General features: G+C 43.5%; 3 protein-coding genes across 3 annotated transcripts; 2 read left to right on the forward strand and 1 right to left on the reverse strand.

Annotated features, from left to right (window-relative positions):
- The first annotated feature begins 11,663 nt into the window (after positions 1-11,663).
- On the forward strand, positions 11,664-136,401 carry QSOX1 (quiescin sulfhydryl oxidase 1). The gene is made up of 12 exons (XM_082266482.1): positions 11,664-11,962; positions 78,541-78,641; positions 83,867-83,915; positions 95,148-95,244; positions 97,725-97,815; positions 102,070-102,215; positions 103,890-104,018; positions 109,769-109,898; positions 117,554-117,676; positions 124,506-124,650; positions 128,856-129,032; positions 135,364-136,401. The coding sequence occupies exons 1-12, from the start codon at positions 11,713-11,715 to the stop codon at positions 136,170-136,172; spliced, it is 2,247 nt and encodes a 748-aa protein (XP_082122608.1). The 5' UTR covers positions 11,664-11,712; the 3' UTR covers positions 136,173-136,401.
- Positions 136,402-183,291: 46,890 nt separating this feature from the next.
- On the forward strand, positions 183,292-294,201 carry LHX4 (LIM homeobox 4). The gene is made up of 6 exons (XM_082265271.1): positions 183,292-183,451; positions 244,218-244,389; positions 264,907-265,109; positions 274,136-274,290; positions 283,761-283,929; positions 292,546-294,201. The coding sequence occupies exons 1-6, from the start codon at positions 183,376-183,378 to the stop codon at positions 292,905-292,907; spliced, it is 1,137 nt and encodes a 378-aa protein (XP_082121397.1). The 5' UTR covers positions 183,292-183,375; the 3' UTR covers positions 292,908-294,201.
- A 19,644-nt stretch (positions 294,202-313,845) lies between these two features.
- ACBD6 (acyl-CoA binding domain containing 6) lies at positions 313,846-465,804 on the reverse strand. The gene is made up of 8 exons (XM_082264923.1): positions 465,459-465,804; positions 460,022-460,086; positions 443,295-443,391; positions 378,011-378,096; positions 374,581-374,686; positions 366,174-366,263; positions 335,527-335,557; positions 313,846-314,174 (listed from the first exon to the last, which is right to left on the reverse strand). Exons 1-8 carry the CDS (start codon positions 465,651-465,653, stop codon positions 313,987-313,989), a joined length of 858 nt encoding a protein of 285 aa, XP_082121049.1. The 5' UTR covers positions 465,654-465,804; the 3' UTR covers positions 313,846-313,986.
- Positions 465,805-576,716: the final 110,912 nt, after the last annotated feature.

Consider the following 576,716-nt stretch of genomic DNA (forward strand, 5'->3'; position numbering starts at 1 on the left):
GGTGGCAGATGGGATGAGTGGCAGCAGGGATGGGATGGGGTGGTCTAAGTGGAAGCAGGAATGGGATGGGGTGGGATGAGTGGCAGCAGGGATGGGATGGGTGGCAGATGGGATGAGTGGCTGCACGGATGGGATGGGGTGGGATGAGTGGAAGCAGGGATGGGATGGGGTGGGATGAGTGGAAGCAGGGATGGGATGGGTGGCAGATGGGATGAGTGGCAGATGGCATGGGTGGCAGATGGGATGAGTGGCAGATGGCATGGGTGGAAGCAGGGATGGGATGGGTGGCAGATGGGATAAGTGGCAGAAGGGATGGGATGGGTGGCAGATGGGATGAGTGGCAGCAGGGATGGGATGGGGTGGGATGAGTGGAAGCAGGGATGGGATGGGATGGGGTGGGATGAGTGGAAGCAGGGATGGGATGGGATGGGGTGGGATGAGTGGAAGCAGGGATGGGATGGGGTGGGATGAGTGGCAGCAGGGATGGGATGGGTGGCAGATGGGATGAGTGGCAGCACGGATGGGATGGGGTGGGATGAGTGGAAGCAGGGATGGGATGGGGTGGGATGAGTGGACTCAGGGATGGGATGGGTGGCAGATGGGATGAGTGGCAGATGGCATGGGTGGCAGATGGGATAAGTGGCAGATGGCATGGGTGGCAGATGGCATGGGTGGCAGATAGCATGAGTGGCAGATAGCATGGGTGGCAGATGGCATGGGTGGCAGATGGGATGGAATAGGATGAATGGCAGCAGGGATGGGATGGGTGGCAGATGGAATGAGTGGCAGCACGGATGGGATGGGGTGGGATGAGTGGAAGCAGGGATGGGATGGGTGGCAGATGGGATGAGTGGCAGATGGCATGGGTGGCAGATGGAATGGGTGGCAGATGGGATGGGTGGCAGATGGGATGGCTGGCAGATGGCATGGGTGGCAGATGGAATGGGTGGCAGATGGGATGGAATAGGATGAATGGCAGCAGGGATGGGATGGGTGGCAGATGGGATGAGTGGCAGCACGGATGGGATGGGGTGGGATGAGTGGAAGCAGGGATGGGGTGGGATGAGTGGCAGCAGGGATTGGATGGGTGGCAGATGGGATGAGTGGCAGCACGGATGGGATGGGGTGTGATGAGTGGAAGCAGGGATGGGATGGGGTGGGATGAGTGGACTCAGGGATGGGATGGGTGGCAGATGGGATGAGTGGCAAATGGCATGGGTGGCAGATGGGATGGGTGGCAGATGGCATGGGTGGCAGATTGGATAAGTGGCAGATGGCATGGGTGGCAGATGGCATGGGTGGCAGATAGCATGGGTGGCAGATAGCATGGGTGGCAGATGGCATGGGTGGCAGATGGCATGGGTGGCAGATGGCATGGGTGTCAGCTGGGATAGGTGGCAGATGGGATGAGTGGCAGATGGGATGAGTGGCAGATGGGATGAGTGGCAGATGGCATAGGTGGCAGATGGGATGGATGGCAGATGGCATGGGTGGCAGATGGGATGAGTGGCAGATGGGATGGATGGCAGATGGCATGGGTGGCAGATAGCATGGGTGGCAGATGGGATGAGTGGCAGATGGGATTAGTGGCAGATGGCATGGGTGGCAGATGGCATGGGTGGCAGATGGGATGAGTGGCAGATGGCATGGGTGGCAGATAGCATGGGTGGCAGATGGGATGAGTGGCAGATGGCATGGGTGGCAGATGGCATGGGTGGCAGATAGCATGGGTGGCAGATAGCATGGGTGGCAGATGGGATGGAATAGGATGAATGGCAGCAGGGATGAGCACTGCTCTCTCCTGGCTGCCTCTATGAAAGCACATCCTGCCTGAACGGTAAGCAGCTTCTTCTCTCATCACTCCACATGTGCTTCTTGCAAAACACACAGAGTGAGACCTCCCCCGAGAGCTGCACTGTCGCTGCCTGTGTGTTTCCTCTCACTCTGCAATCTATCTGCATTGTCTGCACACACACACAGGCACACAGACAGGACAGAGAGGACCACACTGAGTCTGTCTGAGGCACTTACCTGTCACTGCTGCTGCCTGGCATGCTGCTGCTCTCGGGAGTCGCCAGTCGGGACTCTCTGGAGAGTGGAGTGGAGACAAGACGTCCTCTTCTCTTCTTCCTCCGATGCGTGCCATCCCGGAGCCCGCTCTGACCATCTGACGGCGGGAAGGTGACCGCACCGCCCCCAGCAATGATGTCCTGAATCATGATTGGTCCAGGCTGGAGTCTGGACCAATCATGATCCAAGACATCACAAAAGGGGGTGGTGTAGCGCAGAGTTACGCCCCAATCGGGTGAATTGCGGGTGAAAAACCCCACCCCCCATAGGCACCAATGAGGCGGGCGCCAAAAGGGGGTGGTGTAGCGCAGTGCTCTGCGCTACAGTTACGCCCAAGAAGGCCCTCAATCGGCGCCTCTGCGGGTGGAAAACCCCACCCCCCATAGGCACCAATGAGGCGGGCGACCCTTGTGGGCAAAAACATTTTTTTTTTTTTAATCTTTTTTTTTTCTTTTTCTTTTTTTGGGGGGGGGGGGCGCCCCTGCGCCCCCTATCGGCCAGCCGCCACTGTTGATAATGATATATGATATATTTAATCAAAAGATTCAGAGAATCTAGAGCAGGGGCAGGGCCATCTTACCGAATGGGCATGCTGGGCAGTTGCCCAGGGGCCCCACTTGCCCGGGGGGCCCCACTTGTCCAGGGACCCAGCCCCAGCCGAGCATTAGTTCCGATTCCCGTGTGCATCTCACTGCCGAACTAAGCAGGTGGCAAGCACAGATGTGTGCATCGCTGAAATGTATTTTGCACAATAGCTGACTAGCAAGCACGTGTACCTGCTGTAGATATATCAGCAGTGCAACGTGCTCACTAGACGGAACCCTGACACTTAAAACTATCCCTACAAAAACTAGATTATTGAATCTAACTATAGTGGTATATAGTACCCTAACTACACTGCATATCCCTTTCCTCACACTAAAAGGACAGCTCCATACAGCAGAAGATAATTTCTAACTGACACTGTCCCTTTAATTTTTTTTTTTCCTAACTCAAACAGCACAATCACTGTATTTCTAGCTACACTGACAATCTTTCTGTAAGCTGACTGCTCTTCTGCTGATCTGGAGCTTTACAAGCAATCGGCTATGCAGCAAACGTTGTTTAACACAGCAGGAGAAACACAAATGCTTCCACTCTCTTCCAAAGCCTCTGTATTACAGTGCTAGAGGTTAGGTGGGGCTATGTTATATACTGGGGGGCGTATTCACTCCTGATTGGCCTCTGGTCCCCGTAGTCACTCCAATCACGTTCCTAGCAGACTCCTGCCCCCCATTGGCTTTTACTGACGTTTCTGGGCCAATCACAGGCTTTTAAAGCCCACTTCCTGTCCCATTGCATTTTGGGCGGTTCTGGTGACCCGAATTCCAAACTTTTACTGCAAAAAGTTTGGAATTCGGCCGAATTTCGAACACCCAATGTTCGGGTCGAACCGATGGTCGACCCGAACCGTTCGATCATCCCTACTGGTCGGATGAAACCAAAATCAAACTTTTTGGCTACAATGCAAAATGTTATGTTTGGCGTAAAAGCAACACAGCTCATCACCCTGAACACACCATCCCCACTGTAAAACAGGGTGGTGGCAGCATCATGGTTTGGGCCTGCTTTTCTTCAGCAGGGACAGGGAAGATGGTTAGAATTGATGGGAAGATGGATGGAGCCAAATACAGGACCTTTCTGGAAGAAAACCTGATGGAGTCTGCAAAATACCTGAGACTGGGACGGAGATTTGTCTTCCACCAAGACAATGATCCAAAACATAAAGCAAAATCTACAATGGAATGGTTCACAAATAAACATATCCAGGTGTTAGAATGGCCAAGTCAAAGTCCAGACCTGAATCCAATCGAGAATCTGTGGAAAGAACTGAAAACTGCTGTTCACAAATGCTCTCCATCCAACCTCACTGAGCTCGAGCTGTTTTGCTAGGAGGAATGGGCAAAAATTTCAGTCTCTCAATGTGCAAAACTGATAGAGACACACCCCAAGCGACTTATAGCTGTAATCGCAGCAAAAGGTGGCGCTACAAAGTATTAACTTAAGGGGGCTGAATAATTTTGCACGCCCAATTTTTCAGTTTTTTATTTGTTAAAAAAGTTTGAAATATCCAATAAATTTAATTCCACTTCATGATTGTGTCCCACTTGTTGATTCTTCACAAAAAATTACAGTTTTATATCTTTATGTTTGAAGCCTGAAATGTGGCAAAAGGTCGAAAAGTTCAAGGGGGCCCGAATACTTTTGCAAGGCACTGTAACTGCATGAAAAAGTGTAAAATTCCGCGCTAATAAATTAATAACAATTGTAATAGTGAAATTTCACACTAATACCAAATTTTGTGAAATATAAAAGGAAAGCTGCTGCACATAGGAATCATAGAACAACCCCTAATAAACAATAAATGAACAAAATAGTGCTGCGCTATAAGAATTAATATATAATTACAATATCAATAATAGTGATAATGGTGCTCAAAATGATGCATTATGAAAAAACGTGTGAATTAATCCAAAAAACATTTAGATAACAATCCATGCAAAAATGAAAATAAAAAGGGGGGTTTTTAGTCCAAAAAGAAATCCACAGTGATGGAAAAAAATCCCGAAAATCAGACACAAGTCCCAGTGATAATTAAATCCGTTGGGGGCTATGAAGATAAGGAGACCACCGTTGTGCACATCACCAGAGGATACAAAAGGTTGGCAGCTTACCAGAAATAGTGGGTCTCTCAGGTTAATGAGTAGACCTATATCAGCCTATTAGATGGTAATATCAAGAGCGGCCACCAGGTGTCACCTCACCCATTTAGGCAGGATATCCATATGGTAAAACAAGGAAAGATGACAGGGACATAGCGTAACTCCATAAAAACTGTTTAATTTATTAAAAGAACAGTATCACACTCACGTTTGGGATGAATGTCACAAGCATGAAAAATTGTAGACAACCGCTAAGAGGCGAACGAACATCTCCTTCGGTTAAAAACTAGGAAGCCGGCTGTTGGGGGCGTGGTTGTGTCACGTCTGACTCACCCGACCGGTTTCGTCATACGCTTGACGTCTTCAGGGGCGTGGCTGTCAGACGTGACTCCACGCCTATATACGAATAATATATATATTACGTGCGTGGCTCCGCCCGCTATCCAATCAAGGGGGTATATAGGCGTGGAGTCATGTCTGACAGCCACGCCCCTGAAGACGTCAAGCGTATGACGAAACCGGTCGGGTGAGTCAGACGTGACACAACCACGCCCCCAACAGCCGTCTTCCTAATTTCTAACCGAAGGAGATGTTCATTCGCCACTTAGCGGTTGTCTACAATTTTTCATGCTTGTGACATTCATCCCAAACGTGAGTGTGATACTGCTCTTTTAATAAATTAAACGGTTTTTATGGAGTTACGCTATGTCCCTGTCATCTTTCCTTGTTTTACCATATGGATATCCTGCCTAAGTCGGTGAGGTGACACCTGGTGGCCGCTCTTGATATTACCATCTAATAGGCTGATATACTGTAGGTCTACTCATTAACCAGAGAGACCCACTATTTCTGGTAAGCTGCCAACCTTTTGTATCCTCTGGTGATGTGCACAACGGTGGTCCCCTTATCTTCATAGCACCCCACGGATTTAATTATCACTGGGACTTGTGTCTGATTTTCGGGATTTTTTCCATCACTGTGGATTTCTTTTTGGACTAAAAACCCCCCTTTTTATTTTCATTTTTGCATGGATTGTTATCTAAATGTTTTTTGGATTAATTCACATGTTTTTTCATGATGCATCATTTTGAGCACCATTATCACTATTATTGATATTGTAATTATATATCAATTCTTATAGTGCAGCACTATTTTGTTCATTTACTGTAACTGCATGACCATTAAATCCACTCTTCACACCAGTCAGTTGCGTTTTTAAAAGTCATGCATGCTGTATTTTTGGTGCGGTGAAAAAAAAATGCACCTCCTCATTGAAATGAATGAAAATGGCATCGAAAACACGAAATAAACGCACCCCTGGTTGCGCTTTTGGTGCGTGTTTTCACATACAGTATCCACCTGAAATGCACAAAAAATGCATAAAGGTTTTTGCTATGCTTTTGCAACAGAGCAATGTAAAAGCAGCCCTAGGCCAATGTTTTTTTTTTTTTTTTTTTTTACAGGGGAGCCCTAAATAATATCCCTCTGTTTTTCTGGGACTCAGAATGTTTACTGATCTAACAAGGGTTGTTTTTTTTCCTTTTGCTCAAATTTAAACCCACTAAAATCTATGACCTATTGGATAACACTGAGAAAATAAAAACTGACTGGTCTACCTGCTTCTGGTTGAACCTAAATCCCAGCAACAAGTCATCCCTGCCTGCCATACCAAGTTATTATTATCATTAATAATAATAATAATAATTATAAGTTATAGATAGAGTGGTGTCAGCAACTTATACAGATCTGGAAACCAAAACAGGCCATAAAGATAGAAACATAATTGTGGAGTTTTTTTGTCCTTACAATACTCATAATCGCTCATGGTGAAATAATACGCAGGGTGTAAAAGCTTGGCACTAGCACATTTTCAGCAATTTGTATGGGGTTGGTCCAGTTCGCTCCCTCTGCTCTGTTTTTCTGCTAAGGCTTGTGTTAGAGAATAAAAATAGATACAGAAAGAACTTATACGCTACTCAGTGTGTAAATTACTATGTTATATGGTGAAAGAAAGGTATATTAAATAAAAAAAAAAAAACTGCATATAGCTGCCAACTCCTATAATGTCATTACACCATCAAAGGTATTTCATTAATATAAATGGAACGGCGTTAAATCTGACAACATCCAAAATAATTAATGAAGTTCCTCCGGCCGTGTGTCTCTTCCTTGTTCCTGGTCAATGGCCAGTAAAATCGCTTCTCTTTTCAGCCAATCAGGAAAGGGGTCTCACGACCCGCTTCCTGATTGGCTGGGAGGAGAATCAGTGTGATAATAGCGAATATTAATTTGCTATTGTCATACAATTGGGGGGGCTCAGGGCGCTGTGCTCTGCTCCCCGAGCCCACCCTTTTTTGAAGCCTATTAGAGCCTCTGGCTCTAATCAGGTGCTTAAAAAAAAAAAAAAACCCTATTGGAATCCATGCGTCCGGAGGCCCGCATGTAGATTAGGGGGCTGGATGCATGGATGGGGGGGCGGCGCCCCATGCGCCCCCAATGGAGGACCCACCACTGGACAGCATACTTGAATGCCCCAAGACTTAAAGTGAGCTACTATAGTGACAGGACCAGGACACTCCTCAGCAACCTTCTGATAGACAGAGTTCACATTGGGATTGATTTACTAAAGGCAATTAGACTGTGCACTTTGCAAAGTGCAGTTGCATCCTGCAAGTGCAGTCGCTCCAGAGCTTAGTAAATGAGAAAAACCTTCACTTTGCAAAGTGAAGGAATCACGTGCAAGGAAAACAAAATATTTGCACATGATTGGATGATGAAAGTCAGCAGAGCTTCTGTTCATTTACTAAGCTCTGGAGCAACTTCTCTTGCAGAGTGCAACTGGTACTTTGCAAAGTGCACAGTCCATTTGTCTTTAGTAAATCAACCCCACTGTGTCAGACGGCTTCAAATTAGTAAATTCAAGGCAGATGCTGAGTGCAACAAGAGCGACCTAGGTAATGACTGGCTAGTCACTCACCTATCAGTGGCTGGCTGGTTACCGGCAGCAGACAGCAGTGTCATTTGTAATCCAGGCAAGAGTCAGGGCAGACGGTAATCAGTAGCATAATCTGTATCCAGGCAAGGAGTCAGGGCAGGTGACAATCAATAGTATAATCTATATCCAAGTAAGAGTTCAGGGCAGGTGGAAAACAGTAGAGTAATCCCTATCCAGGCAAACATCAGTAACAGAAGCAAACAAGAGACAAGGCAAGGCACAAAGTACAGGAGCCAGAAAGTCAACACTATCACTGGTGCTACCACAAGCCGGGAGCCCTGTGCTTGTGATGATTAAATAAAGCGCCAAGTTTGTTCTGCCAGCCAATATAAAGAGAAGAGGCTAGGTGGATGGAGTGTCCCTCCATGGAACAACAAGGATGCCATCCGGGGGGGGGGGGGTCAATTGGCCTGGCAATGAGACATTGCTGGAATTGAGGGACCTATTGTCCTGCAACCAACGCCCTGGCACCCAAGTGATGGCTGCAGGAATCGTATGAGCTGTAGGGGGGGGGGGGGGACACCTGAAAACAATATGCTCAGGTGTGAATGGAGCCTTAAGCCTCTAACACATTTTGGTTGGAATCATGTGATATACAACACAGAATATGTTGTCAGTGTAAAACCCCTCAACCTTTTCATGGTCTGTGTCCTTGTCCTTGGGGCAGTTTTGTACCAGTTTCAATAAATCTATTGGCACTTTTCCACTGCAAGCACCGGCATCGGCTCCACTCGGCCCTGCTTGGCTCGGTTTGTTTTTCCACTGCATGGTACCGCATGGTACGGTGTTGGAAGGGTTCAGTACGGTTTTGTATGGTTTGCTTTTCCACTAAAGTAGTAAGTGGGTGGGATTACAACGATTCTCTGACCAATCAGTGGCTAGTAGTGACAAACAGTCAAGGCTGCATGCAAAGGATTGGGGGATATGGTATCGGTACGGCCCTCTTGGAACCACAACCGAGGTGGTACTGTTTAAGCGAGCCGTACGGTTGGGTTCCATGTAGTGGAAAAGTGCCGCCGTACCGTACTGAACCGTTCCAACACCGTACCATGCGGTACCATGCAGTGGAAAAGCGCAAAAGCGAGCCGAACCATTCGGTTCCATGCAGTGAAAAAGCGCCATATTGGACCGGCGGAGGTGTGCAGCCAATTTCTTTCCCAAGTTGTATTTGTACATTGATACCCTCATTTATTTTCCATCAAATGGATGTAGTCCATGATGGTTTTTGGTTGAGACAGGAAAATTAGGTCGACGCATTTCGTAGGGTCACCACTTCTTCAGGCCCTCCTTTCTCTTACATAGATGCAAAAGGGTAAAGTGAGCTCTGAAAGCAAAAATACATGCTTAGTTTACAATACAGCAAAGAAAAAAATGTAATACATGATAGCAAAGCATGCATAATATACATATTATTATATATTGGCTATCCCCAGGATAGGGAGAGAGGTGAAGAAAAGGAGAAGAAGAAAAAAAAAAAAGGAAAAATATGTATATGTACCTTTCCATGAGATGTAAATCTGCACCATATACGATTCAGCTATTCAAGTCATCAAAAATGGTTTAATATTGCAATGAGGAGAGCTCATGTGAGTCTGGTTTCGCCGACCCGTGGGAGGGTGACCAACACAGGGAAAGGTTCTACAGAGACTGTGAAAAGGGAGGTAAAAGAGTAGTCTTATGCCCATATATCACCAATACAGGAGATATATCTATATAAAAAGAATAAATTAGTCGTGCTTCAATCAACGCATAAGTTTGAGCACAAATTCAAAATGTTAAATTTACCTGAGGGCTGAGAAATACACTATATTACCAAAAATATTGGGACGCCTCCTCATACACGCACATGAATGTTGGCATCCCAGTCTTAGTCCGTAGGGTTCAATATTGAGTTGGCCCACCCTTTGCAACATAACATCTTTAACTCTTCTGGGAAGGCTGCCCACAAGGATTAGGAGTGTGCCTATGGGAATGTTTGACCATTCTTCCAGTGGCGCTTTTGTGAGGTCAGGCACTGATGTTGGACGAGAAGGCCTGGCTTGCAGTCTCCACTCGAATTCATCTCAATGGTGTTCTATTGGGTTACGGTCAGGACTCTGTTCAAGCCAGTCAAGTTCCTCCACCCCAAACTCTCTCATCCATGTCCTTAGGGACCTTGCTTATCTGACTAACCATCAGTTTATCGTACGATCGCTTGGAAAGCAATATTTTTCGTCCAATTTTCGGATCGTGTGTACGGGCCGTTAAGAAGTTTGTGCTGAGATTGTACAATCGTATTGTTCCCACTTCATGTAGCGAGTGGCCCTACCAATTCTGATAGAGGTTCTGTTTCCCCTTGGCAGTCTCTCTAGACTAGAGCGTCTTATTTGCAAAGCCAACTATTTCTCCCCTCCCTGCTATGTAAATAGAGTGTAAAGCTGTCAGTCTAGCCTTGTCCAGGCTCCTGGGCTGTCCCTCCCCTCATATAGAGGAGACTATAGCTGGCCATATACTGTTAAGCCCCGTACACATGGGCCGAATATCGGGTGGTATCAGTCGGTTCAATAGAAATCGGCCGACAATCGACCCATGTGTACGGTAGACAGTCCGACAGAAGCCAGGCGAACTTCTGGCTTCTGTCAAAGGGGGGTGACCACAAAAGGTCTGCTGTGTGTGGCGGGGGGGCACCTCCTGTCATAACACAAAAGCTCAGTGGGGAGATCACTGTACTAACATCGGATTGTTAGTACAGCAGCTCCTCTCAAGCTCTCTAGTTTTTTTTCGTCCAGCCCGCTGTGTTGAAGGAAAAAACTGCTAGGGTGTACTATGCTTTTTTTTTTCTGCTAGGGGTGTCTCTGGTCTCTCCTGATACGACGGTGGATACATGCAGGGCCGTCTTTAATATTGAATGGACTCTGGGCAAATATTTTCTTGGGCCCTCCCAAATCCACTTATCAACTATTTGCAGGCAGTGCGGGCTGAAGGGGCAGCTGCTTTGAGTTCATCAATGACTGGGCCCGGGGCAGCTGCCCCTTTGCCCTGTGGTAAAGACGGCCCTGGATACATGCAATGTAAGCCTGGACTACGCATTATACAATCAGATTGTACAATCTCCTATGAGATCCATCTTTAACTATGTAGTGCAGCGTCCTACCTGATTCGATGTTATTGTAATTATTTGTGCAGGCTTGTCCGCATTTTGCTAATTCTTAGATGTCAAATTGGGAGCAGCGTCTGTGTCTGTGCAGCTGCTGCACCCCAAATGACATGAATGGGATTGCCTGCAGGTGGACGCACACAGCACCTGTCCATCCCACTGCGGGCAAACCTGCCCCTCACACCCCTGTATGCTATAGTACCCCCATGTGAAAGCGCGTCATGAGCGCGCCATACAGTTTACAATCTGATTGTAAGATTGGAAAATTCTAATGTGCAGAGCCCTCTGATTCCTCCTGTATTGAATTGTAATTATACTGTTTGCCCTTATGTTGTAAAGCGCTGCTGTTGGTGCTATATAAATCCTGTATAATAATAATAATAATAATAATAATAATAATAATAATAATAATAACAATAATAACAATAATAATAATAATAATAATAATAACAATAATAACAATAATAATAACAATAATAATAATAACAATAATAATAATAATAATAATAATAATAATAATAATAATAGGTGTATGCTGAGCTTTTGATCTACCACTTACCTTAACCTAAAGGGTCAGTCTGATTTCAGACAAATGGAATAAAATGTTGGGATTTGTCCTCATAGTAGTTGGTTTTGGTGATTGTAGAAGCAGATTGTAGAGTGTATGGTGAGATGAGTGTGGCAGGCAGTGTCCATGCGATGTGATGATGATATCGGGTAGGCTGGCTCCTGTGTATGTGGGCAGGATGTGGGTGTCTCCCCCACCCCTGGGATGTCAGTGTCCGGGCACAGTCGGGCTCAGTTCAGTGATGATGATGATGATGGCGGGCCTGGGTTGGCTCCGTGTCCCCGGAGTGCTGGGATTCCTCCTCCTGGCTGTGGCCCCGGCTCAGGCTCACTTGTACGGGCCCGATGATCTGGTGGTGTCCCTGGCTGACGGCGCCCATTCCCTCCTCCTCAACTCCTCCAGCGCCTGGTTCTCCCAGTTCTATGCCAGCTGGTGCGGACACTGCCAGCACTTCAAGCCGACCTTCCAGGCACTGGCCCGGGATATTAAGGGTGAGACACACACACACACCGACCGACCGACTGACCGACAGAGCACCGATCACTCGGAGTACTGGGATTCCACACTGGGATGAATGGGGAGTTACAGGGATTGTATGGTCGGTGCCATCTTCCAGTCTGGTCTGTGCCAGGCACTCTTCTGGTACAGGGGTTATATAGGGACTTATGGACATGTATGGTGCCATCCTACAATCTGATCTGTGTCGGGTATTCTTCTAATACAGGGATGTATTGATATGTATTGTACCATCATCCAATCTGATCTGTGCCAGGCGCTCCTCTGGTACAGGGATTGTACAGGGATGTATGGACATGTATGGTACCATGCTCCAATCTGATCTGTGCCAGGTGTTCCTCGGGATCAGGGGTTATCTAGGGATGTATGGACATGTATGGTACCATCCTACAATATGATCTGTGCTGGGTATTCTTCTAATACAGGGGTATAGACATGAATTCTGCCAATCCCTACTATGATCTGTGCCAGGCACTCCTCTGGTACAGGGGTTATATAGGGACGTATGGACATGTATGGTGCCATCCTACAATATGATCTGTGCCGGGTATTCCTCTAATACAGGGATGTAAGGACATGTATGGTGCCATCCCCCGATCTGATCTGTGCCAGGCACTCCTCTGGTACAGGGATTGTACAGGGATGTATGGACATGTATGGTACCATCCTCCAAGCTGATCTGTGGCAGGTGTTCCTCGGGATCAGGGGTTATCTAGGGATGTATGGACATGTATGGTGCCATCCTACAATATGATCTGTGCTGGGTATTCTTCTAATTCAGGAAAGTATGGACATAAATTGTGCCAATTTCTACTATGATCTGTGCCAGGCACTCCTCTGGTACAGGGGTTATATAGGAATGTATGGACATGTATGGAGTCATCCTATAATCTGATCTGTGCCAGGCACTTCCCTGTTACAGGAATTGTACAGGGATGTATGGTATCATCCTCCAGTCTGATCTGTGCCTGGTGTTCCTCTGGTACAGGGGTTATATAGGGACGTATGGACATGTATGCTGCCATCCTACAATCTGATCTGTGCCGGGTTCTTCTAATACAGGGATGTAAGGACATGTATTGTACCATCATCCAATCTGATCTGTGCCAGGCACTCCTATGGTACAGGGATTGTACAGGGATGTATGGACATGAATTGTGCCAATCTTTGCTATGATCTGTGCCAGGCACTCCTCTGGTACAGGGATTGTACAGGGATGCATGGACATGTATGGTACCATCCTCCAAGCTGATCTGTGGCAGTTCCTCGGGATCAGGGGTTATCTAGGGATGTATGGACATGTATGGTGCCATCCTACAATATGATCTGTGCTGGGTATTCTTCTAATTCAGGGAAGTATGAACATAAATTGTGCCAATTTCTACTATGATCTGTGCCAGGCACTCCTCTGGTACAGGGGTTATAAAGGAATGTATGGACATGTATGGTGTCATCCCCCAGTCTTATCTGTGCCAGGCACTCCTCTGGTATAGGGATTGTACAGGGATGTATGGACATGTATGGTGCCATCCCCCAGTCTGATCTGTGCCAGGCACTCCTCTGGTACAGGGATTGTACAGGGATGTATGGATATGTATGGTGCCATCCCCCAGTCTGACCAGGGCCAGGCGCTCCTCTGGTACAAGGATTGTACAGGGATACAGGGATGTATGGACATGTATGGTGCCATCCCCCAGTCTGATCTGTGCCAGGCACTCCTCTGGTACAGGGATTGTACAGGGATGTATGGATATGTATGGTGCCATCCCCCAGTCTGACCAGGGCCAGGCGCTCCTCTGGTACAAGGATTGTACAGGGATGTATGGACATGTATGGTGCCATCCCCCAGTCTGATCTGTGCCAGGCACTCCTCTGGTACAAGCATTGTACAGGGATGTATGGACTTGTATGGTGCCATCCCTCAGTCTGCTCTGTGTCGGGTGCCCCCCTGGTACAGGAATCGTACAGGGATGTATGTGTATTATGCCCATGGGCAGATTATTTGTGGATTGCCTTGAAAGATATAATGGCTGCCAGGTCTGATTTGTATAGTTATTCTCATTTCCCAGTACAGATTTTATTTTAGAAGGTTTGAGCTGGCCATACAATAGTAGAATGTTGAACGAATGTTCATAAACATTTGCTTTTAACATTGGATTTTGGAGTGAATGTACTTTCTGTAATGAAAACCACAATTAGAAATGTGTTTGTCCAGGATTGTTATGCAGTGCACTCTTTATCTAAGTTTATTTCCCATTGTTATATATGTGTGTTTGAGAGATTGTCTTACTAACATTCTGATCAAACTTTGAGTACTAGTACTGCTTGGATCTTGAAGAAGGGGGTACACCCCGAAAGCTTGTCCTGAAAGTTTGTATGTTAGTGCCAATAAAAAAGTATCATGGGCAGAACGCAAATGCTTTCCCTATCCTGCCTCTCTGAATTTTCTCATCACATCAGTCTGACACCACTAATAAAAAAAAAAATGTAAAAACCGAAATTATCAAACAAAATCCTACTAACGTGTGGCCAGCCTAATACTTATAAGTCTTCCAGTTAGGACAGAGCTGAGATTTCCGGCTTGGTATAGGACGCTGTAGAGAAAGATTGTATTCTGATATTTGGATGTGGCTACACATGTAATGATAATATTGGTTTTACACAATGATAATATTTAGTATATGGATTCCTTTTTTGAATTGTTTGTCTTAAGTCAAGCCTTTATTTTCTTTTTGGGAACATTGTATGCTGTTAGCTATTGATTGGTGCAGATAAATTTGAAGCTAAAGTATAACCAAAGGCAAAACTTTTTTTTAGTTTTGGATATTCTGGAGAGGGATTAGAACCCCTGTTAGTTTTTATTGCTGTCTGTTCCCCCGTTAAGGAGATCCACCCTCTGTATTTGTCCCGTTTACCTTTATTATTGAAAGTGAAAGTAAAAGAAAATCCCAAATTTTGAGTTGTCCCCATTAGGCTGGGTTCACACTTGTGGGATGGGAGACATTGCATGTGATTCGCACCGCATTGCTGTGCAGATCACAAACAATGTCTGTGCAATGCAATTTCAGTCATACAAACTATATGGCTGAAATTGCATTCACACCAAAATGGTGCAGGGCCCTTTTTCTTGGTCTGCACTGGAATCAGAAGGCATGGGTGTTCACACCTATGCGATCCGATTCCTGCACCATTTCACAGTTCACACTGCGATCTGCGAACCGATCTGGGGGTGTCATTAACTTTATATTGACACCCACAGCAATTCGCAGATCTCAGTGTAAACCAGTGTGTGATTCAGGTGCGATCCGGGAACTGGCACTGAATCGCAGAGTTTCCCTCATTGCACCAGTGTGAACCGGAACTAAAGAGGAAGTAAACCCTCCTCTGACACTTTTATCTATAGGTAAGCCTATGATAAGGCTTACCTATAGGTACTGTAAATATCTCCTAAACATGTACCGTTTTGGAGATATTTACCTTAAATGCAGCCAGTGACATCACTGGCGCATGCGCTCTGAAGGAACGGCCGCTGGTGCTGTTTCTTCAGAGCTCCGCGCCGTGACTGCCGGCTCCCGCGCGCGTGTGTGGGAGTGACGTCACCGCGGCTCCGGCCAATCAGATGGCCGGATGCCGCGATCCCGGAAGACGGGCGACTGAACATGTCGCCCGTCATACAGGTGAGCGGGCGGCACGGCGGGGGCTCGTTCTTAGGTAAGTATTTCATAATGAGCTAGTATGCAATGCATACTAGCTCATTATGTGTTTCTCTTACAGGTTTAAAAAAAAAAAAAAAAGTAATATGGGTTTACAACCTCTTAAGCCCCCGTTCACATCAGCGTAATTTGACATGCAAATTTGACAGGTCAAATCGCAGCCTATTGCCAGCAATTAGAGCGTCCCAATTTGTGCAATGCTGACTTTTTGGCGCCACACCAATTTCTAAAAGTAGTTCCTGCACTATTTTTAGCGACTTCAATATACATCTTTGCATGAACCCGCACAGGTGTCTTTCAAGTCGCCTCTGAAGTCGGACTGAAACACGGCTATGAATTGTGCAAGTTCCGGTGAAGTCGCATGATTTCAAAGCCATGTTCAGTGTGAACGAGGGCTAAAAGTAAAAGAGGGGAAATCTTCCAATAGGGACACTAGTTCTGGTGACTTGGGGATCCCCAAGGAATTCCCCTAATTTGCAGGGATTTCCTCTCACTTTCTGTTTGGTTATGGGAAGGGAAATCTCTGCAATGGGACACAGATAACGAAACAAAAATCAGACAAAATGATAAAAAAGTTTTGCCCATAGTTCTACTTTAAGCTTTGGGGATGCCATAGTTCCCTTCAGCTAGGTTCACATTAATGCAATGTAGAAACTCATGCAAAATCACGTGCGTTCCTGCAGCGCACAAAACTCACATCCCTTTTGCAGGTGCGGTGGTGCCATTTAATCACCTTGCTAACGCGCGTGCAAATTCTCACACCAAAAAGCATGTAAAGAAATACCATGCATTATAGTGCAGCACAAGTAAGAAAGAAAAAAGGTGCCTGCACTTCTTTTGTCCATTTTTTGCGCATACGGCAGCCTATTGAAATTACACGCACGCACTCTTCCACCTGCTTAGATGTAAACGGAGCTTCCTTATGCGTTATACAACTCTAAATTTGGCTCTGAGACCGTACACCTGAGATGTGTACTGTTTTTGTTGCATGTTCCTGTGCACATAGATGCACAGTTTTGAAGTCTGTTGAAAGCATGTTTGCACATGTATGCAAGCTTAGGTGTTTGTGTTTTGTGGTTAGAAAGCAGAGCAGAATACAGGGGTACAGTTGTTCCGGCACAAAAATGGGTAAAAACGCCTAAAATTAAAGTAGTGTTTCAGGTTAAGAGATGATTCTATTAGGCCCCGTTCACATTATCACATAGCGGGAACGAGCATTCCAGCTACATCATTTTGACATGTGATTTTCACGCGATACTGCGCGGCGCATAGGACAGCCCATTCACTTGAATGGGCAGCCCTACATGTGTTTGTCACCCAAAAAGAAGCTCCTGCTCCTTTTTGAACGACAAGCTTCACGTGATTTTTAAATGAGCATTTTTGCTGTGATTGCCATGTGATTTTATTGTGTGACAATCGTGTCAGAATCGCATCGCATTTGAGGTGCTACTCTTTGGGCTTCAAGGGACGAACTGTAGAGACGCGAACAGCCTCAATAGAAAAGAATGGATTCTTGATGTTGAGTGTTATCGCACATAGGAAAAGACTCAGGTGTGAAGAAAAACCCACCTATCTATACACAGCATTTAAGAGGAACAATGTAATAATAAAAATGAAATCATACATTTCTGACTTGGTTGGTAAAAGTGATTCCACCAAGCTCTACTGCCTAGGCTCTTGTGTTACGTCATTTTTGGTAAATAAAGGGCAAATAGTCAATTTACAGAGAACCTACACTATGATTGTAATGTGTGTGGCCAGTTTATCATTATGAGGGGAACTCATCAAGCAACGGCAACAGATTTATTTTTAAGGACAATTTAAGGTGTAAGTTTAGCTTTTCAGAAAAATCCCTGGACAGCTGTACCCGCTCTGTGTGGGCAGTGACAGCTCATCACCCAGTACAGTGGTGACCTAGGGGGAGGGGAAGGGGTAAGGTGTTAGCTCACCTTTTCACCTGAACCCCTGTCATTGACCCTTCTGCTGGATAGCTGATAGTGTCAACATAGTTACATAGTTAGTGAGGTTGAAAAAAGACACCAGTCCATCCAGTTCATCCTATGATACCTATGATGATGTTAATAGTACATCGTATACCCCTGTATGTTGTGGTCTTGAAGGTGCCCATCTAATAGTTTTTAGAAACTATTGATGCTCCTTGCTGATACCACTGCTTGTGGGAGAGAATTCCACATCCTTACCGCTCTGACGGTAAAGAACCCTTTATGCAGTTTATGGTTAAAAGCTTCTCTTCTAATTTTAGTGAATGGCCACGTGTCTTTTTAAATTCCTTTTAGCTGAAAACGTTGTTCCCTATGCTAAGTTCGCCAGTACAGTATTTGTACATTGATATCATATCCCCTCTCAAGCGTCTCTTCTCCAGAGAGAATAAGTTCAATGCTGGTAGACTTTCCTCATAGCTGATGTTCTCCATTCCTATTATTAGCTTTGTTGCCCTTCCCTGGACTCTCTCCAGTTCCAGCACATCTTTCCTGAGGACCGGAGCCCAGAACTGGACTGGCATACTCAGAGTCTTGTAAAGTGTGAGAATTATCCTTTTATCTCTGGAGTGAATCCCCTTTTTTATAGATGCCAGTATTTTGTTGGCTTTGCTTGCTGCAGCTTGGCATTGCATGCCATTGCTGATCTTGTCGTCTACTAGGACCCCCAGGTCCTTTTCCATCCTAGATTCTCCCAGAGGTTCTCCCCCTAGTGAGTAACTTGCGTTCATATTTCTGGCCCCCAAATGCATTACCTTACATTTTCCAACATTAACCCTCATTTGCCATGTAGTTTCCCACCCCATTCTTTTTTTCAGGTCTTCTTGTAAGGTTTTCGCATCCTGCCAAGAAGTTATTGCCCTGCTTAGCTTAGTATCATCCGCAAATACTGAGATTGAGCTATTTATCCCATTCTCCGGATTGTTTATGAATAAATTAAACAGGATTGGTCCCAGGAAAGATCCTTGGGGGACCTCACTTTCCACACCAGACCAATCTGAATACTCACCAATTATCACCACCCTTTGGACTCGCCCCTGAAGCCAGTTTTCAATCCAGGTACTCACCCTAAGGTCCATACCTACGTACCTTTTTTTTTTTAAATCAAGAAAAGCTTTATTGAGAAAAATTCACACCATTACAGTCAGAAAGGAAAAAAAAATAAACTTTCGGATGGTAACATCAAACTATAAACATTACACAATCCACGCCAAACCACATTCCCCCCAAGGTTATCATAGTCAAGCACATTGCGACAAACACACAGCATTGTAAAATATAAGAAAGTATAGGGAACACCTCTACCCCTCCCACCCGATCCAAGATTGAGCATATACATTTCTCACAAAATTACCGTAACAAACGGTCCAGGATAAGATCATCAGGGGCCATGCCTGGGCTGTTCAGCCACACATCCCATACCTTAGAGAATTTCTGAGGCACCCCCCTATGTTGATATATAACCTTCTCCATACGTAAAGTAGAAGCCATCTGTGCCAGCCACATCCCATACGTGGGTGGCTCCTGCGCTATCCAGTGTCTCAGGATCAGTAGACGGGCCTGAAAAAGTGCCCGGCTGGCGGCCTCACGCAAAAACTTATCTTCCACTACCGCTTCCAGCATCCCCAAAATGCAATGTCTGGGATCCCCAGGGATAGCCACCCCCAGAGTTCCATTAATGGCAGACAGCACCGTGGACCAGTATCTGTGCAGCTTTGGACATCGCCACAGCAAGTGAACCAAGTCCCCCACCTCTCTCCGGCATCGTCCACAGAGGTCATCGTCACGAAGACCCATGGCATAGAGTTTCCGGGGAGTGTGATGCACTCTTAGCAGGATGTAAAGCTGCGACACCTGGTGTGAAGCATTGAGAGAGCAGCTACGGACTACCTCCAAGGCCTCCTCCCACTGTTCCCCCGGGATCTCCCCCACATCCACGCTCCAGCGGTCACAAGCCTGGCTCGGGTACTTTTCCAGGAAAGATCCCAGAAGAGAGGCATAGCAGCCTGATATGAATCCCTTGGTGTCCTGATATTGTTGCATAAGGAAAAAGACAGGGGTCGGGGACAGAAAAAGCTGTCCCAGAGTTGCCTGTGCCCTCCATGCGTGTTGCAATTGGAAATAATAAAATCTCATACCGTCCGGGAGCGAGAAGCGCTCCTGAAGCTGTTCAAAGGTCAACAGGGACCCCTCCCGCACAACATGTGTAAGGTGTGTCACCCCATATACTCGCCACCTGTCACCCTGTTCCAACTTGCATAATTCCGGATAAGTCCTATTGTCCCATATCGGGCTAAAGTTAGTATAACCCAATGCTTGCTGAAGTTGTTTAGTTTTGTCCCATATTTTTTGTAGTAATCTATATGTCGGGAAGCGCTTATTAGGTTTAGAAAAAAGTTGCGCCTCAAGTCCCTCCGGCACCCCTCGCGCGCCAACAAACCACTGCATAACCGTCAGTGCCGCGCCGGTACGCGACCCGGATACCGCCCCCACCAAATGTTGCAACTGTGAGGCCAAATAGTACAACCACGGATTAGGAAGGGCAAGGCCCCCCCCCCTCACGAGGCTTCTGCAGCTGCTCCATACGTACTCTAGCTGCCTTACCCTTCCACATAAGAGTCCGGAAAAGGGTGTTAACTATGCGGAAAGTTTTCAGTGGAATAACGATAGGAGAATTATGGAGGAAATATAGCAATTGTGGCATCAAAACCATCTTTATAAGGTTCACCCTCCCGGCAAGTGATAGCCAGAGTTTGTTCCAAGTCCTGATTTTGTCCCGAAACCTGGTAAGAAGGGGGCTAAGATTGAGTAAGCTATACTGGGTCGGGTCCGCTGAGACCACGACCCCCATTTATTTAAACTGCTGAACCGAGGGGACCGGGCAGTGTGGACCCAAGGAAGGAGCATCGGTCCTGTCCAGTTGCAAGAGGGCGGACTTGGACCAGTTTATAGTGAGTCCGGAAAACCGACCGAACTCCGTAATAACTGACATAGCCGAGCTCAGGGAAACATCAGTGTCACCCAATGTCAGGAGCATATCGTCCGCGTAGAGCAGGACTTTATCCTCAAATGGTCCATACCGGAACCCCACAATGGATTGCTGAGCTCTTATGCGCGTCGCAAGAGGCTCTATCGCTATGGCAAACAATAGGGGTGATAGAGGGCACCCCTGTCTCGTCCCCCTTCCCAGTGAAAAACGGGTGGACACCCTGCCCCCCTCCCTAATGGTAGCCGTTGGTTGAGAGTACAATAACTTCACCCACAACAGGAATATAGGGCCAAAACCAAATGATTCCATGGTGGCCCAGAGGTATCCCCATTCCACACTGTCAAATGCCTTATTGGCATCCAGGGACAGCAGTGCCCTCCCCCCCCCGCGTTATCCGCCGGCGTTTGGATCGCAACAAACAGGCGACGTAAGTTAAGGGCCGTAGATCTATTGGGCATAAAACCCGCCTGGTCTTCATGAATGATATGTGTTATAACTTTGTTAACTCTACGTGCCAGAACTTTAGCCAGTAACTTGACATCCGCCTGGAGCAGAGAGATGGGCCTGTATGATCCCGGGTCCGTAGGAGATTTATCTGGTTTGAGTAATAATATGATGCTAGCCCTAGTCATAGACTCCGGAAGGGTCCCCACCTCCCTCGCCCTCTGGAACACCTCCAACAATCTTGGCAGTAACAGCCCAGAATAATTCTGGTATATTTCAGCAGGAAGGCCATCATCCCCAGGAGCCTTAGATCCCGGAAAGAGGGCCACCGCTTCCAGCAACTCCTGCTCCGTAATCGGGGCCTCAAGCTGCAGCCGCTGTTCCTCCGTCAACTGCGGTAGAGGAGTGGCACCCAGAAAGTCCTGCAGCTCCTCCGGACTGTAGTGAGCCCGCGAGAAGTACAGGTCCCTGTAAAACCTCACCAGCTCAGCCATAATGTCATCCTGCTTATTAACCAAAGCACCACCCGGTATCCTGAGAGCCCCTATGGGAGGAACCGAAGGGCGTGTCCCCACCATTCTCGACAGCATACGGCCCGTGCGTTCCCCTTCTTCGTAAAATGCTGTTTTGGCAAAAAAACGCTTTTTGTCTGCCTTCGAGCGAACCTCCCCAACCCACACCGACTGAGCCGAGAGCCATGCTGCCCTCGTATCATCAGTGGGGTTGTTCAAGTATTCCTGCTCCAGTCGCTGTGCGCACTGGGACAGATGTTCCTCAAAATCTTTAGACTTGGTCTGGACCCTCTTAACATTAGCAATGAGGACCCCACGGAGAAAGCTCTTAAAAGCCTCCCATCTCAGGAGCACATCCCCAAAACGGCCATGCTCCTCAAAAAAGTTTGCGATGGCTGCTGGAATGTCATTGTCCGGCGGAAACAGTTTCAGCCAGAAGGCATTTAAGCGCCAGGGAGCTCTACGCAAGTCCACCCGAGGGCGGACCTGCAATCTGACTACCAGCGGGGAGTGGTCCGAGATCCCCCTACGGGCATACCCTATGTCCTCCACAATGGCCACGGCCTCCCTGTTACCCACACATAAATCTATACGTGACAATGCAGAGTGAGTTTTGGAGAAACAGGAAAACTGCACCGTATCAGGGTTTCTAAGGCGCCACACCTCACACCAATCCACCTCCGTCAAAAAACGGGAGAGCGCCGTACCTCTGGCAACACCCCCGGAGGGCGGTGGAGGGTGTCTGTCCCTGGCAGGGTCCAGTACCCCATTAAAGTCCCCTATAACAAACAATGGCAATCCAACCTTGTCCATAGTAAAATTAAGGAACTCCCTGAGCACCCCAGAGGAGAATGGGGGCGGAATGTACACTATTGCTATCACACACATAACTTGAAAAAGCATACAATGTAAGAACACATACCTCCCCTCAGAGTCCACCTGGACCCCCAGTTCCCGGAAGGCCAGCGACCCGTGAATCAGCACACTGACCCCCCGGGAATATGAGGAGTGGGTGGAGTGATAGCCCCATCCCACCCATGCATATCGTAGGCATCCAACAGAGTCCCCCACCAAATGAGTCTCCTGCAAGGCAATAATGGCCGGGTGGTACTTTCGTAGCTGATGGGCCATCATAGCCCTCTTGAGTGGGCAGCCCAGGCCACGAACATTCCAAGAAACTACCGGTATCCCTGCCATGAGAAAAACCAACGAAGATAGCCAAGTGAAGACCGGAGGCCCCCACCAAGGCAACCAAGGCAAAGACATAGAAGGTCCCCTGAGGAGTCCTGGTGTGGAAATGTGGCAGCTTGACAGTGTCCAGTGAAACATGTAGTGTGAATCTTCCCAAAAACAAAAAAACAAAAGTCAGTGAAACTGAAACTCAGTAGGTCAAGGCACAACGGCACCCTGACAAAGAACCGTCTGAACACTGGCGGCTCACTCCAGACGGGTTCGACCGCAGCCCCACCGTCCAGATGGGAGCCACCCGGCCAACATGCACAACGGTGCAAACATAAAAGCAGGTTCCAAAGCAGAGCCATGGAAAAACACATCTTCGCTCGTCCACACTCGTCACAGTCGGAGCTGTAGATTCCAATTCAAACTCAGTAAACGTCCCCGGCCGGGTCAAAAGCAGACAGCGTGCAAGAACACGCGCAAAATGTAGGACAGCCCCACTCCGGATAGATGCGGTCACCGAGGATATCCGGATCACTCTCCAGGCTCATCCCCCCTCCTGCGACCGAGAGCCGGTTCGTGGACATCCAGCCAGCTCGCCGCATCCGCTGCAGTGTCGAAAAAGTGCGCCCTGCCCTCCGCCGTAACTCTCAAACGGGCAGGGTACAGCATAGCATACACCAGGCCAATTCGACGGAGTCGTTTCTTCACATCGATGAATTTAGCCCTTTGTTTTTGTACATCCGCCGAAAAGTCCGGGTAAAAGGACACCCTGGCACCATTATATCTGATTTCTGCCTTTTCACGGGCAAGACGTAATATCTTCTCCCTGTCCTGGTAATGTAAAATCTTAGCGAGCATGGGCCTGGGAGCATTGCCGGGCAACGCCCTGGTGGGAACACGGTGTGCGCGTTCCACCGCGTATAAAGAAGAAAAGGACTCCCGTCCGAAGATCTCACATAGCCAGTTCTCAACAAAGTCCGTGGGGTCCCTTCCCTCCACCTTCTCAGGTAACCCCACAATACGAACATTATTTCTGCGCAGGCGGTTCTCGATGTCATCTGTCTTGTTCCTGTTAGCCTGAGCCTGCCTGGCTGTTTCCCTGGATTCCGTTATTAAAGTGGGCATCTGGTCTTCCAAGTCACAGATGCGACTTTCGGCAGCTGTGGTGCGTTCCCGCATTTTTTGTAAATCCTGACGCAATAGGGCTACTTCCTCTGTGAGACCCCCCAGTCTGTCCTTGACAATGTTCACGGAGGCTGTGCATTGCTGCACAGCCTGAAGAATGCGACTCAGGGTGGGCTGAGTCCCCACCAACAAGTCTCCCTCCAGCTCATCACTGAACTCAGACTGCTCAGGTACCTCCACATCCCCCGCGCCCTGCTGAATGTCCCCGGGTACCCGTACCCCTGCCAAGGGTGGAGTCGTCACCTCGCTTGTGCCCGGGAGGTCGCACAGCTTCTTAGCATACAGCAGGATGTCACCAGCACTGTCCTTTCCCCCTGAGCGCACCGTTTTGGGCTTTGTGCCCATGTCCTTCTGCCTTTCAGGGCCACGGGATGATTGCTGCGGGGTCCCCAGGCCGGCACCCTCCTGGCCGGCCGAGCCAGGTTCAGGGCCATCCTTTTGCTTGCTCCCTCTGGTCATGGCTGCGCCCGAACGGGACATGCAGAGCGGCAACAGAGTCTGTGTGGGTCAAGGGCGATGGGCAGGTCAGGAAGAGCAACAGGCCAAAGAAATAGGGGCAACAGCTCACCGGATCCACGTCCACCAAGGCGCCGCCGCTTTCGGCCGCCCGCCGTAGGAAAGGCCGCGGCTTCAACTGAAAACTAGGCCTCAGCCCGGATCTCCGCGGATCGTGGTCCCTCACGAAAAATACAGCCAGATACCAGCAGCAGGGATGAAGGAGAGTCCCCCCTAGGCGAGCTGGAGCCAGATGAATTAAGGTAAGGGCAGGATGGCAGCCGATTGCAATCCGGCGGAGGGGAGCTCTCCCCACGGTCCCGGACCTCAGGTTATCCGGCACCCATCCGGCATCCAGAGGCAGCAACAGACTCAGGGCACTTTCCTAAGTAATATCAGTCCACAATTCACGATCGTCCGGCCGGGAAAGGATGAAATTGCAGGATTAAGACTGGGAGCTCCGTGAGCTAGGTCTGCTCACATGCCCGGTCCGGCCACGCCCCCATACCTACGTACCTTAGTTTGTACAGTAAGCGTTTGTGGGGGACTGTATCAAATGACTTTGCAAAGTCCAGATACACCACATCCACAGGCCTTCCTTTATTATTATTATTGTTATTATATAGTATTTATATAGCGCTGACAGTTTACTCAGCGCTTTACAACTTGAGGGTAGACAGTACAAATACAATACACTTTAATACAGTAGGAATCAGAGGACCCTGCTCGTTAGAGCTTACAATCTAAGAGGGATATTTTATCTAGATGGCAGCTCACTTCTTCATAGAAAGTTAATAGATTGGTCTGGCAATTGAGTCCTAATAATGTTGAAATACTGTCCAAATACATTCAGTTGACTTCAGAACTAAAAATATTTGTTTGATGGTCCAAATACTTTAAGGATGGATTTCACACCCCGGCCCTGAACATGAGCACTAGGAGCTGCTGGATCTTTGTTCTGATAAGTTTAGGACTGGAACAGCAAAACATTTCCAAGTTCTTAAAGTGTTTGTAAACCCCAAATCTATTTTTTCTATGTTTGGTATCATGTCTCACTGCATACCTTTTTTGTAAAGTAGAACCCTGACCTTTTATTAAAAAAAAAAAAAATTACACCTACAGTTTTCTCATAATCAACCTGCAAAGTCTCAGAAATGCCGGTTGATCCTGCCAGTGAAGTCCACCTAATGCAGCTTTTTGTAATGGTGTGGCGACAATGCTGCACTGCTCCTGAAATCTGAGAAGAGTTGCCACTCTCATGTAGATTTTGCCAATTGTACTACAGTGGAATAGGTTAATGTGGCAGAGGCTGTGGCTATCAGCATTGTCACTGTGGCTTGTCAATCAGCACCACTGTGAGCTGCAGTGTCTGGAAGGGGGAGCGTGTGAGACACACATGAAGGAGGATTTGACTCATTCAGGGACAGTAAAGTACATTTTTTGTTTACTTTATGAGGCCTTTGCATCCGGTATCTGAATCTGGGACTTGGTCTTTAGACTGTCGCACTTTAGTTATACTTTAAGCAAATCATTTTTTGTGAATCTGTTAGTAAGTTTCCTATCCTGCTAGTCACAACACTTCTTGTTACAGGCTGACAACGCTGAGCCTCTGCCTCCTAATTGTCAGTAGCATTGTCACCCTGCTATGTGTGCTCCTTAACCGCTTGCCGACTGCCCCACGTATATATGTTCTTACAGGCGAAATCACGTACCTGTGATTGGACAAGGAACAGTTTGGGGGTGGCCTCTTCCTGTTCCAACATGACTGCGCACCTGTGCACAAAGCAAAGTCCATAAAGACATGTATGAGCGAGTTTGGGGTGGAGGAACTTGACTGGCCTGCACAGAGTCCTGACCTCAACCCGATAGAACACCTTTGGGATGAATTAGAGTGGAGACTGTGAGCCGGGCCTTCTCGTCCAACATCAGTACCTGAGCTCACAAATGCACTTTTGGAAGAATGGACAAAAATTCCCATAGACACACTCCTAAATCTTGTGGACAGTCTTCCCAAAATAGTTGAAGCTGTTATGACTGCAAAGAGTGGGCCAACTTAATATTGAACCCTACAGACTGTGATGCCAATAAAGTTCATGTGCGTGTAAAGGCAGGCGTCCAAATACTTTTGGCAACATAGTGTAATTCCTGATAATACAGAACCAGGGGGCAGGTTGAGAATGCTCAGTTTGGTGTGTATTGCTAGAGAGTTTTTTTTTTTTTTTCTTGGAAGAGTGCATGTGATTAGCACAGGGCCAATCAGCACTGTCCAGACAGAGGGTCAGGGGTCCTGCATTCTCATAGGACACTCGTGGAAGAATGAAAAATTCTCCTACAAGCTTTAACAAGATACTGATAGAAGTCACAAGACTGCTCTAACTGTTGATGAAAAAGGGTATTTAGCAATTCATATTTATTAAAATAATTACATTTCCATGTTCTGTGTACTGTGGGAGACCAGATATAGTGAATGCAGGGTTCTGGGTTTAGTAACACTTTAGGTAATCATTATACTTAAAAAGTACATTTTAACATGTCTGTGTGCAGAAAATGAAAAGGCAGCGAAAGGGTTAAAGGATAAATTCAGTTTTAAAGAAGATGTGTTTTTAAGTAACCACCCCGAGTGCAGCCCACCTGGTAAAGTACTTACCTTTCTAGTAACTAAACACTTAAGTGAATAGAAGTATCACCCCGAACAACACATTTTTAGCAAGTATTTACTGTACTACTCTAGGCAAATCTTTGTATAGTCAGTATCGTCAAATCATAAGCTTTGACTATACTGCATTACCTGCTGCTTGAAACCATTGTGTATTTAAAAGAACAAACGCATAGTCAAAAATGTAAAAAATTGATAGGACTATGTACCTTTGTTGAGCAGCCAAATGTTTATTGTAAACTGTAAAATCAGGCAAAAGGAGAAACCTAAATGACATTAGAATCCCATCAAGCAAGAGAGGGACACATTTTAACACAAACTATGTAAGCAAAGGACCACAAAAAATTCAAATGCAAAAAAAAAAATGGTAAATCTACTATTGCTTTTTTCACACTCTTTTTCTTATAATGGCTTTCAAAAAAACTCCTTGATCAGACCACTGTCAGGGCATTGACCTCTTCCTCAAGCTCAGAGAGATCTTCTTGTTTTTAATTGGTTATTGTAATATCCTGTTGGCACATGCTTGGCAGGAATGGGCAGTGTCCTTGGTTGACTCTATCATATTGTCCTCTTTTGCTGTCTAAGTTTAGTATGCGTAAATATCATGGAGAAATGAAGCAATAAGGTAATGCACTCACATACAAGTTCTTGGTCACAGCATATAAAAAAGTAATCTGTACAATGTCCAGCAGGGGGCAGTGCCTCAAATGTCTCCAGTAAGCATGGAAAAGGAACAAAAAAACAAAAATAGGGGGATGCACCACTCTCAGTGTAGTATTTATTATTAATTAGTGTAAAAATATATATATACAATGTTGCATTTATATTTGCTTAGTAGAGAAAAGGCATTACCATGCAGTTCCAGCAGGTGGCTCTCTTTCTAGGTCCCAGTAGATGGCAGCACAATAATAGAGTAGCAAGTCCTTCACAGTACAGCCTCAAAGGAGGTGATGCAGAGGGGAGCCAGTAACCAGTAACTGTAACAGGTGGCTGCTGAGGACTGCAAGTAAAGCAATGATCAGCCGACAGAGCGGCAAGGAGGATGTCACATGTTGCGTAGCATAGGTGAATGTTGCAACGCGTTTTGGGGCGGAGTCCTCTTTCTCAAGCCCCTTTTGCACATGTGCCTGGGATGGGGAGGGCACCAAGCACAACTTTTGTGATGCCCGTGAGGTGGTAGCATACTGCATTATCTCTGCGGTTGGGTACACGCTCACCTTGGATGCTTAGTGGGATTCCGAGGCCTACAGTTTCCCCATGGCTATGCCGAGACTTTGATCTAAAAATTAATGTAGAGGTTGGATGAACATTTTTATATTTGTTAAACATTTTATTGGGGGGTACTAGTGATCGACCGATATCGTTTTTTTATTGCCGATACAGATATTTTGGTCATTGCATATCGGTATCGGCCGATATCTGCTGATATTTTCGGACATTTAAAAACATTTTTTTTTTTTATACAGGTATCCCTTGTGGAGGGATCTGGGGGTCTAAAAGACCACCAAACCCCTCCTCTGCACTTAAAAGCATTCAAAACGCCAAGTTGTTGGCTGTTTTGAATGCTGTCATTTTTTTTATTTTGGCGCCGAGTACCCGGAAGTGACATCCTGACATCACTTCCAGGTTTTTACATGGAGACCCGATCAGAGCCGAATGCGGTTTTGATCGGGTCTTCGGCGGCCGTGCAGGTAGGATGCCCGGGTCTCCTGGTGGAAAGGGAGACCCGGGCGAGCCGCGGGAGGTGGCGGGAGGGGGGGGGGGTACGTCCCCTCCCGTTCCTTGTAATGACAGCCGAGCAGCTTCTAGGCCGCATCAGCTGTCATTACAAGACAGCCGACCGTCGGCTATGGACGCCGGTACCGGGGTGATGCCTCTAGCTGCAGGCATCACTCCGGTACAGCACTTTCCTGACATATCGGCAATATCGGTAACCTCTGGGGATATATCGGTGAAAGTGCAGATCAGCCCTCGATATATTGGCTTTGTCGATAATTGATTGATCCCTAGTCTGTACATCAGACATAAATGGGGGCCAACTGAGGAGAAATGAGGGACATAAGGATTAGGTGCCAAAAGTGGGACAGTCCCTTCCAATGAAAGACAGTGGTAGGTGACAGAGAGAAATAAGAGGTGTAGAATTTGATTTTGAATGGTTTCAGTGGGGATTGATTTTTTTGGATATGGTTTGTGGCGTTGGCGTGGCATTGTGTACCTCTGTGTATAGGAAGACACGTAACTCCGCACTTCCTTTAGGATTTGTTTTTACTTCTTTTTGAAAGATTGGTACGTTCAATTGCATGCAATTTACTTGGGTTGACTGTTCTGGTGGGGCCTTGACATAATATTAATAAGAGGTATTTATCATTATCCATACAGCTGATGGTTCTCACTGTCTCACATTTATCGAGAGATGATATATAAAAGTTGGATGTGAAAGATTCTCTAGCTGACAGCTTACTTTGTAGTTACAGGAACACCTAATGACCAAGCTGACCTGTGTTTCTGTACACCACAATCTCTTTTCTAGAATTGCTGTATAGAAGACATTGTGCAACCACCCGTTTTAATTCTCCTACACCTGGGCACAATGCCAAAGAGAAGTAATGTTAAGCTGGTTTCCTCTTTTTATTAACAGCGTATTTATTTTGTAATTATTTTGATTGGTGAGGCTTGAGTTTTATATTCTGTAGACTCGCACAACTCCAATCATTTTTTAGCATGAACTTTTATCCAATGGATAAGGAAGAGGTCACAGCAACATCACTTCTTTCTCTATAAAGTAGGAAAGGATTGGTTTATGTAGACTGAGGAAGATAAGATTAGATTGGGTATGCTGCTGGTGACGGGGGACTTAAACCACCCCACATCTCCTCTCTCCACCTCCACCTCCACCCTACATTACTTTCTAAGGGTTGGTGGTAAATGCAGCTTGCATCTAGTGCATTTGAGATAAATTTGAGAGCTTTTCAGAATCTTAACAGCTGCATTTGACCTCCTTTTAGGTTGCATCAATCTGTTTTAGGCTGCTTTTGCATTACTATTAACTTGTATTGGGGGAGAAGCGAACAAAAGCCCATTAAAATCATCCCTTATTGTGTCAGTCCCTGCAACACTGTGCGCCAATCTCAGCACAGAAATTGGAGTAGGGTCATTTTTAAAGCAGAAATCCAGGAATTTTTTTTTTTTTTAAAACGTACATGGTCCAGCTTGGTTCAATGTAAGTATCCATATATATTATTTGGTTGGCCACTAGGGATGCTGAAAATTACTGTAGTAGTCTGTGCTACATGCATTAATAACTGTCATCTTCCAGATGCTGTATTCATCCAAGCTGGTGCAATGTAACTATATAAAAAATATAACTCCTGGAGTTTAGTTTTAAAGCCAAACCCCAGATTTCTGTCACTTTAAAAAAATTTAGATTCGGGCAAAATGTACTACAGTATTATCTTTACCGACAGAAGCGCCCACTGTGTACATAAGCTACCCACAGTACCATGTCAAATTTTGACATGCAACTTTGTCCATGCAGCCACTGTATCTGCATCCACTTCAATGGGCTGCCTGCATGCAGTTCTGAGGTGGATGGGGTTGCAGTAAAAATTGGCTGTCCATGGAGGAAGCTTAGTGCCCATCTGAATGAGCTCTTACCTACTCCTGACTTGTAAACTCTGTGTCAGTAACTCCTGACCTGTAAACTCTGATTTACTTCCTCCTGACCTCTGAACCTTGTGCTACTTCTAATCATTGCAGTTTGCATTACATCTGAACTATGTGTAATCTTACTAACCACATGTACTGCTCTGACAGACTGAACCCATCCCAGCTGGCCGAGCTGAATCCAGCCAGCCAGGCCAGAACTCAGCCAAGGCAGAGGGCAGAACTTAGTCCAGCCAGCCAGCAGTGAACTAAGGGCAACCATCCAACCGGACAGAACACAGGCCAGTCAGCCAGAAGAGAACTAAGGCCAGCCAATAGGGCCAGAACTCAGGCAATACGTTCTACTGATCTCTTTACACTGCCCTACATACATTTTGTTCCCTATATACGAACTTTAAAGTTGCAAACTCCCAAAATACGAACATGCGTTTGCATGTCCAATCAAGTGAGTGAGTTCACATTTCTGGTGTACATTCTTATGTATGCACCCTCTACAAATAGTTGTGCTTCTGTGTACTTTACTGTATATAGTACTATATCTTTATTTCAACCTTTTTTTCATGTATTATTTGTGTGAAATGTGTTATTAGCCTATTACAGTAATTGATTTGGCTGATTGCGTTGGTTACCTGGGCTAACTTTGTTGGACTTACAAACAAATTGGACTTACGAACGTGCTCTCAGAACGAAACTCATTATTATGTAGTGGACTTATTGTACTACTGACCTATGTACATCGCCCTACATCCTACTGACCTCTGTACATCGCCCTACATCCTACTGTACTCTGTACACTGCCCTACATCCTACTGACCTCTGTACACCACCTACATCCCACTGACCTCTGTACTACGTCCTACATCCCACTGATCTCTGTACACTGCTATACATCCTACTGACCTCTGTACAGACATTCCACTGATCTCTGTACACTGCCCTACATCCCACTGACCTCTTTACGCCGCCCTACATCCCACTGATCTCTGTACACTGCCCTACATCCCACTGACCCCTGTGCACTGCCCTACATCCCACTGACCTCTTTACACCGCCCTACATCCCACTGATCTCTGTGCACTGCCCTACATCCCACTGACCTCTTTACACCGCCCTACATCCCACTGATCTCTGTACACTGCCCTACATCCTACTGACCTCTGTACACTGCCCTACATCCCACTGACCTCTGTACACCGCCCTACATCCCACTGACCTCTGTACACTGCCCTACATCCTACTGAGCTCTGTACACTGCCCTACATCCTACTGACCTCTGTACACCACCTACATCCCACTGACCTCTGTACTACGTCCTACATCCCACTGATCTCTGTACACTGCTATACATCCTACTGACCTCTGTACAGACATTCCACTGATCTCTGTACACTGCCCTACATCCCACTGACCTCTTTACGCCGCCCTACATCCCACTGATCTCTGTACACTGCCCTACATCCCACTGACCCCTGTGCACTGCCCTACATCCCACTGACCTCTTTACACCGCCCTACATCCCACTGATCTCTGTGCACTGCCCTACATCCCACTGACCTCTTTACACCGCCCTACATCCCACTGATCTCTGTACACTGCCCTACATCCTACTGACCTCTGTACACTGCCCTACATCCCACTGACCTCTGTACACCGCCCTACATCCCACTGACCTCTGTACACTGCCCTACATCCTACTGAGCTCTGTACACTGCCCTACATCCTACTGACCTCTGTACACCGCCCTGCATCCCACTGACCTCTTTACACCGCCCTACATCCCACTGACCTCTGTACACTGCCCTACATCCTACTGAGCTCTGTACACTGCCCTACATCCTACTGACCTCTGTACACCGCCCTACATCCCACTGACCTCTGTACACTGCCCTACATACTACTGACCTCTGTACAATGTACTACATTCTACTGACAACTTTTCAGGGCCTTACATCCTACTGACCTCTGTACACTGCCCTACATCCTACTGATCTCTGTACACTGCCCTACATACTACTGACCTCTGTACAATATACTACATACTGCCGACAACTGTACAGGGCCCTACATCCCACTGACCTTTGTACACTGTCCTACATCCTACTGACCTCTGTACACTGCCCTGCATCCCACTGACCCCTGTGCACTGCCCTACATCCCACTGACCCCTGTGAACTGCCCTACATCCCACTGGCCCCTGTACACTGCCCTACATCCCACTGACCGTTGTACACTGCCCTACATCCTACTGACCTCTGTACATTGCCCTACATCCCACCGACCTCTGTGCACTGCCCTCTGTACACTGCCCTACATCCTACCGACCTCTGTACACTGCCCTACATCCCACTGACCGTTGTACACTGCCCTACATCCCACCGACCTCTGTACACCGCCCTACATCCCACTGATCTCTGTACAATGCCCTACATCCTACTGACCTCTGTACAACGCCCTACATCCTACTGACCTCTGTACACCGCCCTACATCCTACTGACCTCTGTACACCGCCCTACATCCTACTGTACTCTGTACACTGCCCTACATCCTACTGACCTCTGTACACCACCTACATCCCACTGACCTCTGTACTACGTCCTACATCCCACTGATCTCTGTACACTGCTATACATCCTACTGACCTCTGTACAGACATTCCACTGATCTCTGTACACTGCCCTACATCCCACTGACCTCTTTACGCCGCCCTACATCCCACTGATCTCTGTACACTGCCCTACATCCCACTGACCCCTGTGCACTGCCCTACATCCCACTGACCTCTTTACACCGCCCTACATCCCACTGATCTCTGTGCACTGCCCTACATCCCACTGACCTCTTTACACCGCCCTACATCCCACTGATCTCTGTACACTGCCCTACATCCTACTGACCTCTGTACACTGCCCTACATCCCACTGACCTCTGTACACCGCCCTACATCCCACTGACCTCTGTACACTGCCCTACATCCTACTGAGCTCTGTACACTGCCCTACATCCTACTGACCTCTGTACACCACCTACATCCCACTGACCTCTGTACTACGTCCTACATCCCACTGATCTCTGTACACTGCTATACATCCTACTGACCTCTGTACAGACATTCCACTGATCTCTGTACACTGCCCTACATCCCACTGACCTCTTTACGCCGCCCTACATCCCACTGATCTCTGTACACTGCCCTACATCCCACTGACCCCTGTGCACTGCCCTACATCCCACTGACCTCTTTACACCGCCCTACATCCCACTGATCTCTGTGCACTGCCCTACATCCCACTGACCTCTTTACACCGCCCTACATCCCACTGATCTCTGTACACTGCCCTACATCCTACTGACCTCTGTACACTGCCCTACATCCCACTGACCTCTGTACACCGCCCTACATCCCACTGACCTCTGTACACTGCCCTACATCCTACTGAGCTCTGTACACTGCCCTACATCCTACTGACCTCTGTACACCGCCCTGCATCCCACTGACCTCTTTACACCGCCCTACATCCCACTGACCTCTGTACACTGCCCTACATCCTACTGAGCTCTGTACACTGCCCTACATCCTACTGACCTCTGTACACCGCCCTACATCCCACTGACCTCTGTACACTGCCCTACATACTACTGACCTCTGTACAATGTACTACATTCTACTGACAACTTTTCAGGGCCTTACATCCTACTGACCTCTGTACACTGCCCTACATCCTACTGATCTCTGTACACTGCCCTACATACTACTGACCTCTGTACAATATACTACATACTGCCGACAACTGTACAGGGCCCTACATCCCACTGACCTTTGTACACTGTCCTACATCCTACTGACCTCTGTACACTGCCCTGCATCCCACTGACCCCTGTGCACTGCCCTACATCCCACTGACCCCTGTGAACTGCCCTACATCCCACTGGCCCCTGTACACTGCCCTACATCCCACTGACCGTTGTACACTGCCCTACATCCTACTGACCTCTGTACATTGCCCTACATCCCACCGACCTCTGTGCACTGCCCTCTGTACACTGCCCTACATCCTACCGACCTCTGTACACTGCCCTACATCCCACTGACCGTTGTACACTGCCCTACATCCCACCGACCTCTGTACACCGCCCTACATCCCACTGATCTCTGTACAATGCCCTACATCCTACTGACCTCTGTACAACGCCCTACATCCTACTGACCTCTGTACACCGCCCTACATCCTACTGACCTCTGTACACCGCCCTACATCCTACTGATCTCTGTACAATGCCCTACATCCTACTGACCTCTGTACACTGCCCTACATACTACTGACCTCTGTACAATATACTACATACTGCCGACAACTGTACAGGGCCCTACATCCCACTGACCTTTGTACACTGCCCTACATCCTACTGACCTCTGTACACTGCCCTACATCCCACTGACCCCTGTGCACTGCCCTACATCCCACTGACCCCTGTGAACTGCCCTACATCCTACTGACCTCTGTACACTGCCCTACATCCCACTGACCCATGTGCACTGCCCTACATCCCACTGACCCCTGTGAACTGCCCTACATCCCACTGACCCCTGTGAACTGCCCTACATCCCACTGAGCCCTGTACACTGCCCTACATCCCACTGACCCCTGTACACTGCCCTACATCCCACTGACCGTTGTACACTGCCCTACATCCTACTGACCTCTGTACACTGCCCTACATCCCACCGACCTCTGTGCACTGCCCTAGATCCCACTGACCTCTGTACACCGCCCTACATCCTACTGACCTCTGTACACTGCCCTACATCCTACTGACCTCTGTACACTGCCCTACATCCCACTGACCGTTGTACACTGCCCTACATCCCACCAACCTCTGTACACCGCCCTACATCCCACTGATCTCTGTACAATGCCCTACATCCTTCTGACCTCTGTACACCGCCCTACATCCTACTGACCTCTGTACACCGCCCTACATCCTACTGATCTCTGTACAATGCCCTACATCCTACTGATCTCTGTACACTGCCCTACATATTACTTACATTGGGCAGAACTTAGAGCAGACAGTTAGAATAGCATTGAGGCCAGGTCTGAAACTAGTCGAGCAAGTCAGCCTGCAGTACCATCATACTTGTAGGGGGTGACCAATTACTCACCAGGCATGTTTCTTACTTAAGCCAGTTTTTAAGGTAGGCAAAATTAAAATAGGCTTACACAGGGGCCGCTGCATCCCAGTGATCTTTGTTTTCTTTCATGTTGCTCAGGGTAGATCTTCAACTCTCAAAAGTTGCCTAACCCTCTGCTTGAAAGGAATAAATGGAAAAACAGGACAGAATAAACCGTATTCTGCAATTTCTTGCCAACTCATTAAGCTTTAATAACTCAGGGAAAGAACAATGGTGCACTGACAGTATTAATGTAATGCCAGTGGGGTCAATTCACTAAAAGGTAAATACCACATGAGTTTTTGTCCTAAAATGACTCATAAGCTGCAATATATCACATTTTTAGGTTTGTATTTCATTTTTTGTTTATGTTTTCTTTCTCGGCTTATTTTTTACCAGCTGTAACATTACACCAGAGCGAGATCAATAAAGTTACAATAGAGAATTGTGAACAATGAAAACATTGTTATTGTTTATTCGCAGAACGACTTCCCTCTGGTGCAATGTTACAATTTATTTACATTCCTGAGCTAACAACATTGAATCCTCACACTGATACATTGTTTTCTGTTCACTTACTGGCAAGTGCTGAGTTCCTCTGATTGTTATTTTCTACATTTCTAAATATTAAATGCCTGCAACATGATTAGATAAATACCCTTTTTTTTTTTTTTGTAACAAATTGACTTTAAAGTATCTTTCTTGTTATTTATCTTACATTTGATATTTTATATTCATGATCTCATTTGATAGTTTATGCATATAGGTCTTGTGAGACTAATTTTGCATGCAATAAATGTTGGTGAATTGACCCCAGTATCTCTTATTAGTAAATTAGACTTTCCCTTTTAAATGCTTTTATGGGCTAGGTACATATTCTATCTTATTGGGTGTTTCATTCGATAGAATGTTCTGTAGTTGTACTTTGAACCCTTTCAATAAATGGTGAACGTTGTTCTTGGTCATCACTGCGTGCTTTTTTAGGTTGCTGTGTGCCTTAATAAATAGTAATGAATGGACATCTGCTTCCCATAAAGACACAGGAAACTTCTCTTCTTGTTCACATAGTAAAAGCTTTGTATGGCAGAAGTTGGGAAGCGGATGGCTAAACTAAACAACGTTATAGCAATCAATGTTTAATAGTGGTATTTATTACCTAGACACAGCAGAGGTGGCAGTGCATGTGGGTAGTGTGTGTTTGTGCATATACTGTATATGTCTATATATCATATCCATTTATATGTGTGTGTGGATACAGCTGAAATGCCACTCTGTGATTCCTTCCCGAGCAAGTCATAACTTACATAGGGCTATGCACTAAGTGAGAGGTACATTGTGGGTGGTTTAAGAAATATCACATGATCCCTCAATCCAATGTTTCTCTAGGCTTTGGGGTCAGATTTTAGGAAGGGGAGTGAGTAAATTCTCCTAGGGGTCCCCACAGTAATGTAAGTCTGTTATTTTGTCCATTGTGGACATAGTATTGATTTATTTTAGGGCCCTGTTCACACCAGTTAATTTTATGTATGTATTGTTGATGTACTTTCATCAAAATGTGCATTCTAACAGAGTTTGATGGCAAAGCCATCCATATTTCAGCCCCCAGCTACATCACTAATCTGATCTCAAAATGCCAACCAAATCGTTCTTTTCGTTCCTCCCAGGACCTCCTGATCTCTAGCTCCCTTGTCACCTTTTCCAATGCCTGCCTCCAGGACTTCTCACAAGCCTCTCCCATCCTCTGGATTGCTCTACCCCAATCTGTCCGACTATCTCTTACTTTGCCCACTTTCAGACAGTCCCTGAAAACACGTCTCTTCACTGAAGCCTATCTGGCCCCCACCTAACAACTGTACTTTTATTTTCTCCATCAGCACATCCCCCTCAAAGTTTTTACCTCTTGTATCTCTTGACTCTCCCTCTTAGATTATAAGCTCTAACAAGCAGGCCCCCCTTATTCCTACTATATTAAAGCATATTGTAGTTGTACTGTCTACCCTCAAGTTGTAAAGCATTTCATAAACTGTCGACGCTATATAAATCCTGTATAGTAATAATAATAATAATAATAATGCACCAAACACACAAGGCGCCAGGAACACACAGATGTGAACCAGCCTTTGGAGAAAGTAGTAGATGGATCAGTGGCGGCTGGTGCTCCATGGGCTGGGGAGGGGGGATGGGGCGACAGACGGACCACACCATACCCCCCCCCCCCCGACCACACCAGCTCCAGCCTGCACTGTCCTCCACCAGCTCCAGCCCACACTGTCCCCCACCAGCTTCAGCCCGCCGATCCCCCGTCCCCAACCAGCCCCAGCCTGCACTGTCCTCCCCCCCCTGGTCGCCAGCTCACTCACCCTGGGCAGGCAGTGGCGGCGGCAGCTTCCCCCTCAGTCTCCTCCCTACTCCTCCTCCGCTCATTGGCCAATAGCATGGCTTTTCCTTTTGGACAATTGGGAAACGGGTCTCAGGACCCGCTTCCTGATTGGCCAGGAGGAGAATCAGTGTGGCAATAGCGAATATTCAGTGTTCTGCGCCCCGAGCCCACCCTTTTTTGAAGCCTGAGCCTCTGGCTGTAATCACGTGCTTCAAAAAAAAAAACCCCATTGGAATCCATGCGTCCAGCGCCCTGCATGTAGATTAGGGGGCCAGACACATGGCTAGGGGGGGCAGCGCCCCCGTGCCCCCAATGCACCAGCCGCCACTGAGATGGATTATGATGAACAGGACTTATGGAGAAGAACAAGGCGCCTCTAAGTGCAATATAGACCATTTATTGGAGCATAGAGAGATTAAAACAATTTACAGAAAGTTAAAATCAAAACAGCATGTCTTAGAAGCCAGAGGAGCCAATGCTCTGTAATCCAGTGTCTGGGAGACTGCTTCATGTGTCAGTGTGCACACAGCGTGGTAGGGCTTCCGGTAACCACACTGGAACAGTAACATGTTTCAGACCTAGGTTAGGTCTGATGAAGGAGCTGTGCATGTTCCGAAACATGTTACCATCCACCCACTTTTGATAATCAGCTGCATGCGCTCCAGGGTGGTTACCGGAAGCCCACGCCAACACATGAAGTTGTCTCCCGGACACTGGATTACAGAGGATAGGCTCCTCCAGCTTCTAAGATATGCTATTTTGATTTTTACTTCCTGTAAATTGTTTTAATCTCTCTATGCTCCAATAAATGGTCTATATTGCACTTAGAGGTGCCTTGTTCTTCTCCATATTTGTACAGAGTCGCTTATCCTCTCAGGTGCTGCCTGAGTGCATGCAGATCTTCTTAACCTGTTGGATCCAGGGCTCTACCCCACGGAAGAGCCCAGGTATACACTCTTTTATCTGTGAACAGGACTTATACTACTGTTAGTCCCAGTTCACACTGTTCCGACTTGTCAGGCGACTTGGTCGCCTGACAAGTAGCGGACCGTGCTATGCAATTGGAACCGTTCTAATAGGAGCGACTCAAGTCGCTCCGACTTAGAAAAAGATTCCTGCACTACTTTGGGGCGACATTGGAGGGACTTGCATTGACTTCCATTATGTGAAGTCGTTGCAAGCCGCGCCGAAGTCGCGGTGCACGGGCGACGGCATAACTCGCCCGAAGTCGTGTCGCCCTGGTGTGAACCGACACTAAATGTATATTGTTTAATTTTTAAGGGGATTCAAAAATATTTCAAAGAAGAGGGTGAGATGGCTTCCTAGGGATGCTTAAGTTAATCGCCTCTTATTTCCACTATGTTTATGGCCCATCTAAACAGCATCATCACCAAGTGAGTTGCAAGCAGTGGACCATGTGTCTGTGAAGGATCTCATATCTAAGCATGGCTTCCTGGCATGCTTAGATATGAGATCCTTCACAGACACATGGTCCACTGCTTGCAACTCACTTGGTAAGGATGCTGTTTAGATGGGCCATAAACATAGTGGAAATAAGAGGCGATTAACTTTATCTATAAAGCTGATGAGGTCAACTGGCATGATGTTTTAATCTCAATTTTTATCAGGTGATGATATTGTGAGTTGATAATAAAAGTTAATTGTGAAAGATTCTTTAGCTTACGGCTTACATTGTAGTCAGAGGATTTCCTAACCGATGACCAGGATGACCCGTGTTCCCTTACACCACTTTTGTGTTTTCCTGGAAATGCTCTACAGAAGCCACGATGGAACAATTTTTTGTGATACTCCTTCAATTGGGCACAATACCAAAAAGAAATATCCCTGGGGAAGTAATGTCAAGCCAGTTTTCTTTTTGAAATAACAATGTATTTATCTTGTAATTAGTTTATTGCTGCTTTTAAATGACAGATTTAGTAGATTCCCATAAATGGGTAGAAGATATACCGCAAAGAATGACAGATACATCACTAGGGCTCTCTGTGATCTGCTTTCAGATTGAACTGATGGGTATTAGTTTCATTTTTTTTTTTCTGTAGAAAAGGGAAAAGTAATTTTCAGCGACAAAGAGATATCCCAACATATTGTGCAATGGCAATCAGTGCAGCAATTTGAAGTGCTTTTCTCCAAACCTCTACTTGACCCAACTTGAATAAGCAATGCTCTTTCATATTATTTGTATGCTGCCCACTGTGGCCTACTTTCATTAGCTCTTGATCCTGCCATAGGATCCCCAATCTGTTTCAGAAACCGATAATGATCCGAAATGAGCTGCGGTCATCAGGATCACTGCTCATCTCAGTTTCATAAACGGACACCAATATCACAGGGTAATAAAACTATGTTGCAGGGGGGACTCTGAAAAACAAAAACTATAATTGCTATTCACCTTTCCAAAAAATTACCTATGCAGTCAAAGGAAAAAAACTGCACAGCTCTGTAAAAAGATTATTCGTTTTTTTTGCATACCTGTAGGACTTTTACGCCAAATCCCCCCTTCGCATCCTGAAAGCCTGGCTGAAAAACTCCCAGTAAGCAACCCTCTCATCCTTCTTGGTCACTAGGACATAAAAACAGTTTTTCATGACCTACAAAAGAAGCATAGTTTTACTTCACTTTTTGGTGGTTCATGTGTTGAAGAACTGTCGCTTCTCAGCTACCCAGCTGCCGCAAATCTACAACCAGCTAGATGGGTGGATTACTTGCTCCCCTCCACCTACTGCTGTGGTTTCTTCTGCCAGTTTGTACGTTCTTCAGTGGAAAAGCAAATATCCTATCCACCCAGAGGCGTAACTAGAACCTTCAGGGCCCTGGTGTAAGAAACCATGAAGGGCCCCCCGGACCCTTGGCCGGGGCCCTTTCCTTCAAGCCTGGGGCTCTTCCCACGTGGGCGCTTTACTCTTTATTACAGGTCCTTTATTACAGTCCCGCAGCGGGACCCTTTCACAAGTTCTGCAGTGGGCCTCCTTCCTGCCATCTTGGGGCCTCCCCATGGTGGTGGAATGCCATGGCTCGGTTGCAAGTGTGACCTTTGCAATCCTGAAAGTTCACCCACTGGTGTCAGTAGTTTTTTTTTTTGTGGTACTTTATTGTATTAAAAAAAAAAAGGAGGACAGTGATTTCTCTACATGCCGCCCCCGCCCCCCTCCTATCCAGGTGTACAGGGGAGCCACACAGGCCCCCTGGAGCATGGGGCCCTGTTGCAATTGCAACCCCTGTAGTTACGCCCTTGTATCCACCCCAGAGTGTAGATGGAAAATATGCAGCGGCTGGGGGTGGAGAATCAAAGGCTTTTCAACACTCATCTCACCAAAAAGGTAAGTACATGCCTACTTCTTTTACAGGTAGGATTTTAGGTTAAAGTGACCCTGGGGTGACAGGACCAATTTAAAGTGTATTTACACCTTTGCAGTCAAATTTGAGAACACACACTGTACATGCTTGTTGTGTGTTCCCATTCACACAGCATACCTTAAAGGAGAATTAAAATGGTTAGTTGAATCCACAAGTGTTTTTCTTACCACTATTATTCCTTGATATTGGCTTTTGATATTTACAAATGCAGCAATTTAGAAATTGGATGAAAGGTTTAGCACCGGGGAAACACTTTTTGGAAAGATAAAAAAAAAATGCATTTTATATACAACTATATAGATCAGACCAAAATGAGGGACAAAAGAGCAGGAAAGAGGGACTTTGTTCCAAATCAGGGACAGTCCCTCGAGATCAGGGACAGTTGGGAGCCATGCCTTAGAGGACAAACTAGAGCGCAGTGATTCTATAGCTTACAGCATCTTGCACTTCCCCAATGCTTTTATTGCATTGCTCTATTAAAGAATATCTCACCATGCTAGCATTTCTAGCCAGGAAAATCCTGTATGATCATCAGACATGACAGTTGTGGACTGTACAGTAAAAAGACTGCAGTGATGGTGTAATGGCATTTAGTCTGGAATGTGAGAACACATCACTCACTTTCTAAGAAAGGAAAGTATTTCCTGTCTATGATGGATTAGACTGAACACGTGGAATGGAAGAAACTGGTCACATACAGCAGTCAAGGTCTGACAGCATTGATGGAAGCGATGCGTTTACATATTTATAGGCTCACGAATAGGATATAGTGAGAAAACTAGGATTAGTGAAGTGTCATAAAATTGTACTGTATTGTTCATGGGCACATTGGACAGCTGATGAGCCAGGTCACTTCTTTGTGTGTTAGAGTTGTGGTCCTCTCCTATGGGATGCAAGCACAGGAGACTAGGCTTGATTCACACCTATTTATGTTACTTTTGAGCTTTTCAGCAGTGGTTTTTGCAGTGCTTTTCACATTTTCGGACACACAAAGTCTTTTTAATGCATTTTGCGTTTTTAATTCTTTTTTTTTTTTTTTTTCTTTTCATTTGGGCAACATGTTCTTAGGCAGATTAAATATTGCAAAACGCGTAAAAAAGGTTTAAAAAATGCATAAAAAATGCAGGACTTGCATTTTTAATGCATGCCCATTGAAGTCTATTACATGCAAAAGGCTGCACTTTGCGGGAAAAAAGTCCCCGACCCTTTCCAAAAACGCAGAGGCACAAAATTGCATTGATGTGAACATGTTTCATGGAAATCCATGTTAAAAAAATTGAAATGCGTTTCTGCAAAAAGCATGAGAAAATGCGTTAGTGTGCAGGGAGCCTTAATCCTTGCTGCAGTTTAAAGCTCCATGCACACTGGCCTAAAAATCGCTGCTTTTACAGGGGTTTTGTGTTTTGCCGTTAGAAGCAGCTCAATGTTATCCCATGTGTCCATGCACATTATATTGACTAGAGGCGTATTTTAAGCTCAGTGTTTAGAGGCAGGGAAAAAAAAAACCCTTCCTGCTGGTTCACACATACAGTGGGTACGGAAAGTATTCAGACCCCCTTAAATTTTTCACTCTTTGTTATATTGCAGCCATTTGCTAAAATCATTTAAGTTCATTCTTCTTCCTCATGAATGTACACATATCACCCCATACTGACAGAAAAACACAGAATTGTTGACATTGTTGCAGATTTATTAAAAAAGAAAAACTGAAATATCACATGGTCCTAAGTATTCAGACCCTTTGCTCAGTATTTAGTAGAAGCCCCTTTTTGATCTAATACAGCCAGGAGTCTTTTTGGGAAAGATGCAACAAGTCTTTCACACCTGGATTTGGGGATCCTCTGCCATTCCTCCTTGCAGATCCTCTCCAGTTCTGTCAGGTTGGATGGTAAACGTTGGTGGACAGCCATTTTTAGGTCTCTACAGAGATGCTCAATTGGGTTTAAGTCAGGGCTCTGGCTGGGCCATTCAAGAACAGTCACGGAGTTGTTGTGAAGCCACTCCTTCGATATTTTAGCTGTGTGCTTAGGGTCATTGTCTTGTTGGAAGGTAAACCTTCGGCCCAGTCTGAGGTCCAGAGCACTCTGGAGAAGGTTTTTGTCCAGGATATCCCTGTACTTGGCCGCATTCATCTTTCCCTCGATTGCAACCAGTCGTCCTGTCCCTGCAGCTGAAAAACACCCCCACAGCATGATGCTGCCACCACCATGCTTCACTACTGGGACTGTATTGGACAGGTGATGAGCAGTGCCTGGTTTTCTCCACACATACCGCTTAGAATTAAGGCCAAAAAGTTCTATTTTGGTCTCATCAGACCAGAGAATCTTATTTCTCACCATCTTGGAGTCCTTCAGGTGTTTTTTAGCAAACTCCATGTGGGCTTTCATGTGTCTTACACTGAGGAGAGGCTTCCGTCGGGCCACTCTGCCATAAAGCCCCGACTGGTGGAGGGCTGCAGTGATGGTTGACTTTCTACAACTTTCTCCCATCTCCTGACAGCATCTCTGGAGCTCAGCCACAGTGATCTTTGGGTTCTTCTTTACCTCTCTCATCAAGGCTCTTCTCCCCCGATAGCTCAGTTTGGCCGGACGGCCAGCTCTTGGAAGGGTTCTGGTCGTCCCAAACCTCTTCCATTTGAGGATTATGGAGGCCACTGTGCTCTTAGGAACCTTAAGTGCAGCAGAAATCTTTTTGTAACCTTGGCCAGATCTGTGCCTTGCCACAATTCTGTCTCTGAGCTCTTCAGGCAGTTCCTTTGACCTCATGATTCTCATTTGCTCTGACATGCATTGTGATCTGGAAGGTCTTATATAGACAGGTGTGTGGCTTTCCTAATCAAGTCCAATCAGTATATTCAAACACAGCTGGACTCAAATGAAGGTGTAGAACCATCTCAAGGATGATCAGAAGAAATGGAAAGCACCTGAGTTAAATATATGAGTGTCACAGCAAAGGGTCTGAATACTTAGGACCATGTGATATTTCAGTTTTTCTTTTTTAATAAATCTGCAACAATGTCAACAATTCTGTGTTTTTCCATCAATATGGGGAGCTGTGTGTACATTCATGAGGAAGAAGAATGAACTTAAATGATTTTAGCAAATGGCTGCAATTTAACAAAGAGTGAAAAATTTAAGGGGGTCTGAATACTTTCCGTACCCACTGTATGCAATGTCAGACATTGCATGTGATTCACACCACACTGCTATGCAGATCATATGCGATGTCTGTGTATGGCTGAATTTGCATTGCATTCGGACCAAAGTCGCGCAAGACCCTTTTTTTGGTCCACACCAGAATCGGATCGCATGGGTGTTCACACCTATGCTATGCGTTTCCTGTCCGAACTGACAGTACGCACTGCGATATGCAAACACATCTGGGGGGATCATTAACTTTGTATTGACACTCCCATCAGTTTACATATGGCAGTGTGAACTGCCTGCGAGTTAAGTGTGATGCGGGAACCCCCAGTGGATTCGCAGGGTTTCCACATTGCACCAATGTGAACCGGCCTTTCTGGTTTGCATTTTTGATTGGAGCTTTCTGGCAGAAAAAAAGCTAAACTCTCCTAAACTGTGTACAAAAAAACCCTCTATATGAGCATTTTTTTCTGCCAGTATGCATGGACCGCCGTACGCCGCACGACTATTTACGTCGGCAGTCGGCCCCTCACAGGCAAAGCGACGTAGGGCTACGTCGCTAGCCTGTGAGGCTCTAGGGAGCAAGCAAGTGCCGCCGGAGGCGCACTCCCGCACGGTCACAGACCCCCCGCGCGTGTGCCCGGTGTCCGCCGGGCACTCGCGATCTTCCGTTACCTAATGTAAACAAAGCCGCCTGTCATTCTTCCCTGTGTAAGAATGGAGATCACACGGTTCTACTATGTAGGACCGTTGATCTCTGTTCTTACACTAGTAGCCACAGCCAATCACAGTTAGAAACACGCCCCTAGGGACACACTTAACCCCTCCCTCTCCAATAAAATTAACTCCTTCACTGCCAGTGTCATTTTTACAGTAACAGTGCATATGTATAGCACTGATTACTGTAGTAATTACACTGGTAACCCCAAAAGTGTCAAAAATGTCAGTCAAGGGTCCGATCTGTCCGCCGCAATGTTGCAGTCCCGCAAAAAAAAAACGCAGATCGCCGCCATTACGCGTTAAAAAAAAACCAACAAAAATGACAAAAATCTTTCCCTTTGTTAGTAAACGCAATAACTTTTGCGCAAACCATTCAAAATACGCTTTTTGCGATTTTTTTTACCAAACATATGATAAAAAAAAAATTGGCCCAAAATGTTAAAAAATTTAGATTTTTACATTTTTTTGGGGGGAATTTCATATAAAAAAATGTGAAAAATATTGTTATTTTTGCAAAATTGACGCTCTTTTTTTGTTTATAGCGCATGATCAAAAAATCGCACAGGTGATTAAATACCACCAAAAAAAAGCTCTGTTTGTGGGGAAAAAAAGGACACCAAATTCGTTTAGGTACAGCGTCGCACGACCGCGCAATTGTCCGTTAAAGTCATGCAGTGCCAAATCACAAAATAGGCCCTGGTCAGGAAGGGGGTAAAATCTTCCGGGGCTTAAGTGGTTAAAAAAGTAAAGGAACAGCATATTGGCTACTGTTCATAATGTCAGCCTGACTGCATTACAGTAATGAATCAGAAGGTTTACCTGGGCTTTAACCTGTAAGTGCAGATAGCTGATCAGAGGTTTCATAAAGCAGGAAAGTATTCACAAAGTTTACTCAGAATACCTGATTACTGATTGCATCGGATTTGAAGTCGTTGGGTGGTGCCAAAAGGGTTTCAGCTGGTTCAGCAGGTTTGGGCTGAAATTCAAGCCATCCATGGCAGCCTTAAAGTGGTTGTTAAGCCACTGTGTCTTATGCCTACAACCTCCTCTGTTATTTTAAATAATGTGCCCAGTGTATGTGTTTTTGTAAAAATAAGCCACTATATACCTTATTTATTAGTGCCACTTGCGCTCACGTGACCATCCACCGCTCTCCTCCCCAGGTCCGACAGCTACAGCGGGAGGGGCTGAAAATCCCCCGCTGACGTCAGCCAGGAGGAGAGGAGAAGAGAGGCAGGCAGTCACGTGAGCACTGAGAGGCGATATGAAAAAGGTATACAGCAGGGGACAGAGGAGAGCTGTGGATGACGTACACTGACCACGGGGTCAGGGCTCAGCAGACTTGATAAACCGTGGTCAGTTTACAGAGGGAAAGCAAAGCAAGGCAGGATCAACCAGATATTTTAGATTATCACTGTAATAGTGTCACTGATCCCCAAAAAAGTGTCATTTCATTTAGGTGTCCAATTTGTCTGCCACAATGTTGCAGTCCTGCTAAAAATCACTGATCACTTCCATTACTAGTAAAAAAACAATAAATCAATACAAATTCCATAAAATATCCCATAGTTTATCGGCACTATAACAATTTATGTAAACTAATCAGTATACTCTTATTGGAATTTTTTTACCAAAAATATGTAGCAGAATACATATTGGCCTAAATTGATGAATAAATTAGACTTTTACATTTTTTTTTATTGGGTATGTTTTATAGCATAAAGTAAAAAATATTGTTTTTATTTTTTCAAAATTGTTTGTATTTTTAATGTTTGTAGCACAAAAAAATAAAAACCGCAGAAGTGATCAAAAACCACCAAAAGAAAGCTCTATTAGTGGGGGAAAAAAGGACAATTTTATTTGAGTACAGCGTCGCATGTCTGCATTTGTCAGTTAACCACTTTACAACCGCCCGCCGCAGTTACACTGCGGCAGGCAGCCGCTCCTGTACAAACCGCCATAGGTATACATTGGTCGTGCGCAGGCAGCTAGGGGCGAGCGCGCCGTCAGCGGGGAAGCCAATGCACGGGGCAGGCGGCCCTGATAGCCTTCTGACACCTGTGATTGCTCCCCGCTGAGAGAGAACAGTCAGCTGTTGTAAACACAGCCGACCGTTCTTCTCCTTGGAATGATCATAGAGCTCCTGTGATCCTTCTATATAGGATCACAGGTCTCTATGAATATTTCACAAGCCATGCCCCCCCCCCCCCCCCACAGTTAGAATCACTCCCCTAGGCTCACATTTAACCCCTTGATCACCACAATGTTAACCCCTTCCCTGCCAGTGTCATTATTACAGTAACAGTGCATATCAAAATACGCTTATTGAGATTTTTTTTATACCAAAAATATGTAGTAGAAAACAAATTGGCCTAAAATGTTAAAAAATTTTGATTTTTACATTTTTTTTTGGGCATGTTACATAGCAGAGTGTGAAAAATATTGTTTTTGTTTTTCAGAATTGTCGCTCTTTTTTTGTTTATGGCGCAAATAATGAAAATCGCACAGGTGATCAAATACCACCAAAAGAAAGCTCTATTTGTGGGAAAAATAGGACGTCAATTTTATTTAGTTACAGCGTTGCACGACCGCGCAATTGTACTGTAAACGAATGCAGTGCTGAATCGCAAAATATGGCCTGGCCATTAAGGGGGCAAATCCTTCCGGTCCAGAAGTGGTTAAAGTAACGCAGTGCCATACCGCAAAAAGTTGCCTGGTCATGAAGGTGGGTAAAGCTTCCGGGGCTGAAGTGGTCAATAAAGCAGCTAATTGATTTTTAAATCACTCCCTTGGTTTGTTTCATTTGTGTAGTGTGATTGCTCTGAACTGTGCCGGGGGTCACTTGGAAGGGGTGCCCCCCATACACATTTAACATGGGATTCAGAGCAGTTTGTTTTAGTGTGAGCACTAATCGTACCTGAGCACAGAACTCTGCATAGATCACTGTATACAGAAGCAGACCGCTGTGGTCTGGATGATGTAAGTGTGCCTGGGACATTTATTGTAAATGCTCCTGATGATGTGCGTGGCGCAAAACTGCTGTGTGTTGAGCTTTATCATCCATGCCTGAGGTCCAGCCGCCATTCTGTTTTCAGGGTGGTGGCCCTGGATGTAAGGTATCTACTATCAGGTTTTATTGTGAACATACATATGTGGATGTTATTACTGTGATACACTTGAGGTCCAGCCGCCATTCTTCTGGCGACATCAGTGTAAGTAGTGTGACCCAACAGTATATGGCATAGCACTTTAACTTGTGGACTACTATGTGTGTTTTTAAAGTGTTTTATACTTTTAATCTTTTGTTAAAAATAAATAATACACTTTAAGCCTTTTTCTCTCTGGCATTGGTGATTCACTGTTAGGAGCAGGTGGTGCTGTTACATTTTTAGTATGAAGCGAAAGTGCTGAGACAGCGTGGTATGTGGCGTTTGTTGGGAGCTGCAGACCGGACACCTACAGAGCCCCCTCCACTGAGACCGTGAGGGGCGGTGGGGGACCTGGGGTCCAAGTGCGGCAGCAGGCGTGGACTGCGAGTGACAGCAGGACCAGGAGACCGAGAGGTGACAGGTTGACCAGGAGAGGCGGCGAGAGGCTGCAGGTAGGTGAAACTGCTGACTGGAGGGGGAATGGGACAGGCAAACCAGGGAAGCGGCAGGAGCAGTGAGAGGCAGGCTGACCGGGGGAGAAAGAAGCTGCTGATAAGCCCTGCAAGTGTCCATTGACAGGGGAGGCTGAGCAGGAGCAGAGCGACAAATACTAATAGAAAAGACTGTGACAGAAAATACTTGACTGACTAAATGTAGTGGGGACTCTGGCTGAGGAGGGTGTAGTGTGAGTAATGCTGGCCACATACTAAGCGAAAGATCGTTCCAAAATCTGTCATTTGGTCTAATCGTTCGTTTTTCGTCTAGTTAATGGGCACAGATAGAAAATGCTTTTGAACTTTTCAGAGCTGAAAAATCGAAGGAACAGTTTTGAAAATCCGTCGATGAAGAATAAATTGAAAGGTTAATGTGTTTCTCAGCCGACCTGTTTGCCCTAGGCATATGTGATAAACTGAATGAAAAACTGATTCATTTATGTTCATTGAATGATTTATCATTCGAAATTCGGTCATTACATGATGGCACGATCATCTGCTCTCACGGTCGAAAATGAGTTTGCCTGATATTTCGGCTAGTGTATGGCCAGCTTAACTACTGTGTGAGTAGTGTGAGTAGTACTGAGTACTGTTGAGCATCTGAGTATTGTTAAGTATCTAAGTACTGCTGAGTACTGTTGAGTATCTAAGTACTGCTGAGTATTGTTGCGTATCTGAGTATTTTAGAGTAACTGAGTATTGTTGGGTATCTGAGTATTGTTGAGTACCTCTGTATTGTTGAGTACTGTTGAGTAACTGAGTAGTGTTGAGTAACTGATTATTGTTGAGTAACTTAGTATTGTTGAGTACTGCTGAGTACCTGTGTATTGAGTAGTGTTCAGTAACTGAGTAGTGTTGAGTATTGTTGAATACCTGTGTATTGTTGAGTAACAAACAAAATGGCCCCTGCCTCCAATTATAACTGGCCTTCACAGCAAAGAGCACATGGAAGGGCTAAGTATGCAAAACAAAACCAGAAAAATTCCCAGCTCAACTCACTAACCAGTCTGCTTAACAACTAAATGAACCTGTCTAAAAATATGGGTTAAAAACAGGGGTTTAGTTAGTACACATTTGCAAATGCATGCAGTATTGTTGCGTAACTGAGAATTGTTGAGTATTGTTGAGTAACTAAGAATTGTGGAGTACCTGTGTATTGTAGAGTACTGTTGAGTATTGTTGCGTAACTGAGTACTGTTGAGTATTGTTGAGTAACCAAGGATTGTTGAGTACCTGTGCATTGTAGAGTACTGTTGAGTATTGTTGCGTAACGAGTAGCGAGTAGTGTTGAATACTGCTGAGTAACGGTGTGTGACTGAGGAGTAACTGTGTGCTGAGAAATAAGAGTCAGGAAGGTAGTTAGCTAATTGGACAGAGTTAAATTCCCAATCCCCCCAAAGCTTAATGTACAAACTAAGGTTTGTAGGTATGGACCATAGGGTGAGTACCTGGATTGAAAACTGGCTTCCGGGGCGTGTCCAAAGGGTGGTGATAAATGTCCTGGGACCAATCCTGTTTAAATTATTCATAAATGATCTAGAATACGTATGTCAAAGACAAGGCCCGTGAGCCGAATCCGGCCCCCCAGGCCTTGTCATGTGGCCCTTGCACTCTGGTTTTGCAGTCAAAACGTGGCGGAATTGCACCAACTCTGGCTCTCACTCTCCTTTCCTGCTCCCCGATGTCACTTGTAAACACAGAAGCCTTCTTTGGCGACTTCGGGGACAATTTCAATAGCCTGTTTTTGAACCCGTACAGATTTCATTCAAATCGCCCCACGAACTCGCACTGAAATGCGGATTTGAAACCTTGTGAGTTCAGCTGGATTTTCATTTCAAACCCAAGTTTAGTGTGAATGAGGGCTAAAGCCCAGTGTGAGTGCAGACCAACCGGGGAGTAGAGGAAGGGGACAATCAAACTCGGGCTTGGTTCAGTCCAACCGTGCCCAGTGTGCGTGCATACTTAAAGTGGTATGAAACCCAAAACGAAAAATGTATTATATATTGCAGCTTATCAAATATTAGATGTGGTATCTGCATTCGTTTTTTTTTTTGTTTTAGACTTTCCCCCCTCTGTTTTCACCTGGTGATCTGGCCAGTAGAGATGGGCTTGGGTGTGTTCAGAATCCTAGTCCCATCCCACCTGCCCGATCCCGCCAGGGAGCAGGGCCGAGACAAGGGGTGGGCAGGAGGGAAGGTTGCCCTGGGCGCAATGGTTTATTGCTGGGATGGGGGGGGGCGCCTTGAGCCTAACCCTAAGGGAAGGGGGGGGTGCAGTTTGGCAACCTTGCCCTGGGCCCTGGATGACCTTGTCCCGGGACTGCCAGGAAGCCAACACTGTACACCGCTAATCACAGGCAGTGAGACATTTCCCGGTCTGTAAAGCTGTGGACTTGGAAATGTCTCCCTGATGTGATTAGCGGAGTGCAGTGTTGGCTTCCTGTCGGGATCGAGCAGGTGGGTTAGGACTAGGATCCCGAACACGCTGAGCCCATCTCTACTAACCAGTAACATACCTCCTGTAATGGGGGGCGCCCACTCTGGATGACGGCGCACAGGGGGCACCTTAGGACAGCAGCACTGTCAGTCTGGGGGAGGGGACTATAGTAGATTTACATACACTAAAAAATGAAGCCAAACCCCAGCTAACACGTTATAAGCAGTTACAGCAAACATTTTTTTTTCTTTGGGAATAAAGGTTTTACATAAATAAAAGCTGACCATTGTAATCACCTCTGTGAGTGGTTTGTCTCATCCCTGTAGCTGCTACATCTGCAGGACAGCTTGTTCTTTTAAAATGCAACAGACTTACTGGCTAGATCCCCAGATGAAAATTGAAGAAAGTCTAAAAAAAAAGAAAACCAATGCTGCCGTCACATCCAAGAATTGGTAATCTGCAATATAATAAATGTTGGCTTTTGGGTTTAATACCACTTTAAAGATGAAGTAAACCCTCCTCTGACACTTTTACCTATAGATAAGCCTATGATAAGGCTTACCTATAGGTACTGTAAATATCTCCTAAACATGTACCGTTTAGGAGATATTTACCTTACATGCAGCCAGTGACGTCACAGGCGCATGCGCTCTGAAGGTGCCGTTTCTTCAGAGACCGTGCCGTGACCGCGCGTGCGTGGGAGTGACATCACCGCGGCTCCGGCCAATCAGATGGCCGGATGCCGCGATCCCGGAAGACGGGCGACTGGACATGTCGCCCGTCATACAGGTAAGCGGGCTGCACGGCGGGGGCTCGTTCTTAGGTAAGATGCATACTAGCTCATTATGTGTTTCTCTTACAGGTTGCCAAAAAAAAAAAAAAGTTGTACGGGTTTACAACCTCTTTAATCTCTCTTCATTTATAGTTCATAGTATAGTTACCTGTGTTCATAGAATAAGGTCATTTCGTTTTATCCTTCTGTAACTGCACATACTGAATGTGGAAAGTCAATGCTAATCCTTTGCAGAACTAATGTTTGCACTCATGTGTATGCGATCAGTGTGTGTGTTCACTGGGTGGACCTGCTTACTGGGAATAAACAAACAGGGAGGTTCTACCAGTTTTACTGGGATCAGATAAAAAAAAAAAAAAACATTCATTTGAGGGCCAGATTTACTGAGGCTTCTTAGGGTGAGCAGTGTTTGATCTTCCCCGCTAGAAAAGTGAGGTTCACTTACTTGTGCATCCATGTGCTTCATCAGCGATATAACTCGCTATGACAGAACATTATAAAGTGTATCTCTGGCTGCAGTTTTTTTTTATAGGTTTTTGTAAGCAGTAGTCCCGGGCATTGCTAGGGTTGGGAAAGACCTGGGGTATCCCCGGGAACCTAGAGGATACAAATAATGCACTGCACGCTGTACCTAAATAAAATTGATGTCCTTTTTTTCCCCACAAATAGAGCTTTCTTTTAGTGGTATTTGATCACCTGTGCGATTTTTATTTTTTTGCGCTATAAACAAAAATATAGCGACACTTCTGAAAAAAAAAAACAATATTTTTCACATTCTGCTATATAACATTCATATATATATATATATATATATATATATATTCTAAAAGTAAGCTGCGCTTTTATATATATAAAACACCCAAAAAAAAAATTTAAAAATCAACATTTTTTTTAAACTTTTTAGGCCAATGTGTTGTCTGCTACATATTTTTGGTAAAAACAAAAAATCGCAATAAGCGTATTTTGATTGATTTGTGCAAAAGTTATCATGTCTACTAACTACGGGAAAGATTTATGTCATTTTTATTGTTTTTTTTCACTAGTAATGGTGGCGAACAGCAATTTTTAGCGGGACTGCGACATTGCGGCGGACAGATCGGACCCCTAACTGAAATTTTTGACACTTTTGGGGGGACCTGTGATATTACTACAGTAATCAGTGCTAAAAATACGCACTGAGTTACTCACACATTATATCTTAACAATTATAGAATCGGTGATACAACCTTGATAAAGGCCTAACCTTGGCCGAAACGCGTCGGATTACCGATCGGACACCCGCTCTGAACCAATCCCTATCCTCATACAGGGATCAACAGTGCAGGATTGTCCCGTTTCTAAATAATGAAGTCACAAAATTTTCACGTGTAAACACATTCTATCTTCTCTTCACTGGCACTTAATGGGCCTCTACCCATTCACACCCAAGTGTTTGTACATAAATTGTTTTTCCTTTTCTTTAATAAATATCATTATATTATCATTATATTACTATTTTCTATATCCTTACTCCTGCCCATAAAATCCCCCCACCTGACCTGAGGCACCACAAACGACACACAAATTGTTGGGATGGTGGCAGAAAACTACTAACTAACCTCCAATACAAGATCCACAACCCTTATCTTTCAAAAATACGCACTATTACTGTAAAAATTAAGCTGGCAGGGAAGGGGTTAACCCAGTGGGTGATCAAGGGGTTAAATGTAAGCCTAGGGGAGTGTTTTCTAACTGTATGGGGGTTGGGCTTTTGAAATGATTACAAAGACATGTGATCCTATATAGAAGGATCACAGGAGCTCTGTGATCATTCCAGAGAGAAGAACGGTCAGCTGTGTTTACAACAGCTGACCGTCCTTCTCTCTCAGTGGGGAACGATCGCAGGTGTCAGGCGGCAATCGGAGCCCCCTGCCCCGTGCATCGGAGTCCCCGCTGATGAGTTGGGGTGGGAGCGCGCGCTCGCCCCCTAGCTGCAGGCGCGCAACCGACGTATACCTACATTGGTTTGCGCAGGAGAGCTGCGCTGCCGCAGTATAACTGTGGCGGGCGGTGGGGAATCAGTTAAATAGAACCTAAGCCTACTCTCTCTATTCATAGCACACATATGCTACAAAATATGCTATAATTGTGGTCCTAAGAGCAAGAGTCATAGCCACATATAAACCTCAGCACAATCATTTTTAAAAATACTTAATTAATCCATTACATATGCTTCTCTGTAAACTGACCCTACCTTCATGAAGCACTTCATTAAAATAGTCAGAGACTACAAACTCTATGTTATTATTTTCAATTCTTTCTTCGGCCTTATGTTGCGGCCCCTGACATTGTTAAATGCATTCTCACTAAAAGCGTTACTAAACCCATAACAGTAAAATCAGTCTGTATATACAGTAAAGCATATTTGTTATACTCACTGTGGAACCTAAGGGGTTAAAGAGAAAATAAACTTTTCCGTTTTTTTTTTTTTTTCGTTTTTTTCTTTCCTGCATCACATACTAGCACATTATGTGACACTTACCTGCAAACGAAGCCCGCTTTGTCCCCGCTGGTGGCCGCATCCATCTTCGATCGTCTTCCTTCCGGGTCTGCGGACTCCGGCTGTATTAATGGTCGGAGCCGCGTGACATCACTCCCACGCATGCGCGCGGGAGCCGCCATGCACAGCACAGGGCTCTGAAGGAACGGCACGGGCAGCTGTTTCTTCAGAGCGCATGTGCTGATGACGTCATCTGCTGCATGCAATGTAAATATCTCCTAAACAGTGCAAGTTTAGGAGATTTTTTACAATACCTATAGGTAAGCCTTATTAAAGGCTTACCTATATTTAAAAGTTATGAAGGTGGGTTTACAACCACTTTAATCCTCCACATTGTGTAAAAATGCTCTTTGATCCTGTCTTCTCTGATCCTCCTCTTCTTCCACTGTCCTCAATCCATCTCCTGATAGTACAGAGCCTTGGGGACACTCTGCACATGCTCAGTTTGGTGCATACTGCTAGAGAAATTTTTTTTTTTTTTTTGCTTGGAAGGGTGCATGTAAACAACACAGGGCTAACCAGCACTGCCTTACATGAGAAACTCCTGACCCCTGCACTGTATATGTTATAAACTCCTGACCCCTGCACTGTATATGTTATAAACTCCTGACCCCTGCACTGTATATGTTATAAACTCCTGACCCCTGCACTGTATATGTTATAAACTCCTGACCCCTGCACTGTATATGTTATAAACTCCTGACCCCTGCACTGTATATGTTATAAACTCCTGACCTATGCACTGTATATGTTATAAACTCCTGACATAACTGACATTGTCCCAACAGTTGCTGATTGCTAAGTAGTACCTGACTATTTTTTTTCTAATTATATTTTAAAGTGTTACTAAACCCAGGCCCTGCATTCACTATATCTGGTCTCCCATAGTACACAGAACTATGTTCCATAGGCATGAATGAAGTTGGGGTTTCTGGAAATAGAGAATAGGGAGGGAGGCGGTGGAGTTAATAAAGGATATCAAGGGTTAACTAAGAGGTTAACTGGAACAAGTGAAAAAAACTAACTTTTTTTAGGCTGCTTTAGGCCCCTTTCACACTAGTGCGACTTGTCCCGCAATTTTGGACCGCAAAATCGCATGACAAGTCGTTTTCCATTATTTTCAATGAGCCCCATTCATATCAGTGCGTTTTGAAGTCGCACCGACTTCAAAGTAGTTCCTGCACTACTTCGGCACGATTTTAATGCGTTTTGAGGTATATAGCTCTGAGGCATTGCTTTCAAAATCGCCTCAAAATCGTGGCAAAGTCACGGCAAAACCGCATCGCAAAATCGCTGTAAAATCGCGTCACATAAGTGTGAAAGGGGCCTTAAAGCGGTTGTATCCTCAGAAAAAAACAAACAAACCCTGCAGGACAATGGTATAATGTGCTAGTATGCATCACATACTAGCTCATTATGAAATACTTACCTTAGAATGAAGCCCCGACACGGTCGCCTGGACACCGCTGAGGCAGCTGACATCTTCCCTCAGTGTCTCTTCCGGGTTCGGCGGCTCCGGCGCTGTGAGTGGCCAGAGCCGCAATGACATCACTCCATCGCGTGCACGCGGGAGTTTTCTTTCTGGCAAAGAGCCGGCGAGGAGGTCTGAAGGTGTGCCGGACCTTCAGAGCGCATGTGCTGCTGGTATCAGCGGCTGCATGCAGGGCTAATATCTCCTATACTGTGCAGGTTTAGGCAGTGGTGTATTTTGGTTTTGTGCTGCCCTAGGCAAGACTAAAATTGGGCGCCCCTCCTATGTAAATTTGCCCCACTTCTTCCTTTTTAATGGATGTGACTCCCTCCAAAATTGAAGGACTCCAAGTGCCAGCATGAACCCCTGAGATCTCACGAGAGGGGGGGGGGGTGAGAGGGGGTGGGAGAGAGAGAGAGAGGGGGGGGGTTGGGTGAGAGAAAGAGAGAGGGGGAGAGAGAGAGGTGAGAGAGAGGAGGGGTGAGAGAGAGATAGGGTAAGAGAGAGTGAGTGAGAGAGAGAGGAGGGGGGTGAGAGAGAGAGAGGTGGGAGAGGCGGCTCTAGCAACCAGTGGCCAAAAGAGTCTCAGGTGGAGGGGGGGCGGCTTTTTTGCTGCCCCCCTGCAAAGTGCCACCCTAGGCCTGGGCCTTGTCTGCCTAGGCCAAAATACAGCACTGGGTTTAGGAGATATTAATTTTACCTACAGGTAGCCTTATTATAGGCCTTATTATAGTCCTACCTGTAGGTAAAACTTAAAAAGCGGAGTATACTACCGCTTTAACTGACCTCATTTGCAGATAAAAGGTCACCATTTAATCTGCAGATAAAAGAACCAAAGTAAATAAAAAGTAACCACAATGTTACATTGCCAGAAATCCAATGAGCTTGTATCTTTCTGTAGTCTGAGGCCTGGTTCACACTATTGCGGGTTTGCAGCCTGCCTTTGCACTGGCACTGCCACCTATTCATTTGAATGGGCTGCCGTTCCTGCATTTCCTGCAGAAAAAAGATGCATGCTCCATTTTTTAAATGCATACTAGCACATTATACAATTCTCTTGCAGGGTTTAAAAAAATAAAAATAAATAGGTGCAGTTTACTACGGCTTTAAAGAGATACCAACCATTCATTACCATCAAGGAAGGTATTATTCCATAAGGACACCTGTGAAGAAAGAGACCACCATATCCATACCCCAGGGAGGAATAAGCGCATTAGACTTAACAATGTATGTTCTGAGACCCAAGCATTGAAGTGAGTGCATTGCAGTATAAGTGGTGGGATACACTTGCATGACGGTGTGGATTTATTGTAATATTTGAGCACACAGTGGAGAAGGCGGTGATGTGGATACTTCACTTTGGGACTAGATTTTAATTGGATTGTTATTATAGATTTTATGGACTTAAATCCCATCATGGAAGATTCAGATATTCAATGAGGACGTGGATTGTCAATCTATATTAATTTTCACTTTATATTTGATGTGAAGGTTTGTGTATATTTTTCTTTACTCACAGGAAATTTTACACTCACTGTATTTGATCACAAAATTTATTTTACTAAAGAGTAGCGATCGACCGATATAGTTTTTTTTTTTATTGCCGATACCGAAATTTTGGTCTTTGCATATCGGTATCGGCCGATATTGGCCGATATTTTCGTACATTAAAATTTTTTTTTTTTATATTTGTTTATTTTACAGGTACTATTTTGGAGGGATCTGGGGGTCTAAAAATGTGGCTGTTTTGAATGCTGTAATTTTTTATAATTTGGCGCCGAGTACCCGGAAGTGATATAGAGGAAAAGTTTCCGCGCTATTGGAGGAAATTAAGTAAATAAATGACTGCAGCCTACCTCAAAAATATAGGTAACTATATTTAGTGAATGTGGGGAAAAAGGAGGTAAAATGGCGCTGTCAGGCTAATAAATAGGAAATATAAATATATCTTATAAGTGCACTGGTGATAAAGTGAATAAAAATCAAAGTATATAAACTTAATATGGTGAGTCCTTAAAAAGTGTAAATATGTATAAAAGAAAATTAGTAAAAATATTTATATATATATTGTCGTGGTAAATAGGTGAATAAGAAAATTAGGATGTAATTAAAAATTATTGAAAATCAATTCAGTGTGTGATCCTAAAGGTGTATATATGACTTTATATAAAATACATTAAATAAATAAAGTGATGTTTTAAATATCCTCCATAAATAATTAAGGTGCTAATTAATCAAATATATAAAGTGCTAGTGGGCCAAACAATAAATAGCTTTGTATAAATCTGTACACAATCAATTCATAAATAGTGTCCCAGCAATTTAAACAACATAAATAAATAAATAAATATAAAGAGAATATATAGAAAAATTGTCCATATAAATAGCCAAATATTAAATGGTGCTGCAAATGTAATTGAGTCCCAGGATGGGAAATGAAGCAGGGATTTTAACAGGAAAAAATGGATTCCAGGAGTTCCAGACCGATGGGGGTGCTCAATACAGGAATAAGTGCTCCCCTCCTATTACTCCCGCACTCACCAGATGGTGGTACCCCCACAGGGGTAATCAGCGTTTGGGGTGACTCTCAAAGGTCCCTCCGAAGGCTGGCTAGTAATCCACTTAATCCCGACTTCATATGCCGTATTTTTCTCCAGGGGAAAATTGATGAGAAATCCCTCCTCTTAAAGTACTCCAATATATTTGAGAGATCATGTACTTGTATGAGAGAGTCTCCTATTCTCTTTGTATTGCTTCCTTTATGTGAAATTCCTGGTGATCCTGCCAGTTCCTCTGTTTTCCTATTAAAAACTGACCACTCTAACCTGGAAAGCACAGCATGGACCATGCTGTGCTTTCCAGGTTAGAGTGGTCAGTTTTTAATAGGAAAACAGAGGAACTGGCAGGATCACCAGGAATTTCACATAAAGGAAGCAATACAAAGAGAATAGGAGACTCTCTCATACAAGTACATGATCTCTCAAATATATTGGAGTACTTTAAGAGGAGGGATTTCTCATCAATTTTCCCCTGGAGAAAAATACGGCATATGAAGTCGGGATTAAGTGGATTACTAGCCAGCCTTCGGAGGGACCTTTGAGAGTCACCCCAAACGCTGATTACCCCTGTGGGGGTACCACCATCTGGTGAGTGCGGGAGTAATAGGAGGGGAGCACTTATTCCTGTATTGAGCACCCCCATCGGTCTGGAACTCCTGGAATCCATTTTTTCCTGTTAAAATCCCTGCTTCATTTCCCATCCTGGGACTCAATTACATTTGCAGCACCATTTAATATTTGGCTATTTATATGGACAATTTTTCTATATATTCTCTTTATATTTATTTATTTATTTATGTTGTTTAAATTGCTGGGACACTATTTATGAATTGATTGTGTACAGATTTATACAAAGCTATTTATTGTTTGGCCCACTAGCACTTTATATATTTGATTAATTAGCACCTTAATTATTTATGGAGGATATTTAAAACATCACTTTATTTATTTAATGTATTTTATATAAAGTCATATATACACCTTTAGGATCACACACTGAATTGATTTTCAATAATTTTTAATTACATCCTAATTTTCTTATTCACCTATTTACCACGACAATATATATATAAATATTTTTACTAATTTTCTTTTATACATATTTACACTTTTTAAGGACTCACCATATTAAGTTTATATACTTTGATTTTTATTCACTTTATCACCAGTGCACTTATAAGATATATTTATATTTCCTATTTATTAGCCTGACAGCGCCATTTTACCTCCTTTTTCCCCACACCCGGAAGTGATGTCATGACATCACTTCCGGGTTTTTACATGGAGACCCGATCAGAGCCGGATGCAGCTTTGATCAAGTCTTCTCTTCTGGGGCCATGCAGGCTGCTTGCCCGAGTCTCCCGGTGGGACGGGATGAACCAGGCGAGTCGCAGAAGGCAGCAGGGGGGGCGTCCCCTCGTCCCCTCCCACTCCTTGTAATGACAGCCGAGCGGCTTCTCAGCCGCATCCGTTGTCATTACAAGACAGCCGACCATCGGCTATGGACACCAGTACCGGGGTGATGCCTCTAGCTGCAGGCATCACTCCAGTACAAGCATTTTCCCAAATTATGGGCAATATCGGTAACCTCAGGGGTTCTGGGGATATATTGGGGAAAGTGCATATCGGCCCCTGGTATATTGGCTTTGCTGATAATCGGCCGATCCCTACTAAAGAGGGCATAATTACTAATAAGCAACATAAGGGTTGATTAATCAACACACCATCCATCACATGTCAATGTTTGACCTTTTTTTTTTTTTTTCCAAGCAAACTTTGCCTTAACAGTCAGCTTGTGAAATTTAGGGATGATATTGATTCTACATTGGCAAAACCGAAATCAGTAATTTTTGCTGCAAAATCACTTATCACAAGGGTTCATGTAAAGGACCCCTTACTTTACAGTGTAGTAAATCAGACCTGCACTCCAGGTTCCAGCCAAATTAAAAACACAATCTATTCTTAGTAACAAAAAAATAAAACTAAAAAGTACAATAAAGTCACAATACTGTTTACGGCCAAGTTTTCTTTAAATGGTTTGTCCACCTAGTACAGTGATAGCAAACCTTGGCACCCCAGATGTTTTGGAACTACATTTCCCATGATGCTCAACTACACTGCAGAGTGCATGAGCATCATGGGAAATGTAGTTCCAAAACATCTGGGGTGCCAAGGTTTGCCATCACTGACCTAGTAGTACCTCCTTGGAGTTTTACCCCAACAGCTATGACAGGGATGTCCCTATTATTTGTGTTGCATTTTCCAGAAAGGAAATAAATGAGAAATCCAGGTAGGAGTGGTACCCCCAGTGCAGCGGTCCCCCAGCTGGAACCCTGGGGGACGAGAAACTGTTTAGTGGTTAAGCTCTTCACAATGTATAAACAATGGAACATCTGATCCATTACCTGACCCATGCTGAGGACTGAATCCCAGCCAATAATAATATAGGCAATTGGCAAAGATTAGTGTGGGAATGGAGTGCACACCCAAAATAATGAGATTATCAAGCACAGGAATCAAGGTTTGGGAATATTTGTTTATTGATGTTTAAATATTGCTGGGAAGTGCCCTGCTTTGCTTAATGCACTTAATGCAATATTCCCAGTAAGTGTGTCAATAACACGAAACTTACTGTATAAGTCCCGGTTCAGACATATGCAATGCGAGAACCCTGCGAATCCACTCCGGCTTCCCGCATCGCACTCAACTCACAGGCAGTTCGCACTGCCATATGCGATTTGCTGGGGGTGTCAATACAAAGTTAACGACACCCCAAGATCAGATTGCATATCGCAGTGCGAACTTTCAGTTCAGACGTGAATCAGAACACCCATGCGATCCAATTCTGGTGCAGACCCAAAAAAGGGTCCTGTGCGAGTTTGGTCCATATGTGATGCGAATTCAGCCATATAATCTGTATGGCTGAATTTGCATCGCACAGACATCACATGTAATTTGCAGAGCAGTAAGCTGCGAATCACATGCGATGCCTGTCATTGCATATGTCTAAACCGGCCCTAAGGGCTACAGTGTCACTTACCCCTAATGGTTTCTCTAAAGGAATATATGGTTAATGCAGGAGAAGTGTATTAGCAAGAGCATTTATCAAGTTTCAGCTATTATTTTTACAGGCCATGTAAGGCTATATTTATTGGTACAGCAGTGCCAGGCTAATGACAGCTTTGATGACACACACGGACGGGAGTCAGACTCTACTGTCCTGTGTGTGCCTGTTCCTGGAGGCAGACAGGCATTCCTGCAGTTGTGGGCTCCCCCTCCATGGCCCAAGTGGCCTGACAGCAGCGAAGGGCCGACAGGTGCTTGCCACCTGCTAAGTTCAGCAGTGAGATGCACACGGGAGTCGGGACTGCTAAGCTGGGGCTGGGCAGGTGGGGCCTCCTGGGCAAGTGGGGTCCCCGGGCAACTGCCCAGCGTGCCCATTCGGTAAGATCATACCTGCCAACTGTCCCGTTTTTCCCGGGACAATCCCGGCAAATAGGAGCCTGTCCCAGGTAATTTACATTGTCCCTGTTAATCAGGGACAATGTAAATCATTAAAAAAAAAAAAAAAAAAATTATCTTTTTATTTTTTATTTTGTGCCACACGGTGTCGCTCTCACCCCAGCTAGGTGTTGTAGTTCTGGCAGCAGGTTGTCTCTCTCTCTGTGCCCGCTCACTCTTCCCGTCTGTCGCAAATTTAACGTGTCACCGGAGGCAGGGTGTCAGCATGGTGCACTTTCCAAAATCCGCCAGCAGGGGGAGGCAGAGCACCTTCCGACAAGCTGGAGGCCGCACACTCCATTAATTAATAATTCTATTAATAATGTTATTTTATAGATATAATTTTTACACCTGTTAATTGATACATATATATAGTTTTCTAGCTCTAGATAAATGTGTGTACATATCCGTGTATGTGTATGCATATATATATATATATATTGCTCAAAAAAATGAAAACAGACCTCAATCCTCAATGGGAAAAATCTCATGCTGGATATCTATACTGGTATGGACTTGGTATGTGTTAGGATAATATGGACTGGGTAATGTGTTAGGATCTATACTGGTATGGACTATACTGGTATGGACTCTGTAATGTGTTAGGATGGTATGGACTGGGTAATGTGTTAGGATCTATACTGGTGTGAACTGGGTAATGTGTTAGGATCTATACTGGTATGGACTGGGTAATGTGTTAGGATGATATGGACTGGGTAATGTGTTAGGATCTATACTGGTATGGACTGGGTAATGTGTTAGGATCTATACTGGTATGGACTGGGTAATGTGTTAGGATCTATACTGGTATGGACTGGGTAATGTGTTAGGATTTATACTGGTATGGACTGGGTAATGTGTTAGGATCTATACTGGTATGGACTGGGTAATGTGTTAGGATCTATACTGGTATGGACTGGGTAATGTGTTAGGATCTATACTGGTATGGACTGGGTAATGTGTTAGGATTTATACTGGTATGGACTGGGTTAAGTGTTAGGATCTATACTGGTATGGACTGGGTAATGTGTAGGATGGTATGGACTGGGTAAAGTGTTAGAGTCTATACTGGTATGGACTGGGTGATGTGTTAGGATCTATACTGGTATGGACTGGGTAATGTGTAGGATGGTATGGACTGGGTAATGTGTTAGGATCTATACTGGCATGGACTGGGTAATGTGTGAGGATGGTATGGACTGGGTAATGTGTTAGGATCTATACTGGTATGGACTGGGTAATGTGTTAGGATTTATACTGGTATGGACTGGGTAATATGTTAGGATCTATACTGGTATGGACTGGGTAATGTGTGAGGATGGTATGGACTGGGTAATGTGTTAGGATCTATACTGGTATGGACTGGGTAATGTGTTAGGATGATATGGACTGGGTAATGTGTTAGGATCTATACTGGTATGGACTGGGTAATGTGTTAGGATCTATACTGGTATGGACTGGGTAATGTGGTAGGATCTATACTGGTATGGACTGGGTAATGTGTAGGATGGTATGGACTGGGTAATGTGTTAGAATCTATACTGGTATGGACTGGGTAATGTGTTAGGATCTATACTGGTATGGACTGGGTAATGTATAGGATGGTATGGACTGGTAATGTGTTAGGATCTATACTGGTATGGACTGGGTAATGTGTAGGATGGTATGGACTGGGTAATGTGTTAGGATCTATACTGGTATGGACTGGGTAATGTGTAGGATGGTATGGACTGGGTAATGTGTAGGATGGTATGGACTGGGTAATGTTTTAGGATCTATACTGGTATGGACTGGGTAATGTATAGGATGGTATGGACTGGGTAATGTGTAGGATGGTATGGACTGGGTAATGTGTTAGGATCTATACTGGTATGGACTGGGTAATGTATAGGATGGTATGGACTGGGTAATATGTAGGATGGTATGGACTGGGTAATGTGTTAGGATCTATACTGGTATGGACTGGGTAATGTGTGAGGATCTATACTGGTATGGACTGGATAATGTGTGAGGATTGTATGGACTGGGTAATGTGTTAGGATCTATACTGTTATGGACTGGGTAATGTGTTAGGAAGGAAAGGATGCCACATTGTTTTATGTAAATGATAATCAAAAATATTATCATACTTATTTACACCTTGCACTTTATTTATATTTCCATATTACATTTTTTGTATGGTCACACCTGAGCACATTTCACACTTTAGAATTGCAGGGAATTGTGATGAGAATTTTAAACTTTAGGCAGAAGTAGTGCAGCTGAATGGGAGAATTATTCCAACTCTGCTACTTTGGCCTCAAGTTTTCAATTCCCTTTTCAATTTCCTGTAATTCTCTCTTTATGAAGTAGACCCTATAATCTGATAAGTAGGCGGAGATTAATTATGCGGAGTGGGCGGAGCTTCATGGAAGTGGGTGTGGTAAGTAATTGATAGCTGTGATAGAAGTGTCCCTGGAATTTTTTTTCAAATATTGGCAACTATGTAAGATGGCCCTGTGTGGTCTGACATCACAAAGCTGGACCAGGCTCTGGAAGGATCCTGACATTAAAGTGGTAGTAAAGCCCGCTTTGTGATTTTTACCAACAGATGAGCCTATAATAAGACTTACCTGTAGGTAAAATTAATATCTCCTAAGGCCTGGTTCACACCTATGCATCCTAATTTTTTTGCAGAAACACATTACAGTCCATTTAACATGGTTTCCTATAAGTCACGTTCACATCTGTGTATTTTATGAAAAGGGCCAGGGACCAGCAGGTTCTGTTTTTGGTTCCAAAGACTTCAGTGGATCAAAAATGTGAATTAAAAAACGCAAAATGCATCAACTGCAACCTACATAGGTGCGAACAAGGCCTAAATGTGCACAGTTTAGGAGATATTACCCCTCGATGCAGCTGGTGACGTCACCACTCTAAAGGTCCGGCATACTGCGATGCATACTAACACATTATGCAATTGCCTTATGGGTGTTTTTTTTTTTTTTTAACTCTGTGGCGGTTTACTACTCCTTTAAGGTCAAGATCCACCCAAATGCCTGACGGCCAGCTGGCTCAGCCACTCAGCACACGGCTGAGAGACTGAGCCAGCCACTCCCACCCCCTCCACAGCCTGGTGCACCACTGAGCGCAGGAGGGGCGGAGCAGAGAGCGGTGATTTACAGTTACCGCTCTCTGCTCAGTAAAGTCTGAGAACTGAGCAGTCAGTGGTCATGTCATCGCTCAGTTCTTGGTTCTTAGAGCTGGCAGGGGACAGCTGCAGCATCGGACTGATACTACGGCCATATAGGTGATTGTGTCAGTTTTTTAAAATCCCACACTTCTCTTTTAACAGAACAAAAGACTGCAAATAACAGAAGTTCTTCATTAGAGTTTACAAATACTTTAACCACTTGCCGACTGCGCACAGTATATTTACTGCGACAGTCAGCCCCTCACAGGCAGAGCGACGTAGGTCTACGTCACTAGCCTGTGAGGCTCTGGGGAGCGAGCGCGCACCACCGGAGGCGCGCTCCCGCGTGGTCACGGACCCCCCCGCGCGTGTGACCAGCGGACCCGATGTCCGCCGGTCACTCGGCGATCGTCGGGGGAGTGGGAGAAAGGCAGACGGCTGATGTAAACAAGCCGCCTGTCATTCTCCCCTGTGTAGAAACAATGATCATACGGTTCTACTATGTAGGACCGTTGATCATTGTTCCTACACCTCAAGCCACAGCCAATCACAGTTAGAATCACGCCCCTAGGGACACACACAGCCCCTCCCTCTCAAATAAAGTTAACCCCTTCACTGCCAGTGTAATTTTACAGTAACAGTGCATATGTATAGCACTGATTACTGTAGAAATGTCACTGGTAACCCCAAAAGTAATATTACTGCGGCAGAGTGGCTCGTTATCGTCTGACGACGTAGTACTACGTCGTCAGACACTCCCCCTTCTGGGCGGCGCTTGCGCGCCGCCGGAGGCTCGCTCCCGCTGTTTTCGGTCACAGCGGGAGTCGGGCCAGGGGAAGAGCAGCGGCGATCGCCGCCGCTCATCCCCGATCGTCGGGGATCTAGTGTGGAGATCCGCCCGCCTGTGTAAACACAAGCGGGCGGATCTCCCAAGTGACAGGGAGTGACAGATCGGACTGTTCAGCATAGCTGGACATCCGATCTGTCCCTGGCTCACTCAGTCACCTCCCCCTCCACACGTCAGTAAGCACCAGGCATACATTAACCCCTCCCTCTCCAATAAAATTAACCCCTTCCCTGCCAGTGTCATTTTTACAGTAACAGTGCATATTTATAGCACTGATTACTGCAGTAATGTCACTGGTACCCCCAAAAGTGTCAAAAATGTCAGTCAAGGGTCCGATCTGTCCGCCGCAATGTCACAGTACCGCAAAAAAATTTGCAGATCGCCGCCATTACGCGTTAAAAAAAAAAACAACAAAAATGACAAAAATCTTTCCCTTTGTTAGTAAACGCGATAACTTTTGCGAAAACCAATCAAAATACGCTTTTTGCAATTTTTTTTACCAAACATATGTAGCATAAAACAAATTGGCCGAAAATGTTAAAAAATTTTGATTTTTACATTTTTTTTGGGGAATTTCATATAAAAAAATGTGAAAAATATTGTTATTTTTGCAAAATTGACGCTCTTTTTTTGTTTATAGCGCATGATCAAAAAATCGCACAGGTGATCAAATACCACCAAAAGAAAGCTCTGTTTGTGGGGAAAAAAGGACGTCAAATTTGTTTAGGTACAGCGTCGCACGACTGCGCAATTGTCAGTTAAAATCACGCAGTGCCGAATCGCAAAATACCCCCTGGTCAGGAAGGGGGTAAAATCTTCCGGGGCTTAAGTGGTTGGGTGCCTTATAATCTGAGAAAGTAAAAAGTTTGGGTTGAAGTTGAGCTTTAACATACCCTTTCTCTACTGACGTACATTGACCAGTGCTACATCCTGGGAGGAAGCTGGGCCATGCTGTGTACTTTATTAGGTACACCTGTTCCTGTTGCTTGGTAACACAAATTGCTAATCAGCCAATTACATGGCAGCAACTCAATGACTTTAGGCATCTAGACGTGGTGAAGACTTGCTGAAGTTCAAACTGAACATAAGAATGGGGAAGAAAAGGGGATTCAAGTGACTTTGAACATGACATGGTTGTTGGTGCCAGAGGAGCTTTTCTGAGTATTTCAAAAACTGCTGATCTACTGGGATTTTCATGTAAAACCATGCTAAGGGTTTAAAGAGAATTGTCAGAAAAGGAGAAAATATCCAGTAAGCGGCAGTTGTGTGGACGAAATTGCCTTTTTGAGGTCAGAGGAGAATGAGCAGACTGGTATGAGATGATAGAAAGGCAACAGCAACTCAAATAACCACTTGTTACAACCAAGGTATGCAGAATACCATCTCTGATTGCACAACACATCGATTCTTGACGCAAATGGGCTACAGCAGCAGAAGATCACACCGGATTCCACTCCTGTCAGCTAAGAACAGGAAACTGAGGATACAATTCACACAGGCTCAACAAAATCGGACAATAGAAGATTGGAAAAATGTTGCCTGGTCTGATGAGTCTCGATTTCAGCTGCGACATTCAGATAGTAGAGTCAGAATTTGGCATAAACAACATGAAGGCATGGAACTATCCTACCTTGTATCAATGGTTCAGGCTGGTGGTGTAATGGTGGGGGAATATTTTCTTTGGGCCCCTTAGTACCAATTGAGCATCGTTTAAACGCCATGTCTTGTCTGAGTATTGTTGCTGACCATGTTCATCTCTTTATGACTACATTGTGCCAGTCTTCTAATGCTAATCTATGCCACAAAGAGTTTAGGCAGTTGTGAAGGCAAAAGGGGATCCAGCCCGGTCTTAACAAGGTGTACCTAATAAAGTGGCCGGTGAGTGTAGATGTTTATAATGTGAAGACATCAGTGGCGGCCCGTCCATTAGGGGCGAAGGGGCGCTGCCCCCCTATCCATGCATCAGGCCCCCTAATCTACATGTAGGGCACCGGATGCATGGATTCCAATGGGGGATTTTTTTTTTTTTTTTTTTGAAGCACGTGTTTAGAGCCAGAGGCTCCAATAGGCTTCAAAAAAGGTTGGGCTTGGGACACAGAGCACTGCGCCCTGAGCCCACCCAGTTGTGGGACAATAGCGGATGAATATTCGCTATTGTCTCATGGATTCTCCTCCTGGCCAATCCGGAAGCGGGTCCTGAGACCCATTTCCCAATTGGCCGAAAGGAGAAAGTATCCTATTGGCGAAGGAGGAGGAGGGAGGAGATGCAGGGGAAGCCTGACCAAGGAAGGGGGGCACGGAGGAGACTGAGGGGGAAGCCACCACCGTCTCCACATGTCAGTTTAGGGGCAGCACAGGGTGAGTGAGCCGGAGACTGGGGGGAGGACGGGTATGGGGTGCCGCCTTAACCACTTGCCGACCGCCGCAAGTACATATACTGCGGCGGTCAGCCCCGGCCAGGCAAAGTGATGTATCGGTACGTCACTAGCCTGTCACTCGCTTGTGAGCCAATAGTGGGTGAGCGTGCGCCCGCCCCGGCTCGTTCCCCTTACAAGTCAGTGCGTGTGACCGGCGGACCCGATGTCCACCGGTCACTCGCGATCGTTCACCGGGAAGGGAGAATGGCAGGCGGCTAATGTAAACAAGCCGCCTATCATTCTCCCCTGTGTAAAAATGGAGATCAGACGGTTCTACTATGTAGAACCGTTGATCTCTGTTTTTACACTAGTAGCCATGTCCAATCACAGTTAGAAACACACCCCTAGGACACACTTAACCCCTCCCTCTCCAATACAATTAACTCCTTTCCTGCCAGTGTCATTTTTACAGTAACAGTGCATATGTATAGCACTGATTACTGCAGTAATGTCACTGGTAACCCCAAAAGTGTCAAAAATGTCAGTCAAGGGTCCGATCTGTCCACCGCAATGTCGCAGTCCCGCAAAAAAAAAAATCGCAGATCGCCGCCATTACTCGTTAAAAAAAAAACAACAAAAATCTTTCCCTTTGTTAGCAAACGCAATAACTTTTGCGCAAACCAATCAAAATACGCTTTTTGCGATTTATTTTACCAAACATATGTAGCATAAAACAAATTGGCCGAAAATTTTAAAAAAATTTAGATTTTTACATTTTTTTTGGGGAATTTCATATAAAAAAATGTGAAAAATATTGTTACTTTTGCAAAATTGTCGCTCTTTTTTTGTTTATAGCGCATGATCAAAAAATCACACAGGCGATCAAATACCACCAAAAGAAAGCTCTGTGTGTGGGAAAAAAAGGATGTAAAATTTGTTTAGGTACAGCATCGCACGACCGCGCAATTGTCCGTTAAATTCACGCAGTGCCGAATCGCAAAATACCCCCTGGTCAGGAAGGGGGTAAAATCTTCCGGGGCTTAAGTGGTTAAGCTGGTGTGGTCCGTGATCAGGTCCGTCTAGAGACCCCCCTCCCCCGACCCATGGAGCACCAGCCGCCACTGAAAGACATGCCTTTAAACTTGCTAATTCTGGTGGCAGATTTTGTATTGCTGCTTGACTGCTGAATTGAAGTCAATGTTTGTAAGAGAGATAGAATAGTCTGAGAAGAAGACATAGAGACGTCAGTGTGACTCATTGCACCCCAGTGATATTTGTCTACTTCTAAACTTTGTGCTAATATTTGCTGAACCAGTCCAGGGCTCAGGTAACTAACGGCTAATACAACACCATTTTCACATCATGTACTCCAGTATGTGCGTAGTAAGGAAGAAAAAGAACAGTTTGACACCAAGCAGAAAGTAAGGCTTTAATGAAGTGGAACAGATTTATATTACTTTGGAGATTCCATTTCAGCTTTTTGGTTACGCTGGGCTGCCCCACCCCCGTCCCCTTTCTATTTAATTAAAATTACATAAAGGCCAATGTTCTGCCGCTCACATTGCTGGGAAGTCCTGCACACTACAAGTCCAGGTCCATCTATTGTGAAACATTCATAGAACATCATTATTATATTTGAATGAAGAGCCAGAAAAACCGATGAGACGGCAAGGACAATGCATGCTATGCAGAGTGGGGATCTTAAAGAGACCTTACAACCAACTCTAAAAAATTGCAAGTAAAAAGCACAAGAAAACCCAAAAATGTAAATCGCTTACCTGCCAGGATTTTCCTTTTAATACCTGATTTTCATTACCTTGCAATGTTCATCTGAACTTGGAAAGAAAGATGTGATTTAACCACTTCAATACTGGCCATTTTCACCCCCTTCCTGCCCAGGCCAATTTTAGGCTTTCAGCGCTGTTGTATTTTGAATGACAATTGTGTGGTCATGCAACACTGTACCCAAATGAAACTTTTATCATGTTTTTCACCACAAATAGAGCTTTCTTTTGGTAGTATTTGATCATCACTGGGTTTTTTATTTTTTGGCTAAACAAATAAAAAAAGCCCGGAAATTTTGAAGAAAAAAAAAAGTTTTTCTATGTTTCTGTTGTAAAATTGTAAGTTTTCTTCTTCACTGGTGGGCACTGATGAGGCTGCACTGACAGGCACTGATAATGAGGCAGCACTGATAGGTGGCACTGATAGGCATCACTGATGAGGAGGCACTGACAGGCTTTACTGATGAGCACTGATTGGTATCTCAATGCACACTGATTGGTATTCCTGGTGGGTACTGATCGAAATCCCTGGTAGGCATGGGTTGGCATTCCTGGTGGGCACAGGTTGGCACTTTAGGTGGGCACTTGTGGGCATCCTTGATGGGTCTGCACTGATAATCGATACGCTGATTATTAACACAGACCCCCCCCCCGCCAGGAGAGCCGCTAATTGGACACAGCTGATCACTTGGTAAAGAACCTATGTCATAGGCTCTTTACCGAGATCGGAGGTGCGGTGTGTCAGAGCGACACACCACACTACCAATGCGCCCACGGGGGCTCGCGTGACCGGCTTATTCTGCTAGTGTCATATGTCTCCAGGTCAGGATAACTGATCCCCCGCCCAGTCGTTATTCTGCTATAGGCCGGGCGTGATGTGGTTAACCACTTTACCTCCGCCCACAGTAATATTACTGCGGCAGAGTGGCTCGTTATCGTCTGACGACGTAGTACTACGTCGTCAGACACTCCCCCTTCTGGGCGGCGCTTGCGCGCCGCCGGAGGCGCTTGCGCGCCGCCGGAGGCTCGCTCCCGCTGTTTTCGGTCACAGCGGGAGTCGGGCCAGGGGAAGAGCAGCGGCGATCGCCGCCGCTCATCCCCGATCGTCGGGGATCTAGTGTGGAGATTCGCCCGCCTGTGTAAACACAAGCGGGCGGATCTCCCAAGTGACAGGGAGTGACAGATCGGACTGTTCAGCATAGCTGGACATCCGATCTGTCCATGACTCACTCAGTCACCTCCCCCTCCACACGTCAGTAAGCACCAGGCATACATTAACCCCTCCCTCTCCAATAAAATTAACCCCTTCCCTGCCAGTGTCATTTTTACAGTAACAGTGCATATTTATAGCACTGATTACTGCAGTAATGTCACTGGTACCCCCAAAAGTGTCAAAAATGTCAGTCAAGGGTCCGATCTGTCCGCCGCAATGTCGCAGTACCGCAAAAAAAAATCGCAGATCGCCGCCATTACGCGTTAAAAAAAAAACACCAAAAATGACAGAAATCTTTCCCTTTGTTAGTAAACGAATAACTTTTGCGCAAACCAATCAAAATACGCTTATTGTGATTTTTTTTTACCAAACATGGGTAGCAGAAAACAAATTGGCCAAAAATGTAAAAAAAAATTGTTTTTTACATCTTTTTTGGGGGGAATTTCATATAAAAAAATGTTAAAAATATTGTTATTTTTTCAAAATAAACGCTCTTTTTTGTTTATAGCGCAAAAAGTAAAAATCGCACAGGTTATCAAATACCACCAAAAGAAAGCTCTGTTTGTGGGAAAAAAAGGACGTAAATTTCCCTTGGGTACGGCGTCGCACGACCGCGCAATTGTCAGTTAAAGTCGCACAGCGCCGAATCGCAAAAAGTGGCCTGGACGTAAGACAGCAAAATCCTCCGGTGGTAAAGTGGTTAAAGGGGCTGAAGATCTCAGACATGAAATATAAACAAAGCATATTCCTCAATCATAGGCATGCGCAGAGGATGTGCCAGGTGTGCACTTACTATGTACTTACTATGTGTAATTACTATCTGCAGTGCCATACCCCCTCCTAGCCAGTCTCCCCATGTTGAGCCACCCCCTCTGTACTGCTGGCTTTCCTCTTCTTCTCCCCCCCCCCCCCAGGCTGCAGCAGGGGATGTTTCAGAATGGAGAACGGGGGAAGGGGCTAGTAAATATGTCTTTTACCGGCCCCTTCCTTTTCTAAATGAACACATCGAACGTACCCACTCACTGTGTTAATTCATATATGAAGCATAGGAAACTGTGTTTCCTATGCTTCAGTTTATGAATGAACAGGAAGCCGCTAAGCACAGAGCACTTCCCGTTCATTCACTCAGGGCCGATCCTAGGGTCACAGGCGCCTGGGTGCAGAAATTTTTCTGGCGCCCCCACATGGGCGTGGTCATCTTACCAACTCCTCCCCTTTACAAATGTTTCTATGGCAATGGCTCAAACACAGAGATGCTCCTCTAAGAAGTCTTCCTTACCCCGGGACCCTCCCACGATCTATTAACAATAAACAAATTACAGTAAGAGAAGCAAAGTACTCTAATGGGAACTGGAGGGGGGGTCTCTCTAATGGAGACAGAGAGGGCATCTGTTAGAGAGTCTGTTAGACAGAGCCCCCAGACAGGAGATGGTCAGAGACTGCGGATATGATACAAGTGATCAATGCAGCCTACCAGTGCCCACCAAATGCAGCCTACCAGTGCCCACCAAATGCAGCCTACCAGTGTCCACCAAATGCAGCCTACCAGTGTCCACCAAATGCAGATTACCAGTGCCCACCAAATGCAGCCTACCAGTGTCATGACTCCTGGTTTTTAACATTGGCATCTATAGGAAATCTCGGTCAGCTTGACACGACACTATTTCCGAACCACAAGTGACAGGGACACCAAACTTGGGGAATACCCACAACTACCAAATATCCAATTTTGGGGTTGGCCAGCTTGCCTAGGTAATGTACCATGCCGTAGTCCAGGGTCCCCTTAACGTGCTCCCCAAGTTTGGTTTCCCTGTCACTTATGGTTCGGTAGCAGTGCCATGTCAAGCTGACCAAGATTTCCCATAGAGCTGGTGTATTTACATGCATTCAGAAGAAAAAAAAAAAAAAACACCAGACGCCATCACATGCTGCAGACTACTTCATTGGATTATTGTTGTGCTAGTCATTACATACTGCAGACCCCTGAGCAAAGCCTTCTATATAAATTGCAGTGAGATGCAGCACTCTATTGTATAATATGTCTGAATTCAGAACTCATCTCCACCAAAATCAGTAAATTACCCTACATGCCCATATGAGGGAAGTCTGTGCTGTACCCTTCATGTCCCTGAAATGCTGCACTCTATTCATAGACTAAAATGTATGGCATTTTTTCCCTCTGCCTCTAAAGGCTCCTGCATGTTCGCCTGTGTCCATACACACATAGGTTTTTAGAGTTTATTAGTGGCAGATAAAAAAAAAAAAAAATCACTGCCAGTTTTGGCAGAAAGAAAAAGCTTGACATTTACACTAGGTACATATAGCACTTGAGCTTTAATCCACTTAAATGGTCAGAATAAAATGGCATTCTGGCCATTATAATGAATTATCGCCCAAGAGCTTGATGCCTGTAACCACGTTACAATGTCAGGCGCTTTTTCTGGAAGGATGAAAGGCTTCTAAGAGAGTTTACAATACATTGTGTGTGCATGAGACTTACATGTCATGCACATTGAACACAGTAATCAGTGATGTGATTGGCAGAGCCTGCACATGTCATCTCCCTCCAGATTTCACTCTATGAATCAACCATCTTATAGCAGAAAGAAACATTGAGCACTGTCAGCGCGCCATGTACAGGTAAACTGTCTCTGTGGAAGCCACATTCTATTACATACCTTCACCTCCCGCTTTACCAATCCTGCATAGATGGAACATGCTGCGCTCTACACACCTCAGAGGAGCTTCCATGTACTTCCGGTCTGAGGGACAGAGAAGGCGGAGACTCCGAGCCACATAAAGAGCAGCAGGGAGCCTAGTGATGACATAAGGTGGGCGTGGAAAAAGGTCCGACGTCACTGGTTGCTAGACGCTTAGCGGTTCTAGCAACCAGAGATACAATACAGCCGGAGGAAGAAAGAAAGCAGAGGCTGCGCCGCTTCCGGGCTGGTCAGTAAGTAAGCGCTGTGCTGGGGATTGGAATGGAAAGGAAGGATTTACTAGTAGTCTGGCTGACTGGCTTGGCTCTGCACAGTATCCGGAGGAGACAGTGGAGTCAATGGCAGCTTCGGCCGGCGCGCCGGCGCCCCCCCCTTTTTAACATTTTTAAGCGCCTGGGTGCACCGCACCTCGGGCACCCGCCTCGGATCGGCCCTGCATTCACTGTCTAGTGCAGCTGAGGCTGCAGAGAAAAGTGTGTGTGTTTGAACTTTGGGGTGCACAACCTAATACAATAAGCTGCGGACACCTATGCCCACTATAGTGTGTGCTTGTCTTAATCCAGAGCACTAACTGTCATTTCTGTCTGCTGCCTCGTTCCTCTGCTATAAGCAGGAGTCACTTTCAATAAAGTTTTCCTGACACCAAGTGAAAAATGGTGACAGGGAGGGCACAGTCTGTCATTGACAGACTCAGCTCTTTTCCTGTGTGTTGTGTGAAGGGGATGTGTCTCTTCCCTCCAATCAGCTCCCAGAGCTCTCCTCACTGATATACCTTCAGCTCTCTGCTCCCTGATTTTCAGAGCTTATAGATCCTGTGTATATTCTGAACTTTGAATAGATGTAAGGGAAAGATTGGGGTAGATAAACAGGTACAACTTATGTAGGAGGAATGGTTTATCTCTGTGTATCATCTGATGCCAGTCACTTTACTGGGTATATGTGAGGATTTACAACCACTTTTGTATCCCAGACCCAGAAAAAGCATAAAAAAAGTGTAAATTCTGTATTACTGTACTTATTTCAGGTTAATGTCTCAGACAGCATTAAAGCCAAAGCATCTGCATGATGCTGCCAGTCAGGGCTTTTTTTTTCAAACCCCACACCCCCATAGTGACGCCACTGGGTGGGTGGAAGTGCCCTGTACTTAGATGGAGGGGAAACTTTGTAATGGGGAGAAGGGGAGGATCTACATTGAGGCAGATGGGGGATGAGTAATGATGAGCTCAGTTGTGTTTGGGAATGAGTCTGAACCCACCTGAGCTATCCTACTGGGAAGCTGTCAAGGCCAACAGCCAATGATAGACAGCGGAGGTATCCTCCTCCCACAGCCACATGTATGCAAGAGGCACATATACATGTGGCTGTACGGTGGGGAATGTCTTCTGTTGCATTTTTACAGCTTGCTCAAGTCTGAAGATGTCTGAGCGCCAGTGTTAATTTCGTCGACTAAAACCGACTAAAACGTTTTCGTCGACTAAATTAACACAATTTTAGTCGACTAAAATACGACTAAAACTAAAACAATTCAGATGACTAAAATACGACTAAAACTAAAATGGCATTTTAGTCAAAAGACTATAACTAAAACTAAATCGAAATTTGCTGCCAAAATTAACACTGGTGCATGCTCAAAGCTTAATACCATAAATAATAACATATTCGATTTTTCACTCCAGGACCAGCAGTAGTATATAATGAGTTTGGAAATTGTACAGAAATGCTTAAATAATGCATTACAAATTACAATTGAACTACATCCATTCGATTATAGATTACTAAAATGAGTGGACGTTTTAGTCGACTAAAATGTAGGACGTTTTAGTTGACTAAAATGTACTGGAGTTTTAGTCGACTAAATACGACTAAAACTAAAACACTTGCAGAAGACTAAAATGGGACTAAAACTAAAATGCCATTTTAGTCCTAAGACTAAGACTAAAACCAAATTGAAATTTGCTGCCAAAATTAACACTGCTGAGCGCATTCCTAGTGTTGGGCTTTACAATGGGGGGGGGGGGGGGTGGAAATAAGGGAAGAGCTCTGTACTGAGAAGGTTGAGGGAGGGGGTGGGGGTGGAGGAGCATTGGAATAGTGCTTCTTCCAGCAAAATCATCAATGCAGGGACGTTTTTTCCTTTTAGTGATGCCATAGATCCAGGGACATATTTACCTCCCAGAGACACCACTGACACCGGGCCATTTATTCCACCCAGTGACACCACCGACAAAGTGCATTTTTCCTTCCAGTGACACCACTAATGCAAGTTTTTTTTCTACTGGTGACACCACCAACGCAGGGGCATTTTTTCTCCTCCATGACACTGTCTCGGGGGCATTTTTTCATTAAAGTCACACTACAAACTCAGGGACATTTTTTCATTTCAGTGGCACCCCTGCAGGGATTTTTTTTTCTTTACAGTGACACCAACAACCCAGAGACATTTTTTTTCTTCGAAGATAGAAAAAAGATAACACTATACTAGTGTATCTCCCCACGCCTCGGAAAAGGTTTTGATTAAATATAAGATAAAAATATAAAAATATGTGTGTAATTAGTGAGATATAAATATAAAAATATATATTGTGTGGCAGCAGCTGTAGATTTAAATGGATGATAGAAAAATAGCCTAGGCTATATACAGCGCTTGCCGCAGAAAAACAATTACCTTAATGTATGTGAACAATGTTGAAAACTTATCTTTACAGTATAAGTGAAAATATATATATATATATATATATATATATATATGTGAATAAAATAAATGTAAAATTCAATAAAGTCTTTTCAAGTGGTGATCAGGTGTAAAGTGCTTCGTGCTCAGTAAATAAAAGTTTGTGACTTTCGTGATGTGGATTCCTCTTTTCCTGTGGCTTGTGGTAGAAATAAATGACTTACCAGAATTGTTGGGTCCTATATGCTGTATAGCACTAGGACCTACAGCGCTTGGAGGCCTTTCAGGCTGGATTGGGGGTCCCCTTTGTGGATGATCCTGGTGGGATACAGGTTAGGTTCCTCCTTACCTGATCTCGATCCTCAGGATATGGGGTTAAAAGAAAGGCTCCAGATAGTGTATTATCGTTTTAAAAGTTTATTCATCAAATATTCATAAAAATCGGAGCGAAGAAAGACTCAAACTCCAAGTTTGCAGGCAAAGAAACAGCTTACAAACACCTCCTAGCAGAGTGGTGAGCGGATTGTTCCAGCTTGCGTTCCACGTGGTGCGTAGCGTGCTGACGTGCATTCCACAACCTTGACGCGTTTCGTCACTTCCTGTGACGTTTTCAAAAGGCCTTTTTTCCAATATTTAAAAGTAGAAAATTTACATCAAATTAGATAAGAAAGAAAGTAGTTAAAGGGAGTGACAAAGTAATGATTCTTTTACATACAAATCCAGCTTATTTTAGGGTAGCCTGACATCACTAACAACCAGGGTGCAATAATTAGCAGATACACTGAAGAGGACACAAAAAGGAAATAGGATTTAGTTATAAATTGACACAGTATTTGATTGAGGAACGATTTTTTGTGTAATTTCAAGCTAGGAACGTATTTTTTTTTTAATGAGAGGCCATAGTTCTACTTTAAAACACCCATATGCCTGAAGATTATCCCCTGAGTTAATCAGACAAAGACAGGCAATCAGAAATGTCTTTGTTAAACTTTCGAAAGCTAAAATCTGACTAAACAGCTAGCTGCAAGTTAAAAGTATGTAATTATACTAAAGCCTGTATTCCGGTACATGATAACAGATAACATTTCCACTTTTCATTGCTACATTTTTTATTATATTTATAATTTATTAGAAAATAAATGTAACTCTCATATTTCTGAAAAAATCTTTGAACTGATGTTTGAATGGAATAGACATAATAATATCTTGATTTCTTTTCACAGATTGGAGACCTGCAGTGTACCTGGCTGTCCTAGACTGTGGAAATGAAGAAAATGCTTTAGTCTGTAGAGAGTATGGCGTACAAGGATTTCCTACCATGAAGGTAGCTGATACTTTTTAAATCATTTTAATTTTTATTTTTTCAGCAATCATTAACAACCAATCAGGTATAATTTTCCTGCTGGTAACTGGTTCCCTACTCCTGCACAGCCAGACAACAAACATTTTTCACCCAGACACAAGAAATCAGTCTTTGAGCTTGGTTTTGTTGTTTTATTAGGGGTAATAACTAGGATGAGGTAAAGGTGTTACGGGATACCCACTTGACTGAAACAATGGATGAGGACAATTTCCTTCCTATGTACAAAATTCTTGACTGTTCTCCTTCTTGGACTCCACCAGTCCTTAATGATTGAAAAGCAAAAGTCCCTTGAGGACTAGGAGCAAAGAATAGGAAGGGTTAAGCACAGCACTGACCTCCTGAAAGCTTGATACATGTGGCAATTTCTCCCCATGTAAATCCATGGGTGTGCTGATGTACTCATTCTGTCCTCTTTGCTCCCTGCTGTTCCTCAGGCAAGAGTCCTTTTCAAACTGCAATGCTGTCAGGATCTTCCCAAACCAGCCTGGAGGCAGAGATCCCCCATACCCAGGGGTCCCTCTAAAGCCACCGATAGTCTCCCCAGCACTCCATCTTCCATTTAACTCCCCTGCTGGCATTGCTCCCCCATAAGGGCTGACTCAGCCACCCTGCCAGGACATTCTGACTTGGGATTAGCCAAGTTCCCTCAAATATGCAGATCAGCCCTCCCGGCCTCCACCCACTAACTTCTAGAAGCTTCTCCAAACTTCTAGATCCAGGGGGAGGTACTAGAGACCTGCCTCTGTGGAGCCATACAGCCTGACCTGCAGTAAACCCTGACCCAATTTCAGACTCACAAACTAACTATGAGTGATAACTTTAACTTGCCCACACTAACACTAGTAGCACACTAAAGGGTGCTACACATAGACCAGTCAGTGAGAGATGATGGATAATTGGTTGTTTTGAGGTATGCTAGCCACACTTGAGATTTGGCTGATTCATGTTGAATTGGCTGAAATTCAAGCTGTGAATAACCCTGTTAGCACCACCTGACTTGGTAAACTTAAATCCAAGAAATGGACAGAGCTGGGTGTAAACTTATCGGCTTGACAGTGACAACAGCCAGACACAGTCACTATTCTGACAGCCATGTGTGCAGAAGCTGTCAGAATGCAATAGCTGGCAGTGACAGATTCCTCCACTCATGCTATTTAGCATTGATGGGGAACCCAATGGTTTCTCTTGTTCAACGTGTGTTGCTAAAGGAAAGAAATCTTACTTAACATGTATCACTAGTCACTGCAGATCCTTTTGTCTTACCCAAACTCCAGGCAAATGTAAATTGCAGCTACATATTCATTACTAAATCATGAAATGTCTTTATTTGATAAGAAAAAACTCATGCAAGCAGTGTGGGGGGTTAGCTCAAATGGGGATCACCTTCCCTGAGAAAAGGGAGTCCAGACTGCAGGTTTTCTTAAAATCTGACTTGTAGCAGATTTATTTAAAAGGTTGGATAGAAAACAAACAAAACCGAAAGTAAATCCTTGCCATCCATGCACTAACTAAACAGAAGAGATTCATATCTCACACGTGAAGGGCTTCTCCCAAACAAAACAAATGTGGTGAGAAAACCTTCCTCCTCCTCCTCCTCCTTCTTCTCCTCCTCCTTCTTCCTTCTTTCTTCTACCTTCTTCTTCTTCCTCCTCTACTTCCTTATTCCTTCTTCCTCCTTTTTCTTCCTCCTCCCTCCTCCTTCCTTCTTCTTCCTCCTCCTCCTCTTCTTCTTCCTTCTTCTTCCTCCACCTCTTCCTACTTCTTCCTTCTTCTTCCTTCTGCTGCTCTTATTCCTTCTTGCTCCTCCCCCGCCTCTTTTTCCTTCTTCCTCCTCTTCTTCTTCCTCCCCCCTCCTCCTCTACTTCTTCTTCCTTCTTCCTCCTCCTACTCCTCCTATTCTTCTTCCTCCTCTTCCTCCTGTTCTTCCTTCTTCCTTTCTCCTCCTCCTTCTTCCTTCATCTTTCTCCTGCTCTTCTTCCTTCTTCCTTATCCACTTCTTCCTCTCCATCTTCCTATTCTTCTTTCTTCCTCCTCTGTCTCTTCTTCCTTCTTCTTCCTCCTCCTCTTCTTCATTCTTCTTCCTCCTCCTCTTCTTCCATCTTCCTCCTCCTATTCTTCCTTCTTCCTCTCCCTCTTCCTATTCTTCTTTCTTCCTCCTCTGTCTCTTCTTCCTTCTTCTTCCTCCTCCTCTTCTTCATTCTTCTTCCTCCTCCTCTTCTTCATTCTTCCTCCTCCTATTCTTCCTTCTTCCTCCTCCTAATCTTCCTTCTTGCTCTTCCTATTCTTCCTTCTTTCTCCTCCTCATGTTCTTCCTTCTTCTTCCTTCCTCCTTCTTCTTTCTCCTGCTTTTCTTCCTTCTTCTTCTTCCTCCTCCTCTTCTTCCTTCTTCCTCCCCCTATTCCTATTCTTCATTCTTCCTCCTCCTTCTGTTCTTCTTCTTCCTCCGTCTCCTCCTCCTCTTCTTCTTCCTTCCTGAATCCCAGGTAAAGAGCAAACTCTTGCTCGAATCCTGCTTTGTTTATACCACTTGCTGGTGGTCACTAGTGGACCACAAAATCTGGTCTAGAATCAACACTGCCAAGGTGACCCAGGTTCCTGCATATGAACGCATGCGAGGTGATACATAGCGTCCGTCAATCACCTCGTCTTTCATAATGTCACAGCACCTAAATTTGACATGGCAACACTCTCTTGAAGACTGAGAAAGGCAGGGGCAGGACTAGGAGCCAACCAAGTGTGTTGCATGCAATTGTTGACAAACAACGTGCTGGTAGAATTAAGACTCGGTCCACACTCAGCCTGACAAGTCGCGCTCCTTCGCGGTGCATTGACCGCTACAGAACCCGTTCTAATAGGAGCGACACAAGTCGCTCCGACTTAGAAAAAGGGTCCTGTACTACTTCGGGGCGACCTCGGAGCGACTTGCATAGACTTCCATTATGTGAAGTCCCTGCAAGTCGCTCCGAAGTCGTGGTGCATGGCAATGCACAAGTCTCCCCCGAAGTAGTACAGAGTTGTCGTCTTAGTGTGAACCGACTCTAAAATATGTGCAGCGGGATGACTTCACCAGTCTGCTGCTGATCTGCAGTTCAGTAAGAAAGCTGGGCATAAAGGGAGGACATCATTGTTTCTCTTAATTGTAAATGGGGTCATCCACCAGTCAGTGTTGGGGCTTTATTAATCTTAGGAATGAATAGACAGCAATACAAATCCTTGGCAAGTAAAACAACTCCTTTAAATGTAAATCATTGGTTAGTTTTCCTGGAGTTCAGCTTATAAAGCTTATGTACTAATACATTTGACATTTAAAGGATAACTGTGCTTTTAAATGAAAACCTGCACTGAAGGAAATATATGCAGGTTACAATTTGCAACGTTCTTGTAAAAAGGAGAGAACACTAGAGAGATTTCCTGTCTCCGTGATGTAATCCCTGATCACTCCCTGACACACAGGGTGTCAATGGGATAGTAATAAGGACACAGACAGCAATAAAAAAAACCTGACAGATGTGCCAATCCCTCCCCACTCTTTCCAAAAAAAATAAAAAAAGAGGTGGGTGGGCACAATGGGAAATATTCTGTTTCTCTGGTTTAGGCTGCATTATTAGATTTCAATCAGAATACCCTGACAGTGGCTGCATCTGATTGGATGCAGCTGTAGTTGATAATACATTTTATGTCTAATGGGCCATATACACACTATAAGATTATCTGAAGACTTTTTCCTTTAGACTTACCAAAACCACATAATATAAGGTCAAACCTAAACACTTTCAATGTGTATGCAATCTGGCAGGCCCTTGCACTACATAGAAAAGGTAAATCTGAAGGAAATCTAACCACAAAAGTTGGATAGTGTGTATCCAGCTGTAAGCATTCAATGTCACTTAAAGAGGTTGTAAATCCACATATTTTTTTTTCTTCACCCTGAAAGAGTAGCACATAATTACTAGCTCATTATGAAATGCTTACCTTAGAACGAGCCCCCGCCGTGCCGCCCGCTTACCTCTATGATGAGCAACATGTCCAGTCGCCCGTCTTCTGGGATCGCAACATCCGGCCATCTGATTGGCCGGAGCCGCGGTGACGTCACTCTTGCGCACGCGCGCGCGAGCCGATGGTCACGGCACAGGACTCTGAAGGAACGGCACGAGCGGCCGTTACTTCAGAGCGCATGCGCCAGTGATGTCACTGGCTGCATGTAAGGTAAATATCTCCTAAACGGTACAAGTTTAGGAGATATTTACAGTACCTATAGGTAAGCCTTATCATAGGCTTACCTATAGGTACAATTTGCAGAGAAGGGTTTACTTCCTCTTTAAAGGAGTTGTAAAGTCAGAAGGTTTTTTATCTTAATGCATTCTTTGCCCTAAGATAAAAAGCCTTCTGTGTGCTGGCAGCCTCCCTCAGCCCCTCAGACTTTACAATCACTTTACATCCTCTTTGTTCCCTATTCTGATTCCCGGTTTGAACTTTAGCAAGTTGTCTGTTCTGATGCCTAAATGCATTGAGTTCCTTCCAAGTGATTGGCTTATTAGCAATTTGTGTTACCAAGCAATGGAACAGGTGTACCTAATAAAGTGGCCGGTGAGTGTATTTACCAATGTAAAGCATTTTGTTGCACAAGGTCACTACAGGACACAGGTATCTGACACAAGGACACAGGTATCTGACACAAGGACACAGGTATCTGACACAAGGACACAGGTATCTGACACAAGGACACAGGTATCTGACACAAGGATACAGGTATCTGACACAAGGATACAGGTATCTGACACAAGGATACAGGTATCTGACACAAGGATACAGGTATCTGACACAAGGACACAGGTATCTGACACAAGGATACAGGTATCTGACACAAGGACACAGGTATCTGACACAAGGACACAGGTATCTGACACAAGGATACAGGTATCTGACACAAGGATACAGGTATCTGACACAAGGATACAGGTATCTGACACAAGGACACAGGTATCTGACACAAGGACACAGGTATCTGACACAAGGACACAGGTATCTGACACAAGGACACAGGTATCTGACACAAGGACACAGGTATCTGACACACCAGGAAGTAGAATATACTTCAGCTTTTTATAATCATTTATAATGTTTAATTTATAAATTCCCATTTGCCTTGGCCTTTATATTGCATATTGTTTTTTTTATCTTTCCAGTTCTTCCATTCAAATACAAAAGACAAGTCACAGGCTGACCGAAGTCAATGTATGTGAGCAGTTTCTTCTCTCATCGTTTTTTTTTCACTGATTCTTTATTTTATTTAGTGGGTGGCAGAAAATATTGGCTCGTCTTCAATTTAAGATGCTCTTTATATTCTATGGTAATCTCAGCATGTAACTTTTCAATTTGCTTTAAATCTTACTGTAATTATTGTTACATTGTTAGATGTCAGGTTGAAAAAATCAAGTCCTTTAAGTTCAACCATATTCAATATATAGAACCCCTTTACCCATGCTTGGTCCAGAACAAGCTCAACTAAACCCTATATTTGGCATGGTACAATTTGCTCCAACAGGGGAAAATGTCTTTCTGATCCAAAGTGCAGCCTGTGGGATCAATGCAGCCTTTGCTTGCCTTTATCTGGCCTTTGGGGAACTATTCCTCTCACTGATACGAGGCACTATTTCTTCCACTGACACCAACAATGAAGCACCATTTCTTCTATTGACACCAAAAGTGGGGAATAATTCCTCCCACTGACACCAACTATGGGGCACTATTCCTTCTACCGACACCAGCAGTGGGGAACAATTCCTCCCACTGACACCAACTATGTGGAAAGATTCTTTCCACTAACACCAATGATTGAGCACTATTCCTTCCACTGACACCAATGATGGAGCACTATTCCTTCCACTGACACCAATGATGGAGCACTTTTCCTTCCACTGACACCAATGATTGAGCACTATTCCTTCCACTGACACCAATGATTGAGCACTATTTCTTCCACTGACACCAATGATTGAGCACTATTCCTTCCACTGACACCAATGATGGAGCACTATTGATCTTTTATTGAAAAGAATCAAGCAACAAATTTTATACAAAAGTAAAAAACAGAACTATAGTACAATATTCCAACAGAAAACAAAGGAATACACATCCATGTGCAGAATATATACAATATATACATAATCCACTTCCAACATTCATAGAAAACTATTTACATAAAGCAGCAGAGAGGGCCTAAGAGGCACAACCCATCACCTATGTATGCAGCCATTTATCAAAAACTAAGCATTAAGAAAAAATCTAGGGTGATAAGAGACAGAAAGCCACACCCGGGAAAGAGACTCCTGGCAGTCAGGGAGGCTTGAAACCCCTCCACGCCTTCAACCAAGCCCTCTGACTCCACTTGTCTCTCTCAAGCGCCCGAATCTTCCCCACCTCATGCAGAATGTCACACACCACCACCTGAACAGGAAGGATTTTACGCCGAAGGGTGACCTGACACCGTGCATTCCAGGTGTAATAACGGACTACTAAGCTAACTAAAAAAAGTGTATCCAAACAAAAGCCCCCACCAGTATTGAATGCTCCATACACCCACTCAGCATAACCCAGCCTGGAGAGGAAAGGAACACCGAGGGCCCGTCCCACCTGTTTGTACACCTCTATGTTAAAAGGGCAAAGAAGCAGAAAATGGTCCATAGTCTCCTCCTCACCTGTACATTCCTCCCGAGGACAACCACGATCCATCCCACTGCGGAATTTCAAATTGCCCCGAACATAGAGCCTCCCGTGGAAGCACAACCAGGCCAGATCCCTGAATTTAAGGGGGACTCTAGCCAAATTAATCAATCTTAACCCTTCCCTCAAAATTGGGCCTGGGCAATCCCTTAAGGCCAGTGGGTCATGAAAGACTTCGCTCAAGACTCGGCTCATAAGGACTTTCCTCGGAGCGGATCTGAGATCTTCAGCTGACAGTCGCCACTGCCGCAGCAACTTCAGACACGGAGCGACATAGGCTGGGAGCTGACCACGATGACCCCTGAGATTCTTCACTTGGCCACCTTCTTCCCAAAGTCGCAGAAAAGGCCTAAACCAAGATCTAAACATGCCTGCCCATCCAGGAGGTTCCACTGCAAGCATACTACCAATGTTAAACTTGAGAAATAGCAGTGAAAAGAAAAGAACGGGGTTGACCATACCTAAGCCACCCTCCCTCCTGGATAGATAGGTAACATTCCTCTTGATGGGGTTCAGTCTGTTCCCCCACAGCATCTGGAAGAACACACTATAGATCCTAGCATAGAGAGACACTGGCAAGATGCAGACAGGGCTGACATACAAGAAGATCGGTATCAGGTAAGTCTTAATCAGATCAACCCTTTCCCTCAGAGATAACTTGCACCTCTTCCAGCTGACCACCTTAGTATTGGCAACTTCCAGCCTGCCTTCCCAGTTTTTGAGGCCATAATCGCCAGGTCCAAATTCAATGCCTAATATCTTAATTTTTTCCTGGGGCACTGGAAAGGTGTCTGGGAGATCAAACCCCTCACCTTCCTTTCCCATCCAAAAAACGTCACTCTTTTCCTGATTTTGGAGCCTGATGCTTCAGAGTACTGTGATGTCAGAGAGACCACCTCCTCCGCTTCATCTGTCCCAGTGACAATCACTGACACATCATCCGCATAGGCAACAACCCTCAAAGGCGGCTCACCCGGGATTCCCACTGGTACCCCACACAACATGCTGCTCTCTAGCCTCCTGATGAAGGGGTCGATTGCAAACACATAGAGCAGGGGACTCAGGGGACAACCCTGGCGCACCCCAGAGCCAACCTCAAAGGACTGTCCAACCCAACCATTAACAAGAGGGAAGCTTTCTGCCCCCTTATACAAGACTTTTAACCAATCGACAAAACCACCCGGCAGACCGTACTTACTAAAGAGCAACCACAGGTACTCATGGTTGACACGATCGAAAGCCTTTGCCTAATCCAATGCCAGTAGATACTTTCCCCAGCCTGCAGCCCTGCACTGCTCCAAGGCCTCCCGGACAGCTAAAACCGCTGTGAAGGTGCTCCTACCCTGGATCGAACAGTGCTGATGGCGAGAAAGCAAAGACTCTGCTACTGCCGATAGGCGCCAAAAAAGTATCTTCGCCAGCACCTTTCTATCGACATTGAGAAGGCTGATGGGGCGCCAATTCTCAATCATCGAAGGATCTTTACCTTTTGAAAGAAGAATCACAGCTGAGTGTCTCATGGAAGGGGGAAGCACCCCCTCAGCAAGACAACTGTTAAAAATCTCTACCAAATGTGGGGCCAGAATAGACTTAAAGGCTTTGTAAAACTCAGCCGTCAGACCATCCGGTCCAGGTGACTTCTTGATGGCAAGCTGTTCAATTGCCCTCGTCACCTCTTCAACTGTGATCTCTTCTGTCAAATTCATCAAAGGGACATCTCCACCATTTAGACCTGGAGTAGAGTCCAAAAAGCTTTCCATCTTGTCTCGGTCAAGCTCTTTCCTCCCAAGAAGTTCAGCATAAAAAGACCTCACGACCTCCAGGATCCCTGACCTGGACTTTGTCAAGGAACCTGTACTATCCTTAAGGCCAACAACCATCTTAACAGCTACACCCTGTTTGCAGTTCTGGTAAGGGTCAGGCGAGTGGTATTTCCCATAGTCCCGCTCCAGAACCAAAGAGGTATGCCGGACATATTGACACTTCCTGAGGAGGATTTTCACTTCAGAGATTGCCCCAGGATCTCCTCCTCTCGAGACAAGAATATCCAGCTTCCTCCGCAAACGTTGGTAGGTCATGTATCTATTAAACTGTTTTTTATTGGCTAGGCCCCTGAAGAATCCAGCAATCCTCTTTTTGGTCAGCTCCCACCACTCAGCCTTGCTGCTACAAAAGTCCAGGATGGTCACCTGTGCCTGAAAGAATTCCTCAAAGGATTGTCTAACATGTTCTTCCTCAAGGAGAGTCGAATTTAATCTCCAGATGCCTTTGCCCCTCTGAGGGAAGTCTGAAGCATTCAAGACCACAGATAGCATACAGTGATCAGAGAACTCCACTGCCTGCACCACTGGGGGTGAGAAAGCAGAGGCCTCCTTCAAAAAAAACCTATCTATTCTACTCTGACTATTACCTCGATGAAATGTGAACCCTGTGTCATCCGGAAGGTGCTTAATGTGCACATCCACAAGACCAGCATCCCTAACCATACTATTTAAAAAAACGCTATCATATCCCAGCCGGTCATTGAAGTCCTTCCTGTCCTTGGGCCTAGTCACAGTATTAAAGTCACCTCCAAAAACCACTTGCCGGGATGTAAAAAGAAATGGCTTGATCCTTGTAAAAAGGCATTTCCTGTCCCACTTTGTGTGCGGCCCATAAATATTAATTAGGCGCAGGTCCTGCCCTCCCACAAGAACATCTAAGACCATACATCTCCCAATCTCCACCTCAATAACCCGCCGGACAGTTACCATGCCGGTTTTAAACAACACCGCCACCCCGCCGTAAGGCTCGGCTGCAAGAGACCAGTAAGATGGACCATACCTCCACTCTCTCTTGGCCATATGAATATCTGCCAAGGAGGTGAGCCTAGTCTCCTGCAAAAATAAAATTTCAGCATCTAATTGGCTGAACAAAAAGAAGGCCATAGAACGAGCTCTTACCGACTTAATACTGGCGACATTTATTGTCACCACTTTTAACGGAGGGGGAACCGCCATTGGGTTATTGGGTGGATTGCTTCTTAGCTCCCCTCTGCTGCTCATCACCAGAAGCCTCTCTCTTTCTTGAGGCCTCCTCCAATTCCATTTCTGAATCAGAATTTTGCTCAGAAGAAGCTCCAGATGAGGAGATATCCCATGCAGAAGCCCTAGAACGGTTGGGGACAGACACTGGGGCTTCCTGTCCCTGTTCCGTCCTCACCGTCTGTCTCTTCCGCCTCACAACCTTCCTTCTCTCCTCTAGATACTGCAGGTCAGATTCAGAGAGGTTATCTCTTGTTTTCTTCTTCTTTGAAGTCTTCACAGAAGACTTCTTTACAGAGGAAGCCGCAGCACCCTTTTTGGTACCCTCTACCACTTCTGGTGGGGGGGGACCTTCCCTTAAGTCAGACCTAGGAGGGGAAGACTCATGGGGCATAACTGACTCGGGGGGCACAAACTTAGAAGGTTCTGACACAAGAGGAGCGGGTACAGTAGGCTGGGGGGACACAGAGACAGCCACAGAAGGAATACCTACAGACACAGGAGGGTTGGCCACAGAAACTGGGGAGGGATCCTGAACAGGACCTGGGGGGTCAGTCACCGCTGAGGAGGATGGTACACCAGGGGCCTCATCCTCCATCCCGTCCAGCCTCAACAGTTCATCTACTACCTCCTTCTCCATGTTGTGCCAGGCTTCCGGACATCGGCTGTAGGGGTGGCCAAGGCGCAGGCACAGGTTGCACCTTATCGCCTGGGTACAGTCCCTGGCCACATGACCCTGTCCCCGACATACTGAACATATTAAGGCTGAACAGGAGGAGCTAAAATGCCCCTTTTCTCCACAGCTGTGACATAGCTTTGGCTGACCAGGATAAAAAATAGTCATCCTATCCCTCCCTATGAAAGCCGAGGAGGGCAGGTGACGGACAACATTCCCATCCCTGGCCAACCTGACCGTTACTGACCAACCCCCGGTCCAGATGTCACGTTCATCAAGGATTTTTTCTAGCCTTGTCAAAACCTCACCATAGTTCCTTAACCAGACCTCTAGGTCCCGAGCAGGAACACTCTCATTATTGAGGATGATGGTTATTTTTTTAACCGTTGATCTCTGCGAAACAGCAACTGGTGCCAGATCTTCCCATTCGGGTCTTGACCTGCACCGAGCTTCATATCGTTCCCAGAACAGGTCAAGACCCTCCGGCCTGGTGAAGCTGATTGTGTACTCCCGGCTCCCAGCTACATGTCTTAGGGCATAAAGGTCATTCGCCCCAAAGCCCATCTCCAAAATCATATCCACCACCACACGCCGTGCTGGAGAGACTGCACCACCTTCCCATTTAAGTATAACGACATTACGTCTTGGACCCCCAGCAGAAGCCAGAGACCCAAGACCGGAACCAGGGGTGCTCAAAGTGGCAGTTTGTGGTGTAAATCTCTGCCTGGAAACAGGGTTCCTCATTGGCTGCAGCCCTGGCTTAATAATATTACCAGGAGCAGAGCGTACCACCTGAGCAAAAGAGGGCTTATCAGGGCCAAGACCCCACACCGATGTAACTTTAGCTGGTACATTATTATTATTATCCTTATTATTAACTGCTTGTACTGAGCCAGCAGGATTGTCCATTAAACACACATTAGTAGGATTATTCAGAACACCTGTGTTGGAAGTAATGTCAGAACAACCAGTATTCACTATCACAGTTTCTGCTGTAGTACCACAGGTGTCCTGATGCTGCAGTATAGAGACAGCAGCTGTGACTGGACAAACAGCCTTTGACTCAGCAAAAGGGGGGGTTAACGGGTTGTTCTGGCTCTTGTAGTTCCTTTGCTGCAATGTCACTTTTTAAACGCAATTTTTCCTCAGTGGAAACATCAGCACCTGAAGTATTGCTGGATATAATATTACCAGCCTGGGTGTCATTGGGCAAAACATCAGTATTAGCCAAGGTGTTAAATGGCACAAAAATAGTTTTATCAGTCACTTGAGACTTGCTAGGTTTTACCTTATCAGGCACATTGTCAGGAAAGTTCTCCTCACCAAACACCAGCTGATCCGCCCGTACTGGAGACTCCACTGCCTGGATCACTGTCAGCATGCCTCCTGAGCCCTGAGAAGGCAACGGGTTGCTTACCTCACCTTGGGGGGGTCAGAACTGGGGGTCTCCTCGTCCACCTCCATCTTTGCCATCCTTGCAAATCTGCGGTCATTGCAAAACTTTTCCTTAAAGGGCCCCTCTTTACCTTCCATCGTGGCCACAATGGTTTCCTGGTGTTGAACCCGGACCTTTGCCAACTGGATTTCCGGATCCATAGATCCACGGTTGCGGCTGTACAAACCTTCACGTTGCTTTCGCAGACGCTTCAACTCCGCTCTCAGTTTGTAGAGCTGGTCTCTCTCCCTATTCAGGACCTTGATCCCGGCCACCACTCGCTCCCGAATGGACTCGGTATCCTCATCCTCACCAGGGGCAGAGAGATCCCCAGCCATGGCTTGTCCAGGAGCAGGCATGTCATCCACCCGCCCAGGGGATGTCTGAGAGCTTCCAGCAGGAGAGGCCCTGCTGGCCTGCATGGCCTCCCCAGATAGGGGCCAGCAGGGCTGGGAGAGATTTTACCTCACTCCCCTCTCACACAGATCACCTGCAGCAGCTCCAGACACACAGCCAGAGAACCTTCCTGCAGCCATACCCGAAGCTGAATGATGGGCACTATTCCTCCCACTGGCACCAATGATGGGACACTATTCCTCCCACTGATACCAATGATGGAGCACTATTCCTCCCACTGACACCAATGATGGGGCACTATTCCTTCCACTGACACCAATGATGGGGCACTATTCCTTCCACTGACACCAATGATGGGGCACTATTCCTTTCACTGACACCAATGATTGAGCACTATTCCTTCCACTGACACCAATGATGGGGCACTATTCCTTCCACTGACACCAATGATGGGGCACTATTCCTTTCAATGACACCAATGATGGGGCACTATTCCTCCCACTGACACCAATGATGGAGTACTATTCCTTCCACTGACACCAATGATAGAGCACTATTCCTTCCACTGACACCAATGATGGAGTACTATTCCTTCCACTGACACCAATGATGGAGCACTATTCCTTCCACTGACACCAATGATGGGGCACTATTCCTCCCACTGACAGCAATGATGGAGTACTATTCCTTCCACTGACACCAATGATGGGGCACTATTCCTTTCACTGACACCAATGATTGAGCACTATTCCTTCCACTGACACCAACAAGGGGGCATTATTTCTTCCACTAACACCAATGATTGAACACTATTCATTCCACTGACACTAGCGATGGGGCAATTTTCCTACCACTGACACTGACAATCTGGCACTATTCCTTCCAATAACACCAACAATGGGAAATAGTTCTTCCCACTGACATACAGACGGTCCCAGGGTTAAAAACATCCAACTTTCAAATGACTCCTACTTACAAACGAGGGGAGACAACAGGAAGTGAAAGGAAATCAACCCCTAGGAAGGGAAATTCACTCCTGTAAGAGTTCTCATGGGAAAAGGGTGTCTCCTCTGAAGCTTTGTTACCAATCCTTTCCACTACAACCCAAATTTTTCAAAATCCAATTGTCACAGGGACAGAAAGCGAGATGGAATCTTCTGAATCGGGGCACAGACAGCAAAACAAATGTCACATGGGGTGTTAACCTTTCCCTATGCTATCCAAAAAACTTAAAAAACATTTTTTTTGGCTGGAGCTACACTTAGAAAATTTACCTGTTCTGACTTACAAACAAATTCAACTTAAGAACAAACCTACAGATCCACTCTTGTTTGTAACCCGGGTACCACCTGTAAATGATTGAACACTATTCCCCCCACTGATACCAATGATGGGGCACTATTTCTCCCATAGACACCATTGTTAGGCACTTTTCCTCTTACTGACACCAATAATGAGGCGTTATTTCTTCCACTGACACCAATGATGAGGTATTATTCCTTCCACTGACACCATTGATGAGGCATTATTCCTTCCACTGACACCAATGATGAGGCATTATTCCTTCCACTGACACCAATGATGAGGCATTATTCCTTCCACTAAACCCAATGATGAGGCACTATTTTCCCTAATAACACCAATGATGGGGTGCTAGTCCTTCCATAATACTACTATCGGAAGGACAGGTAACTGGCACCTTGGTTTGGAGACCCCTGCCCTAGGGCAATCAGATTACCCCCGATCAGCACTTTCTGGTGTTATTGATCCATGTCTGGTCAGTGTATTTATAAAATATAATATCCTTGGGCTTATTCAGTAAACCAGTTCAGGAAATAAAACATGAACACCTGCCATACACACAAGCTATTCTTTAGCAATGTCTGCCAACTTTGGACTGAAAAATGATTCAAAGCAGTTTACATCCAGAAAACATAAATATATGTACAGTGGTTAGTAATCTACATTGATCTGCTCAGTGGTTAAGATTTTTTTACAATTGCTTGAAACTCACTCTGTGAATTGTGAATACAAGTGCAATGGTTAGTACCCATAGTAACCAGTCAAAAGCCATCTTGTACTGGCCTTACTTCAAAAATGTGAATTCTCATTTTTTGCCAAGAGTTACCAGATTTTGCATCCCCGTGTTTATTACCTTGCACTGTTTGTTGAACATGCCACCGTATATCTACAAAATACAAACATTTATATGACCTGGAGGCATATCTGTAAAGAGCTGATCATTTGATTAGCTGGCCATTCACTTTTCTTTTCACCACTGAACGTCTGGAAGGGTTCGCATTTACTAAGGACATTTATTGTCTACACTCACCAGTAAGTTCAATGTGAAGACATATTTGCTACTGTTTGCATATATCCATGCACGTTTATGGGCATTTATGCATAAAAAGCACAAATGCGCTTCTTGGAGAATGTGGGTTTAGGGCATTTTTTTATGCCCCTGAACGCAGTGCGGAAATGCCTTTTTAAATGCCTGCAGGTGCATGGGGTACAATAGTTAGTATGGAGCTACGTTCAGAGGAATAAAAAAAAAAAAAAGCCAGACGCCTTTGAAAGTGGTGTTTTTGATGTACACTTTATTACTTTATTACTGCCTTTAAACGCAAATGAACTTTAATAGCACCCCAGTCTTTGTGCGTAAGTTTAAAATTCGGGTTGGCCCACCCTTTGCAGCTATAACAGCTTCAGCTCTTCTGGAAACGCTGCCCACAAGGTTTAGGAGTGTGTCTATGGGAATGTTTGACCAGTCTTCCAGAAGTGCATTTGTGAGGTCAGGCACTGATGCTGGACAAGAAGGCCTGTCTCACAGTGTCAACACAATTAATCCCAAAGGTGTTCAATTGGGTTGAGGTCGGTACTGTCAAGTTCTTCCACCCCAAACTAGCTCACCCATATCTTTATGGACCTTGCTTTGTGCACTGGTCCAAATTATTTGGTGGAGGGGGATGATGATGTGGGGTTGTTTTTCAGGAGTTGGGCTTGGCCCCTTAGTTCCAGTGAAGGGAACTCTTAAGGCGTCAACATACCAAGACATTTTGGACAATTTCCTCCTCCCAACTTTGTGGGTACGGTTTGGGGATGGCCCCTTCCTGTTTCAAAGTGACTGTGCACCAGTGCACAAAGCAAGGTTCATAAAGACATGGATGGGCAAGTTTGGGGTGGAGGAACTTGACTGGCCTGAGTCTTGACCTCAACCCGATAGAACACCTTTGGGATGAATTAGAGCAGAGACTGTGAGACAGGCCTTCTTGTCCACCATCAGTGCCTGACCTCACAAATGTGCTTCTGGAAGAATGGTCAAACATTCCCGTAGACACTCCTAAACATTGTGGACAGCCTTCCCAGAAGCTTTGAAGCTGTTTTAGCTGCAAAGGGTGGGCCAACTTAATATTGAACCTTGCAGACTAAGACTGGGATGCCATTAAATTTCATATAAGTGTAAAGGCAGACGTCCCAAAATTTTTGGTAATATAGTGTATGTGTGTACAACACATCCCAACAAAAGCTAGAAGAATTTTTATGCTCGTGTACACGTATGTGCGGAAAAGCTCAAATATGTGCATTCACTATACTGTCCATCCTCACGTTTGTATGCAGGAATTCTCTGCCAGGAATCTCATGTTCATATATCAATACGGTGTGCAAGTATACTAGACCGCTTATTTGTTTAGGCACTAAAAGCACATGTAAATTACCACTTATTTGTTTAGGCACTAAAAGTACATGTAAATTTCCGCTTATTTGTGTAGGCACTAAAAGTACATGTAAAGACAGTTAACCTCATGCAGTCCATATTTTCTGTAACACGTTACCATGCAGAGACAGATAGGAATGGACATGATTGACTTCTACAAAACCCATAGTTGACTGAGTTGGTTGTGACGCTGGAAATCACTTAGATGTAAGCAAGTGGAGTTGCTTCTATAAATTTATTAAGAACTTCCTAAATTAAAAGTGACAAGTGAATAGAAATTTGGTAAGAAGCCAGTTGATATTTCTAATAAACACTTGGCACTGGAACTAAATCACAGCTATTTTCTGAAACCCAGCAAAATGATTTATATTCCTTGTGAAATGCTACAAAATATTTCTATTAGCAATTATGAAACACATAACTAATTTAAATATTTAGTCTTTTTTATATTCCCTATTAGGATTCTGTAGGGCTGGGGGTAGGAAAATGCAGATGTTACATAGACACCTATTTTACTGTTTGCACCATATTTCCACAGCTCGGGATCTGCAATCAATAAAACAATTCATCATTGACAAATTGGAAGCGAGTAAGGAGTCCCCACCTCCTGCATGTCCACCACTAGAACCAATCAGGTATGACCATGGAATGGGAACATAAAGTAAACCTGTCATTAGAAAAATGGAAAATGGGTATGGCTGAATTCTTTGTGAAAGTACTCAATGCCTGGCTGTTATATTGACCCCCCACCCGGTTCCTTATTTTCCTGTTTCCAGCCTTGGTAGCATAATAAATATATACAGTATATATAGTATATATATATATATATATATATATATATATATATATATATATATATATATATATATATTTATATACAGTGCCTTTGCGAAAGTATTGAGCCCCCTTGAACTTTTCGACCTTTTACCACATTTCAGGCTTCAAACATTAAGATATAAATCTGTAATTTTTTGTGAAGAATCAACAAGTGGGACACAATCATGAAGTGGAACGAAATTTATTGGATATTTCAAACTTTTTTAACAAATAAAAAAATTAAAAATGATTCAGCCCCTTTACTTTCAGTGCAGCAAACTCTCTCCAGAAGTTCAGTGAGGATCTCTGAATGATCCAATGTTGACCTAAATGACAAATGATGATAAATAGAATCCACCTGTGTGTAATCAAGTCTCCGTATAAATGCACCTGCACTGTGATAGTCTCAGAGGTCCGTTTAAAGCATCATTACAGTTTTATGTCTTTATGTTTGAAGCCTGAAATGTGGCAAAAGGTTGAAAAGTTCAAGGGGGCCGAATACTTTCGCAAGGCACTGTATCTACCCCAACTAAATGATATTCAGTGTATCATAAAAATTGCCCCTTTTTTCATCATTCATGGCATCCCAGTGCTGTTGATTTTCTGAAGCCACTTGCTGTCTTCAAACACACATACACTCTACTGATGGCTGCATGGCTTTTATTAGGACAGGTTTCCTGATGGTGACAACATTGGACCATAGTTGTGTAATTTGTCAATGTAGGTACACAATTAGGAGAAGGCGACAGAGTGTTGTCTGTCTATAACAGGACCTGCATGGGCAAGGACCTTCATGGCAGGATCACCAAGTATTACAGCTGCAGGTATAAAAATACATACCTAGCATTATGACTAAGTTGTTAGCACTTCTGCCTGGCAGCACTGGGGTTGTCGGTTTAAATCCAAACCAAGGACCTTTGTAAGATCCTTGGAGACAGAGACTGATGTAAATGTACAATTAGGTTTGCCACCTTTTCTTCAAGTCAAACTCAAACACTTTTAACGGCACACAGCAATTTTTCTCTTTAGGTGGAAACACTGTGGACTCTGGTGTAAAGGAGTTTCTGCCTACCAAACCTCTCACTTACGTCAGAGTTCCTAGGATCCCCCGTTAAACTAGGGTTCCCAAATCCCCCCCTTAAAGCAGAGTCCACAGGGCACCCCTTACATCTGAGCCTCCCTTACCTTAGTGTACTCACTCACTTGGAGGCAGGAGAGAGAAGGAAGGGAGGGGGGAGACTTTAGTCACAACCAGCGGATGGTGAGCTCACTCACCCGAGGATGGAGGCTCAGGCATAGACACCTTTCATCTATGATGTATCAGCCGGTTGCTGACCTTCAAACTTCAAGCCCACACATCCCTTTCCTGAGGCACAGAATGCCAGGGTTGGGTGTGTGGGTGGGCAGACAGATAGGGTAGGGTCGGGTGGGGGAGGAGCAAATCAATCCCTCTCTCCTCTCCTGTCTGTGTATGGGAGTGGGGCCTGTGTGCACAACTATGCACTCGGCAGTTGTAGTACTTGGTTACTTGGGGAGCCACAGTCCATTCTGAATACAGGCATACCCCGTTTTAAGTACACTCACTTTACGTACACTCGCGAGTACGGACACAGCCTGGTCAGCTTGGCATGGCATTACTCCCAGTTTTTAACATTGGCGTCTATGGGAAATCTTGGTCAGCTTGACATGGCACTACTCCCAAACCATAAGTGACAGGGATACCAAACTTAGGGAGCAATGTGAGGGGACCCAGGACTACAACATATCCTATTTGTGGCTGGCCAGCTTGCCTAGGAAATGAAAAAAGGTATTGTTTCACTTTAAGTACATTTTAGTTTTACATACATGCTCTGGTCCCATTGTGTACTTAAAAGCGGGGTATGCCTGTATTGTGTCCGGGTCTCAGGTGGCCTGAAACCTGGACACACAATTCAAAACCCAGACTGTCCGGGTGAATTACAGACGGGTGGCAACCCTATGTACAAAATATATGTACCAGGCACCTTAAAGTCCTATTAAAACTTTGTTGTTTTTTTTTTTATTATTAAAATTATAAAAATGTTATACTTACCTGCTCTGTGCAATGGTTTTGCCTTCATTTTTTTACCTTAATTCATAGAAGGCTTTAGAACCACTTTAAATAATAAAACTGCTTTTTAAATTACAGTAACATGTTAAAGCTTATATGAGATATTATTTATTGGGGTGACATCTATGTTAAATATTTTCATTAATATTGTCAAATGACGATGAATTGATTAGATGACACTGATATGATCAATCACATTGTCTCTTCCAGCACCCCTGAGATTGATCAGTTTTTCCAAAACAATGATGAGACGTATCTAGTTTTGATATTTGAACTTCCTGAAATGTATATGGCAAGAGAGGTAAGAATTAGGTGTTAATGGTGAAGCTTTCATTACCTGTCATTAACCCAATTCACAGCATTTGCATACAGATTTATCTGTTGATGTTATATAGTTTTCTCAATGTTATGTTAAAGCATGCATTTATGGAAATTCCGGCTTTCAGGTAAGTCAGTGAGTCAGCTCCAACTTCCTTTCTAACAATTTCCTACCACTACTGCTGACTTCATCTTTTCTTTTAAATCATGTTGACATTGTGTTTTTTAGTCCTTGGTGGCCATGTCTGACTCCTGCTGAACACCCTGCAAATGGAAGTTGTAAAAGATTGTGTAGCACCCTCCTAGGTAGGTTCTAGTGAGAGAGTATAGTTTTGGCTCTGTCTGCCTATCAGAGGAGCAGCAGGCAAATCTATATTGCTTTCTGCCTACCAGAGAGCAGGATGTGTGATTTGGGTCTGCTTAGTGTGCTCAGTGTGTCATTCATTGGGTCTAGATAGTGTTTCACTGTAGTCCAATAGGGAGGCATGTTGTAAAGTGGGAGGAAACCTGACCAATGGGTACACAGGCTTTGATACAGTTCCGGTGATTGGCAGACACTGGCTGTCTTGGTGCGTTATGAGAGACTGTATAAAAGCCAGGAGCACAAGTGCTGTAGGGTCTTTGGCTGGTGAGCAGAGTCCAAGAGGGAGGATGGGCGGCTGCCTCCCCCTCTGCAGTGGTGGTACGTGGTCGCAGGTGGTTGGCATGGGGACCAGAGGAACAGAGCTTAACCCAGAGGTCCGGGAGAGCTGACTAAAGGGAGAGAGACACTAAAGACCCTCGAAAAACAGTATTGTGAGTACAGGGGGTCATGTCTAGGGGCTTGACCTGAGGGGGGCCACCCTGATGTAGGATAGTCAGAGGATGGGTGTCAGTGTGTTAAGTGAAAGAGAATACTAGGAGAGTATCCTCGTCAAGTCATCTGGATAGAGACTTAATCTAAATTCGCCTAGTGGCAGGGTGAATCAGCAGCCAGGCTGCATCGTCAGAAGTAGAAGTCCTTCACATTGTGAATAGTTCATTTGGAGAATCCCACTATTCCCTTCTCCCATCTCTAATTTAAATAAAGCATCAAAAACAACTACATACCCTTGGACTGATCATTGACTGAGCCAAGAAGTAAAGTGTTAATTTGTGCATGTGGAAAGTGCTAATGGTCACCCAGGGGGACCCCGAAGGTATGGAATCCAGCAGTCCTCAAGGGGGCAGTGCTACAATTATATTGAGAAGAATGTCTGAAACGACACTTTGGGGACAAAGGACAGAAATGTGTAGTGCAAAAAAAAGATTTACTTTAATTTTGGCTTTGATAGCTGCGAGTACTTACCTTCTCTTTGCTCCCCTGCTGCTCCATCCATCCAGGGAAACAAGAGGACATATTTGAATTTCTTGGTGTGGGGAACAATGTAATGCTGTACCATATGACAGTGCTGGGGCTTGGCGATTGGCTGATCAAACACCCAGTGCTGTCACATGGGATCAAGGAGAGAGATATCAGCCCTAAAACACCTAAGTCACAAATTGGCCTTTACATAGAGCTTAATTGCCTCACTCCTACAGGTGAATGGAGAAGCGGGGAAGCAAAGCAAAGAAAAGAGAAGTGCATGCAGCTGATTGGGCTGCTAATAAAGTGAATATGTTATTTTCTCTGTATAGGCAAATACAGGTTTTCCTGTAAGCCCTAACCCACCTTAAAATATTATCTCCCTTCCAGAGACAAGAGCACTTTGAAATGTTCACTAATGTGAAAAAAGTCCCAATGTTCGGTTTGTCATTGTCCAGATAATTATCTCCATTTTTACATATCCGTATGCTATGAAGTTGGAAATGTAAATATAATGCACTGTTGCTGCTGATTTTAATACTGATTATAACCGCAAATACGGTCTGGCACAGATGCAAGCACAAACTGACTGCCCTCTAATGCCAGCCTTAAAGCAGAACTCTGGGTACCAAAACATTCATTTAAATATATTCTCCAATAGCCACAAAGGATATAAAGTAATAAAAACATAATTATTTTTCTTCATGTAACCTGTGCAGGGAACAGAGTTGAGAGGTAGCCAGCAGGTCCACCCACTATAGGCTTGGCTGCAAAAAACTACAGAATAGCAGATACAAGGCCAGCCAGCCTATACAAGGAGAGAGAGAGAGAGAAGTGACTGGTATTGCAGGAAGCAACATTTCATTTTGGATTACTGCACAGGTCTGGAAGAAATACACAAAGCACACCACGATTCAAGAATCAATACACCCTTGTGACCCTTGTATTTGGACAATATTTGCTTATCCTTCAGCTTTAAAGCAGCTAATTTCGAAATGGGTTGCCTTGATGATCCAATGTCTACAAGGGCAGGCAGATAATTGAAAATACAAATAGAAGATAATGTTCAGTGCACAATCTAAAATCTTAAATTACTAAAAAATGCAGCTGAACACTGAAAGGTCAAACGAAAACCTCTAGTAAAATGTCATAGAAAAATAGTGCAGCGCATAATAGAATAAATAATATAAAAAATAAACATCCAGAGTATACAGTTTTCATAAACATTAGTGCATATATGATTCCCTCCTTTAAACCAGCCATATATTGTATTATACATGGACTAATGTTTATGAAAATTGTACACTCTGGATATTTCTTTTTCATGTTATTTATTCTATTATGGGCTGCACTATTTTTCTATGACAGATAATTGAAAATACCCTCCCTTGCCTCACCTGCAGCATCTGCACCCACCACCACCACCACCACTACCTTTCTGACCTGGCGTGGCATAGTTCAGATATAGAAAACATTTTTTCAATAGTGGTCTTCTCAGAGGCAATAGGTTTAATCTTGTATGGCATTTTACCTATGAACATTCCTTCAACAGCTCTGGGTTATTGTTTAATATACTTCCCAGTGATTGGCCTTCGAATAGCGATGCTTTGCCTGCTGGAAAAATGCAGTGTTTGAGCACTATAACATTCCCTTTCTCTATTTTTATTTATTGTTCATTTTATTCTCTCTCTTTTGCTTTTTTCTTTTTCTGTTTTTTTCCATCTTGTTTTTTTGCCACATACACCATTTCTGGATTAGACAATGAATGCTAAAGATTAAAGTATTCTGGCCTTTTCCAGTGCTATGATGTATCCAATTTCCCTCCTAAGACAAGCATTGAATTCTGTTTGGTTCACTATCTTCTGTAATAGATATTCTTGTGTAACGGTCCATTCCCTCTATTAGTATTAGCTCTAATCCTTATTATATAGGTGTAACGGTTTCCGTTTTATGTAGACTATCATGTACATTTTTATATTGCAGTGTTTCTTGTTATTTTGAGAATTGTGAAAAAATAAGAAGACAGCGCTCAATCAATTACTTACAAGGTTTTCTACATGTGAATCAAAATCAAATCAATCACTTCTAATAAAAAATATATATAATTGCTTAATAAACACAATTAAATGAACCAGTGGGTTACCCCTAAAGTGCTCAAACCTTTGTGATTGTGCTTATAATAAATTATATTGCATATACAGTCCTTTTGTCTTCAAAGTGCTAGTGCAAAGGTGCAGCAAAAAAAGTCTGAGTGATTGTTGTTAAGGTGCTTAGTGTTCAATAAAGATGCATTTCCACATGCAAGATAGGGGAAGGGAATTCGTCACCGAATGTTCAGCCCACTTACCAGACGACCCCTTGGGGTCTAGCGTAGGTAAATGGTCTCTTTATATGGTTCCCGGTATTTCTGTCAGACTTGTATTTCCCCGCTGAGAATGTGTCCCGGAACGCTAGCTGTTAGCTTGGAAGAGAGCTGGGTGGGATTCCAATGTGTGCCCCGTTCGAGAGTATGGTGGTCTCAGTATGCCATGAAAAAAGCAGGGAAACTCATGGTGCAGTATGTATAAATGCGATATTTAATAAAATCAATAGCCACTTACATACCAGTATGAAAGGAACAGCTGAATCAATGGAGCAGCGCCGTAGCTGCTTTGCGTTCTGGCTGCGTTCCAGATACCGGAAGTGACGTGGGGCGTAGCACGAGACCTGATGCGTTTCGCCATCAAGCGTATGACGTCATCAGGGATCATGTGATTTTGAGAATTGTTGCATTTTTTTTTACGTTTTTTTTTTATATGTGTGTATATAACTGTGTGTATATGTGTGTATATGTGTGTACATAACTTCTGCATTACAAGTCTATGTACAGTATATAAAATTTTCAATAAACTTAGATTGAACCTCCTTTCTCAGGTTGCTCTGGATATGGTGCAGTATGACGGTGTTTCAGTCCGGAGGGTACTCGATAAACAGGAGGATCTGGTCACAAAATTCAATGTGTCGTCATTTCCATCCGGATTTTTGCTGAGCAGAGATGGATCAATCAGTAGAGTCAAGCTGTAAGTATCCCTTTTCCTGATCCAGTACTTCTTATGTCACTGGAGGACATTTATAAAAGAAATTTGAGTACAGGGAAAATAATGGTGTGGCTCACAATAACCAATTATTATTATTATTATACAGGATTTATATAGCGCCAACAGTTTGCGTAGCGCTTTACAATGTGAAGGAAGACAATACAGTTACAATACAGTTCAAAACAGGAGGAACTAGAGGGCCCTCCTCGTTAGAGCTTACAATCTAGAAGGGAGGGTCAAGTGAAACAAAAGGCAATAACTGTGGGGGATGGGTTGATGGAGAAAAAAGAGGTACATTTGTTAGGGGTTGGTAGGATAGGCTTCTCTGAAGAGGAGGGTTTTCAGAGATTGCCTAAAAGCTAATAGAGTGGGGGATAATCGGACAGATAAGGGTAAGGAGTTCCATAGGATTGGAGAGGCTCTGGAAAAGTCCTGGAGGCGAGCATGGGAGGAGGTGATGAGTGAGCTAGAGAGCAGGAGGTTTTGAGAAGAACGAATAGAGCGATTAGGTTGGTATTTTGAGACTAGGCTAGTGATGTAGCTGGGGGCTAGGCTGTGGATTGCTTTGTAAGATGTTGTAAGTATTTTGAATTTAATTCGTTGAGTGAGTGGAAGCCAGTGGAGGGCTTGACAGAGAGGAGCAGCGGACACTGAGCGATTGGTGAGGTGGATGAGTCTGGCGGCAGCATTCATGATGGATTGAAGGGGGGATAGTCTGTGTAGAGGTAAGCCAATGAGAAGGGAATTGCAGTAGTCGAGGCGCGAGATGACCAGGGAGTGAAATAGGAGTTTTGTGTCTTTGGTTAGAAAGGGGCGTATTTTGGAGATGTTGCGGAGGCTGAGGCGGCAAGATTTGGACAGCGATTGGATGTGGGGTTTGAAGGAGAGTTCAGAGTCCAGGACAACACCTAAGACCTTGGCATGTGGTGATGGGCTGATAGTAATGCCATTGATATTTTGACGGAGAAATCAGGGGAAGGGGCACGCGCTGGAGGAAAAATTATAAGCTCGGTTTTGGATGGATTGAGTTTGAGGAAGTGGTGTGACATCCAGACCGATATATCTGATAGTAAATTAGTGATACGTGAGGAGACTGAGGGAGAGAGCTGAGGAGTGGATAGGTAGATTTGGGTATCGTCAGCGTAGAGGTGGTATTGGAAGCCGTGGGAGGCTATCAACCAATCAGGAAAATATTTTTTTAAACTAAGACTTGAAAAATTACAGCTAAAATCCTTTTCTCTAAACATTATAGGTTAAATCTTTTGTCAGTGTGAAAAAGTGCAGAGAGAGCAAGACAGAAACATGGTTCAATATGTAGCTTACTGTCACTTTGCAATTTTTTTGCCAATTCCCCCCTCTAGTGCTCATACTTGGTATTGCATAGTCATAACTAGCGTGTTTTAGTAGGGTTTTTTCAGTAGCACAGAATTACCCATGTGCAGAAAATATTGCAGTTGTCAAAAGCAGATCTGCTTCTTCTCACTGACTTAATATTTTATAGCTCAGCCCTAAATTGTGCATCTGAAAAATGACATTTTATAAATTGATAAAAAAAATATATGCAATATATCAGAAATAGATTTCCTGGTATAAAAGTGTAGTAATCAGAATAAAAAAACAATGTAACAATCAAATGTTTTGTTTTGTTTCTCCTAGCGAAGAGGAGTCTCGAAAGGCATACACCACTTTCATTCGTTCTCTGCCAGGGGTGAGGAAACTACAGCTTAATCTTATTGGATGGAAAGGAATTGAGGAGAAGAATGTGACATTGAGACCTGCAAACAGGTACTTGGTCAAAGCCCAACTCCAGGCTTTTTTATTTTATTTTAATTCCACTTTGAGATATAAAGAAATACTTACTGGCTTCAATACGTGTCTTCTTTCTGGTGCCATCCCTGCAGTATTTGCTTTCTGCCACAAGAGGTCCTCAGTCTTCTGGAGTGAGATGCCAGGCCTTGGTCACACTCACAAATGTGGGGTGCAGTAAGAATCCATCAGATTCCTGTGGCTGGATGTACAGGCAATGCTGGATTAAACTAGGTGCCCCCCTCAGGTTTCTCGTGTGCGTGTGCTCTATTGGGATAACATTGAACTAGATGGAGATGACCAGCACTACTTTTTATTACATATACGTAGGTTTCTCCAAATTTTTTTTACAAACTGATAGCTGAAGGCCTCTTGCACACTGTAGCCTAAAAAAGCTCAGTATAGCTTTTTTTTTTTCTAAAATAAAATACAGCCCATTCATTGTAATGTGCCTGTGCACACAGGCACGTAAATGAGCGCTGTGCATTCTTCAGTAAGAAGAAAATAGAAAAATCTGCATTTTTTTTACAGTAATTTACGCAATACACCTGAAATTTACGTCTGAAAAAGGAGATGCTAAAACAGGAGTAATGTGTATAAGTGGCCGAAAGAAGATGAGCTTTTAAAATGTTACTAAAACCACAACAGTAAAATCAGTCTGTATATGCAGTAAAGCATGCTTGTTATACTCAATTTGGAACGTAAGGGGTTAATCCTCCGCATTGTGTAAAAAGGCTGTTTGATTTTTTCTTCTCTGATCCCCCCCTTCTTTCACTGTCCCCAATCTATCTCCTGATAGAACAGACCATTGGGGACAGGCTGCACATGCTCAGTTTGGTGTGTATTGTTAGAGAGTTTTTTTTTTTTTTCTTGGGAGAGTGCATGTGATTAGCACAGGGCCAATCAGCACTGTCCAGACAGAGGGTAAGGGGTCTTGCCGCCTCATAGGACAATCAGAGTAGAATGAAAACTCCTCCTACAAGATTTAATCAGTGCTCTGCTGAACACTGATAGAAGTCAAAAGACTGCGATATACTGCTGATGAGAAAAGGTGTTTAGCAGTTTATATTTACTAAAATAATCACATTTCCATGTTCTGTGTACTGTGGGAGACCAGATATAGTGAATGCAGGCTCCTGGGATTAGTAACACTTTAAGAGACATGAACCTGATGTCTATTTTTTGTAGTTTAAGTTGTTATTGGGTACATTACAATACTACAGTATGTTTTTCTATAGAGTCTTCAATGTAAAGTTTTTGTTTTGTTGAAATTCATTATTTTCTATCTTTTGTATACAATATAGAAAAGCTTCATTGTAATTTTCTTTCATGATCATATCAACATTATTTTGCTCTGTTGTCACGGGGCCCTTAACCACTTGCCGACTGCGCACAGTATATTTACTGCGGCAGTCGGCCCCGGCCAGGCAGAGTGACGTAGGTCTACGTCGCTCGCCTGTCACTCCTTCTAGAGCCAATAGCGGGCGGGCGCGCGCCCGCTGAGGCTCGTTCACGGAGGAGTGCGGGAGTGTGACTAGCGGACCCGATGTCCGCCGGTCACACTACGATCGCCGGTACAGCGGGAGAAAGACAGAGCGGCTTATGTAAACAAGCCGCCTGTCAGTTCTCCCTGTGTAAAAGTGAAGATCTGTCCGTTCTACTATGTAGAACTGTTGACCTTTGTTTTTACACTAGTAGACCTGTCCCTGCACAGTTAGAATCACGCCCCTAGGACACACTTAACCCCTCCCTGTCCAATACTGTTAACCCCTTCCCTGCCAGTGTCATTTTTGCAGTAACAGTGCATATATATATAGCACTGATTACTGCAGTAATGTCACTGGTACCCCCAAATGTGTCAAAAATGTCAGTCAAGGGTCCGATCTGTCCGCCGCAATGTCGCAGTACCGCAAAAAAAATCGCAGATCGCCGCCATTACTCGTTAAAAAAAAAACACCAAAAATGACAAAAATCTTTCCCTTTGTTAGTAAACGCGATAACTTTTGCGCAAACCAATCAAAATACGCTTTTTGCGATTTTTTTTACCAAACATAGGTAGCGTAAAACAAATTGGCCAAAAATGTTAAAAAATTTTGATTTTTACATTTTTTTGGGGGGAATTTCATATAAAAAAAGTGAAAAATATTGTTGTTTTTGCAAAAATTACGCTCTTTTTTTGTTTATAGCACGTGATCAAAAAATCGCACAGGTGATCAAATACCACCAAAAGAAAGCTCTGTTTGTGGGAAAAAAAGGACGTGAAATTCGTTTAGGTACAGCGTCGCACGACCGCGCAATTGTCCGTTAAATTCACGCAGTAAAAAATCGCAAAAAACCCCCTGGTCTTTTAGCAGGAAAATCCTCCGGTGGTAAAGTGGTTAAATGGCATTGGGCCCATAGGTCGGTGCCTACTCTGCCTATTTGATAATCAGGCACTGTGTACAGGTACTTGTAGACATCTGTGGCTGCTCTGCCTGTACAAAGCAATGACGGGGTGACAGCGGCTGCAGCAGTCCTCCGGTGTTGGGATGTGATTGATGTGCTGAAAGCAGAAAAAATGGGAAAACGTAAGGAGTTGACAAGCGCAAAATTATAATGACTAAACCTCTCATTATTACTACTATCAGCGCTCTCTCTCTCTCCCCCTCCCTCAGTGGAAGCTCAAGGTTAATAGTTACAGATCTCAAACCACACGATGCCTAAATTGACCAGTAACCCAATCTGACAATATTAAATGAATATACATACAGGTGCATCTCATAAAATTAAAATATCATTAAAAAGTTAATTTATTTCAGTAATTCAATTCAAAAATAGAAACTCATGTAGCACCCTACAAGGTAGGTGCTAGGTAAACTGTAGTAGGCCTTGTCTGCTTATTAGCAGGGCCATGATTTTCAGCTAGGTTGTCATGGTTCCCAGGTGTGCCTGTTGTGCTGGGGAGTCTCCCCACTGGGCTCAATGAGGGCTCTCATTGGGCAGTGGAGGAAACCCAGCCAATGGCACACCCAGGCTTGTATCTACCCCAGAAAGGCAGATTCTGCCACACAGCATTCTGGGAGGGGGTATAATTTTGAGGGGAGCGCATGACGCAGCGTCTTTGGCGGGAAGCAGAGTCCCGGGAGGGAGAGTATGGCTGTCTCTCCTCCTGTCAAGAGGAATCGGTGACCCAGGTGGCTTGCCTGAGGGGACAGAGGGCTGAGCTGAGCTGCAGAGAGGATCCGGTGTGCCGAGGACCAGCGGAGCTGAGAGGGGTCGAGTTTCAGGAAAGCATTCCCAGTCGTGAGTACTGCAAACTGTCCCTGGGGGTCTGCCTAGTGAGAGGGGACCACTCCGGAGAAGGTCAGAGGGATCCGGGAGCTAGCTAGCCAGAGTAAAAGGGGGTGCCAGTGTTGACCCTGAAGAGTAAAGGGGGTGCCAGTGAATGGGCCCTGAAGTATTCAGTGTACAGTGAAAGTGTACAGCGTGCAGTGTGCAGTGTTGAGAGATGCAGCAGTGTTACCAAAGGCAACCTCAGTCAGGAAGGACTGGAGGGAGCGGTATCAACGACTTTTGAACTCACCAGAGTGTCAGAAGTCAGTTTTCAATATAGTTCAGCAAGTCAGTGATTTCAAGCACCAGCAAGCGTTGGTCGGCATTCAGCCGGTGTTAAGTCAGCACTGAAAGGCATTTTTCTCAAGTGTCCACATTTGTACCTAGTTGAGCCAGAGGAGTATCCCACTCATTCCTTTCTCCCATCCCCAATCTAAAATAAACAAACCAAAACAAAGATGCCGGACTGTTCATTGTCTCAGATATTACACTTGGGCAATCAGCTTAAATGTGCTGTTGGTGTTACCGGTGACCATGGCAGACCCACGTCAGGCCCAATGCTGGAAACATTGCTACACTCATATATTTTATATAGATGCATTACACACATCTATATGTGTGAGTGATATATTTTAGGCATTTCTTTCTTTTAATTTTGATGATTATGGCTTACAGCTAGTGAAAACCCAAAATTCAGTATCTCAGAAAATTAGAATATTACATAAAAAAAGGTTTTTTAATACAGAAATGTTGGATTACTGAAAATAATGTTGAATGTACAGTATAGTATGCACTCAATACTTGGTCGGGGCTCCTTTTGCATGAATTACTGCATCTATGTGGTGTGGCATGGAAGCGATCTGCCTGTGGCACTGCTGAGGTGTTATGGAAGCCCAGGTTTCTTTGATAGCGGTCTTCAGCTCATCTGCATTATTGGGTCTGGTGTCTCTCATAATCCTCTTGACAATACCCCACAGATTCTCTATGGGGTTTCGGTCAGGCGAGTTTGCTGGCCAATCAAGCACAATGATACCATGATCATTAAACCAGGTAATGGTACTTTTGGCAGTGTGGGCAGGTGCCAAGTCCTGCTGGAAAATTAAATCAGGGCCTCCATAAAGTTGGTCAGCAGAGGGAAGCATGAAGTGCTCTAGGATTTCCTGGTAGAGGGCTGCGCTGACTTTTGACCTTAATAAAACACAGTGGACCAACACCAGCAGATGACACGGCTCTCCAAATCATCACAGACTGTGGAAAATTTTAAATTATTTTTGGAAATCAAGGTCCCAGAATCTGTAGGAAGAGTGGAGAGGCACAGAACCCAAGTTACATGAGCTCCAGTCATGGGTGTCTGCAGGTAGTGGCAAATGCCCCTCCCCCCCTCCCGACCCCCCCCCCCCCCCCCCTGGCTGCTGGCAGCCCATTCTTGCATAATCAATGCTTGGAGTTTGTCAGAATCTGTGAGTTTTTGTTTGTTCACCCGCCTCTTGAGGATTAACCACAAATTCTCAATGAGATTAAGGCCTTGGAAGTTTCCTTGCCATGGACCCAGAATTTTGATGTTTTGTTCCCCAAGCCACTTAGTTATCACTTTTGCCTTATGGCAAGGTGCTCCATCATGCTGGAAAAGGCATTGTTCATCACCAAACTGTTCTTGGATGGTTGGGAGAAGTTGCTCTCGGGGGATGTTTTTGTACCATTCATTATTCATGAGTTCATAGGCAGAATTGTGAGTGAGTCCACTCTCTTGGCTGAGAAGCAACCCCACACATAATTGATCTCAGGAAGCTTTACTGTTTGCATGTCACTGGACTGATGGTAGCGCTCACATTTTCTTCTCCAGACAAGGTATCTTCCAGATGTCCCAAACAATCTGAAAGAGAATTCATCAGGGAAAATTACTTTACCCCAGTCCATACCCTGTACCTTTTTCAGAATATCAGTCTGTGGCTTCTTTGCTGCCTTCTTGGGTACACCAGGCCATCCTCCAAAAGTCTTCGCCTCACTGTGCATTCAGATGCACTTACACCTGCCTGATGCCATTCATGAGCAAACTCTGTACTGATGGTGTCTCAATCCTGCAGCTGAATCAACTGTAGGAGACGGTCCTGGCGCTTGCTGGACTTTCTTGGGCGCCCTGAAGCCTTCTTTACAAGTACAGTGGAAACTTTTTTTCTTTTATGGGATCAAGTTCATTTTCATGACAAAGAGGGACATTGCAATTCATACCATTTTGGAGTATATGGAAATTGCCATCATAATATCCAAAGCAGCAGACTTTGAAAAATGTTATATTTGTGTCATTCTGAAAACGTTTGGCCATGGCTGTAGCTGCTGAAAGGTATCTTTTACAATCATTTTCCCTAATTTAATTTGTATACTTTTGTTTAATACAGAAAATTATTTTTACCTTTTAGTTCCAAGATCTACATGGCAGACTTGGAGTCTTCTCTCCATTATTCTTTGAGGGTGGAGGTTGCTCGCTTTTCCACCTTGGAGGGAGAGCGTCTGAAAGCTCTTCGTGACTATATTAATGTGCTAGCAAAGGTAAGTGGGAGCTACTGTAAGTGCACTTCAATAACAAGAGCAGAAATATTTTGCCTTGAGAACAGTTACAGAATAGGTGCATCTAATGTATGTAGATGTACACCCATTACCAGGTAACTGAGTGATTAGACAAACCGGCAAAGAATATATTCTTATAGTTTAACCACTCTACTACCGCTCACGGTAATAGTACTGCGGCAGAGTGGCTCGTTCCCGTCCAGTCACGTAGTATTAACGTGACTGGACTCCTCCCCTTCTGGGCGGCGCTTGCGCGCCGCCGGAGGCTCGCTCCCGCTGTTTTCATTCACAGCGGGAGTCGGGCCAGGGGAGGAGCAGCGGCGATCGCCGCTGCTCTTACCCGATCGTCGGGGATCGAGTCTGGAGATCCGCCCACTGTGTGTAAACACAGCGGGCGGATCTCCATAGTGACAGGGAGTGACAGATCGGACTGTTCAGCATAGCTGGACATCCGATCTGTCCATGAATCACATAGTCACCTCCCCCCCTACACGTCAGTAAGCACCAGGCATACATTAACCCCTCCCTCTCCAATAAAATTAACCCCTTCCCTGCCAGTGTCATTTTTACAGTAACAGTGCATATATATAGCACTGATTACTGCAGTAATGTCACTGGTACCCCCAAAAGTGTCAAAAATGTCAGTCAGGGGTCCGGTCTGTCCGCCGCAATGTCGCAGTCCCGCAAAAAAAATCGCAGATCGCCGCCATTACGCGTTAAAAAAAAAAACACCAAAAATGACAGAAATCTTTCCCTTTGTTAGTAAACGCAATAACTTTTGCGCAAACCAATCAAAATACGCTTATTGCGATTTTTTTTACCAAACATATGTAGCATAAAACAAATTGGCCAAAAACTTTTAAAAAAATTGGTTTTTACATCTTTTTTGGGGGGAATTTCATATAAAAAAATGTGAAAAATATTGTTATTTTTTCAAAATAAACGCTCTTTTTTTGTTTATAGCGCAAAAAGTAAAAATCGCACAGGTGATCAAATACCACCAAAAGAAAGCTCTGTTTGTGGGGAAAAAAAGGGCGTAAATTTCGTTTGGGTACGGCGTCGCACGACCGCGCAATTGTCAGTTGAAGTCGCACAGCGCCGAATCGCAAAAAGTGGCCTGGACGGAAGACAGCAAAATCCTCCGGTTGTAAAGTGGTTAATAGCTGATTATGATGTATGATGGTGAGTCTGGTAAAAAAAAGGGGCTAGATTTGGAATGATAAAAACATGCTGGCTCTTAAAACAGTAGCAAAGTCTCTTCAGAAAAAAAAAAAAGGGCCCCCTGCAGGTTAATGTCATAGTGTGCTCATCTGCACTGCATACTAGTACACTATGATAGATGCGCATGCGCTGATGACGTGACCAGCTGCAACACATCTAAATATCTCCTTAACCGTGCACCTTTAGGAGATATTCTCTGTACCTACAGGCAAGACATTTATATAGGCCTACCTGTAGGCACAAGTGAAAAAGCTGACTTTACTACTGCTTTAACCACTTAAGCCCCGGAAGATTTTACCCCCTTCCTGACCAGGGCCTATTTTGCGATTCGGCACTGCGTGACTTTAACGGACAATTGCGCGGTCATGCGACGCTGTACCAAAATGAAATTGACGTCCTTTTTTTCCCACAAACAGAGCTTTCTTTTGGTTGTATTTGATCACCTGTGCGATTTTTTGATCATGCGCTATAAACAAAAAAAGAGCGACAATTTTGCAAAAATAACAATATTTTTCACATTTTTTTTTATATGAAATTCCCCCCAAAAAAATGTAAAAATCTAAATTTTTTAACATTTTAGGACAATTTGTTTTCTGCTACATATGTTTGGTAAATAAAATCGCAAAAATGTTTGATTGGTTTGCGCAAACGTTATTGCGTTTACTAACTAAGGGAAAGATTTTTGTCATTTTTATTGTTTTTTTTTTTTAACGAGTAATGGCAGCGATCTGCGATTTTTTTTGCGGGACTGCGACATTGCGGCGGACAGATCGGACCCTTGACTGACATTTTTGACACTTTTGGGGTTACCAGTGACATTACTACAGTAATCAGTGCTATACATATGCACTGTTACTGTAAAAATGACACTGGCAGGAAAGGGGTTAACTTTATTTGAGAAGGAGGGGTTAAGTGTGTCCCTAGGGACGTGCTTCTAACTGTGATTGGATGTGGCTTTTCATGTAACAGCAGAGATCTACGGTCCTACATAGCAGGACCGTATGATCTCTGCTGTTACACAGGGGAGACTGACAGGCGGCTTTGTTTACATTAGCCGCCTGCCTTTCTCCCGATGTAACCGACGATCGCGAGTGAGCGGCGGACATCAGGTCCACCGCACACAGGCACGGGGGGGTCCGTGAGCGAGCGGGAGCGCGCCTCCGGCGGCACGCACTCGCTCCCTAGAGCCTCACAGGCTAGCGGCGTACATCTACGTCACTTTGCCTGTGAGGGGCTGACTGCCGACGTAGATAGACGTTTTACAGTCGGCAAGTGGTTAAACACATCTACAGCACCAATTATAACCACTGGAAAGAGATATTTCATAAAACACTGCTCAAAAAATTAAAGGAACACTTTTTATTCAGAGCATCAAGTCAATGGGATAGTGATCTGGTCAGTTATGTAGCAGAGGGGGTTGGTAATCAGTTTCAGCTGCTTTGGTGTTAAAGTGGAGTTCCACCCTATTTTTATACTTACCTCCATCTTCTCGCTCCGGGTCACCTGAAAAAGAAATGGATAATCGCATATTTTTTTTTTTTTTACTTACCTCGTAGCGAAGAAAATATACTTACCTTACTTCCTTCTTCCTCCTTCCTCGGCCGCGGCCCGTCGTCACTTCCTGGCTCTGCAATGATTCCTGGGAGCTGGACGTCATAGCTCCCAGGAATCATTGCGCCTGCACCGGCCCCGACGTCAGTTCCGGGTCGCGCGCGTCATCCCCTTCTAAACAGCTTCTGGGCATGCCCAGAAGCTGTGGAGGGGTGACGCGCGCGACCCGGAAGTGACGTCGGGGCCGGCGCAGAGCATCGTGGGACCACAGAAGGCGGAAGAAGACGCCGAAGAGGACGCGCTGGCTTCAAGCTGCCCACATCTGAGATGGCAGCGCTGGACAAGACGTTTGCAAGGTAAGTATTTCGTCTTGCAGGTAAGTGCAACCCGGGACAGATCAGAGGCTAGCCATTGTGGAATGCACTAGCCCTGACTGTCCCGGGGGTATTAAAAAAAAAAAAAAAAAATCCAGGGTGGAACTCCGCTTTAATGAAATTGGATGGGCAACAATGAGACAACATCAAAGCAGAAATGGTTTTACAGGTGAAGGCCACTGACATTTTTTTCCATACTCATTTTTTCTGGCTAGGGTCAGTGTCACTACTGGTAGCATGAAGAGATACCTGGACCCCATAGAGCAGGGGTGTCAAACTCCATTTCATCGCGGGCCGCATCAGCATTATGGTTGCCCTCAAAGGGCCGGTTATATCTGTAGGATTAGATGTCCAGAGCACCCCATATCCTGGGTGGGGCAAAGAGAAGCCTTTCTAGAGCTGCACAGAGGAATGCAGTATCTGGCAAAGGAGTTCTGTCCTCTCTGCTGTCGACTACTGAGACAATGTGGGGGCAGAGACAAGGGGGGTGCCGCAGCTGCAGGAGAGGTGCGAGGGCCACATGAAATGGCCTGGGGGGCCGCATTCGGCCTGCGGGCCTTGTGTTTGACACCTGTGCCATAGAGGATGCACAGGCAGTCCAACTCCTCCAGGATGGCACATCTATACGTCCTTTGCCAAAAGGTTTGTGTGTCTCCCAGCACAGTCTCAAGAGCATGGAGGAGATTCCAGGAGACGGGCAGTTACTCTAGGAGAGCTGGACAGGGTCATAGAAGATCCTTAATCCATCAGCAGGACCGGTATCTGCTCCTTTGTGCAAGGAGGAACAGGATAAGCACTGCCAGAGCCTACAAAATTACCGCCAGCAGGCTACTGGTGTGAATATCTCTGACCAAACAATCAGAAACAGACTTCATGAGGGTGGCCTGAGGGCTCGACGTTCTCTAGTGGGCCCTGTGGTCACCGCCTGGCACCGTGGAGCTCGATTGGCATTTGCCATTAAACACCAGGATTGGCAGGTCTGCCACTGGCTCCCTGCACATGTGACAGACATGAAAGGGTCTGGAGAAGCCGTGGAGAATGTTATGCTGCCTCTAACATCGTTCAGCATGAATGGTTTGGTGGTGGGTCAGTGATGGTCTGGGGAGGTATATCCATGGAGGGACGCACATACCTCTACAGGCTAGACAATGGCACCCTGCCTGCCATTAGAAATCTGGATGAAATCCTTGGACCCATTGTCAGACCCTACGCTGATGCCGTGGGTCTTGGTTTCCTCCTGGTGCACAACAATGCCTGGCCTTATGTTGCGAGAGTATGCAATCAGTTCCTGGAGGATGAAGGAATTTATACCTTTGAATGGCCCCCACGCTCGCCTGACCTGAATCCAATAGAACACCTTGGACATTATGTTTTGGTCCATCCAACGCCGCCAGGTTGCACCTCAGTCTGTTCAGCAGCTCAGTGATGCCCTGGTCAAGATCTGGGAGGAAATACCCCAGGACACCATCCGTCGTCTCATTAGGAGCATGCCCCAACGTTGTCAGGCATGCATACAAGCATGTGGGGGCCATACAAATTACTGAGTACCATTTTGAGTTGCTGCAATTAAATTTCAGCAAAATGGACTAGCCTGCTGCATAATTTTTTCTTTTTGATTTTTGGGGTGTCTTTAAATTCAGCCCTCTGTAGGTTGATAATTTTAATTTCCATCAAAGGATGTGGCATCCTTTCCTTCCTAACACATTACCCAGTCCATTTCCCCAGCATGATATTTTTCCCCACTGAGATCTGATGTGTTTTCAAAGTGTTCCTTTAATTTTTTTGAGCAGTGTATATACTGTATTTCTATAGAAGAATTTAAGATATGGCAAATTTTATATGGTTACAAGCTTCTAGCTTGAACCAATGTAACTGTGCATATACTATACCTGTGGGGTCCCTCTAAAACTGAGGTAGGCAACCTTAAAGAGGTGGAGATCTACCTGAACAACATGGGAGAAGTCAAAGATCAACGGGCACAGAGCCCCCCAGCGTCAGTTCCTCACGCCAGATTTAAACCCTTAATTGCCGTACTACCATGTCACAATCGCATGTATTGCATGGCAGTCATGGATTTAAATCAAACACACTTTGATCGCTTTTCAGGGGAGCAGTAGTGCCTGCTACACTTGTGAATGAGCCCTTAGTTGCATTCGGCAGCAGCACCCTTGAGGCTTGTTCACATGTAAAGTTGGAGGGTGATAAAACCCTGCGGTTGAGTGGCCGATTTTACCACCCCCATTCCCTACTGCCTTAAGCTGCTGAGACAGAAGCCAAAGGTATACACATGCCACAGCAGGAATTAAGTCCTCTGTTGCTTTTGTTGGGTGCTACCACCTGCCAATCATTACCCATTCAAGTAAATGGGGCCACTCTGCAAGTGCCCTGCAACTGTATGCTTCTACGGGGTCCAGGCGGTTAAAGCAGGTGGTGAGAATATGTCATAACACTGTCTGCTTTAACCCCTTGTTTGCTGTACTGCACAAAGTTGCAGGGCACTTGGCAGTCAGAGCGGTCTCATTCATTTGAAAGGGTCATGCTTGGCAGGTGCTACACCCACCAACCATGGCGTGGCATATAACTCCTGCTGTGGCTCTGACATGTGTACACCCCTGGCCACTAAAGCTAAAGAGGATGCAGTTGGGAAAGGGGTGGTAAAAACACACCTTAACTATAGGGTTTTACCACCCTCCAAGCTGCAAATGTAAATTAACCCTTACTGTTCTGAGCCCCCTTTAAGGCTGCTTTCACTTTGTTGTGCTGCGGTTTACCTGCGCCACGGGTTGCATCTTTCCTAGGTTAGCTGAAATGTGTCATAGACTTCGATTATATCCTGCAGGTGTGGTGCATTCAGGAGTTTTGGTGCGCTTTCGGAAAGTACACCAAACCCGCAGGATATAATAGAAGTCTATGGTTAAGAGCAGCAAACCCCCCAGGAAAGCTGTGGGTACACTGCACCCGCATTGTGGGTAAACCGCAGCAGATCAGTGTGAAAGTAGCCCTATACTAGTATGCCCATTGTATTGCTTCACACTGACCTGCTGAAGACCCACACCCACCACTCTGAAGACCGCTAGCCGGGATAAGTGGTGGAGTGCAGTTGGTATCACTCTACATGGGACAGAAGTCGGCACTGCATAGGAGGCATTGGCTTATGCAGATCTTGCTTCCTACTAAAGCTCCAACATTACATTTTTTTTGTTTTTTAATACATTCACTGTGCGGTATGATGCCTAATGTGTTATGTGAAGTAAAGGTACCCTGAACCATCACATCATGCATGCCCCTGCTTACCCCGAAAGCCTTTACTAGAAACATATTACTGTATACATATTACTAAACAGTGCATGCATCGTTTCAAACCATAATAGAGTTCAATAAGCTACAGGTGTGATGGGGGGTAGGAGAGAGGGATAGGGGAGGGGAATGAATTCACAAGCCCAAAGCTTTATTGAATGGACAGACACACAAGGGAGAGTAGGGAAGGGGAAATCTTCAGACCTCCTCTTCCTCCATGAGATCCATCAAGTTATAGTCTCTGAGCAGACTGTGAACCAGTCTGTGAACGTCCTCAATGGACATCCTCTCCTGTTGGTGGATAAGGCGCTTTCTGGCACAACGTATAGCGTCCTTAAAGCAGCACAACACCCGCCAGACGTTGTCAATGTCCTCCTGGTAAAAAGTTCCACAAAAAAGTCCATTCAGCACACCAAAGTGTGTGATGGCAGTCTGTGGTACAAAGTCTTTGAGTTTAGGTTCCAAGGCCTTCAACAGGCTGTGTGCAAAAAGGCACTCCCAGAAAACGTGCAAAGCAGTTTCCTCCTGGATGATGCAAAATGGGCAGTGCCTGCATCTGCACAGGTTTCTAGCATGCCTAAATGTCCTGAGCCACAACACTCCCTGGATTGCAATCCATGCCAGATCACCTCTGCACTGCACTCTGATGCTCTAGGATGGCGGGTCAGCAAGCCCAGACTGTTATCTACCAGTCACTTCGCCAGAATCTACTGGTAGATCGCGTTCTGGTCTTGCTGACCCACCATCCTAGAGCATCAAACAGAGTGCAGTGCAGATCTACAGGTTGCTGAACCCCACTCTAGAAGCTGGACATAACCATAGTAGACACTGCTACTACAGTGATCTCAACTGGCGTTCAGGTCCTGTGCCGAGCAGCTGCCTGCTGCTTTGCGAACACAGAAATTCGGCTCAGTATGGGTGCCAATCAGACAATGATTTGCATTCCCTGAATGAATGCAAAGCGTTTTCTGATTTGACTAGGTGGAGAGGTGGTGTCACATAATATTATAATAGCCCTAGGCTTTGCTTGATAGTAGCAGCTCAGACAGCAGCACATTGTATAGCACTCCATGGACATGCACCTCCTGGGCTGATTCATGGTAAGACATCATAGCCCTACATAGCACAGCTGCCGTTATACTTTATTATATCTACCATGATGGCTTAGTTTACTCTTCTCTATTCCCGACACAGTACTTTCCTGCCCGCCCCATGCTGCGCAATCTTCTGCATACACTCAATGACTGGCTGCGTAAACAGGAGGGAGAGTCAGTAACGTATGAAGACTTTTTAGATGTTTTAAATAACACATATAAGGTAAGAAAATGTAAGATATTTGATAGTAATAAAAATGCTCATCTTTTAACTTAATACCCATTGATGCTGATAGGAGGCAGTATTTGTTTGAACAATAATTTTCCACCTGGCTCTGTCAATTTTTATATCAATTTTGTTGAGTTGAGTGGTGTTGACTGGGCCACCTACAGCTTGAAGTTCATCTGAATCAAACAAAATCCGAGCAACCTATGCCCAGCCTAGTGCCAGCCTGCAGCCCTGATCAGTGTCTTCTGACAGCAGAGGAGTCAGAAGACAAAACCACAGCAAGGAGCATCCTTCCATTCACCTCACTTGTGTGGATGGGGGAAACCATTCGGTTCTTTTCAATCAGTTCGTAGGCTAATCAAAAAAAAAACTGGGTCATCTATGGCCAACTTTTGATGTAAGGTCAAATAGCTTACATCAACTGCAACGCAACTCACAAAAAAAAAAAAAAAATAGTGCTCTGAAGAATTGTGCAATTTTGAGAAAGAATCATTTTTGTTTAGCTAGAACTTTTTTTTTTGCCATATTTGTAAAATACTAAAATCTCGCAAAGAAACTGCGCTAAATAAACCAGTCAAAAGCTGCAATTTCAAAGTGAGATACACACTATACAAGCAAATCCAAAAACATAAGTTGTGCTAGAACTGAAATCCATAAAATAACATACAAAAATTGACAAAAGTGACAAATATTGCACAAATAGTGATAAAAAATATATAAATAACCATAAAAAGTCCAGGTGAAAAAACAATTATTATGTAAAAATGAATAAATATACAAAAATGAATCTTCAAAGTCCAAATAAAGTGAAAAAAACAAAGTGAGAAATTGTTTGGAATCCAGCCATAAATGGAATAAATTGATAAAGTGAACAAATGAACTTCTACCACCAAAACTCGTGTCTGCCACCGCAAGGAAAACCTGCTTACCAGAAACAAGGGACCCCAAAGGGTCAACAACGCTGGGGATAGGTAATGATATGGTAACAAAGGGACCTCTCCTACGCAGCCCTCCAGGTGGTGCACGGGCTTAGCACTCAATATTGATCTTTTCTTATTCTGAAGAAATCATTGTTTGCGCAGAGGCACATAGGAACAAACAATGATTTCTTCAAAATAACAAAAGATCAATATCCAGTGCTAGGCCGTGCACCACCTGGAGGGCTGTGGAGGAGAGGTCCGTTTGTTGCCATATCATTACCTATCCCCAGCGTTGTTGACCCTTTGGGGTCCCTTTTTTCTGGTAAGCAGGTTTTCCTTGCGGTGGCAGACATGAGTTTTGGTGGTTGAAGTTCATTTGTTCACTTTATCAATTTATTCCACTTATAGTTGGATTCCAAACCATTTCTCACTATATTTTTTTCACTTAATTTGGACTTTCAAGATTAATTTTTGTATATTCATTTATTTTTACATAATAATTGTTTTTTCACCTGGACTTTTTATGGTTATTTATATCTTTTTTATCAATATTTCTTTTCACTATTTGTGCAATATTTGTCACTTTTGTCAATTTTTGTATGTCATTTTTTTGTTTTTCAGTTCTAGCGCAACTTATGTTTTTATATTTGTAAAATAAACAAAAAATTTTATGTGTGCATCCATTGTAAAGTGAACCTCTAGCCAGAGTATAGACATTTAAGTATTTACCTATTTCTAGCAAGCAGTATATGAGAATTTAAAGTGTATGTAAAAGCTGACAAAAAGTTCTTATTTGCTTCCTTATGGTCCTTTAAATATACCATTAAAGTGTTACTAAACCCAGGACCCTGCATTCACTATATCTGGTCTCCCACAGTACACAGAACATGGAAATGCAATCATTTTATTAAATATAAGCCGCTAAATACCTGTTCTCATCAGCAGTATATAGCAGTCTTGTGACTTCTATCAGTGTCTGGTTAAAGCTTGTAGGAGGAGTTTTCATACTGCACTGGCTTTCCTATCAGGATGCAGGGCCCTCTGTCTGGACAGTGCTGATTGGCACTATGCTGATAACATGCACTCTCCCAAGCGAAAAAAAAACTCTCTAGCAAAACACACCAAACTGAACATGTGCAGCCTGACTCCACCACCTCCGTGTTATCAAGACATGTTATGGGGACGATGCAAGAAGAGAAGGATCTGTGCATACAGGATCAAACGGCCTTTTCTCTTACGTTCATCGACGGACACAGCGCTCCATAAATCATAACTACTGGGTTATATTGCCTCCTCCAGGAGTAGGACTAGGCAGAACAAAAAACACTTGGCTACGCCCATGGGCCCTCCTCAGCTGGTATATAATCTCCCTCTCTGCTCTAGGTATTCAGGTTTAATCTGTCTAGTCAGGAGTAAGGACCTAGCCTCCCTGCTGGGATCTCTTGGTCCTAGCAATATTTTTCTCCTTCCTTGCATCTTTTTTTATTGAAGGGTCTACAATCAATTGCTGGGCTGAGTGACGGGCTGGATAATCTAGATCCAGTGGTCCCCCCAGCAAGCAAGCGTGCTATACGCTAGGTCGGCCGTGACCTCACGGTCTGTTTGGAACATCACCTGCACCAAGGAAAGGTAAATACCATCTCCTCTCTCCTCCTTTGGTGGTTTGGGGTGGTCACGGGTACCCTCCAGGGAGTGGGGCTTACACCCCCCCTGGACTGGTGGGGTCTAGGGACAGAGGATGCAGTGGAGACCCCTGTGTCTCCCCGCCATCCCCCCTCTGTAAGGGTCCTAGGGTAGTGTGTATCCTTCCCTGGTAGTATGGAGGGGTCTCAGTATAGGAGACCTCTAGGTGCATGCCCTACTGGTTGGTCGGGGATGGGGGGGCAGAAAGAGCAGCAGATTCTCCCCTAATGTATGCTGCCTGGGGAATACAGTACCTTCGGGGGGGTCCCCTTGCAGAGGGTGCAGGGAAGATTCTGGCAGCATGCTTCGGCGCCTCGAGCTGTCGCCAGCCATGTTTGAGAAGTGACGTCACAGGGGTAATTTTCCCTTAGTGTAGCTGGTCTCCATCCAGCAGGTATGTTTGTGTAGCCTGATGATGTCACGGTGGCCATTTTCCCTTGGTCCGGCTTAATGCTGGAGACAGATGGAGCCTCCTGGGGATGCCGAAGCTCCTCCTCTTTCTCCTCTTTCCCCTCGTCCTGTGCCCGGGACATATGAAAGGAATGGTGTCCATGGTATTGCTGGGTCTGAATTCCGGCGCTTTGCCAGCTGGTAGGGTAAGTCCTTGGGGGTCCCTGTGTATCTCTTTCTCTGCTTTAGTGGTGCCAAAAAATTCTTTGTACTGCAAGTTCTTCATTTTTGGTTCGGCATTGCGGCCAGTCTTGGCCTTAGCCCTGGTGTCTCAGACCCTAACTGAAAGGGCCAAGCTTTTGCGCCATGGCCTGGGGGGTGGGCAGGTTCCGCTGCTTATGTTAATTTAGCAGACGAGTTGGTCCAGAGGCTGCAGATTTTTTGTGATGCAGCTTTGGATGCAGCTTTGGATGACATCATTAAGGGTCTCACGGGGGGGGGGGGGGAGTACCTTCCTGCCACAGTCTAGGAAAGGGAAAGAGCCTTGTCGCAGACGGGGGCCCTCCTTTTCAGCCCAATGAAAATTATTTTGTGCTCCCGGGACTGAGAATAAGGGAAATAGATCCTTCAAATCTTCCCTGGGAGGTTCCAAGCAACCTAGTTCTGGTAAGCCTAGAGCTGGCTTCTCCAGATCCGCAGACAAGACCCATTCAGCATGAAGGTCTGCCCTCACCCATTCCTGGGGTGGGGGGACATCTTCGCTGGTTTCTGCTCTCGTGTACCTTCTTCGTGAGCGTCAAGGGGATCCACAAAATGATTATTTTGGGGGTACCAAAAAAGGGGGGCAAACTTTGTCTATTTCAGGTTTTTTAGGCCCTGAGTCTCCTTGTGCGGAGATAATTCCTGCAATGGTTCGGGTTCCCCCCTATCCCTGTCCAGGAAATTGAATTACCTAGGTCTGATTTTAATTCTGACCAGGGTGGTCCTTCCTCTGGACAAACTACAGGAACCACAGGCCGTGATTCACCGGCTTCTGTCACACATCCAGCTCTCTCTTCTGACTTGCATACAGGTTCTGAGTCTGGTGGTAGCTACCTTTAAGACAGTTCTGTTTGCACAGTCCTGCATGTAGCTCCTTCAGCTGGTTTGGCTCCACAGGAGGATACCAAGGTTTGTGGCGAGATCACGGGTTCCTCTGGCAGACGCCACAGGCATCCTAGGAGTACGGTAAGGCCAGTATCATCGTCGGCTCAAGCTTCTTCCGTAGTTTCTGCGAGGAATCAAGGGCGAGGGTCTTCCAATCAGTCTGGTGGCCGTAAACGTCCCTTTGGGGCTTCCTCTCAGAGAAGACCAGTTGTCCCAAGGGCTGACCTACATCCTGCTTTACAGTCTCTGGATTTAATGGCTTAGCTATTGAAAGCCAGGTACTGAGTGATAGAGGTTTGTCTGAATCAGTGATCCTTACTATGGTGAAGGCGAGAAAGTTGTCTTCCAGCAGGATATACCATTGTACGTGGAAAGCGTATATATTTCTTGGTGTGAGTCGATTGGTGCTCATCCTTGATCCTTTTCTGTGGCTCTGATTTAGCCTTTCTCCAACGGGGTGTTGAGCAGAAGTTGTCCTTAAGTACCATCAAGGGCCAGGTGTCTGCCTTGGCAATCTTCTTTCAGCGACCCCTAGCCACACACTCTTTAGTTCGTACCTTCATTCAGGTGGTTCGACATGTGGCTCCACCTGTACGGTCCCTTTTTCTGCCGTGGGATTTAAACTTGGTGCTCTTGGTTCTCCAGAAACCTCCATTTGAGAATATTTGGACGATTTCCATGCCTACGTTGTCCCAGAAGGTGGCAATCTTGGTGGCTATTACCTCGGCCCCCAGGGGATTGGAGTTGGCGGCTCTTTCCTGTCGTAGTCCCTATTTAGTGGTCCATAGAGATAAAGTGGTTCTTCGTCCCTGTTTGTCATTCCTGCCCAAAGTTGTCTCTGACTTCCATTTGAATGAGGACATTGTGTTGCCTTCCTTATGTCCCAAGCCGGCTCATCCCAAGGAATTTGCTTTGCATACCTTGGATGCGGTTTGGCTGCTTCGGGTGTATGTGGCAGCCACAGAGTCCTTTTGGAGGTCAGACTCGCTCTTTGTGGTTACACAAGGACCAAGAAAAGGCCTGGCCGCTTCTTCGGCTACCATCTCCAGATGGATCAGACAGATGGTGACTCAGGCCTATTCTATTAAAGGTCGAGTTCCTCCTTTCCCTGTCATGGCGCATTCTACTCAGACGCTTAGTAGTTATTGGGCCTTCCGTCATCAAGCATCAGTTTCTCAAGTTTGCAAGGCAGCCACTTGGTCGTCGGTGCATAGTTTCCCAATATTCTACAAAGTAGATACTTTGGCATCTGCAGACGCTTCTTTTGGCCGCACGTAATTGCAGGCTGCTGTTCCCTCTTGAGGGGTGTTTTTCTTTAAACTTTTATTTCTGACAGAGCTCATGTGACCCGGTTAAGGCTTCTGTGTCCTGGTTAAGGTCTCTTGTGTTTAGCCTTTGGTTATTCTCCCAATCCCTCATTGTCCTTTTGGCACTGCTTTTGGTTGTCCCAGCAGTTATGATTTATGGAGTGCTGTGTCCGTCGGTTAAACGAAAGAGAGAATGGGATTTTTGTACTTACCATAAAATCCATTTCTCTGAGTTCATCGACTGACACAGCACCCACCCCTCTAAGGAGTTCTGATACTTCTAATACTGCTTGCTACTACACTGAATACCTAGAGCAGAGAGGGGGGTTATATACCTGCTGAGGATGGCCCATGGGTGTACCCAAGTGTTTTTTGTTCTGCCTAGTCCTACTCCTGGAGGAGGCGTTTAACCTAGTAGTTATGATTTATAGAGTGCTGTGTCCATCGATGAACTCAGAGAAATGGATTTTACGGTAAGTACCAAAATCCCATTTTTACACAATGCACAGGATGAACCCCTTAGGTTCCACAGGGAGTATAACAAGCATGCTTTACTGCATATACAGACTGATTTTTCTGTTGTGGGTTTAGTAACACTTTAAATTCATTTTGTTATATTTGTTAAGTGCAAAAATAAATAGCTGTTCATCCAGCCAGATGTCTTGTGAAGTCATAACTTCCTGTAATACTTTTCTGTGTGGCCAGTTAAGTCAGTCTCTGACTACAAAACACCTTCTCCTATGTCCCAGAGAGAGAGAGCGAGGTGTTACATAGTCCTTACACAATTCCTTCTTAGGGTGACAATGCTGTTTCTCCTAGATACAGCACCATTGTCACCATATGACAGGAAGTGTGTTCCTGTCAGGATAATCAGATGAAAAAAAGTGTGAAACAGAAAAACAAATTCAACCACCACATCTAAAAAGAGGTAAGCTGCATAACATTTAGTTTTTGTTTTTAGGTTTAGATACGCTTTAAACAAGTCTTTACTGTCCTCTTTTGCTGCAGACACTGTGGAGCAAATCATGTTCAGGTAGAATTGACCCACAGTGCTTGTGGCTAAAGAGGTCAGCAAAGGATTGTTTTAAAAACTCCTTAACTGAAATCATAAATCCAACTTAGGTATAATTATAGGTATAATAAGTCTAAGGGGCATAATTAAAAAGCAGTGAATGTGACCTTTGCCAAAAATTGCATGTAAATATTTTGAATTGCAGGGATTGTTTCTCTATCAGTGAACAGTTGATAAAAGTGACATTTTTTTTTTTTTATAAATATATAACTTGGGTTGAACCATTGAGATTATTCAGCTCTGCATTACAGTATTAATAATATGCATTCTTGTTCTTTTCTGTGTTCCTACCTGTCTGTTCAAAGGTTAAGGAGGCAGTTCTGTCCCCCCATGTGAACTATGTCTGGTGTCAGGGTTCAAAACCTGAATATCGAGGTTTCCCATGTACTGTCTGGACACTCTTCCACTTGCTGACAGTCCAAGCCTTTGAACTGAGAGCCGCTGATTCTGGTTAGTAATGCAAATATTCTGAATCTTCTGTGCTCAAAGTATAGTAGATTAGAAAATATTTTCAAGCTGTTTCTAGCAGGCAGAGGTGACCAGTCTCCTCACTAGGAAATACACTATATTGTCAAAAGTATTGGGATGCCTGCCTTTACACACACATGAACTTTAATGGCATCCCAGTCTTACTCCGTAGGGTTCAATATTGAGTTGGCGCACTCTTTGCAGATATGACAGCTTCAACACTTCTGGGAAGGCTGTCCACAAGGTTTAGGAGTGTGTTTATGGGAATGTTTGACACACTTGCGGTCTCCTCTCTAATTCATTCTAAAAGTGTTCTATCGGGTTGAGGTCAGGACTCTGTGCAAGCCAGTCAAGTTCCTCCACCCCAGACTTGCTCATCCATGTCTTTATGTACCTTTCTTTGTACACTGGTGTGCAGTCATGTTGGAACAGGAAGGGGCCATCCCAAAACTGTTCCCACAAAGTTGGGAGCATGAAATTGTCAAAAATGTCTTGGTATGCTGATGCCTTAAGGGTTCCCTTCACTGGAACTAAGGTGCCAAGCCCAACCCCTGAAAAACATCCCCACACCATAATCCCCCCTCCACCAAATGATTCGGGGTGTTTGGGGTGGAGGAGCTTGACTGGCCTGCACAGGGCCCTGACCTCACCCCGATAGAACACCTTTGGGTTGAATTAGAGTGCAGACTGTGAGCCAGGTCTTCTCGTCAAACATCAGTGCCTGACCTCACAAATATACTTCTGGAAGAATGGTCAAACATTCCCATATACACTAAAAATAATAATATTGCTGCGCCAAGTGAACATCAATTAATCGGAGATAAATCTGTGTTTAAATAACAAGTGATAAATAAATATCATGTGAAAAATTAATCCAGTGATATCAATCAATCAAATTGTCCCAATCGGGTGATATAAGAATCACTAAAAATAAATAAATAAATTGTCCCCAATCACACATAGAAAATCGTGTCAGATAACGTGACTAAAAATCTTCATCCATAAATGTGATTAAAGGTGCTGCATGCTCCACTCCAAGTGACTGGTGACAAACTAGCAGCTCATCCCGCCCCACTCAGATAGGGTATAAACCTCTCAGGATTAAAAATATGGATTATAAATAAGGGTTAAAATTTAAGTTGATTATTATATTGATTTCAATATTTGTTTGTTAGTTGCTTATACAATGGTAAAATGTATTCGGACACTGCCTAAATGAGTATTGTTATGCCTCCGGGAATATGATGACAACAGGCTCCTAATGAAAGTAATTTCATAATTTAATGTCTACGATCTGCGGATCGGCCGGTCTATGTGGGCCGTTATCGGGATCGCTGTAGGTGTTAGCAGGGCGTCGGCATATCGTAGGAAATGATTGCTGGCAAAGCCCAGTCATTAGCGCTATATAGATTCTTTGAAGACGATTGGCTCCACCCCGCTGACGAAGTTCATTACGTAACGCGTACGGGGGAGGAGCCTGTGCATCATCACGCAGATTCCCGGAAGAATACAGGCAGAGTTTGATGTGCTGACAGCCCGCACTGCATTAAGTGCATGGAAATATAAGTGTAATACCATTGCTTATGCTGAATAAATAGCCCATCCTAGCAGAGAGCACTAGATTCTGTCTTTTATTTCCACACCGATGCTGCATATGTTTGGAGAAAGGAGCAGGAGGAGGTGACTGGAAGACCAGACAATTGGAATATTCCAAAGTGTGCTTTGACTCTTAGGAGTCTCTCCTGGAGGTGAGCTGCTAGTTTGTCACCAGTCACTTGGAGCACTTGGAGTGGAGCATGCAGCACATTTAATCACATTTATGGATGAAGATTTTTAGTCACGTTATCTGACACGATTTTCTATGTGTGATTGGGGACAATTTATTTATTTATTTTTAGTGATTGTTATATCACCCGATTGGGACAATTTGATTGATTGATATCACTGGATTAATTTTTCACATGATATTTATTTATCACTTGTTATTTAAACACCGGTTTATCTCCGATTAATTGATGTTCACTTGGCGCAGCAATATTATTATTTTTAGATTTCACAGGTGTTTTTTGTGTTTGCCACTAATTGTTTGCAGCCTTGTGCACGAGATTGATTTTTTTTCTGTTTGAATTTGGTTTGCGCTGATTATTTTTGCTTATATTTTGTTATTCCCATATACACGCTCCCAAACCTTGTGGACAGCCTTCCTAGAAGAGGTGGGCCATCTCAAAGGGTTGAAAAAGGGTGGGCCAACTCAATATTGAACCCTATTGACTAAGACTGGGATGCCATTAAAGTTCACGTGTGTGTGACAGGCGTCCCAATACTTTTGGTAATATAGTGTAGGTGCCTATTTCTTTTTGGTAGAGCTTGTGTCGACTGACCTATTTTAGTGTATGAACTGCTTCTCTCATAATACAAGTTTATGGGAGTACAAAAAACAGTTTAAAGCAGGTTGATACAGATCAGGGGGTCAGCTGCAAGTCAAATCAATTCTGAATAATCTAAGAAGCATTTGAACTGATGTAAAAAACATGCTGTATTGGTAGCCCAAAACCCATCAACACTGGCCAGTGCATTTTAGAGAAGAATGGTATGATTGGAATTAAAACTAGCAATAATTATGAACAAGATTAAAGCTAAACTCTGGCAAAAAAAGTTTCATTGAAATATATTCCTTAGTATCCCAAAATTATAGAAATCCAGCTAGAGGCATCATCCCGGTACCATTTTTGGAGCCGGCGGTCGGCTTTCCGGTGGTAATGACTGATGTGGCTCAGGAGCTGCTCGATCGTTACCCCAGCGAGTGGGAGGGGACAACCCCCCTCCCACCGCCTTCTGCGGCTCTGCCCGGGTCTCCCGTCCCACTTGCTGGATGGAGTCCCGATGAAAGCTGGAAGCGGCTTTGATCGGGTCTCCAATGACGTAACCCAGAGGCGGCATCCATGATGTCATGCCCGGGTTATTCGACTTCTAAAGGCGCCAAATTTAAAAAGTGAGTGTATTCAAAAATGCAGTTTTCAGCGTTTGAATACATGGAAGTGTAGTGTAGGGGTCTAGGGTCTTTTAGAGCCCGATCCCTCCATAAAGAGTACCTGTCACTGCCTATTGCTGTCACAAGGGATGTTTACATTGCTTGTGACAGCAATAAAAGTGATCAGATTTGTTTTAAAACCTGTGGTAAAAAAAAAAAAAAAGAGAAATAAAATAGATAGGAAAAAAAATATATATTTTTAGCCGCCCCCGTCGCTGTGAGCTCGCGCACGAAACAAAGGCATACGGAAGTCGCGTCCGCAAATTAAATCGCTGTTCAAACCACACATGTGAGATATTTCCGCGATCGCCAGAGCAAGCGCAAAAATGAAATAAAAAAAGAGCTACTCTCTAACTCTAAACTGGTAACCGTTAAAATTTTTTAAAGCGTCGCCTATGGAGATTTTTATTGACCGTAGTTTGTCGCCATTACGCGGGTGTGCGCAATTTTAAACCGTTACATGTTGGGTATCGATTTACTCGACGTGACATCATCTTTATACAAAAAAATAAGCTAACTTTAATGTTTAGTTTTTTTAAAATGCAGTGAAATGTAATTTTGCAAATACCGCGTGACAAATATATTGCAATGACCGCCGTTTTATTCTCCAGAGTCTTTGCTAAAAAAAAATATATATATATATATATAATGTTTGGGGGTTCTAAGTATTTTTCTAGCAAAAAATACTGATTTATCTTGTGAAAAAAAATGTGTCAAAAATGGGCTCGGCCCTTAAGTGGTTAAAGATAATTCAAACTGGGAGATCACTGTAATTGTTTCAGTGATGTTGGGGTTTGAGCCATACTACTGGACTGTATAGTTATTGAATAAACAATAGCCTGAGTTCAAATGGCTTAGCATTCTTTGCAAAGATTGTCCAGCTTGCTGCAAATTTATTTATTTTTTATTTATTTATTTTTTTTTTGCAAATTTAAAGATCATTTGTGTTTCCCTACAAAATATAAGAATAATTATTTCACTCATAAATAATAATCTCTCCACCAGACACTGAGAGTTTTAGCGAGCTGATAGGGCAGTTAGTTCACTGACATTTGCCCAAACCTGTTTTTGGGATATCTTCTGTATTCTTTGACAAGTCTTCTCTTTAATCTTTTGCATGGTGGATGACATACCTCTCTTTGTATCCCTGCTATAGAGCCACAGGAGGTATTGCAGACAATGCGGGAATATATCCGCTACTTTTTCGGCTGCAGAGCTTGTGCTGTAGAGTTTGAGAAAATGGCCAGTGAGTCAATGAACTTCGTTCGGGATCATGATGATGCCATCAGGTGGTTGTGGTCAAGTCATAATCGTGTAAATAAAAGATTGGCAGGTGAGTAGCAAACAGCTCAGAGCTGATTCATCTGGTCTCCCTAAACAAGTGTCAGTTACCTTTCTTTAACAGTTCTAGGAAACAGAATCTGATCTTGGTTTGCTTCATAATGGCAGGTCAATTTTAAAGCAGGACCTCCGGCAAACAGATACTCACGCAGTCAGAATGCTTTTATACTGTATGAGCAGTTTTAGAAGCCAAAGGATTTCTAAGTCTGTTCGACTGTTCTGATTTACAAACTCCTGCAACACCGCACAGCCAATCATGTGACACTTCCACTTTCTGTTTCAGCCTCCCTGCTCATTGTAATCAGAAGTTTGATGATCGTATTTTATTTTCCAACAAGTTGGCAGATATTGCAGGAAACAGCAATGATGAAACAGAAAATAGTGCTATCATATGCATCATATGTTGTGCAAATCATAGGACTGTGAACAGAGTTACAAATCTTTTGGCTAGTGTAAAAGCTCATATATGTGTATTGTAATCCCTTCCATCCTGAAATCTGTATATTAAAATAATTTTGCATGATGCACCATGACAAGGATATGTAAAAACCCCTATCCCTTTGACAGCTACCAGAGAACAGTTTATATAGTTGCTAGTTGTCAAACCCAACTGTCAATAACCTATTCGGTCCCCAAAATGTTCAGGAAGCAGTCAGAGGGGTTCTCATTAACCACTTAAGCCCCGGAGGATTTAGCTGATCAAAGACCAGAGCCTATTGGCACTGCGTGACTTTAACGGACAATTGCGTGGTCGTGCGACGCTGTACCGCATTTTTTTACATGAAATTCCCCCAAAAAAATCAAAAAATGTTAACATTTTAGGCCAATTTGTTTTCTGCTACATATTTTTGGTAAAAAAAATCACAATAAGCGTATTTTGATTGGTTTGCGCAAAAGTTATTGAGTTTACTAACTAAGGGAAAGATTTATGTCATTTTTATTAGTTTTTTATTTTATCGAGTAATGGCGGCGATCTGCGATTTTTTTTTTTGCGGTACTGCGACATTGCGGCAGACAGATCGGACCCCTGGCTGACATTTTTTACACTTTTGGGGGTACCAGTGACATTACTACAGTAATCAGTGCTATACATATGCACTGTTACTGTAAAAATGACACTGGCAGGGAAGGGGTTAACTTTATTAGTGATCAAGGGGTTAAGTGTGTCCCTAGGGGCGTGTTTCTAACTGTAAAGGGGCGTGGCTTTTGATGTAACCTCAGAGACATATGATCCTACATAGCAAGATTGTATGATCTCTGCAGTTACACCAGGGAGAATGACAGGCGGCTTTGTTTACATTAGCCGCCTACCTTTCTCCCTCTCCACCGGGAGATCGTGAGTGACCGGCGGACATCGGGTCCGCCAGTCACACGTGCGGGGATGCAGGGAAACGAGCGGGGGCGGGAGCGCGCCTCAGGCGGCGCAAACACGCCCCCTGCAGGCTCCTGGGCGAGCGACGTAGTACTACGTCACTTTGCCCAGGGGGGGCTGACTGCCGCAATTAAATGAAGCATTGTGGTTAAAGGCCCTTTCCGATCAGGTCCGCCTGTCATTTTTTCAGGCGGACCTGATCGGAAGTTTCATGCACCCCTATGGAGCAGCAGATGTCAGCGGTGACATATCTGCTGACACCCGTTGCTATCCGACCCTGTCCGTGAAATCCAGATGGAAACCCTATTTTCCATCCAATCTAGAGGATCACATCAGATAGGATCGGATTAAAACGGACAGGTCCGTTCTCATCCGATCTCCCACAGAGGAGAGCAGGGGTCTGACAGGTCTGTCTCTACAAAGTAAAGCGGAGGTGGACCTGTCATCCGCCTGCTCAGCGGGGATTAGCGGATGGATCCCCGCTGAACAAAACGGAGTCCGCTGGGAGGAAAGGAGGAAAGCCCGTGTAAAGAGACCCTTAATTACTAAAACCGGAGAGTGCAAAATCTGGTGCAGCTGTGCATTAAACTTCAGCCTGTTTAATTAAGCTTTAACAAAAATAAAAAAACTGGAAGCTGATTGGTTTCTATGCAAAAATGCACTATATTTTGTACTCTCCAGTTTTAGTAAATCAAACCCAGTATGTCAACTATGCCATAGTAATCAGATCAAACAAGATTTAGATGCTTGTCTGGCATTCTTATTATTATTTGGAGATCAAATAATGTAGAACTTACATTTCTACCCATATAAATTATATTTAAGCCACTGATCCAAGTATGTCTGTCACAAAATGTTGTATTATTGAGCCCCCATTGACACCCGAGCTGAGCATTTTTTAAGCAACATTGAGGCATTTCAGCAAAAGGTGGCACAATAATAATATTAGGGGGATTTTAACTAAGTAATGGCTCTGCAAGAACAGTTAAAGGGCAAAAATGTATGAACCTTGTACAAGACAATTTTATGGTCCAGTTCATAGAGGCCCCAACTAGGAATGATGTTCTGCTGGACCTGGTAATCTCAAACCATGCAGAGCTTATTACTAATGTTCATATAAAATAACATCTGGGTAGCAATGACCATAACATTATTTCATTTAATGTAAGCTGTAAGCAACAAGCACATACTGGAAGGATAAAAACTCCTAACTTTAAGGGAGCAAAATTTCCAAGGATGAGGGCTGCTCTCCAGGACTTAGACTGGGAGGGAATATTGGCATCAATGAACACCGAGCAGAAATGGGAATTCTTCAAAATGACTGTATAGTTTTATAAGGCTAAAAATAAAACCTATGTGTCCTAATACCAAAGTGAAAAAAACTATAAACAATGAGAAAAGATCATTTAAAAAAAATATAAAGGAACACTATCATCGTTTAAAAGTTACATTGGATATAACACAATATGTAAAAAGCAAATTAAGTTTGCAAAAATTCTAAACGAAGGACAGTTTGGAATAGGTGGTACGTTGTAGGATAAACCCCCCCAAAAAATTCTTCAAATATATTAACAGTTTAAAGGTCAAGTCTGAGCACGTAAGCCATTTGCAAAATAATTTAGAGTTGGTGACTGAGGACTAAGAGAAAACAAATCTTCTTCAGCTCTGCTCTGTGTATACAAAGGAACACGAGGGAGCTCAAGTCCATAATTGTACAGCATTGGCATAGCCCCAGTTTAACCACTATAGGTCAAAAGTCCAGAAATATTTAGACAGCATAAAGGTGAATAAAGCATCTGGACCAGATGGCATCCACCCACGCATCCTAAAAGAGTTATTTAAAAGCTATTGTTTCTAATTTTTAGGGACTCTTTAAACACTTAAGCCCTGGAAGGTTTTACCCCCTTAATGGCCAGGCAATTTTTTGCAATATGGCACTGCGTTATTTTAACTTACAATTGCACAATCATGCGACACTGTACCCAAGTAAAATCTATGTCCTTTTTTTTTTACCACAAATAAAGCTTTCTTTTGGAGGTATTTGATCAACTCTGCGGTTTTTATTTTTTAAACTATAAACAAAAAAAGAGCTATAAAACACATCCAATAAAAAAATGTAAAAAATAAAATGTCTTCATCAATTTAGACCAATATGTATTCTGCTACATATTTTTGATTTAAAAAACCCCAATAAGGGTATATTGATTGGTTTGTGCAAAAATGATCTCGTCTATAAACTATGGGATATTTTTATGGCATCTTTCTTAATTTTTTATTTTTTACTAGTAATGGCGGCGATCAGCGATTTTTAGTGGGACTGCAACATTGCGGTGGACAAATTGGACACCTACCTGATACTTTTGACACCTTTTTAGAAACCAGTGACATTATTTCAGTGATCAGTGTTAAAAATATGCACTGTTACTGTACTAATGACACTGGCAGGGAAGGGGTTAACATCAGGGGCGATCAAAGGGTTAACTGTGTGCCTAGCTGGTGCTTACTAACTGTGCGGGGGTTGCTCTGACTGAAGACAGAGATTGGTATTCCTGCCTATCTTCTCTCCTGTCAGAATGGCGATCTGTCTGGTTTACATAGGCAGATCGTCTTTCTGCCTCTCTCGGAAATGATCGCAAGTGGCATCCGGTGCGCCAGACCCGCTAATTGGCATCCCCTGTGTCCAATCAGCGTGTGATCACGCCTGCCACTGTGTGCGCGTGCCCCTCAGTATCTATTGCACGAAATGACGAAAAGCCGACCTGCCTCAGTAAAAGTGTGGTAGACTGTCAGCAAGTGGTTAATGACTGGCAAAGTACCACTGAATTGGCGTAAGCCCAAGTGGTACCTATATTTTAAAAGGGATCAAAGTCTTCACCAAGTAGCTATAGACCTGTTAGGTTAGCTTCAATGGTTTGGGAGATACTGGGGAGTTTAACCACTTAAGCCCCGGAAGATTTTTCCCCCTTCCTGACCAGGGGGTATTTTGCGATTCGTCACTGCGTGAATTTAACGGACAATTGCGCGGTCATGCGACGCTGTACCTAAACAAATTTGACATCCTCTTTTTCCCACAAATAGAGCTTTCTTTTGGTGGTATTTGATCACCTGTGCGATTTTTTTTGATCATGCGCTATAATCAAAAAAAGAGCGACAATTTTGCAAAAATAACAATATTTTTCACATTTTTTTTATATGAAATTCCCCCCCCCCCCCCCCCAAAAAAAAATGTAAAAATCTAATTTTTTTTACATTTTTGGCCAATTTGTTTTCTGCTACATATGTTTGGTAAAAAAAAAATCACAATAAGCGTATTTTGATTGGTTTGCGCAAAAGTTATTGCGTTTACTAACTAAGGGTAAGATTTTTGTCATTTTTGTTGTTTTTTTTTAACGAGTAATGGCGGCGATCAGCGATTTTTTTTGCGGGACTGCGACATTGCGGCGGACAGATCAGACCCTTGACTGACATTTTTGACACTTTTGCGGGTACCAGTGACATTACTACAGTAATCAGTGCTATACATATGCACTGTTACTGTAAAAATGACACTGGCAGGGAAGGGGTTAACTTTATTAGAGCTGCAGTGACTATGTGTGTCCCTAGGGGTGTGTTTCTAACTGTTGTGGGATGTGGCTGTGTGTGTAACAGCACAGATCAACGGTCCTACATAGCAGGACCGTTAGATCAGTGCTTTTATACAGGGAATAATGACAGGCGGCTTTGTTTACATTGGCTCTCAGGCTCTCAGGCTAGGCTAGTGGCTATTGGCTCTCAGGCTAGTGACGTACCGGTACGTCACTTTGCCTGGCCGGGGCTGACCGCCGCAGTATATGTACTTGCGGCGGTCGGCAACCGGTTAATAAAAGACCACATAGGTGAGTTTTTGCTAGAAAATATTATTTTAAGCAATGGTCGCCATGAAATCAGGAAAGACAGAAGTTGTCAAACAAATCTGATTTTTTTTATATTAGGAAGTAAGCAGAAAATTAATTAGACAAAGGAGTGGCTGTAAATATAGTATTCTTGGATTCTGCTAAAGCGTTTAATATACAGTTCCCACACATGGCTAATGTGTAAGGTAAAGTCTACAGGATTGGAAAATTCAGTTTGTATATGGATAGAAAACTGGCTAAAAGACCGAATTCAGAGAGAAGTGGTAATGGTTTATACTCAGAATGGTGTAAGGTTATTAGTGGTGTGCTCTAAAGTTCAGCGTAGGGACCCTTATTTTTATTAGATTTATAAATGATATAGGGTTGGGATTAAAAGTACCATTTCAGTATTTGCAGATGATACCAAGCTATAACCTCCATTGGGCAACTATGTGGCAAATGTGGTTTAATTTTATACATGTAAAGTTATGCACTTGGGAGCTAAAAACATGCATGCATACTAGGAGAAGAACAGCTGGGTGGAGAAAGATCTGGGTTTTCTGGCAGATTATAGATTTAATAATATCATGCAATACCAAGCTGCAGTTTCTAAACCTAGCAAAATACTTTCTTGTAGTAAAAGAAATGTGGACTCCTAAGGCCTCATGCGCATTGCTGCTGTTAAACTCGCGTTTTTGTGAGTTTAGTAATTTATTTTTCTGCCCTTGAACTTGCCTCTATGTTCTCCTATGTGCCCATACACACGTGGACATTTTTAGCAGTTTGTTAGCAGTGGAGTTGCCCTGCACACTGGGTACACTTGTTTCCCAATGTCCTTCCAGGACCTGTGACTCTTGCATCACACATTTACAGATTTGTCCGTTGAAGTACATGGCGCCAAAAATCCACAATAAAGCTGCTGTACCTTTTTCGATCTTCAAGCAACTGAGTGTAGAGATATAAACAACCACAATATAAAAGAATGAGATTTCCTATGTTGGGCATTGTCACATATAGGGAAATATGTGTGGACGGGAGCTTTTTTGTTGTAGTAACTAAACATGTGTTTTTTTCCCTAGGAGATAATCAAGAAGACCCAGAGTTCCCAAAAATCCAATGGCCATCCAAAGACCTTTGTCCAAAGTGTCGGAGGAAACTCTTGGATAAAGAAATTTGGGATGGTCCAAATATTCTCCGTTTCTTGAAACAACGATTTTCTGAGAGCAACATATCCTTTGAATATTTGGAAGACGAAAAGGAGTTATTAAAAAAGCTGAGAGAAGCGATAAGCACAAACACCGCAAGAAAGAAAAGGGAAACAAAAGATTTGAAAGAACAGGACACACCAGGCAATAATGATAATATTGTCCCACCAGTTAAAGCTGAAGAGGAAAGAAATGAGGACCCACTTCCAATAACCAAAGCAAAGCAGATCCTACGTCACAAACCTACCATTATAAAGATGAAGAGCAACTCTGCTCTGCAAAGAGATGGAGAGGAGAAGATTTTAGATCTAGATGCCTATGAAAATCATTATTTCCAAGGTAGAACTTTGCAGGACTCCAACTCAAAGCTCCATAAACGTGCTCTCCACCCAAAGACATTGCTGGATCCCAATGATGCTGAGTTTAATGAAGAAGCAGTACGGGAAAGGTTGCTCAAGAGGGGGATTGACACTAAATATCTTCTCGGGGTGATAGTAAAGGAAGGGGACAGTAACTGGAAAGGACGCTGGGTGAAGATGCTGGAAGTTGGGTTTTCCAGCTTAGACATCAGTTTGTGTATTATTCTTTATTTCCTCACCAGTATGGGCCTCCTTGCTATGTATCTGTACCTTAATGTCAGATCACGATTTTTCCGTCAGCGGTGCAGATGTCCGCAACCTTGATCTAAATCCTGCTGTGCAATAACTAGTGTGGCAGACTTGTTTGTCATGTTACAGATGGAACTGAATATTTTCAAATGAAAAAAGTACCTGTTTTAACCTGTGGAAGTTTTGTGCTAGCCTAAGACAATCAGTAAAGACCAAAACTAAATGCACTGAAGTTGTCCTCCTGTACCGACTGATGTGTTAACAAAATAAAATAAACTCATTAAAAATAAATTTCTATAACAAAGGTGGATGTGTGGCTGGTGTGATATTCTTAAAGTGATTGTAAAGCCTTCTTTTCTTTTCTTTTTTTTTCTTTTAACCACCTACCTAGTGAGCATTTAAACCCCCTTCCTAACCAGACCAATTTTCAGCTTTCAGTGCTCTCACATTTTGAATGACAATTACTCAGTCATGCAACACTGTATTCATATGAAATTTTCGCCCTTTTTTCACACAAATAGAGCTTTCTTTTGTTGGTATTTAATCATTATTGGGTTTTTTTTTTTTTGCGCTATAAATGAAAAAAGACTGAAAATTTTGTAAAAAAAATGCATTTTTCTTAATTTCGGTTTTAAAATTTTGCAAATTTAGTCATTTTCTTCATAAATTTTGGCCAAAAGTTATACTGCTACATATCTTTGGTAAAAATAACCGAAATAAGTATATATTATTTGGTCTTTGTGAAGGTTATAGAGTCTACAAGCTATTCTGCCAATCATTGAAAATTGATCCCACCTGATGTACTGAAAACCTACTTCTTGAGAACCTAACAAGCCAGCAAAGTATAATTCCCCCCAAATTACCGCTTTTTGGGAAGCAGACATTCTTTTTGGGAAGCAGACTTTTTGGGAAGCAGACTTTTTGACTTTTTGGGAAGCAGACATTTTGGGAAGCAGACTATATATATATATATATATATATATATATATATATATATATATATACGTATGTGTGTATATATATATATATATATATATATATATATATATATATATATGTGTGTGTATATATATATATATATATATATATATATATATATATATATACATATATAATATATGTATACATGTATGTATGTATATATATATATATATATATATATATATATATATGTGTGTGTATATACCGTATATATATACATACATACATACATACTTTAACATATTTATAGTTATTTATTATATTATAATTTATGATTTTGTGTTTCAAACTTTATCATACCCGAGATGTTATAAAGAAGAACGCACAGTAAAAAAAAAAAAATCGTATGTAAATAGTTGCTTTGGGCTGCTCATTCTTAAGAATTACATGCAAAATAATGGTACCACTTTCAGCACCTAAAATCGGAAAGAATCATACCGCCAGGGAGGTTAAGAGTTCCCTTCACTCAAACTCAGGTGCCAAGAGTCCTGACCTAAACCTGATAGAACACCTTTGCGATAAATTTGAGCGCAAACTGCGAGCCAGACCTTTTCTCCAACATCAGTGCCTGACCTCACAAATGCGCTTCTGGAAGAATGGTCAAACATTCCCATAGACACACTCCTAAACCTTGGGGACAGCCTTCCCAGAAGAAGCTGTTATAGCTGCAAAGGGTGGGCCAACTCAATATTGAACCCTACGGACTAAAACTGGGATGCCATTAAAGTTCATGTGCGTGTAAAGGCAGGTGTCCCAATACTTTTGGCAATAGACTGTATCTTATAAATAATGTGCTTATCCTACTCCTAATTACTCTCAACCTTATTTAAAATAATTTTTTATATGCCTTTTCTGTTATTTTTTTCTATTCCTGCACACATGCAGACACACACATGCAGACACACACATGCAGACACACACACGTACAGACACACACATACAGACACACACATGCAGACACACACACATACAGACACACACATACAGACACACACACATGCATACACACACACGCAGACAAACACACATACAGACACGCACATGCAGACACACACATGTACATACACACACATACAGACACACACACACACACATGCATACACACACACGTACAGACACGCACATGCAGACACACGCAAACGTACATAAAGATATACAGTTCATGAGACTGATTTACTAAAGTAGTTGAGAATGTTAGGGTGCAGCGTTAGATAAAAAAACATACAAAGATTCCAAAGAATCTATAAGCAGTCTTGTTAGGTATAAATCAGCAAGTGTCCGTGATTCCAAGATGGCATTGCAGGATAAACATTTCACCACCACCAGATATCACCAAAAGTACTGACCCTTACCGTCAGGCTAATAAGACTGTACCGAATAAATAATCCCCACACTGGCTCCTCCACCATGGCCACAGGTCTCCGACAATTCCCAGGAGATGTGAAGTGACAAATCGATCACCAGATCCTCAAGATCCTCAAATGGCCCCAAGAATGGTAAAAAGACTCATAGTGTAATATGCTGAATCAAAATGACACTTTATTGATCATTAAAATGCACTCACATTTAGTCAAGATGGCATCAGCGTATAGACAGTGTGGGATAGTCTGTTTCCTTCAAAGAAAATGGCCGCTGATGCCATCTTGACTAAATATGAGTGCATTTTAATAATTTAATGCTTGACTTGGCTCGCAGTTGCAGTGTAGTATTTCAATACAACACCCCCCTTGACATATAAACCCCCCCCCAACATAAAAGCCATTCAGAAGGCAGCAAACTCACTTCCTAAGCACCTGACAGATACTCCTCTACCACTCTCTGAAAAGCTATCCAACACAGATCACTTTACAGGGGGCAGTAGACACTGCTGTCCATGTGAAAGAACCCAAAGTGTTGGCTTTCTCTTTATTTTCAGTGTGCACAAAAGCAAATGTAATGGAAGGGTTTAGTCTTTTTTTTTTTTTTATTATTGTGCTGAAGTTTATACATGTCTGTAAGACTCTTGCTTGTGGCAGACAAAGCATATTTTACGGGTACAAGGACATTTTTTAACCATGTCCACAACTTGGCCAACCCACTGTTCACCATGGCACGCTATGCACGCCACGTTACTGCTCTCCACCTGGTACCCAAAAGTGAACCAGGTCTTTTACAATCCTAGCAACACCCCTGCCTCCAATTATGTTAAAATTGAATAGCTGTTTACTTATTTTTTTCTGCATATGACTGGATAATTAAATGAAATAATTATTTATCATGCAAATGTTCTCAACTCGTTCAGTAAATCAGCCTCACTGCTCGCACCTTTAGTTACATGTAACAACCACAAGAGGGAGCCCTTATTTTGGTTTCATTCTATGTGCAAAAGTAGCTGCAGTACTTGTGTTCTTTCCACTTTTGTTTTAATTTGGCAAAAATATATCTTTTTTTCTTTTTTTTTTTTTTTTAAATTCAACGTTTATTAGGAGAAGGAAAGGCATACACATCAAGCAAAAACAATGGCAATGGTCCATGTACAAAATCACAGGCAAAGCAAATACAAAAAACAAACAAACAGTTATAGTGAATACCAGTAATCGTAGTACGTAAGACCACACAGCAAAACGCAGCTCCCGAAAAGTCAGAGAAAACTACTATGGGGAGCCCGGCCCCCGAAGAGGCCCCGCCCTCCCCCGGCATCTTCATATGGCCGAGGTACTGTGAGGGAGAGACCCACTCCGGGCATGCCAAGTCCCACCAGGCGCCCAGTATGAACAATTGTACGTATGCCCAAGGGGAGTGACAATCACAAGAAAAACAAAGAGTGACTGACTATCCCCTTCGTCTCCTTTTCACTTCTTTCATATGAAAGTGGGGAGGAACCCACCACGGGGCAAAAATATTTCTAACATTAATGATAATCTATTTACAATATATTTCTGCTGCAGTGCTTCATTGTTCAACTCTTGCTATGAACATTTCTGATTCCTCTCCATGAGCGATTTGGTAAATCAGCACAAGAAGCCTCATACTATGATGTCATAGGACACGTTTTATATAAAATGAACATTGTGAGTAAGAATATTAGGATTTTGTCCTTTCATTGCTGAATGCTTGTTTTAAGTCTGTGACTCAGAAATATTGAAGCCAAGCACAACAAGGCAACTAAAATGTTTATGACAAGGTCCGCAATCGCCATATCCATAATTCTTATATGATACTTTAAAGTGGAATCAAAGGCAACACTTTTTTATTTTGGACAGAGTAAGGGAAAGTTATAACCCCTTCCATTTTTTGCCTTTAGTTATAATTTAGGCTGCTTAGAGACTTTGGACAGTCACCAAAACATCTTTGTAACTACATATAAGTTCATTGCAATCTTGCATGTTTTATGCTATGGTGAAGTAAAGAGGGAGCTTTGATGGCCAGGGGAAAACCATAGCAAAATAGTCTAATTTCACACTATTGCGGTTTCCCTGCAGCCATGTTTGCGTGGCACTCAGGGCTGGTGCAAGGACTTTTGCCGCCCCAGGCAAAATAAAAATTGCCGCCCCAGGCAAAATAAAAATTGCTGCCCCCTGGAAAACATATTCGTTTTCCTGGCACTGCAGGACCCTGTAGTGCCCCTCTCCCTCCCTCCCCCCATCCCAAGTTGCTGAAGGGGTTAAAACCCCTTCACTGACTTACCTCGGCGCTGGGTCAGGCTCCGCCTACTCTCCTTTGCCGCACATGCGCATTAGGTCTCCCCCCCCCCCCCCGCCGGCTGACGCTCCATTACTGATTAAGTTACTGCTAAGTTGGGCCCTAGGCGGCTGCCTAGGTTGCCTTTCAGGTAGCGCCTGCCCTGAAACTGCAGAAAATTAATTGAATGGCCTGCTGTACCTTTGGAAAACACCAGGAAAAGGGTTTTCCTTTTTTCAAAATCAACACGCAAGGAGATCATATAGTGCTATACCATAAATATTAGGCTAATTCCTTTTGTATACAGCACTACACCACAATAAAACTAACGGGCCATACACACTATAAGATTTTCTGAAGACTTTTTCCTTTAGATTTACCAAAACCAGATAATATGAGGTCAAACCTAAACACTTTCAATTTGTATGCAATCTGGCAGGCCCTTGCACTACATAGAAAAGGTAAATCTGAAGGAAAAAGTCTTCAGAAAATCTTATAGTGTGTATGGCCCTTAAGGCTCCATTCACACATGTGCATTTTTTCATGCTTTTTGCAGAAATGCGGGGCATTTTTTTTAACATGGGTTCCTATGGAACACGTTTACATCAATGCATTTTTGTGCCTCTGCATTTTTTGAAAGGGTCGGGGACTTTTTTTTAATGCAAAAATGTGCTTTTTTTGCTTTTTTTGGTTCATCAGACTTCAATGGAGAAGCTGCAGAAAAGCATGTACTATGTTTTTACTGTGATTTGCTGCAATTTGCATTTGTAACTCTGCCCAACAACAACAACCCCCCCCCCCCCCCCCCAAAAAAAAGCAAAACGCAAATCGCAGTAAAAACGTAGCAAAATTGCGGTAAAAACAACATTGAAAGCAAAGCACAATGCACTACAGAAATGCTCAAAAGCAACATGCATAGGTGTGAATCCAGCCTTAGAAAGTCATTCATTCTTGGTTCATACTGTGATACAGGAAATCCTGCGAATCAGTACCGGTTCCCGCATTGCACCAGAATCGCACAGTGGTTCACACTGAGATCTGTGAATCACTGGAGGAGTCAGTATAAAATGAATGACACCCCCAGATTGGTTCACAGAATCCGTTGGTTCAGGAATCCGTTCCCATAGGTGTGAACAACCATGCAAGATGATTCCAGTGCGAACCAAAAAAAGGGTCCTGCACCTTTTTGGTGCGAATGCGATGTGATTTCAACCATACAGTTTGTATGGCTAAAATCGCATCGCTCAGACATCGCAGGTGATCTGCACAGCAATTTAGTGCAAATCACATGCGATGTCTGGCATCGCACTAGTGTGAACAGGCACTCACAGATGAATCGTCAGGGGAGTGGTTGCCCTATGTGGATGGGCTAATCTGGGTTTAGCTGTCTGTTACGGTGGGTGTCTGGAGTGGGAGAACAGCTGCACACTACATCCACATTGCTGATAGCTTGCTGGCAGGAGAGAACGACACAGCACTGCTGCCCATGGCTCTGCCTGAGAGCCTGAGATCTGGTCATCCGTCCATTTTTGGTTTACTCCTGTGCAGTTTTAGCCTAATTGATTTCATCTTGGGCATTTGGAGCTGGTTAGTGTGAGACCAAAAGTAAGTGGTGCGTTGCACCAGGATGGATTGGTGAATGAGAAGTTTCAAGAAGTCAGCACATAGGCAGTTAACAAGAAAAGTGGACTGTGCACTTAAAGTGTTACTAAACCCCGGACCCTGCATTCACTATATCTGGTCTTCCACAGTACACAGAACATGGAAATGCAATTATTTTAGTAAATATAAACTGCTAAATAACTTTTCTCATCAGCAGTATATAGGAGACTTGTGACTTCTATCAGTGTCACGCCAAGCACTGGTTAAAGCTTGTAGAGGGAATTTTCATTCTCCTCTGACTGTTCTTTGAGGCTTCAGGACCCCTGACCCTCTGTCTGGACAGTGCTGATTGGCTCTGTGCTAATCACATACAGCCTCCCAAAAAAAAACTGAAAAAAACAAACTCTCTAGCAATACACACCAAACTGAGCATGTGCAGAGTGCCCCCAAGGCTCTGTACTACCAGGAGATTGATTGGGGATAGTAAAAGAATGGGAGGATCAGCGACGACAAGATCAAAAAGCCCTTTTACACAATGCACAGGATTAACCCCTTAGGTTCCACAGTTAGTAGTGGTGCACCGAAATTTCGGCAACCAAAATGTTCGGCTGAAAATGGGCCTATTCCATTTTGGCCGAAAATGGGTTAAAGATGCCGATATTAATGATGGCCGCCGCGGGTGCAGCACAGGTTTCAAAAGTCCCGCCTCTGGCCGGAGGCCCGCCTCCTGGTGATGTTACTACTACGACTATGTGTATGAATGATCTAACACATCGGGCGGGCGGGCGGGCGGGCGCTAATAGCTATAACTATGTGAGCCCTTCACTTCCCTATCAGGCGGGTATCTCCGCTGACAGGGAAGTGAAGGGCTCACATAGTTATAGCTATTAGCGGCTGCTTGCCCGCCCGGTGTGTTACTTCATTCATACACATAGTCATAGTAGTGACATCACCGGGAGGCGGGCCGCTGGCCAGAGGCAGGACTTTTGAAAGGAATGACATAGGAGGAGCGGAGAGTTTGCCTGCCTGTGACATGGAGGTGCTGACAAGTAAGGAGATTGCATCATTGCGGTGGGGAGGGGCGCTGAGGCAGGTGGGGGGAGCGCTGAGGCAGGTTGGGAGGGGGGGGGCTGAGGCGAGGTTACCAATGTTATTAGTATTATGCAGCATGAGGGGGTTATTGTACTGCCACTGCTGGTCACTGATGCATTAGTGACCGACCAGTGGCAGTTAATTAACCCCTTTGTGCTGCATTAGTGCAACCAGTATCAGTGTCAGTGCAACCAGTGTTAATTAACACTGACACTGGTTCCCCTTTCCAGCACAAAGGGGTTAATTAACTGCCACTGGTCGGTCACTAATTCATCAGTGACCAGCAGTGACAATACATTAACCCCCTCATGCTGCATAATACAAATACCATTGGTAATTAAATTAACCACTTGCCAACCCGTCACAGTACATATACTGCAACAGGGTGGCAGCTACAGGGGTACGTTGCTGCCTGTTTCTGGCATATGCCCCTGTTCTATCTATTTTAATATAATTTGGGGGAAAAAGTCATTTTCGGTTTCGGTTTTCGGCCAAGGGCATCCATCCTGCATTTTCGGTTTCATTATAGAATTTTCATTTCGGTGCATCCCTAACAGTTAGTATAACAAGCATGCTTTACTACATATACAGACTGATTTTACTGTTGTGAGTTTAGTAACACTTTCATTAAATGGACATTTTGTTTCAGTTACATATTACCCTGTAGCTTTTAAATAAGTGGGATAGAGACATTTCCACTGTGTATAATTTTACTTTTTTACTAGTTTTTACTTTTTGTTTGGATTGCAGTTATCATTAAGTGCCGAGTGGGGTTATTAATATTATTTCATTGAGTGCTATGCCATTCCCAGCATAGTATAACCAGCTACCATTTCTAGTGCATGGTTGTGCCATTAAAAATTAATGGAACTCTTGCAGATCATGCTGTTTATTCAGACTTGATGTTTTGATCTGCTTCTTGTTTCACAGCCTGTGACACAATTACCTGGCTCATTGATACCTACTCTGACTTGCAGGTTACATGTTTTGCTTATTAACCACTTGCTGGCGGCATCATAGCTGAATGACGGTTACCCGTAAACATCTATTGACGTCCTCCCGTTAATGCGCATCTGAAACGCGCATTTAGAAGTGTCTGTGACCACTGGGTCCTCGGGAACCAGCCCATCGGGAAAAAGGGCCAGTTACAGCAGTCCTTTACCATGCAATCGCTCTGTCCAATGACGGAGCGATCATTGTCAACAAACCGGCATCATGTTCAGTTCAGCTCCTCTCATCACACCAATACGTGTAAGGAGAGAAGGGAGGGGCTGCAGCAGCATGAGTCTGCTTAATTTGCATGTGCCCACAGTGCTCATCAGTGCCATCAGAGTGCCACATCAGTGCCCTACAGTGCCACATCAGTGCCATCACAGTGCCACATCAGTGCCATAACAGTTGCAGACCAAAGCCATCACAGTTCCACATACGTGCCCTGCAGTGCTATCAGTGACCCTACAGTGCCACTACAGTGCTCATCAGTGCTAAATCAGTGTCCCTACAGTGCCATCAGTGCCACTACAGTGCCACTACAGTGCCATTAGTGCCCTACAGTGCCATCAGTGCCATTACAGTGCCATCAGTGCCCTACAGTGCCCATCAGTGCTTGCTTATCAGTGCCATCAGTGCACATCAGTGCCATCAGTGGGTGCTTATCAGTGCCTTACATTGCCATTAGTGAGTGCTCATCAGTGCCACCCTATCAGTGGATCCTCATCAGCACCCATCAGTGCTGTAAAAAAAAATGTGTAAATACATGTGTTTTTATTTTCTTTCCACATTTTCCAAAAATATAGTGAAAAAAAAATGACATGTTCAAAAGACTCATTGTGCCTAATAAAATATACATTGGGGTGTTTTCTTTTCAAAATGGGGTTATTTTGTGGGTGTTTCTATTGTCCTGGCGCTCCAGGGCCTTCAAAAGTGTGATAGATAGAAATTAGATGTGTAATTTATGCTCCTGGAACACCTTAAGGTCCTCCCTGCATGTTGGGCCTCTCTATTTGGCTAGGATGGGAAAAAGCCTCACACATGTGATATCATCATACTCAGGAGGAGTAGCAGAAGGTGTTTTGGGGTTGCAAGTATGCATATGCCATGTGTGAAAAATACTCTGTTAATAGGACAAGTTTTTGAGAAAAAATACAAATCTTCGTTTTGCAAAGAATTGTGGGGAAAAAAAATTACAATTTGAAAAAACTCACTATGATCCTTACTAAATACCTTGGAATGTCTACTTTCCAAAAAGGGGTAATTTGGGGGGTATTTGTACTGTCCTGGCTTGTTAGGGCCCTTTCACACAGGCTTTCAAATCAGGTCTCTCTGTCAGGTCTCTGCGGACCTGATAGGATGCTACATTCACCCCTATAGGGCAGAAGTAGCAGCGGTGAAGTGTGCGCTGACATCCGCTGTTATCCGATACAATCCTGTTGGTGAAATCCAGATGGATGGAAACTCTTTTTTCCATCCGTCTGGAGGATCCATTTTCATTCGATCCCCCATAGAGGAGAGCGGGGATCTGACAGGTCTGTCTCTGCACAGTGAGCGGAGATGGACCTGTCATCCACCTGCTCAGTGGGGATTGGTGGATCATTCCCTGCTTAGCAAAACTGAGTCCACCGGGTGGTAAGCCTGTGAGAAAGGACCCTATAGGCCCGTACACACGATAAGAAAATAAGAAGTAAAATTTCGTCCGATGAGCGATCTGCCGATTTTCGGATCGTTAGAATAGTGCTTTTGAAAGCCGATTACAAATTTTCTGATGACAAAAACTGGATGGGCAGGCTATAAAATTTTTATCGTTTGTGAACACAACTTCCGATTTTCAATGAATTAGTAGTTTTCGCCTGAATAAAATCATAAGAGCAAGACTAGGCATGCTGGGAAATGAAAGAATACATACAAAACAATTCAACTCATGACATCACTTCTGAAGTTGAATTCTGTCATATGCAAATTTTTGTATGAAAGTAACCTCTTCACTATCGATATGAGACTAGCATGCAACAAAAAATGGACGAAAATTTGTTTGATAATCTGTGTACGAGGCTTTAGTATCTCAAGAAATTAGATAGGCCGTCGGTACATCAGGTGTGATTAGGTGTGATCAATTTTTAATGTTTGGCGCCATAGCTTGTAGACTTTATAACCTTCACAAAGACCAAATAATATACACCGATTTTGGTTATTTTTACCGATGATATTTAACAGTAATTTTTGGCCAAAATTTATGAAGAAAAATTATTAATTTACAAACTTTTTTAACAGAAGCAAAGAAAAATTTTTTTTTTTTTTACAAAACTTTCGATATTTTTTTATATATATCGCAAAAAAAAAGCGAAACAAAAGTGGCAATTAAATACCACCAAAAGAAAGCTCTATTTGTGTGAAGAAAAGGACAAAATGTCATATGGGTACAGCATTGCATGACTGAGTAATTGTCATTTAAACTGTGAGAGCACTGAAAGCTGAAAATTGGCCTGGGCAAGAAGGGGGTATAAGTGCCACAAGTCTTTTTACACTATGTTTTTTACTTACATTTTTTCAATAAAAATCTATTGAAAGTGAAGAATTAAAGCGGAATTCCGGGCACAGAAACATTTTTTTAATAAACATACCCCCGGGACAGTCAGGGCTAGTACATTCCACAATGGCTAGCCTCTGATCTGTCCCGGTTCGCACTTACCTGCAAGAAGAAATACTCACTTATAAAATTTCCTCCACAGCGTTTCCATCTCTCTTGTGGGCAGCTGAAGCCGGCGCGATTCTCTTCGGCGTCTTCTTCCGCGTCTTCTTCTCCCAGAATGCGCCTGCACCGGCCCCTCTCGTCACTTCCGGTGCGGCGCCGCATTCCTCCACAGCTTCTGGGCATGCCCAGAAGCTGTTTAGCAGGGAATGCGGCGTTGCCCCAGAAGTGACGAGCGGGGCCGGTGCCGTCGCATTGATTCCTGGGAGCGATGACGTTCAGCTCCCAGGAATCATCGCAAGACAGGAAGTGACGGCGGAGCCCTGGCGCTGAGGGAGGAAGTGAAGAATAGGTGAGCATATTCTAAAATTACAAGGTGAGTGTAAAAAAAAAAAAACCTAACTATCCAATTCCTTTTCAGGTTAAGAAGACCAAGCGGACGGGCACAAAAAAAAAAAGGTCTTTTTCTACAGGTGTGGGAAAGCATGTGATTACTTGCAATCCTGCACCAGCATAAATGTGAACCCTGCCACAGACTGCAAAATCTCTCACCTTTCACTAAAATGCGTTGACCAACGTTATCTAGTTGTTACAAATATACAACAGTTCCCTGATCTGCCCATTTGTGTGAAGGCTCTCTGTTGTCTATATTGGTTTTGGATAAGACGGGAGATGGTTAGAATTTCTGCCAAGCTTTTAATGCTGTATGTCATATTCACCCCCTCTATTTTACTACTGGTAACTGTAACCATTGTCACCAAGAAGGAATATGAGCGGAAATCCAAAATTCTAGAGCTGTCCCTAGAGCAAGAGGTAAGTGGAGATCTTTCGATGAGGATACCTGTTCTCAATGGTTGAGAAGACAGCCTTTCTCAACCATTTTACCATAGTGGAACACTTGAATACTTGTCATGTCTTGGGGAGCCCCTGCTAAAATCAATTTAGTGGGAAGAATGCCCATATTGGTGGCCAGATGGAAGAATGTTCCCCTTTACGATCATGGTCAGACTGCTGCCCTTACAGACAGCTAAGAAGATGATTGGTGTAGAGCCTTTAGGCACTGCCAAGTGGTGTTGGCCCTAGAACTATGCAAGCACCACCAGGGGGGAGGTCAGTCAACCACTGCTCAAGAAACCCCTAGCAACCTTTGGAGGAACCCTTGACCCTTGGTTTCCATGGAACCCTGGTTGAGAATGGATGAGATAAGATAAGAGGGGAATTCCCCTTGCTTTGGGAGATTTATTCTAACTTCCACTTGCATCTCTCGGACATTAAGTAAAGGGAAGATACCTCAATGGTTCACAGACAAAAAAAACTGGCTGGGGTTTTAATCCCTCCCTACACAACAACACGACCCCCCCAAAAAAAAAAATTTTGACTATGCATACACTTTTTTCCCCAGAGCAGAATGAAGAAAAGATCACGTTCATGCCAAATAGCTGTTTTCTTTAAAGTACACATTGAGTGATAAGGCATTAAATTAACAATGTTTTCTGGGGCTTAAATTTAATACTTCCTTTGTTTTCAGCTTTGCAGGATTTTTCTGGTTGTATTCTGGATTTATTTTGTTTTTACCAGAAGCAGACTTTATGTGACACCTATGAAAATAAAAACTAACCTCAGTACACAAGTGGATGTAATGGTAAATCAGGGTCCTGTCACACTTGCTACACCATAGAAATCTTAATTTCCAGCTGACAAATGTGAAGAGCCCTCTTCACAAAATACAATAATCCTCTGTCTTTTGGGAACATAACAACATCATCCACAAGAGGTTAACTATGAATAATTTCCGCCTTGGCCTTTTAAAGATGACACTTTGCAGTAAATTCTATACCAGCATTTTAAAAAGAATGTATAGTGTTTTCGATTTATATTTCCTTTATTATGTTTAGAACTTTAAAAAATGATTTAGAAGACCTGGTCAAGCCGAAGACTTCTTGAAGACTTGGGTCCATTTCTGCTGCTTAAAATTTAGTATAACAACAAAGGAATGCATATATAAGGTTCCTCATGCACGTCCTTCAAAGGAGGTCATAATGTCCATGCTATTGTTCCAGGCCATGTTGGCCACTTCATGATAAGGGGTCAAAACCAGCAGCCAGTTTGTTGGTGGAAACGTCTCATCTTCTGCTTGACTTTTTTCAGGCTTATCAGGACAGGATGGCTTGAAAGAACTAAATTTCACACATGCTTTATGCAGGTGAACAGTTATATTGGAGAGTTGGGACAGACATCTACTCCCTGACCTGATAATTTGGCCATTTGTGGCTCTGCTACTCCTTTCATTATATGCCATTCTTTTGTCTCTCACCATAGCACTACAGATGAAAAACAAAATTCAATTCTAGCAAATATTATATGAATAAAGCCGGCACACGAAAAGGCTTCTTCCAAGTAAAATTCTTTATTCTAACAGGGATAGCGGTGACAACATGACAAATGCTGACGCGTTTCGGCTTTACGCCTTCCTCGTAAAGGAAGGCGTAAAGCCAAAATGCGTCAGATTTGTCATGTTGTCACCGCTATCCATGTTGGAATAAAGAATATTATTTGGAAGAAGCCTTTTCGTGTGCCGGCTTTATTCATATAATATTTGGTTTGGACGTTCAGCCTGAGCACCGACACTTAGCACAGTGCGGTGGAGCTAGGGTGAGTTATTGTTTATGTCAATTTTAGCAAAGGTTTCAGCTCTTCCATGGGTGTTACCTTTGTGCAGTTCAGGGTCTTTAAGGTGAATACTGAGTTCTGCCATAATTTTTTCTACAGCAGTTTTGTGTTATTTGAACATAATGCTTTTTAGTGTTCAAACGGACCCTGCTTCTGTTTTGGTTTCTGTCCACTATTCTTTCTAACCTGATAAATAATGCCATCATTTATGTATGCAATTATGACTGTGGAAACTTGCTGTTGTTACCCATTTTGTCTGTTATGGCTATAGATGTTCCAGCTAAACTCACACAAATCATTTGTGCTCTTTAGACATCTAACAAGACATTTTCTCCTTTGAGAAAATGTCCATTGAGAAACACTGGAATTCAGAAACATTAGGGCTATACTGCCACCTACAAGAAATTGGAACAGTGGAAAATAAGGATAAGCCACCCCTCTTATAACCCCTCCTTCACCTAGCATGCCTAAGTTTGTTCTAAGAGATTTGACACCTTTTCTTCACCTCTGCTGAAAAGTCTAACTCATTTTTGGTAGCTTTCTAACTTCATGGTATTTTTTCTTGGCGACTTTAATCAAGATTCTTGCTGGTGTGCTTTTCCTCTGTGACATTAATCAAGATACCTTGCTACACTGCCAAATGGTAATTATGTGGATTGGCTGCTCCGCAGTACTAGCTTTGAAGGCTGTACCTGGGCCCCGCTGGAATGAAAATGCGAGACCAGCCTAGAATTTGACCATCAGGCACTAAGCTGTGCATTGTGGAGCTTTCTAGACCTTGGTGTAGTGTGTTAGTTGGTCAAGGAGCACTTTCCAGGTCAAGAGCTGTGTCACAGCCCTAGGAGTGGCCCTGTCTCTAAAAATGCATTAAATAAGTAAGGCTGTTTGAGGTAAATGACTAGGAGCTACCCTATTACTGCATTGTTCAAGTTAGCTGCCACTGCCATTTACCGCTGAAAGTGTTAGGGTGGTTGTAAACCCTTACATATACCCATGGAAGTGACTAGCTGCAAGTGATACACAGATATTAAACAAATCCCCCCACCTGTTTTTTGGTAGCCCTGTGTTCTCTACAGCCTTCTAAAACATACACATCACGGGTGATTTCTCAGCTTCTGCAGGCAGGGGGCAAGGATCTGATGTCACACACTGCACAGTATAGAGTGAATCATTTGATGTTCCTCATTGGGGTCTAACTTAGCACTCTCATATGTGACTGAGGCATCCACAGGGACCTTCTTGTCCAGTTTGGACTTTATATCTTCTTGTCCTCAGATACTGGGAAATTCTGCCTACAGAGGTTCTAAGTGTGCTCTGACACCATCTCTTACACTGTCTATCTTTTAACACTCTGAGCCTCTAGCTCAAGGTGGACACGTAGCCCTTGTTACTGTCTCTGATTCAGATTTAGAGAACCAGCAGTCTGGCTCTGGTGAGGCTGTATATGGATCATTGCAGTCTTCTGAAGCTAACTCATATTTACAGGGGTTGTTTCAAATCTTTAAGGCCTTGTGCATACTGGGTGTGTAGCCCTGGAGTATGAAGATTGGGGGTTTAGCCACAGCTGCAGGGCACAGGCTCACTATCAAGCTCACTGCCAGCAGTCTGTCAAACTCTATGAGAGTCTGACAGCTGTTGCAGCTATACAGAGCTGGGCGGCGCATATAGCTGTATGTCTGTTTGGGCAGTATGCTCCCAGGGACAAATGCCCAGTCATTTTACGTTCCAGGCATTCATCCTTTGGTGCATACTGCTATACAAGGAAGTACCACCGAGTCTACATGAAAGTACCACTTCAAGCCCCATCCAGTGTGCATGAAGCCTTAGATGCAGTGCATACTACCCTGAACCAGGAGAATTACCCTTCTGTTCCAGGACTAGGGTATTTTAGCATTCTTACAGCTGCAAGACCTTCCTGATAGTTCCACTATTTGGATCTTTCTTCTCTGAGAAATGAAAGCATCGCAAAGGTTTTTGGACTTCATCGGAGAGTGTTTTGTAACTTTTTCCTTTTGAGAAGGAATTTAAAGATCAGTGCTCTTTTCTCACCATACAGTAGATGCAAACTTGATCCAGCTTAACAGGGAGACCACCAACAGTATGCTTGTCTTTAGAGATCTCACTGACAAACAGTTAAATTACCTCCTAAGATCATAGTTTGAATTAATTGATGTGACTCTCTGTCCTGTGTTGACGGTAACTTTAATATGCCAAACTATGTCAGAATTGATAGATTCCTGGAAGACTTGTGCTTTAGCTGTGGTGGGGTGTTCAAGCATGTAAACTTGTGTCTCACATGGGAGAAATGTCTGTACAAATGTCCTGGCCGGGGACTATGACTGCATGCTTGGGACACTGATGAGCAGTCTGATCCAGTTACCCTTTCTTTAGGTTTTCTCTTGACACTATCATACATTTCCATGGCTGGGGTGTGCTCTTGTCTCAATGCAGGAGGTCTGTGGAGAGAGTAGTTAATCCCACCCGGCTTCTCCATTTAGTTCAGTAGTCGGTACACATAGGCATTCTGAGCCTCTCTTACGGGTCAACCTATAGGGCTTAAAGCCAGAGGTTTGTCAACCCTTCTAGAAGGCCTTCTGCATGAAGGTTCTTACACCACTATAAGTGGGGGCTCTTTGCCTCCTCAGCAGTCGGGTGCTCTAGTCTCTTTCTGTCTGACGTTTTCTTCTGCTATTCCTCAATTTTTTGGGCTGTTACTGCACTTAGCCTATTGACTTAATAGCATGGAGTCACTTTATTATTGTAAATAAGTTGTGAAAGCAAACAAAACTTTATTTAAACTCTGGAGTTTGAGCATCGTAAATACCCACCATCCACTGTCCTAATATAGTAGGATTCTTTCTCCTCAATTCGTGTATATCATGATATGTACTTATTGTGTTCTCCTATGAGATATATGCACTTTTCATTGTTGATTTTAATATATTTTTTCTAATAAAATGTTTTTTTATCTAAATCGTGCCTCTAAAGTCCTTGCCTGGTTCACACTCAAACTTTCTGGGAAAGCAAACAAAACTTTATTTAAACTCCGTAGTGACTGAGGGTAAAACAAATGTTAATGCCTGAACATAAATTTGCAACTTTGACATGTGTTAGTAAATCTGTACATATCATCACAACTACTTTGTGTATCCAGGTGAATTATACCTTTGGTTTTTTCAGGACAAATTGAGCCGATTCTTTTTTTTTTTTTTTTTATCAAAGAAAAACTGACGCAAAATGTCAAAAAAAAAGCATTATTTTTAAATGTATCTGTATATTTCTTGCTGTTACCATAATTTATCACCAAATAATAACCCAAAACAAATTATCCTGCTCCTGACAATTGCAGCCATACCATATACTGTATGTGTATATTATTTTTTGTTTGTACCCGTAGTACGGCCCAGAAGCAAGCGTGCATATTTTTTTTTTATCCTGCCTGAAACAAACTGAAACTGACACTGACGCTAATATAAAAAAATGTTTTTTTTAAAAAAGAAAAATGTAATGACCCTGGCTTTTGTCCCTAACACTATCCCTGCCACTGACCTAGATCTAACTTTGATCTAGCTATTTTTTTTTAACTTTATTTCTTATTTTATTTTTGTACACACTTTGATTTTATAGCATCCTCTCCTGCAAGAGAAAGTAAGCACAGGGGTGGGCTGCACAGTGACTAATCACTGTGATAGCCAATCAGAGGCTATCACAGCGATCAGGTGACCCGGATCTGGGAGTCCTGGGTCCCAATCAATAGTACGGTTGTGCGTTGTGCGGTGCGCTCCCAGCACAGAGAAAGGTCCGGATATATGTGGCCGCACAGAAAAAAGCCCAGTTTAGTGAGGCCGCATATATACATACTGTCAGCGAGAAGGAGTTAATGTATCCGTTTTTTACAGGTTGAATAAGTGAATTACATAGGAAATCTACACTATATTTTATTTATTGGTTTAATCCTGTGGTTTTAATGATTGCGAGGGGAGTTTTAGCAACTTCCAGCATATTAATATATTACTACTACCATATCTTTTGATAGTAGAGCAGGTGTTTCTAATTAAAGATTAAATTATGTATTTACTATTTAGTGTTCCTGGAGTATCCCATACCACCATGCACCCCGCCTTCTGTTCGTATTTTAGAAACAAAGCTTAAAAAGACAACCCCTAGCCTGTTTATTGGAACCGGAGTGGATGGACTGTTGCTTGGGTGTCTGGCAGCCTCTGTACTGTTTCAGAAAGAACCAGTTAAATTCAGCAGTTCCTGCGGGGGTAGCGCTACACAAGTGTAACTTATGTACAGTATATTTCCAGAAGAAATAGGTCATTTTAATAGTTTATTAGAGGTGGGTACAGACATTCATTACTATGGGTGGCTGTACGATGCAGCTGCCTCTCCCAGTTGCAGAAATTAAAGTCTTACTAAACCCAGGACCTTGCATTCACTATATATGGTCTCCAGTGATAAGACAAGATCATTCGGTGCCCAGGGCAAAAATGCCAAATTGCACCCCCCCCCCATCTTTAGGTGTGGGCTTATGAGGAGGAGGGGGAGAAAAAGCACAGCCTGATCCTCCTCCCAACTCTCCCCCCACTCCTTGCTGCTTCCAGCGCTGAGCTTACAGAAGTAGTGATGTCATTGTCACTGCTCCTCTCAGTCTTATAGTAGAAGGGACTTGTGGCACCCCCCCCCATCCCTATAATACATGTTGCGCCCAGGGCAGCTGTCCCTTCTGCCCACCCCTCATGTTCTACCACAGTACACAGAACATGGAAATGCAACTATTTTATGTAGTGCACCCCACATAAGAGCAACTGATGAAATGGGATCCCCCACCCTGCACACCAGGCACATCGAATTTACACAGGCACACAGTCCTGCCTGTGCTTGTTTTTGTAATTTTATTAAGGGGATAAAACTTGGATGGGGAGTAGGAGTATTATGGAATGCAATCTTGACTTCAGAACTTTTCAGGGACAACCCTCCCATATACAGTCCATATGCTCTCCTTTCTCTTCCTCCAGCACTTCACTTGCTTTCAGAAAAAAAAAAAACAGAGATTCAGCTGGGACACTTTTATTGAATCTGGCAAAGTACTTAGCCAAATCAAAGCAAAAACACTTTACAGGCAGGGACCCTGTACCCCTTTGGTTGTGTAGCAAAGTCCAGTTTACTTCCCTGTGGTTACTGATCCCAGCACCACCTCTTTAGGCCCTGCCAGCCCACCTGGCTGCTCATTAGCCCTTCCCACAGTCCTTCCAGACTGTACACTCAACAGCCCACCCGGCTGACTTCTGCTGGAGAACTCCTGGACGTGCTGACCTGCTCCTGCTGTCATTACACCTGCTCCTGTGCCTCCAGGAAGGATATCCTCTAAGTGCTGTAGAGGGTCCCTCCAGCACCCAAGCCCCAGGCCTGAGGTCACTCCCCCCCCCAGACTAAGGGGCACCCTCAAGGGCCACCGACAGCCTCCTAAGCACTCCTTCTTCATCTTCCACCCGACTGCCCCTGCTGGCCTGGACCATGAGGTACCTGCCCCCTGCCAGCTGATTTACTGGGGATTGGCTGGGGCCCTCATCAATACACCAGGCAGCTCCTCAAAAACTCCACCCTCAACTTCTGGAAGCTTCTTCAAAGTTCCAGAGAGCAGAGGGAGTTACCAGAGTTGTTGCCTGCTGAGTCATCCAGCCTCCCTGAGTCACTCAGCCCTGACCCAGATTGAACTCAGGCTTGGCTGCACCTACTCCAACAACTATATATACTTCTAGCACACTAAAGGGTGCTACATTTAGTAAATATAAACTGCTAAACACCCTTTCTCATCAGCAGTATATAGCAGTCTTACCATTTCTATCAATATCTGGTTAAAGCTTGTAGGAGAGCTTTCCTTTCTCTGCTGACTGTCCTATGAGACTGCAGGACCCCTGACCCTCGGTCTGGACAGTGCTGATTAGCTCTGTGCTTATCACATGCACCCTCCCAAGAAAAAAACTCTCTAGTAATACACACCAAACCGAGCATGTGCAGAGTGCCCCCAAGGCTCTGTACTGTTAGGAGATTGATTGGGGACTGTGTAAGAAGGGGAGTATCAGAGTAGAAAGGATTAAACAGCCTTTTTACACAATGCAGAGGATTAACCCCATAGGTTCCACAGTGAGAATACCAAGAATGCTTTACTGCATAAACAGACTGATTTAACTGTTGTGGGTTTAGTAACAATTTAACCCACAATTTACATTGGGTGCCTGAAAGTGTCCATGTACTTGAGGCCTATGAGTTCTTTCCTAAGTTTAATGAGCTTACTCACAATAAAAACCCAATAAATGCAAGTACTGAATGTACAGTTTTGCTGATCTCCCCAGCAGAATGCTGGTAAATGTGTAGAACAGAAACATGAAAAATGTGCAATTCAGGACTGCGAATAAGTCTTTAAAAATAAGGACTGTTCAAGTCAAATCATGATGACAGTAGGAGTGTGTTTGTGTACAATAAAGCATGTAATATTTATAACGAAGGTGCATTAAAGTGTTCCTCCTTCTGTATATACTGTATGTGTTGCAGCAGACAGTAATCCGGTCCCATGCCGTATTCCTTGTGACATGATGTCAGCTTCACTCCAGCCCTCGATTTTGTTTATCAGGATGGCGGTGCATTTTTCTACCTGGTGTTACAATCTGTGCTGCTGATTCTGGTGCAGCCCCTTATGTCACTGTGCCAGCTGTCTATACTAGTCATATCTCTGGTCCCAGATAATCTGGGTACTGGGGGATCCAATGTTTGCACTCACAGAGGAGCCCATCTGTTAAATCCTCATGTAACCAATTGAATGGTATTATGGAACAAGTTATCCTGGGTAATCCTGCCCCTGCCCTGCTGTGGATACATAGGGATAACTGAGCGGCTGCTAATCAACTCTATTAAGAGCTGGATGAAGCAATCCGATTTGTTGTGCAGTATATGGATTTTATTGTGGGGCAGAGGCAAGCAGTGACAGAGGACTGCTCCTGTACATATTCACTGACCATACAGAGTGACCAGTGTGCTCTACACGGGGGTCCTTCTATCATTTTACATATTCTAATCATGTTAGAACTACAATATGCTTGCAACCTAGTGAAATTAATTCTGCATTTTATTTATACATGTATATCAGGATCAGGGTATTAAAAGCCCACAGGCTGCTGGCACATCGAGTAAGGGTTTCTCTTTATAGTGACCTAAACTGGTAAATTAGCTTTAGATATATCACCTTTCCATGCTGCTTCATAACCTAATCCAGTGATGGCGAACCTTGGCACCTCAGATGTTTTGGAACTACATTTCCCATGATGCTCATGCACTGTGCAATGTAGTTGAGCATCATGGGAAATGTAGTTTCAAATCATCTGGGGTACCAAGGTTAGCGGACCTTGGCACTCCAGATGTTTTGGAACTACATTTCCCATGATGCTCATGCATTGTGCAGGGTGATTAAGCATCATGGGAATGTAGTAGTAGTTCCAAAACATCTGTGGTGCCAAGGTTCGCCATCACTGACCTAAACAAATACAAGAGGCTTTGGAGTTCTAACCTGGGTTTAAGTTCAATGCAGCTCAGGTCCCAACAGGCAGTAAATGGCAATGATCAGCTGCTTAGGCAAAGGCAGGCAATCAGATTCTCTGCCTGCACACTGTGCTTCTTTCCCAGGAACAGCAACGCTCTTGTAGCCAGAAAAATCCTGAAAAGTAAGAATTCCAGAGATCTTTGTATTATTTCGATTAGGGATTATAGGAAGGAAGATAGCTAAATTTCTGAGCATATATCAGTTTTAAAGCTCATCAATGAATAAATATTTTTATGGCCACCATACCCCATTACCCTGGTTTCAGTTGTACTTTCTTCATTTGTGCAGTCACCCAAAAATGTTATTCCTTCTTTTTAAGTCTTTAGCTTTCCGATTGTTTACCAAATCTTTCCTCTGTCTCCATCTTCATATTCCTGCCTTTCATATTACACTTTATCCTCACCTCATATTCATTCATTTTGAAATAGTTAACTGTTAGAAGGATCATATGCCAGCTATGGCAGACAAAATGTCTGTAGTAGAACTGCTAATGGGTTACAATTTGTTGTTTTCTACAAAGTTGGATCCCATGGACACAGTGGGGTTGATCTACTGAAACTGGAGAGTGCATAATCTGGTGCAGCTGTGCATGGTAGCCAATCAGCTTCTAACTTCAATTTGTACAGTTAAGCTTTGACAAAAAACCTGGAAGCTGATTGGTTTCTTTGCAGATCTGCACCAGATTTTGCACTTTCCAGTTTTAGTAAATCAACCCCAGTATTCCTATCTGGATCTCAAGCAGTTTTTTTTTATTTCTCCTGAGAGATACTACTGCACACCCAGGAGTTCTTTTCCCATTATTCCATTTTTTTTTATAAAAGGGAACTAAATAGGACATTACACCAACAAGTGATATTATGAAATTGAAAAGGTGCCTGGTGACCGAGTCAGCACCTAGCTACTTGTATTTGTAGGATTCTACAGAAGTAAGAATTCCCAGGTATAATATACAAATTTGTTGTTGCTAAACTGGAAGTTTTGGGGCTTCTTGTCAACTTTTCCATGCTACAGGATCTCCTATCACAGGGATTCCCAAACTACGGCCCTGCAGCTGTTGCAGAACTACACATCCCATGAGGCATTGTAAAACTCTGACATTCACATACATGACTAGGCATGATGGGAATTGTAGTTCCTGAACTACTGGAGGGCGGTAGTTTGGGAATCCCTGTCCTATCATATTCTGTTTAATAAAACATTCATCGAAAATCCAACAGAATGTCAATTACACCAGCAAGCATGCAGGAGTTTCTAAGGGATATAAGTAAGTGCTAGGTGGTTTAACTCAACCAAAATCAGATATATTTTTGGTAGACTTAGCCTTTAATGGATCACCTCCTACTGCTCTGCAAAAAATGTTTACTCTCATATGGGTCCGAATCCTAATTTCACCACAGTCATGCTATATGCTGTTGGGAAACAGTGTACTCCACGTGTGTCCATGTCTCTGGCATCCTCTCAGGATCTCTGTGAAAATTAACATTTATTCTCACTTCATTTGTCTCTACTTTAAACATCAAGGCTTCTCAAATACTTCCTCTGGTGAGCCTCTATTCTTTACAGTCAGAGTCTTCCTATTGACAGGGGAGATCCTTTTTAACAGAAAGTGTAACCATGTATTGTTAGCCCCTTTCGATCTCTCTCTCTCTCTCTCGCCCTCTCTCGATCTCTCTCTCTCTCTCGATCTCTCTCTCTCGCCCTCCCCATTCCCCCCCTCCCCCCTCCCTCTCCAAGCATTTTCTTCCTTTTATGATGGCAGAAACAACTTGAAGCTCACACATAGGACTGTTGTTACAACAGAGGCAGAAATTTACTTTCGTCTGTTCGTATTACATCAAGAAATCAAAGCAGTAAACATCATTTCATCTCAGCTTTAGTCATACAAGTGCCCCTGTTTGTGGGATTTACTAACCCAGGAGACATCATTAGATGGTTGGATCATGGATGCAAGTCTGACCATTCTAAAATGTTTATGGCCAACTTAACTGCATGGCTGCGTAGCAGGTACCTAATGTGACAGTTCTTACCTTGAAAATTGCTGCTGACTGGTCTCCAGTTTAAAAAAAACAAAAAAAAACTGGTACATCCCAGTATGGGGCAAACTATCAAACTTCCCAGTAGCCTTTCACAGTTCAGAGCCCAGTAACTTAGTGACCATTCGTCAAGTTCAAACACTGTTCTGCGGGCGGCAGGGAAGACCGTACTTAGGTGAACGTTTATGAAACTGAAACGTTTTCTCTCAGTTCAGTTCTCGGCATTTCTCAGAGGAAGCTAAAAAGCAAAATTGGGACTTTATATGAGGTGTGACCAGCCACAGAATAAACAAAAATACATAATAAGAGAGACCAGCACGATAATAATAAAATCGTCTGTTTATTAACAGTCTATAGACCAAAAACTGGTAAACCAAAATGCTCAGTAAAACCATGTAGCCCATGGTAATGGGGTATACATGAATGAAACATAAATGGTTTTAATGGTCTAAGACAAAGGTAAATAGTAATGCAATATTCTCCTGGTACATACAAATAATAAGTAGGGTCCTGAAAACATGATATAAAATTGACTTGTAATAGATACATTTGCTGTGTTGAACTCAACGCGTTTCCTGAAAATTTCACTTCATCATGATACAAGCGTCTAAAGAAAATACATATAATGAATAACAGTATATCCAGTAAACAAGTAAACCTCACACATGAATACGATAGGCATAACTTACAATGAGGTAGCGTAGTATCCGGGAATAAGTCCCACCCGGGAACTGAGGGAGCGAGGCCTGCGTGCATCAGGCAGGTAAGGTAATGAAGTGATATATATAGTGAGGGACTCCAAAAAGGATCACAGACAGCCTCCATTGATCATACAGGTAAGAATCTATAAGGGTGCGAGGATAATATATATAAATATGTAATATAGAATGATGGTAATAAATAAAGGGATCAGGCTGTTGGTGAGAGCCAGAGGAGCCTAGAGCCAAAAGGGTGAAGCAAGTAAGGTAAAATGTGGAAAAACCAAGTACTAAAAGGGTTAATAATTGACCCACTAAAGATAAAAAAAAGTGAGATATGTATGGCATAGTAGACCACTAATTGGAAAGAAATGGTGATAAGAAAGCAAGAGTGTACAAAGATAGATACAACATTTCTCAGAGGAAAATTATCTCCTCTGCTGCCTGTTTATGAAGCAGAAAACTTCAGTTCTCAGAGAGAGAACAGAGAAGTTTTCCCTCTGAAAACGTCCGAGATCAGTGTGAAAATGGGTTGGCTGCCTGTAATCTCGTAAAATATTGTGAGATTACAGTGCAGCCGAGTTTAAAAAGTAAAACCGAAGATAAAAAGAACATGTAATGGGCATGTACATTTACATCTCTACATTGTTTATATTAATTTTTAACCCACTGATGCTGATATATAGGAAGAAAGTCTTCTTCCTATAATCACACCAGCTTCTCTCCCAGATTCTCCACCTCTGAGCTGGAGAATCTGGGAGGGAGATATTTCACTGTAATGGCCGGCGAGATCTTCAGATCTCACTTTCATAAACTGGCAATTTGGGACAGAACAGTTGTGTGCTGTGATTAGAAGCCGAGAACATGTTCTTCGCTCCTCACCTCAGCTACATAAACCGGTACACACAGGAGATCAGCTGTAATCCTGAGGATCACGGCTTTTCTCTGTTTCATAAACTGAGACCTTAGCCCTGTGTAGGTTTTGACTTTAGAAAGTGGGAGATTCAGGGTGCTCTGCTGGCCCCATTATTCCCCTCCTACATTCTCCAGATTGACCAAAGCAAGTCTGCAGCAATAAGTGAAAGGCCACAGAATATCTCCAGAACCATTGGGTCCTTGTAGAAATAATAACAAAATGGAAAGTAAATGAACAGAAGAGAAATCAAAATCAAATCAATATTTGTTGTGACCACCCTTTGCTTTCAAAACAGCATCAATTCTTCTAGGTACACATGTTTTTGAAGGAACTCGGCAGGTAGGTTGTTCCAAACATCTTGAAGAACTAACCACAGATCTTCTGTAGATGTAGGCTGCCTCAATTTCTTCTGTCTCTCAGAAAGACCTGATGATGTTGAGATCAGGGCTCTGTGGGGGTCGAACCATCACTTCCTGGACTCCTTGTTCTTCTTTACGCTGAAGACAGTTTCTAATGACATTGGCTATAGTACATGTTTGGGGTCATTTCCCTGCTGCAGAATACATTTGGGGCCAATCACACGCCTCCCTGATGATATGGCATGATGGCTCAGTATCTACCTGTATTTCTCAGCATTGAGGACACCATTGACATTGACTAAATCTGCAACTTAATTTGCATAAATGCAGCCCCAAACTTACAAAGAACCTCCACTATGCTTCACTGTTGCCTGCAGACACTCATTATTGAACTGCTCTCCAGCCCTTCGGCAAACAAACTGCCTCCTGCTACAGCAAAATATTTAAAGTTTTGGTTTATCAGTCCAGAGCACATGCTGCCATTTTTATGCACCCCAGTTCCTATGGTTTCGTGCATAGCTGAGTCACTTAGTCTTATTTCCACATCAGAGGTATGGTATTTTGGCCGCAATTCTTCCTTGAAGACCACTTCTGGCCAGACTACCCCGGACAGTAGATGGGTGTACCTGGGTCACACTGGTGTCCACCTGTTCTGTGCTGATGGCACGATGTATGATGTGTCTTTCATCTGCTGCGTTATGTTTCCTTGGTGAACCACTGTATCTACGGTCTTCAGCGTTGCCTGTTTCTTTGTGCTTCCTCAAAAGAGCTTGAACAGCACATCTTGAAACCCCAGTCTGCTTTGAAATGTTTGCCTGGGAGAGACCTTGCTGATGCGGTATAACTACCTTTTGTCTTGTTGCTGTGCTTAGCTTTGCCATGGTAAATGACCTGTGGCATGAAACTGTCTTCCACAACCTCACCTGAGTCCTTAGTAGCAGAGTTTGGCTGTTCCTCTCCCAGTTTTAAGCCTCCTACTCAGCTGTTTCTGTTTCAGTCAATAACTGTGTTTTAACCAACCCAACCCATTGGAAAATGGATGATCATTAGCACCTGTTTGGTATAATTGAATAATCGTATAACTGACTCTAATCCATTAAAATCCCTGACTTTGTACAAGTGTAAAAATTATGCAAACACACCGACTATTGATTTGATTTCGATTTTTTTCTCTGTTCGCTCACTTAGCATTTTGTAAATTTATAAAAATAAACAAATAAAATGTATACAGTATTTTTGAAAGCTTTCTTACTTTACAGCATTTCTTCACACTTCTCTAAAACTTTTGCATAGCACTGTATAATCATATTTGTATTTCTTATTTAACTCCCACCTATGCCTTTCTCCCTTAACCTCCTAAGCGGTATTCCCGAGCGTGGCTCGGGGTTAAATTTCAGAGCCAAAAGCGGTAACCCCGAACTACACTCGGGGTACCGCCAGAAGCATCGCTGGATCCTGTAAGCAGGGTTACTTACCTTGTCACCGGGATCCAGCGATGTATGCCGGCGGTGTCTGGCGGCGGTTCTTCCTCCCGATCCTCTCCGTGCCCCGGCTTCCGTGACGTTCGCAGGGGGGGTGGAACCGGCGGCAAATTAAAATGTAAAACACACCAAACACACTGATACAGTTCAAAATAAAAAAAAAAAATCACATTAGTTTGCCGCCCGGTGCCCTTTCCTGCAGTTTTACTGTACTTTTTATGTATATATATATATATATATACGTATATATATGTATATATATATATATATATATATATATATATATATATGTATATATATATATATATATCATACATGTATACAGTTGGTTTGGGCTGCTCATTCACAAGAATTACATGCAAAATAATGGTACCGCTTTCAGCACCTAAAATACGAAAGAATCATACCGCCAGGGAGGTTAACCATCCATCCATCACATCTTTCTCTCTTTCCCTATTCGTTATCTTTTCCCTCTTCTTCTTTCTCCTTCTATACAGTCTCCTTCTTCTCTTCCCTTTCCTCTCCTCAACCTCTTCCCTCTCCTCTCTGCTTTGGTTTTTTCCACCACTCTGCCTCCTCTCTCTCTTTTGGGCCCCAAACACAATTGTGTTAATGGATGGGGCGTTCGTTTTTTCTCAGACACTTGATGGAAGATACGGACAAGGCTGAACAGCAGACTGACACAAGGCAAATCACAAGAGTTCAAGGTCGCCTTTGTGTGACCTTGAGAATACATTAACCCTGCCAGACAGAGCCAAAAGCAGAGCCGAAAGTGACAACTGAACTACGTTTTATTCTCCTGAAAATATTCACCTAGCCACTTCAGCTTTTCAACCTAATATGAGTGTTGTATTGTCATCATAGATCATATACAGACTTCTTGTCCTGTCAGTCTGCAGAGCTGCACCAAGCATAGAGCTGTGTTGTACCAACACATTGGCCTTTATGTAACTAAGAAAAATGCAAACACAAAACTGTGCTTTAACCCATGGCTGCTAATAGAATTTATGTGTCAACTTTTTTTTGTTGTCAAATCAATCTATTAAAGTACAATACCTAATGTGCTTTTTCCAAGGGTAATGTAGTTTATAATGTTGTTATATCTCTTATCTTCAATTTGTATAGCGATTCAAAAAGATACATACTGTGAACTGATCTGTTTTGCTAAAATCAAAAGTTCCCTCGCTAGACCATTGATCTCAGGTGATGCTGCAGGACCACCTTATGTTAAACTATTTAGGTTAGGTTCACATACACTATATTACCAAAAGTATTGGGATGCCTGCCTTTAAACGCACATGAAATTTATTGGCATCCCAGTGCCAGAGTAAACTGCTTTTTTGGAAAGTTTGGGGATCCCTTTTCTAGAACATAGAATAAAATCATTCTGTAGTGCCAAGATAAGAACTAGGAGGGCTAATCTGACCCGTTGAGATAATGCAGGAAATGTCCACCGGATCCAGGATAGTTCTCAACTTCAAAAAGGATCAACAGGTATTTGCACTTGTAGAAAAGATAGTATTTATACCAAGTAAAATGAGAGCATAGTAATTGAAAAAATAATATACAGTATATATAAATATGTATATATAGATACACACTATATTACTAATAGTATTGGGAAGCCTGCCTTTGCACGCACATGAACTTTAACAGCATCCCAGTCTTAATCCATAGGATTCAATATTGAGTTGGCCCACTCTTTGTTATAACAGCTTCAACTCTTCTGGGAAGGCTGTCCACAAGCTTTCGGAGAGTGTCTATGGAAATGGAGGAGAAGGTCTGGCTCTCAGTCTCCTCTCTAATTTATTCCAAAGCTGTTCTATTGGGTTGAGGTCAGGACTCTCAAGTTCCTCCACCCCAAACTCGCTCATCCATGTCTTTATGGACCTTGCTTTGTGCACTGGTGCACACCCATGTTGGAATATGAAGGGGCCATCCACAAAGTTGGGAGCATGAAATTGTCAAAAATGTCTTGGTATGCTGATGCCTTAAGAGTTCCCTTCACTGGAACATAGGGGCCAAGCCCAACCCCTAAAAAACAACCCCACGTCATCTACCTCCCTCTACCAAATGATTTTGGCCAGTGCACATCATTCCCCATAGACACACTCCTAAACCTTGTGGACAGCCTTCCCAGAACAGTTGAAGCTGTTATAACTGCAAAGGGTGGACCAACTCAATATTGAGCCCTACGGACTAAGACTGGGATGCCATTAAAATTCATGTGCGTGTATAGGCAGGCATCTCAATTTTATTGTGAAAAAATTGTCTAATAAGCGCTAATACCAAAGTGAAAAGAGCTGCCAGCACAACATAACTGACAGACAGATTATAAAATTGCAAAGGAAAAAATTAAGTGCGGCGCTAATAACGTGTACATAATATACAACAAATAAATCATAAATGCATGAAACAGTATTTAAAATAAAGTCCAATAACATGAATAGGCTTAAAATAAAGTCCCAAAGAAGTGACACATCTTGTCGGTGAATATAATCATATCCAAATGTGAGAAAGTGAATCCCAACAGCAGGTAAACAAATAGAATGGGCGCTCACCAGATCAAATGGGTCTGAATTGCCTTATAGCAAACAGACCTATTAAGCTTTACAAGATGATCCTGATTCCTCCTACGAATATACCATGGCTGTAGTTTTCAGCTCATGTGATGGCAAGAAGAGGGAAGGGAGTCTCTCAAAACCAGATGACAATATCCTCTGATGATGCCTGTGCGGACGATACGCGTCAGGAGCTCGCAGTAGAACTTCTATATATCATATTGCCTGTTACCATGCGATTTTTGTAAGTGCGATTCCTTTTATTTCATTAAAAGTTTTTAGCACTATTATGCTATGTGCACTCCTCTTTTTGGTTTTCATGTCATCTGGAGGGAAGGGAGTCTCTCAAAACCATATATATATATATATATATATATATATATATGATATATAGAAGTTCTACTGCGAGCTCCTGGCGCGTATCGTCCGCACAGACATCATCAGAAGATATTGTCATCTGGTTTTGAGAGACTCCCTTCCCTCTTCTTACCATCACATGAGCTGAAAACTACATCCAGGGTATATTCGTAGGAGAAATCAGGATCATCTTGTAAAGCTTAATAGGTCTGTTTGCTATAAGGCAATTCAGACCCATTTGATCTGGTGAGCGCCCATTCTATTTGTTTACCTGCTGTTGGGATTCACTTTCTCACATTTGGATATGATTATATTCACCGACAAGATGTGTCACTTCTTTGGGACTTTATTTTAAGCCTATTCATGTTATTGGACTTTATTTTAAATACTGTTTCATGCATTTATGATCTATTTGTTGTATATTATGTACACGTTATTAGCACCGCACTTAATTTTTTCCATCTCAATTCTATTGACAATAGAGTGTATGTGCATGTGAATTTGCGCATGCATGTCACAGGTACAGCAGCCCATTCATTTGAATGAGCTGCTGTACCCACGAAAACTGTGGAGGAAGAAGTCTCCGCCCCTTTTTTAAAAAGGCACCACACGCACGCTAAAACATGCACAGATGCTGATGCGTGGGGGTGCCATTAATAATGAATGGCACCCCAGGTATCTGCTAAAGATCAGTGTGTTTCTGTGTGGTCAGGAATGCACGCAAATATACACGTATTCCCGACCTGAAGAAGTGTGAACCTAAATAAACAATGTGTTGTGCTATTATAAATTCAATAAACAATTAAAGAGGAACTCCGGCCAATTTCCCCCCTTTTTTTTTGCCTCCACTTACCTGATTGTGGTATCAGCACATTCTAGATACTCACCTATGCAGTGGATCCATCATTGACCTGCTGATATCCTCTCATGCCCAGCCACAGCTTCATCCCACACCAACATGTTTTCATTGACATCATGGAGAGGCCCAGCGGCTCTTCCGAGTTCAGCAGACAGGCCTCTTGATAATGCACTGATAGGCCCACCCCCTTCTCCTGTTCTTGAATAAAAGGCTATGTCTCCTGGGATATGTGACATACATATCCCAGGAGGCACAGCGGGCTGTGTGCATGTTATTCGCCTAACGCATAGGAGGTCCAATATAGCTTCATGCTGCCCATGGATGCATGGATGGATGGCTCTCCACTTGGGCTGCTCATGACCAACTATAAATTTTTGGAGAAAATCTCATAAACATCTGAAGGGATTAACATATAGCTTGAACTGCTCAAAGATGGATGGCACATATCCATTAACAGTTATGCCTGACACAGCTTAAGAAAACATATGTAGTACATATCTGTAATACATACACATTTCCCCATGTTTTATCTCTTTAACTGCTTCCAGTCTGCCCTTTTGAAAAATTATGGCCGAGTGGGAGCTCTCTGGTTCTGGGTGGATGTCATATGACGGCACACTTCGGCAGGGTCTGTTGTCCGCTGCGTCCACAGGACTGTACTGGGCTGGTCCCAGTACCATGTTATCACTGTGACCAATCACAGCAATCACATGACAGTTGTACATAATTATTAGTGTTTATTCAGAGCCATTTATTGTGTACTGTTATGATGATCTCTGTGATTGGTCACAGTGATCATATGGTACAGACAGGGTCAATCACCATGCATCTGTACCATGTGATAGCTGTGGCCAATCACAGTTCTCACAATAGTACACCCTGTACATGAATGGATGCCATTCATAAAAGTGATTGCTTATAACAGTGATCATCACTGGTATAAGAAATCATAGTGTAAAAAAAAAATCCTGATCACCTCCCCAGTGTAGAAAAGTGTCACAAGGCTGGAATGGACTACAAGACCATCAGCAAGAAGCTTGGTGAGAAGAAGACAACTGTTGGAGCGATTATTCGCAAATTATAGAAATACAAAATAACCATCAATCGACCTTGGTCGGGAGCTCCATGCAAGATTTTGCCTAATTTCTTAAGGATGATCATGAGAAAAGTGAGGGATCAGCCCAGAACTACATGGGAGAGGAACTTGTGAATTATCTCAAGGCAGTTGGGACCACAGTCAACAAACAAACCATTGGTAACACAATACACTTGAGATCCTGCAGCGCCCACAAGGTCCCCCTCCTCAAGAAGGCACATGTACAGGCCCCTCTGAAGTTTGCTAATGAACATCTAAATGATTTCAGAGAAGGATTGGGAGAAAGTGCTGTGGTCAGATGAGACCAAAATTGAGCTCTTTGGCATTAACTCAACTCGCTGTGTTTGGAGGAAGAAAAACGCTGACTATGACCCTAAGAACACCATCCGTACAGCCAAGCACAGAGGTGGAAACGTTATGCTTTGGGGCTGTTTCTCTGCTAAAGGTACAGGCCGAATTGGGGGCCAATGGATGGGGCCATGTATTGTAAAATTTTGGATGAGAACCTTCTTCCCTCAGCCAGAACACTAAAGATGGGTCATGGATGAGTCTTCTTTTAGAGAGTAAACATTGTACAGACAGCACCATTGTGGAAGGAGCCATATCCCTTACATTAGGGAAGCCATATGCAGAGGAAGACTAGAGGGCTGTATATTCGACTTTCTCCATTGAATCACTATACTGCGATTGTTTGATCTTTTGAAGGTGAGCGCGCACTGCACCTAGAGATGAATAAATGTTGGCTGGAATTTAAGGTGGAATAGTCACTGATATAAGTTGTTTGGGAACAAATATTGACCTTTAAATGAAGCACCTCACTATGGTGGACAAGCACCTGAGTATAAAGATTGTTTTTTTGCCCAATTTTGTTTGATTGAGGCACTTTATCACGATGGACTGATGGACAATTGTTATATTGTTTTAAATTTTTTAAGGAAAACATTTTTCACGAATGCGCAGGGATATTTATTTATGTTGTTAATGTTTATGCACAATCATTCATGTGAGAAAAGCTTACCACCTATTTATCTATTTGCCTAAAACTTTGAGTTGCCAAGCAACAGCCAAGAAACTTTAAGCATTTAGGTGTCCAGTTATAAAACCGAGTTGAGCAGCGATCCTGATGATTGCAGTTCATCTCGGATCATTATTGGTTTATGAAACAGAGATGATCGGGGATGTTCACCTCCACAGACAGAGAATCTGTCATTGACTGACACAGAAACGGCCAGTTTATGAAGCTGCGATCTCCGCACTTCACTGGCGATCTGTGCCAGAATTCACACTCCCAGATTCACCAGCCCAGAGGTGGAGAATCGGGGAGAGAAGACAGAATCTGAGGAGAACTGAGGGGGAATGAGGAAGATTATTGACTTCCGTCTTCCACGATCAGACCCCCCAAGCCATATGTGTGTGTGTATATATATATAACCGATTATAAAGTGTGAGCTGGAGTTTAGTTTAAATGTGTTATTTTTTCCATGTGTGCTTTTTTGTTTGTTTGTTTTTTATGTTTCCTTTGTCTTTTGTAACTAGTACTTGTATATTTTTTATTAAAAATCCAAAATATCTCCCCTTTTCTTTACAGAAATAGGGTGCCTCCCTAGCACATATCTGCTACTCCCTCAAATTTCCCCTCCAAGCACAAATTCCCAACCCCCTCCCCTACTCCAAAGCCCCCTTCCAACACAAATACCCCCATTCCCCCCCCCCCCCAAAAGAAACAAATTGAGCAATAATCTGCATTCTTACCCCCTAAGTATCGATTCCCCCTCCTTTCAGTACAAATACCCTCTCCTAGCAGAAATATTTTCCCCCATTCCCCCTCTCAGTTCAAATCTTCTCTCTCCCCAAATCCCCCAGCACAAATCTCACCTCATAAAAAGTACACCCTTCCTAGCACATATCTGCTACTCCCTCAAATTTCCCCTCCAAGCACAAATCCCCAACCCCCCTCCCCTACTCCAAAGCCCCCTTCTAGCACAAATACCCCCCCCCCCCCCCAAAAAAAAATGTCTCCTCCTAGCACAAATCCCCCCCCCCTCTATCATATAACCTCTTCTAGCACAAAAGCCCCAAATCCCTCCTTCTAGCACAAATCCTTCTTCCCAACCGGTGGCGTAGTGTGGGTTGTCAGCACCCGGGGCAAGGCAAGTAATTTGCGCCCCCTAACCCGCGGGATTTTAGCACTCGAGTCTCTTCCACTATATTCGTTAAAGAAACCCTTACCCCCTAAGCACATGTATTGTTTTTTGGTGTGAAAATACTGATGTCATTAAAGTAAAATTCATCTAAATACAAGTTTGAATGACCAGCGTGCCCCCTTTCAATGCAGAGAGACCAGCGTGCCCCCATTCAATGCAGAGAGACCAGCGTGCCCCCATTCAATGCAGAGAGACCAGCGTGCCCCCATTCAATGCAGAATGACCAGCGGGCCCCCATCAATGCAGTGACCAGCGTGGCGTGCCACCTCCAATGCAGAGAGACTTACCTGCAGCGGCGGCTTCTCCTCGGTTCCCTGTTTCTCCTCGAGTCTTCCTCCTCGGCCAATGGCATGCGTTTCCTGATTGGCCAGGAGGAGGATCCGTGTGACAATAGCGAATTTTCATTAGCTATTGTCACACAATGGGTGGGCTCGGGGCGCACTGCTCTGCGCCCCGGGTCCACCCTTTTTTGAAGCCTATTAGAGCCTCTGGCTCTAATCAGGTGATGCAAAAAAAAAAAACCCACTCTGTGACAGCGCCAGGCTGCTGACTCACCCGCTGCTAAACTGACTGAGCAGTGAGGAGAGGCGGCATAGGCGGGGCTTGGCTTGCAAGGCCAACCCACCCTACACCAATGGACAGGTGAGGCACAGTCCAGCCCCGCCCTGACCCGCCCTTTTCAGCCATAGGGCGGCCGCCCTGGACATCTCCCAGCCTAAAGATGGAGGCAGCCGCCGACAATGTGTGAACTGTGTATGTCAGAGTCAGACAGACAGAGTGACACTGCGGATGCACCCCCCCCAGATGTTGCGCCCCGGTGCGGCCGGCCCCCCCTGCACCCCCCCACGCTACGCCACTGTTCCCTATCCTCCTCCCAACACAAATTCATCACCAATTCACCACTCCTAGCACAGACTACCAAAATTCCCAGTCTAAAACAGTTCTTACCCCTTCTTGGCACCCCCCTTAGCTCACATGATCCCACGGTGTCCATGGCAGTTTCCCCTGATTCCCACCCCTTGTCCCGGCCCTGATAGGGATGATACCTACCAGTGTTGTTTTTTTTGGAAGGAGTACTGGGGCTGTCAACTTTTTTTTTACTAATATATTTAACACTCTCCTCCCCCAGACTGACAGTGGTGCTGTCTGCTGTGCCCCCTGTACTCAGTCCTCCAGAGCTGTGCTTCACTAATACAGGAGGTGTGTTACTGGCCAGATCACCAGGTGAAAACAAAGGGAAAAAGCCTAAAACAGAAAATTGATGCAGCTACCACATCTAACGATTGGTAAGCTGTGATTTATTACATTTTTGGTTTTGGGTTTAATACCTCTTTAAAGTCTGACGAAGAGTAAACTGCTTTTTTGGAAAGTTTGGGGATCCCTTTTCTAGAACATAGAATAAAATCATTCTGTAGTGCCAAGATTAGAACTAGGCAGACTTGTATAAAGTACTCGAAATTTCTACTTGAGTAAAAGTACAAGTGCTCGATCAAAAAATTACTTGAGTAGAAGTGGAAGTGCTCGCAAAAAAAGTTACTTAAGTAGAAGTACTAAAGTATTCAACATTTTTTTTACTTAAGTATTGCAAGTAGTTTTTTCAAAAAATTTGCTACTTAAGTACTAAAAGTAAAAAGTACCAGTAGTTTTGAAAAAAAATTTCTACTCAAGTACTGAAAGTAGAAGTACAAGTGCTGTGTTATGTAGTTATTAAAGAAAGAAGTCAAAAGTATGAACATCATATTGTTATTATTTCAAATGATTTATTCAAATGATTAACCTGTGTTTGTTAGTAGTTTCTTGATGCACTTTAAGCGCTGTAGCACCATTTATTTGTTTGTTTCATATTTTCTTTTTATTGGAAAGATTTGGTATAGCAGCTTTTATTATACACAGCCTTTATTTTCGTATGCGCTGATTTACAAATGACATTATACATATTTTTTTGAGCTTTATGCAACCTGCCATCTACTGTTCTGGCAGTGGTAATTTTTTTAAAAGTAACGAGTAACTATGCAGCACGAAAAAAAAATACTTGAGTAGAAGTATCGAAATCATCGAAAAAATGTAGTGAAGTCAAAGTAGAAGTAGGAGAAAAAAATTCTACTCTAGGAAAGTACAGATACCGCATTTCGGTACTTAAGTACAGTACTTAAGTAGTTCTACTTCGTTACTATACATCTCTGGAACTAGGAGGGCTAATCTGACCCCTTGAGATAATGCAGGAAATGTCCACCGGACCCAGAATAGTTCTCAACTTCAAAAAGAATCAACAGGTATTTGCACTCGTAGAAAAGATAGTATTTTTACCAAGTAAAATGAGAGCATAGTAATTGAAAAGATAATATTATGTATATATAAATATGTGTATATACAGTGCCTTGCGAAAGTATTCGGCCCCCTTGAACTTTGCGACCTTTTGCCACATTTCAGGCTTCAAACATAAAGATATAAAACTGTAATTTTTTGTGAAGAATCAACAAGTGGGACACAATCATGAAGTGGAACGAAATTTATTGGATATTTCAAACTTTGTTAACAAAAAATTGGGCGTGCAAAATTATTCAGCCCCTTTACTTTCAGTGCAGCAAACTCTCTCCAGAAGTTCAGTGATCCCAATTTTTCAGTTTTTTATTTGTTAAAAAAGTTTGAAATATCCAATAAATTTCGTTTCACTTCATGATTGAGTCCCACTTGTTGATTCTTCACAAAAAATTACAGTTTTATATCTTTATGTTTGAAGCCTGAAATGTGGCAAAAGGTCGCAAAGTTCAAGGGGGCCGAATACTTTCGCAAGGCACTGTATATATACACACTATATTACTAATAGTATTGGGACGCCTACCTTTACACGCTCATGAACTTTAACAGCATCCCAGTCTTAATCCATAGGATTCACTATTGAGTTGGCCCACTCTTTGCAGTTATAACAGCTTCAACTCTTCTGGGAAGGCTAACCACAAGGTTTTAGAGTGTGGCTATGAAAATGTTTGACCGTTCTTCTTGAAGCACATTTGTAAAGGTCAGGCATTGATGTGGACAAGAAGGCCTGGCTCGCAGTTTCCACTTTTCATTCCATTTCATTCCAAAGGTGTTCTTTCAGGTTGAGGTCAGGACTCTGTACAGGACAGTCCAGTTCCTCCACCCCAAACTAGATCATCCATAACTTTATGGACCTTGCTTTGTGCACTGGTGCACATTCATGTTTGAACAGGAAAAAACATTGCCCAAACTGTTCCCACAAAGATGAGAGTATGAAACTGTCCAAAGTGTCTTGGTATGCTGACATCTTAAGAGTTCCCTTTACTGGAACTAAAGGGCCAAGTCCAACCCCTGAAAAACAACCCCACACCATATTCTCTCTCCACCAAATGATTTGGACCAGTGCACAAAGCAAGGTCCATAAAGACATGGATGAGCAAGTTTGGGGTGTAGGAACTTGACTGGCCTGCACAGAGTCCTGACCTAAACCTGATAGAACACCTTTGAGAGTAATTAGAGTGCAGATTGTGAGACAGGCCTTCTCGTCCAACATCAGTGCCCAATCTCACAAATGTGCTTCTGGAATAATGGTCAAACATTCCCATAGACACACTCCTAAACCTTGTGGACAGCCTTCCCAGAAGAGTTGAAGCCGATAAAGCTGCAAAGAGTGGGCCAACTCAGTATTGAACCATAGGGACTAAAACTGGGATGCCATCAAAGTTCATGTGCGTGTAAAGGCAGGCGTTCCAATACTTTTGGGAATATAGTGTGTGTATATACAGTATCTCACAAAAGTGAGTACACCCCTCACATTTTTGTAAATATTTTTATTATATCTTTTCATGTGACAACACCGAAGAAATGACACTTTGCTACAATGTAAAGTAGTGAGTGTACAGCTTGTATAACAGTGTAAATTTGCTGTCCCCTCAAAATAACTCAACACACAGCCATTCATTTCTAAACTTCTGGCAACAAAAGTGAGTACACCCCTAAGTGAAAATGTCCAAATTGGGTCCATATAGCCCCTTTTTCTCCCTGGTGTCATGTGACTCATTAGTGTTACAAGGTCTCATGTGTGAATGGGGAGCAGGCGTGTTACATTTGCTGTTATCGCTCTCACTCTCTCATACTGGTCACTGGAAGTTCAACATGGCACCTCATGGCAAAGAACTCTCTGGGGATCTGAAAAAAAGAATTGTTGCTCCACATAAAGATGGTCTAGGCTATAAGAAGTTTGCCAAGACCCTAAAACTGAGCTGCACCACGGTGGCCAAGACCATACAGCGGTTTAACAGTACAGGTTCCACTCAGAACAGGCCTCACCATGGTCGACCAAAGAGGTTGAGTGCACGTGCTTAGCGTCATATCCAGAGGTTGTCTTTGGGAAATAGACGTATGAGTGCTGCCAGGATTGCTGCAGAGGTTGAAGGGGTGGGGGGTCAGCCTGTCAGTGCTCAAACTATACACCGCACACTCTATCAAAGTGTCTGCATGGCTGTTGTCCTAGAAGTAGAAGGAAGCCTCTTTTAAAGATGATGCACAAGAAAGCCCGGAAACAGTTTGCTGAAGACAAGCAGACTAAGGACATGGATTACTGGAACCATGTCCTGTGGTCTGATGAGACTAAATTACCCTTTTGGGTTCAGATGTTGTCAAGCGTGTGTGGTGCCAACTAGGTGAGGAGTACAAAGACAAGTGTGTCTTGCCTGCAGTCAAGCATGGTGGTGGGAGTGTTTTGGTCTGGGGCTGCATGAGTGCTGCTGGCACTGGGTAGCTACAGTTCATTGAGGGAACCATGAATGCCAACATGTACTGTGACATACTAAAGCAGAGCATGATCCCCTCCCTTCGGAGACTGGGCTGCAGGGCAGTATTCTAACATGATAATGACCTCAAACACACCTCCAAGACTGCCTTGCTAAAAAAGCTGAGGGTAAAGGTGATGAAGTGGCCAAACATGTCTCCAGACCTAAACCCTATTGAGCATCTGTGGGGCATCCTCAAACAGAAGGTGGAGGAGCGCAAGGTCTCTAACATCCACCAGCTCCATGATGTCATCATGGAGGAGTGGAAGAGGACTCCAGGGGCAACCTGCGAAGCTCTGGTGAACTCCATGCCGAAGGCAGTGCTGGAAAATAATGGTGGCCACACAAAATATTGACATTTTGGGCCCAGTTTGGACATTTACACTTTTTATTAATGGCAGAGTGTTGAGTTATTTTGAGGGGACAGCAAATTTACACTGTTTTACAAGCTGCTTTACAAGTTTTACAAGTTTTACTCACTGCTTTACATTGTAGCAAAGTGTCATTTCTTCAGTGTTGTCACATGAAAAGATATAATAAAAAATATTTACAAAAATGTGAGGGGTGTACTCACTTTTGCGAGATACTGTATGTACACACACACTATATTTCCAAAAGTATTGGGACGTCTGCCTTTACACGCACATGAACTTGATGGCATCCCAGTTTGAGTCCGTAGGGTTCAATACTGAGTTGGCCCACTCTTTGCAGCTTTAACGGCTTCAACTCTTCTAGGAAGGTTGTCTACATGGTTTAGGAGTGTGCCTATGGGAATGTTTGACCATTCTTTCAGAAGCGCATTTGTGAGATTGGGCACTGATTTTGGACGAGAAGGTCTGGCTCACAATCTGCACTCTAATTCATCCCAAAGGTGTTCTATTGTTGCCAGCGGTTTAGACATTAAGGGCTGTGTGTTGAGTTATTTTGAGGGGACAGCAAATTTACACTGTTATACAAGCTGTACACTTACTAATTTACATTGTCACATCCGCCTTTTCCGGTCGCGTGGAGCGCATCGCGTCCCGGAAGTGCGCCAATGATATTACAGCATTGACTTACACACTGCTCTTAAACCTTGTTTGTATGTGAGTACTTTTCAATAAAAATTATATGTTTAATCTTAACGGTACTACACTATACAAGCCCTTCTTTCCCCATATACCTATCTGGAGTATTCGTGGACTCTGAGGGGCTAGGCTATCTGAAGAGATAGGACCCCGGCGGGCTACACCTTCTGCTTAAGATGATAGGACCCACACCAGCCAGACTGCCCAGACAAGCCGAGGGATAGGAGACCACACATAGTACAGATTCCAGGCCTGATACCCCTGTAGGGGTGATTAATTCTGGTAAGTGCGGTCCTGGGAGTGTGGGGAGCACTGTTGACCCACCACACCGGCCACACTTGGAAAGTTTTGATTATCTGCACTAAAGTCACCTTTTGGCTGCGATTCTACACGGAACCTCGCTGGTTACTCCTTCACTAGAGCACTTTTCATGTGCGATTCGGACGATTTTTAGGACATTACTGCATGCAATGATTGCAGTTCAATTCATGTGCAAACTCATCACCTTACTTTGAGCATTTCTAGTTTGTGCGATTTTAATCCATTGTTTTTTGCACCCATCACATTTATTATCTATCTTGATATTACATATTTATTCTTTGCAACTATTAGTTGCTTGGAAAATGGGTTATATATTTTTTCATATAGCACCTTGAATTTATCTTCCTTTTCACTTTAAACCTCACGCCCATCTGGGATAATTCACTAATCGGAGTGTTTCTCCAACACCTTTATGTATATTGTTTCATCATTTTTCTGCTTATTTGCCGATGCGATTTTGGGATAATCGCACCAATTAATTTTTTCACTATAATTATTCGCTAATTTTTAATGATTTTTATCCAGCTCTCTACACTTATACCCATTCACTTTGATTCAGTCTACCTCAACACACTCCTTTTTTTGTGGGGACTTATTTCGTCCATCTTTTTGATATTTCCTTTTTGCACAGTCACAGTAGCACCTCAACTAGTTTGAAATTATTGTTTCCTCCTCTCTGTGGTGATTTTTACCACCACCTCACCAGCACTTGCACACAGTCACTTTATATAGTTTTATTGCACACTACATATTTATTTATTTATTTATTTATAGGTTTATGATGTGCATATGTTTTTGATATCTTTTTTTATGTCTTTGATATTTATTATTGATTATTAAGTTTTCTACACCGTGGTTTTATAAATTTCCCGAAATTCATTGTGATCACACTTACTGTTGGGCTTCACCCCTTACCTATACTATATCTGTTATCTACATCTGTAATAGGCAGCACCATTTACCTCTCTCCCCCTTTACATCTCTTACTTTATATTGTAGCAAAGTGTCATTTCTTCAGTGTTGTCACATGAAAAAATAGAATAAAATAAATGCGAGGGGTGTACTTACTTTTGTGAGATACTGTATATATATATATATATATATATATATATATATATATATACATGCAACTGAAAAGATGTGAATATCAGCAAAAAGTTAATTAATTTCAGTAATTCAATTCAAAAAGTGAAACTCGTATATTATATAGATTCATTACACACGGAGGCAGAGTGATACATTTCAAGCATTTCTTTCTTTTAATTTTGATGATTATGGCTTACAGCTAGTGAACACCCAAAATTCAGTATCTCAGAAAATACAAATATTACATAAGAGCAATAAAAAAGGATTTTTAACATAGAAAGGTTGGCTTACTGAAAAGTATGTCCATGTATAGTATAGTATGCACTCAATACTTGGTCGGGGCTCTTTTTGAATAAATTACTGCATCAATGCAGCGTGGCGTGAAGGCGATCAGCCTGTGGCACTGTTGAGGTGTTATGGAAGCCCAGGTTGCTTTAATAGATTGATTTAATTTTATGTATGTGTTATTGTTTCACTTGGTTTTGATAATGAAACTGTGGTGTACGGTACATGGGTTTCATGAACTAACCCTATTGGGGATTGAGTGGCATTGCTACAAGAGGGAGGGGTGTAGTACCTCCGCCACACCCCGAAGGGGAGGGGCTCCTGAGATTTGAGGGAGGGATTTGAGCAATGCATTACTATTTTAACTTGAGAGTAGGTCATGACACAGTGGCTCTGAGGAAGAGGCTAAGCCTCGAAACGCGTCAGCCGTCATCTCATTGGATTATGGACTTTCATATGGACTATTCCTGACACTGGAGCAATTGAGCCTGTTATGATCATTGCCTGTAGCACTGTTGGACTACCCCAGTCCTCTCTGGGCTGCAAGACCTAGCTATCCAAGATGCCAGCTGTAAGTCTCGCGGTGTGCGGTCGGGGAGCTTGGATTCTAAGCGCAGGAGAAGGGTGGTATCACCTTATTGTTTTGCTTTAATAGCTGCCTTCAGCTCGTCTGCATTGTTGAGTCTGGTGTCTCTTATCTTCCAAAATGTACAACAATTCTCCTGTGCTCAAGCGATGTATGATGGAGGGAAAAAAAGATGTTTCAGGTGGACTTAAACAGGTGTAGCTTGTGGTCTTGCCGCCCCCTCAGGATCAAGGGTATAAGAAACACACTAGAAAACAACAACAAAAGAGAAGGGCGCACTGACCTAGTGCATTACCACTAAAAGCGTTTATTAAAATGATGAGGTATAAATAATACTCACAAAACAAGTGTGGGTATCACACATAACCGCATAATCAACACTAAATCTCCAAGGTAGCCAAGATACTGTGCAGTGCTGGATAGCATGCAGTGAACCGCATGAGTCTGCTCAGGCTAGGCTGAAGCGTTTCGAGGGCGAACCCTCTTCCTCAGAGCCAAGAAGTGTTGCTGAACCTCATGCTACAGCGGCCAGGGGTTATAGGGAGGACTAGCTCCACCCACTTCTGTCCCACCCCACAGGGGGCAATAGGTCAACAGGAGGGGGATAAAATGAGCAACCGCTGACATCAGCAGCCTCCCCCAGCCCCCTGCCAGTACCAGATCGTAACAGCAGCACTTGAGAAAAGCAGCTTTTGAAACACCAAAATTGAAAAAATTTAAATACATAGAATAAAATAAAATGAAAAACATAGATAAACACATTGTTTTAAAAACAATGTGTTTATCTATGTTTTTTAAAGCCCTCGAAACGCGTCAGCCTAGTTTGAGCAGACTTATGCGGTTCACTGCATGGTATCCAGCACCGCGCAGTATCTTGGCTACCTTGGGGATTTTGTGTTTATTATGCTGTTATGTGTTATACCCACACTTGTTTTGTGAGTATTATTTATACCCCTTATCATTTTAATAAACGTTTTTAGTGGTAATGCACTAGGTCGTTGCGCCCTTCTCCTTTGTTGTTGGTCTCTCATCTTCCTCCTGACAATACCCCACAGATTCTCTATGGGGTTTAGGTCAGGCGAGTTTGCTAGCCAATCAAACGCGGTGATACCATGATCATTAAACCAGATAATGGTACTTTTTGCAGTGTGGGCAGGTGCCAAGTCCTGCTGGAAAATGAAATCAGCATCTTCATAAAGCTGGTCAGCAGAGGGAAGCATGAAGTGCTCTAGAATTTCCTCCTAGAAGGTTGCGCTGACTTTGGACTTGATAAAACAGAGTGGACCAACACCAGCAGATGACACGGCTCTCCAAATCATCACAGACTGTGGAAACTTCACACTGGACCTCATGCAACTTGGATTCTGTGCCTCTCCACTCTTCCTGCTGACTCTGGGACCTTGATTTCCAAATTAAATGCAAAATGTACTTCCATCCGAAAAGAAGACTTTGGACCACTGAGCAACAGCCCAGTTCTTTTTTTGCTTAGCCCAGGTAAGACACTTCTGACTTTGTCTCTGGTTCAGGAGTGGCTTGACACAAGGAATATGACAGTTGTAGCCATGTCCTGGATTTGTCTGTGTGTGGTGGCTCTTGAAGCACTGACACCAGCCATTGTCAATCTCCCCCAACTTCCTAAATGGCCTTTGCTTCACAATCCTCTCAAGGCTGTGGTTATTCCTGTTGCTCGTGCACCTTTTTCTACACACTTTTTTCTTCCACTCAACTTTCTATTAATATGCTTGGATACAGCACTCTGTGAACCGCAAGCATTTTTAGCAATGACCTTTTGTGACTTACCCTCCTTGAGGAGGGTGTCAATGATGGTCTTCTGGACAACTGTCAAGTCAGCAGTCTTCCCCATGATTGTGTAACCTACTAAACCAGACTGAGAGACCATTTAAAGGCTCAGGAATCGTTTACAGGTGTTTTGAGCTTATCAGCTGATTGGAGTGTGACATCATGACTCTACAATATTGCATTCTTTCATAATTTTCTAATTTTCTGAGATACTGAATTTTGGGTTTTCACTAGCTATAAGCCATATTCATCAAAACTAAAAGAAAGAAATGCTTGAAATCAGGGGCGTAACTACAGGGGTTGCAGGGGTTGCAATTTCAACCAGGCCTCCATGCTCCAGGGGGCCTGTGTGGCTCCCCTGTACACCTGGATAGGAGGGGCGGTGGGGGCAGCATGTAGAGAAATCACTGTCCTCCTTTTTCCTCCTGTAGCTGCAGGAGGAAAATGGAGGAGATTGGTTCCTCTGCATGCTGCCTCCGCCACTCCTCCTATCCAGTTCACTTGTGTTCTGCTGTCTCTGGGCCCCTGTGTGCTCCCCCGCCCCCCCCCCCCAATGTACTGCCCCCCTCCCCCCCGACTGTGCTCCCTACCAGAGTTGTATAAAGTACTCGAAACCCATACTTGAGTAAAAAGAACAAGTGCTCGATCAAAAAGTGACTTGAGTAGAAGTACTAAAGTATTCAACATTTTTTGTACTTAAGTACTGCAAGTAGTTTTTTTTTAAATTTTGCTACTCGAGTACTGAAAGTAAAAGTACAAGTACTGTGTTATGTAGTTATTAAAGAAAGAAGTCAAAAGTTTGAACATTATATTGTTTTTTATTATTTCAAATGCAGCTTTTATTTATACATACAGTAACATTTATTTTCATATGCGCTGAAAAGTGATAATACACATGCTTTGAGCTTCATGAAACCTGCCATCTACTGTTCTGGCAGTGGTAATTTTTATAATTGTAACGAGTAACTATGCAGCACAAAAAAAATATCGAAGTAGAAGTATTGAAATCATTTAAAAAAATGTAGTGAAGTAAAAGTGGAAGTAGGAGAAAAAAATTATACTCCAGGAAAGTACAGATACCGCCTTTCGGTACTTAACCACTTTACCACCGGAGGATTTTCCTGCTAAAAGACCAGGGGTTATTTTGCGATTTTTTACTGCGTGACTTTAACGGACAATCGCGCGGTCGTGCGACGCTGTACCTAAACGAATTTCACGTCCTTTTTTTCCCACAAACAGAGCTTTCTTTTGGTGGTATTTGATCACCTGTGCGATTTTTTGATCACGCGCTATAAACAAAAAAAGAGCGTAATTTTTGCAAAAACAACAATATTTTTCACTTTTTTTTATATGAAATTCCCCCCAAAAAAAATGTAAAAATCAAAATTTTTTAAAATTTTCGGCCAATTTGTTTTACGCTACCTATGTTTGGTAAAAAAAATCGCAAAAAGCGTATTTTGATTGGTTTGCGCAAAAGTTATCGCGTTTACTAACAAAGGGAAAGATTTTTGTCATTTTTGGTGTTTTTTTTTTTAACGAGTAATGGCGGCGATCTGCGATTTTTTTTGCGGTACTGCGACATTGCGGCGGACAGATCGGACCCTTGACTGACATTTTTGACACTTTTGGGGGTACCAGTGACATTACTGCAGTAATCAGTGCTATACATATGCACTGTTACTGCAAAAATGACACTGGCAGGGAAGGGGTTAACAGTATTGGACAGGGAGGGGTTAAGTGTGTCCTAGGGGCGTGATTCTAACTGTGTAGGGACAGGTCTACTAGTGTAAAAACAAAGATCAACAGTTCTACATAGTAGAACTGTTTGATCTTCACTTTTACACAGGGAGAACTGACAGGTGGCTTGTTTACACAAGCCGCTCTGTCTTTCTCCCGCTGTAGCGGCGATCGTAGTGTGACCGGCGGACATCGGGTCCGCCAGTCACACTCCCGCACTCCTCCGTGAACGAGCCGAGGCGGGCGCGCGCCTCGGCGGGCGCGCGCCCGCCCGCTATTGGCTCTGGAAGGAGTGACAGGCGAGCGACGTAGACCTACGTCACTCTGCCTGGCCGGGGCCGACTGCCGCAGTAAATATACTGTGCGCAGTCGGCAAGCGGTTAAGTACAGTAGTGAAGTAGTTCTACTTAGTTACTATACATCTCTGCTCCCTACCCTCTCCTGCCAGCTGCAGCAGGGGATGTGTCATGATAGAGAACCAGGAAGGGGTCAGTAAATATGTAATTTACCAGCTCCTTCTTTTTCTGAATGGACAGAGTCATAGTCAGTGACATTGTAAAAAAATAAATGAAAATGATAAAAAATAATACAATTAAAATATCAAAAAATAAAAACTTCTGACACCAGAGGGTGAACTTCCAGGATCACAAAGGTCACACTTGTGACCAAGCCCTGGCATTTCACCACGGTGGGGAGGCCCCAAGATGGCAGGAAGGGGGCCCACTGTAGAGCTTGTGAAAGGGTCCTGCAATGAGAGTAAAGGGCCCCAGGATCTGTGGGAAGAGCCTCAGACTTGAAGGGAAGGGCCCCGGCCAGGAGTCCGGGGGCCCTTCATGGTTTCTTGGACCGGGCCCTGAAGGTTCTAGTTATGCCTCTGCTTGAAATAAATCACTCTGTGTGTGAGGAATCTATATAATATAGGAGATTCACTTTTTGAATAGAATTATGAAATAAATTAACTTTCTGATATTTTTTTATAGATGCACCTGTATATATATATATATATATTTATATATATATATATATATATATATAGATAGATATAGATATATATATATATATAGACCAGGAGTGGTCAGGTGGAAAGTATCCTTAGAAATACAATGTTTGTCTATGAATGTTCTATTCTTCTTACTGCAGAGGAATCATTATGAACTGATATTATGATATAGAAGAGAGAATTGGCTGTGGATCAGTCCTCCCGCTCTGTGCCGGGCTCGGAGAGCAGCCTGTTGGCGGCGCTGTAGATCCGGGTCTGTGCGGGGCAGTGCGGGGCTCAGCGGATTACAGCGAGAGCTCCGACACCTGCTGCCGCTGCACTTCAGAGCCCGTGGGGGTGTGGGGAAGACAAGCCGCGCCCCGTCCCAGTTAGCCCCCGCCCATCCTCAGTTCTTACCTACGGGGATGTCAAGAACGCCTCTCCGCGTGTGATTGGCGAGGGAGGCGTGGTGACCCGGCGGCCGGTGACGTCAGAGCAGCTCCTGCAGTGTGAATGAATCAAAGTGGCCGGGGTGTAAGCGGCACTCAGCCTGGGAAGTGCGGCAGCATCAGTCCAGGCAGGAGCCCGGGACCACGGGACAGCGGCACCCTTCTAGGACCCCCTCCATCCGGGACACCCTCCTGTCATCTGCCCCACACATGCCGAGCCCGGAGCAGCCGATCGCCCCCCGTACCAATCTCTAGCACAGCCGCCTGCTCCCTCCACATCCCATCCTATACCCCTCGTCATCCCATCCACACCGCCCGGAGAAAATGATGCAAAGCTCAGCACTCGCCACAGACGCTCCTGTCAAGGGGCTTCCAGAAATCCTCGGGCTGCCAATGCAACGTAAGGCGTTTTTCTTCTCCCATTGATTTAATAATAAAGAGATCTGGCAGGATGGAGGGCCGGGATGGTGCAGGGAGGGTGAAGTACAGCCCTGGGACATGATGGCATGCAGGCTTCCCAACTCCCCATCTATAGATTGCATGCTATGACCCCCTGATATGTCCTAATCAGATCTGGGGGGGGGGGGGGGGGGGGGTCACAACCTGACCAGGGGGTGACCAGTACCCAGGGCAGCATCACACCGAGGACTATGGGTAAGGGTGATGAGAAGGACTATGGGGATGGGTCTCCCCAAGAAGCATCTGCCCCATCAAAAATAAAAGTTGACTGCAAACTTTCCTGGTCCCCTGTCACCTGCTACACCCTTCACCACACTCTGCTCTCCAGCTCCATCCCAAACCTGACATCCTGCCAGAAATGCTTCATCATCTCTACACTATTATTATTAGCTGCTAATAATATACATATATATATATATATATATATATATATATATATATATATATATATATATATATATATATATATATATATATATATCTTTAAATGTTAAATGTATATATATATATCTTTAAATGTTTAATTATATTTTAATTTATAACATTGTTATTATATATTTTATATTATCATTATTACTATTGCTATTTTGTATTTATTTTATTTTGTACTTTTTCTTCTTCTTCTTCTTCTTCTTCTTCTTCTTCTTCTTCTTTTTCTTCTTCTTCTTCCTTTTCTTCTTCTTCTTCTTATTATTATTATTATTATTATCATTATTATTATTATTGTCTCATTCTGCATCCTCTGACATTGCATTTATTGCTGTGATTTGTGTTGTTTCTTATTGCGATTTGATAAATTGTTCCAGAAAGGGGAATGTCATAAAATGACTGACAGGGGTCACCAGATTTACCAAACCTGATGGACTGTCCTGTAAGTTAGGACTGGCATTGTGTGCAAAGGCGGTGAATAGGTTAAGTCAAGGTGCTGACAATAAAGTCTATTGTCCTTTAAAGCATAACATGTTTGCTGTAATTGAATTCTGTCTTTTTGTACATTGCAGGCTTACTCAGTAATAGGAGCATCATTTAGGAATAAGGAAGCTTTATAGAGCAATCTAGAGAATTACTTTTCATGTTGATGATGAATCTGATGTTGTCCGGCTGTTTGTCATTCACATTGAACTGCAACGTTGAGGGAAGCTTGTAGAAGTCTGGTACAAAGACTACGACTCCCACCATTCAGCCAGGCAGGTTCAGTAGGAGGAAAATGAGGGTGCTGATTGGAGTTCTGAGATAGTTGGGGTGCTGAGATTTGTGTATTTTTGCTCATGTGCTTATCCTGAGCAGCAGTTACACTGTTCTATTTGGTCTAAATTCATTTTTTAATTTTTTTTTATTCTAATTTTCTAATTATTTTACTCTTCTAATCTTTAGATGTTCTGGCTTGAGTCTTCAAAGTATTTCCTTGTGATTGTTAAATTTGCAAATAGTTGTGAATTGAAATGGATATGGAGGATATTTTGATCATAAAGAAGAATAGTAATAAAATAACACAACAAAGAGGAGGAAAATAAGGAATATCTATCTATCTATCTATCTATCTATCTATCTATCTATCTATCTATCTATCTATCTATCTATCTATCTATCTATCTATCTATCTATCTATCTATCTATCTATCTATCTATCTATCTATCTATCTATCTATCCAGTTGAATCAAATTAGAAAATGTGAAAACTTTTGTTTCTTTGCTTTTTGCTAGAAACATGTTGTGCTGGAAAAATAAATTATAGATTTGAGGTTGTAATGGGCAGTAGTGTTTATATTACGTTTCAAATAAATATTATTATTATTATCATTATTATTATTATTATCATCATCATACAACTATTGTTATTATTATCATTATTGTTATACTACTACTGCTACCAATAATAAAAATAATACTAATAATAATAATAATCATAATACAATTTTAGCAATAATTTCTTTAGCATTATATGTATTTACCACTGCAAATCCTAGCTGTTTAATTATTTTAATTGCTGCTGAAGTGAAAGCCATTGATGTGAATACATTTTTCCTAATAATAAGACAAGTAATGCATAATTTAACCCCCTCGTTGCTCCCTTTGCCCACATCTGGCGCTGTATTAATTATCATAGGGATCTCTGAGTTTGGTCTCCTCCTTTGCTGGGACAAGTAGGTGATAAATGGAAATTTTGGTCTGGAGGAGCCGGGTGGAAATGAGTTTCTTGGAGTGCAGTGATCATATTCTCTCTTATATCCGTAGAAATTAACCCGGGGTGAATAGTATAGAGCTGCACCCATATATCACAGAACCTTGTCTCAGCCTGCTCTGTGTGTCTGCTGATGACTTATACTGGAAGGAGAGCCTTCCCTTCCCCTATGACACCGCCAGCCCTGCACTCTCCACATCTGTTATATTCTCTTACATCCATGTATAATGATGGCTGGCCAAGAGGGCACCCACTCTTCCCTTAGCTGACTTTTGATTACTTTTCTAAATGCAATATTCGATTGCATTTGTTTGCTGCGTTAGCTCTATTTTACAAATAGTTTTACATCTTTTATGGTAACGTTTTTTGTTTTTTTCAGTGCTACTTTATCTCCTTCACTCTTTTAGACTGCAGGAATATTTTCGTTATATTATGATATGGATTTCTAAATTGCATAAAGCAAATACCTGTGTGTTGTGTAGATGTGCCAAAGTGTTTGCAAGTATACAAGTGAACCTTTGGAATTACTTATTTGGCATAGTATTATTTTCAAGTGTTAGCTGTAATCTGTGTGGTGTTTTATATATATATATATATATATATATATATATATATATATATATATATATACATATACATATATATATATATATATATATATATATATATATATATATATATATGTGTGTACATATTATATATGTGTGTGTGTGTGTGTACATAATTACTTACACACATATACGCACCTACTGCGTGTAGGCTACAACTGAATGAGTGAGTTTAGTCTATGGATCTATGGTCTCCAATCATTATACGTCTTGTTTATCTATATTACTATATTATACGGATTTGTGTATGTGTTCAATTTTTAAATTTTTGTTTTGCTTTGTTTTAGTATTTATTTACTTCTTATATAAACGAACCTGGACTTTGCAGGTATTTAGAAAAATATAATTTTCTTGGAAGCTAGTATAGCAGAGTTCCAGGGGATTGTCCTGTACATGAAAGACTTAATATTCTGCTTATAAAATCTGCATTAATATTCCCAGCCCCTGAGCCCAGCCTAGACACAGCTGTTCAGCAACTATGATGGATAGGTGGCTCACTCAGGAGTAATGTATTTATGTATCATATGGCTCCTCTACGATACTGCCACTTGTTTGTAATTACTAAAGTAGAGCTTAATAATAATATAAAAAAAAACATATATATATATATATATATATATATATATATATATATATATATATATATATATATATATATATATATATATATATATAACAGCGTCCGTGTGTAGTGTACACACAAATATTCAAAAGACGCTTGATATAGATATATAAATAATTGTTTATTTTATTTAACAAAATAGGCATGTATAAACGTACTAAACATGGGCACGCTGCTAACGACTACATTTACTATTTAGAAAGTATACGTTTGTCTGTTTTAGAGAGGATGGACTAATATATCTTATCTTTTAATGTATCTCCAATCATTTACCTAATTATTATCAATTCATATATGTAATTGTTAGTTAGCCCATTAATCGATCTCTCCGTTGATGCAATCAATAGTGCAGCCATTACCTTCTCTATTCATTAATATTTCTGTGTTGTCTATTTACTAAATGCGCCTATTTATCTAATGCCTGTGTATTGTATTTCTCTACTGAAAATCGTGCAATTTCATTTCCTCATCCCATCTTGATAATCACAAAATGTTTCTCTGTTCTCAAACTTCCATCAATCTTGCTTTTGTTTCAAAATAACTTTCACTGGAATTTCCTAACATTTCAATCTACAACTGGAGAGAAACTGAGGATCTATCTATCTATCTATCTATGTATCTATCTATCTATCTATCTATCTATCTATCTATCTATCTATCTATCTATCTATCTATCTATCTATCTATCTATCTATCTATCTATCTATCTATCTATCTATCTATCTATCATTCTGTCTATCTAAAAAGTTTTCTATGCAATATATACTATTCTTCCTGTGCCTTTTTATCTATCCCTAATATATTCCATATACCAACTTGTTAACAGATTTATCTCTTGGCTATCATCCAGTCTATCTATCTATCTATCTATCTATCTATCTATCTATCTATCTATCTATCTATCTATCTATCTATCTATCTATCTATCTATCTATCTATCTATCTATCTATCTATCTATCGCCCACATTATCTATCTATCTATCTATCTATCTATCTATCTATCTATCTATCTATCTATCTATCTATCTATCTATCTATCTATCTATCTATCTATCGCCCACATTATCTATCTAGCCTACATTATCTATCTATAGCCCACATTATCCATCTAGTCCACAATATTTATTTAGCCCACATAATATCTATCTATCTATCTATCTATCTATCTATCTATCTATCTATCTATCTATCTATCTATCTATCTATCTATCTATCTATCTATCTATCTATCCCATATCTATCTATAGCCCACATTATCTATCTAGCCTACATTATCTATCTATAGCCCACATTATCCATCTAGTCGACAATATTTATTTAGCCCACATAATATCTATCTATCTATCTATCTATCTATCTATCTATCTATCTATCTATCTATCTATCTATCTATCTATCTATCTATCTATCTATCTATCTATCTATCTATCTATCTATCTATCTTAACTACACATGCTTCTGTTACTTATTCTACCCCTCCAGCAGCCTTCAGTGGCTCTCTATTGAATTATACTGAGGCCATCAGCATTCTGAGTCTTTGTTCAGACTTGCATCGTCCTCCTTACAGTATGTAGTTGATATTAAGCATTGCCAGGACCTATAGACCCCAGGAGATCCATCACTGGTAGAGACTGTGCATAGAGTCAGATAAATAAGTCCCAATAAGAGAGGAGACAGGAGAGGAGCCCGGCTCTGTGCACTGCCATGTGCTCTTTTCCTGCACGGACTGTGGGAGGGACCGCTACACATAACTGTCACTTCTGTGATATGCTAATTCCTACAGAGAGAGAGAGAGATCGTGTTCAGGAATGTCATTGTTATCCTGTGAGCAAAATATGGAGGAACAGCAAAAAGTCCCGTAATTGTGTAATAAGACAGAGGATTCTTCCTGGACCTGTCCAGCAGTGTCCCCACCATTCTTGTCCTCAGCCCTCCTCATCCTCGGTCTCCCATTTACTCATTCAGTTATCTGTCGTAATATCCTTTATCATTTTTCTTTTTTCAGAAATGAATAGAGAACTGAATAGATAGATAACAACGGCGGATAAACTAGTAAATAAGGAAAAAGAAAAATGATTGATACATCGATTATATCTAGATGTATACTGTAGATGGATAACATATAGTTATGCATGGGGCTGTCGTGAGGATAGGTAGATTGATTTGGTAGCTGTCATAAACATATAGATAGATAGATAGATAGATAGATAGATAGATAGATAGATAGATAGATAGATAGATAGATCACACAGGCAAGCAAACAGGTAAAATAAATTAAACAGGCGAATATATGGATTGCTAGAAAATGATAGATAGATCTATACATAGACAAATAGATAGATAGATAGATAGATAGATAGATAGATAGATAGATAGATAGATAGATAGATAGATAGATAGATAGATAGCATATAGTTAAGTGTGGAGTTGACAATGTAATATATTAGTAGATAGAATAAAGATTATGATATATAGATAGATAATGTGGGCTATAGATAGATAATGTAGGCTAGATAGATAATGTGGGCTATAGATAGATAATGTGAGATAGATAGATAGATAGATAGATAGATAGATAGATAGATAGATAGATAGATAGATAGATAGCATATAGTTAAGTGTGGAGTTGACAATGTAATATATTAGTAGATAGAATAAAGATTATGATATATAGATAGATAATGTGGGCTATAGATAGATAATGTAGGCTAGATAGATAATGTAGGCTAGATAGATAATGTGGGCTATAGATAGATAATGTGAGATAGATAGATAGATAGATAGATAGATAGATAGATAGATAGATAGATAGATAGATAGATAGATAGATAGATAGATAGATAGATAGATAGATAGATAGATAGATAGATAGATAGATAGATAGATAGATTATATATGCATGGGGCTGTCAGGATAGGTAGATAGATTTAGTAGCTGTCAAAAACTTGATAGATAGATAGATAGATAGATAGATAGATAGATAGATAGATAGATAGATAGATAGATAGATAGATAGATATAGATTAGATAGATATATAGATAGATAGATAGATAGATAGATAGATAGATAGATAGATAGACAAACAGACAGATAGATAGAATGGACAGCTGGCATGAAGATCGATGGAAGGATAGATAGGAAGATAAATTAGATATAGTTATGCATGGGGCTGTCATGAGGATAGATAGGTTGATTTGGTACCTGTCATAAACATAGGTTGTTAGATAGTTATGCCATGAGTTGCCATTAGGATAGATGAATAGATAGATTAAATATTATGGATTTAATTGAGATAGATAGATGGATAGATAGATAGATAGATAGATAGATAGATAGATAGATAGATAGATAGATAGATAGATAGATAGATAGATAGATAGATAGATAGATTATAGTTATACATGGGGCTGTTATGAGGATATAGGTGGAAAGATTTGGTAGCTGTCAAAAAATAGATCTATAGATAGATAGCATATAGTTATGGTGGTGTTGTCATTGGGGTAGATTAGTAGATAGATAGATAGATAGATAGATAGATAGATAGATAGATAGATAGATAGATAGATAGATAGATAGATAGATAGATAGATAGATAGATAGATAGATAGATAGATAGATAGATAGATAGATAGATAGAGCTGTCCGATGGATTATAATTGACATGTGAAGAGCTGTTATGATCTGCCTGTTAGCCGACTTCCAGAGATAGATGTAGGATCGCCCCGTGTATTGCAGTGTATCTATTCTTGATAGACATGCATTTATAAGGAGATATTTCTATGCAGTCATTTTCCCACACAAGTCAGAGATTGATGTATCTTCTGCGGCTCTCTGACAGTCTCTAAATCTCCCATCAGTCGTAGTAATTAGTTGATTGTATTATCTATTCTAGAGCTGTGTTCCCGGGCACAGACATGCAGGGATAGTGTCCCATGTCACCAGTCACTTATCATATAACATATTCTGGAGTCTATACACCCCACCCAGCCAGCCAGCATTCAGCACCATGGACAGCGGCCGCCCGGATCAGCACCATGGACAGCGGCCGGCCCCGGACCACAGGCTGTTCTTCCCCAGACACCAGCTACTGCTCCTCTAAATTCTATTCGTTGACTTTAGAATGGGAAGAATTGATGGCATACCAGATACTTATATATAGATGAACAAACCAACTATACAAATATTATATCCTCATTACTATTTGCTGCTTCACCATACATTTCAGGAGTTCCTCTAGTCCTGTAATCAATATCTTTAAAGTACAGCGCTAAATATAATTTTATGACATTGTATTTAGGATATAATTTATGTTTCTGCCTTCAAAGAGCACAGTAACTATTGCTTGCAATGGGTCCTCATTTTAAACAATTATTTAACAACTTATTGGATACTTTTTTTTAGGTATGGCACTTGTTTCAGTTTGGTGCATTTAGGGGCGTCAGAACAAGACGCCATGGATAGAAGATGGATAAAAAGTTCTCACAAAACATAATCAGACATATTACATTCCTTTAATAAATAGGCCTCATTGCATTATGTATGTTAGGTTTGGTTTGATATTAGCACAGATTCACTATTCCGGACGACCTTTCCCGTTAAGAAACTGATCACTTCGTGATTATAATTTAGTAATTTTATTAAAAACAATATAATCAAAGAATTTCCCAATCATATGCATACACACCATTAGGAAAACAATTCCCACATTAACAGCAACCGTATCAATAATATTTTATACCAGGCATAGTATGGTTACTATTAAATATTGTAACATATGTGTTATCATTACCGATATCTGGTGGTTATTATAGTGGAAAACACTGTATATTGTGACGTGCACTTTTGTATATCTGGAATATAGATTGACCTTATTTTTCATTTATAACAGTTCTCTGAGATAGGAGAAAGTGGCGATAATCTGCGGCAATTTTAGTAAATATTATTTGCTGGACAATATCAGACGTCGTTTGTTTGTCTCATTTCATAGCTGAAAGTATATTTTAAATATGGGATTTCCGATAATCTTAAATACTCCCCGATCTCCTATTTCACCTTGCCAGTATTACAAACAGCATGATCCATATTAGAAACTAAAATGCAGTAAATAGGCGAGCAGAATATAGAAGCAAAAGAGGGCCATGTAGGGAAAAAAAACACACATAACATTTTCTATATAATTTATTTTTCCTTTCTGATACATAATTAGTGAAATATAATATCATAATACGTGTACTGTTGTTTTTTTGATGTTAGTGAATGCAACTCAAAGCCAAGCGTGCATGTAATGATACAGTAACAAAAAAATGTAATATTAGTGGACAGGTTCTCTTATCAAATACTCCAGATAATGACAGGTAAAGAGAAGTGATTGAGATTAAAAAGTGGAGGAAGAGACCTCATGGTAGGGGAACAGAATAATGTAAAATAAACTAAGTAAATTGTTGGAGCTCCAAATGCTGTTTGCTATAGCTTTTGGTTGATCCTGTTTTCTTGCACTAGCTATATTGTTGGATAGGTGCTTTCATTTTCTGCACAGGAAAAATGATAGCTAGAATCTGATTGGTTGCTCTGGGTAAGGCAAAGGCTAACCTTTCCTCAGGGACCCCGGGGCTGAAATGTGATTTCTTGATCTCTCCAGTGTCTGACAATGACAAAGGTTTAACCTGCTGCTCCACCAATATAATAAATGCCATGGAATACTGACAGTTCAATCTGTTAATATTATTATCATTATCATTATCTTTATCATTATTATTATTATTATTATTATTATTATTATTATTATTATTATTATTAATAATAATAAAAATAGTAGTACCAGTAAAGTGTATTTTTATTTTTATTTTTATTTATGTATTATTATTATTTATCTGCTTTTTATGCAACAATTTTTGAGGCTCGAAAATAGCAATTAAAGCTAAATTCTAGCTAAATAAAATCCAGTGTTATTTATTGTCTGCTTTAAAAATCATTACACTTGTGATACTGTTGTGTCTTAAATATTGCTAGGATAATTTAATGAAAACTTTTTATAAAAGAAAATATAAACTCAGAAGAAAGAAAATGTAATATAATGCAGCTTCCCAGTATGTAATTATAGTGGCTGAATTAGTCTTCATTGTAAGGTTTTGTCTTTCCTTTATTTTCACTTGGTGATTCTGACAGCAACACATTTCTTGTCCTAAGATTGACAATGTTCACTCACTGTACTGTAGCTATGAAATAGCAGCACTGTCACCCTTGAATAGCCTTGACTCCATAACACAGATAGTAGGCATTCTGTAGTGGGAACAATGCTAATAGACTGTGCAGTGCAGGCTGGGAACTCAAGTTATTTTCTTGATTTCTAGCAGAATTAACAGGTATTTATTGCACTTTTGGAACTCATATAGCAAACAATTTTAAAAGAGACCAAAACGGAGAAAATAATATAAAATATTGTAAGGGTTTATGTACACTTTACCATTCCATTTTTTTCTTGCACATCTGAAATCAGGTTGAGTTTGATAGGAGTCTGCAAATTACATGTGTAGCATAATAGAATTGCAAACATTTTAAAAAGCAAAATATGATTTTACTAAATATGACTTATTGTTGAAACTGATCTTTGTGAGCCAAAATTAAATTGTATGTAAAACCAAAACTTTTCATTTTAGTTGTTAAAATAATGAGAACATGTTAAAGCCCCCTTTATATTTTTATTGCCATTTGTGTCCATTCTGGGGATAATTAACCCCTCCGTTTGTCTTGGTGACTATTGACTTCGGGCCAGGAAATTATATTCCAATGGGGGTCACCTTTTTCTGGGACAACTGCCTAAGAGGTAAATTTTCTTTGCTTTGGGGACATCTCCACTTTCCTCCTGTTGTGTTTTTAGGACAGAATTTAAATACACAGACACTAAAACAAATATGACAGAGGTCTAAATAATTTCATATGCATTGCATAACTAAAATTTCAAAAATGGCTTTACATAGTCTTAAGAAATGCTTTATGGTAGAAATACTAACTGTATGTTCTTCTGTATACAGCAGTTAGGAGCTTTGGAATAAGATTTATTGACTCTAATAATTCTAAGTTTGTATAAGTAATGAGTAATATCCCACATTCCACTGTATTAGTAATCATTTAGACAGCAAAGAAAGTTAAATGGTTAGCTGTCTTGCCATGATGTGGTTTGCCACTAAACTGTGCCATGGATTTGAAACCTTCCTGGGACACTATGTGGAGATTTACTAAAACTGGGGAGTGCAAAATCTGGTGCAGCTCTGCATAGAGACCAATTAGCTTTCAGGTTGTATTGTCAAAGCTTTACTGAACAAGCTGAATTTAGAAGCTGATTGGCTACCATGAACAGCTGCAACAGATTCTGAGTGCCCCAGTTTTAGAAAATCTTCTCCTATCTGTCTGTAATAGAAATCTCCTCCTATCTGTAATAATATATCCTCTCCCTATACAGGTTTCCACTGCCCAAAACATTCTGATAGATTAACATGGGTAACTGGCTTCTATCCAAAGCTGGCTCAAGCGTGTTAGGGACAATATATAGTAAGCTGCTCTTTGAGAGGGGGGTGCATATGTAAGCACATTACCAACATGGAATATTAGGAGAAAACATTCTTTGTCTTTTATATTGACACTGTCAAAAAATATTGTTTGCTAGATATGCTAAATTTTATTTCAGAAACTATTTATGTTAATGTTAATATTGCCCGCCATTTAATTCGCCCACAGATATTATGGTAGTTTTCTGATTCAACCATTGATCATGATGTAGCTTTGATAGGACCCCTGAACCACCCAGAACAATCATTCTTGGTGGACAAAGTGATCTTGTTTTTTTGCTACAATTTCCTCCTAAGTTTAGGAGCAGGTGATCAAAGAGACTTTGTGCCCCCCCCCCCTTCTCTGTGGTGCACGCGTTTTCAACCAATCACTTTTACCCGAGTCCCAGTTTTGCTTTGGCACTGACATCTGTGTTGTTCAGCCATCGTTGGCTCAAGATTAGGTGGGTATGGACACAGCAGAATGATTTTAGGATCAAAACAGATTTGAGAATTTTTATAAAAAGATTCATATGACTGCATAAATATTACCAAACAAACCAGCCAGTTTAATCACACAACACTGGCCAAGCATCACATAGAAATACAATTAGGGGAGATCACATCTGAACATTTTGTTTTTACTGGTGCATGTCTTTTACTAATTATTTGTAATCATACAATTTCTGGATACATGTTAGGCCTTATGCACATGGACAGTGGGAGGCTGAAAATATGTCCATGGTAAAATTACAGGCTTTTCCTTGTGCCTGTATGTAGCAGTAATCTTGTAAATACCAATGCTTCTGTGCATCAGTGTTTATCTGCACATGCACCTATGATGTATCAACCAAATGCGTAACTTCTGCATTTGGGGAATATGCCATATGCACCGGCGGCTACAAGAGTAAGGCCACGTACAGCGATTTATTTGTATGGCAGGTTGTATGTGGCTCCCCCAGCTCTCCCAGCACAGGAAATGCCTGGAATTTTATGCTGGGTATATCTTCAGCCTCTTACCATTCATGTGTATGAGGCCTAATATGAAAAATTTACTGAGAACAGTTTTTGGATTGCCTTCTTTGACTGATCGTCTCTGGCTTCCTGAGACAAAGATGCAGCTTGGAAAGTCAAAATTGAGTCAGAACTCCTGACCTGCATACTTGTTTTTGGTAGTGATTTAGAGTTTATTGAAGCAGCTGGCACTTTCAAAAAGATAGGTCAGCAATGGGAGCCTACATATTGTCTCAGTACAGGCTTCCTTTAAAGTGTATCTAACAATTAACTTATCTCATTGGCAGTGGGGACTGGTGCTCCATGGGCCGGGGGGGGCGTCAGACGGACCCCACCATACCCCCCAGACAACACCAGGCTGCACACCATAACCCCCCCCCCCCCCCCCCGAAACACACCAGCCCGCACACCCGTCGCCGGCTCACTCACCCCTCACCCTTGACATTTGGACAGGCAGCTGCAGTGGCGGTGGTGGCGGCAGTGGCTTCCCCCTCAGTCTTCTGTGTCTCCTCCCTCCTTGGCCAATGGCATAACTTCTCCTTTCGGCCAATCAGGAAACGGGTCTCAGGACCCGCTTCCTGATTGGCCAGGAGGAGGATCCGTGTGACAATAGCAAATGTTTATTCACTATTGTCACACAACTGGGTGGGCTCGGGGCGTAGTTCTCTGCGCCCCAAGCCCACCCTTTTTTGAAGCTTATTAAAGCCTCTGGCTCCTATTACGTGCTTCAAAAAAAAAAAAGAAACCCCATTGGAATCCATGTGTCCGGCACCCTGCATGTAAATTAGGGGGCCGGACGCATGGATTGGGGGGGGGTGGTGAGCCGCCACTGCTCATTGGCTTCCTTCTGGTTAATATGTTGTTGAAAATGTTTTGTCATATCTGTCCTGTAACTGTAAAATAATATCTGTTGATCCTGCCAGAAAACTTGTGAGCTCCTAACTTTCTGTTCTCTCTGACTCTACTGGACTGTTATCAGTTAGTATTGTTCCCGGTTCTCTCTGTAAACTCCAGAACAACCTATTATGTCATAGAGATCAGTAGTTCAGTAGTCCCAACACTTTCTTATTTTAGGACAGGGGTGTCAAACTCAATTTCAGTGCGGGCTGCATCACCATTGTGGTTGCCCTCAAAGGGTAGGCCGTTTGTATCTGCAAGACTAGATGTCTAAAACACCCCCCTTACATTAGATGTCAAGAGCCCCCCCATCATCAGAAGTCAAGATTTACCCACCCTCCCTTACATCCCAGTGCACCCCAATTACCTTGTGCTGCTGCCAGTAAGAAGCTGGGGGCAGAGCTGGGAAGCATAAAGTACAGGGTCTGGAGGAGGACCAGTGGAGGTCTAGAGTCAGCTGCCAGAGTTTGCTGAATGCTGAGACCAGGGAAGGTGGAGATGAGGGGGTGCTGCAGCTGCACAGAGGGGCGCAGGATCTGTAAGAGGAATTCTGTCCTCTTCTCTGCTGCTGACTGCTGAGACAAGGTGTGGGTGAAGATGGGAAGATGAGGGGGGAGTGGGGCAAGGGCCGCATGAAATGGCCTGGTGGGTCGAATTTGGCCCGTGGACCTTGTGTTTGACACATGGGCCAGAGGATGAGAACAGCGCCCCTCCTTAAATACAGTCCAGTGAGTTAGTGTTGTCACCTTTGTACATTAATGGATTGATTTAATAAAACTGGAGCGTGCAAAATCTGGTGCAGCTGTGCATGGTAGCCAATCAACTTTTAACTTCAGCTTGTTCAATTAAGTTTTGACAAAAAAAAAAAAACATAAGCTGATTGGTTTCTATGCAGAGCTGCACCATATTCTGCACTCTCCAGTTTTAGTAAATAACCCCAAAGTGTGTTACTGGCAGGTACGCCAAGTGAAACTTAAGGGAAAAAGCCGGAACATAAGAAAATGAATGCAGGCACCACATTTAAGCACTGTTAAGCTGCAATATATACTATAATCTGTCAAAGGACAATGACCAAAACATTTTAAGATTATGAAGATTCCTGGTAAAAGCTATTTCTGCACAGCAAACAAGCAGATATGACTGATGAAAAACTGAGTGCAATTCCTCTTTATCTTGCAATTCCCAACTGATACCTTTCAATCTATTTTTGATAAATGTCGGTATTTAAAGAGTATAAATGAAAATTAAAATAATGTTGTTGCCCTTAAAGTCGAACTCCAGCTAAATAGCTAAATACATAGAGGAAATACATATACAGAAGCTGTTTTACCTGCCAATGGTCAGCTGAAACAGTCCTGTGTCCTGAGATTTACACAGCTCTGCCACACCGCACAGCTCGTCTGATAGGGGATGAGATTAGTGATTGACCAATATCGGTTTTCGTTGCCGATACCGATATTTTGGCCAATGCATATCGGTATCGGCCGATATTGGCCGATATTTTTGTACATTTAAAAAAAATGTTTTTTTTTTTTTCACAGGTACTTTTGTGGAGGGATCTGGGGGTCTAAAAGACCCCAAACCCCCCCTCTGCACCTAAAAGCATTCAAAACGCCAAGTTTGGCTGTTTTGAATGCTGTCATTTTTTTAATCTGGCGCCAGACAATACCCGGAAGTGATGTCACACATGACATCACTTCTGGGTTTTTGCATGGAGACCCGATCAGAGCCGAATACGGCTTTGATTGGGTCTTCGGCGGCCGTGTAGGCTGGTTGCCTGGATCTCCTGGTGGGACGGGAGACCCAGGCGAGCCGTGGAAGGTGGCGGCAGGTGGGGGAAACGTCCCCTCCCAATCCTTGTAATGACAGCCAAGCGGCTTCTCAGCCACATCGGTTGTCATTACAAGACAGACGACCGTTGGCTATGGATGCGGATACCGGGGTGATGCCTCTAGCTGCAGGCATCACTCCGGTACAGCACTTTCCCGAAATATCAGCAATATCGGTAACCTCAGGGGCCGATTACCATATATTGAGGAAAGTGCATATCGGCCCCCGATATATCGGCTTTGCCAATAGTCAGTCGATCCCTAGAGGAGATTTTCCTCTGCTGCAGTTTAATTGCATTTACATGTCTTTCTCCTCCCCAAGCCTGTGACTGGACAGTGAAAAGAAAAGCAGTAGATTCACTCACCTCACAGTCACTCTGCTCTCTCTTCCTATAAGCATGCTTCTTGCACTGCAGCACAACTGATTGATTCCTATGTGGTTTCTCCCTCCCTCCCTCCCTCCCTCCCACAGTCTAAGTTCTGCTGTACAAGGATTGTGGGAAGCTGTGAGTTCAGCTTTAAGGTGGCCATGTTCTTGATAATCTGGTTCCCCCATCTCGCACATTCACTTTGCATGTCACGTGATCTATTTAATAAAGCTTATGAAGTAGCCTGGGATATATTTAGCAAGGTAGGCCTGAGCCAATAGGTGGGGGGAATGCAAAGAGGCAGCTTTTTTTTTTTTTGTAAAGTCATTAATGACACATTTTACCCATTATCACTGGAAAATAAATTCACTCATCTTATATTATTTACACATTGTCACAATATTCTAGAGCAGGATATAATGGGTAAATCGGGAATATATTGTGTGTATTAGAAGTGATGTTAGTAGGAGTCTGTGGCTCTGGACATCAATAACATTTACAGTATCTGGCCCTGGAAGTGGTACCCTGCAGCACCAATTTATCTCTATTGCCTGGTATTTTAACAGGTATAGACAATCTAAGATAGGGGTTCTCAACCTTTTTACAATTACAGCCCCCTCCCCCAGTGTATTGCCAAATATATTCCCGTATCCCTTTTGAAATCATCTTCATCACCTATCCCTTTAGGTACCAGTATGATATAAAGCTGAACTCCAAGCCTACATAAAAGGCACAACATAAAGCAGCTATGTAATCATTAATACATCATAAAATTTATTTTTTAAATGGAATCAGTATACTGTATATAAATTGCATTGACCTGGTATTAGATTTCTGCATTCCGTTACAGCAGGGCTAGAGTGTTAAAGGAAGAAACAGCAGAAAGCGCTAATCATGTGCTGACAAGAAGCATGCTGATAGGAAGAGAGGAGAAAACCAAGTGATGACATGAGCTCATCACTGTGCAGTTTTTTTCACTGTCCAATAACAGGCAACAGTGATTCTAGGAAGACCTGGGCTCAGAGGAAATGGGTTTAACCACTTAAGGTCCGCACCATAGCAGTTTCACTTCTACAGGACGGCACCGGTGCATCTGATCATGTATATATATGTGATCCGTCTCTCCCCAGGTAGGGAGCGCACATGCGTGCTTTCGACGGCTCACTTACGCTGTAATTACATACAGCAGAAGCGAGTCGGCAAGTGCACGGTACCCGATGTCCTCCAGCACCCACCAAACATTAGGCAGAGAGACTAAAAATGTAAAAAAAAAAAAACAATTCTAATAGGACAAATAGGACACCCAACATTAGAGATGATTTATTCTTCCAAAGTAAATACATTTTTGCATACTGGTACTGACTAGTATTCCAATGTTTCTCTATTCCCTTATTTTTTTTCTCCACATCAGTCAGCTAATTTCACCCCCAGTGCTGAGGAGCAGAGCAGAGGAGGGTCAAACAAGGTAGCTATAGAGGCCACAGACATCCTCCTTTTTAATTGATGACGTCATTGGTTGTTAGGATGCCAGCGTCTAGAAAGTCATAATGGTGCACAATGAAAACCTGTGGCCTTGTGTAACTAAAAGGCAGGCTTCATCCACCTGCTGGTATACAATTTTTGATCAATTTTTAGGTATTTTGCTAAGGCGCCCCTGAAGAAACCTCAAGGCACCCTGGTTGAAAAAGACTACCCTAGAGTTCCACATGTCTCATGGATGAGAAAGGCTGTCTAGATGCTGGCCATTCAAAGGAAATGTTTTGTTATGTAAACTGTATTCTTCTTTGCATGTTGAAAACAACCCAACAATTCAATTTTTAAGAGTTGGACTTTAGGCAAACAGCTACATACACAGATGAAATACAGCTATGGGAGTGCTTTTTCCTGCCATATGATCAATATGTCATATTGGCCATTCATCAGCTATATGTCTATCCAGTCCTGATATTCTTCCACACAGCACAGCCCTGACAGGGCAGAGGACCTTTATTTTCTCTGCTGCAGTCAAGTAACACTTACAGGTCTTCTCCTACCACCCTGTAACTGGAGAGTGAAAAAAGAAGCAGCAAACTAATGAGCTCTCTCTTTGTCACACTGCTTTCTCCTCCTGCCAACATGGCCCTTGGTAAAATTTGAGCACTGTAGCAAAACAAATTGGCTTCTTGTACTGCTTCTTTTTCTTCCAGTCTGTTCTTTGCTGTACAAGGGTTTGCCAAAGACTGATATACAATTAAAATACAGGTGCTCACAATGCTTCCATTTAAGAAAAAAACACACTTAGGTGTCCTTTTATGAAACGGAGATGAGCAGTGATCCTGCTGATCGCAGCTCATTTCTGATCTTTATTGGTTTATGAAACAGAGATGATCGGGGGAGAACATGTTCTCCGCTGATCATCTCTACACATGGAGAATCTGTCATTGACAGACACAGAAATGGCCAGGTTATGAAGCTGCGATCTCCGCACTTCACTGGTGATCTGGGTCAGAATTCACACTCCCAGATTCACAAGCCTGGAGGTGGTGAACCAGGGAGTGAAGACAGAATCGGGGGGAGAACTGAGGGGGAAAAAGGAAGATTATCAACTTCCTTCTTCCTCCTTCAGACCCCGCAACACAGTAATCATGTCCCCCTGCCATATTTATGTATATATATATATATATATACACATACATGTATTTATATATTTCATGTTTGTATATATATATAAAATGTATGTGTGTGTGTGTGAATGCAGTATATATGTAAATTCACGTAGGGGGACTAATTATTTAATTAACATTAGTGGGGGTCGAACTCACATGTACTCAGCAGTGATAATCTATCACTGCTTTTTAAACGGTTTCTCATACTGTAATCTCGCTTTGTCTCACGAGATTACAGGCGGCCCATTCACTTCTATACAAATCTCGGCCGTTCTCCAAGAAAAAACTTCTCCTCTGATCACCCTGTGAGAACTGAAGCTCACCGCTTCATAAAAAGGGTGCCAGAAGTGATAATTTTTCCCGGAGAACTGCAGAGAAGTGAACGGTGAAAAAAATTCACAGTTTCCTAAATGGACACCTTGATCATGTAAGCCTCCACCAGCATTTTAAAAATCTCTTAATACTGAAGGTGTTTGCTGGTCCTCCAGATCTTGTGATTACTGTGATTGGTTGTCACAGTAATCACATGAATGGGAGCCCCTTCTGCCGTTGCTCAATCATTGCTATAAAGTCGGTGACAGTGTAGTCTCAGCAAAGTAGACATATAGGTTGCAGCACGGAAAAAAGCCCACCTCGGTGCTGCCACATATATGCATACTATCGGCGGGAAGGGGTTAAAATTGTTTTTTCTTGATAATTTTTGTTATATAATTTTACAGCATACCAAGCTTAAATTAGTCCTGTCATAAGACCATTAGACAGCATAGTTGGGGAAAAAGCCTGAAGCTACTATTCATGATCTGTTTGCACATTTACAGTACATACAGTACCAGCCTTACTTTACATTTTTATCAAAGAGAAATCCTTGAAGTCATTTTTATGTCCCTGGGAACCCCAGCTCAAGTTACATTATGATCGCTAAGTTATAAATATAAAGATAAATAAAATAGTACAAAATGTGGCTTTCCTAGCCTCGTTGACACCCAGAGCAGATCATTTTGTGACACTGTGTGCTCTCTAAGAAAAAATTATTTTCAATATTAATAAATTAAACAAATAATAATAATGTCCGGAAAAGAAACACAGACCATAAAAATATAGTGCGTTCTTACAATGAGGTTAAGTGGTAAAAAGCCCCCTTACATTGGTGGTCAATGAAAAAGTTTCACACCCCTGCTTTTTTCATGCTTTTTACAGAAACACAGGACATTATTTTTAACATGGGTTCCTATGGAACACGTTTACATCAATGCGTTTTTGTATGTTTTTGGAAAAGGTCAGGGACTTTTTTAAATGCAAAACAGTGCTTTTTTTTTTGCTTTTTTGGTTCAATAGCCTTCAATGGAGATACTGCAGAAAAGCATGTAGTGTGTATTTACCACGATTTTGCTGCACTATTTGTTTTGCGTTTTTTAGTCTGCCCAACAAAAATTGCCGCAAAATGCAAATAGCGGCAAAAAACACAGAAAAATCTAGGTAAAATCGCTGTAAAAAAACGCAAGAAGCACTCAAAAGCAACATGCAAAGATGTGAATGGAGCCTTACATCGGGGGTCAGTGTATTGGTCCTATACGTGAGTGTTCAGTGGGAAAAGGACCATTTTACAGCATTTTTAATTTGTGGGATGACTTGCATATACATCAGAGACAGAAATTGTCCATTGCTCAAGGAACCCTTAGCAATCTCTGTGGGAACTCTACAGTTCCACAGAACCCTGGTTGAGAAAGGTTGGTATATACTAAATGTATATTTACAGTCAAAGGGAACTACAGATCCTTGTCTGGAAATGTGTTGGAACACAATTGGCTCTGCTAATGGATGCCATGCTATGGCTCCTTGACCATATAGAAATTAATGGGTTTATGGTTGGGTGCTCCCCTCTACAAATGTTGCTTCTGAGCTCATCCCAAAAGTGGTACACAAAACCATTGGGTGGGTGCAGTTTGAATTGGCACCCTGACATTTTTCCAGTCACTGGCAGTCCAGTACAGATATTCCTTAGCCAAATACAAATTCTTTTGGTGGTTTACCATGGATAGGAGAGTTATCCTCAGAGCAAGGGCACTATATATTGTGCTATATGATATTGGTTGCTGTGTTCTACAACTGTATTTTGGCATACTGTAGTGTACTGTGAACTATAAATTTGCTCTTATAGCCTGATACATTAGATGTTCATTAGATATGTTCATCCCTCAGCCACATCCTACATAGTGGACATTTCAATAAGATGTTTTGTATCTGAGCCATATATTGGAAGTCTGTAAGATTCTTGCCAACACTTCAGCTGTCTTGGTGATGCTGTGCCCCTCTGTTTTCGACTACCATTCTCTTTTCAAAGACTGCTAGGTCATTTTTTTAATCATATTCTCAATAAACTGCTCATATAAAATACAAATGTAGAAATAGGGTTACTGTTGCATATCTCTGCTTATTTAGTTCCACAGAGGGTAGTCCCATTTCTTCTGCAGTTTCTATTTTCTGGTCACTGCTTGTGATACCATGATCATTTCCTCTGATCAAAATTTTCTTTAGGTAATTAATATCCTTCAAATATATATATATATTTTTAAGAAACTACAGGCCAGCTAAAAAACTGAAATCAGGCTTGCAGCTAAAATTTTGAATCTGAAAGCTAATCAAGAGAGGGAAATACTTAGCAAGGCTTACAGGAGGAAAAGAGCTTGGAGAAGGTGAATGGAGTTGCAAGGAGGGTTGGTGGCATCATCTGTATTGTAATGTGCAATGCTATTTCAAAGAGGGGGTAGAGGATTGAGCAGTAGCACTGGGGATGCCAAATTTCTGCCTTTGTTAGGCATTTTAACATTCCTTACCATATAGTACAGCAGGTTTCTGTAGATTGTAAATGGATATGCATTGTTTTATATATTGTATTTCAGCTATATAAGTAAGCCAAATATTGAACTAGAGCTAGATTGTCATTTACAGTGCAAAGCTGATGGTGTACCCATTCACATTCAAGTCTGCATCATTGTCTGCCTGCATATACTTGTACTGTATATTCCCTCTTCTAACCGCTTAAGTTTTCCCTATAGAGGATTAGGATAGGCTACATACAGTATAGTATGTATCTTCTCTATCCATGTGAGGTGGGTGTTGCTCCTATCCATGTCTTACTAAATTTGTTGTTTGCTACCCATAAATTTGGACAAGTGATGCTAGATTAGCAATTTAACTGCTGTGAACTGCAATAGTAATTCTTTTTAGGAAGCTTTAAACCATGGCATGAAAATAAAAAAATCACTCCAGCAGTGTATGTCGTGGTGATAGTGGACATTTAAATACATGTCATTGAGACTCCTGATAAAAAATAAATGGATGGAAACTGTCAAAGACCCTAAGCAGTGTTCAGACCAACTCCATGTATTACTTGGATCTAATGGCACAGTTAAAGTGAGTCTTACACATTTAAAACAAGGCAGCATTGGGTTAATCAGTATGTCCCAACTCTGTTAGTGTCACATTTGCTGGACAACTTGGTCTACATGTAAATGCAGAAGAAAATTAAATAATTACCAGTGATACATATAATTTCTCTTTACCTGAGATTATAGAAGCTACTATATCACTGTCCGGATCTTTGGGTTACCAATAGGAGTATGGGGAAACACATATCACATAAATATATATTGCCTATTAATTCTGTCTCATATGCTTTCTTATCTTGCCTTGGTGGTTATTTACTATCAGTTAGGGATAAAAACGCAACCAAATGTTTACCTATTTTGACAGTATGTAGTCAAGGTGTCTAGTTTGGATTATATGCCATGATTTTGGTGTATTGACATTACATCGGTTCTTTGATTTATGTGGATTTGGTTTTTTGAAAGAATATGACACTAGCTTTCAAACTGTTCATATTTTCCTTTTTTTTTTTTTTTTTTATATTGCCCCTGTATTTTACCAAAAACTTGAATAAACAGAGATTAAACATAAATACAGGTCAGTGAAATAATAAAAAAATAATAATAATTTATTTATAAAATGAATGCAGTTATAATAAAACTTGGTGATAGAAGACATTTAAATACATGTCATTGAGACTCCTGATAAAAAATAAATGGATGAAAACTGTCAAAGACCCAAAGCAGTGTTCAGACCAATTCCATGTATTACTTGGATCTAATGGCACAGTTAAAGTGAGTCTTACACATTTAAAACAAGGCAGTATTGGGTTAATCATTGGGACTGGCATTTTATTATTTCTATTTTTGTCACATTCTTTCTGAACTAGGAGATCATCAAAATCTTTTTAGTGTCTTCTATGCTAAATGCTGATCTCATACAGCAGAAGTGTTGGCATATTCGTCCAGCTGATTTCAGCTTTTCTTCTTTTAGTTCCTCCACTTATTTTTTGTAAAAATAAAACAGATAAATTAGATGTAGAGAGGATGATTTACTTACACTACAATAAATTGTGTGAAAATTATTTTTAATTATTTAATCACATGAAATGCAAATTCATGATTACTTATTTCATCTACACATAATTAAAGTGACACTAAAGTCTCTTTTTTGTTTTTTGCCTAAAAATAACAAACATGGTATACTTTCCTGCTCTGTGCAGAGGTTTTACACAGAGCAACCCCGATCCTCCTCTTCTCAGGTCCCTCTTTGGCTCTCCTGGACCCACCCTCCTGACGAATGCCCCCCACAGCAAGCAGTTTGCTATGGGGGAACCCGAGGAGAGCCGAAGCTCCATGTATCCATTCAGATCCAGATCCACGGCTAGGCCCCGTCCCCTCTCTCTCCTCATTGGCTCACTTTCTTAAATTGACAGCAGCGGGAGCCAATGGTGCTCCGCTGCTGTCTCAGCCAATGAGGAGGGAAATCCCAGGCAGCCGAATCTCTCCTGCAACAACGCTGGATAGAGATGGGCTCAGGTAAGTATTAGGGTCGCTAAGGAGGGCTGCTGCACCCTGAAGGGTTTTTACATTAATGCATTAAGATAAAGAAAAAAAACCTTCTGCCCTTACAATCACTTTAAGTAGTTAAAATGTGCAGGAAATTGCTTTTCATGTTGCTGAAGGGAATATTTACACAATTTATTGTGTAGATTCTTAACTTCTTTAATAAATCAACCTCAACGTCAAATACCTAAAACAAAAATCTGTAACTCTTCCACCAACCTAAATGAGCCTCTGTTAACATTGAATGACTTTTTAATTTGTATCTGCAACTAAGTGACAGTTATCACCTCTGATACTGAGGGATGTAGGTAGAGAGTATTAGTGGTTCTATTTCTCTTCTGTCCATAACACAATGGGCCACTGGACGTCCACTACCAGCATCTGTTGCATGACAATCTACTGCTGTGTTCAGAATGAGAGGGGTTATTGATGTCCCTGATCACTACTTCTCTTAAAGTAGAACTAAAGGTAAAACTTTTTTTTTCATTTTGGATAGAACAAGGGAGGGATTATCAGACATGACCTACCCAAGTAGTTGGAAAAGAGACTAGAGGAGGCACGAGGACTTTGAAGGTACAATAAAGTAAAGGTAACAGATCATAAAATCATTTGAATTTATTAAATCACAGTCATAAAAAGAAGTACATAGATACAAACATATAATAATGCATCTAAAAATCAAGCATAGCTGAAACAAAAACCCTCATGCTATCTCATGCTATCTCATGCTATCACCAGAAAAATGAAGCCCAATGTGTGTAGGTCTTGCCCAACATGTTTCGCGGTATGTTGTCCGCTTCTTCGGGGGTCTTATCCTAACAGAGAGTTTGTTTCACAGTTATATAGAGAGCTTGTATTCATATCTATTAAAGAAAAATACAGTCATAAATACAATAATATGTATAAGAGAGGGCTCAGCGGCCAGAAAAGGGCCTCTAGCCAGATATAATTGTATATAAACACATACATAGCTTGATGGTGATCTTGATGTCCACAATTGTTCCCAGATGACCAGATTGAGCCCAGAGACCAAATAAGGAGGGAAGCCCCCCAGTTGAGCCAGGACAGATATCAAAAAACGCCTCCCAGGCGAGCATGGGAGTCCTAAACAAATATATTTATATAAAAATGAATGATTGCAATCTATGTACTTCTTTTTATGACTGTGATTTAATAAATTCAAATGATTTTATGATCTGTTACCTTTACTTTATTGTACCTTCAAATTCCCCCTGCCTCCTCTAGTCTCTTTTCCCTTTATCTAAATTATTAGGGACGGTGGTACACCTTTTTTTATATTGATTTTATGTTGACACCTCAATCATTACTACCCAAGTAGTTGTGGCCAGCCCCTTCTTCCCAGGTGAAAATGCTGTTACCCACAGTGAAGAAGATACGTCAGCATTCAGTCTAGCAGCAGTGGGACTAGGGAGAGGGTGACAACATTGGGTAAAATTTGTAACCTCTGTTACAAAGTTGCCACCCTGCAACAGGAAGAGCTCTTGGCAGATTACATAGTTACATAGTTAGTGAGCTTAAAAAAAAGACACCAGTCCATCCAGTTCAACCTATGATGAGTGTGTGTGTGTGCATTTACTGTTAATAGTACATTGTATACCCCTGTATGTTGTGGTCGTTAAGGAGCCCATCTAATAGTTTTTTTTTAAACTATCAATGCTCTCTGCTGATACCATTGCTTGTGGAAGGGAATTCCACATCCTTACCATTCTGATGGGAAAGAACCCTGTTTAAGGTTAAACTGCTTCTCTTCTACTTTTAGTGAATGGCCCCGTGTCTTTTTGAATTCTCTTTCACTGAAAAGTTTGTTCCCTATGCTAGGGTCACCAGTACAGTATTTGTGCATTGATATCTTATCCCCTCCCAAGTGTCTCTTCTCCAGAGAGAATAAGTCCAATGCTTGTAGTCTTTCCTCATAGCTGAAGTCCACCATTCCCCTAATTATCATTGTTGCCCTGCTCTTCTTCTTCTTCTCGCTCCAGTTCCAGCACATCCTTCCTGAGGACCGGTGCCCAGAACTGGACGGCATTCTCGAGATGCGGCCGGACCAGAGTCTTGTAGAGTATGAGAATTATCTCTGGAGTGAATTCCCTTTTTCTATACATGCCAATATTCTGTTGGCTTTGCTTGCAGCAGCTTGGCATTGCATGCCAATGCTGAGCTTGTTGTCTACTAGGACCCCCAGGTCCTTTTCCATCTTAGATTCCCCCAGAGGTTCTCCCCCTAGCCAGTAACTTGCGTTCGTATTTCTGGCACCCAAATGCATTACCTTACATTTTTCAACATTAGACCTCATTTGCCATGTAGTTGCCCACCCTATTATTTTGTTCAGATCTTCTTGTAAGGTTTCCATGTCCTGTGTAGAAGTTATTGCCCTGCTTAACTTATTATCGTACGCAAATACTAAGATTGTGCTGGTTATCCCATCCTCTAGATCATTTATGAATAAATTGAACAGGATTGGTCCCAGGACAGATCCCTGAGGGACCCCACTTTCCACACCAGACCAATCCGAGGAATCCCCATTTATCACCACCCTCTGCATTCGCACTTGGAGCCAGTTTTCAATCCAGATATTCACCCCATGGTCCATACCTACATACCTTAGTTTGTACAGTAAGTGTTTGTGGGGAACTGTATCAAATGCCTTTGCAAAGTCCAGATACACTACATGGACAGGCTTTCCTTTATCTAGATGGCAGCTCACTTCTTCATAGAAGGTTAATAGATTGGTCTAGCAAGAACGATTCTTCATGAATCCATGCTGATTACTACTGATGATACAGTTTTTATTACCAAAAATGTTGTATATAGTCCCTTATCATCCCCTCCAATAGATTGCAGACTATTGATGTAGGGCTAACCGGCCTGTAGTTCGCAGGGATATATCTCGGCCCATTTTATAATATTGGTGTCTCATTGGCTTTTCTAAAAATCAGATGGTACCATTCCCATCAGTAAACCGTCCATAAAACTTAGGAACAATGGTCTGGCTATCACATGTCTGAGTTCCTTAAGGACCCTCAGTGTAAGCCATCTGGTCCCGGTGACTTATTTATGTTAAGTTTTTCAAGTCTAGTTCTGAGTCTGTCTTCTGTTAACCATGAGGGTGCTTCCTGTGACGTATTATTAACTTCAACATTACAGCCTAGGTTACTGTATCCCCCAAATTCTTTTGTGAAGACTGAAGAGAAGAATTTATTTAGAACCTCTGCCTTCTCTCTGTTCTTTATAGCCAGATTCCCTTCATTATCCTTTATGGGGCCAATATGTTCTGGCCTCACTTTCTTACTATTTATATACTTAAAGAATCTCTTGTTTTTTTTTTTTACTATCTTCCGCTATGTGCCTTTCGTGGTCTATCTTAGCTTCCTTGATTGCGCTCTTACATTTCTTTTTGCATTCTTTGGAATGCTGGAATGCTGCCAATGACCCCTCGGCTTTGTATTTCTTGAAGGCCTTTTCTTTTGTTTTTATATGCATTTTTACATTGGAGTTTAGTTACCCAGGGTTAATTTTAGCTCTTTTAAACGTATTCCCTGTCGGAATGCACTGGCCAATACCCTTATTAAGTATGTCCTTAAAGCACTCCCATTTTTCCTCAGTGTTATTTGTTCCCAGGATTCTATCCCATTTAGAATTTTAGAATCGACTAGCATAGAGCGCAGTTTAGGGAAGTTGTCTCTTTTGAAGTTCCGTGTCTTTGTATTACCCTATATGTTTCCTATTTCTGTGATTTATACTGAAACTAATTGACCTGTGGTCACAGTTTCCTAAGTTGCCCCTTATTTCTACATCCGCGATCAGGTCTGTATTATTCGTAACCAGTAGGTCTAGTAACGCATTGTTTCTCATTAGTGCGTTCACCATCTGACCCATAAAATTGTCCTGCAAAACATTTGGAAAATAGCAAGCCCTAGAGGAATGTGCTGTTCCTTCTGCCCAGTAAATATCTGGATTATTAAAATCCCCCATTATAATGACATTTTCCATCCTTGCTGCCATTCCAAGCTGTGATAGAAGGTCCGCCTCCCCCTCCTCCCTCTAGTTAGGTGGCCTATAGAATATGCCCAATATTACTTTTCCCTTAGTATCTTCCCTTTAAAGCTCTACCCATAGGGATTCCACCTCCTCCCTAGCTCCATCAATGATATCGTCCCTCATATTCACTTGCACATCGTTCTTGATATACAGGCATATCCCTCCCCATTTTTTATCCTCCCTATCTGTGCGACCCTACCACTAATGCCCCCAATATTGCCTGCTGAACCTTGTTCCCTGCTGGCTAGCTCTACATCTAGACCCCCCCCCCCCGTCACCTTGTTTAAAAGCTTTTCGGCCATCTTCTCTCCCAGTAGGGCTGCACCCTCCCCATTTATGTGCAATCCGTCCCTTTTAAAGGGCCGATAACCAACTGAAAAGTCGGCCCAGTTCTCCAGCAACCCAAACCCCTCCTTCTACACCAGTTCCTCAGCCACTTGTTAACCTCCCTAATCACCTGCTGCCTCTCTGGCTTGGCTCGAGGTGCAGGTAGTATTCCAAGAATACCTACTCCTCAATTTAGCTCCCAAGTCCCTAAAATCCTTTAACTTTGTCATTGGTACCCACGTGTAGCATGACAGCTGGGTCCTCTCCAACCCCACTCAATAATCTGTCCACTGGATCCGTATAGTGCCCAACCCAAGCGCCCGGGAAACAACATATGTTTGGCGCTTACGGTCTTTGACAGAATGCCCTCTCTGTCCTTCTAATAACTAAGTCCCTTACCGCCATAATCCATCTTTCCTTACCCTTAGCCTCACTCCCGCCCTCACTGGAGGAGTTCTTCCTCTGGCTGCAAGGGGGCGTTGCTCTGCTCCAGCAATGCTGGTCCCTGACTGGTTTCTCCAGCATCATGCAACGGGGCATATTTATTGGGATGTTCCAACCCAGGACCGGCCTCCTTGACTCTTTCCTCTCTACCCTTCCTGTGACTCAACTACTCTGCTCTAGTGCCTGCACCCTTGTTTCTCCACCCGCCTCTGTGCTGGCCCCTGCTGGCACCTGCCGGGTACGTTCCCATCTCTCCTTTAAAATAGACAGGATCAACATGTATTTTAAACAACAAAGAGGGAAAATAGAAAGCACTATACACAGTAAAGAAAACTTTGAATTTTTTATATACACTTTTAGCTGAATTTACAGGGTATGAAAATTTTATTTATTTTTTTTAAAAAAGGCATTTGGAGATGTTAGAGATTGTAAATAATGTCACTTCAAGGTGATAATTTTTTGGGTATCTGTTCATTAACCACTTCAAAACCATGCCGATTCTGACATTTCTCTGCATTTTTTTTGCTAGAAAATCACTTAGAACTCCCCAAAATATATACAGTACCTTGAAAAAGTATTCACACCCCTTGATATTTTCCAAATTTTTTCATGTTACAGCAAAAAAGGAAAATGTATTTTATTGGGATCTTATGTGATAGACCAACACATATCATATATGCAATCTTTTATATCACATGATATTTGCGCAGCAGTTTAGCAAACGTAAATGTTCAGGAAAAAATACACTTAAATTAATTTTAGTGCATACAAACACAATTTATTACCCATATTGTAATACCGACAAGCTGCAGCACCTAAATTTGCCATAGACAACAATTTAAAGGTTAACAGATTAGAGTTACACAGCAGTTTTTCTGTTTTTTTTGTTTTTTGTTATTTTTAATATTTAAATTTTTATTATTTTCCAAGAAATTATAAATAAATATAAACAAACAGAAAATAGAACAAAATATAAAAAAAATTACAATGAAGAAGATATAACAAGCAATCTGACAATACAAGCACAACATATGTTCCTTTTAACGTTTCAGACGGTTCGGGTACCAAAATAATATCTGATTTTGGAGATATTACTATGTTTAGTCCCGAAGCATGGAAGAATAATGTACTATAGTATTAAGATTGTTTTAGTAAGGCATTTATAGCAGGATGCCCATTAGAGCCACATGAAAAATGACATCAAATAAACGAGAAAAAACAAAACAAACAAAAAACAAATACAATTTAAAGTATGATTTAGGGTCCTTTCACACGGCCGCTCCGTGTGTCCGCAAATCATCCAATCCGTTTGCGGATGATTTGCGGACATAATGTAAGTGAATGGCACTGCGGGTGTCAGCGGAATACCATCCGCTGACACCCGATTTTCCTCCTGTCAGTTCTGTTCCGTTTTTACGAATGGAACAGAACCCCATTTTTCCTTCCGTGTAAAAAACGGAAAGGAAGGAAAATCGGATGTCAGCGGTGTCATCCGCTGACATCCGCAGTGCCATATACTTACATTATGTCCGCATATCATCCGCAAACGGATGGGATGATATGCGGGCATACGGAGCGGATGACAGAAATGTCATCCGCTCCGTGGAAAAAAAAAAAAAAAGTCTCGCAGCGGACCTTTCACACAGAGCGGCCGTGTGAAAGGAGCCTTAGTTTGTCCAGGAGAAAAATAAATACTAAATAGAGTTTTATTAATTTCAAACTGTAACTATCAAAGGGGGTAAGATGAATTAGTGGAGTTTCAATCTGGCCAAAGAGTTTGAGAGGGTTGTTTTGTGGTACCAGTCCGTGTATCGACACAGTGTCGTTAGTTGTGTGATTTCCAAAGTTGAGAGCGTTCGCTCTATAAAAAGTTTCCATCTTGTAAAAAAACGACTAGTTGGACCAAAGGATTGGACTATCGTGTTTAATCACTTAGGCCCCTTTCACACGGGCGATCCAATCCGATTCGCCTGTCAGTTTTTCAGGCGGACTTGATCGGATGCTCTATGCATCCCTATGGATGACATGTCCGCTTCACCCGCTGCTATCCAATCCGATCCTGTCCGTGAAATCCAGAGGCATTGAAACCCTATTTTCCATCCGTCTGGAGGATCGGATCAGTTGGGATCGGATGAGAATGGACAGGCGGTCCGTTCTCATCCGATCTCCCCAAGAGCGGGGATCTGAAAGCTCCATCTCTGCACACAGAGCGGAGATGGAGCTGTCATCTGCCTGTTCAGTGGGGATCGGCGGACCGATCCCCCGCTGAGCAGAACGGACTCCGTCGGGCGGTGCACCCATGTGAAAGTGGCCTTAAGGACAAGGCCTATTTCTGACTCGTGTTGTTTACAGGTTAAAATCAGTAATTTTTGCTAGAAAATTACTTAGAACCCCAAAACATTATATTTTTTTTAGCAGAGATCCTAGAGAAAAAAATGGAGATCGTTGCAATACTTTATGTCACACCGTACTTGCGCAGCGGTCTTACAAATGCAATTTTTTGGGAAAAAATACACTTTTTTGAATTAAAAAATTAGAAAACAATTTTTTTCCTATAATGTGAAAGATAATGCTATGCCAAGTAAATAGATACCCAACATATCATGCTTCAAATTTGCGCACGCTCGTGGAATGGCGACAAACATTGATACTTGAAAATATCTATAGGTGACTATTTCTACAGGTTACCAGTTTAAAGTTGCAGAGGAGGTCTAGGGACAGAATTATTGCTCTTGTTCTAATGATCGTGATGATACAGGATGTGTAGTTTGAACACCGTTTACATATGTGGGCGCGACTTGCGTATGTGTACGCTTCTGTGTGCGAGCTCGGGGGGACAGGGGGGGCGTTACATTTTTTTTCTTATTTATTTTACCTTTTATTTTCTATTTTTACACTGTACCTTTCATAGGCGTGCGCAGGGGGTGTGCCAGGTGTGCCTGGGCACACCCTAATCACTACGCTGCAGGATGGAGAGTGGGGAAAGGGGCTAGTAAATATGTAATTTACTCGTGCCTTTCTTTTCCAAATGAACATTGTGAACACATCTAGGTTTACTATGCTTCAGTTTGTGAATGAACAGGAAGCCGCTCAGCACAGAGCACTTCCCATTCATTCACTGTCCAGTGCAGCTGTATGAGCTTTTGGGTGCACACCCTAATGCAATAGGCTGCGCACACCTATGGTACCTTTAAAAAAAAAATTTTTGATCACTTTTATTCCTATTATAAGGAATGTAAACATCCCTTGTAAAATAAATAAGCAGGACAGGTCCTCTTTAATCTGAGATCTGGGGTCAAAAAGACCTCAGATCTCACACCTACACTAAAAAGCAAAAAAAAAAATGTCATTTTTTTTTCATCATGAAAAAAATGGGCCCTTTAAGGCTGTTGGGAGGAAGCGACGTATGACGTATATCTGGTCCTCCAAGGCCATAGAGTCAAATGGGGGCCAGCTTGCCCTCATTCGACTTCCTGCCTAGGACCTGAAAGGACCGGATAGTTTTCCCCGCTACCGCTCTGGTAAACGACCGGGAAGCTGTGGGAGGGTGGGGGCACCTCTCCCACCGCCCATAAAAGTGATCCCGGAGCAAATCCACCGCTGGCACCACTTTTATGTGAAAGAAGACCGCCCGACCTGTAAAAAAAATACCGAGGTTATGTCAGCTATCTGCTGCCATCACTCCAGTGTTAAACGTCAAAGTAGCGACGTAAAACTGCGGCAGGCGGTCTTTAAGTGGTTAACCTTTCGATATACAATAGAGCCTTTAGATAATTTTTGGCTGTCGTTATGGTTGGTGGAGTAGATGATGTCCATGTTTTTAGTATCGCTTTTCGAGCAGCTAAAACGCATAACAAAGCCCACTTGGGGATGTAAGAGTTGCAAGGAGTTTCGGATATGTCAGATTTTTCGATGTAGCCAGATAGACAAGTTGTTGTGTTTTTGGCAATATGTACTGATGAAATTCCAAAAATGTATCTCAGTATTTGGTCCCCAAGATATTGAGATTTTCAAACATTCCCAAAACCAGTGTAGTAAAGTTGGACAGAATGAACCACACCAGGAACAAGTGGAGATAGATGGATCCGTTTTATTCATTGGGAATGGGATAAACGTCCTGTGTATAAGTTTAGACTGTGTTTCTCTCCAGCTTTCGCTAATGATTAGACGTCTAGTTTTGAGAAACCCTAGCAAGACTTTTTTTTTATAATTCTTCATTCGTCAATTTTTTTTCCAGCTTTTTGAAAGAGTATTAAATCTGTCGATGTGAAAATTGAAAGTTTTGGGTGAGTATAATTCTGACATAGTATAAGAGCGACGCTCTATTGCTTAGTCAATCAATGTTTGTTGAAAAGGGATTTTCTTGAGGTTGAAACAACTTTTAAGATAGTTTGCAAGACTTTTATAGAGACTCTCATGGTGGGGAGGCAAATTAAATTCCTGAGATAATTAATCAAAAGATTTTAACTGAGTAGAGTTTTACTTTAAGATAGAGTATGCCATATGAAGACTATTGGAGCTCTAGATTGCGAATTCCTCACAACTCACATTGGTGAGTAACATGGGATTGCCCTGTAGAGGTAGAGATGTTTGCAGATAGGCCAAGTGATCTCCTAACACTACGCCAAGCAACTAGCATATCTCTTATCAATAGGCTCAGTTGTAAGTGATCGGGAAGATTATTTAATTTGCTATGCAGGATTGCTTGTAAATTGTATGGAGGTGTGCTCTCACTCTGACATTCACAATGATACCTCACGTGTGGAGCCATTTACATGCGTACAGGACCTACATACGCCATTTGCATTTGCGCATGTGCACAGGGGGACAGGGCACTTAAAAACAAAAAAAAATATGTTTTTATATATTTAATCTAATCTAATCTATTTTTTTACACTGTCTCTTTTTTTCTGGCTTTATTGCTATCACAAAGGATGACCAACATCCCTTCTGATAGCATGGCAGTGACAGTTACTCTTTACTCAGAGATCTGGGGTCTTATAAACACCAGATCAGGGGCGTAACTACAGGGGTTGCAGGGGTTGCAATCGCAACCGGGCCCCATGCTCAAGGGGGCCCATGTGGCTCCCCTGTACACCTGAATAGGAGGGGTGGCGGGGGCAGCATGTAGAGAAATCACTGTCCTCCTTTTTCCTTCTGTAGCTGCAGGAGGAAAATGGAGGAGATTGGTTCCTCTGTATGCTGCCCCCGCCACTCCTCCTATCCAGTTCACTTGTGTTCTGCTGTCTCTGGGCCATGTGTGCTCCCCTGGTCCCCCCCCCCCCCCACTGTGCTCCCCTCCCTCTCCTGCTGGCTGCTACAGGGGATGTGTCACAATAGAGAACCAGGAAGGGGCCGGTAAATATGTAATTTACCAGCTCCTTCCTTTTCTGAATGGACAGAGTCATAGTCAGTGACATTGTAAAAAAAAAATAAAATAGAATTATAAAAAATAATATAATTAAAATACCAAAAAATAAAAACTACTGACACCAGTGGGTGAACTTCCAGGATCGCAAAGGTCACATTTGCGACCGGGCCCTGGCATTCCACCACCGTGGGGAGGCCCCAAGATGGCAGGAAGAGGACCCACTGCAGAACTTGTGAAAGGGTCCATAATAAAGGACCCCGCAATGAGAGTAAAGGGCCCCAGGGCACCAGAGGTCCAGGGGGCCCTTCATGGTTTCTTGCACCAGGGCCCTGAAGGTTCTAGTTACGCCTCTGCACCAGATGTCTCCTCTGCCCTGCAAGGCAACAAATCAAACCGAGATCGGTTTGATTGACTGCTTTACTAGCTGGTTATGGCCAGTAAACAAAAGACCAAAACCGTAAGTGACAAAATCCTTGTCCTTTCTGGTTACATACACCATAGAGATGATCAGGGAACATATGTCCCTCCTTTGTCTCTATGGTCAGCCGGCGTGACCACCCATAGGGGCCCTGAGCTACCTGGTGGGACAAAAGAACCCAGAAACAGTGGTGCATGGCTGGGACCCCTTCCACTGCTTGTAAAAGTGATTGGGTGGCTGTTTAGCCACTTGGATCTTTTATACATGAAAGGGCACAAAAGAATAATAACTGGATCTTGGCTGCATCACCACCACTTCCCGAGGATGTGTGTATATATATATATATATATATACACAGTATATATATATATGTCCATCAATCAAGACGTGGTTAATAAAGAAAGCAGTAAAGTCAGCTTTCACCCACTTTTTGGTACCTGCAGAGCTATGGATGGCCCCCTGGCCACTGGCCAAGTACACTGAGGACAGTATATGACCTATACACATGGTTAGTTGCCGTGTACTGTAAGCACAGGCCTTGCTCTGCTCTCATACACCCAGATGTACAGCAGTCTTCAAATCCATTAGCATATTGCAGCCTTTCATAGAAAGTATATGCTTATTGCTGGGTACTTAATGCCAAGTGAAATCCTATTTACAGATAAACAGCAGCATTTTCTTAAGATGTATTTCTGTCTGGTGTTCTTCATTGCCTGAAAGATTTGCCACTAATTCTCTGCAGAAGATCTTGGTGTGTGAGATTTTGATCTGACCTTAATCCTAATCCACCACTGCCCTGGGGACCTGCATGAAATCCCTGACAATGTGTCATCTTGAGGGATTTAACCCCTCACTTGTCAACTATTTTAGAATGACAGGCATTCAAAAGCATTGAGTAATGTCTCTTTCTTATGTTGTAGTCATTACTTTCATGACCTATGTCGTATGAATGGATAGGCAGTCCAATGTATAGGTAGACAACCAAGCTAACATTAAGTACTATCCAACAATCCAGCAAATACCTGCTGGATTATGTAGTACCACATGGCTCCAAGACTGCCTGTGTGTCTTAAAGTGTTACTAAACCCAGATCCTGCATTCACTATGTCTGGTCTCCTACAGTACAGAACATGGAAATTCAATTATTTTAGCAAATATAAACTGATAAGCAATATATAGCAATTAGAGCAATCTTGTGGCTTGTATCAGTGAGTGCTGATAGTTTGTAGGAGAAACTTTCATTTCTCCCACGATAGTCCTATCAGACTTCAAGATCCTTAATTCTCTGGCTGAACATGTGTGGACAGTGCTGATTGGTCCTCTGCTGATCACATGTACCCTTCCAAGAAAAAAAAAATCATCCATCAATCAAGATGTGACATCCCACCCACTGTGTTCTTATTTAGTTACTGGGCATGGAGGAGGAAGGAGGGACTGGAATGTCATTTAGGATCTGTACACATGCCCAAATGTGTGATGTTAATGCCATGTGACCTGAATAACTCAGCTAAAACCAGGAAGTGTCCTCTGAGCAATAGAGACCAAACTGAGCATGTGCAGCTGAACTACACTTACTGTTCTTATCTGGACTTGTTCAGAGTGAACTTGCAGGAGGGGGAGGATCTGTGCATACAGGATCACATAGCCTCTTTACACAATGCAGAGGATTAATCACTTAAAGTGGTTGTAAACCCACTTTAATTACTTTTACCTATAGGTAAGCCTATATTAAGGCTTACCTATAGGTGCTGTAAATATCTCCTAAACTTGCTGTGTGTAGGAGATATTTGCTGTGCATGCAGCCGATGACGTCATCGGCGCATGCGCTCTGAAGAAACGGCCGCCCGTGCCATTTCTTCAGAGCCCTGTGCCGTGACTGGCAGCTCACGCGTGCATGCGCGAGAGTGACGTCACACGGCTCCGGCCAGTAATACTGCTGGAGTCCGCTGACCCAGAAGAAGAAGGGTGAACATAGATGCGGCCAGCAGCGTGGACATCGTGGGCTTAGTTGGAGGTAAGTGTCACATAATGTGCTAGTATGTGAATCATACAAGCACATTATGCATTTACTTTGCAGGGAAGAAAAAAAAAAATTGGAGGAGTTTACTTCCTCTTTAACCACTTTACCACCGGAGGATTTTGCTGTCTTACGTCCAGGCCACTTTTTGCGATTCGGCACTGTGCGACTTTAACGGAAAATTGCGCGGTCATGCAACACCGTACCCAAACAAAATTTACGTCCTTTTTTTCCCACAAACAGAGCTTTCTTTTGGTGGTATTTGATCACCTGTGCGATTTTAATTTTTTGCAATATTAATTAAAAAAGGCGACAATTTTGAAAAAAATAACAATATTTTTCTACTTTGACAGTTAAAAAATATCCAATATATTCAATTTTTGTCATATATTTAGGCCAAAATGTATTTAGCTACATGTCTTTGACAAAAAAATTCTCAATGAGCGTATTTTTAACTGCTTTATGACCGGAAGGTTTTACCCCATTCCTGACAGGCCATATTTTGCGATTCGGCACTGCGTTACTTTAATGGACCGTGCGCGGTCGTGCAATGCTGTACCCAAATTAAATTGATGTCCTTTTTTTCCCCACAAACAGAGCTTTCTTTTGGTGGTATTTGATCACCTGGGCGATTTTTACTTTTTGTGCTATAAACAAAACAATAGCGACAATTTTGAAGCAATAACAATATTTTTCACATTTTTTATATGAAATTCCCCCCCCCCCCCCCCAAATGTAAAAATCTAAATTTTTTATCATTTTAGGCCAATTTGTTTTCTGCTACATATTTTTGGTAAAAAAAGTTGCAATAACCTTATTTTGATTGGTTTGCGCAAAAGTTATTGCGTTTACTAACTAAGGGAAAGATTTCTGTAATTTTTGGTGTTTTTTTTTTAGCGAGTAATGGCGGCAATCTGCGATCTTTTTTGCGGGACTGCGACATTGCGGCAGACAGATTGGACCCTTGACTGACATTTTTGACACTTTTGGGGGTACCAGTGACATTACTACAGTAATCAGTGCTATACATATGCACTGTTACTGTAAAAATGACACTGGCAGGGAAGGGGTTAATTTTTATTGGAGAGGGAGGGGTTAATGTGTGCCTGGTGCTTTCTGACGTGTGTGGGGGGAGGTGACTGAGTGACACAGGGACAGATCGCAGGTTCAGCTATGCTGAACCCTGCAATCTGACCTTGCCTGTCACTTAGGAGATCCGCCCGCTTGTGTTTACACAAGCGGGCGGATCTCCACACTAGATCCCCGACGATCGGGGAAGAGCAGCGGTGATCACTGCCGCTCCTCCCCTGGCCTTACTCCCGCTGTAACTGAAAACAGTGGGAGCGAGCCTCCGGCGGTGCGCGCGCGCCGCCGAAAGAGGGGAATGTCTGGTGACGTAGGTCTACGTCGCCAGACGATAACGAGCCACTGTGCCGCAGTACAGTCAACGTGACTGGTCGGCAAGTGGTTAAGTGAGTATAACAAGCATGCTATTCTGCATCTATAGACAGATTTTTACTGTTGTGGGTTTAGTGACACTTTAAGCCTAGATCTCACTATATAGTAGAATAAAGTCACCAGAATGTTTTTTCTTATTCTTTTTACTGAACCTTCACTAAACATTCACTGCAGGTGTATCTACCTGGTGCATGTGTTTCTAAATTACAGTGACTACAGTGAATGTTTGGCGATTATCACATTCATTATTTAATAATGTGCTTCAAAGTGTACCTGAAGCCAACACTTTTTACATGGCCATCTTGATGACAGTGGCAAATTCAACATTTTACAGTTTCTCCCCTTCATTTTCAATAAATATTCCTTTAGCTCTTGTTGTTAGCTCTTGTTGAATCTAATTGCATTTTTATTATTCTATATATATATATAGTTGTGTATGAGGCTGTATAGCTGCCGACCGGTCATGGTTACTATGCTGACCCATGTTCTCAGCCGAAAGTGCCTACAATGGGCATGTGAGCATCAGAACTGGACCACAGAGCAATAGAAGAAGGCGTACTGGTCTTGATGAGTTCAAAAATGGTTTTAGGAACACAACAGCAAGTTTGAGGTGTTGACTTATGCCCCATACACACGTGCAGATTATCTGCAGACTTTTGTCTGCAGACTTACCAAAACCATATAATATGAGGTCAAACCTAAACACTTTCAATTTGTATGCAATCCGGCAGGCCCTTGCACTACATAGAAAAGGTAAGTCTGCAGACAAAAGTCTGCAAATAATCTGCACGTGTGTATGGGGCATTAGTCTCCACATTCTTCAGATGTCGATCCAACGGAGTATCTGTGGGTTGTGCTTGAAAAACAAGTCCAATCCATGGAGGCCCGACCTCGCAACTTATAGGACTCAAAGGATCTGCTACTGAGGGCTTGGTGCCAAATACCAAAGCATATCTTCAGAGGTCTAGTGGAGTCCATGCTTCAATGGTACCAATATTTGATATAATGAACACACCAGGTAACATGAATTCTGATTTGTGTTGCTCCACTTTGCACACAACTAAATTGCTTGCTGAAATAACCCTTTATGTGACCTATTTAAGATGGAAATGACTTAGTTAAGCAAAGTCTGGAACTTCTGTGCTAGCGCCATTGCCAATATATTTTATTTGCAGTGCATGCTGGGACCTGTGCCTTCACAAAAGCTGCAGTGTAACATGTTGGTGGAGCTGCTGTCAATACAGATTGATTGGACATATGAACAGTGCATTTATGTGGGAAGGATAAGGGGATGTTTCTTAACAGTTTGAGAAAGGTAAAGCTTTTTGATCAATGAGATTATCATGGGAAGCTTCTTGAACTCTTTATCATTGATTTATTGTCATAAAATTTCATCTTTACTCTTGCCAGCATAAATTCTACAAACCTTGAAAGATGACACAGGCAACCATCACTCTGTGTGCTTCTAAACTCAATCTCATTACCTTCAGTCGCTGGATGATGACAGAAAACAGATCTGGGCTGGCAACTGGAAGTAAAATTTCATACGAATACCAGTTCTAGGTTTGCAGTAAATTATAGGAAACTGGTAATATCTATGGTGCCATACATCCCACCATCTCATTGTAATTGCAGCTACAATCTTTTGTTTTATTTACATTTTGACAAAAGTAGGAAAATCTTTAACCCTCATTTTTATTGTTGTTCACATCCCCATTATTGAGATCACCCCACACTTCTTAAAACCAGTTAATGGAAATCCAAACGTGAGAGGAACACCTGCCATTGACATGGAGCACTGAAACAAGTGTGCCCATTGGAAGGAAAAAATTGGAATCTCGTTTACTTTCTTTTTTTTTCCTGATGATGGTAGTCAGCATAGCAAAGAGTGAGGGTAGACCTTCACAGTGGGAACATACTGTATATAGCAATACAAACCTGATAATGGTTCCAGCTTTTTGCTTCCCAGCCTAAACTATAAAAACTTTTTGCTACAATTCTATGTAAAGTAATCTCTTAAAATGAACCTCCATGGGAAAAAAATATTGTAAGTCTTGAGGTTGCCTGCACTTACGTTAACAGAGCTCTCTTGCTGCTCCGGACTGTGAGCCCCTCAAAATTCCTTTGTAAGTTGTGACTTTCAGAAAATCGAAGTTTCCATGCGACTAAACACACCATTACCATGTGATAGCATTGATGTCTGGAGATTGTCCACTCCGGAAGTTAGCACATGAATTTTGAAAGTGATTCCTGTGCCCCATAACTAGAACTACCAGGTATTTTTTGAGGGGGGGGGGGGGGGGGTTCTGGTGCTGAAATAGTGCACTTTGGGAGATAGGTCAATGTACCTCAGTTTTGCTCTACACAGGATGACTTTGTGGAATCAGAGAAATCTAAATACAAACCTACCAGTTTGTCTATATTTTTTAAATCAAGCGAGGGCTATCTTATCATAATGGTAAATAGTATTAATATTATTATACAGGATTTATATAGCGCCGAAAGTTTAAGCAGCGCTTTACAACATGAGGGCAGACAGTAAAGTTACAATACAAGTTAATACAGTAGGACTCCCGAGAACCCTGCTCGTTGAAGCTTACAATCTAAGAGGGAGGGTCTAGAGATACAAGAGGTAATAACTGTGGCTGATGGAGAAAAAAGAAATCTGCAGCTGTTAGGTGGTGGCCAGATAGGCTTTTCTGAAGAAATTTGTTTTTAGGGATTGTCTGAAAGTGGACAAAGTAGGAGATAGTCAGACCGATTGGGGTAGAGAGTTCCAAAGAATGGGAGAGGCTCTGGAGAAGTCCTAGAAGTGGGCATAGGATGAGGTGACAAGGGAGCTAGAGAGCAGGAGGTCTTGGGAGGAATGAAGAGAAGAATTTGGTTGGTATTTTGAGACTAGGTTAGTGATGTAGCTGGGGGCCAAGTTGTGGATGGCTTATATAAGTTATGGTTAGTATCTTTAATTTGTTGGGTGAGCTGAAGCTAGTGGAGGGATTGGCAAAGAGGAGTAGCAGATGCAGAGCGGTTTGTAAGGTAGATGAACCTGGCAGCAGTATTCTTGATGGTCTGAAGTGGGATAGCCTATTTAAAGATAGGCCAATGAGGAGGGAGCTGCAGTAGTTGAGGCGAGAGTTGACCAGGGAGTGGATTAGAAGCTATGTGGGGTTATTGGTTGGGAAGGGGCATATCTTGGAGATGTTGCAGAGGTTAAGGCGGCAAGCTTTGGACAGTGATTTGATGTGGGGCCGAAAATATATTGGCTGTTTATTTATGTTCAAGATTTTGGAGGGGATGTTAAGGGACCACATACAAGACTTTAGTAATGAAAACTGTATTATTAGTAGTAATCAGCATGGATTCATGAAAAATCGTTCTTGCCAAACCAATCTATTAACCTTCTACGATGAAGTGAGCTGCCACCTAGATAAAGGTAAGCCGGTGGATGTGGTGTATCTGGACTCTGCAAAGGCCTTTGACACCGTTCCCCACAAACGCTTACTGTACAAACTAAGGAAGGTAGGTATGGACCATAGGGTGAGTACCTGGATAGAGAACTGGCTCCAGGGGAGAGTCCAGAGGGTGGTGATTAATGGGGAGTACTCGGATTGGGCGGGTGTGGAAAGTGGGGTCCCCCAGGGTTCTGTCCTGGGACCAATCCTGTTTAATTTATTCATAAATGATCTAGAGGAGGGGATATCTAGTACAATCTCAGTATTTGCGGATGATACTAAACTAAGCATGCCAATATCTTCTATGCAGGATGTGGAAACCGTACAAGCGGACCTGAACAAAATAACGGGGTGGGCAACTGCATGGCAGATGAGGTTTAATGTTGAAAAATGTAAAGTAATGCACTTGGGGGCCAGAAACCAGAAAGCAAGCTACTCACTAGGGGGGGAACCTCTGGGTGAGTCTAGGATGGAAAGGGACCTGGGGGTACTGGTAGACAACAGGCTTGGCAGTGGCATGCAATGCCAAGCCGCTGCAAGCAAAGCCAACAGAATACTGGGATGTATAAAAAAGGGGATTCACTCCAGAAATAAAGAGATTATTCTCCCACTCTACAAGACTCTGGTCCGGCCACATTTGGAGTATGCTGTCCAGTTCTGGGCACCGGTCCTCAGGAAGGATGTGGTGGAACTGGAAAGAGTCCAGAGAAGGGCAACAAAAATCATTAGGGGAATGGAGGACATCAGCTATGAGGAAAGACTACAAGCACTGAACTTATTCTCTCTGGAGAAGAGACGATTGAGGGGGGATATGATATCAATGTACAAATACTGTACTGGCGACCCTAGCATAAGGAACAAATTATTCAGAGAGAGGAGATACAATAAGACACGTGGCCATTCACTAAAACTAGAGGAAAGGCGGTTTAACCTTAAAATGCGTAAGGGGTTCTTCACTGTAAGAACGGTAAGGATGTGGAATTCACTTCCACAAGCAGTCGTATCAGCTGGGAGCATTGACAGTTTCAAAAAACTATTAGATGGGCACCTTGGAGACCACAACATACAGGGGTACACAATGTACGGTTAAAAGCAAACACACACACATCATAGGTTGAACTGGATGGACTGAAGTCTTTTTTCAACCTCACTAACTATGTAACTACTATGTAACTATGTTACTATGTTCATTGCACTGTATCCTGCTAACCTCTGGAGCCCATAAAATACATGATACCAGTCCATGCTGAAAATCAGCATACAAAGCATACCTTTGATGCTTTAAAGATAATGGGAGCTGCTGGTATAGGTGAAAGTGCATTGCCAACATTTATTTGTGCAGCCGAACAATACGTTTATCCATGCAGGAGTCTGCATCATCAGAGAGTTCTTATATACAGTTAATGCAATGGCCTTTATAACGCAGGGCCCACATTTGTGGACACTAGAATCACTGATCAGGGGAACTTTCTTTATCTGCCAATAAAATAGCTTGCACCTATCTTCCATTCTATCAGTCCTCTTTTAACATTTGGAGAGCAAATCAAATAAATAATAAAGAAAATGGATATACACTCAGTTGGACTGATCATCGCTTTAATGTGTACCATAATAAGAGATAAGTAAATGCCCTTGCTTACCTCCATACTGTTATTAATAGGAAAGAAAACTTAAGAGTCAATAAACAGATCCTAAATGGAAAAATATATTTCAGAATACACCAACTAGTCTGGTATATGATCAATTATCAATATTAAGCTGGCAGCACTTTTTTGTTGCGGTCCAGAAAGGGCGTATAAACTGACTCATCTGCTTCTAACCAGTGTTAGCACTGTGGATCTGCAGTCTTTTTACATATCTGGAGTACATGTGATAAAATGAAACATATTAGATAAAAATAGTTGAAATGAAACAGTATTAAACTCGAAGGTCTCTAAAAGCACCAGATAAGCTTAATTTGGACACCGGGGAGGCAATAATTCTAAAATTGAGAAAAAAGAGGGTTGTGCTGTTTATGATGTCAGCCTGATCTCTGATAGTGACATTTTCCAAAAGCTTAATCCCCAATTCTGATTGATTGTCTGCTTGACCTGTGTTCACTAGTAGAAGCAGAAGAAGCTGTGTTTTTATCATGGCACAGGTTTCTTTTACTTTGCTATTAAAAAACTCAAGGCTAAAATTACTAGGCAATCAAAATTAAATGGCATCTAAAGCCAACATTTTTTTAGATAGAGTATGGAAGGGTTTCAACCTCTGACAGGTTTGTATTGCTGTCTGTGTTCCCACTGGTGAGATTCAGCTTCTTAGTTTGTCCTAGTGATTGTTGTCACCAAGCCTGGAAGTGAGGGACACAATCCTAATATAAAATAACTGGGTACTAACATTTATAGGTAAAATTGATCCAGGGAATATCCGATTGCCTCTCGGGGGATCAGGAAGGAATTTTCTCCCCTGCTGTAGCAAATTGGATCACGCTTTGCTGGGGTTTTTGGTCTTCCTCTGGATCAACTGTAGGTATAGAATTGTGCATTTGGGATTGTATGATTTTATTTTCTCTTTTATTGGTTGAGCTAGATGGTTTTGTGTCTTTTTTCAACCTGACTAACTATGTAATCCTGAGCTGTCACTAGAATAGAAATACATAGGAATAAATATACTGAACATCGGGAGAAATTCTCCAATGGTGACAAGGATTCCAAAGAAAACTGTCTCAGAGGGGATTTCCCTAACTTTTGAGGCATTTTCTCTAATTTTAGGTGTGTCTACAGAGCAGGTAATTCTCTCCAATAGGGCAGACAGGGCACAAAATATAAACAAAAATGCAAAATGATTTTAACTATTCCCTAGGCAAAAAAAGAAAATGTTGTACAAATTGCACAAATGCTATGTATTTTTTTTCCTAATGTGTTCTTTATTTTTTATGCATTATTTGTATATTTATTAATTTTATATTTAAACTACAAAAAGAGCTTGTATCTAAAAATAAAGCAAGCATCTGGAACGTGGTCTCTAACATCCTTGGCTATGTACATTTTAATTCATCATATAGGTAGCCCCATCTCCTCCTATAACTCACTCCAGCCATAATTGATGACTGCAGACAATGTTTCTGCAGATCAATACGGAAACTGCCCATGTGCTGTGGCTGTTGCCTGTATTCAGCAAGTACTAGCCTTTTAGGGGCTTGCTGGTTATGGAAAATACAGTCTTGACCATGGCCACTACTAGTAAACTTCACACCAAATTTTCAAAACAGTTAAATTGGTTTTTAATTCAGATATTCCAATTCCTGTCAGTCTCTCTGCAATAAAAAGATGTACTACACAGTGTGTGTGTGTTTTTTTTTTTAATTCACCAGCTAAATACCTTTTAACACATTGCCAATGTGCGGTCACTTGACCATCCGCTGCTCTCCTTCCCCGATCTACGGCATACAGTGGGAGGAGATGGATTTCCCCTCTGCCGTCAGCCGGGCGGTCACATGACCGCACTTTGGCGATGTAAACAACGTCATTTAGCTGCTAAATTTTAAAAAGGGGCTGGCAGGAATTTAAATCACTAACTTATTAAAGATGAAATAGCGGCAGGAGGGGAGGGGAGGGGTGTGAAGGAGACGGCTCACAACACAGACTCCCGAGCTAACAGGGAAAGAGGAAGGGGGAGAGAGGAGAGCAGCAGGATGATGGAGGCACGTAACCTGATCATGGTATCATGGATCAGCAGCCATGATTACCATGGTCAGCACACTAAGAGGGACACAGGAACAGGCAGGATCAACCAGGTATATTACAACATAGAAAGGGACAAATGACACCGCAACAGCACTATGCCGTTTAACGTGCTTTAAAGGAACAGTATCTTTTTTTTAGGGTTATAACCACTTTAAATTAGAAAGGAGAGCAGTGCCACAGCGTAATTAACTATCCTACCATTTTAGTGTATTAAACTATCCTAGAGTTTTGGTTGTGGTCATCAATATTAATTGAGCAATCATTTATATGCTGCATACAGTGACCATGTACTGCTTCACTGCCAAGTGTAGGATGTTTACTGATCCATTGGTGTTGATCTTCATTTGTTAATATGGATATATCCAGAGGAAATGCCCTTTTTTTATTTTTGAAAGCCCTTTCTTCCATGATATTACAAAGGCAAGAATCTCACTTCTGCAGTAATTGAAACATTAGTTACAACATTTGAAATAAATACTATGGTAATAGTCACACAGCATGACTTAGCTACAAAGTCCTCTTCTAGTATAATGGAGATTTCTGTGTATGTCACAATTACTTCCTTACTACAACACGTCTGAGGACTGCGTCATGTTTGCCTAGAAGGCTATATCCCAGGGCATACATGCAGAGGAGGTAGGTTTACTTTAAAATTCTGATTATACAATATCTAAAACAAGGGTAGGCAACAACCTGGCACTCCAACTCCGGTGAAATGGTGTGATGCCAAGGTTGCTAGTCATGTTAAGAAAAAATCTCCCTTAGGGCTCTTTCACACAGCCGCTCCGTATGTCCGCAAATCATCCTATTTTTTTGCGGATGATTTGCGGACATAATGCAAGTCAATGGCATTGCGGATGTCAGCGGAATACCATCCGCTGACATCCGATTTTCTTCCTTTCAGTTCTGTTCCATTTTTTGGAACGGAACAGAACCCTATTTTTTCTCCGTTCAAAAAACGGAAAGGAAGGAAAATCGGATGTCAGCGGTGTCTTCCGCTGACATCCGCAATGCCCATAGACTTACATTATGTCCGCATATCATCCGCAAACGGATGGGATGATATGCGGACATACGGAGCGGATGACACAAATGTCATCCGCTCCGTGAAAAAAAAAAAAAATTCCGCAGCGGACAAAAACAGCGGAGCGGCCGTCTGAAAGAGCCCTTACATTTACTCATACTTTGAATCTTTTAGAATTCACAATGGAATTGATTGTTTAGACAAGTCCATACGTTACATAGGGATCTATCTATAAACGTTTTCATCACAAAACATTCACCCAGGATTCACTAAGTTTTCCAAATGCACATCTTGGCTGAAAGTAATTTGAATCTTGTGTCTAAACATTTATAAAATAGACCATTATAAAATATGTGGACTTACCCAAACAATGAGAAAGAGGAGGAGTATGGTGGCGTTGCCTAGAAATTTTACCCAAACAATGAAATCACACTTTCATTCCATTTAGATAGACCCTGCACTACATCTTTATATATAGATAAAAAGAAAGTGGGACAATCAGATTCTAGTATGTATGGTCTGTTGTATAAAATTTTTTTTTTTTTTGGTAAATATGAATGGGTTTTATCAAGCAAGTCATTGACAGACTAATATGCTTAATTAGTCAGAACCAGTCAATTTAGGGGCTGGCACTTGAATTTTAGGGGTTTGTTTAGGGTTAGCATAATGTTTTGGGCAAGGTGGATTTGATTGAAATCAAGTCAATTGAAAACATGATTTAAATCACTAGTAAAAAGCCTTGATTTAAATCAACTCAAGCAACTGTCATCTCTGTCCCGAGCGGCTCTTCCTCTGACCCGCTGTTGACTCACCTACCGTCCCATTGACTTTAATGGGACAGCTGGTGATGCGGCAGTGATACAACAAGGGGAGGGACGTGGCGGCAGCAGGTGAGTGAATGCCCGCTAACAGGGGCTGCCATGATGGATCTGAAATGACAGGTGCTCTTTAAATGAAAGGACTCATTCTTGCTGGTAGTTAGTGTGAAATTGTGTGAATGCATCAATGCAGCGCAAGATATCGCTTGGATTCATTGAATGAGTTTACCAAAAATGTATATATTGCAGACAATACAGCCTAATGCAATATAACTAAGCTCAATTTCATGCTGAATAAACTAAATTATTAATGTATCTTAAATAGAAAACTTTCTTTAGATAGATTTTTTACTCCAAAAGCATTTTATTAAAACGAAATTGATAAAAATCAAAAAAATCGGATTGCACTAAAAGAAAACCCATTTAAATAAAAATAATCCGATTTTTTATTTATTTTTTTAAATCATTAATTTTAATCCACCCTGGTTTTGGGGCTAGGCTTAATGGTTAAGGTTAGGTTATAGGTTTTATGGTTAAGAGGGATGTGCTAGGCATTTAGGTGTCAGTGTAAGGATTATGGTTTTAATCGGGTTTATTGTTAAGGGCTTTCTTTCAGAGTTTGGGTTAGGCTATGTTTTGGGCTTGAAAGGAGGGGGAAGGGTATGTGTGGGTTCAGGCCATTCTAACGTTTTGTTGAGGTTAGTGATTACCCTTATTTATAAGCTTTTTTTCAGACTGTTAGTTACACCAGGATTCTGCAGTATACTGTAGCTATGTATACCCAGGGCAAGGCACGTACATATCGTAAGATTCTGTAGTATACTGTAGCTATGTATACCCAGGACAAGGCATTTATCGTAAGATTCTGCAGTATACTGTAGCTATGTATACCCAGGACAAGGCACGTATTGTAAGATTCTGCAGTATACTGTAGCTATGTATACCCAGGACAAGGCATGTATCGTAAGATTCTGCAGTATACTGTAGCTATGTATACCCAGGACAAGGCACGTATCGTAAGATTCTGCAGTATACTGTAGCTATGTATACCCAGGACAAGGCACGTATTGTAAGATTCTGCAGTATACTGTAGCTATGTATACCCAGGACAAGGCATGTATCGTAAGATTCTGCAGTATACTGTAGCTATGTATACCCAGGACAAGGCACGTATCGTAAGATTCTGCAGTATACTGTAGCTATGTATACCCAGGACAAGGCACGTATCGTAAGATTCTGCAGTATACTGTAGCTATGTATACCCAGGACAAGGCACGTATCGTAAGATTCTGCAGTATACTGTAGCTATGTATACCCAGGACAAGGCACGTATCGTAAGATTCTGCAGTATACTGTAGCTATGTATACCCAGGACAAGGCAAGTATCGTAAGATTCTGCAGTATACTGTAGCTATGTATACCCAGGATAAGGCATGTATCATAAGATTCTGCAGTATACTGTAGCTATGTATATCCAGGACAAGGCATTTATCGTAAGATTCTGCAGTATACTGTAGCTATGTATACCCAGGACAAGGCATGTATCGTAAGATTCTGCAGTATACTGTAGCTATGTATACCCAGGACAAGGCATGTATCGTAAGATTCTGCAGTATACTGTAGCTATGTATACCCAGGACAAGGCATGTATTGTAAGATTCTGCAGTATACTGTAGCTATGTATACCCAGGACAAGGCATGTATCGTAAGATTCTGCAGTACAGCTAAGTAAACAGCTGGTGGCCTTGTTTTGCACAAATCACTGATAAAGAATACTTCTGTTATTTAGCTGTGTGTCCTAATATACAACCCGCGTGGTCTGGGCAGGTAGAATGGCTGAACCGTTATTCATTTTGCCTGTGTTATTATAGAATTTTTCTTTTTTTTTAAAGTTCCAGATTACAGTGGAATAATGAAAGGTGTGCTCCATTATCCCTTGCTCTATATGTTGTCAGTCTCCTAAATCCCTGATTCTGAACCTTTCAAAATGCACTCCCAGTTTTTAGGCAGTTGCACAGAGTCATGCAACAAGAGGCTGCTGTCCTGCCCTGTGCACTATGGAAGCTTTTGACTATGGTTGTGATGGTGTGGTATATCTAACTTCTACGAGCACAGTGGTAATGTCATCTGGATACCATGTGCAGATCACTATTTGCAGATACTATGTGGATACCATTTGCAGATCATTATTGCAGTATATATTGTATGATAAATAAATGGGAGTCAAGTGCTTTTTAAATGACAAATAAGCTTTCTAGAACAGTGTACATATGGCACTTTTCCACTGCATGGAACCGAACGGTTCGGCTCGCTTTTGTGCTTTTCCACTGCTGGTACCGCATGGTATGGTGTAGGAACGGTTCGGTACGGTACGGCGGCGCTTTTCCACTGCATGGAACCGAACGGTATGGCTCTCTAAAACAGTACCACCTCGATTGTGGTTCCAAGAGGTACCATACCAGTACCGTATCCCACAATCCTTTGCATGCAGTCACTACTAGCCACTGATTGGTCAGAGAATCGTTGTTATCCCACCCACTTAACTTTAGTACTACTTTAGTGGAAAAGCAAACCATACCAAACCGTACCAAACCGTTCCAACACCGTACCATGCGGTACCAGCAGTGGAAAAGCAAACCGGGCCAAGCAGGGCCGAGTAGAGCCGAGCCAGTACTTGCAGTGGAAAAGTGCCTATAGACAGGCACACTCCTGATTTACACATTTTTATGTCTGCAGGTATGGCAGACACCCCAGTATCGTCTGTATCTTGGATGTAACTTTGGGGTCTGCCAGTTTGGGTATGTTGAAGTTCAGATTGTTGTTCAATACAATCCAATACAAGGGGTTAATCCTCTGCATTGTGTAAAAAGGTTGTTGGATCCTGTCTCCTCTGATCCTCTCCTCCTTCCACTGTCCCCAATATATTTCCTAATAATACAGAGCCAGGGGTGCATGTGATCAGCTCAGGGCCAATCAGCACTGTCCAGACAGAGGGTCAGGGATCCTACATCCTGATAGGACAGTGAAAGCAGAATGAAAATTCCTCCTACAAGCGTTAACCAGACACTCATAGAAGTCACAAGACTGCTCTAACTGCTGATGAGAAAAGCTATTTAACAGTTTATATTTACTGAAATAATTGCATTTCCATGTTCTGTGTACTGTGGGAGACCAGATATAGTGAATGCAGGGTCCTGGTTTAGTAACACTTTAATACTACCCTTAGACACCTGTTTCTGTGAGTGTGTTGAGATCTCAATCTGTTGGTCCTGTTGCTGGAATAACTCCTGAGTGTATGAATAACAAATACTGTAGTTTCTGCAGTCCAGGTTTGAAAATCAAACAAGGACTTTAACCTGATCACAATAAGCGTATTTTGATTGGTTTGCGCAAAAGTTATTGCGTCTACTAACTATGGGAATGATTTATGTCATTTTTTTGTTTTTTACTAGTAATGACGACGATCTGCGTTTTTTTGCAGGACTGCGACATTGCGGCGGACAGATCGGACCCCTAACTGACTTTTTTGACACTTTTGGGGGGACCAGTGACATTACTACAGTAATCCGTGCTAAACATATGCACTGTTACTGTAATAATGACACTGGCAGGGAAGGGGTTAACATTATGGGTGATCAAGGGGTTAAATGTGTACCTAGGGGCATGTTTCTAACTGTGGGGAGGGGCGTGGCTTGTGAAATGATCACAGAGACCTGTGTTCCTTTAGAGAAGGATCACAGGGGCTCTATGATCATTACAGGGAGAAGAACGGTTAGCTGTGTTTACAACAGCCGACCGCCCTTCTCTCTCAGCGGGGAACGATCGTGGGTGTCAGGCGGCAATCGGAGCCACATGCCCACTGCATCAGCTTCCCCACTAACGAGCGGGGGCAGGAGCGCGCCGCCGGTGGCGCGCTCGCCCCTTGCTGACTGGCTAACTGTGGCGAGTGGTCGTAAAGTGGTTAATTGGTTGATATGGGCAACAATAAATTTACCAATTTCCCTGTTAACATATTTTCAATCTGATGTTCTCTTTATCTAATTAGGTAATTCAACAACATAAGTTGGATGTCAGTACAATATACATACGATACATAATATGTTGCTAAATCATACACAAGACAAAGCGAGCCGCATAAAATATGTAAAGGACAATTGTGAAATCTCAGGGACTGGTAGCTTGTAAATACATCAGAAGTAAAAGGATTCTCATAGAGTCCAAAAAATACTTTGACCTTTGAGTCCCAAACCTAGTAAAAATTTAACATATTAATGTAAATTTATATTTTTTTTATCAAAAGAAAGAACAGTCATAATTACAGCAGTTTAAACCATTAGAGAAAATATTTTTTAAGTAAACATGGACAGTAAAATACAATACTTACATATTCTAAACAAACACTAAATAAACTTTAAAACAAACCCTTACTGACCTCCGCAGCTGCAAACATTGGGGTGTAATTCATCCTCAATGTTTAAAGTCAGCACCCAATATTTACAGTAGCTCTACCCCCTTTCAGGACATGTGCACTGTTTAGAGATTAAAGGGGCTGGAAATGGTGTTGAGTCACTGTAAGAGAAGAGAACAAAATAGCTAATGAAAGAAAAAAAAAAGTGGCAGTGCCTATAGCTGTATATTTTGAAGATGAATTACTCCACAGTACCTGTAGCTACATAGGTTTGTGCAGACTTACAATAATGTTTATTTACTCCTTTTTAAGAATACTGTCTGAAAATTCACTTTAAAGAAAAACTGAAAAGGAAACTCTGCTTTATCTCCTCCCCCCCTCCACCTCTCCCACTTTTGGAGTGTTTTTTTGTTTTTTATTTTGTTTTTTTTAGGGAGCAGGTACCTATTTTTGGTAGGTATCCACTCCCACTTGGGCTCAGTTCACCTAGGCAACCTGAGCAAAAGCTCACCCACTTCCTCCCTGCCCACCACCTTCTGGGACACGTCACAGGTCCAAGGAGGCTGCAGGACCATTCATAAAGTGCAGCACGATTCACGCGTATGCAGTGGAGAGCCGGCTATGAAGCCGCAGGGAGTCACAGCTGACTTCCCACAGTAATATTGGCGGCATTGGGGACCTGAAGATCAGCAAAGAACTGGCCCAGGATAGGATAGTGCTGGATTCCAGGACAGGGAAGTGTCTTTTTTTTAAAAATCAGCAGCTAATATATTTTTAGCTGCTGACTTTTATTTTCTTTTTTAAACAGACCGAAGATCCTCTTTAAAGTGTAAATCTGGAACACCCCTTAAACGCAGGTGATTGCCTCCTCTTTGTTAATTGAAGCTCATGATCAATGTACCAAAGTTGGGAGTTTGTATGTTCACCACTAAACAATATCCAAAACAGAGGTTCCTTCTGTGTACTAATCCCCTTAAATTCATGCTGTGCTGTTCTGTCTTGAGCAGGGGTGTCCATCCTGCTGTACGGAGCGATATTCTGTTGAACAGGTGAATTTGGTCCAAAAGAACCATATTCTGAGGATTTTTTTTGTTCATCTCTCTAATAAAAACAAACCCTACTTTGGTTAGTACTTCCATCACTGACGTAGAAAAAATATACTGCTTAGAAGTTTTTATGTAATTGGCTAATTTGCATGCTTGTTTAAAGTCATTGATTACAAAGTACTGAAGCCAGAGACAGCCAGGCAACTAGCATTCTTAGGGGATCTGTGATGGCAGCCCTGCATTAGGATCTGTACATGTTTCCTTAAAATAGAAAAAGTGGAGAATTGTAACCGGGAATGCAGGGCCATGTAATGAATAGGAGCCCTGGGCTTCTAATACCTGAAGTGCACTGTACATGCACGCACACCCCAGAAATTTTAGAAGGCAACAAAATTTCCCTGCACCTGGATTATCCCAATTCGGGATATGTTGTAGAGTCAACATGCAACATGGCTTGGCTCTACAAAGTGCTTATACAGAGGCCAGTAGGACAAGGAACTCTTTTGCAGCACAAGCATTGCCGGTAGTAGGACTCCGTCTACACATTTTATGCAGTATAGTTTGTGTGAATCTGCATGAAAAGTGCATGATGGAGAAATGTTTGTGTGTTTAATCTGTACTGTAAGGTAACCCAAAGACACACCAGTCCTGGCTTTATTTCCCTACTTATTAAATGTAGAACCGCTGCATTTCATGATATACCCAGTGTCATGATAACAAAGCCCAGAATTGTGACATAATATCATAGCTACAACCTGTCATATTTTCTAAAGCCAAAATTCCATTGAACATATGGATAAAAGACCTGCGCTTTCAATGCACAGGGCCCATTCAGAAATTAAAGTGGACCTGTGCTTTGCCCATTCTTTATTTTTAGCTCTATCTATTTCCTATTATTCCCACTAGATTTTATTGTGATGATAAACATAGGGGCATGGGCGTCCGCAAGGGGGGGAAAATGCCCGCCCCCCCTGGAAATTTCCTGGCCTGCTCTAAAAGGGGAATCTATGGGGACCCTGCTCTAAAGGGGGATCTATGGGGGACCCTGGCCTGGCCTGCTCTAAAGGGAGATCTATGGGGACCCTAATTTGCTCTAAAGGGGATCTATGGGGGACCCTGCCCTGGCCTGCTCTAAAGGGGGTGCTATGGGGACCCTGGTCTGCTCTAAAGGGGATCTATGGGGGACCCTGCCCTGGCCTGTTCTAAAGGAGGATTTATGGGCACCCTGCTCTAAAGGGGATCTTTGGGACACCCTGGCCTGGCCTGCTCTAAACGGGGATCTATGGGAATCCTGGCCTGCTCTAAAGGGGGTCATATTGGCTAAATATGTATATATTCTTTGCAGGGAGAGCCTGGAATACCTGGTGGTGCAGGAAAACCTGGTAACACGGGGAATATAGGTGAAAAGGTAAGACTAAAGAGGGATCTATGGTGACTCTGGCCTGCTCTAAAGGGGGAATCTATGGGGGAACCTGGCCTTGCCTGCTCTAAAGGGGGATCTATGGGGGCGAAAAGGGTCGGTGTATGGGTGACCTTAAAATGATGCCTCATCCTGAAAATAATCTGCGGATGCCCATGCATAGGGGTATGTGTTAGAACTGCAATAACCACATACATCTCCCCCTATGTTACTATATACAGGGCTGTGTCAGGGTACCAGAGTCTTGCAGTGTTATCAGTGATGCCATACAATTATTGAGCCTATGCTATTAAAGCCATGTTGTGCCAGAAACAATATCCTGCTACACAGCGATATCATGATACTGGTAGTATCTGACCATATTCAGTGCTACCATGTTACCTAAACCATGCTATGCCAGCTAAAGCAATGTCGAAAGAAGAACTCCTGTGCATCATTGGGTGAACAAGCTTCTGCAGCATTGGACAGGAGATGTATGTATGGTTTCCAATCTGACCACCATGGACCACCACTTTGGCTTGTAATCATTTTTATGGAAGGAATTGGACAGTTAAATGAAAGCTTTGTAGATTCTATTTTGGGAAATGCTCAGATATTGCTTGGTGCCATGGAAGATTTTTACACCTAGACACTTCTTGATCTCCCTGGAGATACTGTGTAGTCTGTTCTTTCCAGCATTCTCTTCAAAGTGTTACTAACCCCACAACAGTAAAATCTGTATATGCAGTAAAGCAGGATTGTTATACTAACTGTGGAACCTAAAGGGTTAATCCTCTGCATTGTGTAAAAAGTTTGTTTGATCCTGTCTTCTCTGATCCTCTCCTCCTTCCCCTGTCCCCAATATTTTTACTGATAATACAGAGCCAGGGGACAACCCTGCACATGCTCAGTTTGGTGTGTATTGCTAGATACTGAGTCCTTTTTTTTTCTTGGGAGACTGCATGTGATCAGCACAAAGTCAGCACTGTCCAGATAGAGGTTTAGGGGTCCTGCATACTAAAAGGACATTCAGTGCAGAATGAAAACTCCTCCTATAAGCTTTAACCAGACACTCATACATTTCACAGGACTGCTATATACTGCTAAAAGGTATTTAGCAGTTTTTATTTACTAAAATAATTGCATTTCCATGTTCTGGGTACTGTGGGAGACCAGATATAGTAAATGCAAGGTCATGGATTCAGTAAAACTTTAAGATTGTGAGCAAAATGTTATTGTCAGAATGTTAGATTTACACCTTAATTTAAATATAGGACAAAAGTTGACCATGCCTGTGTAATGCGTGTAAACAGCCTCTTTTAATCTCTATATGAAGCTTGTGTGTTAGGGTGAAAAAGTAAGAGTATAATTGGAAGACTGGAATAGATTGCTGTCACCCTATAAAAAGAAGTGCTGTAACAAGGACCCATATGGCAGAACACCAAGGCTGGGCTCACAGGAAGTGGGATACATGACATTGTCCTTCATGCATCCTGGAAGACAAGAGATGGCTGGGGCTGGGGCTGGGGCTGGGGCTGGGACTGGTACTGGGACTGGCAGTAGGGGGTAGGGAGTCTGCAGGGAACTGCATTGGAGAGGACTTGAGCTTTGCAGCAAAAAATGTTATTTTTATTTTTGCAAATGTTGGAAAATAGATACAAAAATAAAATGGAGTTTCTGCCTAAAAGTGTTAATGCTTATCTGAGTTTATAGTGATTGTGTTTTTTTACACTTTAAAATGCACTGAGTATGGAAATGTTGTTAGGAATTGTGGCACAGTTTGAGTCTGGCAGAACTGTTTTTTTATTCTGGCCTGCTGATTTATGACCGATTTTATAAATGTAAAAGATATGGAGTGGAAAAGACATTCTACTATATCCTGCTTGTTGTGTTATCTTATTACTGTCCTACTTTTATCAGCAAGAAATGTGGAATTATGTTTTTACAGTATTAAATAAATTTTACTTTATCTAATCGTTGTTATTTATGGTGGCTTTTTTTAGGCCATTTAGGGAACACTGTCTAGTTGTTAGTTGTGGTATATTTGGGATCTAGTACTTATAGGTATTCTTCTATTCACTTGGCTAATTCTCTGAGCTTGAGCAAGTAAAAATATTCATGATGTAGCAGACGGGGATGAGACAAAAAGGTAATGCAGGCATAGACTGGAGGAGATTGTTGGGGGGACCTCAGACATAGTCATTATACATCAGTAGAAGTAGTGTAAAGCAAAATATGACTCAATGTAAAGAAACCTAGTAAATATGATGCTTTTGTTAACAGATATAGACAACAATAGGAAGGAGAAATGCTTATTCTTCTCCCCATTGTTATTTTTGTGAGTGGATTTGAAGGTACGTGCAAGAAAAGGTATTGGGTGGAGCCTGCAGATGGTGGACTTTTTCACATAGTATTGTATGGGTATAGAAGCCCCTTAAGTTTGGATCCCATGGCAGGCAGCAGATGTGTAAAAGGAAGTATTCCCATGGTGGGCCAGCAGATAGAACCATGTAGGATCTGCCAGTGTATGATGTATGTCTCCCTCCGAGAAGGAGGAGGCATAGGGACTGCTCACTTAGGAGAAGGGAGGGACTGGACTTTAGCCCAGCAATAAAGAACATGCTATGACTTTCCTTTAGGACTGGATGTTTGCGACTTTTACTGTGTGAATGTATGAATCTTCAGATGTGCTTGTGAAGTAGCAGCTATCTCATGTATTTGATGTTCTATTGAAGACCTCTGAATACAGTTTACATTTTGCTTTAATACGGTGTTAAATATGGTGTTTGGCCTGGACTCAGTGCTGTATCTTGGCCTAGGCCAACAAGGCCCAGGCCTAGGGCGGCACATTGCAGGGGGAGAGCAAAAAAGCTGCACCCTGCACAAAAAAAAACAGCCTCCTCCCGGTTCCCGCAAGAAAAGGGTCTCCGCCGGCTTGCGCTACACTTTTAATATAGTGCCAGTCTTATGGGGTGAATTGGGACAGAGGGCAGAGTCCAGGAGGCAAATCAGTCTGGCACCCCCATAAAGCGGTCAGTGATGAGGCTGCACTGATGGGCAGTAATGAGGCGGCACTGATAAGGCTGCACAGATGGGCACTGATGAGGCTGAACGTGTGGGAACTGATGAGGCTACGCTGATGGGCACTGATAGACTTGTGGTCTGTGGTCCACAGATGACAGGGCGGGTCGTAAACAGTATAGGGCGTGGCCTTTACAGGAAGGGGTTGGTCATATGTAAATTAGGGGGTGCACAAGTTTAGTCTAGGGCAGCACAAAACCTAAATACACCGCTGCCTGGACTGCTGTTATTCCTTCAGGGGGGAAGTTTCTTTTCAATTCTGACTGTAGCGAGAGACGTTCTCATGTGGCCCTAGAGTGTGGGCTTGGTAGTAGGATGTATCCTGGTTAGGCCAGGCTAGGCCTAGAGTTCCTAAGACGATATCTTGCTGTTCCACCATGATGATGTCTTGCTGTTCTGCCCTTACAGATACAAGTAATCTGGAGAGCCATGTGCAAAAGGATTGCAATGGCACCACACTTTCTGCCCCAATCCAAAGCTAAAGGAGTTAAACCCCTACCTGGTCCTACTTCATTACAGTATCACACTATTCATCTTTACTGAATTTGATGCTCTTTGAAATGACTTTTATAAAACTGAGAAAACAACACATCAGTGTGCTGCTTTTTATTTTACTGTCTAGTCACATGATTGATGTATGCAAGTGCAATAGGGACCTTATATTGTAAGGTCCTTGAGGGCAGGGACTGAAATGAATGTACAATTTAAGTGCTGCAAAAAAATATTGGTATCATACCTGTACCTGCAATAGCAACTTCCTGCCCCTGAAGCTTCACATACTGACCTTCCTTTGTTCCCCAGCCACTCCATTAGGTTGCTGGAAGCAAAGAGCGGAAGCCCTTTGTAAGTGTAGTGCTACCCCCTTAGGAGCCCACTGGATAGAATCTAGAGTCTTCTGTTCACTGAAAATCACTGAAAGTAACACTTAGTACCCAAAAGTAGTGCTATATAAAAGATAACAGGCACCAAATCAGGTAGTAAAGGCAAACTTAATATATTATAACAGGTTTTTAGAATACAAAGTGATTAACAGTAAGGACTAGGCATAAGATGACATCTGAAGTCCAGGTCAGCATAAAAAGTAGCAAGGCCACTTCAAGTGTAGCAGTCAGCAGTAGTAAAGTTTAACCTACCATGTGTTAGAACTATACTGCTAGAGTGCATTTATGGCAACGATGCTAGTCCTAGACCAACTGGGTATACACTGTCCAAAAGAAAAGAAGGATGATAGCAAGAGGTGTAGGGAAACAATGGGGGCTTGCAGAATAATTCTTTTGGGAGGGGTAGTCCTTTGAAATGTACTTCTGCTGGCTAAAATTGGAGCCCTTTAAGAGCGTCTTTGCGCTTAACGACAGTCCCAATTAACCTGCATGCAGTATAGGTACAGTACAGGTGTGGTATTGTTTTGGCACAGGTGCAAGCTAGATGTGGTCCAGATTCGGTAAAGGTTTATTATGTGGTATAGGGTTGGTATAGGTGCAGTCTAGGTTTATAATAAGTGCGGTATAGAGTGCAGTATGGGTTTGGTATAGATTGGGTACACTTGTACCTCGTTTCCACTGACCCGTTTGGGTCGGTTCGGTACGTATGCTATTTTGAGTGTTTCCATCATGAAAGTGGCCCATACAACAAACGCACCATTCCTGGTCCTCCTTCAGATGTCGGGCCATAGGAAATGGTATGGAACGGTTAGGGCGGAGCTGCTGGCGTTACACGATACATTCCACTGATTGGCAGACAGGAAAACATCAATGCTCATGTCAAACGAAAACAAACACCACGTTTGGTGTAAACCCCTGGCAGTCCGACTTGCAGTGGAAACGCTCACATGAATAGGCCGGACCATTCCAACCCTTCCAAACTGTACCGACCCGAACCGTTCCGCTCAGTGGAAACGAGGCATTGGTGTCCTGCTTTCAGTGGCTCAGTCAGTGACCTCTTGTTGTAGAACGGGGCCCCCCTCAGTCTCTCCCCGAAAGCCTCAAGTGATCAGCGTTGGGGAGCAGAGGGTGAGTGGATGCTCCAGTCTCCCTGCTGCAGCAGTGTAGGTGCTGTGATGTGGGCAGTGCTGTGCTGCCCCCAGGTGTCCTCACTCCCAGTCTCAGGCTTGGATCTCTGTTGGTTTGGTCTCCAGCTGGCAGGTGAATATCCAGACAGAGGTGATCTCTCTCTAACTTCCTCAGTGCTAAGAGGAAGAACTTTGTCTGGGAAGTTTAATAAAAATCCTTGCTGTTAAGGCCAGTTATAGGTTGGGACAGTTGCCATTTGTTTGCATAGTTTAAAAAAAATCCTCTCTCCTCCTCCAGTGCATATTGGGATACAGTATGTAGTTTAACCAATATAATGTAGCCATTATATGGCTGCCGTCTCAAACTACAACTCCCAGCATTCTTAGTGCTCTGCATAGAAGTCTTTGGGCTTGCTTGGCTTTAGCTTTCCCCCTGCTGGTTGGAGGATCATGGTGCAGCATAACATCAATATCACAGTAGAGTGAGAGAAGCAAATAAAGAGCAATGTTTCCTTCTCCATGTTGTTGTAGCCCAGCACATGGCTATATACGTTCAGACTTGGTGCTTACACAAGGCTGAGAACTCCCTCTGAGAACTGTACCCACCAAATTTCACAGTGCAAGCTTCCTACGTGGCCATTCATTAACCACCAGCACTGTCATGTGAGAAGTATTGTCTCCCATACCGGGATGTACCGTATTTCTCTTCACTCCTGGTATCCAAAGGTAGTGGTGAGGGTAGGAGTTAAATGAACCTCTCGATCTGACCTTCATAGACAAAGCCCTGGTTTATTTTAAGCAAAGGGCAAAGTTTGTCTTGTGTAATTCTTCCTAAGGTTTTAGGATAGGTGCTCGTTACCCACAGAAATGTTTTATCATTTTGGAAAATCTAGAACCAGGTGTTGATTGTTTCTATTGCTTTAGAGAAAAAGAGTACAGAAATAGTACCACAGCTAGAAAACTGCAATGGGTCCCAGTGCTTGCCACCTGCTCTTAGACATTTTAAGCCTTGACCATGCTAGTCGTTGAACGAAAAAAAGAAACTAAAAAGCTCAGTAGGAGCCGCTGTACTAACAATCCGATGTTAGTACATTGATCTTCCTTGCTAAGCGCTCTCAGCTATTGACTGATTGGCAGACGTTTTTTTGGTCATGCCCCTTTGACAGAATCCAGCTGAAGGATTATTTTCGACCCCCCTCTTCCTCCCTCCTCCTTCCCCCACTGCCGGACCAGTAGGAGAGCGCAGCACGCTCTGCATGTGTGCAGTAGGGAACCGGCTGTGAAGCTGCAAGGCTTCCATGCAGGGTTCCCTTACCGGCAATGGCAGCGGCAGCACCCAACAGCCGATGGAAACATTGGCTGGAGTGCCGACGCCGCTGGATTACAGGACAGGATCGTTTCCTAATATTAAAAGTCAGCAGCTACAGTATGTGTAGCTGCTGACTTTAAATTTTTGGAGGGCGGGGGAGGAAGACCGTTTTAAATGCTTTGCAAAAGCTTTTTGTTCAAACTGCTCTTGCACATGTTAAAGTCAATGTGCACTAGATCAAAGTGTACCTTTTTATATTAGGAAGTAGGAATTGTGTTTTTTTTTCGGTTCCCTTGTGAAGAATTCCTCTTATTTCCTGTCCAGTAGACATAGAAGAAAGTTAACATAAATTTCTCCAAACTGAGGGGAAATCCCCTCTTATACTGTTGTCACCAAAAGAAGTGTCCACATTGGAAGATTACTCATGTCTGACCCAAACTAGGAAAAACGATGTCCCTTAAATTGTAACCATCAAGAGGGAGCTGGAGAGTTGGAATAATCTCAATCATTAAATATCAAAAAGCTGAATGTTTTGCCCAGTCTATTCTTTTATCTCCAAATGGTGTCTATTGCTCTTCCAAAAAACAAAACAAAACCCAGGCTTGCCTAAAACATCTTCACTAGGATGAAATTGGAAGGGGGGGCTGGGTTTACCCAACTTTCATACAAGGTATTTATTATGGAGCAGTAGCAATTACTAGGATTTTCAGCTGGAGACATCATGTGCACTGAAAGCTTTGAGTGGCACTAGGAAAATCCATGGCAGGTTGTAACTTGGCTTACCCCCCAAAGGACATCGCATATATAGCAGTCTCTTATGGCTCTTTTCCACTGCATGGAACGGTTCGGCTCGCTTTTGTGCTTTTCCACTGCTGGTAGTGGTGGTGGTGTAGGAACGGTTCGGTACGGTACGGCGGCGCTTTTCCACTGCATGGAACCGAACGGTACGGCTCTTAAAAACAGTACCACCTCGATTATGGTTCCATGAGGTACCATACCCGGTACCATATCCCACAATCCTTTGCATGCAGTCACTACTAGCCACCGAGAATCCCTCCCACCCCATTGTTATCCGACCCACTTAACTTTAGTACTACTTTAGTGGAAAAGCAAACCATACCGTACCGTACCGAACTGTTCCAACACCGTACCATGCGGTACCAGCAGTGGAAAAACAAACCAGGCCAAGGAGGGCCGAGTAGAGTCGAGCCGGTACTTGCAGTGGAAAAGTGCCATTGGAGACCACATTGTTCCTTACTGTACACACTTTGCAACTGTGAGACGTTGTCAATAAGCCTCGGTTCCGACTTGCTGTGAAACGAGGAAAATCAGACAATCGTTCGCCTTTAGTTTTATCAAGATAAACAATATAATGATAATCAAACACAGCCAGATTTAGTGTTGGATTAGATCTGTCTGATCCACATAATTTAATAAGTCATGTTTGTGCAGTTCTATTTTATAGCCTGGCTATAATTTGAATGGATTCTTGGTCTGGTAGATTACATGTGAAACAAAATCTGTGTCCAGTTTGGGTTATGCATGTTCCACTTTAAAATATAGTGCATGAAGGGATCAGTAATGAAAGGGATTACCGCAACTCCTCACCAACTATAATAAGGGGCAGGGAAATTATGAGGGCTATAATAACCTTCTGTTAGTGATATAATTTATATCTGCTTTGTCTTTCCACAGAGATCCCACGTTGCTCCGGATGTAATGAGCACATTTTGGATAAATTCATCTTAAAGGTTCTGGATCGTCACTGGCATAGTGCATGCCTCAAGTGCTGTGAGTGTCAGGTGCCCTTGGCTGAACGCTGCTTTTCCCGGGCTGGGAATGTATACTGCAAAGATGACTTCTTCAAGTGAGTCCCCCTACTTTACTACTTCTCCAATGTTAGAGGGTGCTCAATGCTGCTATCCATACATGAAGCAACTCACCAGCCAAAGCACCAAAGATCTGAGCACCGACCTTGATATTTCTAACAAATGTACAAAAATACATTGAAAATTACCTTATTCTTCCAGCATACTGGACATTATCTTTATAGTCACCAAAATGAATCTATCATTGTGCCGGAAAAACTGATATAGTCTTAAAGTGACCCTGTCAGTGATATAAGGGCTGGCTTCACAACATTTTGAGGTAGTAAAGGATGTTATTTTTTTATATCATGGTGCTGTAATGGAGATGGTGGTGAAGGATCTGGGTGTTCTGGTAGATCAAAAGCTTAATAATAGCATGTAATGCCAAGCTGCAGTTTCCAAAGCGAGCATATCCACCTCACAGGTGTGGCATATGAAGATGCTGATTAGACAGCATGATTATTGCACAGGTGTGCCTTTGGCTGGTCACAATAAAAGGACACTCTAAAATGTGCAGTTTTATCACACAGCACAATGCCACAGATGTCGCAAGTTTTGAGGAAGCGTGCAATTGGCATGCTGACTGCAGGAATGTTCATCAGAGCTGTTGTCCATGAATTGAATGTTCATTTCTCTACCATAAGCCGTCTCCAAAGGCGTTTCAGAGAAATTGGCAGTACATCCAACTGGCCTCAAGTCACAACCGCAGATCACGTGTAACCACACCAGCCCAGGACCTCCACATCCAGCATCTTCACCTCCAAGATCATCTGGGACCAGCCACCCGGATGGCTGCTGTGACAATCTGTTTGCAAAACCAAAGAATTTCTGCACAAACTGTCAGAAACCATCTCAGGGAAGCTCATCTGCATGCTCGTCGTCCTCATCGTGGTTTCGAACCTGACTGTAGTCCGCCAATAATTCTGCCCCCTAAACACGCCCTTGTAAATTATCTCATGAAATGAAACTGTTTTAGTGCCCATCATATCAGTGCAGCCTCATCAGTGCCCATCAGTGCAGCTTATTAGTGCCCATCAATGCAGCTTATCAGTGCCCAACAGTGCAGCATATCAGTGCCCATTAGTGTAGCATATCAGTGCTGCCTTATAAGTGCAGCCTCATCAGGGGCCATCATTGCTGCCATATCAGTGGCCATCAGTCCCACCTCATCAGTGGCCATCAGTGCAGCCTCATTAGTGGCCATCAGTGCATCCTTATCAGTGCCCATCAATGCAGCCCATCAGTGCAGTCTTATCAGTGCCCATCAGTGCAGCCTATCAGTGCCCATTAGTGCAGCCTATCAGTGGCCATTGGTGCCCATCAGTGCATCCCCATCAGTCCATCAGTGCAGCCTCATCAGTGCCCATCAGTGCAGACTCACTAGCTCCCATCAATGCAGCCTATCAGTGCCCATCAATGCCACCTATCAATGAATGGGAATCACGGGAGGAGAGCCAGCCATATCATACAGAGAGAGGCTTTCCCGGTGTGACACAGCTTGGATCTGAAACGCTGGCTGCTTTCAAAGTCCCTCCTCCTGGACTGGCTCCTATAATAGACAGCACACTGATTTAATTTCCCGGCATTGGACCAGTGTGCTGTCTATAATAGGAGCTGGTCCAGGAGGCGGGACTTTATCTGACAGTGGTCGGTGTTAGTTCAGATTCAAGCTGTGTCACAACGGGAGATCCTCTCTCTGTCATCTGGCTGGCTTTCCTTCTGACAGTTTCCTGGCTGATCGCTTCTAACAGAAGCGGTGCAGCCTTTTTTACAGGAAATCAGAGTAGCCCGGGGGGGCAGGGAGGCCCTGTAAAAAAGTCAGAACCACTTCTGCCAGAAGCAATCAGGCAGAAAAAACATCAGCCCAGTCCACCCCTGCTCCACACTCACCCTCAGCTGATTTCCACTCGCCAAATGTGAGCAGGTGAGTGGACATTTTGAGGGCTGATATAAAGTACCAGGTAAGGACAAGATATATCTAGAAAAGGAGCAAATGGACATTTATTACCCAGATATCAAATTTTAACAGATTTTACTGATAATGTTTAAAATGCCAGACCACTTAAAACTGATAACTCAGTTAACCACTTGAAGACTGAATTGTTTCACCCTTTGCCAATACAGGCAATTTTTCAGTGCTGTCACACTTTGAATGACAATTACTCAGTCAACACTGTACCTAAATAAATTTTATATCACATTGTTTAGGTAGAGCTTTCTTTTTGTGTAATTTAACCAGTTCTGGACCACCCACCGCATATATTCTGCCGCAGGGCGGCCCAGGCTGTGCAAAATCATGTACATGTATGTGATTTTGTGCAGGGGATGTCGGGGGGCGCGAGCGCCCCGCCGGAGCGCCGCTCTTGCTGTCATTGGACACAGCACTGCCTAGGAGCACACTTAACCCCTTGATTGCCCCTGGTGTTAACCCCTTCCCTGCCAGTGTCATTTATATAATAACAGTGCATTTTTTATAGCACTGATCACTGTATTGGTGTCACTGGTCCCCAAAAAGTGCCATTACTAGTAAAAACAATAAAAAAAAGTCCACACAAAGTATCTCATAATTTTTAGACACTGTAACACTGACCATGACTGTATGGTTAGTAGTAATACACAGGATTTGCCACTATGGCTAACAGAGGGTGAAATCAGGGAAAGGCTGGATAAACTTAACACAAACAAATCCCCAGGCCCGGATGGCGTACATCCGAGAGTACTCAAGGAACTCAGTAAGGTTATATCCAGACCACTGTTCCTGATCTTTGCTGACAGTATTAGGACAGGAGATGTACCAGGGGAGTGGAGGAAAGCTAACGTGATTCCGATATTCAAAAAGGGTCAGAGGCATATCCCGGGAAATTATAGGCCTGTCAGTCTGACATCAGTAGTATGTAAACTTCTGGAGGGGATGATAAGGGACTATATCGTAGAGTTTGCTAAGGGCAACAGCATCATTAGTAGTAACCAGCATGGGTTTACAAATGGGCGTGCTTGTCAAACCAATCTCTTAACATTCTACGAGGAGGTGAGCTGTGAGCTAGATAGGGGCAGACCAGTGGATGTGGTGTACTTGGAATTCGCTAAGGCGTTCGATACAGTTCCCCATAAGCGCTTAATTTATAAAATAAGGTCTGCAGGTATCGACGGCAGGGTTTGCTCTTGGATACGGAACTGGCTAAAAGGGCGTGTCCAAAGGGTGGTAATAAACAGCGCATACTCAGACTGGTCTGAGGTAGTAAGCGGGGTCCCCCAAGGCTCAGTTCTAGGACCAACCTTGTTCAATTTATTCATAAACAGCATTGAGGATGGGATCTGTAGTTCAATATCAGTTTTTGCAGATGACACAAAATTAGGCAGGGCAATAACAGCACAGCATGAAGCAGATATCCTACAGAATGACCTGGACAAAATAACGGAGTGGGCAACGACTTGGCAAATGAGGTTTAACGTGGAGAAGTGTAAGGTTTTGCACTTGGGGACTAGCAACATAAAAGCACAATACACGTTAGGAGGGGAACCCCTGGGAGAATCAAAAATGGAGAAGGATCTGGGAGTATTGGTGGATGATAGACTAGGCAACAGCATGCAATGTCAAGCGGCAGCTGCCAAAGCCAGCAGAATATTAGCATGCATAAAGAAAGGGATGTATTCCAGAGATAAGACTATAATCCTTCCACTTTATAAAACTCTGGTCCGACCGCATCTGGAGTATGCTGTCCAGTTCTGGTCACCAGTCCTCAGAAGGGATGTGCTGGAGCTGGAGAGGGTCCAGAGAAGGGCAACTAAACTAATTAGGGGATTGGAGGACCTTGATTATGAGGAGCGTCTGCAATCGCTTGATTTATTCTCCCTGGAGAAAAGACGCCTGAGGGGGGACATGATAGCAATTTTTAAATATCTCAACGGGGATCTAGGCTTAGAAGAAAAGCTGTTCAGTCGCAGGGATTGCATGAGGACTCGGGGGCATACAATGCGATTAGAGGAGAAGCGTTTTAACCTCAGGCAACGTGGGGGGTTCTTTACTGTTAGGGCTACAAGATTGTGGAATTCTCTACCACAAGAGGTGGTTTCTGCAGGTAATATGGTGGCTTTCAAAAGACTTCTAGACGTACATCTCAAAGATCAGAACATTCAGGGCTATGTAGATGATGAGATGATTACAGCCACACACACCTACGCAGGTTGAACTGGATGGACTATTGTCTTTATTCAACCTCACCTACTATGTAACTATGTAACTATGTAACTATAACGTTTGCGCAAATAAATCAATATACACTTATTAGGATCTTTTGTACCAAAAATATGTAGCAAAATACATGTTGGCCTAAACTGATGAAAAAATTTGATTTTTTACATTTTTTTATTGGGTATGTTTTATAGCAGAAAGTAAAACATATTGTTTTTTTTTTTCAAAATTTTGGTTCTTTTTTTGTTTATAGCGCAAAAAATAAAAACCGCAGAGGTGATCAAATACCACCAGAAGAAAGCTCTATTTGTGGGAAAAACAGACATCAATTTTATTTGGGTACAGCATCGCACGACCGCGCAATTGTCAGGTAAAGCAACGCAGTGCCGTATCGCATAAAATGGCCTGGTCAGGAAGGGGGTAAAACCACTACTGTTTTTTAACTTTTTACTATAAAAAGGAAAAAAATACTAAACATTTTGAAAAAAATAAATTTTTCTTAGTTTCTGTTATAAAATTTTGCATATTTTGCACCTTTTGCAAACTTTGCACCTTTTTTCATAAATGTGGGCCAAAATGTATTCTGCTACATTTCTTTGGTAAAAAAAAAAAATAAAACAAATGAATGCACATTGTATAGTTTGTGTGAAAGGTATAGAGTCTACAAACAACTGCAAGTGAATGGGGGGAGTCCAAGGGGTTACAGCAGATGGTGGGGAGGTGATTTTTGAAGGGAGAGGAAGCCATGGCAGTGTAAAGGAACCCTGCACCTGAAATCACCCTGAAAAGAATGCACAATATACATGCTATGCATTTTCTCCGAAAAGCCAAGTCTGAGAGCAGTGACATAATCACATCTATAGAAGAGTGATTTAGTTGTGTCATACCAGAAAAGAAAGAATATTATGACAATTTCATAAGTGTGTGAAAGAGTGAAATCTGTTTTGATATAACGGGGGCTGTTTGATTTGTGAAAAACTTTGCATGTCTTTATGAAAAACCAAAAACAAAATAATATTCTAAGAAGTAACATTTTGGGCTGTTCCCATTTGCGAGAAGTCAATCTAATGATTAACTTGCCATGAATGGCCTTGTTGGAAAACATTTGTTTGATCAGCTCTGCAGCCAATCTTCTGCAGTGCTGATCAGTGTCAGCGGAGAAGCCTCCTCTGTCATTATACAGCAGGGATCTTCAAACTACGGCTCTCCAGCTGTTGCAGAACTACATGTCCCATGAGGCATTGTAAAACTCTGACATTCACAGACATGACTAGGCATGATGGGAATTGTAGTTCCTGAACAACTGGAGAGCGAAAGTTTGAAGACCCCTGGTACACAGTAACACAGCAGAGGGGATTCCTCTAATGAGCTCACTTGTGTGGATGGGGGAATCCGTTCAGTTTTTTCAATCAGTCCACTGGCTGAATTAAAACAACTGACCCATACATACTCAACTTTAGACTAACACCCACCTTTTAAATGCTGCCACTCCCACTACCCCCCACCCCCCATTGCACTTCATACAGTTAAGCACAGATCCCAGTTTACAGTGCCTTAAAAAAGTATTCATACCCCTTGAAATTTTCCACATGTATTTGGTTACAACCAAATATGTAAATGTATTTTATTGGTATTTTATGTGATAGACCAACACAAAGTGGCACATAATTGTGAAGTGGAAGGAAAATGATAAATGGTTTTAATTTTTTTTTTTTTCAAATATCTGAAAAGTGTGGTGTGCATTTGTACTCAGCCCCCCTGAGTCAATACTTTATAGAACCACCTTTTTGCTGCAATTAAAGCTGCAAGTCTTTTTGGGTATATCTCTACCAGCTTTGCACACCTACAGAGTGACATTTTTGCCCATTCTTCATTGCAAAATAGCTCAAGCTCTGTCAGATTGGATGGAGAGTGTCTGTGAACAGCAATTTTCAAGACTTGCCACAGATTCTCAATCGGATTTAGGTCTGGACTTTGACTGGGCCATTCTAACACATGAATTTATCTAAAACATTCCATTGTAGCTCTGGCTGTATGTTTAGAGTCAATGTCCTGCTGGAAGGTGAACCTCCACCCCAGTCTCAAGTTTTTTTGCAGACCCTAACAGGTTTTCTTCTAAGAGTTCCCTTTATTTGGCTCCATCCATATTCCCATCAATTCTGACCAGCTTCCCTGTCTCTGCTGAAGAAAAGCATCCCCACAACAGGATGCTGCCACCACCATGTTTCATGGTGAAGATGGTGTGTTCAGGGTGATGTGCAGTGTTCGTTATCTGCCACACATAGTGCTTTGGTTTCATGGTGAAGATGGTGTGTTCAGGGTGATGTGCAGTGTTCGTTATCTGCCACACATAGTGCTTTGCTTTTAGGCCAAAAAGTTAAATTTTGGTCTCATCTAACCAGAGCACCTTCTTCCACATGTTTGCTGTGTTCCCACATGGCTTCTGAAAACTGCAAACTGGACTTCTTTTGGCTTTCTTTCAACAATGGCTTTCTTCTTGCCACTCTTCCATAAAGGCCAGATTTGTGGAGTGCATGACTAATAGTTGTCCTGTGGACAGATTCTCCTTCCTGAGCTTTGGATCTCTGCAGCTCCTCCAGAGTTACCATGGCCCTCTTGGCTGTTTCTCTGATTAATGCTCTCCCTGCCCAGTCTGTTAGTTTAGGTGGTTGGCCATGTCTTGATAGGTTTGCAGTTGTGCCATACTCTTTCCATTTTCGGATGATGGATTGAGCAGTGCTCCGTGAGATATTCAAAGCTTGGGATATTTTTTTATAACCTAACCCTGCTTTAAACTTCCCACAACTTTATCCCTGACCTGTCTGGTGTGTTCCTTGGCCTTCATGATGCTGTTTGTTGAGGGCTTCACAGAACAGCTGTATTTATGCTGAGAATAAATTACACACACGTGGACTCTATTTACTAATTAGGTGATTTCTTAAGGCAGTTGGTTCCATTAGATTTTATTTAGAGGTATCAGAGTAAGGCCCCTTTCACACAAGCGGACCGTTCAGATCCGCCTAACCGTTTTTCAGGCAGATCTGAACGGATGCCCCATGCATCTCTATGGGGCATCGAATGTCATCCGTCAAATCCGTACGGATGGAAACCCTATTTTCCATCCGTCTGGCGGATCGGATCGTATGAGAACGGACAGACAGTCCGTTCTCATCAGATTCCCCCATAGAGAAGAATGGGGACCTGACAGCTCTGTCTCCGCACACAGCTACCATACGCCTGCTCAGCGGGGGATCGGCGGATCCATCCCCCGCTGAGAAAAATGGAGTCCGCCGACGGACTACCGTGTGTGAAAGGGGCCTAAAGGGGGCTGAATACAAATGCACACCACACTTTTCAGGTATTTATTTGTAAAAAGTTTGAAAAACAATTTATCATGTTTCTTCCACTTTACAATTATGTGCTATTTTGTGCTGGTCTATCACATAAAATCCCAATAAAATACATTTAAATTTTTGGTTGTAACATGACAAATGTGGAAAATTTTAAGGGGTATGAATACTTTTTCAGGGCACTGTAAATTCTTTTTTTTGGCTCATTTTTCTTTGACAAGATAGCAAAGCCCTGGCTCCTGCAGAAGGCTAATATCAAGTCAAATTCAGGTACTTACACTACTTACATTAAAAAAAAAAAAAATCATGATTTAATATTAAATATGGAGCCACATAAATGTGTGGCTTTTATTGAGTAGCTTTAATAACAGTGCAACTAAATCAAAATGAAAAAACTGGTAGAACGGGTTCAGAAAATGTCAATTTAGGGAGGCATGTCCACTTGATGTATAATTAACTCTAACCCCAATATAATGGTCCTGACTATTAAACTTGGCTCCCGTCTCTGAATCCTTCTTGAAATTCTAAGCAGCGTGACTGTGCTGGCTTCCAGCTATCTCTCTTGACTTCCAAGGATAAAGGCTGCATTGCTGGGATTGCATTTTCAAGGCTGTACTTAATAAGTTCCATGACTCACAAATATAGCCTATCAGGGTATATAACACAAATATCCGATTTATACAAGACAGCTATCTGAGGCTCCACGACAGCGATTGTGGAGGTTAGGGTGACCATTGGGGGGGAGGGGCGCCAGTGGAGAATGTTTGGTGAAGATTGCATTAAATATTCTGTGTCATAGGGCACAGCTGGGCTTTAACTGATCTTGTGAACTGTGCCATTCAATGTTCTGTCTTTGTATGTGGGTGAAAGGCTGAGACTCCCAATAGAATGTTTTTTTCTTTAATCCATAACTTCCATATTAGAGATGAGCAACTGTAGGGTAGAGTTAGAATTTACTTTTGTTCATTGTGTTTGGCTTTAGCATATAGCTATATTTTAGGAGTTCTAAAACATCAGGAAACTGATATCTGGGAATTTTACATCACTGTGTTCTTGGCTTCAATTATGTAACATCCAGGGGCATTGCAAAATCCTGGAACCCAGGGCACATATCTCAGGTCTTCTATTGGGTGCCCCTAGGTCTCCTTTTAATGCAGGTAGATTACTCATTCCATGCATTATACAGTTTTGAAACATTGTATATTTTAACTTTCCAATCCATCTATTATTTAAGTTGTTATCATAATGCAATATTACTGTTTTACTAGTCCAATTTATTGTAGTTCAGTTTAAAAAAAAAAACGTATTTGTTAAGGCAGCATTAAACCCCAAAAAAAGAAACTATTCATATATTGCAGTTTAATAATTTTTAGATGTGATGGTTGCATTCATTTTCTTTTTTAGACTTGCATTCTTCTATTTTCAGCTGGTGATCTGGCCACTAAAGCTGGATACACACTATACAACTTTTGCTGTTAGATTTCCTTTAGATTTACCTTCAACTATGTAGTGCAAGGGCCTGGCTGATTGCATACAAATTTAAAATGTTTAGGTTTGACCTCATATTATATGATTTTGGTAAATCTAAAGGAAAAAATCTAATAGAAATTGTGTAGTGTGTATCCAGCTTTAAGCCTTGTACACACCCGTCGAAATTCGGCAGGGAATTTTCTTCCGGCCAAAAAAAATCTGGTGTGCAGGCTATAAAATTGTTGTCCTCCGTCAAAACACGTCCGATTTTTGTGCAGTCAGTACAGATTTCGACAGGGAAAAATCTTATGAGCAAGACTGGGCATGCTCAGAGAAGAAAGAACACAAAGAAAGCAAACCAACACATGACATCACTTCTGAAGTAGAATTTTGTCAGGCGAGAAAATTTGTGTGCAGTCTAGGCACATTCCAACCAACAAAACACAACTCTGGACAAAAGATGGGCGATCGGTCGGCCGATAATCGTTGCGTGTGTACTAGGCTTAAGTCTGTTGTTTTTCAAAAGAACAAGCTCTATTCCAGATGTATCAGTTTATGACATTGAGACAAACCATTTAATGCTGACAGGGGTGCTTACAATGATCACCGCATGCGCGCTCTTTTTTCAAGTGTAGGATTAAAGGACACATCTAGTTATTGGTACTCTGCAAAATTTTACATTTTTGGTTTATGGGTTTAATACCACTTTATATTTGACCCAAAGTTGTCATCGTATCTTGTTGGCACTTCAACATGCTGTGTGCCCAGACAGAGTCTTATATATCATACAGTGTGAGTGAAGAACTTCCTGAAATATTAGTTAGCAACCTATAAAATTCAGATCTGCATCGGCAGATAAAAGATGGAGAACAAGAGTTTGAATATCATCAGTTTATTTATTTATTACAGGTACCTATATAGCGCCGTCAGTTTACATATATATTGTATATTTGTATCAGTATCTGCTCTCAAGGAGCTTACACTCTAAGATCCCTAACTCACATTCATATACACATACTTGTGTGGGAGGAAACCCATACCGGCACAGGGAGAACATGCAAAATCTATGCAGGTATTGCCATGCTTGGGATTTGAACCAGTGACCCTAGTGCTGCCAGGCAAAAGTGCTACCCACTTAGTCACCGTGCTGCCCACCAAAACTCTTTACACTGAACCTGAACTAAAAAGTGAAGATTTGCTATGGTATCGGGAACATCTGGTGATGTCAAGCCTTAGTTAAGTTATTTATTAGCACATGGGACAGTACTTACACTCAATGTGAATTATAGCTTGTGCTGCTGACTAGTCCCCCACCCATTCATTTGCCCACTGCTTGCCTTTTTGTTTGGGTATTAGCTTCCAGAATTCAGTTAAGCTGGTGTAGCGCCAACACCGAAGGAGCTGCTTGAGTATTTTAGGTTCTGTGCTCTGCCTCTCAACCACAAGAACAGCCTCGGCCCCACTGGGGCACCTAATAGATAACTAAACAATACAAAAAAGTGCGTTCAGCTGCAAATGTGTGAAATCAAAAAACTGCTTCATTCATAAACTCCTTGAATAATGGGGAGAAAAAGAATTTGTAAATTAAGATGCGCTGTTTTTGACTGAGATATTATCCTAAAAGTGATTAGGTAACAGATGCAATAAAAATGTCCAAAAACAAAAAATCAAACAATAGTGAATGTTCCAATGGCAAAGTGTCACTAGATAAGTGAAGCTCTTGTTGCCTAGAATGGTGTAACAAGTGAATTACATCAAAAATACATTTTTAAACGCTTCATAGCCTTTATATTCACATCTGCTAAGGTTGCAATCGCTCGTTCATGGCGCACTCCTGTAGTGCTGATTGAGCTACTCAAAGCCAAGCTGACCTGGATCATGATAAATGAACGGATGGTAGCGTTACTTAATGATAAGATGCGGTTATTTGACAAGACCTGGGACCCTTGGCTCAGATATTTGGCCAGCCCCCCTTAGGAGGGGAATGCCGTTGTCCCCTCGGACCATAGGACTTGAGAGTGTACCCCGACTGGGGGATAAGTACCTGGATGCCGACCCTTCCCGCCGCTACTGTTCCCTTTTCCCACTACTTCCCTGCTACCTTTTTCAATTTTTCGTGGTACCTGGATTCCTCCTTCCTTTCTTTTCCTTTTCCTTCTCTTTTCTTTTCCCCCGTTTTTCTCGTTTTATAATGTCTTTTCTTCACTTCCAGTGCAATGACAGTTGGCAAATGCCTCCCCAAGTCAAGTGTGCGATAATGGGGTTGGGGGCCGCCTCCCTCCTGGGGCGCAGTGTGTTCCCGTAGGGGCGCCGGGGGGGGGGGGGGGTCGGGGCCCGGGCCAACCGACCTTCAGTGTAGAAGATTGGAGGCTCTATTTATGCCTCGGCTTTAGTCACTATCCTACTGTTTACGTAGTTTTTTTATTTAGATATATATATTTATATATTTTTCTAATTTATGTTCTGAAGATGCTATACGACTCCTTACATATATGGCTGAGCCTTGTTGGCACATTTTGCACTGTTATAACTTTTTTCACGAAAACGTAATAAAAATATTGAAAATTAAAAATAATTTTTTTGTGAATAAGTAGCCACGGTCTGTTCACAAAAAATGACAAATAATGAAAGGTGCAAAAAGTTCATAAATAGTCCAGTGCTCCACAATGTTTAGTGAAAAGATGATGCTCCAACTTTCCCACATACAAATACAACAAACTGTAGTGCAGCTGAAATAATCCACAATGGAAAGTGTGTCACCGCTGTGCTCTATATGTGAATATTGTCCACTTACCAAATCAAATGATCCCACCAAGAGATCGTATGCGTGTAAGTGGAAGCGCTTTTGAAGACAAGTGTTCAGCCAGCTCCAGGGAATGTATCCAGGCTTATGGTGCTCCTTAATCTCATAAATCACATCATGTGGTTATAAAAGATAATGGAAGACGCTCATAGTGCATTAATGTGTATAAAGCTGGTTTATTAAATAAAAATTGCACTTACATCAAAGACAATTAATTTGAGCGATATGGAATAAAATCTTGCACGGCCGCCTGCAGTGCGGTCAACGCTAGTGGACGTCACTTTGCTAACTCCAATCCAACGCGTTTCCTCTCAGAAGGCATCAACTAGGATGAAGGCTCAGCGGAGCTAGCAAAGCGACACCAACTAGCATGGACCATACTGTAGGCGGCCCCGCATTTTATCCTATATCGCTCAAATTCATTGTCCTTGATGTAAGTGCAATTTTTATTTAATAAACCAGCTTTATACGCATTATTGCACCATGGGCATCTTCCATTGCTTTTTATAACCACATGATGTGATTAGCGAGCACCATAAGCCCAGATACATTCCCTGGAGCTGGCTGACCACTTGTCTTCAGAGGCGCTTCCACTCACACGCATATGAACTCTTGGTGGGATCATTTGATTTGGTAAGCGGACAATTTTCACATATAGAGCACAGCGGTGACACTTTCCATTGTGGATTATTTCATCTGCACTACAGTATTTGTATGTGGGAAAGTTGGAGCATCATCTTTTCACTAAGCACATTGAATTGTGGAGCACTGGACTATTTATGAACTTTTTGCACCATTCATTATTTGTCATTTTTTGTGAACAGACTGTGGCTACATATTCACAAAAAAAATATTTTTGATGTAATTCTCTTGTTATACCGTTCTAGGCAACAAGGCCTTCACTTATCTAGTGACACTTTACCATTTGAACATTTGCTATTGTTTGATTTTGCTTATTGCACATTGTTCATTGCATCTGTTACTTAATCACTTTTAGGATAATATCTCAGTCAAAAACCGCGCATCTTATTTATTTTACACCTGATAGATAATGTCACTGCAGCCCAACAGTAAATAGACACAAATGGTAGTTGACCAGAAAGTATCTTTACTAAGTGGCTTTGGGCATAGAGCAACAGTAATAACGACACTGAGTAATGAACGTGAAAACTCTTATATAAACAGTATAAGTATTAAGGCACAGGCAAGTTATAAAGGTAACTCAGTTTAACCATAAATGGCTCAGGTATAGCCTATTCAATTTACATAAAGGGGGAACAGAGGTGGCTTGATATAGGCCAGTCTGTCTTCCTGAAATCACAAGTCTGGTCTTTATAAACATAACACTATATGCAACAATATTAGCTTTAATATGGAGGTTAGAGTTCCTCCAAAATGAGTGTAAGTGCTACTGAGTTCCTGAGTATACAGAGCAGAGACGAGGAAGTCTACACAGTGGATATGTCCAGTATCTTCAGCAAGCTCTTTGTTGGTGCACTTTTGGTATTCTGTTTAGCAGGGTGGAACAAGAGTGTACTATAGAGCTCTGAAGCAGAATGTAAACTGTTTCTGTCTTCCAGGCGGAGGGTGAGTACAACACAGTGTTCTACTGTTGTAGGCAAGATAGACAATGTTGTCTGCATGCAGAGTATCTGTACGATGGGCAAGTGCCCACTCACCAATCCTGCGACCAAGGGAGATGTCCTGGCAGGCAGGTTCTTCAGGTTGCCTGACTTGCTACCCTACCACCGGAACACATTCAGGAATGCACCTGGGGATGCACCCGAGGTCCCCCACTGGTGGGATGTCTGTGACCAGCCATTGAGCTGTGGCAGGAACAGGCACAAAGAGCACCCCTCTCTAGTGTCCAGTCTTCTCCTCCAGCTCTTAGGCAGCCTCCAGGGATCTTTTTCTTCTCTCCTCTCTGGCATGCTGGGGTGTGTAGACTGCCCCCAGGAGATTACATTGGGGCTGCCTGTGTTGGGGACTACATGTCCCAAGCTGCTTTGTTCCTGGAGGTCCTCCCTGGTGATTGCCTCTCCTCCTCCTGCCAATAAGGAAGCAGTAGAGGGAGCAGAGTGGGTGGCTAGGTCCCTGTGAGTGCCGCTCGCTCACTGTACAGTGTGAGGAAAGGGAGGGGGAGAAATCACCCACAGCTGCTGATAAGCATGGTTGATGAGGAACCCTCCACCAGGACTTGGTATTCTGACAGCTGCTCCTGCTGCTGCCAGAATATAAAGTTTAACAGCTGCTGATAAACAAAAGTTTTCCAGTCAATCTAACAATCGACTATATCCGGTCTCTGCTGAATCAGTCGAATTTTGATCTGTCTATGCCCAGATTTACTCTCTGAGTTCAATGTCTGTTAAAGATGTGTCCAATCATGTCAAACCATGTCAAAGCTGTCATTTTGCTTGAGTGGGCTGAAAGAAGAAAGGAAAATCTGGTTTCTATAACTAAATAGACATTTTAATTTCAGAAACTTGAGATACACTTGATCCTGTAAATGTCATTATCTCTACAGTCTCCTTTTAAATTATGGGGTGGGATCCAACCAGACTGTATACACATACCATTTGGCATCGCTGGCTGGGCAATATGATTTTCTCTTAATTGGTGTAAATGTTTTGCAGATGGCCTCCAGCCAGATCTACCCTACACTAAGTGAAAGTATTTGATTAATTGTTTGGAATGCTCTGTTATTTGTTTGCCCTTTGGTGTAATGGGTTAACACTTCTCAGGGGACAAATCTGCATGGATTTTAAGATATTGTATTACTCTGGTTGTCTCTGTTAAGTGTCTCTTTTAAAGTGATTTGCTCTAGGATATTCTTGTGGTGCAGAGAATAAAGGCCATATGGGCAAATAGCCAGTTCACAATACAAACCTTAACATTACTATTGGGACTTGAGTTCAGTTGACAATCTGTGTTGCACCTTTGGTTGTATGATGCAATAGAACTTTTTACAGGACACTTTGTTTTGTATACCAGTAATGGTGGGCACTCATGGGAAGTTTTTTCATTCAACCCAGAGGACTGAACAAAAAAGAAATGTACAGATTGCCGTACTAATACGTCCGATGTTATGGGGGGTGATCTTCTTGGGATCTTCTTAGGACCCAATTTTAATATTTGATTCACATATTATATCACCAATATATTATTTTTTACTAGGTTTTTTATTTTTGCGCAACACTATTTTACATTTAACATTTTTTTCTTTTATTATTTTTTCTATATCTGATATCATTAATGTGTATTTTTATATTCTTTTGTAATCTTCATACTCCTTGCATGATACAATTTTATGGCAGTATCAGGTTTCTGTTTAACAGGAAGGTGGAGGATTGTAGTGTTTAAGCCTAAAGTGGATGTAAACCCCATTCATGAAATTTGACCTGGGCATATATATCTGTAGTGTTTACTTATCTCTCGCCAAAGCCCTAAGCCCTGTGTCTTTCAGCTGCTCCATTCCTCTGTTATTAGCATAACTTCTGACAAGTTCTCCAACACAGGAGAAAAAAGCAGCTGGAAATTTGTGTCAGGGTGGGTGCATGGAGATAGATTAGCAGGGAGCTTTTCTATTGAAAGCACAGCTCTACATGTTTCTTCCACACCCAGTGCTGGAACAGGAAGAAATTCTAATACAATGTTCATTTTCTAAACAGTGAAGAAAGCTGAAGACATCAAATATACAAATACAACTTCCATAGGGAGATTTGTTTCATCTGTGTATCATCTAAGGCTGTTCACTTCCCTGGGTATATGTGAGGGTTTACATCCACTTTAACAATGCTGTAATTTAGCCTTATTATTAGTCCTTCTTAACATTTTTATCCCCTCATTAGAATATAATTTTATTTTGCTGGTGTGGGCTGTGTACCACTGGTGGTACTAGGCCCTTCTAAAATTGGATCTCAGTAACGTTTGGGATTTAAAGTATGTGCAGAAATATATTTTGCAAGAACACAAACACATACTGTAGACCCCTAGGGATTCATTTACCAAAGGTAAACAGGCTGTTCACTTAGTAAGGGAATCTTCACCTTGGATGGGAATTTCCCTTAGTTTACTGAAGTCCTGCTGACTTCCATCAACAAATAATATCAAAATACTTTCTCTTTCCCTTCAAGTGTTTGGGAATACTTTGCATTTACTAAGCTTAGGGAAAATGCCCCAGCAAAATCAAAGGCCAATTTGCTTTTGGTAAATCAACCCCAACGTGTATTTTTAATAGAATACTTGGCCATTTTGGTGATGTTCACATCCTTAATTGAGGGGGTTTCTCACGAAGGTTAAAGTGGCCATGTTGTTGATGGCAACATCCTTATTGGACACAGTCCCTCACAAAGGATAAAGTAGCAATGTTGATGATGGCAACATCCTTAACAGACAGGGTCCCTCTCAACAAATACACACACACACTCTCTCTAGAGGAGGGAAAACTCCCCCATAATCATGATCCAATTTGCTCCAGCGGGGAAAAAAAATCCTCCCTAATTCCCCAGAAGGCAATTGGATATTCCCTGGATTAACTACCACTAGTAACAATAACTATAAATACAGTAAAACCTTGGATTGCGAGCATAATTCGTTCCGGAAACATGCTTGTAATCCAAAGCACTCTTATATCAAAGCAAATTTCCCCATAAGAAATAATGGAAACAGATGATTTGTTCCACAACCATTTATTCATTAAACCTTCAGTTTATAGTCCATATAAAAAGATTATAGCAATGTGATAGGTTGTGTAACCATAAAATGTCCATCCACAAATAGCCGCTTCCACAAGGGGATTAGAAGCAAAATCCGGCAGGAGCTACAGAGTATCAAAGAGAAGAGAGGCGCCTCAAAGTGTAGCAATATGGTTACATTTAATGAAGGTACAATATTTAGCAACTCACATGATTGATGAATAAAACAGGCACATCTAAGTATGCAGGCATCCGGGGTAAAGCTGTCAACATAGACTATCTTCTGCACCGCCGGCTGCCAGTCTGTAATCCTGACCGGGAAGACCACCCTGGAGTAAAGCGATCTGAAAGCGAGGGGCAGCATGGAAGGGATGACGTAGATGGCGGTGTGGAGGATGGTCTATGTGGACAGCTTTACCCCTGATGCCTGCATACTTAGATGTGCCTATTCCAATCATCAACCATGTGAGTTGCTAAATGTTGTACCTTCATTAAATTTAACCATATTGCTACACTTAAGAGGTGCCTCTTTTCTCTTTTATACTCAGCTGTGACTTGGGGTTACTTGTATATCAAGACATCGCTTGTATATCAAGTCAAAATTTATTTGAAAATTTTGCTTGTCTTGCAAAGCGCTCTTAAACCAAGTTACTCTCAAACCAAGGTTTTACTGTATAGGTATCCAGTTATATTTTGTTCATTTAGGAAATATTCCTTTTAAAAAACAATCTACTGAGCTGGCCAGAACCAGCTCTTGAGGGAGTCTATTCCACAATTTTACAGCTCTTACTGTGAAGAAGACTTTTTGTATTGGGAGGTTAAATCGCTTTTACTCTAGATGGAAAAAGTGCCCCTTGTCCTTTTTGATGACTTTAAAGCAAATAATCCTACACCACAAGCTCACTATATGGACCACTCATGTATTTATACATGTTGATCATATCCCCCTTGATCTATTCTTCTCAAGAGATGATAAATTCAGTTCCTCTAATCTTTCCTCATAGCTGAGCTCATTCGTGCCTCTTATCAGTTTGGTTGCCCTTCTCTGCACTTTTGTCAATTCTATGATATCCTTTTTCTGAATTAGTGCCCAAAACTGAACTGCATATTCTAGATGATATCTTACTAATGATTTGTATTTTGCTTCCTTTAGAAAATGCAGCTTGGCATTGCATGCTAATATTAGGTCGTCTATGATCTACTAGAACACCCAGATCCTTCTCCACCATTGATTCCACCAGTTGTACTCCCCCTAGTATGTATGATGCATGGATATTCTTAGCCTCCAAGTGCATAACCTTACATTTATCAACATTAAACTTAATTTGCCACATAGTCGCCCAATTAAACAGTGCATTGTGGTCAGCTTGTAAGTTGAAGACATCCTTACAGGCTGTTATTCCACTGCATAGCTTGGTGTCATCTGCAAAGACTGAAATGTTCATTTTAATACCAAACTCTATATCATTTATAAATATTTAAAAGCAATACATTTTTAAAAGTAAGGGTCCCAACACTGAACCTTGGGGTACACCACTAATAAAGTTAAACCATTCAGAGTAAGAATCATTAACCACTACTCTCTGCATTTGGTCTTTTAGCCAGTTTTCTACCCACTTACAAACTAAAATTTCCAAGCTGTAGAGCTTTTAGACTTTAGCTTACACATTAGCTGTGTGTGTGGGGAACTGTGACAAACGCTTTTGCAAAATCCAAGTAAACTACGTCCACAGCCACTACTTTGTCTAAGGTTTTACTTACCTCCTCATAAAATGAAATCAGATTTGTTTGACAACTTCTGTCTTTTATAAATCCATGCTGAATTTAGCTTAAAATATTTTTTTTTCTATCAAAAACCCATCTATTTGGTCTTTTAATAAACTCTCCAGTATCTTCCCAACAATTGAAGTTAAACCAAACAGCCTGCAGTTACTTGGTATTGGTACTTTGATCCCATTTGAGATATAAGCACCACACTGGTCTTACGCCAATACAGTAGTACTACGCCAGTGATTAGAGTCCCTAAAAATTAGAACCAATGGCTTTGAAATAACAGAGCTCAGTTTTTTTTAGGACATGTGGGTGTATGCCATCTTGTCCAGTTGCTTTATTCTACCTTACTCTTTGTAAATATTTCTGTGTTATATGACTGTTGCTACCCCACTGTCCTAGTGGTCACTCTGTGCTGCCAATGAACTACCCATGCACCTGGCTCTGCTCCTGGTTCTTCCTAAGATATTGGTCCAATTGCTACTACCTAGCTTCTGGCTTTTCTTTTCAGTTGATCATTTATAAAATTTTCCTTCTCCTTGTCCCCCGTTGCCACCTCTAGTTTATTTTGTAAGGGATCTACGTGCTCAGACCTGACCTTTTTACTGTTAATACATTTGAAGAATTTTTTGGGGTTTGTCTTACCTTCTTTTGCAACCTGTTGTTCGTTTTGAATTTTTGTGGCCTTTATTTTGATTTTTTATGTTGTGTTATATTATTTGTAACATTTAAGTGATGATAGTGTTTCTTCATGTTTAACATTTTTAAATACTCTTTTCTTATTAATTATAGCTTTTTTTTTTTAAAAACTTTGGCAGTGAGACACAAAGGTTTTATTTTTATCCTTTTGAACATATTGTCTGTGGGAATATATTTTACTGTGTGTTGGCAGACAGTTGTTTTGAAGCATTCCCATATTTGTTCTGTGTTCTTCGATGACAATATTCCCTCCCAGTTTTAGTCTTGGAGAGCAGGCCTCCGAGAAAATTTGCTCTCTTAAAGTGGCCATGTTGGGGTTGGCAACATTCTTAAATGAGAAGTATAGCCAAAGCTCTTTTGGTTATACTTCTCCTATTGGTCACAGGAATGCACTTCTTTCTGGACTCCTGTGACCCATTTTTAGCTGACACTGAACTAAATTCCACTGTCAGCTGATATCACTCTGCCGGCCCAGGTTCCTGGATCGATCCCGACTTTATTTTCAGTATCCACCCAGAAGCCTAACCGGCAACTGGCTCTGCCTCTCAGCGAATTGCTAGCTGCTCCCACCCCCTCCACACCCCAGCACTCCAGTAAGCGCCGGAGGGGCAGAGCAGAGAGCCAGTGACTGATAGTCACTGGCTCTCTGCAGGGTGAGGACCGAGAGCTGAGTGATCGGCAAGCTTTGAAGAGGAACAGGAGTTAATTTTGGAATTAGCAATAGCCTGAAAGAACACACGTCCTTAGAGAAAGTAGAGTACTTGCCATTTTGGAATGTGGGGGATGCAGAAAATATTGTTTGTGGTTGAAATTTTGAATAAGACAGTAGGTGAAGTAGAATGTAGTACAGCTAAAGCAGTGTTGTAGCCATGTAGGTGGGAACTTTTCATGCTTCGGGATTTACATTAGGAAGGTTGCGATGATGCTATACAGTATGACTGGCCAGAGCTTGGGAAACACTAGTCTGATCTAATACTGTCTGAATTTTTCCGCTTACTAGTTTACAGCATAAATGTCTTTATAGGTCAGAGGTGATCTTTAGGTTCAGAAAATAAAATCAAATGGATGCGTGATAGCATTTATTTATTTATTATATGCATTTTGAACTGACAATTTGCACAGTGCTTAACATACTGTGCATCTACATCAGTGACTGCCCTTGAGGAGCTTACAATCAGAGGTCCATATCTCACATAAATGCATACACACACATACTAAGACAAATTTAGACAGGAGTCAATTAACCCACCAGCAAGTCTTTGAACTGTAGGATGAAAAAGTCGTATCTGGAGGAAACCCAGGCAAGCACAGGAAGAATATGCAAACTCTTTGCAGATAGTTTCCTGACCAAGATCTCAACTGAGGAACCAATACCGCATGGCAGATGTACTAAACACCAAGCCACTGTACTCCACATGCTATAAAATCATGTTTTCAATGGGACTGATACTAGCATGTTTACTGACTATTGGTACTTAATAATTCAGCATACCGACTATACCTGCCCAGTGTTACAGCTTAATTTCTGTCTTTTCCAGGAGATTTGGCACCAAGTGTACAGCATGTCAGCAAGGAATCCCCCCAACTCAAGTGGTACGGAAAGCCCAGGACTTTGTATATCACCTGCACTGCTTTTCCTGTATAATTTGTAGTCGACAACTGGCTACTGGTGATGAGTTCTACCTCATGGAGGATGGTCGGCTGGTTTGCAAAGAGGACTATGAGACTGCAAAGCAGAATGGTGAGGACCTACTTAAACTCTTCTACTGCATAGTGACTTGCAAGCATACAGATGAGATCATAGCCCTCTATTTTAAAGCATATCAAACCATTATAAACATTAGGTATTTTACAGTTTCCTAAGATAAGCAATTGTATTCTCTTGTTGCAGTATGAAAGTGGGAAGTGAGAATCAGGTTGACTAGACCGTTACAATATTTCCTAAAAAATTTCAATAAATGGGGACAAATATCTGGACAAACCATGCCAATGCACTGCAGTGGCTGCATAGTAAAGAGAATGTATAATGTTTTGTTTTCTACATTTTTTTATGTTTAGAATGAATAGATAACATTTTTAAACATATTTTAATTTTTTTTTATTTTTTATATATATATACTTTTTGACTAGGCTAACATTAAGGGGTTACAAGGACAGAAAATTATGACATACAGTATATCTCTTATGGGGACAGAGGCTCCAACAAAAGCAGTTTTTTTTTCAGGGTAGTGAAGGGTTAGAATGACCGTTCAAATTGTTCTGAGTGTTAATCACTCTATCAAAAACAAGTTTAGGCTGGAGACAAACTTGAATGCCCATACACACGATCTGAAAATCATACGAAAAATACTGCTATCGAAGCGACCGTACCATAATCGGATCGGTATTACAGAAATTTTGAGAGCTGATCAAGGCAGCTCAACTGATATTATCCGATCGGACAAGCACAAAACTTTTTCTCGTATGATACCAGATCATACGATTTTCATTTAATCAGTACAGTTGTCGTTTGACAATACAATGCAAATACACTACAAAACATTTTATCACTTCTCATTTTTTATTCTGTCATACGAGAATTTTCTGAACTTTTGTCCGTCGTCCGCTTTTCGGATTGTGTGTATGGGGCTTTAATTCTAGAGTAAAACATGGCTTTTCTAGCAATTATATCAATGGTATCATTTTTTATTACTGAAAGTAGAGTTTTCCTTTAAGTCTTTAGTTTTATTCAATACTGATGAATAGTGCTAGACTTTATGGAATGGTCAGGTGGCCTTGTGGTTAGTCTGAATAATTGCGGTCATTTAAATGAAACATTGTATTGTAACTAGTTTGTAATACTTTTTAAAAATATTCTCAATGGTCAATTTTTTATCCTGCATTAAGGTCAATTACGAAAATCATTAATGCTTATAATGTCCAGTTTTATTTTGTAATTTACAGTACAGACTCCAGTCTTTAGCCAATTCATTTATTAATGTTAGTGCATTTCTTTAGATTTGTTGTATGAATCATCCTTTATTTTTGCTTGGATTATTGGTGTATTCTCTATAGATAATATAGCGATTTATAAAACTAAAACTGAGCTGTGTTTATTGAACTGAAATATAATGCTGTTACGTTTTCATGACATCATTGATATCATGCTGCAGAAATCATGTTCCTGTAAATAAAGTATTTGCCTATATCTCCAATGTCTCTTATAATGTATGATGAGAAACATATTAAATCAATGCAGAGCTCCAACCAAATGCGTCACACACCTTTCTGGGAATAACCTGGAGAAGAAGGGTGTTGTAGAAGCAACTGGCTGGTTAACTGGTATCAGCATAGTCATTTGCACACCATGGATCCATACCATATAGTCCAAATATTTATTAAAGCAACCACGTCACAAATAGTAATAATGCAACATTTCTGAGCAACCCAGCCTCCATGCACCTTGCACTGATCACAGGCCTAATGACGGTAGGGGTCCTACATGGCTATGAAACTTTGCGCTAAACAAAAGGCCAGTTTACTGTCCTTCAGACTTTAGGGAGGCCTAACTGTGGCCATTGAGAGTAGTCAGAGGGAGTAAAACAATTAATAATTGTGCCCCATCATTGGTGTCATTGGGAGGAATTATTCCCCACTGTTAGTGTCAAAGGAATAGTGCCTCACTGTTGGTGTCAGTAGAAGTATTAATACCTCATATCATTGGGAGTAATAGTGCCCCAAGGGCCAGATAAATGCAAGCAAAAAGCTGCATTCAGCCTATGGGCCACAGTTTGGAGGCCACAGGTTTAATACATTCATCAAATATGTTCTATACACACCAGTAAAACCATCAAAACTTCCTTATTGCATTGTAGGTTATGGTTTCCCTTTACCTCCTGTCCAAAAGATTTGACAGAAAGTTAATGGAGATTACACCTTTAACAGCTGTCACTGGAAAAAGTGTACACATTAAAAGATTTGCACACTGGGCTATTAGTGGGACTGGACAGGGCACTTGTGTCCTTGACCTGTTCTATGAACTGGGGCTAAACTCTTAGTATTCATGGGGCCTTAGGCCTGGTACTAACTGAGGAGAGGCGCTAGCTGTTCTATCTATGCAATGTTAGTACAATGATCTCCCTGCTGAGCTATTGCGTTTTAACAGGTGGACTGTCCCCCTGCCAGAACACACCGATCAGTGTCCGCAGCCATTGGCTGCCAGTGCTGATCAGATGCCAATTGGCTGTTGGTTTTCAGCAAGCCCGTTTGTCAGAAGTCAAACGTTAGGTCGGCTTCTGTGGGACAGGCTGCTGTACTGGCCGAATGTCAGCTGATTTTTTTGTTGAACCGCCCAATACCACCCGATATTCAGACAATGTGTACCAGCCTTTACCCTCCAGTTATGGTGACAACTGACAATTTTGGATTTACCATTAATGTCCCAGTGACAATTGTCAGCAGGATAAATTGTGAAGGTAGGTCTCCAAGGGCTTCTAATCTCACACAATACAAACCAATAAAGTTTTGCCTAAATATCTGGTTTTTGGATGTAACATATCTTATTTAAAATACATACACGATATTACCAAAAGTACTGGGATGCCTGCCTTCACACACACATTAACTTTAATGGAATCCCAGTCTAAGTCCGTAGGGTTCAATATTAAGTTGGTCCACCCTTTGCAGCTATAACAGCTTCAACTCTTTTAGGAAGGCTGTCCACAAGGTTTAGTAGTGTGTCTATGGGAATGCTTGACCATTCTTCTAGAAGCGCAATTGTGAGCTCAGGCACTGATGTGGCCGAGAAGGCCTGGCTCGCAGTCTCTACTCTAATTCATTCCAAAGGTGTTCTATTTGGTCTAAGTGCAGGCCAGTCACATTCCTCCACCCCAAACTCGCTTATTCATGTTTTTATGGACCTTGCTTTATGCACTGGTCCAAATCATTTTGTGAAGGGCAGATTATGGTGTGGGGTCTTTTTCAGAGATTGGACTTGGCCCCTTAGTTCCAATGAAGGGAACTTTTAAGGTGTCAGCATACCAAGACATTTTGGACAATTTCATGCTCTCAACTTTGTGAGAACAGTTTGAGGATGGCCCCTTCCTGTTCCAACATGACTGCTCACTAGTGCCCAAAGAAAGGTCCAAAAAGACATGGATGAGCGTATTTGGGGTGAAGGAACTTGACTGGCTTGCACAGAGTCCTGGCTTCAACCCCAAGGAACACCTTTGGGATGAATTAGAGCTGAGATTGCCAGCCTGACCTTCTCGTCCACATCAGTGCCTGACCTCACAAATGTGCTTCTGGCAGAATGGTCAAACATTCCCATAGACACACTCCTAAACCTTGTGGACAGCCTTCCCAGAAAAGTTGGAGCTTTTATAGCTGCAAAGGGTGGGCCAACTCAATATTGAACCCTACGGACTAAGACTGGGATGCCATTAAAGTTCATGTGCGTGTAAAGGCAGGCGTCCCAATACTTTTTGGTAATATAGTGTATATAAGACAAATCTTAATGAAAGAGGCATTCCAGGCAACACTGAGAATAAAATGAAACCTGGACACTAAAAAGTCAGGGCATCAAACCTTAATGCCTTTGGATCTGCATCTCAGTCATCTACCATTTTTAGAGGGAGAACTAAGCAATGGTAACTTACTTTTTTCTTGCCACTTTTTTCCTTTAGTGCGTCAGTAAACCCCAACAAAAAAGTAAAAGTTTCCTATTAACTTTTAAATGTCTGTTTGCCCTTTGTGTATATAAACTTGCCCTACGCATAAATTACCAGTTGATTCTGCCATACAACCATCTACTCGTGTAATTGGTGGCAATCATCTGTGGGCTCATAGAATCTCTGCAACGTTGCCACCACACTACACATGCTCCTGTTTTATTCAGTAAGACATGTTTAATCGTGGCCTAATGAGTGATCCTCATATATCATTTTTTAATTATTATTTTTTTTTTTTTAGCGATAGATACACTTTCAATGCAAAAATGTAAAAGCAAAGATGAAAAGTCTATGTGATGCCATTTTCTTTAACCACTTAAGCCCCAGCCCGATTTCAGACACTTTTTGTTAAAATCAGTATTTTTTCCTAGAAAACTACTTAGAACCCCCAAAAATTATATATATTTTTTTAGCAAAGACTCTGGAGAATAAAATGTCGGTCATTGCAATATTTTTTGTCACGCGGTATTTGCGCAGAGGTCTTTAAAACGCCATTTTTTTGGAAAAATTTTGAAAAATCACATTTCACTGCATTTAAAAAATACTAAACAGTAAAGTTAGCCCATTTTTTTGTATATTGTGAATGATGATGTCACGCCGAGTAAATAGATACCCAACATGTTACGGTTTAAAATTGTGCACACCCGTGGGATGGCGACAAACTATGGTCAATAGAGATCTCAATAGGTGACGCTTTAAATTTATTTAACGGTTACCAGTTTAGAGTTAGAGTGTAGCTCTTTTTTTTATTATTGCTCTGGCGATCGCGGCGATACCTCACATGTGTGGTTTGAACAGCGATTTCATTCGCGGCTCGACGTTCCGTATACGAGCTAACGGTGACGGGGGCCGCTAAAAAATTTTTTTTTTCCTATTTATTTTATTTTATTTTTTTACTTTATTACAGGTTTAAAAAAAAAAAAAAATCTGATCACTTTTATTGCTGTCACAAGCAATGTAAACATCCCTTGTGACACCAATATGTAGTGACAGGTACTCTTTATGGAGGGATCAAGGGTCTAAAAGACCCTAGACCCCTCCACTACACTTCCATGTATACAAAACTCCAAAAACTGCGTTTTTGCATACAGCCGTTTTTTAAATTTGACGCCTTTTGCAGCACAGTAACCCGGAAGTGACGTCATGGACGCCACCTCCGGGTTACGTCATCGGAGACCCGATCAAAGCCGTTTCTGGCATTGATCGGGACTTCATCCAGCCGGCGGACGTGACGGCTGGGTGCTCGGGGCTCCCGGTCGGACGGGAGCCCCAAACAAAGTTATGGAGGGCGGCGGGAGGGGGGGGTCCCCTCCCGCTCACCCGGGTAACGATCGAGCGGCTCCCGGGCCGAATCAGTCGTTACCGACGGAAAGCCGACCGTTGGTTGTAAACCACGGTACCAGAATGGTGCCTCTAGCTAGAGGCATCATCCCGGTATACTACTGCAAATTTTGCCGACGTAGTCCTACGTCACTTTGCGGTAAGTGGTTAATGATTCTTTGAATGGCAGCAGTGCTGAGTGTCTGACCTCCTGTGTTTCCAATGCATCAGGCTGGCCATTCAGCACAGGGCCTGGAAGCAAGTGGAAGCCGCTAGTTCAGTGATTTTCAGCTTCCAGGGGCATTGGTCAGATAAGGTATATACAGTACATAGGTATATTGGTCCAAGCTGGACCAAATGTAACTATATAAAAATATACCATACCTTGAATTTATCTTTGAAGTATAACTAAAAATATTTTTTTAAAGTTTTTGAGTGGAGAATGATTAGAACACCTGCCAATTTTTATTGTTGTCTGTGCCCCCGTTTAGGAGATTCACCCTTTATATTTGTCCAATTTACCATTATCCTGGAAAGTGAAAGTAAAATAAAATCCCAAATTGTGAGTTATCCCCAGAAAAATAATAGAGGGGAAATCTTCCAATGGGTACACTAGTTCTGGTGACCTTGGGTGCCCTGAGAAATTCCCTTAATTTGCAAGGATTTCCTCTCGCTTCCTGTTCAGCTATTGAACAGGAAATGAAGGGAAATCTCCGCAATGGCACGCAGATGGCGAAAAAAATGTGACTGGGGTTATAACCTTCCCTTGCTTAATACAAAATTAAACAAAATTGTTTTTTCTATAGTTTTACTTTAAGAACCTAAAAACATAAATGTTATATGAATAAAGCCGGCACACAAAAAGGCTTCTTCCAAGTAAAAATCTTTATTCCAGCATCGGTCAAAAATCAAGGAAGGTGTCCAATAGGAAAATAAACATTAACCCTTAATAAACTTCACTATTATTTCAAGAAAAGGTTTATGTCCATCCTATTGTTCATACCACTAGGTGCTCTTGTATTAAGCTTGTGTATCCACCACACCTCACGCTGTAGTAAAGTGTGGTGTATATATATATATATTGGAAAACTTTCTTTGATTTTTGACCGATTTGAACACACCACCTCTTCCCTGGTGTTATGTATTGATGTGAATTGCAATTAAGTATGTACCGCCCCTAGTTTTAGGAGCAGTTTTCACATTATATACGTTTTATTGTACATGTACATGCTATGAGGAAGGCGTAAAGCCGAAACGCGTCAGTGGTAATTTTGTCACTGCTATCCATGCTGAAATAAAGAATTTTACTTGGAAGAAGCCTTTTCGTGTCCCGGCTTTATTTATATAACATTTGGTTTGGACGTTCAGCCTGAGCACCGACACTTACAGTACGGTGGAGCTAGGGTGAGTTGTTGTTTATGTCATTAAAAACATAAATGTAGTATACTGCAGCTTATGAGTCCTTAGATGGGGTTATGCATTTTCTTTTTTCCTTAATTTTCTGGTGACCTGATGATCCTTTAAATAACACATTTCCTGTCCCTGTGTGGCTGGTTGTAGCCAAGGCTACTCTCCTGATATGGACCTAATATGGTTCAGCTCAAAGAAAAGGACAATGCACAACTGGAAAATTCCTTTCAAGATCAACAGTTTTTTTTCTGGACTTGCTGAAAATGTTCTTGAAAAAAATAATGCAGTCACTACATCTAAGGATTGCTAAGCTCCCATAATTTTTCTTGTGTTTAAACATCTTTTAACCCTTTTACTGATGCTGCAATATGTAGTTAAGTGCATCAGTATCAGGATATAATCAACCTTGCAGCTTCACCAGCAGATGCACTTTATATACAGTACATGTTGTAGAGCTGGCTTCAGGCTCTACAATATAAGTTTACTTAAGCACCTCTATTTGCTGTAAATAGTGTGCCCCCACCCCCTCATGTGTCTGTTACACCCGAATTTCCTTTGGCAATATCAGAACGGAGACTGGAGAGGAGATGAGAAACATCCATTTCTCGATCTTCATTTGGAGCAATAAACCTGGAAGCACTCAGCTCTAAGCACTACTTCCAGGTTATGAGTTGTCAGATTCCAGCTAGTGCAGTTGAGAAAACTCAGTCAGTTGGGAGAAGTGCAAAATAATTATTAGTGGTCTCTGATGCCTCTGTAAAGATGACTTGTCCCTCCACATATATTCTATCACATAGGAGGCTTGATAATCCAATTAGCAAAAAAGTTGAGTGAAAAAAAGGAAAAAAGCTTAAAATAATTAAAATACTTTAAAATAAATGAAAAAAAAAAAAACAAAGAAATTTAAAGCACCCTGCTCATATCCACGCACATATAAACTAGAGATCGACCGATTATCGGCAAAGCCGATATATCGAGGGCCGATATGGACTTTCCCCAATATATCGGAATCTGCTTTTTTTTACCGATATTGCTGATATTTCAGGGAAAGTGCTTGTACCGGGGTGATGCCTACAGCTAGAGGCAACACCCAGGTACCGGTGTCCATAGCCGAAGGTCGGCTGTCTTGTAATGACAACCGATGCGGCTAAGAAGCCATTCGGCTGTCATTCCAAGGAGCGGGAGGGGACGTCCCCCCCTCCCACAACCTTCCGCGGCTCGCCCGGGTCTCCCATCCCACCAGGAGACCCGGGAATCCTACCTTTATCGCCGCCGTCTGACCCGGGTCTCCATTTCTTTGAATTTGGCACCGCCGTGTACCCGGAAGTGATGTCATGACGTGACATCACTTCCGGGTACTGGCGGCGCCGAATTAAAAAACGTACAGCATTCAAAACAGCCAAACTTGGCGATTTGAATGCTTAAGTGCAGAGGAGGGGTTTCAGGTCTTTTAGACCCCCAGATCCCTCCACCGCAGTACCTGTAGACATTAAAAAAAAAAATGTAATGTCTGAAAAAATCGGCAGATATCGGCCGATACCGATACCCGATGACCAAAATATCGGTATCGGTGGTAAAAAAAACGATATCGGTCGATCACTAATATAAACACAAACATGAGTGTACAGAAAACATGGGTATGCAAATAATATTTGGGCAACACATATTTGGTATTGCTGTGCACGCTGGAGTGAGAGGAATAATTGTATGGGCATTATCTGTGTTGAACTCCACATTGATGAACTATAAAGCTATTTAAAGTGTTACCTATAAAAATTTTTGATCATCGAAGTTAGTTGCCCACTCACATCTTTGGGTCTTGACAAATTTGGTATCTATTTACTCAAGTCAGTCTCATGTTTTATGTTTTTTAGAAAATTTGGAGATGTTATTGTGCTTGTGTGTATTAACAGTAATGTGAGCCTATTTTTTTTTAATATAGATTTGATAAACAGTTGTGCCAATATGATGAGATATAAAAAAAATGCAAGTAGCATGTTTTATGGTTCTTCTGCTTTCAAAAAAGAAATAATGTTTTGGGGGTTTAGGTGCAGTTTCATAAAAAAAAAAAATGTAAATTTTAGCATTTGTAAAAATGTGCCGTTTGTGGAATATGGAGGCATCGAAATATGAGTTTTACTTGATTACTGGAGAGGAGGACAGCTAGGTCTTGCAAAAATTGCTTCGCTGCTTCATTTTAAGCTTTCAATTCTGCTATTGTGAAACCTTTTCATATTTGTACAAGATAGAAAATCTAAAACTAAAGTTTTGCCTTCAGTTGTACTTTAACTAAGATGTTGAATTTGCAATGTACTCTTCTTTTATTCAGATGACTCAGAGGGAGGCGCAAAGAGACCTCGTACCACAATAACGGCCAAACAGCTGGAGACATTAAAGAACGCCTACAAGAACTCACCAAAACCAGCCCGACATGTGAGGGAGCAGCTGTCTTCAGAGACGGGGCTAGACATGCGTGTTGTGCAGGTACGATAAACATGGATAGGCAACATCAAAGCTGAATTCTCTACTTTATTATCAATGTGAATAGTACATATTTCTCTTTGTGATTAGGCTTACAGTTTCTCATTGGAACTGTGCCATATGGCTGACGGACAAGTGTTTGTGTATAATGGAGCTTGTTGTATGTGGTGAATAACTCATAGGGAAGTGCAATGTGCTGTGTCAGAGATGGCTGGATGTGGGTAATACCAGGGTCATGGGAAAATTGGTAAAGTTATGCAATTTAGAACCAACACTGAAGTTTTCATACACCTTATATATAAAGAGCTTTTCTGACCCACTGTTTTTTTACACTGGGTTCACATTGATACTGAAATATGGTACTTCATAAATCATGTAATTCCTGTTAAGCCCCTTCTTCTTTCCCTTGAAGTGAGGGGCAGACAGACAACTTTCAGCCCAGGGGGCAAGTACAAACCAAAGGCCCATGGTGCAGCGACTCAGCCCCCCTCCCACTCTCCCTCTCCCAATCTTCCTCCTGACCCCCATTCCAGGTTGAAGCCCTGCTCCAGGTACACTCTACTCACCGGCTTAATCCGGGTTCCCAACCTGACCAGCAGGGGGCGGTTGGGGGGAGCTGGCCACCGGAGGAGAGTCTCAAGTGGGGCATGCAACCGTCCTCTACTCAGACACAGCTTATACCATCCATGCTGGGGAGGGGGGCCTGCACTCTGTCCTTGTCTTCATCCTGCACTCAGTAGGTCAGTGGCAGAGACTTTTTACTTCTCTTCACCAGGGAAGTAAAGCTACACTGAGTGCAGAATTCTGACCCGTCACTTTAAAGCAGAATTAAATTGTAGAGGGAGCAGCCAGCATGTGCTATAATATGCATGTAAAGTATATTTGCACAATATGACATACTTTTGGGTCTACTCTCCTATAAGAATGTTAAGTCCAAATTCCAGCAATCCACTGGATTGTCTGCCATCTGCTGTCTTCTTGCTTTGCCCACTGGGCAGGCACTGATGATGTAACAGGTGCACTGCATTTACATTATTATGATGCCTGGCTCTATACCCAGCATCTGCAAGATACCAGAATGGACAAGGACTGTACGTTGTACTACGCATGTGCCGCAGTCAGTGTCCAGATTAACGTAAATTGCTAACAGTTAAAAAAAGGAGTTTTTTTCTTTACAGAAGTGACGTACAGCGGGAGGTAAGTGGTGACCGCGGCCTGGAGAGGGTTAACACAGGCCGCAGCCGCCGTTTACCTCTCGCTGTGCGGCTGTGCCTGTGTCTTCTATAGCTGCAGTCTGAGCTGTGTATCACACACAGCTCAGCCGCCCTCCGATCCACCGCCACTGACAGATCCCTCCTCTCCAGGGACGCCAGAGGAGAGATCGTCAGCTCCTCCTCCTCCCGCCCTTCTCCTCCTTCTCCCGCCCTTCTCCTCGTGGTGAGCCTCCATACTAAGGTAAGTAAGCTCTCTCCTGCATCAAATGTAAGGGGGGGCTCTGTGTGGGGGGGTCTCATGTAAGGGGGGCTCTGTGTGGGGGGTCTCATGTAAGGGGGGGGCTCTATGTGGGGGGTCTCTCATGTAAGGGGGGTCTCATGTAAGGGGGGCTCTCTTATGTAAGGGGGGCTCTGTGTGGGGGGTCTCTCATGTAAGGGGGGCTCTGTGTGGGGGGTCTCTTATGTAAGGGGGGGCTCTGTGTGAGGTGGTCTCATGTAAGGGGGGCTCTGTGTGGGGGGTCTTTCATGTAAGGGGGGGCTCTGTGTGGGGGTCTCTTATGTAAGTGGGCTCTGTGTGGGTGGGTCTCTCATTTAAGGAGGGGCTCTGTGTGGGGGGCCTCATGTAAGGGGGGCTCTCTTATGTAAGGGGGGCTCTGTGTGGGGGGTCTCATGTAAGGGGGGCTCTGTGTGGGGGTCTCTCATGTAAGGGGGAGCTCTGTGTGGGGGTCTCTTATGTAAGGGGGGGCTCTGTGTGTGGGGTCTCTTATGTAAGGGGGGCTTTGTGTGGGGGGTCTCTGATGTAAGAGGGGCTCTGTGTGGGGGGTCTCTGATGTAAGGGGGGCTTTATGTGGGGGGGTCTCTGACATAAGGGGGACTTTGTGTGGGGGGTCTCTGATGTAAGGGGGCTCTGTGAGGGTCTCTGATGTAAGGGGGGTCTCTGATGTAAGGGGGCTCTGTGTGGGGGGTCTCTGATGATGTAAGGGGGGTCTCTGATGTAAGGGGGCTCTGTGTGGGGGGTCTCTGATGTAAGGGGGTGCTGTGTTTGGGGTCTTTGATGTAAGGAGGCTCTGTGTGGGGGGTCTCTGATGTAAGGGAGCGCTATGTGGGGGGTCTTTTATGTAGAGGGGCTCTGTGTGGGAGGTCTCTGATGTAAGGGGGCTCTGTGGGGGGTCCCTGATGTAAGGGGGGGCTCCGTGGGGGTCTCTGATGTAAGGGGGTCTTTAATGTAAGGGGGGGCTCCGTGGGGGGGTCTCTGATGTAAGGGGGGCCTCTGTTGGGGGTTTCTGATGTAAGGGGGGCTCCGTGGGGGGGGTCTCTGATGTAAGGGAGCACTGTGTGGGGGGTCTTTGATGTAAGGGGGCGCTGTGTGGGGGGTCTTTGATCTAAGGGGGCTCTGTTTGGGGGTCTCTGATGTAAAGGGGTGCTGTGTGGGGGTCTTTGATGTAAGGGGGCTCTGTGTGGGGGGTCTCTGATGTAAGGGGGCTCTGTGTGGGGGGTCTCTGATGTAAGGGGGCTCTGTGTGGGGGGTCTATGATGTAAGGGGGGCCTCTGTGTGGGTCTCTGATGTAAGGGGGCTCTCTGATGTAAGGGGGGCTCCGTGGGGGGGTCTCTGATGTAAGGGGGTCTTTAATGTAAGGGGGGCTCCGTGGGGGGTCTCAGATGTAAGGGGGCCTCTGTGGGGGGTTTCTGATGTAAAAGGGGCTCCATGGGGGGGACTCTGATGTTAAGGGGGGTCTCTAATGTAAGGGGGGCTAAGTTATTAGTGATCATAAAAAAGAAAAGTCAAATGAAGTGCATAAAAAGTGCAAGAAAATGTGCAGGGCACTGGGGGGGGGGGGGGAGGCGCCACAGGATTAGCTTGCACAGGGCGCCTGAACACCTAAGGCCGGCCCTGCTTGCAGGAGTGAATGTTCCTTCCTAGGGATAGATTTCCTTTCACTTCCTGTTGTCTCTCTCCAGTAGGAGTTCTATGTAAGTCAGATGTTTGTCACTCAGGGACTGCCTGTATATTGTTTTATTTAAAGCTTAGCTCAGATGTCTTCTTAAAAGCTGACAAATAGGCAACATTTTTAAAATGGCACTTTTTTTCTACTTTCCAGCTTATAATGATTTTTAAATTTTTATAAAAACATATTTTTTTTTGGGTTGCATTTCCGAATTCCAGGATTTCTTTTAAATTCTGCTTTGCACAAAGGAATTACCTTTAATGATGGTAATCCTAGGCCCTGCTTGCTGCTGTGTAGAGTAAAGATTATAGCTCTGGTGATACCAGATACTAGAGTCAGAGCTTTTCTTCCAGCATTGCAACTAAGCTTTCTAGCTGACCAGATCTCATACAGTGCAGGGATCATATGGTGTGGCCGTCCCCTCCTCTTTTCTCTTCCGTTCACAAAAGGCCTTGTATTTTGTTCACAGGAGGCAAAGTATTCTGTGAATGGATAAAGAAAATACTCTGCCACTAGTCAATCTTCTTCAGCAATTTGTAGAAAAGGTTATAGATTACTACAGCATTTCACGAAACGCATTATGAGGGGACCTCGCTAGTGATTTTGCTGCCAAACTGAAGCACTGATAAACCTCCATCACTGAGCCACAGAGTGGCAAATCGCTTTAAAAATGTCACTGTTAGCGATTCCTCAGAAAATCATTGGGGGTGGGGGGTATAGTAATCGCTTCAAGAAAATTGCCTGTCTTTACTATTTTGCAGGGTGTAGCTGCAGGATTACAGAAAGTTATAAAAACCCATTAGAGTCATGTGTTGCTTGTTAGATTTACAGACATATTGCAGATTCCATAAAACGTCAGTCTCAGGCCAAATGAGGAGGGCCAAGAAATATAGACGTTTTCTGGCATTGATGAAACTGGCAGATTCTGATGACAGTTCAAACATAGAGCCAGTATCTGGATAGAGCTTAGTTATGTGCCATTACTGTTAGCAGAGATTTGCAACATTGTGATTAGAAAGATATTTTGTTGCCTTTTGCCAACAATCAGACACATTTACCAATTATATTGCACCCTGTTGTGTCACATGACTCTGGAATTATTGGATGAGGATATATTGAATACCTGTATAAAAACAGAAAAATATATACATAGCCTACCATAGACACATACTTTTTATACAAGAGATCCCTGTGAGTGGTAAATAAAAATTCAGTACATACTGAATTATATAGATATAATTATATAGATATACATATATATATAGATATGTATATCTATATATATATATATATATATGTTTTTTAAAATTGCTTTAATTCTCATTTTGTATGATTGTTGTTCATGAAAATGCTTAAGTAGCAAAAGACTAAAATGCGTAGAGACCTAGGATAGCAGGGACCTAGGAGGAATTATTTAAATTAATATTTTTTAACCTCTTGCCCACCGCGCCACGTACAGCAAGGGAAAAAAGGATTTGATCCCCTGCCGATTTTGTACGTTTGCACACTGACAAAGAAATGATCAGTCTATAATTTTAATGGTAAATTTATTTTAACAGTGAGAGACAGAATAACAATAAACATATCCATAAAAAAAACACATTTCAAATAAGTTATACATTGATTTGCATTTTAATGAGTGAAATAAGTATTGGTTCCCCAATCAATCAGCAATATTTTTGGCTCTCCTATGTGTCTTGCATACAGGTAACGAGCTGAGATTAGGAGCACTCTCCTAAAGGGAGTGCACCTAATCTCAGTTTACCTGTATAAAAGACACCTGTCCACAGAAGCAATCAATCAATCAGATTCCAATCTCTCCACCATGGCCAGGACCAAAGAGCTGTCCAAGGATGTTAGGGACAAGATTGTAGACCAGGGATCCTCAAATTACGGCCCTCCAGCTGTTGCAGAATTACACATCCCATGAGGCATTGTAAAACTCTGACATTCACAGACATGACTAGGCATGATGGGAATTGTAGCTCCTGAACAACTGTAGGGCCATAGTTTGAAGACCCCTGTTGTAGACCTACAGAAGGCTGGAATAGGCTACAAGACCATTGCCAAACAGCTTGGTGAGAGGCTGACAACAGTTGGTACGATTAGTCGCAAATAGAAGAAACACAAAATAAATGTCAATCTGCCTCGGTCTGGGGCACCATGCAAGATCTCACCTTGTGGAGTATAAATGATCATGAGAACAATTAGAAATGAGCCCAGAACTACACATGAGAATCTTGTCAATGATCTCAAGGCAGCTGGGACCATAGTCACCAAGAAAACAATTAGTAACACACTACGCTGTATAGAACTGAAATCCTGCAGTGCCCGCAAGGTCCCCCTACTCAAGAATACACATGGACAGGCCCATCTGAAGTTTGCTAATGAACATCTGAATGATTCAGAGGAGAACTGGGTGAAAGTGTTGTGGTCAGATGAGACCAAAATCAAGCTCTTTGGCATCAACTCAACTCATTGTTTTTGGAGGAAGAGGAATGCTGCCTATGACCCCAAGAACACCATCCGCACCCTCAAACATGGAGGTGGAAACATTATGCTTTGGGGTTTTTTTTTCTACTAAGGGGACAGGACAATGTCACCGCATCAAAGGGACAATGATGGGGCCATGTTCCATCAAATCTTGGGTGAGAACCTTCCCTCAACCAGGGCTTTGAAAATAGGTCATTATTTATTATTAGTTTCCCCATGAAAGTGGAGTTTACCTTCAAGCTGATAACCCACAAACAATTCTAATTTCTCATGTCTTCATTGAACACACCTATGAAACATTCACAGTGCTGGAGGAAAATGCAAGTGATTGCTTGGAGTTAACAGCTGGTCGTACCTCCTTTGGCAGTAATGACTTCAAGCAAGAGCTTTCAGTAGCTCTGGATCAGACCTGCACAAAGTTCAGAAGTAAATTTTTGACCATTCCTCTTTACAAAATTGCTTCAACTCAAGCACATTTGTAGGATGTCTTGTGTCATTCCACAGCATCTCTATGGGGTTAAGGTCTGGGCTCTGACTGGGTCACTCCAAAAGGTGCATTTTGTTTTTCTAAAGCCATTCTGCAATGGATTTACTTAGATGCTTAGGGTCATTGTCCCGTTGCATCACCCAACTTCTACTAAGCTTGATCATATATCTTCAGAGAGCACCTTTTTGTGAGGCATGGTTCACATCAGCTGATGCTTATGAACAGCAATTTTAAAATGTGTCTTATCAATCAAAGTAGCTCTAAACCACACCTCCAAACTAATTTCATTCATTGGACTCCATGATTCCAATCCAATTAGATTTTGTTGAAGTAAGTAGTCTATGGCACTTTTTCATTTCATGTGGCCTTCGCACCAATCCTGCAGCTGTGGCACCCCCCTCGTCTCTGCCCTCACCTTGTCTCAGTATTTGGCAGCAGAGAGGAGGACAGAACTCCTCTGCCATATCCTTCGCTTCTCTGTCCAGCTGCAGAGGGGCCCAGCTCTGCACCCCTCATCTCAGCAGTTGGCAGCAGAGGAGGACAGGACTCCTGCGCCTCTCTGTGCAGCCACAGCACGACCTTCTCTTTGCCTTCCCGGTCTCTGCATTCAGTGGACTCCAGCCCTTCTCTGGTCCTCCAGGGTCCTCTGGCCTAGACCCTGCATTTTCTGCTTCCCAGATCCGCCTGCAACTTCTTCCCAGCAGCAGCACAAGGTAAGAGGGGTGCATTGTGATGTAAGGGAGAGTGGGTGACTCTTGACTTCTAATGGTGGTGGGCTCTTGACATCTGATGTAAGGGTATAAGTGGGTGTGAGGTGCTCTGGACATCTAAAAACCATAATGTTGATATGGCCCGTGATGAAATTGATTTTGACACCCCTGGTCTATGGGTTCACTTACTTTTTACTCCAGCACTGTGAATGTATAATGGGTGTGTTCAATTAAGACATGAGAGTTGTCTGTGTGTTATCAGCTTAAGCACATCGTTGTTTATCTATTGTTGTGATTTAGATGAGGATCAGATCACATTTTATGGCATATTACTGAAGAAAACCAGTTAATTCCAAGGGGTTCACATCATTTTTTTTTTCGCTGTACAGTTTTTCACTGTAAATAATACTTTCTACTTTCCCCTTTTCAGCCATATCTCTACTATATGTCATCAGTTATTATTTTTGTATCTTGGATGCCACCATTTTTTTCATGTTCGCAAAATATTTTTAGACACTGTAATGTGTCTGTTTTAAAGTATCTGTGAACCCTAAATATATATATATATATATATATATATATATATATATATATATATATATATATATTTTTTTTTTTCATAACATAATCTCTGTTTTCAGCTGTAATAGGGGCTTAGAGAGGTGTGGGAGGAGAAGTCTGATAACTGAAATTAAAGTCAGGCCAAAAAATTTACCACACGGAGATAAGTTGGCATTACACAATTAATTTTAATTTTGCTTTTTATGTTAAACGACCCAATTTTCCCATCCACACATTTGAGGTGGATAGGGGAATAACTCGGTGTGGGGAGCCTTACCTGTTGTCAGAACACACTGATTGAGTTCCCAGCTATAGCCAACAGCTTTGATTGCTTAGGAAAAAGCCAACAGATTGGTTGTAGAGAAGTCGATCATTCGATTTTGACAGATACCTGTCCCCACTTCCCGGAGACCTCGCCGCGGCGAGATCACTCGGAAGTTTGGCCTCCCTCCTCCTTCCCTCGCCACCGGGCCATTCAGAAAACGCAGCAAGCGTCACGCATGCGCAGTAGGGACCTGGCTGTGAAGCCCCAAGGCTTCAATGCCAGTTTCCCTTGAAAGCAATAGCGGCGGCAGCACCCGAGAGCTGATGTAAAAGGTAAGTGTCCTAATTATAACAGTCAGCAGCTACTGTATTTGTTGCTGCTCCAAAACAATAAGGTGATACCACCCTTTTCCTGCGCTTGGAACCCAAGCCCCCCCGACCACACTCCCCACGGGACTCACAACTGGCGTCTCAGATGGCTAAGGTCTTGCTGCCCAAAACAGACTGGGGTAGTCCAATGATACTAGAGGCAAAGAAAAACACATTATTAAAAATGGCTAAGCCTCGAAACGCGTCAGCCGTCATCTTATCGGATATGGACTAATTTATGGACTACTCCTGACATTTGAGCAACTGAGCTCGATATGATCTATTTTCACCTATGTTTGTGAGTAGCCATTTTTATATGTTGCATGAATAAAGCCTGTTAATGAGGATAATGCGCTAGGTCGGTGCGCCCTTTCTGTGTTTTTCTTTGCCTACTGTATTTGTTGCTGCTGACTTTAAATTTTTTCTGAAGGAGGCTGGAGCTCCACTTTAAGCTCTCTACCTGACTATGAGGACAGATTAAGGAAAAATCATGGAAGCTAAATTTTTCTATTTTCAGTTCTCTTCAGCCTTGAGATCCTGAAGAGCAGGAGGGTCCACACAAGGGTCTTAATTTTTGCAATTCTTCAACGTGTCTTTTGTCTGTTAGACGTAAATTTTCCTGAAGATGTACTAAAGTTATGTTTTGTTGACAGATTAAGAAAAAATGGTGCTTAGTTGAACAATTTTTTAAAGTTGAAGTTTTATCAGCTTAGATTTTGCTATTTCTGGTTTCTCACTGCCTCCCCTTCATCCACATACTAGTGAATTTTTTAAATAAAGTCTTTCCATGTTTACTGCATATTCTATGTTAGACCAAGTGATGTCATTCCTGGGCTTCTGTGTTTCCCTATTAAAGGCAGGAAAAACCTGGCTGGTGGGTATGCCTGACAAGATGCTGTACATAGAGAACATCACAACACCCAGCCTCAGTACACCTTTCAAGAGCCCTTAGGTCTGATGCAAGCAAATATCAAAAGGCTTTGATGGGTGAATTTCATTCTGTAGAAGTGGAAATTCCTTGGTAGTGTCCACATGATGCTGAGGCTCCATGATCAAAAGAACAGATAGCCATTTGATTGAAAGGTGGGGCCCAATGACAGTCTGGCTGGAGATGCAAGATACTAGATAACGCTGAATGTCTCCAGCAAATGAGGGGCTCGATCTAAGTTTATGCAGCTTCTAATGCACTCTAATGAGCTTACAGTGTGCAGTGAAATCAGACTAAGCTATTTCAGTACAGGAGAGAAGTTTGTACAACAGCAGGAGTAAAAGTAAGGCTGGAGTACAGTAAAAGTAAAAAGGATAGTCCACCCTAATAGCCCATCAACCCAAAATCATATATGGTTGAATGGTTGGGGTCACAAAAGGCTCAGTAAAAATATTGGATCTTATACTGTAGACAGAAAATTCACTTTACCTCTCATTTCAGGTTTGGTTCCAAAACAGACGTGCAAAAGAGAAACGGCTGAAAAAGGACGCAGGGCGGCAACGCTGGGGGCAGTTCTATAAGAGCGTCAGGAAAACCCGTGTAGGGAAGCCTGGGAAGGAAAGCTCTGCAGAAGATTGTGGAGTTAGTGACAGTGAATTAAGCTACCGAGGTAACTATGAAGTCATTCCTTATTTATGGAGCTGTATGGTGACCCATTGTTAGGACAGCTTTGTTTGTCCTTAGTGTAATCCATGGCAAGCAGAAATACTGTAATCCTTTAACCGATCAGAGTGCAGCAAACTGTAATAGAAATTGCTATAGGTCCCTGTATAGTGCACATTGTCATTGTTTTCTATACTGCCTGGTAATGAACCTGGAAAGCCTTTATTTAAACATTCACAGAACAATGTGCAGTACCTACTCAATCATCCTTTTTCAAGAGGCTGAGAACACTGAACTGTTAGAAATGGTACTACACTATTAGCTACTGCACACTAAACCTCTTTAGTTGGCCACATATGTTAAAATCTCTGTACAGTCTTTATATTTACTTACTGCATGAACATATACATCCTACAACCCATAAATTGGCCCCAGATGTTAAATGCACCAGGGACATATCTAATGTTCTTGGTGCTGCGATGGGGACTACATGTGGGTCTAACATCTGCAATAAGAATACCTTTGCATACATTTTTAGGACTTGAAGCCCAACTCTAGGCAAAAATGAAATTTATTTAGTACATTGTGCATAAAATTACCTTACTCCTCCTTAGTCTTGATTCCAATCAGTTCTTCCTAAGCCATCACGCAGTGTAATGGACTAAAGTCACAGTTTCTTCTTTGAGCCAAGCTGATTTTCTGCCCTGTGGACCAGGCATTTTCCCCTGCTCATTATCTTTTTGGACACTAGTCCCCTCACCGCGCCTGTGAGTTCTCCTGCCTCCGGAGTCTCTAAGAGAGAACCCAGATGATTGAACTGTCACCTCCACCAACAGTAGGTGATCATATCATGCAGACAGTGATATGAACACCTGAAAAAAGGACAACAGGAAGTAAACAGAAGATAAGAGAAGGATGGACATGTGACTGTGGTTTCAGGTAAGTAAAGAGGACAACTGGATAGTTTTTTTTTCATACCAGTGGTTAGTTAGAGGGAAGTGTGTGTGGGGGGGGGGGGGGTTTACTAATATCCTGGAGTTATGAAGTTGGGCCTTAGGTATATTTTAGGAAACAACATGACTGTGTGTTTTGGACATAAACTTGTCATTACAGAGCACGTTTTGAACCCTCCACTTTCATTAAGAGACCTGGGGCCCCCTTCATACAGTCAGTTCAATCAAGTCTGCCTGTCAGTTTTTCAGATGGACCTGATGGGAAGCTCTATGTAAGTCTGTGGGCTTACCTTCAGTTCCAGAAAGAACTTTTCTGAGGCTGTCTGATGTAAATGGACACAAGTCAGTTTACAACAGGCCACCCATAGATCTAATATGGGTCCAGAAAGCTCAAGTTCGTAAAGCTAAACACTGAATGGACACTGATGTCACAGAAGTGACATCCCTCCCATTCTGCTCTGATTCAGAGGGGGATCTGTTCATGGATCCCTTGCTGAACGTACCCGACAGTACCTGTGTGAAAGGGGCCTTAAGCTAGGTAACATTAGAAGAATTTTATTTGAAATTTTTAATTTAAGGGACGTTTGTTAAATTTTCGCATAGTTACTAGGTTAAAATCAACATTAGTTTTCTACCTTAGTAACAAGAAAATTTAAAGGAGCGGGATAGAAAATATTTCATGAATAAAAGAATTTCTAACGATGAACGAGATTATAATTTGGAAAATGAATCCTAAATCGAACGTTAAAAGTAATCAAAATGTTGAATTACATTTACATGACATTTGTCCAGTCAACAAATGTACAGAGAATTTTCATACTAATTTTTTTACTAGTGTTTGTAGGAACATTTGTACGAAAGTCTACTAGTGTATGGTTAGCTTTAGGGTGCATACAGACACAGGAGGGCTTTTGGCGATGTGTGCATAATCTGACCAAGCTGCATTTCCTCAGTATCCTGTGGAGCAAGTAAACATATAATGCCTTGAAAAAGTATTCGTACACCTTGAAATTTTCCACATTGTGTCATGTTATAACCAAAAACGTAAATGTATTTTATTGGGATTTTATGTGACAGACCAACATAAAGTGGCACATAATTGTGAAGTTGAAGGAAAATGATAAAGGGTTTTCAATATTTTTTTTACAAACAAATATCTCAAAAGTGGGGTGTGCATTTGTATTCATCCCTCCTGAGTCAATACTTTGTAGAGCCATGTTTCACTGCAATTACAGCTTTAAGCCTTTTTGGGTATGTCTGCCCATTCTTCTTTGCAAAATAGCTGAAGCTTTGTCAGATTGGATGGAGAGCGTCTGTGAACAGCAATTTTCAAGTCTTGCCACAGATTCTCAATTGGATTTAGGTCTGGACTTTGACTGGGCCATTCTAACACAGGAATATGCTGTGATCTAAACCATTCCATTGTAGCCCTGGCTGTATGTTTAGGGTCTTTGTCCTGCTGCAGGGTGAACTTCTGCCCCATTCTCAAGTCTTTTGCAGACTCTAACAGGTTTTCTTCTAAGATTGGCCTGTATTTGGATCCATCCATCTTCCCATCAGCTCTGACCAGATTCCCTGTCCCTGCTGAAGAAAAGCATCCCCACGACATGATGCTGCCACCACCATGTTCAATTTTGGTCTGATCTGACCAGAGCACCTTCTTACACATGTTTGCTGTGTCTCCCACTTGGCTTCTTGCAAACTGCAAACGGGACTTCTTATGGCTTTCTTTCAACAATAGCTTTCTTCTTGCCACTCTTTTATAAAGGCCAGATCTGTGAAGTGCACGACTAGTAGTTGTCCTGTGGACAGATTCTCCTTCCTGAACAGTGGATCTCTGCAGTTCCTGCAGAATTACCAAGGGCCTCTTGGCTACTTCTCTGATTAATGCTATCCTTGCCCGGCCTGTTAGTTTAGGTGGACGGCCAAGTCTTGGAAGATTTGCAGTTGTGCCATACTCTTTCCATTTTCGAATCATGGATTGAACAGTGCTTTGTGAGATGTTCAAAGCTTAGCCTATTGTTTTATAACCTAACCCTGCTTTAAACTTCTCCACAATTGTATCCCTGACTGGTCTGGTATGTTCCTTGGCCTTCATGATGCTGTTTGCTCACTAAGGTTCTCTAACAAACCTCTGTGGGCTTCACAGAACAGCTCTATTTATACTGAGATTGAATTACACACATGTGGACTCTATTTACTAACTAGGTGACTTCTGAAGGCAATTGGTTCCACTCGATTTTAGTTAGGGGTATCAGAGTAAAGGGGGGCTGAATACAAATGCATGCCACACTTTTCAGATATGTATTTGTAAAACATTTTGAAAACCCTTTTCCTTCCACTTCACAATTATGGGCCACTTTGTGTTGGTCTATCACAAAAAATCCCAATAAAATACATTTACGTTTTTGATTGTACATGACAAAATGTGGAAAGTTTCAAGCGGTATGAATACTTTTTCAACACACTATAAATGCTTGGATAGGTTGAGTATACTGTATGTATCTAATTTTATGGAGATGGGAGGTGTACCTGAGCTTTTTTTTTATCTTCTGTAAATCTGCATACCTAATTATCCAACCCCTTCCCCAACAATTTACAGTTCAGGCACTGCACCTTTCTCAGTACTTCTCTCAATAGCCATCAGCCCACATGCAAGCAGTGGGCACTTGGGTGGAGCTATACAAATATCAAAATGCCTTGAAGGGTGGATGTCAGCCTGGAGGATTGGGGGTTTGTAGGCAGACTGCATTTGCATGACTGCCCTAGGTAACACCTACATGTAGTCACAAGCCTCCGTGATTGGAAAAACTGAAATCCAATGAATAAAAGCAGTGGGATAGGGGCAGTAAGGCAAGGGAGGAAGCAATACCTACTACAAGAATGGGTCAAGGCATAAACACCAAGAACCCAAAAGTAACTACATTAACAGGGCCCATGTGGCTTGTATTATATACAGTGTAAATGAAAAATTGTTCAAGTTTGCTTTTTTAGGCTTCAAATTCAAAGCACAAAAATGTACAAAATAACAATACCCTTCGCCAAACCTTTATGGTACTTTTACATAATAGTGACACCTTACAGTCAGTATTAAGAACTGAGGCTTATCCATATAATTTGGCAGAGAACTGGTGTAAAAACATAACATGAAAGCTGTGCAGGCGTGAGCATAGAAAAGCCATAAAACATAAAACAGATTAGCAAGCAAGCAATTCAGCTAGGTTTTGCTGACTGAGGGTTGCGTTGTTTATACACAATGATCAGTGTGACGTTCGGACATACTGATGTAATTAAGACAACGTTGTTTTTTTAATTTGGAATATGTTGAAAGCAGGGCTGGCCCAAGACATTGTGCCGCCTGGGTCCAAAATTAAATGCTGCCCCCCCCCCCCCCAAAAAAAAAATCACGCCCACCAAAAGGCCCACACAATGTTTATTTTATATCATGATAATTATAACTAAAATTAAATGTATCAGGAAGTCAGATTTATATGCAACAGCACCTTGTCTACATGTACAAATATGACATACCATTATGTTCAATTCTAAATCACAAACTCCAGTATTATTTTGTTTGAATGTCTGACGTCATTGCCCACACCACAATCATATAAGGAACATTCCCTGGATGAGACCCTCTGCCTCCTTATACTCATCAGTTTGCACTACGGGCGGCAGTATGAGATGGGGAAATGCCGTCCGTAACACGCCGCAAACGGATGACACACAAAACTGCTGGAAAAAAAAAATCTTTTCTCAAAGTGCTGCCTGGGTCCAATGGACCCAGGGTAGGGCCAGACCTGGGTGAAAGGTATTGGAATTTATATTTATTGTACTTTGAATTTGAAGCCTAGTAAAAGCAAACTTGAAAAGTTTTTTTCATTTGAATAATCATCAAGAAAATAATCTCTGTGCCAACAGATTAATACAAATTATTTACTCTCCAGCTGATCTAAAAATCTTCTTTTGTCTCATGTTTTTTGAGATATTTTGATAAGGTCTTCAACAAGTATAAAGCTTCTGCAAAAAATGGGTGTGCTAGATGTGAGCAATGTGTGTTGAACCAAAAGGGAAAACACAATGAACAAAATACCTAATGAATAAATATACACAGATATTATAAATGATGCACAATGTGAACAAAAACGTGCTATGGAAATATGAGCAGTCCAAAACAAGTCCAAAATGAAAAAAAGGCTGAAATCTTCTTGATGGTGAATGAAGGTGAAGAAGAGGATGTGCAAACACCAAATCCCTCTTGGCACACACTTGTAAAGAAAAGAGAGGTAATACCCTTACCAGAGGCGTAACTAGAACCTTCAGGGCCCCGGTGCAAGAAACCATGAAGGGCCCCCTGGACCCCTGGCAGGGGCCCATCCCTTCAAGCCTGGGGCTCTTCCCACTGATCTTTGGACCCTTTACTCTCGTTACGGGGCCCTTTATCATGGTCCCGCAGCAGGACCCTTTCACAAGTCCTGCAAAGACAGCAGAACACAAGTGAACTGGATAGGAGGAGTGGCGGGGGCAGCATACAGAAGAATCAATCTCCTCCATTTTCCTCCTGCAGCTACAGGAGGAAAAAGGAGGACAGTGATTTTTCTACATGCTGCCCCTCCTATCCAGGTGTACAGGGGAGCCACACAGGCCCCCTGGAGCATGGGGCCCGGTTGCAATCGCACCCCCTGCAACCCCTATAGTTACGCCCCTGACCCTTACCAACTCAGTCCTAGAAACCAGACACTTCTAGGCTTCCCAATGCTTTAATCCATGGACAGGCCACACAAGATTCAAATGTAAAGCTGATCACAAATGGTAAACTTCATGCAACTGCTTTGCATTTACCAACAACTATGTAGTGTGGGGCCCTACCCTACTGAATATAAATAAAATTACTTTATGGACATCTCCATTCCCAGTCAATGCCTCATCAGGGTAAATGCGCCGGGGGGAGAAGCCTGCGCCATCACCACCCGTGGTCCGCGCTGCAGAGCGGCCACGTTTAAATTTGCATTCGCCTATTTTTCAACTTAACTGTAAGTGTTTGGTAAGAGTTTTGATATACCACATATCAGGTGGAAGAGTGAAAGGTTGGGACATCATATCTATTACACTGGCTGGTGTCATCTTCTCAAGTGTTTTATTATGTTGAGTTGGTAAGGGTATTACCTCTCTTTTCTTTACACATGGGTGCCAAGAGGGATTTGGTGTTTGCACGTCCTCTTCTTCACCTTCATTCACCATCAAGAAGATTTCAGCCTTTTTTTCATTTTGGACTTGTTTTGGTCTGCTCATATTTCCATAGCACGTTTTTGTTCACATCGTGCACCTTTTATAATATCTGTGTATATTTATTCATTAGGTATTTTGTTCATTGTGTTTTCCCTTTTGGTTCAACACACATTGCTCACATCTAGCGCACCCATTTTTTGCACATCACACGTTTACTTTATCAAGGTTAAAGTTTCGGTTGCTGCTGGAGATACATTTTTTGTTTGCGCACCTCATTCTTTGACAAGTATAAAGCTTATTTATGATTTTCTTTTTTTATTAATAGGATGGTAATTGTATTGTTTTTAATTTTAGTGACCTATTATGTAAGCTAGTGATGGCGAAACATGTAGAGATGAAATGACTGAAGGAATAGGACCATATGAATATGTACCCTTGATGGTGTTGTTTCAGGGAAATTGATTGTTTTAAATGTTTTTAGTTCAGAATTAAAATATAATTTATTTTATACAAATAACTTGTATTAATCTGTTGGCAACTTTAAAATCCCAAAGTTTTTTTCTTCATGATTATTTCACATATAGAGATGTGGTGCCCTTGATCTCCATGTCTACCGGTGTCCTTTCTCTTGTGTTTTTTTTTTCATTTAAACTGTATGCAGTACAAACCATGGGGGTGCTGTTGGAGTGTTTACTTTTCGGTTCTTGGTGCCTATGCCTTGACCTATTTTTGTAGTTGCTATGGGTTTGCTGACCACTGGAACCACACTTTGAATTTAGGTGAGGCGGCATACTGTTTCTAATTGATCCCTGCTTTTCTATCAATTTGGGTTCTAGAAAAGCAGTAGCAGCCTGTACATTTGTACAAGACTAAAGGGCTAGAATACAGCTTTAAAAAATTACCAACGTATAGAGAAAGGTTTACCTTAAAGTAATTTTATTTATATTCAGTAGGGTAGGGCCCCACACTACATAGTTGTTGGTAAATGCAAAGCGGTTGCATGAAGTTTACCATTTGTGATCAGCTTTACGCTTGAATCTTGTGTGGCCTGTCCATGGATTAAAGCATTGGGAAGCCTAGAAGTGTCTGGTTTCTAGGACTGTCATACATGGCTAGATACATATCCTTGAAATTCTTTGCTCATTAGATTATGATATGACATGTATAACAATAAACTGGCCACTCCATTCTCCCATGATGCTCGTGGTTGGCTAAAAATCAAGATCGGCAACAGCTGGAATGCAGAACACAGCCCTTCATTTAAAAAAGTGCAAAGCAATTCACCAAGGCGAAAAGTTACAGTGAATTATGGTAGTGCATGCTGTGTTGTTATGAAATATAGTGCATTGTAATGAACTTTGTATTTGTCAGCCGGTTTGCTGGGCTGCTAGAAAGTTGTAGGTACGATAGGGCTGACATCCATCGGTAGTTACAGCTTCCTCTCCATCTCCAGTAAATACCTGAGTAGTATTCCCTGCAGTCCATTTGTCAAACACGGCCGTGAACTAGGCAATTGATCAAATAAATAAGAACGGCGAAGCGGCATTAATCATACCTCTAGTTCAGCCATCAACTGGTTTATGATGATTTTGGTGTGTGTGGAATATTAAGCAGCTTATAATTCAAACTGGCTGCCTATTATTTGATATCAGACTAATTTCTTCATTATATCTGTTTTATCTGGACTTGTCATGTTTAATGGCACACTAAGGCTACATTGAAATTTAACACAATTTAGCATAAGCCATATTTTGGCTTTGGGAAACCCTTTTTATTGGCTTAAATTTACAAATAGCTGTCCTTTTTCTGCAAAGACCTGATATTTTAAAATAAACCTGTCATAAGGGAAAAATGAATCTTCCATTGCTCACTTTTTGTTCTAAAAAATGCTGGTAGCCTGGCTGGCATGCCAATCAGCTTTACTACAGATTCCCTAAAACAGAAAAAGTATTCTGAGCTGGAGCTCTGACTTTACTCTGATTTTCCTGATCTGCATACTTGTTTCACCAGTGACTCAGAAAGAGCTAAAGCCAGTAGGTCAGTATGGCAGCCAGACAATAAGCATTTTCAGAAGATCAGCAGTGACTCCCCCCCCCCCCCCATATTCCTCTCATGATAAGTTTACTTTAATGCTTGGTGGACACTGATAGGTTAAAGCACCCAATAATGCTCTATATCTCGGACCTCCCAGGATATCTTTCTCTTCATGGCTTCGCTGGTATTTCATGGCTATTCAGGGCTCCAATGCACGCTTGTAGCATTCACTGCAGTGTAGATGATGGTGATAAAGACCAATAGATGTCCTTAGTTCTGTTGAAGCTGCTATTTATCTTTTAGCTAGCCTGGCAAGCAATTAGAAAATAGATTTTCAGTAGCTTTTGAGCACAATAAATATGTATATGATAGTAACTTTTTTAACCATTATATTTTTTCAACAACAGATGACCAAATTTTGTCTGAGCTGGGATCTTCAGGAGGCATTTACAGTGCAGGAGGGGACCTTGTAAATGTGCCATTGACCAATGGAGGCTTCACGATAGATGCTACTGGACAGTCTTACCAAGATCTTCATGATGGTAGTCCATATGACATTCCTCAGTCCCCCTCTTCTATCTCCTCCCTTCCATCACATGGATTGCCATACAGCATGGACAATTCAGGGGGGCTTTTACCCCACGCTCCTTTACGAGCACTACCAGCTGCACCCACATCTGATATTTCCACAGAAAGCAGCATGGGCTATCCAGATTTTCCTACTAGCCCAGGTTCCTGGTTAGATGAGATGGATCATCCTCCATTTTAAAATAAATCAAAAAGAATTGAGGTCAGACTTTATAGACGATCACTGAGTTTGCCAAACTCTGCAGACACCATACTCAGCCTTCAGAAAACTATCAAATAAAACCACAAGCTCCTTCTTAAGAACAATACTATCAAACTGATGCAAACTGCAACCAAATCCATCATGTTGAAAATGGAGTTGTACAAGCAAGTTGGAGGAGCCTTCAGAGACAATAGTTGGAAACGCAAGGTGATGACACTGAAATGGAATGTTTGCACTTTTGTGGGTCAAGATCTCCCTACCTAATCCTGGGAGATTTCAAGAGACATATCTTCCCACTCTTCCTGAGTCTTTAGGGGCCACATTAAACTGTGCTCATGAGTATTTTCACCACCATGCCACATGAATACAGCGGATGGGTATCCTGGACAATACTGCTGGTCTTCCTAAATGGCATAGACCATTAGTTTTGACATGCAGCCGACAATCTTTACCCATTTTAATGCAGCATCTGTTGTGGGCTAGGATCTTATCGTTACAAATAAATGACATATAGGGATATGTTTCAAGATAGCACCTAATTGTTCACTGAACAAACCTGCAACACATTTTCATTTTGGTTTACAGCTGCTATTTGGCGCCTGCTTCCTTTAATAGTCTCAACAGTATAGGGACTTCTAATGCTAGACAGCTGACAGTGACCCTCTCACCCAATCTCAGTTACTTGTTGGAAGGGCAAATATCGGCATAATACATTGTAGGGTCATCCAATCTAAGTTACTTGTTGGAAGATTAGATATCTGCAAAATAAATTGTAGGATCACTCAATCTCAGTTATTTGTTTGAAGGTCAAATATCTGCATAATACATTGTAGGATCACCCAATCTCATTTACTTGTTGGAAGGTCAGATATCTTTATAATACATTGTAGGATCACCCAATCTCAGTTACTTGTTGGAAGGTCAGATATCTGCATAATACATTGTAGGATCACCCAATCTCAGTTACTTGTTGGAAGGTCAGATATCTGCATAATACATTGTAGGATCACCCAATCTCAGTTACTTGTTGGAAGGTCAGATATCTGCATAATGCATTGTAGGATCACCCAATCTCAGTTACTTGATGGAAGGTCAGATATCTTTATAATACATTGTAGGATCACCCAATCTCATTTACTTGTTGGAAGGTCAGATATCTTCATAATACATTGTATGATCACCCAATCTCAGTTACTTGTTGGAAGGTCAGATATCTGCATAATATATTGACAGAACAGTACACTATTTAAATGGGGCAACTCATCTACAGTAAAACTAAACCAATATCTAATCTTTTATCACCAAGCATAAACATTACTTATCCAAAAATGAGCACTGCCAAAGCCAGTTTCTTTTTTGGGGTGCATTCATAGCATATCTGTACATGAATCATAATTTATGGTTCTATGCCTAATATAGTTTTCAACACTTTGACCTCTTAAGACAACACGTCATTTTCTGATGGTTTTTCCATTATGATTGAAAACATCACATTACAACTTTGGAAATTCAGATAGTAAACATAACTTAATCACTCACAGTAGTCACAGACTTAAAATACTGTATAGAGGCTGTCCAAAATTTACTGAAAGTAGACTTCAGAAGTTTTCGCAGCCTCCTCTGCCACCCCAGCACTTTTTCTCCTGGATGAACACTAACACTGTGACTTGTCCTTTTGTTTGTGGATGCAATTGTAGATTTAAGCTTGATGTTTGAAAGAGATGTACCCAGTTCAAGCATTTTTGAGATGGCTAGGCATCAGGTTGTGCATGAAGTCACAAATGGGAGATAAGGGATTTCAACCATATCAAATGCTCCTTTTCACAGATTTTTAAACCTTTTTAATCCAGTAAAAGGAACAAGCTTTTATGATAGTGTGTGTCAACTGAGACGGAGAGATGATTGCAGCGGTGGCTTTTTAGTGTATACATGGGATCACGGGGATCCTCTAGTTTTCAGTTGGACATCTGTCTCTTTACGGCCAGACAAAAGATACCCATGAGATGACACTATCAGCTATTTCCGCTGCTGATAGGATGGTGATGTTTTTTTTCTTCTGGCCTTTTTCCTCCCTATGCACATAAACTTTAAATCTTGCAGAGCCAACTTTATGAGCATATGGATTGCTCTGCATCACTTTGCAGACAACTAGGCCTGGGGGCAACTGGATGTTTCATGAACAGTCAGCATGAGAAGGATCTAATTTATATTCATTAGAGAAGCAACCTTAAAGAATCAGAAACAAATCATTTAATCCTCCTCACATACTTTATGCATTATGAGGAGGTTTCAGGTAGATGCTGGTCAATGAAGAGAAAGTTGAAAACAATGTAGCCACAATACTTAGCAGGGTCCAATACTGTGCCCCTTTGCACTGCAGTTTATGGATATACATTTCTCAGCATCCGTTTCTCCATTTTATCCATACATTTCAGTCTCTTAATAGCACACCCATTCCAAATACAATTTCAAAGTGCACATCCCAATCCTGACCTAGCACAATTTTGTCTGTTCGCACAACTACCCACATAATACAGCTTCTTCTGCACAGTGCTGCCCCCTGTCTGATAACACTTGCATTAAAAATGCTGAAAAAGATTTTTATTTTTGGTTTAAAGAGAGTCCTGGAGATATAAAAAAAATGTTATATTTATAACACTTTGGTTTGTAGATGCATCACAGTAGGAAGGATTCTTTCTCTCTTGAGCAGTGGGTACTGATGTGCTCCACCCACATGCACTAAGGCACATTCAGCAGTTTTCTGCCTTCTCTAATGTGTCTTCTTGATGTCCAGGACATTGACCAGGTTGCACAAAGTGTCAGCTTTCCTTAATGTGTATATACTGTACAGTCCATGCAGTGAAAGTCTTGTGATGTATTTATTGCTATGTGTCTGAGAAAGTACCATATGTGTCTAATCCATGTAAATAAAACACAGTCTTCTTATCAAGCTTTGCCTTTCTTGTCCACATCCCCGATGACACTGGTAGAGGACTACAGTTGCCATATGCATTGATAAACTATATGTATTGAAGAGCTACAAGTATGCAAGACAGCACACTTAGTCCAACATAAATGTTCTGTTATCACCAATTTGTAGAGGGTCTCTTTAAAGTTACTAGTAGACCACCGTTAAGGAGTTTAGCATTATGGCTGCCTATTTTCTTAATACTAGCTCTTATTGTTGGTACATTTTTGTTTACTATATTCAATACAACCACTGGTTTGCCGCTCAAAATAAATAAGAAATGGGGTGTTGGTGTGCTGGATCCCTTGTGAAAGTGGTTATCTCAAAGCTATTTTGTATGAAGCAACTATGGATAGGTACTCAGGTGCCTCTCCAGGTGCATTCCTGAAGGCGTGAGGCGTTTTCCGGTGGTAGGGTAGCCAGCCAGGCAATCTGAAGAACCTGCCTGCCAGAACATCTCCCTTGGGCCTTGGTCGCATGGTTTGGTGAGTGGGCACTTGCCCATCGTACAGATACACTGCATGCAGACAACATTTCCTATCTTGCTTACATCAGTAGAACACTGTGTTGTACTCACCCTCCCCCTACTCTTGAAGGTATTAACCAACTCTAGAAGAGGATGACTAAATTGAGCAACAATACATACGGTACATTACCAAAAGTATTGGGACACCTGCCTTTACACGCACATAAACTTTAATGGCATACCAGTCTTAGTCCTTAGGGTTCAATATTGAGCTGGCCCACCCTTTGCACCTATAACAACTTTAACTCTTCTAGAAAGGCTGTTCACAAGCTTTAGGAGTGTGTCTATCGAAATGTTTGACCATTCTTCAAGAAGCAAATTTGCGAGGTCAGGCACTGATGTGGACGAAAAGGCCTGGCTCGCAGTCTCTGCTCTAATTCATCCCATAGGTGTTCTTTCTGGTTGAGGTCAGGATTCTGTGCAGGTCAGTCAAGTTCTTACACCCCAAACTTGCTCATCCATGTCTTTATGGACCTTGTTTGTGCACTGGTCCAAATCATTTGGTGGAGTGGGGTTTATGGTGTGGGGTTGTTTTTCAGGGATTGGGCTTGGCCTCTTAGTTCCAGTGAAGGGAACTCTTAAGGCATCAGAATACCAAGACATTTTGGACATTTTCATGCTTTCAACTTTGTGGGAACAGTTTGGGGATGGCCCCTTTCCTTTTCCAACATAACTGCACACCAGTGCACAAAGCAAGGTCCATAAAGATATGGATAGGTGAGTTTGGGGTAAAGGAACTTAACTGGCCTGTAAAGAGCCCTGACCTTAACCCAATAGAACACCTTTGAGATGAATTAGAGCGGAGACTGCAAACCAGGCCTTCTTGTCCACACCAATGCCTGATCTCACAAATGCGCTTCTGCAAGAATGGTCAAACATTCCCATAGACACACCCCTAAACCTTGTGGACAGCCTTCCCAGAAGAGTTGAAGCTGTTATAGCTGCAAAGGGTGGGCCAAGTCAATATTGAACCCTACGGACTAAGACTGGGATGTCATTAAAGTTCATATGCGTATAAAGGCAAGTGTCCCAATACTTTTGGTAATATAGTGTATTTAAGACAAATCTTAATGAAAGAGTCATTCCAGGCATTCCAGAATAAAACGAAACCTGGACACTAAAAAAATATGGGGGTATTGCCTAGCTCATCCTGGAAAATTCTACTTGCTTGTCTTTTGCCTCAGTGCCTTTTGAATCACTAATGAAATCCTAGGTAACTTTTAAATCTGCATACTTTTTTCAAGTCAGGGCTTCAAACCTTAATGCCTTTGGATCTGCATATCAGTCATCTACCACTTTTAGAAGGATAACTAAGCAATGATAACTTACTTTTTTCTTGGCACTTTTTCCTTCTTGTCCGCATCAGTGCCTGACCTCACAAATGCGCTTCTGCAAGAATAGTCAAACATTCCCATAGAGGCACTCCTAAACCTTGTGGACAGCCTTCCCAGAAGAGTTGAAGCTGGTATAGCTGCAAAGGGTGGGTCAACTTCATATTGAACCCTACGGACTAAGACGCCATTAAAGTTCATGTGCGTGTAAAGGCAGGCATCCCAATACTTTTGGTAATATAGTGTATGTCAATAAGCGCCATCAAATCTTGGCAGACACTATCGTGGATTATTCACGGGGAGTGGGTGATTGATGTGGGCTGCTTGATAGCTACTGCACCCTCAAAAAAAGTCTGCTCTCAGATGTGCATGCACAGTAGAAAATACACATAATTAAATTTAATATACAGTAAATGTTACATACAGTATATAATTTGTGGTCAGTTTATTTATTTGTCTATTTCTTTTTAAAAGAGAAAAAACTCAATAAGCAGGGCGGAATATACAAAAAAAAAAAACATCAAAAGCACCACCCCCCCCAACAAGGTTCACCACCCTACAGGCAACTTCACCATCCCAGGATAGAAGTCCCCCTCAGGAAATGTGAATAATCAATGCTATAATACATACAATAAAACAAATACATATGCAGCCTCTAGGACAGTGGTGTCCAAACTTTTTTAAAAGGGGGCCAGATTTGATGAAGTGAACATGCGTGAGTGAGGGCCGACCATTTTGCATGACATTTGAACCATTAAAATTAAATATACACACACAAACATATATATATATTTATATATATATATATATATAGGAAATAATAAGCATCAGTACTGATGCATAAAAATCACACTGATGAATAAAATCACACTTACTGAAACAGGCAGTAGGATTGTAGAAGTGACACCTCCTCGGTCAGCTCCATACATACATACACACACACATACCACTTACAGAAACAGGCAGTAGGATTGTAGAAGTGACATCTCCTCGATCAACTCCACAGGATCCTTGGTCGGCTCCTACAGGTGGCTGTGTGCGATGAAGGAGAGAAGGCATTCTGCACTCCCGCGCAGTCGTGGGCGGCGCCGGGCAGATAGAGCCGAGCGGGGGGAAGAGCGGGACAAAAGTCAGCAGTGTCTCAGGGGGCCGTATAAAACTAAAGGATGGGCCGCAACTGGCCCGCGGGCCGGACTTTGGACATGACTGCTGTAGGATATTAATGTAATTAAGCACATAGTCTAGCACCTTCAATCCAATTCTTACCCAAGTATCCATTATTTAGACTACCTTATGTGTCAGAGGCAGGGCTCTCCAGCCAGATCTTCCATACCTTATCAAACTTATTTGAACAGCCTCTGCTCAAATATGTGGCTTTATAGAACTGAGTCACCTTATTCACAAGTCCTTTCCAAAAAGATATAGTGTGTCACTGGCGTTTTCCAATAGAGGATAAGCGCCTTGCGAGCATAGAATAAAAGGAGACTGAGTAAGGTGCGCTGGGCCCTGGTTGGTGATAGTTTCTCCACTAGCCCGAGCAGATGGGTGGACATGGTCATAGGCACCGGCACAGAGGTGATCTCCACTACACAGCGCACAGCAGCAGTCCAGGACTCCTGAGCTGCCGGGCAGTGCCAAAATATATGACTAAAGTTAGCTGGAGCGTATGAGCAGCGCCAACACTTCGTTGAGGTCCCTGGGTAAATTATAGATAGTCTTGCAGGAGTATAGTATATCCTATGCAGCAATTTAAATTGAGTTAACCAATCCCTTGCAGATACTAAATGTGCAAAGGGGAAACTCCATACATCATCCCAATCCTCTCCTCCCAAGTCCAGAACCTCCATCACCCATTGTTCTCTACACCTGGCTCCCGAGGGGGGAGAAACAGAAGAATTCCTTATATAATTCCGACAACGGCCTTTTCATGGCTTGATCCAGTATGACTTTTCCAGAGGCAGGGGGCCTAATTTCCACCCAAGTGAAGTCAAACTAGGAGTTGAATGTTTGTCTCAATTGAAGGTAACGGAAGAGATACGGGTTGGGCAAGCTAAATCTTTGTTTGTGATCAGCAAATTGAGATAATTCGCCACCCCTGGTGATATCACTCAAGGTCTTAAGCCCATATAACAGGATCAGGTTTGGAGAGAAAATGAGAATAACGGGGATTCAACCACAGTGGCAAGGCCGGCGATAGGAAGTCAGATGCAGGCACCGGCAATTCCTGAGCATTATCCCAAACCTTAATAGTAGCTCGCATTGTTCCCATGAAGGAAAATTTGGCCCCAGGACCACGATACACCAAGAGACGAAGGCTCTCATATGAACCCAGCACCGCTGTCTCTATTACCATGGGGGAATCCCCATCATCTCTAAGGAGCCATCTGCATGCAAAAACTCCCGGGCCATGGTCAGTTGATTTATACATGTCAAGCTGCACCAGGGTATGGGCTCACTAGGAAAAAGTTGACTGTATTGGCACAGGAAAGTACAGAAAGGTTTGATTAGACTGTAGGTGCATTTTTGTACATTATATAAACCTAGGGCCTCCCTCACAGTATGGAAAACATACACTGCTCAAAAAAATTTAAGGAACACTTTTTAATCAGAGTATAGCATCAAGTCAATTAAACTTCTGGGATATTGATCTGGTCAGTTAAGTAGCAGAGGGTGTCGTTAATCAGTTTCAGCTGCTTTGGTGTTAATGAAATTAACAACAGGGGCACTAGATGGGCAACAATGAGACGACTTCCAAATAGATTGGTTTTACAGGTGGAGGCCACTGAAATGTTTTCCCTACTCCTCGTTTCTGACAGTTTTTCACTAGTTTTGCAGTGTTTTGGCTAGGGCCAGTGTCCCTACTGGTAGCATGAGGCGATAGCTGAACCCTATAAAAGTTGCACAGGGATTCCAACTCCTCCAGGATGGCACATCAACAGGTGCCATTGCCAGAAGGTTTGCTGTATCTCCCACCACAGTCTCAAAAGCATGGAGGAGATTCCAGGAGACAGGCAGTTACTCTAGGAGAGCTGGACAGGGCCAAAGAAGGTCACTAATCCATCAGCAGGACCAGTATCTGCTCCTTTGTGCAAAGAGGAACAGGAGCATTGCTAGAGCCCTACAAAATGACCTCCAGCAGGCCACGGGTGTTAAAGTCTCTGACAAATCGGAAACAAACTTCATGAGGGTGGCCTGAGAGCCCAACATCCTGTAGTGGGCCCTGTGCTCACTGCCCGTTACCGTGGAGCTTAATTGGCATTTGCTATTTTACACCAGAATTGGCAGGTCTGCCACTGGTGCCCTGTGCTTTTCACATATGAGAACAGGTTCACCCTGAGAACATTTGACAGATGCGAAAGGGTCTTGAGAAGCCGTGGAGAACATTATGCTGCCTGTAACATTGTTCTGCATGACCAGTTTGGTGGTGGGTCAGTGATGGTCTGGGGAGGCAGCTCTATGGAGGGATGCACAGACATCTACAGGCTAAACAATGGCACCCTGACTGCCATTACGTATCAGGATGAAATCCTTGGACCCATTGTCAGACCCTATGCTGGTGCAGTGGGTCCTGGGTTCCTCCTGGTGCATGACAATGCCCGGCCTCATGTGGCGAGAGTATGCAGCCAGTCCCTGGAGGATAAAGGAAATAATACCATGGAATGGCCCCCATGCTTGCCTGACCTAAATCCAATAGAACACCTGTGGGACATTATGTTTTGGTCCATCTGACGCCACCTGGTTGCACCTCAGTCTGTTCAGGAGCACAGTGATGCCCTAGTCCAGATCTGGGAGGAAATACTCAGTACACCATCCATCACCTCAAAAGGAGCATGCCCCACTGTGGTCAGGCATGCATACAAGCACGTGGGGGCCAAACAAACTACTGAGTACCATTTTGAGTTGCTGCAACTAAATTTCACCAAAATGGACTAGCCTGCTGCATAATTTTTTCACTTTGATTTTCGGGGTTGTCTTTGAATTCAACCCTCTGTAGGTTGATAATTTTAATTAAACTATATGACATCCTTTCCTTCCTAACCCATTACCCAGTCCATATCAGTATAGATATCCAGCATGATATTTTTCCCCATTGAGATCTGATATGTTTTCAAAGTGTTCCTTTATTTTCTTTTAAGCAGTGTATATTCAGAATCAATCTTTTAGATTTCATATATAAGCTTTTTGGAGTTATAGATTTTAACATGAGAATGATACAGTGCATTACATCTACCTATACAGGTGCTCTGCTAAATTTAATGCAAAATGTGTCTTTTTGTCCCCTAAACAATGAGCAGCGGGACACTAGGCAGTTTCATGTCAGGAGCCTCATTCTATGGAGAGATTCAACACTTCCCCTCCTCCCTCCCATATCACTGCAGATGCTGGTCCCGGCCTCTCTTTGGGTTTTATTTATATCATCTTTTTTAATCATTTTAACATTTAATGCTCCTCAATTAAAGTGTTTTTAGAGTGGATCCAGCTTAAATTGTGCATTAAGCACTTTGGTTAGCGGTAGTTAAGGGAAAGGAGAGGGATTACAGCTGAGCATGTGCGCGTGTCAGTGTATAGATGTTTGCAGAGAGCTCCGCTGTAAAGCAGATTATGCTGCAGCATTTGCAATGGTGAGGGCAGTTCACAAGCTGCATGCATATGGCTCAAGAGGAAGATTAACCTCTTCATGGCAGGGATGCACAGCACTGACCCACAGCAACAAACAAAGAAGCTTTTTCTGCATGTCTGGGATTTTTGGACTACCCGTGTTTTATGCAACAGAGGAAATTACTCAATGCAAAGTGCCAAAGTCAATTTAAAAGCACTGCACCAAGGTGAATTAAAAGCCATTCTTGAAAGGGCACCACTTGTGGGAAGGTTTGCTGGCAGTGAAGTTGCAGTCTAAGCAATGCTTTAGAAATTGTTTAATATCAGGCTTTTGCATCAAGTGAGCAGATGCTTTATGTTAAAATGCATAAGGAGTCTTTACGAAGAATTGGGAAAATGGTATGTGAAAAAAAAATTATCCCCAACTGGCCTTGCTGCATGAAAATGGCCCCAATTCAGCTCTGGGTTGAACATAGCCTTTTGGGTATAATATATGGTTGAAATGTATAGGTGGATTAAGTGGCAGTTTGCTTTCCAAGGAGTTTAGTAGCCAATTTGTTTCACTAAAGCCACGCACCGATTGTTGGCCGACCGATCGGCCGTCTTTTGTCCAGTGTTGTTGTGTTGGTTGAAATGTGCTCTAGACTGCACACGAATTTTGTCGGCCAACAACAACCAACTGCAGAAGTGATGTCATGTTCTGGTTTGCTTTCCGTGTGTTTTTTCTTCTCTGAGCATGCCCAGTCTTGCTCATCTGACTTTTGTCGGCCGAAAACTGTACTGACTGACGAACAATCGGCCGTTCTGGTGACGGCCAAAAAAATTTTTATAGCATGCACACCAGATTTTGTTCTGCCAAAAAGTCGCAGTCAGTTGTCGGAAGCATCATACTAACAAGCCAACAATCGGCCGATCAGAAGTTGGCCGAAAATTTACGGCCAACAATCGGTGCGTGTGTACGGGGCTTAAGTGTTCACCAATTCCCCACCAGGGCTAGCGAATGTAACAAAATAAATAAACAGTATAAGTTTATTGATTTTGAGATCCACTACCTTTTCACTAAAACATGAATTCAGAGATCCTTAGGATCCAGCTCTATTACCCAATCCGACTGGGTTTAATATTCTGGGCAGCCAGAAAAGGCACAAAATGCATTTCCTTATGTCCTCTGAAGGGTTTTTAATTTTGACCTAAACTACATGTGCATAGGAGCCTGCATGCTTCAGGTAGACAAAATTAAGAACACGCAGGGGTCTTTTAAATGCACATAATTGTGTGTGTCTATGAGGCCTTGTAAATACAGCATTATTGTACACAGTACATTACAGATCACTAATTTGGCATATTGCCTATGATCTATAAGACAACATCACTGGCCAGTATTGAAAATGCCCCCGAGTCCCCAGTAATGTTGGTTTACCAACCAAGCATCACTGTAGTTCACTGAAACTTTGGAGTCTGATGTAACAACGTTTAACTCTCATCCTTTGAAAGGATGTTTCACTGCTTTACGGTTATGAGGGCTGTAAAAGTTTATCTGCTTGTTAAGGATCACATTGCTGGACAACCAAGCATGAGGGCTTGCTCTTCCTAAGATTATGGGCCATAGTATAAACATATCTGCTTGCTGGTAAGACTGGTAAATCTCTACACAATGCCTTGCTCTAACTAGGGGTTACTCAATTGTTAGATATCAGCCAAAACATTATGCAGTTTGACCTGTCTGCAATTTCATAAAAGATAGTCAGCAGGCAGGTGGATGTTCTTGTAACTACCGTTGCAAACATTAACCACTTGACCTCTGGAAGACTTACCCCTCTTCATGACCAGGCCATTTTTTGCGATATGGCACTGTGTTAATTTACCTGACAATTGTGTGGTCATGCAACGCTGTACATAAATAAAGATTATGTCCTTTTTTCCCCACCAATAGAGCTTTCTTTTGGTGGTATTTGATAACCACTGGGTTTTTTTTTTTTTTTTGCACTATAAACAAAAAAAAAACATTTTGAAAAACAATTTCTTTTACTTTCTGCTTTAACCACTCTACAACCGCTCACAGTAATACTACTGCGGCAGAGTGGTTCGTTATCGTCCAGCGACGTAGTATTAACGTCATTGGACACTCCCCCTTCTGGGCGGCGCTTGCGCGCCGCCGGAGGCTCGCTCCCGCTGTTTTCATTCACAGCGGGAGTCGGGCCAGGGGAGGAGCAGCGGCGATCGCCGCTGCTCTTACCCGATCGTCGGGGATCGAGTCTGGAGATGTTTACACACAGCGGGCGGATCTCCATAGTGACAGGGAGTGACAGATCGGACTGTTCAGCATAGCTGGACATCCGATCTGTCCATGACTCACACAGTCACCTCCCCCCCTACACGTCAGTAAGCACCAGGCATACATTAACCCCTCCCTCTCCAATAAAATTAACCCCTTCCCTGCCAGTGTCATTTTTACAGTAACAGTGCATATTTATAGCACTGATTACTGCAGTAATGTCACTAGTACCCCCAAAAGTGTAAAAAATGTCAGTCAAGGGTCCGATCTGTCCGCCGCAATGTCGCAGTCCCGCAAAAAAAAAATCGCAGATCGCCGCCATTACGCGTTAAAAAAAAAAACACCAAAAATGACAGAAATCTTTCCCTTTGTTAGTAAACGCAATAACTTTTGCGCAAACCAATCAAAATACGCTTATTGCGATTTTTTTTACCAAACATATGTAGCATAAAACAAATTGGCCAAAAATTTTTAAAAAAATTGGTTTTTACAATTTTTTTGGGGGGAATTTCATATAAAAAAATGTTAAAAATATTGTTATTTTTTCAAAATAAACGCTTTTTTTGTTTATAGCGCAAAAAGTAAAAATCGCACAGGTGATCAAATACCACCAAAAGAAAGCTCTGTTTGTGGGAAAAAAAGGACGTAAATTTCGTTTGGGTACGGCGTCGCACGACCGCGCAATTGTCAGTTGAAGTCGCACAGCGCCGAATTGCAAAAAGTGGCCTGGACGGAAGACAGCAAAATCCTCCGGTGGTAAAGTGGTTAAAACCTATCTAATAAAAAAATGGCTAATGTGTATTCTGCTACATATTTTTGGTATGAAAAAAATCCCAATAGGCATATATTGATAGGTTTGCGCAAAAGCCATATCATCTACAAACTATGGTATATATACTAGAATTTGTTTTTATACTAGTAATGGCGGCAGATCAGCGACTTATAGCAGGACTGAAATATTGTGGTGGACAATCTGACACTTTGTGGGAACCAGTGACACTAATATAGTGATCGGAGCTAAAAATATACAGTCACTGTGCTAATGAAACTGGCTGAGAAGGGGTTATATACATCTAGGGCAAGTAAAGGGTTAAATGTGTGCCTAACCAGTGTTTGGGTGTGCACTATATGATGCTTTCACTAAAGGATGTGCTGGATTTTATTTCCTGCTTTGCAAATAAACAAAATCCTGCACATCCACACTGACGGGAAAGAGCTCTGCTTTGTTTACATAGGCAGATCTCTGTTCAGTCTTTCTCCTAGCCGATCAGCGGGTGTGACTACACACAGCACAAAACGGCACGCACCCCCTACCTGGAAGGGCAGAATCATGTATAAATAGGTGATTCTGCGCAGCCAGCCCACACTGTTGTAGTTGGATGTACAGTGCGCGGTCGCAAAGTGTTTAACGCAATATTAAAGGTTTGTTTTTATTAAAATAACAAACCTAGAATTACCTGCTCTGTGCAGTGGTTTTGCACAGAGTAGCCCCGATCCTCCTTCTCAGGTTCCCTGCTAGTGCTCCTGGCTCCTTTCCACCACCGAGTGCTCTCATAGCAAGCATGGTATACTTACCTGCTCTGTGCAATTGCACAGAGCAGCCCCAATCCTCCTCTTCTTGGGTCCCCCGCTGGCACTCTTGGCTCCCCTTCTTTTCCGAGTAACCGAATAGTAAATCGCTTGCTATGGAGATGCCGTGTGTGACCATGAGACACACAGAGCAGGGCTCAGCCCCAATCCCTTGTCACTGCCTGTGATTGACAGCAACAGGAGCTATTGGATCCCACTGCTTTATCTGAACCAATGAGGAGGAAAAAAGCTGGGAAAGGCTGGATCGAGATCAGGCTCAGGTATGTAAGGGGAGGCTGGGGAAACTGCATGCAGAAGGTTTTTTTTTACCTTATTAGAAAGAATGCTGTAAGGTAAAAAACCTTCCACCTTTACACCCATCTCAGGTTTAGCCCCCCTTGTCTACAAAGGTAAGTTTATAAATGTCCTGGTATTTAAGTGGTAAAAAACAAACTCACAGCTCACTTTTATGGTGCATGTAAATGTTTTTTACAACATTGCCTATGAAAAAATATATGGGTACTGCAGTGGTTTTCCATTTCATGGGCACACAATTTTAAGGCTGGACATGTTTGATATCTACAGTATATATTCGACGCAACCCCGTCTTTTATATTTTACCAAAAAAGTGGGTATTCTATTGTGTTTGCATGCACTAAAATTATTTAAATTATTTAGGTTATTTTTTTCTGAAAATATGTGTTTGATAAACAGATGCATAAATATCATGCAACTGCCATCATTTAGTATATACTATAGAGCCTCTGCTTTCAGAAAATAACGGAATTTTTGTAAAATCTTACCTGTAAAATTCCTTTCTCTGAGTCCTCCGACAGTCGCCGCCTCTTCATATTCGTCACATATGGGGTATTAGACTTTGCTCCGAAGGAGTAGCTAGGCAACAGAATATGTTAACATTAAAGCTTTTAACATATCCCACCCTCAAGGGGTGGTCCCCTCAGTCAATACCCTCCTACTTCCTGCAACCATATCTCAGTTTCAGTGGAATAGCAGTAGAGTATACAACCAAACCCCAAAAGAGGGGCGGGGGCGGAGACTGTCGGAGGACTCAGAGAAAGGAATTTTACAGGTAAGATTTTACAAAAATTCCGTTTTCTCTTACGTCCTCCGACAGTCGCCGCCTCTTCATATTCGTCACATATGGGGACGTCCCAAAGCAGTGCAAACATGAGGGGTGGGAAACGCATCCGCGCCGAAAGGCAACGCAGTCTCCGCATCAAAGAAAGGAACCTTACCAAAGGAAGGAAACCAGCTGGGCTACAGGAAAAAATAATTGCTCAACAGGAGCAACAACCCAGGAAAAGACAAAGAACCAGGGGATAAAAAACTTATCCCAACAGCCAGAGGTCCCCAACAAGGGACCCTAGGGAATTGCCGCACTAAGAACCTTGCGGCCAAAGGAAGCATCCGCCGATGCCTGAACATCTACTTTGTAGAATTTTGTGAAAGTGTGCACGGTCGACCAGGTCGCCGCCTTACACACCTGGGCTACAGAAGCCCCATGACGACAGGCCCAAGACGTACTCAGAGATCTAGTAGAGTGCGCCTTCACAGGCACAGGGGGAACCTTCCCCTGCAAAGCATACGCCTGTTCAATGGTCTGCCTGATCCATTTGGTGATGGTAGAGGCCGACGCCGCCATGCCCTTCCGAGGACCCTCTGGAAGAACAAACAAGGAGTCCGTCTTTCGAAAAGACTCAGTCGATTTAAGGTAAACCCTTATCGCCCGAACAACATCCAAAGAATGTAGCCTCACCTCCTGTGGATGTTTAGGCTTCGCGCACAGCGAAGGCAAGACAATATCCTCATTAAGATGGAATTCCGAAACTCGCATCGGAAGAAAAGAAGGATTAGGTTGCAAGACCACCTTATCCAAATGAACAACCAGATACGGAGACTTGCAGGACAAAGCCGCCAGCTCCTACACTCTGCGAGCCGAAGTGATCGCAACCAAAAAGGCGACCTTTTTGGACAACATAGACAACGAGATCTCCCTGATCTGTTCAAAAGGAGCACGTTGTAACACAGATAAAACGAGATTCAAGTCCCAAGGGGGCAGAGGATCCCTCCTAGGAGGAACCAGATGCCGCACTCCCTGAACAAAAGTGCCAATCAAGGAGTTGGAAGCCACGGGACGTTGAAACAGAACGGCCAGCGCAGACACCTGACCCTTTATCGTAGCCTGCGCCAAACGCTGATCGACACCTGTTTGAAGGAAGGACAGCACTCGGGAAACCGAGTACGTGCGGGGTGAAAACCCCCTGGACTCACACCAGGCAAAATAGGCCTTCCATGTACGGTAGTAAACCTTCCCCGAGGAAGACTTCCTCGCGTTGATCAAGGTATGAACGACCTCCGGGGAGAGACCCTTCTCCTTCAGGACCTCGGTCTCAACAGCCAGGCCGTCAAGGCAAGCGACTGTAAAGCAGGATGGTATATCGGCCCTTGAGACAGGAGATCGTCTCGAAGAGGTAGATGCCACGGGGCGTCGACCGCCAGATTCACGAGGTCTGCGTACCAGGACCGGCGTGGCCAGTCCGGTGCCACAAGAATCACCGTGCTGCGTAACGAGTGTAACCTGCGAAGGAACCTGGACAGCAACTGAATCGGTGGAAACGCGTACATCAGCTTGTACTGATGCCACGGGGCCACTAACGCGTCCGACGCGTCTGCCCGAGGGTCGCGCGTCCTTGCCACGAACCTCCTCACCTTGTTGTTGAGACGAGACACGAACAGGTCCACATCTGGAAGACCCCACTTCGCGCACAACATCTGGAAGACAGCCGGGTGGAGAGACCATTCCCCCTGATCCAGGGTCTGGCGACTCAGATAGTCCGCCTGCCAGTTCTCCACCCCCGGAATGTGCACGCCGTTATCGCCGGGACATGAGTCTCGGCCCAAGTCAGAATGTCGGCCACTTCTCGAGCCGCTCGGGCACTCCTGGTAAACGCTCTGGAGACAGCTGAAGATTTGAGGGAAAAAATCTGCTCTCCGGCCGAGAGAGAAACTCGATCTTGTAACCAGATCGAACGATCTCCTGAACCCATCTGTCCCGCACGCGGGCCAACCAGGGTTGAAGAAAACCGAGCAAGCGTCCCCCCACCCCAAAACTGGGTGAGGGCGCCCCTTCAGGCCGCACTGTTATGGGCTGCGGATCCGGACTGACCGGACTTCTGTTTCCCAGACCAGGGCTTCTTTTGAGAGCCTTGACCTTTGAACGGTTTGCCCTTGTAGTGCGACCGAAAGGCACGAAAGGACCCCTGAGGGGGCCGAAAATTAGCATGCTTCTTCCCAGAAGCCCCCTTAGCCTTGGGGAAATGGGGCAAGAGAGTGCTCTTACCTCCGGTGATCCCCTTAATCAACACATCCAAGGACTCCCCAAAAAGGCGAGACCCATCATAAGGCAGATTGGCTAAGGTCTTACGTGAAGATTGGTCCACCGACCAACATTTCAACCAAACCAGGCGGCGAGACAACACCGCCACGCTGTGCACACGTGCAGCCAACGGGACTAAGTCCAAGTCCGCATCACACAGATACATGACACCCTGGTGGATTTGATCCACCATATCCAGGGTCGCCGGCGAGGCCGAATCGGCCACTAGGACGCGCCTAAGCATCTGCGTCCAACTTGCGACAGCCTGGGCCGCCATGAGAGAGGCAAACAGAGCCTTAAGCATAGAACCCGTAATAGAGTAAATATGACGGGCAAGAGACTCCAATCTCCTATCCGTAGCATCACGGAACACCGGGGAATCCTCTGCAGGAATCTCAGTAGATTTGTTTAAAACCGCAATTGCGTGATCCACCGGGGGCGGCACACACCACCGTTCATCAGTGGAAGGCGAGAAAGGATAACGCAGCTTGAACCTACTTGGCACAGCAAAAGGTTTGCGTAGATTGCGCCATTGTTCCTTAACAGCGCGCTGAAAATCATCATTGCAGGGAAAAACCTGCGGCGTCCTGCGTTTTCTGTGCGTCCCATAAGCCGCCAAGGCAGCGGGGGGGACACACTTCATCCTGCAAACGCAGCGCTTGTTTTATGGAAGCAATCAATTCATCCATGATTGCAAGCTCTTCAGGCGAGCCAGGGGGAGAATTATCAACCCCTTCAACTTCAGCCTCCACCTCGGACCCCACTAGATCCAGGGAGGAGCGGGACCCCGATAAGGAGACCCCCGCCATAACAGCCCCATCACCTTCACCCTCAGAATCAGAGGAAAGAGAAACTCTGGGTCTCATGGTAGATTGAGCAGCCACCAGCATCTGCACCTGAGCAGCAAGGCCAGCCACAATAGTGGCTAAATCCCCCCCTGGGGGGGGGAAACAGCGGTCCCCTGGCTATCCACCAAGGCGGTAGGAAATTTGCCCTCCTGAGAATCCATTGCCCCAATATCAAAATGCCGGATAATAAAGGGTTAACTGCCCCTTTAACAAGCGCGGCGAGCGCAGCCCACCGCACCACACACAAGCACAATGAGACCCCCACAGGGACAATAAAACTGACACAGGCAATGGATAAGAAGGATATAACCTGAGGAGACCCTCGCCGCTGCTGCTGCTTCGATCGGTGTACCCAGGAGAAGAGGAAGTGATGTGACCAGGGCGCTCTATTAAAGCCTATGGGAGGCTACAAGAAAATGGCCGCCATGCATGTAGAACATGCGGCCGGAGCGAGTGTAGGCAAAATGGCGCCGTTTGGCGCCGAAACCGCCGCTCCACAGTACAGTAATGCACACATTTCAGCCATATATAAAAAAAAAAAACATGGTAGATCGCCGCAGCGATCGCTGTATAGTGCCCAAACATGCCACAAAACATGCCCCACAGCACACAGCTTCTCACACTGACAAAGCTGACACACAGTGTCACACAGCTCCCCCCCCCCCCTTGCAGCCCACAGCATGCAGCCGAGTGATAGGGAGACAAACAGTGAGAACAGAGGCAGGTTACACAGTCCCAGACTGACACCCCCCCCAGACAGACAGGTCCCCACATAGATACACTTACCTCACAATGGCGTGGGGGACCCGCACAGGCGAACAAGCCGCTGCACATGAGGCAGGGAGAGTCGCATACAAGACGCACAAAATGGGGGTTAAGAAACCGCACATCGTCCAGTGAGGTAGCCACCTCACCAATCATCCCTGCACCGAACAGGGATGGGTCGTTCACTGTGCCAGGAGCGTTACCTGGCTGAACGCTCAATGGCAGGCTGGGAAGCCACTGACCCACGACCTGCGACCAGGGGGATCAGCCCGAGACCCAGCCCGCATGATCCTCTTCATCAGAAGAACTAACTAATGCTGACAAAAAGAACAGCTAAGTAAAGGTAGAGAGAAAACTCAAACAAAAAATCAAAAAAGAAGAAAGAGTCTGGGGCACAAAGCCCCAGCACAGAGAGAGCCAGCCACTCCTGACAAGCTAGACATTGAAACTGAGATATGGTTGCAGGAAGTAGGAGGGTATTGACTGAGGGGACCACCCCTTGAGGGTGGGATATGTTAAAAGCTTTAATGTTAACATATTCTGTTGCCTAGCTACTCCTTCGGAGCAAAGTCTAATACCCCATATGTGACGAATATGAAGAGGCGGCGACTGTCGGAGGACGTAAGAGAAATATCATTTTGGGGTTTAACCCTTTTGATACCACCAACATATGCCATACATTGGCAGCAGTGGGGATTTTACACACATTTCCAGCTGCTGCAACAGCCAGGAATGTTTGTAAATACGCAAGCCAACTGTTGGCTGTCAAGCCACACCTTGTTTTTCATCACTTAGGGGAATGTTTGTCCCATAATATGAACAATAAAGTTTAGTGAAAAAAAATGGTAAGGGTAAAAAGGAAAAGATTCAAGTAACGCTTCAATCCCCCCCCCCCCCTAAAAAAAAGTTTTTGATCCCCCTCCACCCCCCACATAGAAGTGTAAATACATGTCACGGTCAGCTTTGCACAAAAGCAGATTGTGCTACACATTACTTACTGCTTAGCAGGCCGGAGTCAGAGCAATAATTCTAGGGCTATTATTCATGGTTAACTCTAAATCGATGACCTGTGGGGGCTTTTAAAAAGCGTTGCCTATGAATAATTTAGGGTACTAAAGTTTTTCACTGCACAGAATTAAAGCTTGATATGTTAGGTATCCGTTTACTCAACCCAACCTCATCAATCAAATTTCACCAAAAAATTGCATAATATATTGCGTTTGTGCAACTTAAAAAAATTGGAACTACCACAAGTTTATTCTCCTGGACGTCTGCTCTCTCTAAAAAAAAAAAAAATGTTTTGAGTATTTTAGTAATCTTTAGTCCTAAACTTATTTTTTTAATCATGCTTTTTAAATGTGTGACTGGCCGCAAAGGGGTTAAAGTAATTTTGTAGCAAAACATAAAAATTTACAGTATATGCAAAAAAAAAAGATTGGTATTAAACACAAAACCAAAAATGTTGCACAGGGGACACCTTTGGACATCAGTATTGTCAGTCTGAGGGGAGGGGAGTGTTAGATGTACTAGCAGATTTAGATACACCAACAAATTGAAGCCAAGCACCAGCTAAAACCAAATAAGCAGTTACAGCAGTGTGTTTTATTTGAGAATAAAGGTTTTACATAAATGAAAGTGGATTATTCTAAGCACTCCTCCTAGTGATAAATGGTTTGTCTCATCTCTGTAACATATATTCTGCCAGAGAGTTTGTTCTCTAGAAAAGCCATAGACTTACTGACTGGATCACCAGATGAAAATAAAAGAAAGAAAGCATAAAAAAGGAAAAATAAATGCAGCCATCACATCTAAGACATGGTAAGCTGCAATATAATACAGGTCTTCTATTTGGTTTATTACCACTTTAAGGTCCATGGGAGAGCAGTCAACCTCCCTAAAAGTGTCTGGAAGAAAAATATCAACCCTAGATTGAACAGGATACTTCAAATTCTAGACAAATGGTTAAGGAAAACTTCAAAAGAGATGCATGCTTAACGTCAAGGTACATCAGGATCTGATCGCACCATCCATTGCTTTTTGACCCAGAAGAAACTCACGGTTAAAAGAAATGAAAAAAAAAAAAAATGAATTTGCTAAATTGCACATGGACAAGCCACAATGCCTTTGCGAGAATGTCCTTTGGACAGATGAGACAAAACTTGAGCTTCTTGGCAAGGTATATCAGCTCTATGTTCACAGAAGAAACAAATTAAAGCCTATTGAACACCTATGAAAAGAGCTGAAACATGTAGTCTATCTAGAGAAGGCATCCTGCAAACCAGAGACAGATGGAGAAGCTTGCTCAAGAAGAGTGGGCCATAATACTTGTTGGCTGGTGAAGAAGGATCACTGAGGGCTACAGTTTTTTTGCAATGATTACCTCTAAAGATATTCGATATGGTATTATATAATAAATCTGCTTGGGCACACATTTACATTACATGGAAGCTGTGTAGAATAATTTACTATGGGTTTACATTATATCAGTTGCATAATGTTTTGGAAATTATATGCAGATTTTTAATTTGCACAATTATTTGAAAGGGTGCACCTTATATAAATCTTCCCACTAACAAGTTTGTGTAGTTCCAAAGAAATAAAACACATATAGCTTTGAAGACACTTCCTTTATTTATTCATAATTTGATCCTGAATGTATAAAAGTAATACACACAAAATATGAATGGAGACCATTGGCAGGTCAGACACATATGGTTCATACTGAGCAATAAAAACAAAACACTAGAAACTAGGGCAGAGCATTAACTTTCATGTCACTTTTATTTTGAAACTTCAAGGCTTGGGGGCTTGTCATGTTCCCCAAATGTGGCATGTTGCTTTAGCATATCTGAAATTGGCTTGCTGTCTGTTGCCTCATGTGGCTGAAATCCATCATTGTCCACAAGAGAGGGGTCAGCACCATGATCCAGAAGAAGGTCCACTATTTCAGCAAACTCACAAGCAGCAGCTGCAAGACAGAACAGTTTACATCACCACAAAGCGCAATACGAATTTTAAAAAAATGTATGTACCTCTATCAGCTATTAGAGTCCCCATTATGGTAGCTATCTGTTCAGAATCCCAACAAAACACATCAATTTAAGGGAAGCCATCATTGCAGGCTTTCATCCAAAAGACAGTGCATTCATAAAGCATTCAGACCCCCTTCATTTTTCAATATTGTTATGTTGCAGCCTCATACTACAGTTGTTTAGATTAATTTTCTCTTTCTCAATAATCTACACTCAGTACCCCATGATGACAAAGTGAAAACAGAATTTTAGAAATGTTTGCAAATGTATAAAAAAGGAAGAAAACTGAAATATCACATGTGCATAAGTATTCAGACCCTTTACAACAATACTTGAAATTTAGCTCAGGTGCCTCTTTTCTCTTGATCGTGGTTGATGTGTTTCTACACCTTGGAGTCCACCTGTGGTAAATTACGTAAACAGATTGGACATATTTTGGAAAGGTACACACCATTTTTTAAAAGGCTACAAAACTGACAATGCATACTGCATCAGAGGAAAAGCCATGAGGTCAAAGGAACTGCCTGCAGAGCCTAGAAGCAGGATTGTTGCAAGGTACAGATCTGGGGAAGGTTACAAAAAAATCTTCTGCACTGACAGTTCCAAAGAGTACAGTGGCCTCCATAATTCTCAAATGGAAGAAGTTTGACACAACCAGGACTCTTCCAAGAGCTCCTCGACTGGACAAACCGAGCAATTGGGCAGAAGGGCCTTCGTAGGAGAGGTGACCAAGAACCCGATGGTCCCTCTAAGCTCCAGAGATCCTGTGTGGAAATGGGACAAAGTTCCAAAGGGATAACTATCACTGCAGCCCTAAATCGATCTGGGCTTTATGGCAGAGTGGCTAGATGGAAGCCTTTCCTTAGTGCAAAACACATGAAATCCCGCTTGGAGTTGCAAAAAAGCACCTGAAGGACTCTCAAACTGTGATGAACAAGACTCTCTCTGGTCTGATGAAGCCAAAATTGAACATTGAACTGTTTGGCCTCAATTCTAAATGTTATGTCTGGAGAAAACCAGGCACCGTTTATCACCTGCCCAATACCATCCCACTTAGGGTTGCGGGAAAGTGGAATGGAGCAGAGTACAAATATATAGTCAATGAAAACCCGTTCCACAGTGCTCAGGATCTCAGACTGGGCAAAAGGTTCACCTTCTAACATGACAATACAGGAGTGACCTAGGGACAACAGCCCTAGAGCAGCCCAGCCAGAGCCCTGACTTGAACCCTATTAACTATCCCTTTAGAGACCTAAAAATGGCTGTCCACATCCAACCTGGCTGTGCTTGAGAGGATTTGCCAAAGAAGAATGGCAGAAAATCCCCCCAAACCAGGTGTGCAAAGCTTGTCGCGTCATACCCAAAAAGACTTAAGAGTGTAATTGCTGCCAAAGGTGCTTCAACAAAGCACCGAGTAAAGGGTCTGCATACTTAAGTACATGTGATATTTCAGCTTTTCCTTTGTAATAAATTCACAGACATTTATAAAAACGGAATTTTTGTAAAATCTTACCTGTAAAATTCCTTTCTCTGAGTCCTCCGACAGTCGCCGCCTCTTCATATTCGTCACATATGGGGTATTAGACTTTGCTCCGAAGGAGTAGCTAGGCAACAGAATATGTTAACAATAAAGCTTTAACATATCCCACCCTCAAGGGGTGGTCCCCTCAGTCAATACCCTCCTACTTCCTGCAACCATATCTCAGTTTTAGTGGAATAGCAGTAGAGTATACATTCAACCCCAAAAGAGGGGCGGGGGCGGCGACTGTCGGAGGACTCAGAGAAAGGAATTTTACAGGTAAGATTTTACAAAAATTCCGTTTTCTCTTACGTCCTCCGACAGTCGCCGCCTCTTCATATTCGTCACATATGGGGACGTCCCAAAGCAGTGCAAACATGAGGGGTGGGAAACGCATCCGCGCCGAAAGGCAACGCAGTCTCCACATCAAAGAAAGGAACCTTACCAAAGGAAGGAAACCAGCTGGGCAACAGCAAAAATAAGTGCTCAACAGGAGCAACAACCCAGGAAAAGACAAAAAAACCAGGGAATACAAAGATATCCCAACAGCCAGGAGTCCCCAACAAGGGACCCTATGGAACAGCCGCACTAAGAACCTTGCGGCCAAAGGAAGCATCCGCCGATGCCTGAACATCTACTTTGTAGAATTTTGTGAAAGTGTGCACGGTCGACCAGGTCGCCGCCTTACACACCTGGGCTACAGAAGCCCCATGACGGCAGGCCCAAGACGTACTCCGTGATCTAGTAGAGTGCGCCTTCACAGGCACAGGGGGAACCTTCCCCTGCAAGGCATAGGCCTGTTCAATGGTCTGCCTGATCCATTTGGCGATGGTAGAGGCCGAAGCCGCCATGCCCTTCCGAGGACCCTCTGGAAGAACAAACAAGGAGTCCGTCTTACGAAAAGACTCAGTCGATTTAAGGTAAACCCTAATCGCCCGAACAACATCCAGAGAGTGCAATCTCACCTCCTTTGGATGTTTAGGCTTCGTGCACAACGAAGGCAAAACAATATCCTCGTTAAGATGGAATTCCGAAACTCGTTTCGGCAGAAAAGAAGGATTAGGTCGCAAGACCACCTTATCCAAATGAACAACCAGGTACGGAGACTTGCAGGACAAAGCCGCCAGTTCCGACACTCTGCGAGCCGAAGTGATCGCCACCAAAAAGGCGACCTTTTGGACAACAGAGACAACGAGATCTCCCTGATCTGTTCAAAAGGAGCACGTTGTAACACAGAAAGAACCAGATTCAAGTCCCAGGGGGGCAAAGGATCCCTCCTAGGAGGAACCAGATGTCGCACACCCTGAATAAAAGTGCCAACCAAGGAGTTGGAAGCCACGGGACGTTGAAACAGAACGGCCAGCGCAGACACCTGACCCTTTATCGTGGCCAGCGCCAAACGCTGATCGACACCCGTCCGAAGGAAAGACAGCACACGGGAAACCGAGTACGTGCGGGGTGAAAACCCCCTGGACTCACACCAGGCAAAATAGGCCTTCCAAGTACGGTAATAAACCTTTCCCGAGGAAGACTTCCTCGCGTTGATCAAGGTATGAACGACCTCTGGAGAGAGACCCTTCTCCTTCAGGACCTCGGTCTCAACAGCCAGGCCGTCAAAGCCAGCGACTGTAAAGCAGGATGGTAAAATCGGTCCTTGAGACAGTAGATCGTCTCGAAGAGGCAGACGCCAGGGGGCGTCGACCGCCAGATTCACGAGGTCTGCGTACCAGGACCGGCGAGGCCAGTCCGGTGCCACAAGAATCCCGTGCTGCGTTCCGAGTGTAACCTGCGAAGGAACCTGGACAGCAACTGAATCGGTGGAAAAGCGTACATCAGCCTGTACTGATGCCACGGGGCCACTAACGCGTCCGACGCGTCTGCCCGAGGGTCGCGCGTCCTTGCCACGAACCTCTTCACCTTGTAGTTGAGGCGAGACGCGAACAGGTCCACATCTGGAAGACCCCACTTCGCGCACAACATCTGGAAGACAGCCGGATGGAGAGACCATTCCCCCTGATCCAGGGTCTGGCGACTCAGATAGTCCGCCTGCCAGTTCTCCACTCCCGGAATGTGAACCGCCGTTATCGCCGGGACATGAGTCTCGGCCCAAGACAGAATGTCGGCCACTTCTCGAGCCGCTCGGGCACTCCTGGTGCCCCCTTGGTGGTTGATGTATGCCACCGCCGTGGCATTGTCCGTCTGCACCCGAACCGGGCAGCCCTGCAGCCGGTCCGTCCAGCGATGAAGACAGAGCCTTATCGCACGTAATTCCAGAATGTTGATCGGGAGGGAAGACTCCCCCTCCGACCAGGTCCCCTGGGCGGACAGAACGCCCAGAACACCACCCCAGCCCGACAGGCTGGCATCCGTAGTGATTATCGTCCACGAGATCGGACGAAACGACTTGCCCCCGGACACCAACGGGGACTGGAGCCACCACAGAAGGTTTTCCCTGGTGCGATGACTCAACGAGATCTGAAGATCCAGAGATTGAGGTCGCCCGTCCCACTTGGACAGGATCTCCGCCTGGAGACCCCGCGTGTGAAACTGAGCGAAAGGAATCGCCTCGAAGGCCGAGACCATCAATCCCAGACATCTCATACACGTCCGCAGAGACGAGTGTGGAACGTCCCTGAGGGACCTGACTTCCTCCTGAAGAGTCCTGAGCTTGTCTTCCGGCAGGAAGACCTTCGCCTGCACCGAGTCCAGTATCATTCCCAGATAGGGAAGACGAACCGACGGACTCAGTGTCGACTTTGGAACATTTATCGTCCAACCGAACTCCTGCAGAGTTTGCATTGTGACAGACAGGTCCTTCTCCAGACCCTGACTGGTCGCAGACCGAATCAGAATGTCGTCCAGATACCCCAGGACAGAAATGCCCTGGGCCCTCAATAATGCCAGAACCGGTGCAAGCACCTTGGTGAAGACCCGCGGAGCCGAGGCGAGCCCAAGGGCAACGCCACGAACTGGTAGTGATCCTCCGCAATGGCAAATCGAAGGTATCTCTGATGCCCCTCGAATATGGGGATGTGAAGGTACGCATCCTTCAAATCGATGGAGGCCATGAATTCCCCCGGAACCAGGGCAGCCACCACCGAGCGCAGGGACTCCATGCGGAACTTGCGAACCCGCACAGAGCGGTTCAGAGCTTTCAAGTCCAGAATCGGACGAACCTTGCCCTCCTTCCTGGGCACGGTGAACAGATTGGAATAAAACCCCCGAAATCTGTCCCGATGAGGCACCGGAACCACCACACCCTGAGCCCTCAGGTCCCGCACCGCCAGGTGCAGATCCCGCAGGCGCTCTGGAGACAGTTGTAGATTTGAGGGAAAAAATCTGCTCTCCGGCCGAGAGAGAAACTCGATCTTGTAACCAGATCGAACGATTTCCAGAACCCATCTGTCCCGCACACGGGCCAACCAGGGCTGAAGAAAACCGAGCAAGCGTCCCCCCACCCCAAAACTGGGTGAGGGCGCCCCTTCAGGCCGAACTGTTATGGGCCGCAGGTCCGGATTGGCCGGACTTCTGTTTCCCAGACCAGGGCTTCTTCTGAGAGCCTTGGCCTTTGAACGGTTTGCCCTTGTAGTGCGGCCGAAAGGCACGAAAGGACCCCTGAGGGGGCCGAAAATTCGCATGCTTCTTCCCAGAAGCCCCCTTAGCCTTGGGGAAATGGGGCAAGAGAGTGCTCTTACCCCCGGTGATCCCCTTAATCAACACATCCAGGGACTCCCCAAAAAGGCGAGACCCATCATAAGGCAGATTGGCTAAGGTTTTACGTGAAGATTGGTCCACCGACCAACATTTCAACCAAACCAGGCGGCGAGACAACACCGCCACGCTGTGCACACGTGCAGCCAACGGAATCAGGTCCAGGTCCGCATCACACAGATACATGACACCCTGGTGGATCTGATCCACCATATCCAGGGTCGCCGCCGAGGCCGAATCGGCCACTAGGACGCGCCTAAGCATCTGCGTCCAACTTGCGATCGCCTGGGCCGCCATGAGAGAAGCAAACAGAGCCTTAAGCATAGAACCCGTAACAGAATAAGTATGACGGGCAAGAGACTCCAGTCTCCTATCCGTGGCATCACGGAAAACAGGGGAACCCTCTGCAGGAATCGCAGTGGCTTTGTTCAAAACCGCAATTGCATGATCCACTGGTGGAGGCACACACCACCGTTCATCAGTGGCAGACGAGAAAGGATAACGCAGCTTGAATTTACTTGGTACCGCAAAAGGTTTGCGCAGATCGCGCCATTGATCCTTAACAGCGCGCTGAAAATCGGCATTGCAGGGAAAAACCTGCGGCGTCCTGCGTTTTCCCTGCGTCCCATAAGCCGCCAAGGCAGCGGGAGGACACACTTCGTCCTGCAAACGCAGCGTCTGCTTAATGGAAGCAATCAACTCATCCATGATTGCAAGCTCTTCAGGCGAGCCAGGGGGAGAATTATCGACCCCCTCAACTTCAGCCTCCACCTCAGACCCCACTAGATCAAGAGAGGAGCGGGACCCCGATAAAGGGGTCCCTGCTAGAACAGCCCCATCACCTTCACCCTCAGAATCAGAGGACAGAGCAACTCTGGGCCGTTTAGTAGATTGAGCAGCCACCAGCATTTGCACCTGGGCAGCAAGGCCAGCCACAATAGTGGCTAAATCCCCCCCTGGGGGGGAAACAGCGGTCCCCTGGCTTTCCACCAATACTGTGGGAAACTTGCCCTCCTGAGAATCCATTGCCCCTGTATGCCAGACAACCAAGGGTTAACTGCCCCCTTTCAGCAAGCGCGGCAAGCGCAGCCCACCGCACCACACTCAGGCACAATGAACAGACTGAATACAGGCAATGGCAAACAGGAATAGAAGGATAAAACCTGAGGAGACCCTCGCCGCTGCTGCTGCCTCGATCGGTGTTCCAGGAAAGAGGAAGTGATGCTGCCAGGGCGCTCTATGTAAGCCTATGGAGGCTACAAGAAAATGGCCGCCGTGCATGTAAACCATGCGGCCGGAGCGGGCGCCGGTAAAATGGCGTCGTTTGGCGCCGAAATCGCCGCTCCACAGTGCATAAAAACACACACAAGCTTATCCCATTATATGGATACATGTTAGATCGCCGCAGCGATCGCTGTATATGCCCCAACATGCCATAAAAACATGCCCCACAGCACACAGCTTCCCACACTGCCCAGCCTGACACACACAGTGTCACACAGCTCCCCCCCCCCCCCTTGCAGCCCACAGCATGCAGCCGAGAGATAGGGAGACAAGCAGTGTGAATAAAGGCAGGTTACACAGTCCCAGACTGAGACCCCCCCCAGACAGACAGGTCCCCACATAGATACACTTACCTCACATGGCGTGGGGAACCCGCACAGGCGAACAAGCCGCTGCACATGAGGCAGGGAGAGTCGCAATTCAAGACGCACACAATGGCGGTTAAGAAACCGCACAGCGTCCGGTGAGGTAGCCACCTCACCAAACATCCCTGCACCGAACAGGGATGGGTCGTTCACTGTGCCAGGAGCGTTACCTGGCTGAACGCTCGATGGCAGACTGGGAAGCCACTGACCCACGACCTGCGATCAGGGGGATCAGCCCGAGACCCAGTCCGCATGATCCTCTTCGTCCGAAGAACTAACTAATGCTGACCAAAATAACAGCTAAGTAAAAGGTAGAGAAAAAAACTCAAACAAAATATTAAAAAGAAGAAAGAGTCTGGGACAAAAAGTCCCAGCACAGAGAGAGCCAGCCACTCCTGACAAGCTAGACATTAAAACTGAGATATGGTTGCAGGAAGTAGGAGGGTATTGACTGAGGGGACCACCCCTTGAGGGTGGGATATGTTAAAGCTTTATTGTTAACATATTCTGTTGCCTAGCTACTCCTTCGGAGCAAAGTCTAATACCCCATATGTGACGAATATGAAGAGGCGGCGACTGTCGGAGGACGTAAGAGAAATTCTGTTTTCACATTGTCAGTATGGAGTGCAGAGTGTAGATTAATGGGAAAAAAATGAATTTAAACATCTGTAGTATCAGGCTGCAAAATAAAATTGAAAACCGTGAATACCGTGAAAGTGGTCTGAATACTTGATGAATGCACTGTATGAAGACTGACCTCCTTCTGCAAATACTATTTGCCTGTCATTCATGCCGATCCTCAGAAAAATCACTTTTATCCCTCTGGTTTAACACCAACCTAACCTAAAGTAGTCTCCAATGCACTCCTAAAATTATCCCAAGGGTAGATGCCACACTATGTGTGAGGTAAATGACTGGGTGGTCACCCACAAAGAAATATCCAAAACAGGTATAGAGGCACTTATGGGGCGAAGATATACCAAAGCAAAAGCAATGTATTGACATTATGACAGAGAACCGTCTATCTTTCTCAAGATGCTCCTGGAATTAGAAAGTTGCGTAGAGCATTTCACTGTGCGTGCACATCAACACTTTTAAGACCTTATTTAAAAAAAAAAAGAAAAAAAGAAATGTAAAAAAAATCAGTCACCGCCAAACCAGTTAAATAGTGATGCTGTACTGCACTGGTTACAGTATGAACAAGAAAAAAAAAAAATTGTGAATTTTGTTTTTAAATTTCTTAATTTTCCAAAAAATTATGACAAAAAATTACAACTTCAAAAAACTTGCCATGCCTCTTACTAAATACCTTGGACTACTTTCCAAAAAGGGATAATATAGGGGTATTTATACTGTCCTGGTAATTTAGGGCCTCAAGAATATAGATAGTTTGTCAGTATATCAGGATTGATCAATTTTCGGATATATATATATATATATATATAGATATATATATATATATATATATATATATATCTATATATATATATATATATATACCATAGTTTGTGGACTCTAACTTTCACACAGATTAAATAATGTCCACTGATTTGGGTTATTTTCACCAAAGAAATGTAGCAGAATACATTTTGGCCTACATTTATGTAGAACAATTTTTTTTGCAAAATTTTATAACAAAGAAAAACGTGTTTTTGTTTTAAATGTTGTTTATTTAGCAAAATAATTTTAAAAACTCAGTGGTGATTAATTATCACCATAAGAAAGCTCTAGTTGCGTGAACAAAATGATAATTTTGTTTGGGTACAAGGTTGCATAACTGTGCAATTGTCATTCAAAATGCAACAGCACTGAAAGCTGAAAATTGGCCTGGGCAAGAAGGGAGTAAATATGCCGGGTACTGAAGTGGTAAAAAGTGTTAGCTGGAGTTCAGCTTAAATTTGTTAGTCAAGTCCATCAAAATTTGCTAATGCATTCAACAATACCCTCTCCCAAGACTGAAAACACTGTTGCTTAAAAAGATGTTTTTGCTGGTGCTTCGTCCAGATATTGGCCACCCTAGGTGTGTTGCTGGCCAGATCACCAGGAGAAAAATGGGATTTTTGACTTACCGTAAAATCCATTTCTCTGAGTTCATTGTCGGATACAGCTCTCCAAAATTCTAAACCATTGGGTTATATTGCCCCTACAGGAATAAAACACTAGGCAGAAAAAAAGACTTGGCTATGGTATACTCCCCCTCTCTGCTATGGGTCTTCAGTTTTGTAACAAGCAGTGTGAGAAGTAATACAACTCCATAGAGGGGTGGGTTCTGTGTCAGTCAATGAACTCAGAGAAATGGATTTTACAGTAAGTCAAAAATCCCATTTTCTCTTTCATTTATTTACGAACACAGCACTCCAGTATTCTGAACCATTGGGATGCCCCCAAGCAGTGCCAAACATGAGGGGTGGGACAACAAAAAATCCCAAGGCTAAACACCATAGCCAACCAGGTGAACAGGAGCTCAACAAAAAAATAACTTGAGCCCAACCTAAACAATATACCCCCAAAGAGGAAACAGACCCTCTAAACAGCAGCCTGCAAAACCTTGCAGCCAAAGGAAGCATCCGTAGGTGCCAACACATCCACTTTGTAGAATTTAGTGAAAGTGTGCACCGACGACCAAGTGGCCGCCTTGCAAACCTGCGCCACCGACGTCTGATGACGGAAGCATCAAGAAGCACTAAGCGCCCGAGTAGAGTGCACCATTACAAGGAAAGGAGGAACCTGACCCCCTGACCGAGTTACTGACTCTCTGATCCACCTGGAAATGGTCACAGAACAGGTGGACAGTAGAGATGTACCGAACGGTTCGCCGGCGAACGGTTCCCGGCGAACTTCGAACGTTCGCCGCTGCGGGCGAACATATGCGATGTTCGGTCCGCCTCCTATACATCATCATTGAGGCAAACTTTGACCCTGAACATCACAGTCAGCAGACACATTCCAGGCCAATCAGCATACCTCCCTCCCACACCCTCCCACCTCCTATAAATAAGCAAGGGCAGCATCCATTTTAGATCATTTCTGTGTTACTGAGAGCAGGGAAAGTGCTGGTGCTGCTGCTGCTGTTATAGCTGGGGACAGTTCCCGGTCTTGTTAGCCAGTGTTCTTGGTACACTCCTGCTGTAAGGACAGCACCCCAAAAAGCCCTTCCTAGGGCTGGTATTTGAGGTTTTTTTTGGATATATATATCTATTGTTCCCAAAAGCCCTTTTGAGGGCTGGTATTTGTGTAATTTTTTTTGTTCTGTGATATATATATATATCTATCTATCTATCTATTGTCCCCAAAAGCCCTTTTGAGGGCTGGTATTTGTGTAATTTTTTTTGTTCTGTGATATATATATATATATATTTGTCCCCAAAAGCCCTTTTGAGGGCTGGTATTTGAGTATTTTTTTTAATATATATATATATATATATATATATATATATATATATATATATATGTAGCATGTCCAGAACCAGAAAAAAAGATCATATAGGTGTAAAAGGGGTTCCCACCATCCCTGCTCTACTGAAAAATTATCTTTTTTTCTGGTTCTGGACATGCTACAGAGCTGAAACTTCACAGGTACACTTTTTAGACCCCCTAGACACTAAATCACACAAAAAAAGTTCTTAAAAATTGTCATTTTTGATAGAGAGCCAATTATTGGAAAAAAAAAAAAAAAAACGTAACAAAAAAAAATTTCTTTGGATTTATTGTCTGGGGGGTCTAAAAAGTGTACCTGTGAAGTTTCAGCTCTGTAGCATGTCCAGAACCAGAAAAAAAATAGAATCAGGGTTAGGGCTAGGGTTAGGGTCAGGGCTAAGGTTAGGGTTATTTTTAGTGCTTAGGGTTAGAGTTAGAGTGGTAGGGGTAGGGCTACTAACTCTAACCCTAAGTATCTCACCGTAACCCTAACCCTAGCCCCTAACACTAAACCTAACCCTCTAACCATAACCCTAACCCTCCAACCTTAACCCTAACCCTCCAAGCCTAGCCATAAAAATAACCCTAACCCTAAACCTAAACCTAACCCTAACCCTAACCCTAATTCGTATTTTTTTCTGGTTCCGGACATGCTACAGAGCTGAAACTTCACAGGTACACTTTTTAGACCCCCCAGATGCTAAATCCAAAGACATTTTTTATTTTTATTTTTTTTTAATTTTTCCAATAATTGGCTCTCTATCAAAAAATTACAATTTTTAAGAACTTTTTTTTGTGTGATCCCTCTCCGGCATGCCACAGTCCAGGTGTTTGTCCCCTTGAAACAACTTTTCCATTACTATTGTGGCCAGAAAGAGTCCCTGTGGGTTTTAAAATTCGCCTGCCTATTAAAGTCTATGGCGGTTCGCAATGTTCGCGAACATTCGCCGATGTTCGCGTTCGCCGTTCGCGAACAGCGAATTTTATGTTCGCGACATCACTAGTGGACAGCCCTTTTATTGGCCCGTCCTTATCACAAACATTGAGTCTGACCTCCGAAAAGACTCCATGGCTGCCAAATACACCTAAATTGCCACATTTAAGGCATGTAAAGCAAATTCCTCAGGATGCTTGGGCCTGGGACACAGGGAAGGCAACACAATGTCTTCCTTCAAATGGAAATCAGAGACCGACACCCTGAGAGCAGAGGTGATAGCCACCAAAAAGGCCACCTTCGGGGACAGCGTAAGCAGGGGAATCTCCCGAATATGCTCAAAATGAGGTTTCTGGAGAACTGAAAGCACCAAGTTCAGATCCCGAGGTGGTAAAGGAGACCGCACCCGTGGAGTCAGATGTCGAACCCATTGAAAAAAAGGTACGCACCCAGGAGTGCGTGGCCAGGGGTCACTGAAAGAAGACCGCCAAGGCCAACACCTAGCCCTTGAATCTCAGGGTTCGTACACATTTTTACCAATAAAATTCCATGACTTTTCCATGACTTCAAGTAAATATTCATGACCTAATGTTTCATGAAATGTCTATGTAACTATTGTAATTTAACCAATATTATCAACTATATTCGAATATACTGGAGAAAGAAAAAGATTTGATGGGCGCTCCTGCTTGGTGATAAAGGTTCAGGTCAGGCAGTCATGATGGATAAGGTGCAGCCAAACTGGTATGGATGGCACAGATGCACAAATGCGGCGCTTACATCAATGGCAGCTCTTTGTTAGGCCGAAACAACAGTCCCAGGAACAGGCAGAAAAGAGAGAAAGGCGCCACTCAGTGTAGCAGATGTAAATAATTTTACTGACACATATTAAAAACGTACATGGAGTTAAGCGTCTATCTTCATAGCTCAGCATCCTTCCGGGTCCACGGTGTTTCCATCCCTGAGGCTGGCCAGCAGCCGGGAGATGATACTAGGGGAGAACCAATCAGGGGACTCGAGGCAGTGGTGAAGCACATACCTCATTGGAGGGCCGCACGAACTTGATGATGCGGGGAGCGGTAACCAGTTTTGGAGCATGAGTGAACCGCACTCATCTCCCGGCTACTGGCCAGCTTCAGGAATGGAAACGCTGCGGACCCGGAAGGACGCCGAGCTATGAAGATAGACGCTTACCTCCACGTAAGTTTTTATTATGTGTTATAAAAATTATTTACATCTGCTACACTGACTGGCGCCTTTATATTTGAATATGCAGAAAAGAGAGAGAGGTGCCACTCAGTGTAGCAGATGTAAATAATTTTATTGACACATAATAAAAACTTACATGGAGGTAAGCGTCTATCTTCATAGCTCGGCATCCTTCCAGGTCCGCGGTGTTTCCGTCCCTGAAGCTGGCCAGTAGCCGGGAGAGGAATGCGGTTCACTCATGCGCCAAAACTGGTTACCGCCCCCCGCATCATCACGTTCGTGCGGCTCTCCAGTGAGGTATGCGCTTCACCGCTGCCTTGAGTCCCCTGATTGGTTCTGCCCTAGTATCATCTCCCGGCTACTGGCCAGCTTCAGGGACGGAAACACCGCGGACCCGGAAGGACGCCGAGCTATGAAGATAGACGCTTACCTCCATGTAAGTTTTTATTATGTGTCAATAAAATTATTTACATCTGCTACACTGAGTGGCGCCTTTCTCTCTTTTCTGCATATTCGAATATACAGTGATTGTGAAACAAATTTCCATGACTTTTCCAAAACTTTGTGGGTTAAATGATTTTCCAAAACCTTTCCAGGCCTGGAAATTGCCTTTTTAAAATTCCATGACTTTTCCAGGTTTTTCATGACCGTACAAACCCTGCTTGATGGTACTCAAGGCCAATTTCTGCTCGACATCTGGTTGAAGGAAGGTAAAAATCTGAGCCACCAAAAAAGAGTGAAGGTGAACACCAATCGACTCACACCATGATATGTACACTTTCCACATAAAATGGTAGATCTTCCTAGAGGTAGACTTTCTAGCCTTCAGCAGTGTCGGAATCACTGACCCAGGCAAACCTCTATCCTTCAGCTCCTGGCTTTCAACAGCCAGGCCGTCAAAGCCTGCTACTGTAAAGCAGGATGGAAGATCGGCCCTTGGGACAGTAGAATCTCCCTGAGAGGCAGACTCCAAGGGATGTTCGCACCAGGTCGGCATACCAAGACCGGCGAGACCAGTCAGAGGCCACTCGGCCTCGATTCTGCGCAAAAGCCGTGGCAGAAGCTTGAGGAGGGAAGGCATAGATCAGACAATACTGGCCCCACAGGGCCACCAGAGCATCTGTGGTCTCCACCAGGGGATCTCAAGACCTTGCCGCAAACCTTGGTACCTTTCTGTTGAGCTGGGGCGCCAACAGATCCAGATCTGGGGTGCCCCACCAGAGGCATATATGAATAATTCCGGGTGAAGGGATCACGCCCCTTGGTCCAACGCCTGCCGACTGAGATAGTCGGCCAGCCAGTTTTTCACTCCTGGAATTTGTACAGCGGAGAGGCCTGGAACAAAGTGTTTTGCCCACCAGAGAATGCCGGCTACTTCCAGGGCTGCCAACACACTCTTTGTCCTGCCCTAGTGATTGACATAAGCCACCGCCATGGCATTATCTGACTGAATCCGCACCATAGTTGATCCGTCCAGTGATGCAGGCACAGCCTGATCACCCGGAGTATAAAGACATTAATCGGCAGTCTGGACTCTTCCAGCGTCCAAAAACCCTGAGCCGAGCTCAGTCCCAGGACACATCCCCACCCGGACAGACTGGCATCCGTGGTGACCACTGTCCAATACAAGGGGAGAAAGGATTTGACCTGCCGGAGAGTGAAGCCACCAGACCAGAGACCCTTGGTTTCCCGGCTCAGCCGGATCGGATTGTCCAGACTTTGGACACTTGTCCCATTTTACCAGGATCTCCCTTTGAAGGCAATTTGTATGGAACTGTGCAAATAGAACCGCCTTGAAGGTAGATACCATCAGGCCCAGCACCCGCATGCAAATCTGGAGGGATGACCATCTGCTGGACAACAGGAGTTGAATCGCAGCATGCAACTTCTGGAGTTTGCCCAGAGGAAGGAACACTCTGGCTAGAGCTGAATCCAGAGTCAGGCCCAGATAATCAGATTTTCTGGATGTATTTAGAGCAGACTTCTGGTAATTTAGAAGCCAACCAAACTCCTTCAGGGTCTGTATAGTGATCTCCACATCATACATCAAGGAAGCAGAGGACTCGCAGGAGATGGTCACCCAGATAGCCTAGTACTGCAATCCCCTGCTGACACGGTAATGTCAGAACCGGGGCCAACACTTTTGTGAGGAGGAGCGGAAGCGTCACCAAAGGGTAAAGCCACTAAGTGATAATGCTCTTCTACAGCAAAACGGAGGAAGCACTGGTGTTGGGCACATACTGGAATGTGCAGGTAAGCATCCTTGATGTCGATAGAAGCAAGAAAGTCACCCTGATGTAGGGATGCCACCACCGTGTGAGAAGACTCTGAACTTCTGTACCCGCAAAAAGCAGTTGAGGGCCTTGAGGCCTAGAATTGGATGTACCATGCCCTCTTTCTTTGGGACTGTGAACAGGTTTAAATAAAAACCCTGAAAGCGTTCCGAGACCGGAACCTGGAAAATCACACCCTGAAGGAGCAATGCCTTGTACCGCCCCAAACAGAGCTTGCAATCGGTCCGAGGACAGACGCACACTGGAAGAGAAGAATCTTTCCGGAGGGCAAGAAATAAACTATCTTGTAACCGGACAGTATCCCTTCGTGGACCCATTTTAATTTACCAAAGAAGTCCACGGGCCAGAAACCAGCAAAGATGTCCCCCCATCCCAGGCACAGGTGAGAGCCCACCTTCATGCTGAAGGAGCCTTGTCCCTGGGTCTAGAGAATCTCGCTCTCAGCTTGCCGGACCAGGGCCGCTTAGGACCTCCTAAGAGGACTTGAAAGGTTTTGAGCCCTTTTCAGTTGAGCCCTTTTCAGTTGAGCCCTTTTCAGTACACTCTGAGGGGCGAAAAAACTTCTTGTGAGCCGAGAAAGATGGGCCACGTCTGCAACAAGGCTCTTTACCCTTCCCAGACTGTGGAAGAAAAGTACTATCCCCCCCTGGGAGACTCTTAAAGATGCCATCCAGGGTAGCCCTAAACAGGCGATAACCCTGAAAAGGTAAACCAGTGAGAGCTTTTCTTTTTTCGGAAGTCTGGTCCGCAGACCAACACTTAAGCCATAATACATGCCTAAGCACCACTGCCGAAAAACAGGTCCACCAACTGGTCCACTAATTCGGCAAAGGCAGGGGGAAGCAGCTCACCCTCCAGGTCCGGGCGCAAAAGTTTAGCCCACTCGGGGTTTTCGACAACAGGGCATTAGTGAAGACCGGCCTAAGTGCTAAACCAACAACAGTGAACATATTGCGGACTACGGACTCCGCTTACCGGTCAGCCGTATCTTTAAAAGCCGGAGATTCCTCAACCGGATTTAAGATTGCCTTGTTCAACCTGGAAACTGGGGGGTTCACTACTGGTGGAACAGTCCACTTCTTGAGGATGGACTCCTCAAAGGGGTACCTTATCCCAAAGCGTTTAGGAACCACAAAAGGGACGTTTTGGATGCTCCCACTCTTTTGCGACACATCTGTCAAAATAGGAGGCATAAGGAAACACTTTTGCTGCGCAAGACGGCCCAAAAGTCCCCTCCACCTGGGGCACAAAGGACTCTAGGCCCGCCATCAGTGCATCAATAGATGGCTGGGACCCTGAGACCTGCAGCCTCTGAAAGGGGATCAGGTGGGGAAAAATGCTCCAAAGACTCCATCAGTAAAGAGGGGGACCCCCCACAAAAAGGGTTCAGCATCACTAAGGGACACCCCCACTGTGCTGGTCCCCAGCAAGCAGAGCACCCCACAACCTCCAGCAGAGGGAGGGACCCCACCATACTCATCACCCCACTGTCTGCTCCAGGATGCACTTGCTCCACGTGCGGCGTCCAAAAGGAAAGAGCTCCCACAGCAAAAATCGTCTCCCAGAGGCTCCTCTATTATGGCCGCTGCTCTATTAGCACGGCAGATCAACAAAAATAGCTGCCGGACTACACAAACAGCTAGTCGGCCATTGAAACACATAGGCTACAATAAAATGCCTAATGCGTGTGGCTCTACGAGGCTCCCAGGGACCCCTGGCTGTAACTACAAAGGGGGGTCCGGGCACAGGGCCCCCATAGAAGGCAGTGCCTCCCCCCCAGCCGATAGCCCAGTCGCTGGCAGCGCCCCCTACACCACCAGTAGGGTATAGCACACCCTGCCCCAGACACTATCCCAAACCACCACACTACCCAAGGGGGGGGGGGGCAGATGACCCACAAGGACCACCAACATTTAGGGGGGGTCTGATGAGAAGGAGGGGAATCCACAGGTCCAACTGTCCCAGGGAGGGAGGACAGCTACACATCACACCAGACGGGCCCTGCTCCAGACAGAACCTCCTCACCATCAAAATGAGGGTACGGTTGGCCAAGAGGAATGCTACAACTCAGGCTGAGACCAAGCTGTATGCGACCTCTCGAGGCATTTAACTCGCAGGCCAGCCCCTGTCCAGTGGGGCTACGTCACAGCCACCTTAGCGCGGAGCTGTGGTCTGCGCACGCTCGCTGGCCAGACTGGGATGACCACTGGATCTAGATCATCCAGCCCGTCGCCCAGTCCAGCAGTTGATTGTAGATCTCGCAGCAAAAAAAAAACGGTCATGTAAAAGGAAAAAATTGCCAGGACCAGAGACCCCAGGAGGGAACTAGGTCCTTACACCTGACAAGGCATAAGAACTATAAGAACTATAGCAGAGAGAGGGGGGGGAGTATACCACCTAGGACCGCAGAGAGGGGGGGGGGGGGGGAGTATACCACCTAGGACCGCCCATAGGCATAGTATGTCTTTTTTTTTTCTGCCTAGTGTCCTAATCCTGTAAGGGGCAATAACAATACTGGAGAGCTGTGTCCGTCAATGCACGAAAGAGAAACTAATGCAGCCACCATATTTAAGTATTATCAAGCTGCTAAATATTACACGTTTCCTGTATCTATTACTGCTTTAAAATCACTGTTCACATCAATGCATTTTTATCTAGTACATTTTGTATGAAGGATGTTAACAAAATGCATTTTTCATAGTGAAGAACAGACTGCAAAAAAATAAATAAAAATTAAATAAAATAATAACCATAATAAAAAGGGGAAAAAAAAGCATTTTGATGCAGGAAATATGGTCAACCTGAACAACATGCAAATATTGATGAACATGCATACATGTTATTGCGTGTATAACATGCATATAAACACAATAAATAAGCTTGAAAACATTAAAAATTCAAGTATTTTGAAGAGTAAAAGGGACAAGCCAATCTTTCAGTATCTAAATGTTCACTGTTATTCAGAGGATAAAAATGTGTCTTGACCAATGCCTGGCTATGTATAATATATGTATATATTCTATTTACATACATTTAACAATATGCATTTGGTTTCAGCACTGTTGCCATTCATTTATGCATCTTCAACAGCTATATATAGATGTACCAGCACTGTTGGTAATGTGATGCTCACTGGATGACATCTTTAAAAGGCTGCTCAAATATTATTGCAAATATCCCTAGGAATAGAATGTTGTAAGCAATGCAGCTGCTTTAAAATCCTGATTGCACTTCTTTTCACAGTGATGACAGGAGAGATGTATATTGCCTCCTCCCCATACCAGATGGGTACTGGTCTGATATCAGCTCTCTGGTTTTCAGAGAATGCTGATTTCCACTGGGAGATCAGGAAAATAGTATTTCATACCCCTATTCCAGGGCATTTCCAGAATAGAGGCGGCAACAGGAGGGAGGAGAACTCCATGCTGACCTTGGATGGTCATAAGCAGGGAAGATAGATTTACAGCCATTTTATGGGGTGCCTGACCTTTGCGATTACCACTTGCTGTCAGGTTGCAGATAACTCATGAGAGCGGAGCTGCCCAGCACATAAAGAGTTTAGGGACAGGCAGATGTTACTTCAAGGTCCTGCTGTACAAAGACCTTAAATTCTAAGCAACAGGCCACTGCAGAAAGAGGTATACTCAATGCTACCCAAACTGCCAGAAATATTCTTCTCTATAGACATCTTTAGAAATACCATAAAAGACTGATGTGACATTCTCCATTTCAAAAATGTACCGCTTTACTACAGAGTCAAGCTCTGCTTAAAGATATCCGGTCACCAGGTCATACTTCTTTATTTGAATCCTTTTTCCAAAACTGCAAAAATATTATACTTGTGTAATAGTTTTTCTAGGGTTGCACCTATACATTTTTTTTTTTTACTGCTGAATAAGAGTACTCATAGTTTTGGTCAAGTACTGGTTGATGCGGGGTACCGATATGTTGGGTGCAATTTGCATCCATATAGAAAGAATGGGCACAAATAACACTGCAAAGAATTGCATGCGATTTGAACAGGAATGCGGTGCGATTCCTGTCCGAATTACATGCAGTTTCCCCCACTGCTCCTGTGTGAACCCAGTTTTAGCCCCGGTTCACACTTGTGCGAGTGCCGGGTTCGCATGTAATGTCGGAGCGCACTGCTCCTTCATTACATGCGATCGGCTGTGCGGTGCGAGTTTAGCCACACACTTTGTATGGCTAAATTCGCACCGCAGCAAACACGCACAGGGACCCTTTTTGGAAGCTGCATCAGGATCGGACTCAAGTTCACACTTGTGCGATCCGATCCTGTGCGAACTGCACGATCGCACTGCGATATGCGATCAAACTGGGGGTGTCGTTAAGATTACATTGACACCCCCAGCGTATCGCATATGGCAGTGTGAACTGCCGGGGGTGCGTGTGCGATGCGGGAACAGGCTGCGGATTCGCAGCCTTCCCGCACTCGCATAAGTGTGAACCGGGGCTTATAGTGATTTTGAGCCCGAGTTCACACAGGAGCGGGGAAACCTCCCAGCACGACAGGTTCCACCAGCTCCCATATGACTGTGGACATCAGTGGCTGCGGCTTCTTCTTCCATGGCTTTGCCCCAGCCTCCCACAGCTTTGAACCATCCACTGGAACCCCTCCCCTCCCCCCTGGTCCCACTGTACCAGATTACCAATCCCCCGCTGTCAGAAAAGCTGCTTTACCTGTCTGGGGATTTGAAATCTCCACGGCTTGCTCTCTTCTTCTGACAGTACGGGCTAGATGGCTTCTGATTGGTCAGTGCCATCCATGTGATGGTGCTGACCCATTAGAATCTCTGGGGGGGGAAGCCATTGGAGAGGCAGGAGGAGCCGCAAATGTCCGCAGTCCGATGGGACTTTGGTGGAACCCGTCATGCAGGGTGCCTTCCTGCACTGCTCCTGCGTAAACTTCACTATGACAAGCCTGGGTTCACACAGGAGTGGTGCGGGAAACCGCATGCAATTCGGAAAAGAATTACAACGCATTCCTGTTCAAATCTCATAAAATTCTTTGTAGTGCGATTTGTGCTCATACATTTTGTGTGGATGCAAATCACACTGTTAAGTAATGATTTCATTATTGGGAGCATTTTCAAGAGTATGAGTAATTTTGAAAATACTCAGCATCAGTGCATCCCCAAGCCCACATTCACACTGAGGGTGGTTTTGAAATTGTGCAAATTCAGCTGAACTCGCACAATTTCAAACCGGCATTTCAGTCTGACTTGGGGGGTGATTTGAGAGACATCTATGCAGGTTCATGCACAGATGTCTATTGAAATCGCCCCGAAAGTCGCCAAAAGTTGTGCATGAACTACTTTTGGGAATCTGCGACGCTGCAAATAAGCTCTGATTTGGCATGTGATTTGACACATCAAATCGGCCCCATGTGAACGGGGGCCAATAGTTTTCTCATCCTTCTATATTTACATGCTACACCTGCAGAGAATCAGAAAATTCTGGGAATATTGGATTCAATATGCCAAACCAGACTCTCTTTATTAATTAAATCAGAGAATTAAGAATTAAAGCCTGGTACACACTACTATTTTTTTTTTTTTCGTTCAAAAAAGCACTGGACGGGAAAAGCGTTGAATGGCAGATGTTTTTCGTCATTACCCTTTAACTGAAGCTGAAGGAACGCACAGCTTCTATCGGACCAGCTGCTGTACACACGGGCCGAACGTTGGCCCGTTTCTATTGAAACTGCCGATGTCATCCGACTTTTGGCCCGTGTGTACTAGGCTTTAAGTCAGAGCTCCATGCTGGCAAAACTTTATTTACAGCTAGATGTCTTGCTGTCAGTATCAGCTTGAGGCTTTGCTGGGAATTGGAGCCACTAACACAAGCTGAATCGACTTCTGAGTGTCTTCAGAGCACTGTGCCAGCAGTATTTTGAAGGGGGGGCATTGGATACGTGGCAACTTTGCAGGCATTGTGACAAAAAAATAATAGGCGAATGAGAAAACTATTGGGGACAGGTTGCATGGTTTTGCAGCTCCAAATAAAGAGTTCAAAAGAAGGTCTTTAACCAGATTTTGGAAGTGTTACATGTGCCCAAAAAAGGTCATCATTGTACACAAATGCCACAGAGTGCTACATTCTCACTTACACCAATTCTAGTATATCACAGAAAATTCCTGTGGCTTTTTTGTCTGTCAGTCACATCTTTCTGAACTACTCTATAAACTAGGACTGTTTCATGGCTCGGTGAGCAAAGAAGGCTAAACAAGGAAAAAAGTGGTGTCACTTTCCTGGCTGTGCAGTGTGGCAGAGGTCTGTGATTTACATGAACGGATGATCACAGGCAGATCTCTATACGTATACCCCAGGAACAAGACTCGTGTGTGGGGGATGGAATAACAGACAGCCAATCAATCAACTTGTTTTACATAGAGTGATCAGCCAAGGGTTTCCACTAGGACTTAAGTGAGCCATAGACATGACAACACCTGATTTCAATGTTTAAGCCTTTGTCTCATTTTAATAACAGATAAGAAAAAAAATAATTAGACAGAAGAAATAGACATTACTTACCATAATGCAGAGGTGTCTGCCCTTCTGAATCCTGGGAGAGAAAAATATACAAGGATCAATTGTGTGTACAAATTTAAGTATAGTTGTGCTAAATGGATTGGCAAAATTCCTAAAGATCCCTATAAGAGTTGACCAGGTTCAATGCTTATTGATAAAATGTCACATCAGAGGCCAGAAAAGCATTAATGTATTCTGATTCCCCAGTTTGGAGAACGATACATTAGACTGATATATTCTGAAGCCCTTTCCTAAATAAGCTACAAACATTTTATAAAAAAGGTAACTACTGTATATTTTAAATCAATAAAACTGCTACCTAATTGTGCTACCACATTAGGCTTGTTCTCAAATAGAAATGTAGTAATATTCATCTGTGCATCAAAATCTGTCACAGCAGACACTGGCTCCAAACACACATATTATACCAAAGATACCCCCCTTTTCTTTAACTTTGACAGAAGTGATCTAGAACAGCAGGACCATGGACAGGGAGGATAGTTGTCTTTACACTGACAATTTTATAGGATCCTGCATGTGGAAACTGCAAACATGCAAAAATCTGACATGTCAAATCGCATGCCAAATTGCAGCCTATTGCAACGGCACTGTCCCAATCGGTGTCATGCTGACTTTATGGCGCCACACCGATTTCTAAAAGTAGTTCATGCACTACTTTCTGCGACTTCGGGCGATTTCAATAGACATCAGATGTGGGTGGCTGACGGCCAGGAGGAACGCTGCGACTCAGGCCAAAGCCAGGTCGTATGCGCCCTTGCGAGACATTTAACTCACAGGCCAGCCCCCGTCCAGTCGGGCTATGTCGCGGCCAACCTACCGCGGAGCTGAGGCCTGTGCGCGCACGCTGACCAGACTGGGGGGACCCTCTGGATCTAGATTATCCAGTCCTTCACCCAGTCTGGCAGTTAATAGTAGATTCTCAAAGAACAAAATAACAAAGATAGGAAAAAATTAATTTAAAAGAAAAACAATTGCCAGGACCAGAGATCCCTGCAAGGAACTAGGTCCTTACTCCTGACTAGGCAGAAAAAAAACCTGTGAGTGCCTATAGCTGAGTGTGGGAGTATACCCCCTGGGACTGCCCATAGGCGTAGTCAAGCTTTTTCCTGCCATTGGGTTATACTGCCTCCTACTCCTGTAGGGGGCAGTATAACACCAATGGTTAAGAAGTCTCAGGAGCGGTGTCCGTCAATGAACGAAAGAAAAAAAATATAATGTTTTGGGGGTTCTAAGTAATTTTCTAGCAAAAAAAATACGGATTTTAACTTTTAAACAACATGTGTCAGAAATAGGCTTGGTCCTTAAGTGGTTAAAGAAACTAGTGAGCTATGGACACCATTTTTGCCAATTTCCCCAAATGATACTATTCTTATTAACCTCGTTATAAGAATGCTCTTGAGTTGTGCAATAATGAATCTCAGCTCACAGCTATTAAGGTTATCCACTGTAGAAGGAGAATTCTGTGGTCTTTCCACATTTGTAGGTATTGTTCAAGTTTGCATTTAGGCCTCTTTCACACAGGCGGACCGTTCAGATCCACCTGTCCGTTTTTGGCGGTCTGAACAGATGCCCCATGCATCTCTATGGGGTATCGGATCCGATCCGTCAAATCTGGACAGATGGAAACCCTATTTTCCATCCGTCCAGCGGATCGGATGGGATCAGATTAGAATGGACAGACGGTCCGTTCCGATCGGATTCCCCCATAGAGAAGAGCGGGGATCTGACAGCGCAGAGACAGAGCTGCCATCCGCCTGCTCAGCGGGGGGTGATCGGCGGATCGATCCTCGCTGAGAAAAACAGAGTCTGCCAACGGACTCCCCTGTGTGAAAGGGGCCTAATACAATTTGTCTGTGGGCTTTTTTTTTTTTTTCTTTTAAGACACCTAAATCCTCTTGAAAGAAAATAAATACATATTGTTTCTTAACAACAAATGAACACATGTAAGGCCAAAAAATCCCCACTCATAAAATGCTAAAGATCTATTGTGTCACAAACGCTTTGTACAAGTAGGAGTGTGACACTAAAAATACTGATGGACTGCAGACCACCCAGTATCGCAGTGGTTAAATTAAACTGACAGCAGCTTTAATAGGTCCTCCCAAGAGCATGATCACAGAGGTTAATGAATACAACGATACACAAAGCTGCACAGTGCTTGTGAATTCTACCTGACCCAGGCGGAGGGAGAGGCAAAATAGGGGACAGATGATGTGGGTGGGAGGCTAGGACGGGAGACTCGTGCCAGCCCTTAAACAGCCAAGCATCTGAAGCTTGCCACGCGTTCTTGATTGGATTAACATCTTAGCTCCCAACAGACGAAGAGTGTGTCTGAAGGGATCACAGGAGGTAACAAAGGTCTTGTCCCATCATCTACTGTGCATATGGCATGGGAATTGCAGCTAAATTATTTCCAAATGGTCTAGGATTCTACAATAAATGTACCAAAAATAAAACCCTTGTAAAAAAAAACATAAGCCAACACTCTTTAATCTGTATACATTGGAACTTGTTTATATGTTAATTAAAGTGGAACGGTATTGTATAATTAAAGTGAATTCCTCCTCTACAGAAGTGTATTTGTCTTTTACTTCCTATCAACTACATTTGCATAGAACAGATTCTGACCTAAAAAACATCCCCTGCACACATCCTAAACCTGAAAAGCTGGATTTTCTGGGTCAATTTTAATTTTTCCTTTTTGATCAAAAGTGTTGTCATATTTAAGAGAATTTTTAGACGAGACGAAGTAGAAGAGGTTTTTGGTCAGGTGGATTAGTATACCATGGGCAGGGAAGAGTTTTGCAGAGGAGATCATCCATTATATTGGACATATATTTCCAACAGTTTTGTCAGTCTATTTTTATTAACCAATATTGCTTCGCCAACTGCTAGGCTCTATTCACACTTGTGCAAATTTTGGACTTCAAAGTCGCACCCCACTCTTTTCAATGGCACCTGTTCTAATTGGTACGAATCACAGCAACTTTGAAAAAGGTGTCTGTACTACTTTGGTGCGACTTTGATCCGAAAGTTGCGCCCCAAAGTCACACTGGAAATTGTGCAACTTTAGAGACACACTTATGTGAATGGAGCTTTAGTGGCACTATCTGAATTGCTGGAGTAATTTCCTGCCAGCTTTACCACCTGACCACCTGCAAAGATAGTAGATAACTGAAACATGTATAAAGAAGGGAAGAATCAGCTGATTGTCAAACCTTGAACTGTCCTTTCACACCTTACTGCACATAAAAGTGCACTGAAAATGCATTTATTTGCCTGCATTGTTAGGCACGTTGCTTTGCATTTTCAAGCAAAAATGTGTGTTGTGGTGTAAACAAGGCACACAGAAAACCACTGTTTTCTATGTGCCTTTGCTGTGACCCGCATTCATCCAGTTCAGAAAAATACATGTCACTGCACATAGTGTGAATGAGGCTGACAAACAAGGCCAGCCAGTGTGAGAAGAAAAAGGAGAGATGCTCTGCTGTCAGGTTACACCCCCCCCCCCCCAATGCTGGCCATGCAAATTTTGGCAGGTTTCTGATAAACCGGCTAAAATTCGCTCCCTGGGTAAACTGGTCGCCATCCCATATCCATTGATTAAAATATCAAAATAGCAGGACAGAAAGTTGTTGGCTGAAAAGCAGCTGCATCCAATCATTTGCAGCAACTGTTTGGGTATTTCGACAGCCACTGGTGCTGGCTGTCAAAATAGAATAGCCACAGTAGGAGATTTGTTCACTTGTGCTGTACAGCATGGATGTAGGAATCGGTTTTATTTTATTTATTTTTTTTTTTTTCGTTCAACCTGTGGGTCGGCTGATGACAGAGGTTTGCTAGTGGGAAAACATGGGCAGCAGCAGAATCAAGCAGAGAAAGCCACTTCCCTACTGGATAATTGACAAATCTCCCTAATGTGGAAGTGGCATCTACTTGTCCAGGTCGCGATGGAGCAATTTCAATAGAAACAGGTAAGAGGTCGATTAGCGATCCTGTTGCTGACCTTAAAAAAAAAAAAAAAAATTCCTTACAGGGGTTTTTCATCCCGTTCTCTATCCAAAAATAATGTTTTTGCTTTAAATATACTTTATTATTTCTTACAAAAGGTATTTTAGATTAACATCAGGGCTGCATAGTTCTATAAAACTAATATGTGTGTGTAAATTGCACACATTTAAAGGTTACTTTGCTAATATTTTGTTTCTCTATAAAGACTTATTTAAACTCTGAAATGCTATATACAAAAGTTTTTCAGGCTACTTCTCTTGGAAGAACTGTTGTATCTCTCTTTTGTTACATTAACAAAAAACATTTTAGTAGACAAATCCATTTTAGTAAAACAAAAAAAAAAAAAATGTGGATATTTAATTTTCTTCTATAATAAATGTGTAAGTAGTTCCATTTCAAAAAGGAAATTCAGCTTTTCATCCATCTCTAATGACATTATGCCAATTTTTCCAGAAACCACAAGACCAGCAATTCTATCATTCCCTCCAAGAGAAAATAAAATACAAGAATCTCCCATTCCCAAGAAACAAATCGAGTTGGAGAATTACATAAAGTAGCATGAGATCATAGAATAGACCGCTACACAGAGTATGGCCTATAGAAGTAATATCTTACCTTATCAATTACAATCTAGAACTGTTATCTCAGATAATCTAAAGTGCAGAAATGGCCAATCCAAAAGGACCACATTTTTTTCTTTAGACTTCTACCCCACACACTGGCCTCATAAGTAACAGGAGAAACTTACTATACCTCTACATGTAAGGTGGCCACAGGCATGCAATGTCCAATCATGCTGGCATGCTAAACACTGTATTTCTGTTCTTGACCTTATGTATGAACCAACCAATGTAAGGTAATCCAAATGGACAGATTACAATTTTCTACAACATAAAAGAAAGAATGGCAAGTGAAAAACTCACCACAGCAGAACCACTTAGAAATTCCATGCTATGGTTTTTTGACACAAAACCTCACCTTTGGCACTTGCAGTAATATGTAATAGTTGTACATAGCTGTGTGATGCTTTATGTATTGTAACAGCAATACCTATAAGCCAACTTTAGTCATTACATGAGAAGGAGTAGGCTATACATGGACTTTTCACTTATGAACTTCTCACATTGCTGATATTGTTATGTCCATTTGTGGATCAGCCTATCTTAGTATGATCACTTAAAGCAGATCTTCACCCTCCCCAGCCACTTTCGGCCATCTCATTCCTACCTCCCTCCACAAAAAAAAATTGCAAGCTGATTTTTTTTTTTTACCTTCTTCAGGGAGTTCTTCTACTACCTAGATTTTCTTTTAATTCCTGCAGCCTCTTAGGATACACACATTCCAGGAGGCAGCTGTCTCTTTCTAAAGGCCTGTACACACGATAAGAAAATCTGTAGGGAAAATTCGTCCGACGACCGATCTGTCGATTTTAGCATTGTTAGTATGGTGCTTTCGACAGCCAACTAACTCCGACTTTTCGGCTGACAAAATCCTCATGTGCAGGCTATATAATTTTTGTCATCCGTCAAAACAACGTCCGATTTTCGTCTCATTAGTACAGATTTCGACGGAAAAAGATCTTAAGATCAAGATTAGGCATGCTCAGAGACGAAAGAACACATACAAAACAATCCAACACATGACATCACTTCTGAAGTAGAATTCTGTCGTACGGGAAAATTCATATGAAAAGAACCTCTTCACTTTCCACATCAGACTAGCATGCCACAAAAAACAGACGACAGATCGTTCGATAATCTGATCGTGTGTACGGGGCTTTAGACTATGAGCTGGCTCTCTGATGAGGCGTCACATAGGACCTGGTATACAGTGGGTATAGAAAATAAATCACCCCCTTTAAAATAAAAAAAACACATTTTGTTGCTTTGCAGCCTGAAATGAAGACAGACAGTTTTTGTTTTATCCAGCTGTATTTACTTCTAACACCCAAGTGAAAGAACACCAGCATGTCAGAAAAAAAATTAAACAGAATCACTGAGTTGGAAAAAGGATCAGCCCTTGTGTCAGTATTTTGCTGAACCACCTTTTGCTTTAATTACAGATTTAAGTCTGATGGGATATGTCTCTAACTTTGAGCAAATATTGCAAAGTCTAGATGTACACTCTTATTTGCTGAACTGCTTAAGTTCAGTTAAAGTGGTTGTTAACCCACTTCTACAACTTTATATAATACTCTATGTAGCCTGATTACCAATGCCCGTCTCTGTGTTTTATAAAAAAAAAATGCCATCTTTACTGTATATCAGAGCAGCTCCCATCAATCACGTGACCGGCCAGCTCTCTCCTCTCCCCATCTTACACATCTTACAGATGCAGGGGGCGGAGCAGAGATTCCCGTGCTGACGTCAGGTGGGGTGAGAGGAGGAGAGAAGAGAGAGAGAGAGTTGGCCAGTCACATAATCGCCAGGAGCCGCTCTAAAATGCGGCAAAGGCAGCATTTTTTTCTTTTTAAAACAGAGACAGGAGCACCAGTAATCAGGCTACACAGAAGATTATAGAGGACAAGAAAAGTTCTAAATGCCGCAGTAGGGGAGGGGGCGGACTCTGACACAGGAGCAAACAGACAGGCAGGGGAGGGAGGAGCACAGTGAGCTGCAGATGACAGAGGCACATACACTGACCACAGTGTCAGGGCTCAGCAGCCATGATATACTGTGGTCAGTGTAAACGGGAAAGGGTAGAAACTCGCAGGATCAGCCAGGTTTTTCAGGTGATATGGGGTGCCAAAATTACACAGCACAAGCACTGTGCTGCATAACATGCTTTAAAGGAACAGGATCTTTATTTTAATTTTTTTTTTGGGTAACAAACACTTTACATTTGACAGTTATTGTTTGTGGGATGCAATTTGCAAAGACATTCACTTTCTTCTCCTTTAACCACTGTGGTAATTTTTGCTATGTGCTTTAGGTCAGTGTTTCTCAACCTATTTTCAGTCAAGGCACCCTTTAACCGGTTGCCGACCGCCGCACGACTATATACTGCGGCGGTCAGCCCCGGCCAGGCAGAGTGACGTAGCGGTACGTCACTAGCCTTCGCCGCTCTGGTGCGCGCGCGCACCCGCGGTCCCGCCGATGACTCGATTGGGGTCAGAACCGATCAGTCATCAGGTCCAGGCCAATCATTTTTGGTCTGGACCTGTTGATCGGTCCTGCCCAATCAGATCTCCCTCTAAGCCTGTGAAATGTAAACACAGGCTTAGAGGAGATGTGCCCTCCCCTCCCAACGGTCTTTTTGGATCCAGCGTGAGAGGAGAGCACATCTAATTGTAAGTACAGCACCAAGCACGTACATACACACTTAGATAGGCACATTTCACCCCCGATCGCCCCCCCAATTAACCCCTACAGCACCTGACACAACACACACTATATACAGCATATAGCATATACCTATATACCTGTATAAGTGTGATTTGTGAACAGGTGTAGCACTTGCGACCCCCCCTTTTCCACTCAAATTACCCCCCACCCCCCCTAATAAAGATTTAACCCACTGATCTCCCCTGACCCCCCCCTGATCACCGCCGTTAACCCCTACACCCTCTGTCACATCAGCACTAATACAAACGCAATATACGGTGTTATTGTATTTTTGTATTAGTGTCATTGTGATCAGAATTAGCGCAGGCGACTAAGTTTCTGTCCCAAGAAGGTTTAGGGTCCCCGCCACCCGCCCAATAAAGATTTAAGCCCCTGACCCCCCCCTGATCACCCCTACACCCCCTGCCATAACACACACCGTATACAGTATATAGCATTTTGCTATATACCCGTATAAGTGTGATTTGTGGTCAGGTCTAGCGCTTGCGACCCCCTTTTTTCCACTTGAATTACCCGCCACCCCCCCCCTAATAAAGATTTGAGCCCCTGATCTCCCCTGACCCCCCCCTGCTCACCGCTAGTTAACCCCTACACCCTCTGTCACATCAGCACTAATACAAACGTAATATACTGTGTTATTGTATTTTTGTATTAGTGTGATTGTGATCAGAATTAGCGCAGGCGACTAAGTTTGTGTCCCAAGGAGGTTTAGGGTCCCCGCCACCCGCCCAATAAAGATTTAATCCCCTGATCCCCCCCTGATCACCCCTACACCCCCTGCCACAACGCACACTGTATACAGTATATAGCATTTTCTATATACCCGTATAAGTGTGACTTGTGACCAGGTTTAGCGCTTGCCACCGTTCCTTTTATCCTTAGGATACCCGCCAGTCCCTTCCAATAAAGATTTAAACCCCTGATCCCCCCCTGATCACATCCCGTTAACCCCTACACCCTCTGTCACATTAGCACTAATACACACATAATATACTGTTTTTACTGTATTTTGTATTAGTGTCATTGTGACTTGAGGTTGCTCTAGCTAGCTAGTTTCTTTCCCAAAGGAGGTTTAGGGTCCCCGCCACCCCCCCCCCCCCAGATCCCCGGCGCATAGTTTAGAAGTAACCCCTTGATTACCACACACGCACGCACGCACCTACACTTCCATTTCTAGTATAGTGTTTGAACAGATCAATATCTGATCTGATCAGAGCTATACTAGCGCCCCCATAGTTTAGGGTTCCCAAAACGCGGTGTTTGCACGATCAGCACTGATTCCGGCCAGCACCTGCGTTTAACCCTTTCACCCAGGCAAGTGTAGTAATCAATAGATTACTGTCACTTACAAAAAACACAAGACACAAAACCGCTGTGTTAGCAGAGTCAGGCCTGATCCCTGCTAGCATTAGCAGTTTTTTTGGTAGCGCTTGAAATAGTCTTCGACAACCAGGTGCTTTTATTACCTGTGAGTCGCATCACTGTACGGGTAAATTTAGTTACCAAAATGTCTAAACGTTCGTACAGTGATGAAGCTATTTACAGTATAATGACCATGTCAGGTGAGAGCGATGGGGAAGCCTCACCGGCAGAATCAGGGTCAGTATACGAACCAGATGACAGCAGCGGCTCCCTGACAGACAGCTCCGACGACAGATGGGTCCCTGTTAGACCCAGGCGTACCCGACCCCATTCTGGTGTTGTTGAAATGCAGGAATCGCAGGGTGCTCGTATGGAGCAGAGTGTGGGTACTAGTGCCGCTCATTTTTCTGGCGACCTGGCAAGCGCCAGCGGCCTAGTACAACCTGGACCTAGTACAACCAGCACTGCAGTAAGACCTGGTGACGTGGCGAGTCCCCTAAGTGCAGTTGAAGCTGGTGCGGTGGCTAGCACAAGTAGTGGCCCGCAGCCACCGCGTATTCGAAGACAGGCCCGTAGAGCCCATAGTGCCCTCCCTGATGCGCTGGCATATACCAATTGGCAACCCACTGATTCTACAGCGCCAGTACTTCCCCCATTCACCGCCCAACCTGGAATCCACGTGGAGACAGCTGGTTTTACGCCCCTGAACTTTTTTGAGCTGTTCTTCACGGAAGATCTTTTCAGATCTATTGTGGATCAATCAAATTTATATGCTCAACAATTTATCGCCGCCAACCCAAATTCGCACCTTGCCAGACGATTCGGCTGGAATCCTATAACGGTTTCCGAATTTAAGATCTTTCTGGGCCTTTCCCTCCACATGGGCATAACTAAACAAAGTGAATTGCGGCTATATTGGTCCACTAGCCCAGCTCACCATATGCGCATGTACTCTGCCTCCATGTCCAGGGGGAGATACGAGCAAATTCTGCGATTTATGCATTTCAGCGACAATGAAATCTGTCGTCCTCGGCTCCACAAAATTCGGCCCCTCATAGACCACTTCAATCAGCGGTTTGCAGCCTTGTTTACCCCCGAACAAGTTGTCTGCATTGACGAGTCCCTGATTAAATTTACTGGCCGTCTTGCTATCAAACAGTACCTCCCCAGCAAGCGTGCCAGATACGGGGTCAAGTTGTATAAGCTCTGTGACAGGGCCACAGGCTATACAGTTAATTTCCGTGTCTATGAGGGAAAAGATAGCACTGTGGAGCCCCCGAACTGCCCAGACTACATAGGGAGCAGCGGTAAGATTGTTTGGGACTTGGTGTCACCCTTATCCGGAAAGGGGTACCATTTGTACGTGGACAATTTTTACACAAGCGTGCCACTATTTAGTCACCTGCTTGATTTACAAATTGGCGCATGTGGCACCGTGCGACCTAATCGCCGGGGCTTCCCCCAACGGCTTGTAAATTCCCGTCTTAGTCGGGGGGCGAGAGCCTGCTTGAAAACGGACAAATTGCTTGCGGTGAAGTGGAAGGATACACGGGATGTTTATGTTCTGTCCTCCCTTCACGCAGACACGACAGTCCAAATCCCTACGGCAACTGGCGTTATGGAGAAACCCCTCTGTGTCCACGAATATAACCTTAACATGGGAGGGGTGGACCTTAACGACCAGCTTTTGGCGCCGTATTTAGTTGCCCGTAAAGCCAGACGCTGGTACAAAAAAGTGTCTGTTTACCTTTTCCAATTGGCTATGCTGAACGCCTTTGTCCTATACAGGGCGTCAGGACGAACTGGACCCTTCCGGGAATTCCAGGAAGCGGTCATCCTTGCCTACCTGTACCCAGAAGGCATGCCTGCCCAACTTCCCCTTCCAGATGCAGTGAGCCGGCTGCATGAGAGGCATTTTCCTTATGCCCTCCCGAGTACCCCTACCCAAATACGACCCCAAAGACGATGTCGTGTCTGTAGCAGGCGCGGATTTAGGCGTGACACCCGTTATTATTGTCCCAAATGTCCTGACCAACCTGGTCTCTGCATCGGGGAATGTTTTGAGCGCTACCATACACTAGTGGAGTATTAGTGTAGGGTACAGCACGACACAGTGTAGGGCACACAAACACAGGGTCTCGAAGGATGTTGGATGTCCATCGACATTTTGAGAGACCCAAGCTGGAAGAGAAGATCGCAGAAGATTGCACTCCCTCCCAAATCAAGAAATAAAGGAACAGTTAGAAAGTAAAATAAAAGGATCCAAAAACTGTTGTGGTGTCAGTAATTTTATATGTCCTTCTACTCCTTCCTACTATACTTTTTTCAATGTCCTTTGTTTGTTTTTTCATTCTTTTGTGACCTGTTTCTCTTGCAGGTAATTGTCGGCTACCACGCATTGATTTTATATATTCTGACACAAACAGCGTTTGTGCTCAGCATATATGGATACCTTTGCTGATAGCAGCTGTGGTGATTTTCTGATTTCAGCACTGCAGTTAAAATCTTATTTTGGTATACGTGGATATTGCCGTGTATACCCATCATTAAATTCAGTGGGTGGTTGTTTGGGCGGTTAATGATGAGAATCAAAAAACTTTTGTTGTGTCAGTCATTTTATATGTCCTACTCTTCCTAATGTACTTTTTTTTTAATGTACTTTGTTTGTTTTTTCATTCTTTTGTGACCTGTTTCTCTTGCAGGTACTCGTCGGCTACCACGCATTGATTTTATATATTCTGACACAAACAGCGTTTGCGCTCAGCATATATGGATACCTTTGCTGATAGCAGCTGTGGTGATTTTCTGATTTCAGCACTGCAGTTAAAATCCTATTTTGGTATACGTGGATAGTGTCGTGTATACCCATCATTAAATTCAGTGGGTGGTTGTTTGGGCGGTTAATGATGAGTAATACTACGCATTATTCCTGTGCTGATTTCTGATAGGTTCTCTTTTTTTCCGTTCAGCCCACAGGCTGCATGAAAAAAAAAAACCTATATGCCAAACAAGGAACAGCAATGTACTGGTACGTTGCTGGACTTTGAGTGGTTGTACCAGGATGATGCCTGCAGATTTAGGCATCATCTTGGTATCGTTTTTTACAGCCAGCGGTCGGCTAACATGTAAAAGCAATCCTAGCAGGTAATTGGCCGCTAGACTGCTTTTACATGCAGTGGGAGGGGTCTCCCCCCCACCGCCGCCTTCCGCAGCCTTCCGTGGTTTTTCTCGGGCTCTCCTGTCCCACCGGTTAACCCGAGAGTGCAGCCGGTGGTTCAGTTATCTAACCATAGAGCTAATTGAAGATTAGAATGGCTCCAATCATCTCTATGGCCTAAGATGCCGGAGGCTACGAGCATTTCATGACTTCTTTTTCGCCAGAAATAAACAGGGCCATTGGGAAATTGGGAAAGTATTTTATCACACCAATTTTGGCGTGGTCAGATACATTAAGGTCAGAGGAGAGATCTAGAGTATAAAAGACCCCAATTTTTTTAAAAAAAGAGTACCTGTCACTACCGATTGCTATCATAGGGGATATCTAAATTCACTGTGATAACAATAAAAATGATTTAAAAAAAAAAAATTAAAGGAAAGGTGTCAAAATAACATAAAAAAGCAAAAAAAAAAAAAAAAAAATTGAGCCCCCCCCCCTTTCCCCCCGTGCTTGCACGCAATGGCACACGCAAGCGTTGGTCTAGTGTCATATGTAAACTGCAATTTCAGCATGCATGTGAGGTATCGCCGCGATCGCCAGATCGAGTGCAGTAATTTTTGCAGAAGACCTCCTCTGTAAGTCTAAAGTGGTAACCTGTAGAGACTTTTAAAGTTTTTAAAAATGTACGTACGTTGTTGCCGCTGCGCAGGCGTGCGCAATTTTTAAAGCATGTCATGTCAGGTGTCTATGAACTCGGCATAAGATCATCTTTTAAATTTTACCAAAAAAATTGGAATTATATAGTGTATTTGTGCAATAAATTTAAAAAAAATGTATTTTTTTCGCAAAAATTGCGTTTGGAAAATCTGTGCGCAAATACCGTGTGACAAAAAAATTTGCAACATCCCCCATTTTATTCTATAGGGCCTCTGCTTTAAAGAAATATATAATGTTTGGGGGTTCAAAGTAATTTTCTAGTAAAAAAAAAAATATTTTTTCATGTAAACAAAAAGGCACAGAAAAGGCTTGGTTTTCAAGTGGTTAGAAGAGTGGGTGATGTGTGGATAAGATTGAGTATAAAATGCCGGAACTGTTCAAACACCCCCCTAATGACCCCTTTTTGAAAAGTAGACACCCAAAGCTATTTGCTGAGAGGCATGGTGAGTCCACGGAATATTTTATATTTTGCTACAAGTGTCGGGAAAATTATTATTTCTTTTTTTTTGTTGTTTTTTACAGAAAGTTGTCACTAAATGATATATTGCTCACACATGCCATGTGTATATGTGAAATGACACCCCAAAATACATTCTGCTGCTTCTCCTGAGTACAGGGATACCCCATGTGTGAGACTTTTTGGCAGCGTAGCTGTGTACGCGCCCCCGAAAACCAATCCACATCTTCAGGTTTTCTAATGGCGTAAATTGCTGATTTTACCCCTGACTACCTGTCACAGTTTCAGAGGCCCTGAAATTTCAAGATAGCACAAAACCCCCCCAAATGACCCCATTTTGCAAAGTAGACACTCCAAGCTATTGGCTGAGAAGCATGGTGAGTCCATGGAATAGTTTATATTTTGCCACAAGTTTCGGGAAAATAATTTTTTTTTTTTTTTTAACACAAAGTTGTCAGTAAATGATATAATGCTCACGCATGCCATGGGTATATGTGAAATGACACCCCAAAATACATTCTGCTGCTTCTCATGAGTACAGGGATACCCCATGTGTGAGACTTTTTTGCAGTCTAGCCGAGTACAGGACCCCGAAAACCAACCTCTACTTTCAGGCTTTCCAAGGGCGTAAATTGTTGATTTCACTCCTGACTACCTATCACAGTTTCGGAGGCCCTAAAATTCCAAGATAGCACAAAACCCCCCCAAATGACCCAATTTTGCAAAGTAGACACTCCAATCTATTTGCTGAGAGGCATGGTGAGTATTTTGCAGCTCTCATTTTTTTTGGAAAATGAAGAAAAAACAGGAAAATGCATTTTTTTTCCTCTTTTTTTCAATTTCCAAAACTTTGTGACAAAAAGTGAGATCTGCAAAACACTCAACATGCCTCTCTGCAAATAGCTCAGGGTGTCTACTTTCCAAAATGGGGTCATTTGGGGGGGTTTTGTGCTATCTTGGAATTTTAGGGCCTCCGAAACTGTGATAGGTAGTCAGGAGTGAAATCAACAATTTACGCCCTTGGAAAGCCTGAAAGTGGAGGTTGGTTTTCGGGGTCCTGTACTCGGCTAGACTGCAAAAAAGTCTCACACATGGGGTATCCCTGTACTCAGGAGAAGCAGCAGAATGTATTTTGGGGTGTCATTTCACATATACCCATGGCATGTGTGAGCAATATATCATTTACTGACAGCTTTGTGTAAAAAAAAAAAAAAAAATATATATATATATATATATATATATATATATATATATATATATATATATATATATATATATATATATATATATATATTTCCCGGAACTTGTGGCAAAATATAAAATATTCCATGGACTCACCATGCCTCTCAGCAAACAGCTTGGGGTGTCTACTTTCCAAAATGGGGTCATTTGGGGGGGTTTTGTGCTATCTTGGAATTTTAGGGCCTCCGAAACTGTGATAGGTAGTCAGGAGTGAAATCAACAATTTACGCCTTTGGAAAGCCTGAAAGTGGAGGTTGGTTTTCGGGGTCCTGTACTCGGCTAGACTGCAAAAAAGTCTCACACATGGGGTATCCCTGTACTCAGGAGAAGCAGCAGAATGTATTTTGGGGTGTCATTTCACATATACCCATGGCATGTGTGAGCAATATATCATTTACTGACAGCTTTGTGTAAAAAAAAAAAATATATATATATATATATTTCCCGGAACTTGTGGCAAAATATAAAATATTCCATGGACTCACCATGCCTCTCAGCAAATAGCTTGGGGTGTCTACTTTCCAAAATGGGGTCATTTGGGGGGGTTTTGTGCTATCTTGGAATTTTAGGGCCTCCGAAACTGCGACAGGTAGTGCAGAGGTGACATGAACAATTTACGCCATTAGAAAACCTGAGAGTGTTGATTGGTTTTCGCGGTCCTGTACACAGCTAGGCTCCCAAAAAGTCTCACACATGGGGCATCCCCATACTCAGGAGAAGCGGCAGAATGTATTTTGGGGTGTCATTCCACATATACCCATGTCATGTGTGAGAAATTTATCTTTTAGTGACAACGTTGTGTAAAAAAAAAAAATTGTAATTTTCCCGAAACTTGTGGCAAAATATAAAATATTCCATGGACTCACCATGCCTCTCAGCAAACAGCTTGGGGTGTCTACTTTCCAAAATGGGGTCATTTGGGGGGGTTTTGTGGTATCTTGACATTTCAGGGCCTCCTAAACCGTTATAGGTAGTGAGAAAATGCAATGAAATATGTACGCCCTTTGAAATTCTGATGGTGGTGATTTGTTTTCCGGCTCCCGTACACAGCTACGCTCCCAAAAAGTCTCACATATGTGGTATCCCTGTACTCAGGAGAAGCAGCAGAATATATTTTGGGGTGTAATTACACATATACCCATGGCATGTGTGAGCAATATATCATTTCAATGACAACTTTGTGTAAAAAAAAAAAAAAAAAAAATTTTTTTAGTCATTTTTCAAACACCTGTGACAAAAAAATAAAATATTCAATGAGCTCAACATGCCTCTCAGAACATTCCTTAGGATGTCTACTTTCCAAAAAGTGGTAGTTTGGGGGGGTTTTGTACTGCCCCGCCATTTTAGCACTTCATGAAATGAGATAGGGAGTCAGAAATTAAAGCTTCGTAAATTTCAGTATTTACACCATAGTTTGTAGACGCTATAACTTTTGCGCAAACCAATAAAAATACGCTCATTGATTTTTTTTTTGTCAAAGACATGTAGCTAAATATATTTTGGCCAAAAAAAATGACATAAATTGAGTATATTGGATATTTTTTAAAAGACAAAGTTGAAAATGTCATTTTTTTGCAAAATTTTCGCTCTTTTTTTATTAATATCGCAAAAAATAAAAAGCGCAGAGGTGATCAAATGCCACCAAAAGAAAGCTCGGTTTGTGGGAAAAAAAGGACGTAAATTTCGTTTAGGTACAGCATTGCATGACCGAGCAATTATCAGTTAAAGTCACGAAGTGCCAAGTTGAAAAAAGGGGTCTGGTCCTTTAGCAGCCAAATCCTCCGGGGCTTAAGTGGTTAAAATTATGCTCAATCTCGAGGCACCCCATTCTAAAATATAATAGAAACTAATAGTTTTACATAATGCAGCAGCATCAACAGACGTAGGACACCCAACATTAGAGATGATTTTTTTAACACCTTTGCACACTGGTACTGACTAGTATTCCATTGTTTTTCCTCTCCCTCATTTTCCCTCCTTCAATCCGCTAATGTGACCCCAGAGAAGACAGAGAAGGGCAAACATGTATATCCTCAGGTGCTCAATGTCTTCCTTATCAATTTATGACATTTATTATAATCCCAGCTGCTGGCTTGCACAGTGCCCAAGGTTTAATGCTGCACAAATAAAAAACGGTGGCTTTGTGTAACAAAAAATGTCCTCCAGCTTGGAGTGAAGATCCAGGGAGGGTCTGCGTTATACCAAATACCTTCCACTTCTTAATATTAAACTTTACTCTGCTTCTAGGCATTGATAAAGCCTTTGACTTTTTTTGTAGCCAATCTGCTGACTTGTGCCTGTCCACACCTTTATCCCGGAGATCTTTTGACAGTGCCTTGCCACCCACAGTTGATGTTTGCTTCAGTTGCACTATCAGGGACAAAAATGCTCCAGGAAAGCTATTTTCATGCGGAGCTAATCAAAATGACCACAGCTGATCAAAATTGAAAGTCAAAATGGCACTGTGTGAGTGTCGAGAAGGTGATTAGCCATGGGTATGGGATTGTCTATATAGAATTGAAAACAAAAAAGTTTTTTGGTTTGTTTTCCTCTTTTTGCTGGTTGAACTAGATGGACTTGTGTCTATTTTGAACCAGACTAACTATGTAACTATGCGATTAGCTATACCTGAGTTTACAAGTAATTTTTTACGAGAGGGGTGGTCCTTTTTCCAACTCAGCAATTCTGTTTTTGAAATTTTTTCTCTGACATATTGGTGTTATATCTTTAACTTGGCTATTATAAGTAAATACAGCTGGGTAAAACTGTGCGTCTTCATTTCATGCTGCAAAGCAACAAAATGTGATTATTTTAAAAGGAGAGTGATTCTTTTCTATACCCACTTTACAGCAGGGAATCCCAACAGAACACCACTGGACCACAGGGCACGCTAGTATGTGTCTTGTGGACTACGGAGACAAGATATTGTGGGTGTGGTGGGGTTCCTTTTTAAAAGACCATGGACAATAGTGATCAAATACAAATACAATGCACAACAAAAATTAAAAACCAATTATCTGTGATTAAATATTTCTTGGTTGTGAGGCAACTTATGATTTAAGGACAGCAACTATGTTCCTTAGCTGAAACATGGCAGTCACAGAGAGGCGCTACTCTACAAAGAAGTCTTCTTAAATTACCTGCTGGATATAATTAACCCCTAAACATCTGAATCCCAGCCCAGATTTACATTTTTCGTATATCCATAAAATGTTAATTCACAATTTGACGGATGTCTTACCTGCCAGCTATGAAATAAACTGGGTATATTAATGGACCTCCTATTTTTCTTACGCTGGATGATACACATTGAAAAGTGGTGTAATTCATTGCAGTAGAATTACTTATCTTATCACAGTTTCCTTGTGATATTCTATTTAGTTAGCATAGATATTTGGGATTTCTACTTTTATTTTAGTTGATTTTTAATTCCATTTCAGTTATGCCAAATAAACATTGCCTTCTGTCAAAAAATATAGAAGTGGCCTCATACAAGTGGGTATATGATAACATGGAAGAAGAAACATTGCCTCTAAACGAAAAGCAAGTGGCTGCAAAGCATCAGATGCCATGCCTGGTTTAACCCTGACCTGCTTATACTAATCACTACAAATTGGACTGGTGTTCAGTCTGGAAACACAGAGGATATACAGACTTGTGTTCTTCATGTGACAGCACATTTTAAACAAAATCTGCAACATTTACCTATATTCAGGTCATATTTCTTGACTTGCAATGGTTTGGAATAATTGAGAAGAGCTTAATCACATCAAATTGCATAAGGTAATGTGTGTTATAATGCATGTTGCAATACTCCAGCACATAGTAAACACACTGTATGTGTCCTGCCATCCATTCATATTTGCAACTAATGCAAATATACAGTAGAGTGCCCTGCATCACATGCTTTGTGTGTTGCATTGCAAAAATTAGTGCAGGTGCTATTTTGCATTCATTAAGCCCCACTAATGACCCATTATCCAACGCTGTGTGATGTCATCAGCCTGAGTCTCTGCCTCAGCCAATCAAAGGAAGCTTTGTATTCATTCACACCGGGACCAATAGCAGCGCGGCTTGCTCCCTCCGACTGCGTTTCCACTGAATAGTCGGCTTCTGGGACTGGAGCTATCATAGCTCCAAAAAGCTCCAAAGCTTCAGTTATCTCCTAGAGTACCCTAAATTTCAGGGCTCTCAGTTATGCAGTTAGCAACCTGGGCCACTCTAGGCAACAAGTCAATCAGTGAACTGTTAAAGCAGCTAAACGAAGGTTCCACTTAATTTACCATTTTGAGTTTTGTAGTTTCATGTAGCCAAATCAGTAGGGTTCTCGCAGAGCATCTAGGTGACAATGCAGTTTCGATTTCCCATATGCTAATGTGCAAGCTTGCAGGGGTTGCAAAAGGGATCTCGTGTATGAAGCTGTACACAATTTATAACCAGATTCAGGGCCATTCAGAAGCAGGGTGCCAGCAACTTTTGGCAATTAGCTGTCAATGCAACCAACTACACGAATGTAATGCCAGAACAAAACACTAATTTGGCGGAGCCATTATTTCTGTGTTATTTTACTTGTAATTTATTCACAAGGGGATGAACCTCCCACAAGTCTTCTACATCATCAGCAATCCAATGATTTTCTGAAAACTATTTTGATGGCCACGATGGAGAAACCACCAGCATGATTTCACCCCAAATAATCTGCTCTCCTCAGCCCTGAATCCAGGGCACAAAACGGGGACAAGAGGAAGATGGAAGGAGGGGACAGGTGGGAACTGCTAGGAGCAGACTGCAGCTTTTACAAATACATACAGAAATAATTAAAATCTAAGGGGTTTAGAAGGGTTAATCTGCTTTGTATAATCTGAAGCATAAAGCCAGCACAATCGCAGCTCAAGACCGGCTGTGCCATATCAGAGGCGGGAGCACAACAGGAGGGGGGATAAGGGTGTAGGGAGGATTAACAAAGCCTGGAGAAAGGCAGGGAGGCCTATTAGAGACATATATTCGGAATGAGGTTGTGCTGCAGTGTAGCAAGTGACGAGAGAACCAGGTGACCTGACCAGCATTGCATCTGAAAGCAGCAGTCCTTAAAAAAAAAAAAAAAGGGAGATGAAGAGGCTGATGGGGTAGCAAGGTATGCTAGTCCATATGTAGCATCAACAAACCCATTTCCTCCTCGTCAGGCTCAGTAGCAGGTTGAGGGGTCAGCAGAGAATAACTTTCATCCTGTGGCAGCTGAGAGTGCTCAGCTTCTGCAGATGGAATCATGGAAATTGGATTGCGCCCATTTACCATCCTGAAGCAAAGCACTGTATTTATCCTATTACCAGGGACATTGCAAGAGCAGTTCCATTACTTCCCCCTCCCTGCTCTGGCTAAGTGCTGGGCCCCCAGAAAACCTGTCACACTCACTGAATACCACTCTTGCCTTTAAGAACTCTAAACAAGAAGTTTGACATAGTTTCTGGCAGAAGCGTTTGGAGCTCTACATATATCCAGTTACTGCTATCCACTTTATAAAGATAGAAGGGATGTTAATATGCAAATTAAAGGATTTACTGAAGCAAACTGTAGCAGAATAAAAGACTGCTGAGAATCCCTGACTTTGTGAGCTCCCACTACTGCATATCCACAAATTGGGCATGAAGTGAGGATTGGAAGCTTCTACTGGTCAAAGCTCCTTATTCAATAATTGTTTTTAAAATGTTCAATTATGGTCAGGTTAGGACTGAGAAATGCTTACCAAAAACCAGCAGATGGGTACAAACATGGTTCTGAAAACTGAACCAAATTAAAAGGATGGATATTTTGGTGACTACAATTACACTTCATCTGTCAAATGAATGAAGAAATGGAGAAAAGCTCCATTCTTAACATACAGTAGCTCACAAAAGTGAGTACACCCCTCACATTTTTGTAAATATTTTATATATCTTTTCATGTGACAACACCGAAGAAATGACACTTTGCTGTAATGTAAATTAGTGAGTGTACAGCTTGTATAACAGTGTATATTGGCTGTCCCCTCAAAATAACTCAACACACAGCCATTAATGTCTAAACCACTGGCAACAAAAGTGGGTGCACCCCTAATTGAAAATGTTCAAATTGGGCCCAATTAGCCATTTTCCCTCCCCTGTGTCATGTGACTTGTTAGTGTTACAAGGTCTCAGGTGTGAATGGAGAGCAGGTGTGTTAAATTTGGTGTTATCGCTCTCATTCTCTCATACTGGTCACTGGAAGTTCAACATGGCACCTCATGGCAAAGAACTCGGAGGATCTGAGAAAAAAAGAATTGTTGCTCTACATAAAGATGGCCTAGGCTATAAAAGGATTGCCAAGACCCTGAAACTGAGCTGCAGCACGGTGTCCTACAGCATAGAACGTTAAAGCAAGTGTGAGACCAAAGGACTTTTTGGTTGCATCTGATTTAATAAAAACAACACACACACGTAAGGTGTGGTTAAGGTTTATTTAGAAAACATAAGAGCATGTACATTATCCAAAAAAGGAGTGTCAACAACCTAAGCTTTATGCTGCAGAGCCAATTCTTCAAACATCTTTTAAGCCAGGTTCACACAGGTTCTGAATATGGAGCGCTGTGTCCGTCAATGAACTAAAGAGAAAAATGATTTACTTCCAGTGCCTGGACTGTAAGGGATTTTCATGACGTCTCTCCTGTCCTCCGAGGTCATAGAGTCGATCAAAGTGTATCTACTTTTTGAACGTCTGTAGGAGCAGCTGGCTGCATCGTCGGATCGAAAAAACACTGGTGAGCGGCGGGATGGGGTCATCCCCTCCCACCACTTTGGAAAGTGTTCCAGCGGCTCATGAGCCTCTCGAAATGCTTTCATGAGAAAGCCAACCGCCATAATCCCGGTGTATATACATATTGCAGTCAGCAAGTGGTTAAAGTAAATCTATAGCCAAAACCTTTTCTTTAGTTTTGGATAGAGTGGGGAAGGATTAGAACTCCTGTCAGGTTTTACTGCTGTTGGAGGAGTCTCTTCACTTCCTGTTTGGGGAAAAGGTTGTTCACAGAAAAGTAAGGTGGGGGGACAACAGCAACTCAGGAGTAAAGAAAAAAAAAAAAAATGTTTTTCTTCTCCGTCAGAACCTCTTGTCAGCCTTTAATACTTCCCCTGTTGCAGATTTTTTCCCCACTTCTTGTCTGGTAAAAACGGTTGTCATCAGAACAGCAAGTGAGGGAAAATCTCTCCAACAGGGTAACCAGTAAAATGGGGTCCTAACCTTTTCCCATTCTACCCAAAAAAAAAAAAAAACAAGTTGCATGCATAGATATACTTTCTCATCAGGTTGAGAGTATTTGAATATTATTTTCTGTATTTCAGTGAAGTAAAAAAAGAAGTGTAGCTCTGTATAAGGCATATACAACTAGGCCTGGTCAGGGATTCTAAGATGACAGCGTTTGCTGGTGTGACAGCAGGTACTGGCTTCCATAGCTGAAAATGAATATTACCCAAGTCCAGTGCTTTCTGAATTATACTCATAAGTAGGCAAATCAGGAAAGTCAAAGAAAAGTTAGAGGTTGTTTCTCTCATTACAGCTTTCTGTAAACCTCTACATCTGTCTTTAGTCAAGATACAGTTGTAAGCTACAAGGTTTAAAGAAATCTGTAAAAGCAAACTACCTGAAGGACTTCTAACAAAATCTGTCACTACTGGACTCAAATGCCACATACTTACGATGGTGCAATAAAGCTAAATTTAATCTGCTTCTGTTAAATCACAGCCCTGGAAATTGTATGCAAGTCTGGGAAAAGCAACCTTCCAAAAGATGCTTCTCAGAAAGGTTTTGCTTTGCGAGAATTTTCCTTTTGGCCAACATTTGTAAGGATAAAACTAGACTAAAAAAAAAAAAAAAAAAAAACTGAAGTATCCTTGTGTAACCATGGCAGAACTTTAGGCAGAGTTTGGTCCTGTTAAGCGGTTGTTAAAGGCTGGCAACTAAATCCATAAGACACAGAACATGGTCCTAATGCCATAAGTCTAACACACCGGTCCCTACGTTTTCTTTCCAGCAGGCTTTTGTTCTTAATGGTGGATTAATCCTAAAAGTATACCACTGTTCAAAAAAATTAAAGAACATTTTTTAATTAGAGTATAGCTTCAAGTCAATTAAACTCCTGGTATATTGATATAGCCAGTTAAGTAGCAGAGGGGGTTGTTAATCAGCTTCTTTGGTGTTAATTAAATTAACAGGGGCACTAGATGGGCAACAATAGCACAACCTTCAAAACAGAATGGATTTACAGGTGGAGGCCTACTCATCTTTTCTGACTGTTTTTCACTCGTTTTGCATTTGGCTAGGATCAGTGTCACTACTGGTAGCATGAGGCGATACCTTGACCCTATAGAGCAGTGGTCCTCAACTGCGGTCCTCAGGGCCCACTAACAGGCCAGATTTTAAGTATTACCTTGTGGAGATGCAGACTAGAATACTGCAATCACTGAGCAGCAAATGAGATCACCTGTGATGTAATTTAGTTATCTTGCATACCTGGCCTGTTAGTGGGCCTCGAGGACCGGAGTTGAGGACCACTGCTATAGAGGTTGCACAGGAAGTCCAACTCCTCTAGGAAGGCACATGAATACCTGCCATTGTAAGAAGGTTTTCTGCGTCTCCCAGCACAGTGTCAACAGCATGGAGGAGATTCCAGGAGACAGGCAGTTACTCTGGGAGAGCTGGACAGGGCCAAAGAAGATCCTAAACCCATGAGCAGGAGCGGTATCTGTACCTTTATGCAAAAAGAAACAGGATGAATATTGCCAGAGCCATACAAAATGACCTCCAGCAGGCCACTGGCATGAATATCTCTGACCAATCAGAAACAGACTTCATGACAGTGGCCCGACGTACTCTGGTGGGCCCTGTGCTCACTGCTCAGCACCATGGAGCTCAATTGGGATTTGCCATTGAACACCATAATTGGCAGGTCCACCACTGGCACCCTGTGCTTTTCACAGATGAGAGCAGGCTCACCATGAGCACATGTGACAGATGTGAAAGGGTCTGGAGAAGCTGTGGAGAACATTATGCTGCCTGTAACATTGTTCAGCATGACCGGTTTGGTGGGTCAGTGATGGTCTGGGGAGGCATATCCATGAAAGGAACGCACAGACCTCTACAGGCTAGACAATGGCACCCTGACTGCCATTAGGTATCGGGATGACGTCCTTGAAACCATTGTCAGACCCTAAACAGGTGCAGTGGGTCCTGGGTTTTTCCTGGTGCACTACAATGCCCGGCCTCACGTGGCGAGAGTATGCATCCAGATTCTGGAGGATGAAGGAAGTGATACCATTGAATGGCCCCCAGGCTCATCTGATCTAAATCCAATAGAACAATTGTGGAACATGTCAAGCCGCACAGCAAGTCAAAAGCCATTGATTTCTTTTTGGCCCGTTTCCACTGCCGCGGCATCAGTTGCGGCGACTTCAAAAGTAGTTCGTGCACTACTTTTGAGACGTCTTCAGTGCGACTTCCCTCTGTAATGAGAGACAAGTCTCACTGAAAGCCACAAACAACTTAAGCTACTTAGTCGCGCTAGAAGTAGCACGACTTCGTAGCCGCACTAGTGGAAATTAGTCCATGAGGCAAGCTCGGCATTAGCCAATCATTACAAGCAATGCTTGAGTCAGGCACATCATTTGCAAAGTCTGGGTTCTCCAAGTGTGCAACTGTAAGTGACCTAGCCCAAAATGGGCACTCTGTAATAGCTTTAAGTATCAGTTTTAGTCTTCAAAATGGGTCTCTGAGCCTCTTGCATTCTAGGCTCATAACAGACGAAGCCCCTCAATTAATCTAAAGCCCACTCCATCAAGGCAAAGGGCTCCCCATTATTCTTCCCGTCATATATCAAAGTCTCTTCTTTGCATTCAGGCTTCTGAATTCGATAGATGAACTGCAGGGTGGGGCTTAATCTTCATGTCCCAAAGTGTCAAGAAATCAATTTGAAGGCAAATTCAGGTACATTCTGGCAGCACAATGTACTGTACCTCTACTTCAGCATTTACCTTAGGATGCCTTAGGCATCTTTTGTGCCTGGTCAAGTTCACTTTAAACAGAACTGGATATCTGTTCTGTACGAGGGCACAGCACATTTCTACAGCACCATACCATGCACACTGATATTCTTGCCCTAAACCCAACACTGTGCAATGGCAGTTCATTGGGCTGGGGTTAGAATCTTGGTGCTGCAAGGCAAGAGTTGAATGACAAGTTCCCTTTAAGCAGGAGTCATCTTCCAATTTTTTTTTCTGGGCTTCTTGTTGATACTAATCCTCACCAACAAAAGTTAAATACCGTGACTTACAAGAGTGCCAGGAGAGCAAAAGTTAATTCAAGCAGCAAGTATAATGCAGGACCAAGCTACAACTCAAGAGCCATTTCTGTACTACATGTAATAACAATATCGGCCTCCCCTGGGATTTGGAAATATAAAAGAAGGGTAAGGGGTTTTAAGAGGCTCAGAGGGAGTGTCACGGTGCATGTTTTGCTATCGCCTGCTAATCCTCTCTGAGAGTTTCCTAATCTGCCTTGTGAGATGTCAGAATTGAGTTTGAAAAGAAAGCACAAGATGCTGCAATGGTTATTGGAGTGAGGGTCTGTGCTAAAAGGATCAGGAGGTGCTGGCTGGAGGGGGCTGGGTAAAGGATAAAGCTGGAGGTCTAATCAAATCAGCTGGGAAAGCTGCAGTCTCTCAGCAGTAACCTTGCCAATCAGGGAGGGAAAGAAACATGCCTGCGCACACTAATCCCAGGGTGTCCTTCACCCCATTCCAATCACGAGGCAACCCCCAAAACACTATTACATAGTAGCACAGTTATATTCAGACTTTCCCATAGTCTCTGACTTTTAGGCAAGAGGCAAAAGCAACATGGAACAGAGATCAGCAGTTTTAAAATGTAGCACATAAAATCGTTAACACAACTGTGACCAATCCTGACACTAAGTAATAGGCACACTGACCGCATTATAGGCTTGGTGTGCTGGTAAGTATATTTTACTGGCGTGACTAGTCTTACACCTGTAGGTCAGGCTTCAGTTGTATGCTGGGAAGGTACAGATGGGAGGTGGAGTGGTGCCCTTAGGGAGAGATATTTATGGTTATTGATCTGTGGTGAGAGCAGTAAGGAGGGAGGACTCTGCCCTCAATTAACTTATGAATCTGAATCCAATACAGCCGGAGCTCTGACCTCGTGCCTCGCTCTGCCTGTGCTCATTACAGTTACTGAGACCTCTTTACCCCCTCCCAGACCTGATCCTACGAGCAGACTGGGAGCCTGACTGATAGCCGGCCTGTGACATCACTCACTCACTGCCAATAACAATTGACCAAATCACTATGGCATCACGTATATATTAAGCTGCCAGCTGGACATGGATGATGGAGGAGGGGGGAGACTATGTTCTTTCTACCATGGACACTTAAAGAATCAAAATCAAATCAAATTTTAATAGATGTTCGTGTAGAAATATGAATAAATGGAGATCATGTTCCCAAATCACAGGAGGAAAATCTAGATGTGTTACCCTTAGCAACCGGTCTTGTATCAGACTGGATTGTATGGTTAACCCACACACACCTCAGTTTTACCAATTATAGAAGGTAAATATGGATGGATAAAAAAAAAAGGGTTAGGAGAGGTTCCCCTGACACATCTTATGACCGTATTTAAGGGATACTTGCGATTTTACCACCCATTATATTCTTAAAGAGGAGCTCCAGGCTTCTTCAGAAAAAAATGAAAGCAAGCAGCTACAAAATCCTGTAGCTGCTGACTTTTAATATTGGGACACTTACCTGTCCAGGAATCCAGCAGCGTCTTAACCCAAGCCGAGTTCTCAATTGGCTCTGGGGTGTTGCCGTCGCCATCTCGGGTATAATTGTGGCTTCACAGCTGGTTCCCTACTGTGCATCCGCGAAGCGCTTTGCAAATGGCCCAGTGCCGGGGGAAAGGGTGTGAACTTCCAGCTGAGTTTGTTGCAGCAAAGTCAACCAGAAGTGGGAGCGGGTACGTGTCAAACCCCCCCCCCCCCCCCCGCAAAAGGTGCCAAATGTGGCAGTGGTGGTGAGGAGGCAAACACGCGGAGCTTCCCATTTGGGGGGAGGAGGCAAACACGTGGAGCTTCCCATTTTGGGTGGAGCTCCACTTTATTATTAAACTCAAAACCAAAAATTTAGTACAGATTTTTGCAGCTTACTAATCATTAGATGTGGTGACTGCATTTGTTTTCTTTTTATAGGCTTTTATAGCAATGTTGTTTCTGTGCTTTCATTCACTGCTGGCAGCTGGGATGGGGGAATAGTTACACACAGCTTCCATTTTTTTTTTTTTTACCCAAATTTGTACCGACACGGTTATACTAAAAAGTACTAAGTACTAAAGAAAAACAATTCAAGCTGTTATTCTTTATTGAAAACGTACCTTTTATTGCTCTCAAATAAATATTAGGAGTGCAATCAGTGCCATCTCTCTTAAAACACACTAAAATATGGATATCAAACAATCATTTCTAATACCAGGTTGCTAGCCAACCACTGTCAGTGTTCTACTCATCGCATAAATATTGCAAACATATAATGCAGTGTAGCACAACCTTCATATTATAATAGTGTTAAAAGATTATACAGTAAATAATATCAAAAAGTCTCTTATTTTTAGTGTTCCTTCAATCCAACAGTCCATTAGTGAAAACACTTTAAGAAAACACGCAGTGCTCTACACACTTTTCTTATAGTGCTTATACTCCACCAGGTAAAAAAAAACCTGCTTAGCTCAAACCAAAAAAAGACCCACCTAAGAAGCCTAAATCAGAGGGCGTAACATGAATAGGGAGGAGTCTCCTTGATGACACCCTGTGGGAGGACGAAACGCGCTGATGTAATTTCCAGTATCGAGTTGTAACGTCACTTCCGGTTGTCGTGGAACACATGGTGGTTACGGCGTTCATGGAGGCTTATTGCTGTATACATGCAGTTTTACTGCTACCATTTTGTAAGTATGTTTTTATTGCGCCAATAAACTACAACCCTATGGTACTTCACTATTGGCTCCTTTTTGTTCCGCATTTGAGGATTACTGGAACATCTTAGAGGTTACCAGGGGAATTCCTGATCTGTTCCCATCAGTCCTATTTAAATCAAGCCTGTTTGACTCCCAGAATTAAATGCTGAGGGTGCATTGTTTCTGGTAAGGAGGAACACAAAAGGGGGTGTGTGTCACATCAGGGAATACATTTATGTGGGGCACTTCAGCACTTTTAAGAAGATTGGAGCACAAGAGCACTTTACATTGGATTATATCACTTTAATTGGACTGTTATATATATGTTTATAGAATGCTAGTGCTGTTGTATTTCATTCACAATGGGAAAGTGGTTAGCACTTCCCGCCTGGCAGCTCTAGGGATGTCAGTTCAAATCCCAACCATGGCACTATCTGCCTGGAGCTTGAATGTTCTCCCTGTTTCTGTGCGGGTTTTCTCCCACACTCCAAAGACATGCTGGTAGGTTAACTGTCTCCTGTCCAAATTGGCCCAGTATGTGTATGTATGAATGTAAGTTCAGGACCTAAAGCCTTGTCACACTACTAGTTGTTGTTTTTCATTCAACCCAGAGGACATGGAGCCACTGTACTAACTATCCGAAGTTAGTACAACAATCTACCCTCACCTTCTTCGATCCTGCCCTTTGACAGGCTGGCTTCTGTCGGACCGGCTGCCGTACATACACGGTTCGAATGTCAACCGGTTTATTTTGATCCAGCCGGTGCTGTCCGCCATTCAGCCTGTGTGTACTAGGCTTTAGATTGTAAGCTCCTTGAGGTCAGGGACTTATGTGAATGTGCAATATATATGTAAAGCACTGTGTAAATCGTCAGTGCTATACAAGTAGCTGTAATAATACATTTTTGCTGACATGCAAATATTTGTTTTGCTGCCTCTCTGTAGTTTACTTGGTCATACAATTTATGAAGTTTATTGAAAAATACAAAGGGTTCTACTGTAGTAGGAATATTTCATTATAAGCTGAAACTGTAAATGTGATCCAGTTATTTTATTATATAGGGAATGGAAATCTATCCAGCAAGATCTGGAAGCAGGAGGACCTCTGTGCTCTCAGGATGTCTGGGCTGCAGGTTGTTGTCCATAATGAGATGGATTTGGCAATGGATTGAGCGCTCAATAATAATGTTGTTTGTGAGAATCTCTCCCCGTGGAGACGCTCACTCTGCTATTTATTATCTCTGGATTGTCTTCCTCTGAAAGCTTCAAAAAGACCCCCACCCTGCTACTTGTTTCATCCCCCATCCCTACAGAACCATTTATTTATAACCACTTCTACCATCCCTGTCTTGTATGGCAGGAGAGCTGTATTTTAAGGGGGAATCCTGTAAAACTGATTCATAGGTTACTTCCCAGCCCCCAAAATCTTCACAGTGTTGCCTGAAAAGGTTCCAGAACAAAGCTGCAGTGCAACACAACAAAGCACTTACGGCTTGGACTAAAACAGAGGAAAAAAAAATACTTAGCCAGCACAATACTTAAACTAATCACATACTGCCTACCTGCTACCTGGACCAGCCACTTACATCTCATCAATAACACAAGAGGACTACATGTGTGGACAGAAGAGCTGGTTATGCAGCAGACAAAGATTTGTAGAAATAAAAACAGAAAAAACATGACTTCTAACACTCTTTAAAAAGGTAAGTCCAATCAAAACTGACATCTTGATGCTGATTAGATTTTGTGGAGAACCGAATCGTCTACTGGTTTCACACACCACCTGTACAAACAAGCATATTACGGAATAGTATAGAACACTGGAACATAAGATGCCTCTTCAGGTGTTCCAAAGGGGCTTAAAGGGAATCTCCTCTCAGCTCATCAAAACTTGATCTAAAAATTAGATGGCTCGGCATTCCCCACTATCCAGCCTGTTATTACCAACAGGACAAGAAGGGGTTGTAATAGGCAGAAGCAGGGTATACAGAGAACTAAAACCAAAAATGGTCTGAAGGGAAGTCAACCCTAATGAAGAACACTGGACACCGGGGTACATGATGGAGAACACTGGACACTAATGTCAGTGTTTCTCTTCATTTGACAAACAATGGGCGGGATCTTTGTAACATTACTAATACAGTAAAACCTTGGTTTGAGAGTAACTTGGTTTGAGAGCGCTTTGCAAGGCAAGCACATTTTTTAAATAAATTTTGACTTGATATACAAGCGATGTCTTGATATACAAGTAGCGTCATGTATAAAAAAGAAGAGAGGAGCCTCTAAAGTGTAGCAATATGGTTACATTTAATGAAGGTTCAATATTTAGCAACTCACATGGTTGATGAATAAAACAGGCACATCTAAGTATGCCGGCATCTGGGGTAAAGCTGTCCACATAGACCGTCCTCTGCACAGCCATCTTCATCATGCCTTCCCCGCTGCACTCCACGAGTGATTCAAAGCCTCACTTTCAGATCACTCTACTGCAGGCTGTTCTTCCCGGTAAGGATTGCAGACTGACAGTGGTGAGAGCCAGTGGTTCAGAAGATAGTCTATGTGGACAGCTTTACCCCGGATGCCTGCACACTTAGATGTGCCTATTTTAATCATCAACCATGTGAGTTGCTAAATGTTGAACCTTCATTAAATGTAACCATATTGCTACACTTAGAGGCTCCTCTCATCTCTTATATTCTGTAGCTCTGCTAGATTTTGCTTCTAATCCCCTTGGGAAGGCTGCATATTGTGGATGGACATTTTATGGTTACACAACCTATCACATTGCTATAACCTTTGTATATAGACTATAAACTGAAGGACTTGTGGAACGAATCATCTGAGTTTCCATTATTTCTTATGGGGAAATTCGCTTTGATATAAGAGTGCTTTGGATTACAAGCATGTTTCCAGAACTAATTATGCTCGCAATCCAAGGTGTTACTGTATCACTCTAACTAAAGTCCAACCGCTACGCTACAAGGATATCCATAGAGCGCCACTCCAGCTGTATGCCACAATACAGTTTCATATGTCACCAGGAGACAGAGATGTAGGCAGAATGTTAAGTTCCAACTTACAGCAATGGCCCTTTCATACAGGGTGCATTATTGTGCACATAAACGCACAAAAAAATGCTATATATCCTTTTTTTAATGCATACCAACACAGCTAACTAGTGTGAATTAGACCCATTAGGACAGAAGGCAAAATTGCCTTCTTCCGAAGGAACTTTTTTGGCAATGCTGTCCAATGCTGCTAGTGTAAACGAGCCCCAGGGGAATGTGGACTAGGAATGAAATTCTTACCTGCATGTTTATGTGAGCATTATGGAAGAGAAGTTTAGCCACTAGCTCTGTGTGTCCTCTGTCACAAGCCCAGTGGAGAAGGCAGCGACCCTGTGAAAAAATTAACAGTAAACAGTTATACAGGAAGGATTTGATAGTCTTAGCAGACATTTTTAAATACTTCATAATACTACATTTGTTTAAATTCATTTTTTTGCTAATTAACCTCTTCATAACTGCACTATAGCTGAATGACGGCTACAGCGCAGTCACACAATGCTGGGAGGGCAACATAAGTCGTCCTTCCGTGATCATGCTTCCCGCACGCCCTCTGCGACGCACATTGACAGTGATCACAGATCAGGGTAAAGAGCCAATCACAGCGGCACTTTACCATGTGACCAGCTGTGTCCAATCACAGCTGATCACAGTTTAAACAGGATTTACTGGTTATCTGCATTTCTCTCCTCACGGTACAGTCAGAAAGTGCATTCTTTGCATTAAGATAAAAAGCCTGTGTGCAGCAGCCCCACCTTATCCCCCTCCTAATACTTATCTGAGCCCCCTTTCTATCCAGCGATGTCCACAAATGCCTCGGCCAGCTGAGACTCTGCCTCCTGATGGGTTGAGACACAGCAGCAGTGCAATTGGCTCCCACTGCTGTCAATCAAACTCAGGTAGCCAATCAGTAGAGAGCAGGGCCAAACTGCAGCTCCAGGTCTGAATGGATACACGGAGCTGCAGCTGGGCTCGGTTAGTACATAGCAAGCTGCATGCTGTGGGGGCACTCATGAGAGAGGGGCTAGGAGCTCCAGCCAGGGACCCGAGAAGAGGAGGATCTGTACTGCTCCGTGCAATACCAAGTGCACAGGGTAGGGAAGTATAACATGTTTGATTGTAAAGTGTCTGTTTTTTTCCTAATTCAAATAACACTCTAACACCTGTCAAAAGCACCTATCCCCCCCCCCCCCCCTCATGCGGCTTGCTGTGGGGGCACTTGGAAAAAAGGGAGCGCTGGTGGGGAACCCCAGAAGAGGAGGTTATTTAAAAAAAAAAAATAATGGGATTTTTGTACTTGCTGTAAAACCAGACTTGTATAAAGTACTCTAAATTTCTACTTGAGTAAAAGTACAAGTGCTCGATCAAAAAATTACTTGAGTAGAAGTGGAAGTGCTCGCAGAAAAAGTTACTTAAGTAGAAGTACTAAAGTATTCAACATTTTTTTTACTTAAGTATTGCAAGTAGTTTTTTCAAAAAATTTGCTACTTAAGTACTAAAAGTAAAAAGTACCAGTAGTTTTGAAAAAAAATTTCTACTCAAGTACTGAAAGTAAAAGTACAAGTACTGTGTTATGTAGTTATTAAAGAAATAAGTCAAAGGTTTGAACATCATATTGTTTTTATTATTTCAAATGATTTAATCAAATGATTAACCTGTGTTTGTTAGTAGTTTCTTGATGTACTTTAAGCGCTGTAGCACCATTTATTTTTTTGTTTCATATTTTCTTTTTATTGGAAAGATTTGGTATAGCAGCTTTTATTATACACAGCCTTTATTTTCGTATGCGCTGATTTACAAATGACATTATACACATTTTTTTGAGCTTTATGCAACCTGCCATCTACTGTTCTGGCAGTGGTAATTTTTTTAAAAGTAACGAGTAACTATGCAGCACAAAAAAAAAAATACTTGAGTAGAAGTATCGAAATCATCGAAAAAATGTAGTGAAGTAAAAGTAGAAGTAGGAGAAAAAAATTCTACTCTAGGAAAGTACAGATACCGCATTTCGGTACTTAAGTACAGTACTTAAGTAGTTCTACTTCGTTACTATACATCTCTGTGTAAAACCCATTTCTCAGAGTTCATCGACGGACACAGCGCTCCATAAATTATAACTAGTGGATTATATTGCCTTCTCCAGGAGTAGGACTAGGCATAACACCACACACCTTGCTACGCCCATGGGCTGTCCTCAGCTGGTATAGAACACCTCTCTTTGCTCTAGGTAATCAGTTTAGTAGCAAGCAGCATTACAAGTATCAGAACTCCATAGAGGGGTGGGTGCCGTGTCCGTCGATGAACTCAGAGAAATGGATTTTATGGGAAGTAAAAAAATCAAATTTTCACTTTCGTTCGACGGACACAGCGCTTCATAAATCATAAATAGTGAAACGTCCAAAAGCAGTGCCAAAAGGAAAATGAGGGGTGGGGAAAATAACCCAAGGCTAAACAAAGTAGCCCTTAACCAGGACACAGGAACCTTAACCGGGTCACAGGAGCCCCATCTGAAAAATAAAGGTTTAAAGAAAAAATACCCCTCAAGAGGGAACAGCCTCTCAAACAGCAGCCTGCAAAACTTTGCGGCCAAAAGAAGCATCCGCAGATGCCAAAGTATCTAACTTTTTTAATTTTGTGAAGGTATGCACGGACGACCAAGTGGCCGCCTTGCAAACTTGCGATATTAAAGCCTGATGACGGAAGGCCCAAGAAGCACCCAGCACCCGAGTAGAATACGCCGTGACAGGGAAAGGTGGAACCTGACCTTTAATGGAATAGGCCTGAGTCACTGTCGGATCCATCTGGAGATGGTAGCCGAAGAAGCACCAGCCCTTTTCTTAGTCCGTCCGTAACCACAAAAAGCGAGTCTGACCTCCAAAAGGACTCCGTAGCTGCCATATACATCCGAATCACAAGAACCACATCCAAGGTATGCAAAGCAAATTCCTTGGGATAAGCCGGCTCGGAAAACAAGAAAGGCAACGCAATGTCCTCATTCAAATGGAAGTCAGAGACAACTTTGGGCAGGAATGATGGACAGGGACGGAGAACCACTTTATCCCTATGGACCAGTAAATAGGGACTGCGACATTATAACGCTGCCAATTCCGATACCCTGCGGACTGAGGTAATAACCACCACGAATGTCACCTTCTGGGATAACGTAGGCAAGGGAATCTCCCCAATATTCTCAAATGGAGGAATCTGGAGAACCGAAAGTGCTAAATTTAAATCCCATGGCTGCAAAAGAGACTGTACAGGTGAAGCCACATGTTGAACCCCCTGAATGAAGGTACGAACTAAAGAGTGCATGGCTAGGGGGTCATTGAAAGAAGATTGCCAGGGCAGACACCTGGCTCTTGATGGTACTCAGTAAGATTAAGATCTGAGCCACAGAAAAGGATTGAGGATGATGGGTGATGGCAGACCTTCATGCTAAAGAAGTTCTGTCTGCTGGTCCGGGGAAGCTAGCTCTAGGCTTACTAGACCAAGGTTGCTTGGAACCTCCCAGGAAGATTTAAAAGATCCATTTCCCCTTTTCTCCGTCCCAGAAGCACAAAATAATTTTCTATTGTCTGAAAAGGAGGGCCCCCGTCTGCGGTGAGGCTCCTTCCCTCTTTCCTTGACAGTGGCAGGAAGGCACTCTCTCCCCCCCCCCCCCCGTGATACCCTAATGATGTCATCCAGGGTAGCCCCAAACAATCGATCGCCTTGAAAGAGCAGATCAATAAGAGCTTTCTTAGAGGCTTGGTCTGTGGACCAATTCTAAAGCCACAGCACGCACCTAATCACCAAGGCTGAAACAAAGTTTTGACAGCACAGGAGCGGTATCCAAAGCTGCATCACAAATAAACTGCAGCCCATGGACCAACTGGTCCGCTAAATCAACATAGGCAGCAGGGACCTGTTCACCCCCCCAGGTCCTGGCACAAAAGCTTGGCCCAACTCAGTTAGGGTCCGAGACACGAGGCAAAGACTGGCCAAAATTGCAGAACCAGCCATAGTAAACATGCTGCATGCCACAGCCTCCCCTTTCTTGTCAGGCGGGTTCTTAAAGGATGGGGGTTCCTTCTACTAGGATAATTGTTGCTTTATTCAGCCTGGAAACAGGGTGGGTCCACCACTGGTGGACTAGTCCACTTTTTTAAAAGTGACTCCTCAAAAAAGTAATGTACAGCAAAACGTTTGGGGACCACAAAGGGTAATTTTGGTCGTTTCCATTCCTTACAGGAAAACCTGTCAAAATAGGGCACATAAGGAAACACCTTTGGAGTGCGATGCAACTTATGCGTACCAAAAGAAACAGCCACGTCCGTGGCTACATCAGTGGCATTTTCCATCTTAAAGTCTCACGCACTGCACTAATAAGTGTGTCTACCAGCGGCTTTTCATTCACTGCTGCGACCATGGAGGAACCATTCTCACTAGAAGATGGATCAGGGGGTGTGATATTATTAAGTGCCCCTGGATGGCCCACGTCCACGGCAGCATCCGGCTCAGAATCAGATGAGACCTGAGCAGGGGATGCTTCCTCCTGGGCCTTTTCCCACACGCCACTTCCACCCGGGACACAAGGTAACTGCAGGACCTCCGTCAGTGCAACCATGGGAAGCTGGGGTTCTGAGGCACCTGCCAACACCAAGAGGGGGTTAGTGGGGAAAATTTGACCCTGAGGCTCCATAAGGAAAGGAAGACCTTTCAGTACAAAAAACAATCTTTTGGCACCACTAAAGGATCCCCTCAAGGCTCCACGTACCTATCAGCAGAGAGAGAGAGAGATAACAGGGACCCCCCCAAGGACTCACCCTACCAACCAGAGGGCCGCCGAGAATTTGAACCCAGCATCATCATGGACGCTATCCCTGTTCATATGTCCCGGGCTCAGGAAGGGGAAACTAAAGAGAAAGAGGAAGAGCTTCAGCAACCCCACGAGGCTTCAGTTGTTTCCAGCATCTCCCAAACGAAGGGAAAATGGCCCTGTGACATCATCTGGCTACACAAACATGGCCGCCAACCAGAGACCAGTCAAACTAATGGAAAATGGCCATCATCAGCTACAAACACTAAAGCATGCTCCCAGGATCTTTCCTGCACCCTCTGCAGTGGGACCCCCCTGAAGGTTGGACACACGTTTAGGGGAGACTCTGCTGTGCGCTCTGCACCGGTCTCTGCACTGGGACCCCCCTGCAATATACCCACACTGCAAACAGCAGGGCATCCACCTAGGGGTCTCCTACACAGGGACCCTTCCAGACTACCAGGGCGGGACACACACTATCCCAGGACCCATACAGAGAGGGGACAGCAGGGGGGACTCCCACCGGACTCTAGGTCCAGACAGGGGGGAATGCGAGTGGGGGAAGCCCAGCTCAGTGAGGGATTTAAGGATGGGAGGAGGGAACCTTCAGGCAGGTCTGACTATCCCTGGAGGTCACCTGCGTCCACCCCAAAAAAAAAAAACACCAAAAGGGGAGAGGGGGGACTGTACTTACACTTCCATTGTGTGGGTAACGCTCCAGACAGAACAACTCCCCACCGAAGAAGGGGAGCGGTCGTCCAAGGGACCGCTGCGTTTCAGACCCAAACCCAGTCGTATTGCACCCCTGCAAAACGTTTAACTCGCGAGTCAGCCTCTGTCCGGGAGCGCAAAGCTGCGGCCTGAACACGCTCGCTGGCAGTTGACTGTAGATCACCCGAGAGGAAAAACAAAAAAGATGTAAGGAAGTAGAAAATGTAACTAGAGATCCCAGCCAGGAGCCTAGGTCCTTACTCCGGACTAGACAGATTAAAACTGATTACCTAGAGCAGAGAGAGGGGTTATATACCAGCTGAGGACGGCCCATGGGCATAGTCAGGTGTTTTTTGTTCCGCCAAGTCCTACTCCTGGAGGAGGAAATATAACCCACTAGTTAGCGCGGTGTACGTCGATTAACGAAAGAGAAAACGCCTTTACAATCACTTAAAAGGTGGTTCTAAAAGTCAGAAGTTTTTTTTCTCTTCATGCATTCGGAGAAAAAAAAAAAACCTTCAATGTGCAGCAGCCCCCCTAATACTTACCGGAGCCCATTTTGATCCAGCAATTTGCATGAGACCCTCGGCAGCCCGGGACTCTCCCTCTTGATTTGCCGAGACACAGCAGCAGGCGCCATTGACTCCCACTGCTGTCAAAGTCAGTAAGCCAATGAGGAGAGAGAGGGCAAAGCATACTTGTGTCTCTGTGTCTGAATGGACACACAGAGCAGTGGTGTGGGTGCCCCATAGCAAGCTGCTTGCTGTGGGGGCACTCGGCAGGAGGGAAGGGCCAGGAGCGCTGGCTAGAGACCCAAGAAGAGGAGGATCTGGGCTGCTCTGTGCAAAACCACGGCAGGGAACAGGTAAGTATGACATGTTTGTTATTTTTAAACAAAAATTAAAAAGACTTAAGTATCACTTTAAGGTCAAAGAAACAGGTTTGCTTGCTTTAAACCCTCATTTACCACCAGCATATACAGTACTTGCATTTCCGTTGTTCTCCACTGCTCTATTGAATGCTAGGAGTAAAAGGAAATACTGTGCACTTCTGGAGGAGTATGGAGTGGCATGCAACCTAATGCATATGCTGGGCCATTCAGCGCTGTGAAATGGGGGTCCATATCCTCGTGTACTCTAGGTCACCAGTGACTTGAAGCAAAAAAAAGATTGATGGCCCACTGCCCAAAGGCAGCTATGGTTGCAAAACCATTTTGTAGTTCTCCAATACAATGAATAGAAGCCAAAATGAAAACTAAACTGTGCATTTATAAACCGTGTAACTACACTGTGAGCTTTCAATATAGCTACTTTGAAAATATTTCACTGCAACTTCTACTTACTAGTCTAATAGAAAAACGATATCACAAGCATGAATGATCTGACAGTCTTTAGGTAAAATGACTTCACATCACAAATGGATAAAATATGCAACCAGTGGGCTGCTTAATGTGAAAGTCTAGATCATATCACCAATACCTCAGGGAGATTCATATAAAATGGTAAGCACACACTAACCCCTCCCAATCCTCATTAATTCCCTGTGTCTCAGGCCATGAATTGATAATTGCGGCCAAGACTGAAGAGAGAACATATTGCAGGAACTGCTGAAAGCAGAAAAAAATTAAATAGATACATCATAATATAAGCTGTACAATAAAATATACACCCAAACAGTAAACTGTTGCAGCTACTTTTTGAAGTGGGCAATTATGTCCTATAAGTGGAATACATAGAAGGGCTCATCGATGTCTGCCTGGGGCATCACACTTTTTTGTTTACTGGGGTCTATGTACCATGGTTAGATCACAGCGCTGCTGGTAAAAAAAAATAAAATAAAAATGAAATAAGGGGAACTGTATTATATGTATTATATGTGGTTTAGTATGAACCAGTATACACTAGTTTTAATCTACCTAAAGCCCCGCCTATATGCATGCACTCCCCACACACTTAAAAAAAAAAAAAAAAAAAAAGTATACATTAATGTATGCAGAACTTTCACAAACTGTTTTATTATTGGAACAAATTGATTATATGGGATGTATACTAGTTATACACATTATGATCGAAATTCAGTTCAGAATTTCCAATAGTTCACTTTGCAATACAAAACACACACCTGACAGTAGAAGTACACCATGCCAAACCAGGTTTTAATAGGATATTTTCTGCCTCAAGCCTCGTACACACGCAACGATTATCGGCCGACCGATCGGCCGACTTTTGTCCAGTGTTGTTGTGTTGGTTGAAATGTGCTCTAGACCAGTGTTTCTCAACTCCGGTCCTCAGGGCACACTAACAGGCCAGGTTTGCAAGAAAACTGAAATACCTCACAGGTGATATCATTTGCTGCTCAGTGATTGCAGTATTCTAGTCTGCATCTCCCCAAGGTAATACTTAAAATCTGGCCTGTTAGTGTGCCCTGAGGACCGGAGTTGAGAAACACTGCTCTAGACTGCACACAAATTTTCTCAGCCAACAAAAACCAACTTCAGAAGTGATGTCATGTGCTGGTTTACTTTCCGTGTGTTTTTTCTTCTCTGAGCATGCCCAGTCTTGCTCATCAGATTTTTGTCTGCCGAAATCTGTACTGACTGACGGAAAATCGGCCGTTCTGTTGACGGCCAACAAAAATTTTATAGTATGCACACCAGATTTTGTTCGGCCGAAAAGTTGGAGTCGGTTGTCGGAAGCATCATACTAACAAGCCGGCAATCGACCGAACGGACGTTGGCCGAAAATTCACGGTCAACAATCGTTGCGTGTGTACGAGGCATCAATCAGTATACCATCTGAAGCAATTATAGGGCGCTTTCATACCGATTAGTTTTTGCCTTGCTGAAAAAAGCAAGCATTTTCAGGAAAAAGGTCTTCAATGGTGGCAACCCCTGCGGTTTTCTCATGATAGAGTAACTAAAAAAAACAAAATCAAAAACCCACAGACTTAAGCACCTCCCCTTTTTTTCCTATGATGGTGTACTGCAGCCATGGTGTGTTGCTCATTCCTGTGTATTGTTTTGGGTACCATTCTAAAATGTATGATGCCGTGGAACATGTATTTTACCAAAAAAAATACTACAAATGCACAGATCTGAATGGGATTAAAAGAAAAAAAAAAACGACAGTTACTAATGCATACCTCATCATCTGCCACATTCACATCAATTGCCCCTGTAGCCAGGGCCTGTGATATATGCGAGACGTCATTCTCCCGGCAGTAGTCAAAGATATCTTTATCTTCATCCCTGCGGGAACAAAGACTTGCTGAAAATAAGACTCTCACTAATGGCACACATTTTGACACAGATGCATCAGTAAGAATTTGAATTCTGAGCCCCTAGTTTGATTCATGAAATCCTAAAAAATATCTATGTTGCTAATAATAAACATACAATTTAAACACTTTCTAAATTTGCTAAAGAAAATTAATAGCAGCAATCTAGTAAGTTAATTCAGTTAAACATTTAGTTTTGGCTTTCACAACATCTGGCCCATTCACACCAGAATAAATGGAGTTTGCAAAGCACAAAAATATTTGACAGGAGGCTGCAGACCTGACTAGACATTCCTATGGGAAGCCTGCTAAATATAGATCCACTTGATTTACCAGTTTAAGGCTCCTTTCACACTATCCGTCCGTCAGACGGATTCCGTTTTTCTCAGCGGGGGATCGAGCCGCCGATCCCCCGCTGAGCAGGAGGATGACAGCTGTGTCTCCACGCTGTGTGCGGAGACACAGCTGTCCGTTCCCCATGCATCTCTATGGGGGAAATCAGATGGGAACGGACCGTCGGTCCGTTCTCACCCAATCCCATCCGATCCGCTGGACGGATGGAAAATAGGGTTTCCATCCGTCCAGATTTAATGGATCAGATCGGGTGTCAGCGGAGACATGTCTCCGCTGACATCCGATCCCCCATAGAGATGCATGGGGGGACCGTACAGATCCGCCAAAAAAAATGGACAGGCGGATCTGAACGGTCCGCCTGTGTGAAAGGGGATTAAAATGAAACTGAAGAATAAATACTTCTGCTGCAAATTTCATCACACAGCAGACACCACCATGTTCCTGAGCATCAAATCCCTCTGTTCATCACCCAGAGTAATTTGAGCCCCTGAGAGCACAGGTATTACAGTACAACCAGACTTTCAGGTCAAGAACCTAGGTAAACCACCATTTTCCACCAACAAAACCTCTCGGCTGGCACAAGACTATGATGGGTAGACTCACCAGCCAACAACATTGCTTGGGAGGTAGTAGGTGTGACAAGGCTCTTGACCAAAGAATCTGGCAAGTATTATTCACCAGCGTGCCAGGGAATTTGGGGCACCAAGGCCCCTGAATAAGAAATCGGACCTGGCATGCAGGCACACACCTGTTGGTGCTTGCATTATCATTACACTAATGGTAGGTTTTCCTTTTTTCCATTTTAGGCTCACTTCAAAGTTAAATCATTTGGACTTTCTAGCTTAACACATTCACAATGTTTTCCAAAAGGAGTAGCATCAAACACGCTGAGTTGTTGCCTTGTGTTTAATCTACATAAACTATGAGGTTGCCACTCAGAAAATAAAAAAATATATATCCAAAATAAGGTAAGTTCTAACTGATAAAGCAGGCACAGAGAAAAGGAAAGGATGCGTGTAAAAGGTCCTCATTTAACTTCCTCCTGGTACTCCGGGGACCAGAATCACATCACCTGTAATTATTTCTAGTCTTTAATCAGCCAATGCTCACCGCCTCTTAGGGACCAATAGAAGCAAAAGCTCATTAAGAGCAGCGTCCACAGCCCCTGGTAGCGCAGTGAGCTTTTAATTGCTTAGTGTGATTAAAGCAGTGGTGCGAGTGTGATCATTTTCATAAGAATGGGGTAATGTGGGCAAAGGGGGGTTGCCATCCCTGGGGTGCCCAGCATACACACACTGGGCAATCATGCAATTATTCACACCAGCTGATCAGTTCCATGGCTGATGAGCACATTGCAGGAGGTGGGGGAAAAGCAGCCTGAAAGGATGAATGGGCACACTCTTATTCGCCATGAACCAAGTAGACAGAATATGTAGCTCAGCAGGACTTAAGACTCCTAACAGATGACTGGAAATAGATCTAATAATGCTAGTAAACGGACAGAACTGCAGATGACTTCATGCTCAGCTCAAGCTAGGTTGATCACAGACAAGTTGATCTTCAATTAATGACAACAAAAGATCTACTACTAGGCCAGACATGGCAAACTGGTGCTTTCCAGGCCACATGTGGCCCACTTTGTCCTCTTTCCTAAGCTAGTTTAGGGATTTCAAATGAATAAGATTTCAGTCTTTATAGCGGATTATGGGGATATTCCCTGTCACCAGTTACAGTTAGGCGACCTAAAAATCGCACAAGGTACAAAAATCAAAAAGGACAAATGCAAATTTTTAAACATTTAAAACAATTTTATAAATGTGGCTTTATAAATGATAAATTGATTCCTAGAAATGTTGTAACATTACTTAAGTTATGCAACTGTGTCCCTCAGGAAAACGAATGGCTGCTTTTTTGTTACATAGTTAGTGAGGTTGAAAAAAGACATCAGTCCATCCAGTTCAACCTATGATGTGTGTGTGTGTTTGCTTTTAACCGTACATTGTATACCCCTGTATGTTGTGGTCTTTAAGGTGCCCATCTAATAGTTTTTTGAAACTATCAATGCTTTGTGTTTTCTGATTCATCTTTAACACTTTGTTTCATTGAGTATGGCATACCTTGTAATTAATTTTGGATAAATGGATCTCAATTCATTAAAAGCCTCCTTAACCACTATTCCACCCATCCTAGCACTATTGCCAATAGGGTATAGGGTATCACAAGCATTAGACACATGTAGTGTACTGAGTGTAGTATCACTGTCTCCAATACAGTTCACGGAGATAAAACCTGTTACGGTACCTTCCACATAATTTGTCCCCTCTGAACTGCTTTAAAGAATAAACTCAAAGGCTGCCACATGTGTTTACACCAATAAATTCAATTTGTCAAATAAGGAAATTTATATAACTTAGTTGCGATTTCTACTCATATTTAATGTGGTCTCCATTATTAAAGCACTGCGTACTCCATCAGTTCTCAGTCATAGATACCACAAGTCACTTGTATGATCCAATGCATGGCCAGTATGAATTCTGCTAGTCTGTGCACATCTCTGTAAAAGCAAAGGCCTAACTGCCTGGCCACACAGACTGACCTGTGATACTTAATGTCAAAACAGTCCATTTATCTAGAAGAGTAACTAATCAATTGCAGAGCCCATCAATCATCCCTGGTGGAACTAGTCAGGTCTGAGCAGAGAGGAGAGGACAGATGGCTGCCCGAGAGAGAAGGATTAATTCAATTCTGATAGATTACTGCAAAGCTTCATGGAACAGAAAAGAGGGGGGGACGAGAGGCACAGTGGAATGTGGGAAACCTGTTATGTGAACAGAATAAAAGTAGTATAAAATAGTCATGGGAGAGCACACGATTAGACCACAAGTTTGCACATTCATAGAAAGATGATAAAAGGAAGAAGAGAGGATATCCCTTTAATTACCTAAGTGTTTCCTGTGCCTGGTAAAGACAGCTGACCACTCGTCCACCAAAGCCGGCCTTGTGCTCTTCAACAGGATCCTCATAGGACTAAAAAAAAAAGACATATTGGGTACATAAAACTCTCGAAAACCACTAAAAAAAACCTCAACATGCTACTTTTTACTAGACGGAAAACATTTCCTAAGGTCTAAACTCAACTTAAAAGTGCATGTTTAGCCAATGTATTTTTTTTTTTTCATTGGACAAGAGTAGAAAGAGTCAGAAGGTTTCAGGTTTTAGTCAGTCTGTGTCCCTGCTGGGTAGATTCACCTTATTTTTCCTGTCGACCATGATCTCTGAAAAAGAAAGTGATGAGAAATCCAAAATGTTTCCATTGTCACCAGAAAAAGAGTTTAAATTTTCCACCAGAGATTGGTGGACAACTATCGAAAAGGCAAAATTTTGTTTTTGCAGAGATTTCCTCCCAGTTCATTTTCACACAAAAAGCAAAACATTTTGGCTAGAGATTTAACCCTTTGCTATTCTAGCCAAAAAAAAAAAAAAGGAAAGAAACACACATTACTCTATATCCGCTCTATATATTACTATATCTTATTCTTTTTGGTTTTGTTTTTTAACATTTTAAAGCTTCTAACTTAAAACTACCAAGTAAAAATACTTCCCTTTTCTTTGTATCTATTTAAAATGATATGTTTTACAACCGATTTATTAATTTTCTAAAAAGCAAGAATGGCAGAAACCATTTCCTTTCAAACTCTTGCTGATTGAAACTCTGCAAGGCTTGTCCAAACAGAGAAAGGGCAGGGAATCCCTCCTGTAATTCATTTACTGTACTTATGTTTGTAAATTTGAGTATGAGTATCTAAACCCCAACAATTAACTTATTTGGTCCAATTTGTTTTGATAACCACTTCAATGCTGGGCACTTTCACCCCCTTCCTGTCCAGGCCAATTTGTCAGCACTGTCGCACTTTGAATGACAGTTGTGCAATCATGCAATGCTGTACCCAATTCAATTTTTATTTATTTTTAAGACAAATAGAGCTTTCTTTTGGTGGTTTTTAATCACCGCAGACTTTCGTTTTTTGCTAAAAACAAATTAAAACAGACCAAAAATTTTGGGAAAATAATATATAAAAGTTTAGTTTCCTTAACAAAAAAAGTTTGTAAATAACGGGATTTTTGACCTACTGTAAAATCCATTTCTCTGATGTTCATTGACGGACACAACTCCTAATTCTTCTTAACCATTTGGTGTTACTGCCCCCTACAGGAGTAGGACACTAGGTGGGAAAAAAGCTGGACTACGCCTATGGGTAGTCCCAGGGGGGTATACACCCACTCTCAGCTATAGGCAGTCAGTTTTGTTACAAGCAGTGTCAGAAGAAAGCCAAGTCCACAGAGGGGTGGGTGCTGTGTAAGCCAATGAACATCAGATAAATAGATTTTACGGTAGAAGTCAAAAATCCTACGGTACAAGTCAAAAACCCCATTTTCTCTTTCGTTCATTGTTGGACACAGCTCCTGATTCTTCTTGACTATTGGGACGTCCCAAAGCAATGTTAAACATGAGGGTTGGAAAACATCAGAAAAAAATTCCCAAGAATAAACATAGCGAACCAGGTAACATGGTGCACAACCATAAACACCTGGAGCTCACCTGAAAAACAATACACCTTCAAAGAGGACCAGGTCCTCTAAATAGCAGCCAGCAAAACCTTGCATCCAAAAGAAGCATCCGCAGATGCCAACACATCCACTTTACAAAATAATTTGCATAAAAGTCTGCACTGACGACCAGGTGGCCATCTTGCAAAACCTGTGTCACTGATGCTTAAAGACAAAAAGCCCAGGAGACACTAAGCGCCCTAGTAGAGTTGCCTAAACAGGGAAATGAGGAACCTGACCCCTGATGCAATGGAAATGGTCATAGAAAAAGCGGACAACCCTTTGTGAACTCCTTCTCTGAGCGGAAATCGAGAGTCTGACTTCCTAAAAGGCTTCGTAGCTGCCAGGTACACCCTAATTGCCCGGACCACATCCAAGACATGCAAGGCAATTTCCTTCAGATGTTTAGGCCTGGGACACAGGGAAGGCATCACAATGTTTTCATTCAAATGACAGTCAGAGAGCACCTTAGGAAGGAATGACGGACAGAGGCAAAGCTCCACCTTATCCTTGTGAAGCACCATAAGGTGAATAACAAGAGAACGCCGTCAAGTTCCGACACCCTGCATGCAGAGGTGATAGCCACCAAAGAAGGCCACCTTCTGGGGCAGCCTTAGCAGGGAAACCTTCCAAATATTTTCAAAGAGAGGCTTCAGTAGAGCTGAAAGCACCACATTAAGATTCCAGGGCGGCAACGGAGCCTGCAACTGAAGGAACCAAATGTTGGACACCCTGAAGAAAAAGGTATGCACTAAGGGAGTGTGTGGCCAAAGGTTATTGGAAAAATACAGCCAAACCCGATCCCTGGCCCTTGATGGTACTCAAGGCCAATTTTTGTTCAACCCCGCGTTGAAGGAAGGTTAAGGCCCATTCCACTGAGAAGGAGCGAGGATGAAATCCAAGAGACTCACACCACGCAATGTACGTCTTCCACATACTATGATAGATCTTCCTAGAGGCAGATTTCCTAGCTTTTAACAGCATAGGAATCACCGATTCCAACAAACCTCCACCCTTCAGCACCTGGCGTTCAACAGCCAAGCCGTTAAAGCCAGCGACTGTAAAAGCAGAATGGAAGATTGGTCCTTGGGACGGCAGATCCTCCCTGAAAGGAAGTCCCCAAGGAGCATTGGCGACCAGCCGTACCAAACCGGCAAGGCCAGTTTGGAGCCACTAGAATGACTGGAATCCCTTCTGCCTGAATCCTGCATAGGATTTGCGGCAGAAGTTTGAGAGGGCTGGAACAAATCAGTCAGCCCAATTTAGAATGCCGGCTACTTACCGAGCCGCCAGGACACTTCTTATGCCCTGTTAGTGATTGACAGACCACGGCCGTGGCATTGTCCAAATGAATTTGTACGTCTGTGCTAAGGATGCTTCCCCACCCAGACAGGCTGGCATCCGAGGACACAACCATCCAGTACAGGAGAAGGATTTTCCTAGCAAAGTGCCAGAGAGCGAAGCCACCTCTAGAGACCGTGGGTCCTTGACCCATTTCACTAGAATCTGTTTAGCAGAGATCTTGTGTGGAACTGTGCAAACAGACCACCTCAAGGGTGGACACCATCAGGCCCAGCAAGCGCATGCAAGCCCCAAGGGATTACTGTCTGCTGAATAACAGAAGCTGAATTGCCTCATGCAATGTCTGGAGTTTTTTACCGAGAAAGAAACACTCTGGCTGATGCCAAGTCCAGAGTCAGACCCAGGCCGGCCATTTTTTGCGGGCAGAACCAAAAGCAGACTCCTGAATGTTCAGGATCCCACTGAACTCCCTCAAATTTCGCAGTATTCCATCAGAGCAGTCAGACTCCGCTTGCAGAAGAAGATCGTCCAGGTACCCCAGTACCGCGATCCCCCACTGACTAAACAAATGGCAGCACCGAGCCCTACACTCCTGTGAAGACCCGAGGTGCAGGGGTGAGACCAAAGGTCAGCCCAAAAAAATGTATAATGCTCCTCGTCCACGGCAAAACAGAGGAAGCGCTGGCGACCAGCACATATTAGAATATGCAGGTAGACATCCTTGATGTCGAGAGAAGCGAGAAAAAATCCCCCTGATGTAGGGACGCCACTACCATGTGAAGGGACCCCATGCGGAACTTCTGTGCTTGCACAGAGCAGCTTAGTGCCTTGAGGTCCAGAATTGGACGTACCTTGCTTTTCTTTCTGGGGACTGTAAAGAGGTTTGAGTAAAAAAACAAATGAAAATGTTCCAAAGTCGGAACCATCACCCCTTGAAATACCAAGTCTTGCACTACCCCAAAGAGACCCGTAAGTGATCTGGGGACAAGTGCAGGTTGGAAGGGGGAAAAAAAATAAAAACCTTTTTGAAGACTGAACTCGCTCATGCAGCCTGACCGAATAATTTTGTGGACCCACTTGTCCTGTACCAGGGAGGTCCATGGATTCGGAAACCAGCAAAGACGTCCCCCCACCCCAGATACAGGTGAGGGCGCCCCTTCAAGCAGAGGCAGCCTTGTCAGCAGGTCTGGAAGAGCCCACTCGTGGCTTGCCAGACCAGGTCCTCTTGGAACCTCTGGTGGAAGCCCTGACTTTTGATCCCTTGTCTTGAGATCCTGAGAGATGAAAAGGCCTCTTAGGATTTGAGGAGAATGGGCCTCTTAGGATCCGAGGAGAATGGTTCACATCTTTGAAGAGGCGCTTTGCTCTTAGTAGCCTGCGGAAGAACAGTACTCTTCTCCCCATGAGACCCTTAACGATGTCATCCAAGGAAGCTCAAAACAGGCGACCCCCTACAAGAGGGAGATCAGATAAGGCCTTCTTAGAAGTCTAGTCAGCAGATCAGCATTTCAGCCAGACAATACGCTGAAGGACCACTGCTGATACAGGCAGCCTAGAAATCAAAAGGAGCAGCATCCAAAGAGGCATAACAGACAAACTGTAGCCCCTGGACCAACCGGTCCGCCAGCTCCGCAAAGACATGGGGAAGCTATTCTCCCTCTCGGTCCCGGCGTAAAAGCTTAGCCCACTCGGTCAGAGTTCATGACACCAAGGCAATTGTCATTACCGGCTTAATTGCTTAATTTGGCCAATTTGCAAAAACGCCTAGCAACCATTAAGTTTTGGAAAACCCCACTGGTTTGTGGCAATGTTGTCAAGGTAAGCGGAAAGAGGAACACCATTGACGCTTTCGAGGGCTTGTGGGTGTCAAAAAGGAACCGGTGCCTCCGATGTGGTATCAGCCGCAACCTCCATTTTTTCCAAGTTTCACGCACTGGACACAAACAGTGCATCCACCAGCGCCTATTTAAGTGTGGCTAGAGGAGCAGAGGAATCATCCTCACTATCTGAGCACTCCACAAATAGACCACCTATTGGGAACCCGCAAAAAAACAAGGGGGGAGGTCGCCCTCCCTGCCCTCTATAGAGGACATAGCCCCCTTAAAAGGGGTCAGCCCACCGCGACGCGGATGCGCAGGCAAAAACAAGGCAGGTGCCCCACACAATAATGGAGGTAAGACTGTCATTACAAATGAAGCACCCCCACAGCGCCACCCGGTCCAAGGGAGGTGCCAAGCTGACCATATGGCCCAGCAGGCCACAAGCCTCTGCTTAATTTTTGGCCGGATCAGGGCCCCAATTGCACAGATCCTCAGCCCGGCAGAAAGGAAGAGTGGGGGCTTCAGCTACACACACTGGGGCCGCCCCCCAACGGCGGCGCACGACTCGGCTGCATAGCCTAGTAGACCCAGGGCGGCGAAGGGGAAGGCAGATGCCCAAACGGGAGGCAGTGGCTTCAGCCATCCTAACAGGGGCCGCCTCAAATAGGTTCCGACGAGTAGGCCGCAAAGCCGCAGCGTTAAATTTTGGCTGGATCCGGCCACGTGAGGCGCGTACCCATGGATGATAAAAACACCCGCTCCCCCAGCCTAACCACCAGCGCAGGGTGCCCAGAGGACATCCCTGCCCTAGTCACCAACCCCCGGTTGGCAGGGAACCCTGCTCAACCGCCCGTTGCGCACCCGCTTCAGAGCATGTGGCAAAGCAGCTCATCACCTCATAGGGGGGGGGGGGAAGACCCACACTGATCGAAAATTTAGAGGGGCTGGGAGGGGAACCTGGGGTAGTGGGGGGACAGCTATTTACCACACCAGGAACAGGGTGGGCACTACTCCGGAAAGGACACTGCTCCATCATAATGTGGTTGCCGTCGGCCAAGAGGAAACACTGCGACTCAGGGCAAAGCCAGTTTGTATGTGTCCTCATGTTTAACTTGCAGGCTAGCCTCTGTCCAGTGGGCTATGTCGAGGCCGACCTAACGCAGAGCTGCGGTCTGCACGCACTCTGGCCGGACGGGGGGACCCTAAGGATCTATATTATCCAGTTTTTCACCCAGTGAGGCACTTGACTGTAGTTCTCACAGGAACAAAATAATAAAAAAGAGGAAAAAAATTAAATTTAAAATGAAAACATTGCCAGGACCAGATATCTCAGCAAGGAACTAGGCCCTGACTAAGTAGAAAAAAAAAAACGAGTGTCTATAGCTGAGAGTGGGTGTATACCCCCTGGGACTGCCCAAAGGCGTAGTCAAGCTTTTTCCTGCCCAGTGTCCTACTTAACCCAATGATTAAGAAGAATCAGGAGTGGTGTCTGTCAATGAACGAAAGAGAAAGTAGTTTTTCTCCTTCACTGATGGGTGCTGATATGCGGCACTTATGGGCATGATGAGGCAGCACTGATGAGGAGGCACTAATAAGCAGCATTATTGGGCACTAATAGGCGGCACCGATATGCAGCACTGATGGGCACTGATAGGCGGCACTAATGAGGAGGCAGTGACAGGCATCTCCAATGGACACTGAAAGGTAGCACTGATTGACATCACTGATGGGACTGCACTGACAATCAATGCACTGTTTACCTGTGCAAACCCCCCGTCAGGAAAGCCACTTATCGGCTCTCCTCTACTCACACACTGTCAGTGCAAATAGAGGAATGACAATAACCGACACTTCCTATTTACACTGTGATCAGCTGTGATTGGACACAGCTGATCATGTGGTAAAGAGCCTAAGTCATAGGCTCTTTACCATGATCTGAGATGCGGTGCGTCTCAGCGACACAGAACACCACTGATCACTGCGCTGCGGGGCACGCTTGTTCAGAGGGACGTCATATGATATCCAGTCAGGACGATGGAACCCCCGTCCGTCTGTCATTTTGCTATAGGCTATGTTCAATAAGAAAAAAAAACAAAAAAAAATTATATATATTCATTACATTTTAAAAGATTTATTATCTTTTGATCTGGCCATGGTTCTTAGTTAGCTACATGGACTAACCATGCCCCTTAATGTTACAGACATCAAGAGTGTGTCAGATTTTTTTGTGGTCCTATCCGGTCTCGGTTGTCTGGATACAGAAAGATGAGTGAACATGGTCATCCTAGGAATGGTAGTGGGTTACTGGCAAAATTATCAGATAACAAGAAAGAAAAGTAGATTGGGAAAAGAAAAAATAATGCAGCCATCACATTTATTGACTGCTAGCTACCATATATTACATTTTGTTTTGGGTTTCAATTAACTTTTAATGGAATACTCTCACTTCAGAAATGAGTGTAGAAAATGCCCAGCAAAACTTGAGAAATAGGTGGAGTGGACATAACTAAACTTTACCAAGAAATAATGGCCAAATATAAATTGTGACCATTTGTAAAAAAGGTCCCACTATATCTCTGGAGAGAGAGATAGAGAGAGAGAGAGGGATCGAGAGAGAGAGAGAGAGATCGAGAGATCAGCTAACCTGTGCTCAGCAGTCCTTCCTGCATGTAAATATTCACATTAGGTTTAGATTCAATTTTTTCTTTAAGGTACCCATATTAATGGACAGCTATAGAACCCCAATCCCACAAGTTCCTTACAATATTGAAAAAACAGCCAAGTCTGTGCAAGAACAAGACTTTGCAAAGTACCACGTTTAAAACATGCACATTTTCAGTGACAGCTAAAGCTGTATTTCAAGTGTCCATCTGCAGCAGAAAGAGTGTAATAAATAATGCTGTAGAGCCGTAAATTACCAGTGAGCAGGACATTAAAAGGCAGCAGGCAAGTAAACATGAACCAGCAAAAGTACGGGAGGAAGACTTCCAGGTTGCATATATTATACAAATACAGTATCTTTCACGGCTTATAAATACATAGCTTTCCTATAGTTTGAAAGCACCATAACATCACCCAATCTGAAATTGAAGCAAGCCCATTACATACCTTTGTGCAATAGCCTTTTTTAAATAAATAATTAGGAGGTAAGTTGCCTTTTTTTTTTTTTGTGTGTTCTCATTTTATCTCTCTTTATTGACAGACTAAATTAGAATTCCCTATCTTGACTTTTTTTTTTAGTTGTAGACAAAAAGACAGACCCTTCCTCCCCTTTCAAATCCAGACCAAAATATGAGAGAAGAGGCAAAACGGAGACAATGGCCATGCAGAGATTTGCTCCTTCAGGGTGCTCAAGGTCAAATGTTGCTCCTACCCAGATTAGAGGAGACAAAACACAGCCCACAAATAATCATCCAAGGTAGTGGTCCCCAAGCTGTGACCTGGGAGATGGATGTGGACCCTTTGTTTTTGCCTTTATCCAGGCCTTTGGGCACCAATCCTTCCCACTGACCATCAATGGGGCACCATTACTCCTACAGGTACCAATAATTGGGCCTAAAGGACAGTAAACTGGCCCTATGTTTAGAAAAATTGGAGACCTCTGTTCTAAGGGTACAATTTCTGTGCCTCACACCACACGAAATAAGCCTTCCAAGTGCGATAATTTCCTAGATTTCATGGGAGTAATAGCATCAAAGGCTTCACTCCCCCAAGCTAGTCACACCAGCGACCACCAGGATGGCAGACCAGATTATCTTTGGCGAGTACTGCTCAGGTCAACAAGAGAAAGGACTCCCCCCCCACCCCCCCCCCCCCCAATTCCAGTGCTGCTTAGCCACCAGGTCAGAGATATCCTGGCCCTGGATCATAGACGCATGGGCCTGTCCAGAGATTGAGGGAGCTTTTCCAAAGTAGCAAGTGAAATTGGGCAAACATGACCACATTAAAAAGGAGGGCATCACCTTCATGCAAAATCAGGCCATCATCCATTTATATACAATAGACAGAGAGCAAGCAGCTAGATGCTGTAGCAGTTATGGTTTTAAACGGAAAAACATAGATTCTCTTTACTTACTAACATATATGTAAAAACTAAAATTTTGACGTTGCTTGAGATTGCGAACGGTCAGGAATTTATTCCAAATGGCCCACCTTAAAACACAAAGCAAAAGCTGCACCCTACAGTGAGGGGAAAAAGTGTTTGATCCCCTGCTGATTTTGTACATTTGCCTACTGACAAAGAAATGATCACTCTATAATTTTATTAATAGGTTTATTTAAACAGTGAGACAGAACAAAAATATCCAGAAAACACATTTAAAAAAGTTAGATTTGCATTTTAAGGAGTGAAATCAGTATTTGATACCCTATCAATCAGCAAGATTTCTGGCTCCCAGGTGTCTTCTATATAGGTAACCAGACGAGATTAGGAACTCCCTCTTAGGGCTCTTTCACACAGCCAGTCCGCGGACGGACTCCGTTTATCTAAGCGGGGGATCGATTCGCCGATCCCCCGCTGAGCAGGATGACAGCTGTTCTCCGCACTGTGTGCGAAGAAACAGCTGTCAGTTCCCCATACATCTCTATGGGGAATCGGATGGGAAAAACCTCTTTAAGATAACAAAAACATTCTGTGTACAGCAGCCCCCCTAATACTTACCTGAGCCCTTCTTTATCCAGTGTTGTTGCAGGAGTGTCTCAGCTGCCCGGGACTCCCCTCATTGGCTGAGACAGCCTGTTTGGACAGCCTGTTTGGTTGCGAAGCAGGAGAAGCACTTTTCCAAAAGATAGGATTTCATATACTCCACATCTTTGAGCCTCCTCGGAAATAAGTACCAACCACAAAAAAAAGTGAAGTGTGATAGCGCGATAAAAAGGTCGGTGCAGCCGGTAGGAGAATAGGAACAACTCTGTTTGGGTGTCAAATTGGAGTGACAATGATCGGTGAAAGAAAAATGGGATTTTTGACTTACCGTAAAATCCATTTCTCTGATGTTTATTGACGGACACAGCTCTTGATATCCATAACCATTGGATTATACTGCCCCCCTACAGGAGTAGGACACTAGGCAGAAAAGAATTCTGGCTACACCCATAGGCAGTCCGGGGAGGTATACTCCCTCTGTCTGCTATAGCCACTCAGTTTTGTTACAAGCATTGTCAGGAGAATAATAACTCCACAGAGGGGTGGGTGCGGTGTCAAATGGATTTTACAGCAAGTCAAAAATCCCATTTTCTCTTTTGTTCATTGACGGATACTGCTCTTGATCTTCATAACCATTGGGACGTTCCAAAGCAGTGGAAACATGAGGGGTGGGAACAGCAAGGAACAGCAAAAAAATTCCCCAGGCTAAACAGTAGCCAACCAGGCAACAGCAACTCAACCAAAACTGGAGCCCACCTGAAAGACTCCGTAGCTGCCAGGTAAACCCTAATTGCCCGAACCACATCCAAGCCATGCAAGGCAATTTCCTTTGGATGTTTAGACCATGGACACAGGGAAGGCAAAACAATGTCTTCATTCAAATTAAAAATCAAGAGAAAACCTTTGGAAGGAATGATGGACAGGTGGGGGGGGGGGGGGCACGAACTGCCTTATCCCTGTAAATCACCAGGTAAGGTGAATGACAGGATAACGCCGCCAGTTCCGACACCCTGTGCGCAGAGGAGATAGCCACTATAAAGGCAACCTACTGGGACAGCATAGACTCACACTATGCAATGCACATCTTCCACGTACGATTGTAGATCTTCTTAGGGGTAGATTTCCTAGCTTTCAACAGTGTAGGAATCACCGACTAAGATAAACCCCCGATCCTCCAGCACCTGGCATTCAACAGCCAAACGATCAAAGCCAGCGACTGTAAAGCAGAATGGAAGATCGGTCCTTGGGACATCAGATCCTGCCTGAGGGGAAGCTGCCAACGTCGGCGACCAGCCGCACCAGATCGGCGTACCAAGCCCAGCGAGGCCAGTCTGGAGCCACTAAAATGACCGAAATCCCTTCTGCCTCGATCCTGCATAGAAGTCTGGGCAGAAGCTTGAGGGGAGGGAAAGGTTAAATCAGACCATCCTGACCCAACGGGTCCACCAGTGCATCTGTGGCATACGCCAGAGGATCGCTTGACCGAGCCACAAACCTCTGCACCCTTCTGTTGACCCGAGACACCAACAGATCCACCTCGGGGGTGCCCCACAGGAGACACAGCCGATGAAACACCTCCGGGTGAAGATACCACTCCCTGTGATCACACGCCTGCCGACAGAGGGCTGGAATAAACCGTTCTGCCTACCTTAGAATGCCAGCTACCTCCAGAGCCACAAGAACACTTTTTGTGCCCAATTGGTAATTGACATAAGCCGCGGCTGTGGTATTGTCTGATTGAAAGCGCACTGGACAACCCTAAAGACGATCCTTCCAATGATCCAGACACAGTCTGATCGCTCGAAGTTCCAAGACATTGATCAGAAGTCTGGACTCTTCCAGCGTCCAGATCCCCTGAGCAGAATGCTTGCCAAGGACCCCTCCCTAGCCGGACAGGCTGGCATCCGTGGTGAACACTGTCCAATACAAGAGGAGGAAGATTTTCCCAGTCGTAGCGCCGGAGAACGAAGCCACCATATCAGGGACTTCTTCATGCCCCGACTCAGCCGGATCTGATTGTCCAGAGAGTCTTGTCCCATTTAGTCAAAATTTGTAGGGACCTCGTATGGAACTGTGCAAAGGGAACCACCTCGAAGGTAGACACCATCAGGCCCAGCACCCGCATGCAAGTCTGTAGGGATGACCATTTGTTGGACAGCAGGAAGCGAAATGCAGCCTGCAATTTCTGGAGTTTGTCCAGAGGAAAAAGCACTCTGGCTAAGAGTCAGGCCCAGATAGTCCAGCTTTGTGGATGGAACCAGAGCAGACTTTGGAAAATTCTGAATCCAGGCGAACTCCCGCAGAGTTCGTATTGTGATCTCCAGGTTCTCCACCAGAACAGAGGGAGACTCTGCTCACAGAAAGATCGTCCCAGTAGCCCAGTGCCCAGTACTGCGATCCCTCGTTGGCGTAGCAAAGCTAGCACCGGGGCTAACAGTTTCGCGAAGACCCGAGGAGCAGATGGGAGACCAAAGGTTAACGCCATAAACTGATAATGCTCCTCTTCCACAGCAAAGCGGAGAAAATGCTGGTGACTGGCACATATTGGAATGTGAAGGTAGGCATTCTTGATATCGATAGAGTCGAGGAAATCCCCCTGACGCAGGGATGCCACCAACGGTTGAATGGACTCCATTCTGAACTTCTGTACTCGAACAAAGCAGCTTAGCACCTTGGGGTCAAGCATTGGACGCACTTTGCCTTCTTTCCTGGGAACTGTGGACAGGTTTGAGTAAAATCCCTAAAAACGTTCCGAGGTCGAAACTGGGATAATCACCCCTTGAAGGAACAAGTCTTGTACTGCCTCAAACAAGCCCTGTAAGTGGTCTGGGGACAGGTGCAAGTTGGAAGGAAAGAACCTTGCCGGGGGACAAGAGCAAAACTCAATCTTGTAGCCGGACTGAATGACTTCATGGACCCACTTGTCTTGCACCCGGGAAGTCCATGGGTCCGGAAACCAGTGAAGATGTCCCCCACCCCTGATACGGGTGAGGGTGCACCTTCATGAAGGAGCCTTGTCTACGGGTCTGGAGAAGCCCGATCTTGGCTTGCCAGACCATCTTTAAGCCCTTGTCAGTTGACCCTGAGGGACGAAAAAACTTCTTATGAGCTGAGAAGGAAGGCCCACGTCTATGACAAGGTTTCTTGCCCTTAGTAGCCTGCAGAAGAGTAGTCCTCTTTCCCCCTGTGAGACCTTTAATGAAGTCATCCAGGGTAGCTCCAAACAGGCAATGTCCTTGAAAAGGAAGATCATTCAAGGCCTTTTTTGAAGTCTGATCCGCAAACCAGCACTTGAGCCAAAAGACACACCGAAGGACCACCAGGGGAGCCGTATCCAAAGAGGCATCAGAAAAACTGCAGCCCCTGGACCAGCTGGTCCGCCAGCTCGGCAAAGGCAGGAGGGAGCTGTTCCCCCCTCCAGGTCACGGTGCAGGAACTTAGCCCATTTGGTCAGACTTTGCGACACCAGGGCAATGGTGATTACGGGCCTCAGTGCCCAACCAGCCAGAGTGTACATAGTTCGAGCCACAGCCTCTGCCTTCCGGTTAGCCGGATCCTTAAAGGCCGAACACTCTTTAACCGGAATCGTGATTGCCTTATTTAATCTGGAAACCGGAGGGTCCATCATCGGTGGCACAGTCCACTTCTTAAGAAGGGACTCCTCATAGGGTTAAAGCCTAGTAAAGCGCTTAGGGACCCCACAGGAATACTTTGGTCGTCCCCACTCCTTGGCAACAATTCTGTCAAAATAGGTGGGAAAAAGGAAACCCCTTTGCCGCTTTGGATGGCTTTAGAATCCTAAAGGACACCTGTGCCTCAGTCGCAGCTTCAGCTGCACCCTCCACCTTCAGGGTCTCAAGCACAGACACAATCAGTGAATCCACCAGCGCCTTTTCATGCACATTCACAGACGTAGAGGACTCACTATCAGATGATTCCAAGACCCAGCAGGGTAACCCACGTCTGCGGCGGCCTAATCAGATTCAGAATCTGATGAGACAGATGGGGAAGGTGGGAGTGCTTTTTTGCTCGCCCGTCGCCTGCAAGCCACCTCCACCTGGGACACCCTGCTCACCCGCCCCCACCCCCCCCTATCGCCAGTTAGTGAGGAACTTGGCAAGGAGGGGAGTGCCTGCAGGAAGGAGGGGGGACCCAGGGGTCCGACCGTTGCAAAGAGGGGCCCACGTCCACCCCAAAAGCCTCCAGGTGGAGAGCGGGGACAGCTTCTTACCATACCAGGAATCAGGCGGGCACCGCTCCAGACAGAACCCCTCTCCATTGAAATGGGGGGGGCTGTGTGCCAGGAGGAACGCTGCGACTCTGGCCGAGACCCAGTCGTATGTGACCTCGTGAGGCGTTTAACTCGCAGGCCAGCCCCCTTCCAGTGGGGCCATGTCGTGGCTGATTCAGTGCAGAGCTGCGTGTGCTCCCTGCAGGAGAAAAAAATTGCCAGGACCAAAGATCCCAGCAAGGAACTAGGTCCTTACTCCTAAGAAAAAGTGGCAGAGTGGCTATAACAGAGAGGGGGAGTATACCCCCTGGGACCGCCCATGGTTGTAGCCAGAATTCTTTTCAGCCTAGTGTCACTCCTGTAGGGGGCAGTATAACCCAATGGTTATGGATATCAGGCGCTGTGTCCGTCAAAGAAAGAAAGAGAAAAAAGCCCCAATCCCTAATATCTTTTGTGGTGTCCGAAGGATCGCTTAAATCTTTAAGTCTTGTCCTTCTCAGGAGGCTAATTGACATTAGGACAGGTCTAGGGTATGAAAACCTGGTTTAGCTCAGGCAAAGAGCCTCTTTACATGGCCATCAAAAACCACCCCTCTAACTGTTCAATTTTCAACTGTTCATCCACTACCAGAAAACCAGGTTTTTAAAAAAAATAAAAATAAATAAAAAATAAAAGTATGAGGCTAAGTTCACATGTAGGCGTTTTGGGGCGTTTTTGGGGAGTTTTTCTGCTCTAGGATCAGCTCAAAAAACGCCCAACAAGACAAATCCTATTCACTGTTCACATTTGAGCGTTTTGACGTTTTAAGCAAAACGCCCAACGCTCAAAAAAGTACATGAGTTTCTTTTTGGGAAGATTATAGGCGTTTTTATTTTTTTCCATTGGTTACTAGTCAACCTAAAAACGCCTGCACAAAAGCGCCTGAAAAAACGCCTGTAAATAGCAAGGCCAAGATGTGAACGTAGCCTGATTCTACAAGCGTGTTCCTTTGCAATTCCTCAAAATGCATAAACCAATATGAATATAACCCTGTGAGCTCCTCTGGGGCAGGATCTTAAAGAAGTGACCCTACATCCCCTATGAAGTCCTCTGGGGCAGTAACTAGGCCCTATGCACTCTGTAAAAGTCTAGGGAACATAGCAGCTCTATATTCGAATGCAACAGGCATAAACAGGTTTTTCTATATATATATATATATATATATATATATATTATATACACACATACATATACATGTATACATACACACACACATACAGTGCCTTGCGAAAGTATTCGGCCCCTTGAACTTTGCGACCTTTTGCCACATTTCAGGCTTCAAAGATATAAAACTGTAATTTGTTGTGAAGAATCAACAACAAGTGGGACACAATCATGAAGTGGAACGAAATTTATTGGATATTTCAAACTTTGTTAACAAATAAAAAAACTGAAAAAAAAAAAACTTTCAGTGCAGCAAACTCTCTCCAGAAGTTCAGTGAGGATCTCTGAATGATCCAATGTTGACCTAAATGACTAATGATGATAAATAGAATCCACCTGTGTATAATCAAGTCTCCGTATAAATGCACCTGCACTGTGATAGTCTCAGAGGTCCGTTTAAAGCGCAGAGAGCATCATGAAGAACAAGGAACACACCAGGCAGGTCCGAGATACTGTTGTGGAGAAGTTTAAAGCCGGATTTGGATACAAAAAGATTTCCCAAGCTTTAAACATCCCAAGGAGCACTGTGCAAGCGAGAATATTGAAATGGGAGTATCAGACCACTGCAAATCTACGAAGATCTGGCCGTCCCGCTAAACTTTCAGCTCATACAAGAAGACTGATCAGAGATGCAGCCAAGAGGCCCATAATCACTCTGGATGAACTGCAGAGATCTACAGCTGAGGTGGGAGACTCTGTCCATAGGACAGCAATCAGTCGTTTACTGCACAAATCTGGCCTTTATGGAAGAGTGGCAAGAAGAAAGCCATTTCTTAAATATATCCATAAAAAGTGTCGTTTATAGTTTGCCACAAGCCATCTGGGAGAGACACCAAACATGTGGAGGAAGGTGTGCTGGTCAGATGAAACCATTCTGGAAGAAAACCTGATGGAGTCTGCAAAAGACCTGAGACTGGGACGGAGATTTGTCTTCCAACAAGACAATGATCCAAAACATAAAGCAAAATCTACAAAAGCAAAATGGAATGGTTCACAAATAAACATATCCAGGTGTTAGAATGGCTAAGTCAAAGTCCAGACCTGAATCCAATAGAGAATCTGTGGTAAGAACTGAAAACTGCTGTTCACAAACGCTCTCCATCCAACCTCACTGAGCTCGAGCTGTTTTGGAAGGAGGAATGGGCAAAAATTTCAGTCTCTCGATGTGCAAAACTGATAGAGACATACCCCAAGCGACTTACAGTTGTAATCGCAGCAAAAGGCGGTGCTACAAAGTATTAACTTAAGGGGGCTGAATAATTTTGCGCGCCCAATTTTTCAGTTTTTTTATTTGTTAAAAAAGTTTGAAATATCCAATTAATTTCGTTCCACTTCATGATTGTGTCCCACTTGTTGTTGATTCTTCACAAAAAATTACAGTTTTATATCCTTATGTTTGAAGCCTGAAATGTGGCAAAAGGTCGTAAAGTTCAAGGGGGCCGAATACTTTTGCAAGGCACTGTACATATGTAATTATATATATATATATATATATATATATATATATATATATATATACACACACACACATATTATATACACACATATATACACACACACACACACACACACATTATATATACATACATACATACACACAAACCCAATTCCAAAAAAGTTGGGACACTGTACAAATTGTGAATAAAAACAGAATGCAATGATGTGGAAGTTTCAAATTTCAATATTTTATTCAGAATACAACATAGATGACATATCAAATGTTTAAAATGTTTAATCCTTGCACTGGTGAGTATCCTTGCGACTGGTGAAGTAGCTTGCGACTGGTGAGTATCCTTGCGACTGGAAGTATCTTTGCGACTGGTGAGTGTCCTTGTGACTGGTGAGTATCTTTGCGACTGGTGAGTATCCTTGCGACTGGTGAGTATCCTTGTGACTGGTGAGTATCCTTGCGACTGGTGAGTATCCTTGCGACTGGTGAGTATCCTTGCGACTGGTGAAGTATCTTGCGACGGGTGAGTATCCTTGCGACTGGTGAGTATCCTTGCACTGGTGAGTATCCTTGCGACTGGTGAAGTAGCTTGCGACTGGTGAGTATCTTTGCGACTGGTGAGTATCCTTGCGACTGGTGAGTATCTTGCGACTGGTGAGGATCCTTGCGACTGGTGAGGATCCTTGCGACTGGTGAGTATCTAGTGACTGGTGAGGGTATTAGCGACTGGTGGGTACCCCAGGTTTTGTACCAGGGAAGTTAGTGGTAGTGTAGGTAAGGAAGAGCAGGTCGTTAATATTATCCCCATAGAGTAGAGGGTAATAATGTCCGACAGGATTGGGGATGCCACTCAGTGCACTTCTTGCGGCATGTATGCGTTCCTTGATGAACCAATCGAGGACGAATACTGCTGTGCAAGATGTGAGCGACTTGTTGCTCTGGAAGCCCACATCGTGGATCTAGAGAACACAGTGACAAGACTGCGTGGCATCTACAACCTGGAAAGGAGCTTGGACTTTACCTATCAGGCGCTGGCAGGGGTCAGCATAGAGGAGGAAGGAATAGAGGAGACGCAAGCAGCAGAGGTACGCAGCTGGGTGACTGTTAGGAATGTTAGGGGGAGGAGAGTCAGGGAGGCCAGTCCTGAGTTGGTACACCCTAACATGTTTGCCGAGTTGCAGGTTGAGGGGGATATCAACTCAGGGGTGGCAGAGCTGGAGCATGCGCCCTCCCCCAACTGCCAGGGGAGGGACGGCTCCAGGAAGAAGGGGGGCCGTAACTCAGGAAAGGTTAGAAAGGTTGTGGTAGTTGGGGACTCAATTATCAAGAGGACAGAGAGGGAAATCTGTAAAAAAGATCTCGTGAACCGAACAGTTTGTTGTTTACCGGGCGCCCGAGTTCGGCACATCGCAGATCTGGCAGACAGATTGTTGGGCGGGGCTGGGGATGACCCAGCGGTCATGGTGCATGTGGGCACTAATGACAAAGTTAAAGGTAGGTGGAGGATCCTTAAGAACGATTTCAGGGACTTAGGTAATAGATTGAGGAAAAGGACCTCCAAGGTGGTTTTCTCTGAAATACTGCCTGTACCTCGAGCCACACAGGAGAGGCAGAAGGAGCTTAGGGAAGTTAACAAGTGGCTGAGGAATTGGTGTAGGAAGGAGGGGTTTGGGTTCCTGGAGAACTGGGCTGACTTCTCAGTCGGCTACCGGCTCTTTAGTAAGGATGGGCTGCACCTTAATGGGGACGGTACAGCTCTTTTGGGGAGAAAGATGGCCACCGAGTTGGAGGGGCTTTTAAACTAGGAGACGGGGGGGGAGGGCTCAGAAATAGAATCAGTCAGGAGGGAGCAGAGGACTGAAGGCAGTTGTAGGGTCAATAGCGACAGTAGGTCGGTCAACAACATCAATTGGCGGGTCTGTGCGGGAGAACAGCAGACCAAACAGAAATAAACAAAACCGCCAATCACGTTTAACTTCCGTAAAACTAAGAGGGGTATATGCTAATGCCAGGAGCCTAGCTAATAAGATGGATGAGCTGGACATGTTAGTACATGAGGAGGACATAGACCTTGTGGGAATAACGGAGACTTGGTTCGACCCCTCACATGACTGGCTGGCCAATATCCAAGGGTATTCGGTGTACCGGAAGGACAGGGTTGGTAAAAGAGGGGGGAGGGGTATGTCTCTATGTCAAGAACAATATAAAGGTGCTAGAAAGGAGTGACATTACGGATGGGATGAGCATGGATTTAGAATCTGTGTGGGTTGAACTCGATAGGGAAGAAGATAAGGGAAAAGTAGTTGTGGGGGTTTGCTATAGGCCACCTAACCAAGGGGAGGAGGTAGAGCTGGAATTTTTAGCACTAATAGGTAAAGCGGCAAAACTAGGATCAGTCATCATATTGGGGGACTTCAATTATCCCGACATTGACTGGGAAGAGGGGACTGCACACTCGCATAAGGCCCGGCTATTCACGGAAACCTTACAGGATAACTACATGTCGCAGTTGGTGGATTCCCCTACTAGAGAGAATGCTATCCTGGATCTATTGATCACTAATGACCCAGACATAATCTCGGAGGTAGGAGTCCAGGACAACCTGGGCTCTAGCGATCACAGGATGATCACATTTAGTATAAATAACAATATAAAAAGGCAAGTGGGGAACATAAGAAGCCTAAACTTCAGAAGGGCAGACTTTCCAAAATTGTACTCATTGATGGAAAGGGTAAACTGGGACCAAACCCTGGGATCACCGACCACAGAGGAAAAATGGGAATGCTTTAGAACAATATTAAGCAAAGGCATCTTGCAGTGCATTCCTATGGGGAATAAATTTAGAAGAGACAAAGCCAAACCTGGCTGGCTAAACCGTAGCGTTAAAAAACTTATTAGGGGAAAAAAATTGGCCTTCAAGAAATATAAATCAGAGGGCACCGTATCGGCCTTCCAGCAATACAAGGAGGAAAATAAGAAGTGTAAACACGAAATCAAGATGGCTAAAATCAACTTTGAGAGACAAATAGCGGAGGATAGTAAAAAAAACCCAAAGAAATTCTTTAAATATATCAACAGCAAAAAAACTAGGGCAGAGCATATTGCACACATAATTAGCGATGATGGGAGGATGGTTACAGAGGACACTGAAAAAGCAACCGTGCTGAATTCTTTTTTCTCGTCAGTCTTTACGCAGGAAAAGGAAGGGTACACTGACCATGACTGTATGGTTAGTAGTAATACACAGGACTTGCCACTATGGCTAACAGAGGGGGAAATCAGGGAAAGACTGGATAAACTTAACACAAACAAATCACCAGGCCCGGATGGCGTACATCCGAGAGTGCTCAAGGAACTCAGTATGGTTATATCTAGACCACTGTTCCTGATCTTTGCTGACAGTATTAGGACAGGAGATGTACCAGGGGATTGGAGGAAGGCTAACGTGATTCCGATATTCAAAAAGGGCCAGAGACATATCCCGGGAAATTATAGGCCTGTCAGTCTGACATCAATAATATGTAAACTTTTGGAGGGGATGATAAGGGACTATATCGTAGAGTATGCTAAAGACAACAACATCATCAGTAGTAACCAGCACGGGTTTACAAATGGGCGATCTTGTCAAACCAATCTCTTAGCATTCTACGAGGAAGTGAGCTGTGAGCTAGATAGGGGGAGACCAGTGGATGTGGTGTACTTGGATTTCGCTAAGGCGTTTGATACAGTTCCCCACAAGCGCTTAATTTATAAAATAAGGTCTGCAGGTATCGACAGCAGGGTTTGCTCTTGGATACGGAATTGGCTAAAAGGCCGTGTCCAAAGGGTAGTAATAAACAGCGCATACTCAGACTGGTCTGAGGTAGTAAGCGGGGTGCCCCAGGGCTCAGTCCTGGGACCAACCTTGTTCAATTTATTCATAAACAGCATTGAGGACGGGATCAGTAGTTCGTTATCAGTTTTTGCAGATGACACAAAATTGGCCAGGGCAATAACTGCACAGCATGAAGCAGATATCCTACAGAATGACCTGGACAAAATTACGGAGTGGGCAACGACATGGCAAATGAGGTTTAATGTGGAGAAGTGTAAGGTTTTGCACTTGGGGACCAAAAACATAAAAACACAATACACGTTAGGAGGGGAACCCTTGGGGGAATCAAAAATGGAGAAGGATCTGGGAGTCTTAGTTGATGATAGATTAGGCAACAGCATGCAATGCCAAGCGGCAGCTTCCAAAGCCAACAGAATATTAGCATGCATAAAGAAAGGGATGTATTCCAGAGATAAGACTATAATCCTTCCACTTTATAAAACTCTGGTCCGAACGCATCTGGAGTATTCTGTCCAGTTCTGGTCGCCAGTCCTCAGGAGGGATGTGTTGGAGCTGGAGAAAGTCCAGAGAAGGGCAACTAAACTGATTAGGGGGTTGGAGGACCTTACCTATGAAGAGCGGCTGCAATCGCTCGATTTATTTTCCCTGGAGAAAAGACGTCTGAGAGGGGACATGATAGCAATTTATAAATATCTTAATGGGGATCTCAGCTTAGAAGAAAAGCTGTTCATTCGAAGGAATTGCATGAGGACTCGAGGACATACAATGCGATTAGAGGAGAAGCGTTTTAACCTCAGGCAACGTGGGGGGTTCTTTACTGTTAGGGCTACAAGATTGTGGAATTGTCTACCACAAGAGGTGGTTTCTGCGGGTAGTATGGTGACTTTCAAAAGACTCTTAGACTTACATCTCAAGGATCAGGAGATTGAGGGCTATGTTAGATGATTACAGTCACACACACCTACACAGGTTGAACTGGATGGACTATTGTCTTTATTCAACCTCACCTACTATGTAACTATGTAACTATGTAAACTGATTATCATTTTAAGGGAAAAGCAAGTTGAATAAAAATTTCATGGCATCAACACATCTCAAAAAAGTTGGGACAAGGCCATGTTTACCACTGTGTGGCATCCCCTCTTCTTTTTATAACAGTCTACAAACGTCTGGGGACTGAGGAGACAAGTTGCTCAAGTTTAGGAATAGGAATGTTGTCCCATTCTTGTCCAATGCAGGCTTCTAGTTGCTCAACTGTCTTAGGTCTTCTTTGTCGCATCTTCCTCTTCATGATGCGCCAAATGTTTTCTATGGGTGAAAGATCTGGACTGCAGGCTGGCCATTTCAGTACCCGCATCCTTCTTCTACGCAGCCATGATGTTGTAATTGATGCAGTATGTGGTCTGGCATTGTCATGTTGGAAAATGCAAGGTCTTCCCTGAAAGAGAGGACGTCTGTTGGAAAATGCAAGGTCTTCCCTGAAAGAGAGGACGTCTGGATGTTGTTCTAGGACTTGGATATACCTTTCAGCAATGATGGTGCCTTTAAAGATGTGTAAGCTGCCCATGCCACACAAACTCATGCAACCCCATACCATCAGAGATGCAGGCTTCTGAACTGAGCGCTGATAACAACTTGGGTTGTCCTTGTCCTCTTTAGTCTGGATGACATGGCATCCCAGTTTTCCAAAAAGAACTTCAAATTTTGATTTGTCTGACCACAGAACAGTTTTCCACTTTGCCACAGTCTATTTTAATGAGCCTTGGCCAAGAGAAAATGTGGGCCCTTTTGGATCATGTTTAGATATGGCTTCTTTTTTGGCCTTTAGGGTTTTAGTCGGCAACGGCGAATGGCACGGTGGATTGTGTTCACCGACAATGTTTTCTGGAAGTATTCCTGAGCCCATGTTGTGACTTCCATTACAGTAGCATTCCTGTATGTGATGCAGTGCCGTCTAAGGGCCCGAAGATCACGGGCATCCAGTATGGTTTTCTGGCCTTGACCCTTACGCACAGAGATTGATCCAGATTATCTGAATCTTTGGATGATATTATGCATTGTAGATGATGATAACTTCAAACTCTTTGCAATTTTTCTCTGAGAAACTCCTTTCTGATATTGCTCAACTATTTCACTATTTTTTGCCACAGCATTGGGGGAATTGGTGATCATCTGCCCATCTTGACTTCTGAGAGACACTGCCACTCTGAGAGGCTCTTTTTATACCCAATCATGTTGCCAGCTGACCTAATAATTTGCAAATGGACGTCCAGCTGTTCCTTATATGTACATTTAACTTTTCCGGCCTCTTATTGCTACCTGTCCCAACTTTTTTGGAATGTGTAGCTCCCATGAAATCCAAAATGAGCCAATATTTGGCATGACATTTCAAAATGTCTCACTTTCAACATTTGATATGTTATCTATATTATATTGTGAATAAAATAAGTTTATGAGATTTGTACAGTGTTCCAACTTTTTTGGAATTGGGTTTGTATAATATATATATATATACACATACATATACATACATACATACACACACGCATATTTAGTAACTCCTATACCCACTCCAACTAATGTCCATATTTAGTGGTAGGATTCATTGCCAAGATCGGCACTTTCCTATACCAAATCAGTTTGCCCCTGGCACGTGCTTTCCCCAGCTGAGCAGAAGGAGGGGTACATGGATTGAGGAGACCGATGTGGCCCTGATAAACAATAAAGCAGCTCTGTCTCTACAGACTTCCCTGATGACAGATGTTTCTAAATGGTGCTGTTATTTTATGCAAATGTACGTCTGCTCTGGTTTCTCATTTACATACCTGAATACTAGCAGCTAAGAGCTTGGCAATAAACCCGCATGCAGAATTATAGCCACAGGTTGCAATGTGCAGACCGCATGGGGGTGGGGGAAGTGTAACTCCTTATGTGCCAAGGACATTTTGCAGACAGTTATGATTCCTATAAACTTCGGTCAATGCCAGTAAAGACTGCATTGCAATCTGTTAATGGAAAGTCCAGTGAGAGGTTATCCTAACCCCTCAGCGTAACAAGTCTTTACATCTTCAATCTAAGGATGACAAATCAGGGAATGGCACTAGCATTTGTTTCATAAGAAATGCTGCTGTCAAGGAGTTACAAGGCAGATTGAGTTCCATATGGGGGCAGAGAGGAACCGGCATGAAACTCAAGAGGCTAACAACAACCTGTGATTCTCCAGCTACTGCTAAACTACAATTCCCAACACTGCTTGCATGCCAGTAGATACAGGACAGCTGGAGAGTCACAGGTTCCTCACCACCCAGCCAATGTTTGGTAAATTAAATCTGTGTGCCCATTCACATCTGAAGGCTTTTCACTTGCAGTTTTAACTCATTACGGCTGAACTCCAGGCAGATGAAACTGCATTTTTAGGTGTTCAAAAACAGAACTATCTGAACTGCACACAACTACTAATTTGATTTGCACACCAAGACAGAATCTTGCACTAACATTCATTTTTAGAATAAAAAGGAACACCTGTCAGGAACCTGTGCTGAAAACAATGCGCTTGCAGTAGGGTTACCAACTAATCCCTTTAAATCTGAACACATAAATTACACAAGTTCTGTGGCTGATTAAGGTGGTAATTGAATGTACTTGGTGCCTTATCTGCATTAAATTAGCCTCAGAACCTGTGTAACTTATGTGTGTTCGGGTTTAACAGGATGAGGTGGCAACCCTATCTGGCAGCCATTGTTGATCTCTTCTAAGGCTTGGTTCACACCTATGCGTTTAATGCTTTTTGCAAAAATGCACTACAGTCTATTTAACATGGTTTCCTATGGGACACATTCACATCAATGCTTTGGAAAGGATCAGGGAACTTTTTTTTTTTTCATTTAAAGAGTGCCTTTTCGGATCAACAGACTTCAATAGAGAAGCTGCAGAACAGCATGTAGTGCATTTTTGAAGCAATTTGTGTTTTTTAATCCACCAAATTGTCCCCCCCCCCCCAAAAAAAGCATAAAAAATGCTAATGCATCAAAATGTGTCAAAAGTGTGCAAAAACGCAAAATGCACTGCAAAAAGCACTGCAGAAACTGATCAAAAACAAACTGCATAAATGTGAACCAAGCCTAAAAGAAAGTGCTAGTTGCTTGGGTGTTCTGTCAATCCAGTGGCTTTAACAATTTCGGACTAGAAGCTCTGACTTTAATGGCTATATACACTTGTTCCAGATCATTAACTATATAATGAATTCAGAATTACAGTGCCTTGAAAAAGTATTAATGCCCCTTGAAATATTCCACATTTTGTCATGTAAGAACCAAAAACAAAACTTATTTTATTGGGATTTTATGCGAGATCAACACAAAGTTGCACATAATTGTGAAATGGAAGGAAAAATGATAAATGGTTAACATTTTTTACAAATAAATATCTGAATATTGTGGCGTACATTTGTATTCAGCCCCCTGGGGCAATACTTTATAGAACCACCTTTCGCTGCATTTACAGCTACAAGTATTTTCTACCAGCTTTGCACATCTAAAAAGTGAAATTTTTTCCCATTCTTCTTTGCAAAAATAGGATTTTTGTACTTACTGTAAAAGCCATTTCTCCGAGTTCATTGACGGACACAGCATTCTATATTCAGAACCATCGGCTTATATTGCCCCCTACAGGAGTAGGACATTAGGCAGAAAAAAACACTTGGCTACACCTATGGGCAGTCCTGCTGGTATACATCCCCCTCGCTGCTATAGGCCTTCAGTTTAGTAACAAGCAGTATCAGAAGACTTCATAGAGGGGTTGGTGCTTTGTCAATTAACTATTTTCTCTTTAGTTCATTGACGGACACAGCACTCTATATTCAGAACCATGGGGACGTCCCCAAGCAGTGCCAAAAACAAGAGGGGTGGGACAAAAGACCCAAGGCTAACACAAGAAGCCAACCAAGTAACAGGAGCTCAACAATAAAACAACCTGAACAATACACTCCCAAGAGGGAACAGGCCTTCTAAACAGCAGCTTGCAAAACCTTCTGGCCAAAAGAAGCATCTGCACATGCCAAAACATCCACGTTGTAGAATTTTGTGAAAGTGTGCATCGACGACCAGGTGGCCGCCTTTCAAACCTGCGTCACTGACGCCTGATGATGAATGGCCCAAGAAGCACTAAGTGTCCGGGTAGAGTGTGCCTTAAGAGGCAAAGGAGGAATCTGACCCTTGATAGAATAGGCCTGAATCATGGTCTGCCTGATCCAGCTTGAAATGGTAGCAGACAGCCCTTTTCTTGGTCCGTTCGTGATCACAAAAAGCAAATCTGACCTCCGTAAACACATCAAGGGCTATCAATGCAAACTCTTTAGGATGAGCAGGCCTGGGACACAAGGAAGGCAACACAATGTCTTCATTCAAATGGAAGTCCGAGACAACCTTAGGTAGGAACGATGGACCTGGGCGAAGAACCACCTTATCTTTATGGACCACCAAATAGGGGGTACGACAAGATAACGCCGCCATGTAGATCCTCCCTGAGAGGCAGCCTCCAAGGGACGTCGGTGACCAGAGGATCTTGTGACCTTGCCACAAACCTCAGTACTTTTCTGTTGAGCCGAGACGCCAACAGGTCCACCTCGAGGGTGCCCCACTGCAGACCTATCAGATGAAAGGCGTCGGGATGAAGGGACCCCTTCCCTTGGTCCAACGTCTTGTCGACAGGGATAGTCTGTCTGCCAATTTTCCACACCTGGAATGTGAACAGCAGAGAGGGCTAAAACAAAGCAATCTGCCCACTGGAGAATGCCCGGAGACCTCCAGAGCTGCCAATAAACTTTTTGTTCTGCCCTTGTGATTAACATAAGCCACCGCTGTGGCATTGTCCGAGCCCCCCGGAGCCGATCCGTCCAGTGATCCAGGCTAAGTCTGAATGCCCAAAGTTCCAAGACATTGATCAGCAGCCTGGATTCTTCCAGCGTCCAACAACCCAGAGCTGAGTTCAGCCACAGGAAACATCCCCAGCCGGGCAGGCTTGCATTAGTCATGACCATTGTCCAATACAAAAAGAACGAAGCCACCAGACCAGGGAACCCCTGGTTTTCCAGTTAAGACTAAATTGGATTGTCCAGAGACTATGGACACTTGTCCCCATTTTACCAGGATCTCCCTCTGAAGGAACCTCATATAGAACAGTGCAAACAGGACCGCCTCCAAGGTAGACCCTATCAGGTCCAGCACTCGCATGCAAGTCCAGAGGGAGGACAACCTGTGGGACAGCAACAAGTGAAATGCAGAATCCAACTTCTGGAGTTTGTCCAGAGGAAGAAACACTCTGGCCAGAGCTGAATCCAGTCAGGTCCAGGTAATTCAATGCACTGGATGAGATCAAGGCAGACTTCTGGTAGTTCAGAACCCAACCAAACTCTTTCAAGGTCTGGATAGTGATCTCCACGTCGTCCGTCAATGCAGACGAGGACTCACAAGAGGAGGTCGTCCAAGTAGCCCAGTGCAGCAAAGCCAGCACTATTGTGAAGACCCGAGGAGCTGAGGCGAAACCAAAGGGTAACACCACCAACTGAAAGTGCTCCCCTCTCACAGCAAACTGGAGGAAACGATGGTGTCGGCACATATTGGAAAATGCAAGCATCTTTAATGTCGATAGAGGCTAAGAAATCCCACAGATTTGGGGATGCCACCACCGTACGAAAATTCAATTCGGAATTTCTGTACCCGCACTAAACGGTTCCTTGAGGTCCAGAATCAGACAGACCTTGCCCTTCTTTTTCGGGATTCCAAACTTTTTGAATAACTTTGAAACCGCTCTGAGAACGGAACGGGGACAATTAATCTTTGAAGCAACAGGTCCTGCACCGCCCCAAAAAGAGCTTACAACTGATCCGGGGACAGACACACATTGGTTGGAGGGAAAGAGCAAAACTATCTTGTAACTGGACAGAGTTACTCAGTGGATCCATTTGTCATTCACCAAGGAGGTCCACGGGCCTGGAAACCAGCGAAGACATCATCCCACCTCAGGCCTGGGCGCACCTTCATGCTGAAGGGGCCTTGTCCACTGGTCTAGAGAAACCCACTGTCGGTTTGCCGCACCAGGGCCTTTTGAACCCTCCCGAGGAGGACTTGAAAGGTTTGGATCCTTTATCAGTGGGTCCTGAAGGACGAAAAAAACTGTGTGCCGAGAAAGAAGTGCCATGTCCCTTGACGAGGCTCCTTCCCCTTCCCATACTGCAGAAGGAAACTACTCTTCCTCCCCGGTGAGACTCAATGCCATCAAGGGTAGCCCCAAACGAACAATCACCTTGAAAATGCAAATATGACAGCCTTCTTGGAGGTTGCAAGCTCACTACCCAGACTGTGGCTCAAAAGTTTAGCCCATTAAGAGTCTGAGGCACCAGGGCAGTGGCCAGGACCAGTTGCAATGCCGAACCAGCAAGTGCAAACATGTTGCGGGCCACAGACTCCGCTTTCCTATCAGCTAGGTCCTTAAAGGCCTGGGATTCCTCCACTGGAATTATGGTTCCTTTGTTCAACCTGGAAACAGGAGGGTCCCCTTCTTCAGAAGGCATTCCTTAAAAGGATAACGCACCGCAAAGCATTTAGGGACAACAAAAGGGCATTTTGGTCGCTCCCATTCTTTGTAGACAAAATTTGTCAAAATAGGTTGGATAAGGAAACACACTTTTGCCGTACGAGATGGTTTGTGAGTGCCAAAGGGGACGGCCCCATTTGCAGCCACATCCTTAGGGGGGGGGGGGGGGGGGGTTAGTGAGCTGACAGGGGAATACTGCCAGTGGGACCACCAGGTACAGCGCCTCCCCCCAATGGACCCCCACATCAGCCACAGGACAGGGGAGGGGGGCCAGGACAAAGTACCAAGCCTAATAGTGGTCTTGTGGACAGATTCCCTCACCTGAGCGCTCTGATCTCTGCAGCTCCTCCAGAGTTACCATGGGCCCCTTGGCTGCTTCTCTGATTTAGGCCCTGTTCACACGTGAGTGTTTTTCAGCTCATAAAATGCTCATCTCTGAAGTTCCAAAATGCCCAACAAGCAAAATCCCATTAATTTCAATGGCCCCTGTTCACACATGAGCATTTTGTCACCTGAAGTCAAAGGCCTGCAGCTCAATACATGAGCTGTTTTTTGGCAGATTACAAACGTTTGAGAGATGTCATTGCCTGCCTCTAAAACACCTGCAAAAAGGCCTGAAAAACTCTAAAAAAAAAAAAAAAAAAAAAAAGGCCTGAAAATGATACATTTAGGTGTAAGTGGAGCCTAATGCTCTCCTTGCCTGGCCTGTCCGTTTAGATGGACGGCCATGTCTTGGTAGGTTTGCGGTTGTATCATACTTTTTTTAAATTTTCGGATGATGGATTGAACAGTACTCAGTGAGATGTTCAAAGCCTGGGATATTTTTTTTTAGAATCTAGCCCTGCTTTAAAATTCTCCACAACTTTATCCCTGACTTGTCCGGTGTGTTCCTTGGCCTTCATGATGCGGTTTGTTCACTAAGGTTCTCTAACAAACCTCTGAGGGCTTCACAGAACAGCTGTATTTATACTGAAATTAAGTTACACACAGGTAGACTCTATTTACTAATTAGGTGACTTCTGAAGGCAATTGGATCCACTAGATTTTAGTCAGGGGTATCAGAGTAAAGGGGGCTGAATACAAATGCATGCCCCACTTAAAATACATTTACATTTTTTGATGTAACATGACAAAATGTGGAAAATTTTAAAGGGGTATGAATACTTTTTCAAGGCACTGTATCATGGCAAAAGGGCAATTAACATGCTTATGCACAGCTCAGCAATGTCTGCCTTCATATTTTCCTTAGCACAAGTGTTCTTAAAGTAGCATTAAGCCCTTAAAGCAAAAACTTCTCTCCCTTTCCATTTAAGGCAATCTCTACCTTTAGCAACATATTATACCCATATTTATTTAGGGTGTAACCTGCTGCTAAAGCACCCCAAACCTCAAACCCTGAGCTCATCCCCTCCCATGACAGCAGGTGGAAGTTCCTCTCCTCTGCAGCTGTTGTCACTGTTAAAATCAGAACAGCCGATTTTACAGATTCACAACATTTTTGAATGAATAAACTACAAGTAAAGACTCCTACTGAGGCAGACAGACTTGTAGTTCTCAACAGACTACAAGTCAGCTGATTAGCACACTCACAGTCCATTGACATGTCCTGCAGCTCAGTAACAAAGCCCTTAGGTCCTGTTCACACCTAAGCAATTTTCTGCTTGAATCTTGCAGCTCTAAAATGCTCAACAAGCTAAGCCCCATTTATTTCAATAGTCCCTGTTCACATCGGAGTGATTGTAAAAAGTGGCAAAAGTTTGTTGTAAATTTTTGTGTCACATGATATTCGTGCAACTGTTTTTTTTAAACGCAAACTTGAAGGAATTTTAGTGCAAAACCACCCCATATAATACCCATTTCTGGTTAAAATAGAAAAGATGAGGTTGCACTGAATAAACAGATAGCAAACATTCCATGTCCTAAAATTGCATGTGCCCGCGATTTTTCCAAAAAGTATGAAGCCCAAAAATCCCCTTAGGTGACATTTTAAAAGCCTTTACAGCTCATCAATTTAGAGTTAACTAGGAGCTCTAGAATTATTGTTTTCCCTCTGATGCTCACACGTATGGTGCGACTGCAGTTTACATGTGGGTGTACACCCTGGGCTTGCGTTTGCGCTGGTGTGTGGGTCTATGGAGGTTTTCGGCAATTTTTTTTATTTTCATTTTTTTTTTAATATTTATTTTAACTTGATTGCTATCACAAGGGGTTATTTAACCCTTATGCGATAGCATTGGGCAGGTGACAAGTACTCTTTAGCCCCGGTTCACACTATAGCGATGACAGACATTGCATGTGATTCGGAGTGCACTGCTCTGAAAATCACATGCAAAGTCTGTGCGATGCGAATTCAGCCATACAGATTGTTTAGCTGAATTTGCATCTAATTCAGACAGAACACACACAGGACCCTTTTTTGGGTCCACAGCAGAATCAGATCGCATGGTGGTTCACACCAATGCGATCCGATTCATGTCCGAACTGTCAGTTCGCTCTGCGATATGCGAACTGATCTGGGGATGTTGACTTTGTATTGACACCCCCAGGGATTCACATATGGCAGTGTGAACTGCCTGTGATTTGAATGCGATGCGGGAACCCGCAGTGGATTCGCAGGGTTCCCGAATCGCGTATGTGTGAACCAAGCCTTATGGAGACATTAGGGGTCTGATAGACCCCAATGTCTCCCCTGCCCTTCACACCATCAAACCGAGCACAGATCGGCTTGGTTAGATTTGCCCCCTGGCTGTACCTGAAACCGGAAGTGACATGACTTCCAATTTGCATGTGAGAGCGAGGCATGGATTTGCCTCTGTTTCACTGCAATCTCTCTCCCCTAGTCAGCGGATGTGTTCCCGAAAACTAGTGAGCGTGGAAGAGCCTGGGAACCCCAGAAAGGAGGGGGGGGGGGATGAGAAGGCACTGCGCTGCCGGCTGTGTGAAAGTGATCAGCAGCTATGAAGCTTCTGCATCGCTTTCACTTTGAAGCCAGGCGCTGGCTGAACAAAACCCATACAAGCTGATGGCTGCTACTGCATCCATCAGCTTGTGATTAAAGGGTTACTCTTTGGATGTACATAGTACTGTACGTCCATAGAGATGAACTGGATATATATACACTGGAATTTTTTAGTTTTTTTATATACTACTAATATCGGCCATCAGACACTTATAGTGGGCCTGTGATAGTGCAGTGAGCAATTTGACACTGACTAACTGCCACTGACACTAACACAGTGATCAGTGCTAAAATATGCACTGTCACTGTACTAATGACGCTGGCTGGGAAATAGTTAACATTTAGGGGCAATCAAAGGGTTAACTGTGTGCCCAACAATGTTTATTGTGTAATGTTTTCGCTAAGCGATGTGTCGGTTTTTACAGGGAGAAAAAAAAAAAAATATATCACATCGCCACTGACAGAAGACAGCTCTGTTTAGTTACACAGAGCTCTCCTCTGTCATTTGCTTGTGCTACAGCAAATGGCATCACAGCCAGAGCGGAAGAAGCAGATCAAGTACGCGGGGCGGGGAGAGGTTAGGGGGGGGGCACTCTGCCACCGCAGTATATCTGCGGTAGGCGGTCCTCAAGTGGTTAGGAACACCACCACCACATTTTTTTTACCTGCAATAACGTGCAATTTATTATTTTTTTCTTCCTAAAATGAACTTAGCCATAGCTCCCCAAATTTCTATTTTTTTATGCCTTTATTTACATCTTCCGTTGTTGCTCCTTTAATCTTTCCCGAGCTTCCAGTCAGGAGTGGGCCCTGTGCATAGAGGTGTCCGGCTCATGCAGGAGCAGCAGGGGTGACTGGAGCTATTCCAACGCTTGGTCAGCAGGGCAGATTTTGTTAATTCTGGCCAGCACATGGGCAGTACAGGCCCCTGTAATTTTTATACTCTGGTGTTGTGTCTGGCCGGTGCATGTGCAGCACTGCGCTTTGGAATCTGTGCATGCTTTGGCCAGTCCCCCACACCAACAGCCCCTACTGTCCGTGCGTTCCAGGAGCAAAGCACCAAAGCAGCTTGTGTATGTACAGTTTTGGATAGCAACAGCCAGGGTGGGATTGGCACAAACTACCACGAGGGGGAGGGGGGGGGAGGCGACATAAGGTATACAGACGCATTTATTTTTTTCAAAGAGGGGTATAATATCACATTAAAGCAAACTTGCCTCTACCCATATAGGCCACAGCAAAAGTAATTGCTTTATTGCCCCCAATAGCACATACTTAAGTGGTTGCAAACCCTTACATGTGCCCAGTGAAGTGATCGGCCTCAAGTGATACACAAAAATGAAACAAATCCTCCTACATAAGTTGTAGCAATTTATCTGTTGTCTTCTCTTCTCTACATCCGTTCAAAGTCCAGAATTTATAAAGTTTGTCTGAGCTTCCAGAAAACAGGGCAGACAGCTGAAATTACACTGCAGAGCTCATTGAGGGAAGCTCTGTAAGCTAATTAGAAGGAAGGGACATACCCCATTCACACATCACATAGGAACAGAGCTGAGGCGGTCAATCACAGGCTGTGTGCTGGAGGTTCCTCCAGTCATCATTTTTTTTCTCTTGGTGGCAGGCAAAAACTTTTTAGAAGTGACTCATACAGATAGCAGAGGAATGAAGCAGCAGACAGATATGAAACTTAGCGCTCTTGAGCCATGTGCACACTACAGAGGGATGGGCTTTGTTCATATTTCACGCCTGAGGTTTACAACCACTTTACCTTTCCTTCACTCTCTTGTCGCTCTGTTTATCTGCCAGAAGTAAAGAATCCTTGCGTAAGCTCAAAGAAAAATTATAATTTTTGGGAATTTGTTTTAAAATGGTAGTTTCAGACAATTTGTATATATTTCTTATTTTACTAGATAAACATTTAACACACAGAGTGCACTAATGACACTAATATTCTAAAGCATTAATTCTGGTGCAAAGTTTAAACAGCATACAATCTCTGAATGTAAAATTTATAACATTAGCCTCTGAGGAATGGGAGTTCAAGCGCAGCCGCTGACAGATGAGTCCAGGACCTGTTACTCGGCTTCAACCGGGGTCACGTGATCAGCAATCTGTTATACTGCCACAAGAAATGCACAGGAGAAAAACAATAAAAAAATAAACAAACACACACGCACACGAACTTACCTGTAAGCTCCTTATCTAGGAGTACAGTACAGGACTTGTATTCATAGACTACAGGGGGGTTATGCTACCTTCAGGTAACTGGACACTTGCTAGACCTTATTTATATAACCCCACGAGACTCCATGTTTGTTTGTAGCAAGCAATAAGGACTGATCAAGACACAGAGGGAAGGGGTCAGTGTCCTGCCTGTACTGTACTAAAAGATAAGAATTATACAGGTAGTTCAAAATTCATATTATCTTAATTGTACAGGGCATGAATTTTATTCATAGACCATAAAATGTAATCAAGCTATTAATAAACAGAGGGGTGGGCAACAACACAGCAAACAGAACAGCCAACAGGCCCACAAATAAACAAGGGTTAATTAAACAACTCAAAAACATTAAGATAACCGCTTCACAGTACCACATCAGCCAAGGCACAAACAGCCACCTGATATAATCTAGAGAATGTGTGACCAAAGGACAAGATGGCAGCCTTGCTAATCTGGGAAGCAAACAATTGATGATGAAAAGGCCAAAAGACACCACAGCCCTGGTAGAATGAACTCCAATAGGGAAAGGACGAACTTCCTCCATAAGGGGCATATACCCTGGAGATGTGTTGCCTGACTCACCGAACAATTGTGAAGTGGGAAGAAGATGTCCTACGAGGGTTCATAGGCACCATCAAGACCGTGGGAGTGCTTTACTAAACTTGGAGTGCGCAAAATCTGGTGCACCTCTGAATAGAAACCAATCAGCTTCCAGGTTTTACTGCCAAGGTTTAACTGAACAAGGTGAAGTTAGAAGCGCATTGGCTACCATGCACAGACTGCACCAATTTCCAAGTGCAACAGTTTTGGTAAATCTCCCCTATGTCTTGTGAACAAAGGAAGTTGCTGCGGTAAATCTCCCCTATGTCTTGTGAACAAAGGAAGTTGCTGCTAGGTAGCAGCCCATGACAGCCCTAACCACATTCGGGCAATTTCCTAGGTCATGTTTTGAGGCAGAACAAAGTCCTGATTATAATGGGGGGGGAGGACGAACCTTAGGCAGGAAGGATGGTTTGGGGCCTAAAGCCTATCTTGTCCAAAACAAAAAAGGGCTCTTTAGAGGAAAGAGCTGCCAACTCAGAAAACACACCTAACATGTAATGGCCATGGGAAGAACAACTTTATGAGTGGGGACATCTAATGGAATATCTCTAAATGGTTCTGGGGGGTCTCTGAAGGTTAAAGAACACCAGGTTAAGAACCCATGGTGACACCCCAGGTCTTGGCTAAAAATGTGTTCAATGTGGAAGCTAGTATGTCCACATCTGGCTTCCCCACAGGTTTTGAAAAATTGGTGGCATAGGAAGTCCACCGGCAAATTGTCCATGCTGACAGCCAGGAAAGCCAGAATGTGAGTTTCTGCCCAGGAAGGACTTGTTTCTTTTAGGGCAGCTTGAGTCCCCAGTGCCCGGTTTATGGCTTATGTAGTTCAGTTGTGGCATTGTCCAACTGTACTGGATGGGTGACCCTGCAGAAGGGAGGTCCAGCTCATTAGTGATTAACTGAGGCTTTCAACGTTAAATTAATATTTTCAACTCCTATGGGGACCCATTACCAGGACCAGGTACCTTGGCAATAAAGGGAAATGTAAACTCTGTCCAAGCCTGTAAAGGTTGACATCCGGTGTGATCACATTCCAGGACATGTGAAGAGAAAAAAAAATAAGTTATGTTAATCTAGGACAGGATTGGAGATCCACCATGTCAAGGAGATCTTTGGCTGTACAGAAAAACTGGGTGATCCAAGGACTGTAGTTGCTTGTTCCACATTGTGAGTATGTTGGATTAAAAAGATCAGGAGTGAAACTTGGCAAAGGGAACTGCCTCAAAAAAAGGCTACCTTCAAGCCCAGAACCCTCATGTATAAGTGAACTGAGGTGTGCTTGTTTGACCTGAGGGTCCTCATGTAGGACCTTGGGGAAGCAACCTTTTCCTAAGGAAGTTCTGGTTTAGGCTATGTTCAAAATTTGACCCAGATACTCCATATGATGTTTGGGCTGGAGGACAGACTATAAGAAGTTGATTACCAAGCCAAAAGTTTGAAGGAACTAAATAGTAAATTTGTAAGTTAACTGGAGTGCAAGTTGTCTTCAATACTTACAAGCCCTAGTACCCCTTAGCCATGGTTTCCATATACCTGAACTTATGGGACATCACTAAAAGCCTATCAGGTGTGCTGCATGTAAATATACTGACAAGGACAATGAGAAAACAAGGTGAGAACAGAGAGACAATTCTATCAGACTGCAGGTGGGAAAGTGCCTAGACTGTATTACTTAACTGCAGTCCAAAAAAAATCAGGTCACCCGCCTGGTTGTGCCGTCTAGCTGGGTTGAATAAATCGAGCAACTGCATGGACAAAATGACAAATCTTTGGGTGGCTGAAAACAGCTTCAATATTGGAGAGGTCTTTACTATAATCAACCCTGTCTGTACTGTGCTGACAGATATCATTAGCTGTAAACTACAGGTGCACCCTGTCTGTCCTGGAAAAGGGTTAAAAGTGTTAATTGTTAATTTACCTAAAACCAGGGGCGTAACTTCAGGGGTTGCAATCGCTACCGGGCCCCATGCTCTAGGGGGCCCGGTAGCAAACCAGTGGGTGAACTTCCAGGATCGCAAAGGTCACACTTGGGACCGGACCCTGGCATTGCACCACTGTGGGGAGGCCCCAAGATTGCAGGAAGGGGGCCCACAAGATTGCAGGAAGGGGGCCCACTGCAGAACCTGTGAAAGAATCCTGCTGCGGGACCGTAATAAAAGGCCATGCAACGAGTGTAAAGAGCCCCAGGATTAGTGGGAAGAGCCCTGGGCTTGAAGGTAAGGGCCCCGGCCAGGGGTCTGGGGGGCCCTTCATGGTTTCTTGCATCAGGGCCCTGAAGGTTCTAGTTACGCCTCTGCCTAAAACCAAAAACACTGTCCCTAAAGCCCCGTACACACGCACAGATTGTTGGCCGACCGATCGGCCGTCTTTTGTCCAGTGTTTGTTGTTTGAAATGTGCTCTAGACTTGCACTGGACTTTTGTTGGCCAACAAAAACCAACTTCAGAAGTGATGTCATGTGATGGTTGACTTTCCGTGTGTTTTTTCTTCTCTGAGCATGCCCAGTCTTGCTCATCTGATTTTTTGTCTGCCGAAATCTGTACTGACTGAGGAACAATCGGCCGTTCTGTTGCTGGCCAACAAAAATTTTATAGCATGCACACCAGATTTTTTTCGGCCGAAAAGTCGCAGTTGGTTGTCGGAAGCATCATACTAACAAGCCTACAATCGGCCAATCGGACGTTGGCTGACAATTTACAGCCAACAATCTGTGCGTGTGTACGGGCCTTTAGTCTGTTCCCCAATTTCAACATGAAAGCCATTCTTAACACTTTCAACCTGCCTATAGAGTCCGGTTATTCTGCTTCAAAGAAACTACAAAAGTAAGAAATATGTATTTTAATTACTTTTAGATATGCTGTGTCAATGGGAACACATACCAAAAGATATAGTGTGGGTTTCTTAAATTTGACTGCAAATATGGAGATAAATTTTAAAGTATAAATTAAAAATATATATTTATATCTATGCAACATGCACGATTTATGAGCAGAATATATTACTCTACATGCAGTGAGCAACTTCACATCCCTTTGCCAGCAACCTGGTAAGAAGCCTAATAATTGACGAGGCAGATCAACAGATCAGTAAATGTGTAAAATAATCTACAGCTGTATCTTCCTGTAACTAAACATTTAGATGTTTTATGATCTGAAGCAACGTATGGGCAGCACAGTCCTAAATGGCCACTAAGCCATATCCTTTATCACTCCTTCCTCCTCCCTCTCCGATATGATTTGTATTCCAACCATACTGACACCAAACCCATAATTCAATTAGTTGGAGAGGAAAGGATCCCCCAGGAGTAGCATTCTCCTGGCCCAAATCCCTGCATTTCTTTGTCAGATGACAGTGTGTGCTGGTGGTGGGGGGGGGGGGGGGGGGACAAACAAGACGAACAGCATCAGGGCTAGTATAGAGGAATCAGACAGCCCACTTACCCTCTTCGGTTTTTACTTGTCCCATAGGGGATCTGGGAAATGATGTGCACACAGCAGAGATGGGCAGTTAACAAAACACAGAGAGACAAATAACTCCCACTGCAACCATAACACATTAATTTATAAACTGCTCCCTTGGGTAGCCCACGTGAAGTATCTGAGCTGGAAGAGGAGGGGGCAGAGCACAAGCAGATGGCTTCATGTCTAGTGGGATCATTTTCCAGATTAAAGAGCAGTGTCATCAGAGCGGTGTGTAGAGAGATTACAAGCCGTGTCACCTTTTCCGACTTCTATGAAAGTTACAGCAAAGTTTAGGTAATGCAGAAAGGACTTCTGTCTCAGAAGAGAGAGTCAGTGGCACTATGCCTATGACTTCAGTATAGGAGGTATCCATACACAATGAAAAACAAAAATAAATTATATATATATATATATATATATATATATATATATATATATATATATATATATATATATATATATACATACATATATACATATATACATATACATATATATATATATATATATACACATATACATATACATATACATATATATACATATATATACATATACATATATATACATATCCCTCTCTCTCTATCATATATATATACATATATATATATATATATATATATATATATATATATATATATATATATATATATATATATATATATATATATATATATATATATATATATATATATATACACATACATACATACATATATACATACATATATACATACACACACACACACACACACACACACACACACATACAGTATCTCACAAAAGTGAGTACACCCCTTACATTTTGGTAAATATTTTATTATATCTTTATGTGACAACACTGAAGAAATGACACTTTGCTACAATGTAAAGTAGTGAGTGTACAGCTTGTATAACAGTGTAAATTTGCTGTCCCCTCAAAATAACTCAACACACAGCCATTAATGTCTAAACCACTGACAACAAAAGAGTACACCCCTAAGTGGAAATGTCCAAACTGGCCCCAATTAGCCGTCTTCCCTCCCCGGTGTCATGTGACTCATTAGTGGTACAAAGTCTCAGGTGTGAATGGGGAGCAGGTGTGTTAAATTTGCTGTTATCGCTCTTACTCTCTCATACTGGTAACTGGAAGTTTAACATGGCACCTCATGGCAAAGAACTCTGAGGATCTGAAAAAAAAAAAATTGTTGCTCTACATAAAAATGGCCTAGGATATAAGAGGATTGCCAAGACCTTGAAATTGAGCTGCAGCACGGTGGCCAAGACCATACAGTAGTTTAACAGGACAGGTTCCACTCCGAACGGGCCTCGCCATGGTCGACCAAAGAGGTTGAGAGCACATGCTCAGCATCATATCCAGAGGTTATCCTTGGGAAATAGACGTATGAGTGCTGCCAGCATAGCTGCAGAGTTTGAAGGGGCAGGGGGTCAGCCTGCCAGTGCTCAGACCATATGCCGCACACTGCATCAAAATCGGTCTGCATGGCTGTCATCCCAGAAGCAAGCCTCTTCTAAAGATGATGCACAAGAAAGGCCGCAAAACAGTTTGCTGAAGACAAGTACACTAAGGACATGGATTACTGGAACCATGTCCTGTGGTCTGATGAGAGTATTCCAACATGATAACAACCTCACACGCCTCCAAGATGACCACTGCCTTGCTAAAGAAGCTGAGGGTTTAGGTGATGGACTGGTCAAGCATGTCTCCAGATCTAAACCCTATTGAGCATCTGTGGGGCATCCTCAAATGGAAGATGGAGGAGCCCAAGGTCTCTAACATCCCCCAGCTCTGTGATGTCCTCATGGAGGTGTGGAAGAGGACTACAGTGGCAACCTGGGAAGCGGTGGTGAATTCCATGCCCAAGAGGGTTAAGGTAGTACTGGAAAATATTGGTGGCTACACAAAATATTGACACTTTGAGCCCAATATGTACATTTGTACTTGGGGGTTTATTCACTTTTGTTTCCAGTGGTTTAATAAAATATTTACAAAAATGTGAGGGGTGTACTCACTTTTGTGAGATACTGTATATACACACATACCTCACATTTTTGTAAATATTTTATTATATTATTTCATGTGACAGAAAATTGAGTACTGTCCGTGATACTTTTTTTATTTGCACTAACATACAAAGTTTAAGGACAAGCTTTCGGGGTATATCCCCTTCAAGGTCCAAGCAGTACTGATTCACAAACGTTTTAGCAGAATGGTAAAAAAAAAAAAAAAAAAAAACCACACACAAAAAACAAATAAAAACACACACACAATTTCTAAGCCAAAAGGGGAAAAATAGAGAAAACCAAACAAACAAATGTACCTGCCAATGCTAATAAAACTAGCATGGTTAGTGAGATGAGAGAGGGAGAGCTATAGACTGGGGGGGGGGGGACTTAAACTGTAGAATAATGAGTAAGGCCCCGTTCACATTGGGGCGATCCGACTTCCCGGGGGGCGACCTCCGAGGTCGCGGTGCGAGCAGCGCGCCGCGACCTCGGAGCGGCCGGCACGGACTTCATAACATTGAAGTCTATAACGGTCGCTCCGGGTCGCCCCAAAGAAGCTCCGGATCCTTTTTCTAAGTCGGAGCGACTTGTGTCGCTCCTATTAGAACAGGTCCGCAGCTTCCCTATGGAAGGCGACCTACGGCGACCTGTCAGGCGACCAGGTCGCCTCACAGGTCGCCCCAGTGTGAACGGGGACGGAGAAAACCCAAATCTAAATTTAGGCTGTTATTTGTGTCAAATAGAAGCATCATTCCTAATTCAAAAGTTTTCCATTCCTGGATAGTTCTGAAATTCCCTTTAAGAACTAAAACATTAATGTCTTCTATAGTGTGGTCCGGTTGTGACAAATGATGTCCTACAGATGTGCAGAAATTATCTTCTTTATATTCATTGATGGTATGTCTGTGCAAATTCTTTCTTGCTTGCAATTTCTGTCCTGTTTTGCCTACATAAATCCTTTGCTACATCTTTTGCATTGGATGAGATACACAACATTATTGGAGGTGCAGTTGTATGATCCAGTTATATTTAAGGTCAAATTTGTGTGTTTGACACTTTTAGACAGATTGATCTGCTTGCATAGTTTGCATCTACTATCACCTTTTTCATGTGACAACGCTGAAGAAATGACACTTTGCTACAATGTAAAGTAGTGAGTGTACAGCTTGTATAACAGTGTAAATTTGCTGTCCCCTCAAAATAACTCAACACAATGTCTAAACCGCTGGCAAAAAAGTGAGTACATCCTTAAGTGAAAATGTCCAAATTGGGCCCAATTAGCCAGATTCCCTCCCAGGTGTCACGTGACACTGTTAAATGTGGTGTTATCGCTCTCACTCTCTCATATTGGTCCCTAGAAGTTCAACATGGCATCTCATGGCAAAGAACTCTCTGAGGATCTGAAAAAAAGAATTGTTGCTCTACATAAAGATGGCCTAGGCTATAAAAAGATTGCCAAGACCCTGAAACTGAGCTGCAGCACAGTGGCCAAGACCATATGGTGGTTCAACAAGACAAGTTCCACTCAGAACAGGCCTTGCCATGGTGGACCAAAGAAGTGGAGTGCACATGCTCCGCGTCATAGCCAGAGGTTTTCTTTTCAAAAATAGACGTATGAGTACTGCCAGCACTGCTGCAGAGATTTAAGGTTGGGGGGGGTCAGCCTGTCGGTGCTCAGACCATATGTCGTACACTGCATCAAATTGGTCTGCATGGCTGTCGTCGCAGAAGGAAGCCTCTTCTAAAGATGGTATACAAGAAAGCCCGTTAACAGTTCGCTAAAGACAAGCAGACTAAGGACATGGATTACTGGAGCCATGTCCTGTGGTCTGATGAGACCAAGATAAACTTATTTGGTTCAGATGGTGTCACCCGCGTGTGGCGTCAACCAAGTGAGGAGTACAAAGACAAGTGTGTCTTGCCTACAGTCAAGCATGGTGGTGGGAATGTCATGGTCTGGGGCTGCATGAGTCCTGCCGACGCTGGGAAGCTACAGTTGAGGGAACCATGAATGCCAACATGTACTTGGACATACTGAAGCAGAACATGATCCCTTCTCTTGGGCAACTGGGCCACAGGGCAGTATTCCAACATGATAGCGACCCCAAACACACCTCCAAGACAACCACTGCCTTGCTAAAGAAGTTGATGGTAAAGGTGATGGACTGGCAAAGCATGTCTCCAGACCTATACCCTATTGAGCATCTGTGGGGCATCCTCAAATGGAAGGTGGAGGAGCGCAAGGTCTCTAACATCCACCAGTTCTGTGATGTCGCCATGGAAGAGTACTACAGTGGCAACTTGTGAAGCTCTGGTGGCTGTCTATGCCAAATCGGTTAAGGCAGTGCTGGAAAAAAAAAGCCACACAAAATATTGACACATCTTCACTTAGGGGTTAACTCACTTTTGTTGGCAGCGGTTTAGACATTAATGGCTGTGTGTGGAGTTATTTTGAAAGCCAGTTCACATTTCTGCGATCACAGAGATCGCATGTAATTCGGAGCGCACTTCTCCTAAAATTACATGCAATCTCTGTGCGGTGCAAATTCAGCCATACAGTTTGTATGACTGAATTTGCACCGCAATCGCACCCAACTTGCACAGGACCCTTTTTTGGTCCGCAGCAGAATCGGATCGCATGGTGGTTTATACCAGTGTGATCGAATTCTGTGCGAACCTTTTAATTGACACCCCCAGTGTATCACATATGGCAGTGTGAACTGCCAGGGGTGCAGATGCAATGTGGGAACACGCTATATATTCGCAGCGTTTCTGCAACGCAGAAATGTGAACCGGCACTGAGGGGACAGCAAATTTTCACTGTTATACAAGCTGTACACTCACTACTTTACATTGTAACAAAGTGTCATTTCTTTAGTGTTGTCACATGAAAATATATAATAAAATATTTACAAAAGATGTGGGGAGTATATTCAATTTTGTGAGATACACACTAATCTATCTATCTATATAGATATAGACATACATATACACACACACACACACACACACACACACACACACACACTTATCCATATATAACATTTTATTTTTTTTTTTTTTAATTTATATATAAATATATATATTTTTTTTTAATGAGAATGATACCACCTGCTCTTCCATTATGAACAGTGGAGAGTAGCATTTGGCTGTTTTTATGGACAGTCACACAAACAGAAAGTCATTAGTCAAAAATGTCTCCTCGAAATGTCCCTATGGATTCACAATTCAACAATTTAAATGTTGTTGATAGACCTTCCCAAACAGTTCTCTTCTGGACACAAAATAGCCACTTGAAGACCAGGTCTTTTCTGGCACTTTGTTTACTTTAAGTTTAAATCAGTATTTTTTGCTAGAAAATTACTAACCCCCAAACATATATTTTTTCAGACCCCAGGGAATAAAATGGTGACCACTGAAATTTTATGTCACACGGTCTTTGCGTAGCGTTTTTTTAAATGCAATTTTGGAAAAAGTACACGTTAATGAATTGAAAATAAAAAACAAAAAAACACAAATATATATATATATATCCCAATACAATACATACCCAACATGTCATGATTAAAAATTGCTCCTGCAATGGCGGCAAACTGTGGTACTTAAAAATCTCCATAGACGACCCTTTAAAAATGTTTACATGTTACCAGTTTAGAGTTAGGGGAAGTCTAGCGCTAGAACTATTGCTCTTGCTCAGACGTTCGTGGTGGTACTTCACATGTGGTGCAAACACAAATTACATAAATGGGTGTGACCTACTGCATGCGAGCACGAGGGGACAGGGGCACTTTATTTTTTTATTTTATTTTAATTTTTACACTGCCCTTTTAAAAAATGTTTTTTGATCACTTTTTTTTGCTATGGCAAGGAATGTAAACATCCCTTGCGATAACAATACAGCATGACCGGCCCTCTTTATGGAGTGCTCCTCTACCCTTAAAAGCAAAAAAAAAAAAAAAAAAAAAAAAAAAAAAAAAAAAAAAAAAAAAAAAAGGTGATCTTTTCCTTTAATGAAAAAAATAGAAAAGGTTCCATCTGGTTCCTAGGGACAGTGGCTAAATGTGTCATGGAAATTGTGCAGTCTTGTTATACTGTACCAACTGCATGGATATATAAAAAATAAAACACATTATGAGCATTTCAAGGCCATTCCAATTACTACCAAAGACAATACCGTACCCTGTTCGAAAACTGCATGTTAGGTTTATTTTAATCAAAAAGGAAAATTGTGCAGCGTTTAGACACCATTAATTCTGAATAACTATTACACAAAACACAAAGTCAATAATGAGAAAAGCCTACTGAAATATGACAATTGTGTAATCACTGTACAATACACTACTACCACCCGCAGGTGACATCTGAAAGTGCATTAAACTCCGTGCATAACCCAGCCCCAATGTTTCACATTCCTGATGTGTGTCTGCTCTATCATGTACATGTGATGAAAGTATGATGTTCTTTGTCTCCTTTGTGTGAGATACCTGGTAAACCCCGAGAGGTCAAGGCTATGTGACCCAGCAGTGGCCTTGACCTCTTGGGGTGAGCAATATGGCATTTAATTTTCAAACAGGCTGATTTATATCGTAAAACCTCAACCATGAGGAAGACATGGTAAGAAATGCTTGGGTGTACCCCGGTTTGGGGAAATACATATAGAAATACCAAGCACAAAGTTGTTCTTGCCTGATCCCTTCGGGGTTGCCTCTGGGTATACTGTATTACTACTTTATTACTAGATCAAGATATGTGAAATGATGTAAAACAAATACATGTCAGGCATTATGTGGTTTAATATATTTATGTTTTATGATATATTAAATAAAAATTACAGATTTTATGATCTAGTACATTGTGTATAATCGCCGCTGATAAAGTCCCAATAGACATGGTAGCAATTTATTGTTTAATGTACTGAAGTAAAGGGTTTAGCATGACAGGCTGGCAGCTAACATTTTCAGGAGGGGTCAACAATTGGAGCCTATGTGTTTCTCCTATGATAAATTTACTTTAAATATTCCAAAGAAATAGGTTTAATACTCAGATTCATTTTAAAACTATATGAGGCTTTTGTAGCATGAAACTATTATTCCTGGTCCCACAGCAGCACTCAGTGGATGATGGTGGTATTGCAGATCAAAGGGCAATACTACAGAAGATTTAAGGAAAGCTTCCTAGAAGATGGCAAAAGGTTAATATAGCAAGGGAATTCAAAACTGCTTTGGCCAGACATGAAGCTTTCTTAAAAAATAACAAAAGGACAATGACCAGAAGCGCCTGCAGTCTGGCACCATTCATATTTCCCTTTCAGTGTTAATATCCACCAATGTGGCAAAACTATTTGGGAGTTGACATGCAAAGTTAACAAACCTGCTGGATCTCCTGAGCATGTTCTTGTCCAGGACTGTCCAAATGACAACCCCTCTTCTTTGGCCTGTGAGGCAAGACCTGGCAACCATGTCCAAATGACAGCCTGTTAAAGTGACAGCTCGGTTCTGTCGATTTCACACAGGAGAGAGGTGATCTGTTAAGACCTGTTATTATTCCATTATTAGCTGTACTTCGTTTTAATTTACTCCTCAGTTCTTAAAAAGGATAATCAGGGAACTGGAGAAAGTGCAGAGAAGGGCAACCAAACTGATCAGAGGCATGGAGGAGCTCGGCTATGGAGGAAAGATTAGAACTGAATTTATTCTCACTTGAGAAGAGGAGATTAAGGGGGGATATGATCAACATGTATAAATACATAAGGCGTCCATATAGTGAATTTGGTGTTGTTATTCACTTTAAGGTTAACACAGGACAAGGGGGCACTCTTTACGACTAAAGGAAAACAGATTTAGTCTTCAAATACGGAAAGGTTTCTTCACCGTAAGAGCTGTGAAAATGTGGAATAGACACCACATTTAGCTCACTAGATTGCTTTAAAAAAGGCCTGGATTCTTTCCTAGGTGTACATAATATAAATGGGTACTAATATTTATAGATAAATAGGGAATATCCGATTGCCTCTCAGGGGGATCGGGAAGCAATTTTTTTTCACCTGATGTAGTAAATTGGATCATGCTTTGCTGGGGTTTTTTCGCCTTCCTCTGGATCAACTGCGGGTCTAGGATTGTGTATATGGGATTGTATGGTTGGGTTTTCTTTACGGTTTTTTGTTTTTTTTATTAGTTGAACCAGATGGACTTGAGTCTTTTTTCAACCTGACTAAGTAACTATGTAAACTGAATGCCTATAGCAGGAAGTGGTAATATACCCACTGGGACTGCCCCATAGCAGTGTTAATTTAGTCAACTAAAACCGACTAAAACGTTTTCGTCGACTAACACAATTCAGATGACTAAAATACGACAAACTAAAATGGCATTTTAGTCAAAAGACTATAACTAAAACTAAATCAAAATTTGCTGCCAAAACACTGGTGCATGCTCAAAGCTTAATACCATAAATAATAACATATTAGATTTTTCACTCCAGGACCAGCAGTAGTATATAATGAGTTTGGAAATTGTAGAGAAATGCTTAAATAATGCATTACAAATTACAATTGAACTACACCCATTTGATTATAGATGACTAAAATGAGTTTTAGTCGACTAAAATGTAGGATGTTTTAGTCGACTAAAATATACTGGAGTTTTAGTCGACTAAATACGACTAAAACTAAAACACTTGCAGAAGACTAAAATGGGACTAAAACTAAAATGCCATTTTAGTCCTAAGACTAAGACTAAAACTAAATTGAAATTTGCTGCCAAAATTAACACTGCCCCATAGGCGTAATAAAGCTGTGTCCATCAATATCAGAGAAAAGGATTATATGGTAAGACAAAAATCCAATTTTTAACTCCTTCGTCTCATCCCTACTTTTTTTTTTGTATGTTAAAATGTATGTTTTTGTGGCACTTTGGTATTCTCGTCTTGGGCGTTAAGAGTATCCTTGTCCCAGCACTCCTGCAAAGCTCATTGGGGTATAAAGCAAAGGTATGAATTTAAATGCAGCCCCCACTTCAACTGAATAAAAATGTGGCCTTTGGGTGCTTTTAAAATCAGACCCTTAGGTCTGGTTCACACCCATGCGTTTTTTGGTGCTTTTTGTAGAAACGCACTACATTTAACATGGTTTCTTTCCTATAGAGCAGGGGTAATGAATTAAAATTCAAGGAGGTCCGGTTGCTAAAATTTTCTTTGGGCCGAGGTCCGAATCTGAAGTCTTTGCTATGACTCAGAAAGATGGGCAAAACAAAAACATGTCCATCAGCGTTGCTCTTAACATAAAATATGCCCATCAGAGTGCCCCCTAACATAAAATGTGCCCATCAGAGTGCCCCCTAACATAAAATGTGCCCTTAGCATAAAATTTGCTCATCAGCGTGACCCTTAACATAAAATAAGGGACACGCTGATGGGCACATTTTATGTTAGGGGGCACTCAGATGGGCAAAACAAAACGTGTAAATCAGAATTGCTCTTAACATAAAATATGGCCATCAGAGTGCCCCTTAGCATAAAATATGCCCATCAGAGTAGCATAAAATATGCCCATCAGAGTGCCCCCTAACATAAAATGTGCCCTTCAGAGTGCCCCTAACATAAAATGTGCCCATCAGAGTGCCCCCTAACATAAAATTTGCCCTTCAGAGTGCCCCCTAACATAAAATGTGCCCATCAGAGTGCCCCCTAACATAAAATGTGCCCATCAGAGTGCCCCCTAACATAAAATGTGCCCATCAGAGTGCCCCCTAACATAAAATGTGCCCATCAGAGTGCCCCCTAACATAAAATGTGCCCATCAGAGTGCCCCCTAACATAAAATGTGCCCATCAGAGTGCCCCCTAACATAAAATGTGCCCATCAGAGTGCCCCCTAACATAAAATGTGCCCATCAGAGTGCCCCCTAGCATAAAATGTGCCCATCAGAGTAGCATAAAATGTGCCCATCAGAGTAGCATAAAATGTGCCCATCAGAGTAGCATAAAATGTGCCCATCAGAGTGCCCCCTAGCATAAAATGTGCCCATCAGAGTGCCCCCTAGCATAAAATGTGCCCATCAGAGTGCCCCCTAGCATAAAATAGGCCCATCAGCGCGACCCGTAACATAAAATAAGGGGCACTCTGGGCACATTTTATGTTAGGGGGCACTCTGATGGGCACATTTTATGTTAGGGGGCACTCTGATGGGCACTCTGATGGGCACATTTTATGTTAGGGGGCACTCTGATGGGCAAAACCGTGTAAATCAGTGTTGCGCTTAACATAAAATCTGCCCATTAGAGTGCCCCTTAACATAAAATCTGCCCATTAGAGTGCCCCTTAACATAAAATCTGCCCATTAGAGTGCCCCTTAACATTAAATCTGCCCATTAGAGTGCCCCTTAACATTAAATCTGCCCATTAGAGTGCCCCTTAACATTAAATCTGCCCATTAGAGTGCCCCTTAACATTAAATCTGCCCATTAGAGTGCCCCTTAACATTAAATCTGCCCATTAGAGTGCCCCTTAACATAAAATCTGCCCATTAGAGTGCCCCTTAACATTAAATCTGCCCATTAGAGTGCCCCTTAACATTAAATCTGCCCATTAGAGTGCCCCTTAACATTAAATCTGCCCATTAGAGTGCCCCTTAACATTAAATCTGCCCATTAGAGTGCCCCTTAACATAAAATAAGGGGCATGCTGATGGGCACATTTTTTTTATGGGGCACTCTAATGAGCACTACAAAATATGCCCATCAATCTGCAGACTTTAAAAACCTCCCATCAGCTTTAAGTGCAGCTATGACCACATTCCTTTCTCCCCTTGTGCTCCACATACCTGGAGCCAGGAGCCGAGCCAGAAGCCACGAGCAGGGGGGCGGGGCGCGCACATAATGTCACGCCCCAACTCGCTGCCTGGCTGAATGGGAGCCGCAGTCAGGAGCGGGGGGCGGGTCGTGCGCGTGACGTCACGCCCCTACTCGCGGCCCGACAGGACACCGGCCGGGAACCGCAGCGCACACACAGTACGTCACTGGTTGCTGGGACACCCGCGGTCCCAGCAAACCATTGAATGAATAAAGGAGGCGGCCTCGCGGTCCGGGTGAAAGCATCGTGCGGGCCGCCAATGGACCGCGGGCCGCCATTTAGTGACGGCCGCTATAGAGAGAGCTATTCTCATGCTTGCTGGATCGGCAAGCCTGCGAGCAGTTAGGATACCGGTCTCAAAAGTATAACAAGCATGGAAATAAATGCTGTCGCATGCTTGCGAGAGCTCTTTGAAATAAATATGCCCAAACATATGTACATAAGCTTCACTCTTCTTCTGGAGAGATTGTTGTCCAGTCCTCTAAAATTGCTTCTGGGGTTCCGCAATTATTACGCTGAGCTATACAATTTAGACTCAAAAACGTATCCCCAGATGCTAAGGCAGCCAAGCTGACGGCTATATGGCTTCCCTCCCCTAACGAGCGAACAGCGCTCTGCTTTGGAAACCCTGATCACTTTTAATGATATTGAATCAATTGTGAAGTCCCTGCCTAGTGGGAAAAGTCCAGGCCCCGATGGGTTCACTAAAGGCATACTACAAGGTATTTTTCCCCTTCTATGAGATTCAATGTGCAATTATTTTAATTCCATAGCAGAGGGGCAGTGCAATCCCCCCAGAGGCCCTTTTGGCACACATCTCAGTACTCCCGAAGGAAGGTAAGGATCTGACCATACCCCGAGCTACCACCCCATATCCCTCCTTAAAGTGGATATGAAAATTCTGGCGACAATTTTAGCAAACAGATTAAAACACCTTATGCCCCATATCCATCCAGACCAGACCAGACCAAACAGGATTTCTTACAGGTTGGGAAGCTAGAGGCTATTCCATTAGAGCGATACAACTTATTCACTGGGCCCGTAATGGTCAGGATCTTTTGCCCAACATAATTTTGTCAACGGATGCAGAAAAGGCGTCTGATCGAGTTGATTGGTCCTACCTGCGTGAGGTGTTGGAGACTCTGGGGTTGGGACCAAATATGCTCACATGGACTACGGTCTTATATTTCACCCCAAGCGCTCAGGTAAAGGTTAATAGACTTTCTCCAGGTTCTCAATCAAGAACGGCATAAGAAAGGGGTGTCCCCTCTCTCCCCTCCTTTTCACTTTGGTACTTGAACCTCTATTGCGCAAAGTGCGAGCGAATACGGACATTAAAAGGGATTGAAGATCAGTAATACTGAACACAAACTGTCAGCATATGCCGATGATGTGTTGTTCCACCTCAAGGACCCCTTGATCTCACTGCCCAACCTGATGCAAAAACTCAAGCATTTTGGAATGCTTTCCAATTTCAAAATCAAATTTTACAAAATCGGAAATCCTTCCCATTCAATTGCCCCTTCTCTGGCGAGCAACCTCCAGGCTGCTTTTTTTACCTGGGCCAAGTCCTCTTTGAAATATCTGGGCATTCAGCTTATGAATTGTTCTGATACCCTGTAAGATACAAATCCCCCCGTCCCCCCCCCCCCCCCCAGTACGAGAGGGTCCCTGATCTGGTGGCTTCGTTCTCCAGCTCGACAGGGAAAATCTTTCCTTCCCCTGTACTGGACAGTGGTCACTACGGATGCCAGCCTGTCCAAGTGGGGGGGTGTCTTGGGCACGGAATGTGCTCAGGGAATTTGGACTCTGGAGGAGTCCAGACTTACGATCAATGTACTGGAACTTCGGGAAAACAGACTTTGTCTGGCCCATTGGACGGTTAGTCTTCAAGGGTGTCTGGTACGGATTAAATCGGACAATGCCACGGCCGTGGCATATGTCAATCACCATGGGGGCCAAAAAAAAAAAGTGTCCTAGCGGCTCGGGAAGTAGCCGGCATACCAGGGTGGGAGGAACGTTCCGTTCCATCTCTCTCTGCTGTACATATTCCAGGGGTGGAAAATTAGCAGGCGGATTACCCCAGTCGACAGGCCTTGGACCAGGGAGAATGGTCTCTTCATCCGGAGGCATTTCATCAGCTGTGTCTCTGGTGGGGAACTCCCGAGGTGAACCTGTTGGCCTCTCACCTCAACAGGAAGGTGCAGAGATTTGTGGCAAGATCTCGAGATCCTCTAGCCGATGCTACAGAAGCACTGATGGCTCCTTGGGGCCAGTGCCATCTGAAATACACCTTTCTCCCTCTGACACTTCTGCCAAGGATTAAGGCAGAAGAAATTCCAGTCATCCTAGTGGCTCCCTGACTGGGCTCGTCAATCTGGTACGGCAGGTCGCCGATGTCCCTTGGCGACTCCCTCTCAGAGAAGACCTTCTAGCCCAAGGACCGATCTTCCATCCTGCTTTAGTAGCTGGCTTTAACGGCTTGGCTGTTGAAAGCCAGGTACTGGTTTAACCACTTACAGACCGACCGCGGCAGTTTTACGTTGGTACTTTGGCGTTCAATACCAGGGTTATGGCAGCAGATCGCTTCCCAGTCGTTTTCCCCGCTTACCGAAACCATTGGTAGCAGAGGAAACAATCCGGTCCAAGAGCCCTAGGCAGGAAATCAAGTGTGGGCAAGATAGCCCCCACTCGACTATGGCCTTGGAGGACCGGAGCGACGTCATACATCGCTGCCTCCCAATGGCCTTAAAGGGCCCATTTTGTTGTGTAGATGTGAGGTCTGAGGTCTTTTTGACCCAAGATCTCACATTAAAGAGGACCTGTCCTGCTTATTTCTATTACAAGGGAGGTTTACATTCCTTGTAATAGGAAAAAAAAGTGATCAAAACCATTTTTTTTTTTTTTTTTAAAAGGGACAGTGTAAAAATAAAGGTAAAATAAGAAAAAAAACAAAAAAAAAAAAAAAACACACGAGCATATATGCAAGTCGCGCCCACATATGTAAACAGTGTTCACACGACACATATGAGATATTGCCGCAATAGTGAAGAGCGAAAGCAATAATTCTAGCACTGGACCTCCTCTGTAAATCTAAACTGGTAACCTGTAGAAATTTTGAAAGCTTTGCCTATGGAGATTTTTAGGTACCAAAGTTTGTCGTCATTCCACGAGCGTGTACAATTTTTAAGCATGATACGTAAGGCATCAATTTACTCAGTGTAACATTCTCACCTTCACATTCTAAAAAAAAAAAAAAAAAAAAAAAAAAGAAAAAAAAAATTATTAGGCTAACTTTACGGTTTTCTTATTTATTTTAATTTAGAAAAAGTGTATCTCCCCCCAAAAAAATAAAATTGCGTTTGTAAGACCGCCGTGCAAATACGGTGCGACCAAGTATTGCAACAATCTCCATTTTATTCTCTAGGGACTCGGTTTATATAAAAAAAAAAAAAAAAAAAAGGGGGGGGGGAAGGATTCTAAAAAAAAAAAAAAAAAAAAAAAAAAAAAAAAAGGAGGATAGAGAGAATATTTTTTTTCTAGCAAAGATTTTTCCTAGCAAGATTTTTTTTTTTTCCCCATTTTCCTAGGAAAATAATTTCCTAGCAAAAAAACGGAATTTTTGTAAAATCTTACCTGTAAAATTCCTTTCTCTGAGTCCTCCGACAGTCGCCGCCTCTTCATATTCGTCACATATTAGATTTTGCTCCAAAGGAGTAGCTAGGCAACAGAATATGTTAACATTAAAGCTTTTAACATATCCCACCCTCAAGGGGTGGTCCCCTCAGTCAATACCCTCCTACTTCCTGCAACCATATCTCAGTTTTAGTGGAATAGCAGTAGAGTATACAACCAAACCCCAAAAGAGGGGCGGGGGCGGCGACTGTCGGAGGACTCAGAGAAAGGAATTTTACAGGTAAGATTTTACAAAAATTCCGTTTTCTCTTACGTCCTCCGACAGTCGCCGCCTCTTCATATTCGTCACATATGGGGACGTCCCAAAGCAGTGCAAACATGAGGGGTGGGAAACGCATCCGCGCCGAAAGGCAACGCAGTCTCCGCATCAAAGAAAGGAACCTTACCAAAGGAAGGAACCCAGCTGGGCAACAGGAAAAAACAGGTGCTCAACAGGAGCAACAACCCAGGAAAAGACAAATAACCAGGGGATAAAAAACTTATCCCAACAGCCAGTGGTCCCTACAAGGGACCCTAGGGAATCGCCGCACCAAGAACCTTGCGGCCAAAGGAAGCATCCGCCGATGCCTGAACATCCACTTTGTAGAATTTTGTGAAAGTGTGCACGGTCGACCAAGGCGCCGCCTTACACACCTGGGCTACAGAAGCCCCATGACGACAGGCCCAAGACGTACTCAGAGATCTAGTAGAGTGCGCCTTCACAGGCACAGGGGGAACCTTCCCCTGCAAAGCATAGGCCTGTTCAATGGTCTGCCTGATCCATTTGGCGATGGTAGAGGCCGACGCCGTCATGCCCTTCCGAGGACCCTCTGGAAGAACAAACAAGGAATCCGTCTTTCGAAAAGACTCAGTCGATTTAAGGTAAACTCTTATCGCCCGAACAACATCCAAAGAATGTAATCTCACCTCCCTTGGATGTTTAGGTTTCGCGCACAGCGAAGGCAAGACAATATCCTCATTAAGATGGAAGAAAAGAAGGATTAGGTCGCAAGACCACCTTATCCAAATGAACAACCAGATACGGAGACTTGCAGGACAAAGCTGCCAGCTCCGACACTCTGCGAGCCGAAGTGATCGCCACCAAAAAGGCGACCTTTTCGGACAACATAGACAACGAGATCTCCCTGATCTGTTCAAAAGGAGCACGTTGCAACACAGATAGAACGAGATTCAAGTCCCAAGGGGGCAGAGGATCCCTCCTAGGAGGAACCAGATGCCGCACACCCTGAACAAAAGTGCCAACCAAGGAGTTGGAAGCCACGGGACGTTGAAACAGAACGGCCAGCGCAGACACCTGACCCTTTATCGTAGCCAGCGCCAAACGCTGATCGACACCCGTTTGAAGGAAGGACAGCACTCAGGAAACCGAGTATGTGCGGGGAGAAAATCCCCTGGACTCACACCAAGCAAAATAGGCCTTCCAAGTACGGTAATAAACCTTCCCCGAGGAAGACTTCCTCGCGTTGATCAAGGTATGAACGACCTCTGGGGAGAGACCCTTCTCCCTCAGGACCTCGGTCCCAACAGCCAGGCCGTCAAAGCCAGCGACTGTAAAGCAGGATGGTATATCGGTCCTTGAGACAGGAGATCGTCTCGAAGAGGCAGACGCCACGGGGCATCGACCGCCAGATTCACGAGGTCTGCGTACCAGGACCGGCGAGGCCAGTCCGGTGCCACAAGAATCACCGTGCTGCGTTCCGAGTGTAACCTGCGAAGGAACCTGGACAGCAACTGAATCGGTGGAAACGCGTACATCAGCCTGTACTGATGCCACGGGGCCACTAACGCGTCCGACGCGTCTGCCCGAGGGTCGCGCGTCCTTGCCACGAACCTTCTCACCTTGTTGTTGAGACGAGACGCGAACAGGTCCACATCTGGAAGACCCCACTTCGCGCACAACACCTGGAAGACAGTCGGGTGGAGAGACCATTCCCCCTGATCCAGGGTCTGGCGACTCAGATAGTCCGCCTGCCAGTTCTCCACCCCCGGAATGTGAACCGCCGTTATCGCCGGGACATGAGTCTTGGCCCAAGACAGAATGTCGGCCACTTCTCAAGCCGCTCGGGCACTCCTGGTGCCCCCTTGGTGGTTGATGTAGGCCACCGCCGTGGCATTGTCCGTCTGCACCCGAACCGGGCAGCCCCGCAGCCGGTCCATCCAACGATGAAGACAGAGATTTATCGCACGCAATTCCAGAATGTTGATCGGAAGGGAGGACTCCCCCTCCGACCAAGTCCCCTGGGCGGACAGAACGCCCAGAACACCACCCCAGCCCGACAGGCTGGCATCCGTGGTGATTACCGTCCACGAGATCGGACGAAACGACTTGCCCCCGGACACCATCGGGGACTGGAGCCACCACAGAAGGTCTCTTCTGGTGCGATGACTCAACGAGATTTGAAAATCCAGAGACTGAGGTCGCCCGTCCCACATGGACAGGATCTCCGCTTGGAGACCCCGCGTGTGAAACTGGGCGAAGGGAATCGCCTCGAAGGCCGAGACCATCAATCCCAGACATCTCATGCACGTCCTTAGAGACGAGTGCGGAATGTCCCTGAGGGACCTGACTTCCTCCTGAAGAGTCCCGAGTTTGTCTTCCGGCAGAAAGACCTTCGCCTGTACCGAGTCCAGAATCATTCCCAGGTAGGGAAGACGAACCGACGGACTCAGCGTCGACTTTGGAAAATTTATCGTCCAACCAAACTCCTGCAGAGTTTGCATCGTGACAGACAGGTCCTCCTCCAGACCCTGGCTGGTCGCAGACCGAACCAGAATGTCGTCCAGATACCCCAGGACAGAAATGCCCTGGGCCCTCAACAATGCCAGAACCGGTGCAAGCACCTTGGTGAAGACCCGCGGAGCCGAGGCGAGACCAAAAGGCAACGCCACGAACTGGTAGTGATCCTCCGCAATGGCAAATCGAAGGTACCTCTGGTGACCCTCGAAAATGGGGATGTGAAGATACGCATCCTTCAAATCGATGGAGGCCATGAATTCCCCCGGAACCAGGGCAGCCACCACCGACCGCAGGGATTCCATGCGGAACTTGCGAACCCGCACAGAGCGGTTCAGAGCCTTCAAGTCCAGAATTGGACGAACCTTGCCCTCCTTTCTGGGCACGGTGAACAGATTGGAATAAAACCCCCGAAATCTGTCCCGATGAGGCACCGGAACCACCACTCCCTGAGCCCTCAGGTCCCGCACCGCCAGGTGTAGGTCCCGCAAACGCTCTGGAGACAGTTGAAGATTTGAGGGAAAAAATCTGCTCTCCGGCCGAGAGAGAAACTCGATCTTGTAACCAGATCGAACGATCTCCTGAACCCATCTGTCCCGCACACGGGCCAACCAGGGCTGAAGAAAACCGAGCAAGCGTCCCCCCACCCCAAAACTGGGTGAGGGCGCCCCTTCAGGCCGCACCGTTATGGGCTGCGGATCCGGATTGACCGGACTTCTGTTTACCAGACCAGGGCTTCTTCTGAGAGCCTTGACCTTTGAACGGCTTGCCCCTGTAGTGCGGCCGAAAGGCACGAAAGGACCCCTGAGGGGGCCGAAAATTAGCATGCTTCTTCCCAGAAGCCCCCTTAGCCTTGGGGAAATGGGGCAAGAGAGTGCTCTTACCACCGGTGATCCCCTTAATCAACACATCCAAGGACTCCCCAAAAAGGCGAGACCCATCATAAGGCAGATTGGCTAAGGTCTTACGTGAAGACTGGTCCACCGACCAACACTTCAACCAAACCAGGCGGCGAGACAACACCGCCACGCTGTGCACACGTGCAGCCAACGGAACCAGGTCCAGGTCCGCATCACACAGATACAGGACACCCTGGTGGATTTGATCCACCATATCCAGGGTCGCCGGCGAGGCCGAATCGGCCACTAGGACGCGCCTAAGCATCTGCGTCCAACTTGCGATCGCCTGGGCCGCCATGAGAGAAGCAAACAGAGCCTTAAGCATAGAACCCGTAACAGAATAAGTATGACGGGCAAGAGACTCCAATCTCCTATCCGTGGCATCACGGAACACAGGGGAATCCTCTGCAGGAATCGCAGTGGATTTGTTTAAAACCGCAATTGCGTGATCCACTGGGGGAGGCACACACCACCTTTCATCAGTGGAAGGCGAGAAAGGATAACGCAGCTTGAACCTACTTGGTACAGCAAAAGGTTTGCGCAGATTGCGCCATTGTTCCTTAACAGCGCGCTGAAAATCATCATTGCAGGGAAAAACCTGCGGCGTCCTGCGTTTTCTCTGCGTCCCATAAGCCAAGGCAGCGGGGGGACACACTTCCTCCTGCAAACGCAGCGTTTGCTTTATGGAAGCAATCAATTCATCCATGATTGCAAGCTCTTCAGGCGAGCCAGGGGGAGAATTATCAACCCCTTCAACATCAGCCTCCACCTCGGACCCCACTAGATCCAGGGAGGAGCGGGACCCCGATAAGGAGGCCCCCGCCATAACAGCCCCATCACCTTCACCCTCAGAATCAGAGGAAAGAGCAACTCTGGGTCTTTTAGCAGATTGAGCAGCCACCAGCATCTGCACCTGAGCAGCAAGGCCAGCCACAATAGTGGCTAAATCCCCCCCTGGGGGGGAAACAGCGGTCCCCTGGCTTTCCACCAAGGCGGTAGGAAATTTGCCTTCCTGAGAATCCATTGCCCCTATAACAAATGCCGGATAATAAAGGGTTAACTGCCCCTTTAATCAAGCGCGGCGAGCGCAGCCCACCGCACCCACACAAGCACAATGAGACCCCCACAGGGAATATTAAACTTAACACAGGCAATGGATAGCAAGAACAGAAGGATAAAACCTGAGGAGACCCTCGCCGCTGCTGCTGCCTCGATCGGTGTTCCTGGAGAAGAGGAAGTGATGCTGCCAGGGCGCTCTATGAAAGCCTATGGGAGGCTACAAGAAAATGGCCGCCATGCATGTAGAACATGCGGCCGGAGCGAGTGTAGGCAAAATGGCGCCGTTTGGCGCCGAAACCGCCGCTCCACAGTACAGTAATGCACACATGTCATCCATGTATAAAAAAACACATGTCAGATCGCCGCAGCGATCGCTGTATAATGCCCAAACATGCCACAAAACATGCCCCACAGCACACAGCTTCTCACACTGACAAGGCTGACACACACAGTGTCACACAGCTCCCCCCCCCCCCTCTTGCAGCCCACAGCCTGCAGCCGAGAGATAGGGAGACAAACAGTGTGAATAGAGGCAGGTTACACAGTCCCAGACTGACACCCCCCCAGACAGACAGGTCCCCACATAAATACACTTACCTCACATGGCGTGGGGGACCCGCACAGGCGAACAAGCCGCTGCACATGAGGCAGGGAGAGTCGCATACAAGACGCACAGAATGGGGGTTAAGAAACCGCACAGCGTCCAGTGAGGTAGCCACCTCACCAATCATCCCTGCACCGAACAGGGATGGGTCGTTCACTGTGCCAGGAGCGTTACCTGGCTGAACGCTCGATGGCAGGATGGGAAGCCACTGACCCACGACCTGCGACCAGGGGGATCAGCCCGAGACCCAGCCCGCATGATCCTCTTCATCCGAAGAACTAACTAACGCTGACAAAAAGAACAGCTAAGTAAAGGTAGAGAGAAAACTCAAACAAAAATTCAAAAAAGAAGAAAGAGTCTGGGGCAGAAAGCCCCAGCACAGAGAGAGCCAGCCACTCCTGACAAGCTAGACATAAAAACTGAGATATGGTTGCAGGAAGTAGGAGGGTATTGACTGAGGGGACCACCCCTTGAGGGTGGGATATGTTAAAAGCTTTAATGTTAACATATTCTGTTGCCTAGCTACTCCTTCGGAGCAAAGTCTAATACCCCATATGTGACGAATATGAAGAGGCGGCGACTGTCGGAGGACGTAAGAGAAATACTGATTTTAACTTGTAAACAACAAGTGTCAGAAAAAGGCCTCGTCCTTAAGTGGTTAAATACTACCTCATAATGCACTAACATGATGGGCTGTCCCAGTGTTTTGCCACTGAGGGGGAGGCCTTCTCGCCTGAGGGTGGCACTGCTTCTCCCCTTCGGTGTTTACTATAGGCCTCAGGGTGGCGCTGGTGTGCTGGGGGGGGTTGGGGGTAGATGGAGGCATATTCCCCCCCGCCCCTAGCATCTGGGCCGGTCAGGCCACTCTGTAGTACATTTAGCACTCATTAGTATATGCTGACCTAGCGCCAGCCACTGGGTCCTCTTGTCAAGATTTTTCTTATTTTTGGATTGATGTATCTACACAGCAGTTGGTGACAGATTCAAGGGGGCTTCCCCACAATTCCTTGAGGGGAGAGCCCCATTATTACTCTGTTATACAACTGTTGTTCTTCCTTTTATTCTTGTGTTTACTACTTGTACTTCACATTTTATACATATCCTTGAAACTTGTGTTTTTTGCACTATTGAAAATGTTGATGTGACATGTTACTTTGTCAAATAAAGATTAAAAAAAAAAAAAAAAAAAAAAACACATGGTTTCCTATGGGACACGTTCACATCTGTGCTTTTTTTACGCCGCAGCGTTTTTAGAAAAGGGTCAGGTACTTTTTTTTAAAACGCAAAAAACGGTCCTTTTTTTGATTCAACAGACTTCAAATGGAGAAGCAGCAGGAAAAGCACAGTGCATTTTTGCAGCGATTTTGCCACGATTTGTGTTTTTTAATCTGCCCAACAAACTGGCCAAAAAAAAAAAAAGTAAAAAATTTAAAACTGTGATAAAGACCGCAAAAATCACTGAAGGAACGGATCAAAAGCAAACTGCATTAGGTGTGAACTGAGTCATACCACAAAAAGTACAAAGACAGTGTTGCATGCATTTCTGAAAGGCGATATAAAAAAGAATCATAAAAAAAAAAAAAAAAAAAAAAAAATGTACCTTTACCAAAAAACCTGATTATGCAGTTAAGGGGGTGTATGTAGATAAAATATGGATTTTTTTTCTACAGCTTACCTGTAAAATCCATTTCTTGGAGTACATCACAAGACACCCTCTTGTATGGGGTATTTATTGCGGTCTACAAAACTGAGGTACTTACTGTGTAGGAGGGGGTCATATAGGGGGACTTACTGTCTGATTGTTTACATTGAATGGTCCCTTCACCTATAGGTGGCGTATAACCCACATAGTAATGAATACGGTTCTGTGTCCCCCTGATGTGCTACAAGAAATGGATTTTACAGGTAAGCTGTAGAAAAAAAAAAATCCATATTTCTTTATCGTACATCACGAGACACAGAGCCATATTCATTAGTATATAGGACGTCCCATAGCAATGCATCTAAGGTGGGGAGGACACCATAAATACTGCCATCAGACAACAAAAGATCTACATAGCTGCCTCCAGAACACTGAGGCCAAATGCAGACTCCTCCTGGATCCCAACATCCACTTGATAGAATCTATGCACCGACGACCAAGACGCGGCTTTGCAAACCTGAGCCATAGAAGCTTGATGGCAAATTGCCCAAGAGGCACCTACTCCTCTGGTAGAGTTTGCCTTTATAGGAAAAGTTGGAACCTTCAAATTCAAACCATACGCCCGGATGATACCTGGCAAATCCAACGAGAAATCGTAGACTTAGAGTAAGATCGGTCTTACGAATCAGAGCCAACCTTTTCAAGTAAATATTAAATGCACATACTACATTAAGAAAATGTAATCACTTTTCCTCCTCTGTTTGAGGATCTGGAAAAAAAAGACAGTATAATGTCCTGATTCAAATGAAAGGCAGATACCACCTTGGGCAAAAAACCTAGTGTGGACGTAGAGTCACCCTATCCTGATGTAAAATCAAGAATGGCTCTTTACACGAAAGAGCTGCTAGTTCTGATACTCTTCTGGCTGAAGTTATCGCAATCAAAAAAGAGTCAAAAGAGTCAGGGGAATATGCCCCATGGGCTCAAAAAGGAGGTTTCTGTAAAACTGCCAACACCAAAATTTAAATCCCAAGGACACAATGGTGGCTTCACTGGTGGAAGCATACGTAACATTCCTTGAACGAAGATTTGAACCAAGGAATGCAAAGCGATCGGTCTCTGGGAAAAAAACGACAAGGCTGAAATTTGACCCTTAATAGTGCCTAAGGCTGAATTCATAGCTACCCCTACTTGCAAGAAGGCTAGAATTCTCCCCGATTATATATTTGCATGGACGCCATTCCCTGGCCTCACACCAGGTAATGTAAGATTTACAGACTCTGTAAATAAATGCTTCTAGAGACTGCTTTTCTAGCATTTATCAGGGTAGAAACTGCAGGGACAGATATACCCTGCTACTTCAAAAATCAAGGCTTCAACAGCCAAGCCATAAAATTTAGAGACTGTAAAGCAGGGTAGAAGATCGGCCCTTGAGAAAGCAGGTCCGGACGCAGTGGAAGAACCCAAGACCTGGTCACTGCCAATTTTTTAATTTGTGCATACCAAAACCTCCTCGGCCATGCTGGAGCTACCAGGGTTACTGGTTTCCATGCTAGCTGGATTCTGCGTAACAGATGTGGCAGCAGCTGAACCGTAGGAAAGGCATACATCAGGGAAAACTCCTCCCAAGGAGTCACTAAGGTATCCACTGCGAGTGGATCTCTGGTCCTGGACACAAATCTTTTCAACTTGTTGTTGAACCTTGATGCCAACAGATCTACATCTGGGACTGGACCCCCCAGCATTGACAGATCAATGCAAAGATCTTGGGGTGTAAGGACCATTCCCCCGGAAACATCTGTTGACAACTCAAAGTCCGCCTGCCAGTTTTCTATTCCTGGAATGAAAACTGCCGATAGGAGGTGGATATCATCCTATCCTGGGCCAAACGGGCTGACCGACTTTTGGTGCCTCCCTGATGGATGATATAAGCCACAGCAGTGGCATCGTCGGATTGTACCCAGACAGGGTAACCCCAAATTCTGGGCATCCGGTACTTTAAAGCCCAAAAACTGCTCGGATTTCCAAGACATTAATAGGAAGACTTTCCTCTGCCCAAGACCACTTTCACTGGACAGTGGCTTTCTCCAGAACCGCTCCCCAACCGTAGAGACTGGCATCTGTAGACACTATTTTCCAGACTACTGGAAGAAAGGATTTCCCTTTCACCAAATTTCTGGTTAACAACCATCAATTTAAACTCGGACGTACTCTTGGTACCAGAGACATGCACCAGTCTAGGGACTTGACCTTTCTGGTCCATTCTGACAGAATGTTGTTCTGTAAGGCTACATTCACACCTGAGCGTAGCGTTTTTTACCACGATTTTAACCGCGATTTACAGGCGTTTTTACAGGCGTTTTTTGTGTCTGACATGGAATGGAGCATCGGGAACTGCTCTGAATGAGGACACCATCTTCCCTAATAAACTTCATGCAAAGACATACAGGATACCTTTGCCTTCTTATGGATCAAACCAGATCCTTCAGGTCCGTGACCTTAAATGGAAAGAGTACCTTTGCCTGTATTGTGTCCCAGATATTAGAGACGCTGGACCGGCTGTAATGCTGACTTTGCCAAGTCCAGAATCCAACCCAGACGTTCTAAGAACTGTACTGTCTGGAAAACATTAAGACTTCGAACAGCTACGGATTTATTAACAATAGTCTATTAAGGATATCCATTGAGACCTTAGAGCGGCCAATACTGGAGGTTGGATCTTTGCAGGGCCACAAACGGAAAAACCTTTGATGGCCCTGAAAAATAGGCACATTAAAAAAAGGTATGCATCCTAGATGTCTATGGATTCTAGAAATTCCTCTCCCTGCAGGGAGGCCAAGGCTGAACAAATTTACTCCATACGGAAAGTACAAATGTTCAGAAACTGTTTCAGAGCTCTGAGATCCAGAATAGGTCTCACATCTCTTGTTCGGCTTGGGGACTACGAAAAGGTTGGAGTAAAAACCCCTGAATCTTTCGTCCTCAGGAACCTCTGTAATCCCTTTTTGGGACCCTAAATGGTCCAGAGCCAAAAAGAGAGGTCCTCTTTTTAGAGGATATGCAGAAATGTATGACTTTTCAAACCGAGGATGCGGGAAGACCCGAAATTCCAGTTTGCATCTCTGCGAGATAGTGGAAATAACCCGGTTGTCCTGCATTATTTCTACCCAGACCTTCGAGAACCATAGCAGCCTTCCCCCCACCCGATTGAGTGGGGGGCACCCCTTCACAAGGTAGGCTTAGAGGTAGACTTGGTAGATCTCTGGGCCCAGGGTTTCTTCTGCCCTTGCCCTGAAGGCTTGGTTCTATATCCAGATGGCTGAGGCTATCCCAACTGCCTGGGAATAGCAGTACTGGGGGTCTGAGTGCTTGGTATCTTAAAAGAAGGACACTTGCTTTTCCTCTTAACATGTAGCAACAAACTCTTCCCCCCCAAATCTTTTGGATATATTTATTCAGATCATCACCAAATAGGCATTCTCTATGAAAAGGGAAAGCCAACCAGCAACTTTTTACGTGGCAAATTCCACAGACCAGCTTTTTAGCCATAGGATTCTGCGCATATGCACTCTTAAAAGAGCAAACCGTGACCTTTGCTGTATAGAGTCTTTCAGAGAATCCACTGAAAAACACAGTGCAAGGTAGATCTGTCAAATCTTCCACAGACTCTCCTTGAGGAGGAACAGTCCTGGAAACTCGCTTAATACGGTCTTTTAAAGACTAAACTCCTATAGCTGCTACTGCAAGTTGCTGCTACTGCAAGTTGTATCACAGACCCTGCAATAGCAAAGAAGGCTTTTAGCAAAGATTCCAACTTCTTATCAGCTGGATCTTTAAAAACCTGGGCATTATCCACAGGACAAGTTAAAAACTTTTATTAACTGAAAAAATGGCAGCATCCACAGTAGGTATAGTCCATTTTCTCGTGAAATTTTTCTCCATATGATGCAAAGTGAAAACCTTTTTGGGAAGAGCAAAAATCCTATCAGGATGATCCCAATCAGCATACATTACCTGCTCTAAGAGCGGATGTAAGGGAAAAACCTGAGGACTAGGAGGAGGGCGCAATGAGCCTAGCGAGGAAAAAGACTTCAGACATCTCTAAGGGAGGTAATTTGTATCCAAACCAGACCATTTCAGTAAGAGACTGAATTAATCTCTGGGATTGAGAGTACGACTCCTCAGATCCTGACTACCCAGAAGTGGAAACCTCAGCTTGACCTTCTAGAGGGTCATTTACAGCTACTTCTTCCACATCATCTGCCCAATCCTGAACTAAATCAGGGGGTGGCTCAGGTGAGGGGATCCAACACGTTTCCTCCCTCCTTGCGATGCTGCGATCATGCCAGCAATCTTACCCTCAAGGCCGGCTAATGCCGATGCCAAATCATCCTTAGTGAAGTAGGTTGCGGCAGAAGTACCAGATGTAGCTACTATGCCAGACAAACCATAATGACTCAGATTGGCTAGCCACCTCTGGCTTATCAGGGGTGGAAAACACAGAGGAAGCACGACTAGGATCTTTCAGTCCTGACGGCGGCACCACAGTGCCCCCACCCTTCTTTCGGGAGGATATTGCTCTGAGGCAAGGCAAACTTGAGGTACTAGCGGTTTGTGCCAAACTACACAGCTTATCAAACACAGCACGGATTAGCCCAAAGATACAGAACCTGCTCCAAGCGTACGCTAGTGCTTAAATGGCGAATCTTCTCGCGTTTACATAGCGAGTGCGTTAACATAGCGAATACACCTATTGTCTCTTTTAGAGACCAACATGGCACTTGGTAATGGTTATCTTTAAAAGGAGCAGTGCATAAAAATTTTTTTACAAATATTTTTAAAGTTGATTTACCAGTCCTGCCGCAGGATTCTGTCTTGTAACAAGAATCCAATCTATACCCATCATGGTGAGTTTTTGTCACTTGCCGACCTTCAAGGACAGGGTCCCCTTGTTTTGAGGGGCCACTCCTTTGGACCTGTAGAGCACCCTGCTGGAGCACCTTTGGGATTGGTTTTACAAAGGGTCCAGGTCCCAGGGTTCAGTGCCTAAAAAGGACAACGTTACAGGCAAAACCTCGTATCTGCTTTCCCAAGGCTCCGGTACCATCCTTTTAGTCTTTGACTTTTTTGGATGGATCCGATTGCTAAGCCCTTCGATTCCGAGATCTTTGATCCGGGTTTGTAGCATAATCTTCTTTCTTCTTCTTTGAAAATAAAACATAAAAATGTGGAGGAGAACTTCTCTAGAGTGACCATCACCTTTAAGACACTGGTGAAAAAACTGAGGTACTTCCTGTGTAGGAGGGGTTAAATGGGGGGGGATAGGATTTTATGTCCCGTGATGTACGATAAAGAAAGCACACTATGCAGCTTTGACCAAAGTTGAATAATGCCCTTCCTCTAGGTGTAGGCCATTTAAATATCTTATGAATCCTGGATGGATTACTCCTTGGACGTTGCTAAGAGACTCCTAGCTATTACTGCTTGCATCCACCATCACAGGAGTGAGCTCTAAAATACTGGTCTCAGGGATAATGCATCAGGGGAGAGAAAGAGCATTGGGTGGTGAATAAAAGAGCTTGCTCCTTTGATGGTGAAGATAAACAGTAACAGCTAGGCAACTCTTCTCTTGGCAATATCCTAGGAGTTTTCTGGTAAGGCTATATGAGAGATACGTAGATATGAGTTAGGAGATACGAGATACGTACTATAAATGGCCTACACCTATAGCAAGGGCATCATTCAACTTAGTGAAAGTTGCACTGTCTTTAAATGCCAAATGCATTTATTTTCACCATAAACATTACTTACATCTCAGTAGATTTAACTACCTGGTCTCCATAGGCATTGGCAAGTAGTCAGGGCCCCATATTCTCCAGTCTGTTAGATTGGAGAAAAGAGAGATGAGAAGGGAGGAGCTGGGATGTACCTTGCCATTCTAGGCCTAGCAGACATAACTTTATGTGGTTTATTAGGATGCTGCATAAGAAAGGAGTCACTCTGAAACAGAAAATCTGAGATTGCACAAAACTCAACAAAAAGGAAGGATTAAAAAAAAAAAAAAAAAAAAAAATGAAATAAAAAAAAAAGCTGCATACTCAGCAAGTGATTAAATCAGCTGCTAAAGTGAGTGAGGGTTTAATATCACTTTAACTTCAGTAAAGCAATAGTAGGTCTCCTGCCCTGCCAGGCAGGACAGAGCTGTGTAAATTTCAGAACTGGATGGGCAAAAATACAAATCCTCCCTTAGGTAAAACAGCCCTTACATACATATTTCAACTATGTACAGTATTTGGATATTGCCTGGAATTGTGCTTTAACGTGAATCTGTTTTAAAAGGTTTTAAGCTTCCAATATGCATGCAATAGGTGGTCATAGGTGCTTGCATGTATTATCGCACAGGTGGATATCAGAGGCCTGCCTGCTGCATTTAGTTTGGCTAGAAAGTGGAAGAGGTCTCACCAAGGCAATGGGACGTTTGCCCCTGCTCAGTAAAATTCCTGAAGAGCCTGGCTCTTCGTTTTTTTGTTACCAAAGTTGCTGATATGATGCAGCATGCAATTACATGCACTACCAATGCTCTGAGCTGTACTCCGGGTGATCCATACCGCTCACAAGTAATGCTTACAGCAGATACAGCAATAGATGGTAACCCTGCTAGAGAAACAGCTTAGAGGAAATTAATGAAATCCCGATCAGATGAATCGGTGTAAGACTAGAAGAGCAAGGAACGGGGGTAACCAATACTACGTCATAACCTACTTTACCATAAATACAGATTATAGAAGCTGTTCTTTCACATACCTTTGGGCTCCAGTCTGGATCAAGCTTTTTTATAGTGTCTATATACTCAAGCATTGCCTGCTGCTGACTGTAATCACCTAATGATTTCCATGCCTCCCTGCAGGAGAAAAAGATAGAAAAAAAAAAAAAATCACATAACATGTTAAATTACAAAAGCATCAAATTTCCCTCAATAAGATAGTGAGATCTATAGTACCTCACAAAAGTGAGTACACCCCTCACATTTTTGTAAATATTTTATTCTATCTTTTCATGTGACAACACTGAAGAAATTACACTTTGCTACAATGTAAAGTAGTGAGTGTACAGCTTGTATAAATTTGTGTAAATTTGCTGTCCCCTCAAAATAACTCACACAGCCATTAATGTCTAAACTGCTGGCAACAAAAGTGAGTACCCCCTTAAGTCAAAATGTCCAAAATTGGGCCAAATTAGCCATTTTCCCTCCCCGGTGTCATGCGACTCGTTAGTGTTACAAGGTCTCAGGTGTGAATGGGGAGCAGGTGTGTTAAATTTGGTTATTGCTCTCACTCTCTCATACTGGTCACTGGAAGTTCAACATGGCACCTCATGGTAAAGAACTCTGAGGATCTGAAAAAAAAAGAATTGTCGCTCTACATAAAGATGGCCTAGGCTATAAGAAGATTGCCAAAACTCTGAAACTGAGCTGCAGCAGGGTGGCCAAGACCATACAGCGGTTTAACAGGACAGGTTCCACTCAGAACAGACCTCGCCATGGTCCACCAAAGAAGTGGAGTGCACGTGCTCAGCGTCATATTCAGAGGTTGCCTTTGGGAAATAGACGTATGAGTGCTGCCAGGATTGCTGCAGGAGGTTGGAGGGGTGGGGCGAATCAGCCTGTCAGTTCTCAGATCATACGCCGCACACTGCATCAAATTATTCTGCATGGCTGTCGTCCCAGAAGGAAACCTCTTCCAAAGATGATGCACAAGAAAGCCCACAAACAGTTTGCTGAAGACAAGCAGACTAAGGACATGGATTACTGGAACCATGTCCTGTGGTCTGATGAGACCAAGATAAACTTATTTGGTTCAGATGGTGTCAATCGTGTGTGGCGTCAACCAGGTGAGGAGTACAAAGACAAGTGTGTCTTGCCTACAGTTAAGCATGGTGGTGGGAGTGTCATGTTCTGGGGCTACACGAGTACTGCCGACACTGGGGAGCTACAGTTCATTGCATGAACCATGAATGCCAACATGTACTGTGACATACTGAAGCAGAGCATGATCCCCTCCCTTCGGAGACTGGGCTGCAGGGCAGTATTCTAACATGATACCGACCCCAAACACACCTCCAAGAGGACCATTGCCTTGCTAAAGAAGGTGAGGGTAAAGGTGATGGACTGGCCAAGCACGTCTCCAGACCTAAATCCTATTGAGCATCTGTGGGGCATCCTCAAATGGAAGGTGAAGGAGCCCAAGGTCTCTAACATGCACCAGCTCCGTGATGTCGTAATGGAGGAGTGGAAGAGGACTCCAGTGGCAACCTGTGAAGCTCTGGTGAACTCCATGCCCAAGAGGGTTAAGGCAGTACTGGAAAATAATGGTGGCCACACAAAATATTGACACTTTGGGCTCCAATTTGGACATTGTCACCTAGGGGTGTACTCACTTTTGTTGCCAGTGGTTTAGACATTAATGGCTGTGTGTGGAGTTATTTTTAAGGGGACCGCAAATTTACACTGTTATACAAGCTGTATACTCACTATTTACATTGTAGCAAAGTGTCATTTTTTCAGTGTTTTTACATGAAAATATATAATAATAGATTTACAAAATGTGAGGGGTGTACTTTTGTGAGATACTGTATGTATACACACACAAACACATTTATTTTTATAAAGCTAGTTGCCTGACTTTAATGGTGAACTAAAGGCATCAATTGTACACTAACCTGTGACAAGTATGCAGATTAGGAATTCTGGCTTCATTAGCTATGAGGAGTTGTCACAAGTAGCTCCTTATTTTTTATTATTTTACATGTATACAACTGTCAGAGGCAAAATATTACCATACCCAGCACGCAATGAGGAAAGGGGGGGCTGATCAGTAAAGCATTTGCCGCATTTCTACTGGTGTGTATATGTTGTCGTAAGTTTTCCACCAACTTGATGAAAACCCTGCAACATTTTCATTGTTCTAACCAATGCGTCCAACAAAATCAAGTACTTCTTATTTACGACACTTCACTGTATAGTGCTAGTGTTGACAAATTCATCGAGAAATACCGCCATAGCAATGACAAGGAAAGTGGGGGAAAATAGGACCTCTTCCATGTTGGGAGTAAATGGTCGATTGTGACACACGTGTAATTTAAAATAGTTTCACATCTTTGGGAAAATTCTGCAACAAAATTGGTCTTTACATTCTTCTGGAACTGATATTTGATAAGTTTCTATTTCTCCCCCAACTTCTCCAAATAGCTTATCTGCCTTAGAAATTCCACCACTTTGCAGGAGAGCAGTGTTAATTTAGTCGACTAAAATGCAACTAAAACTAAAATGGCATTTTAGTCATAAGACTATAACTAAAACTAATATGCAATAAAATCACTTTAATACAAGCCCTAATTCACCTCTGTAGCTATAGGTACTGTGATCTTAGCGAATCTTAGAGGCAGTTCTAAGCAGCCTGTCAGCCCTCTGATGTAGAGGCAAAGCAGATGCTGCAAAGCTGTTAAGAACGACTAAAACGGAATAAAACTGAACTTCAGAATTTTGTTGTGACATTTGAGGATCTTTGAGAAATAATTCACAGTGCAAGTAGTTACAGAGGTGATTAAGGGCTTGTTGCAAAAGCTCTTAAAAGATGCAATTGTGTTTGTGTGCATTAAAATTTGTGTTTCGTTTTTCAAACGGCAAATACACATTTGATATTGATAGTAACACAAATATTTCAGGACATACCTAAAACTTTATTATTTGAAAGCAGGGACCCTGTAGAACACAGAGGTGCTCAACCTTTAGAATGAGAGTGAGGGCCACTTTATCAATTTGTAAACCGGTCGCAGGCCACAAATGAACTATAAAGTTATACCACCCCCCAAGCTGCAAATTTAAACAAGCCCTTACAGTCCTAAGCTCCCTATAAGGCAGCTTTTACACTGATGTGCTGCAGTTTACCTGCACCCCAGTTCCTGTTCTCATGCATAGTTGAGTCGCTTAGCCTTGCTTCCATATTCTATGCATGAAAGGAATTTGGGTGCAGAAAAATGGCAGCAGGTGCTCTGGACTGAGGAGTCAACATTTGAAATATTTGGCTGTAGCAGGAGGCAGTTTGTTCACTGAAGGGTGAGAGAGCGGTACAATAATGGGTGTCTGCAGGCAGCAGTGAAGCATGGTGGAGGTTCCTTGCAAGTCTGGTGCTGCATTTCTGCAAATGGAACTGGAGATTGGTCAGGATCAAGTGTCCTTAATGCTGAGAAATACAGGCAGATACTTAACCATCATGCCATACCCTCAGGGAGGCGTGTGATTATCCCCAAATTTTATTCTGCAGCAGGACAACTACCCCAAGCATACAGCCAATGTCATTAAGAACCATCTTCAGCGTAAAGAAGAACAAGGAGTCCTGAAAGTGATGGTTTGGTCCCCACAGAGCCCTGATCTCAACATCACTGAGACAGAATTTGAGGCAGCCTACATCCACAGAAGAAGATCTGTGGTTAGCTCTGCAAGATGTTTGGAACAACCTAGCTGCTGAGTTCCTTCAAAGACTGTGTGCACGTGTACCCAGAAGAATTGATGTGGTTTTAAAGGCAAAGGGATGTGACACCAAATATTAAACAGTACATTACAGCTCCTTTGTTAAATTGATAAAAAATAAGCTATTAACACTTCTATTAATAGCACATTATGCCTTTACTTTTTTTACTAGTTTCAACCCCCCTCACGATCTTAGGCTCCGTTCACATGTAGGCGTTCTTGCAAGTCTCGGGACGCGCTCCCCATCATTTCCAATGGCACCCCAATTGCGGCACGATTTTTCCGTGATTGTGGCCCAACGGATCACTGTAAAATGGCACAAACAGAATCGCGGGACGTCTTGTCGCTCAAAATAAGTTCCAGAACTTCTTTTGAGCGACAGGCGTCCAGCAATTGTGCGATTTTACAGAGATTTGTAGGGTTAGAATCGCGGCAAAAATATTGGGGTACCATTGGAGAGGACGGGAATCGCAGGCACTTCCCGCAATTTGAGGTGATTTGGGTTTACAAGCAGAATCAATTCAGAACACCTAGATCTGAACAGAGCCTTAATCAAGCATTTCCATGAGTTACGTAACAGTGCAGAGCCATTCTCTGCTAAGAGCTGTCAAAGGGAAAAAAAAAAAAAACAGACGACAAAGTTCATCACAACATTGCTCAGCATTGAGAGATAAAAAGAAACATTGCATCATTTCGTTCTTTTAGATCAAAGGGATGCACTTCGGTCTGTAAATGAGGTCAGGTTAACCACTTAAAGACTAAGCCTTTTTCTGACACTTGTTGCTTACAAGTTAAAAATCAGTATTTTTTGGTAGAAAATTATTTAGAACCCTCCCCCCCCTCAAACATTATATATATATATATATTTTTAGCAGAGACCCTAGAGAATAAAATGGCAGTTGTTGCAATATTTTATGTCACACGGTATTTGCGCAGTGCTCTTTCAGATGCAATTTTTTGGGAAAAACAAACTTCAATTAATAAAACAAAAAAAAAAAAAAAATTTAAAAAACACAACTATACAGTAAAGTTAGACCAATTTTTTTTTTTTGTATAATGTGAAAGATGATGTTACACCAGGAATCATAAACTGTATTTTAAGCAAAAAATCGTGATTCTCATTTTATTCAGAATCGTGCAGCTCGAATATATATATATATATATTATATATATATATATATATATATATATATATATATATATATATATATATATATTATACACATACATACACACACACACACACACACACTGATCAGGTTACTATGCCTAGTCCAATCTCACTGGTACCTGATTAATACTGCATGTTTATTAGCTTATTAGCCCAAATTAGAACACAGGTTTAAGTGAGTCCAATCGAAACGCCAGCATGCATTGTTTTTACTGTTTTTATGGCAGGGAATATAACTCCATCGACAATAGAAAATAAAGTTAAACCCGGACACATTTTTTATTTTCCTCTAACGCCCGCTAGCTAGCTTGCTCCTGGGAATTGTCCAGCCCCACTTCTGACAGCTATCTCCATTACAGCAGAAAAATTAACAATACAGACTAAATGGAGCATATGATATAAAAAGTTCTATTAAATTAATTTTAGTGCTGGAAAATAATTAAAGGAAAGTATAATGTAAGGTGAATGAGTAATTACCCTTTCAAGTGGGCCTGTCACAATAAATTAATTTACATTATGAAATAGAATAGATTATGAAAATGATATTACTTTAGTATTTGAATCTCAAAAGACTGTTCAGCAGCCAGTGTGTGGTAATATCTTTGTGTGTGAAGCCAGGGACCTTGCTGCAACTCCATCTATTGACTGTGTAATGCATCAATGCGTGCGAGTCTGTCACTCTTAAAATCAGTATTTTGGAAAATCAGGTAGATGAAGACACTGCTGAGAATACACATGAAGTGTGGTAACAAACAAAGCACATATATACTCGAAGGCCTAGTTTTACACTTGCTGTTGGGGTGTGGGGTAAAAAGATGGTTGAGATGCATTTTTACAGCCCTCTAACTGCTTGCCGCCCACCCACAATACATTTACTGGAGGTAGGTGGCACGGGCAGGCTGGATTACGTACATATACCTCATCCAACCTGTTCAGGGTTTGAGTCATGTATGCGTGTGCCCCTGCTAACCCGTGCTGTCACTGCCTACAGCAGGATTTCGTCAGCAAGTCCCAGGCAATGATTCATGGCTGAGACCTGCTGTAGCCAATCACAGTACAGAGTCCTGTGTTTACAAACACACAGGGCTCTGTACACAAATTAGCAATCTGGATGTTTCTTCTTCCTGTAAGACCCCGTTCACACTGGGGCGACCTGTCAGGCGACCTGGTCGCCTGACAGGTCGCCTGCCATAAAGAAGCTGTGGACCCGTTCTAATAAGAGCAACACAAGTCGCTCCGACTTAGAAAAAGGGTCCGGAGCGACCTGCATTGACTTCAATGTTATGAAGTCTGTGCCAGCCGCTCCGAGGTCGCGGTTCGAGCTGCGCACCGCGACCTGTGAGGTCGCCCCGGCAAGTAGCGTCGCCCCAGTGTGAACGGGGTCTTAAGCAGGGAGAAAAATGAGCGAGATCTGTAAGTAAAAGCAGCACATATTACACTTGTTAGATTAGATACACATTTGACCCTTTGATGTTAACCCCTATTATATATATATATATATATATATATATACATACATATACATACATACACACACACACACACATATACATGCATGCACACACAATCATTTGTAGACGCTATATCTTTCACACAAACCAATTATACACTTATTAGAATTTTTTTTTTTTTTTTAACCAAAGGCATGTATACAGAATACATTTTGGCCTAATCTATCCTAATAGATATTTTGTATTATTTTATAACAGAAAGTAGAAAACATTGTTTTTTTTTCCCCCCCAAATTAAAAATCAGTCCATTTTCGTTCACATAATAAAAAATAAAAACCCAGTGGTGATCAAATGCCACCAAAAGAAAGCTTTATTTGTGTGAAAAAAAAAATAAAAAAAGATATACATTTAGTTTGCATACAGTGTTGCATAACTGAGCAATTGCCACTTAAAGTAGCCCAGTGCTAAATATTAAAAAATGCTCTGGTCACGGAGAGGGTAAAACCTTCTGGAGGTCAAGTGGTTAATCTGAACAGGGGTATACTGTACATATGGGCGCAATGCTTTGCATCACAGCAAAAATTATCCCCACTGTCACATTCAGCACCACCAAACACAAACTAATAAGGCTGGTTTACACCACAAAATTGCACTCGAGATCCGTTTCAGATGAGTTTCTGCATGCAGGTTTAAGGCATTGCAGCGCGTTTCTGGATGCATTCCAGGGCGGTCTTCTGTTTTTTTACTGTACTGGGGTCTGGGGCGTTTTTGATGCATTTTACCATGTTCCAGTACAGTCCAGTGCAGGAGAAATGCAGTATGTTCTACTTTTTTTTCTGGACCTGGAACTCCCTACACCGGTGTGAACTATGCCATTGGAAACCATATACCGTAACCTACTTTACATGCGTTTTTTTTTCTGTATAAAAACACACACACACTGGACTGCACACTGTGTGAACTGGCACATAAAGCGGAGTTCCAGTCTCCTAGCCAAAATTATCCTAATCACATCATTGAGATCGTTGTAATTCATCATAACTGCAATGGCTAGAGCTGGCCATGTGCACATTAGAATATTATATTAGGGATTCTCTTTTTTCCATTGATTCCGGTAGGGCCCATGGAAGATGTGGGCAGCTGAAGTCAGCCTGGCTTCATTTCCTTGATTTTGTGCAGCTGGCTACCCAGCATGCACCTAGGGATTTCGTGCCTGCGCAGTAACGACACGCTTTGTTCCAGTCAGGAAATCTCACGACTTCTGGGATCAATGACATAGATTTCCCAGGAGTCAAAAGGCCAGGCTGATGATGTAGTCGCCTAGGCAGCTGCATCCGGAAGTCGTGGGGAAGATAAATGAGAAAAAAAAAAAAAATACTTACTTCCGAAGTTTCACCATATAAGCAGCAAAACATTACACCACTATGGGTGTCCATTACAATGTGGCCATGTTAAAAAAATAGTGGAACTTCGCTTTTACGTGAATGGGGCCATGCTGCATAAGTGAGCCAAAAGCTAGGCTTGCAGTCGCAACATGGTACTTCCATTGCAAGAGCCCATTCCACAGGCATCCAGGAGGAGGCAGTATTACCTCGTGAATGCCCGTCAGCTACCCACTTGCTGCTCTGAAAAGCAATTCTCCGCGGATCACTTCGCACAGACAATGCAAGTGGAAAAAAGCCCTGACCTAGCTACCAATGTCTGCAAAAGTGACTTGTGGCTTACATTTCTTTTACATTAAATAACTTCCGATTAATTTGATCAGTCTGTATAATTTTTTTTTAAATGCGTTAATGATATGACACATTTTGTAAGTTTGTATTTTTTATTTATATGTATGGTTTGCATTTATACTGTATATTTAGAAATCATGTTTCCATTCCTTAAAATCGGTTGTAAACCGCGGCTGGTTAAAAAAAAAAAAAACCTGCAAGGCAATGTCATAATGTGCTAGTATGCATAGCATACTAGCATATTATGAAATACTTCCCTTAGAACGAAGCCCTCCAGCAGAGCACTGTAACCGCTGAGGGGGCTGACATCTTCCGTCGGTCTTTCTTCTGGGTTCGCGCGCTCCGGCTGTATGATTGGTCAGAGCCACGATAACATCACTCCTGCGCGTAGGAGCCCTCAGTTTGGGCACAAAGCACTAAAGTTTTGGCAGGTATGCCTGACCTACATACGCCAGTGACATCACCAGCTGCATCCAGGGTGAATATCTCCTAAATGGTGCACGTTTAGGCAATATTTATTTTACCTGAGCCATATTTATGAAGTAGTAAGACCAAACATTCACTGCAGTTGAATCTTCTTGGAGCATTTAAATGAGCAATTGATCCACCACCAGTGAATGTTTGGAGAGCATACATTACATTGTACATTAAAGCAGAGTTCCAGCCTAAACAAACTCACCTGTCCCAACGGTCCAGCGATGCGGCCGCCCGAAGCCTCGCTCTTCTCCCTCTCTCCTCCGCGGCGCCGGCATCATTGGTGTGGGCACCCGGCTGTGACAGTTTGCGGATTCACAGCCGGGTGCGAGTTGCGCTACGCGTCGTGATTGGCCGGCAATCTTCTGGGACCTCTGACATGTCCCAGAAGATTGCAGGGAGGGAGGGGGGAGAGGAGAACTTCCGCTCAGGGCGCCGTGGCGCTCAGAGCGGAAGTAAGAGCAGGTACATGTCAAAACTAGGTACCCGCTCCCCCCCCCCCCCCAAAAAAATGACATGCCAAATGTGGCATGTCAGGGGGTTAGAACTACCTGAAGTGGAAGTTCCACTTTTGGGTGGAACTCCGCTTTAAAAACAATTTTTGGAATGTGATTTTCCTGTAAAGATCTCCTTTGGAGAGACATCCAAAAGGCTTGAAACTGCTGCTGGGAGCTATGATGTCAGAAGCCCCAGCAGACTCAGAGCTGTCACTCAGGTGACACACTATAGCAGTGATGGTGAACCTTGGCAACCTAGAGGTTTTGGAACTACATTTCCCATGATGCTCATTCACTCTGCTGTGTAATTGAGCATGATGGGAAATGTAGTTCCAAAACATCTGGGGTGCCAATGTTCGCCATCACTGCATTATAGTATTTCTCTTCGCTCCTCACTTGGCATTAAGTGATAAAAAGGGGCGGAGGAGCAAGAGAGAATAATTAGTCACTCCTAGAAGAGGAAAGGGCTATGATCTTAGGGGAGGGCAGGGGCTGAGCAAAGGAACTGACTCTTTCTGAAGAAAATTTGTCAGCAAGTTCAGAGGCACACTGCAAGTTAATAAAAAATAATTTATTGAAAGCATAAAACCGGTTAGTCACAGGTCTCTAAACCCAAGATTTCAATGCAAAAGGTCCAAAGAGGGTATTTCCAATAAGAACAGTATTCATTCCCTGTCTGGTTCAGCTGTATCCCCTGTCAATTCTTCCACCACTACTGCCACATCTTCACGAGCCACACCTAAACCCAAGGAACAGACATTTGATGATCTCCCCCCCCCCCCCCCTCCCAAGAGGAACCCGGAAAAGACGTGAAAAATGCCACTTCCAAGGTCCAGCTGTCACTTTCACTGGCCGGTCTAGCTGGAGAAGCTGCTGCTAATGGGTGCACTCCATTCGCTTCAGTAGGTGAGATAAAGACCCCAGATGTTTCATTAACCACTTCTGGACCGGAAGGTTTTACCCCCTTATTGCCCAGACCATTTTTTGCGATACGCCAATGCGTTACTTTAACTGACAATTGCGTGTTCATGCGATGCTGTACCCAAATAAAATTAATGGGATTTTTTTACCCACAAATAGAGCTTTCTTTTGGTGGTATTTGATCACCTCTGCGATTTTTATTTTTTGCGCTATAAACAAAAAAGTGCCACAACTGAAAAAAAATGATCATTTTAGGCCAAAATGTATTCCGTCACATATCTTTTTGGAAAAAAAGAAAGAAATAAAAACTTTTTGGTCACGAACACCATAGTGAGAACAATCACTTTAGGATAAAAAAAAAAAAAAAAAACCTGTGTGCAGCAGTCCCCCTCGTACTTACTCGAGCCCCATCTTAATCCAGCAATGCCACAAAGTCCGTCCTCATTGGCTACGACAGCAGCGGGCGCCACTGACTCCCGCTACTGTCAAAGTTAGTGAGCCAATTAATGAGGAGAGGGATGGGGCCAAGCTGAGGCTCCGTGTCTGAATAGACACACAGAGCAGCAGCTTGGCTCAATTGCACCCATAGCAAGCTGCTTGCTGTGGGGGCACTCAGGAGGGAGGGGCAAGGAGCGCCGGCGAGGGACCTGAATAGGATCTGGGCTGCTCTTGTAAAACAACTATACAAAAGCAGGCAAGTAAGACTTTTTTTTTTTAACAGGTTTGCAAATGTTAGCTCTGACAGCAAAAGGGTTAAAGCATACCCAAGTTCTGCTATGCTTACCTCCCCTCCAGTGATCGGACATAAGCTAGTTCTGGCGCCAGTGCTGACATCTGAACCCAGTCTGGCATTTTTAGCCATCTCAATTGGCTGGCTTAGGATGATGTAACTCACGGAAAATATACACTAAGCTGTGCATGTGTGGCTCAATTACATTTAGGAGCTGGCAGTAAGAGGAGGAGCTATACAGGTTTGCTTCTTAACACCAAAAAAAAAAAAAAAAACACGCAGATTTTACTTGCAGAGACACAAGTTTACATGCACGTTAAAATCAGTTTAAATGTTTTTTTTCTTTGGGTTTTTTTTTTTTTTTTTTTTTTAGGATGCCCAGATAGTGATGACACTAGGGTGTGGTGTCTCTCTTCTGCCCTGTTCATACCACAATGTTGATGTCACATAGGTTTTTGTTTTTTTTTCAGAGCAGAAAAAATGCAGATTCCTTTGTAGAAAAAAAAAATATCCATTATACTACTTTGGAGCCTTAATCTCTGCGCTAAGGCGTCATGCATAAGGTCTTAGGCGCCATGCACACTGGAGATTTTTGCAGCTGCTCCTTGGGGTGTCAGGTGTTTTTTTTCCCTGCTTCCAAACTCCCCTGCATGTTACTGATATGTACACATAGGCTGTTAGAGTTTAGTGGCAGGAGAGGTTCCAAAAATGAACTGCATTTGAATCTAGGAGCAGCCCAAGCACCAGAAGCCTGTAAACACACCTAAACTCCTTACAACACCTTATACACCTTTGCAAGCGTCAGAGGTTTTTCCTGCCAGAAAGGCTTTTAGGAGTTTGCAAAACGTCTTATGTGCACCTTATGTGAAGGGTCACATAAGATCCACAGATTTGGAAGGTAAGTGAAACATGACTGGAATGTTGTATGTTTGCCACATTCAAGCAGATTTTAGCACTCGACACACGTCTTTTTTTTTTTTTCACTCAATTTTCTTCCATCTTGACTGCATAGTTTGTTTTAGTACCAATAAATTACCTTTAGTAAAGTTGTGAAATGAGTTTGTTAAACGGACATCCTGAAACGAACCACCAAAATAACTGATAAGCTTTTCGTTAACCTCTTTATTTACTTCTACTGACGGCCTATTTTACAGTTAAACCTTGCATAACACGGTACTTAAAGTATAGAAGCAGGGTCAGTACAACAGATGGCAGCTGGTATTTTCAGAAGGAAGACGTGGCCGGATCCATGCTTCTTTCAGAGCTGTGAGGGTTTTCATTAATGTTAAGGGGTAACTCCAATTTTGTTGGGGGGGGGGGGGGGGGGAGCAACCCCAATGCCCTCTGGGTGATTTATTTACATTGCAAAGATTTTAAACACATTTTACAGCAGAATAGGGCTTGTTTCTGTTGCTAGGAATAAAGCTGTATGTTGTACTATGTCCTTGAAATTCTAATTCCTGAATGGGAATGTCTGGGTTCAATCTAATCAGCTGATGCACTTTAAGGGTCTATGCACCCCAAGCAGTGGGAAAAGAGCAGAATATTGTACATGCATTTAGGCAAATATAGGTATCGACACTTAAAAGGATAAGTTTGCTTTTAAAATAAATAAATGCACATTTTCTTGCAGATAATAAATGCATATTACACACACACACATACATACATACATACAGGTCCATAAATATTGGGACATCGGCACAATTCTAATCATTTTGGCTCTATACACCACCACAATGGATTTGAAATGAAACAAACAAGATGTGCTTTAACTACAGACGTTCAGCTTTAATTTGAGGGTATTTACATCCAAATCAGGTGAACAGTGTAGGAATTACAACAGTTTGTATATGTGCCTCCCACTTTTAAAGAGACCAAAAAGTAATGGGACAGATTAACAATCATAAATCAAACTTTCACTTTTTAATACTTGGTTGCAAACCCTTTGCGGTCAATTACAGCCTGAAGTCTGGAACGCATAGACATCACCAGACGCTGGGTTTCATCCCTGGTGATGCTCTGCCAGGCCTCTACTGCAACTGTCTTCAGTTCCTGCTTGTTCTTGGGGCATTTTCCCTTCAGTTTTGTCTTCAGCAAGTGAAATGCATGCTCAATAAGAATTCAGGTCAGGTGATTGACTTGGCCATTGCATAACATTCCACTTCTTTCCCTTAAAAAAACTCTTTGGTTGCTTTCGCAGTATGCTTTGGGTCATTGTCCATCTGCACTATGCAGAGCCGTCCAATGAGTTCTGAATCATTTGGCTGAATATAAGCAGAGGATATTGCCTGAAACACTTCAGAATTCATTCTGTTGCTTTTGTCAGCAGTCACATCATCAATAAAGACAAGAGAACCAGTTCCATTGGCAGCCATACATGCCCACACCATGACACTACCACCACCATGCTTCACTGATGAGGTGGTATGCTTTGGATCATGAGCAGTTCCTTTCCTTCTCCATACTCCCCTCTTCCCATCACTCTGGTACAAGTTGATCTTGGTCTCATCTGTCCATAGGATGTTGTTCCAGAACTGTGAAGGCTTTTTAGATGTTGTTTGGCAAACTCTAATCTTGCCTTCCTGTTTTTGAGGCTCACCAATGGTTTACATCTTGTGGTGAACCCTCTGTATTCACTCTGGCGAAGTCTTCTATTGATCGTTGACTTTGACACACATACACCTACCTCCTGGAGAGTGTTCTTGATCTGGCCAACTATTGTGAAGGGTGTTTTCTTCACCAGGGAAAGAATTCTTCGGTCATCCACCACAGTTGTTTTCCGTGTTCTTCCAGGTCTTTTGGTGTTGCTGAGATCACCAATGCGTTCTTTCTTTTTAAGGATGTTCCAAACAGTTGATTTGGCCACACATAATGTTTTTGCTATGTCTCTGATGGGTTTGTTTTGTTTTTTCAGCCTAATGATGGCTTGCTTCACTGATAGTGACAACTCTTTGGATCTCATATTGAGAGTTGACAGCAAGATTCCAAATGCAAATAGCACACTTGAAATGAACTCTGGACCTTTTATCTGCTCCTTGTAAATGGGATAATGAGGGAATAGCACACACCTGGCCATGGAACAGCTGAGCAGTCAATTGTCCTATTACTTTTGGTCCCTTAAAAAGTGGGAGGCACATTTACAAACTGTTGTAATTCCTACACCTTTCACCTGATTTGGATGCAAATACCCTCAAATTAAAGCTGAACGTCTGTAGTTAAAGAACATCTTGTTTGTTTCATTTCAAATCCATTGTGGTGGTGTATAGAGCCAAAAAGATTAGAATTGTGTTGATGTCCCAATATTTATGGACCTGACTGTACATACACACCGTGGTAGTTCATTGAGAACTTCAAGCCAACAACCGCCAAGGATGTCAGGGTTTGTAGTTCATTCAGACACACTGAGCTGCGTGTCTGAATGATGCAGCCATGTGGGCAGAGCCTGTTTTCAAACCATGGCAGCTAGTACAGTGAACTCTCCCCCCCCCCCCCCCGCCGCTCTGCTGCCACAGGGAGGGGGGGGCAGCAGGCATAGCTGCAGTATTTGGAACATGTTACATGTTCCACCCGAACTTATCCTTTAACAAGAAATCAGTATTATATGGTACACAACAATACAATGGCATGGTGCACATATGGTGTTGTAGCATACACCCAGTGGAACCGTACATGGTCTCAATCATCAGCTGTGAGGAATAGGAAGAAGAATAGTGGGGGGGAGAAACTGATAGGACGGGGGGGGGGGGAAGAGAAAGGAAGAAAGGAAGGATGAACTGATAGTGAAAGCGGGACCAAGAAACCTACAACCTAGGTTCTTCAACCTAACAATTCCCCATTTTGTCAAATTTAAGAGGACGATTCCTACTAGCGTAGGTAAGCTTGTGCATAGGTAGGGTATTATTTAGGGATCGACTGAATATCAGTGGGGCCGATATTCACTTTTGTTTTTTAACATCGGTATCGGCCACAAACCTGTCGATATGACCAATATTGCTTCGAGTGGCAAGTGTACCGCTAGATTTAAAAAAAAAAAAAAAAAGATAGTATTCAAAAACAGCCAAACTTGGCGTTTTGAATACTTATATGTGCAGAGGAGGGGTTTGGGGGTCTTACAGACCCTAGATCCCTCCATAAAGAGTGCCTGTCATTGCCTATCACGGTCACAAGGGATGTTTACATCAATAAGGCCCCTTTCACACAGGCGGAACGTTCAGATCGCCTGTCCGTTGTTTTTTTCGCGGATCTGAACGGATGCCACATGCATCTCTATGGGGCATCGGATGTCCGCTGACATCTGATCCGATCCGTCAAATTTGGACGGATGGAAACCCTATTTTCCATCCGTCCAGTGGATCGGATGGGAATGGACAGGCGACCCGTTCTCATCCGATTCCTCCATAGAGAACAGCAGGGACCTGACAGCTCTGTCTCTGCACACAGCACAGAGACAGAGCTGCCATTCGCCTGCTCAGCGGGGGGAAATCGGTGGATGGATCCCCGCTGAGAAAAACAGAGTCCGCCAACGGACTCTACAGTATGAAAGGGGCCTAACAGTGATTAAAAAAAAAAAAAAAAAGACAGTGTAAAAATAAATAAACCCTTTAAATGTGCAGAATATCGGCACCTAATATGGGCCTGAAGGGTGGCCAGAAAATCAGTATCAATCCTGATAAAAAAACAATATCGGTCGATCCCTAGTATTATTAATAGTCAATTTCCAATTAGTCAGAAGGGCAGAGGATTTCAATTTTAGAAGAATTTCACGTCTAGCATTGAAGGCAGAGTAGAACACAAAAAGCCTTTTGTATTTAGTTCGGACCACACCCTCCACAAGTCCCAGCAACCACAGGGTATGGTACATCAGGAGAGAGGTCACCCAGTGTTGTCAGTGTCTACCACTCACCGCCAAAAGGCTTTGTAGCCTAGAGCAAAGCCACAAAAAACATAAAAAAATGAGCCTGGATCAAGCCCATAGTGAAAACAAGTATCAGAGGGACCAGGGTAAATACTAGATAGGCACCAAGGGGTATAATAGACTCCCTTTAACACTAACCGGTTATCGGCTCTCTTTTCCCTTCCTCTTGATGGCAGCGTGAGGAAAGGAAAGCCGATAACCGGCTTGTATTTACACCATGATTAGCTGTCATTGGATACAGGTGATCATATGGTAAAAGGCCGTTGTGATTGGCCCTTTACCCTGATCTGTGATCAGCTGAGTCTGAAAGATCACAGGGCGTGCAGGCAGCGAGATCGGAAGGCCGTCCACAGACGTCCCCCCTGCAAAGTAAGCCCACGCTGTAGCCATTTTTCAGCTATAACACATAACACCAGGCAGGAAAGGGTTAAAGTTTAAATCTTTACATATAACAAGTTAAGTGATTGGCCTCCTACATAAGTTTTACCTGTTTATCATCTGCAGTCTTCTATTCTCTACAGTCATTCAAAGTGCAGAATTTATATAGCTTGTCTGAGCTTTCAGAAATCAGGGGATGGAGTGCTGAAAATACACACTGCAGAGTTCAGTGAGCAGAACCAATTGGAGGAGAGGGGAGGGGAAGGGGACAGCCCCCTCCCTTTACATAGGAACAGAGCTGAGGCTGTATATCTGCTTCTGCTAGGACGCCCCTCCTTGTCACCATTTTTTTTCTTGGTGTCAGAAAAAGTGAATCATGCTGATAGAGGAAGGAAGCAGCAGACAGAAATTAGACACTGTGTGCTCTAGATTGAGACAAGTACACACTATAGAGGAATATGCTTTGTTCATAATTCATATCCGAGTTTTACAACCACTTTAAAAGGTTTATATCAATAAAGAGCTAGTGTAAGTGAAAAGCAGGCCTGCAGTAATGCAAGACCAAAACAACAAAGTATATGATTGAAAGACTGTCTTGTAATGCTTTTATACATCAGCCAATCACATTCAAAACGTTCGTTCTCCAAGTTTTAATCTAAGCAGCTGCTTTGAGAAAACAGACAGCTTCTACTGCAGACACTGAATTATATCATATGGCATGCCTTCTTACCATTTGCGTTTGCCTTCATAATCAAAGAAGCCTGGCTTCGAAGTATTGCACTTTCCAACTTTTACCTGCCAAGAAAGATAAACATTATTAAACGTTGCTATGTACTCAGCTAATGACTCAGGGCATCAGATCTGGTTGTCCCTGAACAACTGGTGTGAGAACTATCAGCAGATGCATAATGACCAAAAGTAAGAGCACGTTCTCTGTGCCGTTCTTATTACCTGCTTGTATCTGGCATAAAACACATAGCGGGGAAAAGGTAGTATGAGAACATGGTCAGTAGAGGGCGCACCAGGGACTTATGCCCCGTACACACGCACCGATTGTCGGCCGAACGATCGGCCATCTTTTGTCCAGTGCTGTTGTGTTGGTTGAAAAGTGCTCTAGACTGCACACGAATTTTGTCGGCCAACAACAACCAACTTCAGAAGTGAAGTCATGTGCTGGTTTACTTTCCGTGCGTTTTTTCTTCTCTGAGCATGCCCAGTCTTGCTCATCTGGCTTTTGTCGGCCGAAATCTGTACTGACTGATGAACAATCGGCCGTTCTGGTGACGGCCAACAAAATGTTATAGCATGCAGACCAGATTTTGTTCGGCCGAAAAGTCGCAGTCGGTTGTCGGAAGCATCATACTAATAATCCGACAATCGGCCGATCGGACGTTGGCCGAACATTTACGGCCGACAATCGGTACGTGTGTACGGGGCTTTAGTGTCATTATTTGCTTATAGCAACATACAGTATGATATGGGGGGGGGGGGCACTCATAAATGATACCATAGACTAGAAGAGCTAAACACTGACCCAGCAGTGCGTGCTTGTAGCTGGCACAGAAATTCTAATGAATTAAAAGTAGGCTTCTGTTTTTTTTAAAGAATCATACTTACCTAAGTGGATGCAGCATCTGCCCTCCCAACGGGTCTAAACACCGAGCAATCAAACACTGCTGATCGCTCAGTTCTCAGGACTCCCTGAGCAGAGAAGCTGGTGACTATCGTCAGCGATGTTTGCTCTAACCCCCCCATGCTCACTGGAGCGCTGGGCTGTGGAGGGGGCAGAAGCAGCCAGGTCAGGTTCTCTGCGGCTCGCTGACAGGCTAAACCAGGTGCCAGACCGGCTTTGTGACGTTAACCCCTGCTGGAAAGGGGTCACAGGAGTACAGAACAATCTGCAGTCCTGTGATCCACAGGAGAAGTACAGGCAAATGAGCTTTGGTTGTACTCACACTTGAAAGTGGCATTAAAAGTATTCATACATATGCCAATTGGATACGGGTTTCTCTCCTTCAATGGAGCTGGTTCACACAGCTCCGGGGAGGCCATGATTTGCATTCAAAAAGGGTGCTGTGTTTCTTCGGTTCCGATTCAGGTGCGATTTCAGGCAAAAATTCTGACTTTATTCACACCTGAACTGGTGAACAGGGACATGCCGGAGCCTAGGCACGAACCCGCGACCGCATATGTGTGATCCCGGCCTTAACCACTTCTGGACCGGGCCTTTTTCTGACTCTTGTTGTTTACAAGTTAAATTCATTTTTTTTTTTGCTAGAAAATTACGAACCCCCAAACATTATAGATATTTTAGGAGAGACCCTAGAAAATAAATTGGAAATCATTCCAATATTTTTTATCACACCATATTTGCGCAGCGATCTTACAAACTCAATTTTTTGGGGAAAAAATACACTTTTAAAAAATAATGAAAAAAATAAGAAAACAGTAAAGTTAGCCCAATTTTCTTTCCGTAATATGAAAGAATGTTACACTGAGTAAATAGATACCCAACATGTCATGCTTCAAAATTGCACACGCTCGTGGAATGGCGACAAACTTTGGTACTTAAAAATCCCCATAGGCGACACTTTACAGGTTAACAGTTTAGAGTTACAGAGGTCTAGGGCTAGACTTTTCGCTCTAACGATCGGGAAACCTCACGTGTGGTTTGAACACCATTTACATATATGGGCGCGACTTGCATATGCGTTCGCTTCTTCGTTCGAGCCAACGGTGATGGATCGCTTTAATTATTTTTTTTTCCTATTTAATTTTATTTACAAACATCCCTTGTAATAGTAATAAGCATGACAGAACCTCTTAAGGCTGCATTCACACTTGAGCGTAGCGTTTTTTACCGCGATTTTTACTGCGATTTTTTCAGGCGTTTTTCATTGACATCTATCAAAAACGCTGGTAATCAGCCCAAAAAGAAGCTCATGTACTTTTTTCAGCTACAGGCATTTTGCAAAACGCTCAGATGTGAACAGGGGCCATTTAAATGAATGGGGTTTTACTTGTTGGGCGTTTTGGAAGCGTTTCTTTTGAGCGTTTTTGGAGCTGAAAACGCCCAGGTGTGAATGGAGCCTTAGAGCCGGTTCACACTGATGCGGCTGCGGCGATCGCATGTAATGTCGGAGCGCACTGCTCCTTCATTACATGCGATCGGCTGTGCGGTGCGAGTTTAGCCATACACTTTGTATGGCTAAATTCGCACCGCACCCGCAGCAAAGACGCACAGGACCCTTTTTTGCAGCCGCATCAGGATCGGATCACACAGCGGTTCACACTTGTGCGATCTGATCCTGTGCGAACTGCAAGATCGCACTGCGATATGCGATCAAACTGGGGGTGTCGTTAAGATTACATTGACACCCCCAGCGTATCGCATATGGCAGTGTGAACTGCCAGGGGTGCGTTTGCAATGCGGGAACAGGCTGTGAATTCGCAGCCTTCCCGCATCGCATAAGTGTGAACTGGGGCTTAATGTGAGATCTGGGGTCAAATGATCTCACATCTACACTAAAAAAGAAAACAAAAAAAATGGGCTCTTCAAAACCATTGCTAGGAAGTGACGTATGACGTCGCTCCGGTCCTCAAAGGCCAAACAGTCGAGTGAAAGACATCTTTCCCTCACTCCACTTCCTGCCTGAGAGGACAGCGGACCGGATCATTTTCCCTGCTACCAACGGCTCCGGTAAGCGAGGAAAACAACTGGGAGTTGGGGGCACCTCTCCCATCGCCCATAAAGGTGATCCCGCAGCAAATCCACCACTGGGACCACCCTTCTGTTAAAACAGACCTCCCGCCATTTAAAAAAATACTGGGGTTATGGTAGCTATCTGCTACCATAACCCCTGTTTTTAACGCCAAAGTACCGACGTAAATACAGGGTGGGCGGTCCGTAAGTGGTTAAACTATGTATAACAACCATGTCATACTTACCTGCTCTGTGCAGTGGTTTTGCAGAGAGCAGTCCCAATCTTCTTCTTGGGTCCCTTGCTGGGGCTCTTGGCTCCTCCCCCTTGACCAGTGTCCCAATAGCAAGCAGCTTGCTATGGGAGCAATGATGCTCACTCGCTCCTGAGCCCTCCTCTATGTGTCCATAAGACACAGAGTGTGACATGGTCCTGCCTCCCGCTCATTGGCTGTGATCGGCAGCAGTTGTGGCTTGCATACAAGGCATGCTGGATTCAACAGCAATGAACAGACCCATGAGAAGGATGGTGGCATCGGCACTTGTGTGCATTATATTACCTGCTTGCACTAGGCTTAGCATAAGATGGTGGAAGAGCAAGGTGGTGACACGATAAACAAAGGTGACACCAGCTACCCAGCACCAGTTGCTCCTAGCTGACATAGAGCATACAATGGACTCCAGAACTGGGAACTCTAATGGCGCTTTTCCACTGCATGGAACCGAACGGTTCGGCTTGCTTTTGCGCTTTTCCACTGCATGGTACGGTGTTGGAGCGGTTCAGTACGGTACGGCGGCGCTTTTCTATTACATGGAACCGAACGGTACGGCTCGCTTAAACAGTACCACCTCGGTTGGGGTTCCAAGAGGGCCGTACCGATATCTTATCCCACAATCCTTTGCATGCAGCCTTGACTGTTTGTCACTACTAGCCACTGATTGGTCAGAGAATCATTGTTATCCCACCCACTTACTACTTTAGTGGAAAAGCAAACCGTACCGAACCGTTCCAACACCGTACCATGCGTTTCCATACAGTGGAAAACCAAACCGAGCCAATCAGGGCCGAGTGGAGCCAAGCCGGTACTTGCAGTGGAAAAGTGCCATTAGACTTGTATATGAAGTCAGATGAGGGAAAACTTCAAGCAAGCTCCATAGCTCTGGTGAGACGGCTCCCACACAGCAAGGCCTCCCTGATGGCCAACCCAGCAGTAGATCAGACCATAGAAATACAGAAAGGAGCACCCAACCAAAACCAGATGAAAGTCCAAGACGTGGTTGATAAAAGTCCTATAAACACTACCAATGTGTTTTGGGGACAACACCACTCCCTCTTATCAGGGTTTAACACAGCAGAACGTGGATGGACTCTGATAAGCCATGATGAAGGGGAGTGGTGTTGCACTCAAAACGAGTTGGCTGTTTTTATAGAATTTTTTTTTTACCAGCAATTAAAATGATCCTAGGCACGCATGTGGTTTTGGTCTGATATACAGAATGCAATGGCTGGAGCAGACAAGAGACACAAGATAGATGGACCTCCAGGAATCATTACCTGCCCATCCCTGACAAAGTATGACTGGTGTGAGAGCACATGACTGATGAAGAGGACACGGGGGGGGGGCTCATTATCTGCCTATCCCTGACATAAGGTATGACTGGTGTAGGATCATGTGGGGAATGAAGAGGACACGGGGGGGGATAAAATGGATGGGGGGGCGACACCTGGAGGATGACTATAGGGCAGTGATAGCGACCCTTGGCACCCCAGATGCTTTGGAACTACATTTCCCATGATGCTTATTGCACTCTGCAGTGTAGTTGAGCATCATGGGAAATGTAGTTCCAAAACATCTGGGGAGCCAAGGTTCACCATCACTGCAATGGGGGGGGGGGGGGAGGGGTCATTACTTGCTAGTATCCAGCATACAGTATAGGGAGGTGTTGGAGGGCACACACAGAGTGTCACGTAGGAGGGGAACACACAAGCATGGAGGGCATCACATAGGAGGGGGTCACGCACATGGAGGGGGTCATGTAGGAGGAGGGGGGGGTCAAACACGGAGGGGGTCATGCAGGAGGGGACACGCGTGGAGGGGGTCATGCAGGAGTGGCCACACCTGGAGGGGGTCATGTAGGAGGGGCCTGCACAAGGAGGAGCCACACATAGAGGGGGTCATGTAGGAGGGGCCACACATGGAGAGGGTCAAGTAGGAGGGGTCACACATGGAGAGGGGTCATGCAGGAGGGGCCACACATGGAGAGGGGTCATGCAGGAGGGGCCACACATAGAGGGGGTCATGCAGGAGGGGCCACACATGGAGGGGATCTGGAGGGGATCATGCAGGAGGGGCCACACATGGAGGGGGGTCATGTAGGAGGGGCCACACATGGAGGGGGTCATGTAGGAGGGGCCACACATGGAGGGGGTCATGTAGGAGGGGCCACACATGCAGAGTGTCATTACCTGCTTGTACCTGGCATACAGGTATAGGAGTTGCTCGGTGGAGGCCACATGGGCCAGGCTCTGGGCGTGTCTGGCAGCCTGCTCGAAGTGGGCACTGAGCTCCTCCCCCTCCAGCAAGAAGTCCCCGAGATCCCCGCACCCCCCTGAACAGGCCTCCCCGGAGCTGAACTCCTCTAACACCTCAGGAGACGCCATGCCCGGAGCTCACACACAACCCGCCCGCATAGTCTGCCCGAAACTCCGGCCTTGCACCGCCGAACGGACACCTTTCCCCACACTGCACCGGCACCCCAGCACCCACTGGCATCCGGGATTTTAAACTGGCAAAAGGGTACTGCGCATGTGCAGAACCCCGACAGGGATCCGACAGTGCGCATGTGCGGTGCTGATGACACGAGACTGGCCGGGAATTGTGTGCTGTCAGTGAGATGTCATGTACGATCATGTGCAGGATAATCATCATCATCACATTCCATCCATATCATCTACTATATTCATCTCATTACATTCCATATCATCTACTATATTCATCTCATTACATTCCATATCATCTACTATATATATTCATATCATCACATTCCATCCATATCATCTACTATATTCATCTCATTACATTCCATATCATCTACTATATTCATATCATTATATTACATATCATCTCCTATATTCATATCATTACATTCCATATCATCTACTATATTCATATCATTATATTCCATATCATCTACTATAATCATATCATTACATTCCGTATCATCTACTATATTCATATCATTATATTCCATATCATCTCCTATATTCATATCATTATATTCCATATCATCTCCTATATTCATCTCATTATATTCCATATCATCTACTATATTCATATCATTATATTCCATATCATCTCCTATATTCATATCATTATTTTCCATATCATCTACTATATTCATCTCATTATATTCCATATCATCTCCTATATTCATATCATTATATTCCATATCATATACTATATTCATATCATTATATTCCATATCATCTCCTATATTAATCTCATTCTATTCCATATCATCTACTATATTCATATCATTACATTCCATATCATCTATATATATTCATATCATTACATTCCATATCATCTCCTATATTCATCTCATTCTATTCCATATCATCTACTATATTCATATCATTATATTACATATCATCTACTATATTCATATCATTACATTCCATAGCATCTACTATATTCATATCATCACATTCCATATCATCTACTATATTCATATCATTATATTCCATATCATCTACTATATTCATATCATTACATTCCATATCATCTACTATATTCATATCATTACATTCCATATCATCTCCTATATTCATCTCATTCTATTCCATATCATCTACTATATTCATCTCATTATATTCCATATCATCTACTATATTCATCTCATTATATTACATATCATCTACTATATTCATATCATCACATTCCATATCATCTACTATATTCATATCATTATATTCCATATCATCTACTATATTCATATCATTACATTCCATATCATCTACTATATGCATCTCATTACATTCCATATCATCTACTATATTCATCTCATTGTATTCCATATCATCTACTATATTCATATCATTATATTCCATATCATCTCCTATATTCATATCATTACATTCCATATCATCTACTATAATCATATCATTACATTCCATATCATCTACTATATTCATCTCATTATATTCCATATCATCTCCTATATTCATATCATTATATTCCATATCATCTCCTATATTCATATCATTATATTCCATATCATCTCCTATATTCATCTCATTATATTCCATATCATCTACTATATTCATATCATTATATTCCATATCATCTCCTATATTCATCTCATTATATTCCATATCATCTACTATATTCATCTCATTATATTCCATATCATCTCCTATATTCATATCATTATATTCCATATCATCTACTATATTCATATCATTATATTCCATATCATCTCCTATATTAATCTCATTCTATTCCATATCATCTACTATATTCATATCATTACATTCCATATCATCTACTATATTCATATCATTACATTCCATATCATCTCCTATATTCATCTCATTCTATTCCATATCATCTACTATATTCATATCATTATATTACATATCATCTACTATATTCATATCATCACATTCCATATCATCTACTATATTCATATCATTACATTCCATATCATCTACTATATTCATATCATTACATTCCATATCATCTCCTATATTCATCTCATTCTATTCCATATCATCTACTATATTCATATCATTATATTCCATATCATCTCCTATATTCATCTCATTATATTCCATATCATCTACTATATTCATCTCATTATATTACATATCATCTACTATATTCATATCATCACATTCCATATCATCTACTATATTCATATCATTATATTCCATATCATCTACTATATTCATATCATTACATTCCATATCATCTACTATATTCATCTCATTACATTCCATATCATCTACTATATTCATCTCATTGTATTCCATATCATCTACTATATTCATATCATTATATTCCATATCATCTACTATATTCATCTCATTATATTCCATATCATCTACTATATTCATATCATTACATTCCATATCATCTACTATATGCATCATCATCACATTCCATATCATCTACTATATTCATATCATTATATTCCATATCATCTACTATATATATATTCATCGCATCACATTCCATATCATCTCATTCTATATATATATATATATATATATAGTGTATATCATGATCTCAGTAGCAGAGTGTTTTACTGTATTAACCACCAATTTGAAGTTTAAAGTCCAACTCCGGACAACTGCAAAATGATCCCACACAGTCCCTGCACTGCAAGGGTTAATAGCTGGTTTAGGTCTGGAGGAGCATCAAAGGGTTATATTCTAAATCAGCCTTTTTCAACCAGGGTGCCCAAGCACCCTGGGGTGCCTTGAGGTTCCTTCAGGGGTGCCTTGGGAAAATGCTTAAAAATTGCCCAAAAATGTATACAAGCCAGCAAGTAGATGAAGCCTGCCTTTGTGTTACACAAAGCCACAGTTTTCATTGTATATCATTATGTCCCTTCAGCCACTGGTGTCCTAACAACCAAATAAGTGTTTAGTTTTGATAAAAAGGGTGTTGAACGTGAATGTTAAATTGAGGGAGAAGAGAAACATGGGAATACTAGTCGGTACCAGTGTGCAAAAGTGTATTTGCTTTATAGGAATAAATCACCTCTAATGTTGGGTGTCCTAGGGATGTTGATGCTGCCACATTATGTAAAACGATTAGAATCGTTTTTTACATTTTAGAATGGGGTGCCTTGAGACTGTCTGTAATTTTAAAGGGTGCCTCGACTGAAAAATGGTTGAAAAACCCTGTTCTAAAGGCCCGTGCACACGATAAGAAAATCTGCTGATTTTTGGATTGTTAGTATGGTGCTTTCCACAGCCGATTATGACTTTTCGGATGACAAAAACTGGATGTGCAAGCTATAAAATTTTTATCATATGTGAACACAACGTCCGATTTTCATTTACCGTATATACTCGAGTATAAGCCGAGTTTTTCAGAACATTTTTTTGTGCAGAAAACGTACCTCTCGGCTTATACTCGAGTCAACAAAAAAAAAAAAAGTTCCCGGCCGCTCCGACGTGTTTAAGATTTAAAAATGGCGCCGCCCGGCGTATACATGTCACCGTGCATGCGCCGCCACCACTCGGGACAGGTCGGAAATAGCCGAACATATACCAGCTCTTCCGAGCGGCGGCGGCGCGTGCGCAATGACGTGTCGGCGCCGGGCGGCGCCATTTTTAAAATGAAGGCGCCTCTGGAACAGGTAAGTGAAACACAGCCGCACTAGTATGCCCGCATCCTCTTGTACCATGCTTGCCACCCTGAATTCTCCTGTACATGCCAGCCACACTGCATTCTCCTGTACCATGCCAGCCACCCTGCATTCTCCTGTACCATGCCAGCCACCCTGCATTCTCCTGTACCATGCCAGCCACCCTGCATTCTCCTGTACCATGCCAGCCACCCTGCATTCTCCTGTACCATGCCAGCCACCCTGCATTCTCCTGTACCATGCCAGCCACACTGCATTCTCCTGTACCATGCCAGCCACACTGCATTCTCCTGTACCATGCCAGCCACCCTGCATTCTCCTGTACCATGCCAGCCACCCTGCATTCTCCTGTACCATGCCAGCCACCCTGCATTCTCACCCTAGGCTTATACTCGAATCAATCATTTTTCCCATCTTTATTGTGGTAAAAGTAGGGGCCTCGGCTTATACTCGGGTCAGCTTATACACGAGTATATACGGTAATTAGTACAGTTTTCGTCCTAAAGAATCGTAAGAGCAAGAGTAGGCATGCTCAGAAACAAAAGAATACATAGAAAACAATTCAACTCATGATATCACTTCTGAAGTAAAATTCTGTTATATGAGAATTTTCATATGAAAGTAAACTCTTCATTTTTGATATGAGACTAGCATGCAACAAAAAAACGGACGAAAATGTGTCCGATAATCTGATCGTGTGTACGAGGCTTTACCTGATCCTCTACTCCACCCTACAGCTAGACCGTCCTCGCAGTGTCTGCACACTCTAGCAGCATAGAACCCCAAAGTCATCAAGACCAAAGCAAGGTCCATAGCCCTGCATTGGATGTGAGGATGCCGAAGGACAGTCCAGCACCAGAGTGAAGGGAAGCAGAGGATTGGATAGGTGTGAGTGTTTCTACTCTCCCCTAGACTTAACAGGTAAATAATAACACATGTGTATCCTGCGCTCGATGTCTATGCCAATCAGTGTGAAATACACTATATTACCAAAAGTATTGGGACGCCTGCTTTCACACGCACATGAACTGTAATGTTCCCTGAATCCTTGAAAACCCTCCTCTTCAGAGAAGCCTATCCTACCCACACCTAACAACTATACTTCCATATTCTCCATCAGCCCATCCCCCGTAGTTATTGCCTTTTGTTTCACTTGATCCTCCCTTCTAGATTGTAAGCTCTAACGAGCAGGGCCCTCTAATTCCTCCTGTATTGAATTGTATTGTAACTGTATTGTCTTCCCTCACATTGTAAAGCGCTGCGCAAACTGTTGGTGCTATATAAATCCTGTATAATAATAATAATAAAAAATGGCATCCCAGTTTTAGTCCTTAGGGTTCAATATTGAGTTGGCCCACCCTCTGCAGCTATAACAGCTTCAACTCTTCTGGGAAGGCTGTCCACAAGGTTTAGGAGTGTGTCTATGGGAATGTTTGACCATTCTTCCAGAAGCAGATTGGTGAGGTCAGGCACTGATGTTTGATGAGAAGGCCTGGCTCACAGTCTGCTCTCAAACTCATCACAAAGGTGTTCTATCAAAACAGGAACAGCAAAGGGCCATCCCCAAACTGTACCCACAAAGTTGGGAGCATGGAATTGTGCGTCTTGGTATGCTGATGCTTTAAGAGTTCCCTTAACTGGGAAAAACTCATCCTAAAGGTGTTCTATCGGGTTCAGGTCAGGACTCTGTGCAGGCCAATCAAGTTCATCCAGCCCAAACTCACTCATCCATGCCTATTAGCAATTGGCTCAGGCGTGTTCTGATCGAGCCGACCAGAAAACTGGCACTGCACTATGCCAATCATAGGCTGGGTGTGTATGTGCAGCTGCCGGTCTGGAAATGCCTCACTGCCTATGATTGGTGGTGTGCAGTAAAGACTTCCTGGTGGGCTCAATCTGAATACGCCCTAGGCCATCACTAGTCTTTATGGACCTTGCATTGTGCACTGGTGCGCAGTCATGTAAGAACAGGAAGGGGCCATCCGCAAACTGTTCCCACAACGTTTGGAGCATGAAATTGTGCAAAACGTCTTGGTATGCCGACGCCATAAGAGTTCCCTTTACTGGAACTCAGGGGCCAATCCCAACCTCTGAAAAACAACCACACACTGTAATCCCCCCTCCACCAAATTATTTGGACCAGTGCACAAAGCAAGGTCCATAAAGACATAGATGAGGGAGTCTGGGGTGGAGGATCTTGACTGGCCTCAATCCGATAGAACATCTTTGGGATGAATTCGAGTGGAGACTCTGAGCCAGGCCTTCTTGCCCAACATCCGTGCCTGACCCCAGAAATGTGCTTCTGGAAGAATGGTCAAACATTCCCATAGACACACTCCTAAACCTTGTGGACAGCCTTCCCAGAAGAGTTGAAGCTGTTATAGCTGCAAAGGGTGGGCCAACTCAATATTGGACCCTATGGACTAAGACTGGGATGCCATTAAAGTTCATGTGCGTGTAAAGGCAGGCGTCCAAAGAGTTTTGGTAATATAGTGTATAATTGATCACAGCACTTATTGATATTATACACCAATATCCAAAACAATCTTATAAAATAAAATAAATGTTGCACTGTCCAAAAATAATAGATAACTGATATATCACAACACACATGTGAACAACACAGTGGAAGTCCCAGATGTAAACTATTCAGAATCCACCATGAGCCCACATTCACATAGGCACGATTAGCACCCAAAATTTACTGGCACAGCCAAGTTTTACTGGCATTTTCAAAAGTTACAAAGTTACAGTTTTAGGTGCAAATTTCAGTATTTAGGCTACAAACAAGTAGAATATGCAGTTATCAATGTAATTTCAGGTAGATATTAACCACTTTACCACCGGAGGATTTTGCTGTCTTACATCTGGGCCACTTTTTGCGATTCGGCACTGTGCGACTTTAACTGACAATTGCGCGGTCATGCGACGCTGTACCCAAACGAAATTTACGTCCTTTTTTTCCCACAAACAGAGCTTTCTTTTGGTGGTATTTGATCACCTGTGCGATTTTTACTTTTTGCGCTATAAACAAAAAAAGAGCGTAAATTTTGAAAAAAATAACAATATTTTTCACATTTTTTTACATGAAATTCCCCCCCAAAAAAATGTAAAAATCTATTTTTTTTAAATTCTTGGCCAATTTGCTTTCTGCTACCTATGTTTTGGTAAAAAAAAAAAAATCACAATAAGCCTATTTTGATTGATTTGCGCAAGATATTGCGTTTACTAACTAAGGGAAAGATTTCTGTCATTTTTGGTGTTTTTTTTTTTAACGAGTAATGGCGGCGATCTGCGATTTTTTTTGCGGGACTGCGACATTGTGGCGGACAGATCGGACCCTTGACTGACATTTTTGACACTTTTGGGGGTACCAGTGACATTACTGCAGTAATCAGTGCTATATATATGCACTGTTACTGTAAAAATGACACTGGCAGGGAAGGGGTTAACTTTATTGGAGAGGGAGGGGTTAATGTATGCCTGGTGCTTACTAACGTGTGTGGGGGGAGGTGACTGTGTGACACAAGAACAGATCGCATGTTCAGCTATGCAATCTGACCCTGCCTGTCACTTAGGAGATCCGCCAGCTTGTGTTTACACAAGCGGGCAGATCTCCACACTCGATTCCCCGACGATCGGGGAAGAGCAGCGACGATCGCTGCTGCTTCTCCCCTGGCCCGACTCCCGCTGTGACTGAATACAGCGGGAGCGAGCCTCCGGCGGCGCGCGCGCGCCGCTGAGAAAGGGGAGTGTCTGCCGACGTAGTACTACGTCGTCAGACGTTATCGAGCCACTTTGCCGCAGTGGTGCTCCAGTGAGCAGACGGCAAGTGGTTAAGGCAAAACACATACTTCTTAGTTGTTTGCTTTTGATATGGTAAGTAAGTAGCTCAGGGACAAGACTCAGGTGGGCTAGAAATGAGAATGGGCAGGAAAACACACATGAAACAGTAACAGTCTCTCTCCATGCCAGGTGGTCCCTCCAGTCCAAACAGCACTGACAGTCCCGCTCCCAGCTTGTCTTGCTCCCGTCCCACAGACCCACACACGAGGCCGATCTGCACAGCTCCCTTGTACCATGACATCACACGACACGCTCAGGCACTGCCAGGCCCGCCTCCACTGCCCGAACACACTGTAGCAGGCACTCGGATGGTCCCGGCCGGCTTCGCATGCACAGTTCTGAGTCGAGCGTCACAGACATATTTTTTACTGGCAACCTTTTCCTGTCACTGGAATTTACTGGCAGGAAAAAAGTACCTGTTTTTTTACTGGCTGCCATTAAAAATAATGACAGTTGGCAACACTGATAGGAAGATGTCTCTAAAGTTTTTGCCAAAGTTTTGTTGCTGAAGTTAAGTGGTCATCCCATAACCTACCATCCCTATCCAAGTTATTAACCTCCAATAAATAACAAAAAAACAAAGTCACAGACTATTCCCTGTCTCCCTGTGAAAATTCAGTGTGCCTGGCTGTGCAGGGTGGGGGATCCAGTTTACTGGCGGTTCCTTAGGGTAGTGTTTCTCAACTCAGGGCACACTAACAGGTCAGATTTTAAGTATTACCTTGGGGAGATGCAGACCAGAATACTGCAATCACTGAGCAGCAAATGATATCACCTGTGATGTATTTCAGTTTTCTTGCAAATAGAGATTGATCGATTATCGGCAACACCGATATATCGGGGGCCGATATGAACTTTCCCCGATATATCGGAATCGGCCTTTGGATTTACCGATATTGTCGATATTTTCGTACCGTCATTGCGTATGTTGCACGCTGTGACAGGAAGTCAGGTAAATCTGGGAATGTAGTCACTGAGAGGAGACACATTCCCACCTGCTTTGAAAAGTTCACTGATACTATAGGGTGTTGGCTGCAAAAAGAGCCAGCAGGAAGTTGAAAACCATTCAGCTGTTCAGAATGAGGAGATCAAGGCCTCTATAATTTGTCCAGAGAAAATCTATTGAGTGCTGCCTCCTGTCGCTGTGTGAGCTGGGAAGAGGAGGACAGACATACGTGTACCTCCCGACGCCGTGTGGGCATGGGAGAAGGACTGCTGCCGCCTGTCGCCGTGTGGGCTGGGAGAGGGGGACAGTCGGATGTGTGCCTCCCGACAAGCTGGTGAGCATGGGAGAAGACCCCCTAAAGCGATGTGAAGCTAAGGAGGGTAACCAAGTGTGAAGACGTCTCAAAGGTGAGGACATGGACTGTTTTGCTACGTGGAAAGAAAACAAAGGGACATGTTCCATGTGAAGAGTGTGAAGAGTAAAGGGATCTGTTAAATGAACTGTGTTCAATGTGAAGAGTCTGAAGAGTAAAGGGACCTGTTATAGATAAAACATGGACTGTTGAGTATCCGCTGTAGGATAAGAAAGTTTGCTCCAACAGTAGGTTGGAGACAGACTCTTAGGTAGGTTCCAGCGTGAGAAGGTAGCCGCCCACAGAGGCAAGGATTTATTTTGTCTTTTATTTTATTTTGGCTGTTTTGACGCTTGCAATTGTGTGAAGTAAATTGCATGAATAAATCAGTCTTGTTTTCAACCTCTGCTCGGCTATCTCTCTGTGAAAACGCACCCCCAAAGGGGTCACCCATACACCCGCCACCGAGCTAATCCCTCACATATGGTGGAGGATGCGGGCATAAGCAGAGATCCCTGCAAGGAAGTGCAAATGTTTGATGAACTTTATCTGGTGCATGAGATTGCACAATCTATGTGTGCAGGAGAGAAGATCCTGACAGAAAAAAAAAAGTGTTTTAAAGAGACAGCGGTCTCAAAATTATTTGATGAACTTTGTTGTGTCTGGTGCAAGTGACTGCACAAACTGTGTGTGCAGGAAAAGAGATCTTGCAAGAGAGAGAAAAACTACATGCGTTAAAGAGACAGTGGTCTGAAAATTTTTGCTGGACTGTGAAAAATTTGTTTGTGGAGTTATTGAAGATGGGGCGTTCAAAACGCCTGAAGAATGCAAAGATAGATGAAATGAGAGACCGGATTCTATGGATGGAGGGGATGTTACCGTCTGAACCAGCCCCATCCATGCCTAAAGAGAGTCTACTAAAGAGGAAGGTTGTTGTCCCTAGCAACACTGATGAAACTGCTATGGAGACGCAGTGTGCTCAGATGAAAAGTAAGCTCAAAATGGAGGAGATGTTGAAACAACTGATTATATCAAATACAGCTCAACAGCAGGCAAATGCAGCTCAACAGCAGGCAAATGCGGATTTTCAGCGGAGCTTTGCAGCTCAACAAAAGGCTCATCAAGAGAGCATGGCAGGCTGGAAACAGAGACGCCAGCAGCCAATGGAGGCCATCGGTTTGGAAGAAACCGAGTATGTGTGCAGGGCTGAGTTGGACGCCTTGCAACGGAAAATGGAAGAAAAGGAACAAGCCTTGGAATTGCTTAAAATGGAGCATAGAAACTTGCAGGAAATGAATGAACTACTCAAGTCTCATGTGTCACAGTGGGAAGAATCCACTGCTCTTTTTTTGGTCGAGTTGCAAAAACGCAGAGAGACTATAATGGAGAAAGATACCATCCTCATGGAAAAGGAAAGTGAAATTCAGACTTTGCAGAAGCAAAGCATGTGTGAAATGTTGGAGTTGAGTAATCAGCTGGAAAAAAGTCTTCAGTGTTTGGAAGTTACAAAAATAGACCTGCAGGAGTCGCAGGAACAGAATGTCGCTCTGAAAACGACATTGTCTCTCAGCGACAACGAGAAAAGTGAAAGAGAGGCTAAATTACTGAGTACTGTGTATGAGCTCACCACTTTGAGCAATGTGGTAGATGAATTACGTGCAGACTGTGAAAGTTGGAAAGGTGAAGCCCAACGTTTCCAGCAGCAGTTAAAGGAGAAAGAAGCCTGTGTGGCAGAATTACATTCTTATTCCCAGATGCTAGCCAATGAGGTGAAGGCTCTTATGCAGGGAAAAGGAGATTGTGAACATAAGAGGGAAAAAGTAGAGGCACAGCTTCTGGAATCGCAAGTCAAGGTGTCAGAAGGTGACCGATTGTGTGCTAAGCTGTCAGAGAAGGCAAACCGACTGCAGGTTGAGTTGGACAATGTTACAAATCAGCTTTCTCAAGCAGACAGCAAATCTAGAGAAATTGCGGAAGATTTTTCTATCTTGGAATCGCAGCTGCAAGACACGCAGGAACTCTTACAGGAAGAGAGGTGTCAAAGGCTGAGTTTTAGCACAAAGCTCAAACAAATGGAAGATGAGAAAAATGGCTTCCTGGAACAATTAAAAGAGGAGGCGGAAGCAAAGAAAAACCTATCAGAGCAAGTCGCAACATTGCAAGCTCAGATAGCGGATATGAAAAAATGCATGGAAGAAAGCGTTGGTTCATTACAGTGTGTTGAAGATGTGAAAAAGAAGTTTGATCAGATGCTTGGTGAAGAGAAGACTGTGTCTGCAAAATATGCAGAAGAACGCGACCGCGCAGAAGCGGAGGCGCGTGATAATGAGAGCAAAGCCCTGTTCTTGGCTCGCTCTTTGGAGGAAGCTCTAGAGTCTAAGGCTGAACTAGAAAGAGTTAACAAGCAGCTATGTACAGAGATGGAACATGTGGTCAGCTACAAGGATGAGGTTGAGAAAAGCGTTCAGGAGCTAGAAAAGTCTAAGCGAGCCTTAGAACAGCAAGTAGAAGAGATGAAGATTCCGTTGCAGGAACTGGAAGAGGAATTCCAGGCAACAGAGGATCTGTCCCAAAGAGGGGATAGTGTGCCTGATGCAGTTTTTAAAAGGATCAGTGTTTTGGGGTCTGTCCTGAGTGAGCCTCAGAAATGTGACGACATGTGGCTTGAATCACCCCTTTGGAATAAACCGTTCCTTCAAAAACTTCAAGCATTGGAAAATGTATCATTAGAGCTTCAGCAAACAAAAGAGTTGTGTAAGAAATGTGATGATTTCTCAGTTCAGGCTGAAAACCTAGTGGAGAAAACTAAAGCGGAGAAAACTAAAGCAAGTGATATAAGTCTGGGAGAAAAAAGCAAACGCCACCTAGTGGAGAAAACTAAGGCTGTTGGTGAAAACGTGAAGCAAATGAATAAGTGCCTTTCAGGGAGTGTTTCCAAAATGGAACTGGTGAAAGACGGGTGGCAGAAGTTTGATCGTGATCTTGAGATGCATTCCATGTGGAATTCAGATAGAGAAAAAGAACTAGGTGACCTTGAGCGGTCAAATAGTTCAGCAGAAAGTGCATTGAAGAAACCTGTAAAAGAATGTGTTGCAGTTCCATGCTTCTTCACTAATGCAGAGAGGAGGTCTATAATGGATACCACCCAGATCGCTGGGTTCAACTGTGTTGTTGCCTTTAACCCCTATGTTGGTGGAAGGAAAGTTGATGATGTTCTGGTTGGCTACTTCTGTGAAGAGTTTGGCAAGAAATATAAACTGAATATCAAATCAAATAGTAGGCCTTTACTGCGACTCGCTCAGGAGGGCGAAAAGTTTAAGAAGTTGATGAGTGCAAATGCTTCAGATCTGCCTATGAATATGAAATGTTTGAATGATATTGATATCTCTGGGAAAAGGAACAGGGGTCACTTTGAAGAAATGTGTGACAGCCTGTTGTCTCAATTGGAAAATCCTCTGCACAGCATCTTAGAGCAAGCAAAGCTCAAGAAGGAAGATCATTCCCTTTTACAACAAAAAGTCAATGATTGTGTACAGCTGTATGGAGAGGCAACTCAAGTCACAGAGGGATGTCAAGAGTCCCTACTTGGAACAAAGCTTAGTGAAGCAAAGGTTCTCAAAGTTTTGTGGAAAACATTTATGGATTGCAGAGAGAGGCGTCTTAAGAATGTTGAAGACATTAAGACTAGCCCAATTGAGTTGCCTATGGATCACGGTCCTCCATGGTGGATTGGACAGACGGTTATGAGGGACAAGCTGTCTGACATTTATGAGAAAGCTGTCAATGAAGATGACAGAAACGAGAAGGAGCAAAATTATGCCAAAAATGCAGTTGAAGAATGTGTATATGAGATGAGAGACAAACTGTGTGGCATTTATGAGAAATCTGTCAGTGAAGATGACAGAAACAGTTTCATCCGGAAGCTTGAGGATAATAGGAGGCTTATCAGTGAGTCAGCAGTGCCTGACACATGCGTGCCTGGAAATATGTGTCCCAACCCTAGGGTTGAAACAAGAGGGGGGGGTATGTGACAGGAAGTCAGGTAAATCTGGGAATGTAGTCACTGAGAGGAGACACATTCCCACCTGCTTTGAAAAGTTCACTGATACTATAGGGTGTTGGCTGCAAAAAGAGCCAGCAGGAAGTTGAAAACCATTCAGCTGTTCAGAATGAGGAGATCAAGGCCTCTATAATTTGTCCAGAGAAAATCTATTGAGTGCTGCCTCCTGTCGCTGTGTGAGCTGGGAAGAGGAGGACAGACATACGTGTACCTCCCGACGCCGTGTGGGCATGGGAGAAGGACTGCTGCCGCCTGTCGCCGTGTGGGCTGGGAGAGGGGGACAGTCGGATGTGTGCCTCCCGACAAGCTGGTGAGCATGGGAGAAGACCCCCTAAAGCGATGTGAAGCTAAGGAGGGTAACCAAGTGTGAAGACGTCTCAAAGGTGAGGACATGGACTGTTTTGCTACGTGGAAAGAAAACAAAGGGACATGTTCCATGTGAAGAGTGTGAAGAGTAAAGGGATCTGTTAAATGAACTGTGTTCAATGTGAAGAGTCTGAAGAGTAAAGGGACCTGTTATAGATAAAACATGGACTGTTGAGTATCCGCTGTAGGATAAGAAAGTTTGCTCCAACAGTAGGTTGGAGACAGACTCTTAGGTAGGTTCCAGCGTGAGAAGGTAGCCGCCCACAGAGGCAAGGATTTATTTTGTCTTTTATTTTATTTTGGCTGTTTTGACGCTTGCAATTGTGTGAAGTAAATTGCATGAATAAATCAGTCTTGTTTTCAACCTCTGCTCGGCTATCTCTCTGTGAAAACGCACCCCCAAAGGGGTCACCCATACACCCGCCACCGAGCTAATCCCTCACAACGCACATGTTCTGCCTTCTAACACCGCCTCCCACGCCTGCGCGGCCCATACATGACGTAATTTCACTGCGCACTGCACACGTTCTCTGCCTTAAGACCGCCTCGGACAGCCTCTTGTGCAGTCCGGTCCGGTCACGGTGCTCACGGTGCCAGCCATCCACCTACAGGCCCTGGCCTCAGCCACCCACCAGAGGGTGCCAGCCACCAGCCATCCGACCCACAAACAGAACAGGGTGCCAGCCAGCATCCAGCCACCCACCCCACAACAGGGTTCCAGCGAGCAAGCAAACCAGCCACCCAGATGCCACCCATCACCGTGACCACAGTGTTCCAGCAAGCCAGCCATCCACAACAGGCCAGGGTGAGTGAGTGACACCAAGCCAGTCACCCACACAACAGGGTGACCCCAAGCCAGCCACCCACCACAGTGTTGCAGCAAGCCAGCCACCCACCAAAGTGTTCCAGCAAGCCAGCCACCCACAACAGGGTGACACCAAGCCAGCCACCCACCACAGTGTTCCAGCATGCCAGCTACCCACAACAGGGTGACACCAAGCCAGCCACCCACCCACCACAGGGTGACACCAAGCCAGCCACCCACTACAGTGTTCCAGCAAGCCAGCCACCCACAACAGGTTGACACAAAGCGAACCACCCACCACTGTGTTCCAGCAAGCCAGCCACCCACAACAGGGTGACACCAAGCCAGACAGCCACCCACTACAGTGTTCAAGAAAGCCAGCCAGCCACCAACAACAGGGTGACACCAAGCCAGCCCTATTGCCAGGCATCAGCCACCAACCCACAACAGGGTGCCAGCCAGCCATCCAAACTGCCAGGCGTCAGCCACTGACCAACAAGGGTGCCAGCAACTCAGCAAGCCACCCACACTGCCAGGCATCAGCCACTGACCCACAAGGGTGCCAGCAACTCAGCAAGCCACCCACACTGTCAGGCATCAGCCACTGACCCACAACAGGGTGACAGCAGCCAGCCACCCCACAACAGGGTGCCAGCAAGAAAGCCACCCACACTGCCAGGCGTCAGCCACCAACCCACAACAGGGTGCCAGCAAGCCACCCACACTGCCAGGCATCAGCCACCAACCCACAACAGGGTGCCAGCAAGCAACCCACACTGCCAGGCATCAGCTACCGACTGACCCACAACAGGGTGCCAGCATGACATTTTTTTAATCTTTTTTGTGTCTTTCAAATTGAAATGGAGATGGATGAGGAGAGAAAAAGGAAAAGTGTGGTCTGGGACTATTTCTCGTCTCAACCTTCTCCAGGAAAAGCAGCAGTGTGTAACACAAAAATACGTCAAATCTTTGGGCCCATCTAAGAATTCATCATATTGAATTATATCACGCAGCACAGAAAAAACAAAATGAATATCAATGTGATTTTGAAATACCTCCTCCACTATCCCAGGCAACAATAACAGATATGTTTCTGAAAAAAAAAACAGGTGTCACTGTCTAGATTCAGATGGAAGATCCCAACTGCTGGACAGAGTAATCAGAAAGATGATTGTCACTGATAACCAGCCATTTACAATGGTGTCTGACTCAGGATTTAAGCAGTTAATGTCCATACTTGAGCCAAGCTTACACACTGAAGAGTGAGAAGTATTATCGAACCGAAATGCTGGGAAAGCTTTACCAAAAGGTCATTGACAAAGTAAAGGCTATGCTGCAACCAGAGAATGCTGGCAACTCACTCTCATTCACAACTGACTGCTGGTCAGGACAAACAGAGTCAGAGTCACTAATGATTCTTACATGCCACTTCAATGACAGCGGATGGACAAAAAGGCAATTGGTGTGGAATACAAAAGTGATGCAAGGATTCCACACTGGGGACTCCCCAGTGGGGAGTACAGTAGAGAAATATTTCTAGGCCTGCTTGAAGACTGGGGAATCAACAAAGACCTAGTGATGCTTGTGATACTTCTAGACTGTGGAGCAAACATGCGGAAAGGAATGAGGCTTGCTGATATGTCATACCTCAGTGTCATGGCACACAACACCCTCCAACTTTCAAATGATGGTCTGTCAAGCCAAAGAGCTTTGATTGATAAATGTTTTGAGAAGCATGAAGAGATTAAAAATGTTGTGCTTGCAAGTCTTTTGAATCCTCGATACAAGAACCATGCTTTCTCCTCTGATGATGTATTGGCAAAGGCAAAACAATGGCTGACAGAAGATATTCAACAGGAAGTTCCTGCCGAAAAGACAAGTCCAGAACAGCATTTTTATAAAGAGCAGCATGCTGCAAAAACAGAAAAATGGCCAAAAATACGTCAATGAATAGAAGAGAATCTTCTTCATCGTGGTCGAATTGATCAGGACATTTTCAGTGTTTTATTGGGGCCTCATGTGGAGGATTCAATTTCTTCTGAATCTGCAATAATGAGCCTGGGTGATAAACTTCATCTCTATTTTAAGGAACCAGTAATTGACAGAAGAAGTCATCCTCTTCAGTGGTGGAAAGAAAATGAGGCACGCTACAAAAGACTTCCCATGCTAGAAGATACCTCTCTCTGTCCTTCTCTCCTCCTGAGCATGTTTATGAAGTGGCAGCATTATATGAACAAAACAGAAGCCTTTTAACAGGTGACCATGGACATGCTTAAATGTTCTGCTTTCTGCAGTATAATATTGTTCTACTTAACTGGGAGTATTGAAAAGAGTAGTGTCCACTTCAATCCACTGTCTAGCTTTTTTCTACCAGTTTTGCACTGACTGCAGTAGTTGCAGTGAGTGCCCTACTGCAGCGGTAGTCCACTGACTCCAGTCCAATCCACTGTGTAGCTGTTGCCTATCTTTTTTTCTAGCAGTTTTGCACTGAATGCAGTAGTTGCAATGAGTGCCTTACTGCAGAGGTAGTCCACTGACTCCAATCCAATCCACTGTCTAGCTGTTGCCTAGCTTTTTTTTCTAGCAGTTTTGCACTAACTGCTGTAGTTGCAGTGAGTGCCCTACTGCAGAGGTAGTCCACTGACTCCAGTCCAATCCACTGTCTAGCTGCTGCCTAGTAGGGATGATCGAATGGTTCGGGTCGACCATTGGTTCGACCCGAACATTGACTGTTCGAAATTCGGCCGAATTCCGAACTTTTTGCTGAAAAGGTTCGGAATTCGGCAACCAGAACCGACCAAAATGCAATGGGACAGGAACTGGGCTTTAAAAGCCCGTGATTGGACCAGAACCATCAGTAAAAGCCAATTGAGGGGGCAGGAGAATGCTAGGAATGTGATTGGGGTGACTAGGGGGTCCAGAGGCCAATCATTAGTGAATACACCCCCCAGTATATAAGATAGCACCGCCAAATCTCTAGCATTGTAATACAGGGATGTGGAAGAGAGTGGAAGCAGTTCTGTTACTTCTGCTTCAAAAGTGTCATTTAGCAATTATTAGTGTGAGGAAAGGGATATCTAGTGTAGTTAGGGTACTATTTTCCACTATAGTTAGATTTAATAATCTAGTTTCTGTAGGGAAAGTGTTAAGTGTCAGGGGACCATAGTGTAGTGTAGGGTTAACTGACTCTGACTGCTATGGCAGGGTGACAAAACTCTTCCATGTCAGGGTGTCTATAGAGAAAAGATTGTTTCTATTAGAACTGCTATAGAACATGATGGTGGCTTCGCCCCTGTCACACCCGGCTTTTTGTTGCAGGCGTTTTATTGGGCTTTTTTGTGGACGTGTTTGGAGGCAGGCATAACATCAGAACTTCTGAGTAGGGGTTTATATACACACACACATGTATGTATATATACACATACACATATATAGGTGTGAAAGTAGCAGAACCCTATGCTTGCGCTAATGAAATAATTAACAGGCATATGGCTTCGCTCCTATAACACCTATATGTGTGTATGTGTATAAATACATATAAGTGTGTGTGTATATATACCCCTATACAGAAGTTCAGATGTTATGCCTGCCTCCAAAGACCCCCAAAAAATGCCCAAAAAAAACGCCTGCAACAACACACCTGGGCGTTTTTGTAGCAGGCGTTTTTTTTGGGCATTTTTTTGAGCGTCTTTGGAGGCAGGCATAGCATCTGAACTTCTGTATAGGGGTATATATACACACACACTTATATGTATTTATACACATACACATATATAGGTGTGATAGGAGCGCAGACATACAGTGGGTACGGAAAGTATTCAGACCCCCTTAAACTTTTCACTCTTTGTTATATTGCAGCCATTTGCTAAAATCATTTAGGTTCATTCTTCTTCCTCATGAATGTACACATAGCACCCCATACTGACAGAAAAACACAGAATTGTTGACATTGTTGCAGATTTATTAAAAAAGAAAAACTGAAATATCACATGGTCCTAAGTATTCAGACCCTTTGCTGTGACACTCATATATTTAACTCAGGTGCTTTCCATTTCTTCTGATCATCCTTGAGATGGTTCTACACCTTCATTTGAGTCCAGCTGTGTTTGATTATACTGATTGGACTTGATTAGGAAAGCCACACACCTGTCTATATAAGACCTTCCAGATCACAATGCATGTCAGAGCAAATGAGAATCATGAGGTCAAAGGAACTGCCTGAAGAGCTCAGAGACAGAATTGTGGCAAGGCACAGATCTGGCCAAGGTTACAAAAAGATTTCTGCTGCACTTAAGGTTCCTAAGAGCACAGTGGCCTCCATAATCCTCAAATGGAAGACGTTTGGGACAACCAGAACCTTTCCTAGAGCTGGCCGTCTGGCCAAACTGTCATGGTCTTACCTTCTTGCTGTTCTCCTTCGTTTGACATGTGCTGGCGGCCATCTTGGTTTCTGGGTTTCTTGTAGCCTCCCACCCTGCGGCTCCTCCTTCCCACTGGGAGGAGCTGGATACCTAGCTCATATATATAGGAGGTCTGTGGCTTCAGTTCCCTGCTTGGTCCTCCTTGTGTTCACATGCTACTAAGACTGCTGCTACTTCTGGTTCCTGTTCCTGGCTTCGTCTGACTACCCTGCTGGTTCCTGATCCTGGCTTCGTCTGACTACCCTGCTGGTTCCTGATCCTGGCTTCGTCTGACTACCCTGCTGGTTCCTGTTCCTGACTTCGTCTGACTACCCTGCTGGTTCCTGACCCCTGGCTTCGCAAAGACTCTGCATCGTTTTCGCCATCCGTTTGGACTTTTGCTTTATAGCTTGTTTTTCAATAAAGCTTTCTTATTTTCACTTATCTGTTGTAGTACGTCTGGTTCATGGTTCCGTGACATTAGGACCAAGCCATGAATTCTGACGGTACAGGGCCATCCTCGCTACCCACGCTGGTTGCCAGACTTGATCAGCAGGATCACCTGTTGGGTCGGTTCGCCGTGGCGTTGCAAACCCTGCTTGAACGCATGGTACCACAGGCCACGAATTCTGACAGTGCAGGGCCATCCTCACTACCCACGCTGGTTGCCAGACTTGATCAGCAGGATCACCTGTTGGGTCAGTTCGCCGTGGCGTTGCAAACCCTGCTTGAACGCACGGTTCATTTCGCTCCCGTTGCCGATGGGTCGGTTGTCGCTCCTGGGTCCGCTCCTACTGCTGCTCCGGTTGTTGCGCCAGAGTCTACCCCGACACCTGTTGTTGCGCCTGCGGTGTTTCGGGGTATGTCCGGTTCTGCCCCCCTTCCACAGCGCTTTGGGGGAGAGCCAACTCAGTGCCGAGGTTTCCTTAACCAGGTGGGCATTTATTTCGAGTTGCTGCCACATGCCCTTCCTACTGAGAGATCAAAGGTGGGCTTCTTAATCTCGCTGCTCTCGGACAAGGCCTTGGCCTGGGCCAGTCCTTTATGGGAGAACAACAATCCGGTGGTTGCCGAGTTTTCCGGTTTTGTTGCTTCTCTTCGGAAGGTATTCAATGTGCCGGCTCGTGCTGCCTCTGCTGCGAAGCTCCTTATGTCCATCAGACAGGGTTCACGATCCGTAGCTGAATGCGCCATTGAGTTTCGTACCCTGGCAGCAGAGGTGGGCTGGAATAATGAGGCTCTGGTCGCTGCTTTCTCTCATGGTCTCTCGGATGCCTTGAAGGATGAGGTTGCAGCTAAGGACCTACCAGTGGAGCTCGAGTCTCTTATTTCTTTCCTGATTTTGATTGACACCAGACTCAGGGAGAGACCTTCCTTTAAGGAGAGTCTGCGGAGGCCTCCTAACAGATTGGCGCCTACCTTTGTTGTCCCACCCGTGCCTCCCTCTCCTCCCACGCCTCCTGGGGATGACTTGTCTGGGGGCGAACCCATGCAGCTGGGGTTTGCTCGCCTGTCCGAGGGGGAGAGGGTACTCCGGAGACGCGAGGGCCGATGCATGTACTGTGGTCTCGGTGGGCATTTTCGGTTGGCTTGTCCGAACCGTCCAGGGAAACGCTCGCACCTGAGATCCTGTCGGGGGCAGATCTTGGGTGGAGTCTCCTCGTCCCCGGTTTCCCGTGTTGACAAACCACTGATCACTGTTGTCCTTTCCTGGGTCGGGGGCTCGGTGACGACCCAGGCGTTGGTGGACTCTGGTGCTGGTGGTTTGTTCATTGATAGTGTGTTCGCTGCCGCCAATTCCATTCCTCTGCAGGCTCGAGGTTCTCCTCTGGCTCTTGAGGCGATAGACGGCAGACCCCTTCTGCCGCCACACGTGACTCATGAGACCCTTCCAGTGGGGTTAGCCATTGGTGCCGTCCACAGAGAGTCGGTCTGCTTCCAGGTTATTTCGTCTCCACACTACTCGGTGGTCTTGGGGTACCCCTGGCTCCAGAAGCATAATCCGATTTTCGATTGGAGATCGGCCGAGATCCTCTCGTGGTCACCGCAGTGTGGGGCTAGTTGCATCCATGGGCCTGTCAAGTTGCTGTGTACTTCCTCGGACTCTCTGTTGCCCTTTGTCCTCGAGGTGGACGCGTCTGAGACGGGAGTAGGCGCCCTTCTGTCTCAGCGTAGAACACCAGAGGGTCCTCTGCTTCCTTGTGGGTTTTACTCCCGGAAACTGTCTTCCGCGGAGTGCAACTACCAGATTGGTGACAGGGAGTTATTGGCCATCGTGCAGGCTCTTAAAGAATGGAGGCACTTGCTCGAGGGTTCGGTGGTTCCGGTCCTCATCCTGACGGACCACAAGAATCTGACCTACCTCTCTGAGGCCAAGAGATTGACACCACGTCAGGCCAGATGGGCTCTGTTCTTGTCACGTTTTAATTACGTGGTCTCCTACCTACCCGGTTCCAAGAACATCAGGGCTGATGCCTTATCACGGCAGTACTCCGACCTGTCCAGGGAGGAGTCGATTCCGACTTCGGTCATACCTCCGAATCAGATCCTGGCTGCCATTCGCACCAGCCTGACCTCTCCCCTGGGTGAGCAGATTTTGGCGGCTCAATCTGGTGCTCCCTCTGGGAGACCCAACGGCAGATGTTTTGTGCCTGAGGAGTTGCGCACTCGGTTGTTGCGAACCTACCATAACTCCAAGACCGCGGGTCATCCTGGAAAGAATCAGCTGTCCTGGGCTGTTTCACGTCTGTTCTGGTGGCCTTCCCTACGTTCCGACATCGCCGCATATGTAGGGGCATGCTCCGTTTGTGCCCAGAGTAAGTCCCCTCGGCACCTTCCGTTGAGCCTTCTGCAACCCTTAGCCACCGGGGAGCGCCCATGGTCACACCTGGGGATGGATTTCATTGTGGACCTCCCTGCATCCCGTGGCCATACGGTCATTCTCATGATTGTGGATCGGTTTTCCAAAATGTGTCACTGTGTTCCTCTCAAGAAGTTACCCTCTGCACAGGAGTTGGCCACGATTTTTGCCAGGGAGGTCTTCCGGTTGCACGGTTTGCCCAAGGAGATTGTGTCGGATCGGGGGAGTCAGTTTGTGTCCAGGTTCTGGCGCGCCTTTTGCTCCCAGTTGGGGATTCATCTCTCCTTCTCCTCGGCCTACCACCCTCAGTCCAATGGGGCCGCAGAACGTTCCAATCAGGCCTTGGAGCAATTCCTTCGTTGCTATGTCTCCGATCACCAAGACAATTGGGTTGACCTCCTGCCTTGGGCTGAGTTTGCCAGGAACACGGCGGTGAACTCTTCCTCTGGGACGTCTCCCTTCATGGCCAACTATGGGTTCCAACCTGCCGTGTTACCGGAGGTATTTTCTCCCCAGGATATTCCGGCTGTGGAGGATCACCTTTCCATCCTACGTGCTTCTTGGGTACAGATCCAGAAGTCCCTTGAGGTCTCTGCGCAGCGCCAGAGACTCCAGGCTGATCGCAGACGAGCGCCTGCTCCTTCCTACCAGGCCGGAGACCGTGTATGGTTGTCCACCCGCAACCTCAACCTTCGAGTGCCCACTCCCAAGCTGGCGCCTCGCTTTGTTGGTCCCTTCCGAGTGCTTCGCAGGGTAAACCCGGTAGCCTATGCCCTTGCGCTTCCTCCTGGCATGCGGATCTCCAACGTGTTTCATGTCTCCCTGTTGAAGCCTCTGGTGTGTAATCGGTTCACTTCCTCGGTTCCTCGGCCTCGTCCGGTCCGAGTGGGCAATCGTGAGGAGTATGAGGTGAGCAATATCCTGGACTCACGCCTGGTCCGCGGTCGGGTGCAGTTTTTGGTTCATTGGCGTGGTTATGGTCCAGAGGAGCGTTCCTGGGTTCCCTCCGCAGATGTCCATGCTCCTGCCTTGCTCCGAGCCTTCCACGTACGCTTCCCTCAGAAACCGTTCTTTACTCCGCGGAGGAGGGGCCCTTGAGGGGGAGGTACTGTCATGGTCTTACCTTCTTGCTGTTCTCCTTCGTTTGACATGTGCTGGCGGCCATCTTGGTTTCTGGGTTTCTTGTAGCCTCCCACCCTGCGGCTCCTCCTTCCCACTGGGAGGAGCTGGATACCTAGCTCATATATATAGGAGGTCTGTGGCTTCAGTTCCCTGCTTGGTCCTCCTTGTGTTCACATGCTACTAAGACTGCTGCTACTTCTGGTTCCTGTTCCTGGCTTCGTCTGACTACCCTGCTGGTTCCTGATCCTGGCTTCGTCTGACTACCCTGCTGGTTCCTGTTCCTGACTTCGTCTGACTACCCTGCTGGTTCCTGACCCCTGGCTTCGCAAAGACTCTGCATAGTTTTCGCCATCCGTTTGGACTTTTGCTTTATAGCTTGTTTTTCAATAAAGCTTTCTTATTTTCACTTATCTGTTGTAGTACGTCTGGTTCATGGTTCCGTGACACAAACTGAGCTATCGGGGGAGAAGAGCCTTGGTGAGAGAGGTAAAGAAGAACCCACAATCACTGTGGCTGAGCTCCAGAGATGCAGTCAGGAGATGGGAGAAAGTTGTAGAAAGTCAACCATCACTGCAGCCCTCCACCAGTCGGGGCTTTATGGCAGAGTGGCCCGACGGAAGCCTCTCCTCAGTGTAAGACACATGAAAGCCCGCATGGAGTTTGCTAAAAAAACACCTGAAGGACTCCAAGATGGTGAGAAATAAGATTCTGTGGTCTGATGAGACCAAAATAGAACTTTTTGGCCTTAATTCTAAGCGGTATGTGTGGAGAAAACCAGGCACTGCTCATCACCTGTCCAATACAGTCCCAACAGTGAAGCATGGTGGTGGCAGCATCATGCTGTGGGGGTGTTTTTCAGCTGCAGGGACAGGACGACTGGTTGCAATAGAGGGAAAGATGAATGCGGCCAAGTATAGGGATATCCTGGACAAAAACCTTCTCCAGAGTGCTCTGGACCTCAGACTGGGCCGAAGGTTTACCTTCCAACAAGACAATGACCCTAAGCACACAGCTAAAATAACGAAGGAGTGGCTTCACAACAACTCCGTGACTGTTCTTGAATGGCCCAGCCAGAGCCCTGACTTAAACCAAATTGAGCATCTCTGGAGAGACCTAAAAATGGCTGTCCACCAACGTTTACCATCCAACCTGACAGAACTGGAGAAGAGGATCTGCAAGGAGGAATGGCAGAGGATCCCCAAATCCAGGTGTGAAAGACTTGTTGCATCTTTCCCAAAAAGACTCCTGGCTGTATTAGATCAAAAGGGGGCTTCTACTAAATACTGAGCAAAGGGTCTGAATACTTAGGACCATGTGATATTTCAGTTTTTCTTTTTTAATAAATCTGCAACAATGTCAACAATTCTGTGTTTTTCTGTCAGTATGGGGTGCTATGTGTACATTCACGAGGAAGAAGAATGAACCTAAATGATTTTAGCAAATGGCTGCAATATAACAAAGAGTGAAAAATTTAAGGGGGTCTGAATACTTTCCGTACCCACTGTAGGTGTGATAGGAGCGGAGACATATGCCTGTTAATTATTTCATTAGCGCAAGCATAGGGTTCTGCTATTTTCACACCTATATATGTGTATGTGTATATATACATACATGTGTGTGTGTATATATACCCATACACAGAAGTTCAGATGTCATGCCCGCCTCCAAACACGTCCACAAAAAAGCCCTATAAACGCCTGCAACAAAAAGCCGGGTGTAAAAGTAGCGAAGCCACTAACCTGTTCTATATTAATTCTAATACAAACAAAGGTTTTTTTTCTGGTTCTGGACATGCTACAGAGCTGAAACTTCACAGGTACACTTTTTAGACCCCCAGACACTAAATCCAAAGAAATCTCTTTTTTTTTTTCAGTAATTTTTTCAATAATTGGCTCTCTATCAAAAATGACAATTTTTAAGAACTTTTTTTTTGTGTGAGTAATAGTCCCTGCGGCATGACCCAGAACCCTAGGCGCTTTTTAGGGGCATTTATTAGGTTTTAGGGCTTCAAAATGGTGTTTTTTGATTACCGAAGTTCGGTCCCATTGATTTCAATGGGGTTCTGAAATCCGGGCCGAACTTTCGGGAAGTTCGGGTGTTCTGGTCGAACCAAACTTTTGAAAAGTTCGATCATCCCTACTGCCTAGTTTTTTTTCTAGCAGTTTTGCACTGACTGCTGTAGTTGCAGCGAGTGCCCTACTGCAGGGGTAGTCCACTGATTCCAGTCCAATCCACTGTGTAGCTGTTGTCTAGCTTTTTTTCTAGCAGTTTTGCACTGACTGCACTGCAGTGATTTAAAATTATTGCAGTGAGTGGTGCACTACTGCAGCAGTTTTTGCATCATTCACAATCAGATGATGTGAAACTGATGTCCCTGCAAGTGCACTTTTCCTATCAGTTTTCATGCAGTTAAGGTGTGAAGAATGAGCCCTTAATGTTAAAAATGTTAATAAATAACGATTAACATGTTTATTAACAGATTTGTATTTATTTTGCAAAATTTTAAATGTGTGAAAATATCAGCCAATATCAGATAATACCGATACGCGATGGCCAAAATATCGGTATTGGCAACAAAAAAACGTTATCGGTCGATCACTACTTGCAAACCTCGCCTGTTAGTGTGCCCTGAGGACTGGAGTTGAGAAACACTGCCTTAGGGGATGTACTACACTTCTATGTGCTGGTCTTCGGCCATCGTCATTGGAAGGCACAGAATGATGGAACTCTGGTGTATTTGCTGGAGTCAGTCATCCTGGCACACAGGGACCACCCAGAGATGTACACTGAGCTATGAATGACAGCTCAATTTATACTCCATAGAAGAAGGCAAACAGGCAGGTAGGTTCATTTCATTGTTTTCTAATAGGATACTGCGCTATTACTTACATAAGCGGATAGCTGCTAGCACTACAACTTGGCAGAACATTGTGTAGCAATCAAAAACAAAGGAAAGTATATAAAGTATACTATAAATGTCCAACATGTGATGAATATTGCAAAGTTAATGTGCAAGATAAAACAGTCACAAAAAAAAGAAACACAAAAAAATTTATTTTAGTACATGAATAAATATATATATTCACTAAAAATGGCCACGTGCATATAAGTGCAAATATTCAAATAAATAGGTGCAAAAAGTCCATATAGTAGAAGCCACAGGTGTGCATCTCAGTTGATGTTAAGAGTAGCCACAAGTGTCCACCTTAAAAGTCACCACGATGTGTACATCCACCACCTCAGGAAGGGTTAGACACGCACTTGTTTTTTTGATTATTTGCACTTGCCACTTTTTAGTAAATATACACCAATCAGCCGTAACATTATGAACACTGACAGGTAAAGGGAATATCCCATTACAATGGCATCTGAAACTTGGTGGGATATATTAGGCAGCAAGTGAACATGTTGTCCATGAAGTTGATGTGGTGAAAGCAGCAAAAAATGGGCATCGCAGTTTTTTGTGTATGGGGCTGTGAAGCCCATGGTGACCCATGTCCACAGCCAAAGGCTACTACAATGGTCACATGAACATCAGAACTGGACTACGGAGCAATGCAAGACAGTGGCCTGGTCTGATGAATCACATTTTATTTTACATCATGTGGATGGCCAGGTGACTGTGCATCACTTACCCGGGGAAGAGATGGCACCAGGATGCGGTATAAGAAGGCAAGTTGGCAGAGGCAGTATGATGCTTTGGGCAATGTTCTGCTGGGAAACCTTGGGTCCTGCCATTCATATGGATGTTACTTTGGTGTATATGCCTCAATGAGTCAGAACTGTTTTGGCAAAAAAAGGGGGCATACTCAATATTGGGTGGGTGGTCATAATATTGTGGCTGATCGTTGTATATATTTAGTCATATACTAAAATTAATTTTTTGTGTTTATATTTATTTTTGACTGTTTTTATCTTTCACATTCACTTTGCAATATTGATCAAAGGTTAATTTTATTGCAGAAGAGACGTTGCATGTCTCTACTGTGATAAAATGCCTGCCTTCAGTTCCCAGTTTGACCCGGTTCAGATATATGCAAATTGGGTGTGTTTTGAACCGGGAGCCGATTCTCGAGTGTGTGAGCTGGCTGCATTGCATTTTTAAAGAGAGTCTGGTACAATTATGAGCACAGTTCATTTGCGATTTCCATTGCCATATACTGTACTTTGACAATTCGCACCTGAATCTCACCCAAACAAAGCAGCACCGGAGGGGGCTGAAATCCTGCTGTCAAAAACAGACTGCACAGTGCACATATGTGAATCCTGTCTTCAGGCCTCATTTACACAGGCGTGTTTGCCTGCACAGAAATGCACAGGTGTTCTGTGCATCCCCCTGCAGGTAGTCCCATTGATGCCAAAAGGGATACAGCAGGTGCACGGACACAGCCACTGCTCCAAATCTGACAGCCATGTGGGTTAGCAAATGCAGACAGTGTGCATTCGGGGACATGTACCAGCATGCATGTCTAATTGGGAGCAGTGGCTTTGTCCAAGCAGCTACCGCATCTCAATTGCCATGAATGGGATTTCCTATACGGGGATACACCGAACACCTATGCATTCCCGAGTGTGCAAACACAAGCCTATACCTAAGCAGGAGCGGATCCAGGGGGGGCATGGGGGCCATTGCCCCCCCCCCAAAAAAAAATATTACTTACTCCCAGTCTCCCAATACTGAGTCCCAGAATCTGCAGCAGGCCAGCAGTGCGCTAGTACCGCTGCGCCGTTGGACTATACTTCCCCTGCACTGGTTGCTTTCGCCGCCTGGTGTCTAGCAACCAGTGACATCACGATGGCCGAGGAGGAGGAGAGTGAGGCCCCAGCATTCAGAGCGGAGCCTTCTACCTCCTCCGCTGCATGCCTAGTGAGTGTTGGCTCCACCCACCTCCTCCCTCCAGCTTCTCCAGGCTCCAGGCAGGCAGGGCGGTGAAAGATAAGAGCACAAACCCCTTTACCCTTGCTGCGTGATGCTAGCTGCCTCCTCATCTCTATTGCTCTTCCATGGGAGCTCCTCCCCTCACCAAAGCACCAGTTTTACCTATAAAAGTGAGTAAATTATATATAATACAATTATAAATGTATGAATAACAAAATACAGTCAGGTATGGATGCCATTATTTTCTGAAAAAAAAAGTGCTGCCCTTTTAGTATTTACATTTTTGTCTAGTTCAATCTTAACCACTTAAAGACCAGGTCTATTTCTGACACTTGTTGTTTACAAGTTAAAATCAGTATTTTTTGCTAGAAAATTACTTAGAACCCTCAAAACATATATTTTTTTTAGCAGAGACCCTAGAGCAGTGATGGCGAACAGTGGCACCCCAGATGTTTTGGAACTATATTTCCCATGATGCTCAACTACACTGCAGAGTGCATGAGCATCATGGGAAATGTAGTTCCAAAACATCTGGGGTGCCAAGGTTCACTATTACTGCCCTAGAGCATAAACTTGAGATCGTTGCAATATTTTATGTCACACCTTATTTGCACAGTGGTCCTACAAACCCAAATTTTTTTGCAAAAAATACACTTATGTGAAAAAAAAAATAAGAAAACAGTAAAGTTAGCCCATTTTTTTCTCGAATGTGAAAGATAATGTTACGCCAAGTAAATAGATACCCAACATGTCATGCTTCAAAATTGCGCACTCTCGTGGAATGGCAACAAACTTTGGTACTTAAAAATCTCCAAAGGTGTTGCTTTAAAAATTCCTACAGGTTACCAGCTTAGAGCTACAGATGAGATCTAGTACTAGAATTATTGCTCTCGCTCTAACAATCGTGGCAATACCTCACATGTGCAGTTTGAACACCGTTTACATATGTGGGCGCGACTTGCGTATGTGCTCGCTTCTGCGCGTGAGCTCGGAGGGAAGGGGTGCTTTAATTTTTTTTTTTATATTTTATTAATGCACTGTCACTTTGATCACTTTTATTCCTATTACAAGTAAAATAAACATCCCTTGTAATATAAATAAGCATGACAGGTCCTCTTTAATGTGAGATCTGGGGTCAAAAAGACCTCAGATCTCACATTTACACTTAAAAGCAAAAAAAAAAAAAATAATAAAAATATGTTAAATACAGTTCTGTAAACCTTATTTTCTGGCAGTGCCCCTCCCAAGGCTAGACTCTGGATCCACCCCTGTACCTAAGTACACTTTAGTGAATGAGGTCTAATATTGCACTGCAGGAATTTTTATTTTTTTCCTACTGATCTAGCTTGGCATGATGTAGGTATCCATATCTGATATCTACTTTAAATCGCTGTAGTAGTCGCTGCTACATAAGAGAGAGCCGGGGTTCTGTATAAGTGGCTTCCTCTCTGCACACTGACCATAGAGCGTGGCGTACTCAGGACTTTCACCATTCATAAAACACCTTGTATTTTTTTCAGTGAATATAAGGTGTTCTTTGATTAGATGAGGAGGTGTCATAATCTACCCTCATCCAATCAGAGAATGCCGCTGAATGTGCAGAGGGGAAGCTCCTAGCACAAGACCTGTATGATCACGGCTCTCGTTGTAGAAGTGCCAACTACTAGAGTGATTTTTGGCATCTCCAATCGCCCTCTGATATCAGTCATGAATACTTACATCGAGCCTAGCTGGACCAATGTAAGTATGATTAAGATAAGATGATTAATAAGATTAAGATGATTAATATAAATAATAGGATCATTTCTGGAGTTCAGCTTTAGGCCTCATGCACACAGGACATTTAGAAAACTCTCCTAGAAGCCTTTCCTCCTGGGAGCAGCGTTTTTGCAGAAAATTTGCCTGATGCTTTTTAAGTGTCTAACGCTTTTGCAAGCGTTTCTGTGTCAAGTGCTTGAGCGTTAATTTCCTGGTCCAGAATTATCAGTTATTCTGGCCATTGACATGAATGAATGCTCAAGCACTAAACGCAGCTAGCGTTCACACACATTTAGACACATTTACAAGCGTCAGGCATTATTTCTGCTAAAACCTTGCTGCTCCTGGACGCACTGGCAGGGTTTTTTTTTTTTTTGCCTTCCCCTAAACTCTCCTGCCACTAAATGCTGCTAAATGCCTATGTGTGCATCGGCACCATAGACCAGTGATTGCGAAGCTTTTTGAGCCCGAGTGCCGAAACTGCAACACAAAACCAACCTATTTATTTGCCAACACTGAATTAAACCTGCCAGCGACTCTGTACAGAGGATGGGACAGATCACCCCTCTGAATGAGCCCTAAGGGACCAAAAACATACAATTCTGGTGCAAAAAAAACCTTTTGTGCTTTTGCAAAGGAGTGCGTTACACTCAGAATGCAGGGATAGGGGTGCGTTACACTCAGAATGCAGGGATCAGGAGTGTGTTGCGCTCAGAATGCAGGGATCAGGAGTGCGTTATGCTCAGAATGCAGGGATCAGGAGTGCGTTACACTCAGAATGCAGGGATCAGGAGTGTGCTGCACTCAGAATGCAGGGATCAATAGTGCGTTACACTCAGAATGCAGGGATCAGGAGTGTGCTGCACTCAGAATGCAGGGATCAGGAGTGTGCTGCACTCAGAATGCAGGGATCAATAGTGCGTTATACTCAGAATGCAGGGATCAGGAGTGCGTTGTGCTCAGAATGCAGGGATCAGGAGTGCGTTATGCTCAGAATGCAGGGATCAGGAGTGCATTGTGTTAAGAATGCAGGGATCAGGAGTGTGTTATGCTCAGAATGCAGGGATCAGGAGTGCGTTACACTCAGAATGCAGGGATCAGGAGTGTGTTACACTCAGAATGCAGGGATCAGGAGTGCGTTATGCTTAGAATGCAGGGATCAGGAGTGCGTTATGCTTAGAATGCAGGGATCAGGAGTGCGTTATGCTCAGAATGCAGGGATCAGGAGTGCGTTTTGCTCAGAATGCAGGGATCAGGAGTGCATTACACTCAGAATGCAGGGATCAGGAGTGCGCTGCGCTCAGAATGCAGGGATGAGGAGTGCGCTGCGCTCAGAATGCAGGGATCAGGAGTGCATTACACTCAGAATGCAGGGATCAGGAGTGTGTTATGCTCAGAATGCAGGGATCAGGAGTGCATTACACTCAGAATGCAGGGATCAGGAGTGCGTTATGCTTAGAATGCAGGGATCAGGAGTGCGTTATGCTCAGAATGCAGGGATCAGGAGTGCCTTACACTCAGAATGCAGGGATCAGGAGTGCGTTATGCTCAGAATGCAGGGATCAGGAGTGCCTTACACTCAGAATGCAGGGATCAGGAGTGCGTTATGCTCAGAATGCAGGGATCAGGAGTGCATTACACTCAGAATGCAGGGATCAGGAGTGCGTTATGCTTAGAATGCAGGGATCAGGAGTGCGTTATGCTCAGAATGCAGGGATCAGGAGTGCCTTACACTCAGAATGCAGGGATCAGGAGTGTGTTACACTCAGAATGCAGGGATCAGGAGTGCGTTATGCTTAGAATGCAGGGATCAGGAGTGCGTTATGCTTAGAATGCAGGGATCAGGAGTGCGTTATGCTCAGAATGCAGGGATCAGGAGTGCGTTATGCTCAGAATGCAGGGATCAGGAGTGCATTACACTCAGAATGCAGGGATCAGGAGTGCGCTGCGCTCAGAATGCAGGGATGAGGAGTGCGCTGCGCTCAGAATGCAGGGATCAGGAGTGCATTACACTCAGAATGCAGGGATCAGGAGTGCGTTATGCTCAGAATGCAGGGATCAGGAGTGCATTACACTCAGAATGCAGGGATCAGGAGTGCGTTATGCTTAGAATGCAGGGATCAGGAGTGCGTTATGCTCAGAATGCAGGGATCAGGAGTGCCTTACACTCAGAATGCAGGGATCAGGAGTGCGTTATGCTCAGAATGCAGGGATCAGGAGTGCCTTACACTCAGAATGCAGGGATCAGGACTGCAATATGCTCAGAATGCAGGGATCAGGAGTGCATTATGCTCAGAATGCAGGGATCAGGAGTGAATTCTACTCAGAATGCAGGAATCAGGAGTGCGTTATGCTCAGAATTCAGGGATCAGGAGTGCCTTACACTCAGAATGCAGGGATCAGGAGTGCCTTACACTCAGAAAGCAGGGATACGGGGTGCGTTACGCTTAGAATGCAGGGTTCAGGAGTGTGTCATGCTAAGAATGCAGGTATCAGGAGTGTATTACGCTCAGAATGCAGGGTTCAGGAGTGTGTTATGCTCACAATGCAGAGTTCAGAAGTGTGTTGTGCTCAGACTGCAGAATGCCCCGCCACCCGATGGTACTGATGAGAGGAAGGGAGCCAGATTCTCCATGCCGGCATCAGCAGTGCAAGTGACTGCCTGGCTGGGGGACTTCATTTCCCCCCACCCCCATCCTGGCGACACTGCTTAAGCGGAGACAACAGCAAACGTGTAGGGAGAGAGCGAACCGCTCCGGTGAGGGGATGATCCCAAGCACATCCAGCACAGGTGCAGGCAAGGATCCGCAATCCAGGACAGCAACAATGGGAGGAAACAAGGAGCCGCACAACTGGGTGGAGATGCAAATCATAAAAGTCCAAATTTTATTGAATTCCAAAAATAAAAACACATCCAATGTGTGACCACAGCAGTCGGAGACATGGAAAAAGCATGGCGGTTGACGCGTTTCACGGAATCTACCGCTTAGTCGTAACCATGCTTAAACAATACAAAACAATGCTTTAAATAGGAAAATTTCATCTCATGTGCACCTCCCAGATCTCACTTGATTAGGCACACACAGCTGTAGATAGTAATCCCCAATTGAGGGCTCACAGACCAGCAGAAAACATTTTTGAGCTCAAACGAATGATTCCCAATAAGATACAGGTGAAAAATGATAATTTAAGTGTTCAAGAAAGAAATGCTTTGGCTTCCCTTATGGAGGATGATTCCATTATAATTAAAAATGCAGATAAAGGAGGAGCAGTGGTGATATTGGATAAAAGTGATTATAAAGTGGAGGCACTCAGACAGTTGTCGGATACACGTACATATACAAGATTAAGCTGTGATCCCTTGAAAAAATTTAGATGTACTCTCCAGACACTTGTTGATAAGGGAGCCTCTTTGGGCATTCTGACCCCCAAGGAATCGGGTAAACTCATGCCGGAATTTCCTATTACCCCGATTTTCCACCACCTTCCCAAGGTGCACAAGGGGGTTCACCCAGTTCAGGGGAGACCCATTGTCTCCGGCATTGGGTCTCTCAATGAACGTATGGGTGAATGGTTGGATGGTCAACTTCAACCCGTTGTACAGAATTTGCCCAGCTATCTCAAAGACACTATGCATTTATTACGTGTAACAGATGAGATTCATTGGGAGCCAGACTATCAGTGGTTAACCTGTGATGTGGCGAGTCTCTACTCCTCAATCCCTCATAGTTTGGCCCTAACAGCGGTTCACTTTTCATTAACCCAATACACCAATTTAACTGGAACGATTAAATTGTACATCTTGGAGGTTTTGGAGTATCTTCTAAAACACAACTATTTCATGTTTGATGGGGTTTTCTATCTCCAGAGGTGTGGGGCAGCCATGGGGGCTATTTTTTCACCCTCCCTAGCCAACCTGTATATGGGTTGGTGGGAGAGGACCCACATCTTTGGAGATGGAAACCCCTATAGGAACCATATCATTATGTTTTTTCGGTATATAGATGACCTGATTTTCATCTGCAGACAAGGTCTCCCGTTTGATTCATTTTTGAACTATCTTAACAACAATGAACACAATCTGACATTCACGGGTCAATTCAGTGCCGACAGAATTGACTTTCTGGATGTCACTTTGGAACATCGACAGGGTCAGATAGTTACCAGCCTCTATAGGAAGCCCACAGCTGGCAACAGCCTGTTACATGCCGACTCCAGCCACCCTTTCCACACCCGCAAAGGCATTCCAGTAGGCCAATTCCTCCGCATTAGGAGGATATGCAGTGACTTGGCTGTTTTTAACAAGGAGTCGGTACAATTGTACAAACGTTTTTTGGCTAGGGGGTACCCTAGATGGACTCTGGACAGGGCATATTTCATTGCCCTCAATAGAGATAGAAAAAGTTTGCTTTCACCTAAGAAATCCCCTAAAAAATCTAAAAAATTCAAAGAATCTAAAGCGTTTAAAACCGATGGCAAGAGTGATCCTATCAATCTTACTATCCCATACAGTTTAGAATTTAATAGGATTAAATACATCATCAACAAACATATTCCTATCCTGTATGGTGATAAGGATTGTGCCAAAATCCTAGAGGGGGGAGTGAATATTGTAGCCAAAAGGGCTAAAACACTAGGTAATCATCTTTCCCCTAGTCTCTTTACTAGCACCAACAAAAAGACGTCTGAAACGTGGTTGCACTTAAAGGGCAACTTTAAATGTGGTGTTAGGGACTGCATTACTTGCCCCCATATTTTGGGTGGAGATACTTTCAAATCCTCCATTGAAAATAAAGTATATAAAATCGATAAGTTTTTCAATTGTAACAGCTCATTTTTAATCTATCTTATCACCTGTAGGGAATGTTTTGTCCAGTATGTAGGTCTCACGACACGTAAACTTAAAGATAGGTTCAGAGAACACCTAAGTGATGTCAGATTGCGGAAATCCACAAATGTGGCTCGACATTTTAATTTGGAACATAATGGTGACCTATCTTTAATATCGGTACAAATCATCGAACGTGTCATAGCCCCTACAAGAGGGGGGTATGTGTTCCGCCTTCTGTGTAAGAGGGAAGTTTTCTGGATTCATAGACTCCAGACCCGCTTACCTGGGGGTTTAAATTTTGAATGGGATGTTACCCATTTTTATACACAAGAATAATCTAGATCTTGCGGTGTATGCATTCCATTTTTGGCATACATGTATCTCTTCTTCTTTTCTATTATTGATCGGTCATTTTGTGTCTTCTCACTCTTTCTAGTTTCTACTTTCTTTCTTTCTTTCTTTTTCTTCCCCTGTTTTCATCCCTTCTACTTTTATTCCCTTTTTCTTGTGCGCATTTTCTGCTTTATTTCTTTGGGATTCAGTCTATTTAGCCCAGCTAAGATATCCTTTATTTATAGACAACACATGTAATGGACCATTCAGTTGGTCTTTGTTTATAGTTATATGTATGTTTTATAATATCGAGAATATTCTTTTTATCATCTACAGATGTTTTACGGATGCGTTAATACATATATATGTGATGTACTATTTGTAATGGAATGTATTTGTCCACGTGTGTATATATATATTTTTTGCTTTCCATTTTAGTTAAAATTGATGATATAAATAGCCTGCAATTATAGGCCAATCTTACGCGGTCAAAGACTTTTTACATTTGCCATTTTCTTTAGGTTTTTTGTTTCCTTTGTTTAGATATATATAGACCTACATATGGCATGTTCTAGGCACACTTTTTGATTCATATATGCTTGGATATGTGTGCTGTCCATATCAATATTCTGCACATATACATTCATTATTCGTTTGATCATTATCAGGCGACATTATGAATTTACAAGCGATGTCCCGCACATACACGCATATATGTATGTATGTACATGTCTTTATTCATATACCTATACAGCTGCGTGAATAACCCCTTTTATTTTTCAATATATAATTCTTTTACACGTGGACAATATATTCCATATCTATGCATCTGTTTTATTGAGAATTCTATGTATATACACCCTTTTAGTGTCGGATTAAAGATGTAGGGCTCTTTTCAGATCAACTTTTGCCTGCACATACAGCTGTGGCCATGTCCCTCAATGTATGGGGCTATATGACATTGATATACGTTTTTACACATATATATATATATTTTTGGTATATATGTGGGTATAATTCATTACATTCTTTTAGGCTTTACCCACTGCCCACTTCTTTCATTACCTTTATTTCATTCTCACATTTTTGGTCTATTCTACTTCCCCTGTCTTGGGTCTCATCTCTACACCAGATATATATATATGTTTTTTATATATTCATTTCAGTCATTACATATGTCCTTACTCTAATTTATTTTATTTTATTTATATATTTTCTGTTTATGCATCTGGTGCAGTTTTTCTTCTTTTTCTTTTTCTTTTTTTTTTTTTTTTTTCCTTTTCTGTTTAAAACATACAAACAATTTCTGCTGGTCTGTGAGCCCTCAATTGGGGATTACTATCTACAGCTGTGTGTGCCTAATCAATTGAGATCTGGGAGGTGCACATGAGATGAAATTTTCCTATTTAAAGCATTGTTTTGTATTGTTTAAGTATGGTTACGACTAAGCGGTAGATTCCGTGAAACGCGTCAACCGCCGTGCTTTTTCCATGTCTCCGACTGCTGTGGTCACACATTGGATGTGTTTTTATTTTTGGAATTCAATAAAATTTGGACTTTTATGATTTGCATCTCCACCCAGTTGTGCGGCTCCTTGTTTCCTCCCATTGACACTGCTTAAGCCTCCTTATGAAAGTGCCGACCCTGGATCCGGTGACTTAGCTCCCGTGCCCACAGAGAGGGCTCAGCGTGCCATAGGTTCGCTATCACTGCAACATGTAGCAGAGTTTAGAGACAGGAAAAAAAAAAAAAAACATGTCCCTAGGAGCAGCTATAAAAATGTCCAGTGTGCATGAGACTCTAAAGCAGAACTAAACCTACAAACAAAACAGAAAGCGTACAAGCATCATGTGACACCTTCAAATAACCTTTATTAAAGTGGTAATAAAGTAAACTCTCGTTTTCTATTTTTACGTACGGATAAGCTTATTTTAAAGCTAACCCGTAGGTAAAATCCATATCTCCTAAATGTGCACTATTTAGGACAGGGGTATTGAATTAAAATTCACCGAGGTCCAACCAGTAAACTTTTCTTCAAGCAGAGGTCCGAACTGCATTTTGGTTTTTTCAGCCCCCTCTTCCTATATCACAACATCCTCATCCCCCCCCCCCCCCACACACACACACACACACACACATATCACAGTTCCCCACTTTACATTAGTTTCCCCTTCACAGTAGTATTCTCAGGCCCCCTCACCCCCACCCACCCATTTACAGTAGTGTACTGAACCCCCTTTACATCACACACCCCCTTTATTCACAGCAGTCCTCAACCCCCCCCCCTTAAATCATCACCTCCGCCCCACATTACTGTCCTCTGCCCCTTCACATCCCTCCTCCACAGTACTGTCCTCTCCCCCTTCACACTACCCCATAGCAGAACTGTGCCCCCTTCAAATCTCCCTCTTTACATCTCTTCCCACAGCATTATCCCCCTTTACATCTTTCCCAACAGCACTGCCCCCCCCCCCCACATAACAACCTCCCCCTACAGTAGCATGTTCTGCCCTCTTCATATTAAACATCCACCCCACAGCACTGCCCCCCTTCACATCCCCCCCAAAAGTGCTGCCCCCTTCTTACATTACAACCCCCTTCCTACAGTCTTCCCCTTCACAACTACCCTCCACAGCACTGTTCCCCTTTACATCACCCCCCTCTGCACAGCGCTGCCCCTCATCGCATTTTACCCCCCCCCCAACAACACTGGCCCCCCACTTTAGATAACACACACAGCCAGTATAGTGTCCTTTGATCCCCCTTCACTCTCCTACCTTAGACAAAGTGCGGAAGCAGGAGCTGTCATAACATTTCTGAATGGGATGTGGGAGGCACAGCACAGCAATGAACAAAGTGCTGAGTTCTCATTAAAAAAAAAAACATTTACGGTTTAAAAGAAAAAAAAAATGAAAAAAAAAAACCTCATACAGAGGGGCTCCCCTCTAGGAAGGGTGACTGTAGGCACATGCCTACAGTGCCTATTGGGAAATCTGGCCCTGAGATATTATAGAACAAGTGAAGTAAAGAAATTTGAGTTTAGTGTCACTCTAAGTTATAAAAGATTCAAGCTTTTGGAATGACTTAGATATCTACTTCCAGGTTAAAAAAAAAGTAGCACTGAAACCCCCAAATTTATACACAGAGTTATAGGGAAGAGCAGTGAAATACATATACAGTATCTCACAAAAGTGAGTACACCCCTCACATTTTTGTAAATATTTTATTATATCTTTTCATGTGACAACACTAAAGAAGTTACACTTTGCTACAATGTAAAGTAGTGAGTGTACAACTTGTATAACAGTGTAAATTTGCTGTCCCCTCAAAATAACTCAACACAGCCATTAATGTCTAAAATGCTGGCAACAAAAGTGAGTACACCCCTAAGTGAAAATGTCCAAATTGGGCCCAATTAGCCATTTTCCCTCCCCGGTGTCATGTGATTCGTTAGTGTTACAAGGTCTCAGGTGTGAATGGGGAGCAGGTGTGTTAAATTTGGCGTTATCGCTCTCAATCTCTCAGACTGGTCACTGGAAGTTCAACATGGCACCTCATGGCAAAGCACTCTGTGAGGATCTAAAAAGAAAGAATTGTTGCTCTACATAAAGATGGCCTAGGCTATAAGAAGATTAGCAAGACCCTGAAACTGAGCTGCAGCACGGTGGCCAAGACCATACAGTGGTTTAACAGGACAGGTTCCACTCAGAACAGGCCTCGCCATGGTCGACCAAAGAAGTTGAGTGCACGTGTTCAGGATCATATCCAGAGGTTGTGTTTAAGAAATAGATGTATGAGTGCTGCCAACATTGCTGCAGAGTTTGAAGGGGTGGGGGGTCAGTGCTCAGATCATACGCCGTACACTGCATTAAAATGATCTGCATAGCTGTCATCCCAGAAGGAAGCCTCTTCTAAAGATGATGCACAAGAAAGCCCACAAACAGTTTGCTGAAGACAAGCAGACTAAGGACATGGATTACTGGAACCATGTCCTGTGGTCTGATGAGACCAAGATAAACATATTTGATTCAGATGGTGTCAAGCGTGTGTGGCAGCAACCAGGTGAGGAGTACAAAGACAAGTGTGTCTTGGTTACAGTCAAGCATGGTGGTGGGAGTGTCATGGTCTGGGGCTGCATGAGTGCTGCTGGCCCTGGGGAGCTACAGTTCATTGAGGGAACCATGAATGCCAACATGTACTGTGACATACTGAAACAGAGCATGATCCCCTCCCTTCGGAGACTGGGTCGCAGGGCAGTATTCCAACATGATAATGACCTCAAACACACCTCCAAGATCACCACTGCCTTGCTAAGGAAGCCGAGGGTAAAGGTGATGGACTGGCCAAGCATGTCTCCAGACCTAAACTCTATTGAGCATCTGTGGGGCATCCTCAAATGGAAGGTGGAGGAGCGCAAGGTCTCTAACATCCACCAGCTCTGTGATGTCATCATGGAGGAGTGAAAGAAGACTTCAGTGGCAACCTGTGAAGCTCTGGTGAACTCCATGTCCAAAGATTAAGGCAGTGCTGGAAAATAATGGTGGCCACACAAAATATTTAAATTTTGGGCCCTATTTGGACATTGTCACTTAGGGGTGTATTCACTTTTGTTGCCAGCAGTTTAGACATTAATGGCTGTGTGTGGAGTTATTTTGAAGGGACAGCAAATTTACACTGTTATACAAGCTGTACACTCACTACATTACATTGTAGCAAAGTGTCATTTCTTCAGTGTTGTCACATGAAAAGATATATACAATATTTACATAAATGTGAGGGGTGTACTCACTTTTGTGAGATACTGTATATATATGTGTGTGTGTGTCTGTATATGTATATATGTGTAGCACCCTCCTAGGTAGGTGCTAGTGAGAAGTATAGTTTTGAGCTCTGTCTGCTTACCAGAGGGGATGCAGGCAAATCTATATTGTTCTCTGCCTACCAGAGAGCAGGATCTGTTAGTGAGGTCTGCTTATTGTGCTCAGCATGCAATTCATTCAGTCTAGAGAGTGTTTCACACTGGTCCAATAAGGAGGCATGTTGGATAGTGGGAGGAAACCTGACGAATGGGTGCATAGGCTTTTGATACAGTCCTGATGATTGGCAGAGGGAAAGTCGCCTCAGTGCATGTTGATGTAGCAAGTTTTCCAAGCCTGTGGCATGATGTGGGTCTGCCATTGCTACCGGTTACCTCTCCAGCCCATGTGAGCTGCGGCCCTGGGTGTGAGAACTGAGACATTGACAACTTCGGCATCTTTGTTTGGTTGTTTAATTGTAGTTTTAGGGGATGGTAGAAGGAAATGAGTGGAATACTCCTTTGGCTCAACTATGTACAATTCTGGGACTTTTGTAGTAAAAATGCCTGTTAGAGCTGTCTTGACGCCAGCCGATGCTAGCCAATGCTTACTGACGTTTTGAACACATGGTATCTCTGAAAGCTGTGCTGGAACTCCGACTTAAGTCTAGCAGATCCAGGACTGTGGAACATTTAACATCTGACACTGCTTGCACTGCAAAGTCACTGACTACTCTCTCCAGCCTGAAACTGCCGTCCTCTCCCTCCTGGGACTCTGCTTCCGCCAATGACCCTGAGTCACGCGCTCCCCTCAGACTTATACCCACTCCCAGAATCCTTTGCAGCAGAATCTGCCTTCTGGGGTAGTTACAAGCCTAAATGTGTCCCTGATTGGGTTTCCTCCACTGCCCTATGAGAAGTCTCTCACAGAGCCAGTGGGGAAACTCCCCTTTCAGCAGACACACCTGGAAACCGTGACACCCTACCAAAAAGAAATCATGGCCCTGATGTTAGGCAGACAAGGCCTACTATACATTTACCTAGCACCTACCTGTAGGGTGCTACATTGAGATACTGTATAAAAGCCAGGAGCACGTGGTCTTTCGTTGGGGAGCGGAGTCCTGGAGGGAGGGGGCGGCTGCCTCCTCCTTTGTAGAGGTGCCATGCGGCCTCAGGGAATCGTCCTGAGGGCCAGAAGAGTAGCAGCGAGGAGCTGAACCCAGAGGTCCAGGGAAGCTGACTGAGAGGGGAGACACTGGAGGACCTGTTTCTACAGTATCATGAGTACAGGAACTCGTGTCAAGGGGCCTGACCTGAGGGGGCACCCCTGCTTGTAGGACAGTCAGTGGACGGCTGTTAGTGGGAAGAGGATGCTAGGGAGAGTGTCCTAAGGCTATACAGTATATTTGTCCATCAAGTCATCTTGTCAGAGAGCCAGCAGAGCAAGAGACTTAACCCCATTCCCCCCGAGTGGCAGGGTGAACCAACAGCCTGGCTGTTTCAAATCCACCAACAGAAATCAGTAGAAAGAGGTTCTCAAACGATGTCAATAGTTCAAACGGTGTATCCAACTATTCTATTCTCCCATCCCAAATTAACAATAAAACAACAAAACAAACAACACCCTAGACTGTTCACCCGTGTGTCGAGCTTTTGGGAACCAGGAAGGATTCAGAGACTTTCCTAAGTAAATATGTGTTAGTAACCAGGGGAGCCCGTAAAGATAGTATCCAGCAGTTCCTGCAGGGGCAATTCTACAAATGTACCGTATATATGTGTATGTGTATGTGGGTACGGAAAGTATTCAGACCCCCTTAAATTTTTCACTCTTTGTTATATTGCAGCCATTTGCTAAAATCATTTAAGTTCATTCTTCTTCCTCATGAATGTACACATATCACCCCATACTGACAGAAAAACACAGAATTGTTGACATGTTGTGCGATTTTTTTACGACTTAGGCGCCTTGTTGATGTGGTTTGCATATTTTATGGGGCCAAAATTGTGCTGGAGTTGCACCAAAGTAGTACAGGGAAAATTTGCGCCATGCTGATTTGCATTTACATGAACAAACACCATTGAAAACAATGTTATTTCTAATGTCATGTGATTCTGTGGGAATTAAATTGCATCTGAATTCGCACCAGTTTGAACCAGGCCTAAGTGTAACAAAAATGACCAGGATTATCAAATCATCATCCATTTCATGTGAAAAAAGAAAACACACAATTCTTAAAGTGTTACTAAACCATCAACAGTAAATTCAGTCTGTATATGCAGTAAAGCATGCTTGTTATACTTACTGTGGAACCTAAGGGGTTAATGCTCCGCATTGTGTAAAAAGACTGTTTGATCCTATATTCTCTGATCCTCCCCTTCTTCCAGAGTCCCCAATCTATCTCCTGATAAGACAGAGCCTTCGGAGTCCCTCTGCACATGGTCAGTTTGGTGTGTATTGCAACAGAGTTTTGTTTTTTCTTGAGAGGGTGCACGTGATTAGCACAGGGCCAATCAGCACTGCTCGGAAGGAGGGTCAGGGTTCCTGCAGCCTCATACAAGCTTTACCCACTGCACCTCTGGAAGATCCCCCCCTTCATGACCAGGTCATTACTAGTAATGGAGGCAATCAGCGACTTATAGCAGGACTGCCATATTGTGGCGGACATTCTGACACTAACTGACACTTTTTGGGGACCAGTGACACTAATACAGTGATCAGTGCTAAAAATATCACTGTACGCTGGCTGGGAAGAGGTTAACATCAGGGGAGATCAAAGGGTTAAATGTGTGACTGACCTGTGTTTTACTACACTGTGTGAGGTGTTTTTACTAGGGGAAGAGATGAAATGTATTCCCTGCTTTGCAGGGACACAAATTCCATCCTGTCCCCCCTGTCAGAACGGCAATCTGCTTTGTTTACATAGGCCGTTCTCTCTGCCTGATGATTGGTGGATGTCAATGGACATTGAGTCCGTGGTAGCTGCTGATTGGCTCCCACTGTGTGTAATCACAGCAGGAGCGAGCCGGCACCCATGCGTGCCCCCTGCCCAGAAATGTCAGATCACGTATACTGTATATACATGATCCAGTGCAGAGGTTCCGCCCTGTAGCAGTAAAACTGCTGTAGGAAGGACCTTAAGTGGTTAACCAGACCCTGATAGAAGTGACAAGACTGCTATATACTGCTGATGAGAAAAGGTATTTAGCTGTTTATATTTACTAAAATTATTGCATTTCCATGTTTTGTGTATGGTGGGAGACCGGATATAGTGATTGTCGGGTCCTGGGTTTAGTAACACTTTAAATGTTATTATCAAACCTCCCAACTTTTTTGAGATGGGAACAAGGGGCACCAATTCGCAAAAGTATGTAGGCACAAGACACACCCCCTGCCACGCCCCCTTAAAGGAGAAGTATACCAGAAAAATCATTAGTGAAAAACACAAGTGCTGTTTTTTTTTTCCTAATAGAAGGCAGAAGGCAAAAAGCAGCATTATTTGGATGTGCAATGCCCACCACAAACTAGGACTGCACAGCGCACAATAAAGATTCACTGGATAGAACCAAGGATCGCGCCGGTATGTGTACATACTTTTACACAGTTGTGAGAGCATTCAGTGTAAGCGTATCATAGCAATAAATCCTTGCTCTTGTTCATTTTCTTTAGTAAATTAGGCCCAGTGGTTCTGTCAGACCAAGGGTATTAGATTTACAGTATATAATTATATCTGGGAACACATTACTGACTACACCTTTTTCCATATATATATAAAAATCAAACGCTAGTTTGTAGCCACACCCACAAAAATCACCATCATTCAATACAGCTGCACAGTGCATAGGAAAGCCAGTCCAAGAAATGATTGCTGCTCCTCCTGGCTGTGATCCTGGCTCCTCCCCCCTGCCAAGTGCCCCCATAGCAAGCTGCTTGCTTTATGGGGACACTCATGCAGGCTCGCTCCCGAGCCTTGCTGTTTGCATCTATTAACAGACAGCGGGACTCACCCCCACCTCCAGCTCCCTCGTCACTGGCCTTGATTGACAGCAGCTGGAGCTCAATTGCTTCCGCTTTTGTCTCTGAGCTATTGAGGAGGGAGAGAGCTGAGAGAGCCACTGCTCTCGGGCACAGCATTGGATGGAGATTGGGCTCAAGTAAGTATAAGTGGGAGCTGGAGGGGAGGGGGGATCTACATGTAAAAGGTTTTTGCTTTAAGGTAAAAAAAAACCTTCTGCCTTTAGAATCACTTTAATTTTTCCCAGTACAGTTAGAAACACTTACACTACACAAACAAACCAGACCAAGGCATGACATACCCGGGCCTGGTTCAAACTGCCAGCGTTAGTACACCTTTAGGACTTTTTTAAACACATAGTATATATAGAGAAGGGCTGAATAGGCACTGGTCTTCACCAAGAAAAAAGTTCTGCCAACATCCGGGAAAATTCTCGAATAGAGAACAACGATACCCCAATTGGAACTTCACTACTCCTTTAGTCTGCCCTTAAAGTCCCAATTGGGGTATCATTGTTCTCTATTCGAGTATTTAAACATGTGGTGTTCTCTAAAGTGCGATCTGAAGTCGGATTGCTCTTTATAGGGCTTTTAACAGGTGGTGGGGAGGGTTATATCACCTCCTCACCACCTATTTTAACCCCTTAAACCCCCATACTAGCACACCACAACTACATGCATTGCATGAGATTGCAGGGTGGTTGTGGGGCTTAAGTAGACTGGGTCATGTTCGGTGGGCTCTGCCATATGTACACCCCTGTCTTTGCAGCTGGGAACACGTAAAGTAGAACTAAAGGTCAAACTTTTTTTCATTTTGGATAAAGCAAGAGAGGGTTATACATTTTTTCACCATCTGTGTCCCATTGCAGAGATTTACCTTTACTTCCTGTCCCATAGCTAAACAGGAAATGAGAGGAAACCCCTGCAAATTAAGGGAATTCATTGGAGCCCCCACAGGTCCCCAGAACTAGTGTCTCCATTGGATAATTTCCCCTCTATTACTTTTTTGGGGACAACTCAAAATTTTTAATGTTTTTTCTCTTTCAATGATAATGGTAAACAGGACAAGCAGAGAAGGAAAATCACTTAAGCGGGGGGCACAGACAGCAAAAAAACCCTGACAAGTGTTCTAATTCATCTCCATTCTTTCCAAAACTAAAAAAAAAAAGTTTTGCCTTTAGTCGTACTTTAACCACTTTCCCACCGGAGGATTTTGCAGCTTAAAGACCAGACCCCTTTTTTCAACTTGGCACTTCGTGACTTTAACTGATAATTTCTCGGTCATGCAATGCTGTACCTAAACGAAATTTACGTCCTTTTTTTTTTCCCACAAACAGAGCTTTCTTTTGGTGGTATTTGATCGCCTCTGCGCTTTTTATTTTTTGTGATATTAATAAAAAAAGAGCGAAAATTTTGCAAAAAAATGACATTTTCAACTTTGTCTTTTAAAAAATATCCAATATACTCAATTTATGTCATTTTTTTTTGCCAAAATATATTTAGCTACATGTCTTTGACAAAAAAAAAATCAATGAGCGTATTTTTATTGGTTTGCGCAAAAGTTATAGCGTCTACAAACTATGGTGTAAATAGTGAAATTTACGCAGCTTTAATTTCTGACTGCCAATCTCATTTCATGAAGTGCTAAAATGGCGGGGCAGTACAAAACCCCCCCAAACTACCACTTTTTGGAAAGTAGACATCCTAAGGAATGTCCTGACAGGCATGTTGAGCTCATTGAATATTTCATTTTTTTGTCACAGGTGTTTGAAAAATGACTAAAAAAAAATTTTTTTTTTTTTTTACACAAAGTTGTCATTGAAATGATATATTGCTCACACATGCCATGGGTATATGTGTAATTACACCCCAAAATATATTCTGCTGCTTCTCCTGAGTACAGGGATACCACATATGTGGGACTTTTTGGGAGCCTAGCTTTGTAGGGGTCCCCAAAAACAAATCACCACCATCAGAATTTCAAAGGGCGTACATTTTTCATTGCATTTTCTCACTACCTCTAACGGTTTAGGAGGCCCTGAAATGTCAAGATACCACAAAACCCCTCCAAATGACCCCATTTTGGAAAGTAGACACCCCAAGCTGTTTGCTGAGAGGCATGGTGAGTCCATGGAATATTTTATATTTTGCCACAAGTTTTGGGAAAATTACAATTTTTTTTTTTACACAACGTTGTCACTAAAAGATAAATTTCTCACACATGACATGGGTATATGTGGAATGACACCCCAAAATACATTCTGCTGCTTCTCCTGAGTATGGGGATACCCCATGTGTGAGACTTTTTGGGAGCCTAGCTGTGTACAGGACCGCAAAAGCCAATCAACACTCTCAGGTTTTCTATTGGCGTAAATTGTTCATGTCATCTCTGCACTACCTGTCACAGTTTCGGAGGCCCTAAGATTCCAAGATAGCACAAAACCCCCCCCAAATGACCCCATTTTGGAAAGTAGACACCCCAAGCTATTTGCTGAGAGGCATGGTGAGTCCATGGAATATTTTATATTTTGCCACAAGTTCCGGGAAATATATATATATATATATATTTTTTTTTTTTTTTACACAAAGTTGTCAGTAAATGATATATTGCTCACACATGCCATGGGTATATGTGAACTGACACCCCAAAATACATTCTGCTGCTTCTCCTGAGTACAGGGATACCCCATGTGTGAGACTTTTTTGCAGTCTAGCCGAGTACAGGACCCCGAAAGCCAACCTCCACTTTCAGGCTTTCCAAGGGCGTAAATTGTTGATTTCACTCCTGACTACCTATCACAGTTTCGGAGGCCCTAAAATTCCAAGATAGCACAAAACCCCCCCAAATGACCCCATTTTGGAAAGTAGACACCCCAAGCTATTTGCTGAGAGGCATGGTGAGTCCATGGAATATTTTATATTTTGCCACAAGTTCCGGGAAATATATATATATATATATATATTTTTTTTTTTTTTTTTTACACAAAGTTGTCAGTAAATGATATATTGCTCACACATGCCATGGGTATATGTGAACTGACACCCCAAAATACATTCTGCTGCTTCTCCTGAGTACAGGGATACCCCATGTGTGAGACTTTTTTGCAGTCTAGCCGAGTACAGGACCCCGAAAACCAACCTCCACTTTCAGGCTTTCCAAGGGCGTAAATTGTTGATTTCACTCCTGACTACCTATCACAGTTTCGGAGGCCCTAAAATTCCAAGATAGCACAAAACCCCCCCAAATGACCCCATTTTGGAAAGTAGACACCCCAAGCTATTTTCTGAGAGGCATGGTGAGTCCATGGAATATTTTATATTTTTCCACAAGTTCCGGGAAATATATTATTATTATTTTTTTTTTGTTTTTTTTACACAAAGTTGTCAGTAAATGATATATTGCTCACACATGCCATGGGTATATGTGAAATGACACCCCGAAATACATTCTGCTGCTTCTCCTGAGTACAGGGATACCCCATGTGTGAGACTTTTTTGCCGTCTAGCCGAGTACAGGACCCCGAAAACCAACCTCCACTTTCAGGCTTTCCAAGGGCGTAAATTGTTGATTTCACTCCTGACTACCTATCACAGTTTTGGAGGCCATGAAATGCCAAGACAGCACAACCCCCCCCCCCCCCCAAATGACCCCTTTTCGGAAAGTAGACAACCTGAGCTATTTGCAGAGAGGCATGTTGAGTATTTTGCAGATCTCACTTTTTGTCACAAAGCTTTGGAAATTGAAAAAAGAGGAAAAAAATGCATTTTCCTGTTTTTTCTTCATTTTCCAAAAAAAATTAGAGCTGCAAAATACTCACCATGCCTCTCAGCAAATAGATTGGAGTGTCTACTTTGCAAAATGGGGTAATTTGGGGGGGTTTTGTGCCATCTTGGCTTTTTATGGACTTCAAAAGTGTGATAGGTAGTAAGGAGTGAGATCAACAATTTACGCCCTTGGAAAGCCAAAAGGTGCGCATTGGTTTTCCGGGTCCTGTACGCGGCTAGACTGGCAAAAAGTCTCACACATGGGGTATCATTGTACTCAGGAGAAGCAGCAGAATGTATTTTGGGGTGTCATTTCATATAAACCCATGGCATGTGTGAGCAATATATCATTTACTGACAACTTTGTGTAAAAAAAAAAAAAATAAAAAAATTTTTTTTTCCCGAAACTTGTGGCAAAATATAAACTATTCCATGGACTCACCATGCTTCTCAGCCAGTAGCTTGGAGTGTCTACTTTGCAAAATGGGGTCATTTGGGGGGGTTTTGTGCTATCTTGAAATTTTAGGGCCTCTGAAACTCTGACAGGTAGTCAGGGGTAAAATCAGCAATTTACGCCATTAGAAAACCTGAAGATGTGGACTGGTTGTCGGGGTCGCGTACACAGCTAGGCTCCCAAAAAGTCTCACACATGGGGTATCCCTGTACTCAGGAGAAGCAAAAGAATGTATTTTGGGGTGTCATTTCACATATTCCCATGGCATGCATGAGCAATATATCATTTAGTGACAACTTTCTGTAAAAAAACAACAACAAAAAAAATAATAATAATATTCCCGAAACTTGTGGCAAAATATAAAATACTCCATGGACTCACCATGCCTCTCAGAAAAAAGCTTTGGGTGTCTACTTTTCAAAAAGGGGTCATTTGGGGGGTGTTTGAACTGTCCCGGCATTTTATGCTCAATCTTAGCCACACATCACCCACTCTTCTAACCACTTGAAAACCAAGCCTTTTCTGTGCCTTTTTGTTTACATGAAAAAATATTTTTTTTTTACTAGAAAATTACTTTGAACCCCCAAACATTATATATTTTTTTAAAGCAGAGGCCCTATAGAATAAAATGGTGGATGTTGCAAATTTTTTTGTCACACGGTATTTGCGCACAGATTTTCCAAACAAAATACATTTTTTTTTAATTTATTGCACAAATACACTATATAATTCCAATTTTTTTGGTAAAATTTAAAAGATGATCTTATGCCGAGTTCATAGACACCTAACATGACATGCTTTAAAAATTGCGCATGCCTGCGCAGCGGCAAAAACATACGTACATTTTTAAAAACCTTTAAAAGTCTCTACAGGTTACCACTTTAGACTTACAGAGGAGGTCTACTGCAAGAATTAGTGCACTCGATCTGGCGATCGCGGCAATACCTCACATGCATGCTGCAATTGCGGTTTACATATGACACTAGACCACCGCTTGCGTGCGCCATTGCGCGCAAGCACCGGGGGAAAGGGGGGGGGGCTCAATTTTTTTTTTTTTTTCTTTTTTCTTTTGCTTTTTTATGTTATTTTGACACCTTTCCTTTCATTTTTTTTTTTTTAAATCATTTTTATTGTTATCACAGTGAATTTAAATATCCCCTATGATAGCAATCTGTGGTGACAGGTACTCTTTTTTAAAAAAATTGGGGTCTTTTAGACTCTAGATCTCTCCTCTGACCTTAACGCATCTGACCACACCAAAATTGGTGTGATAAAATACTTTCCCAATTTCCCAATGGCCCTGTTTATTTCTGGCGAAACAGAAGTCATGAAATGCTCGTAGCCTCCGGCATCTTAGGCCATAGAGATGATTGGAGCCATTCTCATCTCCAATTAGCTCTATGGTTAGACAATTGAACCACCGGCTGCACTCTCGGGTTAACCGGTGGGACAGGAGAGCCAGAGAAAAACCACGGAAGGCTGGGGAAGGCGGTGGTGGGGGGGGGGAGGCCCCTCCCACTGCATGTAAAAGCAGTCTAGCGGCCAATTACCTGCTAGGATTGCTTTTACATGTAAGCCGACCGCTGGCTGTAAAAAACGATACCAAGATGATGCCTAAATCTGCAGGCATCATCCTGGTATAACCACTCAAATTCCAGCAACGTACCAGTACATTGCTGGTCCTTGTTTGGCATATAGGTTTTTTTTTTTTTCATGCAGCCTGTGGGCTGAACGGAAAAAAAGAGAACCTATCAGAAATCAGCACAGGAATAATGCGTAGTATTACTCATCATTAACCGCCCAAACAACCACCCACTGAATTTAATGATGGGTATACACGACACTATCCACGTATACCAAAATAGGATTTTAACTGCAGTGCTGAAATCAGAAAATCACCACAGCTGCTATCAGCAAAGGTATCCATATATGCTGAGCGCAAACACTGTTTGTGTCAGAATATATAAAATCAATGCGTGGTAGCCGACGAGTACCTGCAAGAGAAACAGGTCACAAAAGAATGAAAAAACAAAGGACATTAAAAAAAAGTACAGTAGGAAGAGTAGGACATATAAAATGACTGACACAACAAAAGTTTTTGGATTCTCATCATTAACCGCCCAAACAACCACCCACTGAATTTAATGATGGGTATACACGGCACTATCCACGTATACCAAAATAGGATTTTAACTGCAGTGCTGAAATCAGAAAATCACCACAGCTGCTATCAGCAAAGGTATCCATATATGCTGAGCGCAAACACTGTTTGTGTCAGAATATATAAAATCAATGCGTGGTAGCCGACAAGTACCTGCAAGAGAAACAGGTCACAAAAGAATGAAAAAACAAACAAAGGACATTGAAAAAAGTACAGTAGGAAGGAGTAGAAGGACATATAAAATTACTGACACAACAACAGTTTTTGGATCCTTTTATTTCTCTAACTGTTTCTTGATTTGGGACTGCGATCTTCTGCGATCTTCTCTTCCAGCTTGGGTCTCTCAAAATGTCGATGGACATCCAACATCTTTCGAGACCCTGTGTTTGTGTGCCCTACACTGTGTCGTGCTGTACCCTACGCTAATACTCCACTAGTGTATGGTAGCGCTCAAAACATTCCCCGATGCAGAGACCAGGTTGGTCAGGAAATTTGGGACAATAATAACGGGTGTCACGCCTAAATCCGCGCCTGCTACAGACACGACATCTTTTTTGGGGGTATCTTTGGGTAGGGGTACTCGGGAGGACATAAGGAAAATGCCTCTCATGCAGCCGGCTCACTGCATCTGGAAGGGGAAGTTGGGCAGGCATGCCTCCTGGGTACAGGTAGGCAAGGATGATCTCTTCCTGGAATTCCCGGAAAGATCCAGTTCGTCCTGACGCCCTGTATAGGACAAAGGCGTTCAGCATAGCCAATTGGTAAAGGTAAACAGACACTTTTTTGTACCAGCGTCTGGCTTTACGGGCAACTAAATACGGCGCCAAAAGCTGGTCGTTAAGGTCCACCCCTCCCATGTTAAGGTTATATTCGTGGACACAGAGGGGTTTCTCCACAACGCCAGTTGCCGTAGTGATTTGGATCGTCGTGTCTGCGTGAAGGGAGGACAGAACATAAACATCTCGTGTATCCTTCCACTTCACCGCAAGCAATTTGTCCGTTTTCAAGCAGGCTCTCGCCCCCCAACTAAGACGGGAATTTACAAGCCGTTGGGGGAAGCCCCGGCGATTAGGTCGCACGGTGCCACATGCGCCAATTTGTAAATCGAGAAGGTGACTAAATAGTGGCACGCTTGTATAAAAGTTGTCCACGTACAAATGGTACCTCTTTCCGGATAAGGGTGACACCAAGTCCCAAACGATCTTACCGCTGCTCCCTATGTAGTCTGGGCAGTTGGGGGGCTCCACACAGCTATCTTTTCCCTCATAAACCCGGAAACTAACTGTATAGCCTGTGGCCCTGTCACAGAGCTTGTACAGCTTGACCCCGTACTTGGCACGCTTGCTGGGGAGGTACTGTTTCATAGCAAGGTGGCCAGTAAATTTAATCAGGGACTCGTCAACGCAGACAACTTGTTCGGGGGTAAACAAGGCTGCAAACCGCTGATTGAAGTGGTCTATGAGGGGCCGAATTTTGTGGAGCCGATCGTATTCAGGGTCTCCCCGAGGACGACAGATTTCATTGTCGCTGAAATGCATGAATCGCAGAATTTGCTCGTATCTCCCCTGGACATGGAGGCAGAGTACATGCGCATATGGTGAACTGGGCAAGTGGACCAATATAGCCGCAATTCACTCTGTTTAGTTATGCCCATGTGGAGGGAAAGGCCCAGAAAGATCTTAAATTCGGAAACCGTTATAGGTTTCCAGCCGAATTGTCTGGCAAGGTGTGAATTTGGGTTGGCGGCGATGAACTGTTGTGCATATAAATTTGATTGATCCACAATCGATCTGCAAAGATCTTCCGTGAAGAACAGCTCATAAAAGTTTAGGGGCGTAAAACCAGCTGTCTCCACGTGGATTCCAGGTTGGGCGGTGAATGGGGGAAGTACTGGCGCTGTAGTATCAGTGGGTTGCCAATTAGGATATGCCAGCGCATCAGGGAGGGCACTATGGGCTCTACGGGCCTGTCTACGAATACGCGGTGGCTGCGGGCCACTACTTGTGCTAGCCACCGCACCAGCTTCAACTGCACTTAGGGGACTCGCCACGTCACCAGGTCTTACTGCAGTGCTGGTTGTACTAGGTCCAGGTTGTACTAGGCCGCTGGCGCTTGCCAGGTCGCCAGAAAAATGAGCGGCACTAGTAACCACACTCTGCTCCATACGAGCACCCTGCGATTCCTGCATCTCAACAACTTCAGAATGGGGTCGGGTACGCCTGGGTCTAACAGGGACCCATCTGTCGTCGGAGCTATCTGTCAGGGAGCCGCTGCTGTCATCAGGTTCATATACTGACACTAATTCGGTCATTGTAGCTTCCCCTTCGCTATCAGATGACTCGGTCAGCATATAACTGAGAGCCTCTTCATCATTGTACGAACGTTTGGTCATTTTGGTAACTAAATTTACCCGTACAGTGATGCGACTCACAGGTAATAAAAGCACCTGGTTGTCGAAGATTATTTCAAGCGCTACCAAAAAAACTGCTAATGCTAGCAGGGATCAGGCCTGACTCTGCTAACACAGCGGTTTTGTGTCTTGTGTTTTTTTGCAAGTGACAGTAATCTATTGATTACTACACTTGCCTGGGTGAAAGGGTTAAACGCAGGTGCTGGCCGGAATCAGTGCTGATCGTGCAAACTCCGCGTTTTGGGAACCCTAAACTATGGGGGCGCTAGTATAGTTCTGATCAGATCAGATATTGATCTGTTCAAACACTATACTAGAAATGGAAGTGTATGTGCGTGCGTGCGTGTGTGGTAATCAGGGGGTTACTTCTAAACTATGCGCTGGGGATCTGGGGGGGGGGGGGGTGGCGGGGACCCTAAACCTCCTTTGGGAAAGAAACTAGCTAGCTAGCGCAACCTCAAGTCACAATGACACTAATACAAAATACAGTAAAAACAGTATATTATGTGTGTATTAGTGCTAATGTGACAGAGGGTGTAGGGGTTAACGGGATGTGATCAGGGGGGGATCAGGGGTTTAAATCTTTATTGGAAGGGGCTGGCGGGTATCCTAAGGATAAAAGGAACGGTGGCAAGCGCTAAACCTGGTCACAAGTCACACTTATACGGGTATATAGAAAATGCTATATACTGTATACAGGGTGTTGTGGCAGGGGGTGTAGGGGTGATCAGGAGGGGATCAGGGGATTAAATCTTTATTGGGCGGGTGGCGGGGACCCTAAACCTCCTTGGGACAGAAACTTAGTCGCCTGCGCTAATTCTGATCACAATGACACTAATACAAAAATACAAAAACACTGTATATTACGTTTGTATTAGTGCTGATGTGACAGAGGGTGTAGGGGTTAACTAGCGGTGATCAGGAGGGGATCAGGGGGGATCAGGGGCTTAAATCTTTATTAGGGGGGGTGGCGGGTAATTCAAGTGGAAAAAGGGGGGTCGCAAGCGCTAGACCTGACCACAAATCACACTTATACGGGTATATAGCAAAATGCTATATACTGTATACGGTGTGTGTTATGGCAGGGGGTGTAGGGGTGATCAGGGGGGGGTCAGGGGCTTAAATCTTTATTGGGCGGGTGGCGGGGACCCTAAACCTTCTTGGGACAGAAACTTAGTCGCCTGCGCTAATTCTGATCACAATGACACTAATACAAATATACAATAACACCGTATATTGCGTTTGTATTAGTGCTGATGTGACAGAGGGTGTAGGGGTTAACTAGCGGTGATCAGGGGGGGGTCAGGGGAGATCAGGGGCTCAAATCTTTATTAGGGGGGGGTGGGGGGTAATTCAAGTGGAAAAGGGGGGGTCGCAAGTGCTACACCTGTTCACAAATCACACTTATACAGGTATATAGGTAACTGCTATATGCTGTATATAGTGTGTGTTGTGTCAGGTGCTGTAGGGGTTAATCGGGGGGGCGATTGGGGGGTAAATGTGCCTATCTAGCTGTGTGTGACTGTGTTTGGTGCAGTACTTACAGTTAGAAGTGCTCTCTTCTCCAGATGAATCCAAAAGGGATCATGGGAGAAGAGGGCACGTCTTTTCTGAGTCTGTGTTTACATTTCACAGACTCAGAACAAGATCTGATTGGGCAGGACCGATCTACAGGTCCAGGCCAAAAATCATTGGCCTGGACCTGATGACTGATCGGTTCTGAACCCAATCGAGCCATCGGTGTCGGCGGGCACGCGCGGGAGCGCGCACAGGACCGGCGGCAAGTAGCGACGTAGACCTACGTCACTCTGCCTGGCCGGGGCCGACTGCCGCAGTAAATATACTGTGCGCAGTCGGCAAGTGGTTAAGGGGCTGTAAAAAATCAGCTCAGCCACACATTTTTACCATTCCCCCCAACTACAAGTGTAAACAAGGCCTTCTAATTGGAACTCATTTTGGAACTTTTGTTTGTGAACCATGAACCAGAAAAAGGTAATAAGTTATACCCCCAGATCACCACTGGAGGGAGCTCTTGTATTTTGAGAACTATTGCTCTGCCATTCATTTCTAGCTGTCCTTAGCTCACATCCACCCTCCTGCATTTCATTTTTTTGCACTATTGTTCCTTTGTCACCGCATTCTTTACCTGTCACAGGGTGGGAGTTAGAGAAGCCTTGCTATAGAAAAACATCAGGATTAACAGTGAACGCTGCATGCAACTGTTAGCAGGGTTCTAGAGGTTTTAGCGCTAATTAGAAACTACAGGCATTTTTTTTTAGAGCTCAATTAAGGGGCTCCATTACCTGCAGGACTTCGATTACAAGGAGCCAGACAGGGGAGGAAATTGGGCTTCAGGCTGTGAGCAGTATGTCCCCTGAATGGTGAAACCTAATTGACTTCCAGTGATTATAAAGAGAACCTGGACATGCCTAATGTCAATGCCTTCGCCCTGACATGATGGTTTATATGTGAAATGGAAAAAAAAGGTTACCTTATTTTTGACAATTGATAATAAAATCTTCAATTCAGCAGTAAGGTCGTTTATCAAAGTGTCTGAACTATTGTGCCTTGCCGCACTCCGTCCAGATCAAATGGAAATGGAAAATGTCAGTTCAAGAGTGAACCTTTAAAGGGTAACTCCACTTTCATGGGGAAAAAAATCAGCAAATAAAGAAAAAACAATATAGCGTGTACAATTGCGACACAAATCATAATGTAATTGAATGTTATTAAAATTACCTTTCCTTTTCAATTTGCAGCCACTGAAATATTCTGAAAATGCAATGCAATATGGCTACCTGGAGTTATTCTGTACACAGAATGTTTACTGACCACACCCCAGAAATATCATTTCCTCCTTGTGTGATTGGCTCACCAATTTTCCCAGAAGTCTGCCTAAGATACAAGTCAAATTTCTGGCCTCCCCTGCAATAAAAATGTAATTTTTGGTGAGATACTCCCAAGAGGAACTAGCGATCAACCGATACCGATATTTTGGACATCGCATATTGGTATCGGCCGATATGGGCCGATATTTTGTACATTTAAAGTTTTGAAAGATAAAGACAATTTTTGACACAAATCTGGTACTGAACATGTTAATTTTTGTTTAATGCTTAATGGCTGGCATGCTGGCACCCTGTGGTGGGTGGCTGGCTGTCTGACACCCTGTGGTGGGTGGTTGGCTTGCTGACTCCCTGTGGTGGGTGGCTTGCTGGCACCCTGTGGTGGGTGGTTGGCTTGCTGACTCCCTGTGGTGGGTGGCTGGCTGGCACCCTGTGGTGGGTGGCTGGCTGTCTGGCACCCTGTGGTGGGTGGCTGGCTGTCTGGCACCCTGTGGTGGGTGGCTGGCTGTCTGGCACCCTGTGGTGGGTGGCTGGTGGCTGGTGGCTGACACCCTGTGGTGGGTAGTTGGCTTGCTGACTCCCTGTGGTGGGTGGCTGGCTGGCACCCTGTGGTGGGTGGCTGGCTGGCTGGCACCCTGTGGTGGGTGGCTGGCTGTCTGGCACCCTGTGGTGGGTGGCTGGCTGTCTGGCACCCTGTGGTGGGTGGCTGGTGGCTGACACCCTGTGGTGGGTGGTTGGCTTGCTGACTCCCTGTGGTGGGTGGCTGGCTGTCTGGCACCCTGTGGTGGCTGGCTGGCACCCTGTGGTGGGTGGCTGGCTGTCTGGCACCCTGTGGTGGGTGGCTGGCTGTCTGGCACCCTGTGGTGGCTGGCTGGCACCCTGTGGTGGGTGGCTGGCTGGCTGGCACCCTGTGGTGGGTGGCTGGCTGTCTGGCACTCTGTGGTGGGTGGCTGGCTGTCTGGCACCCTGTGGTGGGTGGCTGGTGGCTGACACCCTGTGGTGGGTGGTTGGCTTGCTGACTCCCTGTGGTGGGTGGCTGGCTGTCTGGCACTCTGTGGTGGCTGGCTGGCACCCTGTGGTGGGTGGGTGGCTGGCTGGTACAGGGCCTGTGGGTGGCTGGCTGGCTCGCTGGTACAGTGCCTGTGGCTGGCTGGCTGACTGATACAGGGCCTGTGGGTGGCTGGCTGGCACCGGGCTGCTGTGGGTGGGTGTATGGCTGTGATACACTACTGCGAGACTAGTCCCAACTCCAGACGAGGCTGTCCAAGGCGGGGGAGGCGGCCTAAGAAGGCAGAATGACATCACGAAAATATCAGCAATACCGGTAACTTCCGAGGGAGATACCGGAATATCGGGGAAAGTGCATATCGACTCTCGATATATTGGCCATGCCGATAATCGGTCGATCCCTAATAGGAACACATCTAAAGGAATGCAGGCCCAGCAGCTTCCCTCATTAGAGCCCTGCAGCTGCCACAGCTGATAGATAATTATGAAACCACTCCCATTTGACTCACTCAGCACAGAGGAACAAACAATGATTTCTTCAGAATAACAAAAGGTAGGAATTTGCAACAAAGTTTGTTAAAATCCTTGTAATGTACAGAGATCACCCAGAGGGGAATGTTTTTTTCTCAACAAAAGTGGAGTTACGCTTTAAGTCTGATTGGGTTGCATTTAGCGGGTTAGGCCCTCCACTTTCTTATGGAAACCAATCATTTTAGCCACCTTACCATAATCTGTATGGTTACATTTTCTTGTTGCTCCCCAAGCCATACAGCATAGATGTCATTGTTTCCAATGATGATGAGCAAGTCTGAAACTGCTGCATGCAGCTGGGAATAAAGTGCTCTATAATATTAGACTGTATATGTGTTATGAACCAGTGGTTCTGGAATAACAATTAGCCCTAGAAATGAATAATTGACATAGCTCCGCCCACTATCCTAAAAGTGGCCCACTCGTTCCTTCTACATTAACAATTTAAAGCTGAACTCCAGGCTGATATAAAAGGCACACATTATAATAGCGCTATATTTAATAAGACAAACTTGTAAATACCGGAATTTGACCTAGTATTAACCACTTGCAAGCTTGGAGGTTGCCTGGGATAACTTATAAGTGTGTTTGACCCTCTGTAATAGGGGGTCAACAACATCTGGTAAGAGGCTGTGAGTGGTAGTGTCAAATGTGGCTCCAGTGTGAATATACAGTATCTCACAAAAGTGAGTACACCCCTCACATTTTTGTAAATATTTTATTATAACTTTTTATATGACAACACTGAAGAAATTACACTTTGCTACAATGTAAAATAGTGAGTGTACAGCTTGTATAACAGTGTACATTTGCTGTCCCCTCAAAATAACTCAACACACAGCCATTATTGTCTAAACTGCTGGCAACAAAAGTGAGTACACCCCTAAGGGAAAAAAAACAAACAAATTGGGCCCAATTAGCCATTTTCCCTTCCAGTGTCATGTGACTCATTAGTGTTACAAGGTCTCAGGCGTGAATGGGAAGCAGGTGTGTTAAATTTGTTGTTATCGCTCTCACTCTCTCATACTGGTCACTGGAAGTTCAACATGGCACCTCATGGCAAAGAACTCTCTGAGGATCTGAAAAAAGAATTGTTGCTCTACATAAAGATGGCCTAGGCCAGTGATGGCAAACCTTGGCACCCCAGATGTTTTGGAACTACATTTTCCATGATGCTCATGCACTCTGCAGTGTATTTGATCATCATGGGAAATGTAGTTCGAAAACATCTGGGGTGCCAAGGTTCACCATCACTGGCCTAGGCTATAAGGAGATTGCCAAGACCCTGAAACTGAGCTGCAGCACGGTGGCCAAGACCATACAGCGGTTTAACAGGACAGGTTCCACTCAGAACAGGCCTCGCCATGGTCGACCAAAGCAGTTGAGTGCACGTGCTTAGCATCATATCCAGAGGCACATCCTGTGCGCACGCCTGTGAAAAGCAGTCAAATCGATTACCTGCAGCCATTAACAACCCAGAAACATAAGACCCCCCACAAACAAAAATAGACACCCCTCCAGCAGAAAGATTTCCCTGAGCACCAATAAATCTCACCAGCAACAATAGACCTCCTCCAAGAACAATAGATACTCAGCAACAATAATCCCCTGTGAGTAACAATAGATCTCCCAGCAGCCATCATCAATAGACACTCCAGAAATCAGAAACAGTAGACCTTTCCCCTCAACATTAGAACCCTCCTATCAACAACTGATGCCCCCCCCCCCAGCAATGAAAGACCCCCTCTTAGCAACAATAGATTGCCCACCAGCCATGATAAACCACCCTAACAGCAATAGAAACCCCACAAGAATAGAACCCCCACAGTGACAATAGACCAATAGATCCCCCAGCAGCCAGCAAAAATAGATCCTCCAACACGCTCCACCACCCTTGCCAATACATACATTCAGTGCTGGAGGTGCCAAAACTGGGTTCCCACCCTAAAAAAGCCCTGGTATAGACCTACCTTTAGCACCTTCATCTCTTCACTAGGAAGCCTTCACAGTCACCATGTTTAATTATACAACTACGGAAGTTATTTACTAAAACTGGAGCAAAAATTGCTGTACATACCTTTTCTGCAACCGATCGGGTCCGGTCCCACACTGAGCTGTCAGCAGCGGCTTCTCTGTGTAGGAGTGTGCAGGAGAGGCAGCCGACAACGGAAGCCCCATAGTAAGGCTATGGGTGACATCACATCCCATTAATTTCCTAGCTGTTGTCGGCTGTCTTATAAATCCAAGGTTCACAAACAAACAAAAATATTGCTTTTTGACAAACAGAAGTGCAACTACAAAAAAAAAAAAAAACTGTAAACTCTAATAAATAATAATAATACACTCTGTAATGTCATGGCACATATATCCTGAATATAGTATCAAAATTAAATATTAATAAAAAAATAAGAAAACGCCTTTTTCTTAATTTTTTCTCTTTCAGCAGCTTAGTAAATGCCCCCACTTATGCTTATACGGTAGTGCAATACATGTCTAAACTTTATGGAATTGTGTTGCTGATTTAGAAATGGCAAGCAGAGTAGTGTTAATTTTTATGTCAATTTTCGATTTAGTTTTAGTCATAGGCTTTTGACTAAAATGTCATTTTCGTTTTAGTCATATTTTAGTCATCTGAATTGTTTTAGTTTTAGTTGTATTTCAGTCGACTAAAATAGTGTTAATTTAGTCAAGGAAAATATTTTAGTCAACTAAATTAACATTGGCTGCCAGTAGATATAGTGTTATTTAGTTTTTGGCTGAACATCCACTTTAGTTGAACAAGCTGAAGTTTGAAGCTGATTGGCTGTCATGCACAGATTTTGCACACTCCAGTTTTAGTAAACCAACCCCTATAGGTTGGATTCAGAGTGCAAAATCGGAATCACTCAATATTCAGGAATCCATTTATAAAAATTTTGTTGGGTGAATATGACAAGCCATCGTCCAGCTGGGAGGAAGTTTGGCCATTTTCTACCTAATATATTGATTTCCTATGATTGTCAGCTCCATCTGGTGGCCATAATGCGGTTAATTCCCTGATTTAGGTACCTAAAGTGATATTCATGTTTCCTGCTTTATTTCCTATAATAAAAAAGAGGTTATAGTTACCTGCTCTGTGCAAGGATATTGCACAGAGCAGTTTCCTACTTCCTTTTCAGGATCCCTCGCTGGCATTCTGCGCTGCTCCCCTTCTTCGAGTGCCAGAGGGGCGTGCAAGAGTGCTCCCAAGCTGGCCTGTGTGTGTCCATAAACACACAAAGAACCCTCAGCTCCCTCCTCACAAGCCATTGTCTCTTGCTGCTGCCTGTGTGTCCAGTAAGAAGAGGAAGAGAGGAGAGCAAGACTGCAGACAGTCACAGTGCTGGATCGCTGACAGGCTCAGGTAAGTATTTAGGAAGGCGAGGGGAAAATCAGCTAATTGAAGTTGTACGTTTTGAGAGACAGTCACAGTGTTCACATGATACAAAAGCTGTGCATTGGTGTTAAGGTGTTATGTATAATATGGTCAAGACAAATTTATTTAGACATGGGATGTCACTAGTATAGTGAGGTAAAACAAAGGATACCTTTGACCCCTCTCAGCCATTATGACAGTGCAAGCCAGCCCCTGATGACATATTTTATATGACGAAACGTGTAGGGTGGAGCCTGACGTATGATGTCATTACGGTATCAGGAACTAAGCGAAGTACGGCCATCTTTTGGGTTGGAAACTCAGTACACACATTGTAAATGCCTGTTTGAATTGACTACAATGTGTTTTTTTTTTTTACTCTTATTAAATGATGTTTTAACATAGTACGCTATGAGGTGCATTTATCTGCTTTATTGAGAGAATCTCATTGTGATTCCAAGTTGCTCATAGGAGATCCCAAATTGGTGTGGTGCTAGGATTTGGAATCTTACCAGATAAAGGGAGACAGCTTGGAAGTTGCCTGGGATAACTTATAAGCGTGTTCGACCCTCTATAATAGGGGGTCAACAACATCTGGTAAGAGGCTGTGAGGGGTGGCGTCAAAGGTGACAGTCTCCAGTCTGGATATATTTCATCTGTCTAACTACCATTTTGCCTTAAAGCTGAAGGACTTTACTTGTGTTATTTTACCTTTACCATAGTTTGGATTTCCTATAATGGTTTATGGGTATTCAAGGATAATGGACTTGATTATTATTGCAATTCAATTATAGAAGCACTGTAATTTATATTTTCTATTTCTATCTAGTAAGAGCAGTAGCTGTGGTTTTTAATTGGCTGGGATGGTCACTTTAAAGCCCCGTACACACAGGCCGAACACTGGGTGACTTCGGGCAGTTCAATAAAAGCTGCCCAACATTTGGCCCGTGTGAGTGCCAGCTGGTCCGACAGAAGCCTACAATTTCGCTGGCTTCTTTCGGATGAGCATGCTGGAAAACCAGCAGCCAACTGTCTACTGATCAGTGTTTTGTCCCCCTGTCAGAACACAACAGCTCAGCGGGGGGGGGGGGGGTATTACTGTACTGACGGATTGCTAGTACAGCAGCTCTGACCAGAGCTGACAGTTTTTTTCCGTTCAGCCCGCTGGGTTGAACGGAAAAAAACCCGTAGTGTGTACCAGGCTTAAGGCTGGTTTCACACGGGGCCATCTCCATGATGCGCATCTGCCTGCTCAGCAGTAGGGATGATCGAACGGTTTGGGTCGACCATCGGTTCGACCCGAACATTGGGTGTTCGAAATTCGGCCGAATTCCGAACTTTTTGCAGTAAAAGTTCGGAATTCGGTCACCAGAACCGCCCAAAAAGCAATGGGACAGGAACTGGGCTTTAAAAGCCCTTGATTGGCCCAGAAACATCAGTAAAAGCCAATTGAGGGGGCAGGAGTCTGCTAGAAATGTGATTGGAGTGACTACGGGGTCCAGAGGCCAATCAGGAGTGAATACGCCCCCCAGTATATAACATAGCCCCGCCAAACCTCTAGCACTGTAATACAGAGGCTGTGGAAGAGAGTGGAAGCATTTGTGTTTCTCCTGCTGCTTTTAAAGCTACAGTGTCATTTTTCAATTATCTTCTGCTGTATGGAGCTGTTCTTTTAGTGTGAGGAAAGGGATATGCAGTGTAGTTAGGGTACTATATACCACTATAGTTAGATTCAATAATCTAGGTTTTGTAGGGATACTTTTAAGTGTCAGGGTGACCGTAGTGTAGTTTAGGGTGACCTGACTCTGCCATGTCAGGGTGACCGTAGTGTAGTTTAGGTGACCTGACTCTGCCATGTCAGGGTGACCGTAGTGTAGTTTAGGGTGACCTGACTCTGCCATGTCAGGGTGACCGTAGTGTAGTTTAGGGTGACCTGACTCTGCCATGTCAGGGTGACCGTAGTGTAGTTTAGGGTGACCTGACTATGCCATGTCGGTGACTGAACTCTGCCCTGTCAGGGTGACCATAGTGTAATTTAGGGTGACCTGACTCTGCCATGCCAGGGTGACCGAACTCTGCCATGTCAGGGTGACCGTAGTGTAGTTTAGCGTGACCTGACTCTGCCATGCCAGGGTGAACGAACTCTGCCATGTCAGGGTAACCCCACTATGTAGATTCTGGGTTAGGGGTATACATATATATATATATATACACATATATTTATTTATATTTATATATATATATATATATATATATATATATATATATATATATATATATACATATACACACACACACACACACATTTATGGGCATTTATTGGGTTTTAGGGCTTCAAAATGGTGTTTTTTGATTCCTGAAGTTCGGGTCCCATTGATTTCAATGGGGTTCTGGAATCCGAACCGAACTTTCGGGAAATTTGGGTGTTCTGGTCGAACCAAACCTTTCAAAAGTTCGATCATCCCTACTCAGCAGGGGATCTCCACTGATTCCCGCTGAGCAGGCTGATGATAGGTCAGTGTCCGCTCTGCTATGCAGAGCAAACACAGACACCGCCTGTCCATTTCCATCCGACTGTCATCCTATCTGATCCGTTATACAAAAGGGGGATGGATCCCCCTTTCCTTTGTTTTTTGCAGACAGGATCTGCTCAGATGCCGGTGGGTGTCAGGAGACACATGTCTGCTGCCATCTTCCACTCCATAGAGAACCATGGATGGTCCGATCAGGTCCATCTGAAAATCTGACAGGTAGTACCTGATCAGACAGCCCATGTGAAACCAGCCTCAAGCTAAAATGTACTTTCAGTTTCAATCAGCTGAATACGTTCCAGGTGCATGAAAACAAAATCAGTTCATTGTCATTAGAAAGCCACAGCCTGGCGGAGGCTTGCTATACCTTGCTGGACCTTAAGAGCTTTGTGCCGGAACCAAGGGCAGGAGTGACGTTATCATAGCTCTGGCCAATTACATACCTGGAGCGTGCGAACCCCGAAGTAAGACTGGGGTAAAATGTCAGCCGTGAAAACACAGCGCTGGAGGGCTTCGTTCCAAAGTAAGTATTTCATAATGTGCTAGTATGCGGTGTATACTAGCACATTATGACATTGTCTTGCAGGTGATTTTTTTTTTTTTTTTACAACAGCCATGGTTTACTACTGCTTTTAGAAGGTAAACAGCAAATTCATTTTTTTCAAGTTATCCTATGTTAAGAGATCATATAAAAAATATAAAATAAATGTTGCCCAATTTTACTGCAAAATGTAAATACGTTTTAAGGTAGCATTTTGGGATAAATCTAACAAATAACCAGCCTTTGATTTTCAGTATAAAGCTGTGAATTTGTACAGTGCTCCTCTTCCATCATTGTCTGATCGTCTCTGTACTGTCATTGTTCTATTCCTGTCACTTCTCCCCACAAGGGAGTAACTGAAGGAGTGACAGACAAGACATCAACTGTCAGCCACCTTGTGAAAATGTTAATATATTACTGAATACTAATACCTCCAATACAAAGAGGGGGAAAAATCTATTTACTGATGATGTCAACAGAATCTGTTTTAACAATCGCAATGTTCCAGATTTAATAGATTTAATAAAAAAAAAAAAAAAAGGAAATGACTTACGTTATGCTAAGCACATATACTGTGCAGCATTGGCGGCCCGTCCATCAGGGGCACAGGGGCGCCACCCATCCATGTGTCCGGCCCCCTGATCTACATGCAGGACACCGGATGAATGGATTCCAATGAGGATTTTATTTTTTCTGAAGCACGTGATTAGAGCCAGAGGCTCGAATAGGCTTCAAAAAAGGGTGGGCTCGGGGGGGCAGAGCACTGCGCCCTCAGCCTACCCAGTTGTGTGACAATAGTGAATGAATATTTGCTATTGCCACACTGATTCTTCTCCCGGCCAACAGTGTTGGGGGTAACTAGTTACAAAGTAACTAATTACAGTAACTAAATTACTTTTTTTGGTAACTAAGTAAAGTAACTAGTTACAATACTAATATTGGTAACTACACTACTTTACTAGACTATAGGAACGCGCTTTCCTGCGTTACCCAAGCCGTGCAATACAATCGTTATTTTGAAGAATAGAGAGGGATGAAGTTTATGACTTTTTGTTGCACTTTATGATTTATTCAGTTTTTTCAGGTTTTGTTCTCATGTTTCCCAAAGCCTGTGTTTATACAATAAACTCTATGCAGAAAGAGTGTCATGTATCTTCTTCTACACGGTCAATTAAGAAAGAGGAAAGTAAAGTAATAAGTAGTGAAGTTACTTTTCAAATGCAGTAACTAGTAAAGTAATCTTGTTACAATTTACAGAAGTAACTAGTAACTAATTACATTTTTTGAGTAACTACCCCAACACTGCCGGCCAATTAGGAAGCGGGTCCTGAGATGTGTTTCCCAATTAGCCAAAGGAGAAGGCATCCTATTGGTGGAGGAGGAGGAGAAGGAGGGAGGAGATGGCCGCCAACAGGGGAGGACATGGAGGAGACTGAGGGGGAATCCATCGCCGCCTGTCAGTCCGGAGGAACAAGGTAAGTGAACTGGCACCCGGGGGGGGGGGTGGGGGGATAAGGTGTGGACTGGACTCTGGAGTGACCGGGGGGGGGGGGGGGGGTCCGTGGCCAGGTCGGTCTCCCACCCCCGACCGATGGAGCACCAGCCGCAACTGCTCTGTGCAGTATACTATTTTATTAGGCTGAGCAGAAGATTTAGTTCCGGACTCCACTGCGGGTTCCCGCATCGCACCCGACTCGCAGGCTGTTCAGACTGCCATATGCAAACTGCTGGAAGTGTCAATACAAAGTTAATGGCACCCCCAAATCAGTTTGCATATCGCAGTGTGAACTGTCAGTTCAGACAGGAATCGGATCACGTAGGTGTGAACATCCACGTGATCCGATTCTGGTGCGGACCTAAAAAAGGGTCCTGTGCGACTTTGGTCCGAATGCGATGCAAATTCAACCATGCAGAATTTGCATCGCACAGACATCGCATGTGATTTGCACAGCAGTGCGGTGTGAATCACATGCAATGTCTGACATTGCATATGTGTGAACCGGCACTTAAGCCTATAGTACATACGATGAGATTATCGGACAGGTTTTTTTGCATGCTAGTCTCCATATCGAAAACGAATAGGTTACTAAAATACGAAAATTCTTGTATGACTTCACTGCCAGTTTCCTTACCCAAGATGGCGGCGACGGCACTGAGAGCCGATTTAAGAATCGGCTTGGGTGAGGACACCCCTGAATCCCTGGACAGGTAAGTGCCCTAATAGTAAAAGTCATCAGCTACAATATTTGTGGAGCTCCGCTTTAAAGTGATATTAAAGCTTCTGTTTTTTTGTAAATAACAAACATGTCACACTTACCTGCTCTGTGCAGTGGTTTTGCACAGAGCAGTCTCGACCCTCTTCTTTTTGGGTCCCCCGCAGGCACTCCTGGCCCCTCTTCCTTAACCAGTGCCACCAATAGCAAGCCGCTTGCTATGAGGGCACTGGTGTGTGCTCGCTCCTGAGCCCTGCTCTACAGTAGGCCTCCATAAGACACAAGAGAAAGAGACCTGGAACAGCCGAGGCCCCCATGCACATTGCTGGATCGAGATGAGGCTCAGGAGAGTATTGGGGGGGGACTATTTTTTTGCTGCTGTGATTTGACTTGCTGTTAGAGGGTGGCTGCATTTGTTCTCCTTGGTCCCCCTGTATAGAATGTATGTAGGAATGTAGCCATCCTCTCTTGCTCACTCCTGAGATAGACTATGGGATTTGTAGTGTGCATAGAGCAATGCAAATGACCCCAACTAAAGTGCATCGCTCATTCCAAGCAAATTGAAGTAAGGGGGGAAAGTAGCTGTTCAGGTGCTCCAGGAGGAGGTTACAAGGAGGCAGAAAAACGCAGTCAGCTCCCGTTCACATTGGATCGATTTGTCATGCGCTTTTACAGGTCAAATCACATGACTAGTCGTACCCTATTGCCGGTAATGGCAGTATTCAATTCGATGCGATGCCAACTTTGTGGTGCTGCATTGATTTTAAAAAGTAGTTCCTGCACTACTTTTAGCGATTTCGGGTGCAACTTGAATAGACATCTGTACATGAAGCTGCACAGATGTTTTGCAAGTTGCGCCCGACAGGGTACTAACATGCTGCTTTGAAATTGTGCGATTTCAGATGAAATCGCTCAATTTAAATCATGCAGTAAATGTAAATGGGGTGTAAAAAACAATTTCATGAAAAATAGATTACAAGGCCCTTTTTCAATTTAACCACCTTAGCGGTAATCCCGAGCGTGACTCGGGGTTGGTTTTTCATATCAGGAGCGGTAACCCCGAGTCACGCTCGGGGTGGATTGCAGAGAGCGCAGCGGAGCTTCTCTTACCTTATCCTGGCGATCCAGCGATGATCTCTCATTGCTGAGATCGCCAGCCGAGAGTCCCGCCGCTCCTCCGTCCCTCCGTCGGTCTGATCACTTCCTAGTTCCGTTCCCTGCAGCAGCAATGCTGCATGGGAGCGGAACTAGGGAGGGAAATTCAAAAAAAAAAAAAAAAAACGTTGCACAAAACACACTTTATATTATATTATATATATATATATGCATATATATATATATATATATATATATATATATATATATATGCATATATATATATATATATATATATGCATGCATATGTATATATATATATATATATATATATATATATATGCATATATATATATATACACCGGTATATATATATATATATATATATATATATGCATATATATATATATATATATATATATATATATATATATATATATATATATATATATATATATATATATATAATATGCACACACACACACATATATATATATATATATATATATATATATATAAAATTATATTATTGATTCAATTATAATTCATGCGTATATATTATATATATATATATGTGTGTGTGTATATATATATATATATATGTATATATATATATATATATATATATACACACACACATATATCTATATATAATATATAATGCATGAATTATAATCTAATCAATAATATAATTTTATTATATATATTATATATTAAATAATAAAATTATATTATTGATTCGATTATAATTCATGCGTTTGTGTTTCAAATTTATCACATCTGGGATGTCTACTAGAGTCTTGTTTTGGTCAGGTTTAAGTCAGTAATTACTAAGAATTATAGGCCTATAATACATAACGCCAAATTTCCATGAAAAGAATTGTACCGCTTTTGGTATGTAATTCCAGACATAATCATACCGCCAGGGAGGTTAAACAACAAATTTGTGTTTTTCCCATGTTGTAACTCTTGTAACTTTTGTAGGACTCTGACCACCTGTGTGCCGCCTCTGATGTCTGTGCTGTCCCTGCTCTTCCACCCTCCCAATGCTACTATGTAGGCACACAGCAGGAGCCTGCATGGCTGCTTTTAAACACACTTTAGGATTTCCGGCTGCGGTTTGTTATCAATGAATCCATAAAGTAATTTAACAGAAGTGTCAGTTAGAGTGGAATTGTTAATGTATAAGAAAATGTAAACAAAGCAGCAGCTGAATGTAATATGTGCAGAATGGGGGTGGGCAATACTGCTCTCAGGTGAAAGATATAAAACTTCCGCGCTAATGGTCTATTTGGTTGTGAATTTAGAAGGGAGGATAAGTGTACAAGCTGTATGTGCAAATGCAAAAAGGTGTAAAGTGTAAACGTGATATATAAATATAGGCTGCAGCCTCCCTAGATAATAGTCCGAAGACTATAACTGTGAATGAAAAAGGAGGGATGGTGGCGTTGCCTATGAAAGGAAACTTAATATAAAGTGCAGCAATGGAATGCTAGTAATGTATCTTCAGTTTGCAAAGATATAAATATAAAGTGACTGATGCATATGAATAATATTAAACCATGTGATGCAATGTGGTAAATATCAAACAAAGTTAGCAACCAACAGTATAGATATTGTTACTGACAGCAAACAATTGTAAATATTATAGGTGCAATATCTTAAGGTGCTTATCTAAAAAGGTTATAAAGTGACTGGTGCATACAAGTAATATTGACCCATGTGATACAATGTGGTAGATATCAAACGAAAATAGCAATAAACAGTAAATAGCAGCAAGCAAATTTTTAAATGTTATTAGTGCAATTTGTAAAGTGCTTATCAAAAAGGTGCTCTAGTGTGTATAAAAACCCCAACTTTACCATATAATATGGTGTGGGGGTGATATAAAGTGCCAACAACAAATGGTAATAAATATGCACACCGAAGAAAGTCCAATATAAATGAACAGTCTCTATGTCACATGCAGTGACCAAATGCAGGTGTAAAATTCCAAATCAATATAGGTGACCACACTCTGGTGATGATTTATAAGGAGTGACCCCGTGGTGGGCGGTGAGGTGCTGGGTGATCCTTCTGGTAGAAAAACACACTTACCAGAAACACCCACCCCACTCAGGGGTATATGGCGGGTGTGTAAAATATATCCAGCGACCCAGCGCTTTCCACCTATTCCTGGATAAGGGCGTCCTACAGGAAACCTGGGCGATCCTAGTATAAGGTATCCCTTAGGGTGTTGGTAAATCCTAATAGGCTCCTAGCAGCGGATAAGGTCCGAGGTGCCCACCGGTATCACTCGAGGTTATATGCCAGGGAATAATAATGGACAAGGGACATAGTGTAATACCGTAGGATATTTATTCACACAAAAAGGTAGAGAGGTACTCACATATGGGGAGATTCAAACAGGCATATAATGGATAAGGAGCGCTGTGCGGTCCAAGCCTCGATCTCAAGTGGTGAAAGCCGGAAGTGACGCGACACGCTGTACGCGTTTCGTAGTAGATACGTCATCAGCTGCTCTGCAATTCTGCTGCGGACCAAAAAAAGGGTCCTGTGCGAGTTTTAGTGCGATTACGGTGCAAATTCAGCCATACAAACTGTATGGCTGAATTTGCACCGCACAGAGATCGCATGTAATTTTAGGAGCAGTGCGCTCCAAATTACATCTCTGTGATCGCACAAATGTGAACCAGAGTTCCCAGCAGAGGAATTTGACTGGCCTGCACCCTATTGACCAACAATACTACTACTAACTACAGAACCCTACAGAATAATGCTGGCCATACATTAGCCCAAAAAATCATTTGAAAATCTATCATTTGGTCCGTTCGTTCGTTTTTCGTCCAGTTAACGGGCACAAATAAAAAATCGGTTTTAACTTTTCAGAGCTGAAAAATCAAAGGAACAGTTTGGAAAATTCTGCCAAGCGAACGATAAATTGAAAGGTTAATGTGTTTCTCGCCCAAACTGTTTGCACTAAGCATATGTGACAAAATCAACGAAAAACGGATTCATTTATGTCCATTGAACAATTTATCGATCAAAATTCGGTCATTACATGATGGCACGATCATCTGCTCTCACGGCTGAGTGTTCGTTTTTTGAAAATGAGTTTGAACGATTTTTCGAATAGTGTATGGCCAGCATTATACTAGGATGCTGTTAAAGTTCATGTGTGTGTAAAGGCAGGTGTCCCAATACTTTTGACAATATAGTGTATTTTCTTACATGATGAAGCTTCAGTGTTGAGATGCAGCTCTCCCCTGCTGGCTCTAAGACAGAGAACTGAGCGATCACCCCTGATCGCTCAGTACTCTGTCTGCTTCAAGCTGAGAAAGTTGACTGTCAGTCTCTGTGCTGCACCTCCAGTGATCACTGGGGTGCTCGACTTTGGAGGGGGGGGGGGGGCAGAACCTGCTGGCTCCAGCTCTCAGTTGCATGCTGAAAGGAGGAGTCAGCTGTTTGTCAAGTAGCTGGGAAGATCCTGACAATATTGTCTGGATCCTTCCAAAGCCTAGCCTGCTATCAGCTAAATTTGGGTCACAGGAGAACAAAAGTATACGGCGTTGATCATGCTCTTCTTAATGTGATGGCTGCGTGTGTTTTTTTCTTTTAGACTTTTTTTTTCAATTTCTTTTCACTTCGTGATCTGGCCAGTAACACATTTACTGTCTTAAGCCCCGTACACACGCGTCGAAAATTGGCAGGGAATTTTCGGCCAACGTCCGATCTGACGATTTTTGGCTTGTTATTATGATGCTTCCGACAACCGACTCCGACTTTTCGGCCGAAAAAAATCTGGTGTGCAGACTATAAAATTTTTGTTGGCCGTCAACACAACGGCCGGTTTTCGTGCAGTCCGTACAGATTTCGACAGGGAAAAATCTTATCAGCAAGTCTAGGCATGCTCAATGAAGAAAGAACACAAAGAAAGTAAACCAACACATGACATCACTTCTGAAGTAGAATTTTGTTGGCCGAGAAAATTTGTGTGCAGTCTAGGCACATTCCAACCAACAAAACACAACTCTGGACAAAAGACGGACGATCGGTCGGCCGATAATCGTTGCGTGTGTACTAGGCTTTAGGCTCGGTTAACATATGAACCAGCAGCCTTCTCACTTTAAAAAGAGTGCTGAATGGTTTTGGGTCCGCTTCAGGTAAAAATTTGCACAGAACAGAACTGCACCTGACTCCCGCACTGAAACTGGAGCTTGACATGTGTGAACCCAGCCTTAGGGCGTCTCCACGAGGAACAATGAAGACACCTTTGGACAGCAGCATTGTCATTTAGGGAGAGGGTAGTGTTATGCCTCGTACACACGCAACGATTATCGGCCGACCGATCGTCCGACTTTTGTCCAGAGTGGTGTTTTGTTGGTTGGAATGTGCCTAGACTGCACACACATTTTCTCGGCCAACAAAAATCTACTTCAGAAGTGATGGCATGTGCTGGTTTACTTTCCGTGTGTTTTTTCTTCTCTGAGCATGCCCAGTCTTGCTCATCAGATTTTTGTCTGCCGAAATCTGTACTGACTGACGGAAAATCGGCCATTGTGTTGACGGCCAACAAAAATTTTATAGCCTGCACACCAGATTTTTTTCGGCCAAAAAGTCGGAGTCGGTTGTTGAAAGCATCATACTAACAAGCCTAAAATCGGCCGATCGGACTTTGGCCGAAAATTCCCGGCCAATAATCGATGCGTGTGTACGAGGCATTAGATTTGCTTGCAGTTAGGTTCCTTTCATAGGGGTTTTCCGCCTCGGCGGACTCCGTTTTGCTCAGCGGGGATTGGCGGATTGATCACAGGTCTGTCTCCGCTTACTTTGCAGAGACAGACCTGTCAGAGTCCCGCTTTCCTCTATGGACCGCCTTTCTGTTTTCATCCAATCTTATCTGATCCGCTCTAATGGATGACATCAACACCTCGCCCCCCTCCAGAAATGCAGTTCCCACCCCCAGACTTCAGCTCCAGCAAGAGATCTTTGTGTGACTTACGGGCCATACACATATAAGATTTTCTGAAGACTTTTTCCTTTAGACTTACCAAAACCATATAATATGAGGTCAAACCTAAACACTTTTAATTTGTATGCAATCTGGCAGGCCCTTGCACTACATAGAAAAGGTAAATCTGAAGGAAAAAGTCTTCAGAAAATCTTATAGTGTGTATGGCCCTTAAGTGCCGGTTCACATATGTGCGGCTGCGGCGATCGCATATAATATCGGAGCGCACTGCTCCTTCATTACATGCGATCGGCTGTGCGGTGCAAATTTAGCCATACAATTTGTATGGCTAAATTCACACTGCACCCGCAGTAAAGTCGCACATGACCCTTTTTTTGAGCCGCATCAGGATCGGATCGCACAGTGGTTCACACTTGTGTGATCCGATCCTGTGCGAACTATAAGATCGCACTGCAATATGCGATCAAACTGGGGGTGTCGTTAACATTACATTGACACCCCCAGCGTATCGCATATGGCAGTGTGAACTGACAAGGTAGCGTTTGCGATGCGGGAACAGGCTGCGAATTCGCAGCCTTCCCGCATTGCATAAGTGTGAACCGAGCCTTAGAAACAAGTCACACAAGATCGTCTGTGATAAGAGCAAGAGATCGAGCAGTGATAGGCGCAGCTGCAGCGCCTCAGACTAGTCTCATTCATGAATACACTGAAGTGTTGGGGTAACAAATGCTTTAACCCTGACCCCTGCAATCTGTGCGTTGGTTTCTCCTGACCCCTGCAATCTGTGCGTTGGTTTGTCCTGACCCCTACACTCTTTGCATTATTACACTTGACCCATGCACTTTATAGATTACTCCTGGCCTCTGTATTCTGTGCATTACTTGTGTCTAACCCCTGCAGTCTATACACCACGCAATCTTGACCCATAGCAACAAAGGCTTGGGTTTTTATTAAAGCAGTCTCCTTTAAGTCCCTCCCACTGCAACCACAGTGGGTACACACCTAGAATCTGCGACGGCATGCTATGTGCCACATCATTCCTATATTTTCGGTGCCCAAAGCATTTTGTCTCTCCACCTTGAATGATGTCTTGCCACTTGTTCCAAAGGTCTGTGACAAATTGTTATAGGGCGTGTTAAAAAAAATGGGGGTGTGGCTATAAATGAATGGGTATAAGCTTTGTCAGTAGGTTGTCACCAGATTTAATTTCCAAAATCTGGTAACCTTACCAAAAGCAAATGCGCCAATTACAAGTCGTCCCTTTGCCTATTCATTCAGCTTTTTGTATATAATTGCAAGAAAAAGACTTGGTTGTGCAAAAGTTTGCTGCCAATACTTGTGATGGTCTGATGTGCCTAAAAGGAGCTCAACATGACACACGGACCTCTCCCAGCGATCCGCATTGCTATAGTAATAGTCATACAGTATGGAGGAGTACTAGAATAAAGGCCCATACACACGATAAGAAAATCGGAAGTAAAATTTTGTCCGATTAACGATCGTGCTTTCGACAGCCGATTACAAATTTTCGTACGTCAAAAACTGGATGTGCAGGCTATACAATTTTTATCATATTTAAACACAATGTCCGATTTTCGTTTAATTAGTACAGTTTTCGTCCAAAAAAAAATCGTAAAAGCAAAATTATGCATGCTCAGAAATGAAAGAATACATAGAAAACAATTCCACACACTACATCACTTCTGATGTTGAATTCTGTCGCAGGAGAATTTTCATATGAAAGTAACCTCTTCACTTTCTAGCATGCAACAAAAAACGGACAAAAATTAGTCTGATAATCTGATCGTGTGTACGAGATTTAAGATGGATACACACTATACAATTTTCTTTAGATTTTTTCCTTTAGATTTACCAAAACCGTAAAATATGAGGTCAGACCTAAACACTTTCAATTTGTATGCAATCAGGCAGGAAATCTACCAACAAAAGTTGTATAGTGTGTATCCAGCTTTAGGGTCCTTTCACGCGAGTTTTCCACCTGGTGGACTCCGTTTTGCTCAGCGGGGATTGATCCGCTGATTACCGCTGAGCAGGCAGATGACAGCTCCGTCTCCACTCTCTGTACAGAGACAGACCTGTCAGATCCCCGCTCTCCTCTATGGGGGATCGGATGAAAACGGACCGCCTGTCTGTTTTCATCCAATCCTATCCGATCCGATCTTCTAGACAAATGGAAAATAGGGTTTCCATCCATCTGGATTTCACAGACAGGATCGGATCGAATAGCAGCGGGTGTCAGCGGACATGTCACTGCTAACATCTGCTGCTCCATAGAGGTACATGGAGCATCCGATCCGGTTTGCCTGACAAAATTTCCCCTTAGGCCCCTTTCACACAGGGAAGTCCGTCGGCGGCTGGCTGCTTTGTCTCTGCGCTGTATGCGGAGACAGAGCTGTCAGGTCCCCGCTGTTCTCTATGGGGGAATCAGATGGGAACGGACCGCCTGTCCATTTTCATCCGATCCCATCCCATCCGCTGGACGGATGGAAAATAGGGTTTTCATCCATCCAGATTTGACAGATCGGATGTCAGCGGACCGGCTGTTCTCTATGGGGGAATCAGATGGGAACGGACCGCCTGTCCATTTTCATCCGATCCCATCCCATCCGCTGGACGGATGGAAAATAGGGTTTTCATCCATCCAGATTTGACGGATCAGATGTCAGCGGACATGTCTCCGCTGACATCCGATGCCCCATAGGAATGCATGGGGCGTCCGTTCAGATCCGCCTGAAAAACTGACAGGCAGATCTGAACGGTCCACCTGTGTGAAAGGGGCCTCAGGGTCCTTTCACACGGGGTGGACCATTTTTTAATCATTTTTTTTTACGGACACGGATGACACATTGGAGTGTCCGGTCCGTATGTCTATTTATTATCCCATCCGTTTGTGGATGATAAACGGACATAATGTATGTCAATGGGATTGCGGATGTCAGTGGATGACACCACTGACATCTGTTTTTGCGTCCGTTCCGTTTTTTTAAATGGAAGAAAAATAGGGCTCTCTTCCGTGCAAAAAAACGGAACTGAACAGAATGGTCATCCGCTGACATCCGCAATCCCATTGACATGCATTATGTCCGTATATCACCCGCAAACGGATGGGCAGAAAAACGGACATACGGAACGCCCGTGTGAAAGAACCCTATAGCTTCAAATGTGACACTTAAAAAATCAACTCCAGTGCCCGCCTCCCCTATCCTCTTCCTCTGCATAGTGTAAAGACAACTTAAGAACAGGTGCTCTTTAAATTAAGCATATATTACATTTTTAAAATCAGATTTGATACCTACGTCAATGATTGTTCACTGCAATTTGGCTTCTACAAGCTGTAATATTAATGCTACATTTTTCAAAATAGTTTGACAGGTCCTTTAATGATGATGTGATTTTCATTTATTGCTATCAAACACATGCACAAATATTAGCGTACTATTACTAACCTGCGCTATAAATCTTCTACTTATAATGGGCATATAAAAATTGCGCAATTAAAATAATAAATACAGCCAATGTACACGCTTTAAAAATAAATGACTTGTAATAAGTTCTACCTTGCAAATACAGAGATAACCTAGAAAGCCACTTTAACAACATATCCTGCTCTTTGGAATCTACTTTGACACTAATGCATAATTTAATAGTGCTGCGTTAGAAGTTGGAATCAAAGCTTTCGGCTACCATTAACTCGCTCTCACTTGCATTAAGTTAAAACCCACTAGCAACTATTAAATATGCCCCAGAAGGGATTTAGACCCCAAGCCTGCTGAGCGTAGACAAGGCTGGTCACACTCTGTCTCCCTGCACACGCCACGGCTGATTATGGCTCACCACAAAATGACTTTGGCTTTCACTCCACTCTTATTATGGCTTTCTGCTCACCCACAGACAATAAACTGAATGCTTTATGGGTAACATCTCATGCAAGGGGTGTTCCCACAAATGTACTATGTCATTAAAGTACACCTGTCATGGAAGTTATATGTATTATTACTATCTTTTCTTGTAGAAAATGCTAGATCCCTGGCTGCAATGCTGATGTTCTGCAGTCTATAAGTATAAAGAATTCTAATAATGTTTATCATTTATTTGCTACTTCCTTTTTTATGGCTGTAACTCAGGAGTATTGAAGTGTTACTAAACCCAGGAGCCTGCATTCACTATATCTGGTATCCTACAGTACACAGAACATGGAAATGCAATTATTTTAGTAAATATGAACTGCTAAATACCTTTTTCCCTCAGCAGTATATAGCACTCTCGTAACTTCTATCAGTGTCTGGTTAAAGCTTGTAGGAGGAGTTTTCATTCTCCTCTGACTGTCTGCAGGACCTCTGACCCTCTGTCTGGACAGTGCTGATTGGCCCTGTGCTGATCACATGCACTCTCCCAAGGAAAAAAAAAAACCTCTCTAGCATTACACACCAAACTGAGCATGTGCAGAGGGACTCCAAAGGCTCGGTCTTATCAGGAGATTTTTTGGGGACAGTGGAAAAAGGGGAAGATCAGAGAAGACAGGATCAAACAGTCTTTTTACACGCAGAGGGTTAACCCCTTAGGTTCCACAGTGAGTATACCAAACATGCTTTGCTGCACGTACAGACTGATTTTACTGTTGTGGGTTTAGTGACACTTTAAACGCTCCATTGCGTTACAATATTGCACACACATTAAAGGATAAAGAATGGGCTGCCAGTGCATCACAAAAGATATAAAACCCAAATGACTCCTTTTTTTTTACAAAGTAGCGCACTGTGGTGGATTAACCCCTTATGTTCCAAAGTTAGTATAACAAGCATGCTTTACTGCATATACAGACTGATTTTACTGTTGTGGGGTTAGTAACACTTTAACCACTTTACCACTAGAGGATTTTGCTGTCTTACGTCTGGGCCACTTTTTGCGATTCGGCACTGTGCGACTTTAACTGACAATTGCGCGGTCGTGCGACGCCGTACCCAAACGAAATTTACGTCCTTTTTTTCCTACAAACAGAGCTTTCTTTTGGTGATATTTGATCACCTGTGCGATTTTTACTTTTTGCGCTATAAACATTTTGAAAAAATAACAATATTTTTAACATTTTTTTTATATGAAATTCCCCCCAAAAAAATTTAAAAATCAAATTTTTTTAAAATTTTTGGCCAATTTGTTTTATGCTACCTATGTTTGGTAAAAAAAAATCACAATAAGCGTATTTTGATTGGTTTGTGCAAAAGTTATTGCGTTTACTAACTAAGGGAAAGATTTATGTCATTTTTGGTGTTTTTTTATTTAACGCGTAATGGCGGCGATCTGCGATTTGTTTTGCGGGACTGCGACATTGCGGCGGACAGATCGGACCCTTGACTGACATTTTTGACACTTTTGGGGGTACCAGTGACATTACTGCAGTAATCAGTGCTATATATATTCACTGTTACTGTAAAAATGACACTGGCAGGGAAGGGGTTAATTTTATTGGAGAGGGAGGGGTTAATGTATGCCTGGTGCTTACTAACGTGTGTGGGGGGAGGTGACTGTGTGACACAGGGACAGATCGAGGGTTCAACTATGCTGAACCCTGCAATCTGACCCTGCCTTTCACTTAGGAGGTCCGCCCGCTTTGTTTACACAAGCAGGCAGATCTCCACACTCGATTCCCCGACGATCGGGGAAGAGCAGCGGCGATCGCCGCTGCTCCTCCCCTGGCCCGACTCCCGCTGTGACTGAACACAGTGGGAGCGAGCCTCCGGCGGCGCGCGCGCGACGTAGGTCTACGTCGCCAGACGATAACGAACCACTTTGCCGCAGTAGGCTCGACATGAGCAGACGGCAAGTGGTTAAAGTGGTATTAAACCCAAAACCAAAAATGTAATACAGTATATTGCAGCTAGTTTTATTTTTATTAGTCTTGTTTTCAGGGTGGATTTGATTTAAATCACTAGTAAAAAGGCTTAATTTAAATCAACTCGATTTAAATAATTTTTTTAAAGAGCAACTGTCATCTCTGCCTCGCATCGGCTCCTCTGACCCGCTGTTGACTCATCGACAGTCCCATTCACTTTAAGCAGCTGACCCGCTGTTGACTCACTGACAGTCCCATTCACTTTAATGGGACGGCTGGTGATGCGGCAGTGACATAACAAGGTGAGGGACATGGTGGCAGCAGGTGAGTGAATGCCCACTAACAGGCACTGCCATGATGGATCTGAAATGACAGGTGCTTTTTAAATAAAAGGACTCATTTTTACTAGTAGTTAGCGTGAAATTGTGTGAATGCATCAATGCAGCGCAAGTTATCGCAGCTTTCAGAGCTTGGATTTATTGAATGAGTTTACCAAAAATGTAAATATTGCAGAATATACAGCCTCCTGCTACATAACTAAATAGAATTTAGAAGAAATTAGAAGAATAAACTAAATTATTAATGTATTTTAAAAAGAAAACTACCTTTAGATAGATTTTTACCCCTATAGAATTTTATTAAAATAAATTTGATAAAAATCAAAAACGACTTTAAAATACGGTTTAAATAAAATTCAATTTTTTTTATTCTTTTTTTTTTTTTTTAAATCTTACAATTTTTATCCACCCTGCTTGTTTTTCTTTATTTTCACCTAGTAATCCGACCAGTAATTTAGACCTCTTTCACACTCACGGTATAGCAACACCTCTTGATGCATTTTTTTGTTTTGTTTTTTCCCTTTTTTTAATGCCAAATGGCAATTTTAGATTGCAGGGCTGCACGGCAACTGTAGGGCAAGCATCAGCTCTGCAGTTGTGGTGAAGCCCCATTGATCTCAATGGGTACGTTTGGCAGGCATTCCGCTATGGGTGAGTTTGGCAGGTGTTCCCGCCTGGTAAACTCTGCAGTACGGGTTAAAAATCCTACACCCGCAAAGCAAGGATCACAGGGCTGTAATGTTAGGGTTCAGGTGGGCCACCAGGGGGCCGTAAAACTGAAGCTCAGTTGCCTTTTTTACCACCCCCACCAACCCCCATCCACCTGTGTAAAAGATCCCTTAGGGCAGTGAGGCAAACCTTGGCACCCAAGATGTTTTGGAACTACATTTCCCATGATGGTCAACTATACTGCAAAATGCATGAGCATCATGGGAAATGTAGTTCCAAAACATCTGGGGTGCCAAGGTTCACCATCACTGCCTTAGGGTGTCTACTCTTTAGATGGAAGAGCAACAGAGACATCTTTGAACAGCGGCATTATCAATCTGGGAGAGGGTAGTTTTAGATGCAGCAGCAGATGTTGATGGACACTTTTTAAACAGTTACAGAAACATGTTCCTTTTGATGCAAAGGTTTTACATAAATCAAAAACCTGACCATTGTAAGCACCCCTGTCAGTGTTAAAGTTATAGTAAAGGCAACAATTTTTTTAAAATAACAAACATTTTATACTTACCTGCTCTGTGAAGAGGTTTTGCACAGAGCAGCCCTGATCCTCCTCTTTTTGGGTTCCCTGCTGGTGCTCCTTGCTCCTCCCTTCTGCCCTCAGAGCAAGCATCTGCAACGGGGGCACTGAAGCAGGCTCACTCCATTCACACACAGAGCCATGGCTTGGCCCCGTCCCCTCTATCCTCTCATTGGCTCACTAGCTGTGATTGACAGCAGCGGGAGCCCCTGGAGGGGGAGGGGGCTGCTACACAGAGAAGGTTTTTTTTACCTTGATGCATCAAGGTAAAAAACCTGCAGCCTTTACAACCACTTTAAATGGTTAGCCTCAGCCTTCTAACTGCCACTTTTCCAGGACAGTTTGGTCTGTTAAAGGAAGTTGAAATATAAAAGACTTACTGGCCAGATCAGCAGGTGAAAATAAATGAAAAAAAGTTTAAAAAATAAAATGTCATGTGAAAACAACAAGCTCCAAATGCCATGGTTGTAAACTATAAATTGTTCCTCTCTAAGTGATTAAACCAAAAATTGCAATTTATTAAATAAGAAAAGCAAAAAAAAAAAAATGAAATCAAATGTGAACCAAATCTAAATAGGTGTTCAGTGCTGGTACCTTAACACACATATACAATCAATAAATCAATCAATCCATTAACCAATCATACCAAAAGTACCAAGAAATGAAGCAGCGCAGTGACAATAATAGTATAGTTCTATAATAATAAGTGAATAGTCCACAAAAATTCAAAGTGCCACTCAATTAGTCCAAAATGAAGTGCCATCCACTCAACCAGTAATGCAATGTTTAAGTCCCATGAAAATTCTTAAAATCAAACTTCAAGAATATCTCCTCCACGTGATGCAATCCACTTCACCTTGTGTTAAGTGCACACCACTACCCAGTGTTCCATTAAACTCACCAACTCACAATGCATTTTATATTACTAATAGGCAATAACGCATTTGAGATATAATTACTCCACACTTGCAAGGTTCCAGGTATCTCCTCCCCGTTCACCTTTAGGGGTCACTCAGGTAGTGCACTATAAAAGAAAGAAAATGCCAATAGTGTAATATCATTAACACTCAATTTAACATTGAAAATCCAACTCACAAAAACAGAAAGTCAGAAAGCCCATCAAGTCAAATGTTGCCTCGCCAGCAAGCCGAGTGATTGGTGTCACACCCGGCTTGTTTTTCCATGACTTTTGCCACGTTACTTCCAGCGGGCCTTGACGTCACTTCCAATTGCCACGTGGTATGGTCCTTAACGCGTTTCGTCTACCAACTTTATTGGACTCCTTTTATCACCTTATTGTCACTGTGCTGCTTCATTTCTTGGTACTTTTGGTATCAGATATGATTGATTGATTAATTAAAAAAAGAAAATCAATGCCAGCCACCACATCTAAGAACTGGTAAGGTGCAATATATTACATATTTTTTATTTTAGGTTTAATCTGCTTTAACCACCTCAATACTGGACACTTTCACCCCCTTCCTGCCCAGGCCCTTTTTTTAGATTTCAGCGCTGTCTTATTTTGAATGTCAATTAAGCCGGCCATAGACTGTTTGGATCTTGGCCTGTTCCTGCTGAACCATGTATAGGCAGGCTGAATGTACCCAAGTTGATCGATCAACTTGGGTACAACCCGCCGGTCGGATCTTACATGCGATTATCGCTAGATGCATTTATAGCTGCAACGTATTTTTTCACAAAGTTTCCAATTTATTAAAATATTTCTCACACGCAGCTTGGGCATACTTAGAACTACACCCCAAAACACATTCTGCTATTCCTCCCGAGTATAGGGATACCACATGTGTGAGCCTTTTTAACTGTCTGGACTGATTAGGTATCGGACATTGTATTTTGTGTATCACACAAATCAACCAATTGTGTTAAAACCAATGTACTGTAATGCACTCTGTACGAGTGGTCAATGAATATAGTGTAGTGCCACCTATAGCAGTCCCAGTTCCTATAAGCCAAGCAAGCCTAGCCTACTGGCACATGGCTGCCACCAGGTATTCTATGTTCACTGGCCTGTTGTCTTGCAAGAATGTAGTCAGCAGGATGTGCAGATGGGTCAAGTTAATTTCGCAGGCAAAGACATGGTCAGCAAACAGGTAAAGGATCGGTCCAGGCAACAGGCAGAAACTTGGTCAATAAACAGGCCAAGCTTAGTACAGACAGCAAGGGAAGGTAACACTGCACTGCTGTGGTGGTGATCAGAGACACTGCACTGGTGTGGTAATGGTCAATAGTCAGGAACACTGTAACAGGTGCGGTGGTGATCAGGGACACTGTAACTGGTGTGGCGGTGATCAGGAACACTGTAACTGGTGTGGTGATGGTGATGAAGGACACTGTAACTGGTGTGGTGGTGGTCAGGAACACTGTAACTGGTGTTGTGGTAATCAGGAACACTGTAACTGGTGTGGCGGTGATCAGGGACACTATAACTGGTGTGGCTGTGATCAGGGACACTGTAACTGGTGTGGTGGTGATCAGGGACACTGTAACTGGTGTGGCGGTGATCAGGAACACTGTAACTGGTGTGGTGGTGATCAGGGACACTATAACTGGTGTGGTGGTGGTCAGGAACACTGTAACTGGTGTGGCGGTGATCAGGGACACTATAACTGGTGTGGCGGTGATCAGGGACACTATAACTGGTGTGGTGGTGATCAGGGACACTGTAACTGGTGTGGTGGTGATCAGGGACACTGTAACTGGTGTGGTGGTGGTCAGGAACACCGTAACTGGTGTGGTGGTGATCAGGGACACCATAACTGGTGTGGCGGTGATCAGGGACACTGTAACTGGTGTGGTGGTGATCACGGAATATATGACTGGTGTGGTGGTGATTAGAGATAATATGACTGGCGTAGCGGGGATCAGGGACAATATGACTGGTGTGGTGATGATTAGGGACACTGTGAGTGGGTGGCAGTGATTACGTACACTGTGAGTGGGTGACAGTGATTATGGACACTGACTGGTGCAACGATGATTAGGGACACTGTGAGTAGGGGGTGGTGATAAGGGACACTATGACTGAACTGCTTTGAGTTGGGACACTGTGAGTGGATTGGGTTGATTAAAGCGGAGTTCCGGGCACAGAAGTCATTTTTTAATAAACATACCCCCGGGGCAGTCAGGGCTAGCACATTCCACAATGGCTAGCATCTGATCTGTCCCAGTTCGCACTTACCTTTTAGAAGAAATACTTACTTATAAAATTTCTTCCACAGCGTTTCCATCTCTCTTGTGGGCAGCTGAAGCCGGCGCGGTCCTCTTCTGTGTCTTCTTCCGCGTCTTCTTGTCCCAGAATGCGCCTGCACCGGCCCCTCTCGTCACTTCCGGTGCGGCGCCGCATTCCTAAACAGCTTCTGGGCATGCCCAGAAGCTGTTTAGCAGGGGAATGCGGCGTCGCCCGGAAGTGACGAGCAGGGCCGGTGCCGTCGCATTGATTCCTGGGAGCGATGACGTTCAGCTCCCAGGAATCATAGCGAGACAGGAAGTGACGGGGTGAGCCGCGGCTCCGAGGGAGGAAGTACTCTGAGGTGAGTATTTACGATCTTCAATTAAAAGGTGAGTAAACAAAAAAAAAAATAACTATCCAATTCCTTTTCAGGTGATCTCGAACTAGCGGAGGGGCACAAAAAAAAAAAATATCTTTTTTGTGCCCGGAACTCCGCTTTAAGGACACTGAGTGGACTGCGGGGATTAGAGATACTGTGCATGGGTGGTGGTGATTAGGGACACTTTGAATAGATTGCCGTGATTAGGGGTGTGTATCCATGCATCCAAGAAGAGAGACAGCCAGGTTTCTTTATTTCTTGATGTGGCTGCTGCCATCTTCAATTTGAATGTACCTGTTAATTCGTTTGAAGCAGACCATACTATAACATTGTAACAGTGGGAAGACACACAAGCAGGAGACCTAAAAGTACCAGTGAATGAAACCACTGAGGTGATGATTTCCCAGTTGCAGATTGGAGGTTGTAAATGAGCTGAAAGACTTAATTCTCCAGTATACCCCCATCTTCAGCATGAAATAAGCCCTGTTTCTGCAAAGCTTTACGCTAGCTCCTTAAGGTAATACCACTTTTTTCCTGAGTTCATATTTTGAGCTAGGGCAGCATAACAATCAATTTCGCAATAATTGTATTACTTTATTGTTTTATTACAATTACTGTATACAACGCCTTGATTTTTCCGCTAGTATGACATGAGAATCTTGAAATCTTGGATGTTGCCAGGTGGAAATGGTTAATAGTTAATACCATGAATGCGAGCATTCCTTCGGTAACTGTTGACTCATAGAGACTGACTCCATTCTTGTAAGCAAAATTTAAACATGTCCAAAATTGCATAAAAGACACTCAAATATCTTGCATAATGGAACAATAGTGATAATGAATGTTATTTACAGAGTTTATTCTTTTGATGTGCTCTCCCAAAATACCAGGACAGCCAAAAAGAGATTAAAAAGTAGAGTTGGTTCTTAAATAGAACCATGAGTACAGAAAAAGGAACAAGTCTGATTTTAGCAGCTTAGGAAGAGAGTGAGCATGCTAGCACGAATTGTAGAGCTAAATGCCAGACAGCGGTGCCAGGCCTCATGAAAAAAAAGCTGCAGACTTACATAATTGCTGAATTGCACAATTTCTTTATTATCCTTGAATACCCTTGATTGTCTTAACCACTTGCCGACCGCCACAAGTACATATACTGCGGCAGTCAGCCCCTCACTAGCCTGTGAGGCTCTGGGGAGCGAGCGCGCGCCGCCGGAGGTTCGCTCCCGCGCGGTCACGGACCCCCCCGCACGTGTGCCCGGCGGACCCGACGGCACTTGTGATCGTCCGTTAGAGCGGGATAAAGGCAGGCGGCTGATGTAAACAAGCCGCCTGTCATTCTCCCCTGTGTATGAACAGTGATCATACGGTTCTACTATGTAGGACCGTTGATCACTGTTCCTACACATCAAGCCACAGCCAATCAGTTAGAATCACGCCCCTAGGGACACACACACAACCCCTCCCTCTCAAAAAAAGTTAACCTCTTCACTGCCAGTGTCATTTTACAGTAACAGTGCATATATATAGCAGTGATTACTGTAGTAATGTCACTGGTAACCCCAAAAGTGTCAAAAATGTCAGTCAAGGGTCCGATCTGTCCGCCGCAATGTCGCAGTCCCGCAAAAAAAAAAATCGCAGATCGCCGCCATTGCGCGTTAAAAAAAAAAACAACAAAAATGACAAAAATCTTTCCCTTTGTTAGTAAACGCAATAACTTTTGCGCAAACCAATCAAAATACGCTTTTTGCGATTTTTTTTTTTACCAAAAATATGCAGCATAAAACAAATTGGCCTAAAATGTTAAAAATTTTTGATTTTTACATATTTTTTGGGGGAATTTCATATAAAAAAATGTGAAAAATATTGTTATTTTTGCAAAATTGACGCTCTTTTTTTGTTTATAGCGCATGATCAAAAAATCGCACAGGTGATCAAATACCACCAAAAGAAAGCTCCGTTTGTGGGAAAAAAAGGACGTCAAATTCGTTTAGGTTCAGCGTCGCACGACCGTGCAATTGTCAGTTAAAGTCACGCAGTGCCGAATCGCAAAATAGGCCCTGGTCAGGAAGGGGGTAAAATCTTCCGGGGCTTAAGTGGTAAAGGGCCAAAATAATGTACAGTGAAACAAATGTATTAATAACAAGCTTACAGCACAGATCAAAAAACTACATTGAAGCTGGGAACTTCTATTTCACTCAGCCGCTGTAATAGAGGCCTCCCGTGTATTTAAAGGATGGTGTCCCAAAATAACCTATCGCTGGCAGCAGCCTGTTTTCCATTAAATACTAAATTATCAATACAACCTACAACCGAACAAGAAAAAAATCCTAGGCATTACTAACAGTAATAAATTCTTGAAAACATTGCCGGTTTGTGTTGTACTCTCACAGCCCATTCTGGCTATTTTTGTGCGTGCACCTGCAAGGTATGGCATTGACAGTACAGTAAAACAAGCCTACTTAACCAGCAGGAATGCTTCTCTGATCCAAGTAGGGCTGTTTTGCCACAGAGACTGGATTCTCTACAGGATTTACTTGGCAGGCTGGTTCAAGCTTGTTTACAGAGGATGTGTAAGGACTATTGATGACCTGGTATCTGAAACAGAGAGATTAATGTGTGCCAGCCCCTCGCCATAAAACTGTCAGCCCTTTCATAGATCTAGCTTTATCTTTTTCTAGGAAGAAAATTAAAAAGTGTTAACATTTATGTGGAATTTTGGTTGTATTCGAATAACTGTACTTGGGTGAAATGCATTTAATTATTCTTTTTAATAAATGTGTAGATATAAATATATATATCATTTTTTTTTTTTTTCAATTTAAATGTGAAATATATTTAAAATGATTTCCTTGGTTTTGCAGCATATCTGAGAAACCATCTGCATTATTTTATATACATTGATCATTTAATCATTGTAATTTTATAATATATTTTCAAATTTAAGACTTTGTCAGGTATGGGTTTAGAGGACCCTTCAAACTATACTGTTCCACGGCAGCAAACATGTTAACATGCGGTATTTTATGCAATAATAACAGTTTTTTTAAGTGCTGGCTCACACTAGTGCAATGCCAGACATCTCATGTGATTCGCACCGAATTGTTGTGCAGATCACATGCAATGTCTGTGCAATGCAATTTCAGCCATACAAAATGGTGCAGGACCCTTTTTTTGGTTCGCACTGGAATCGGATCGCATGGGTGTTCACGCCTATGCAATCTGATTCCTGCACCATTTCACAGTTCACACTGCGATCTGAGAACCAATCAAGGGGTGTCATTAAGCTTGCATTGACACCCCCAGCAATTCACAGATCTCAGTGTGAACCACCGTGCGATTCTGGTGTGATGCCGGAAACGGCACTGATTCGCAGGGTTTCCCGCGTCGCACCTGTGTGAACCAGGACTATGGCAGTCCATTCTTTCAGAATGGGCTACCAATGGACATAAAAAGTCTCTGGAACATTTTTTAAATGCAGCACACCCCAACAAACACCTTGTCACCTACTATATTCATGCATTAGGGTGCCATTCTAAATGGAATTTGATAACATAGTAGGAGGGCAGTAGTAATGTACTTCCAGAAGTCTCTCTCTGTGTACTGCCTTACAAATCACATTCACTATGGGAAATTTGCCTAGTACCGGCTACCCCAGCAATAATATCAGGTCTGTTCCAAAAACAATAGAAACACGCATTGCCACCCACTGTATTCATGAGCTAGGGTACCATTCTAAATGGAATTTGAGAGCATAGTAGGAGAGCAGTAGTAGTGTACTTCCAGAAGTCTCTGTCTCTGCCCTACCTTACAAATCAAGTTCACTATGAGAATTTGCCTAGTACCGGCTTCCCCAGCAATACTATAAGGTCTGTTCTAAGGTCACCAAATACACGCATTGCCACCTACTGTATTCATTAGCTAGGGACGGGTACCATTCTAAATGGAATTTGATAACCTAGTAAGAGGGCACTAGTAGTGTACTTCCAGAAGCCTCTCTTTGTGTCTTGCATTACAAATAACCTTTACTATGAGAATCTTCCTAGTACCGGTTTCCCCAGCAATACTATCAGGTCTGTTCCATGATCACCAAACACACTCATTGCCACCTACTTTATTCATGAGCTGGGTACCATTCTAAATTGAAAATGAGAACATAGTAGCTGGGCACTGGTAGTGTACTTCCAGAATTTTCTCTCTGCATCTTGCATCACCAATCACCTTCACTGTGAGAATCTTCCTAGCACTGGCTTCCCCAGAAATCAGGGGAGGACTGGGCCAGTGGGCAAGGGGGGATTTTCCCCTGGGCCGCTCTGATGCCCTGTAAAAAGGCTGCACTGCTTCTGCCACAGACATGCCTAAATGATTCCTGGTGAAGAGAAGTAAAAAGTCCCCACTGCTGACCTACTGAGTGCAGGATGAAGACAAGGACAGAGCGCAGCCCCCCTCCCAGCGTGTAAACCGTGTCTGAGCAGAAGCTGGTACCATGCCCCACTGGAGACTCTCCCCCAGCCAGCTCCCCCTAACCATCCCTGCTGGCCCGGTTGGGAACCCGGATTCGGCTGGTGTTTAGAGAGTACCTGGAGCAGAGCTTCAGCCTAGAATGGGGGTCAGAAGGAGGCCGGGAAGAGGGATGGTGGGAGGGGGGGCCGAGTCCCTGCACCATAGGCCTCTGGATTGTACTTGCCCCCTGGGCTGAAAGTTGCCAATCAGCCCCTGCCAACAATACTATCAAGTGTGTTCCAGGATCATCAAATCACAGACAAAAAGGAAGAGATGGACCTATGCAGTTCAGCAATGTCTGATAGAAAAACAACATTTTTAGAAGGTATGTTATACTGGCATACATCTCAAGGTTTGGGTGGAACCGTACTTTCAGTGCAGATACACTTATTTTGGTAAACATTAGGGACATTCCTGCTTTATATAGTCATGTGAAAATATCTTCCCTCAAACATTCATTGTAGAAAAACCTTATAATCGCCCTTAATCCTATAAACCTCGTTTGAATATTTTTATAGCTTGCATCAAACCAACTGAAGAATAACATATTTCAAAGGGAAAATGTCCTCCTAACAAACGTAATGCACTTATAAAAATGTTGATTAGTACAAAAGAAAGCATATAAGCGCACATTGTATGCCGCAGGGCATGCACAGCAGTCCCAACTATTCTATCAACTGAGACGTGTTCCAGAAGGCCTGAAGGTCATCTTTCTGTATGTGACAAGAAAGTCATTACAGCGCCTGCAATAGAAACCCACTGATGAAAGCGCCATAAAGCAAATATGCCAAAGACGACCTATACATTTAAAAAGGAGTAGAAAGAGAATCTGTAACTCTATTTATCAAACAATACCTATACTTTTTTGGTTGAACTTGATGGACATAATTCCTTTTTTTAACCCAATTATACAGGCAGTCCCTGAGTTATGAACATCCGACTTACGTACGACTCGTACTTACGAACAGAGGCAGCGTAACAATAATATAACAATCCGTCTGTGGACGGCCACTGTCAGGTTATTACTGCTGTCTTTATCCTCATTAGAAAGATTCCCTGAGATAACTGGAAGTGAGAGGAAACCTACCCATAGGGAAATCCACTTCTGTAATCAAAAGGTAAAAAGACGTCTCCACTGACGCTTTATCACCAATCCTTGTTTCCACGACAGCCCGAAATTTTCAAAATCCAATTGTCACAGGGACAGAAAGTGAAGTGAAATCTTCTGAACAGCAAAACAAGCGTTACATGGGGTTTTCCCCCTTCCCTATGCTATCCAAAACGTGAAAATAATTTTTTGGTTGACTTAAAAAATCTACCTGTTCCAACTTACATACAAATTCAACTTAAAGTGGAGTTCCACCCTAATTTAATACTTACCTCCATCTTCTCGCTCCGGGTCACCTGAAAAAGAAATGGATAATCGCATTTTTTTTTTTTTTTACTTACCTCGTAGCGAAGAAAAAATACTTACCTTACTTCCTTCTTCCTCCTTCCTCGGCCGCGGCCCGTCGTCACTTCCTGGCTCTGCAATGATTCCTGGGAGCTGAACATCATCGCTCCCAGGAATCATTGCGCCTGCACCGGCCCCGACGTCAGTTCCGGGTCGCGCGCGTCATCCCCTTCTAAACAGCTTCTGGGCATGCCCAGAAGCTGTAGAGGGATGACGCGCGCGACCCGGAAGTGACGTCGGGGCCGGCGCAGAGCATCGTGGGACCGAAGAAGGCGGAAGAAGACGCCGAAGGGGATCTCGCTGGCTTCAAGCTGCCCACATCTGAGATGGCAGCGCTGGACAAGACGTTTGCAAGGTAAGTATTTGTCCTAACAGGTAAGTGCAACCCGGGACAGATCAGAGGCTAGCCATTGTGGAATGCACTAGCCCTGACTGTCCCGGGGGTATTAAAAAAAAAAAAAAAAAATCCAGGGTGGAACTCCGCTTTAATGTGATTACAAAAGATCACATTGTAAAACAACCCATTCAGTTTAATATAGAAATAAAAGGCAAAATAGGTTTGCATATATATAAAAAAACTTTATAAAGACCTTTTTTCCCTTTTTTATAAGCGATCACATTCCCTCTTTTCTCAGCTGCATTAGAGCTGGGAGGAGGAGAATCAGCAGCACACTGAGCTTGCCAGTAAATTGCTTTGCAGCAGGGGCGTGTCAGGGCAAGTCTGATCATTGGAGAAGAGAAGGCTGAGTTCCCAGCATAGCTAGAGAACTGACCACGGTGTGCTCTCATGCTTAGTGTGATCAGTTTTTATTAGTAAAACAAGGGGACTGGCAGGAACACCAGGAATTTCACATAAAGCAATACAAAGATAACAGGATACTTTCTCATACAAGTATATGGTACAGCAGGCACATATCAAGAATATGAAGTGTTGGGGAAACAAACGCTTTAACAACAAACCTACAGAACCCATCTTGTTCATTACCCAGGGACTACCTGTATTATGGGGCATAGCATATTTATTTTTAATTTTTTGGTTTTTTTTACAGGTACATACACCGATCAGCCTTAACATTATAACCACTGACAGGTAAAGGGACTATCTCATTAAAATGGCATCTGAAAATTGGTGGGATATATTAGGCAGCAGGTGAACATGTTGTACATGAAGATGATGTGGTGAAAGCAGAAAAAATGGACATCACAGTTTGTTGCATATGGGGCTGTGAAGCCCATATTGACCCATGTCCACAGCCAAAGACATCTACAATGGTCACATGAACTTTAGAACTGGACTACGGAGCAATGCAAGAAGGTGGCCTGGTCTGATGAATCACGTTTTCTTTTACATCATGTGGATGGCCGGGTGGGTATTCGTCACTCACCCGGGGAAGAGATGGCACCAAGATACGGTATAAGAAGGCAAGTCAGCAGAGGCAGTGTGATGCTTTGGGCAATGTTCTGCTGGGAAACCTTGAGTCCTGCCATTCATGTGGATGTTACTTTGGTGTCCATGCCTCAAAGGATTAGGGCTGTTTTAACAAAAGCGGGCCAAATTCAATATTAGGTGGGTGGTCATAATGTTATGGCTGATACACTGTGGATTTAGCAATAACACAGAAAAAACATATAAAAAACATAGACTGCAGTCCAAAAACAACACAAATTATGTATGATGGTATTAGAACAGTCCACAGAAAGAGGATTCCAAGGTGCAGGTATAGGGATGATGAATCCACCACCAATAGGTCACGCTGTATCCCCTGGAAGACGTTAGTTGTAACGAAACGTACGTCGGGACAGGCGTGCTGACGTCATCATCCTGCATCCGGAAGTCGGGCGGCGGCGGTGTTTCTTGTATTCTTATCCTTTATTGACAAGCGCTTTTTATCATCTACTATGTGAGTACATTTCCTTGTGTTATTTAATAAATCATCCAAAACCATCTGCACTATCTGTTATCCTCTCTTTTTCACGGGTGGTATTCCACCGGGTTGGAGGAGGAGTTTGATGTTTTGCATTGGTTTGACGAGGAGGATCCCTGGACAGATAAGGATTTGGTGATGTGAAGTTCCCCTGTAGCTGATCGCTTACAGATCTTAGAAGGCCTTTAACCATATTCTTTCTGGTAAGCTTACACCTAGCTTGCTTCACCGTGGTTTGTTTAGAGTGACCTATTGGTGGTGGATTCATCATCCCTATACCTGCACCTTGGAATCCTCTTTCTGTGGACTGTTCTAATACCATCATACATAATTTGTGTTGTTTTTGGACTGCAGTCTATGTTTTTTATATGTTTTTTCTGTGTTATTGCTAAATCCACAGTGTATCATTTGTTTAGCGCAGCTTTCCCAATTTACCTTACATCTATAGTGATTCCCACTACAGCTGCTGCTTTTTTGTTTATTTAGCTTAGCGCAGTTATTTACATTTAATAATGTTATGGCTGATCAGTGTATATACATATTGAAATGCATCATTGTGCCTATTTGCACAACTTGTTAATTAGAGGTATACTTACTTCCCATTTATTGAAATTAGTGTTCATTTTTTTAATGGTGATGGTGGGAAGGTGTTTTGTTTTACATATCTCTACATTTTGGATTGATTTTGCTTATATTGTATTTACAATAAAGTTGTTACTTTTTGCTACACTTATTGTAAGTTGCTTAATATGTTTTTGTAACCATTCCCTGGTGGCTCATTAGATATGGCGCTTTAGGCTACTCTTCCTATTTGCCAATTTTTCTTGTATGCCATTTCTTTTGCCATAGAGCCCCACTCTTTAATCTACCGTGTATTTAAAGAGGAAGTAAACAATCCTCTGACATTTTTACCTATAGGTAAGCCTATGATAAGGCTTACCTATAGGTACTGTAAATATCTCCTAAACATGTACCGTTTAGGAGATATTTACCTTACATGCAGCCAGTGACGTCACTGGCGCATGCGCTCTGAAGGAACGGCCGCTGGTGCCGTTTCTTCAGAGACCTGCGCCATGACTGTTGGCTCCCACGCGCGTGCGCGGGAGTGACGTCACCGCGACTCCGGCCAATCAGATGGCCGGATGCCGCGATCCCGGAAGACGGGCGACTGGACATGTCGCCCGTCATAGAGTTGAGCGGACGGCACGGCGGGGGCTCGTTCTAAGGTAAGTATTTCATAATGAGCTAGTATGCAATGCATACTAGCTCATTATGTGTTTCTCTTTCAGCTTGTAAAAAAAAAAAAAAAATTTAACTGAGTTTACAACCTCTTGAAAGAGTGAGAGGGTAAGGTACTAGGGGGTGTTCACTACATCCTAATTTCCTAGCATTCCCATTTTCCTTTTTCTCTAGTTAAGAAGGCAAGTTGGCAGAGACAGTGTGATGCTTTGGGTAATGTTCTGCTGGAAAACCTTGGGTCCTGCCATTCATGTGGATGTTACTTTGGTGTCTATGACTCAATGGGTCAGAGCTGTTTTACCAATAGGGGGCCATCTTCAATATTAGATGGGTGGACATAATGTTATGCCTGATCGGTGTATATACATATTAAAATGCACCAACTTGTTAAACAGAGGTATACTTATTATTATTATTTCAGGTACTTATATAGCGCTGTCAATTTACGCAGTGCTTTACATATACATTACACATTCACATCAGTCCCTGCCCTCAAGGAGCGTACAATCTAAGGTCCCTAACTCATATACATACATAGTAGGGCCAATTTTATACAGGATCCAATTAACTTACCAGCATGTCTTTGGAGTGTGGGAGGAAACCAGAGTACCCAGAGGAAACCCACGCAGGCACAGGGAGAACATGCAAACTCCAGGCAGGTAGTGTCATGGTTGGGATTCGAACCAGCGACCCTCTTGCTTCTAGGTGAAAGTGCTAACCACTACACCACTTACTTCCCATTCATTGAAATTAGTGTTCAAAAAAGCGACTGACCTCGGGGACATGACCTCAAATTATTAGTAGGAAAGTTTCAAACTAATTTTAGGAAGTATTATTCTACTAAAAGAGTAGCTTATGCTTGGAAAAGCCCTCTAGTACAGGTATTGAGTCATTCACTAACAAGTGGATTCAAACCTTTGTTACATAGATCCATACTCACAAAAAAAGTAAAACAAAATTGGGCAGACTTGATCCACTTGGTCTTTTTTTTTCTGCCGTTGGAATGTTCTATGTTTTGTATGTTAGAATGGACAAGGAAGGTTTGGGGTAATAGGTATGCAATTTTCAAACAAAAATGATCTTTCTTAGTGCAGATCAGGCTTGGATTAGTAATCAGACAACCCTAATTATTGCTGAAAGAGTTGGCAAATACGGTACGTTTAGTGTCTGTAGATTGGTATGCTCTATTAGTTTCAGTTGGACTGCACACCTTATACACTTGCCTAGCAATATTGCACAGGACTGGCGGCCATGCCAAGAACACATTAGCACTGCAGATCCCTGGGAATTGTGGCTTGGTGAACTGTATACACCAGGGCTGCTGATAGAAATCTCAGCTAGGTACGGAGTAACTAACAAAGAACACGCTGGCACTCTCCAAATGCAGATCTTCTAAAGAGCCCAAACCTAGCTTACACAAGGAATACAGCCAAGTGGTTACTGGGTGCCAGAGGTGGAGTGTAATGACACAGGCTCTCTGGCGGCTCTTTAAAAACACAGACATCCTCATCATTATTATAATGATAATAATAGTAATCATGAGCAGAGAATCTCCACTGAAAGAGACAACGTTTATCTTAAGTCTTACTTAACCCTTCCATAGAGGAATGGAAAATCAACAGAAAATTGTCCTGACCCAGGAAACCACAGGATGTAATGTATATTGCAGCAGATAGCGAGGAAAGAATTGAGTCAAGTGTTCCATCGGAGTAGGCTGCTTCTGTTCTTAAAACATTGCACAACAAACCCAGAAGAATTTCATTGGATTTAGATGCACAGTAGGCAAAAAGATTTATCTTCCAGTATACCCTCTATTAGTTCCCTCTGGTTTCAATCATTTATGAAGTTGTAACTCACTCTGACTCACATGACATCGAGAAGAGCATATGGGGGGGTTACTAAATCTGGTGCAGAGGTGCATAGTAACCAATCAGCTTCTAACTTCAGCTTGTTCAATTAACCACTTGACCTCCGGAAGATTTACCCCCCTTCATGACTGGGCCATTTTTTGCGATACAGCGCTGCTTTAATTTAACTGACAATTGTGCGGCCAGGCGACACTTTACCCAAATAATACATATATACCCTCCCTTTTAGACTGTGAGCTCTAACAAGCAGGGCCCTCTGATTCCTACTGTATTAAAGCGGAGTTCCAGCCATTCACTCACCTGTCCAACGGTCCAGCGATGCGGCCGCCCGAAGCCTCGATCCTCTCCCTCGGCGCCGGCATCACTACTGTGGGCACCCGGCTGTGATAGTTTACGGCTTCACAGCCGGGTACCCACTGCGCATGCGTGAGTCGCGCTGCACGTCTTGATTGGCTGGCAATCTTCTGGGACCTCTGACGTGTCCCAGAAGATTGCAGGGAGGGAGGGGGACAGGAGAACTTCCGTTCAGGGCACCGCGGCGCTCCGAGCGGAAGTGGGAGCGGGTACCTGTCAAAACTAGGTACCCGCTCCCCCCCCCAAAAAAATGACATGCCAAATGTGGCATGTCAGGGGGTCAGGACTCCCTAAAGCGGAAGTTCCATTTTTGGGTGGAACTCCGCTTTAAAGTGTATTTTATTTGTACTGTCTACCCTCATGTTGTAAAGCACTGCATAAATTGTGGGGCCTATATAAATCCTGTATATTAATAATAATAATAATAATAATATTATCCTTTTCCCTACAAATAGAGCTTTTTGTTTGGTGTAATTGATCACCACTGTGTTTTTTATTTTTTGCACTATAAACAAAAAAAGCCTGACAATTTTCAAGAAAAAAAAAAACAATATTTTTAACTTTCTGCTATAAAATGATATTTCCAATAAAAAGTGTAAAAATTGAATTTCTTGCCCAATTTAGACCAATATGTGTTCTGCTATTAAGCGTATATTGATTGGTTTGCACAAGTTATAGCATCTACAAACTATGGGATATGCAAAAAAAAACAAGGAGTTAAGTGAAAGCCCTGGTGTGAGGGTCTAACACAAACACCATGTTTAAAGTGAGGGAGATCTAGGAAGAGTGAAGGAGAGGAAAGAAAGATGTTGAGTTTAGCAGGAAAAAGGGAAAATAGGGAAAAATTAAAAGGAAAAGCAAGAGGGCTGAAAGAAAAGTGGTGGAGAGGGAAGAAGGGAAGAAAGGGAGAGAGTAAAGGGGAAGAGAGAAATGAAAGGAAATGGGAAAAGAAGAGGGGGAGGGGAGGGGGGGGGGGGGAGAAAAGGAAAGAGAGGGAAAAAGGAAAGAGAAAGGGTTAGATGGAGAAAAAAGGAAAAATAGTTGAGGGCTAATGGGATTTTAACGGTACTTAAATCAACGATGGAAAAACCACCATGTATAAAAATATATAAATTTTATTATTCCATTAAAAATTACATACAGAATAAAGAGAAAAAATTATTATAAAGTAAAAGATTGTACAGAACAGATTACCATCATAGTCATATCAATTACATACAGTTCTGAACATTGCAGGCAGTATCGATGTTATACAAGCTCCGATAGCCCCAAACCAGGGTACCGGGCATTAACCCAACATGTTTCGCGGGTTTCAACACTCCGCTTCTTCAGGGGTGTAAGATTATACAATATATTGGTTGCCTTAGAGTTCCTGTATGTGATAGTATCGGTATCTGGTAGGTCATAGAATGCCCATGAGGTTGTATGGCCAGACAAGGTGGCACTTCTTTCAGACTTGAGTTGGAAATATACAAGTGTATCTATAAATACATCATGATATCCCAAGTAGTTCTTTTTTGGCTCCAAGTTTGCATATAAGCAATTATGGAGGGATGTATGGGTGTTCCGGATAAAGGCTCTCTTTAAGGAGGTGAGAGGCACTTGGATGCCTCGTGTCTGGTCTGGTTGTATACACCCCGGCAAACTATGGGATATATAATGGAATTTAAAAAAATAAAAAAAATGTTCTACTAGTAATGGCGGTGATCAGCGACTTATAGTAACACTGCGATGTGCGGCGGACATTCGAACACTAATGGGGTTTATTTACTAAAGCTAAAGAGTGCAAAATCAGTCGCACTTCTGCAGAGAAACCAATTAGCTTCTAACCTCAGCTTGTTCAGTTAAGCTTTGGAAATAAAACCTGGAAGCTGATTGGTTTCTATACAGAAGTGTGATTGATTTTGCACTCTAGCTTTAGTAAATAAACCCCTAACTGACACTTTTGACACTTTTTGGGAACCAGTGACACTAATACAGTGATCGGTGCTAAAAATAGGCACTGGGGAGCTACAGTTCATTGAGGGAACCATGAATGCCAACATGTACTGTGACATACTGAAGCAGAGCATGATCCCCCTCCCTTCAGAGACTGGGCTGCAGGGCAGTATTTCAACATGATAATGACCCTAAGCACACCTCCAAGACGACCACTGCCTTGCTAAAGAAGCTGAGGGTAAAGGTGATGGACTGGCCAAGCATGTCTCCAGTCCTAACCCCTATTGAGAATCTGCAGGGCATCCTCAAACGGAAGGTAGAGGAGAGCAAGGTCTCTAACATCCACCAGCTCTGTGATGTCATCATGGAGGAGTGGAAGAGGACTCCAGTGGCAACCTGTGAAGCTCTGGTGAACTCCATGCCCAAGAGGGTTAAGGCAGTACTGGAAAATAATGGTGGCCACACAAAATATTGACACTTTGGGCCCAATTTGGACATTGTCACTTAGGGGTGTACTCACTTTTGTTGCCAGCAGTTTAGACATTAATAGCTGTGTGTAGAGTTATTTTGAGGGGACAGCAAATGTACACTTTTAGGCCTCTTGCACACGATACTCCTGTTTGAGCATCTCCTTTTTCAGCCGTAATTTTTGTCTTATTGAAAAGCACGCATTTGCGAGTATTTTCGCACATTTTCGTGCATATGCGTTCGTGCAAATTCGCGTAAATTCGTGCCTCTGAATATGCAAATTTTTTTTCAGATCAACAGTATTATCGTGTGTGTTCATTTGATCACATTTGCGAGTATTTGCACGTATTTGCGCGCAGATGCGCGCATTAGGAGTAAATTACTGTCCAAAAATGCAGATTTTTCTATTTTGTTCTTACTGAAGAATACGCGGCGCTCATTTACGCGCCTGTGTGCATAGGCACATTAGAATGAATGGGCTCTATTTTAGCTCATAAAAAAAAAAAAAAAGCTGTACTGAGCATTTTTAAGCTGCAGTGTGCAAGGGGCCTTATACAAGCTGTACACTTACTACTTAACATTGTAGCAAAGTGTCATTTCTTCAGTGTCACATGAAAAAAGTATAATAAAATATTTACAAAAATGTGAGGGGTGTACTCACTATTGTGGGATACTGTATCTCCATCTAACACTAGGTGCTGTGAAAGTAGTAACATCTATTCTGCCCATCAGTAGTCATCCTCTAGCAATTATAGCTTGAGCCTGTCACCTCAAATGACCTCCTAATCTCATACAATGGGTTAGGGAAGGGGGGTGCCACCATTGTCCTCACTCAGTATTTTTACAACACACATCTAAACCTGTGTAGTCAGCTGTCCTGTGGTTAACAGCTCAAAAGCTACTCAACTCTCCTCTACCTTCTGCAAACAAATTGAGTTGGGGTGTTCGTATAGCTCTAAACTCACTAAGATGCGCCAAGACATTGCAATGGCCCAACACATGGCACAGATTACTGCTGTTGCCCACATTATCTTCAAGCCTGTGACACAAGACAAAGAAGAAGTAACCAGAAGATACTATATTACGACTATAAAATCACTAACGTTCAACACTGTGGAATGTGCACATCAGTGGTGTATTTTGGTTTTGTGCTGCCCTAGGCAAGACTAAAATTGGGCGCCCCCTCCTATGTAAATTTGCCCCTCTCCTTTTTTAACAGATGGGACTCCCTCCAAAATTGAAGGACTACAAGTCCCAGCATGAACCCCTGAGATCTCACGAGAGGGGGGTTGTGAGAGAGGATGAGAGAGAGAGAGAGAGGATGAGAGTGAGAGAGGATGAGAGAGGATGAGAGAGAGAGAGGGGGAGAGAGAGGGGGAGAGAGAGAGGGGGAGAGAGAGGGGGAGAGGGAGAGAGAGAGAGAGAAACCAGTGGCCAATAGAGTCTCAGGTGGAGACGTTTTTCTGCTGCCCCCCTGCATAGTGCCGCCCTAGGCCTGGGCCTTGTTGGCCTAGGCCAAAATACAGCACTGGTGCACATTCAATTTTTCTTGTAACTAGTACTTACTGTCATGTGATTCTCAACTATCTCATTGTTCCACCAATGTCTTCTGGAATAGAGACGCTGTTAAAAAAAAAACAAAAAAAAAAACATGGGTTTATTTTTGAGTACAAATGCCTTTGGTTTTTCTAGAACTATATCACAATTGATGTTTTCCATAAAAATTAATTAGTTATGTATGGCTCTTGTATTTAATAGATGAACTTCTGGGTAAAAGCAAGTACACATTTTTATAATAAAAAAAAAAAAAAAGACAAAAATTGGAAAAAGGTAAATATGGCTGGCAAATACAAAAAATATATTATCACAAAATACTGTATATGGACTATGATCTGTATGGAGTTTTTAGTCCCTTGTTTGGGTGAATTGTAGGTTAGGAGGTGTTGAGTAGTGTGGGTTTCCTGCAGGCAGTCAGATGTCCTCCAACAATCCAAGAACATATTGTTAGGTTAATCAGCGTCCATCCAGATTGGCTCTAGTGTTGGTATGACTGTAGCAGGGATATTAGACTATCTTGATTATACTTCACTCGGAAGAGACTGGTGGGAAGTGTTCTACTAAAAGGCCTCTACAAAGTGACAGAAATGTATAAATTGGATAAATAAAACATGTTTTTAAAGCATTAACACCCACTGGTAAGATTATCTCCTGTAAATTAACTCTCTCTCTATATATATATATTTTTTTTTTAAATATTTAAAAGAGAAAGGGGTTTATCCTCCCACTCTCTCATTCAGGTTTTGTTTTAGCACATCAACTGCTCTCTGGGACTTTTGCTACTGTCAGAGACTTGCTTAGAGCTCCGCCTGCTGGCTGAAAGTGGTAAATATGAAATACTTATATGCAATATGTCTTGCTTACATGAATAAAAGAAAGTCAAACAGTTTTTTTTTTACTTACAGCAATGGTCAAAAAAAAAGTGCGGCATTAGGGCTTTTACCATTTTTAGTGTTTTACCAGCCCTCTGCAAGTCTCCAGCTGCTCACAGCTATTAAGGACACCTTATCTGGGAGATATCCTTTACCCTAATACTTCAGCTTGAGTATAGCTTCTTCCATTCCAGGCAGGACAACTGCAGACCTTCACCTAAACCTGGCTCTCAGACACATGTAACCCTCTCTAGGCAGCAGCCTTGGAGGCTTCCAACACTGATAGCACTACTTCCCAGACCTAATGCCTGACACACACAGGAGGGTTTTTTTTGTTCAACCCAGTGGGCTGAACTAAAAAACTGACAGATTACTATACTAACACAAGTGATGTTAGTACAATAACACCTCACTGTGCTATTGTGTTATGACAGGAGGATGGACCCCCTGCCAGAACACACTGATCAGCGCTCACAGCCCATTGGCTGCAAGCGCTGATTGGATGGTGGTTTTCCATTATGCCATTCAATAAGAATGGCTTCTGTTGGACAAGCTGCTGTACACATGGGCCAAATGTATATATGATATTCGGCCTGTGTGTACTAGCCTTAAAGTGGTTGTAAAGGCACAAGGTTTTAAACCTTCATGCATTCTATGCATTCAAAAAAACCTTCTGTGTGCAGCAGCCTCCTCAGGTCCCCCAATACTTACCTGAACCTTTCTGGTTCCAGCGATGTTCATGAGAGCCTTGCCTCTCCGTGGACTTGCACTCCTAATTGGCTTTTGGCAGCAGCAGGATCAATTTGCTCCCGCTGCTGTTAATCACAGTCAGTGAGCCAATCAGGAGTTGGAGGGGGCAGGGCCAAGCCGCGGCACCGTGTGTGAATGGACACACAGAACCACAGGCCAGGGACACGCCTGCTTGGGTGCCCCCAGAGCAAGCCTTCGGACCCAAGAAGAGGAGGATCCAGACTGCTCTGTGCAAAACCATTGAGCAGGTTATTTTTAAAAAAAATGACAAACGAGACTTTAATATCGCTTTAAGCTGGGAGGAAAGACCTCTCTAAAGGTTAATCCTTTATATTAAATAAATATTTATTCCCTTCCCCAGCATGCACCAGTGGTTACAAAGCTCTTAGTGGTACTCCAGCCCTTTTGTCTCTCCCCTCTCTATTACCAGAGACACTCCCTGGTAGCAGACAGGAGTAAATGATCAGGCTGGAGTTGGGGAAATCATAGGAAAGCAGCACCATATATCATTTTAGCACTAGCTGGTTACAGCCAGGCAGCACTATATTTATTTGGCATTCCTGCTCAAATTCCTGACACTGCCTCCCAGCTCCCAGTGGCACTTTAAGTGGCCATGTGGCTTCTTTATCATGTGACTGCTATGATTGGCTCTTACAGTGACCACATGATTGGAAGCCATTGAGCTGTCTCGTGCATGCTCTCAGCATGCAACCTAAGGCTGCTATGGATGTATATGTGCAGTTGTTGGGCGTTAAAGCCCACTTTTCTTGAAGCCACATATATGCGTTACGTGGTTGGCAAGAGGTTAAGGCAGGGTGTCTTTACATAAATAACGCAAATGTAACACATATTGGAATTTCTTTAGCGTCTATCTACGTACATGGGCTTTTGTTGTGTGAGTTTCTTCCCTGCGCAAGGCAGTGTGAAGGCAGATTCAGCCCGAAGCATCTCCTTAAGCAACTAAAAGGTACATCAATAACAACTCAAATGTTAACCAAAGCATCTCAGAAGCGTACCTCTTTTGATTTGCTTCTGAGTCTGAAGCCAATACATAATCCCTGATCGCATTCAACATGCACATAGCCAAAAAGAAAAATTGAAAATACAAGCACTTTATCCCTGGGGGACAGGAGGAATAAAATATCAGTATGTTAAGACTTCTTCTCTAAAACCAGCTATTAGATCTCAATCATATTAGTGATGTTCTTTCCTTTTAAATTAAAACCGCTTATATATAAGTACATAGAAAGGATGGAAAAGCCAGGCTTTACTTTACTCACATAAGCACCGGCAGTGGTATAGTCTTAATCCACTAAGAGACAACTAAAAGTATTTAAGTGTAGTAAATTACAGTCACAGCCTCCACACAATTGTAGCTGGAGTCTGTTAGCCTGGAGCACAGGAACCAGAGAAGTTTCTCTAGAAAGCTTTCCCTGCTAGGAGCTGTGTCCCGCACCATTACCCTCATCATCATACCCCTCCACTGAGCAGGACACGGTACTGTGACTTCTTCAGCCAATTAAATCCTAACAAGACTACTAAAAGTACATCAATCACATATATGACAGCTGGAGTTATTAACATCATATACTGTAATTTCCCGAATATACAAGTACAAACCTGCTGAAGTAGCCCCAAGAGTTTGTACATATGCAAAGTGCACATTCCAAGGTTTTGTGTTAAAGTCTCCCATGATAACCCTGATATCGGCACTGTCCTGAAAACAGAGTACCGGTCAGAACAGGGGCTGTGGCATCATAAAACCTATTCTTTTTAATGCAATTAGTGTCAGTAACGGAATTTGAATTGATGGCAGTCGTTTGCAATCCTGTATACAGTAAGCCCCCGTTCACATTGACTGCGGCTTTGGAATTGTGCAACTTCATCTGAAATCGCACAATTTCAAAGCCGCCTGTCAGTGCAACTTCGGGTGTGACTTGGAAGACATCTTTGCCGCTTCATGCACAGATTTCTATGCAAGTTGCACCCGAAATCACCAAAAGTAGCGCAGGAACTACTTTTTTAACCACTTCAGCTCCAGCAGGTTTTACCCCCTTAATGACCAGGCCATTTTTTGCGATTCGGCACTGCTTTACTTTAACGGACAATTGCACGGTCCTGCGACATTGTACATGAATAAAATTGATGTTCATTTCTTGCACAAATAGAGCTTTCTTTTGGTGCCATTTGGTCACCTGTGCGATTTTTATTTTTTGCGCTATAAACAAAAAAAGAGCAACAGTTCTGAAAAAAAAACTATATTTTTTCACTTTCTGTTATATAACATTACCAATAAAAAAAATTTAAAAATCAATTTGTTATCATCATTTTAGGCCAATTTGTATTCTGCTACATATTTTTGGTAAAATAAATCCCAATAAGCGTATTTTGATAGGTTTGCGCAAAAGTTATTGCGGGACTGCGACATTGCGGTGGACAGATCGGACCCCTAACTGACATTTTTGACACTTTTTGGGGGGACCAGAGACATTACTACAGTAATCAGTGCTAAAAATATGCACTGTTACTGAAATAATGACACTGGCAGGGAAGGGGTTAACCCAGGGGTGATCAAAGGGTTAATTATGAGCCTAGGGGAGAGTTTTCTAACTGTATGGGGGAGGGACTTGTGAAATGATCACAGAGACCTGTGATCCTATATAGAAGGATCACAGGGGCTCTGTGATCTTTTCAGAGAGAACAACGGTCTGCTGTGTTTACAACAGCTGACCGGTGTTCTCTCTCAGCAGGGAGCGATCGCGGGTCCCTGGCGTCAATCGCGGCCACCGGCCCCATGGATCGGCATCCCCGCTGCCTAGTGGGGGCGGGCTCGCGCTGCCGGCGGCTTATGCTCGCCCCCAGGAGCGCTCCCGCAAACTGCTGTACAGGTACGATGCGGTATATATGATGCAGTATATAAGCGGTGGGCGGTCGGCAAGTGATTAAATCTCCCATGATCGCCCTGATATCGGCACTGTCCTGAAAACAGAGTACCAGTCAGAACAGGGGCTGTGGCATCATGAAACTTATTTTTTTTATGCAATTAGTGTCAGTGGTGTATTTTGGTTTTGTGCTGCCCTAGGCAAGACTAAAACTGGGCGCCCCCCATCCTATGTGAATTTGCCCCACTCCCTTTTTAACTGATGTGACTCCCTTAAAAATTGAAGGACTAAAAGTCCCAGCATGAACCCCTGAGATCTCCCGAGAGGGGGGGTGGGTGAGGGAGAGAGAGAGGGGGGCGGGTGAGAGGAGATGAGAGGGGGGATGAGAGAGATAGGGGAGATAAGAGAGGGGGAGATGAGAGAGATGAGAGAGAGGGGGATGAGAAAGAGAGGGGGGATGAGAGAGAGAGAGAGGGGGTTAAGAGAAAGACAGGGAGGGTGAGAGAGAGAGGGATGGTTGAGAGAGACAGGGGGGTGAGAGAGAGAGGGGGTGAGAGAGAGAGGGGGGTGAGAGAGAGAGGGGGGATGAGAGAGGCGGCTCTAGCAACCAGGAGACAATAGAGTCTCAGGTGGAGGGGGGGTGACTTTTTTTGCTGCCCCCTGCAAAGTGCAGCCCTAGCCCTGGGCCTTGTTGGCCTAGGCCAAAATACAGCACTGATTAGTGTCAGTAACGGGATTTGACTTGATGGCAGTCTTTTGCAATCCTGTATACAGTAAGCACCCGTTCACATTGACTGTGACTTTGTGGGACTTCATCTGAAATTGCACAATTTCAAAGCTGCATGTCATTGCAACTTCAGGTGTGACTTAGGAGACATCTGTGCGACTTCATGCAAAGATATCTATGCAAGTTACACCCGAAATCACCTGAAAGTAGTGCAGGAATTACTTTTTTAAATCGGTGCGGCACCCCAAAGTCAGGGTCGCAACGATTTGAACAGAGAGATCGCCAACAATTGGCTGCGACTTGTCGTGCCATTTAACCTGTGAAATCACATGACAAGTCGCTCCAATGTGAACGGGGGCTTAGGGTCAATCTAGGCTATGAAGAAGAAGCCAATCAGTTGTGTGCCATCAAGGAATATGCTGATATGAGTAGAGAGCGACATAGAAATGAGCCACTCAGAGTGCTGCTTCTCCTTTCACTGTCCAGTCACAATCTAGGGGAGGGACAAAAGTATAATTTAACTACAGTAGAGAAATATCAGGTAACCCTCTGCCAGCCAGGGATGTGCTGTGAATTCCCAGAGGGAGAAAATTTGTGCTTCAATGCTCATATGCTAACAATAAGCAAACTTTTGGGCAAACCGATCAATATACACTCATTGGGATTTTTTTTACCAAAAATATGTAGCAGAATACAAACTGGCCCAAAATTATGAAAACATTTGATTTTTACATTTTTTTTTTTTATTGGGAATGTTCTATAGCGGAAAGTAAAAAATAATGTTTTTTTTTCTTCTGAATTGTCGCATTTTTTTGTTTATAGTGCAAAAAAAAAATTTGCAGAGGTGATCAAATACCACCAAAAGAAAGCTCTATTTGTGGGGAAAAAAGGACATCAATTTTATTTGGGTACAGCGTCGCACGACCGCGCAATTGTCAGTTAAAAAAACACAGTGCCATATCGCAAAAAAATGGCCTGGTCATGAAGGGGGGTAAACCTTCTAGTCCAGAACTGGTTAATAATGAGTTTGAAAAATAATTTCGCCATCATATTCCAGGTTTCAGATGTGTCAGCATCAATCTGTGTCCCTTTTCAGAATCGCAGTTTAATTGTCACCTTGCCGCACCTTTTCCCTAGAGATTTATACTGCATATGTTCGTTGCATACAAGACAATATATTCACAATCACCCTCCATGTGTCAGCAACAGGCGTACTAAAGGCACGACAAAGAAAATCTGCTCTATTAGCCTTGTAACTGTCATGGAAAACAAGAGAGAGAAGCATTAGCACTAACATAATTATCTTCAATAGCACAATCGGAGGCTAAGACAGTGTACGGGTATATGGCTCAATTATGAGCTGCCATGGTACAAATGCAAGAGAAGACCAATGTTTACTGGAAAGACTTTAGGAGAAATTAGGTCTTTTAAATGGCAATTTATGCTGAGGAAGGCCCCTCCCTAGAAGGAACATGCTCCCGCATAAAGTAATGCTGCTTAGTAACAGACACATCATCTGTCTAAAGCAGATCTTGGCCACTTCTCAGGCCGTCAGTTAATGGAACGATGAAGGAAAAACACACAAAGAGGAACTTTACTTTCCTCGCTGCTCCCTTCTCAGTTCAATTTAAAGGGCAACAGCACCAAGAAGTGATGGAGTGGGGCAAAGCGCAATGTCAAAATACGTTTTGCCCATGGCTCTGCTTCTACCCATCTACCAGTTTAAGGAAACACTCCAGTTTCTGCACTTTTGCCTGGCAGCACTAGGGTCATTGGATGGATTCCCAACCATGGCAATATCTGCCTGGGGTTTGCATGTTCTGCCTGTGCCTGCGTGGGTTTCCTTTTGGTACTTTGGTTTCCTCCCAAAGATGTGCTGGTAGGTTAATTGGCTCCTGTCTAAATTGGCCCTATGTGTATGTATAAATGTGAGTTAGAGACCTTAACCACTGTAGGACCGCTCACTGTGCTGCTACTGCGGCACAGCGGCTCCCCCGGGTCCAGCGACGTAGATCTAAGTCGCTGGACTCCTAGTGGTCTCGGTGGTGCGCGCGCGCCGCAGGAGGCTCGCTACTGCTGTGTTTAGACACAGCGGGAGTCGGGCCAGAGGAGGAGAGGTGGCGATTGCCGCCTCTCTTCCCTGATTGTCGGGGAAAGTGTGAGAAGATCCGCCCACTTGTGTAAACAAAGCAGGCGGATCTTCTCTGTGACAGACAGGGACAGATCACAAGTTTCAGTATAGCTGAACCTGCGATCTCTGTCTGTGTCACAGAACTCCCTCCCCCCACACACGTCAGTAAGCATAAGGCATATATTTAACCCCTTGATCACCTACAGTGTTAACCCCTTCCCTGCCAGTGTCATTATTACAGTAACAGTGCATATTTATAGCACTGATTACTGTAGTAATGTCACTGGTCCCCCCCAAAAGTGTCAAAAATGTCAGTTAGGGGTCCGATCTGTCCGCCGCAATGTCACAGTCCCGCAAAAAATCACAGATCGCCGCCATTACTAGTAACAAAAAAAAAACAATAAAAATGACATAAATCCTTCCCGTAGTTAGTAAACGCGATAACTTTTGCGCAAACCAATCAAAATACGCTTATTGTGATTTTTTTTACCAAAAATACGTAGCAGAAAACAAATTGGCCTAAAATGTTAAAAAATTTCGATCTTTACATTTTTTTGGGAATGTTATATATCAGAATGTGAAAAAAATTGCACAGGTGATCAAATACCACCAAACGAAAGCTCTATTTGTGGGAAAAAATAGGACGTAAATTTAATTTGGGTACAGCATCGCACGACCGCACAATTGTCCGTTAAATTAACACAGTGCTGAATCGCAAAATATGGCCTGGTCAGGAAGGAGGTAAAATCTTCCGGTCTTAAAGTGGATAAAAATACGCTCATTGAGAATTTTTTTGTCAAAGACATGTAGCTAAATACATTTTGGCCTAAATATATGACAAAAATGTAATACATTGGATATTTTTTAACAGTCAAAGTAGAAAATGTCAATTTTTTGCTAAATTTTCGCACTTTTTTTTATTAATATCGCCAAAAAAAAAAAGCACAGAGGTGATCAAATACCACCAAAAGAAAGCTCTGTTTGTGGGAAAAAAGGACATAAATTTAGTTTGGGTACAGCAGCGCATGACCGCGCAAGTTGAAAAAAGTGGCCTGGTCATTGAGCAGCAAAATCTTCCGGGGCTAAAGTGGTTATACGGTAACTCCACTTTCGTGGGGAAAAAAATAGCAAATAAAGAAAAAATAATATAGCGTATACAATTACGACACAAATCATATTGTAATTAAATGTTATTAAAGATTTCCTTTCCTTTTTTAATCTGCAGCTCTGTAATTTTCTGAAAATGCAATGCAATATGGATACCTGGAGGTGTTCTATACACATAATGTGTACTGACCACACCCCTGAAACATCATTTCCTACTTGTGTGATTGGCTCACTGATTTTCCCAGACATCTGCCTAAGGGCTCTTTCACACGGCCGCTCCGTATGTCCGCAAATCATCCTATTTTTTTGCGGATGATTTGCGGACATAATGTAAGTCAATGGCATTGCGGATGTCAGCGGAATACCATCCGCTGACATCCGATTTTTTTCCTTTCAGTTCTGTTCTGTTTTTTGGAACGGAACAGAACCCTATTTTTCCTCCGTTCAAAGAACGGAAAGGAAGGAAAATCGGATGTCATCCGCTGACATCCGAAATGCCCATAGACTTACATTATGTCCGCATATCATCCGCAAACGGAGCCCTTAGAAACAAAACAGATTTCAGACATCCCCTGCAACAAAAGTAATATTTTTGGTGCAATAAAGGGATACAGGCCCAGGTGCACAGCTGATTGATAATTATGAAACCACTCTTATTAGACCCACTCAGCCCAGGGGCACAGAGAAACATACAGTGATTTCTTCAGAATAACAAAAGGTAGGAGTCTGCAACAAAGATTGCTATAATTCTTGCAATGTACAGAGATCACCCAGAGGGGGATGTTTTTTTCTTACCAATAGTGGAGTTACGCTTTAGATTGTAATCTCCTCGAGGGATGGGACTAATGTAATGTGATTGTATAATATACTGTATATATATATATATATATAAAATTAATATAATTATACTATATATATATATATATATACCGTATATACTCGAGTATAAGCTGAGTTTTTCAGCATGTTTTTTCATGCTGAAAAAGCCCCCCTCGGCTCACTTACTTTTTAAAAATGTCGCCGCCCGGCGCCGACATGTCACAGCCGAATGTGTACGAGCTTTCCCGAGCATCGGCGGCACATGCGCGGTGACGTGTTGGCGCCGGGCGGCGCCATTTTTAAATCGAAGGTGCCTCACCGACAGGTAAGTGAGACTCCTTCGCAGCCCCTGCATTTCCTCATGCAATGCTGCGGGCATGGTACAGGAAATTCTCTTGTACTGTACCATGCCTGCAGCACTGTATCTCCTGTGCCATGCCTGTACCTACTGTGCCATGCCTATACCTACTGTGCCATGCCTGTACCTACTGTGCCATGCCTATACCATCACATGTGCCATGCCTATACCACAGTATTTGTCAACTCTGGTCCTCAGGGCACACTTTATCATTTTAGGCCAATTTGTTTTCTCCTACATATTTTTGGTAAAAAAAATTGCAATAAGCGTATTTTGATTGGTTTGCGCAAAAGTTATTGCGTTTACTAACTAAGGGAAAGATTTCTGTCATTTTTGGTGTTTTTTTTAACGAGTAATGGCAGGCGATCTGCGATTTTATTTTTGCGGGACTGCGACGTTGCGGCAGACAGATCGGTCCCTTGACTGACATTTTTGACACTTTGGGCGGTACCAGTGACATTACTACAGTAATCAGTGCTATACATATGCACTGTTACTGTAAAAATTACACTGGCAGGGAAGGGGTTAATTTTTATTGGAGAGGGAGGGGTTAATGTATGCCTGGTGCTTACTAACGTGTGTGGGGGGAGGTGACTGAGTGACACAGGGACAGATCGCATGTTCAGCTATGCTGAACCCTGCAATCTGTCACTGTCTGTCACAAAGCGGGCGGATCTCCACACTCGATTCCCCGACGATCGGTGGCTCCTCCCCTGGCTCGACTCCCGCTGTGGCTGAATACAGCGGGAGCGAGCCTCCGGCGGCGCGCGTGCCGCCGAGAGAGGGGAATGTCTGGCGACGTAGGTCTACGTCGCCAGACGTTATTGAGCCACTTTGCCGCAGTAGCAGCTCAGTGAGCAGTGGTAAAGTGGTTAAAGTCCACTTTTACTACTAAGGGTCTCCACATGAGATTACCTTCTCCTCTTTCTTGGTCTGTTAGGATGTTGGCATGCTCTATAAAGCTGTTTTGTTCTATAAATATATATATTTTTTTTAATTTCATATTATTGAAAAATTGAGATGTATAGGGTACAAAACATAGCCTTTGGGCATTCCACGGCTAATACAGAAAACATAGATCTACTAATAACACCTCCTATTATAGAACCCCCAAGATAAGGGGGGAAAGAAACAACACACCTTCTATACACATCACTCTGCTATTCTATTAAAAAAACACTTCAAGGGTTGATGAATTATAAGGAAATTCCTCATCCCTCTCAACCATCAGAATAATGTATCGGAAGAATATTAACTCGTGTTTAGAATCCTACCTGAACAAATGTAATGCGAGTCCCTGCAGAAGAATAGATTTGTTCATATCATAAACTAAATCTCTTTAGGGGGGAATGAATTCAGTCTGTGGACTCCTGATCATCTGTTGTACACTCCGAATCTGTCCACAAGTGCCAGACCTTCTCAAATTTCCTAGGACAACCCTGGGACAAATAAGTAGCTTTGTATAGGGGTACAACCTTATTGATTAAACGCTTCCAGAAGGGCAGATTAGGGGCTGTGTCTGATTTCCACTTGAGCACTATTGTCCTCCTGGCATAAAATAATAAGTGACCCAAGAGAGTACGCATCATCCTACTAACAGCCAGAGATTTAACAAACCCCAGGAGGCAAACAGCAACTTTTATAGGGACCTGTAGAGTAGTTAGGGTAGATATAAACTGGGTGACTTCCTGCCAGTAGTTACTAATCTAAGGGCACTCCCAAAAGATATGGGCAAATCCAGCAGGGTCACTAGAGCAGCTCCAACAGCAAGAAGAGGAGTTAGGGTATATACAATGTAGTCGTTGTGGTGTAAAATAAATTCTGTGCACTATTTTAAATTGGCTCAGCCTGTCTTTAGTCGATATTAGTGCTTGAAGTAGGCTGTCCCAGAGATCTTCCCAGATTTCATTGCCCAAGTTCTGCTCCTTCGAACGCCATACAGTTAGCAGGGCATCTAGTCCCACATGAACTTGTTCCAGTACTTGTTTGAGTACCAATATTTCAAGGCCATACAGGGCCTGTTTGTCAGGCATTGTATACTATGGAACATCTCAACACAATGGCAGAGGAAGGAGCAAGCCAAAGGACCTTAATTTATAGAACAGAGGCACAAAGAAATATATTTCCATTCCATTAGTCACATTTTAATATTTGATGTACTTCCAGAAAAACAACATTCAGGAAATCTTCCTCCTTCATGCACTATGAGACATAAGTCACAGGTCTTTCCATACAGAGTCTACGGTGATCTTGTAGTGAGTACAAAAAGTACTGCAGAGGTTTGTGGTCAGTACACAATACATGGTCTACATTACCACCAACCACTCTTACAGGAAGCAATGGGATAGATTTACTAAAATTGGAGCACACAGAATCAGGTGCAGCTGTGCTGTGCATAGTAACCAATCAGCTTCCAGATTTTATTGTCAAAGCTTACTTGAACAAGTTAGAAGCTGATAGGTTACTATGCACAGCTGCACCAGATTTTGTGTGCTCCGGGTTTAGTAAATCTTCCCAAATAAATTCAATGGCTCCATGCGCCTTGTCACAAGTAGAGTATACTTTGAAAAGACTCCTTTCTTCACCTTCTAACTGTACACATCAACTCCTGTGTATTCTGAACCAACATACTAATAAAACTTCCAGGACACTGGGATGTGTCCCCTCATATAAGTCATACTACCTTTCTCACCCTTCTGCTTCTCCTAACACTCCTAACACATGGAGATATTTCCCCAAATCCTGGACTTCCATCATTTACCTTTGACCAACACACCTGGCACCCCCTATCCTCCAACGTCCACAATATACACAATCTGGCTTCTATTCCACTTCTTCCTGGAACCAGCCCCTGATTTTCCTGTGCCCATTGGAATGCCTGCTCTGTCTGTAACAAACTCTCCTCTGTCCATGACCTCTTTATTACAAACTCCTTTATTTTACTTGAAAGCCAGACCTGGCTTCAAGAGTCTGACTTTCCCTCTCCTGCTGCCCTCTCCCATAGTGGCCTCCTCTGGACTCACTCTCCCAGGCCTAGTGAATAGAAGGTAGGTGGAGTTGGAATCCTCCTATCCCCTCAAAGCACTTTTCAGGTCTTTCATTCACCTCCCTCTCTGTCCCTCTCCACATTTGAAGCTCATTGTATTCGTCTATTCTCTCCAGTTTCTTTGAGAATTGCTGCGATCTGTCGGCCCCCTGGACCGGTATCAAGCTTCCTTGATGACATCTCTGCCTGGCTACCCTACTTTCTCTCTTCTGAAATTCCCACAATCACTCTCTGTGACTTCAACATCCCTGGTAACCTTAAAGCGGAGTTTCGCCCCTCCCCCTCCAAAAATTAAAAGTCAGCAGCTACACATACTGTAGCTGCTGACTTTTAATATTAGGACACCTACTTGTCCTGGAATCCAGAGATGTCGGCACTGCAGCCCATGTTTTCATCACCTGTCAATATTAGGACACCTACTTGTCCTGGAATCCAGAGATGTCGGCACTGCAGCCCATGTTTTCATCACCTGTCATGTGCTGCCGCCACCATTGCCTTGTGGCTTCACGGCGAGGGTCCCTACTGCACATGTGCGAAGCGCTCTGTGCTCGGTAATTGGCCAGGAAGCAGAGGGAGGAGTAGGAGGCCTAACCTTTAACGTACCTTACTGCGGCGAGATCCAAAGGAAGTGGGGACAGGGTACATGTCAAAAACAGGTACCCGCTCCCCCCTCCCCCCTGAAAGGTGCCAAATGTGGCACGGGAGGGGGGGAGGAGACAGATAGGCAGAAGTTACACTTTTGAGTGGAACTCCACTTTTACACTCCTGCTACTTCTAAACTTCTGAGCTTAACCTTCTCTTTTGACCTAAAACAATGGACACACGCTTCTACTCACTCTGAATGCAACTGCCTTGATCTTGTATTCCCCTACCTATGCACTCCTTGCAACCTCTCCAATAGTTTTCTTCTCTATGATGGCTGTTAGCACTGATTGGATGCGGGTCGAATGCTGGTTTTCTAGCATGTTTGTTCGACAAAAGCCAGTCAGGCAAGCTTCTGTAGAACAGACAGCTGTACACACAGGCCGAAAGTCGTCCGGTTCCTCACAAACCGGCAATT

Source organism: Pelophylax lessonae (assembly GCF_965119305.1).
Source record: "Pelophylax lessonae genome assembly, chromosome: 8".
Classification (NCBI taxonomy): Eukaryota; Metazoa; Chordata; class Amphibia; order Anura; family Ranidae; genus Pelophylax; species Pelophylax lessonae.

Excerpts from the sequence above, each read along its gene's own strand:
- ACBD6 (XM_082264923.1), bottom strand. The coding sequence starts at position 465,653 with ATGGCGTCTCCTGAGGTGTTAGAGGAGTTCAGCTCCGGGGAGGCCTGT. Across the intron at positions 366,264-374,580 it reads TGAATGTGGCAGATGATGAG|GGTCGCTGCCTTCTCCACTG; the intron begins GTATGCATTAGT and ends ATTTTTTCACAG. Across the intron at positions 314,175-335,526 it reads GCAGACACCTCTGCATTATG|CTGCTGCTTGTGAGTTTGCT; the intron begins GTAAGTAATGTC and ends TCTGTCTTGCAG.
- QSOX1 (XM_082266482.1), top strand. The coding sequence starts at position 11,713 with ATGATGATGATGATGGCGGGCCTGGGTTGGCTCCGTGTCCCCGGAGTG. Across the intron at positions 117,677-124,505 it reads TTTTAAATAACACATATAAG|GTTAAGGAGGCAGTTCTGTC; the intron begins GTAAGAAAATGT and ends GTCTGTTCAAAG. Across the intron at positions 124,651-128,855 it reads ACTGAGAGCCGCTGATTCTG|AGCCACAGGAGGTATTGCAG; the intron begins GTTAGTAATGCA and ends TCCCTGCTATAG.
- LHX4 (XM_082265271.1), top strand. The coding sequence starts at position 183,376 with ATGATGCAAAGCTCAGCACTCGCCACAGACGCTCCTGTCAAGGGGCTT. Across the intron at positions 265,110-274,135 it reads TGAGACTGCAAAGCAGAATG|ATGACTCAGAGGGAGGCGCA; the intron begins GTGAGGACCTAC and ends TCTTTTATTCAG. Across the intron at positions 283,930-292,545 it reads CAGTGAATTAAGCTACCGAG|ATGACCAAATTTTGTCTGAG; the intron begins GTAACTATGAAG and ends TTTCAACAACAG.